Below are 576,716 nucleotides of genomic sequence, written 5' to 3' on the forward strand. Positions count from 1 at the left end.
TAATGTGGCTGGAGGTATATTAGACGGCCATTAGATATCAATTTTACTGCAGGCCAGTACAAATACATGTCAAATACACATGTTAAAAATAACAAAATATATAAAATTGTATTAAAAACATGGCAAACAAAATCCCCACTCTTGAAAAACCCCAAATGATAATAGTTGAAATTCGATAACACGTGGTCGTCACAGGTGTTGAATTCCTCCGAGGTCCCAAACATTAGGCATTCACCGGACATAAAAGACCTTTTATGCCGCTGTATTTACCTAAGACAGGGACCGTTATTTGTTTTGTGTAGTGGCGGATATGTGTGGGCTGGCATGAGGAAATTCAATTAAACGTGGTCGTCACAGGTGTTGAATTCCTCCGAGATCCATGCCTCATTCATTTTTAGAAATGTGAGGTAATCCACACTGTCGTGATCTAGGCGAGTGCGCTTATCGGTCACGATCCACCTTGCTGCGCTGAACGTCCTTTCGGACATGGCTTTAGACGAGGGGCAAGCCAAGAGTTCCATGGCAAATTGTGCCAGCTCTGGCCACAGGTCAAGCCTGCACACCCAGTAGTCCAAGGGTTCCTCGCTTCTCAGAGCGTCTACATCAGCCGTTAACCCGATGTAATCGGACACCTGTCGGTCTAAGCGTTGCCTGAGGCTGGATCCGGAGGGCGGCTGTCGATGGGTTGGCTGCAAGAATGATCTCATATCCAAAGTGACCAACACATCTTCAAACCAATGTAAATGCAATTTGTAGTGGCTCTCCCTCTTTTCCAAACTTGGTGAGGGTGCTCTGTATTGTGTGACTCACCCCGTCACAAAAATAATGATTATGAATGATAGAGAAAAAGACAGGCACTCACCATCTGGAACCAATTGAAAATATACAGGAATACTTTATTAGACTTGATATGAATATTTAAAAACAGATAAAATACCTAAAACTAGCACTGACTAAAATTGTTTATAATACATCAAGATGGTACTTCAAACCACCCTCTTCTTTCGCTGTGGGTGGAAATTCCTCTGCCAGCAGCCGCAACAGCAGAATGCAGCATCTCTCGCAGCAAGGACTGGAAATGCTGCATTCTGACAGCCCTCTGTGATGCTGGTAACATGTCCGTCATTTTGTGTTTGTACTGGGGGTCTAAGTACGTTGCCACCCAGTACTGGTCCTTGCCCTTTATGCTTTTTATATGGGGGTCCCTCTTCAAACACTGGAGAATGTCATCCTCGGTCTCCTCCCCCATGCACGGACAACACCAGGGATCCCAGAAAATTTTAAAGCCTGCTCTTCTTGCTTCTCCTCCTCCCCCCAGGCACCATCCTCCTCTGACTCCTCTTCAGACTCCTGCTGACTTGTATCAGATTGAGTAGCCCCCCCTGGGAATTCATTCAGCATTGCGACCTCCTCATCTTCCAGCTCCTGCTCCTCGACAGCTTGATCAATGACACAACACAATGCACGCTCCAGAAAGAAGGTGTAAGGTATGATGTCACTGATGGCACCCTGGCTGTGACTGACCAGTTTGGTGAAAAAAAGATAATGGTGATCTCATCAAATGGCCGCAGAAGTCTGCATATGTCGTGTATGAGCAGCCACTGGCGCGGTGAAAAAAAAACAAGCTCTCCAGAACCTTTCCTGCCGCAGAGTTCGTACAGGTAGTCGTTAACTGCACATTTTTGCTGGAGCAGCCTATCAAGCATATACAAGGTGGAGTTCCAGCGCATCGGGCAGTCACAAATCAGACGTCTGACGGGCAAATGGTGTCGCCGCTGAACGTCAGCAAGGCGAGCCATGGTCGTGTAAGATCTTCTAAAATGGCCAGAGATTTTCCTGGCCTGTCGCAAGATGTCCTGGACCACGGGGTATTTGGCAACGAATCGCTGCACAACTAAGTTCAGGACGTGTGCCATGCAAGGCACGTGTGTCATTTTGCGCTGTTTCAGCATGTTCAGCAGATTGGCACCGTTGTCGCACACCACTTTAACAACTGTCAAATTGAGGTGGGTTAGCCACTGATGGCCCTGTGACCGCAGAGCTGAAAGCTGCGCAGTACCGGTGTGGCTCTTGGCTTCTAGGCACAACAGCTGCAGCACGGCATGGCAACGTCTCACCTGGCACGTTGAATAGGTTCTGGGGATCTGGGGGGTTGCAGAGGAAGAGGCGGTAGCAGTGAAAAAGGAGGAGTTAGCCGAGGAGGAGACGGAGGATGGAGTAGGAGGAGGAGAAGAAGAGGCAGGCCTGCATGCAATCCGTGGGGGTAACACCAAATGCACATGGGTGCCACGAGTTGCATGCTTGACAGCCGTCAGAAGGTTCACCCAGTGGGCAGTAAAAGTTATGTACCTTCCCTGCCCGTGTTTTCTAGACCACGTGTCTGTGGTCAGATGTATCTTGGCACCGACATTGTGTGCCAGAGATACATTCACTTGCCGCTGAACATGGCCATATAGCTCTGGGATGCCCTTCTGGGAGAAATATTTCCTTCCGGGGACTTTCCATTGCGGTGTGCCAATGGCCAGAAATTTTCTAAAGACCTCCAAGTCCACCAGTTTACATGGCAGCAGTTGGCGGGCTAGCAGTTCCGACAAGCCAGTGGTCAGCCATTGGGCAAGAGGGTTATCTGGTGACATAAACTTTTTACGTTCGAACATTTGGGCCACGGAAGCCTGCCTTTTGCCAGATGAACGCGACGACGGTACGGTGGAAGGTGGAGTGGAGGACACATGGGAGGAGAGAGGAGAAGGAGAAAAGGCAGGATGTGGAGCGCCTGGAGTGTGGCTTTGTGGGTTCTGATGGCGTTGCTCCCACTGGGCTCGGTAATGGGAAGAGAGGTGCCTTCTTAAGGCGCTCGTCCCTAGGTGAGTGTTGGGCTTACAGCAACTTATGCGTTGACAGTACAGGCTGCAGATGGCAACACTATTGTCAGCAGCTGACACGTTAAAAAAAGCCCACACTGCGGAGCCATGTGCCGGAGTCCTGGGAGCGGCAGATGTGACTGGTGGATGGCTCGCTCCAGATACATTTTCAGTCTGATTTTTGCTTCCTGTGCACTGCAATTTCTGCCTGCTTCTCCTCCTTCTCCTCCCTATCTGCTGCTCCGTCTCTCCCTCTGAACTCCCCTCCTCTTCGAAATTAGAGATCTCGGAGTAGGCAGCAACAGCGGGGACCTCCCTCCTTGGGCTGATCTGGGTACAGCTGGGTGCTGGGTGGCGGCCGTTGCTACCTAGGTCTGGGAATGGATGGCAAAATAATTCCTATGACTCGAGTGGAGGGGCTATGGTGTTGGTGGTATTTGTGGAAGCAGGTATATAGAACCCCTTAATAAGTATTTGCTGGAAGCAGGTATATCAAACCCCTTAATCCGTTTTATTTAGGGGCAACTGGTATACCACACCAGTTGCAATTAGTTGTTTCAATCGCGTTTGTCCCTCTGTATAGCTGAGGCATCTCAGCAGAACCACACACAAATGCTGCACAATACAAATGCACTATATAGAAATTATATTATAGGTATATCACACCCCTGCCTCAATCAGTTTTTTTGGGGGGCAACTGGTATATCACACCAGTTGCAATTAGTTTTCCAATAGCGTTTGTCCCTCTGTATAGCTGCGGTATCTCAGCGGAACCGCACACAACTGCTGCACAATACAAATGCACTATAATATACTTTGTTAGAAAGTATATTATAAGTATATCACACTCCTCAGTATGTCACACATATTGATAGCACACCTATACCAGTCCTTAAAAGGACTTTTGTGGCCCTAATAGCTAGCGTTTGGTGTCTCTAACAGTCTGTCCCTGCGCCACACAGCAACCTCTCCCTACACTGGCAAAAGACTGAATGTAAAATGGCGGTCAGATCGGGTTTATTTATAAAGTTTCAATCGCGTATAAGGTTTCAATCGCACATGTGTCCATGTGCTGAAATGTCTCAATTGGGTGTCCTGTCCCACCTGATAGATGTGTCATGGGTCAAAGTTCGGTACAATGCAAAAGAATATGGCGCCGGCGGACATCGCCATATGTTCGCCTGTTCGGCAAACCGCGAACGAGCAAAGTTCGCCGCGAAATGACCGCCGGGCGAACCGCAAGGCCATCTCTAATTACAAATACTCCACAGCCAAATCTAAACAGCACCATACCTATTATGGTTCCTTTAAGAGACCTTGTTTCTCTGGTGACCATTAGATTTATGGACCTGTCAGCACAGATTTTGGGTAATACCAGGATAAAGCTTAAAAACTCATAAATGGAATTTTTAAGCTACTTCAAAAAGAACACAATGGAATTAGGATTTCAACTTCTTCTCAGTTCCTATTATGAGACAAATGCAATCGATGCAGTTATTATTCATAGTTATCATTAGAGCCATTTACCCAATTACAAAACATATTTTTTTCTAAATTTTGATTATTTCTTACATCTCATAATTAGATTTATTTTTAGGGTTTTCTTCTCCATGCTCCGCTTGCTGGGTAGATATTCTTGTGCAGCGTGCTAACAGTTTGCAAGTGAAAAATACAGTTCTGTCGAGTTCTGGAAATAATCCCGTTATAGCTGAAAAAGAACGACAGAAAATTTAGGCTCATAATTAAAGTCCAGCAAGAGGTAAATATACAGGGTGGGCCATTTATATGGATACACCTTAATAAAATGGGAATGGTTGGTGATATTAACTTCCTGTTTGTGGCACATTAGTATATGTGAGGGGGGAAACTTTTCAAGATAGGTGGTGACCATGGCGGCCATTTTGAAGTCGGCCATTTTGAATCCAACTTTTGTTTTTTCAATAGGAAGAGGGTCATGTGACACATCAAACTTATTGGGAATTTCAGAAGAAAAACAATGGTGTGCTTGGTTTTAACGTAACTTTATTCTTTCATGAGTTATTTACAAGTTTCTGATCACTTATAAAATGTGTTCAATGTGCTGCCCATTGTGTTGGATTGTCAATGCAACCCTCTTCTCCCACTCTTCACACACTGATCGCAACACCGCAGGAGAAATGCTAGCACAGGCTTCCAGTATCCGTAGTTTCAGGTGCTGCACAACTCGTATCTTCACAGCATAGACAATTGCCTTCAGATGACCCCAAAGATAAAAGTCTAAGGGGGTCAGATCGGGAGACCTTGGGGGCCATTCAACTGGCCCACCACGACCAATCCACTTTCCAGGAAACTGTTCATCTAGGAATGCTTGGACCTGACACCCATAATGTGGTGGTGCACCATCTTGCTGGAAAAAGTCAGGGAACGTGCCAGCTTCAGTGCATAAAGAGGAAAACACATCATCATGTAGCAATTTCGCATATCCAGTGGCCTTGAGGTTTCCATTGATGAAGAATGGCCCCACTATCTTTGTACCCCATATACCACACCATACCATAATTTTTTTTGTTCCAACAGACTTGGAGGGATCTATCAAATGTGGGTTAGTGTCAGACCAATAGCGGGGGTTTTGTTTGTTAACCATTCACATAAAAGTTTGCCTCATCACTGAACAAAATCTTCTGCGTAAACTAAGGGTCCTGTTCCAATTTTTGTTTTGCCTATTCTGCAAATTCAGTGCGCCGATCTGGGTCATCCTCGTTGAGATGCCGCAGTAGCTGGAGTTTGTAAGGGTGCCATTTGTGAGTAGCTAATATCCGCCGAAGGGATGTTCGACTAATGCCGCTCTCCAGTGACATGCGGCGAGTGCTACGCTGTGGGCTCTTGCTGAATGAAGCTAGAATAGCCACTGATGTTTCTTCATTAGAGACAGATTTCATGCATCCACATTTTGGCAAATCCAACACTGAACCAGTTTCACGAAACTTAGCAAGCAGTTTGCTAACTGTAGCATGGGAGATGGGTGGTCTCATAGGGTGTCTTGCATTGAATTATGCTGCAATGACCCGGTTACTGCGTTCACCAGACATCAACACAATTTATATCCGCTCCTCACGTGCTAACCTCGGCGACATGTCAATGACTGTAAACAAAGAGAAACTTGTAAATAACTCATGAAAGAATAAAGTTACGTTAAAACCAAGCACACCATTGTTTTTCTTGTGAATTCCCAATAAGTTTGATGTGTCACATGACCCTCTTCCTATTGAAAAAAACTAAAGTTGGATTCAAAATGGCCGACTTCAAAATGGCCACCATGGTCACCACCCATCTTGAAAAGTTTCCCCCCTCACATATACTAATGTGCCACAAACAGGAAGTTAATATCACTAACCATTCCCATTTTATTAAGGTGTATCCATATAAATGGCCCACCCTGTATAATAAATATCACATTTCTAACTGAATGACTCAGCTTAGAGGCGAATGCTTCTTGTCAGGACATAGATGATATGAGCAACTGCAGTCATTATTTGTAAGGAGAGAAGAAAAAAAATGTTAATATGCAGTTTTTTATATATTTATTCATGTCCTATCATCAGGATAGGTCATCGAAATCTGATCATTAGGGACTAACTCCCAGCAATCCCACCGATCAGCTGTTTGAAGAGGCTGCAGTGTTCCGGTGTGCGCTGTGGCCACTTCCTAGGCCAGGGATGTCACGTTCATCCATCACATGGTCTATGTGCATCTTAGTTCCATTCAAGTGAATCGGCCTGGGCTGCAATACCAAGCACGGCCACTATACAGTGTATGGCACTGTGTTTGGAAAGCTTTGAGAAAGCCACAGCACTGATTGGAGTGCCACATCCTCTTCAAACAGTTGACTGTTGTCGTGCAGGGAGTTGGGCCCCCACCGATCAGATATTGATGACCTATCCTGAGGATGAGTGATTAATATTATACTTCCAGAAAACCCCTTTAATATAACAATCAGTCATAACATTGAACCCACTAAGAGGTAATGTGATTAATGCTGATTATCTCATGACAATGGCACCTGTCAAGGGGTGGGATATTTAAGGCAGCAAGGTGATGTGTTGGAAGCAGGAAAAGGGGGAAAAAGTATGGATTGTTGACAAGGGCTAAATTGTGATGGCTACAAGAACAGGTCTGAGCATCTACAAGATAGCTCTTGTTTCTGGACAGTAAGTAAAAATAAGACACTTTATTCTCCTTTCTGTAAAAAATGTCCATTAATTTTTTTAGAAGTCATTGTCCCTATTAATGTTGAGCTAATCGAAACATCCGAAGTAGAATTCGACATTTCCAAACATTGGAACTCCACCCTCCACATGTTGAACCGACTTCATGAGCAGAGGAAACCTGTGACCGATTTCTTGATGATGCAGATGGACTCCCCGGTTTAACTTCAACATTAGACAGTGGCAGCTCATGCGTGACACCTGCTGTTTGGTCAAGCTCTTTGAGGAGGCCACTTTATTTGTCAGTCACCAGGAATACGGGATAAATAATGTCATTCTACTTCTTCACGTTGTGGAGGGGATGCAGATAAGTATGACTGGCAAGGGGACTGAAGACATAGTGCCTATATCTCACGGCCACCTGAGCTCTGTGGAGGATAAACTGGCACAGGAGGAGAATGAGGATGTAGAGGAGGACATAAATGCCCAGAAATTCTATACAGAACTAGGTGGTTTATCTGCCCAAGCGACAGGAGAGGTCTAGAAAGAGCAGGAGGAGCTAGAGGGAAACAACGAAGACAGGGCAGATGACCCCCACAGATCGTGGCAGTATGCAGTGGAGATGGAGGAAAGGAGTCTCTCCAAGTCCCTTGCCACATGCATTCTGAGTTGCTTGCATAGTGACAGCCGCATTATCACCATTTGGCAGAGCGATGACTACTGGCTCTTCGTAGTCAGTTGGTTGCTGCCTACATTCACCACTGCCCACCCTCACAAAGGTCTAAGTGGGGGGACCCTCTGAGCTCATGCTCCACTGCCATGACTGCTGGGGGTGGGGGAAGGGCAGCATCAGCTCTATCAACAGCAACATAAGTCTTGAGTCTCTAAAGAGCACTTTTCTACACCCACCTACTTAAGGAACAACCCAGCAGCTGTAGGACATGGAGAAGAACCTGAACCAGAGGGTGGTGGCATACTTGGACTGCACCCTGTCAACCTAGATCCAAGATCCCCTGGACTACTGGGCATCCAAACTTGAATTTAGGCCCCCAACGTTTGTCCTGGGCAAGCTTTCCTGCCCGGACAGTAGTGTGGCATCAGAGCGGGTGGTTTAATGTGGCGGGAAGGGAGGGGGGGCATAGTTAATCCAAAGAGAACTTGCCTTTCAACACAAAGTGTTGGGTGGCTGGGTGTTAATTGGCCTACTGAGGAAAAACAGTGGAGGAAAACATAATTAGTAGTTCAGGACCTTCCCCATAAGGGAACCCAGGCTGTCACCTTGCATGATTATACAGAGATGTGGGGACACTGTACTCTGTTCTTTTAGACAGAGTCAAAGAAGATAAACACTAGCTTAGTTAGTGCCTGAAGTTGATGAACATCAGTTTGCGGTGTGGAGACAATCCATTTGTGCATCACTAGCAAACACACAGAAAAAATTGGGAGAGTGCCAAAGGCTAGAGAGGAAGGGGCAATGATAGAACTGGCAAAAGAGGGTTTATAGAGATAAAGTAAAGTCTGACAATACTAGGTTGTGAAGGTTGATGTAAATTTCACTCAGTTTAACAAACAAGCTTAAAGGGAAGCTGTCACCGGGATTTTGTGTATAGAGCTGAGGACATGGGTTGCTAGATCGCCGCTAGCACATCCGCAATACCCAGTCCCTATAGCTCTCTGTGCTTTTATTGTGTAAAAAAAACGATTTGATACATATGCAAATTAACCTTAGATGAGTCCTGTCCCTGAGATGAGTCCAGCGTGAAGCAGCCCAGCACCGCCCCGCATCCTCAGAATCTCCTCTTTGCTCCCGACGTCAGAAATCTAGAGCGCCGTAATCTTGCGATGCGGGAGCTAGCGCATGCAGCGGCCATCTAGCAACCCATATCCTCAGCTTTATACACAAAATCCCAGTGAAAGGTTTCCTTTAAAGCATTAAGGCAGCTGAGACGGGTTTCACTGAAGCACCTGGTGGTCTGGTGAGACTGAGTAAAGCACAAATAATCCACAGCCACTTCCATGTAGTGATTCGGCACATTGTCAATTGAAATGAAAGCAATTACTGTATGTGAAAACATAGGATTCACCAATATTTGTTGGAAACAGATCCAACATGGCTTTTTCTGTAAATGTCTGCAAACTGAATAGACTAGTTTGAGCCCAGTCCATAGCATAGCTTGTTTATTATGACTATTTCACTTAAATATATTGCTGGCAAATACAAGAGAGATCCCAGTTGTAAGTTGTACAGGTCATGATAGAATAGGTAGACCTGCTACCAGTCTATGTTGATCTGTGGGCTACATTTACATTGGGTATCTACCCTTGGCTTGACAAATACAGCATAGAGCATGTTTACTCGTTATGAAACTTCTCATGCCCAGTTAGACCCGATCACCTGTCATGGAATAACACAGACCTAGGGTTATTATTGATGTAGATGAAAGGTGAGGAAGAACTTTGCCCATAGAAGAGTTCTATGGAGAAGAACATATTTGAAGAACAAAGTTGGATGTTCTTCTCATTCTACCAGAAATGGTCCTTCCAGTTATCACAAGCAACCACTTGTGGACTACCAGACTCCCAAAGAAATCATCTACAAGAAAGTTAGCTTATATTTAATGACCTCTATGCTTTTCTATATGCAGACGTCAAGTTTAAATGTAAGAATCATGCAAAGCAGCAATAAATTTATCTCAGCCCATGGTTAATTGAATTCTCTACCCTACCTAATCTCCACAGGCTCATCATTAGGTAAACACTGAAATAATAAGGACATTAGCTTTACCTTCAAACAGGAAGCCTCCTTAATGATGAGGCAATAATCTGTTCGCTGCCCAAGGGCCAGAAATGCTTTGTAAACCAATTTTTTTTATATCATGTAATACTTGGCTGGAGATTAATTTTCCATTTTTTTTATGTTCTTTTTATAAAATGAGTTACAAGCTTACAAAATGGTGTGAAAGTAGAGAATGTCATCACATTAACACCAAACAAATGAGATGTATCATTGTGACTGGTTGACAATAAAACTGGATATGCGTACACACACATGTATGTGTGAATATACCGTGATATAAATATACATTGAGGTAGGAGGACTACTAATCCCCCAAGAGTTGCTTTACTCTCACTTCTGCTTTTACCTATCTGGCCCTGAGGATCGCTTATTACTTTCCTCACTCGTCCAAGTCAGATCAGAGAATCAAACCCAAAATCAAGTACACAGGAAAATTAAAAAAATAAGATAATGTCATGGACGTGCCGAGACATACGGACGTCCCGGCGACAGTGAGTGGCAGATCTGTGAGACTGGCAACACGTGGTTTGATCTGACAGATTTTCCTTGTGGATCAATAGGCGTCTGTGTCATTTCTGGTAATGGCCACACCCCTTGCCTCCAAGTGTTGCTAATGTGGTCATTTAACCTTCCTTATTTATAGTTGCTTCTCCCACAATGCTGCACAGTTGATAGCTTCTGTGCCTGTGGATAGTTTGTGGTTGGATCTAGGCTGAGTTCCTGGTGCTTCCATTGCCCCTTTGAAGTTAAGTCCTTCCTTTCCCTATTGTATTTTGTTTGGGTTCTGTGTGTTGCATTTCCCTATTGTTTGTATTAGGCCTGTAGAAGACTCCTGTTCGTCCTTCCTTTTGTAGGAGCAGGTAGTCTCGTCCCTGCCATTAGTACCAGGGTCCTATAGGGCTTGATAGGATTCTAGCTATTCCTGCGTATGAACTCACCTACCTTTGGGGTCTGTTCATACTGGCAGTAAGTCAGGATTTTGGTTAGGGTTTTGACTAGGAGGTGTCCATCTTCCTTCCCTAGTTCTCAGGCCTGATTCACTGTTCCCTACTTCCCTCCTATGCTCGGTGTGGTGTTTCCCTCCCACCCTTAAGCGTGACAGATAAGCAGGTTCAAACAGAATACTGCGCTCTCTGACTGGCTGTCCTAACCTGTCCCCTGTTTGGTCTGATCAAACCTCCTGACTCGTAGATCAGTCATATCACTGGATTGGCAAGATGGCTAAGCACCATGACCATCAACCTAGCAGCCGGGATTTCTGATTATTTGCTGCTGACCATCCTGGAAGTGTCAACTCCATGCCAAGTGAGGCAATGGGCATAGGTGGTCTTTGCGGCAGCACAGTAGGTTTGTTACTCAAGTGATTAGCTTATTATAGCCCCATTCCATATGCCCTATAGGATAAATGAACATGTAGGAACCTTGGTGGCACTCCTGTTGGAGAACTGAAGCTGATCATTTATTACATGATCACCTATTCTTTTGCAAGGAAAATGATTAATCGCATGGCTCTGTCAGCATTACCAGCTGATTGTAGGCTTTAGAGAGGCCAGACCTGTATCGATTAGTCAGGGTTGCAATGGCCCATAGGGGAACCAATGAATCCCCTGAGGGCCCCTGAGTAAGTTGGGCCTCTAGTCCTCCACGGCTCCACCCCCTGCACAAGGACAGGAACATGGGACCTCTATTCTCTGGACTGGTGGGATCCAACCTTTAGGACCCCGTCAAATCAGTAAGTTATCCCCTATTCTGTGGATGGGGAATAACATTCAACTTTGGTTCAACCCGTTAAAGCTTACAATTTTATATTATCTTACACATTTTTAGAAGACATCAATCATTCAAATTGTCTAAATAACTCATTTTGTTTAAGAAATAGGCTAATGTTAACAGTTGTCTTCAGCCCATGTGAAAAAATGGCTTCAAATACTGGATGTGCAGCGTCCCGCTGCTACGACAGTGGTCCACTGCACAAGGAGTTAACAGGTCTTATATCCCGTAAATGGGTTGCATCAAAAAAGGGCATAGTCCTGCCACTTTAGAAATCACTAGTCAGACCCCACATGGAGGACTGAGTACAGTTCTGGGCTCCTGTGAACAAGACAGACATAGCAGAGCTGGAGAGGGTTCAGAGGAGAGCAACTAAAGTAATAACTGGAATGATAGGACTACAGTGCCCTGAAAGATTATCAAAATTAGGGTCATTCACCTTAGAAAAAAGGCGACTGAGGGGAGATCTAATAACTATGTGTAAATATATCAGGGGTCAGTACAGAGATCCTCTGCGTCTGGAGGAAAGAAGGTTTGTACACAAACATAGAAGAGGATTCTTTATAGTAAGAGCAGTGAGACTATGGAGCTCTCTCCCTGAGGAGGTGGTGATGGTGAGTTCACTAAAAGAGTTCAAGAGGGGCCTGGACGTATTTCTGGAGTGTAATAATATTGCAGGCTATAGCTACTAGAGATGGGTCGTTGATCCAGTGAGTTATTCTGATTGCCTGATTGTAGTCGGGAAGGAATTTTTTCCCCTAAAGTAAAGAAAATTGGCTTCTACCTCACAGTTTTTCTTTTTTTCTTTTTTGCCTTCACCTTGAACTGGATGGACAGATGTCTTTTTTCAGCCTTATAAACTATGTTATGTTACTATGTTGCTAGGTGGGACTGTAAGTCAGTACAGAGTAAGTCAGCATCCAGTGAGAATCAGCAAAGTAGAGGCAAGGATTTAGAGAGAAGGCTTTAAACCAGTTTCTGAGAGAGAAAAGAGCTAAACATACTGTATATTTGTGGAGCATATCTCCAATGTGCAGAGGTGGTGCGTGCAGAAGCTCTGTGGAGATAATTTGTGGTATGGAAACCTGTAGCATTGTTTAGTGTGAGTACAGGAACTTGAAAGGTTGAGTGTGCTAGTCAGGGGCGTAACTAGAAGTGACTGGGCCCCACAGCAAATATTTGTAAGGGCCCCCCAGCGCGCTTCGCACCTCCCTCCTCCTGTGTAAACCCCACTCCTTTGGCACAGTGTAGCGGTATACTGTATATTGTGGGGCACAGTGTAGGCTATATGTGTATAACATAAACATATTTCATATGAAAACTTACAGTTACTTGGCTTGGCCATTGGGGATCTCGGACACCACTTCAACACTTTGGCCGGGGGCTCGGTGGAGCTGATGTTGTGTTTTATCCTAATGAGAAAGATTTCATAATAAGGATTTGGAGAAGGGGCAGAGGGATAGCAGAGCAGGGAGAGGCTGGTGCTGTTACTAGGGGGTCATACCATGGGGGAGTAATAAAGCCCACCATAATGTCCCCCCCAGTAGAAATAATTCTCCTTATAATGTGACAGTGCAAAAATACCCCCTTGTAATGCCCCCAGTTGAGCTAATGTCCCCATAGTGCCCCCATAATGTCCCAGTATAAAATACCCCTATATAGTGCCCCCAGTAAATTCCCCCATAGTGCTCCTCTCCCCCCTTCCTGCTAGTGCCCCCCATAATGTACCAGTATAAAATGCCCCAAATATAGTGCCCCAGTAGATGCCCCTCAGTGTCCGGCCTCTGATAGGCTGCCGGCCTAGTGTCCACGATAATGCCCCCCAATAATGTGCCAGTATCAATTGCCTCTCTCCTCCTCCCCCCCTCATGTCCCAGTATCATAGTGCTATCTCCCCCCCCAATGTGCCTGTATCAAGTGCCTCTCTCCTTCCCACCCCCCATGTGCCAGTATCATAGTGCCAAACCCCCCCATATGCCAGTATCAAGTGCCTCTTTCTCCCCCCCCATGTCCCAGTATCATAGTGCCATCTCCCCCCCAAAAAAAGTGGCAGTATCAAGTGCCTCTCCCCCCCATGTGCCTGTATCATAGTGCCAAACCCACCCATGTGCCAGTATCAAGTGCCAACCCCCCCCCCCACGTGCCAGTATCAAGTGCCTCTCTCCTCCCCCCACCCATGTGCCAGTATCAAGTGCCTCTCTCTCCCCCCCATGTCCCAGTATTATAGTGCCATCTCCCCCCCAAAAAAGTGCCAGTATCAAGTGCCTCTCCCCCCCATGTGCCAGTATCATAGTGCCAAACCCCCCTCCCACGTGCCAGTATCAAGTGCCAAACCCCCCCTCCCACATTCCAGTATCAAGTGCCTCTCTCCCCCCCACCCACGTGCCAGTATCAAGTGCCTCTCTCCTCCCCCCCATGTGCCAGTATCAAGTGCCTCTCTCTTCCCCCCCATGTCCCAGTATCATAGTGCCATCTCCCCCCCCAAAAAAGTGCCAGTATCAAGTGCCTCTCTCCCCCCCATGTGCCAGTATCATAGTGCCAAACCCCCCCTCCCACGTGCCAGTATCAAGTGCCAAACCCTCCCCTCCCACGTGCCAGTATCAAGTGCCTCTCTCCCCCCACCCATGTGCCAGTATCAAGTGCCAAACCCCCCCTCCCACGTGCCAGTATCAAGTGCCTCTCTCCTCCCCCCCATGTCCCAGTATCATAGTGCCATCTCCCCCCCCCCCCCAAAAAAATGTGCCAGTATCAAGTGCCTCTCTCCCCCCCATGTGCCAGTATCAGGTGCCAACCCCTCTCCCCCCCATGTGCCAGTATCATGTGCCTCTCCCCCCCCATGTGCCAGTATCAGGTGCCAACCCCCCTCCCCCCATGTGCCAGTACCAAGTCCCTCCCGCTCCCCCCATGGCAGTAACAGTCAGGTATTAAAAAAATTAATAAACACTCATACTTACCTCCATGTCAGCCTCTTCCTGTGTCCAGCCCTGTATGTCCATATATGGAGTCAGTGCTTGTATTTCAGAAAAGTTTCTGCTGGGATTCGAACCCACGACCTTCTGTATCAGAGGCAAAGCACTTAACCACACAGCCATAAAAGCTGCCTTGCCAATGACTGAAAAAATATGAGACTTCTACTGTTATAGCTGGCTAAGTGTACATCTATACACATGACAGCTGCCCCAACACACCCAGCACTGCTATATCTCTATATGACAGCTGTCCCAGCACACTCAGCTTTGCTATATCTCTATATATGATAGCTGCCCCAGCACACCCAGCTCTGCTACATCTAATACACATGACAGCGGCACCAGCACACTCAGCTCTACTATATCTCTATATATGACAGCTGCCCAAGCACACCCAGCTCTGCTACATCTATATATCTCTAAGTATTTCTATGCAATAGATAGATATATAGAGATATAGTAGAGCTGAGTGTGCTGGTGCAGCTGTCATGTGTATTAGATGTAGCAGAGCTGGGTGTGCTGGGACAGCTGTCATATTAGTGAAGACAGCTTCAAGAGATATTTCATCCCTATTTCTGGATGATAAAGAGAGCACGGTGAGTGTGAGGAATATTGTTCCAGAAAAAGACTTTGGCCTATGAACTACCATGTGCAGGAGTAAGAACTGTAATATCCATGACATTTCAAAACTATGGAAGATCTGTCTGGCCATGAAAAGTCTAAACTGTTACATCTACTGTGAGTGCTGTATTGGAACTTTATCTGCCAGTAAAGAACTATTCTTCTGTTAATCCTGCCTACTCATGACCTCACACTTCAGGGAACCCTGCCTTCCACCTCAAAATTCATCACTACCAAGGGCATCCCAACAAACACCATGCAGAAGAACCTCAGAACCAGGATTTGCTGCAAATGGAAAAAAAGAAGCACCCTTCCCATCAATGTATGGCCTAGGGGAGTGTCAGGGTGAGTAACTACTACCTCCATTGTTGCTACACCTCTCCCATCTTCCTCCCTTCTCTGTATTTGCTGCAGATGTTAAAGCAAAGATGCTTTAGGGAAGACATTAGAAATTCAAAGACTTGAGAAATACACTGCTTTAATGTATTGTACTGGTTAATTAAGAAATAGTTTTTGTAAAAAGTTACATTTTTAGAGTCAGCATGTATTTCAGCTAAGATGTGACGAATCATTATTATGCAATGCCTTGCATTCACATGTGAAAAATTCATTTTTATGGATGCCTTACAAAATTCCAGTATCTATAATTAGCAATATACAGTACTGGTTATCAGCCTATAAATTAATAAGCATATACTGAACAAGAAATGTTTCAGATGTGGAGATATGAAGCAGTTGCAAACAGTATAAAGAAGGATTAATCCCTGAAGCAATCTGAAACGATACTGCAAAATCCTCTCTGCACAGATCATCCTTGGCATCCATTGGGCTTCTACTGTGAAATTCATGAAAGTTTAATTCATGGCTTCTTCCATGGGCTTAAAAATCAAGAATAAGTATAAAGGGAAAAAAAATCTGATGTTAAAAAGTTCCTACACAGGACGAAAGGAAGCGATAGCTGAAAAAAGCACCTATGGGGAAACTAATGTCAAGACACCTTGAACCAAAAATCAAGATTTCCAGTCTAAGAAACAGACAATCAGCACATTAATATTAATGTTTTTGAAATAGCTGATAAACCAGAAAGAGTCAAGATTTTCAAAATTTCAAAGGATTTCGAGAACTTTTGTAGTGCTCATTGACCTTATTGATGGGCATATTTTTAGTTGGTAGCTTCTGTAAAAATGTGATTTTCCTTTGGTATCCTACAATACTAATGAATTTGATATTGTATCACCTACACTTTCTGCAATTGCTGGCTGTGAATGTTGATACATGCCACAAACACTTTCAATATGGAGGAAGGCAGATTAGAAGACAACTCTTACTTTGGTGGTCCATAACCACACCACTCCAAGTTTTGCTCACCTGGTCTGTCACTCCTCTGTTCACATGTCAGCTGATGGTGAACCAATGCACAGAGAACCAAGGGGTCCCACTTTGCATGTAGCCATCATCAGTAGACTAGTTTGCCATTCCCCCGCTTAAAATATCAACCACACTGCCTTGTGTAGTTGTAGGTGGGCAGTGAGAAATGGCATTTGCTCAGTGGAAAGAAGAAACTAGCTTATTGGTGGCAATGATGGCAGCAGATGGAGTCAGTGCTCTTCCTCTCCCTATGACATAATAAGGGGGAAGAAATAAACTCTGTCTGTCTCTGTCACCAAAGGCATTTGCCAGTTGTTACTTTCTTCTTTATAAACACCATCTACACTGCCCACCAACTACATGAGTGAGAAGAGCCTCCTTTAACTCATATTGCCACAATGAGTTCATCTGCCTTTAGTACCACCACTAAGATGCTCTGAACAGGTTGACCATTGTGACCTCTATCAGTCGTTCTCAGAGAGAGCTTCTACCATTGTGATTGGTTGACACTTGACGCACAGGTTTATGCTTGCCCAAGAGTTTCACCTACCTACAGAAATCTGACCTAGTAGTAGACAGAAGGACAAGTTGGCTTGGGTAACTTTGTTGGCATATCGGGGGTTCATACATTTTCTTTACACAGGGACCCTCTGCAGTCTGTTTCTGCCCCTGGACATGGACTCTCTCTTTGCATTCTTTGGAATCATATCTCATGTCCTACCAACTCTGGCCCGGCCCAATGAATAATTACAGTAATAATGTACAGTATTAGTTGCAGTATGCTTGGATTGTTCCATTAAATATTGCATCCAAAAATAATGGCAACAACCTAGAAAGCATTGAAAATCCTACTACTACAAGATGACTATAGAAGAGAAGACTATCTAAAATTATAAAGAAAATAAATTGGTTGGTCCAGCTTGTATTCGTGGTAATCCAAAGGCTTTATTCAATATTCAGTATAAAATCCAGGTACAGGAATGCAAATTTGCATTCCTGTACCTGGATTTTATACTGAATATTGAATAAAGCCTTTGGATTACCACGAATACAAGCTGGACCAACCAATTTATTTTCTTCATACTTATATTTCTCCTATTTCGGGTGAAGGAGCCGGTCCGTGCTATACCAGTGGAATCCCTGGCAGGTGAGAGCTGCTCAAACCTCTGATTTTTACATATCTAAAATTATAGATTTGAAAAACATTGCTCTTCAGGGATGCTATGATGTTGGGCGGAGTTGATATTTTTTTTATTAATTTCATATTAAACTTACAAAATAGAGAGGTTTTCTCTACTATAAGACACAGAATACAGTATTTTTATGAGACTGTAGAGAAAAAGATATGGCTCGCGCATTTACATACATGCCATGTATTGAACAGTTGCTTCTCTGCATCATTTATAAACTATACTTGTGGTCAGGGCGACGGCCCTTGAACGTACAACACAGAGCTTACCGAAGGCTGGTTAATGCCGGGAGCCCGGAGCGAGGGTAGGCCTAAAAGGGGGCCTACCCCAATAGAACTGAAGAGAAAAAGGGGACGGGTGGGAGGGGTAACAGGCTGCACGTCCCGTCTGTAACTCCCGCCGAGGCTATAAGGGCAGAGGGGGCGTGGCCTCTGCCCCTCCCACAAATACAGGCTGCCCGGCAGCCTTAACCACATGAGGCGCTTAGTATACTTTTTGATCAAGATGCATAGGCCTATTTACCATGTCAAGGTGGTCTCTTTTGAGTGGGTCCCTACTCTAATTTAGCGCAGTGCCACATGGCAAATGCCACCCCCACAGGTGGTGAGACCCAGCAGCCCAACAACACCCCTGCTTTCAGGCTAAGCCCCCCAGGGCACTGGGCCACACCAGCCCACAGGCACAGCAGCAATTGCCACTATGCAGCAAAGCATGGTCCTATTAGTTAGATAAAGGTCCACCATTCCTTACCTACCATCTTAGCTGAAATTAAATTCCATTTCCAATATAGTATAAGCAACGGAAGTGATGGACCAGCCTAGATGGTGGAATTAGAAAACATTTTAAAAAGGGGGCTCTCCAAGCAGTCCGCTCATTTGAAGGGGACCCAAGGCATTATATGTGTCTTGAACATTTTGCCTTTTATTATTATGCAATTTTTTAAAAAATTTTTATAGACGATTCTTATCCCCTCAATAAAACAACAAAAATATCATGAATTTACCGCTGTTTTTGTTATGTGTTTGTTCTCCCCATGTTGTCTTAGCTCCATATTTTATCTTCCCTGTCAAAGCCTGGCTCTCTTTTTCATGTCCACCTTCCTGATGAAATCCTTAGAGGAAGCTAATATATTATGTTTGATTTATGTTGAGAACTAGACAGTTCTTGGTATTAGTTGAGCTGCACATACTGTATGAGTGTTCTGGAAGATTTTTATATCAGCTGTCAAGAATAGACCTTGACATTTTTATACATAAAATGCAGAACCTAATAATCCAAAGAACTGCTTCTTGATGGTTTTTTATTAAAAACAAAGTGATACAATGCTAGGCTAACAGGGTTGTCTTGTGCAAAGGACTGCAAGAGAAAATATATACTAAAGTGTCGTCTCTGATCGGTTTTATTTTTTATGAATCCTCATGAAATGGTATACATAATGAGGTACAGTATCGGCCTGTAAAGTGGGGGAACTAGGAACCACCTTAGCAGAGCTGCCTGATAAGCCAATGGAGCAATGGTGTTGCAACGGCACTACTTCACCAGCATATTAGTCCACCATTAGGAGGATATAAGTGGCACTGTGTTTGCGGCAGGAAAGTGTGGGTCACAATGCACCAATGCAATCTGGTTACTAGGCAGAACAGATAGAAACATAGAGTGCTGATGTCACCTGCTTGTAGAGGACACTAAGAGAGGCCTGTTGTAATCTCCAAATCTGTCAGTTAGTGTGTCGCAGCCATGAGGCTTGCACTTACTAGATTCCCCCCGCTGGGGGTAAGTGCTAGACAAGGCCTGCTGCAGGTGAGCAGGGCAAAGACTGTGCAAGAATATTCACCTGTGCTTGAATGTGATGTGGTAACGTTGAATGCAGTGAGTACATATCCTTGATGAAGAAGTTAGAGCTCAATTAAGCCAGGCCTGAATGGACATCCCCAAATGGGGTCTTGGAGATGAGCCTCTTTGTGAGTGTAACTGCTGATTTTTCTACCTTCCCATCAGAGACAGTAAATTTATTGGAGGAACTGCAAGTCACATGCCCTCACGTTGAGTGACTTGCACCCGTGAAGTGTATCTACCCTGTGTTGATGGATGTAACATTTAGAAAAAGTGCTGTGCCCTCCTGGGGAGCGTCCCTATAGTGTTTAATCTACACCATTAGAATTGCAAAAGTGCACTACCTGCAATTTACAAGTTTTGCAGGTGATATTGTGACTCATTACAATCGTGAACCTGTATGGAATCATAATACTTGCGTGCATGAGTTTTAATTATTATCTTTTAAGCAAAAATATCAGGGTTTGAAGTCTCTTCAGAAGTGTGAATGTTACATTTCCTATGGATTATAGTCAAAGAACATACAAGGATGATTGGTCTTAGCCTGCTGAAAGAAACATAGAAACATAGAATGTGTCGGCAGATAAGAACCATTTGGCCCATCTAGTCTGCCCAATATACTGAAAGAAGTATGCAAATGCCAAGATTTCCAGACAGGGACACCAAGTTGGACTTGAGGCTGTTGGAAGAAAGAACAGGCTAACCTTAGGTGCGTAGCCTAACACTATAGTCGCCAAAGTTACAGTCTCTAGGATACTCCCCATTATACACTGCTCAAAAAAATAAAGGGAACACAAAAATAACACATCCTAGATCTGAATTAATTAAATATTCTTCTGAAATACTTTGTTCTTTACATAGTTGAATGTGCTGACAACAAAATCACACAAAAATAAAAAAATGGAAATCAAATTTTTCAACCCATGGAGGTCTGGATTTGGAGTCACACTCAAAATTAAAGTGGAAAAACACACTACAGGCTGATCCAACTTTGATGTAATGTCCTTAAAACAAGTCAAAATGAGGCTCAGTAGTGTGTGTGGCCTCCACGTGCCTGTATGACCTCCCTACAACGCCTGTGCATGCTCCTGATGAGGTGGCGGACGGTCTCCTGAGGGATCTCCTCCCAGACCTGGACTAAAGCATCTGCCAACTCCTGGACAGTCTGTGGTGCAACGTTGGTGGATAGAGCGAGACATGATGTCCCAGATGTGCTCAATTGGATTCAGGTCTGGGGAACGGGCGGGCCAGTCCATAGCATCAATGCCTTCGTCTTGCAGGAACTGCTGACACACTCCAGCCACATGAGGTCTAGCATTGTCTTGCATTAGGAGGAACCCAGGGCCAACCGCACCAGCATATGGTCTCACAAGGGGTCTGAGGATCTCATCTCGATACCTAATGGCAGTCAGGCTACCTCTGGCGAGCACATGGAGGGCTGTGCGGCCCTCCAAAGAAATGCCACCCCACACCATTACTGACCCAATGCCAAATCGGTTATGCTGGAGGATGTTGCAGGCAGCAGAACGTTCTCCACAGCGTCTCCAGACTCTGTCACGTCTGTCACATGTGCTCAGTGTGAACCTGATTTCATCTGTGAAGAGCACAGGGCGCCAGTGGCGAATTTGCCAATTTGGTGTTCTCTGGCAAATGCCAAACGTCCTGCACGGTGTTGGGCTGTAAACACAACCCCCACCTGTGGACGTCGGGCCCTCATATCACCCTCATGGAGTCTGTTTCTGACCGTTTGAGCAGACACATGCACATTTGTGGCCTGCTGGAGGTCATTTTGCAGGGCTCTGGCAGTGCTCCTCCTGTTCCTCCTTGCACAAAGGCGGAGGTAGCGGTCCTGCTGCTGGGTTGTTGCCCTCCTACGGCCTCCTCCATGTCTCCTGATGTACTGGCCTGTCTCCTGGTAGCGCCTCCATGCTCTGGACACTACGCTGACAGACACAGCAAACTTTCTTGCCAAAGCTCGCATTGATGTGCCATCCTGGATAAGCTGCACTACCTGAGACGCATGTGTGGGTTGTAGACTCCGTCTCATGCTACCACTAGAGTGAAAGCACCGCCAGCATTCAAAAGTGACCAAAACATCAGCCAGGAAGCATAGGAACTGAGAAGTGGTCTGTGGTCTCCACCTGCAGAACCACTCCTTTATTGGGGGTGTCTTGCTAATTGCCTATAATTTCCACCTGTTGTCTATCCCATTTGCACAACAGCATGTGAAATTGATTGTCACTCAGTGTTGCTTCCTAAGTGGACAGTTTGATTTCACAGAAGTGTGATTGACTTGGAGTTACAGTGTGTTGTTTAAGTGTTCCCTTTATTTTTTTGAGCAGTGTATGTTTGGAATGCTGATAATGGGCTGGGCTAAAGTTGTAATCAGAAAAAATCCAGGTTGGGCAGGTAAATGTCAGGTCTAAAATCTCTACTAGAAGACAGGGTCTTAACAAAGTCTGCCTCTATGCTACCAGTCTATATCAGGTAGCTATCCTATAAGTCAATGTTCAACCTTTTTAAGAAGGGATTTTAGTTAGTTTGAGGTCGGTGGAGAGTACCCCCTGCTTGGGGAAGGAAGCAGGGCCATGTCCCTGCCGGACATGTCCTGCCTAAGCCAGCTAGAGCACCTTCAGCTCTACTGGACACAAAGCCAAAGCCTGAGGCCTCTGAAGTAAGGAAGTATAGATTCCCTGGTATTAATCTAGAGACAGACTACAGAGAGAAGTTGCAGCATAAAGAAAGAAGAAAAGTTATACAGTAAGCTTGTCAGCACAGCAGAGCCAGAGAGCAACAGATGTAGCAGAGTTGAGTTTGTTTGCCTGCCAGAGTTAATGCTAACGTCTGCTGGGAACCACGACAAAGCCCCAAACTGTTGGAGAAATGTTTATTCAAGTAAAGCTGTTATTGAACTTCATCACAAGGTCTGGACTCAATTTATTTCTTCAAATCCCTGAATTATTCACCCTATTTACTCTGCTTAGGATAACAACGCCTGGGTTCCAGCGTATCCAGGTAGGAGCACCGTGACACGTGCACCAACATTAAGAGACATTTAGGACACCCTACAACACTCTGGCATTCCTACACCTGGGTACCATCTACTACATCACTAAAAGGGGCCCTGTGCCCTTGTTGCTTCACAGAATCTGGCGTCACAAAAAACATTTGCTTTAAAAGACCCACGGCCGTTGTCGTGCGTCGCAAGAACAATGCACTGCTTTTCTGTTTTATTTTCTATGTTCTGCAATTGTGATGTCTGATGTAACAAGAATAAATAACAGACATATAAGGAGATGATGTGAGGTTTTATTGGTTGCTCTTTTTTTAGCTTGGATTTTTTTATATATATACGGTACATATTTATATATATTTAAGTAGTCTATGTAGCTAATTGTAATCACAAAGCTCAGTTAATAGAAATGTTTATGTTCTATCTCCACACTATATATGAAAATTCACATTTCCAGACAAGTAGGATTCTGTATTTGAAGATATGAAATCTGAAGATTCATTAAACGTAAGTATGAGAAAAATTTAAGAAAGTCCAGAAAAAGCTTTAAAATCTTATGATTTATCATCCGGCCTATTTCCCTCTCTGAAGTTGATTAATTCTATTAAGTGTACACAATGAGTTTAAATTGCAGCATTACGCAGGCGATAATGCTCCAAGGAGATAAAAAATTTCTTCTGTGCCAGGTCACACTGAGACTTTTTTTTTTTCACCCCCGAAATTGCACATTAAAAACTGGCTGCATTTTTTAATCAACAGTCTTTTGTTCAATAAGATAAGATCGGGTGAATGCATGAAATAGATAAAAAAAATGACAAGTTTGGCGATTTTAATTGCTATATTGAAAAGCAGGTAGCTATAGGTCACACCTGGGTCCAGGGGCCGGAAAGGGTCCAAAGGCTCCTCTGCCATGGAAGAAGGCACCCAGTGGTGAATTTCCCTGTGGGCCGATGCCCAGTGGACCACCTGAGCCCTCCTCATAGCCGGCCAGTCAAAGTTTTTGGGGATGTATTTTGTGATGGACTGTGGTATTTGACACTGTTGGTATAATGTGCAACAATATGGTATTGCTGGCCCTGCCTTTCATCCATTCGGACCCGACTACAAAACGGGGCCACTGTTAGTATTTTTTCCATGGCCACTTTAAGTTCCCAGTCCGCCCCTGAAGGCACCAGTTTTATAAATGCATGTGGGACCTTTTTCAGATTTAGCACTGGGGGCCCAAATGTACTATGACTATACCGTCAAATTAAATGAATTGCCATCCGCGTCATAAAACAAAAAGGGGCTAAACATCATTTTTGTCAGGAACACAGCGACTGATTTTCTTTGTAATTTGTGTTGAGCTAATTGAACCTGAATAAAATTTGCTTGCTGTGAAGCCGAATTTTCTAGTGCTTCGTGGTAACGAATCAATTTCCCCTGAAATGGGTTAAAAAAATGTAAAAAAAATCATACTTACCTCATCTGTTTGTGCGCGAAGAGCTGGACGCCGCTATCTTGATTGAAGATCCCGCGCGAAATACCGTGCGCGGTGACGTATGGCGCCACCACATTGGCCGATATGATGACGTCACCACTGTTCTCTTCAGGGGGAGCAGCGCTGCAGTTACCAGCTCTGTCCACTACTTAATGAAAGGAGCTATGTAGTTGCGGCACCAGAGTTGCGGCTGAACAATGGAGGGAGTCGAACCCCCGCCTATCAGAAATAGATGCGTTATCCTTAGGATAGGTCATCAATATTACAATCCTGGAATACCCCTTTAAGAGTTCATACACTCTGCAGTATTACAGTTCCATACAGACTTGTACAGAGCCATATTGCAGAACCTAAAGAAGTGCATGGGACCCTACTGTTCCTCTGTATTCCTCTAATCTCATTGTAGCATGCTCTATTGCACTCCGTATTATGGATGCACAATATATCTCCATTTCATCTCTTTGATATGGTGCTGCATGAAAACAACATATGGCGGCACTCTGCGTGCCTACAGCTCTGTAGCACGGTTGTGCAGGGTTACACATCTTCAAACAGGCTCTGGGCTTATGTCTCTGCCACGTGCACAGGGGCAGATTTGGCATTTTTTGGGGCCTCCAGTAAAGTTGAGCCTAGGGGCCTTTGTCACACCACAAGTTCCACTCCTGTTACACAATTAATATGGTGACCCCTTATCAGGGGCTGATGGGGAACTTAAAGTGGCCCTGGAAAAAAACTAAAAGTGGCCCCATGTTGTAGGTGGGACTAAATTGATAGAAAACGGGGTAACATAAGTAGGCTGGGCCAGCACAAGTAGGCAGGACCTGCAATACCACAGTGCAGCACAAAGTACCGCCCCAGAAGAATCAAATACCACAGTGCAGAACAAAGTACCGCCCCAGAAGAATCAAATACCACAGTGCAGAACAAAATACTGCCGCCATCTCCACAGTATTCAACTGTATCATCGTCCTGAGGATGGTAATAAAGTTAAGGAGGGCATCAGATCATTATAGACCTGGCCTGCAGCCATCTGGAGAGCTTGGGTGGCCACCTGGGCATCAAACTACCTTGTAATTTTTCTGTAGGGTCTATAGCCCATTATCTGCCCCCACATTCTATAAAGCCCCTCACACAATATGATGCTCCCTTATGTGCTCCCCTAACACACTATATTGGCCATTTATGTACCCCAGCACAATATGATGCCCCCTTTTGTGCCTCTACACAGTTTAATACCTCCTTATGTGGCCCTCACACAATATGATGCCCCCATATGTGCACCTACACAGTTTAGTGACTACTTATGTGGCCCTCACACAATGTGACACCCTTCTATGTGTCCTCAACACAATTTAATGCCCACTTATGTGCCTCCAACATAGAATAACACCTTTTATGTGCCCCAACACAGTTTAATGTATCTTTATGTGCTTCTAACATAGAATCATGCCCCAGTGTGTGCCCACAACACAATTTAGTGTCTCCAAAATGAATACTCACCTAGTCCACATTACTGCAAGGAATGGGGCTGTTGCCGAGGGAGGGGGGTAACCAGCTGCCACGTGGCATCAGGGGACCTCTGAATCTCTGGGGGCTTTTGCATTTGCAACATCTGGGTGGTCTCTAAATCCGCCTCTGCATGTCCATGAGACTTAAGTCTTCATTTTGGATATTGAATCATGAATTAGTATAAGCATTCAGGTGTACAGATCCATGGTACCCCTGGAAATCTATGAGGTCCTCTTGTACCTGCGTATAGAGGCACATCATGGCAGCACACGCTACAGTATGAAGCTGAAGGGTCTCCGTATATCGCCAAAAAAACAGTCCATCCAGATGGCAGTGCTATGTGCACGAGGCTTAAAGGGGGTCATACACATTGGATTGAATTTAAGGGGGTGTCTGAGAAAGAGGGGTCAGCCATGTTGGATTTATATGTGCTCAATCCTTTTGTTCTCATGGGAGACAGAAATCGCCATCAGAGAAGTATAACGATGGCTTATTACCCTCTCCCTATAGAGAACACATGGGGGAGGAGGGTTGGAAGGAATGGTTGGCTGATAGCTGTCTAATGTGTATTGCTGGGTTTAGGGTCTTATTGCAATTACTGATGAAAATTAGTAACAAGATATAAAGTCTTAGAATACGTGGATACATTGATGAAAGCTCATGAGTCAGACATTAAAGGATAACTGTCATGTTTTGATCAAAAAATCCATTTTAGCATATGTTATTGCTGCAGCAGCATTATGCATAAAGCAATCTTTAGTTCCTTCACATACCACTGTTTTCCTTGAGTTTTTCCCTCAGTTACGGCTGTTTAAACATTTACAATATATGGACCCTCTCAAGATGGCTCCTCTGCCAGTTCTCTGAGGCCAAAACTGCTTTCCCTCACTTCCCATACACACTTGCTGTAGCCAGCAGCTCCCTGCCAGCCAATCAGATTGGATTACTGAGAGACACGCCTCCTCACTCTGAAGCCTAATGCAGGCATGCAGTGTGAAGGACCGCCCCTCTGTCTTCTGTTTACATTAAGTTGGGAGACAGATGAGCCCTAGTAACGGTCTTTTAAGGAAGCAGTGGAAAGGGACAGGGGACATTAATGAAAGCTGTTATTATAAGGTAATTACAGATCTTTTGACAATCATTGACAGACTAACTCAGGTATACATGCCTAGCTCTAATAAACTAGCAAATAAAAAATTATAATTGACAATTACCCTTTAAATACATATCTATTCCATCGGGGAATAATCTGCTGCAAAGCAGAAACAATGGATAAGTAAAGTCAATGAGAAAGACATCACATCCGGGTGTTTTTCATCGTTAATTGGATCCTTTGTGAGAAATGAATGAAAAACAATTAAAGACGACTCATTAATACAAACTCCAACAGAGCTACTTAGGGATAAGCATAAATGATGCTCAGCTATGTGAGGCGTTGTATTATTGATGTTCCAGACCAACGGGGCCTCATTACCGGCAAACAACAATGCCACATGCCAAAGTCATGTCCCTAATATTACCTCATTTAAAGGATATTTCATGGAAGGCGGAAACACTTGAAAAGCTTGCTGGATGCAAAAAAGGGCTACACAGTTGGTCATATGCATTGAAGAAACACAATTTTCATCAACAATTAAAAATGTATGTGTGTAATTATTCATATCGCTGGGAACAATGCTGACTATAAATCAACAACATGAAATATGTATGATGAGAAAAGCAAGAAAGAAAGGCTTCCCTGCTTTGCTCTAATGGGGGCCACTCTTGTTTCAGGGACAAATACTGTATATGGATCTTACAAAGGCCAAATATCAGGATGGTGGAGCCGGATTCGTTGAGTTGGTGTCAAAGTTGGAAGTTTGGCACAGTCCTGCCAAAAATAGAGCCATGGGAATGTGATACGTGATACAGGGGGTTCCCTGCTTGGGTAGAGCTGCACTGTAAGCTCATGGCTATGTATTACATAATTGCAAATTCATTTGACTGGGTGCAATATAGGAGAAAACAGATAATTAAAGGGGTTGTTTAGCCTAGAAGCCGACCACCTCAATGCACCTCTGTTCTCCATAAAAAAAAAAGACCTCTCCACAGTCCTGCCATTCCTGCGCCAAGGTCTTATTTACAGCAGCATCAGAACGTAGCAGGGACCCAACATGGCCTGAAACAGGTCCACGGCATGGGAACAGCAGCACTTTGGACAGGAGTTTTTGCTGTCTTCAATCTGTACCATATTTATCTGTTGCAAAGCTCCAAAGCTCCAGCTTCCTTTCACCTATCCGAAAGCTTGTTTGCCTACAGTGACCTCTGGGTAGTCTTTACTACAGGTGGACTAAAAAGGTTTTCCATGATTCTAAAAATGATGGCCTATCCGTTGTTTTTTTACATCAAGATGATGGACAGCTTGGGAAACCCGACAGAACCTATTAGAAGTCAATGTGGTCCATTGGCACCAGTGGTGTCCATCATATGTTGGACCCAGTACTGTGTTTAGTTTCGATTATAAACAGAAAGCACAATACAGATGTGAACAGAGCCTAACTCTTCAAAATACAGAGGAGTAATAAGTGACGGAGGATCAGACTACATCCAGTTTGTTTGTAGTCTGTAACCATGGAAAACATACTTTGTATAGTAGTTGTATACAGGAAATGGTAAGATATTTTTAAGGTTGTCACGGACGAGGCGATATCTAATATGTATACAATTTTTTTATTTATGTAAGTTTTACACAATGATTTCATTTTTGAAACAAAAAAAATCATGTTTTAGTGTCTCCATAGCCTGAGAGCCATTGTTTTTTCAGTTTTTCGTCGATTATCTTGGGTAGGATTTCATTTTTTGCGAGATGAGGTGACGGTTTGTTTGGCACTATTTTGGGGTGAATATGACTTTTTGATCGCTTGCTATTACACTTTTTGTGATGTAAGATGACAAAAAATTGCTTTTTTTACACAGTTTTTATTTTTTACGGTGTTCACCTGAGGGGTTAGTTCAAGTGATATTTTTTAGAGCCGGTCGATACGGACTCGGCAATACCTAAAATGTATACTTTTTATTTATTTATGTAAGTTTTACACAATGATGATTTCATTTTAGAAACCAAAAAAATCATGTTTTAGTGTCTCCATAGTCTGAGAGCCATAGTTTTTTCAGTTTTTGGGCGATTATCTTGGGTAGGGTCTCATTTTTTGCGGTATAAGATGATGGTTTGATTGGCACTATTTTGAGGTGAATATGATTTTTTGATCGCTTGCTATTACACTTTATGTGATGTAAGATGACAAAAAATGGCTTTTTTTTCTTTTTTACGGTGTTCATCTGAGGGGTTAGTTCATGTGATATTTTTATAGAGCCGGTCGATACAGATGCGGAAATACCTAATATGTATACTTTTTTAAATTTACTTAAGTTTTACACAATAACAGCTGATGTTTTAGTGTCTCTATATTCTGAGCCATAGTTTTTTTTATTTTTTGGGAGATTGTCTTAGGTAGGGTCTCATTTTTTGCGGGATGAGGTGACGGTTAGATTGGTACTATTTTGGTGGGCATACGCCTTTTTGATCGCTTACTGTTGTACTTTTTGTGATGTAAGTTGACCAAAAAATGGTTTATTTAGCACAGTTTTTATTTTGTATTTTTTACGGTGTTCATCTGAGGGGTTAGGTCTTGTGATATGTTTATAGAGCCAGTCGATACGGACCCGGCGATACCTAATATGTCAACTTTTTTTTTTTCTATTTTTTACCTTTTTTTTTTACTTTATTTGGCGAAAATGACGTTTTTGTTTATTTTTACTTGAAACTTTAAATTTTTTTTGGGGGGGGGACTTTATTTTTTCAACTTTTTTTTTACTTTATTTTTGTCCCACTTTGGGACTTCAACTTTTGGGGTCTAATCCCTTTTACAATGCATTCCAATACTTCTATATTAGAATGCATTGGCTGTATGAGTAATACAGTGTGTATTACTCATACAGCTTCCGGCCTGTGAGATCCAGGGGGCTGGATCTCACAGGCTCTTCATCGGAAGGCAGCGCTGATGCCTCAGGAAGGCATCGCGCTGCCTTCCATGCCATCGGGTCCCCCCTACAGCCGCATGGGGACCCGATGGCACCGCCGCCCGTTGCCCGCCAGATAAGGTAAAACCGCAAACCGCAGGTCTGAATTGACCTGCGGTTTGCGGCGATCGCCAACACAAGGGGGTTACGGGACCCCCCTTCGCATTTAACCAAGGTGCCTGCTCAATGATTTGAGCAGGCACCGGGTTCCGATCACCGCCCGCCGAGCGGCGGTGATCGGAAATACACAGGGCGTACAGGTACGCCCTGTGTCCTTAAGTACCAGGACATAAGGACGTATCTGTACGCCCTGTGTCCGGAAGAGGTTAATGTTGATGATTATGGCTTACAGCTAATGAAAACTCAAAAGTCAGTATCTCAGAAAATTAGAATATGATATAAGACCAGTTAAAGATTTTTTTTTTAATATACAAATGTTGGCCTACTGAGAAGTATGTACATTATATGCAGATGATCAGCAGATGACATGGACCCCAAACCATCTGACTGTGGAAACTTCACCCTGGACCTCAAGCGACTTGGATTGTGCGTCTCTCCACTCTTCCTCCAGACTCTCACATGATTTTCAAATGAAGGGCAAAATGTTTTTCTCCTTAGCGCAGGTAAGAAGCTTCTGATGTTCTCTCTGGGTCAAGAGCGGCTTGACACAAGAAATGTTACAGTTGTAGCCCATGTCTTGGATACGTTTGTGTGTGGCGGCTCTTGAGGCACTGACTCCAACCACTGTCCGCTCCTTGTGAATCTTCCCCGAATTCTTGAATGGCTTTTTCTTGCCAATCCTTTCAAGGCTGCAGTTATCCCTGTTGCTTTTCCACCCTTTTCTACCACATTTTTCTTTCCACTCAACTTTCCATTAACATTCTTGCATACAGCACCCTGTGAACAGTCAGCTTCTTTAGCAATGACTTTTTGTGGCTTCCCTTCCTTGTGGAGGGTGTCAATGATTGTCTTCTGGACAACTATCAAGTCAACAGTCTTCCCCATGATTGTGTAGCTATTGAACCAGACTGAGGGACCATTTTAAGGCTTAGGAAACCTTTGCAGGTGCTTTGTGTTGATTAGCTGATTAGGGTAATTTTGTACAAAACGATTTGCCAAGTATCTCGCACTTATAGTGTAGCACTTGTTATTATTATGCAATTTTGTACTCTATATTGCAGTTTATTGTCGCATTGCATGTTTCTGTCTTTCAATGTTGTTCCCTGCCATAGCAATGTGCTTCTGCGGTTTGGTATGTGCTGACTGACCTACTTTTTTGGTTTTTCTTTGCAGTTTATACTGGAGGTGTGGCTGCCTCCTCAGTCATGCACTCCTGACCACCCTGTCTGCCCTATAGGCTGATTTTAATTAGTGTTAGTACATAGTCAGGCCTGCTCCCCTTCACTCACTGAAGCCATGGCACCAGGAGTGGGATAGTTTGTGGACTCTCACTGCAGTCCTTAGTAGCCATTTGGCGCCGGTGATGTCGTGGAGTGGGCCTGCTGTGTAACCTACACTCCCTGAAGTGTATGGTAGCCGTCATGGCACCTAACAGGTAAAATTTAGCGTAGGTATGTGGAACCTACACTCCCTGAAGTGTATGGTAGCCGTCATGGCACCTACCAAGTAGAATTTAGCGTAGGAACCCGTCTAACAGAGATCGCCTTGACGCTCGGCAGACGGGCTCAAATAATTTTGTACAAAACGATTTGCCAAGTATCTCGCAATTATAGTGTAGCACTTGTTATTATTATGCAATTTTGTACTCTATATTGCAGTTTATTGTCGCATTGCATGTTTCTGTCTTTCATAGCTGATTAGGGTGTGACACCATGAGCAACAATATTGAACTTTTTCACAATATTCTAATTTTGTGAGATCCTGACTTTTGGATTTTCATTAGCTGTAAGCCATAATCATCAACATTAAAATAAATAAACGCTTGAAATAGATCACTCTGTGTGTAATGAATCTATAGAATATAGGAGGTTCCCTTTTTTAACTGAATTACTGCAATAAATTAACTTTATTGTTTTCTTCACACAGTCTTTTTCCTTCGCCAATATATATTTTTTCTTCCTGAAATGTTTAAGCAGCAAGCAATGTGGCCAGGCAAGATGTCATAATTACTGCTGAGCTGCTGTGACAAGCCATGCCACTCTGGCTTTATGTCTAAACTGTCACAGGAAGTCACATAACCCAGGACAATCACGCTCAATTAAATGATTCTTCAATCCCTCCTGATTATTATTGAGGTGACACTTTTCAGACTCCACCACCGCAATTTTTCAGTGCTAGAAGAGATGTCAGGTGGAAATGAACTGCCGAAGAGCACATCTGAAGTGGCAGGAAATGTAGCAATATACAGAGGATAGTATATAGATACAAACAATACTACACAGTCGAGTCACATTATTATGACCACCTCCTACTTTTAACGTCGTCAGCGTGTAGGTCATGAAGGAAGTCACGTGTACTGAGTTGGCTTGGGGGTATATAAGGTGTGGGATAGACTGCCTGCACACATATCTCTCGTTGCTGTCATGGGTAAAAGGAACTTTTGGGCCAAGGGTAGCAGTATTTTTGAAACTGCGTAGTGTGAACTGTTGTGGTGCCGCTGATGAAAGTGTATGTGGAGTCGACAAATGGCACTAGAGATGAGCGAATCGAATCCCACAAAGTAGAATTCGATCCAAATTTCAGGATAAATTCGATTTGCCTTAAAGCCGAATTTCCTCGGGCTTCGTGTTAGCGAATTGATTTAACCTGAAATACTATTATTTCTGGGTGCCGCTCTGTTGCGCCGCTGTGGCCCCCGTTACATTCTCCCACGCTGTTTGCTAAGTAACAGCATCAGAACACCAGGGAGGAGACATCAGCTTTTCTCTGTGGGCGTTCCTTCTCGCTGTCCAATCGCAGAGTAGAACATCACAGCCAGGGAGAAAAAAAAAACTCACCTTCTCCCTGGGTGTGATGTTCTGCACTGCAATTGGACAGCGCTACAGCCAGGAAGAAGGAACGCCCAGGGAGAAAAGCTGATGTCTCCTCCCTGGTGTTCCGATGCTGTTACTTAGCATACCAGCAAAAATGAAGAGGGTCACGGCACTCCAGAAGCAAATTCAATGTGTTTTAATCCCCAAAATATTCAGCAGCAACGTTTCGACAACAGTCTTTATCAAGCTATGTAGCTTGATAAAGACTGTTGTCAAAACGTTGCTGTTGAATATTTGGTGGATTAAAACACATTGAATTTGCTTCTGGAGTGCCGTGACCCTCTTCATTTTTGCTGGTACATTGGGGGTCTCTGAGGCCGAGACCTGACGCCACGAGCACCGCCGCAAAGTCGCTTGAGTGTATTCAAGTAAGTGGTGCTGTCCTACCTTACATTTTTGTGTTACTTAGCATACAGCGCGGGAGAATGTAACAGGGGCCACAGCGGCGCATCGAAGAGGCGCCCAGAAATAATAGTAAGTGCAGGGACATCCCCCATGTATGCCCTACACGTCCTGCTACTTAGTTAATAAAGTATGGACTTATGAATGCGGCAAGACATGCCCAGGGTCCAATCAATATTAAAGACGGCCCTGGTATTACTGTCCAGCTTGGAAGGAAATTCAGATTGCAGATGGTCCAAAGCTCGTTAATTGGAGAAAACACGATTTGTTCGCTTTTCATGGATCATCTTTGGCACATCGAAAAGCATCCTAACGAGACTTCAATAGAAGACAGCAATTTCGTTTTTCATTATAATTTAAAAAAAATTATCATCTCACTAAAGATACAAAAAATACTAAAGATAAGGCTACATTCACACGACCGTAAGTGTTTTGCGGTCCACAAATTGCAGATCCGCAAGACACGGATACTGGCCGTGGCAGTGTACGTTACTCATTTTGCGGACCGCACATGGCCGGCGCTATATAGAGAATACCTAAGGAAGCTTGCACAAATGTCAACAACGAAGAAGTTGCTGGACATCTGTCCATAAATGATGACAACGTTGAGTGTGCATGTCAACTGATTCTGTTGGATAGACAAGTAACAGTGGATTATGCGGCAAATCATTTGTAAGTCAGCCATGGCTCTGTGGTTGAGATTACGTTGCATTCGTGGCTCACAGCTCAGCCTGAAACATTTTTTGATAAGGGAATACAAAAGCTTGTTGACAGAAGGACCGGGTATCTTGAAAAGCAGGTAGATTTGTTCGAAAAATTATGTATTTGTAGTCTCTGAAAGTTGGCATCATTTTTTACTCCTCCTCGTATTTACTTTATAGTAAGTTTTCTCATGCAGGACTTGTACATAGTAGACTGAGCCTGTCGATTATAGACCCCTTTATCGTGGGATTTGACAATGGTCACGAGATTAAGAGGATTGCATGTCTTTCCCTGGGTGTAGGCTAGTATTTTGTAAATGCACTCTTGTTTTTACCTTTGTCTGCATCTAAACATGCATGGTAATAGGATGAATTAGGTGAATTTATGTATTTTTTAACCTATTAGTATGTGTTGTATGCTTTTATTTTATTTATTCTGTCACCCCCCTAAAGTAATTTTTCATTTTTTGGCTACTTAAAATCCTTATACTGCGATTTATCAATATATAGTGCTCTTACTCTTTTTCGTTCAATATTTCATTCAATGCTTTTAATCGGGTTGACATATATTGACCCTACTGAAACTAAAAGGATACTTTCTTGGCCTTGATTGGGTGAATGGAGCCTTATGGATAAGTTTTATGTACGGCATACGATGGGGGCTTTTCCTAGTGTATATGCCATGTGTAATGACATTACGTGGCTCTAACTGTTGAGACATGTAGATCTGCATAGGAGCTGTGTACACAAAATGATAGGAACATTTTCATTTCGAGCCTTTCCAAAGATGCTTTACTTTAAAGTTTAAGTACATCAAATCAATCATATGGTTGGATACGAGGATATATCTTGTAACAACCTCTTATTTAAAATGTGAAATGCCACGTGGTCAGTGTGTGCCTCGTTACAGATTTTGCATTTGGACCCAGAAGATTCAAGTTATGTCTTAAAAGGGTTTTCCAAGACTTTTATACTGATGACCTGTCCTCTGGATCGATGGTGGCCCAACACTGTTTGAGAAGGCATCAGTCCCTGTCATTGCACCCACTACTTACAAACAAATGCGCTTTTTGACGAAGCAATTTTTTTGTAAAATTCAGCAAAGCAACCAAATCCAATTTTTCAATACTTCGCTCCTCTCTAACTGTAACCAACAGAAGAGTAAAACTAATTCTATGTTTTTTTTTTTTGTTACGGTAAAATTGGTGAAACAACCAAAAGTCGTCTTTTCAAAAATTAACATAGCATATATTACATTTTAGTACTTGGCATGAAAAATGTTTTTCATCAACTTGGATAGTTTTAGAAGATAACTTTCATAGCTCCGGGACTGAAATTGAAAAACTACTAACTAAACATTGAAGTAAATTGGAATCCAAGTGATTGGAAAAGCTTTGCAAAGTGTGATTTAGTGTGTTTACCTAGAACAAATGATTGGACGGACACCAGAGACAAAGCAGTGGGAAAGATGTGAACTTAAATTATACGAAAGGGAGTGGAGTAATTGGCTGCTGCAATTGATTAAATGTGATATTTCATTGTCTGGTCTTAAAGTGAAGTCAGAATTACAATGATGGAGGAGCGGCGGTTACGGTTTTCAATACTGTATCCATGAAATACTCAATTATAAGGGCCCCTTCTGAAACTGTCTGCAAAATGAGCAAACATCTCAGGATCAATCAAATTGAAATAGCGACGTTGGGAATTACAACGCTTTACTGTCTTGCTTTGCCGCTAGAATTATGTTACTGCCACCAGGTAAAGTGGCAATTTAAGTAATTATTATTTTTATTGATATCCGCATTTGATAAAAACGCCTCATGTTCAGTGATTGTGGGCTGCATTCTCTTAAAGTCACCCAGACATCGTTAGAAATGCATAGCTCCTTCACACTCTCTCTGTGGTTACTCCTGCTAAAGTCCTCCTTTCATAATGACGCTGTCACGGAACCATGAACCAGACGTACAACAAGAGATAAGTGAAAATAAGAAGGCTTTATTGAAAATAAAGCTGTAAAGCAAAAGTCCAAACGGATGGAGAAACCGAGCAGAGTCTTTGCGAAGCCAGAGGTCAGGAACCAGAAGGGTAGTCAGACGAAGCCAGGATCAGGAACCAGCAGGGTAGTCAGACGAAGCCAGGATCAGGAACCAGCAGGGTAGTCAGACGAAGCCAGGATCAGGAACCAGCAGGGTAGTCAGACGAAGCCAGGATCAGGAACCAGAAGCAGCAGCAGTCTTAGAAGCATGTGAACACAAGAGGACCAAGCAAGGAACTGAAGCCACAGACCTCCTATATATATGAGCTAGGCATCCAGCTCCTCCCAGGGGAAGGAGGAGCCGCAGGGTGGAAGGCTACAAGAAACCCAGAAACCAAGATGGCCGCCAGCACATGTCAAACGAAGGAGAGCAGCAAGCAGGTAAGACCATGACAGTACCTCCCCTCAAGGGCCCCTCCTCCGCGGAGCACAAAACGGTTTCTGAGGGAAGCGTGCGTGGAAGGCTCGGAGCAAGGCAGGAGCATGGACATCTGCGGAGGGAACCCAGGAACGCTCCTCTGGACCATAACCACGCCAATGGACCAAAAACTGCAACCGACCGCGGACCAGGCGTGAGTCCAGGATATTGCTCACCTCATATTCCTCACGATTGCCCACTTGGACCGGACGAGGCCGAGGAACCGAGGAAGTGAAACGATTACACACCAGTGGCTTCAACAGGGAGACATGAAACACGTTGGAGATCCGCATGCCAGGAGGAAGCGCAAGGGCATAGGCTACCGGGTTTACCCTGCGAAGCACTCGGAAGGGACCAACAAAGCGAGGCGCTAGCTTGGGAGTGGGCACTCGAAGGTTGAGGTTGCGGGTGGACAACCATACACGGTCTCCGACCTGGTAGGAAGGAGCAGGCGCTCGTCTGCGATCAGCCTGGAGTCTCTGGCGCTGCGCAGAGACCTCAAGGGACTTCTGGATCTGTACCCAAGAAGCACGTAGGACGGAAAGGTGATCCTCCACAGCCGGAATATCCTGGGGAGAGAATACCTCCGGTAACACGGCAGGTTGGAACCCATAATTGGCCATGAAGGGAGACGTCCCAGAGGAAGAGTTCACCGCCGTGTTCCTGGCAAACTCAGCCCAAGGCAGGAGGTCAACCCAATTGTCTTGGTGATCGGAGACATAGCAACGAAGGAATTGCTCCAAGGCCTGATTGGATCGTTCTGCGGCCCCATTGGACTGAGGGTGGTAGGCCGAGGAGAAGGAGAGATGAATCCCCAACTGGGAGCAAAAGGCGCGCCAGAACCTGGACACAAACTGACTCCCCCGATCCGACACAATCTCCTTAGGCAAACCGTGCAACCGGAAGACCTCCCTGGCAAAAATCGTGGCCAACTCTTGTGCAGAGAGTAACTTCTTGAGAGGAACACAGTGGCACATTTTGGAAAACCGATCCACAATCATGAGAATGACCGTATGGCCTCGGGATGCAGGGAGGTCCACAATGAAATCCATCCCCAGGTGTGACCATGGACGCTCCCCGGTGGCTATGGGTTGCAGAAGGCCCAACGGAAGGTGCCGAGGGGACTTACTCTGGGCACAAACGGAGCATGCCGCTACATATGCGGCGATGTCGGAACGTAGGGAAGGCCACCAGAACAGACGTGAAACAGCCCAGGACAGCTGATTCTTTCCAGGATGCCCCGCGGTCTTGGAGTTATGGTAGGTTCGCAACAACCGAGTGCGCAACTCCTCAGGCACAAAACATCTGCCGTTGGGTCTCCCAGAGGGAGAACCAGATTGAGCCGCCAAAATCTGCTCACCCAGGGGAGAGGTCAGGCTGGTGCGAATGGCGGCCAGGATCTGATTCGGAGGTATGACCGAAGTCGGAATCGACTCCTCCCTGGACAGCTCGCAGTACTGCCGTGATAAGGCATCCGCCCTGATGTTCTTGGAACCGGGTAGGTAGGAGACCACGTAATTAAAACGTGACAAGAACAGAGCCCATCTGGCCTGACGTGGTGTCAATCTCTTGGCCTCAGAAAGGTAGGTCAGATTCTTGTGGTCCGTCAGGATGAGAACCGGAACCACCGAACCCTCGAGCAAGTGCCTCCATTCTTTAAGGGCCTGCACGATGGCCAATAACTCCCTGTCACCAATCTGATAGTTGCACTCCGCGGAAGACAGTTTCCGGGAGTAAAACCCACAAGGAAGCAGAGGACCCTCTGGTGTTCTACGCTGAGACAGAAGGGCGCCTACTCCCGTCTCAGACGCGTCCACCTCGAGGACAAAGGGCAACCCAGGGTTGGGATGCGACAGAATCGGAGCCGACACAAAGGCGGACTTTAGGGCCTCAAAAGCTCGGATGGCCTCGAGCGGCCAGACCTGGGAATTACTGCCCTTCCTGGTCAGATCCGTGAGAGGCTTGGCCAGCATGGAAAAGTCCCTGATGAACTTCCGATAATAATTGGCGAAGCCCAAAAAGCGCTGCAGGGAACGAAGACCACTGGGCTGGGGCCACTGTAAGACAGCCGAAACCTTCTCAGGATCCATGGAGAACCCCTCAGCGGAAATGATGTAACCTAAGAAGGTTACCTGGGATCGGTGAAATTCGCATTTCTCAAGCTTACCGAACAGCTTGTTCTCTCGTAACCGTTGCAACACTCGTCTGACATCCAGAATGTGGGCCTCCATGGATTCAGAATATACCAAGATGTCATCCAAATAGACTACCACACACTGCTGCAACAGGTCACGGAAAACATCGTTGATGAATTCCTGAAAGACTGCGGGCGCATTGCACAACCCAAAGGGCATAACCAAGGATTCGTAATGACCGGTCCTGGTGTTAAACGCGGTCTTCCACTCATCGCCCGCCTTGATCCTTACCAGGTTATATGCTGCCCTCAGGTCGAGTTTGGTAAAGACCGTGGCCCCTTTAAGGCGATCGAACAGCTCGGAAATCAAGGGTATCGGGTAAGCGTTCTTGATCGTGATGCGATTGAGACCCCTGTAATCGATGCAAGGCCTCAACTCACCGCCCTTCTTTTTCACAAAGAAAAATCCAGCCCCTGCCGGGGACGAAGATTTGCGAATGTGTCCGCGTGAAAGCGCCTCCCTCACGTACTCCTCCATGGCCTCATTCTCCGCTACCGACAGTGGATAGACTTTGCCACGAGGAGGAACGGCACCAGATTGTAACTCTATGGCACAATCATATGGGCGGTGCGGAGGTAGGGCAACCGCGCGCACCTTATCGAATACATCCCGGTACTCCTCATATTCAGGAGGCAACAGAGAGTCCGAGGAAGTACACAGCAACTTGACAGACCCATGGATGCAACTAGCCCCACACTGCGGTGACCACGAGAGGATCTCGACCGATCTCCAATCGAAAGTCGGATTATGCTTCTGGAGCCAGGGGTACCCCAAGACCACCGAGTAGTGTGGAGACGAAATAACCTGGAGGCAGACCGACTCTCTGTGAACGGCACCAATGGCTATCCCCACTGGAAGGGTCTCATGAGTCACGTGTGGCGGCAGAAAAGGTCTGCCGTCTATCGCCTCAAGAGCCAGTGGGGAACCTCGAGCCTGCAGAGGAATGGAATTGGCGGCAGCGAACACACTATCAATGAACAAACCACCAGCACCAGAGTCCACCAACGCCTGGGTCGTCACCGAGCCCCCGACCCAGGAGAGGACAACAGTGATCAGTGGTTTGTCAACACGGGAAACCGGGGACGAGGAGACTCCACCCAAGATCTGCCCCCGACAGGATCTCAGGGTGCGAGCGTTTCCCGGACGGTTCGGACATGCCAACCGAAAATGCCCACCGAGACCACAGTACATGCATCGGCCCTCACGTCTCCGGAGTGCCCTCTCCCCCTCGGACAGGCGAGCAAACCCCAGCTGCATGGGTTCACCCCCAGACAAGTCATCCCCAGGAGGCGTGGGAGGAGAGGGAGGCACGGGTGGGACAGCAAACGTAGGCACCAATCTGTTAGAAGACCTCCGCAGGTTCTCCTTAAAGGAAGGTCTCTCCCTGAGTCTGGTGTCAATCAAAATCAGGAAAGAAATAAGAGACTCGAGCTCAACTGGTAGGTCCTTAGCTGCAACCTCATCCTTCAAGGCATCCGAGAGACCATGAGAGAAAGCAGCGACCAGAGCCTCATTATTCCAGCCCACCTCTGCTGCCAGGGTACGAAACTCAATGGCGTATTCAGCTACGGATCGTGAACCCTGTCTGATGGACATAAGGAGCTTCGCAGCAGAGGCAGCACGAGCCGGCACATCGAATACCTTCCGAAGAGAAGCAACAAAACCGGAAAACTCGGCAACCACCGGATTGTTGTTCTCCCATAAAGGGCTGGCCCAGGCCAAGGCCTTGTCCGAGAGCAGCGAGATCAAGAAGCCCACCTTTGATCTCTCAGTAGGAAAGGCATGTGGCAGCAACTCGAAATAAATGCCCACCTGGTTAAGGAAACCTCGGCACTGAGTTGGCTCTCCCCCAAAGCGCTGTGGAAGAGGGGCAGAACCGGTCATACCCCGAAACACCGCAGGCGCAACAACAGGTGTCGGGGTAGACTCTGGCGCAACAACCGGAGCGGCAGTAGGAGCGAGCCCAGGAGCGACAACCGACCCATCGGCAACGGGAGCGAAATGAGCCGTGCGTTCAAGCAGGGTTTGCAACGCCACAGCGAACCGACCCAACAGGTGATCCTGCTGATCAAGTCTGGCAACCAGCGTGAGTAGCGAGGATGGCCCTGTACCGTCAGAATTCATGGCTTGGTCCTAATGTCACGGAACCATGAACCAGACGTACAACAAGAGATAAGTGAAAATAAGAAGGCTTTATTGAAAATAAAGCTGTAAAGCAAAAGTCCAAACGGATGGTGAAACCGAGCAGAGTCTTTGCGAAGCCAGAGGTCAGGAACCAGAAGGGTAGTCAGACGAAGCCAGGATCAGGAACCAGCAGGGTAGTCAGACGAAGCCAGGATCAGGAACCAGCAGGGTAGTCAGACGAAGCCAGGATCAGGAACCAGCAGGGTAGTCAGACGAAGCCAGGATCAGGAACCAGAAGCAGCAGCAGTCTTAGAAGCATGTGAACACAAGAGGACCAAGCAAGGAACTGAAGCCACAGACCTCCTATATATATGAGCTAGGCATCCAGCTCCTCCCAGGGGAAGGAGGAGCCGCAGGGTGGAAGGCTACAAGAAACCCAGAAACCAAGATGGCCGCCAGCACATGTCAAACGAAGGAGAGCAGCAAGCAGGTAAGACCATGACAGACGCCCCCTCCTCATGTTGATTGACAGGGCCAGCGAGCGCTCTCGTCCTCTGGCTGGCCCTGTCTGTGTTCTAAATCTGGCGCCTGCGCCGTGCCGGTCTTCAGTCGGCGCAGGCGCACTAAGAGGAGGCCACTCGCTCGGCCGCTCCTTCCTCAATGCGCCTGCGCCGATGACGTCACATCTACACCCGGCGCAGGCGCACTGAGGAAGGAGCGGCCGAGCGAGCGTCCTCCTATCAGTGCGCCTGAGCCGACTCAAGACCGGTACGGCGAAGGCGCGAGATTTAAAACGCAGACAGGGCCAGCCAGAGGACGAGAGCGCTCGCTGGCCCTGTCAATCAACATGAGGAGGGGGCATCTTTTTCATAGGAGGATGCGGCTGCTACCAGCAAGTAGCCGCTGGTAGAGAGGTAATTTACATATTATAAAAGTCTGTTTTTTGAAGAAACTACTGAACGAAAAAGATTTAGAGCCCTATATATTGTTAAATCGCAGTATAAGGATTTTAAGTAGCCAAAAAATGAAAAATGACTTTAGGGGGGTGACAGAAGCCCTTTAACACAGTGACCAGGGGTGCACCAAACATTAGGCAAAGTGATGCCGTGGCCTCAGGCGGAACTCTGCTAGGGCTGCAGGTGGGAAGGGGGGGGGGCGGCGGCAATTTAGACTTCAGGCCCGCTCTGTTGTGTTATGTCACACAACTGTATTCAGGGCAGTTTAGCGATGGAGGATAAATTGTGAGGTTTATTGGACATAGCAGTTTTCTCACCTTTTTTTGTCGAAATTTGCATGACAAAACGCTATGCACAATAATCCCTACACATCAATGTATTCAGGGGTGCACCTAGCCTTTCTGATGCCTGAGGTGGAAACTGAAACGGCGCCCATCCTTCCCCAATGCCAATATCTTAACCTAACCCTTTACCTTCAGCCCATCGCCCTTCAGCTGCCCCCTCTTGCCCCTACCTGAGGCGATCGCCTCACCTGGCCTCATTGGTGGTGCCACCCTAGCTGTATTCTGCATTTCCGAAGACCTTTTGATCACATGTTCATGTCGTATGATCAAAGGTTCTTCTCGACCTGAAAGACTCAACAGAGGAGAAAAGCAGAATCCTGCGTAGAAATGTGTGTGTATCTCTCCTGTACTGAAACACACAGCGCAGCGCAAGACTTCTGGAGAAGTCAATTAAATTGGAGAGGGCGCGGCAGTCACAGAAAAAGCAGAACCTCCAGGTGTAATGTCAACGCCCCCGTTGCTCCTAGAGGCTCATTTGCATATATTAAACCTTAATTGAACATGGAACCAACACAGATGCGTTCAGCTGCAGGTCAGCCAATTTCATAGGTAGGCATCTGCTGACAGATGCCCTTTAAATGCCCAGCTGCCCAAAAGCCCTTTTGTCACAAAGTATTATAAAGGCTTTATTTGGAGAGGGAGTTCATTCATACAGTATTTTGCATTAGGACCTAAGAGCTGTGGACCCCCCCATTACTTGCATTATATAGGACACCGATTTGCTGCGTGCTTTCCATTTCTACCGGTATGCAGTGTGTTAATGACTGTGAAGCAATGATTTCTTTGATACATTATATCTGAGTTTCATCATCTGCATTTGCAAGGCCATACACCCAGGCACAAATACATTTACAAGGCTCTCATCATTGCATTTTAATGGAACTGAAATCCAGTTAAAGCGAAAGAATCCTCTTCAGTAGTAAACAGTGATGGGGCATCCAAGGCTACGTTAATGGAGGCACAATTCAAAATTAAGCCTCTAAGCCTTCACATCTGTTCTCCAATCTAATTTTAAATGTACAAAGAGAAGATAATTCATGTTAGCGCTGCATCAGGGCATGATAACTCACATACGTATTCTCAGTTATAGCTCAGACAGGATGCATACACTTTATATTATTGCTTTGCTGCAATTATTGTTATTTGACGGGTAAAAAATGAATGTAATGCTGAGGGATATATTTGTGTGGTTTTTTGTTTTGTTTTTGCTTTTCGCAAATATCGCAATTTCCTTTGTCAAGTATATTTACCAGATACAACAGTGTTTAAGGCAGGGACCAGAGCTCGATGATAATTAAAGGGATCTTTCAGGAATCAATATTCGGCACCTATCGGCATCATTATGCTTAGGTTTTTATGTTATAGCCCAAAAAGATGCATGGAGCAGTAGTGGGCATTCTTCATCCCTTCGCCATACAATTTTATCCACTAATGTACTCATCTGATGGTCTTTGAGTCCCTCGTTTTAGTGATTGGGGGGGGTCCCAGTTAGAGGTGACCAATTTCGATGCTGGCTCGTTTTGCCAAATCGCCCATGCAATTTGATTAACCCTTTCAGGACCAAACCATTTTTCACCTTTCTGCCCAGGCCATTTTTAGCCAATCTGACATGTGTCACTTTATGTAGTAATAACTTTAATTCTCCATTCACACGTCCGTGGGGTGCTGCGGACCCGCAAATTGCAGATCCGCAACACACCCGGCCGACACCCCTATAGAAACGCCTACTCTTGTCCGCAGCTGCGGACAAGAATAGGACATGTTCTATCTTTTGCGGAGCTGCGGACTGGAAGATCGGGGCCGCGCTCCGCAAATGCGGATGCGGACAGAACACTGTGTGCTGTCCACATCCTTTCCATCCCCATATAGAATGAATGGGTCCGCACCCGTTCTGCAAAATTGCGGAACGGATGCGGACCCATTTGCGGATGTGTGAATGGAGCCTAAAACGCTTTTACTTATCCAAGCCATTCTGAGATTGTTTTCTTGTCACATATTGTACTTCATGACAGTGGTAAAATTTAGTCAAAAAATGTCATTTTTATTTATAAAAAAATACCAAATTTACCCAAAAATTAGCAAATTTCCAAATTTCAATTTCTCTACTTTTATAATAGATAGTAAAAACTCCAAAAATAGTTACTACTTTACATTCCCATATGTCTACTTCATGTTTGGATAATTTAGTGAATGCCATTTTTTTTTGGGGGGGGGGACGTTAGAAGGCTTAGAAGTTTAGAAGCAAATCTTGAAATTTTTCTGAAAATTTCCAAAACCCACTTTTTCAGGACCAGTTCAGGTCTGAAGTCACTTTGTGAGGCTTACATAATATAAACCACCCAAAAATGACCCCATTTTAGAAACTACACCCCTCAAGGTATTCAAAACTGATTTTACAAACTTTGTTAACCCTTTAGATGTTCCACAGGAATTAATGGAAAATGGAGATGAAATTTCAGAATTTCACTTTTTTGGCAGATTTTCCATTTTAATCAATTTTTTCCACTAACAAAGCAAGGGTTAACAGCCAAACAAAACTCAATATTTATTGCTCTGATTCTGTAGTTTACAGAAACACCCCATATGTGGTCGTAAACTGCTGTATGGGCACAAGACAGGGCGCAGAAGGAAAGGAACGCCATATGGTTTTAGGAAGACAGATTTCACTGGGATAATTTTAGGCTGCCATTTGAGAAACTACATGATAAGGTGGCAGTTTTGTTGGTACTATTTTAAGGTACATATGATTTTTGGTTGCTCTATATTACACTTTATGTGAGGCAAGATAACAAAAAATAGCTGTTTTGACACAATTTATATTTTTTGTTATTTACAATGTTCATCTGACAGGTTAGATCATGTGGTATTTTTATAGAGCAGGATGTTACCGATGCGGTGATACCTAATATGTATGCTTTTATTATTTATATTTGACACAATAACAGCATTGTTGAATAAAAAAAATCATGTTTCAGTGTCTTCATATTCTGAGAGCCCTATTTTTTTTTCTTTTTTTGGGCGATTGTCTTAGGTAGGATCTAATTTTTTGCAGGATGAGATGACGGTTTGATTAGTACTATTTTGTGGTGTGTATGACTTTTTGATTGCTTGGTATTACACTTTTTGTGATGTAAGGTGACAAAAAAAAAAGGCATTTTTGACACCGTTTTTATTTTTTATTTTTTACGGTGTTCACCTAAGGGATTAGGTCATGTGATATTTTTATAGAGCAGGTCGTTACAGACGTGGCAATACCTAATATCTATAATTTTTTATTTATGTAAGTTTTACACAGTGATATCATTTTTGAAACAAAAGAAAAATCATGTTTTAGTGTCTCCATAGTCTGAGAGCCATCGTTTTTTTTAAATTTTTGGGCGATTGTCTTAGGTAGCATATAATTTTTGCAGGATGAGGTGATGGTTAGATTGGCACTATTTTGGGGTGCATATGACTTTTTGATCGCTTGTATTACACCTTTGGTGATGTAAGGTGACAAAAAAATTGCTTTTTTGACACTGTTTTTATAAAAAAAAATTACTGTGTTCATCCGAGGGGTTAGGTCATGTGATATTTTTATAGAGCAGGTTGTTACAAACGCGACGATACCCAATATGTATACTTTTTTATTTTTTTTACATTTAACACAATAAAAGCATTTTTGAAACCAAAAAATCATGTTTTAGTGTCTCCATAGTCTGAGAGCCATAGTTTCTTTATTTTTTGGGCGATTGTCTTCGGTAGGGGCTCATTTTTTTGTGGGATGAGGTGACGGTCAAATTGGTACTATTTTGGTGTGCATATGACTTTTTGATCACTTGGTGTTGCACTTTTAGTGATGTAAGGTGACAAAAAAATGGTTTCTTTAGCACAGTTTTTATTTTATTTTTTTGATGGTGTTCATCTGAGAGGTTAGGTCATGTGATATTTTTATAAAGGTCATCGATACGGATGTGGCGATACCTAATATGTCTACTTTTTTATTTTTTTTCCTTTTTTTTTATTTTTTCCCCCCTTTATTTTGGGAAAAGGGCCCTTTTTTTGCCTTCCCTACCATGGGCTCCCTGCCAGAGCAGCGCGGGGACCCGATGGACACCCTGAACACATCTGAAGTCCGCACGTGCCCCGGTCAGCGCTGACCGCGGACATGCAAGGGTTAATGCGCCGGCATCAGTGATTTCACCGATGCCGGCACATACAGCAGGGGTCCGGCTATCAGTGACTGCTGGACCCATGCCGCGGATCGGGCGGGTGCAGCTCCTGCACCCGCCCGATCTGCGCACTGTACATGTATGGCACTGGGCGTTAAGTCACGTCCGGTTGGTCTGTACATGTATGGCGCTGGGCGTGAAGGGGCTAAGGTTCCGAATAAATTCTATTCAAATCGAAAGTGTTTGGATTGCCTGGACATAAATGGCTGATTTGGAGAATCCACATTCTGATTAGTGGTGAAATTTTTAGTATTTAGGCGTTACTGACCTAACTGTAGTTGGGTGATGGGTGTCTTGGCTGTAATTCCTCACCTTGCAGCAGTGTCTTCAATGCTGGTGGTAGAAGTTTACTCTGCTGTCTGAAATGGATGGGCACAATTACAGCATAGATATCTGCCTAGAATGGTAACAATTCCTCATGCTGTGCCTAGCCAGAAAACCTGGTTAAAGAGAGGAGAGTGTGCTTATACAGTATGTGAGAAAGGGAAATGCACTTAAATGTGTCAACATTCAGAGGGATCCCACCCTCAGCGAGTTCAGGCACCACAGGGCACCACTCCTGGCTTGCTTCTGAAATTCAGGCTTTCAAACAACCCAGCCCATGGCTTTGATCGGGAGGGCCCAGGTCACCAACGAGTAGAGATTAACCAGCCTATGTATACCCCTCATCAGGAAAGAGTTAGATTCTGGCTGGTAGAGTGAGTGAGATGCCTTGGATGTAGCTTAGGGGAGGTACTGGTTCTCTTTAAAGGGGTTTTCCGAGATTTAGATATTGATGGTCTATCCCTAGAATAGGTCATCAGTATCTAATCAGTGGGGTTCCCACACCTGTATCCCTACTGATTGGCTGTTTGAGGATGTGGTGCTACACATAGCTTATCAAGGACAGCGCCATCCGTTGGATGCCCACTGTCCTTCCATTAAATGGGACTGAGCTGCTTCTAGGCTACGTGACTGATGTACATGACGTCACAAGCCTAGTAGGAAGCCATAGCACTCACTGAAGTGCCACCATATTTTCAAACTGCTGATTGGTGGGAGTTCCGGGGAATCAGACCCCCGCTGATCTGATATTGATGACCTATCCTGAGGAAGGTTCTAATATCTCCTTTAAGAAGACCAGTAGTCTAGGGAGACTTTGTGTCAATGGTCTATGTTAAAATAACATGCAAAGAGTGATCTCAGAGAGAAAGAGACACGAGGAAAAAGGGGCAGCTGCCCCGGGCCCAGTTGCTACTGGGGGGCCCAAGGCAGCTGCCTCTTGGGCCCAGCTGGCCACTGGTGACGTGGGGGGCGGTGACAGGCCACAGGAAGATGAGCGCATCTATGGGGGCACTTGTTACTGGCACATAATTGGGGGGCATCTATGGGGCACTTGTTACTGGCACATTATTGGGGGGCATCTATGGGGGCACATCTTACTGGCACATTATTGGGGGGCACTGTGGGGGCATCTATGGGGGCACTTCTTACTGGCACATTATTGGTGGAACTTTTTACTGGCACATTATTGGGTGGCACTATGGGAGCACTTCTTTCTGGCACATTATTGGGGGCACTATGGGGGCATCTACTGAGGCCACAAAGAAGGGGTATTTTATATGGGGGAAGGGGTAGAGGAACACTATGGGGCTTCTACTGACTCCACAAAGAAGGGGTATTTTATATAGGGGGCTCTGTATAGGGGAATTTTATACTGGGACACATTATGGTGGGTACTATGGGGAAGGGGAGAGATGAGTACTATGGGCTCATCTATGGGGCACTAAGAAGGGGTATTTTTTACTTGCAAATTATGGGGGACACAGGGCATCTACTGGGGCACTATATATGGGGCATTTTATACTGGTACATTATGGGGGGCACTAGGAAGAAGGGGGGAGATGAGCACAATGGGGCATTTACTGGGGCTCTATATAGGGGTATTTTATACTGGCACATTATGGGGGCACTATGGGGACATTAGCTCAACTGGGGGCATTACAAGGGGGTATTTTTTGCACTGGCACATTATAAGGAGAATTATTACTACTGGGGGGCATTATGAACATTAGGAACATGATTATTAGTATTGGCACTATGTGAACATTATTACTTCTGGGGCACAGTGGGGACATGTTGGGGGCACTGTAGGAGCACTATTACTACCATGTGTGCTCTAACAGAGAATTATTACTATTGGTGGGACTTTTGGGAGCACTATTACTGTGGGGGCACCTTGGCACAGTATCAGCTTACCACAATTATTTTTGGGGGACATTATATTTACACTATTAGTGTCAGGGGCACTATTTGCTGGGCGCAGTTATTTTAGGGCACTGTGTGCCAAAAATTATTGAGGGGCACTATCTGCATTGTACTACTATTATCAGGGGGTTTATCTGTTTCTGCAGTATAGTATTGGGGAACACAGCGGCACAGTATTGGGGGTGGTAGGATGATTTGTCCAGAAGATGGGAGGATGATGGAAAAGTAATAAACTAAGATTTTGTTTTTCAAACTGCAGAGATGAGAAATGGCTGAAAAATGTTGGTCTGGTCTGAAGGTCTGAAAGGAGAAGATGAAGAAAGAGAACATCTACATCAAAGAGACGTCACTGGATGTAAGAGGTATGTGGTGCTGTATTACCCTGTATAAAGGGGTAGGGGATTGCATGCTAGGGTGTGGGAAGGTGGGATCCAGGAGGCCCAAGTAAATTCTTGCCCAGGGTCCAATCAATATTTAAGACGGCCCTGCCAGGTGGACACCACTGGTCTAAGGGTCTCTACCGACTTTAACTCCTATTGGATTTGAATGCATCTTATTTACTTTTTTATGCAATTGATATTTATGGGAAACATTGTTCAGTCAATTAGAAAGAAAGGAGTTACATAGTTTTCCCTCCCACTTGTACATGAAAAATGCAGTTTAAGACAATTCCCATCCATTGTCTCTAATTCATATTTATCTTTCTATTGCATTCTTATTCAAGAATTAACGTCGGTCGACTACAAAAATGGAAGAGCCCATTAAAAATAAATGTATCGGTAAGCACGTTGACAAATTGAGCACCCAGCTTCATAAATACAATGTAAATAATTGTTCCAAGTACCTCTTTCAATAAATTTTGGTAATGAATTATATTAGAGATTTCCCCATTCTCCGTAATGAATAACATCTGAAAATTTATAATACACCGTCATTGTCGTTGGCAAATTGAATCGTCCTATATATTTTAATCATTTCGAAATGAGCTATTTCTCCCCATAGGGCGTTAATATTTACATAATTGTAATTTATTGCTTAAAGTACTCGCCCATGCAAAAGACAAACATCAAAGTACTTGACTTCATTAAATCACTGATTTATCCTGGTTTCTGCCTGGCTGTGAGAATGGTAAATGTGCAATACTGTTGGCAGGAATAAATTACAGGAGATTTATCAAACAAGTTGGTTTTGTGTCGGATCAGGATTAGAAATAGGCAGAACAGGCGGCTGTCATGGGAGCCATCTGAAAGCTCGCGGCATCAATGGAAATAATTTATTTAGCATTACAATAGCTCACGGGTAACACATCGCCAACCTCATTGGTACTCATATGAGATTTCCATAGAGCAGTCTAGTACACATTCATTACAGTATGTATTCTAGAAGAGACTGTGCAGCTGCAGTTGGACACCTAGAGATAGGGGGTCTAGACCAGACTGGTGGTAGGCAATATTTTAATGGATGTTCAAGAACCCCCTCTCCCCAGGACCTACAGTGGAAACAAATGGAGTTGGGAATTTAGTCAGGATTAATGGTGTCCTCAACACTGAGAAATACAGACAGATACTTCTCCATCATGCAATATCATCAGGGAGGCTTCTGATTGGTTCCAAATTTATTCTGCAGGACAATGACCCCAAACATGCAGCCAATGTCATTAAGAACTACCTTCACAGTAAAGAAGAACAAGGAGTCCTGAAAGTGATGATATGGCCTCCATGGAGCCCAGGGGCGTAACTACCGGGGAAGCAGGGGAAGCGGCTGCTTCGGGGCGCGGTCTGACAAGGAGCCCGGCAGCGTGTCAGTCAGATTATTTAAAGACTAGGACTTTTCATGGGTCCGGACTTTGTTAACTAAGTAGCAGGACATGTAGAGCGGCGCCCAGGGATCTCCCTGCACTAACTATTATATCTGGGCGCCGCTCCATTCGCCCGCTGTGGCCCCCGTTACCGTCTCCCGCGCTGTATGATAATTACTACTATCGGAGCAGGGAAAACCTCACCTTCTCCCTGGCTGTGACGCTCTCCGCTGCGATTGGACAGCACTACAGCCAGGGAGAAGGTGACGCCCATTGAGAAACAGGACAGTCTCCTCCTCCCTGCTCCGATAGTAGTAATTATCATACAGCACGGAAGACGGTAACGGGGGCCACAGCGGGCGAACCGAGCAGCGGCCATATATAATAGTGAGTGCAGGGAGATCCCTGGGCGCCACTCTACATGTCCTGCTACTTAGTTAACAAAGTCCGGACCCATGAAAGGTCCTCTTTAATACAGTTTTTTTCAGGCCAGGCCCCTTCACATACAGTGCGGCGCCGGCAACATTGGGGGCCCGGCCTGTCCATCATCATCCTTCCATCGTCCATCCATTTCTGTGCCCGCTGCCCGTGTGCCCCCCTTGGCTGCGCATCCCTGGCCCCTGTCTGCGCCTCCCTGGCTCCTGTCTGCACCCCTGGGGCCTGGCCCTTATCTGTGCCCCCCCTGGCCTTTGTCTGCACCCCTGGCCCCTGTCTGCGCTTTCCTGGCCCTTGTCTCTGCCCCCTTGGCCCCTGTGTGCACCACACTGGCCCTTTCTGTGCCCCCCTGGCCCCTGTCTGCGCCCCTGGGCCCTGGCCATTATATGTGCCCCCTCCCTGACCCTTGTCTGCGCCCCTGGTCCTTATCTGTGCCCCTCCTGGCCCTTGTCTGTGCCCCTGGCCCTCATCTGTGCCTCCCTTGGCCCCTCTTGGCCCCTGTCTGCGCCCCTGGGCCATGGCCCTTATCTGTGCCCCCCCTGGCCCCTGTGTGCGCTTCCCTGGCCCTTGTCTGTGCCCCATGGCCCCTGTGTGTGCCACCCTGGCCCTTTTTATGCCCCCCTGGCCCCTGTCTGCACCTCCCTGGCCCCTGTCTGCGTCCCTGGGTCCTGGCCCTTATCTGTGCCCTGTCCCTGGCCCTTGTCTGTGCTCCTGGCCCTTATCTGCGCCCCCCTGGCCCTGGCCTGTGCCCCCCGGCCTCTGTCTGTGCCTCCCTGGCCCCTGTCTGCGCCCCTGGGCCTGGCTCTTATCTGTGCCCCCTCTCTGACCCTTGTCTGCGCCCCTGGCCCTTATCTGTGCCCCCCCGGCCCTTGTCTGCCCCCCTGGCCCTTATCTGTGCCCCCCCTGGCCTTTGTCTGCGTCCCTGTGTGCTCCTCCCTGGCCCTTGTCTGTGCCCCCTTGGCCCATGTCTGCGCCCCTGTTCTGCCGTCTACTACTGCTTATTTTGTTACTCATATATGCAGAGGGTGTGCCATAATAAGCACTAGTACATGGCGGAACAGTGGGCAGAAAGGGGAGGCTGCCATGTACTGCAAGCTATAGACAGTATCAACCCCTACCCAATGTTTTATATAAAGATAAATAAAATAAAAAAAGTCTTTACTTTTAAAATATAAAAATACTAAAAACATGGCTTTGGCGACCAAATCCCCCCCCCCCCCCCCCCCCAGAGCGCACAGCTTCATAGATTACTAAAACGTATAGTTAATGCGCACATAACCTATGATGCTGTGTGCTCCTGTGCACACGATCAATGCCGCTCTGGGACATATGGCTCGCTCACGGACTGCATGTCTCGGAGGGCTTACGGATGTGTGCATGGGCCCTAACAATGATCAAAAAATTACACGCATCCCAAAAATGGTACAAATAAAAACTACAGTTCACTCACAAAAAAGCCCTTATAAAGAAATATAAAAAAGTTATGGCTGTCCGAAAATGGTGGTGCAAAGAAAAAACTTTTTTTCTCAAAGGTTTTATTTTACCCCTTCTATCCCAGAGGCTTTTTTTCCTTTTGCATTTTCGTTTTGTGCTCTCCGCCTTCCCAGAGCCTTAACTTTTTTTATTTTTCCGTTCACATAGTTGTATGAGGGCTTGTTTTTAACAGAACAAGTTGTACTTTCCAACGCAACCATTTAATATTGCATAAAATGTAGTGGGAAGTGGTAAAAAATTCCAAAGGTGGTAGAATTGGAAAAAAAACAACAACTTTGCCACAGTTTTACAGTTTTTAGTTTTTTTCACTTGTGATCTTGATTCTCCAGGTCAGTATAAATCTGGCGGATACCACATATGTATAGTTTTTCATGCGTTATGATACTGGAAAAAAAGAAAACTTGAATTTATTAATTTTTTGCCATTTTCGGACCCCTATAAGCTTTTTGTAGTTAGCTAGCATTGGAGTCTATAATGATTTTACTAGTTTCCTATCGAGCCCGGCTATAGACAGGTGCTCCGTAGGAAACACTGCAGCAGCCTCCTGTCATTCACTAGGACAGGGGTTGCCGTACACAAGCTCCGGCTCCTCTGATTGCCGGATCATTACCAGAAGCGTGTATTGAACAAAATAAATTAAAAAGTTCCCGATCTTGGAGGCAGAGGAGGAAATATAAAAATAAAAATTAAGTATTAAAGGGGTTGTGTAATCTTAGACATTGGTGGCATGTTGCTACAAAATGCCACCAATGTCAGTTAGGTGCGGGACACCAAAACTGAAAATAGCCAAGCGCACTGCTCAGGTCATGTCTAGGATTCGATTACTTTCTTAACCTCATTTTCTACCTCTTGGGCTAATAGTATATTACAAAAGATTTTTTTCTACCTTCTAGATTTCATTGCTTGGAGCAGTGCGTCGGCAGAACTTGAAGAGCAGAATAGCACGTCAGTGAAGACTGCAGTCCAGTGAGAGAGATCCCACCAAGGGTGAGTACGGCTGGCTTCAGTGCTGTGGACCCGAGTGTCTCCTTCTCAGCCTCTACATCTTAGTAAAATTAGAGGAGGAGAAGGATGGACTTCCGCGGCATCCGGCACTGGCCGCCAAGCTACACCGAGTGTGACCGAGTGGAGGAGGGCAGCAGCAGACTGGCGAGATATTCTCCTTAAAGGATTTGTCAGTTTTTTTTTTCTTTTCATGACCTATCCAGATCGGTGGGGGGAGGGGGCGACTCCCGACACCCCCATACAAGCGCTGCCTTCTCCTCATTGTTAACCTGCTTACCGACTGCAGTGAAGAGCAGTGCAATTGCAACTATGGCATCCCCATTCACTTCTATGGGACATTACCCTACTACTCACTGAAGAGAATGCAGTTGCGAGGGCAAGCAGGCAAACAATGAGGAGAAGGCAGTGCTTGTATGAGCGCTGCGTTCTCTTCAAACAGCTGATCGGCGGGGTGGGGGGGCCTGGTGTCGGACCCACGATAATCTGATATTGATGACCTATCTTGAGAATGGGTCATCAATAGAAAAAAAGGTGAAAACCCCTTTAAGGAAATGATCTGCTTTTGTGAAACTGATAAACGATCCGGATAGGACATCAACATTAGAGCTCATGCACACAATAGAATTTTTCCCCCATGTCCATTCTTTTTTTTTTAGGCCTGTATGTATAACCATTCACTACAATGGGCCTGGCAAAAAAATGGAAATGACACAAAGTGCATTACATGCCTGTATGTCCGGAGGCCGGTTCCACGGGCAAGGATAGGATAGGCACGCCCTAGGGCAGTTTTGCGTTTTTTTTTAAAAACCGATTTTAACCCCTTAGTGACCAAGCCTGTTTGGGCCTTAATGACCAAGCCAAATTTTGGAAATCTGACATGTGTCATTTTAGCTTAGAATAACTTTGTAACGGTTTTGCACATCAAAGTAATTCTGACATTGTTTTCTCGTCACATATTATACATTACTTAGGTGGTAAAATTCTACCGATAAAATATGCGTATCTTTATAAAAAAAGTGAAAATTTATGAAAATTTGTAAAAATTGGCACATTTTCCTATTTTCAACTGCAATATTTCATATACATACATAAATATTATTCAATATTTTTTTTATCAGAACTATATTTACACATCTTTACCTTATTTTGGCTGCACTCACAAAAATTTTTTACTTTTTATTTTTTTATTTAGGAGACTTTACATTTTAACATAAATTTTAACATTTTTGAAGTACATATTTTTTCCTGCAACAAGCCAAGTTTGCAGAGGCTTATAAGTGTCAGAATAATAGAACCGCCCCAAAAGTGAACCCATTTTAAAAACTAGGCCCCTTAACGTATTTATCTATGGGTGTAATGAGTTTTTTGACCCACTAATTTTTTTAAGAAATTAATGCTAAAACAAGGCCCCATTGCACACTTGTAATGGCGTTGAGCTGCCAAAACAATAGAAAACGCCCATAATGGACCCCATTTTTAAAACTAGACCCCCTAAGGTATTCATCTAGGGGTGTAGTGAGCATTTAGACCCCCTAGTTTTTTGTAGAAATTAATGCAAAGCAGCCGGAAAAAATATATTTTTCATTTTCTGCACAAAAGTGTCAATTTAAAGACAGATTTTTTTCAACAGAGCACATGAAAATTAAGATGTACACTCCAAAATGTATCACTCCGTTTCTCCTGTCTTCAGAAATACCCCCATTGTGGCCCTAATCTTATGTCTTGACAAACGGCAGGGCCCAAACATAAAGGAACAGCCAGTTGTTTTCAGAACACAAAATTTGCTTGAAAATGGTTTAGGCCCAATTGCACACTTGTAATGGCGTTGAGCTGCCAAAACAATAGAAAACCCCCACAATGGACCCCATTTTGAAAACTAGACCCCTAAGGTATTCATCTAGGGGTGTAGTGAGCATTTAGACCCCCTAGTTTTTTGTAGAAATTAATGCAAAGCAGGCGTAAAAAATATATTTTTCGTTTTCTACACAAAAGTGTCAATTTAAAGACAGATTTTTTTCAACAGAGCACATGAAAATGAAGATGTACACTCCAAAATATAAGGAAACAAATCAGAAAAGGTAAAATTAATTCCAATGTCTGGAAAAAATAATTGGCTCCACGACCCATCCCAAAGGGATCCCTCCCTCCCTGGAAAGCCCACAAACTAAACAGAAAATGAGAATAAATTGAATTCCTGAACCCCCCCCCGTTCTTTTTGGTATTAAATAAAATTTATAATTCGCAACCGTATGGTACGTTTCAAAGCAGGGGTAATTACAGAGGCCTGGTTGTGATGGGCAACTGGAGCAATAAATCCGGGTGTCCCTCCTCCTTCCATGTTTGCTACACACCCGGCATCTTTTCTGTGGGTAGGTTTTGCTGGTAGTGGCAGGGACGGGGTGAGGGAAATGGCGTTCTGAAAGCCTTCGAACATCCTCCGATTCGAAGGCTTGCCTAGGTGCGGGGGACTCAAACAGGAGACTCTCAATCACCTTCTCCTGGTACTCGAGGAAGTTGAGGTTTCCCTGGGACTTTTTAAATAAAATAAAACTATTGTAGGTAGCAATCTGAATGAGGTAGATTGCTACCTTTTTATACCAGGCCCTGTTTTTTCGCTTCACCAGGTAGGGGTGAAGCGCCTGGTCCGAGAGGTCTACACCTCTCATAAATTTATTGTAGTCTGTCACACAGACTGGTTTGTGCCTGTCCGCCGTAGCCCCCCTCTCCCTAACTGCCACTGTGGTGTCTGCATGCAAGATGGTCAGCATGTAGACATCCTTCCTGTCCTTCCACTTCACAGCAAGCAGCTGGTCACTTGCGAGGACGAAGGATGTTCCTTTCTCCAAACGTTTGGAGACCAGCGGTTGTGGGTATACAACTCTATTTTTGCGGACTGCCCCACAAGCCCCTGTGTTTGCAGCGTGGAGGGATTTATAAAGGGGTATACTGGTATAAAAATTATCTGTGTACACATGGTACCCATTGTGCAGGAATGGCGCCAATAAATCCCACACAATTTTTCCCGATGTCCCAATATTTTCGGGGCAGCCTGGGGGGTTAAGTTGGGAGTCTCTGCCCTTATAAATAGACAGACCACAGGTGTAGCCGGTTGTGCTCTCGCACACCTTATACAATTTTACCCCATATCTGGCACGCTTGGAGGGAATATATTGACGGAAGGAAAGGCGGCCTTTAAAACTAAAAAGGGACTCATCAATGGATAATTTTTTCTCAGGGGTATGTAATTTCAAGAATAAATCTGTAAGGAGGGAAATAAGGGGTCTCAATTTATTTAGGCGGTCGAAGGCTGGGTCAGTTCTGGGGGTGACTTGGGAATTGTCAGAAAAATGCATGAACCGCATTAGGACTTCATAGCGGTTACGGGACATAACTTCTGCAAACACAGGGGTTGAGTGGACAGTACTCGCAGCCCAATAGGATCGGACAGAGTTTTTTTTTTACAATGCCCATGTCCAGGGTAAGCCCCAAATTTTTTTTTATTTCAGGGACACTTGTGGGGGTCCACCGTCTTACATAAATAGACGTGGGCTTTTGTACAGCAAACTGTGTGGCGTACAAATTAGTTTTCTGCACAATTAACTCAAGGACGTTATCATCCACAAATAAATGAAAAAAATCATAAGGGGTAAAATTGCCGACATCCACATTAATTTGGGGAGTGGATAAAAATTGGGGTACTTGGGGGGAAAATGAAGTGGCAGGAAGTGGTTTATCATGGAGACCACATGATCAGGGACCATTATTATTGGTCCCTGATGGTTACTGTGCTGAAGGCAGATCTTCAGCACAGTAACCAGTGCGCATGTCTGCGCCATTTTTTTTTTATTAGATTGGGGGGGCGCCCTAATAACTTTATTGAAATATATCTGAGGGCCATATTGCCCCGATCGGGGTGCTGGGGGACCCGATCGGGGCATAAATTTAACTTCTCTCTCCTCTCCTGAGGAGAGAGACCTTACAGTCAGCGACGGCGGCTGGCTTTAATTCTGCACATGCGCCTGGCCGCCGCCGCCATCTTCCTTGAGGGTAAGGGGGGGTGGGGGGTGAGGATCTCCGCTGCCGGCATTTTCGGTGAGTCACGGTCACGGTCTCTGATCACTGCCCCGAGCCCTCAGCTACCTCCGGTAGCTGCGGGCACGGAGCTACAGCGATTGATTTTAGCGCTAACTTGGGCTGAAGTGCCGCCGGAAAAAAAACGTATGGGTGGTCACTAAGGGGTTAAAATGTCGGTTTTGGTACTGACTGGTACCTTGGTTCTGAAGCCGACTTTAGATACCAGTTTAAAATCAGTTTTAAGTTAAATGATCAAATACCGAAGTTATTGACCGAAGTCTCCCAAGACTTCGACAATAACGAAGTTTGAAACAAATTGACTTTGGATCTTGGCTTCAAAGATCAGTACACTCAACTCTAGTGAGGATGCTTGTTAATGATAATCTGAGCACATAAGGGGTCTTTCACACGAGCGGATCCTGTGTGTGGAATCCGCCACGTGAAAGAGTGTCAAGCCCCGTTACAGACAGCAGAGACACGGAGCATTAACATGATCGATAATGCTCTCTGCCTCTCTGTGACATTTCTACTACAAAATCACGGTGACAACTTTATCTCACTGTGATTTTGTAGTAAAAAGGTCACAGAGAGGCACAGAGCCTTATCAATCATGTTACATGACAGACAGTGTGTGTGTATATACGTATATATATATATATATATATATATATATATACAGTCAGGTCCATAAATATTGGGACATCGACACAATTCTAACATTTTTGGATGTATACACCACCACAATGGATTTAACTGCAGACTGTCAGCTTTAATTTGAGGGTATTTACATTCAAATCAGGTGAACGGTGCAGGAATTACAACAGTTGGCATATGTGCCTCCCACTTGTTACGGGACCAAAAGTAATGAGACAGAATAATAATCATAAATCAAATTTTTAGAATGGTGCCAAAACACTATCCAACAGCAACTTCTTCCAACAATCCAACAACAGTTTGGTGAAGAACAATGCATTTTCCAGCACGATGGAGCACCGTGCCATAAGGCAAAAGTGATAACTTAGGCCTCTTTCACACTTGCGTTGTTGGGATCCGGCATGCACTTCCGTTGCCGGAGGTGCCTGCCGGATCCGTAACAATGCAAGTGTACTGAAAGCATTTGAAGACGGAACCGTCTTCCAAATGCTTTCAGTGTTACTATGGCACCCAGGACGCTATTAAAGTCCTGGTTGCCATAGTAGGAGCGGGGAGCGGGGGAGCGGTATACTTACAGTCCGTGCGGCTCCCCGGGCGCTCCAGAATGACGTCAGAGCGCCCTATGCGCATGGATGACGTGATCCATGTGATCACGTGATCCATGCGCTTGGGGCGCCCTGACGTCACTCTGGAGCGCCCGGGGAGCCGCACGGACGGTAAGTATGCTGCTCCCCTGCTCCCCGCTACACTTACCATGGCTGTCAGGACTTTAGCGTCCCGGCAGCCATGGTAACTATTCAGAAAAAGCTAAACGTCGGGTCCGGCAATGCGCCGAAACGACGTTTAGCTTAAGGCCGGATCCGGATCAATGCCTTTCAATGGGCATTGATCCCGGATCCGGCCTTGCGGCAAGTCTTCAGGATTTTTGGCCGGAGCAAAAAGCGCAGCATGCTGCGGTATTTTCTCCGGCCAAAAAACGTTCCGTACCGGAACTGAAGACATCCTGATGCATCCTGAACGGATTACTCTCCATTCAGAATGCATTAGGATAATCCTGATCAGTATTCTTCCGGCATAGAGTCCCGACGACGGAACTCTATGCCGGAAGACAATAACGCAAGTGTGAAAGAGCCCTAAGTGGCTCGGGGACCAAAACATTGACATTTTGGGTCCATGGCCTGGAAACTCCCCAGATTAATCCCATTAAGAACTTGTGGTCAATCCTCAAGAGGTGGGTGGACAAACAAAAACCCACTAATTCTGACAAACTCCAAGAAGTGATTATGAAAGAATGGGTTGCTATCAGTCAGGAATTGGCCCAGAAGTTGATTGAGAGCATGCCCAGTCGAATTGCAGAGGTCCTGAAAAAGAAGGGCCAACACTGCAAATACTGACTCTTTGCATAAATGTCATGTAATTGTCGATAAAAGCCTTTGAAACGTATAAAGTGCGTGTAATTATATTTCACTACATCACAGAAACAACCGAAACAAAGATTTAAAAGCAGTTTAGCAGCAAACTTTGTAAAAACTAATATTTGTGTCATTCTCAAAACTTTTGGCCACGACTGTACCTAGAAGAACCGATGCTGTGGTGGTCACACCAAATATTGACTATATTTTGATTTCTCTTTTGTTCATTTACTTTGCATTTTGCTATTTGATAAAAATAAACTATTAACACTTCTATTTTTCAAAGCATTCTTACTTTGCACACATGCTTAAAAGGGTTTTCTGAGATCGATGGGGGTCTGACAGCTGGGACCGCCGCCAATCAGCTGTTTTGATCATCTTAGAAAGCAAGTTTCTTGCCAAACTCCATGCATCAATGACCCTGAAACCCGTATTATTATTACTCTATAGAAATGCATCCAGGTCCCTCTTAGACTCTTTTAGTAGGTTTACCAACACAACTTCTCTGGCTGAGAGTTCCATAGTCTCACTGCTGTTACAGTAAAGAATCATCTTCTATATTTGTATAGAAACCTTCTCTCCTCTTGGTGTAGAGGATGTTCCCTCATCACAGTCACAGTCCTGGGTATAACTATGAATATTCAGCCATTCTGTCACAAAGAGTTAACTATTTTTGTAACTGTGTGAATGGTACTTTCACTTTGTGCTGTCATCTAAAATAAGAATTAAGCTATAAAGGGTGTTAGGAGGGGGGTAGGAGGTCAGAGACCAGAGATAAGGAGCCATCAGTTGAGCTGCCTGATGGAACAGAGTGAAAATTCAGAGCATGCTACTAGAGAAACTCAAGGCTGCACAGAGACAGGGGTTCAACATTTAAAAAAAACCTGTCAAAAACATGACTTTTTTTTAGCTCAAAATGAGTACAATGAATTAATAATATTATATATAGCCTTTATACTGCCCATACACGTTCAATAGCTGTCGTCTGAACAATTGTTTTGCTCGGCCGAATGCAAATGTTTATAATATAGGAACAGCAGAGAAAGCCTCTGCCAGAAACATCTGGTGGCAGCTTATCTCCCAGATGAACAAAAGGATAGAGAGAAAATATGTATTTCACAATTTTTGGCGTGTTCGGCCGACAAAAGACTAATGTGTATGGCCAGCTTTAGAACTTTGCTAAAGACTCTTCGCATCCTGTTTTCTAGTCCAAAGAAACAGCGTTCCCTAATGAAATATGTTTTAACATCTCTGTCCCTACAATACTGTATATATAAAAAAAAAAAGAAAAATCAGTTACACTTTAATTCCTTTCCCATACCAGTCTTACCCGGTGTTTTACTATTTAGTATATTTAGTATATACTGGTGAATGCTTTTTTTTTTTAAAGCCCTTTCTGCCCCATATTTGAAAAATAGAAACCTGTCTGACAACTTCTTTAAGTGATCTTTCTATGGTATATGTCACTGACCGTTATTTCTATGGTGGGGTGTTGTAATTCTCTTGTTTCACTTTTTCTTGAATGTTCCTTTGGAGGTCTCCCTTGTTCATCTGAAGTTGATCAAAAATATTGTAATTAAAATTGCTATAAGGGTTGCCTGTTTTTGCTATACTGATGGTGAATAGGAAGGAGCCACCCAATTGAGGTGAATTGGGACAGCAGGAGATATAACTACTTGCTACTGCCAAGCAACAGTAAGGAGAACACAGCATCCATATGAGTGCTGCATTATTTTCGCACAGTGCATTGGCAGAGATGCCTTCCTGCCTTTTAAACATGCTTATGTAGCAAAGCTAGAAAAATAGCTAAGCCAGCCTCACATCTGCAGCTAGCTCTTTCAGGACAAAAGCCCTTTATCAGAGTAAGGCAGATGAGAACAGCGTTTCTAGTTTCAAGACCTTGAAGGGGTTGTCTCACTTCAGCAAATAGCATTTATTATGTAAAGGAGATTAATATAAGTCACTTACTAATGTATTGTGATTGTCCATACTGCTTCCTTTGCTGACTGGATTCATTTTTCCATCACTTTATACACTGCTCTTTTCCATGATTATGACCACACTGCAATCCAGAAGCAGTGGTCGTGCATGCACATTATAGGAAAAAGCACGAGCCTATGTGAGCACCAGAGAGGTCGGTATAACGTTACATTACCCTACTTCGTGAGATTTCCCTACCTCCTAACTTCCTGTCGCACCGGAAATGACGTGTGGAGGCGTTCCTTAGTTTTGACGATCTGCGCAAAAGGACAGTTTAGGGAAAATCTCACTGTGGAGTTCAGCAGCACACCGGGACACTGCGCATGCGCCGGAGAGGCGAAGTAGGGAAATATTACGGCCCATTGCGCAAGCGCGGTTAACTCCTGAAAATCCATCCGATCTCTGCGCCTGCACAGTGTGGGGGTAGGGAAAAATTACGTCCCAGTGCGCAAGCGCCGAGGGTAGTATAAATATCCATTTCGCAAGCGCTGCTAACCCTTTGCTGGAGCTATATGAGAATAGCTCCAGCAAAGGGTTAGGAGCGCTTGCGAAATGGATATTTATACTACCCTCGGCGCTTCACCTGGCCTACAATACTACACAGACATACTCGGCATACTAGGGGCTCTCTGTCAAAACAAAATTGTTTTTTTGTGAATCCAAGCTTTTTGAAAAATACCAACCAGTAGAACCACTTTGCTATAGATACAATAGATTCGATAAAAAAGCAAACAAGGGCATAGAACGGCTCTACTGTCTCCACCTGCCAAACTCTGCTCCATACAGATAGAAGCGACTTTCTTTTTTTATTTCTGTCGGCCTATTGCAAAGATTCTGTTGCCATGGTTACAATGAACCGAAGCTGTGAGGCAAATTGAATGATCCTGGATTTAAGTAAAAGAATAATAAATGAATACTGTATTTAGGTGGAACATGGGGTTTAATGTTAATGATTATGTATAGCATGTAGATAGCAGATATTCATTTCCAAGGAGTGATGGTCTAAATGCGCGCTTTCTAGGAAGACGTTGCAGGAATGCAAATGACTCCATAATTATTTTAATACATCTCCATCGGGGATGTCTTTGGTTTTTAACCAGGTTATTACTGAAACAGATATAAGCTTGCAACAGATCCGGAACAGTAGACATGTGTTATTGAAATGCATATGGGTTTGGAGAATGCGTGCCGGGTGTAGGTGTATGTGATAATTGCATTCTTTATCTTTTTATTTACAACATGTATAGAGAAGCAAGATTGATATGCTGGGTTTTGAAAACACAATTAGCTCCTGCTGGGTGGGTTGACATTTTAAAGGAAAAGAATATTTTATTTTTTCCAACCCGTTTGGAGAATTTCCAAATTTGATCATTTTGACTTCATGAAGAACCTCCCATCAGTTTTCACATCCAACCGGAATGAAATACAGTAATATCACCATATTTAGACACCATACCAAAGACTAGATCATTGATGAAGCTCGATAAGCTGAAAACCATATCTATATAGGACCAAAATACTGGACCAAACCTGGACATGTACATGAAGATCTCTCATTGACACCAAGGGTCATTAAAACATCTTCCATTTACCCAGCCTCAGATGTCCATGTGATGTTGTGATGTGAAGTCTCCATATTTTGCTCAAGCTCTTCTTGACTTCTCCAAGGGTCCTTTTTAAGCATTAATTTAGGTGATATGTTCCTTCCCCAGCACCATAATACTTTTTGAGGGGTTGTCCAATTTTGAAAAAAGGAAATTGTAAGTGAAAGAAACAGAAACAATGCCTTTCAAAATTCTGCTGATGACCTTGAGTTCCACTCCTAGCTCCTCAGCAAACATCTAACACTAGGATGGCTGAAGATGCTCATACAGAGCAGCTCTCCATTTTAGCTCATATAGGGTGGTCCAGAATGAGAGAACGCCCTTATACCCTAATAGGGATGGCCTTGCGGTTGGCCCGGCAGTGGTTTTCGAGGCGAACATGCAAACATATGGCGATGTCTGCCGGTGCCATATTCTTTTGCATTGCGATGAACTTTGACCCATTACACATCCTTCAGGTGGGACAGGACAGCCAATTGAGACGTTTTAGCACATAGACACACCCCCACCCTATAACAGAACCCGATCTGGCAGCCATTTTACATTCTATGCTTTGCCAATGTAGGGAGAGGTTGCTTTGTGGAGCAGGGACAGGCTGTTAGGGACACCAAATGCTAGCTAATAGGGCCACAAAAGTCCTTTTAAGGACTGGTATAGGTGTGCTATTGATAGGTGTGATATACTGAGGGGTGTGATATACTTATAATATCTTTTCTAACATAGAAAGTGTATTATAGTGCATTTTTATTGTGCAGCAGTTGAGTGCGGTTTGGAACAACTATTTGCAACGGGTGTGATATACCTGTTGCCCCCAAAAAAACTGATTGAGGGGTGTGATATACCTGCTTCCACAAAATACTGATTGACGGCTGCGATATACCTGTTGCCCCAAATAAACAGGGTGGTGTGATATAACTATTGTGGCAAAAAAATAATAATTGAGGGGTGTGATAAACCTGCTTCCACAAAATACTGATTGAGGGCTACGATATATCTGCTTCCACAAAATACTAATTAAGGGGTTCGATATACCTGTTTCCACCAAATATTGATTGAGGCCTGCGATATACCTGCTTCCACAAAATTCTGATTAAGGGGCTTGATATACCTGTTTCCACCAAATATTGATTGAGGCCTGCGATATACCTGCTTCCACAAAATTATGATTGAGGGCTGCGATATACAGATGTAGTAGAGTTAACACACATGCTTTATGAGACGTGGTATCCAAACTAAATGCGTTAAGCAAACACCTTCAATTGCTTTTCAATGGCTTTTGTTTCAAGATAACGCGATGAGTTAAGAAATTTGAGTTAACCCTGCTACATCCGTACCTGCTTCCACAAAATACTAATTAAGGGGTTTGATATACCTGCTTCCACCAAATATTGATTGAAGCCTACGATATACCTGCTTCCACAAAATTCTGATTAGGTGGTTTGATATACCTTTTTCCACCAAATATTCATTGAGGGCTGCGATTTACCTGCTTCCACAAAATATTGATTAAGGGGAATTATATACCTGCTTCCACCAAATATTGATTGAGGCCTGCAATATACCTGCTTCCACAAAATACTGATTAAGGGGTTTGATATACCTTTTTCCACCAAATATTCATTGAGGGCTGCGATATACCTGCTTCCACAAAATACTGATTAAGGGGATTGATATACATATTTCCACCAAATATTGATTGGGGCCTGCGATATACCTACTTCCACCAAATATTGATTGAGGCCTATGAGATACCTGATTCCGCAAAATACTGATTGAGGGTTGCAATATACCTGTTTCCACAAAATACTGATTAAGGGGTTCGATATACCTGTTTCCACCAAATATTGATTAAGGCCTGCAATATACCTGCTTCCACAAAATACTGATTAAGGGGATTGATATACCTGCTTCCACCAAATATTGATTGAGGCCTATGAGATACCTGATTCCACAAAATACTGATTGAGGGTTGCGATATACCTGCTTCCACAAAATACTGATTAAGGGGAATTATATACCTGCTTCCACCAAATATTGATTGAGGCCTGCAATATACCTGCTCCCAGGACGCCGGCACATGGCTCCACAGTGTGGGCTTTTTTTAACATGTCAGCTGCTGACAATAGTGTTGCCATCTGCAGCCTGTGCTGTCAATGCATAAGTCACGGTAAGCCCAACACTCACCTAGGGACGACCACCTTTAGAAGGCACCTGGCCTCCCATCACCGAGTCCAGTGGGAGCAACGCCGTCATGACCCACAAAGCCACACTCCCGGCGCTCCACGTCCTGCCTCTTCTCCTTCTCCTCTCTACTCCCATTTTTCCTCCACTCCACCTTCCACCGTGCTGTCGTCGCGTTCATCTGGCAGAAGGCAGGATTCCATGGCCCAAATGTTCAAGCGTAAAAAGTTGATGACGCCCGATAACCCTCTTGCCCAGCGGCTGAGCCCTTTAGAAAATTTGTGGCCATTGGCACACTGAAATGGAAGGTCCCCGGAAGGAAATATTTCTTCCAGAAGGGCATCCCAGAGCTATATGGCCACGTTTAGTGGCAAGTGAATATTGTGAGAGATAGGTTTTATTTCTCTATATATAATGTAAACATTCGGTAGTACACATTTTCTTCCACTAGATAGCAGCAAACCAGATATGTGAGCCTCATGTGCATTGCTTTGTCTTAAGGTCACTGAGGGAGGGGGATGGGGGAATTAGGTTGCAGTTTTTAAATCTACCTGTGAATTCAGAGTTGAAGTTGGTGAAACCACTCCTATCAAGTTAAGGAGCCAATAGTCTCTTCTTAAGGAACATTCCTTTTGTGATGTCATGTCTGCTATTTAAGTGAATGTAACTTGAATAAAGACTCTCTCACTCTTGTTCTGACTCAGGGGGATGAGAAGATGCTTTCATGAAACCAACTTGTGTGTCTGGTCTCATTATGAAAGCAGTATGGAACGTGCATACTTATACTTCTAATTGATTTGGCACCACACAAAAAAGATGAGAATTGCATGAATTGCGATAACAATATATCTCTGGCACACAGTGTCAGAGCCAAGATACATCTGACCACAGACATGTGGTCTAGCAAACACGGGCAGGAAAGGTACATAACTTTTACTGCCCACTGGGTGAACCTCCTGACAGCCGTCAAGCATGTAACCCATGGCTCCCGTGTGGATTTGGTGTTACCGCCACGGATTGCATGCAGGCCTGCCTCTTCTTCTCCTCCTCCTACTCCATCCTCCATCTCCTCGGCTGACTCCTCCTTTTTCACTGCTACCACCTCTTCCACTGTGCCCCACAAGCTCCCCAGAACCTACTCGACGTGCCAGGTGAGATGTTGCCATGCTGTGCTGCGGCTGTTGTGCCTGGAAGCCAAGAGCCACACCAGTCCTGCAATGCTAACAGTGGCTAACCCCGCTCAATTTGACAGTTGGTAAAGTAGTGTGCAACAACGGTGCCAATCTGCTGATCACGCTAAAACAGGGCAAAATGACACACGTGCCATGCATGGCACCCGTCCTGAACTTAGTCGTGCAGTGATTCATTGCCAAATACCCCGGGGTCCAGGACGTCTTGCGGCATGCCAGGAAAATCTCTGGCCATTTTAGAAGATCTGACACAGCTATGGCTTGCCTTGCTGACGTTCAGCGGGGACACCACCTGCCCGTCCTACGTCTGATTTGTGACAGCGCTGCAACTCCACCTTGTATATGCTTGATAGGTGCTCCAGCTGCAACGTGCCGTTAACGACTACCTGTACGAACTCTGCAGCAGGACAGGTTCTGGGGAGCTTGGTTTCTTTTCACCGCGCCAGGGGCTGCTCATGCACGATGCAAGCAGACTTCTTCATGATGAGATCACCAAACTTGTCAGTCGCAGCCAGAGCGCCATCAGTGACATCGTACCTTACTCCTTTCTGGAGCGTGCATTGCATCATGTCATTGATCAAGCTGTCAAGGAGCAGGAGCTGGAAGATGAGGAAGTCGCAATGCTGAATGAATTCCCAGGGGGTGCTACTCCATCTGAGACAAGTCAGCAGGAGTCTGAAGAGGAGTCAGAGGAGAATGGTGCCTGGGGGGAGCAGGAAGAGGAGCAAGAAGAGCAGGCTTTGAAGGGGACTTTAAACTTTTCGGGGATCCCTGGTGTTGTCCGTGGCTGGTGGGAGGAGACCGAGGACGACATTCTCCTGGGCGATGAGCAGGAGCCAGGCCGCCCCACCGCTTCCAATTTAGTGTAAAGGGGGCCTTCATGCTCCAGTGTTTGAAGACCCCCGGTACAAACACAAAATGGCGGACATGTTACCAGCATCACAGAGGGCTGGCAGAATGCAACATTTCCAGGCCTTGCTGCAAGAGATGCTGCATTCTGCTGTTGCGGCCGCTGGCAGAGGAATTTCCACCCACAGCAAAAGAAGATGTGTTGGTCACTTCGCATATGAGATGATTCTTGCAGCCAACCCATCGACAGACGCCCTCCATATCCAGCCTCAGGGAACGCCTAGACCGACAGGTGTCTGACTACATCGGGTTAACGGCCAATGTGGACGCTCTAAGAAGTAAGGAACCCCTGGACTACTGGGTGTGCAGGCTTGACCTGTGGCCAGAGCTGGCACAATTTGCCATGGAACTCTTGGCTTGCACCTCATCGAGTGTCCTGTCCGAAAGGACGTTCAGAGCAGCAGGGGGATCGAGACAGATAAGCGCACTCGCCTAGCTCACGAGAGTGTGGACTACCTCACATTTCTAAAAATTAACGAAGCATGGATCTCTGAGGAATTCAACACCTGTGACGACCACGTGTAATTGAATTTCCTCAAGCCAGCCCACCACACAGAACAAAGAATGGTCCTTGTCTTATGTATATACAGCGGCATAAAAGGCCTTTTCTGTCAGGTGAATGCCTAATTTTTGGGGCCTCACCTCCAGTGGCCTACAGTAAAATTTTTATCCAGTGACCGTCTAATGTACCTCCAGCCACATAATCACAAGTTCTTTTCTGTCAGGTGAATGCCTAATTTTTGGGGCCTGTACTCCCGTGGCCTAAAATAACTTTTTTCTAGGCTCCAGCAGGGCATATTTTTGAGAGTTTCCCTTTAAGACACATAAAAATGGCCGATAATTAAAATACATATTTTTGTTGTGGGAATTTTTGCCAATGATCCCCCTCTGGTATGTCACTGTCCCGGCCAATGTTCGTCCATCACTATACCTTAATAGAGCATAGGGATTTTTGACAGGAGATAACCTGCCCCCTCATGCTTATCTCTGGGCCAGCATTTAAAAAAAAAGGTCTTGTTCTAGATCCTGTCCTGCATTACACAGACAGCTCAGTGAGTAATGTTTAAAGGGGGTTTTCCATGATTAATGTTAAAAATGAAAATCATACATAATCTAGTAGATGACAACCTCTTTCTAACATGTACCTCACATGGATCCAGAGATCTTCCCATTCATTGCTCCAATTGTTTTGATAGATTTATTTCAAGCTGAAAGCTTAGAGGGCATGTCCTTTCTCAGAGGGTGTATCCTTTCTGCTGCAGCCAGTTGGCAGTTGAAGGATGGAACTGAGCATGGGTTTCCTCCTCAGTGAGCAAGACAGAGAAATTAGAAAAATAGCAAACAGCAGGTGGCGCTATACAGCTTTCATAAAAAATAATTCAGTAGCTATAATATATTTTTTATTACATGCAATTACAAATGTATTCACATCTAGGTGCTGAAAACTGTACAATATTATTCATGAGACAACACTTTTAATTTCATCTGTTGTGGTGCTACATGGAAAATGAACACTTACTGCCAGGTTTGACCACAGATAAAAACTAAATGATGAGGTTAACAGTGGAGGGACACTTTGCAATCTCCATATTATCAAGAAACCCTTTGAAATAGTAGCTTACATTGTCCATTATGACTGTCCAAAATGGAGAATCCCTTTAATGATGAAACCGCGGGTTTTTGCTAATTTTTAGCTAATTTATTACAACTAATGTTACGTGAAGCACAGCATTTGAATCGGAATTTGGTCCGAAGTTTAGGAAAACGAAACAAAACTGAATTTCATTGCGCTTTGTGGTAACGAATCAGGTTTTCCAAAAATGGCAGCTGCACGTGTTACAAAGCGAAACTAAGTGTAGAGTAGACAAGCCCGGGAATGCAAGATCATCCATGATGTTGTGCAGCCAGCCAATCCACAGATAGCCATATAAAACCCTCATCCCTCGCGGTCTCTGCTATTGTCCTGTGAGCTGAGTTTAGGGAGAGACGTGGCAAGAGCTCATGCACTAGGGACAGTGTTGCTGAAAACGCTTAAAAGAAGAATATTGGAGAGGGAGACTGCAGGGAGACTTAAACTGCATCAGTTTTATCTATTTATTCCTACATTTACTTATTCAGCCGTAAAGATATGTAATTCAATAGCAATAAGATGGAAGCCTTTATTATTCCGGTGCCAGAGTGCCAACCAAAACCATCCAGTTTGCACCCCTTAAGGGGACCAGGTCTTAATGATGACCATCCTTATCTTTTGCTGGCTTTACTTCTTCCAAATCATTCTTCAAAGTCTCCATGTCCTAGAAAAGTCAGCAAGATGCAGAGAGAGGAGGATCTGGATGTTTCTTATGATGTTTCTCATCAATATTAGATGATGTGGAAAAGGAGGAAAAGCAGATGGCAGAAGAAGGGCTCCCACCTGTAGGGCAGGAGAGCGCTGGGGTTGGAGAAGTGGGTGTGCCACATCTGATTAATATTCTGTGTTTACTGTCAGATAACCTGCAGGAGATTGCAGGCAAGAACAGCAAAAATATGCATATTGTGCCCCCACCTAACCAGCCAAACCCCATACCAGCAAGGTGCATTAAAGGTGCCGCGCGGCCATTAACAATGAAGAAGGACTATACAATGCGGCTCATTGGCCACTCGGTTCTTCACCGCAGCATGGCCCCAACCCGCCGGCACCATGGCAGCTCCATGTGGTCGCACCCTAAGGCAGAGTGGCCTGGGTATATCTGATTTATAGCGATTCGGAATGAACTGAATTTCTTGGCGAACTTCGGCGAAGTTGGCGAATAAAATATTTCAAAACTTTGCTCATTTCTAATTACAACCCTACAATGCTATTACTTATTTCTATGATATGCCAAAACACTTTGGTGGGGTCTGGCTTAGGAACCACCACTGATCCTGAAAACAAGGTCCCTTTGGCAGCACTCCTGGTCATCTACTGTGCAGGGAACTACAACACAGCTCCACTGAAGAGAATGGGGTTGTGTTGTAGTTGCCTTCACAGTGGGTGGCTGGGTAGGAGAAGGATCCGGGTACTGAAATGGCCGGTCTGCAGTCCAGATCTTTCACCTATAGAGAACATTTGGTGCATCATAAAGAGGAAGGTGCAACAAAGAAGGCCCAAGACGATTGAACAGTTAGAGGCCTGTATTAGACAAGAATGGGAGAGCATTCCTATTTCTAAACTTGAGAAACTGGTCTCCTCGGCCCCCAGACGTCTGTTGAGTGTTGTAAGAAGAAGGGGAGATGCCACACAGTGGTGAAAATGGCCTTATCCCAACTTTTTGGGGATTTGTTGACACCATGAAATTCTGATTCAACATATTTTGCCCTTAAAATGGTACATTTTCTCAGTTTAAACTTTTGTTCCGTGATTTATGTTCTATTCTGAATAAAATATTAGAAGTTGACACCTCCACATCATTGCATTCAGTTTTTATTCACGATTTGTATAGTGTCCCAACTTTTTTGGAATCCGGTTTGTAGAGTAATGAGAGGACCTGGCCTGGCACACATGAGCATTTCCATAAGATCAGCCATTGCCTGGTCTAGCGTCCAAGGTTCAGCTTTCGGTTGGCCAGGGACAACGGGCAATAAGGTGGAGAATACAAACATCCTGCTGTTTCCAAGCAAAGAGAAGTTTCTATATCGATGCCATTATTCTGATTCATCCTAGAATTTTATATCTGCATTTTGCATTATAAAGAATTTGACAGACCCAGAGGCCACATCCTAAGTAGAAAGAAAAAAGACGTGTCTGATATATTGGTGCCAGACATCTGAGATAGAATAAAAAATGTTGTTGAATGTAAACCTGAATAGCTTATCAGGGTAAACATGTCTATAAAGGGGCATAGTTTGCATTCGTTGGTGGGTAAATTTTGCATTAATTTGAAGAATTAACATCTACTGGAGGTCATTTGATTTCAAACAAACCTGATATACAGTGCCTTGCAAAAGTATTTGTAATACCCCAGAGTTGGGTTACTAAAAGTCTTTACCCCGCTACAATCTGCTAAGAGCATTAACACAGTCATTTGATGTGATTTCCCTCATGTCATTCACAACTGTGCAGATAAAACCATTTTAAATGTGATATTTTCCTTGTAATGTTCCAGGTCTACCAGCAGGTGGTGGCATCGTTGGTAGGAATAGTTTTAAAGGGACACTGACAGGCCCAATAAGCATATTTAGGTATATATATGACAGTACAGGTCTTATAAAGTGTATTAGAATCATCTAAGTATCCCCCCTGTCCACCTTATAAATACAGTAAACTGAAGTTTTATAACCTGCTTGAATCGTCTTCAATCTGCCCAAGGGGCGGCGTTTCATCTCCACTTGCGCCCAGCCAGCCGCCCCCAACTGCTGTTTTGAAGCGCCGCCCAGCTCATCAATATTCACTTCGCTGTTCACTGAACACTGGGCCTGCCACACCATTAGTAAGGAGGAACAGGACCCGTTCCTGGGATCAGTGGGGGGTCGCAGAATCGAACCCCACTAATCATATATGCATGCATCTGGAGCTGTGGCACTAATGGGGGTGCACCTAAAGCAGAGGCATTGGGGGGTCTTAGGGAAGAGTCCCCCCAATGCCACTTTGAACTCTGCAGAGAGCAGCACACATTCATAGATCTGTGTCTACTATAAACAAATCCCCTATTTCCCCCTTACAGTCTCCTACAGCTTACTACTGTCACCCACCTAAGAAATCAGCCCAGCACCGCAGAGCAGTCCTTCTCTCCAGCATTCACAGTTTTCTCACAGCAGGGAGGGCAGGAGGATGGCCAGACATGTTCTCTCCTTCTTCACTGCCAGCAGCCCAGGAAGTTTAGAAGATGCTGCGGGGCCTCCTCTACAATTTACACCAGTAGGAGGCTGCATCATTGTGCGACACTGTCACCTAGTGGCTACAATAATTATCTCTCCTGAGAAACAAGATAAATAATTACTTCTCCGTCTTATCTCCGGGTGCAGGAGACTGGGGGCCTACCGAGGAATTCCCTGCTTCCCCAGTGGGATAGTCCGAGCCTGCATCTGACATCCCTAGAAACCAGATTTTCTATTTTGTATGATGAACATAGGAAGCAGATGAGTCTTTTGTATCAGAGATTTTCTGGTTTCTTCAGGATTCCTTTGTTTTTTCTTCAATGTGCTTAGATGGTTCTTTCACTCTTCTGAAACGCTTTTCTGAATTTCTGTTGCAAAGAAAACTTCTGGTGCATAAAGTAAAATAAATGTGGCAGATAAGGTAAATGAATTATAAACTTACATAAATCCGGCCGCAGTCAATGGATTGGCAGGAAGAACTTTAATCCCTTGGGGGTGGGTCTACAATGAATAGGTCCATTATTCATGTTTTCTTCTGGCAGTATCAATTATGGCAGGTTCTCAACAGCGCTAGAATTCCGTTATAGTGTTCTGTTATAACAGAGTTATAACAGAAGGAATTTTAGGACAGAACCCTTTAAGAGTCATTCCATTTTGCTATGTCCTAATACATGTCTATGGGCACATATAACGGTTTTGTTTTTTTCAGTTATTTATGACGGAAAAATAAGTCCTGGGTTCCGCTTTGCATTCCGTCCTAAAATTCTGTTATATTCCTTTATAACTCTGTTATAACGGAACTCTATAACGGAATTCCTAGCGCAACATGTGGTACCCCACTGATAACAGTGACCCCTCCAAATATTAACCCATGTGTAACCCCACTAGTAATTAACCCCTCCAATACTGACCCTGTGGAACTCCACTGGTAACTAACCCCTCCAAAACAGACCCATTTGGTACCCCACTGGTAACAGTGACCCTTCCAATATTGACCCATGAGGAACCCCACTGGTAACAGTGACCCCTCCATTGTTGACCCTTGCAGAACCCCACTGGTAACAGTGACCCCTCCAATACTGACCCTTGTAGAACCCCACTGGTAACAGTGACCCCTCCATTACTGATTTTTGCAGAACCCCACTGGTAACAGTGACCCCTCCAATACTGACCCATGAGGAACCCCACTGGTAACAGTGACCCCTCCATTGTTGACCCTTGTAGAACCCCACTGGTAACAGTGATCCCTCCATTACTGAACATTGCAGAACCCCACTGGTAACGGTGACCCCTCCAATATTGACCCATGAGCGACCCCACTGGTAACAGTGACCCCTCCAATACTGACCCTTGTAGAACCCCATTGGTAACAGTGATCCCTCCAATACTGACCCATGAGGAACCCCACTGGTAACAGTGACCCCTCCATTGTTGACCCTTGTAGAACCCCACTGGTAACAGTGATCCCTCCATTACTGAACCTTGCAGAACCCCACTGGTAACGGTGACCCCTCCAATATTGACCCATGAGTGACCCCACTGGTAACAGTGACCCCACCAATACTGACCCTTGTAGAACCCCACTGGTAACAGTGACCACTCCAATACTGACCCATGTGGTATCCCACTGATAATAGTGACAACAGTGACCCATGTGATATGCCCCCCCCATTGATAACAGTGACCCAATTAACCCCTCCATGAATAACCATCCTCTTTTTTTATCATTAAGCCAGTTCCTTACACACTTATACACATTTCCCCCCAGTAGAAGCATTCTCATTTTATGTACCAAATGTTACCTGACTAGGGAAATATATTCTGGGAAACCTCAATTCTGAAGAATTATTATATGTTATCCCTGGTAGGGGGTTTGTCTCAGTCAGACAGAACAGTAGGTGACAATTTGACACAAATCTTATTTGCCGTTCCCAATTATTTTCTGTTATGTGAATAACACAAGAATGCAAGCCAAGCCTTTGAATCAATACAGGAATAATAATATGCAAAAGATAACATCTCCGATACCCGTTGTGAAATATCCTCTAACATATAAATATTTTAAATAGCTCCATTTTTGTAGCAGGGGCGAGTCAGTTCACTCAGCTTGATTTCATTCTAGATCATAATCCCACTGTTCTTGTAGGAAAAAGAAAAATGTATCATGGTGGCACTCAACCGAGAAACTGAATAATGAATGCTTAAAATACAGAAGTTTAACAAAAAAAAAATGTGCAAAGCAAAAAAAAAAGGAGCATTCCACGGAAAAAGTCACTTGTATGTGTATAAAAATGTGATGCTTTATGCTATGTGATAGACAAAGTATTAAAAGAGCAAATTGTGAGTCACAAAATGACACATGTAAAGGACCCGGCACCAGTCTAAGGGCGGGTTCGCACTTGCGTTAGGGCATTCCGTTATAGGTTCCGTTTATCACAGAATATAACGGAATTCATAGACGGAATGCAAAATGGAAGCCTTTAAGAGGCATTCCATTTTGATCCATCATAATAGAAGTCTATGGGCAAGCATAACGGATCCGTCTGGCTTTCTTTATGCAGGACGGAAAACAAAGTACTGTTGACCCTTACATTCAAGGCTGAGAGAGATTTCCGGTTCTACTTAAGTATGATCAGTGAGCGTCTTATGATTGAATAAATCATTTGGAACTATTCCAAATTTCAATTCGGCTGCTTCGCCAAATTTTACAAAAATATTCCCTTTGTGACCAATTACTTGGTCACAAAGCACATTCCTTTGTATTGTAAGTAGTGGTTGCAGTGACAGGGAGCGGCGATTGTTCCGCCCCCATCCCCGTTATTGTACCCCTCAGATGCCGCAATAATCGGATCTAAAATAAATAAATAAATACATAAATGCAATCATACTTACCTCATCCATTTGCTTGCGACGTGCCAGCTGCCGCCCTTTTGCTTCAAGATCAGGCGCAAAATCTTGCGTGGCCCGTGATGGCGTCGTCACGCCGGGCCGGCATGGTGACGTCATACGTCACCGCACACTGGATTTTGTGAGAGATCTTCAAGTACGAAGGCGGCGGCCGGCACGTCGCAAGCCAATGGATGAGGTAAGTATAATTTTTATTTTTTTTACACAATTTCAGGGAAAATCGATTCGCTACCATGAAGCACAAGGAAATTCGGCTTTGCGGTGATTAGAATTTTCCATGAAATTCGGATTGAAGTCCACTTTGTGGACTTTGATTCGCTGAACACTAATGGACACATCTGGAGGCAATTTCTTATCATTGTATGTTACTAATTTTGGGCTAAATATCATTTTTTTTTTTTTCAGTTGGTCTTTAATAAACATTTTCAACAGGTTTTCCTCTACAGCTTTCAGTTTCAGGGCATCTGCGGACAATTGCATTCTGCTTTACAGGGATATCTGTCAGAGAGCTGCTCTGATGGCTTGGACTGTAGCTCTTATCTGTACTTTCCCGACATCTCATAAACACTATCGCTAAACTGATCAGTTTGATAAGAATCCAGCAATAATGAGTGTTTATAAGCTGTCAGGAGTTCAGAGATAAGGAATACAGATTGCTATTCTGACGAGCAGGATGGAATAGTGGCCAGAACATAGCAGCCTGATGCCCCTGCCTGCCATGCCAAGTACTCAGCACCCTGCAATTGCGTTCACGGGGTGCCGATCAGAGGTCAGAAGGAGTTCCTCCGTCTGTCTTACCACTCAGACTCCGCAAAGAGGTCAAGGACGAAGACAAGGTTAGAATCCAGGAAGCACCCCATGTACTACGCAGACTATACAGGAGGTCTTAGCAAATATACTATAATGCATAATAGCAAGTGGACAAGAGTCGGAAAAGGATTATACCTGGATCACCAGGCGATTGAATTGAGGACCAGCTGACCATTAAATGTTATTTTCATAAAAAAGCATGAAAAACAAGTTACTTTTGTAGTTTAATTTCTGTTACAAAAATACTCCAGTTGCAAGATATTCTCTTTACTTCCTTATAATGCCCTCTGGTGTATAGCCTATATAGTAATGACCACAAACTGATGTGGTCGCACACGCTCAGTTACATCCTTCAACTGCCACCAGCCGTATCTTCTGTTAGAAGCTTTGACAGTTGCAGAGAGAGGGTTGCAGTAGAAAGTTCACACCCCTTGAGCTGTGATAGGGAGAGAGCTGCAGCAGAAAGGATTCATCCCTTTAGATGTGATTGGGAGAGCTACAGCAGAAAGGGCGTGCCCCTTTGGCTGTGATAGGGAGATAGTTGCAGCATAAAGGACACACCCCTGAGAAAAGACTTTCACGCAACGAAAACTTGCAGAACAGCTGGAAAAATGAATAGGGAGAGCCCTGAATCCATGTAAGGTACAGGAGTGGTTCTATCTTTGTTAGAAAGCAATATGATATCTGATGTTCATGGTTTACATCAATTATGGCATAACTTCTTTAAGTAGCAAGCCTTGATGACCTCATAGAACCCGTCCAGAAGACAGCAGCATGTTGCATGGCAGCACAGCAAAGAACAAAAGAGGTACCATATCTCGGCTAAGACAGCAGGTTGCAGTCAAGCAAGAGAGAAAGAACTATACAGGAACTTAAAAAAAAACTGTGGACGCTGTATGCAGTGAGCTCACAAGCTCCCTCTAATGGTGGTTGCAGGCAGCCAGAATTTCATTATGTGGCACTTTGGAGCTTTGTTTTTCTGATACAGAGCTCAACATTTTCTTTACTGCTACAAATATAGATTAGCAAATAACCAGCACAAAACTGTGGACTTCCATGCATTTAGAGGTAACTATGGTGGATACTTTCAAGGAGATCTACTAAATCTCGTGAAAACAAAAACTGCCTATAATCAGTAAAAAGTAAAATGTGAAAGGATATTAAAAATATCTTAATCCTGAAGTTATAGGTCTTCTAGGTGGAGAACGGTGGCTGTACCGCCATAAAAACCCTTCCTACCCTTTTTGCCTTAGCTGCTCAGTGTTATCATAGGCCTTTTAGCAACCACTTAGAACCCATCTTTCCATTTTGAAGCCCAGGTAAGAAAATAGGGAAAGAGATAAGATTGGATGCTATGAGGCCCAGTGTCCCTTTGACAATACTGCCACAGCACAGGAACAGTAAGTGTATTCATGGAGACAGACGGTCAAGGATGCTCTTCCGTCGGGGGTTTACATAGTAACCTAAATGATGGTCTCTCATGCATATACATTAGATTGTCTTCATACTGTGGAAGATGATGGGATCTGCTGACAAAGCTTAGGTATGAACAGCTTTGATAGGATGCTGAGTCATGTGTCACTTGGAGTCATGTCATCGCTGACGCCTGTTATTGGCTACAGAGGTGCTTGCCACCCCGCCCATGCGGAACTTTATAATGGAATGTCCAATGACAAGAGCCCGGAAGCCACGGGTCTGAACAGAGCTCCGGGGAACAAGTGAGTAGGGATTTCTTAACAGGTACTGCTGGATAGGGGGGAAAAAAACAAACAAACAAACCCTGGATATCCCCTTTAAGGGTGTGTGGTCACCCCTAATAAAATGTTTTATAGCTAAATTATGTATCTATAGCCTTGAAGGCATCTGTTTTACCCGTCTAGAAGACAAGTGGATGTACTGTAACTGATAAATTCGCAGAATAAGCAGAACCGTCCTGTCTCTTACAGTCTTTAAGCAGATGCTTTGACCGTGTTGGTCTTCACTTTATATGAAATTAATAATAGAGCTGACAAGAACCTGTTCCATGTATGAGTAATACACAAACAGTGATGCCAACGGGATTTACTTCTATGTCCCCAAATACAATTTATGTTTCCAATTTCCAATAAAGAAGACGGGTTGTAGTAGTCAGAAAGAAGAAAAGAAGCAGAGCCTTGCTCTTACACTAATCTAATTCAGCAATGTTTGTGCAGCAATCTCCAAGACAAGCACTTGTAACATCCCGTCTACAAAAACCCGGGATATAAACTGAAGAAATTGACTACATACCAACCAGAAAAAACGGGCTGTATCTGATTTGATAAATTCCTTCAGGTTACAAGATCATTTAGTAATAAGTAGATCAAAAAAGGACATTATACCCTACAGGGGAAATAAAGCATTATACCACGTCCATTTAGATCAGTGGGCTGTCTGTGTAATGCAAGTCCTCAAGAGCGAGAGGCTCTTTACAGCCCCACTTCACTCTGGCCAAGAGAATATGATCTGAACAGAGGACCCCCTATATTAACTCAGAAAATCCTCATAGGGTATATGAAAATGGGTTATTAAAACAAGACAACTCCTTTAAAGTTTAGTCCAGTTTGAATTCTGAGAGATGAATCATATATTGGTCAGAGAGAAGAGCACCTAGAAAGAGAATCTCTCGTTCCGGAGGGACCAAGCATGTCCATGTACTGTATCACACAAAGCCCAGAGATTTCAGTATGGACCGTCATCAGTGGATGATTCCTTGTAATGGCTAACTGAAAAGATGGCGACTAGGGTTGAGCGAACACCTGGAAGTTCGGGTTCGGTCGAACTTCGCTGCAAAGTTCGGGTTCGGGAACCGAACTTGACCCTGAATCCGAACCCCATTGAAGTCAAATGGGCACTCGAACTTTGGGGCACTAAAATGGCTCTAAAAAAGTCATAGAAAGGGCTAGAGGGCTGAAAAAGGAAACAAAATAGGGGTAAGAGAAGGGCAATTGCCATGCAAACAAATGTGGATAGAGAAGTTAATTAAAATAACATAGAATAAAAAAAAAAGAAAAAAGTAATGATCTTGAACTAGGAGGCAGAGGTCAAAGTGGAGTAGGAGGTTGAGGAGGCGGTGGATGTGGCGGGGGAGGAGGAGGGGAGGAGGAGGTAGCCAACACTATTTTTGTAGTTTTTTTTAATGTTTTATTTTTTATGAATTTTGGAAGACCCCAAAACATTGGGAAATAAAAAAAAGAAAACTAAGACTGCTTGCTCCACCATGTTGGTGAAATGCTCCCTCCTGCTAAGACGTTCCATATCAGCTGGTGGTGCTGGTTGTTGTGGCGTGCTGACAAAGCTTTTCCACATTTCGGCCATGCTAACCCTGCCTTCTGAGGTGCCCCAGCTGCGTGCTCCTCCTCTGCCTTCACCTTGTGCTACCACTGTGCCCCCGCTGTCAGGTGGGAATGCCACCAGCAGAGCGTCTACCAGCGTGCGCTTGTACTCGCGCATCTTACGATCACGCTCCAGTGACGGAATTAAGAACGGCACGTTGTCCTTGTAGTGGGGATCCAGCAGGGTGGCCACCCAGTAATCAGCACTAGTTAGAATGTGGGCAACTCCACGGTCGTTGCGCAGGCACTGCAGCATGTAGTCGCTCATGTGTGCCAGGCTGCCCAGAGGCAACGACAAGCTTTCCTCTGTGGGAGGTGTATTGTCTGTGTCCTCTGTATCCCCACAGCCACGATCCAGTGATGCCCATGAGCTGCTTTGGGTGCCACCCTGCTGTGAACACAGTTCCTCCTCCTCATCCTCCTCCTCATCCTCCAGAACTGTGCCGTGGCTGGACAATTGTGTACCTGGCGTATGTTGGTGCAGGAACCCACCCTCCGAGCCACTTGTGAATGACTGGCCTTATACCTGTGAAAAAGATCCCTCTTCCTCCTCCTGTTCCTCCTGTGCCACATCAAGGAGACATATAAGTGGGATAGTAACGCTGAGGACTGCGTCATTGGCACTGGCTATGTTGGTGGAGAACTCGAAACAGCACAACGCGGCACACACGCCAGCATGTGCAAGGTGGAGTTCCACCTTGTGGGCACATCACATATTAAGGCGGTGAGTGGGAAGGCCAAAGTTACGCTGCAGTGCAGACGGACGAGCAGCAGCAGGGTGAGAACGCCGAAAGCGCGCACAGACGGACCACAGCAGCTCTGACATATCGGGGTAATTTTTCAGGAACCTATGAACCACCAAATTCAGCACATGCATCAGGCAAGGGATGTGCGTCAAACCGGCTAGTCCCAGAGCTGCTACGAGATTTCGCCCATTATCACACACCACCAGGCCGAGCTTAAGCCTCAGTTGCACCAACCATTCATCGGTCTGTTGTTCCATGCCCGTCCACAGCTCTTGCGCAGTGGTTTTTTTTCTCCCCCAAACAGATTAGTTTTAAAACAGCCTGCTGTTGGTGGTGACGGTGTTACGCTGACCGGATGAGGAGGCGGTTAGAGGAGGAAGCGGAGTAGGAGGAGGAGGAAGCAACAGGAGGCAAAAACAAACGTCCTGCAATCCTTGGTGGCGGAAGGAGATACACCAAACTGCTATCCGCCTCAGGCCCAGCCACCACTGCATTTAACCAGTATGCAGTTAGGGAGATAGAACGTCCCTGACCGCGCTTACTGGTCCACGTATCGGTAGTTATGTGAACCTTGCCACAGATGGCGTTGCGCAGTGCACACCTAATTTTGTCTGCCACTTGGTTGCGCAGGGCGGGAATGGCTCACCTGAAAAAGTAGTGGCGGCTTGGAACCACGTACTGGGACAGCCATACTTTTTTTTAAAAGTCTCCGTCTCCACCAGACGGAGTGACAGCATTTCAAAGGCCAGGAATTTTGAAGCTGGCATTCAGGGTCAGGGATCGCGGGTGGGTAGGCGGGTACTTCCTCTTTCTCTCCAGTGTTTGGGAGATGGACAGCTGAACGCTTCAATGGGATACTGTGGAGATGCTTGGTGACGGTGACGGACGTGGTGACGTTGCTGCCACATCCTCTGTTTGCGGGGTGGCAGGTGCCACTGTCACTCCAGAGGAGGAGGAAGAGGCCGAGACTGCAGCAGAATCGGGACCAGGAGGAGCCTGAGATCTTTTGTGGTTTTTGAGGTGTTTACTCCACTACAGCTCGTGCTTTGCACTTAGATGCCTGGTCATGCAGGTGGTGCTCAGGTTTAGAACATACAGTCAGGTCCATAAATATTGGGACATCAACACAATTCTAGCATTTTTGGCTCTATACACCACCACAATGGATTTGAAATGAAACAAACAAGATGTGCTTTACCTGCAGACTGTCAGCTTTAATTTGAGGGCATTTACATCCAAATCAGGTGAACGGTGTAGGAATTACAATAGTTTGCATATGTGCCTCCAACTTGTTAGGGACCAAAACTAATGGGACTTAATAATAATCATAAATCAAACTTTCAGTTTTTAATAATTGGTTGCAAATCCTTTGAACTCAAATACAGCCTGAAGTTTGGAACGCATAGACATCACCAGACGCTGGGTTGCATCCCTGGTGATGCTCTGCCAGGCCTCTACTGCAACTGTCTTCAGTTCCTGCTTGTTCTTGGGGCATTTTCCCTTCAGTTTTGTCTTCAGCAAGTGAAATGCATGCTCAATCGGATTCAGGTCAGGTGATTGACTTGGCCATTGCAGAACATTCAACTTCTTTCCCTTAAAATACTCTTTGGTTGCTTTTGCAGTATGCTTTGGGTCATTGTCCATCTGCACTGTGAAGCGCCATCCAATGAGTTCTGAAGCATTTGGCTGAATATGAGCAGATAATATTGCCCAAAACACTTCAGAATTCATCCTGCTGCTTTTGTCAGCAGTCACATCATCAATAAATACAAGAGAAGCAGTTCCATTGGCAGCCATACATGCCCACGCCATGACACTACCACCACCATGCTTCACTGATGAGGTGGTATGCTTAGGATCATGAGCAGTTCCTTTCCGTCTCTCCATACTCTTCTCTTCCCATCACTATGGTACAAGTTGATCTTGGTCTCATCTGTCCATAGGATGTTGTTCCAGAACTGTAAAGGCTTTTTTAGATGTCGTTTGGCAAACTATAATCTGGCCTTCCTGTTTTTGAGGCTCGCCAATGGTTTACATCTTGTGCTGAACCCTCTGTATTCACTCCGGTGAAGTCTTTTCTTGATTGTTGACTTTGACACACATACACCTACCTCCTGGAGAGTGTTCTTGATCTGGCCAACTGTTGTGAATGGTGTTTTCTTCACCAGAGAAAGAATTCTTCGGTCATCCACCACAGTTGTTTTCCGTGGTCTTCCGGGTCTTTTAGTGTTGCTGAGCTCACCAGTGCGTTCCTTCTTTTTAAGAATGTTCCAAACAGTTGTTTTGGCCACGCCTAATGTTTTTGCTATCTCTCTGATGGGTTTGTTTTGTTTTTTCAGCCTAATGATGGCTTGCTTCACTGATAGTGACAGCTCTTTGGATCTCATCTTGAGAGCTGACAGCAACAGATTCCAAATGCAAATAGCAGACTGGAAATGACCTCTGGACCTTTTATCTGCTCATTGTAATTGGGATAATGAGGGAATAACACACACCTGGCCATGGAACAGCTGAGAAGCCAATTGTCCTATTACTTTTGGTCCCTTAACAAGTGGGAGGCACATATGCAAACTGTTGTAATTCCTACACCGTTCACCTGATTTGGATGTAAATACCCTCAAACTAAAGCTGACAGTCTGCAGTTAACGCACATTTTGTTTGTTTCATTTCAACTCCATTGTGGTGGTGTATAGAGCCAAAAATGTTAGAATTGTGTCGATGTCCCAATATTTATGGACCTGATTGTATATGCCTAACTTCAGGCTCTGATTGCACAGCGTGCAAACAACTCGTGTTTGGTCATCAGCACATTGTCTGAAGAACTCCCACGCCGGGCAACTTCTTGGAGATGGCTTTGGTGTGCTCAGTCCCTGGGTGTGGTGAGCAGTAGCAGGCGTACTGGCTAGGGGATGGCCACTCTGCTTTTGCACACTGCTCCCTCTTTTTCTGTGCGGCTGGTGCTGTGTGACCACCACCTCTTCCTCCGAACTGCACATGTCACTCGCATGACCTTGATTTCATGTGGGGTCTAGAACCTCATCATCCACCACATCATCTTCCACACAGTCTTCACCCCTGCCCTCCTTGTCGGTCTGCACACTGCAGAAAGCTGTCGCAGTTGGCACCTGTGTTTCTTCATCATCAGAGACGTGCTGCGGTGGTCCTTCCATGTCCACATCGTGAAACATAAGTGGTTGGGCATCAGTGCACTCAATCTCTTCCACTACTGGAGCAGGGCTATGTGGATGGCCCTGGGAAACCCTGCCAGCAGAGTCATCAAAAAGCATAAGAGACTGCTACATGACTTGGGGCTCAGATGGCTTGGCTAATTTGCAAGGGGGTGAGGTGAAAGACAGATGTCCATGGGCTGCAGGTGGCAAATCTGCACTATCAGCAGGGGACCGGGTGGGAGACAATGTAAAGGAACTGGAGGCACTGTCAGCCACCCAATCTACTACCGCCTGTACTTGTTCTGGCCTCACCATTCGTACACCGGTATTCGGGCCTACCAAATAACGCTGAACGTTCTGTCGCCTACGTGCACCCGAGGAAGGTGTTTTATTTGGGCGTGTAGCTGGCACAGATTGACCACGTCCTCTCCCTGCAACAGGAGCTCCACCAGCAGCACCACGACCTGGTCCACGTCCCTTATTGGATGCTCTCCTCATTCTTTGAGGTCACCTACTGAACTAACAGACGGATTAACTATATTATTTTCCCTGTCACGTATGCAGTGCAGGTGTACTTCACGCAATAAATGGGTATATGACGTGCACCTAACTAGCATACGGATTAACTATTATATTTGTGTGTCAGGGGTACAAAGTACAATGTTGCATTGCATCGACACAAAAAATCGCTGTAGGTCATCCACAGAATTAACAGCCAGATTTATGATTATCTTTCTGTGTCAGGGGTGCAAAGATGGTGTATTGCACCCACAAAAATATCGCACTAACACTGTCCCTCACTTCAGCTGCCTGCCTTCTGTCCCTTCACTACTGAGAGCTGATGGGCGGTGCTACACGTGATCCAGCTTATATAGAGGCTGGGTCACATGATGCACCGGTCAATCACAGCCATGCCATTAGTAGGCATGGCTGTGATGGCTTCTAAGGGCACACAGCTTTAAAGCTTGTTGATTGGCTGCCCTGCAGCCTTTCAACAAGCTATTAATAAATGCCCGAAAACCGAACTTGAACCCAAACTTTCGGGTTCGGGTCCGGGTACCAAAAATCATAAAGTTCGGTACGGACCCGAACTTTACAGTTTGAGTTCGCTCAACACTAATGATGACACAACTTCAAGTTTTCAAGGCTACTTGGGCCTCTTCCTCAGGCATTTATTAAGACAATAGCTGAAGATTAAAATATTTAGACACCAAAGTACATAGGACTATTTTTTTCCGTCATGTATAACGGAACCAAACAGAACTGTTATGTGTCTCCATAGACATGTATTAAGGCGGAGCAAAACGGAATGCCTCTTAAAGGCTTCTGTTTTTCATTCCATCCTAGTAATAACTCTGTGATAACGGAACCTATAATGGAACTCCGTAACGCCAATGCTAACCCGCCCTTATGCAAAGAGCATACCCCATATTTAGGGGACTCAGCACGACCATGGATCTCATCCTTAACTAATCTGAACACATAGTAAAGTCAACATTTTCTTGTGCTTTTCTTCAGCGTCATGATCACAGATTGTTTCATAAATGTGTCCATCTGTTCTCACTTAACAAGGACTTGAAGTGACAAATGATAATTTCAGCAGATCCATGAAGTGCTTTAGTGTTTATCCTCCCAAATATGTGTATTTTATGTTCAGCTTCGACTCCCCCGATTCAGACGCAACCTGTTCAGTAAAGCCATGTTATTCACACAACAGAACTTCTACGTTTCTTGGCTGACGCAGTCCTGCTACCTGCTACGTGGGTTACATGAGTCACATATCCACCAGTGATTGCATCGTGGCAGATGGCCAAAATATCACCTTCTACAATCAACAGGAGCAAGTGACAATGTGGTGTTATTGGCTATTCTTCTCATCCTCCTCTCAAAAACATGACCGGCGCACCAGAGGATATTTTCTGGGCGACTCAAATTTATCAGGAGCATTTAGGTTATTGTGGCATCTCTTTGAGAAGATCACCACAAAATGGCAGTGATTGCTCACAGAAAAATCTGGTCTAGTTTGGGATGGTCTTCTCAAAAAAGGTGATCTTCTAGAGGAAGATCCTACCTCTACATATGCAAAGCTGTCTGGCCATACATGTATCACCAAACCATGTTATTGAGATTTTTCTTCTGTGACACATTCCCCTATGGAACCATTGAACCAAACATAACCTGAAGCTCGTACGTCCCAATGGAAGATCAAAGAACCTCACCTACCACGTGTGCTATATAATACTATACTATGGCAGAGAAGCCATTGGGCTTCCAGTCCATGGATGTGGCAGGTACCGTGCATAATACTGCAGTACGTTATGTAGGGACTCTGCGGGCTGGTAAGTAGGGACCATTTACACAACTTGCTTTGCCCTTTGCACAAATAAGCCTCTTCTCACACACATTTCATCCATGGTGTCATCACATGTGAGGGACAGGGAATCAAATTGGACCCACCCTACTGCCCTTGACTACCGTGACCAGGGTGTGACCCTAAGGGGTAATGCCACATCACAGCTCAATCTCCCACTTCTCCCACACTTGGGATACCACTTGAGCAAAGCATGGAGCCTTATAATTAGTGATGAGCGAAGTGTTTGAAAATTTGATTTGGCTGCTTTGCCGAATTTTACTAAAATATTTGCGTCATATCGAATTACCTCATCACGAAGCACATTTCTTTGCAAGTAGTGAGTGCAGTGACATTTTCCGCTCCCCGTTATTGTACCCCTCAGATGCCGCGTTCATTGCTGATCGTGGCATCTGACATTAATATTAAAGTGTAAAATAAAAAAATAAATAAATAAAAAATCATACTTACCTCATCCATTGAAATCCGGCCGCCATCTTGATTAAAGATCCAGTGTGAAATCTCGCGTGGCCCTTGATGACTTCATCACGTTGGCCGGTGTGGTGACGTCATACGTCACCGTGCACGGGATTTCGATCGGGATCTTCAATCAAGATGACGTCGGCCGGCTCTTCGTGAGGTAAGTATGATTTTTTTACTTTTTTTATTTTGAATGCCTTTTCAGGGAAAATCGATTCACTACCTCGAAGCACGAGGAAATTTGGCTTTACGGCGAATTAAATTTTCCCTGAAATCCCAGGCCGAAGTCCACTTTGTTGGCTCCTCCCCTTCTCTGCCTACACCACGCCCACTTTTTTTTCTAGACCTACCATGACCGGGGAGGTGTATTTTTGGATAATTAATGACCTCCTCTATGTTTACTTGATAAATGGGAGCCATTAAAGAGGACCTGTCCCTTCTGACATGTCTGTTTAGTAACTACTTTCCTTCCCCATGTAATAACACTTCTTACGACTCTGTGTTCTGCCATTCCTTTATTATTCCTTCTAGAAGTTATGAATGATTTACCAGCAGTTTGCAGTGAAGGTCCAGATGAGAGTTACCAGTTGAGGCTATGTCCCTGCTACAGTGTTCATTTTAGGACATGGTCAGATATCATTGTCAAGTATCAGAATAATGCCAGTGTGACACCCCCCCACCCCCAACTGGTAACACCCATCTGGACCTTCACTGCAAACTACTAGTAATTCATTCATAACTTCTAACAGGAATAATACAGGGATGGAACAACATAGAGTCATAACAATAGATGCTCCAATATTGTTATTACATAGTAACATAGTACATAAGGCCGAAAAAAGACAGTTCGGCCTGTCTTCCTGCAAGTTGGGGGAGGACCTGTCCCTTCTGGGGGATGCAGGTAGTTACTAAAACAGACATGTCAGAAGAGGGACAGGTCCTCTTTAAATGCATAATCCGGACAAATGCTTCTTCTGTGCATAAATCTCATCCTTACAAGATGACAGCGGGTGGAGGGAGCGAGCAGAGGAAATGGAGAGCTGGATCCGCCAGTGCATCCTGCAAATAGTCGCTATTTGATTGATGGCGAGAGGCTCCATGATGCATTCAGTGTAATATGTACAGATGTGGCCTTGGGAGGCGTTCTGCCAATGCTCTACATGGAACCTGCTGGGCTCCTATAAATAGGCTTCTCCTTTAACCCGTTCAGCGGGGACAGGATGCAGCAATCGCACAGCAGGCAGGGGAGGCACAAAAAAAAAAAAAATCTGGGCTGCCGTCCCTGAAATAATAACCACCGGCGACGTAAGCAGATCGAGAAATCTCTGACTCAAATGGTTTCTTTTATCACAGATGTCATTCGTGGCGTCAACCCCAGAATGCCAGCTCTGCCGTCTAGACCGGCGATGACAGCTTTTAATGAGTAGGCTGCGAACTGATTGGTGGCACCGACATCTAATTCTGAGCGGTCACGTGCGCCGCGCGGCCCGATTTTTTTTTTTTTTCCAATGCAGCGTATTGGAGAATAGTAATTTTGTCAATTTAGCGTTGGAAATACATTGGCTGGCGGCTGTGGAGACGCGTCAAATGCCAGCTCTGACGCGATGAAAGAGCTGCTCCGTCTTAAAGGGGTTTTCTAGCAATTGGCCTATTTCGCCTCTGCATAGGGAGAATCGATTCTTCTTAGTGGCAAGAGTTCTCCACCTGCGAAGGGCTGACCCCACAGGTCACAAAGCGCTGCGCCCACCTGCCTATTGATTGACTGGGCCAGACATCAGCGGCCCTGAGTAGCGGCACAAGCACAGAGGCTCTGCTTCAGGAGCAGCAACTTGGCGCTTGTGCAGTGGCTGCTCCAGGAGCAGAAGCAGAGCCTCTTCTTTTGCGCCGCTGCTCGGCGCAGTGGAGCAGGCACGCGAGTGTCAGGCTCGGACGGGATGTCCAGCACTGTCCATCAAAAGCTAGGTGGGCGCTTCTTCGCCTGCGGGGATAGCCCCTCACAGGTGAAGAACTCTTACCAAGGCCTCTTGCACACGAACGGGCTGCAATGCACGAACACCAACCGCGGGGCAGCCGCAGCGGATCGCGGACCCATTCACTTTAATGGGTCCACGATCCTCCCGTCCCGCAAAAAGATAGGACACGTTCTATCTTTTTGCGGAACGGAAGTACGAGACGAAACCCCACGGAAGCACTCCGTAGTGGTTCCGTTCCGCACCGTTCCGCATCTCCAGATTTGTGATGCGGAATGCCCACGGAACGGCACCCGCGTATTGCGGATCCGCGAATGCGGTCTGCAATACAGCCGCGGAGCACACACGTTACGGTGAAAGAGGCCTAACAAATCAATTTGTTTTAACAGATCTGCATTTATTCACAGTTTAAAAAGGGCGCGTACACATTTTCAATCATTATTTTTTTTTCATGCACTTGAAACACAAATTGAAGGACCTTTGCATATCGTCCTGATTAAAATATCCAACTGTTCAATGTATACAGCTCCCATGCAGACCTGTGATTAGTCAGATGCTGATCTTCTTGCTCACCTGTAAAAGTGAATCTATTGTCCTAGGTAGTTGGGTCCTACCTTCTGTCATGTATCTCAGGGGTCATCAACCTTCGGTGAAGCTACTACTCCCAGCATGCACACTTGCTCTGCTCTTCTCAGAACTCCCAAAGAAGTGAATGGAGCATGCTGGGAGTTGTAGTTTCAAAACAGCTGGAGTGCCGGAGGTTGCTGATCCCTGATGTATCGAAATTCATCTACCGGCCATAAACATCTGATGGAGCCAGTTGTAAATGAAAGGCTCTGGGTGTGTGTTCACATTATCTACACAATCTCCTCTTATTATTTCATTTCTGTTTTGTTTTTTTCTTGTACAGTGGAATCTTCATCTTACAGTGCACCCTGCTGGTGGAATATTGAATTACCACTGCTTTATTATTGGATCCCACAGTTTGAGAATGGATCAATTATTAGAAATTTGGTAATACAGCAATACATATGCAAATTAACCTGAGATTAGTCCTGTCCCTGACTCATCTCAGGTTAATTTGCATATGTATCAAATCGTAGTTTTTTTTGCACAATAAAAGCACACAGAGCTATGGGGACTGGGTATTGCGGATGTGCTGGCGGCGATCTAGCAACCCATGTCCTCAGCCTTATATACAAAATCCCGGTGACAGGTTCCTTATAAAGAACCCTTTTTCATTTTACTATAAATGGAAATGCCGTGAAGTTAGTTTTTGCTATTGTTTAGATAGATATTAGATAGATAGATAGATAGATAGATAGGAGATAGATAGATAGATAGATAGATAGATAGATAGATAGGAGATAGATAGATAATAGATTAGAAGATCGAGTCTGGGGCGTATGATCTTGGGTATATGAAATGTAGATAGATCTACACTATCTCATATTCTTTTTTTTCTAATCAAATGATAAACTTGTAGAAGAAAGATCCCTGTTTCCTCAGTTCATGGTAATTCTGGGAAGTTGTGGAAATATGTAAGTGAAATTGTTCATATTTTAGTTTTTACCGCCATCTAGTGGTATGTTTTCAAAATACAATAAAATGTACTTGGACTGGGACAAGGTTGAAGGCTTGAGCCTTGAAGCATGGCGGTCCGCTGTGGTCAGCACTGTTATCTTACAGCAGTGGGGTCCTCGGCTTAAATATGATTCAGGGACAACATCCTCATGGAGCTTGTATGCTGTGTTTGTGTGGGTTTCCTCCCACAAGCATACTGATGTGATAGTTGGCTTTCTATGACATTGGCTGTAGAGTGTGTGTCTGAAACAAGGGAATTTTCATTGTGAGCCCATTTGGGGACAGGGACCCTTAAATGTACCTGTGATATCTATGCAGCGCTTCAGAATATGCTGGTGCTATGGAAGCAATTGAGATAAATGAGATTTTGCTAGATGTGAATAGTTACAGTTTTTTTTTTTCTCCTCCAGGCACCAGAGCTAGGGTGTGACTGCTACGTCCGACCCCCTGCCCTGGAAAAGATTGACCACAGATTGGCCATTTCATGCTAGTGGACAATAACAGCAATGGAAATCTGTGGCAGCTGTAATTGTATAATATTGTAAGAACGCTGTGGTTTGCACTGCTATAGACACTAGATGACACTGCTATAAGGAAACTGTGATGGCACCCTTATGAGGACACTGCAGATAGCACTCTTAGGAGGACACTGTGGACATCATTATGAGGACACTGTGGATGACTCTATTATGAGCATGACGCAAATGGCACTCGTATGAGGACAGTAGGACTGCTAGGAGGACATTGTGGAAGGATGGCAATGTTATGGGGACACTGGATGAAACTATTAGGAGGACACTGTTGATGGCACTTTTATGAGGACACTTTGAGTGGCTCTTTTAGGGGGACACTAGGGTTTGCACTCTTAGGAGGACACTATGGATGTCATTGTTACAAGGACACTGTGTATGACACTGTTATGAGGACACTGTGGATCGCACTGTTATGAGGACACTGTGGATGTCACTTTTAGGAGGATACTGTGGACATCATTATGAGGACACTGTGGATAACTCTGTTATGAGGATGCCGCAAATGTCACTCTTATGAGGACACTGCTGAAGGCACTGTTAGGAGGACATTGTGGAAGGATGGCTCTGTTATGGGGACACTGCGGATAAAACTATTAGGAGGACACTGTGGGTGGCACTGTTACGAGGACACTGTGGATGGCACTTTTATGAGGACTCTCTGGGTGGCTCTTTTAGGGGGACACTAGGGATTGCACTCTTAGGAGGACACTGGGGATGTCATTGTTACAAGGACACTGTGTATGACACTGTTATAAATACACTGTGGATAACTCTGTTATGAGGATGCCGCAAATGGCACTCTTATGAGGACACTGCTGAAGGCACTGTTAGGAGGACACTGTGGAAGGATGACACTGTTATGAGGACACTGCAGATTAAACTACACTGCTCAAAAAAATAAAGGGAACACAAAAATAACACATCCTAGATCTGAATTTATTAAATATTCTTCTGAAATACTTTGTTCTTTAAATAGTTGAATGTGCTGACAACAAAATCACACAAAAATTAAATAATGGAAATCAAATTTTTCAACCCATGGAGGTCTGGATTTGGAGTCACCCTCAAAATTAAAGTGGAAAAACACACTACAGGCTGATCCAACTTTGATGTAATGTCCTTAAAACAAGTCAAAATGAGGCTCAGTAGTGTGTGTGGCCTCCACGTGCCTGTATGACCTCCCTACAATGCTGTGCATGCTCCTGATGAGGTGGCGGACGGTCTCCTGAGGGATCTCTTCCCAGACCTGGACTAAAGCATCTGCCAACTCCTGGACAGTCTGTGGTGCAACGTGACGTTGGTGGATAGAGCGAGACATGATGTCCCAGATGTGCTCAATTGGATTCAGGTCTGGGGAACGGGCGGGCCAGTCCATAGCATCAATGCCTTCGTCTTGCAGGAACTGCTGACACACTCCAGCCACATGAGGTCTAGCATTGTCTTGCATTAGGAGGAACCCAGGGCCAACCGCACCAGCATATGGTCTCACAAGGGGTCTGAGGATCTCATCTCGGTACCTAATGGCAGTCAGGCTACCTCTGGCGAGCACATGGAGGGCTGTGCGGCCCTCCAAAGAAATGCCACCCCACACCATTACTGACCCAATGCCAAAGCGGTCATGCTGGAGGATGTTGCAGGCAGCAGAACGTTCTCCACGGCGTCTCCAGACTCTGTCACGTCTGTCACATGTGCTCAGTGTGAACCTGCTTTCATCTGTGAAGAGCACAGGGCGCCAGTGGCGAATTTGCCAATATTGGTGTTCTCTGGAAAATGCCAAACGTCCTGCACGGTGTTGGGCTGTAAGCACAACCCCCACCTGTGGACGTCGGGCCCTCATATCACCCTCATGGAGTCTGTTTCTGACCGTTTGAGCAGACACATGCACATTTGTAGCCTGCTGGAGGTCATTTTTCAGGGCTCTGGCAGTGCTCCTCCTGTTCCTCCTTGCACAAAGGCGGAGGTAGCGGTCCTGCTGCTGGGTTGTTGCCCTCCTACGGCCTCCTCCACGTCTCCTGATGTACTGGCCTGTCTCCTGGTAGCGCCTCCATGCTCTGGACACTACGCTGACAGACACAGCAAACCTTCTTGCCACAGCTCGCATTGATGTGCCATCCTGGATAAGCTGCACTACCTGAGCCACTTGTGTGGGTTGTAGACTCCGTCTCATGCTACCACTAGAGTGAAAGCACCGCCAGCATTCAAAAGTGACCAAAACATCAGCCAGGAAGCATAGGAACTGAGAAGTGGTCTGTGGTCACCACCTGCAGAACCACTCCTTTATTGGGGGTGTCTTGCTAATTGCCTATAATTTCCACCTGTTGTCTATCCCATTTGCACAACAGCATGTGAAATTGATTGTCACTCAGTGTTGCTTCCTAAGTGGACAGTTTGATTTCACAGAAGTGTGATTGACTTGGAGTTACATTGTGTTGTTTAAGTGTTCCCTTTATTTTTTTTGAGCAGTGTATTATGAGTACACTGTGGAAGGCACTTTATAGGACACAGTGGATGAAACTGTTATGAGGACACTGGGGATGGCACTCTTAGTAGGACACTGTGGATGTCATTGTTACAAGGACACTGTGGATGACACTGTTATGAGGACACTGTGGATTGCACTGTTAGGAGGACACTGTGGATTGCACTGTTAGGAGTACACTGTGGACATCATTGTTATGTGGACACTGTGGATGACTCTGTTATGAGGATGCCGCAAATTGCACTCTTATGAGGACACTGTGGATGTCACTGTTAGGAGGACAATGTGGATGAAACTGTTATGAGAAAACTGTGGATGGCACTTTTTGGAGGACACTGTGGGTGGCAGTCTTATGAGGACACTGTCGATGTCATTATGACGAGTACAGTGTGGATACCACTGTTATGAGAACACTGTGGATGACACTTTTAGAAGGATATTGTGGATGGCATTATTATGAGGACACCATGGATATGAAGACACTGCGGAGGACACTGCAAAGTCATCCTCTGAGGTGTAACTTAGGCTGGGTTCACACGGACAAGATTTCCGTGCGGGTGCAATGCGTGAGGGGAACGCATTGCACCCGCACTGAATCTGGACCCATTAATTTCTATGGGGCTGTGCACATGAGCAGTGATTTTCACGCATCACTTGTGCGTTGCGTGAAAATCGCAGCATGCTTTATTTTGTGCGTTTTTTATGCAACGCAGGCCCTATAGAAGTGAATGGGGCTGCGTGAAAATCGCAAGCATCCGCAAGCAAGTGCGAATGCGGTGCGATTTTCACGCACGGTTGCTAGGAGACGATCGGGATGGGGACCCGATCTTTATTATTTTCCCTTATAACATGGTTATAAGGGAAAATAATAGCATTCTGAATACAGAATGCATAGTACAATAGGGCTGGAGGGGTTAAAAAAAAAAATATAATAATAATAATTTAACTAACCTTAATCTACTTGCTCGCGCAGCCGGCATCTCTTCTATCTTCTTCTTTGAGGAATAGAACCTTTGATGATGTCACTGCGGTCATCACATGGTCCATCACATGATTCATCACCATGTTGATGGATCATGTGACGGACCATGTGATGACCGCAGTGACGTCACCACAGGTCTTTTTCCTGTGCACAGCAAAGATGAAGACAGAAGAGAAGCCGGCTGCGCGAGCAAGTAGATTAAGGTGAGTTAAATTATTTATTTTTATTTTTTTAACCCCTCCAGCCCTATTGTACTATGCATTCTGTATAAAGAATGCTATTATTTTCCCTTATACCATGTTATAAGGGAAAATAATAATGATCGGGTCTCCATCCCGATCGTCTCCTAGCAACCGTGCGTAAAAATCGCACCGCATCCGCACATTTCACACAGCCCCATTCACTTCTATGGGGCCTGCGTTCCGTGGAAAACGCACAAAATAGAGCATGCTGCGATTTTCACGCAACGCACAAGTGATGCGTGAAAATCACTGCTCGTGTGCACAGCCCCATAGAAATTAATGGGTCCGGATTCAGTGCGGGTGCAATGCTTTCACCTCACGCATTGCACCCGCGCGATAATCTCGCCCGTGTAAAAGGGGCCTAACTGAAGTGATTTCACAGTGCAAGAATAATAAATACAGTGATGTCACACCACATGATACCCATGATGATATCGCAGTACAGTTATCATCGTCACAAGATCATGGTCCTGTATATGACTATACAGGGGTAATGATGTCACAAAACAGGAAACATAAACTGTAGCATTTTCCCATATGACATAAAGGCTTTTGTGGCCATATGGTCCCAGACTCTGTGTATCATGGCACCCGCCAAACCCCCTATACTTACAGTACAGACCAAAAGTTTGGACACACCTTCTCATTCAAAGAGTTTTCTTTATTTTCATGACTATGAAGGCATCAAAACTATGAATTAACACATGTGGAATTATATACATAACAAACAAGTGTGAAACAACTGAAAATATGTCATATTCTGGGTTCTTCAAAGTAGCCACCTTTTGCTTTGATTACTGCTTTGCACACTCTTGGCATTCTCTTGATGAGCTTCAAGAGGTAGTCCCCTGAAATGGTCTTCCAACAGTCTTGAAGGAGTTCCCAGAGATGCTTAGCACTTGTTGGCCCTTTTGCCTTCACTCTGCAGTCCAGCTCACCCCAAACCATCTCGATTAGGTTCAGGTCCGGTGACTGTGGAGGCCAGGTCATCTGGCGCAGCACCCATCACTCTCCTTCATGGTCAAATAGGCCTTACTTTCAAAGTTTTCCCAATTTTTCGTCTGACTGACTGACCTTCATTTCTTAAAGTAATGATGGCCACTCGTTTTTTCTTTACTTAGCTGCTTTTTTCTTGCCATAATACTAATTTCTAACAGTCTATTCAGTAGAACTATCAGCTGTGTATCCACCTGACTTCTCCTCAACGCAACTGATGGTCCCAACCCCATTTATAAGGCAAGAAATCCCACTTATTAAACCTGACAGGGCACACCTGTGAAGTGAAAACCATTTCAGGGGACTACCTCTTGAAGCTCATCAAGAGAATGCCAAGAGTGTGCAAAGCAGTAATCAAAGCAAAAGGTGGCTACTTTGAAGAACCTAGAATATGACATATTTTCAGTTGTTTCACACTTGTTTGTTATGTATATAATTCCACATTATATATTAGGGATACATAAATAGGAAAACTGCTGATCATTTCAAGTATGAATCATTAACCTGATTTAAAACGCGTCAGCAGTTTTATCCTGTGTGTCTCTAATAGAATTCTAAATGTAGCTCTCATTGGTAAAATAAAAAACAAGTTTTTTTTTTTACATTTTTATGCATATATAGACCTACAAAATAGTGCACCAGTCAAACTGCATAGCTACAAAATATCAGTAAAGCGAAACATTGTATAATAATATATAATAAGAATAAGAATAAGAATAATCAGAACACCTGGAAGAATATGCTTTAATGGTGCATGTCTCGCAATCTGTATTTGAAGACATGCATCATTAAAGTTTAGCGTTCAGATTATTCTCCTTTTTTTCAAACTAGCGTCTGGATCTATATATTTTTGCAATTGCATGTAATTAAAAATTTTGTATAGCCATTGAGTTATTCAATAGACTATTTCTGTATAGCGCCACCTGTTGTTTGTTCTTTTCCTTGTTTCTCTGCCCACTTCACAGAAGTGGTCGCACATCCTCAGTTCCATCCTTCAACTGCCACCAGCCGTAGCGTTATAGAGAGAGAGAGAGCTATAGCAGAAAGGACACGCCTTCTGAGCTGTGATTGGGAAAGAGCAGCAGAAGAAAGGACACACACCCTGAGCTGCCAGCTTGAAATAAATCTAGCAAAGCAACGAATGAGGAGATCTCTGGCTCCATGTGAGGTACAGGTCTGGTTCCAGCTTTGTTAGACAGAGATTGTCATCTACTGTCTAATTTTCAATTTTTACATCCATTATGTGATCAACCCTTTACCAAGAGTCAAATTGTTATGACTAGATGACTGGGTCAGAGCATTTCCAAATTGGCAGGTTGTGTGGCACGTTTCTGTAGTGGCCCAGTGGGACACCACCACTCCTACTTTACATTCCAAACACAAAAGGGAGTTGACAATGCTATTTTACCCTCTGATAAGCGGAGAGGTATGGGTAGTCATAGAGAAATAGAGAAAATTCATTTAGCCAGACCATAGCTAGTTACCTGGTACAAGTCTAGAAAAGATAGATAGTGAAAAGTTGGAACAACTAATAGTATCAAAGCAAACAGAAGGAACTTTCGTACTGTGCCTAAAAATAGGACCCATGCACATTCCTCCAAGCACAAGCCGAGCGAGACTTGGGTTTTAAGTAAGGGGGTACAGTATGTAGTGGCCCAGAGGGACACCACTACTCCTACATTCCTATTGCTAGCCTGTTTGCCGCCATTTTATTGGTTTGCACCACCAACTGTACCACCACCAACACAGTGTCATTATGTTATATGCAAAAACTGTTATGTTCATGTAATGTGCCTGGTTGTCCAGCAGGTGGCAGGGTATCTGGTAGAGAGTACCTTTAGATAGAATGGAACTTACCATTCTATTCTTCCCTCTTTTGGGTAGAAGTGGGCAAGTCCCGCTTCCTACCAAGGGAGGGGTTGCAGGAAGCTGGAATACAGTTGAGAATTGGAGCGAGAGAGTGAAGCAGCATGGTGTGGTGAGGGAGTGTTTTCCCCTCACTGCTGCAGGAGCTTTGGGAAAGTAGCTCAGAGAGCAGCCCACTCATGAAATATAAAAGGACTTGGTACTTGGGACTTGGAGAGCGAAAACGGTGCCAAAAACACCCTACTCAGCAAAATGGGTCACAGGTTACCTCACTCTCATAAGAATCAGTAACTGAAGCTGATAGGAACCACTTGGATTAGTAGAACTACAGGTAACAGCACTCTGCTAGTCAATTGCACAAAGATATAAGCAAACACTGAAGGAATAAATACTTGGTGGTCATACTTACTGCAAATGCAGCTAGAAGCTCTTTGCGAATATAATTGATCAAAAATATTTCGGGCCCATCTACCGGTCGTCAAGGTAGCTTCTAATCAGATGGGTCCTACTCTAACATGCCTCTCCTGGGCTTACAGCCTACAATCTGGGCAAAGTAGTACCAAGCTGTATCCTACGCATGCCTCTCCCAGGCTGTGAGCCTGCAGTATGGGCTGGGTAGGATACAGCTGTACAAGCTATCTGATTTAAAAGCACATGGTAAATGGGCTGGTGGTGCACGGTTCAATCTCACCACCAGGGGGAGCCACTCCCCTAGCTTGTACAGCTGTATCAAGTATTTATTCCTTCAGTGTTATCTTATATCTTTGTGCAATTGACTAGCAGAGTGCTGTTACCTGTAGTTCTACTAATCCAAGTGTGTTTTAGCCAAGGTAGCGTGCACCTGCGTTCTCATATTCACTTATTGTGGAGGTGCTGGTTCGTGTAGTTTTTTCCCCGCTGATAGAAACCAGACTGAGAACAGAGATTAGCACAGCAGTAGAGAGATAAAGCAAAGTATTCAAGTTTACCTGCCAGTTTACCCTTAGCCTGCTGGAGCCAAGAGAAAGATCAAGTATTGTTTTGAAGACACAAGTTTATCGCAAGTTTATTCAAGTAAAACCATTAAACTTCACCAAATCTGGCTCTACTTACTTCACCTACTACAACTCTTTTGTTGCTATGGATCTAACCCCAGGGAGGAACAGTATCCAGGTAGGAGCACCGTGACACAAACTATTGGGGGTGCATCACCACTTAGTATTTCTAAACACTGGGACCTGACCCTGGGGGGCCGCTCGTTGTATTTCCGATATGCAGTGCTTTGCTAGTGCCAAAATTGGTCCAAGGTAGGACAACCGCTGAACCAGTGACAACTCGTAGTTACCTAAGCTTGAGCTTGGGGAGCAAAAGCTAGCCCATCCACTCCACAGAAGAGCTGCTGGAGCACAAATTTATGAAAAAGCTAAACTTGGCAATAATAGAATGGTGTCAAAATGCATGGTCCATGGAGGCCCTACCTCACAGCTTACAGGACTTGACGGATCCACTGATAACATTTTGGTGCCAGATACCAAAGGACATCTTCAAAAGTCTTGTGAAGTCCATGTCTTGGCATGTCAGAACTGTTTTGAGCAGGTGGTCAAATGCAGAAGATGCAGAATATTGTTTCACAAGTAAGACAAGTCCCTTAACTACTATTTTTGTTCCCCCCTCCCCATTGAAAATCAGTTAAAGGAAAAGCTTGTAAACCGAAATCATCCCAGGCTATCTTCAGTTCTCTTCTGACCCCCCCCCCCCCTTCCACATCATGACTTACCTTTTCTGTTAGCTTTGTTAAAAAAATCCAGTCTATTCCTGCCAATTTGGTGCCTCTTTCAGCAGGACATGATAGTATTGACTGTGCCTTTACAGTATGTATTATATCTGAATTATATTATATATTGTATATAATTGTATTATAACTAGTGCTGCATTCACAGTCCTACAGGCTTCAGAGCAAAACTCTTTCAGCATTGCTTACAGATTTAGTGTCTGTACAGTGCTTTGTTGTTATGATTTGCATTCTGGGAACTGTAGTTTTTACACCAGAACATGGGCAGACTAAAAGTGTCTGATACCTAATATTATTATCCATTTATAGTAGAAGATACACTACTCCATATAACACCTCAGCTGCTGCAGAACCTCTTTTTAAACAGTAAATGTGGAGATTTCAGTCCACCATTGATTGAAACATCCCCATCTTTTTGAAATCATTCATTGTATTTTATGTTGTTTTGTGGCTTGGACAAAGAATTGAATGACATCTACTGCAGCTGCTGAAGAACCACTTTTTTATAGGCTAGAAGGAGCACCTATAACTATAAAATGAAACATTGACCCGTCTCTGTGCTGAATCGCATCTTGTCACCTCTTTCCTTTAGGCCTCTTGCACATGACCGAATGCACTCCGAGACATACGGTCTGTGAGCGGGCCATATGTCCCAGAGCAGTATATATCGTGCGCATGGGAGCACACAGCATCATAGGTTACTATGCTGCTGTACACATCGGGCCGCCCCCGGGGCTATTGTCTTACACTCATAATATCATATTAGTGCAGGACAATAACCCCGCGGGCGGCCCGATACGCACAGCATCATAGTAACCTATGATGCTGTGCTCTCCCGTGCGCACAATGTATGCCGTTCCGAAGCATATGGCCCGCTCACTGACCGTATGTCTCGGAGGGCATACGGTCGTGTGCAAGAGGCCTTACTCTAGTTGAAACACTTAATATTGCTGAATCTATGCAGAGCCCTTCTTTACTTTTCTCTAGTACAGCTGCAAATTTGGTCTTATTTTAAAGTTTACAGTAAAGCCTGTCACACCGACCATCGGGGGAGATTTATCAAGACTGGTGCAAAGGAAAACCCTACCAACCCATCATATCCCACCTTTCATTTTGCAGAGCTGCATTGGAAAATGAAAGAATAAGGCTACTTTCACACTAGCGTTTTAGTTTTCCGGTATTGAATTCCATCATAGGATCTCAATACCGGAAAAAAAAACTCTTCAGCTTTGTTCATATTCATTGTCAATGGGGACAAAACTGAACAGAACGGAGAGCTCCAAAATGCATTCCGTTCCGTTTAGTTCCGTTCCCATACCGGAGAGGAAACCGCAACATGTTGTAGTTTGCTTTCCGTCCTGGGATGCAAAGCAAGACGGATCCGCCATGACCCCTAATGCAAGTCAATGGGGACGGATCTGTTTTCTCTGACACAATCTGCCCCATTGGAAACGGATCCGTCCTCCATTGGCTATGTTAAAGATAATACAACCGGATCCGTTTATAACAAATGCAGATGGTTGTATTATCAGTAATGGAAGCGTTTTTGCTAAACCCCGCCGGAACCAGTTAAAACGCTAGTGTGAAAGTAGTCTTAATCTGATTTGTTGGTAAAGGCAATTAAGCCACTTTTTGTCACCACCAGTTCTGTGAGAAGGTCTGACAGACGTCCTTCTCTACCTCTTGCATGATGTTCTTTGTTTTGGTTTCACTTTCTCATCTCATTTCCTTCTCCCAGGTGTCACCTATTTAGACTAATCCTCTTTCCTTTATATTCCCTCCCATACTGCCTCACTTTGCGGTTTATACTACTTCCTGGATTGAAGTGTTCACTGCTGGAGGCTTCTGCTGCTGCTTGTTCAGATAAGTTCTTTTATGTATTGTGTTTCCTTGCTGGCTTGATTCTAGGTGACCCTGAATCCCTCCGTATGAAGTGCAGGGAGCCGGTGGTCGTGTCCCCTCACTATTATAGGGTTTTCAGGTGTCACACAGTCTTAGGTATGTGGGCATACAATCGTCTACCTCTGAGACCCTTGTATGTGCTTAGCAGTCAGGGTGAGCTCTTAGGGTTTTATAGGGGTCACCTATATGCTCCTTAGTTTGGGATCAAGCCAGTCGGACGTTTATTCATAACTTCCAGCTATCTGCAACATCATCCGTGACACTTTTTCATTATACCAGTTTTGATAAATATCCTCATGGTGTGTATTTAGCAAGGAATATTTTAGTTGTTTTTTTCACATTTGATTCCTTGTAATATAGTTGGTCAGTTCTACCTTTTAGCTGGCCGTATTCCTGAGGTTTGAAGTAACTGTACATGTATGGCCCCAGAAAGGCGGGGAGTTAAAAATGTAAACTCAAAAACCTCAAGGGCTGAAAGGGCTAAAGGAGTTTTCCAGTTTGCATCAAACTTCATTAAAATAATCATTTATAATGGTATCTGTAATTTTGTAATGTATTTATTTTCCATTTATCGTTCTCGTCTTCCATTCTGGGCTATGGTCACATGATCATGTCCATGCAGCTCTTTCTTATTCCCTGTGATAGTATTTCCATGGGCAGGGTAGTGATAGGGGAGTGTCTATGTAACTAGCTGGGTGGGAGGAGCTATAAACTAGCTGGGTGTTAGGTGTGGTGATAGGTGATTGTCTATGTGACTAGCTGGGTGGGAGGAGCTATAAACTAGCTGGACATTGTTAGGGGTGGTGATAGGGTAGTGTCTATGTGACTAGCTGGGTGGGAGGAGCTATAAACTAGCTGGGTGTTAGGGGTGGTGATAGGTGAGTGTCTATGTGACTAGCTGGGTGGGAGGAGCTATAAACTAGCTGGACATTGTTAAGGGTGGTGATAGGGGAGTGTCCATGTGACTAGCTGGGTGGGAGGAGCTATAAACTAGCTGGACATTGTTAGTGGTGGTGATAGGGGAGTGTCTATGTAACTAGCTGGGTGGGAGGAGCTATAAACTTTCTGGGCATTGTTAGGGGCAGTGCTGGAGCTGTGGCAGAGGAAGGAGAAGTGCATCATGGGTTTGGTTGGATCCACCAACTGGAAGTGCTACGTACAAGATGGAAATAAACCAGCAGGATTGGTTTACACTGTGAAAATGGGTCATAAGAGTCTGAATTTAAATAAAAAAGCATGGGGAAGATATACATAAGGTAAGAAACTACATGAACCTATGTTAAAAATAATATCCCTCCCTCTATTATTCTTACTATAGGTTTATGAATATATTTCTCGCAGCCTGCAATAAAGGACCTTCTGTGGGTTGGTGGGGGTGTCCTGCACAGTCTGATACTATCCAATCAGTGCTGCCCGGAACAGCCTAACATAGAGTTATAGCTGCTTCAGAATAATTATTACATGAGGAATGCAAGTAGTCAGGAGAGACGACAGGTCCTCTTTAAGGAATTAACATACTGGGGAAGCTTTAAAGCCTCCAATTGACAAAACCTTGATTGGACCCATTGGACTCTACCTCTATTGAAGGTACATTGCAGAAAATCTTCTTATTACAGGAAGGAATACAAACCAACCCATATGAGGAATCCCAAAAATAGAAGAAAAGAAAAGAGCTCAAAGAAGAAAAGAGACACTTTTTGTAAAGATGTATTTTATTTAAAAATTAGAATGTGTTATAACATTCTATATACATCATACAACTAGAAAACAATACACAAGACTTTGGTAGGAAATATATTTAGGACAGATTTATCAAAAATTCCACAGCAAAACGACAAAAAATAGGGAGAACTAAAAATCAACATACTAGTTATGAGGCACATACATGTTTTATTTAATTAAAAATTAAAAATTAAATTGTAAAAAAAATTGCCTGTGCTCTGCATTATGGAAACAATAGATATTACACAAAAAAGTCTCATGATATACTATAAATCTTATAATAAGTTTTTCTATTTAATATATTAATGCACTTTCCATTGTCGACGATGTAGATGAGTTGAATAGATTTTAAAGTGAATCGTCCTATATATGCTTCAGTAATACAGATACATTTATTTTCTATGTAAATGTTATGTTTTAAGTAATACATTTTTATTTGACTAAACTTAAAGGGGTGTGCCCTGATTGATGTAAAAAATGAAAATCAGACATCATATAGTACATGACACATGGATCCAGAGATCTCCCCATTCATTGCTCCAATTGTTCTGCTAGATTTATTTCAAGCTGGCAGCTCAGGGGGAGGGGGGTCTTTTTTTTTTAGGGGGTGGGGGGCTGTTATTTCTGCTGCATCTCTCTCCCTATCACAGCTCAGGGTGTGTGTCCTTTCTGCTTTAGCTCTTTCCCTGTAACGGCCACTGTTTCTAACAGAAGATATGGCTGGGTTCAGTTGAATGTTTAAACTGAGTGTGTGCGACCACCTCGGTGAGGTGGACCAAAAAAAGGAAAAGAGCAAACAGCAGGTGGTGCTATACAGATAACCCATGTAATAACTCAGTGGCTATACTAAATTTTTAATGACATACAATTACAAAAGTATTCAGAACCAGGTGCTGCTTTGAAAAATGTAGAATATTTTTCAGAGCACAACCCCTTTAAAGTGTTCAAATTCAGATTTTAAGAACCTAAATCTACAGAGCTGCACAATCAGTAAAATATATTTTTAAACACAAATTATATAAGAAAACATGGCACTTCCATTTTTTGACATTTCCTTAATTAAGAGATCGAGTAGGGACTTTAACTGTCGAGATTTTTAAAAACTTAATATACATTTTATTAGTTGTAATAAATATAATCTATATTCAATATATATATTTTTTTCAAATAAAGAAGTGTTTAACGAATTCATGCAGCCATACAGTTATACATCCACTACAATTTACGCCATATATGTTTGGTGGAAAATAAAAAATGATATTTTCCCAAAGTCAGAAAGCTAATTTCACAGAGAAAAACTAAACAGCGATGTACAGTATTTTAGATGTAGAACATTGAACTGAAAAAAATCATTGGCTTTTTCAACTTTTTCCTAAGACGATGAATTATAAAGGTGTAATTAAAAAAAGGTCTGATGTAAAAAGATCAAATGTTTAGATCTGTTTTGCTGCTATCTACGTATATGAGTTGGTTCAACCCGCATCCCATCTCATGCCATTGTAAAATTTTTGGGTGAAAACCCAGATTTCAAGTGGCATTGAACTTTTATAGGTAGGAAAATATTAGCAGATTTTTTTAATTGTTTTACTAATGGGTCAGAAGATCATTGACTATTATTACTAGCAATACATTTGCTTTATTTAAATTTTTGTATATTACGTATATTACTTTTTAATATGGGTTAAGAGTAAAGTTAATAGCTAATATGCTTTTAGAAAAAAAATCTAAAAATTAAGAAAAAAAAAACTCAACTTCAATGTTATTGTGATGGTAATATTCGGAGGATCATGTTTGACATCCTTTTATAAATTTATCGGTGTACTCTTATTTTAGCCAGTGTCTTGAAATGCAAGATTTATTCAAAAACTTTAAGGCTGGATTGACTAAATGGGTTGCATGTAATTAAAGAAACATTAAAGGGGCTCTGAACACGGACATAACCCCTACTTCACCCAGGCAGCCCCACTGAGTTGATGCTCTTCTTTGCCCTGCGCTGAATCGCACAGAGCAAGGGCTTTTTCAGCAGATCTGGTGACGTATCGGGTCTCACCATGGGAATGCTAGGCAGAGGCTTCTGCCTAGCAGTGAGCCAAGTGAAATCACCGGCACTGATCGGTGGGCTTTGGCACTTCCCTAGCCTGTAAAACAGCCTAGGGAAGCGCTATAGACCGCCCATTAGTGCGGGTGACGTCACTGGGCACACTGCTAAGTCGAAGCCTCCTCCTAGCAGTGTAAAAATATAAACAAAACAGCCCTTGTACTGGCAAGAGAGAGCATTGGAGCATGAAATGTTCCGATGCTCCACTCAGAGGGGCTGCCTGGGTGAAGAAGGGGATATGTTCGGGTTCAGCTCTCAACCCGGACAACCCCTTTAAAGTGTTCTTCTAGAAACAGCAGCACCCTTGTCTATGGGTTGCATTTTCTATTGCAATTGAGTTCCATTCAAATGAATCGCGACAAAGTGCAAGACCATACACAGCCCATGGTCAAGAGTGGCGCTATTTCTGGAACATACGGCCATGTTTTTGAATCTCGCACAACCCCTTCAAAGAACATCAGGATCTTATGGATTTAGAAGCCAAAAACTATGTTTATCTTAGGTGGGTAAGTACATTCTTATGCAAGCCAGTTTATTATGGTTGATATTATAATATTTAGCTCCTGACTTTGACATTACTGCTGACAGATGGCAACAGCCAAGAAGATATTTACAGCCATAAATACATAAATAACATAAATAGCTATTAACATGTTTCTTATTACTTTTTCCTGTCCAAACTGCTGCAAAGGTTAATTCCTATGATTTATGCCTTAGGTACATGATTATGGTTAAACAAAAATTGGGCAAAAACTCAAAAACATAAAAGTTGCCTAAACTTTTTAGTTAAATGACAAAAAATTATTATACTTAATAGCAGAATTCATGATTAGCGTAAACCAATATGTTAGTTTCATACTTTCATATTTCTGAATTTTTCTTTTCCTATTTTTTTGACTTCAGGGATATATCCAATTTTCACTGCTAACTATGTTCTCATAGCACCCAAAATCCAAATTCTCTCAAGACACATACTGATCACTTCTCAGATTTCATGCTTGCTTTGTTTACCTCTACTTTTAAAGGGATTGTCTCTTTTTTTTTTAAACAAATTTAGGCTCCCTCCTTCCTGCTGGACCTATGGAAGCATACTTACCTGCTGGTTCTCAGTCCTTCGGGCCTCTGATGTGCTCCAGCCTCCACTTGTTATCTTCTGGCATGGACATGGATCATGTGTGCCACTGCAGCCAAAGTCCCTCAACCGACATGTCATGTGCTGCTTGGGGGACATGTCACCACTGTGGCCAGTCATTGGCAGCAGCAGCAGACATGACCCTGTCTGTGGTGCAAGTTTACAAATGGGGATCCGAACACAACAAAAAGCCGAAAGAGTTGGAACTCGGTGGTGGGGAGCAGGTAAGTATACTTCTCTCCAAAGGTCCACCAAGAAGGAGGAGGATCAAAAGTGTTAAAAAGCTGGACAGGTTAATTTTTCTCTTTTCATTCCTCTTAGGCAAGATGCACATAGCATTGAGGCAGTCTGTACGAATTTTAAGGCGACAGAGAAAGTCTAGTCCAGGTCCCTTACTCTAACAGGTGGTTACAGCCCTTTGTTAATCCACTTTCCATAGGTCCTACAACATTACTAGCCTACCATGTTGGACATTAACTTCATTTATGGAATGAAGATGGAGGCAAGCAAGCAGCACGCCTTCTTGTCCAAAGTGGTTGGGGTGCAGGGGTGTTCATCAAGAATGTAAGGGGACCCAAGGTTGTCTATGAGGACCCATCTCCTCTAGGTACATGCTTGTCTTTTATAACGCTACTGTATATTATGTGGAAGGGATATGCCTCCTGAGCATGCAAGTGAGGTGTTATCCAGCCATAAAAGCATTTAGAAATCTGCTTAGAATATTATAAAATAACAAAAAAGTCATACTCACCTTACCAATTTGCTGCAATGTTACATGTCTATGCCAAGAGGGAGCAGAATGTAAAGAGCGGTGGGCTACAGGGAAAGTGTCAGAACTAGAGAGTTGGCGATAGGTGGCATATAATTCATTTATTTTTCTATACCTATTGAAGCTGTTTTCTAAAGGATTTTATGTGGCCGGATAAACCACCTGAGGAACCTAAAAAATACAGCCAATGAAAATGAGTTTTATGGAGCTTATAATAATAAGTCGCTTTCAAGATTTTACATGGCTGCTTCTGCTGAGGCATATGTGCGACTGATTTCCTTTGTAGCCAGGCTGTAAAGTAGGGGAGCATATGAATTATGGAACTAGGCAAAGAGTAGAATTCACTAGATATGACAAATACAAGATGAAAATTGTAACCTATATTTAATTGTATGTAAATTACACATCCTATCTAGGCAGAACATACATTTTTGTTACAGTTCAGTAAGACTGATCAGTGATGATAATGAGCTCCAGATGGACAAAAGACCAAAATATTGACTTGCCACCAAGACACGGTGAAGAAAGCTATCATTTTGCTAAGAACCAGGGACATTAAAGGGATGGTAAACCTTCACTATGTCTTATTGTACCTCTTTATATGGTTCAGTATTTACCACATGAAGAATTGGGAGCAGCCATGATGGGTTAGTGTTGGGTATCCTGGAAAAATCTGCCCCATGACCACTACTTTTTCTTAAATCTCTCCAGTTCCGAGAACTTCCAAATATATTTACATACACATGTATAAATCACAACAGCGGCACTTTCTAAAAGCTTTCCTTATAGCAGCTGACTTAATGTTCAATGTTCCTTTAATAGAGAATTTGCTTCCATCATACAACATGGTCTTATGGCTTACCTATAGCAGATATTCTAAGAATGGTTGATCTGGAGCAGTGTTTCAAGTCAAGACCTTCCAAGGCATTTATCATACACTTTGCTGTACATCAAACATGTACTGTACCTTAAGGTGGGAACTAGAGATGAGCGAATTTATGAAAAGTTCGATTCGGCTGATTCGCAGAATTTTACAAAAAAATTTGCTTACTGACGAATAACTTCGTCAGGAAGCACATTGTTTTGTAAGTAGCAGGTGCAATGACAAGGAGCAGCGATAGCGCCGCACCCCGTCATTGTACCCCTCAGATGCCACGTTCATACATGATCGCGACATCTGAGTGTAAAAACAGTGTGAAATTAATATTTTAAAAAAATGTAAATCAAACTTACCGCCTCTATTTTCTCGCGACGGGACAGTCGCCGGCCTCTTGCTTGAAGATCTGGAGCGAAATGTTGTGCAGCGCGAGATTACGTCATCACGCCGCTGGTCATACGTCACAACAATGCACAGGATTTCGGCTGAGATCTTCAATCAAGATGGAGTCTGGCGGCCCGTCGCGAGCAAGTGGAGGAGGTAAGTTTGATTTTTTTTTATTTAATTTTTTTGTTAATTTCACACTGTTTTTACATGAAGCACGAGGAAATTCGGCTTCGAGGGGAATCGAATTTATCCTGGAATTCGGATCGAATTCCACTTCGTAGGATTCGATTAGCTCATCTCTAGTGGGAACCTAAGAACTAGAGTACAATTTTGTAATTTTTACTTCTTCTGGATCAACAAAAGTAAACGTTTTCATTAGGCTTGAGCGAATCAAGCTTCAGATCATAGATCCGAAGTTGATTTGTTCAAAAACTTTGGTGGAGCCAAACTTCATCTCGCCCGAAGTTGCACGAGACTTCAGTGAATTACTACGGTATTCCTATCTGCGTTTTTAAAAACTTTTTAAAATAGGAATCTGAAGTGGGCTTTGGTGCCAGAGCCAATACATTTTAATGCTATACAGAAATAGCATTAACATCGAAGTTTTTCAACGAATAGACTTCGGTTCTGTGATCCGAAGCTCGATTCGCTTAAGGCCATTTCATGATTGAAATTGGCAGACTAATATCTTGAGTGATTGTATTATCTAGAAAACCGAAACAAGAACATGATTTTCACGTATTGGCCAAACTTCTCTATTAAAGCGGTTGTCTGCTTTGGACAATTCCATCTTTGTTGGAAGGGTGCAGAAGAGCTGGTCACAAAAAGTGTCCTACTGCTGTAACCTCCATCAAGAATATAAAAGGTTTTCCAGAGGCAAGTGTTCAATTTCCCTGCAGCACCTCTGCAGGATAAATGAAGTATTACATGGTGTAGATTCAAACCAATTACTGTAGATGCAGCATACCCTAGAATATAGGGTGCCTAGATCCTCCACAGCATGGGACACTCTTTGTAACTCTCCTTTGCGGTTGGCTAATGGATGAGGTCCTGTATAGGGCGGGAACCCTTTATTAAGAGGGGAGATGTTATCTTAAAGATGTAAAGAAGATTCAGGATGGGAGAAGTGTTTCTAATAAGAAAAAACTCAACACAATAACAAGGGGGCAAGATCGAAAATAAGTTGGGGGGAAATCATAACCAATCAAATGTTAAATATTTTTTAACTTCAAATATAATTAATATATATATTTTTTATTTTATTTTAGGACAAAAAACATTTTAGGACAGATCCAAAAATACTACAGCACCTTTTTTTTTTATCATACTACATTTCAACAAACAACTTTTTTGTATTCATCTCTTCAAAATAGGCCTTCATGAAAATTTTAATTCATCAGTAGATTTAACATATCATAATATAGGGCAAATAAAGTAGAAATGAAGTGAACCTGGTGAAACACGGCAGATGTACAGCTGGGTCTCTATCAACCGTCTTTGTTATCCTTCTGTTTGTTCTAGCAATGTGGGGGAAAAAACACAAGGTTGTAACGGGTTGTCCTATTTGGCCATGTTTTCTCTTGCATGCATGTCATATTGTTAAGATTAAAGTTCGTGATGCAACTTGGAAGATATATTGTCCGGAGTCACATTCTCTCGCTAAATGACCAAGATGTAAGACATTATTTATTGATCTAACCAGATGATTCAGTTATTATATGTGAATACTTAAAAAATATAATTCTTGCACCTGCAAGAATAGTAAGCAAAGTACATTGCAAAATGAAAAGCACTGTATATATTCTATGATAAAAAAAATCTAATAAAGATTGACTTTCCATGTAACTTGAGGAGCATCCCATGTGAGGTGTCTGCTAACATGGATGGACGTTACAAGCTCGGATCTCCTTCTTGTCTTTACAGCTTGTGAACTGAGAACTTTTGAACCTTTTCTTCACTGTCATGAACCTCTCCTGGATGCCTCCGCCACAATATTTGGTGCACTCTGTCCATGCTGTCCATGGCTTCATTTTACAAACTGAAAATAAAAGGGTCTGCGTTAACATTAGAAAGTGCATTTCAGTCATTTAAAAGATTAAGGTTTCCAAGGTAGAAGCTGCACCCAGGCTCCAGTACCTGAGGGATATCAAAGACATGATAGGTCCTATTATGGTTTTTGCACTGAAGCCCAGGAGGTTTGGGTTATGCCCTGCTAATTGTAGAGCATTGATTTTTGGATGCAGTGTTGGACTAGTTGGACATCACTAATGATATGGAAAGCCCTAGCTCTTGCATCGTGGGGACCACTTGTTTCATTTGACATCAAGATACCATTGAAGCCATGCTACACAGGTATAACCTTTTGTTTCCAAACAAAATGCTCTATACTGGACATGTCGTAAATTTTTCAGATGGCAGTACCCCTTTAAATATTGATAGTATATACTTAGGATAACTGGTTTTGGTCCAACTCTTAGGGCCCCTGCCAATAAGGAGAATGAAGGGGCCACAGCAAGCATCCCTTTCAATGTTTGCACAGACACAGTGGCTAGGCTGTGAGGGTGGCAGCGCCTGGTATAGGAATTTAGTCCAAATCAAGTGAATGGACTGAGGTGCAATACCAGGTAGACCCAAAGCAGCATGTATAACGCTGTAACTGTGGTAACATTGCAGTGGAAGCAGTTATTATAAAGAAAATCAGAGAGAGATCCAAAACACATCAACAGTCGACAACATTAACATTTGGAACTAATGAGTAAAACCTGGATAACATTCTCCCATGAGGAGGTATGGGCGCCATTATTCACCCAGTCATATACATAGTGAACGGTATCCTGTGTGTCTTCATAATTAATTATTCTCTTTATGTGAAGTGGCTGCTAGCACTGATCCTGAATCTCTTAAAAGGGTTCTAAAGTTTTTTTAAACTGATGATCTATCCTTTGGATAGATCATCAGCATCTGATCGGCGGGGGTCCGACACGTGGGACCCCCACCGATCAGCTGTTTGAGAAGGCAGCGGCACTCCAGGAACGCCGCGGCCTTCTCACTGTTTACTGCAGGCCCAGTGACGTCACGACTAGTATCAACTGGCCTGGGCGCGGCTAAGCTCTCTTCACTTGAAAGGGGTTTCCCATCTCAGACAATGAAGGAATATCGCTAGGATAAACGCAGACGGCAAAGTGAAGCTGGGCACACTGCGCATGCGTAACTGTCCTCCATTCATTTATATAGGACCACCGAAAATAGTCGAGTGCTGGCTTGGCTATTTATGTCAGCCAAATAGAAGTGAATGGAAGCAGTGGCTGCACAAGCACGGTGCACTCCCATTCATTTCTGTGGGGACTCTGAAAATAGACGAGCGTGCCACTCGGCTATTTTTGGTGGGTGAATAGGAACGGTTGGTGGTGGCCAGCCACCACTTTGTCGGCTTAGTTTATGGCTGTGTTTAGGACTCACACCTATAAGACAATGAGGGCATATCCTAGTGATATTCCTCGATTGTCTGAGATGGGAATAGCCCTTTAAAAATTGATGTCCTTTCCTCAGGAGAAGTCATCAGTGGCAGATCGGAGGGGGTCCGACATTCCACACCCCACTAATAAGCAGTTTTTGACAGTTGCTGGAGGCTATTCAGTGGACAGAAGACTCTTATCATTGTGTAGTTTCTCATATTGGTGTACAGTAGCTCAGCTCGTATTTAATTGGAGCTGAGATGCAGTACATTTTCATGGCCGTTACACACCTGGTGCTTTCAGCTCTGTCTACTGTTTAGTTCACAACCACAGTGGCTGCCCGAAACAGTTGTTCAGTGGGGGTACCAAGTGTCATCAGACTGATCTGATACTGATGACCTATTCTGAGGATAGTCCATTAAAGGGGTTCTCCGGGAATTAAGAAAATAAAAATACTTAAATATTATTTTATTATAAATATATTCCCATATACCTTTCATTAGTTATAATGGCTCGTTTTGTCTAGGGAGCAATCATTAGGAAAAATAAAATAGCCACCATCCTATTATTACACAGAAAACCTGTCCTAATCACACAGGAGGACATACTACTTCAGAGGAGTGAGCCAAAGAGCTACCTTATATTCTTCTATAATCCTGAATAAAGTTTAATATGATCTTCAGCAAAATCTCTGTAGAAATGGAGTTCATGAGGAGACATGAGGTGCGGAGAGGACAGTTTGTCCTGTCTGTCATCTCTGTACTTCATGTCTCCTCATGAACTCCATTCCTACAGAGATTCAGCTGAAGTTCTTATCATCTGTATTCAGGATCATAATCCCTGACAAGTAGAAGAGGAGGATGAGACAGCACTTTACCTCAGTGTTCAGAAGTAACTTGAGGTCCTGTATTATTAGGACAGGTTTTGTGTGTATTAATAGGACGGTGGCCATTTTGTTTCTCCTAATGATTGCTCCCTAAACAAAATGAGCCATTATAAATAATGAAAGGTATATGGGAATATATTTACAATAAAGTAATATTTAAGTATTTTCGTTTTCTAAATTCCCGGTGAACCCCTTTAATATCTGAAAACTCCTTTAAGAACTTTGTGCCAGTATGCTTTGGTGTGTTAGTAGCTGTCTTATTACTATTTCATTAAACTGGTACTTGTGAGACTCATTTGAAGACTTTGATATTTATTGTCAGTTTTGACATGAACTGTGTCTTAAAAAGTTACAAATCATGACATGACACATGCCATATTTGCGTAAAATGGCAATTGCCAACTTTGAAAAGTGCTGTAAAAATGAGTGTGATTTACTAAGAAGAAATTCAGAAAATGGCATATATTTTGGTGCAAATCTGGAGTTGTACATTTCATTACTCTTTGCAGGTTCCAAATGTACCTTTTCATATATTTGGCACAAACCAGTCCTGCAACATACTGGCATTAGAAAATAGTCTACGAAGGAATGTTATAGGTTTTGTGATTTCACAGTTTTGGATACCAAATGAAGCTTAGGAGATATTGATTCTTGTTGTAGACTAATACCATTCTCACCTACCTGGAAACTGTTCACCATCTGTGTCCTCATTCGTCCTCTCACTTCTCCTCTTCTCTCGGGCATCTTTAAGGCGTCTCTTTTCAGCCCCGTTATTTTTTTTACACTTTTGAACTCTGCATTTCTTACGTTGTACAGTTTCCGGACAGAGACTACCTCCAAACTGTGGCTCCAACGTGATCATTCTTGTTCGAATTACATGTCCCTTTCCGCATGACTTGTTGCAATCTGTCCAGTGAGACCACTCTGTCAGTTCACAGTTGATGGCTGGAAAGACAAATAACATTTACATACTTGGTTGAGGATATCAGGTTCACCGTAATCACGTGATACGTCACGTGACTAGCCAGCGCTTCCTGCCGACACATCACGTGACAAGCTAGCGCTATCCACCTTCGTTTGGTGTGGCTTTTGTTTGGGCCCGTAACAGCAGGACGTACTACTTCCTTACTGGGAGGACGGTATTTCCATTTGAAGACCTCGGGACAGGTAAAAAGTGGTGTTGGTCTCGCACAGCTGTGGGACGCCTCGGCGTGCGGGTCATCATTACCACACCACATTTAACAAACTCTGTTTGGATTTAACTATTGCTGTGGGTCCCCCTGACTGGCAGGTTTTATCAGAATCTATTTGTTCTATATGCATCAGCCTGTTTGAAGTTATGTTGACTTTATCCATCGTCTGCAGGACGTTTTACTCCATTAAGAAATACGCTTTCAAGCACAAGCACTTTATATAGAGTTTATCTCCAACTAGGCCCCCCCCCCCAACTCGAGTCTAATTATCCGGATATTTATATTTCCATCTTTATTTTCAGTTTTATTTGCATTCTGATGTTTTTATTGTATTGCATTTAGATGTTTATTAAATGTTTTATTAACGATTTTCCTTCTATATGCCCGTATGTGCTCGGACTATATTACATTTATATTCTTTTTCTTTAGTTGACTAGGCGGGTCAATCTAGTTCTTGTAGCACCACTGCACGATTTAGGCTGAGTGAGCCTCAATATCTATATTCTTAACATTTACATACTACCTGAGGAATCATAGCTAAGAAGAACATGTAGCATGAAAGACCTTTTCAGAATAGTTGGTCTAAGTCTCTAGGTGGCTCCCATAGAGTACCTATCCAAAAGGAGAAATCCTAGAAGGCTATGCTCTAGTAAATTAGGACAAATTCCCTAAAACGTCATCCCAACCAACAGCAGAGGGATGGAACAGCAAATGAAAAGTTCATAGCATATCTTTGTGACCTCACGGATGTTAAATATCATTTTCATAGATTCAAAATTTTAGTAGTGCATATTTTATATTGATTGTGGTTTGATTTAGGCCCCAGGAAAAGGTTTTGTATCTCTGCACACAGAACCAGAATTGCAATCAGTGATTGACACAGAATTCTGCAAGTTTTCATCTCTTCCCTTTGTACGTACGGCATTCTGGTAGCATGCATTTCTCCACTTGTTTCAGCTCTTCGTTGCAGTCACCAAGTTCAGCCGGTGACTTTAACATCCTCTGTCGTGTTCTGGCTCCCTTGCCGCAGGTCACACTGCAGTCACTCCACTCGGACCATGGTGACAACATGCATGGGATAGTATCTGGGGGAGACAGTAAAGAACATAAAGTGTAGCCCTCACCTGCACACACAGGAAGAAGCCATTTCACTAGGTCAACTATTTTTAAGGGAACAGGCAAAATGCATAAACCCCTCAGGCCTTGTACATAACGTAGTGTATATGACGTAGCAGGTGACACCAGCAAAGGTTTCACCATCATTGAGGTTTTGGGGGAAGGTAACATTACTTTGTATTGAGTTTTCTCTAGTTGTTCTTCTTACATTTTTTATCTGGGTCCAGGAAGGGGAAAATTACCGCCATGTTAGTAGTTGTGAAGCTATAACTATGTCACCCTGCTTCATACACAAGAATAGCCTCTGCTCAAAAATTCTACAATTATGAAAATAGGTACTAGACTACAGAAAGTGCCTTAAAGGATTATCTTATAATGACAACACTTGTCTGTATGCCGTTTTAGGGCATATGGCTGTTACAAAGGTAGGGTAACCCACAATGGACCCCCTCTAAGAGCCAGAGATTGGAGCCACTATGTAATAATACTATTCCCCTGTGTGGTCACAACTTTCCCTTGCAAAATCAGCTGTGTGAGTGGGAACCAGGGCAATCAGCATGTGCCCCTAGAGATGCATTTTAAAATAGTTTGCCTCTGTTGAGACAACCTTTTTAATATATTCACCCCTGTTCCTTCCAGAGTAGTCTATTATTGTAGCTACTACTGAGGCACCATACCTCACCTCATTTCCAGTTATAGAAAATCTCCAGTCTAAAGTTAAATGGGTATTCCAGCAACAAGAAATGTGGGAGTCAATTCTCCTCCTGTTTGAATGTAACAAGAGTAGAGCATTTGAGCTGCTTCTCTATGCAAACTCTATTGGATTGTCATAGCTCTGCCATGCGTAGGAGACAAATGAGCAGTAGTTGGATGCACATCAACCAAACAGTTATCTCCTATCCATGGATCTATTCAAAAGGAGACACCAGATTAGCGGTTGGACCCCCATCAATCTAACAGACATAGGACCAGTGTTTGGACCCCTATCAATCTAACAAACACAGGACTAGTGGTTGGATTCCTACCAATCTAACAGTTACATCCTATCCATGGGTCTATTCAAAGGGAGACATGGGACCAGTGGTTAAGGACCCATCAAACTAACAGAAACGGGATCGGTGGTTGGACCCCCATCAATCTAACAGTTAAATCCTTTCCATGGGTCTATTCAAAGAGAGACATGGGACCAGTGGTTGGAGACCCACCAATCTAACAGACATAGGACCAGTGGATGGACCCCCATCAATGTAACAGACGCGGGATCGGTGGTTGGACCCCCATCAATATAACAGTTACCTCTTCTCCATGGGTCTATTCAAAGAGAGACATGGGACCAGTGGTTGGAGACCCATCAATCTAACAGACATAGGACCAGTGGTTGGATCCCCATCAATCTAACAGTTACCTCCTCTCCACGGGTCTATTCAAAGGGAGACATGGGACCAGTGGTTGGAGACCCATCAATCTAACAGTTACCTCCTATTCATGGGTCTATTCAGACATGGGACCAGTGGTTGACCCCTCCACCAATCTAACAGTTACCTCCCATGTAATGGATAGAAGTTGACTTCTTGTTAGCAGAATATCCCTTCAAATTTTAGCTTCATTTACTGCTTCCAATATTAGTCAAGATTAGCCTGTCCTGTGCTAATCAATTTGGACATGTAGACTGATGTCTTCAGATGATCACCACTATCATCTTCTTTGTGAGATCCTCATCTGAATAGTTCTCCAAAGATCAAGCTTCTTGGATCTCTAATGCAACTGAAAACGTCTATGGCCACCTCTATGATAATCTGGAACGGACAATGACTGTGTCATGTGTTGTGCCACTGTGTACACTTCAAATCAGCTTCTACCCTTTCATCTAGGTCAAATGTTGCTAGAGACCAGGTGGTGCCAAAGTCCTATAGGGACATTATTCCTTCATGCACGACTATGGAGAATACCTACCTAATATGGCATCCAGTGGAGCATGCCACATTTTCAGATTTTGGAGAAATGTACAGTAGAGCTCCATACTTTTGTATATAACATACATCTCAGGGCTTATGCAGAGACATACTATGGTCACGTGCATAAGACCATCCAGCAATGGTCAGATTTCATCTAATGCATCAGTCAATAGTAGGACAATGATCTTGGTGCTCAACTTCTAAGAAAAGAGCTGGGATTGTGGGATGTATGTTTTTTTTTTTATATATTCCTAATGAACTACCCTGCCAGTTTGTATCATACATCATTCTTTGCAAGCCGAGGATAATGGGCCGTTTTAGAAGCTTTTTATAAGCTAGTAATAATGATTCACTGCGGTTTGTAAAGGGCACTATGCAAAATTTTGTGATGAATGGCACTGAGATCACTAGACTGGTCAGAAAGAGGCTACAATAGAACAGTCAATGGTCTATGAATCATTAGAACCGATATTACGAAAGCTGAAGAAGGCCTATAGAGAGAAGATGCTTATCAGAGCATCTCCCGAATGGCTTCATATGAACATGAGTACATTTAAGGGAGGTTTTGACTCATTACAGCACAGTACAAGCCTGAAAATGTACTGGATGTTCCTTCTTATATTTTACTAAAAATATGTCTCACTGCTGCTTTGATTGCCTATGGGTAAATCCACATGAAGCAGATTTGTTGCTGAAATTTCTGCAAATATTCCGTTCATCTAGATCGGGCTTGTAGGAATGAGCCAAAGCAACTCCGTTGAGATAAATGGAACTGATTTTAGACGTGCTATCCTACAATCAAAGGGGTTATGCTGCCTGTTTATATTGATGATCTATCCTCAGGATAGGTCATCAATATCACATCGGTAGGAGTCCGACACCCGGCTCCCCGCCAATCACAATTTAGGGTCTGTGTCTTTTCTGCTGCAGTTCTCTCCCTATCACAGCTCAGGGGATGTGTCCCTTCTGCTGCTGTTCTCTCTCTATCTCAGCTCAGGGGGGTGTATGTTCTGCTGCAGCTCTCTCCCTGCGACTGTAAAAGTTTCTAACAGAACGTATGGCTGGTGGCAGTTGAAAGATGTAACTGAGCATGTGCGACCACCTCATTGATGTTACAGAGGTGGATGGAGAATTAAAAATAGGAAAAAACAGCAGGTGGCTCTATACAGATACATTTTATTGAATACCTAAGTGGCTGTACTAAGTTTCAAATTACATGCAATTGTAAAAAAATACAAAAAAAAAAAAAAGCATTCAGATCCAGGTGCTGGTTTGAAAACTGCAACAAAATTTCTGCAACAGAATTGCAGCATGTGAATATAGTCTTTCGGTCAGTGGAATTGAGCAAATCAAAATGGGTTCTCCTTTATGATACAGATTTTTTCCAATCAGGTTAATAGATTTATTTTTACTGTGTTTTTTCTCCTCCACTGGACTTCCATGATCCTTGGGGAAAAAAAATTCCCACCCCCTTTATTTGCCAACAAGGCAGTTCCTTGGTAGCGGGGTTCGTGCTTTAGTAACTAGGGGACAAAACAACTATGGCTGGTCCTGCTCTCTCCCAGAGCTCCACAGAAACTGCATGCTTAGGCTATATTCACACGACCGTATGAGTTTTGCAGTCCGCAAAACACGAATCCGCAAAAAATACGGATCACGTCCCTTTGGCATCCGTATTGCATCAGTTTTTTTGCGGATCCATTGTAACAATGCCTATCCTTGTCCGAAAAACGGACAAGAATAGGACATGCTCTATCTTTTTTGCAGGGCTATGGAACGGACATATAGATGCGGACAGCACGCGTTGTGCTGTCATTCTTTTTTGCGGACCCATTGAAATGAATGGGTCCGCATACTATCCGCAAAAAAACTGGACCGGTCACGGAAACAAAATACGTTTGTGTGCGATCTCGGCCATATCCACTTTGCCACATACCATGTCATAATGAAGTCTTCACAGTAAGTAGGGCAACCATGATAAATCTTGTGGTAATATGGTACAGTATGTTACTTACGGCACTCAGGCATCATACACTTTTCTACTTCAGAGGTCTCAGCCTTGCACATGGACCCATCTGCTGGCGTCATCTTAATCATCCTGTGGCGCTTCTTCATCCCCATACCACAGGTGGCGCTGCATTCTTCCCACTCACCCCATTCTGTTACGATACAGCTACTTGGCTCTATACAATGAATAATATAGGGCAAGTAATTGTCAGATTTTACTCTTATGATACGATACATTCGTATTTGATATAAATATTCCAATATAATAAATGTATCTACCGGGCATTCAAAACAATTTACCAAAATCTTTTGGATTATGCCTAGATCATTCTCATTGGCATTTGACAACCTTTGAGTATCTTTATAAATGCATTTGGTTTATTGCATAATTTATCTTGTACTGCTTGAACTGCGACACTGCTTGTGTAATAGTTCAGAGCTGCAATCATAATTCTGTGGCTTCAGAGCTGCATTCTCAGCTTTCATTCTGATTCACACTGGGTAGTGTGTAGGAAAATTATGTAGAAAAAAAAAAAACTATCCCATTTTATTATAGGTGCTCAGATAACTATGTTAACTGTTTCCACTGGCAGCTAGCAGAATTATGATTGCAGCTCTTGGTTATAACATACACTGTAACTTAGGAACGCTACAAGGTAAGTAATGAAATGTATTTCCAAAGTGACTCCACTTTATGTGTAGATGTAGTAACCCAGACCTGGGGGTACTGCAAATTGTATATTGTTACGTATGATGTGTTTTACTGTTTGCTTCTGGCCGTAGTTCCCAGCAAGGAACAAGGTTAACCCCCCTGTTCCTCCCCTCTTGGTAGGAGTGGACTGGCCCTGCTCCTTGCCAAGATGGGGAGTTCCTGTGTGGACACAGAGAGGAGAGGAAGCAACTTGCAAAGCTCCTGCTCCTGGTATTTAATCTTCAGAGTAAACTACTACAGTTTTCCTCAAATAAAGTCTTGAGAGTCCAGACAGCAAAGCGAACTGCTACGTCAGCATCTACAGACGTTGCTGTAAGGTGAGGGACTACAGTCAAACCACTCATCACCAAACCACCACTAGGTCAGCATCACCTAAGTGCGGAATTGCAGCCATCCAACCTGCCTCCAGATTGCTTGCTGGTGCCAGAGAAGAAAAGCACTCAAAGCCTGCTGCTACTGTATGTATTTAAAGTTCTATGTTGCACTTAGTAAAAGAGACTTTGTTACAATGAACGCTGGCTTCATTCTTCAGTATTATATTTCCACTGCACCGATCCCCAGGGTGCAATGGCCTAAGGGAGTACACCATGACCCAACACTTCATCAAGGCCATTATCACTCCTATCCTCTACACTGGCTCCTCAGGGGGTTGCTGCTTAGATTAAATCTGTACATAAAATGTATTATTATGCTCAAATTGAACATATACTTTCTGCAGTACCATGCAGTGATAACAACCAGCGACAATGAATAATGTTGGGCAGTGGTATAACGCTTCTATTAGTTTGTCATCTTAGATGCATCGATTAAATTTCCAGTCACTCTTTGGTCAACTTGAAGTATTATTAACCACCTCCGGACTGCCTAACGCAGATTCGCGTTCCGGAGGTGGCAGCCCTGCGCACAGTCACGCATCTACGCGTCATCTCGCGAGACGCGAGATTTCCTGTGAACGCGCGCACACAGGCGCGCGCGTTCACAGGATCGGAAGGTAAGCGAGTGGATCTCCAGCCTGCCAGCGGCGATCGTTCGCTGGCAGGCTGGAGATGTGATTTTTTTAACCCCTAACAGGTATATTAGACGCTGTTTTGATAACAGCGTCTAATATACCTGCTACCTGGTCCTCTGGTGGTCCCCTTTGTTTGGATCGACCACCAGAGGACACAGGCAGCTCAGTAATATGTTGCACCAAGCACCACTACACTACACTACACCCCCCCCTGTCACTTATTAACCCCTTATTCACCCTTGATCACCCCTGATCACCCCATATAGACTCCCTGATCACCCCCCTGTCATTGATTACCCCCCTATAAAGCTCCATTCAGATGTCCGCATGATTTTTACGGATCCACTGATGGATCGGATCCGCAAAACGCATACGGACGTCTGAATGGAGCCTTACAGGGGCGTGATCAATGACTGTGGTGATCACCCCATATAGACTCCCTGATCACCCCCCTGTCATTGATTACCCCCCTGTCATTGATCACCCCCCCTGTAAAGCTCCATTCAGATGTCCGCATGATTTTTACAGATCCACTGATAGATGGATCGGATCCGCAAAACGCATACGGACGTCTGAATGGAGCCTTACAGGGGCGTGATCAATGACTGTGGTGATCACCCCATATAGACTCCCTGATCACCCCCCTGTCATTGATTACCCCCCTGTCATTGATCACCCCCCTGTAAAGCTCCATTCAGATGTCCGCATAATTTTTACGGATCCACTGATAGATGGATTGGATCCGCAAAACGCATACGGACGTCTGAATGGAGCCTTACAGGGGCGTGATCAATGACTGTGGTGATCACCCCATATAGACTCCCTGATCACCCCCCTGTCATTGATTACCCCCCTGTCATTGATCACCCCCCTGTAAAGCTCCATTCAGATGTCCGCACGATTTTTACGGATCCACTGATAGATGGATCGGATCCGCAAAACGCATACGGACGTCTGAATGGAGCCTTACAGGGGCGTGATCAATGACTGTGGTGATCACCCCATATAGACTCCCTGATCACCCCCCTGTCATTGATTACCCCCCTGTCATTGATCACCCCCCTGTCATTGATCACCCCCCCCTGTCAGGCTGCATTCAGATGTCCGTATGATTTTTACGGATCCACGGATACATGGATCGGATCCGCAAAACACATATGGACATCTGAATGGAGCCTTATAGGGGGGTGATCAATGACAGGGGGGTGATCACCCCATATAGACTCCCTGATCACCCCCCTGTCATTGATCACCCCCCTGTCATTGATCACCCCTCTGTAAGGCTCCATTCAGACATTTTTTTGGCCCAAGTTAGCGGAAATTATTTTTTTTTTCTTACATTTTAAGTCTCATATTCCACTAACTTGTGTCAAAAAATTAAATCTCACATGAACTCACCATACCCCTCACGGAATCCAAATGCGTAAAAAATTTTAGACATTTATATTCCAGACTTCTTCTCACGCTTTAGGGCCCCTAGAATGTCAGGGCAGTATAAATACCCCACATGTGACCCCATTTCGGAAAGAAGACACCCCCAGGTATTCCGTGAGGGGCATATTGAGTCCATGAAAGATTGAAATTTTTGTCCCAAGTTAGCGGAAAGGGAGACTTTGTGAGAAAAAAATAAATAAAATCAATTTCCGCTAACTTGTGCCAAAAAAAAAAAATTTCTATGAACTCGCCATGCCCCTCATTTAATACCTTGGGGTGTCTTCTTTCCAAAATGGGGTCACATGTGGGGTATTTATACTGCCCTGGCATTCTAGGGGCCCTAAAGCGTCAGAAGAAGTCTGGGATCCAAATGTCTAAAAATGCCCTCATAAAAGGAATGTGGGCCCCTTTGCGCATCTAGGCTGCAAAAAAGTGTCACACATGTGGTATCGCCGTACTCAGGAGAAGTTGGGGAATGTGTTTTGGGGTGTCATTTTACATATACCCATGGTGGGTGAGAGAAATATCTTGGCAAAAGACAACTTTTCCCATTTTTTTATACAAAGTTGGCATTTGACCAAGATATTTATCTCACCCAGCATGGGTATATGTAAAATGACACCCTAAAAACACATTCCCCAACTTCTCCTGAGTACGGCGATACCACATGTGTGGCACTATTTTGCAGCCTAGGTGGGCAAAGGGGCCCACATTCCAAAGAGCACCTTTCGGATTTCACAGGTCATTTACCTACTTACCACACATTAGGGCCCCTGGAAAATGCCAGGGCAGTATAACTACCCCACAAGTGACCCCATTTTGGAAAGAAGACACCCCAAGGTATTCTGTGAGGGGCATGGCGAGTTCCTAGAATTTTTTATTTTTTGTCACAAGTTAGTAGAAAATGATGATTTTTTTATTTATTTTTTTCTTACAAAGTCTCATATTCCACTAACTTGTGACAAAAAATAAAAACTTCCATGAACTCACTATGCCCATCAGCGAAATACCTGGGGGTGTCTTCTTTCCAAAATGGGGTCACTTGTGGGGTAGTTATACTGCCCTGGCATTCTAGGGGCCCAAATGTGTGGTAAGGAGTTTGAAATCAAATTCTGTAAAAAATGACCGGTGAAATCCGAAAGGTGCTCTTTGGAATGTGGGCCCCTTTGCCCACCTAGGCTGCAAAAAAGTGTCACACATGTGGTATCTCCGTATTCAGGAGAAGTTGGGGAATGTGTTTTGGGGTGTCATTTTACATATACCCATGCTGGGTGAGAGAAATATCTTGGCAAAAGACAACTTTTCCCATTTTTTTATACAAAGTTGGCATTTGACCAAGATATTTATCTCACCCAGCATGGGTATATGTAAAATGACACCCCAAAACACATTCCCTAACTTCTCCTGAATACGGAGATACCACATGTGTGACACTTTTTTGCAGCCTAGGTGGGCAAAGGGGCCCACATTCCAAAGAGCACCTTTCGGATTTCACTGGCCATTTTTTACAGAATTTGATTTCAAACTCCTTACCACACATTTGGGCCCCTAGAATGCCAGGGCAGTATAACTACCCTACAAGTGACCCCATTTTGGAAAGAAGACACCCCAAGGTATTCCGTGAGGGGCATGGCGAGTTCCTAGAATTTTTTATTTTTTGTCACAAGTTAGTGGAAAATGATGATTTTTTTATTTATTTTTTTCTTACAAAGTCTCATATTCCACTAACTTGTGACAAAAAATAAAAACTTCCATGAACTCACTATGCCCATCAGCGAAATACCTGGGGGTGTCTTCTTTCCAAAATGGGGTCACTTGTGGGGTAGTTATACTGCCCTGGCATTCTAGGGGCCCAAATGTGTGGTAAGGAGTTTGAAATCAAATTCTGTAAAAAATGACCGGTGAAATCCGAAAGGTGCTCTTTGGAATGTGGGCCCCTTTGCCCACCTAGGCTGCAAAAAAGTGTCACACATGTGGTATCGCCGTATTCAGGAGAAGTTGGGGAATGTGTTTTGGGGTGTCATTTTACATATACCCATGCTGGGTGAGAGAAATATCTTGGCAAAAGACAACTTTTCCCATTTTTTTATACAAAGTTGGCATTTGACCAAGATATTTATCTCACCCAGCATGGGTATATGTAAAATGACACCCCAAAACACATTCCCCAACTTCTCCTGAATACGGAGATACCACATGTGTGACACTTTTTTGCAGCCTAGGTGGGCAAAGGGGCCCACATTCCAAAGAGCACCTTTCGGATTTCACTGGCCATTTTTTACAGAATTTGATTTCAAACTCCTTACCACACATTTGGGCCCCTAGAATGCCAGGGCAGTATAACTACCCCACAAGTGACCCCATTTTGGAAAGAAGACACCCCAAGGTATTCCGTGAGGGGCATGGCGAGTTCCTAGAATTTTTTATTTTTTGTCACAAGTTAGTGGAAAATGATGATTTTTTTATTTATTTTTTTCTTACAAAGTCTCATATTCCACTAACTTGTGACAAAAAATAAAAACTTCCATGAACTCACTATGCCCATCAGCGAATACCTTGGGGTGTCTTCTTTCCAAAATGGGGTCACTTGTGGGGTAGTTATACTGCCCTGGCATTCTAGGGGCCCAAATGTGTGGTAAGGAGTTTGAAATCAAATTCTGTAAAAAATGACCGGTGAAATCCGAAAGGTGCTCTTTGGAATGTGGGCCCCTTTGCCCACCTAGGCTGCAAAAAAGTGTCACACATGTGGTATCGCGGTATTCAGGAGAAGTTGGGGAATGTGTTTTGGGGTGTCATTTTACATATACCCATGCTGGGTGAGAGAAATATCTTGGCAAAAGACAACTTTTCCCATTTTTTTATACAAAGTTGGCATTTGACCAAGATATTTATCTCACCCAGCATGGGTATATGTAAAATGACACCCTAAAACACATTCCCCAACTTCTCCTGAATACGGAGATACCACATGTGTGACACTTTTTTGCAGCCTAGGTGGGCAAAGGGGCCCACATTCCAAAGAGCACCTTTCGGATTTCACTGGCCATTTTTTACAGAATTTGATTTCAAACTCCTTACCACACATTTGGGCCCCTAGAATGCCAGGGCAGTATAACTACCCCACAAGTGACCCCATTTTGGAAAGAAGACACCCCAAGGTATTCTGTGAGGGGCATGGCGAGTTCCTAGAATTTTTTATTTTTTGTCACAAGTTAGTGGAAAATGATGATTTTTTATTTTTATATTTTTTCCTTACAAAGTCTCATATTCCACTAACTTGTGACAAAAAATAAAAACTTCCATGAACTCACTATGCCCATCAGCGAATACCTTGGGGTGTCTTCTTTCCAAAATGGGGTCACTTCTGGGGTAGTTATACTGCCCTGGCATTCTAGGGGCCCAAATGTGTGGTAAGGAGTTTGAAATCAAATTCTGTAAAAAATGACCGGTGAAATCCGAAAGGTGCTCTTTGGAATGTGGGCCCCTTTGCCCACCTAGGCTGCAAAAAAGTGTCACACATGTGGTATCTCCGTATTCAGGAGAAGTTGGGGAATGTGTTTTGGGGTGTCATTTTACATATACCCATGCTGGGTGAGAGAAATATCTTGGCAAAAGACAACTTTTCCCATTTTTTTATACAAAGTTGGCATTTGACCAAGATATTTATCCTGAATACGGAGATACCACATGTGTGACACTTTTTTGCAGCATAGGTGGGCAAAGGGGCCCACATTCCAAAGAGCACCTTTCGGATTTCACTGGCCATTTTTTACAGAATTTGATTTCAAACTCCTTACCACACATTTGGGCCCCTAGAATTCCAGGGCAGTATAACTACCCCACAAGTGACCCCATTTTGGAAAGAAGACACCCAAAGGTATTCACTGATGGGCATAGTGAGTTCATAGAACTTTTTATTTTTTGTCACAAGTTAGTGGAATATGAGACTTTGTAATAAAAAAATAGAAAAAAAAAAATCATCATTTTCCGCTAACTTGTGACAAAAAATAAAAAGTTCTATGAACTCACTATGCCCATCAGCGAATACCTTAGGGTGTCTACTTTCCGAAATGGGGTCATTTGTGGGGTGTTTGTATTGTCTAGCCATTGTAGAACCTCAGGAAACATGACAGGTGCTCAGAAAGTCAGAGCTGCTTCAAAAAGCGGAAATTCACATTTTTGTACCATAGTTTGTAAACGCTATAACTTTTACCCAAACCATTTTTTTTTTACCCAAACATTTTTTTTTTATCAAAGACATGTATAACAATAAATTTAGAGCAAAATTTATATATGGATGTCGTTTTTTTTTGCAAAATTTTACAACTGAAAGTGAAAAATGTCATTTTTTTGCAAAAAAATCGTTAAATTTCGATTAATAACAAAAAAAGTAAAAATGTCAGCAGCAATGAAATACCACCAAATGAAAGCTCTATTAGTGAGAAGAAAAGGAGGTAAAATTCATTTGGGTGGTAAGTTGCATGACCGAGCAATAAACCGTGAAAGTAGTGTAGGTCAGAAGTGTAAAAAGTGGCCTGGTTTTTCAGGGTGTTTAAGCCATAGGGGCTGAGGTGGTTAAAAAAAAATTCTATTACCTTTGGATTTGCATATTGAAAATATGACTTACCGCACTCCTCATTGACTATACACTTCTCTGTTTCTTCTGTGGGGACTTTACATATCGATCCGTCCTCTGGAAACTGCTTTACATATCGTTCCCTGGACCTCATTCCCATTCCGCAGCTGGCACTACAAGGGGACCACATGATCCACTCTGACATCATACATGTGGACGCATCTGGAAGAAAGCAAAGCCATACTGAAGGCCATGGCAGAAAAAGAGCTCCCCTAGTAATGGGTAGACAGCTACTCTGAGGTGGTACATGGGCTGCAAACCAACTGTCTTTCAGCTGTAAATTGAAGCTCCTGGGCCCCAATGTAAAATCTGTAATAGGGTCCCAAACTATGAAGCATAATTTATAGCTCTGGTCTCCTCATATTAGGGATGATTTAGGCCACCTCAGGCTTAAGGGCCTAAGTACGACCCCAACCTATGCACGCTCTATAGCTATGTCCTTGACTTCACATGGACAATCACAAAGCTTTTTGTGAGCAATTCATATAACCTCAATTATTTCAATGTGGAGAGACAAATCTGAACTGGGACAAAAAGAGACCACCTTAATTATTACAAAAAATGCAGAGCCATGGTGCATGGAAGATGTCTGGCTATGAGGGTCTTCCATACTTTGCGCAGCTTTTGTTTTTTGAATCAGAGGTATTCAGATTTATGAACCAGTCTCTTAAAGGGTCTTTCCGGAAATAGAATGCAATTTATCTAATGCCCATAGCTTTCCTCCTGAAGCAGAAGATTCATAGTTACCTGCTTCAAGCCGCACCAGTCCTCTGCTCTGCCTCCACCATAACTATGTTCTGGTCCACAGAGTGTTTACATCCGGCGGTGCATGGACATGGTCGCAAGCTCCGCTGCAGCTAATAACTGGCTTCAGCTGTAATGTGGTCACTAGCAGAAACCAGTTATTGGCTGTAGTGGAGCATGTAACCATGTCCATGCACCACCGCATGTAAACACTCTAAGGACTGGAACATGGACACTGCAGAGGCAACGTGAAGGACCGGAGTGGAGAAGAGCAGTATGAATTTTCTGTTTCAGGGGGTAGGCTGCGGGCATTAGATAAAAAGTAATTATTAGCGGAAAACCCATTTAATCACAAATTGGTATATATGTAAAGGTGAGCCTTCATTGATGGGGCTGTCAATGAGTCCACCATCTGAATTTCTCCACTGACTTCAGTAGGAATGTGATGGGCATGCTAGGTCACAGATGTCTGCCGATTACATCTACCGAATGACATAGCTAAAGGTCCTAGTATTATCATAATCATAAACAAGGTATTGAAATGTTTGAAGAGACTCAAAAAAAAAAAAGACACTGTGCGGAAAGATTGTTCCAGTGGGCACTGGGAGGGGAGAAATGGCTCAAAGATTGGCACTATCTATTTTTGTGGTGCGACACATTTAACAACATGTGTGCCAGAAAATGTGGGGGGCACATTATACCCGAAACCTGAAATCTACGCTCCTTTTCTGCCATAGATTTAATTTTGTGCCAATATTATAAAGAGGGGATCTTGGGGGTGTAGTATTTCTCCTTGTGAAGGGCACCCAATAGGCATGAAGAGTCTTATAGGTAATGCCATGCCCCACTGAGAAAAGGGATGTAAATTAGCTCTCTTTACAAAAAAAGTTCTGCCTCCGGTGCTGCCTGTTGGAAAGTAGTTATCCTAGAAAGCAAAATTCGAATTGTGGGCAATCACGCCAAAACAGCTGCAGATGAGATACTGGCTTAGCTATAATTCTAAATTATGTCTCAATTGAGCATTGACTTATAGGATAGCTGCCTTCCAACAGGTGCGCTAGAAGCTCAGCCTTCTTTTCTTTTATGGAAAGAGAGCTAATTTGCCTAAAAGTATTAAGAGGCATGTGCCTAGGTGCATCTCTATATATTCCCTTCTCAATTATCCAATATGACCTCCAAATTACCATCATCGCTGCATCCTGGTCCCATACAAGGTTCAAAGTCCTGTGTGTCTGGACATGGTACGCTGAGATCCAGCTGCGCTTTCAGCATACGTTGTCTCATTCTTTTGCCTTTCTCACAGGTAGCAGAACTACAAGCGGACCAAGGAGACCAGTTGGAATAGATGCAAGTCTCTGGGGTGTCATCTAAAAGTGAAAAAGGAACAATCAAGAAAGAGTAAGACTTCAGTCAGAGAAAGCCAAACTAGGCATGCAACTCCAAATCTACATTCATTTGGTAGGTACAATTTTTTAGACTGTCCGATCATCTGAAGGTAAGGAATGGTATCATGCAAGATCTTCAGATGTGAGACACCTTTGCTACATCAGGATGCATGTAATCAAGCTTCAGAGGAAGCCAAAATGTTGCCTATTGACTATGCTGAGGCTGACCATGCAGCCTCCAACAAGAGACAAAGTAGCACAATCAGTGTCGGACTGGGGTACCTAGGGCCCACCAGTAAAATTTATTTTGGGGGCCCACCGTACAGGTACATTCTAATATAATAAATAATTTAACTTTTTTTCTTTTTATATGAACATAGGCTGGTTGCAGTGCTGTACATTGAATATATGTATGTAGTGCAGTAAGTCTACTGTGTTATGTGCCACTTGTGCAGGGGGTGGCGGACTAGGGGCCCACCTTGCTCAGGGGCCCACCGGGGGTTTCCCCTGTACCCCTGTGGGCCAGTCCGAGCCTGAGCACAATGCTGCCACTTTGTGAAGGCCACAGTGGTCATTCTCCGGGGATCAGACATTGGCGACATATCCTAGATATGCCACTAATGTCTACCTAATACAACCCGGTATGATTCTACCATTAGAATACAAGGCGCTCTTTAGTTTGCCCAAGAACTCTAGATTCTAGACTTTAGACTCTTGACATAGACCCCATTAAAATAAACTATGGAATTGCCATTTAAGCAACCCCTTAAAACAAAATTAAACCTGCACCTTAGGTTCTGCCACTTCTCTGATTTATCTGCTGAAAACTTTGCATTGCCAACTGAGCAGCAACTACAACACATTGAACATATGGAGGTAATTTAAGTCAACGGCAGACAGAGAAGAAAAATACTTTGAGAGGGCAGCACAATGCATTCTTATAAATCACAAAAAAATCCCCAAAACGTGAAAATCCATCAAGTGCCATTTGCCTGCCTTATGCGTGCCCTGCTGAGCTTGATAAATGAACCCTTTAATCATACATCGTGCAGATCTTTCGAGAACCACTTGAGGGCAGTGACTGGCAAATGCAGAACTCATTTTTCCTTCCCTCTTTGGTGAGTGATTGCGAGGAAAAAGTCGGCCGCGTGTTTTTAAGACAAACAAAGCTTTCTTTTTGCATATCCGCAATCAGTTCTTGTCATCGGCTCATTCCTGAACCGGGGCTCCTGGCAGACTTGTTTTATTTTAACCATTAGAAATACGGCGATGCTGATAGGGGCTGCATCTAGATTGGGGCATTTATCTTGCGTGCAACTTAGGAAGACAAATTCAATGTTCCTTTCAACAAGAAGAATATATTACCAATGGATGTGTATGCAAAATAACATTAAGAGGTTGTGTCGGGAAATGTAGCATGAAGAAGGGGGGATGATGTTTTTTATTTTATTTGCAATATGGAAATTGTAAACCAACCTGAAACTGATGCAGGAACTTACGTTCAAGGGAGCACAGTAAGGATGTGGCCAAATGCATCTATAGGGTGCCACGTACCCTACTTAGGGGGATGCACAGTCAACTGTGCTTTTCAGTCCCGCATGAAAACCTATACTGTGCGGTGACACAATATATGCAGCTAGTCGGTTCCCTCTACTTAAAGTGGTTGTGCCATAAAACAAATTCTACATTTTTCAAACATACACCTGAATCTGAATACTTTTGTAATTGCATGTAATTAAAAAATTTGTATAGTCACTGATTTATTCAATAAAATGTATCTGTATACAGGGGTGAACCTAGTCTTTCTGCTGCCTGATACAAAAACTGAAACGGCGTCCCTCCTTCCCCAATGCCAGTTTCTTAACCTAACCCCTTCCCTTCAGCCCATGGCACTTCGGCTGCCCCTCTCTTGCCCCTACCTGGTACTGCCTGTGGCGATCGCCTCACCTGGCCTCATTGGTAGTGTTGAGCGGGAGGTGCCATATTCGATTTCGCGATATTTCGCGAATATTCGCATGAATATTCGTCTTATATTCGTCGAAATCGAATATTCGTCATTTTTGTATTTATCGCGATTAATATGCGATTTGATCATTCGCATATTGTGATTTTTAAGCTTAGAATTAGAAGTTATAAATTATAACTTCTAATTGCCTTATAACTTAATAATAAGGCAACTTTCCTATTCTTTAATCTTGGAGATCTAGATTTAACACAAATATAGCGCTATATTCTATGTCTTTATATTAATAAAAGAATCAAGATAGCGAAGTATTCTTTATTCTACATCAACGAAGATAGCGAAGTATTCTACATCCGCAAAGATAGCGAAGTATTCTACATCCATGAAGATAGCGAAGTATTCTACATCAACGAAGATAGCGAAGTATTTTACATCCATGAAGATAGCGAAGTATTCTACATCAACGAAGATAGCGAAGTATTCTACGTCAATGAAGATAGCGAAGTATTCTACATCAACAAAGATAGCGAAGTATTCTACATCCATGAAGATAGCGAAGTATTCTACATCAACGAAGATAGCGAAGTATTCTACATCAACAAAGATAGCGAAGTATTCTACATCCATGAAGATAGCGAAGTATTCTACATCAACGAAGATAGCGAAGTATTCTACATCAACGAAGATAGCGAAGTATTCTACATCCACGAAGATAGCGAAGTATTCTACATCAACGAAGATAGCGAAGTATTCTACATCCATGAAGATAGCGAAGTATTCTACATCAACGAAGATAGCGAAGTATTCTACATCAACGAAGATAGCGAAGTATTCTACATCAACGAAGATAGCGAAGTATTCTACATCCACGAAGATAGCGAAGTATTCTACATCAATGAAGATAGCGAAGTATTCTACATCAATGAAGATAGCAAAGTATTCTACATCAATGAAGATAGCGAAGTATTCTACATCAACGAAGATAGCGAAGTATTCTGCATCAACGAAGATATCGAAGTATTCTACATCAATGAAGATAGCGAAGTATTCTACATCAATGAAGATAGCGAAGTATTCTACATCAACGAAGATAGCGAAGTATTCTACGTCAATGAAGATAGCGAAGTATTCTACATCCATGAAGATAGCGAAGTATTCTACATCAACGAAGATAGCGAAGTATTCTACATCCATGAAGATAGCGAAGTATTCTACATCAACGAAGATAGCGAAGTATTCTACATCCATGAAGATAGCGAAGTATTCTACATCAACGAAGATAGCGAAGTATTCTACATCAACGAAGATAGCGAAGTATTCTACATCAACGAAGATAGCGAAGTATTCTACATCAACGAAGATAGCGAAGTATTCTACATCAACGAAGATAGCGAAGTATTCTACATCAACGAAGATAGCGAAGTATTCTACATCAACGAAGATAGCGAAGTATTCTACATCCACGAAGATAGCGAAGTATTCTACATCCATGAAGATAGCGAAGTATTCTACATCCATGAAGATAGCGAAGTATTCTACATCAACGAAGATAGCGAAGTATTCTACGTCAATGAAGATAGCGAAGTATTCTACATCAATGAAGATAGCGAAGTATTCTACGTCAATGAAGATAGCGAAGTATTCTACATCAACGAAGATAGCGAAGTATTCTACATCCATGAAGATAGCAAAGTATTTTACATCCATGAAGATAGCGAAGTATTCTACATCCATGAAGATAGCGAAGTATTCTACATCCATGAAGATAGCGAAGTATTCTACATCCATGAAGATAGCGAAGTATTCTACATCTTCCTCAATTTAAGTTATTATCTCATTATGCGATAATGACAACTACGTCATTATCGAGTAAGGCGATTTATCTCCCTATGTTTAATGCTCCACAAAAGTAACTTAGCATAACACTGTATTAAAGTTACTATCGTATTACGCGATAATGACAACTACGTCATTATCGAGTAAGGCGATTTTGCTATAGGAGGTATTGGTAGACTTAACGAATATAACGAATATAGTACTATATCTAAGAATAGTGGATTATAAAAGTTGGATTCGCAATGCGGTTAATAATAATAGCAAATATTATCGCATTGCGATTACAAATTAGCACTGCTAGATTCCATATTCGTTAACTTCGTTAATTCTAGCAAGCTGACCCATTCCATTAGAGACCCAGCAGCAGCTACAAGTTAAAATCGCAACTTGAATTAATCGCATTGGGATTTCAACTTAGACCTGGTTTACTAAATTACTTTCAATTAGCGAGGATTACGAATATATTTATTAGTCAAAACGAAATATTCTCTATCTTCGCTAATTCAAGAAAGCCAACCATTGTAAACCAGGTACAAGTTAAAATCGTTATGCGTGTTATTCAAGTTATATTATTCGCATTGAGATTGCAACTTGGTTCTCAAATCCGACAGTACATTCTAGCATGGAGGCGTTCCCATGGTGATGGGGACGCTCCATGCGCACGGGAAGTAGATAGAGGCGGCAACGGGCACTGACTTGAGCGGGCAGGGAGCAGGGAATCATCTCTTAAAATTACCGCCTTTTGAAAAGCTTGGGTAACAATAAAAAAAAATATGAATATTCGAAATAATGAATATATAGCACTATATTCGAAATATTTGCGAATTAGCGAAGTGCCGATATTCAATAAAAAATTTCGCTATTCGAATATTCGCGCTCAACACTACTCATTGGTGGTGCACCCTGTCTGTATAGCGCCACCTGCTGCTTGTTTTTTCCTTATTTTTTATCCACCTCATGGAGATGGTCGCACGCGCTCATTTTAAATCTTCAACAGCCCCCAGCCATGTCTACTGTTAGAAGCTGTGACCGTAAGGCTCCATTCACACGTCCGCAAAATGGGTCCGCATCCGTTTCGCAATTTTGCGGAACGGGTGCGGACCCATTCATTCTCTATGGGGACGGAATGGATGCGGACAGCACACAGTGTGCTGTCCGCATCCGCATTTGCAGAGCGCGGTCCCGATCTTTGGGTCCGCAGCTCCGCAAAAAGATAGAGCATGTCCTATTCTTGTCCGCAGCTGCGGACAAGAATAGGCATTTCTATAGGGGTGCCGGGCGGGTGTGTTGCGGATCCGCAATTTGCCGAAGCAGCCTTGGACCAGCAGTGGTGGGGTATCGGTCAAGGTAAGTAATGTTTCTTTTTTATTTTTAACATTTTCTAGATTGGTCTGAAAAGTTCTACAACTTTTTAATATATTTTTGTCTTTCAGTTCCTCACTTTTTTATAGGGAATCTGTCACCCCTGGTGAGATCTATTAAGTACAATAATACATGTATAGAACACCTACCGCTGACGGCAGATCAGTAATTTGTATGTCGATGTTCACCTCCATTACTATGCTATGTGCCCACAAACCATAAGTGGACTGCCTTTCCTGGACTCCCCTCCATTATGTGCACATCCACAGGAGTCCTCTCAATACATCACATGGCTGGTTTGCAGATGCACAGTGGGGGGAATATGGACATACAAATTGCTGATGTGGAATCAGCGGCAGATGTTCTACACATGTATTACTGTGCTCATCAGGGCTCGCCGGAGTTGACAGATTCCCTATAAAGATATCAGCTTGCTGTCAGTGAATAAGAACACTGTTGTTTGTTTACATTCAGAGGCTACAAACTAGCAGCTAGTTCCAATCTCCTCTGAGAAGTGGATACAATTGTACAGTATCTGGTAACAGAATGGCCTCCAGATTGATACATTGTAGCAAAGTACCAGAGAGCTTTATGCTATAACTGCTATATGGCTAAATGATAAATTATGCCATGGTACATAGAGGACTTAAAGGGGTAGTATCACCTCACACATTGGTGGCAAAGCGCTTGCATATGCCACCAATATCAGATAGGTTTGGGTCCCACTTCTGGGACTTGCATCTATCTCCTACTGGGTTCCCCAACGTGAACAAGAGCACACCACGCCTGCGCAACATGCTCCCTAGTGTTGACCGAGCACCAAAGTGCTCGGGTGCTCTGGCCGAACACATCGGGGTGCTCGGGAGCACCCGATTATAGTGGAAGTCAATGTTAGAACCCGAGCATTAAACCAGGCACCCCCTGCTCTGAAGAGGGTAGGGTGCCTAGTTCATAGGAAAAGGTCAGAAATTGATGGAAACATCACCTAAATGGTTCGGGAACAGCATGGGGAGGATGTCTGGATGCATCTTGGACTCCCAGGTCGCTGCTGGGAACGATATTGTCCGAGTAGTACGCTACTTTTACAAAATGACAATAATATACACAAAACCGAAGATAAAATCTATTTTAGAGGAAAAATTGTTAGGAAACATTCTTTCCTGTCTATTTACTTGTATATAAAGTGCAAGTGCTGCCAAAAATTACAAGGAAGAGGTACTCCGATACAACCTGTATATCACATAAAGGAGGGCCTCATTCACATTGTGGTACAAATGTTCAGGTAGTGGGAGTCCTACACTCATAAAGCCTAGGCACTAAGGTCTCTTTCACACGAGCGTTTTTTTTTTCGTTTACGGGCCGTTTTTTGCGGAACCATCTATTGAAAATGTTATGCCCAGCCCAATTTTTTCTATGTAATTACTGTATACTGTATATGCCATACGGAAAAACGGAACGGAAAAATGGAACCGAAACGGAAACACAACGGAAACAAAAAACGAAACAACGGATCCGGAAAAAAAACGCCCTGCAAAATACTGAAAAAGCCATACAGTCGTGTGAAAGAGGCCTAAGGGAAAGGGCTGCCAAAAATTACAAGGCACACCAATGCACCATTTGTTACACATAAAGGAGGGCATTATACACAGCCTTGAAAAATTATGATTGATGGCGTGCTGGTGACCCTCAAAAACATTTGGAGCAAGGGCCTGCTGATCTGACCATCTAAAACATTATGGGCAAGGGCCTGCTGCCGTTTTGGTGACTCTAAATAACCTGGGGCCGATCGTAAGTCCCCGTGACGGCGACAATCCATTCGGATGTCTGCCCTATTAACTTTCAATGTTATTTTCAGCGCAAACCATGGTGACCACGGGTAACGGGGGAATCATGGTTCGATTCCGGAGAGGGAGCCTGAGAAACAGCTATGGCTACCACATCCAAGCAAGGCAGCATGTGCTGGTGAGCTGACCCTGTAAAAGATTTTAGGTGCGGACCTGCTGGTGAGCTGACCCGCTAAAAGGTTGTAGGTGAGGGCCTGCAGGTGAGCTGACCCTCTAAAGCATTATATGCGAGGGCCTTCAGGTTAGCTGGCCCTTTAAAAGATTGTAGGTAAAGGCCTGCTGGTGAGCTGACCCTGTAAAACATTATATGCAAGAGCCTGCTGGTGAGCAGACCCTCTAGAAAATTATATGCGAGGGCCTGCTGGTGAGCTGACCCTGTAAAACATTATATGCGAGGGCCTGCTGGTGAGCTGACCCTGTAAAACATTATATGCGAGGGCCTGCTGGTGAGCTGACCCTCTAAAAAATTATATGCGAGGGCCTGCTGGTGAGCTGACCCTCTAAAAAATTATATGCGAGGGCCTGCTGGTGAGCTGACCCTGTAAAACATATTAGATGAGGGCCTGCTGGTGAGCTGACCTTGTAAATGTAAAACATTATATGCGAAGGGCATATATGCGAGGGCATTATATGCGACGAATAGGCATGTGTTGATATGATGGAAGAGGAGAAGGAGGATAAGAAAAGGAAGATTCAACCATATACCCTTTTTTGTCATGGAAGGGGTGCATGGGAATACAGTGTATTCAGTACATTATAAAGAACACATTTAGAGTGCCTTTATGTTCATCAGCTTTCCTCTGGTGAAGTCGAGAAGTCATGGTCAATCCAGGACTTGTTCATTTTTATAAGAGTCAACCTGTCAGCATTTTCAGTTGACAGGCGGATACGCTTATCTGTTATAATGCCACCAGCAGCACTAAATACCCGCTCAGACAAAATGCTGGCGGCAGGGCAGGCCAGTACCTCCAAGGCGTAGAGTGCCAGTTTGTGCCACGTGTCCAGCTTGGACACCCAGTAGTTGTAAGGCACTGAGGGATCATTGAGGACGCTGACACGATATGCTATGTACTCCTTCACCATCTTCCAAAATTTTCCTTCTTGTGACACTAGGGTGAGGGTGCTGGCAGGGTGTCATGAAACTGTCCCAGGCTTTGGAGAGTGTTGCCCTGCCCCTGTTGGAACTGCTGTGTGTTCCCCTTGTCTCCCCTCCTCGGTTGGCCAAGGAACTATGGACTCTGCCGCCAGCGTTGTCAGATGGATATTTTTGGAGCAAATTTTCAACAAGGATCTTCTGGTATTGCACCGTTTTGCTCGTCCTCTCCACCAGAGGAATGAGAGATCAGAGAGTTCTCCTGGTAGCGGGGTCGAGAAAGGTGAACAACCAGTAATAGGTGTTGTCTAAAATGCGTATAACGCGCGGGTCGCGGGAAAGGTAGCCTAACATGAATTCAGCCATGTGTGCCAGAGTACCAACAGGCAAGACTTTGCTGTCATCATCAGGAGGATCACTCTCAATCTCCTCATCCTCTTCCTCCTCTTCTGCCCACCCACGCTGAACAGATGGAATTAAACTTTCATGGGTACTACCCTCTGTAGCAGAGGTAACTGTCTCCTGTTCCTCCTCCTCTTCATCGTCCAATTTGCGCTGAGAAGACGAAATGAAGGGTGGTCTGGCTATCACCCTGTGTAATGTCTTTCCCCATTTTCACCTCTTCCACATGTAAAGCGTTGTCCTTAATTGTGAGCAGCAAGCTTTTGAGTAGACACAGAAGTGGGATGGTTACGCTGATAATAGCGGCATCGCCGCTTACCATCTTTGTTGATTCCTCAAAGTTTCTTAAAACCTCACAGAGGTCAGACTTCAATGCCCATTCGTCGCTTGTGAATAGCGGAAACTGACTGGAAAGGCGACGACCATGTTGCAGCTGGTATTCCACTACTGCCCTCTGCTGTTCACAAAGCATGGCCAACATGTGGAACGTGGAGTTCCAGCACGTGCTCACGTCGCACAACAGCCAGTAAACTGGCAATTTCAAGCGCTGATGCAGCGTTGACAGACCGGCTGAAGCTGTCGATGACTTGCGGAAATGTGCACACACGCGACGCACCTTCACCAGTAGCTCAGGCAAATTGGGGTAGGTTTTGATAAACCGCTGAACCACAAGGTTGAACATGTGGGCTAGGCATGGGATGTGTGTGAGCTTGCCAAGCTCCAAAGCCACCACCAAGTTACGGCCATTATCAGACACAACCATGCCTGGTTGTAGGTTGAGTAGTGAGTGCCACAGCTCAGTTTGGTCTCTTATCCCCTGCAATAGCTCTGTGGCGGTGTGATCTTTGTCCCCTAAGCATATCAGCTCCAGAACGGCCTGTTGCCACTTCCCCACTGCAGTGCTACACTGCTTCCAGCTACTGACTGATGACTGACTGGTGCTGCACGCGGATAATTCGGAGGTGGAAGTGGAGGAGAAGGCAGAGGAGGAAAAGTGGGGTTTGGAGCCAATAACGTAGGTGCTGGCGGAAACTCTGATCTACATAGGGCCCGCAATCCTTGGCGTTGGTAGCACTTGTGCCATCCCAGGGTACAACTCGCTCCCGACCTCGACGACATTCAACCAGTGTGTCGTCAGGGAAATGTAGCGTCCCTGGCCGAATGCACTTGTCCATATGTCCGTGGTTAAGTGGACCTTCCCAGTAACTGCGTTGGTCAGGACACGTGTGATGGTACGGGACACATGTTGGTGTAAGGCTGGCACGGCACACCTTGAAAAATATTGGCGGCTGGGGACGGCGTAATGCGGGACGGCCGCCGACATCAGGCTACGGAAGGCCTCAGAGTCCACAAGCCTAAATGGCAACATTTCCAGGGCCAGTAATTTGGAATGCTATGGCCTGTGGGTGGGTGGCTGGGAATTTGCGTTCAAAGGCCTGGGGTAAGGACATTTGGACACTGCGCTGGGACACGGAAGTGGATGTGGTCGCTGATGGTGCTTGCAAAGGTCCAGGTGCAGGGCGGGAGGCATCCGAGCCTGCGCCTTCGACAGGGGATTGGCCAGCACGTAACATAGGGAAGAGGAGGCAGTGGTGTGACCCGCAGACACAGATTGTGGACCCAGGCGTTCGTCCCACTTATTATGGTGCTTGGATGCCATGTGGCGGATCATGCTGGTGGTGGTGAGGTTGCTAGTGTTCACACCCCTGCTCATTTTCATATTGCACAGGCTGCAAACTACTATTCTTTTATCGTCCACACTTTTCTCAAAAAAGCGCCATACTGCGGAACATCTACCCCTTGGCAAGGGAGATTTACGCAAGGGGTTGCTTCGTGGAACAGTTGCGGGACTGTTTGGTGTGGCCCACCTTCTCCCTTTTGGCACCCCACTGCCTCTTCCAGCCTGTTGCGGTGCTGCAGATCCCTCCCACTCTGTACTGCTGTCCTCGCTTGGCTTTCCACCTTCCCAGGTTGGGCCAGTGACTTCATCGTCCACGACCTCCTCTTCCACTTCCTCACTCTGATCATCGTCCTGATTTGTTGACCTAACCACAACCTCAGTGATTGACAACTGTGTCTCATCCTGTTCATCAACCTCTTGAGACAGTAATTGAGGTTGACTCATTGGCAACTGTGTCTCATCATCATCCACCTCATTAAACATTAACTGCCGTTCCCCACCGTCATGTTCTTGTGACTGTGGATGCTCAAGAGGTTAGGAATCAGGCCACAAGATCTCATGTCCCTCTTCAAGCGTGCTTGGCGAGAGGGCCAAATTAAGTAATGGCGATGAAAAGAGGTCCTCGGAATATCTGAGTGTGGGATCACTTGTTTGGCCAGACTGTACATGGTGGGAGAAAGGAGGATCAGGGTGAGGATTGTGTTGACCAGACTCCTGGCTACTGAGACTGGACTTGGTGGAAGACAGGGTGGTGCTTAACCGACTGAAAGCATTATCTGCTGCAATCCAACCGACCACCTGCTCGCACTGGACTGACTTTGCGATCGTTGTCCTGCGCCGCCCTGCAAACTGGGACATGAAGCTAGGTATCGTGGATGATTGTTTCTCTTGTGTTTTGACAGCAGGCACAGTTTCTCCACGCCCAGGGCCACGGCCCCTGCGGGCACCAGCAGCATTACAGCCACTTCCCCGTACCTTACTGCTCGCCTTCTTCATTTTAAATGTGATATATGCTTGAAAGTATGTCACACGTACAGTAGCGTTGGATTTAGAAGTGTATGCGCAAAAAAGGTATTTGTGATGAGGAAATGTTATACAGGACAGGTACCACAGGTAATGTCACTGTTCACAGTGTCTATGGAAAAACTGCACTGGATGTCACAGATATTTTAGGGATGGGCACACTTCAAACAGGAGATATGGCGCGGATAATTTAACTGTTCGCAGCGGACACCGTCTACGGAAAAAGTACACTGGATGTCACTGATATTTTAGGGTTGCACAAACTTTAAACAGGAGATGTGGCGCGAATAATTTAACTGTCCGCAGCAGCCTATTACACAGTATTTAGCGCAGGATGCGCTAAAAATATATATTGCTGCTGTCACACACAATAGTCCTTACAAGGACTTTTTGGTCTCTGAAACATTTTTGTACAAAAAAATATTCAATTACACTCCCTACACTCTCTGTCCCTTCCTATGCTCGATGACTCGTTTCGGCCAGCCAATCACTGTAATGCCGGTAACCAACATGGCTACTGGCATTACAGTGAGGGCAGTACTTACCTGGACATTTATTGGCTGCATAGCAGCCAAGAAACGTGCAGGGAGGAGACTCGAGCATGGCGGTCGAGCAAATGCGGTACTCGGCCGAGTACCGCCATGTGCCGAGCATCGAGATGCACGAGCCAAACAGGTGTTCGGCCGAGCATGCTTGATCAACACTAGTGCTCTCCGTTCACTTCAATGAGAGATCCAAAAATATCTATCAGCTATTTTTGAAAGTCCCCTAGAAATGAATGGAGCCACCGATCCATTCACTTCTATATGACTGCCGGAAATACACCAGCGCTCGGCTATTTTCAGAACTCCCACGGTAATGAATAGAGGGCGGTCACACATGCATGGTGCTCTCTCGTTCACTTTGAGGGCAGGTGCAGGTCCTACCTCTATCTGACATTGGTGGCATACCCTAGAAGTGAGATAGTCCCTTTAATATTGATTCACATATTATAATCCTGTAGCATTTTTCCCAGTTATTTTGCTGCAGTTTTGAAAAAAAATTTTTTTTTAAATAAAACAGCAGCAAATAAAAAGCTCAACATGCCAATAATGTGTGAAGAAACCCTTCTTTTTGCAGTTTTCCTTTAGAATATTAGCACAATGTCAGAAAACTTAAACATAATGTATGGCATGGTTGGTCTCATTTGTTAATTAGCTTGGGCTCTGTAACTCTAGATGTGACCATATGCAATTATAAATTTTCTATAAAGATGCCATGTTGGATGCTGGGAAACTTGCTCAAATCTCTATTCATGTCCATTAACTCCATGTCCTAGCACTTGCAATGTCCTACAGAATGGTGGACTCCTTAGGGCTGGCGATCGGAAGCAAAAGACTCTCATTTCCAATCACTATCCCATGTAAATATGCCGCTGATTACCTGGTCTACAGACCAATTTATGGGTTCATGTAAATGCAGGTAACGAGCTCCGGTTGACATGTGGTTATTGTTATTAGGGCTCGTTACTGGGCAGAACTTGGTGGAAATGGAGTGGTGATTCCATTTCCTTCTTATACATAAGTAGAGCTCCTGACCGAGAAGAAGACTTGCTCAGTCTAGAAGCCATGAGAAATGAATGTTATGCGGACAGTACTGATTGTATCCGTATAAATAAATACATAATTTTATGAATTATTCTTTACTTCAGCTTTCTCACTTTCCATGTCATACTTTTTGCAATTAAAGATAATTTTTCTGGTGCCTACATTAATCAAGAATCTCCATTGCAGAGGAATCTTAATTGGACCCCCGCGTGATATTTTTACCTTCTTCTTTGTCTTCCGCGACAAGATCGGCCACAATGTCATCTACGTTGTCAGGGACTATGTTGCATTGCTCTCCCTGCAAGACATAAGACATAATTAATGGACCGTTAAATGTGGGCTGCTGGTCCAATTAGTAATCAGTTTGTTGCTAATGAGAGCAGGAATTTTTAGTGTGATAAGGTTGAACGTTACTCGGTATACATTCATCAGACAACACCGCCATATGTCACGCGATGAAGCAATGCGTTAAGATCAGATGGCAGAGCAATGAATCATATTCGTATTCTTAGCCAAATATCGACCCAAAAATACTACATCAAACTCCAAGACCTTTACCATTTATATTGAACGGTTTGATGTTCCTGAGTCCTAAGCTCTAGGAGACTTTCTCAACTAACGCAGTCTTCATACGTTTTTACCCTATACATGATCTATATACTCTAAAGTAAGGGGTATTGCATTGTATCTCTATTCCAGTGAATTGGAGGAAATATGTGTACAATACTAGACCTAGCCTATAGACCAGAGGGGCACTGTTCAGGGAAAAATGGCTGGCCATTTTTTCTAATGCTGGACAATTGATTTAATGGGAAATTAAGAATCTGTCAGCAGTTTTGTAGATGCAAAACTGATGACAGGCAACGTAAGGAGAAGGGGACAGGAAGAAATACATACCCCTGTCACTGCTTTTAATAAAAGGAAAGATGGAAAAATTTACTTTGATTGCTGAGCGTTGCTCCCACAAGTGGACCAAAAGCGCACCAGGTGTGGGACGCAGGCTGCAGAGCTTCATGATCAGTTATGAGATGCTCCACAGCCCTGTTTCTCTTGTGTGGGAAATGTCTGTAAAGTCCAACCAAGAGAAGCTACTGAGATAATTCTATATGTCATGCTTTTGATAGATACAGTCATACTGTAGTTCTGCCTTGACTACTTGTGGCTGGTCTATGAGAAAGAAAGATCTATAAAAACTCAATTTATGGGGTTTTGTGTACAATTGTTTCTCCTACATCTCCTATACCACTAATCATGTGTGAACAGTCGACAAGGAATTCTGAACATGCAACTCGTTTTTTGGCGTTGACTCTTCCACTGTCATGAAGGTGTTTATTCTTCCATGAACCCCATATCTTTACTCATGTTAGGTGTTTGTTTCCTTGCACAATCTCCCATGAGTTGTTCATAATTGGCAAAAAAAAGTGTCTACTTTTTTCAAGATACAGAACCACTGTGATCCTTGGGCCACCTTTGGTATTGCAGCTAGCTCCATTCAAGTAGGGTCTCTTTCACCCGTCGGACGGGTGTTGTCTATGGTCTCCATGGACCGCTCATGTATCAATTGACTTTAATGTGTGTATTTCCAGATCAGAGGCTTTCCACACACAATGGGTTTGTGGTGACCCTATGTCCTATTTTTGTCTATGATTAAGGATCCCTCACGCACATTAAAGTCTATGAGTTTGTAAAAACCATGGCATCCTGTTTGGTCCACGGACCATTGTTAGGAGATGCCCCGGAAATTAATCTTCAGCCTAGCGGTGTATGTCGAATACGGATGACACATGTAGGCAAAAAAAGTATACACAGACCAAACACGGATCCTTCATGGACATCTTCACAGATAAACAAACTGACCATCTTGTCACAGATATCATCAAGGACATGGATGTGTGAAAGAGGCCTAAATCAGGCTGAGCTATAATACCAGCTGATGGACAAAAAATGGGCCTGTTTTCAGAAAAGGAAGACATTTTTAAAAGTTCTGGACAACGCCTTGAAAGTTCATTATAATTAAGGACAATATAGTGTAAAAACTTTAGGCACATCTATGGAGTCCAATAAGGCAGCACATGTCCTTGGACGTACCCATGGCCACCTGAATAACCATCCACTGGAGAATTGAACTGGAGAACCTTACTTTAAAAAATGTTTCTATAATGATTAACTTTTTTATTCAATGTATCACAAAATAGCTTTATTTATTTATTTTTTCAACCCTTTAAATATCCTTCTCCACACAAAGTGTTTATCGGCCATGCAGAATGTGTAACATTACTTACTTTTCTGGCAATTCGCTCAATAGCAACTCTAGCCACTGGAATGATGGGACCTCCTTCCGGGTCATAAAATGGGCTCTGTGGGTGCTCCAAACTGGTCAGCGGACGGATTTTATCTTGTGGTAACGTAGGTTTGTTAGGTGACTAGATATAATAAGAAACAATATATTACTGAATGGACTTATCATAGACATGATTGACCTGACCTAAGGCTCTGGTTTAGGACATAATGTTGCTGACATAATAGTAGGTTTGGCCTCATCAACAGAAAATGCTAAATACCCTACAAAGTACATACACCCTCCCCTGACTGCAGACATGGAGCATTTCAAAGGGAAACTTCTATCACGTATGTTAACAACCTATATCACATGTTTAGAGGCTACTACTGTTGGTGCCCCCCTTCCCATATGGCACTATTAATGATCATGTGGTGTATAAATAACACTGCATGATCATTATTTGCGTATGCCTATGTATAAATACCCATACTCAAATAACTGTGCCATTTATTGGCCATATATTTCCATAAAGTTGCCTAAATAACAGTGCCACCACCATCATACACTGCAAAACAAGTGGCAGTGCCGCACAGTAACCCCATACAGTGCTCATATTTTACCAGTGTACAGTGGCCAAATAGCAGTAACCTAATAGATACAGTAACCTAATAACAGTGCTGTACTCTGTCCACATAATTAATATTGAAGGGGTTTTCCAGGCCTTAAAGGAATTGTGTCACAAACCATATTCTACATTTTGTAATACTTTTGTATTTGCATGTAATTAAAAAATTCAGTATAGCCAGTGAGCTATTCAATAAACGTATCTGTATAGCGCCACCTGCTGTTGGTTATTTTCTTTATTTTTTTGTCCACCTCACTGAGCTGGTCGCACACGCTCAGTTTAAATCTTCAACTGCCACCAGCCATATGTTCTGTTAGAGGCTGTGGCAGTTACAAGGAGAGAGCTGCAGAAGAGTAAAGGAGTAAACCCCTTGAGCTGCCAGGCTGAAGATAATCTAGCAGAGCAATTGGCGCAGTGAATGTGGAGATCTCTGGTATTGTCAAGATCAAGGTATTGTCATGTACTATATGATGTCTGATTGTCATTTTTTACATCAATCATGGGATAACCCCTTTAAATATTGATGACCTATCCTACCCGCCATGGTCTTTTCATATTATACCACAGCGCCATACATTGTATAGTGGCTGTGCTTGGTATTGCAGCTCAATCCCATTCACTTGAATGGGACTGAGCAGCAGAAAGGCCATGTGAACGATGGGCTTAACGTCACAGGCCAAAGAATTAGACGCAGCACTCGCCCCAACGATTCATTCCTTTCAAACTGGGGTGCCAGGCATTGCATCTCCACCAATCTGACAGTGATCAACAGTTAAGTCCTGGAAAACCCCTTGAAGATTTGATAGACAAAAGCCTTGTGCGCAGAGCTTCTGCAGAGTCCCCTTCATCAGGCTGCTAAAGGCCGCCATTAAAAATTTCCTCCCATGTGTCCAGATCTGGGGGCTACGAGTAATATTTTAGCTTCGAAATAAGAAAAGATCAGGCTCTTGCAAGAGGAACCATTAGCATGCAAGTCATTCTGTACTCCAGATCTTGGATTGGCACCTTGGGAAGAAGGAAAGGGGTTAATTTAATTTCAGAGGTTATTTCACTTTACAGATTCCCCATTAAGTAACGCTCTCTCTCCGGGAATACGCCATGAAGCGTTCACGATGCCTGCGAAGAATTTGCAATGATAAAAGTGTCCATAAGGTGGCAGTAGAATCACACAGGATAAGCGTTGTCTAAAGGGGAGGGGGGGGGGGGGGCTGTGAAATATATGACTACAGGGCGTCCGGGGGGGAAAAAAAATAATCAGAAAATTGTAGATCAGTACGAGACATTAGCAGATCATATCCTGAGCACACGTACAAGTATAAGTCCTTAACGAGCTGCGGAAAGTTCTGGATCCTATATACAATGTTACAAAGCTGTGATTTACCCGGGGATTATGCCAGTAATTCACGGTGTGGGAAGTTGCACATTGCAGGATTAGCACCCCTGGAAAACATTTCATATTTCTCTGGTATTTCCAGTGGAAATTCACTGAATGCGGAGTTGCATTATAATCCCAAATCCTGAAAAAATGGTTCATTTCAGGCAAAGGTTTTCTGCAGGACGAGACGGACAGTGCGGCTGATCGTGGGCATTGATTTTAATTTGTAATCCCAGCTTTTACATAGAGCATAAAATCAATGGCATATTCTCAATTTATGTTCTTTTCTTTACGCAGTGTCCTCGGTTTTTGCAAGTAAAAGGAAACTTTTTTGATGTGGAGGAGAGTGCACTGAACATTTTTCAGTCCTGTATGGATCCTGGCAGGGTTTAAAGGGTTTGGTTAGGCCCATCTGGGGACATTGATAGCATATTGCTAACATCGATGTCAGATAGGGACCCTCAAAGTGATGGGCAGCAGACGCACACGCACAGTCATCCTTCGTTCACTGCCTTCTTCTGGAAGTCCAATAGCTTCAAATAGAGCGGGGGCTGTGCCCTCTATTCACCACTATGGGACTTCCCTGTTTGCGCGGCATGCCTTCCTTCACTTTGGAGGACTCGATGAGACCCGCATCTATCTGACATTGATAGCATGTATTAGCGATGCCGTCAATGACCCTTTTAACCGAAGGGCAGCAGATAACAGCAGAAGCTATGGGGCCAAGACACGCTGAAGACCAAAATAATCTAGATTAATTCAAAAATTGTCTACTGATTGACACCTTCTTCTATCTTTACAGGGTTTGGAGCGCTGGTTATCTGAAAACCAGCTTCAAGTCTCCTGCTTATACCGTTAGACGGGGGTAAAACAGGGGCGTAGCTAAAGGCTCATGGACCCTGGTGCAAGAGTTCAGTTTGGGCCCCCCTTCCCCCAGTGCTTTGTGGCCAGGGGCAGGGAAGCACATAGCCTTCATGCTGCCTGAGGCAGAAATTGAAACAGCAACCCCCCCCCCCTCCTGCCCCATGCCAAATTCTTGACCTAACCCCTTCCCTCCAGCCAGAGGAGTAACTTGACCAGCATGCACTTTCTATAATACCAGTGTCTTCTTATGTGGCACAAGGGCCCCCCCTTTGGCCCCCTCAGGCTCCTAGGTCTGGTAGCGACACTACCTCTGCACCCTTTATAGCTACACCCCTGGGTATTCCCACCCACAGGGTCCCACCTCTGATGTGCTTGTTTTTGAGACTCCTATAGGAACGAATGGAGAAAGCTATGCGCGTGGGCAACCATCTCTATAGAAAATTATCCCTTTATGTATATAGGACCTTAAAGGGGTTGTCCAAGTTATTTTTACTGATGACCTATCCTCAGGATAGGTCATCAATATCAGATCGTCAGGGGTCCGACACCTGCCACCCCCTGCCGTTTGAAGAGAAGGCGCACAAAGCGCTAGCGCTGCCTCCTCTTCATCAGTTACCTGCTGGCTATCGCATCCAATGCAGTGGGCAGGTGTAATTACACCAATGTCAGATGGTTGCAGACAACCTCTGTTCACTTCTATAGGAGTGCCGGAACTCCCATAGAAGTGATGGAGATCTTGCTGCGCATGCTCAGTCTTCTTCTCTCAGTGCTCCACCTGCTTCCTCTGCCATCCCCTCCCTATATTCCTGATTGACAGGGCCAGATTCCTGAATGGTCATCTCACCTCCCGGGATGCAGCTAAACACAAAGTACCTATGGTTCCAAACTAGTGCCTCCATCGGTATGCCTTCCTAAGAGGTATAATGAGGCCTCATTCAGGGTTCTTATGGAGCCATAATACTCCCATCTGCATAAGCCCTTATATCCTATGGTAAAATTCTCCTGTGCTCTAGAAAGTTTCGGAAGTTATCCATGTTCAGGTGAAAGAACTAGAAGAGCAGTCGTCTTGCCTTGGCCAACTAAGGAATGCTTCTGGCCATTCGCGGCTTATGATATACTAGTGGGAAATCACTGCTCTGAACCATTGAGAATAGACATTTTGCTCCACTTTGTCTCGCATGGCAGAAGATATTGCTGATTCCGAGCTCTAAGGTCTTTTGCAGAGAGACGGAATTTGAAATTATGTGCATTCTGAAACTCTCAGGTCACATTACTGAAAGAAAAAGAAAAGGAAAGACTATGTTCAAATCAATATGTCTGAGATTCAAAGCAATTGCAGAAGCTTGTATTCCCAGGCAGGAAAACTAAAGGTGTGTGCATGATGTGGTGTTTTGCCCATGAGGAGTCGTAGGTTAACTCTTCACATCTTCAAAAAGTTTACTTTGGATTTGTTTTGCCTGCAGTGGTGGGAGCAGTACAGGGCGGATGGAAAGGTTATTCTGTATGATTACAGCCAGGTTAAAGTGTCACGCGTTCCATTTACAGTAATTCCCTAATATATTTTTAATTAGGGGCGTAATCAAACCTGGGCCACGACTTCAACATATGTTCTATTTACTTGACATATCTTAAAGGGCATCTGTCAGCAGTTTTGTACCTATGACACTGGCTGACCTGTTCCATGTGCGCTTGGCAGCTGAAGGCATCTGTGTTCGTCCCATGTTCCTATGTGCCCGCATTTCTGAGAAAAATAATGTTTTAATATATGCAAATGAGCCTCTAGGAGCAACGGGGGCGTTACCATTACACCTAGAGGCTCTGCTCTCTCTGCAACTACTTCTCCCTCTGCACTTTGATTGACAGGGCCAGGCAGAGAAAACGACATCATGCCCGGCCCTGACCAGGAGCACACTAAGTAATCACGGGGGCCCATAGCAACATTTTAAATATTACGCCTTCCAAGCACAAGCAGTAAGTGAGTTAAAACATGAAAGCTTATGATGTTTTGGTATTTAATGATAAGTCTTTTCTTAATGAACAAGGATAATGCACAGTGATGTTACAATACAGGAAGAATACACACAGTGATGTCACAGGACTGGGAGAATGCACACTGTGATGTCATAGGGTTGGGGGATACACACAGTTACGTCACAACACAAGGAGAATGCACCCAGTGATGTCATAGGGCTGGGAGAATGCACACTGTGATGTCACAATGCTGGGATAATGTACACAGTGATGTCACATTTTAGAGATGACACACACAGGTGAGGGGTTAGTAACTTAATGAAGTTACAGGAAATCACAATACAGGGATAATGTAGGTACTGATGTTGATTATATATACAATACACACAGAAATGTCACATTAATGGTGAAGAGGTAATTACCTTAATAAAGTTAGATCACAGGGAACATGCACAGTGGTGTCACAGTAGTGAGAAATGTGCACAGTGATGTCACAAAGTACAAGGAAAATGTGAAATTACAGCTCAGGAATTACCTTGTGTAGTGATCAGTGACGGTCAGTTCGCAGTGTTCGCCAGCGAACACATGAGGGCTGCCATTTTTAGTAAGGTTAGACTCACCGGTCCGGCGATGCACAGGTAAGCCCTTACCTGTGCCTGTGCGCGAGCCGGTCTGAAATCAAATGCGGTCACCGGGAGCAGGCAGTTCCGAGAACAGCCCGATGAAGGCCCCCGGCGGCTGTTCTCGGAACTGCCTGCTCCCGGTGACCGCATTTGATTTCAGACCGGTTCGCGCACAGGCACAGGTAAGGGCTTACCTGTGCCTCGCCGGACGGGTGAGTCTAACCTTACTAAAGATGGCAGCCCGCATGTGTTCGCTGGCGAACACTGCGAACTGACCATCACTGGTAGTGATCTTAGAATAGTGGGATAATGCATGTAGTGGTTTCAAAGTAAAGGGAGGCCCCTGTGTGCACATTTGTAGAACGGATTTAAATGGATATGCTATCAACAAACTTTGTATAAATCCGAATATAAGAAACTTTGTGATATATCTTATCAGGAGAAATGCCTCTTTTCCCCCTCTAGCAGCTTATTCCTTGTTCTTCTTCCCTTCTCCATAGACTTCTATTGCCTGCATGTAATCTGATCTGCCGAAAGCTGGCATTTATGCCGAACAGCCACCGGATTCCGATCAGATCCCATTAGAGTCAGAGGTGATCTGGTAGTATCCAGCTATGCCGGATATGGTAACTCTAGTATTCTGTTCCTCTGCCGAAACAGACTACTGGATTACATTTAGCAGAGATGTAAACCTACCCTTCAGAGGGAGGGGAAGGGATAAAAGGCATCTTTCTCTGATAAGGTATATTACAAAGATTCTTATAGTCACTTATTGATTTCTACGTTATTTGTTGAAAGTATAGCGACCACTTAATCATGTGCGGAAGAGGGACCTTTTGGCGTCAGGGCTCAGGTGCACACCCTATAGTTTCCTCCTTGGTATGCTATTGACTTTATTCATAGCATGATCAATAAAAGCAAATGTATACAACATATAAATGTGCCTACCACATGTGTCCGCTGTGTATAACCCACTTCATGATACTAAATCACAATCAGCTTAACTCAGCGCTAATGACTCAGTATATTGACTTACATTTGCTACATAAAAGGGGACAGTGTATTGTCCTGATTGTTGAGTATTTCTATAAAACCAAGTTATGAAGATTGTTGAGAAAGATGCAAAATGCACTTAGAAAATATCTGATTTTAGTTTATGAGCAAGAAAGCCACTCATGTGCTACATCGCCGATAATGGACACTCAGAATATCATATCTAATAGTCAAAAAAGTGACTGTGAATGTGTCAGATTACTTTGTTCTACTAATTAAAATAATATACTGAAATGTGTGTTCCTTTTTTTATTTAATCATTTTTTAAATTCTATTTCCTTTACATGATTATGGGGACAGTCATGTTGCCTGAGTTGCTGTGTACCGCACTTCCAGAAAGTTGCAGTACAGCAGCCACCAGGATGTAAGAAACCTATTGACTTCCATATGAGACCTTTGTGGGCATGCTCTGTAATATGTGCATGTGCAGAGGTCATTGTGAAGGGAGGGGGAGGAGGTGAGCTGTGACCATCACCTATTCTGAATGGTTGATCCTGTTAGGCTGAGTTCGCACTTCAGTTATTTGATCAGTTATTTCCATCAGTTATTGTGAGCCAAAACCAATAATGAAGCCTACTCAGAGATAAGGTATAATGGAAATATCTGGACCTGTTCTGTGTATTTGACCCTCACCGGGAAGTGCAGGGTATTTAAATAAGCAATCTGTTGGTCACAAATTGCCTGTGTAACACCCCAGAGTGGTGTTACCACTCCTGCACCCTGCTACTGTTTTTATTGGGCTAACACAATGTCATCTATATATTCTGTTCCAGGTTCACCACAATGTGCATCTATAATATTGTTATGCAACTGTTGTATTACATGTAATTTACCTGATTCACCAGCAGGTGGCAGTGTATATATGGCAGAGCTAGAGTTAGATTGAATGGAACTCACCATTCCATTCCCCCCCCCACCCTTTTGGTCAGAAATAGGCCAGTCCTGCTTGCTACCAGAAGGTGGTGGGGAAGTTCTGGTTTGTACTGGTTGAGACTCCATGTTGGAGCTGCCAGGATTCTAACCTATTCCTTGGCTGAAGATAAATCCGACTGAAAAGTGAAGTGCAGCATAAAGAAGAAGCCAAGTTATCCAGTCAGCTTGTCACTACAGCTAGAGTGAGAGAAGGATATAGCAGTGTTGCCTGCCAGTTTAATGCTAAAGCCTGCTGGAACCAAGACAAAGCCTGTAAACTGTTTGAAGAAATGTTTATTCAAAGTAAAGCTACCATTGAACTTCATCTCAAGGTCTGGACTCAAGTTATTCTTTCCAATCCCTCAATTATTCCCCCTATTATTTGCTTCAGAGCCAAAGCCTAGGGTCCAGCAGTATCCAGGTAGGAGCACCGTGACACATAAAGAGACATTTAGGCCGCACTACACCACATTAAGGCGTTTATTGACAATAGACTGTTTTTAAAGCGGTTTTCTAGGAGTAAAGAGACTTTTCCTCAGTATAGGGTATCAATATCTGATCTCTGGGGGTCAAACCATTAATTAGTGATTTGAAAATGCTGCAGACTCTTCCTTGGCCAGTGACGTCACGTTCATCTGGCACAGGCTCGGACTGGCCCATAGGGGTACAGGTGAATCCCCCAGGAGGCCTCTGAGCAAGGTGGGCCTCTGGTCTCCCACCTCCTGCACAACTGGCACATAACAAAGTAGACATACTGTACTATATACATATATTCAATGTACAGCACCTTCACCAGCCTATGCTCATATAAAACACTTAATAGATTATTAAAAAAAACTCCCCAGTGTATTATTATAGACACAATCAGAGCTGAGATGACTTCTAGGTATAGAGGAAAGCCACCAGTGTCCTCTTCCCCCCGGGACCGACTTTCTCAAAGTTGCTGCAGGGACCCCCATATTCAATCATCTGGTAGCATCTTGCTTCTGTATGAGCAGGTAATATTTGAATGTATCCGTATGGTGGGCCACCAAAATAAATTTTACTGGCGGGCCCTTGGCACCCCAGTCTGACACTGATCTGGCACATGGCCTAGGTGCAGCTCAGTCCCATTTAGGCACATGCCGCCCTTATCTCTGAACTCCTGACAGCTCTTAAACACTCATTGAAGTCATATTCTTATCAGTTTGATAATAATTTAGTTATAATGAGTGTTTATAAGCTGTCAGGGGTTCAGAGATAAGGGCTAAATATGACAAATGATATTTCCAGCATCTGCCTCAAGACATCCCTCAACCATGGCTTAATCTCCGACCCTTATCTAGCTTCGCCTTTTGTGCAAAATCCCCCATTAACTTTTTTGTTTCAACCAGTGTCTATCAAAAGTGCTTAATACAAATTGGTTTCAATAAAAGGTTTGATTAAAAGAGGTTCCAAAGAATCTCTTGAATAATTTAACAGCTGTTGATTTGCATCCTTTGGATCAGGGGTGAACATACCGCCTGTGCAGCTGGTTCGGCTACACAGGGGCCTAGTGCGGGAGGGGGGCCCTTTCTGACAGGCGGCAGGGCAGCAGGCGTGGAGATGAGCGCTTCCATTGTAGAAGCACTCATCTCTATATTCATCTGTATCGCAGTCCTCAGGACAGCGATACAGATGAATAGTGCGGTGGGGCATGGTAGAGGCGTCTCCCTTGCCTGTTCGTCTGATAGGCTGCAAGCCTAGTTCCTGTAGCCTATCAGAGGCCGGTGCAGGCGGTGCAATAACGTCAGTGCACCGCCTGAGCAGTACAGCGCGGGACGCAGGCTGGAAGAGGCCTGCATCACATCACTGAAAACAGCATGGAGGTAAGTATGTGAGTTTATATTTTTCATCATTTTTAGTATAGCATGGCAAGAAGGGGGGTGGGTGGCCCTATATGCTGGCAGATTATGGGGGGGCACTATGGAGAAGGGGGGAACAATATGGGGGCATCTACTGGGGGCCTTATATACTGGGACATATAATGGGGGGCACTATGGAGAAGTGCGGGAGAAAGGAGCACTATAGGGCATCTACTGGGGGCCCTATATACTGGGATACATTATGGGCGGCACTATAGAGAAGTGGGGGTGCACTATGGAGGCATCTACTGGGGGCCCTATATACTGGCACTCATTATGGGGGGCACTATGGAGAAGTGGGAGGGGGAGGAGCACTATGGGGCATCTACTCTGGGCCCTATATACTGGCATGCATTATGGGGAGCACTATGGAGAAGTGTTGGAGAAGAGCACTATATGGGCATTATATAGGGACATTTAATACTGGACCCATTTTGGTGCCACTATGGAGAAGGGGGGAGAGGAGCCTTATGACGGCATCTATGTGGGGCAGTCTATAGGGGCATTTTATACTGTCACATTATGAAAGGCACTATGTGGATGTGCGCTATGGGGGCATCTTCCGGGGGCACTATATAGGAGTATTTTATACTGGCACAAATTATAGGGGCACAATGGGCACCTAAGCTCAACTGGGGGCACTAAAAGTGTTTTTTTGTAGTGGCACACAGTTTGGGTCATTGGAACACATGAGGGCACTCTGGGGACATTGGCTTTAGTGGGGGCACTAAGAGAATTTTTTTTTTACTGCCACACAACAGGATATTTTTTGTACTGGTGCACATTATAAGGGGGCGTTTTTCTACTGTCACACATTATAAAAAAATTATTACTACCAGGGGCACTATGGTGGGCTTTATTGCAACTGGGGGACTATGGGAGCATTATTACTTCTTGGACACAATTACTGTTGGGGGCACTGTAGGGGCACTATTACTACTAAGTGTACTCTGGCATAGATTTATTACTATTGTTGGGATTTTGGGGAGGATTATTACTGTGGGGGCACCCTGGCACAGTTTCAGTTTAGCACAGTTCTTTTTGGGGGACATTATGTTTACACTATAAGTGTCAGGAGGGACACTATTTCTTGGGTGCAGTTATTTTTTTATAACACTGTGAGCAAATAATTATTGGAGGGGGCACTATCTGTGTGTAGCTAGTATTAGATCAGAGGGTTTATCTGTTTCTGCAGCATAGTATTGGAGACCACAGCGTCTTAGTATTGGGGGTGCATGATGGGATGTTGAGATGGTGGGAGGATAATGGAAAAGTAGGAAACTAAGATGTCTGTCTGTCCAACTCTGCAGAGCATGGGGACGAGCGATGGCATAGTGATCGCTCCTCCATATGTTGCTGAGGAGATCGCTGCATGTAATAGCAGCAGTCTCCTCCGCAAGCGAGCAGACGATTGCTGAGAGGGAACGCTTCCCTTCCGACAATCGTCTGTGTGATCGGGGCGTCTAATACACCCTTAACAGAAAACACTGATAAAATGTTGCATCGCCTTAAACACTACATTTCTTGCATCTATGTCTTTAATGTTCTTCTGGAATTGTCTGTTTGCTGACCTTCACTAATGTATTCTTTTGCTTAATTTAATGTGGATGGAAATAAGCTACGTTGAGCTGGACCTTCTTAAATAATTCTCCTTTCATGTAACAGTGTAAGGCTTCCGTAATCACGAGATGAGTATTATGGGGATCTATCTAAACACTTTTCTACAACCTATTTACTAATGAATCAGGATTCTCTCTTAGCCTTCCATCTAAAAAAACACTTAAGTTTAACCAAATACATGGCTATAAATTCATCTATATCGGATGGAGATGACCTAGATCTGTTACTCTGGTTACACGTTGAGAGGTTGCTGTTGCTGTGATAATAACAAAGCGCGTGTAATAAAAAAGAAAAAAATGAAAATGAACCAGCCACACAGTCGGCGCCAATCACCTATTATAAAATGGAAGAGCGTAGGATGGTAAAAAGGGATCTATAGCTGTAAAAGAGTGGTAGGTTAGAGTATATATATATATATATACACAGACGGCCCGTAGAAAAAATGGAGGCCGTGCGTTTAATAGAGGTATAGTGGTGGAGGGGGTTAGGAAACCTCAATCATGGTAGAAATTATAGGTTTAAAAACAATGGATAAAACAAATTCAGTATAAAATGAATAGAATAGAGATAAAAGAAATAGAATTGAATTATACATAAAAGTAACTCACTTCACAGGGGGAGATAGTCTGAGGGATAAGCATTAAACACCCAAAGGCTAAACTCCCCCGGCCAGGATCGTTTGTAGAGTAGTAGGAACAAACCGCAGTCACCACGCGAGGGGCTTCTGGAAAATTCCTTTTATTGAATCAAGGCTCAACGCGTTTCGGGGGCTGTGTAGATACCCCTTCCTCAGGAGCAATATATAAGTAAAAACATATAGAGAATACAGAGATAGGTATGGGCTATTTATACCCATCCGTATTGTGTATCAATTGAAAGCACATGTGTCTGGGCGGGATGAGGAAGTGATGCCACTTCCGGTTTCGGTGGGGGTATGCGTTCCACTGTGGAACGCATGTGTATACAATGCACCCAGGCCATGTAACCGATGAATGCATCATCACTGGCCTAGGAAAAGCAGAGAGGAGGCCACAACGCTCACAGGAACGTCAGTGCCTTCTCAAACACCTGATCTGCAAGGGTCCCAGTTGTCAAACCCCCACCGTTCAGATACTGATGATCTATCCTGAGTATAGGTCATCAGTATTAAAAACCTGGAAAACCCATAACCCGAAAAAGGTATATCTTTTCTGACCTCTTAAGAGGCAGCCCATGTATTTCTTCTCTGACCTTCTCTTATGAGACATCCCATTTACTATTTTTGTAAAGTAACTGTGATGTTGAATCTGATGTCCATTCCTTGAAAGACCAAGCATGTACAGGACACACCAAGAGACATGTCATATTTGTGGACAAAAAATATAGAAGTTTGCTGAAGCTTACTCTATACTTTTATGACGAAATAAAAGACTCTTCCTTTGCATCTATCAATTCTACACTATTTAGAAATAAAAAACAGCTGACCAGGATATCCAGCACTGCATCCTAGATATTATCTTTCTGCACTGGCAGCCTTATGAATTTCAACAAGGACATGGTGGTCTCATAATGCAAGTGCTACCACACAACAGTTACTGTCTACCAAACAGTTTCATTAGGGTGCTCAAAAGATTCTTCAAAAAGTAATTGCAATGGAAAACTATGGTTCCCTTTAAAAACACTGAGAAGGTTCGGGTGTTGTTGGTCAGACTGGGTAATATGGTCAAGCTTAGAGTCATGAAGACCATCTGAGGGTTGTAGGGACTTTAAGAAGGAAATATCTAGTAGAAAATGTAGTTCATGGCAGAGATACAGCCCACACTACCAGGCAATTTAGAATGCAAAGAGAAGTGCCCCAGATTTTTTTTTCTGAATTAGCATTTTTTTAAATTAAACTGAATAAATATTAATTAAAGAATGTAAAAAAAAAAGGTCATCCTCAGCCTCACTCACTTTATTTGACTTTACTCCACAAAAAAGTGGAACAGATGCTTCATAAATATCCTGCTCATTATGAACACCATATTACCCACTGTATTCACACTAGATGACTGGAGAAAATACATTAATAAATCATTCCTGTCGCCACCACTAGGGGGAGCTCAACGCATAGTAATTTATGTACTACTGAGGAAATGGAAGCTGTAATAATCTGTTTGCACTGAGCTCCCTCTAGTGGTGGTTGCATTTTGCAGTGTTTTCACATTGGAAAAGGAGAGGGAGTTCATAGCTGGCATCTTGCCCCCCCAGGCCCCATAGCTGGACCGTGGTCATTGTGCCCAACCCTCCCTTGTGTACATACCATGGTTACTAAAGTGGCTTTTTGTTTCTAAAAGGATTGGACTGCAAATTAAGGACCTGTACAATCATTGATTAATTCAAGTTTCAGGAAGGGGGTTTAGCTATACACATTTATTTTTAATCAAGAAATATTTCTGAATAGAAGAAATGGAGAAGACGTAGAAAACTATAACTCTCTTTACTTAACACTTGAAAATACCTCATAAGTGACACCACTGTCAGTGCCAGCATCCCATGGGATTAGATCCTGGATGACTCTTTGGACCCAGCCGCATTCTTTGGTACAAAGATCCTCAGCAGAGAGTCCAACATTCCAGTCTGGGCTTGGACCCAACATAGCCAAGAAAGACATCAGATGTCGCGTTCTGTCCACCGAGAACTCAGCAGATGGAGCTGCTCTCCTGTCCAAAATAAAAACAAGCAGAAATGAAGTCCAAAGCTAAATGTACTCCTAAATAAAAAATCTTCACGTCTCAGTATGTTATTGTGTAAGACTATGTACATCACGTTCTGTTTGAGTGATCTTTACAGATAGTTCTATTCTTTAGCATAAATTTGAAGAAACACTTGGGATAGTGGATGTTTTTAGTCTATGTTTAGTGCAATAAAAACACAGAATATCTGCTCAGCAACTATTGCAATGTGTAAACATTTCAACTCAACCATCAGAAAATAAATTTATGGTTTACCAAGCCACTAGATCATAATGTTGAAACTGGTGGCCACTCCTTGAAAGACCAAGCTTTTACTGGACCCATCAGAAGATACCCTGTTTGTGGGCAAAAATATGGTAGTTCGCTGAAGCTTATACAATTCTTTCATGACAAAAGAAAAACTCCCCCTTTGCAGCTATTAATTCTACAGGATATCCAACACTGCTCCTAGACATCATCTTTCTGCACTGGTATCAATGTGAATCTCAAGGACATGGAGGTCTGATAACGCAAGTGCTACTGACAACAGTTACTGTCCACCAAATAGTTTATTTTACCCAGAGGTCGGGTAAACCTTTGTAACACTAGGATACTCACTGCCCAAGAAGCAGCATGCCTTTTTATGGCATTGAATTGACAAGCTACCAGAAACATTATTTTGATATTATGACACCTCCCTTTTCCAATTTGTGGAGGTCATTGGACACACTGAGAATATAGCCACATGGTTGGAGTCACCTTGAGATAATGTATACTTGGACATGGTACATGAGTTTCTCGAAAGTAGTAGAAATTCTCATGAACCGGCGAATAAATAGAACACTTATTTGGTGACCACTTTTGTACCTTTTCTGCTACCAATTCTGGTGCTCCCCTTCCAAGATGGCTAGATCACTTCTCAGACTACCTCAGGCATACTGTGTGTCGGTAGACCAAGACATTTCCTGCTTGTCTAGCTCTGCTCTTGGCTTGACCAGCACCGTACATGTTAGTATTGTTGGCCAACCCGAGAGCAGTAGCTAGTGCCTTGGACTACCATATGCACAGTGTGCTTCAGGTAGTCTGAAAAGTGGTGGGACCATCGTGGATGGCAGAAGACGAACCCGGGAACTGACAGATTTACAGCTATGAAGGTGAAAAGGAGGCCCCCAGGAAAGTGTTATGTTTTTTCCCCAGTTATAATTTTTTTCTTGAACCTTTGGGCCACTTTAAGTCTTTAATCAATGCATCATTATTTTTAACCATTATGCAGAGGCAGTATACATGGATTCAGGTGGTTTCCATATAATTCTGAGACCACCATCTGCCTGGTTCTACAGCAATGGAGGCCCTTAGCATGCTACAGCATCAGTTTCCTATCCTTGGCTGGCCAGAGCTGATCTGATAAAGTCTTCTTCTATTCTACTACTTTACTTACTTCAACTTCATATTCCTGTATGTTCTGAGATGCTCATCGGCAGACCATTGCTATAATGCAGGATTATTTATGTACATCCCTGTTATCTTGACCCAGTCTGGATATTCTCCTGTGACCTTTCTTTTTTAGGGCTCAGACACACGGCAGTATTATGGATCCATGTTGTATAGAAAACTATGGACCCATGTTGCTCCTCTGATTTCATACAGGGGCACACAGATTCAAATAGAGGTAGCCACGGGGGGGGGGGGGGGGGGGGCTTTGGACACCCCATGTGGTTCAATCCTTTTTGGTCTTTGGGTGCAAGTACCTGTGCAAACTGTTTAGTCTTCATAAAATGGTGGGGAATAGGTCCATGGGTCATGGAAAAGGTGTAAAGGGAGAAACAGACACCAGACCCTTATGTCTGGAATGGCAAAAATGAAGGTCCTTTTTAATTTTTGTTATGAGGCTCCACCACAGCATGTGATTAGCTAATACTGTATTTGCTTTAATCATCGAAGGTATATCGATTCCGAAATGAACATGACAGTCCAGTCATATTATTATGACTAGAGTTGAGCGAATCGAATCCAAAGGAGTTGAATTTGATCCGAGTTTAAGGATAAATTCAATTCAGCGCGAAGCCGAATTTCTTTGTGCTTCGTGGTAGCGAATCGATTTAACCTGAAATAGTGTAAAAAAATAAAAATAAAAAAAAAATCATACTCACCTCCTCCATTTGCTCGCAACGGGCCGGACGCCGCCATCTTGATTAAAGATCTAGGCTGAAATCCTGTGCGTGGTGACGTAAGACATCACCACGCCGGCTGGCGTAATGACATCATCTCGGGCCTTGTGAGATTTCACGACAAGCAAGATGGCGGTGGCAGGCCTGTCGCGAGCAAATGGAGGCGGTAAGTATGATAAAAAAAAAAAATTTACACTGTTTTTACTCTCAGATGCGTGGGGGGTACAATGATGGGGAGCGGCGCTATCACAGCTCCCTGTCATTGCAACTAATAAATGCGCTTCGTGATGAAGTCATTCGTCACCAAATGAATTATTATGTAAAATTTAGTGTAGCAGCCGAGTCGAATTTTTCAAAACTTTGCTTATCTCTAATTATGAACATTTCCTACATTCCACGTTGGCACTGTGTAGCTCATGAAGGAAGTCATGTGTAGTGAGTAAACTCGGTGGGTATATAAGGTGTGCTGTAGGCTGTCTGCAGACATATCCCTTGTTGCTGTCATGGGTAAAAGAGATGATTTATCAGAGTTGCAAAAAGGGATCATTATTGGATTTCGGGTGAAGTTGTGACCTGTTCTCGTGCTGCTGTGGTGAAAGTGTATTGTGACTTGACAAATGGCACCATTACAAATAAGTGACATTCAAACGTGTCATTGATGTAAGAGGTGAACGTTGGCTACGAAGGGACGTGAGGACGGACCGATACGCTACAGTGGAGCAGCTCACTGCCAAAATGAACCAGGGAGCTACCAGATGTGTCTAATACACCAGTTCAGCAAACCCTACTGCATATGTAGCTCTGAAGCAGATGGATGGTAACTGCACCTCCGCTAACGAAGTTGCATCAGCAGAAAAGCTTCAATTTTTGGGCAGTATTGGAATTGAACATCCACGTTTTCTGCTTCATGGAACGGATGGATGTTGACGTGTCAGGTGAGGAACATCAGAGAACAAAATCCCTGCAACCATTGCTGGAAGAACACAAGCTGGTGGTTGCAGAGTTATGGTCTGGGTAATGTCTTTCTGGCTTTCTCTGAGCCACTCATCCATGTGAAAGGCACTCTCAGTTTATTTGGGTATGAATCCATCCTTGCAGATCACGTAGACCCATACATGCTGATTGTCTTCACTAGGGCGAAAGGGATCTTCCACCAAGACAATGCGGCATGTCACATGGTTAGAAATGTCCAACATTGGTCGAAAGAGCATAACCAAGGATATACATCCTTAGATGCAGTCACTAGGTCTCGTCACTATATCCATGTACAAGTTAATTAAGATAATATGAATTTAGTTTGTTGTCTGTCATTTTGTTTACAGTGAAAGACAAAAAAAATAAAAATAAAAAACACTGAAAAATGTTGAGGCATGCGGCAAAACTTTAATTACACAGCCGGGAACAAATATTTATGAAGGCCAAGAAATAAATTAAAAAGATGCTCATCGGAGTGCAATGAATCTACAGCACGCTTATCTCCATAGACAAATCTAACGGAGGTTACAGTAGAACATTTTGTACTTGCAGACGGTGCGCAAAGGTAAGAGACGCTTTTTTCATCATTTGTCACCCTTCCAGTGGAAAGTGGATGTTATAAAAGTCTCATTAGTGCTAGAAAGGTGAAAGACTTGGTACAAGTCCAGAAGAGCTTTTAAAGCTGATTATGGTCCTGTCAATATGACTGTACATTCATATTTTACCTCCAGGCATAAAGGGTTAAAAGGAAAAGTGGCGCAAAAAATATTGTGCTGTTTCCTAATAACCTATGACAAACCATATGCTCGTGACTCATGATGACAAATCCGACATGTTTATGAGGGAAACACTAGGCCACCAGGCCTAGGTGGGTCTTTAGAAGACACAGTAGGCACCTTTTCTATCCCTGTAGAACCCCTTTAAAGGAGTTGTCTCACAAAACATTTTTTTACAGGTTTCAAACCAGCACCTGGATCTGAATACTTTTGTAATTGCATGTAATTAAAATTTTGGATAGCCAATGAGTTATTCAATAACCTTCTTTGTCCTGCTCACTTACATGGTCGCACATGCTCAGTTTCATCCTTCATCTGCCTCCTGAGCTGTGATAGGGAGAGCCGAGACACGCCTCCTGACCTGTGATAGGGAGAGCTGAGACACGCCTCCTGAGCTGTGATAGGGAGAGCTGACACGCCCCCTTAGCTGCAGCAGAAAAGACACTCCCCTTGAGCTGTCAGCTTGATATAAATCTAGCAGAGCAATGAATGTGAAGATCTCTGTATCCATGTGAGGTCCAGGGCTGGTTCTAGCTTTGTTATAAAGAGATTGTCATGTACTATATGATGGCTGATTTTCATTTTTTACATTAGTCATGGGAGAACCCCTTTAAGGGACAATGCAGCTACATCCAGAATTGTCCCTTTTTAATACATCCTGGGGCAGTTGTTAGGACTTCGGCCAAGAAAGAAACTCATGATTTTTTTTTAATTCTTACTTTTTTTATTTTTATGGCCACATCTTTGTTGAACATTCTCTTTTCCAGATAATGTTTCTGCATCCCCGTCTAGATCGAAGGTGAATTTCTGCAGCAATTACAGTGCACAGGAGACCCACCGTCTCATCACTTGCAGCAGTCGATCGATACGATTGTACTCTGCCTCTGTGATGAGACTGTCCGGGGACAATATAGTCAAGAGTCACTCTTAGCAAATAATTACTTTTACAAAACAGACAAAATTCTTCCGTGCTGGGGCAATTAATTCTGGCTCTAATTTCCTACTGACTTGTTAGCCACAGAGACCATAAACTTGCCCCGAGGTAACGTATTAGAAATGCATGCACTGGTCCGAGCGGCTTACATCTCCCACTTGGTTATAAACCATGTATTCCTAAATGGGTCTTCATTTTCAAAGGTTTGTTTCAATTCATTTGTATCCCTCTGGCTTTGCTGCACATTACAAGATGAAGTAATAGAATCAAAACCTCAAAGTTCCTGTTTTAAATAGCCATATGACGGATACTAGATGTGCATTTATGGGTCAATTGCATTTTGCTGTTTTTGTAGTCACTTTGTTTCGCATGATTTAGCAGCTTGAATTTAGGTATTATCTACACAGTGCTTTATTTAAAGGGCATCTGTCAGCAGTTTTGTACCGATGAAACCGGCTGACCTGTTATATGTGCGCTTGGCAGCTGAAGGCATCTGTGTAGGTCCCATGTTCACATGTGCCCGAATTGCTGAGAAAAAGGATGTTTTATTATATGTTTTATTATATGTAAATAAGCCTCTAGGTGTAACGGGGGCTTTGACAAGGCCAGGCAGTGAAATCATCATCGCAGCAGTTGCAGAGAGAGCAGAGCCTCTAGGTGTAATGACAACGTCCCCGTTGCTCCTAGAGGCTCATTTGCATATATTAAAACATAATTTTTCTCAGCAATGCGGGCACATATGAACATGGGACCAACACAGATGCCTTCAGCTGCCAAGCGCACATGTAACAGGTCAGCCGGTGTCACGGGTACAAAACTGCTGACAGAGGCTCTTTAACCACCTCAGGACCGCCGTACGCAGGATTGCGTCTTTGCGGCGGTCCTGTTGTTCTGGGTGGACGCGCCGGTGCGTCCTCTCGCGAGACGCGAGATTTCGTGCATTGCCGGCCCGCGCATGCGCATCGCGGGCCGGCAAAAGTTAAAGAAGTATTTCGTCACCAGCCTGCCAGCAACGATCATTGGCTGGCAGGCTGGCGATTTTCAAAAAATCGAATCAGAAGCCAGATAACAGATCATATTAGTAAATATGATCTGTTATATGGCTTGTCTGCTCCTGTGCTGGTCCTTTTCGTCGGTTGGATCCAGCAGAGGAGCAGACTTCACAGTGAGTAGCACCAACACCACACTTTAGCCCCAGATCACCCACCTGCACCCCAATTAACCCTTTGATCACCCCTTTGATCGCCCCTGTCAATCACTATTGAAAGGAAAAAAAGTGATCAGTGTAAACTGTCACTTTTTTTTTTTCACTGGTATTGGCTGTTAGGTTTTAGGGATAGTTTAGGCCCCTTGGTTAGGTAGTTAGCGTCAGTTAGCGCCCACCCCACCGCACCGCAGTCACTTTTATTCGCTGATTAGCGTATCGCTAATCAGCATTTGTACTTTTATAGTATCTGTAAGTGATCAAAACTGATCACGGTCAGATCTATAATAGTATTAGTGTCACTTTAGTTCGCCCTCCACCCAAAACGCAGTGTTTGCCCGATCAGGCCTGATCGGTCGCCCACACGTGCGTTCACCCACGCCCGCCCCACCGCAGTGACAAAAAAATTTTTGTTTTTTGATCACTGCACATTCACTTTACAAGCACTGCGGCGATAAAAAAATCAGTTTTGATATTTTTTTATCAACCGCAGCGGCCTCCGGTACTTCGCTAGCCTCCCCTTTGTAAGACAGGCTTGCTTTTTTTCTTGGGTAGTCTCAGGGAATACCCCTAAATTTAGTAGTCCAAATGTCAAACAGGGGGTATTCTTCTGAAGAGGCCTACAGGATTCTGACCCAGTCGGATGAGGAGTGGGAACCCTCATCTGATGAATCTAGCGGGTCAGAATATGAACCTGTGGAAAGCAGTGGCTCTCTGACCCAAAGTTCGGACGAGGAGGTGGAGGTCCCTGGCAGCACCAGGCGTACCCGGCCCCGTGTCGCTAGACCACAGGTTACGCAGGATCCGTTTCAAGAGCAGCAGAGTGGGGCTGTCGCTGCCGGATCACGTGGTGAGGCATACACCAGCAGCGCAGCCCTTCCTGGACCTAGTACCAGCACTGCCGTACAACATGGTGACGTGGCGAGCACCAGAAGGGCAGTTGAAGCTGGTACGGTGGCACGTGCACTAGTTACCCCGTCGCAGCCACCGCGCAGACAGGCCCGTAGAGCCCCTAGAATCCCTGAGGTGCTGGCAAACCCTGATTGGCAGTCACCAACTTCAGCCGCACCTGTAGTTCCCCCTTTCACCGCCCAGTCTGGAGTTCGGGTTGAGACGGCTCAAATCGGTTCGGCCCTGGGATTTTTTGAGCTGTTCTTGACTGCGGAGCTCTTGGACTTAGTCGTGGCAGAAACAAATCGGTATGCCACACAATTTATATCCGCCAACCCGGGAAGCTCTTATGCCCAGTCTTTCCGGTGGAAACCAGTCCAAGTTTCCGAAATTAAAATTTTTTTGGGCCTTCTCCTCAACATGGGTCTAACTAAAAAGCATGAATTGCGGTCATATTGGTCCACGAACCCAATTCATCACATGCCCATGTTCTCTGCTGCCATGTCCAGGACACGATTTGAGACCATCCTACGTTTTCTGCATTTTAGCGACAACACCACCTCCCGTCCCAGAGGCCACCCAGCTTTTGACCGGCTCCACAAAATTCGGCCCCTCATAGACCATTTCAACCAGAAATTTGCAGATTTGTATACCCCTGAGCAAAACATCTGCGTAGACGAGTCCCTAATACATTTTACCGGGCGCCTTGGCTTCAAACAATACATCCCAAGCAAGCGTGCCCGGTATGGGGTCAAATTGTATAAGCTCTGTGAAAGGGCCACAGGCTATACCCACAAATTTCGGATCTATGAGGGAAAAGATCAGACCCTGGAGCCGGTCGGTTGCCCTGACTACCTGGGGAGCAGTGGGAAGACAGTCTGGGACTTGGTGTCACCCTTATTCGGCAAGGGGTACCATCTTTATGTGGACAATTTCTACACAAGTGTGGCCCTCTTTAGGCATTTGTTTCTAGAACGGATTTGCGCCTGTGGCACCGCGCGAACTAGTCGCGTGGGCTTCCCCCAACGGCTTGTAACCACCCGTCTTGCAAGGGGGGAGAGGGCTGCCTTGTGTAACGAAGAACTGCTCGCGGTGAAATGGAGAGACAAGCGTGACGTTTACATGCTCTCCTCCATTCACGCAGACACGACAATCCAAATTGAAAGGGCAACCCGTGTCATTGAAAAGCCCCTCTCAGTCCACGACTATAATGCGCTCATGGGAGGGGTGGACTTCAATGACCAGATGTTGGCTCCCTATTTAGTTTCCCGCAGAACCAGACGCTGGTATAAGAAGGTGTCTGTATATTTAATTCAATTGGCGCTGTACAATAGTTTTGTTCTCTACAGTAAGGCTGGGAGAACACGATCTTTCCTCAAATTCCAGGAAGAGATCATCGAGAACCTCCTTTACCCAGGAGGTTCCGTGGCCCCATCCACCAGTGTAGTTAGCCGTCTACACGAGCGACATTTCCCCAGTGTCGTTGCTGGTACCTCAACCCAACCGCCACCCCGAAAAAAATGTTGTGTCTGTAGCAGGAGTGGAATAAGGCGTGACACCCGCTATTTCTGTCCTGACTGTCCTGACCACCCTGCCCTATGCTTTGGTGAGTGTTTCCGGAAGTACCACACACAGGTACACCTAGCATAGGGATTGCATCTCACAGGACAGGCACACAGGGCTATTAGGGCCCTTTTACTCACAGCTGCTGCAAACCTCTCCTTTCACCTGGGATAAAGTGCATAATGTACTTCGCCACATCTTTGGGCAATTTGCGCTTTGCACATTGTCCCATGGGGAAGGAGAGGTTTGTTCTATAAAGGTAAAAAAAACTAAACAAAAAAAAAATTACCGGTAAGTAAAAAAGTTAAACGTTCAGTTAAAAAAGTTAAAAAAAAGTTTCTATGTTCTGTTCAACAGTTAATAAATTTATTGCGTTGCGGCCTGGTTTTTTCTTTTTTGTTTTGTTTTTTTTACCTTTCAGGTGGACCAACCGATCGACTAGCTGCAGCACTGATGTGCATTCGGACAGAAGCATTGCGCTGCTGTCAGATTACACGCAAGTCGGTGTATGCGGCGCTGCAAGACGAGATTTCTCCTCTGCAGTAAAAGATATGTTTGCCGAGGCATATGAGCTGAGGAGGTGGCGGTGTTCATATACTTTGGCAAACACTTTGTATATATAAAAAAAAAAATCCCGGCAATGATTTATTCATCCACATCGATTGATGTGAATGGAGAAATCTGGTTTGCCAGGGCATACGAGCTGAAGTGGGTATGGATGTTGGGCGGAGCTCCTATGTCCTGGCAGACGCCTTTCCCCTCCTTTTTTTTTTTTTGGCAGAGATTTTTTCATCCACATTGATCGATGCGAATGAAGAAATCTGTGCCGTTCATTTTTTTCTTTCAGCCCAGAGGCTGAACGGAAAAAAAAAATCTCATTACCCGTATGCTCAATATAAGGAGAATAGCAGAAACTCCTAATGCTGGGCATACATGTAATGATTGTGGAGACCCTCAAATGCCAGGGCAGTACAAACACCCCACAAATAACACCATTTTGGAAAGAAGACACCCCCAGGTATTCCGTGAGGGGCATATTGAGTCCATGAAAGATTGAAATTTTTGTCCCAAGTTAGCGGAAAGGGAGACTTTGTGAGAACAAAATCAAAAAAATCAATTTCCGCTAACTTGTGCCAAAATTATTTTTTTTCTATGAACTCGCCATGCCCCTCATTGAATACCTTGGGGTGTCTTCTTTCCAAAATGGGGTCACATGTGGGGTATTTATACTGCCCTGGCATTTTAGGGGCCCCAAAGCGTGAGAAGAAGTCTGGTATCCAAATGTCTAAAAATGCCCTCCTAAAAGGAATTTGGGCCCCTTTGCCCACCTAGGCTGCAAAAAAGTGTCACACATGTGGTATCTCCGTATTCAGCAGAAGTTGGGGAATATGTTTTGGGGTGTCATTTTACATATACCCATGCTGGGTGAGATAAATATCTTGGTCAAATGCCAACTTTGTATAAAAAAAATGGGAAAAGTTGTCTTTTGCCAAGATATTTATCTCACCCAGCATGGGTATATGTAAAATGACACCCCAAAACACATTCCCCACCTTCTCCTGAGTACGGAGATACCAGATGTGTGACACTTTTTTGCAGCCTAGGTGGGCAAAGGGGCCCATATTCCAAAGAGCACCTTTCGGATTTCACAGGTCATTTACCTACTTACCAGACATTAGGGCCCCTGGAAAATGCCAGGGCAGTATAACTACCCCACAAGTGACCCCATTTTGGAAAGAAGACACCCCAAGGTATTCCGTGAGGGGCATGGCAAGTTCCTAGAATTTTTTATTTTTTGTCACAAGTTAGTGGAAAATGATGATTTTTTTTTTTTTTTTTTTTTCTTACAAAGTCTCATATTCCACTAACTTGTGACAAAAAATAAAAACTTCCATGAACTCACTATGCCCATCAGCGAATACCTTGGGGTCTCTTCTTTCCAAAATGGGGTCACTTGTGGGGTAGTTATACTGCCCTGGTATTCTAGGGGCCCAAATGTGTGGTAAGGAGTTTGAAATCAAATTCAGTAAAAATTGACCTGTGAAATCCGAAAGGTGCTCTTTGGAATATGGGCCCCTTTGCCCACCTAGGCTGCAAAAAAGTGTCACACATCTGGTATCCCCGTACTCAGGAGAAGTTGAGGAATGTGTTTTGGGGTGTCTTTTTACATATACCCATGCTGGGTGAGATAAATATCTTGGTCAAATGACAACTTTGTATAAAAAAATGGGAAAAGTTGTCTTTTGCCAAGATATTTCTCTCACCCAGCATGGGTATATATAAAATGACACCCCAAAACACATTCCCCACCTTCTCCTGAGTACGGAGATACCAGATGTGTGACACTTTTTTGCAGCCTAGGTGGGCAAAGGGGCCCATATTCCAAAGAGCACCTTTCGGATTTCACAGGTCATTTTTTACTGAATTTGATTTCAAACTCCTTACCACACATTTGGGCCCCTAGAATGCCAGGGCAGTATAACTACCCCACAAGTGACCCCATTTTGGAAAGAAGAGACCCCAAGGTATTCGCTGATGGGCATAGTGAGTTCATAGAACTTTTTATTTTTTGTCACAAGTTAGTGGAATATGAGACTTTGTAAGAAAAAAAAAAAAAAAAAAAAAATCATCATTTTCCGCTAACTTGTGACAAAAAATAAAAAGTTCTATGAACTCACTATGCCCATCAGCGAATACCTTAGGGTGTGTACTTTCAGAAATGGGGTCATTTGTGGGGTGTTTGTACTGTCTGGGCATTGTAGAACCTCAGGAAACATGACAGGTGCTCAGAAAGTCAGAGCTGCTTCAAAAAGCGGAAATTCACATTTTTGTACCATAGTTTGTAAACGCTATAACTTTTACCCAAACCATTTTTTTTCTACCCAAACATTTTTTTTTTATCAAAGACATGTAGAACTATAAATTTAGAGCAAAATTTCTATATGGATGTCGTTTTTTTTGCAAAATTTTACAACTGAAAGTGAAAAATGTCATTTTTTTGCAAAAAAATCGTTAAATTTCGATTAATAACAAAAAAAGTAAAAATGTCAGCAGCAATGAAATACCACCAAATGAAAGCTCTATTAGTGAGAAGAAAAGGAGGTAAAATTCATTTGGGTGGTAAGTTGCATGACCGAGCAATAAACGGTGAAAGTAGTGTAGGTCAGAAGTGTAAAAAGTGGCCTGGTCTTTCAGGGTGTTTAAGCTAGGGGGGCTGAGGTGGTTAAAGATTAAAATGTGTCAAACATGACGTGTCAAGCATTTTTTGAAATTACATTTACGTTTCAAGATGTTATCTCATCAAGACAACCCCTTTATCGATTGAAGTCTACCAAGGGGGAAGTGAGGCGGCCGCAAAGAAAATGTAGTGTCACATTCTGGACTTTAAAATGAATGGTGGACCATGTGCCACAAGCCCCAGAGGAGCAGAATGGAAGATGAGAGTAGTAGTGGCTCTGGCTGCAATAATTATTCAGAGTGGTAATCCTCCCACCGATATTCCTTAGGGCAGGGCAGTGACAGGGGGGCACACCCTTTCCTCCCTCAGGGCACATCCTGATGTTGGGACTCCTGCTTGGTGGTAGTTGGGGTGCCCTTGGTATTGTGGGTTTGGTGAGGGTGCAAGGCAGGAGATATAGATGCTATGGCTGGTGTATAATGCTGTAGTCAGTAACAGGCCTGGAAAATAGACGTCTATCCTTATTAAAGTGCAGCATAGTGGTAGGAGGAACGGGATCGGCGGCAGTGCAACCAAGTGCGTCAGGGTGACAGATGTGGAGTTATGTTTATTAATTATCTTTCTCTTACAGGCAACGCGTTTCAGGGCCGAATGGGCCCCTTCTTCATACCACTGTTCCTGAAGGTGCAGACTGAAGGGAGACGGCTGGCAGCACCGGCACTGATATTCTACGTGCAAAGTTGGGTGTTGCGTTCCCAGTGCAACACCATATGGTGAGCCTCTGTAACCCAGCAAGCTTACCCCTTGGCAAAGCACTCCTACCCATGAGCACTGCTCTGCCCTCTCTTCTCTTCTAAAGTGCAGAATGGGAGTCATAGTACATTCAATGGTATCAAAACACAGTTCCATACCATTTGATATGGCAAATTGTCCCAGACAGCTATGTATGGATATAAGCAAGGATGGGGGTTGTAGTACTTCTTCCCTCTATCTCTCCACAGTCTCTTTCTCCAGAATCTAAGGCTGGCAGTATTATTCTTGCAATGGTGGCTGTAATTCCCAGCTGATGGGTACAGTAGCCTTTGGTGGATGCAGAGGCAGCAGTCGCTACCGGACTCAGAAGCCTGAGGGGCCCAAAGACCCTTGTGCCGTATAAGAAGACACAAGTATTATAGAAAGTGCATGCTGGTCAAGTTACACCTCTGGCTGGACGGAAGGGGTTAGGTCAAAAATTTGGCGTGGGGGTGCTGTTTCAATTTTTGCCTCAGGCAGCACGTAGGCTATGTGCTCCCCTACCCCTGGCCACAAAGCACTGAGGGAAGGGGGCCCAAACTGAACTCTCACCAGGGCCCATGAGCCTTTAGGTACGCCCCTGGGTACAAGATTAAGATATCTTGGGCCAGACCATGTCCACGAATGAAAGGTGAATTAGCAATGTCCCTCTCACTGCAATAAACTCTCTTCAGCCTTCAAGAGGACCTTTGACCACTACTGACATGCCTAGTTTAATGTGTACCTGCACAGTCTGAAAATGGCAGCACTGATTGGATAGAGCCAGACTGTGCAGGTAACACCCCCCTAACTGGTTACCTCCCCTCTGTACCCTTACTGCAGACTGCTAGCAATTCATTCATGACTTCTAGTAGAAATAAAAAAGGAATGGCACAACATAGAGAGATAAGAATAGATGTTCCAGAATTGTTATTACATGGGGAATGCATGAAGCTAATAAAACAGACATGTCAGGAGGGGTGAATGGTCCTCTTTAAACAGTGAATACCTTACTGACTGAAAAAGCAAGTTCATAGGATAATAGAGTAAAGGACTACGACAAGAGTGATTTCCATGCGGAGAGGGGCAGCGGATGTACTGGTTAGAGGAAGTCTGGATACGTTTTCAGTAAAACGTAAGGGAGCAGTTGTAAGGATGACATAATTATCATTAGTTGCCGATCATCTACAAAAAAAATGTCATCTGCATATGTTCTACTCGCCGCAATGAAAACATGTCTGTGGCTTCATCAGAATTAATTAGAACATATTCATCTCTGTTCTAAGTGCTGCTCCATCTGTCAGACACTTGATCTCGCTGAAATACGGGGAGTTTATTACAGGAGTTTATGCCGAGAGTAAATGCACTAGAGGTTTTCCTGGAAGTGCCCAATTAAAATCATGAATTTTGGGCAAAACATTAACAGCACTAAATGGTTTGGGCCTCATTAAATTTTTTTACAAATTTTCTAATGCTGGCTCGTTATCATTATTCTCCGCTAACTAGCAGCACGATAATGAGTGCGAGTACTTCATGTTACTTTTATTTATTTATTTATTTATTTATTATTTTAAATGAACTTGTCCCAGATTTAAAGGGAACCTCCATCTAACTGACATTCATGCATGTGATGGGATGAGGAACTATGTAAAAACAGAGCGCTGGCCCTTTAACAACTGTACAGCTTTATGTTGCGCAATCGTAGCTTACAGATCCATGATAGGCACCAATCGAAGTCTACGAGCCCACACTGTACTTGTGAGTATCTTGCATCAGATGCGGAAGCATATGGAATTTATTTTTTATTTTTTTGACGTGTTGAAGTCCTGTCTCTTTCTTCTGGAGCTTACGGAAAACTTGTTAGTGGCAGAAAGAGTGGAGAGCAGTGGAGTAGTTTCAATAGAGGAAGTCCACCCAATGTAAAAACACTGCATTTTCATGCAGCCGCCACTAGGGGGAGCTCAGTACAAAGAAATGATTACAGCTTCCATTGCAGACAATGGTAACTATATGAACTTCCATGCAGTGAGCTCCTCCTAGTGGTGGCAGCAGGCAGACAGCTTTGTATTATGTGAAGTGAGGCAGGAGATTTTTCAGTGTTCAGGGGATGAGCACTATGTTTTTGAAGCACCAGTTCTTTTTTTTCAGACATAGGAGTCAGATAAAGTGGGTGAGGTAGAGGTGACTCTTTTTATTGCAATTTATTTTATTTTTTTTAAATGTCTTCGGCTTAACAAAAAAGATTGTAATTCTTTAGAAATCTGGGGCATTGCACTTTACATTCTACATTGACAGTGATTGTCGCATGCGTCCTGGGAAATTCATGGCGCAGGGGGGCCCATACTAAACTTTGCTATGGGTCCCACTCCCTATCAGACCTATGTAGGCCCCTGACGGTGAGGGATCGATGGTAAAATGGTATATTTGTGGTGATACATCTCCCCAATCTGTGTAACAACAAATATTGGGTAAAGCGTACAGTCTTTACTAGTGTAGAGCGAATCGAGGTTAATGAAATGGAATTTGATTCAAATCTCAGGAAAAGTTCGATTTGCCTCGAATCCGAATTTCCTGGCGCTTCGTGGTAACGAATAAATTTTTCCTGAAATGGCGGTAAAAAAAAAATACTCACCTCATCCAGTTTGAGCGTGAAGAGGTCATTGCACCTATCTTGATTCAAGAAAATGCGCCAATTCTCCCACGCACTGACGTGTGACGTCATCACATTGGGTGGGAGTTGTGATGTCGTCAGTGATAATGTCACCGTACTCGTCCAGCGTGATGATGTCATCAAGTCGGCGCGCCACCCAATTTACGTGTTTTCTTCAATCAAGATGGCCGCCATGGCTTCTCAGCGAATATTTTTTTAAAACCCCTTATTAACCACCTGATAGGCTGAATGTCAGTCCTAGATGCCGTGATCAGCATTGAACGCGGCATCTAAAGGGGTTAAATGATGGGGGTTGCCAATGGAATGCTATTTGTTACGAAGTAATTTGTAACTAATCAAATTTCTTGCCAAAATTTTCTTGATGAAATTCGGCGGAGCAGCCGAATCAAATTTTTTAAAACTTCGTTCATCTCTAGTCTTTATTATGTGAGGGTATTTATAAGCATTTGCAATCACTATGTGATTTCGGATTTTTCAAGTTTCAGACTGATACACCGTGCTTTGTTTAGTGCCGTTCCAAAGGAGGTGGAGCATGACACAGGGAATGTCTCTTTGGTTTTGCTGGATGGTATGTCACACACTGACTCCTCAAGCCTTGCATTAGACATAACACAGTGTCTCAGTTTTGCATGGAGCCGTACTTTAAAAAAGTGTTCCTCAACTCTAGTCCTAAAGGCCCACCTGCCAGTCATGATTAGAGAATATTCCATAGAATGAACACGTGTGGTAAGTCCCAATGCATTGACAATAACTACTAAATATCACCTGTTTAATAATAAAGAAAACCTGAAAACATGACCGGCAGGTGTTCCCTGAGGACTGCTTTAAAGGAATTTTCCAGGATTACTTTGTTTTATAACAGATCTGCTTATGTAATTACCTCATGTACATCCTGTTTATTATTATTTATTTTTTTATTTTATTTTTTTATAATTAAGACTTTCCTGACCCATTTTCACCATGTAAACTAACCCCTCTGCTTTGGTTTCATCCTATATGTAGCACTTCCTGTTGCTGGATCCAACCAAACCCATGATGCACTTCTTCTTTCTCTGTCACACCTCCAGGACCATCTATAACAATGACCAGCAATTTTATAGCTCCTCCCACCCAGCTAGTTACATAGACACTCCCCTATTACCGCCCCTAACAACGCCCAGCTAGTTTATAGCTCCTCCCACCCAGCTAGTTACATAGACATTCCTCTATCACTGCCCCTAACCACACCCAGCTAGTTTATAGCTCCTCCCACCCAGATAGTTACATAGACACTCCCTTATCACTGCCCCTAACCACACCCAGCTAGTGTATAGCTCCTCCCACCCAGTTAGTTACATAAACACTCCCCTATTACCGCCCCTAACAAAGTCCAGCTGGTTTATAGCTGCTCCCACCCAGCTAGTTACATAGACACTCCCCTATCACTGCCCCTAACAACACCCAGCTAGTTTATAGCTCCTCCCACCAGCCAGTTACATAGACACTCCTCTATCACTGCCCCTAACACCCAGCTAGTTTATAGCTCCTCCCACCTAGTTACATAGACACTCCTCTATCACTGCCCCTAACACCCAGCTAGTTTATTGCTCCTCCCACCCAGCTGGTTACATAGACACTCCCCTATCACTGCCCCGCCCATAGCCATAACTTCACAGGAAATTAGAAAGAGCTGCATGGACATAGTCATGTGACCACAGCCCAGAACGGGCAAAAAAGGTAAAAGTAATTTATTACAAAATAACAGCTTCCTTCACAAATGATTGTTTTAAAGGATGTTGATGAAAACTAGAAAACCCCTTTAAGCAACCTTGCAATAAATACTCAAATTGTTGCTGGAGTTTATAGAGGGAGACTGATTGTTCTTGACCAGAGTGAAAAACTGTTGCAAGGAGTATCTCTCGCTCAGGAGGACCTGTACTGTCCTGCAGTACACAGACAGCCCACTGGTTTGAATGGGGGTTGTGTAATACCTAGTTTTCCCTATGGTGGCGCTGCGGAGCATTTGAACACTTACTGTTAACTTTTCCTACTGATTACAGCTGATCTCTGGAGTCCCAGAAGGGGACATTGTGCAGTCCCCTTATGGTCAATAGGGATAATTCAAAGTGGAGAACCATTTTAAAGGGTTTGTCCAGTATTAGATAAACATGGCTAATTTTTTTCCGACCACAACATCACCCCTGTGTCTGGTATTGCATCAGCTCCATTGGAGTCAATCAAAAATCAGATTCTTGTCACCTACCCTGTGGATAGGTGATGTTTTGACTTATTCTTTGTGACAATGAAGCTACTCCTTTTCTGTGTGAGTAACTTTAATATAAACAGGTCATTTCAACATATGCCGGTTATGGATTTCCAGATCTAAAGTACTGAGTAAATAAAGACGTTAAATTGCTGAGAAGTTCCCGCAGACAATTTGTAGCATTCTACTTTTTTTTTCTACTGATCCAGGGGGGTAAAAATTTTTTAACTTTCGACAATATTAAAAGACAGCTTCAGCCCTGGATACATCTCTGCTGTCTGTTACCTGATAAGGACAATAGAGGAATCCTTGGAACGAGGTCTGTTGCCATGGAAATGGTGAAAAAAAATGCCTGCCTATCATTTTATGAAGCAGAATCTACGGTAACCTGAAAAAAAACCAGTAGACCCTCTTAATTGATTAAGGATTACATCTGTACCAGGGGCCTCATGAGAGGCTGACACACAGAGTGATATAGTAATCAAATCAATAAATAAATAAAAAATAAAGCAAAAATAAATAAAAAAAATTGTGATGAACAGGACAGCGCAGTCACATCGCGGGCACAGATGCCATTTTTCGCTGGCAGCCTGCGTTGGCTACTGGACAGGACGTTGTTTTGATGCCAGTGTAAATTCTGTTTTATTTTATCTGTGATAATTACCAATGTTATTACGCCTTTGATTGGATTTATACTGGAATGTAGTCAAATGACATTATTAGCGCCTGTCCCTAATTATTTTAAGGGGAACCTGTCCCTTTCAAATAAGACCTGTTATGATGACAGACATCCTTAAAGTCTATGGGCACTGATTTCTTTGTCATTCATTTGCTTTCTAAATGCAAAATCAAACATCTTCCTGAGCTGCTGAATCTGACATAAGTTCGTCCTGTTGCTGACCGCTCTCTCTGCTCTCCCCCTCCCTTCTCTCAGTGTTAGACATGTCAGCAGGGAGGGGGAGGAGAATGTATACAGCAGAAGGGGGAGAGGATCCAAGGAGGGCAGCTCACACAGGTTGGAAGGAAAGGGTACACGAGGCAGTTTGGAGAGTGAAGACAGCAGCATCCTGGACACACAGATGCAAACTAATTATCAGGGGGTACGAATGTATTCCAGACTGAAGCTTAATGTTACTCAAGCTTACAACTAACATATGTAAAAATCATTTTTTCTATGTCCAAAGTGTACTCCGGCATTGGATGTAGGATATTATATAAATGTCTGGGTAGGCTTCCTCTGATCCCCGTTTCACAGTACAAAACGTGGCTTGATGGAAGCAGCTAAGAGGGGAGGAATCATGCTTTCTCGGTTACACTCTATGGGAGTTACCAAAACAGTTATAGTCAAGAGAGACACATAGGTACATCTAGTAGAGCTGCACAAGGGCGCAGTGAGTAAACCCACTAACCTTAAAGGTTGATTAACCTTCTTCCTACTGTTTACTACACTGTGTGTAAGGGACTACACTCTATATTATTGACCTGCTGATAGATTGATTCCCACTAAAGAACCTACCAGGACGGCACGCTGGTTTCCCGCAGCAACTACTGCAGGGACCTTAAAAGAGTTGTCCAAGATGGACATGTCTGCTTTCTTTCAAAAACATCACCACTCCTGTCTGTGTTATTGCAGCTCTGCTCCATTCACTTCAGTGTAGCTGAGCTGCAGCACCAAGCAAAACCTATGGACTGGTGTAATGGTGTTTTTGGAATAAAGCAGTAATATCGTTCTAATCTTGGACAATCCCTTTAAGAGCTTATGGCATACTGTGTTTGGTGTGAAATGTAAGGGGCTTTCTGGTATACCATTATACAGGGATCTGAAAGCACCTGAATTATCACCTTTTGCCACCTGGTAGCCTGATACCATTGAAATAATGAGTTGGGATGGAACCTACAGATAGGAAAAGAAAGGGCAGGCGGTTATAACACCATAACCACACAACCGAGGCAAGCAGCAGTCTAATCCAGAAGTGAGGAGGCCTCCAAATATTTATGGGTGGCCGGAAGTGGGATGTTCTATGAAAACATGATGCTGGAGACTGGTTGGGTTCGAAATAACATTAATAGTACTGGTCTCCTCTTATGTGTCAGAGGAACTTGTGGCCCATCAAAACACCAGGACCCAGGGGCAAATGCTGCCTCTGCACCCTATATCTAAACACATTGAAAAACTGAAACCTGTGCATCAGCTTTTTTTCTTCTCGATGCTGGGTTTTGGATGGTGCTCTAACTGAGCTGCATGGATTGCAATTATTTGGTGAATGGTGGCACCAAGGACAACTTAACCCTTCACACTTCATGATACTTGACTTCATTTGATTACACACCTGCATTAATCTACTTGATTGCACGAATACAATGGATATATTTTCCTCCTACGTTGATCCTGCACAATTCTTTCTCCTTGTTTCTCTGGGTTCATGTGTCACTGCTTCTTAGCATTTTGAAATTTTAAAAACTCCCCTCCTTTCAAGTTCACATCTTCACATTTCAGATGTATTTAATTAAAATCTCAATAGTCTGTGAATCACAAAAAGTTGACGTCGGAGGAAAGTCTTTTCCGTTTCTACAATCTCCAAACACCACCCGCGGCATTGGCAGTACCTAGATCAGACTCTATCTTCAAACAACATCCGCTGCATCACATCTTTTTGTTTTTGCAAGTTCTTTCTCCTCAAAGGGTTTGATCTATAGAAATCGGGATCTGAAAATACCTTCTTCACTTCTATTCATTCTCCTTCCAGTTCTTAGATGAATAGTCGAGGCCTAATTAACAGCCAAACAACTATTTGGAATCTAAATTATCCTTTCACGATTAACGCTTTTATCAATTGGTTCTGCGGATAGAAAAACATTCATTGAAAAGCGAGGCAGTGCGGTTTCAAACTAGGTCACTTCTGCGTCTTGATGAATCGTAGGAGTGAAATGTTATTAACCTAAATTAACCACCTTCGCCCCTATTAATGATGTGTTTCCGTAAAAAAGAAAATGAGAAGAGAAAATGGCCTGGCTAAACAAACAGGCTTTGAATGATCATTTCTGTTGAAACTTTTTATTTTGCGGGCAAATAAAGCAAAAGATTACAGGCGAGGTTGACTTGGTTTCCCTTCGACACTTTCCATCTAGAGGTCAGAAATCAAAAGGAAAAAGTTCTTACAAAGAAGTCTGGAGCTCAGCTGAACTGTTTCAGGGGAACTTTGAAGAGGAGAATAAAAGTTTCCTTCGGAGACCACATCCTAAACAGAAAACCAGGAAGCTGGCCAAGAAAGACCACAGACATGGTAAGGATAGTGAAGCAAGAGACAGATTTCCTGAGGATATTTTTTTTATTTTTTGAATTAATTCCCAGAGACGCACACAATGTTGCATTTGAGTTGTGGTACCAAAAGGCAAGATGGTATAAAGGAAATTAAATGTCAAATACTAGTCGAAACTGTGTTGGGAGTCATTATTGGAGATGATGTAAAGGTGACAGGCAATGTAGTGTAGCAAAGTGTTTCCAAATGTCAGAGCAGTAAGTAATACAAGGAAAGGGATATGGCAAGAATAGAAGAATGTCGAACTGTATTATTTCAAGGTTTTGTGTTAGATTTATAGATAATAAATGTGAGTAATGCATCTACTGCTGTGACATATTACTTGAAGACAGTAGGAGCTCTGTGACCATTTAAAATCAGAGCCCCAGGCTAAGTGGATTTAGACAGGTCATGGAAGTGTAAGGTGACGTCTGATATTCTTAAAAGTATTTTCTCATGAAGATGACCTCTTGAAAGAACATCTATCAGCTGATTGTGGTGAGTCTGAATTTTATTTAACCCTAACCATTAGATGTCATTGTCCAAGGAAGATAACACCCATCAATATAGGAGAAATTTAGTGTTACACCGTGGTCATTCAAAGGAATGGCTGCCTATGTAATACATAGATAGCCTGGGCCACAAGAGTGAGAGCTGCTCTTTGTGTTCTTCTGCTCTTTGTGGCTATCAATGAACAGTGATCCATACAGAGTGGTCTTCAGCAGAAGATCCTCTTTGCAATGTCTACTTTAGAGTATTTATCAAGAGATAAGGGGCTTCAAGATATTACTTATAAGGAAACTCAGAAAATGTGGATGACCATTCAGATGAATTTACGTACATGTAATACATGGATACCTCAAGACCACCAGAGCAAGGGACCCCCATCTATGGCATCCACATTCCCTAAGAGGGCAAACAGACAGGGATTGTCCTGATAGGACAACACCTTTAAATTGTAGTTATCCTTTTTTTAAATTATTATTAATATCTCTCTATATCTATCTATCTATCTCATATCTATCTATCTATTACATGTGAAAAATAGTTAGGGCTTATTCCAGGTCCTGCCGAGACAGTAATTCATTGTCTAAACTACGATACAGATAGGGCAATGTGAATGCTAGCAGTGGATTTGTCAGGGCGAGCTGCCTCCGTGTTACTCAGTTTATCACTTTACCTCTGGGATGTAGCAGGTATAACACTTGTCAGGATTAAAATTAGGAAGAGCTTAGAGTTCAGGAGAAACATCTGTCTTTTCACACTTACACATTTAAGGGTTGCCAGGCCGGCCACTGCGCTTTGGCTTTGATGACTGTTAACACTTCATCGCCCTGTAAAAGAAGAGAATATCTGTCAGACTCTTTACTATTACTCTGTCACTGTACAGCAATTTTTTAAGCATACATTTACACTAAGCAACATAAGGAACACTCTTTCGCCAAACATCTATTACCCCTAACAAGCTCATACACCGGTGGCCAGGCATGCATGTGTTCTCACTTGGGACTTGAAAGTAAGTCACTGCCAAACTCCTCTGGTGGCAGGTTTTTCACAGTGAGAACAAAAGGATCAAGCACATTAAAACTTCTTTCATTCTACATCTGACCTCAGGGGAGAGTTAGGACATCCCCATATACCTTAGAAAGTTGGCCAATTCTGCCACAATCGGTAGGTTCGGCCAGCATATGTCTAATGTTTTTGACCACCTTTAGATATAAGAAGACAAACTCATAAATTCCTGGTTCCTCAGGTGGGTATTATAAGAGGACAGCTTGGAAGAATGTCTAGATATTAATATTGTCCAAAATCTGATGTCTGTGTTCAATAGAAAAAGAAAATTCAAGCAAAAGCTGGAAAAAATTCATTTGATATAGGGTTCTCCCTGCTTTTTTCATCAGCTTTGGCGGCTCAAGTAACTGTTCTTCTTTTCACAGGACTTAGGGGGGCACCAAGGTTGTGTCATGTGCCACCTCTTCCTCCACCTTACACAACTGAATCTCAGGTTTCTCAGCTATAGAACACATGGGAGGGCTACCTGATGCCTTCATACACATTAGAGTGTTCCAAGATCCTGGCTAAAGTCAGGTTTCTCCAGCTAAAAGTCCAGCCCACTTCTTTCCAGAGAAGTCAGAAAGACCTAAGGTAATTGTGTTCTGTGTCACTCCTGCTCTGTCTTACACAAAGGAACCCTAGATGTGGCCTCCAACACAGTTAGTTCACTCCAGGGTTGGACTAATGCACCCGAAGTTTCACCAGTAGACACAAGATCTAAAAAAATAAGTACAAATCAACATGCTGCAGATTTTAAAAAAATTTGATTTGCTCCAGAAAAAATCAGCAGCAGAATACAGTAGTAGATGTCATTTAAAGAAATTGAATCCATATCCTGCCGACATTTTATAGAAATTGACTCAATGCAAATTTTAAAAATCTAAAGCATATCAACTTCTGTTGCAGATTAGTCAAAGATTTATTGTGGATTTTCCCCGTTCAATGGGATTGTTAAAACTCGCAAATATATTTGCTATTGGACATTTTACTGTGGGCCAACATCAAATTCGCAACCCACTTTGGTGTATATCTGCTGCTGAGGATCTCCCTATGGATCCTGGTGAATTTCATGTTGAAATATTCTGCTGCTGATGGGACTGATATTGACCTAATCCAATAAGTCTAGTCACAGCAGACCCTATGGTGTCCAGGAGTGGAGTTGTGGGAATCATAATCTGAAGCTGGTAGTAGGGTAGCAACTCACTTTATGCTTGGGTGAACCCTCAAAATCATTTCCACCTGCAGATCAAAGGATCCTCAGCAAGACACTACATCTAAGAAATCTTTTGAGCTACCACTGACTACTTCCCTTCCAGCAAAAATATTCCATCTAAAAGTTATCTGCATTAATAAAAAAAAATGCTTCCCTGAGAACTTGAGACATTTACCCCATCATCGTATACTGTAAAACATTGGGTTATGAGTTATGCTGAATGTGTGGAAAGGTGAAGACCTTGCCTAGGGCGACAATTTAATAAGAAGTACATTGCTACCTCTCGCCCTGCTTTTGGCAGCCACCATTAACAGTAGTTCTGCTTTGCAGAAAAAAGTCGCGCACCTGCAGGGAGGTTTGAAGTCGGAGATCTGGAGAAATTCCAATCTGACCTCAGAGTGTAAGTGATAATATATTTGAAAAATGGTAAGATGCTGCCACTGCCAAAAAAGTTCATCATTTTACATCTCGGAGAACTGAGGCTGAAAAGTTAGTTACTAAAGTATCATGTTTACTTTTATTGCCTGCCTATAGATAGAAATGTCTTAAAGTATGAAATTTTGCTTCCTTTTATAGTAAAATTCCTTTAATCTGGTATCAGCAGGACCCTATAGGTGCCAAATTCTAAAATATTCTAGATTATTAAATCATAGAACGCAAATAAAATTTATGTGCCGTGAATCTAAAGAAAATTCACAAAAAAAGCCAAAAATAAAATGTTATGACTCGGTCTAGGACTGGTGCAGTTTAGTGCTAATGCCCCAGTGGCACAGTTTCTTGATCCGTTTCATGTATGTGGATGTCTGTGTCTCTAGCGTTTTGTTTACACAGTCTGTGACTTGAATGCTTGGTTAAAGGGAGTCTGTAAGCAGTTTTAACCATGCCAAACTGCTGACAGTGCTAGGTAGGGGCTGGGGAGAGCAGGGCAACCCTACCTTTTATTATCAAGGGCAGAGTGAATTATTCTGCCAGGTTCTGCTCCTGCAAGTGCCCAGGAACTGGAGCTTCACCATGAAGTGCTTTCTGCATTGATCTGCTTTACAACCCACCCTCTGAATAACTTAAGTAACATAAGTAGCATTCACCCAGAAGACCACTAGCAGCTGTCCCTCAGAGCAGAGGGGACGGGCTGCAAATCAGATCAATGCAGAGAGCACTTCATGGAGAAGCTCTGCCTTCTGAGAACTTGCAGGAGCAGAATCTGGCAGAACAAATGTCCATATTCCCTCCACTCCTCATGCAAAGCTCTGCAAAAAGTATGTTTGTACTGCTTTGCCTGGCCTCTACCTAGCGCTGTCAGCAGTTTTGCAGCATCTGTTGACAGATGCCCAATAATGGCGGTTTAGTGACCTAAGGGATCCCTAGAATCCAACAGTTGGTGGTTTTACTTGTCAGCGATTAACAGGAGAGGAACAGCATCAAGTTTAAGCAGAGACCAGAACCAGTTGAGAAGTTGGCCAAGCCAGATATATCACTTCTCTATGGCTAGGTACCAAGAAAGGACATGTTTTTCATTTCTTTGCAAGCTAAATAGATGTCAAGAACACATAATAAATTATTGTAAATTACTGAAATCCTAAGTAAACATTAAGAGAGATTTGTCAAAACTGTTTTAAAGGAAAACTGGCTTAGTTGCCCAAAACAACTACGGTAATCAGATTAGACCTTTCATTTTTCAGAGCTCTGTTGGAAAATAAAATATGGAATCTCATTGATTGCTTTGGATAACTCCCCCCCCCCATTCTTTCTTTAGCTTCTGATTTGCTATGTCATGGTATTTTTTTACATTTTGTCTGGAAACGCCCCGGGGAACCTGTGCAAGAGGTACACATTTGCAGCCAATAGATGAAAGCAGGGAATGCTTTCTTTTCACTAATGTTGTCCATTGCTTACACGAAAAAGCTGAATATTGTTTCTTTATACATTTCTTATGTAATTAATATAAGAATGGACAAACCCATTAAACAAGATTTTTTTTCTCCCTTCTAAATTAAGCATTTCCAGAATGCACATTGATAGCCTGTTCTTACAAAAGTTCATCGATATGTGATTGGTGAGAGGTCTGACTCCTGAGCCCCATCGATCTGCAGAATGTGCATGGGGCTAAGCTGCAGTATACAGTCATATGTATGAAGGCGCCGCTGTGTCTGGATAAACAGTGAGTCCAGCAGCCCCTTCCTTGTAATGATTGTGTGAGACCCAAGAGTCAGATCCCCACTGATCCCACTTTGATGGCCTATCCTAGAGGTGCTTATTTACCTTCAATAACTTCAACATTCATTCCGCCAACTGTTATTCCTCCCGACTCCCCCATACAACCGCACACTCGGTTCAGCTGCCTATGATCTCAAAGGGGATAGTGGAGTAAGCCCTGAGATCAAATGTTCATGTTGAAATTCAACATGATCAATTATTTTCCTTGATATTGGGAAAGAGTCAAAGTGCTCCCACATTCATAAGATGGTCGGTCTTGCCGAAAATGATGGGTTTGGCTGACTTTACTTTTATGTATAAGGGACACTAAAGAACCTTTCATGCCAGTCTATACTTTGTGCTATCAGTTTTGACTTTGTGTTCTTTTATATCTTTATTACATTTTTATCAACTACAGCAAGTAGAAGATATGAATGACTGTAAGGTGTTGGACAAGGACTATGTGGATACATCGCATTGCATTCTACAAGTGCTACTAATGTCCTTGTACCATTTCCTGTGACCTTATTTAAACAGGCAGTCCATCTGACAAGCTAATTGCTGTTTTATTTCTTACAAGACTACAGCAATTAAAGTCTAATACCGGGCTCTTTACAGCCAGGAAATGTTATGAGTGTTGCATTTGCATGCAAGTTTTGATCCTTTGTGACCTGACATTCAAAGCAGAACTGAGACAATTTTTTTTTAATGCAATGTTATAAAATTATTGCAGAGGTCCCGAGGAAAGTTTTATAGCATACATTGTAATTTCTTAAACCTTTACAAATCCTCTATTTCACAAATGAATACATTGCACTGATGCAACAAAAACTATAAAATGAACTGACTTTGAACGTAGTATTTTTATTGTATCTACCATTTTGTATACACAGCTCCTATGCAGACCTATATGTCTCTAGGGTGACAAACTACAAGAAAATCCAACATCTAGCCTGATCATGAATTACCTTTTTCAAACTTTCATCTATAGATTAGCAAGAAGAAAAGATGTCCCTACGACCTTTCCAGGATGTTTCACACAGTTCACACAGTTTAACCATTCATTAGCTTTTTAAATATCTTCCATTTTGTTTCCATAGCTCGTATGCGGACATATATGTCACTATGGTAATACACTACAAGCAAATCCAACATATAGCATGCTCATGAATTACTTTTTTTCCAACTTTCATCTCTGGGTTAGCAAGCAGAGAAGTTAACTCTACAACCCTTCCAGGATCGTTCACACAGTTTAGCCATTAATTAGCTTTTTAAATATATACCATTTGTTTTTCACAGCTCCTATACAGACATAGGCTACAAGCAAACTCAACACATAGCCTGCTCATTAATTACTTTTTTTCACCTTTCATCTATAGGTGAGCAAGAAGAGAATGTGTCCCTACAACTTTTTCACACAGTTAAGACATTCATGAGCTTTTTAAATATACGGTATACTGTTGTGCCCTGGAGCAGCGTGTACTTTGACGTTTGGACATTTGTGGATATTTGCCTATTTCCCCTATGCAAAGTTAAAACTTCATACTTTATTTCTCTTGAAAGGGTTAACTTGTACTGTTTATTACTTTTTAACTGCATTTTATATATATGTAGTAATATATATCCTGTTCATTATCACTGTATTTGTAAGGCTCTGTGGAAAGGGTTAATGAATACTGAGATGAGAGACTGTTAGGACTTTGAAGTAGAAGCTAGCAATTTTTCACAGCTGTCATAGAGTTTAAGGAAGACCATGTTTTGGAAGGAAGAAGCTATACTTGTTTACCGCCAAAACCAGACAGACTGACCTTGTGACTGGTTTAGCTCTGTTGTTATGTCTGGAAACTTGTTTTTGTCTGGAAAAACTGCTGTGTCATTGCCATTGAGTATCATTAAAGCTCTAATGTAAGTCTATGAGAGATGAAACATGAGCGCAGAGGGCCCCCACGGTCAGACCTGCGAGAGGATGGACGATGGCACAGAGAGTCAGCGGCCAACTGACTACATAGGATGTCTCTATAATAGTTCAGTTTGTCCTCCCTCTCAATGGGGCCCCCATTTTGGACTGGAAGCGAGGGTCCAAAAAGGTGGAGAGCCAGAAGTCATCCCTCTGCTGAATGCTGACAATTCAGCTGTCACTACGCAAGCAAGTTAGCATGCATAGGGCCATTTGTGCCTCGGTGGGACTCCCTGCCTCCATCTCCACTGCATACTGCCATGGTGTCTCTGGGTCCTCTGCCTTGTCTTCCCCGTCACTCTGTAACTACTCTGGATGCTCCTGCTCCTCCTTTCCTGTCACCTGTGAATAAAAACCACCCATTTCGCTACACATTGCTTGTGCTCCAATGTCCTCCTCCTCCTCCAGTTCAGCCCCCACAGGGCTTATGTGGCCGTGAGATCTAGGCGCCACGTCTCCAGTCCCCTGACCAGCCAGATTTATCAGCATCTGTTCCAGGACATGAAGCAGTGGAATGACGTTGTTCATCCTGTAGTCCTGGCGACTGACAAATAATGTGGCCTCCTCAAAGGGCCTGAGTAAACAACAGGTGTCACGAATGAGCTGCCCTTGGCTGACATCGAAGTTACACACCGGAGTACTCCTGTCCACTTGGATAATCAAGAAATCGTTTATGGCCTTTTTCTGTTCGTATAGTCGGTCAAACATATGGAGGGTGCAATTCCAACGGGTGGAAACGTCGCATATCAGCCTATGTTGGGGGATGCCGTTCTGCCGCTGCAGCTCTTGGAGGGTGTGCTTTGCGGTGTACGAGTGGCTGAAGTGCATGCAAAGTTTCCTGGCCATTTTTAGGATGTCTTGCAGATGGGTGGAAGACTTCAGGAACCACTTGACAACCAGATTGAACACGTGTGCCATGCAGGGCGCAGGGCTCAGGCCTCCTTGACGCAGTGCCGACACCATATTCTTCCTGTTGTCGGTCTCCATGATTCTGATTTTCAGTTGTCGCGGAGAAAGCCAGGATTCAATTTCTTGATGAAGGAAACGGAGCAGTTCCTCTCCTGTGTGACTTTGTTCGCCCAGGCAAATGAGGTTCAGAACAGCATGACACTGCCGTCCCCTGCAAATGTGGTATGCTGGAGGGGCACTGTAAATTGTCCCTGCAGTGGAGGCTAAGGACACGGTGGAGGATGAGGAGGCAAAGGAAGACATTGTCGCAGGACCAATGGCGTGAGAACGTGGAGGGGGAAACTGCGTCACCTGGCCAAGTTGCTGGTGTGGCTGTGCAGGAACTACATTCACCCAGTGGGCCGCAAAGGACATGTATTGTCCCTTTACCGTAGTTACAGCTCCACACGTCAGTGCTGCCGTGCACTTTGGCAGACACCGACAGGCTCAAGGACTGGCCCACCTTCTGTTCTGGTACTGCATTTTTGGCAAAGAAATGACAGCTTGGGACTCTCCACCTCAGCTCGGCACAAGCCATCAGTTCTCTGAAAGGTGCAGAGTCCACCACTTAGAAAGAGAGGGACTGCAGCACCAGCAATTCAAGCAAGCCAGGAGCACATTCAGCTTCTGCGCCGTTGGATGAGTGCATGCATACTGTTGTCTCTCGGCAAATGCTTAGGTGGTCGATTACTGACGGAATGACTGACGAGGGGTAGGAGGAGGAGCAGGAGCATCAGGACCAGCAGATGATGGGAAGGACAAAGAGCTCCCTTCGGCTGAGGTGGTGGAGCCTTGACTGCCTGAAATCGGGTGCGTGCCACTGGGTGATGCAGCGTTTGCTGTGGCAGGCTGGACCACCACATCAGAGCCACGGTTCTCCCAGGCCACTTTATGGTGACGCTGCATATGTTGAGGCAGGGCCGTGGTGCCAACATTGGCACCCTGGCCACACTTCACCTTCTGCCCGCAGATTCTACAAATGGCCAAGTTAACCTCCTCTGGCGGCTTAACAAAAACTGCCACACCGCTGAGTAGGTGATTTTATCCCCAACACTCCGCACAGACTGACTGCTACCGCCGCTACTTCCGTGAACCCCTGCACCACTCCTTTCCGGGCAGGTAGGCTCCTGCGAAGCGGGTGGTCTACCCCGGGCACGTTTGGTTCCGACCTCCCACTGCTGACACCCTGCTGACTCCCGGCCACGCTAGAGACTTGCTGGTTCCGCCGCTGCCTCACGGGCAAGCTGACACCCTCTTCTCCCGATGATGATGAAGCTCCTAATTCACCCGGCTCCCAAGTGCGATCAGCTACATCATCATCATGGAGTACTGTCTGCACGTCACTGATGTCCTCCTCAACTGTCTCTGGGTCAGGAGCCTGACCCCTCGCAACGCTAGCTCCGAAGCCACTCTCCTCATCACTACTTGCCCGCCTACCGGAGGAAGATGTGGATATATATACGCACTTCACTGTTTAATTTTTTTCTGGTGAAAGCGTATAGGGGCATATTTCAGTACAACAAGAAAAATTAATTCTCAGTTCACTTCTGCAGTTATATGTGATGAAAGCGTTTAGTGGCGTATTTTAGTACAGAAAAATAAATATATTCGTCGCTTTTAGGGGTGTTTCAATTTGTTTTTAATTTATTTTGTTCATCTACAAGTATGTCACACAGAAAAGTGTCAGGCCATGCACAGAGAAGTGGCAGAGGCCTAAATGTTTCTGGCGCAGGTAGAAGTCGCAGTAGAGTAAGGGGGCGTGGCAGCAGGAGTCACAGCGAGAGGCCTGAGCTGGAGATAAACCTTAAGTGTTTTTGTCAACTGTAACCATTTATAAAAATAATAAAAAATAATGCAAAGGCTCAATTTTTTTTTACATATGTTTAAGCAAAAGATCAACTTATTTCAGGATCAAGCACTGAATAAATAATATCTTAGCTTTAATATACTCCTAGAGGGATCACCATTCCCGTTTTAATGTCTCCTTGCTGATCTTTACTGCCTGGTCCTTCTCGGCACATAGCAAATGGCAAGGCATTTCCTGTGTTTCAAGAGGGACCAGGAAGTAGAGACCAGCAAGGACCCAGGACCATAATTACCAATATTGTAATTGGTAAATTTGAGGCATGCACGGCCCCACTTCCAGGAGAGCCCCCAAACCCACTGGACCACCCTCCTATGAGCAGTGCTTCCACAAGCTCCACTCATTTTGCCCTGGGACTGTCCACATTTATTGGGGCAACCTGCAAATTTGGGACTGTTGGCAACTATGCAGAAAGCGTCGGATTGGAAGAAGATAGGGATAAGTGAGGCTTCACAGTTTTTTTTATGCCATTCTGATCTCTTTTGAAATAGTTTTACAAGCCAGAGAACCCCTTTAAGATGTCTCTATTTCAAATTATCTGTACATGCAACACAATTCAGAGTTTATACCTCTTCTTCAGAAAGATATTGCTTTCTGGTGTCATCTTTTTTCACTATACAGCTATATCGCCCTATGAAGCTCTCGTGCTTGTCCTTTTTGTCCTTTTTTTTTCTCTTGAAGATGCTCTACTAAAGAAATGTTCACACTGTGGTGATTCCATCTTGAGACTTTAGAGACCTCTGTGATACTCTACTTTGTTAATACATATGTGGACATCAAGTACTTTCCCCCCCACAGGGCTCAGGAGCCCATTAGCACAACATAGCATTTCATCGAGAAGAAAATGGATTAGTAATATGTCTTCCTGGGGATGACCGAAGCGTTAAATGTAAAATTCTAAATAATTATGTTACATTTGATGCCTCTAAGTAGCTTATGCCTTGCTGCGTCCACTTAACAAACCTGTCATTTTTTAAAATTCAAATTGCACAGACATCATTTTCTATCTCTAGCTGCCTAGGATACAGTAGATGTAGCAGATTTTATTTATGTATTTATGTTATATACATCATTTATTTATATTTTTTTTGTTTTATTTATTTTATTTTAGCATATTAAAAAAAGAAAAAAACAAACATATCGTAACAAATAATTAATAAGCCGCGTTTATTAATTGGAACCAGCAAAACGTTTTAATTAATTGCGTTTTTGTTTACATTAAAGGCCTACCTATGTACTTATTTTGTCAGGAGAGAAAATAGTTACATTCTGCAACACATAAACTGTTATAACTTATCATTCTCTAACAGATGTCTCCTTACAATGAGATCATTAGTGACGTTGAACGGCACTCTGTGAAGATTCATGCCACACTTCTGTATTTCACGTACATGGAGTGGTCATGTTTAACAGTCGTATTTCGAAAGGACTTTAGTTTTACATGATGAAGATCTATAGAAAGAGCGGTTTAACCTACTACTTGATCCCCTAGGGCTGTGATAGCTAACCTCCGGCCCTCCAGCTGTGGGAAAACTACAACTCCTAAGCTGTACACTTGCTTGGCTGCTCTCAGAACTCCATAGAAATGAATGGAGCATGCAGGGAGTCGTAGTTTCACCACAGCTGGAGTCCCGGAGGCTAGCCATCACTGTCCTAGGGTAACATCAATGCTAATGGAAATTTATAGAATTCTTGACCTCTGGTCGAACTGCTCTTTTTTAAACCAATGGCATCTAAGGCTAGTTTCACATTTACGGGACAACATTCCGGCAGGCAGTTCCAGCACAGAATTCTCCAGATCTGGCATTGCTGGATGTTACCGGAATACCCACTGGCCCCTTTAACTATAATGGGGTCTGGCAGAGATCCAGCCGCTACCCTGAAAGAAGCCTATCTGGAGCTATATATGTACCATACTTTTTGGCAGGTATAGAAAAATTCTGCAAAGTAGGAATGCTTTCAAAATTCTAAGTGTTAATATATAAAATTTAACTGTATTCTGCAGCAGGATGATGACCGCAAAGAGCATATAGTACTGGGAAATACAGGCAGATACTTTTCCATCATGCAATACCATCAGGGAGGCATCTGATTGGCTTCCAATTTATTCTGCAGCAGGACAATGATCCTAAACATACAGCCAATGTCATTAAGAACTATCTAAGTGTAAAGAAAAACTAGGAGTCCTGGAAGTGATGATATGGCTACCACAGAGCCTAGATGTGAACATCATCTAGTCTGTCTGGGATTACATGAAGAGACAGAAGGATTTGAGCAAATCTACATCCACAGAAGATCTGTGGTTACTTCTCCAAGGTGACTGGAAGAACCTCCCTTTGAAGGCAAAATATTGATTTGATTTAGATTTCTTTTGCTCATTCACTTTGTATTTCGTTAATTAATAAAAATAAACTATTAACACATCTACTATTGAAAGCTTTCTTACTTTGCAGATTTTCCCCGCATCTGCGTAAAATTTTTGCACAGTACTGTATAGCCTAGGTCAGTGATGGCGAACCTTTTAGAGACCGAGTGCCCAAAGTGCAATCCAAAACCCACTTAACCAAAGTGCCAACACGGCAATTTAACCTGAATTCTACAGTCCAATATAGTATATTCAAATAAAGAAATGTATTCCAGCTCACCATAAAATTCCCTCTGCACTGAACAGACCAGACCAGTCCTTGTTGTATACACAGAAGAAAAAGTTCCAGCATCCAGGATAAAATGTTTCCAACTTCTTTATTAAACTTCGGTTACAATCCAATTAAACAGACATGATCTCCCTCCACCGCTCGGTTAACATGTTTCGAACCAGCCAGGTTCTTACTCATAACCTGAGGTGTGACTTAGCTTTTGGGGTAAAATAGCCCAAATACTCCAATAGAACATAAAAAGGGAGAGGATAGAAAGTGAAGACAGTGAGGATGGGAAGAGGTGGATGAATTAGAGGACAAAGGCTTAACCCATAGAAAGCCAAACCACCCAACCAACCATTTGTAAGATACATCATTTAACACCCACGTGTGTTGACTTAAAAAGTGAACTGCAGGAGCAAAAGGTTGCAGTAATCTACATCGATGCAAAGGAGAAAGCAATAAAAATGGTCAATGCTAAAATGAGCTAACAAACTCCATATAAATCATATACATCAATTGTAGAGAAACCGCACAGTGTGAACATACCCTCTGCATCCCCATGCAGAAAACCCTTAAAAGCTCAGCAAAATGCTAACAAATTATTAAAAAGGCTTAGCATTCTAAATCAGCAAAAACAGGAAGAAAAAGACAATCTGGGAAAAAGAAAAAGAAGAAAAAAAAAGCCTTTTTAAAAAAATGTTATATATATGTAACCAAAAGACAAACCAAACATAATAACATTATTGATTCTACTCTGAAATATTCCGTTCAATGCTGATACAAATACATGAGCTATTTTCTAAGATTGAGTCCCATAGGATACTGTGTTTTCAACTTAAAAATCCAATATGCCTCCCGCAGGAGGATTTTATGTTTGATATCTCATCCCCTTGGCGGGATGACCACTTTTTCAAAGGCATATGTACGGAGACTATCCGTTCTTCTACCATGTTCATTGATAATATGATTGGCTGCACTAGATACGCCAGTAGTTAGGGGGTTAGTGATGTAATTCAAGTGCTCCCGGAATCTAGCCTTGAACTTCCTACTTGTGCTAACAATATACATTTTATCGCAGGCAATGCACTCGATAATATAGATGACCCCCTCTTTGTTGCATATATATATATATATATCTTTGTATCAGAAAGCTCTCTGAATGGGAGGAATCCTCAAATACTCTGGTTCCGCATTTTGTAAACCCTTGATATTTTAACCACGTGTCCCGTGTAGACTTGTATGTGGCTACTGGTGCAGACAACCTGTTGTCTAAGGTAACAGATCTTCTGGATACAATTCTGCAGCTACCCCTGAGGATATCATGCCAAATACTGTCCTGATACAGAATCGGTAGACACCTGCAAACTGCCTGTTCTATTTGGGAAAATTGCTTACTGTAAGTGAGCACCAGAGTGTTCCAATTTCCTGTTTGCACCCGATTTTCTAGTTTGCGATCCAAAAAAGAGATCCCTTCAATTTTTGTTGCATGCAATATTATAAGCTCTGGATAACATCCAGTGGGCATACGATCTTTGTTTTAAACGACTCCATATAACCTGGCATTCCCTCTGGAATGAGTCCTCCGTGCTGCAATTTCTACGTGCCCTTATAAAATTCACCCACCGGTATGGCTTTTATTGTGTGTCTAGAATGATGACTGGTGGCTTTCAAAATAGTATTGCCAGAGATGTCTTTACGATAAGTCTCTGTACAAATACATTCATTCACAATCCCAGTCAGCTTCAAATCCAAAAAGCATATAGTGCATACGTCCATATGGTGGGTGAACCTCAGGGAATATGGATTGTTGTTCACATAGTTTACAAAGTCTGGTATGGCAGACACATTGCCGCTCCAAACGAGCAACAAATCATCGATGTATCTGCCATACCAGACAACGTGCCCAGAAAAATCATTGGCCACAGAAAAAATAAACTGTTCTTCCCAATACGCCATAGCAATGTTGGCGAGAGACGGTGAAAATCTCGCTCCCATGGATACGCCTTTAATTTGCAAATAAAATTTGGAATCAAAACAAAAATAATCATGTTTTAAAAGAAAAGACGTAACAAGGTATAATGTAGTCAATATGCTCCATCGAATAGCTGCTATATCTGGGCAAATAATATTCTAGTGCTTCCAGTGCTAATGAATGAGGAATAGAAGGGTACAAAGAAATCACATCCAACGTCAACCATTTATAATCTGAAGCCCAAACCATGTCATAAAACGCTCTGAGTACATCAGAAGTATCCTTCTAATACCCAGGTATTCTTCTAACAAATGGCTGCATCAATGTGTCCAACCACTCCCCCATTCTTTCCAACAGTGATCCAATACCGGACACTATTGGTCTGAGTGAGGGTGGATAGACTTTTCTATGTATCTTAGGGAGGGCATGGATGATTGGCGTTGTGGGTGTCTTCACTGCCAGGAAATCATATTCACTATCACTTATAAAACCTTGTGTTCTCCCCTTGTCCAGAATGATGAAAAATTCCTTCTGGTAATTGACCAAGGGGTTACTCCCTAGCTTCTTGTAAGTGGAGACATCCAACAACAATTCTTCCATCTGCTGAAAATAGGTCTCCCTATCCATTATAACTACGGACCCTCCCTTATCTGCCATTTTTATTACAAGGTCTGAGCAGTCTTCCAATTGTTTCAAAGCTTCCTTCTGGTCACGTGTGAGATTAGAGCCACCACCAGTTCCACTGTTATAAATGGTAGTGAGCTCCCTCTCCAATACTTCCTGGAACACATCCATGCTTTCTGAGCGTGACTTTAATGGGTAATATTGTACATTTTGTAATTTTGAGATCTTGTCCCGAGACTGTATGCTGAGAACAAGAATTATCCATCTGTAACTCAACCAAGTTAACTAAAGCCATTTGCTCCTGAACAGACAAACCACTGTATTCATTAATGACAGGTTCAATATCACTAAGTTCCACCTGTTTATTGACATCTATCCCCAAAAAATGCCTCCTGAGAGTTAGATTACGTATAAACTTGTCAATGTCCAAAATAGTTGAGAACAAATCAAAATTCTTCATAGGAACAAAATTCAACCCCAGAGATAAAACATTTAATTGTCCCTGTGTCAGAGAGGCTTGCGATAAATTCACCACATCATGTGAACACTGGTCTGACCCTTCCCTAATTATTTTGGTTGTTGCCTGGTTGTCATTGTATGTGTTTTTTTTTTAATGTTTCCTCCCACCCCTCCCCTGTCGTTTTTTGGTTGTTTGCCATACTTTGTTTTATTTTTTGGTTTCTTATAATACGAAGATCTCACAAGTGTCTTTTATCAATGAACATTGTAGAAGAACGGATGGTCTCCGTACATATGCCTTTGAAAAAGTAGTCATCCAGCCAAGGGGAGGAGATATCAAACAAAAAATCCTCCTGCGGGAGGCATATTGGATTTTTAAGTTGAAAACACAGTATCCTTTGGGACTCAGTCTTAGAAAAGAGCTCATGTATTTGTATCAGCATTGAACGGAATATTTCAGAGTAGAATCAATAATGTTATTATGTTTGTTTTGTCTTTTGGTTATATATATATATATATAAAACATTAAAAAAAATATATACCGTATATACTCTAGTATAAGCCGACCCGAGTATAAGCCGAGCCCCTAATTTTACCCCCAAAAAAAGGGAAAAATTATTGACTCGAGTATAAGACTAGGGTGGGAAATGCAGCTATAATGCAGAGTGTATGTGTATATAATGCACACACTCTACATTATATACACACATCTGCAAGAGGGTGACTCCCTGTATTTAATGCAGAGAGTGTGCATTATATACACACACACTCTGCATTAAATACAGGGAGCCATCCACAGATCTCCCCCCTAAACAGTGCCATCCACAGATCCCCCCTCCCCTAAACAGTGCAATGATGGCACTGTTTAGGGGAGGGGGGATCTGTGGATGGCACTGTAGGGGGATCTGTGGATGGCACTGCCATCCACAGATCCCCCTACAGTGCCATCCACAGATCCCCCTACAGTGCCATCCACAGATCCCCCTACAGTGCCATCCACAGATCCCCCTACAGTGCCATCCACAGATCCCCCTCCCCGGCGCTCACAGCAGTATATTTAAACTAATTAATAACCTTTAACTGTGGTTATCTTACTTTGTCTTTGCTCCGGTAATACAGGCAGTGCGGGGAGCGGCGCTCACTCACTGACGTCACGCGCCTTCTCCCACTAGGCAGCGCAGGCGCGTGACGTCAGTGAGTGAGCGTCGCCCCCCGCACTGCCTGTATTACCGGAGCTAAGACCTAGACTCGAGTATAAGACGAGGAGGCTTTTTGAGCACAAAAATATGTGCCAAAAAACTCGTCTTATACTCGAGTATATACGGTATCTTCTTTTTCTTTTTCCTAGTTCCCAGATTGTCTTTTTCTTCCTGTTTTTGCTGATTTAGAATGCTAAACCTGTTTAATAATTTGTCAGCATTCTGCTGAGCTTTTAAGGGTTTTCTGCATGGGGATGCAGAAGGTATGTTCACACTGTGCGGTTTCTCTACAATTGATGTATATGATTTATATGGAGTTTGTTAGCTCATTTTAGCATTGATCATTTATATTGCTTTCTCCGTTGCATCGATGTATGTTACTGCAAATACTGCAACACGTGGGTGTTAAATGATGTATCTTGCAAATGGTTGGTTGGGTGGTTCGGCTTTCTATGGGTTAAGCCTTTCTCCTCATCCACCTCTTCCCATCCCCCCTGTCTTCACTTTCTATCCCCTCCCTTTTTATGTGCTATTGGACAATATAGTATATATTCCATGTACTTTATCATTTAGCTATAATACCTGCCTACACCCAATGTGCCGCCTGTGCCGTTCATAGTGCGCCCTGCGCTGATGAATGGCAGGAGAAGTCTAAGGCATATTGGTATATAGACCATAGACTTTTTCCAGGGTGCAGGTGCCCACAGAGAGGGCTCTGAGTGCCGCCTCTGGCACCCGTGCCATAGGTTCGCCACCACTGGCCTAGGTTTTGTTACATTATTAATGGATATTGATAACTTTTTAACTAGGCAAGGAAGAAACTTCACTCCTGGCCCCAATTTAAAATATGGAGCTCCAACTTACCATGCGCCAATTATATGACTTGTGACTTCTTATATATGGCGCACATAAAAACACATGGAAATTTGTGCAGATCTTATGTCCATTCGCCTGCACTCGTGTGCAGGCAGCCATTCTGTAGTGGACGGAGCTGCTTACCGCAGTACTGCTCTCACTGAAGATAATGGGGTGAGGGCTACAGTTATCATCCCCTGCACAATGGACGGAGCTGTGTAGTTTTGGTGCCAACTTCTGGCGCTGGAGCTATAAGGTGACAGCTGATCGGTGGGGTTGTGAGGTGTCAGACCCCTGCTTGTCTGATATTCATGGCCTTTCCTAAGGATAGGCCATTGGTATGAAAATAATGGACAAGCCCTTGGGGGTTATCCGAGACTATAAAAAGCTCCCCTATATGTCGGGCCACAATGAATATACTTACCCTGCTCCCCACTCCCTGCGCCGTTCCTGGTCCCGGCACCGCTGCTGCACCTTCACCCTGTGCGCGGATGAAAACATCCGGTGTCGGAGGAGAGCAGCCAATGGGAGGCGGGAACGGGGATCAGCCTCCCTAGCATTGCGGGTGACGCTAGGGAGGCTCGTCCCCATCCCCGCCTGCCATTGGCTGCTCCCCCCGACACCGGATGTTTTCATCAGCGCACGGGAAGAAGTTAGAAACATAGAATGTGTCGGCAGATAAGAACCATTTGGCCCATCTAGTCTGCCCAATATACTGAATACTATGGATAGCCCCTGGCCCTATCTTATATGAAGGATGGCCTTTTGCCTATCCCATGCATGCTTAAACTCCTTCACTGAAGTTGCAGCGGTGGTGCCAGGAAGCGGGGAGCCAGGTAAGTATATTCAATGTGAGGGGCCCGGCATATGGGTGAGCTTTTTATAGTCTCAGATAACCCCTTTAAGGCTTAGCATAGCATAAAAAAGTATCTACTAAAATAATACAAAAAAAAAACTTTTTCTTTCCACAACTTTCAAAAAAAGGTGAAGAATAAATGTTTCCTAATGCTACTTTGTAAAAGTGATATAGGGCATATAGACATACCCACACACCTTGGCAGACATTCAAGAACCAATTAGCATAAAATACAGCTTACTATTCACAGCCACAAACACTCCAAGGCACTAATACACACAAGGGTGAATGTTATTATACTACATTTTTAGAATCCAGGAGCCAGACGGATATTTCAAAGGACAGTGACTGAAGGGGAGTGTTAATTTATGCAACAGAGAAGTCTTAAAATTTAATGACAGAGTGGACCAAACTAGTTATTAATGCCTGGATGGATGGTAAATGTAGGGATCGGACTTTTTGTCATACTTTACGCTCTGTCATTTAATACACCAAGAGCCAATCAACCATTCTATCGGTATATGCAACCATTACTACCAGTTAAAGATCACATTCACAATTCAATAACACACAAGACCCTTTCGGGGGGGGGGGGGATATTACATATTTCTCCTTCCTTATCCTTCCTCTTGGCTTGAGATAACTGGAGATGAGTGGAGCTAGAAGACCAACTTTTGTGTCACTCCATGCAAAAGATTTTATATTTCGTTTGTGATCTCCATCCTGGGATATCTTGAGCCGAGAAGAAAAGACACTTTTATATAAAATTAGCTCTTCTCCAGAAGGAAGAAATCAACCTCATGCAGGCATACTGAGAACACTGAACAAAATTGCATTGATGAGGACCTTAAAGTGGTATTTCCATGACTAGGATATCCCATAAATGTCAGATACAGATGTAGCATCACCTGTGGTTTCAATGTTATCACTGGTAGGTTTGTATAATGTCCACCCTTCTTTCCATTATAATTTTACTTGGCAGCAAGTGCAGAAGTGTTTTCTCATATATAACATAGCAGGTGCCCTTGGTACAGATGTAGAAGAGTTAACAGTCACACTTGGTGAGTTATTACATCTAGTTAATGCATGATGACTGTGACTGTTAACTTCAATGTATCTGCAGGTGCACGTACCATCTCTGTGACTGGCTCCTTTCTCCAGAACTACCCCCCGAAGTGAACAGACATCAAATTAAGCATATGCAACGTCCCCTCTATTGACTGAAACTGGACTTCCTAAAAAAGCTGAGCTAGTGCACTTAGCTATTTTTGAAAGCCCCAAAGCGGTGAATGAAGTGTGGCCTCGCATATGCAGCATTCTCTCCCTTCCCTTTGGGGACCATTTCTGGAGATAGAAGCGGGCTCCAGAGGTGGAATTAGCACCTATCTGATATTTATTGCATATCCTAGCAATGTACTGTTGTGGTAAATATTAATAGTTGTAATCCGCTGGCATCAAAGTTTGTGTAAGGAAAAAGGTGAATCCCTTCTCTCACCCCCAGTCAGAGAGAGACACATCTGTTACCATCTTGGTTGAAAATTCTGAGAGACTCCTCCCGCCCTGCTGAGTCTGCTCACCTTTTATTTACTAACAAAAGGTGTAAAAGGGGCTGGCCCAAGACAAGGATACAGGAAGTGATAACATGCAGGAAGTGATGTCAAAGGACAGGGCGGGGCAATCAATGTGGCCAGGCAGACAATGCACACGCCCCATCCCTGTATAAGGAAGGATGAGTCATGTCCATTGTCTGATCAGCCAGGTGGCCGCCCATCCCCCATCACTGTCAGCATGGACCTCATTCAACACTGCTCAAAGGTGATCAGTGTCTAATAAAGATCATTCTACTGGTTCCCATAGGCTTGAAATTATCTGCGAGGCATTGCTACGGCTATTGTCAGTATACGGTACTAGTATACCGACAAGGCAGATATGCATGTCTTAAAGGCAGATATGTCTCCAAGCCAATGAGAAGGTTTTCATACTAACGGTTTTGCCACTGGTCACGATTCAGCCAAAGTGCCCTCTGCTAGAGCGCTCCTTGGCTAAATCAGACAGAGGGAGACAGATGACAAACTATAAAAACACACACACATCCTAAAGTAAAATGTCCGCATAATAAAATTTCCACAACAGTACCATAAATGTCCCAGACGGGACAACCCCTCAAATACTACGGGTGCACTGCTAAGTATAAAAAAAACAATACTGCTAAATACTTTGGGTTGTAAATAAAATCCTCCTAGAAATATGGTGCCATCCATTGTCTGCAGCTCCAGTAAGGTAGACCTGTTTTTTTGAGTTTTCCCTCCCGTGAACATTGGATGCATTGAATTTTTAGCAAATGAGACTGGTCCAATGCACTAAAATTAAGCCAACGGGCCACACCAGTTCTGTTTGGCTTCTAGTACCAATGGAAACAAAAAATGAATACTAAATGTAAATTTTGTAGGATGGAGGGCATAAGAGTACCACTACTGACAAGGCAGACCGGGATATGGGCATTTGCTGACAATGGCTACCATGTTGATGCACAGAACGGGAAGTAAGGAGGGACCAAATATATGTGCAGGGAAGGGTTGGGTATTCATATACATACATGCTTTTAGGAGCTACTTTAACATTGTGGATTATTCTCAATGTGGTTGAAACTTGCATCCCTGGATCCGATGAAAGCTGTAATGGCACCAGACGGGGTTAAAAGCAGAGTGTGCTTGGCGTGCATGCTGACCTGCATTCCCTGGACTTTGTGTGGCTGTCATGGCCCATAAACAGGTAGGAACTAGTGTTAGGGACCACTCAATAGAGGCGACCTTGACGTGGTGAGTGGCTTATTACGCTTTGGCCAAAATGTACACCAATGCCTCATCCAGCATGGAGGCAGGGCAGAGTTCTGGATGCAGAGTGCTATCACATTTGTATTTTCCGTTTGTATATGTATTTCACCATAGTGATGTGCACCTACATGACTCAATCCCCCACATTTTTTCTTTAAAGTTATTTTATGTTAAGTAAAGAATCTTTTTTTTTTTAAGATCCAAGGATGGGGACATTGAATGAATATTGTTATTCTCCCTGAATAAAAATACAAATTTCTCAGCAGCTTATTATCAGCAAATTACTCCACTTATCAACAATCGAAGCATACCTTCCTATTCAACACCTCAAATATTTCAAAGTAATTTTCCCTTTACTGTTCTTCTTTTGTCAGTCATTTTTCCTATGCAAAGCAAACTATGAAAAACAAACTTAGGAATTCATATGTGAAAGACTTACGGTACTTTCACACTTGCGTTTTTAATTTTCCGGCATAGAGTTCCGTCCTAGGGGCTCAATACAGGAAAAGAACTGATCAGGCATATCCCCATGCATTCTGAATGGAGAGCAATCCGTTCAGGATGCATCAGGATGTCTTCAGTTCAGTCTTTTTGACTGATCAGGCAAAAGATAAAACAGCAGCATGCTACGGTTTTATCTCCGGCCCAAAAAACTGGACTTGCCTGAATGCCGGATCTGGCATTTTTTTCCATAGGAATGTATCAATGCCGGATCTGTCCTTACAGGGAAAGGTGAAAAAAATTAATGCCGGATCCGTTTTTCCGGATGACACCGGAAAGACGGATCCGGCATTTCAATGCATTTTTCTGACTGATCAGGCATTTTTAAGACTGATCAGGATCCTGATCAGTCTTACAAATGACATCAGTTGGCATACGTTTTGGCGGATCACTCTGCTGCAAGTGTGAAAGTAGCCTTAGAGGTATGGAAAAGAAAGAAAGAAAGAAAGAAAGAAAAATATTCAGCATTTTCCAAACCATCACTTGGAGCTGAATTAGAGATGAACAAATCAATTCACCGCATTTGCCAGAGCTCTTCACCTATGTGGGGCTGTACTCACAAGTGAAGAAGCACCCATCTGCCATATGATTGCCAGAAAACTAGCCTCATCCTGTGAATCTTCTTCCTGTCTCGCATTCCAAGTAGCGGCACAAGCCTAGAAGTACTGATTCTGCATTTGGTTCAGACTGAAACTCGAAAAATTAGAATATCATGCAAAAGTCCATTTATTTCAGTAATGCAAATCAAAAGGAATTGCATTAATGCAGCTTAAAATTACTGTTTTGTAAAAAGGTTCAATATTCTAGGCTCAAAGTGTCACACTCTAGTCAGCTAATTAATCCATACCCCCTGAGCAAAGGGGACCTCAAAATTGTGACTTTGGGGTTTCATAAGCTATAAGCCATAATCATCCAAATTTTAACAAATAAAGGCTTGAAATATCTCGCTTTGCATGTAATGAGTCTCTCATATATTAGTTTCACCTTTTAAGTTGCATTACTGAAATAAATGAACTTTGCACGATATTCTAATTTTTTGAGTTTCACCTGTACAGTCGTGGCCAAAAGTTTTGAGAATGACACAAATATTAGTTTTCACAAAGTTTGCTGCTAAACTGCTTTTAGATCTTTGTTTCAGTTGTTTCTGTGATGTAGTGAAATATAATTACACGCACTTCATACGTTTCAAAGGCTTTTATCGACAATTACATGACATTTATGCAAAGAGTCAGTATTTGCAGTGTTGGCCCTTCTTTTTCAGGACCTCTGCAATCCGACTGGGCATGCTCTCAATCAACTTCTGGGCCAATTCCTGACTGACAGCAACCCATTCTTTCATAATCACTTCTTGGAGTTTGTCAGAATTAGTGGGTTTTTGTTTGTCCACCCGCCTCTTGAGGATTGACCACAAGTTCTCAATGGATTAAGATCTGGGGAGTTTCCAGGCCATGGACCCAAAATGTCAACGTTTTGGTCCCCGAGCCACTTAGTTATCACTTTTGCCTTATGGCACGGTGCTCCATCATGCTGGAAAATGCATTGTTCTTCACCAAACTGTTGTTGGATTGTTGGAAGAAGTTGCTGTTGGAGGGTGTTTTGGTACCATAATTGCTTCCAATACATGGTCACGGTTTCCTTGAGTGCCCTGTTTACTATATAATATATTATATAATATATGCTGTTTCGGTACCATTCTTTATTCATGGCTGTGTTTTTGGGCAAAATTGTGGGTGAGCCCACTCCCTTGGATAAGAAGCAACCCCACACATGAATGGTCTCAGGATGCTTTACTGTTGGCATGACACAGGACGGATGGTAGCGCTCACCTTTTCTTTTCCGGACAAGCCTTTTTCCAGATGCCCCAAACAATCGGAAAGAGGCTTCATCGGGGGAATATGACTTTGCCCCAGTCATCAGCAGTCCATTCACCATACTTTCTGCAGAAGATCAATCTGTCCCTGATGTTTTTTTTGGAGACAAGTGTCTTCTTTGCTGGCCTTCTTGACATCAGGCCATCTTCCAAAAGTCTTCGCCTCACTGTGCGTGCAGTTGCGCTCACACCTGCCTGCTGCCATTCCTGAGCAAGCTCTGCACTGGTGGCACTCCGATCCCGCAGTTTAATCCTCTTTAGGAGACGATCCTGATGCTTACTGGACTTTCTTGGATGCCCTAAAGCCTTCTTAGCAAGAATTGAACCTCTTTCCTTGAAGTTCTTGATGATCCTATAAATTGTTGATTGATTAGTAGCCACAATATCCTTGCCTGTGAAGCCATTTTTATGCAACACAATGATGGCTGCATGCGTTTCTTTGCAGGTCACCATGGTTAACTATGGAAGAACAATGATTTTAAGCATCACCCTCCTTTTAACATGTCAAGTCTGCCATTTTAACCCAATCAGCCTGACATAATGATCTCCAGCCTTGTGCTCGTCAACATTCTCACCTGAGTTAACAAGACGATTACTGAAATGATCTCAGCAGGTCCTTTAATGACAGCAATGAAATGCAGTGGAAAGGTGTTTTTTTGGGATTAAGTTAATTTTCATGGCAAAGAAGGACTATGCAATTCATCTGATCACTCTTCATAACCTTCTGGAGTATATGCAAATTGCTATTATAAAAACTTAAGCAGCAACTTTTCCAATTTCCAATATTTATCTAATTCTCAAAACTTTTGGCCACGACTGTACATGTAGCCGCAGCTCCTGAACCAGCACTGCTACTCTAAGCAGTGGCGTAGGCAGAAGATTGACAGGGCTGGACTAGAAGGGGATGTAGAATATTTTTGGTGGGAAAACCCCTTTAACCTTCTTTTCTTTGTTTCTAAATAGTTTTGTAATTGGATGCAATTTAATGTTTAGTATAGCTACTGCGTTATTCAAAAAAATGCATCTGTCTAGCTCCACCCGCCATTTTTTTTCCTTATTTCTCTGTCCACATGCTCCGTTCAATCCTTCAACTGCCACCAGTAAAAGGAGACTTTATTTTATTGTAACCAAGCTGGCCTGCTCATTTGCTCCATCATCTGTCAGACTCCCCTACCATTCTCCCACCTTGCACCCTGTTACCCATTCACATAACTAGAGATGAGTGAGCCGAAGTTGACGAAGTGGAATTCGATCCGAATTTCAGGAAAAATTAGATTCTCACTGAATCTGAATTTCCTCATGCTTCGTGGTAACGAATCCCATTTTTTCCTAAAATGGCTGTTTGGACATGGAGCAAGGAACTCTGACAACGAGGGATCACCCACAATGCCATGCATGCAGCCAATCAGCAGCCAGCCCTGTGATGTCACAGCCGTATAAATAGCCTCAGCCAACTTGGATTCAGCAATTTTCCAGTGTACTTAGTGCAGGGAGAGACGTCAGCAGGCGCTAGGGACAGTGGTAGAAAAGACTTTAAAACTTTTAGTTTGCTGTATGGAAGTTCAGGGAAAGGATAGGGAGGAATCATTCCACAGTATTAAAGCAGAACAGGGTTCAGTAGGGGAGGCTACAGCCTGGGTAATAAGAACAATCCTATTACACCTTGCTGCACTGACTGCGGATCCAAATTGCCATTATACAGCTCTGTAATTCCAGCAACCCGTTCTCGTTATTGGGGTGCAAGTGCTGATTGACACAGCCATTAAAAGGGTTTATTACAAGGAAATATTTCTACGCCCTATTTACCCTTGTGCGGTGCAGTTATATGCTTTAGAGCATTTTTTGGCGTGTATTAGTGGCAAAAAAATATATATTATTTGCAGTTCAGCGGGACAGTTATATGTTCTATTTTACAAGTCCTTTTTGGCTTTTAATAGTGGGAAAAAAGGGCTTATTAGCTGTCGTGTGGTGAAGTGAGAAAATTACAGACTTTTTTGGGGTGTTTTAATTTCCTTTTCATTTATTTATTTGATCTAACAGTATGTCAGACAGAGAAGTTTCAGGCCCTGCATGGGGGAGTGGCAGAGGCCTAAATGTTTCTGGCGCAGGCACAGGTCGCAGCAAAGTAAGGGCGCGTGGCAGCAGGAGTCGCAGCGAGAGGCCTGAGCTCCCGGTGTCATCTAGCGGTCGTGTCTTGACCAGCAACCCAGCGGTTCTTGAATGGTTGATTCGGGCATCCACTTCATCCCAAGTGACATCAGACACCCCTAGCCAATAGTCAGTGGGTTCGTCAGACACAACCCTTAGTTTGCATGGCCCGGGAGCAGGCCCTGTGCCCTCACCTGTTCTCAACCTGCCTCTGTTCTTTTCTGTTCCCTCAGCCAGAAAAGTATTGTATGCTGTGGGCACAGTTCCACTATACAGCAAGGACCAGCTACTAGAGGACAGTCAGCAGCTACTGCCCAGCCAAGCTGTGGAGGAGACATCCGCCACTTACTTCGGTAGGCGGGCAAGTAGTGATGAGTAGAGTGGCTTGGGAGCTGGTGTTGCGAGCGGTCAGGCTCCTGAGCCAGAGACCGTTGAGGAGGACATCAGTAACGTGCAAACAGTACTCGATGATGATGATGTAGCTGATCGCACTTTGGAGCTGGGGGATTTAGGGGCTTCATCATCATTGGTAGAAGAGGGTGGCATCTTGCCCGTGAGGCAGCGAAGGATCCAGCAAGTCACTAGCGTGGCCGGGAGTCAGCAGGATGGTAGCAGTGGGAGGTCGGAAACCAAACGTGCCTGGGGTAGACCACCCACTTGGCAGGAGCCTACCTGCCCGGAAAGTAGTGGTGCAGGAGTTCACTGAAGCAGCAGCGGTAGCAGTCAGTCAGTGCGGAGTGTTGGGGGTAAAATCACCTACTCGGTGGTGTGGCAGTTTTTTGTTAAGTCACCGGAGGAGGTGAAAATGGCCATTTGTAGAATCTGTGTGCAAAAGTTGAAGCGTGGCCAGGGTGCTAATGTTGGCACCACGGCCCTGCATCAACATATGCAGCGTCACTATAAACTGGCCTTGAAGAACCGTGGCTCCGATGTGGTGGTCCAGCCTGCTGCAGCAACTGCTGCATCACCAAGTGGCAAGCACCCGATTTCAGGCAATCAAGGCTCCACCACCTCAGCAGAAGGGAGGGTCCTGATGCTCCTGCTCCTCCTCCTATTCCTCGTCAGTCATTCCGTCAGCAATTGATCACCAAAGCGATTGCCAAGAGACAACAGTATGCATGCACTCATCCAACGGAGCAGAAGCTGATTGTGCTCCTGGCCAAGTTGCTGGTGCTGCAGTCCCTCACTTTCCAAGTGGTGGACACTGCACCTTTCAGAGAACTGATGGCTTGTGCCGAGTCGAGGTGGAGAGTCCCAAGCCGTCGTTTCTTTGCCAAAAAGGCAGTACCAGCCCTGCACATGTATGTAGAACAGAAGGTGGGCCAGTCCTTGAGCCTGTCGGTGTCTGCCAAAGTGCACGGCAGCGCCGACGCGTGGAGCTGTAACTACGGTCAGGGACAACACATGTCCTTTACGGCCTACTGGGTGAATGTGGTTCTTGCACAGCCACTCCAGCAACTTGGCGAAGTGATGCCAGCCTCCACTGCAGGAACAATTCACAGGGGCCCTCCAGCATACCACATGTGCAAGGCACGGCGGTGTCACGCTGTTCTGCACCTCGTTTGCCTGGGCGAACGGAGTCACACAGGGGAGGAACTGCTCCGTGTCCTTGATCAAGAAATTGAATCCTGGCTTTCTCCACGACAACTCAAAATCAAAACCATGGTGACTGACAGCAGGAATAACATGGTGTGGGCGCTGCATCAAGGAGGGCTGAGCCATGCACCCTGCATGGCACACGTGTTCAATCTGGTTGTCAAGTGGTTCCTGAAGTCTTTCACCCATCTGCAAGACATTCTAAAAATAGCCAGGAAACTTTTGGGGGTTATTGTTCTGACGGATTAGAGGAAGGGCAAAATAATCAGTGATGTCAACACAAACTTACTGCTGACACCCTCTCCACTCTGTCCGGGGGGCTTTACTTGTATAAGTGTTTAATAGAACAGGTTCTGTAGACATCAATGTGGAATCAGCTGATGACAGTGTAAGGCTAGGTTCACATTTGAGTTATTTGGTCAGTTTTGGTCCCGTAACTGCCTAAATAAGTGAAGTGTGCAGTGATTCTAAGAGTGAAGCCTGTCATCTGCATGTCATACTGACTCACAGTATTGTTTCACTACCACATCAGACTCCCTATGCGTGTTACTGCAAGGCACAGTGTTCTACACCACTATAAAGGCTCTCCGCAGCCAGGAAATAGCAATTTTTTAACGCGATTCACCACAAATAAATTTGGATCGAACCAAATTTTTAATAAAATATTTGGAGAACCTCTATACATAACATCAAGGGCATGACACCAGCCACCTGATAGAAGATCCCAGCCACCCGAAAGAAGGGTTGTGCCTCTCCATTTACTGTATTTGCCACTTGGAACAGTGCTGGAGCAAGGATTAGCCAACATGAGGACTGCAACCACTTACATCACCTCCCCTGTGGTCTAGCGCACGGCATAGAGAGACAGAAAATGAAGGAGTAGGATAAGAAGAGACGAAAAAGAGGAAGCTTTATAAGAAGAGAGGACGAAGATGAAACAGTAGGATAAGAAGAGGGAAAAACCATGAAGAAGAACGCAAAGAATATAGGCACCTTAAGCCCCACTGCAAATCCACGCTTAAGTGCAGGTCTTCCCTAAGCTGTTTTTGCATCTCTTAAAATGGTAAATTAATGTGAATCCCCAGGGTCCATGCAGAATATAGCTTTGTGTTATAATTATACTTAAAGTACCTTATCCTTAACTACTGTTTGTAAAAGAGGAAACACTCAGAGGTATGTGTATGTGTGTGTGTGTGTCCTTCTCTCACTCAAGTAATTTTGGGAAGCTCCTGGGCATTGCTATTCTCACTTACTTACAGAATTTATGAATACACACACCTGAGATAAGGCAATGGATTCAAACATGGAGGGTGAAGTAGTAGGAAATGAGGAATGACATCACTCAACCAGAAGGCTCAATCCTCACCAAAGGAGACCTCAATAGAACAGAAATGAACAACCAAAATAATATATTACGGGAGGCACCCACTCAAACCACAGATGTAAAAACCCAAAGAAACAAATAAATACTCACTCCACCAGGGAGGGGGGTAAGCAAGATAAAGCTCAAGACACTTTCAAACCCCTCACTACCTCCCCAAGGTTGAATATACAGTACAGACCAAAAATTTTGACACACCTTCTCATTCAAAGAGTTTTCTTTATTTTCATGACTATGAAGGCATCAAAACTATGAATTAACACATGTGGAATTATATACATAAACAAGTATGAAACAACTGAAAATATGTCATATTCTAGGTTCTTCAAAGTAGCCACCTTTTTCTTTGATTACTGCTTTGCACACTCTTGCCATTCTCTTGATGAGCTTCAAGAGGTAGTCCCCTGAAATGGTTTTCACTTCACAGGTGTGCCCTGTAAGGTTTAATAAGTGGGATTTCTTGCCTTATAAATGGGGTTGGGACCATCAGTGGCGTTGAGGAGAAGTCAGGTGGATACACAGCTGATAGTCCTACTGAATAGACTGTTAGAATTTGTATTATGGCAAGAAAAAAGCAGCTAAGTAAAAAAAAAACGGGTGGCTATCATTACTTTAAGAAATGAAGGTCAGTCAGTCAGCCAAAAAATTGGGAAAACTTTGAAAGTAAGGGCTATTTGACCATGAAGGAGAGTGATGGGGTGCTGCGCCAGATGACCTGGCCTCCACAGTCACCGGACCTGAACCCAATCGAGATGGTTTGGGGTGAGCTGGACCACAGAGTGAAGGCAAAAGGGCCAACAAGTGCTAAGCATCTCTGGGAACTCGTTTAAGACTGTTGGAAGACCATTTCAGGGGACTACCTCTTGAAGCTCATCAAGAGAATGCCAAGAGTGTGCAAAGCAGTAATCAAAGCAAAAGGTGGCTACTTTGAAGAACCTAGAATATGACATATTTTCAGTTGTTTCACACTTGTTTGTTATGTATATAATTCCACATGTGTTAATTCATAGTTTTGATGCCTTCATAGTCATGAAAATAAAGAAAACTCTTTGAATGAGAAGGTGTGCCCAAACTTTTGGTCTGTACTGTATATATATATATATATATAATATAGAAAAAATGAGGATGCAGCACTCTGTCAATGGCGGGTGCAAGGTCAGGCCAGTGTGAATCAGCACCGAGATCCAATGTAGTATACAGACAAAAGGAAGGCCAGCAGCACACCAAGGTTTTCAACGAAATGTGAAGTTTATTCCTCCAGAGTCAGCAGCGACGTTTCGACAGCTTGTTGCTGTCTTTCTCAAGCTATGTGCATATGTGTTGCAAACATACAATTTAAAGGTGCATCAATTACACAATTCAATTTACATCAATTAATCCATGTACAAGAAAATTCATATAATACGTGATTCCTTATATTTAGCAAAATACATACATTATACCGCAGTGTTGCAAAATACAGTGCATACATTCAATATATAAAATGATTCATACTGTGTATAATATGGGGCAAAAACCCTAAATACCCTTCATTAGTGCAGGTGTGTCTGATCACCAGGTTAAAAATCACGATCAGCTGGTGCGCCATGTCGCGCCGGCCCCACGGTCCCGGCGGCGTCCCCGTTCCCTCTATGCGCATAGAGGGAACGGGGACGCCGCCGGGACCGTGGGGCCGGCGCGACATGGCGCACCAGCTGATCGTGATTTTTAACCTGGTGATCAGACACACCTGCACTAATGAAGGGTATTTAGGGTTTTTGCCCCATATTATACACAGTATGAATCATTTTATATATTGAATGTATGCACTGTATTTTGCAACACTGCGGTATAATGTATGTATTTTGCTAAATATAAGGAATCACGTATTATATGAATTTTCTTGTACATGGATTAATTGATGTAAATTGAATTGTGTAATTGATGCACCTTTAAATTGTATGTTTGCAACACATATGCACATAGCTTGAGAAAGACAGCATCAAGCTGTCGAAACGTCGCTGCTGACTCTGGAGGAATAAACTTCACATTTCGTTGAAAACCTTGGTGTGCTGCTGGCCTTCCTTTTGTCTGTATATATATATATATATATATATATATATATATAAAATATATGTAAAATCCTTGACTTGTTTATATGTTGATGACAATGCAATTCTGAAATTCACTATTTTTACATAGACTTTGGTAAAAGAGTAATAGACCCACCGGGGCTTATTATAGGAACATGATGCTCACACTGACTTACATCTTAAGAAGGAATTTTATCCCCCAGTGAGGCAATCATTTTATCACATTTAATTCTTGTGATGCCAAAATAAGCGGTGGAATGGCGGATGAATATGTGTAAGGGAAGGGAAAGAGTATAGTAGGTGCTGTTTAGCTAAAAATAACAACCTTTCTAAACATTTCTGAAGCACGTTCAACACACTTTATTACATTTTCATAAACAAGCGGCATATAATTATCTTTCATTCAGAGAAGTAATCCTTCTTTAGCTATTATTTAACCATGGATGACAGCTGCATATTCCAACACTTACAAAATTGGTTTCATCTTAAAGGGAACTTGTCAGCAGCTCTCATCATAAGGCTAGTTCCATGATGTTATACTACTTGTAGATACTAGGGTTGAGCGAACCCAAACCCAGACTTTCTCACTGAAGTTCTTGTTCGGTGTTCGGGTAATTTAATTATTTTCCATTATAACATAGTTATAATGGAAAATAATAGCATTCTTAAGACAGAATGCTAAATAAAATGGCCATTGAGGGGTTAAAAATAATGTAAAAAAAACTCACCACTTGATCGCGCAGCCAGTATCCTCTTCTTTCTTCAGGACCTGCAAAAGGACCTTCGACGACGTCACCGCGCTCACCGCGTGCGATGAGCGCGGTGAGATCATCGCAGGTCCTGCTAAATGAAGATAGAAGGACCTGCGGTGACGTCACCGCCCTCACCACGTGGTATAACCATGTTATAATAGAAAATAATAAAGTGAAGTTCGGGTCCCCATTGACTTTAATGGGGTCCAGGTTCGGGGTCAAGTTCGGGTCCCGAATCCGAACTTTGACCTGAAGTTCGGCCAAACCCGGCGAACCCGAACTTCCACGGGTTCGCTCATCCCTAGTAGGTACCTTTTACACAGGTTCCTGTGGAAACTGGCAGGTATACGAGGAGAGAGAAAGAGCAGTGATAACATTGCCGCATGCTGCTTTCCAATTGTCATTTGGGTGGTGAATCACAATTGGAATCTCAGTCTCACCCAACTTTTATCTTATGGCCAACTTAAAACATAACTTGAGTTTTCAAAAAAGTTTGCATAAAGGCTGTGCTTCTTTGTCCAATCATTACTGTGAAGGAACAGTCATGTGTGGTCTTCCCTAAAGTCTCTTTTTTATTATTCCCTGTTTTAGCTGCACAGCTAAATGCATTTCTCTCACAAGCGGTGGGTATCCCCTTCTGTCAGTACTGTATGCAGCGACCTCACTTCTCTTCTTAACCACTATATTTGTTTTCTTCTAGGGGTCTCAAAAAGCTGATATAAAGGGATAAATAACATGTATACAAAGTAAAGCCAGTTGTTTTATTAGGCTGACAATCTCAGCTAGCTCTGACATGCCCCCACTTCCTCTCAGCCATCTTCTGAGTCTCTGTTACCAGTGATGAACCTTGCCTGACATCAGGCAGTGGACTGCAAGTTAGGTGGAAGTAAGACCCCTAGTGGCCATGACTTTACAGCTTTTTTCAGGTGGATGACGGCAGATTTTTAAATGAAGCGATTCAGAAAATTGCCAGTTACACCATTCTACACATTATAATATGTCATCCGAGCATCATATAAGTCACATTGGTGCAACTCTGGAAACTAGTTCCCTGTCAATTGTTGGTTCAGGTGGAACATTCACTTGGAATGAACTTCTACCACCTTGGTGAGTGGATATGTGGAGTGGCGAACTTCAACCATCCTGGTCTCTACAGTAAGTCTTCTCAAGCAACGCTTTTTTTTCCCAGACTCTACAACAATGGTAACTCTATATATCCTATATTATGTGGATGTTTCACCAAGGTATAAGTCTAAAATATCTAGTAAAAAGTATTTTTTGGAACACTTCCCATAATTCATTTCAGAACAGATTAAGGCTGTCTCTACTATCACAGAATTTCCCAGATGACAAAATAAACAGGGCTGTATCTCTCTAAAGAGCCAAGAAAAGCCTAAAGCGAGTACAAAATAAACATTACGAGACACACAAGGGATAAAATAAACCTTGGACTATAGAAATGGTTTAATGCGTCAAAGTTCTAATTCATGTGAGAAGATGATCATGAACTATTAAAATTGCTGTGCTAAGCACACACTTCTGTGTTTTACATTATTTATGCAGTCAGGACTATTTGGAAGCTATATAGTTTTCTTATACAGTTTTTATATTGTAATACTAAAGATAAAAAGCTGAAAATGTCTGAGAAAACATTCTACTAAATAAAAAAAAACAGTCTAAATTTTTCTTGTTTCCTTTTATCTTTCATTACTAGGTTTAGTTATTTTTCATTAAGACAACCCACTTGGGGCCCCTTCTATGAGCCAAAGCTTAGAGCTTCTAAGTAGCCATTCTTTTGTGTGGCTGGCATGTCATGTTACATGGAAACTATATAGTTGGGAGGAACATTCCCTTTCATCTCTGTGGGTTCATGGAGCCACTCTTGCCCCATTATAATTTTCGGGGATATGACCAGTAAGTGGGAGTCCTATATTGATTTATAAACTACACATTATCTTAACAGGATTTTCAGAAGAATTTATACCATGAAATGTCATCCCTACATATCATATAAGTCATATTGGTGTGGCTCTGGCAGCTGGTTCACTGATCACATGGTGGTTCAGGTGGATCTTAGTCTCATTTTCCACCTTTCCACTAATGTATATAGGAGTTGTGGAAATCTATGGGTGATAGACAAGTAGAAGATACCTGTTGAATGAAGGTGAAAACACAACAAATTAGTTTTTGGAATTTGTTGGTGACCAAGCTGCTGAACATCTACCAAGCCAACTGATTGACATCTCCTAATATGCTTTTTCTAGGAAGACCTCATTTAAGATTAATAGTCTAGGACTAAGTACTATGCGTTTGATCTGAAACATGCAAACATGGTCCCACAACTTTCTTGTTCTGCCATTGAGATAATAGAATAAAATGTATGCTTTCAAGATTCAAGGTCAGTGTGACTATAAGGAATAAAAGCTTCCTACTCAGATCCTCCAGCATCTTGTGAAGGGTTACGGCTAGAGATGAGTGAATTTATTTAAATTCCTTTAAGTCCAATTCTAACAAATTGGTCAGCAGATTTGATTCAGATAAAAATAAATTTGACCCAAATCAAAAGTACTTAGATTGACCTGAAAAGTTGTATATGACATCCTGAGGTGTCCAAGACCTCAGCCAAGAAAGCATTAGTAATGTCAAAGTGACAGCCACATTCGTACATGGTTATGGACAAATGGATGGTAGCCAGTAGTAAAAAAAAATAATCTGATTAATAACACACTGCACCGTCAGATTTTATTTTTAAATTTAATCGTGGTCCACAAATTATCCCGTTTTGGTAGCTGATGCCTTCTTCTCTGTCTTCTGACCTGTAAAATGGTCACACCCATTTTGAAAGATTCATCCAAATCGAAGCTCAAAAAGTTTGAATTCAGCTGGAATCTGAATTTTGGGGAAATTCGAGACAAATCTGTTTATCGAGCTCATTTCTAGTTAAGGCTTGTCTACACATAACGGAATTGCTGTAGATTTTCTCTCCAGATTTGTGGATGAAAAATCCGCAGCGGATTAGTACCAGCAAAATGAAAGAGATTATTTAAAATCTCATCGACACTTTGAATACATTTTCAGTATGGAAAATGACCCGTGGAGAGGGATTTTTAATGCTTGCGGATTTCCCCATTGAGCCCATTGGGGACGTCAAAACCCGCAACAAAATGCAATTGTTACAGATTTTGCTGTGGATTTCCTACTGATCTGCATCAAAAATTGCAAGACTGAAAAATGAAAAAAAAAAAAAAAAGATTGACTTATCCAACTGTTTTCCACAAATGATATTTGCAAGAAAATCTGCATGATTTGGTGCAAATTTTCTACACCAAACTTTTCTGGGGTTTCATGCTAAAGTTTTCTTGGGCAATTCTGCTATTTGTAGATGTACCCTTACTGAGCTCTTATTGATTAGTATTAAAGGGGGTTGTCCTCCGAAAAATATTCGATAGTTTTCAAACCAGCACCTGGCTCTGAATACATTTATAATTGCATGTAATTAAAAATGTTGAATAGCCACTGAGTTATTTAATAAAATGTATCTGTATAGCGCCACCTGCTGCTTGTTATTCTTCTTATTTTCTTGTTCTGCTCATTGAGATGGTCGCACATGCTGCAGCAGAATGCACACACACCCTGAGCTGCAGCAGAATGCACACACACCCTGAGCTGCAGCAGAATGGACACACCCCCTGAGCTGCAGCAGAATGCACACACCCCCTGAGCTGCAGCAGAATGCACACACCCCCTGAGCTGCAGCAGAATGCACACACCCCCTGAGCTGCAGCAGAAAAGACATTCCCCTTGAGCTGTCAGCTTGTTATAATTCTAGCAGAGCAATTAATTGGAGAGATCTTTGGATCCATGTGAGGTCCAGGGCTGGTTCTAGCTTTATTAGAAAGAGATTGTCATGTACTATATGATGTCTGATTTTCATTTTTTACATTTATAATGGCATAACCCCTTTAACGTGGTGCCTTTTAAAGGTGCAGGTTATTGCTCCACAGTACGCTGCGGTCTCTGTCTCATTCACTGGGAAGCATCTATTAGGGGAACATCTCACATTCGGTTCCCAAGTTTCTTGTTTATTTTCAGTTCCAGTTTTCTGCTCGACATCCAGCTGCACGTGTCAGAGGAGACACATTTTTGAATAATGCACCACATTTATCGCATTACAAGTGCATTACAAGTAAAATGTTTATGAAATTGAAGAATTACAAGTATATTTATCGTTAGGACCACTCCACTTATGCATATGCATGGAGTAGTCCAAAATAACCATGAGAACTAGAACACTTTTGAATTAAAGGGGTTGCACAGGCTTAGGAAAACATGGTTTATTTCACCAGAAATGGCTCTGCACATGTCCATGTTATGCATCTAATATATTTCAGCTCAGATCTATTGAAGTGAGTGGGGTTGACATGTATTACCGCACACATCCTGTGCAAATATGTGGCAGACTAGATTGTGGAGAAAAAAGAAATGGATCGCACATAGAGCTGCACCAATTTAGAGTAGGGTTCCATTCATAAGAGGCCAACTTGAAGTGGTTTGTGGACCTATACTAAGTGCTTTGAGTACAATTTATAAATGACGCTGAGGAGCAGTATTTCAATGCACGGCATATGGACCTGTAATCTTTTTTTCCACAATATAGTATAGTTGGAAGAGAGCAGCCATGTTCAACATCTCCATTGACACTTACCACTCAGCTGCCTCTAAGCTTCTAGCACTCACTTCATCCTTTGGCCTCTCACAGTGGTCCTCCACTCCCACCTACAGAGATGGTCATACTCTGGATCTTATCTTCACCCGCATCTGCTCCCTATCTAACTTTCTAACTCGCCTCTCCGCCTATTCGATCACAACATACCCACATTCTCTTCACTGGTCTCTTCAGTTGCTCCCCTAGTCCACACACTAGCACACCCTTACAGGAACCTTAAAGGGGTTTTTCGAGACTTTAGAACTGATGACCTACGTATAGGGTTGCCACCTTTCCCAACAAAAAATACCGGCCACCTTTCCCAACAAAAAATACCGGCCAAGTTAAGCCACATTCCAAAGGGGGAGTGGTGAGGGCGTGGCTTAACACAGGGTGTTAAGTTGCTGTCATACTGTGGCTTCCAGTAATATTAATGTCCCAATTAGTACCCCCCAAAATTAATGCCCCCCATTAGTGCCCCCCAGTAAGAGTAATGGCCTCATTAGTGCCCCCCAGGAAGATTAATGCCCCCCATTTGTGCCCCCAGGAAGAATAATGTCCCCATTAGTGCCCCCCAGGAAGAATAATGCCCCCCATTTGTGTCCCAAGGAAGAATAATGCCCCCATTAGTGCTCCCCAGGAAGAATAATGCCACCCATTAGTGCCCCCCAGTTAGAATAATGGCCCCATTAGTGCCCCTAGTTAGAATAATGCACCTAATTAGTGCTCCCAGTTAGAATAATGCCCCCAATAGTGCCCCCAGTCTGTGCAAAAGAAAAATAAAAAAGCACTCACCTCCTCCATTTGCTCGCGCTGCGATGAATGCCCCCTTGCTGACTGGAAGCACAGGACAGGACTCCAGATCACATCTCACCATATGTGCACTTTACCCAAGCCCATCCGAGCTCACCCCCAACCTCACCATAGTGTTTATCCCTGCTCTAACTCATCTCTTCAAACTATCAATAACCACTTGTGTCTTCTCCTCCTGTTTTAAACATGCTATCATCACACCCATCCTCCAAAAGCCTTCCCTTGACCCATCTTCTTCCTCTAGCTATTGCCCCTATATCACTTCTCCCTTATGCCTCAAATCTACTTGAACATCATGTCCTCCTTGAACTGTCCTCCCACCTCTCTTTCTGCTCCCTCTTTGACCAGCTACAATCTGGCTTCTGACCCCACCACTCGACTGAGACTGCCTTACCAAAGTCACCAATGACCTGCTAACTGCCAAAGACAAACATTTCTCTGTCTTCCTCTTCCTTGACCTGTCCTCTGCCTTTGACACCGTCGACCACTCCCTTTTGTTAAAAACTCTCTAATCAATTGGCATTATGGACTTGGCCCTCTTCTGGATCACATCATACCTCACAGACCAGACATTTAGTCTCGCACACCACCTCCTCGCCTCTTCCCCTCTCTGTTGGTGTCCCTCAAGGCTCTGTCCTAGGATCCCTGCTCTTCTCAATCTATACCTTTGGCCCAGGACCACCTAGAGTCCCATGGATTTCAGTATCACTTTTATTTTGATGACATTTACCTCTATTGTCCAGATATCACACCACCTTACTATCCAGAATCCCACAATGCCTATCTTCTATATTCTCCTTCATCTCCTCTCACTTTCTAAAACATGGATTAAATAAAATGTATAATCTTTCCCCCATCTCACTCAATGCCCCCCCAACCGACCTATCTGTCAATGGCTGCACATTCTTCTTGGTCAACCAAGTCTGCTACCTTGGAGTAACCTTTGATTCTGCCCTTTCCTTCAAACCACACATAAGCTCTTTCCACCACATGCCACCTCCAACTCAAAAATAACTTATGAATCCACGCATTCCTCAACCACAAGACTGCAGAAATGCTTGTAGATGCCCTCTTCATCTCCCACCTAGACTACTGTAATATCCTCCACTTTGGCCTTCCATCTAGCACCCTTGCACCCCTCCAATCTATCCTCAACTCTGCTGCACAAATAATCCACCTCTCCCCCATTACTCCTCTGCCGTTCCCTTCACTGGCTCCCCATTTGCCAGCAAATTCAGTTTAAAATGCTAACAAATACATATAAAGCTATCCATAACCTGTCCCCTCCGTACATCTCTGAGCTACTTTTCCGATACATCCCGACACGTAATCTATGATCCGCATAGGACCTTCTTCTCTCCTCTTCTCTTCTCACCTCTTCCCCCAGTCACCTTCAAGATTTCTCCTGTGCATCCCCCATACTCTGGAACTCTCTACCACAACATATTATCAGACTCTCACCTACAGTGGAATCCTTCAAAAGGAACCAGAAAACCCCCCTCTTCAGACAAGCCTACAACCTACCGTGACCCTGTTGCCACTAAACCGCCATGACCAGCTTTACCCTTATCTACTGTGTCCTACTCCGGTCCTTTGTAGAGGCAGGGTCCTCTCTCCTTCTGTACCAGCTTGTAACTCATCTTGTTCCTGCTTATTGTAATGATCTGTATAATGTATGAATACCCCTGTTCATATGTACAGTGCCATGGAATGAATGGTACTTTAATAATAAACAATAATAATACATTGGATTAATGTATCTATACAATCACAGAATGTATTAAAAAATACCCTTGTAAAGGTTTTTATTGACAGTTTGTCCCTAGGTCAAGGCAGTTTGGGGATTTTAGCCACACATCAGTGCGGCCGTTAGAGGTTTTGTTTGTTGAGCTCATACACAGGTTAATAGGGGATGTAGAAAGCTATACTGTGAGCACGTTTTCTGGCACGGCAAATAGCAATCTTCTCGTGGGTGCAGACAGGCACGCTGCCATATTGAGCTGTTTGTTATTTCAGTGATTACATCTACCATTATGATGACAAAATTAATTTGCAGATGAAGCAATATGGTGCCCAATATTTCATATATTTCTAAACAAAAATGTTGGCTTAGGAACATCCAACAACTCATTTCTTGCTTCCGGAATGAATGGAAGTGGGTTGCATGCTGCAATCTCTTATAAAAGATGAAAACCTCATCCTGAATCATAAATGTTATATTTGGCCGTGCACACCGTACTATTACAGTCGCTGTCAGATAACAGCCTGCTTGAAGACCCCAAAACAAAAGCTAACCTTGATGAGGTGAGATGGAAAATGCAGTCAACTGGATGGACCTGTAATTTTGTGACTACACAGCAATCAATATTGGAACTGCAAACCATGATTGCCAGACCTAGAGATAAATAATGGATCTTCTCCCATTTGCTAAAGGCCAACTGATCCTTCTATTTAATACTCAGTGGATTTGCTAACTTGCCTCATGCGCTAACTAGGATCAGTTAAAAGCCCAGATGATCATCTAACAAACATTCGGCGACAATTATTACCCAGTGAAAACATTCTCTGGATTTAGACGATAAATGAGCAAACACCACAAACATCACATGCATAAAACATGTTTGCCATGTGCACATTTCAACGTGTAAACAGGGGATGAGCTGCTGACGATATGCAAACTGTATCGGGACAAACAATTGTGGTTAACATGGTTCATGCCATCCAATATGATCACTGCCCCTTCAACAGAGATCGACACTTAAGCAGAATGATTATTTGTCCTTGTAAATGGGCCATACAACTGGCCATACACATGTGACAATGATCGATCCACATTGCGGATAAACAGTCATCATGTTTGAGCCTCATGTTAAGGACATACATCAGGAACATATGCTGGGAGCTTTTCTGGGATATACGCCTTGGTAAGAGAGGTGACCAACAACCCAGTGATCACTATAGCTGAGCTTCAAAGATTCTATGTGGAGATGGAAGAAACTTCCAGAAGGTCAACCATCACTGCAACATTCCAACAATCTGGGCTGTATGGCAGAGTGGCCATAAAGAAGCATCTCTTTAGTAAAAGACACATGAAAGCCTGTTTAGAGTTTGCTTAAAAAAAAAAGCACCAAAAGGACTCTCAGACTGATAGAAACAAGATTCTCTGGTCTAATGAACCAAGATTGAACTTTTTAGCCTCAACTCTTGCCATGTCTGGAGGAAACCAGGCACTGCTCATCACCTGCACAATATCATCCCTACAGTCAAGCATGGTGGAGGAAGCGTCATGCTGTGGGGGTGTTTTCCAGTGGCTGGGACAAGGGGACTGGTCAGGGTTGAGGGAAAGATAAATAAAGCAAAATACAGAGATATTCTTAATGAAACCCTGATCCAGAGTGCTCTGGTCCTCAGAATAGGCCGAATGTTCGCCTTACAACAAGATAATGATCCCAAGCACACTACCAAGACAACACAAGAGTGGCTTAGGGACAACTCAGTAAATGTCCTTGAGTGGCCCAGAAAGAGCTAGAACATCTGTGGAGAGACCTACAAAATTGCTTTCTATCGTTGGTCCTTAGCCAACCTGACAGAACTTGAGAAAATCTGCAGAGAAGAATGGTAGAAAATCCACAAATCCAGGTGTGCAACCCTGGTGGCCTCATACCCAAGAAGACTGGAGGCTGTAATCACTGCCATATATGCTTCAACTAAGTCCTGAGTAAAGGTCTGAATACGTATGTTAACGCAAGATTTTCGTTTTTCCTTTTGAATAAATTAGCAAGGATCTCTAACATTCTGTTCTCAATTTATCATTATGGGGGACTAAGTGCATAAATGATGGCGAAAACCTGACATTTTTTTATTATTTTACCATGCACTATAACAAAGTATGAAAAAAATGAAAGGGTCTGAAGACTTTCTAAATGTGCTGTATATGATGGGATACAAGCAGCAGCTGCTTTAATAGGAAGAGACCATATGACTGGCTGCAAAGTCACCTCCTAATGGATTCAACATCTACTGGACCTTAAAGACCTATTAGGCTTTGTTCACACGTGCATTGGAACCTCTTTGGATATTCCATAATATTTGACCTGAAGTACAGTGCAGCAACGTTCTTCACATAAAAGTGACGGTCATTGAAATGGAACACAACAGAACCAATTATATTCATAAGTCTATATGGTCCAGTGGTCCCAACCAGTATCTTTTATTAGATGATAGAAACTACTACAGAAATGTAAGCAGACCCTCATTGTGCTAAAGATTGGGTCTACAGAAGGATACCTCCTGTGACAATATGCAGGGCCGTCTTTAACGCGGGGCAAAAGGGGCAGCTGCCCCGGGCCCAGTTGCTCCTGGGTGGCCCAAGGCAGCTGCCTCTTGAGCCCCGCTGGCCACTGCCCACAAGTCTGTACTAGTATGTGGGCGTTGTAATGTGTGTAACAAGAGCCGGAGAGGCAGCTCACTAGCGATTGTAATGATAAAATCGACAGCCATTTCCCGCACCCTCAGCACTGCATCCAGTCACACGCAGGGCTCTGCTTCTGAGGGGATTCTTCAGCCTCCACAAACTTTCCGTCAAGACTGGGAATTTACAACAAGGAAGTGTGCAAGAAGAGAAATGACGGCCCGGACAGCCAATCAGAGACAAGGAAGGGTTGTGAGAACCAATGGAGGAGCAGAAGGGGAGAGGTGGGAAAGTCCCAACTTGTGACAGAATGGAGAAGGATGCACATTGGACTGAAAAGTGTATATAGCTGTCCTGTGTGGACTGTATCATATGTATATAGCTGTCCTGTGTGTACTGAGGAGTGTGTGTAGCTGTCCTGCTATATTATATATATTACTTGTTTTATGTGAGTAAGGGTACTGGGTGTTTGGAGAAGGGGGGTGTGTGTTGTGTGTTGTGGTGGAGGGCGTGATTGCATGCTAGGGTGTGGGAAGGCAGGATCCAGGGGGCCCAAGTAAATTCTTGCCCAGGGTCCAATCAATATTAAAGACGGCCCTGACAATATGATGGGCAAGTCCAACCCTGCCATAGTAAAAAAGAAAAACAAATAGTATATTGGATGCAAGAATTAATAATAAAAAAAAATATATATATAAAAAAAAAATATATATATATACTGTAAAATAGAAGACTTTATGTTCTACTTTGCCTTACTTTTTAACTATTATGTATTCAGGGAAACGTTTTAGTATTGTCTTACTACTGTTGATTGGCAAACAACATAAAGTTTGCTCAGGGGGAAGGTTATTAATATGTTTATGCATTTTACAAACTAGGTACCATAAAAACACCACCGTCAGCTTTTTTATTTCATACCAATTTCTCAAAGAAACTGAAAGTCACCAAATACTGCTGAAACCTCACAAACATTGTGATCAGCATAAAATCAACCAGATTAGGGGGTATTATTCATCCCTGAATGTCAGTGTGTGCTATTTAAAAGCTCTGAATATAATTTCTTGCATCCAGTAGGGAACACTGAGGGTATACATTGATGGGAAAGGCCTCATGCACACGGCCGTTGTTTTGGTCCGCATCCGAGCCGCAGTTTTTGCGGCTCATATGCGGACCCATTCACTTCAATAGGGCAGCAAAAGATGCGGACAGCACTGTGCTGTCCGCATCCGTTGCTCCGTTCCGTGGCCCCGCAAAAAAAATATAACCTGTCCTATTCTTGTCCGTTTTGCAGACAAGAATAGGCAGTTATATCAATGGCTGTCTGTGCCGTTCCGCAAATTGCGGAACGAACACGGACGTGATCCGTGTTTTGCGGATCTGCAATTTGCGGACCGCAAAACACACAACGGTCATGTGCATGTAGACAAACACTGTGAACATAAGATTGTAAATGTGAAAAATTCAAAAGTCAAAAATTTTTGGTGAGACTGGCAACACGTGGTTTGATCTGACAGGTTTCCCCTGTGGATCAATAGACATCTGTGATGTTTCTAGTATGGCCACACCCCTTGCCTCAGGTGTTGCTAATCTAGTCATTTAACCTTCCTTATTTATAGTTGCTTCTCCCACTATGCTGTGCGGTTTATAGCTTCGGTTTCCGTTTTGGATTGCTGGTGTGTGGAACTCGGAGTAGTTCCTGGTGCTTCCATAGCTCCTATGAAGTTATGTTTTTCCTTTCCCTTCTTGTATTTTGTTTGGGTTCTGTGTGTTGCTTTTCCCTATTGTTTGTATTAGGCCTGAAGGAGACTCCTGTTCCTCCTTCCATTTGGAAGAACAGGTAGTCTCGTCCCTACCATTAGTACCAGGGTCCTATAGGGCTAGATGGGACTCTAGGTATTCCTGTGTATGAACCCACCTACCTCTGGGGTCTGTTCATACTGGTAGTCAGTAAGGATCTTGGCTAGGGTTTTACTAGGAGGTGTCCTTCTTCCTTCCCTAGTTCTCAGGCCTGATTCCCGGTTTCCTCCTTCCCTCCTATGCTCGGTGTGGTGTATCTCTCCCACACCGAAGCGTGACATTGGGTTCTACAGATGAATTGTTGGTGTTCTTTGTCTGGGACCATAGAAATTACAGGTAGATCGAGTAGATCAGCATTTTTTTTATTTATCGAGTTGTGGGCTTTAGAAATGAACCCATGACCTGCTATAATACAACGGTAGAAATATAGGAAACTGTCACAGTACTAATCAGCCATGGCTTAAATGGTAAAATCCCATAAAGATTGCTTAATATACTTACGTAGTACAATCATTTTATTAGTCTACCATGGCAATAATAAAATGTAATTGGAAATGCTTAGGCTAAAACATTAGTGACTTATGAAGAAACTTTGCATCATGCTAAATTTGTTTTTCTTTTGTGTCAGATCATTTGCATCAATTATAGTTTGCTACAGATTATTTTTGTTAAAAAAAAATCCCTCGGCCACCCATTATTAACTAAACTAATTACTCGCTAGACAACAAAGCTATCCATAGCACGCTCTTTCAGCTATGAGCCAATGTTGGATTCTTTAATTACTTAGTTGTGTGAGACTCGAGAACGCTGACGTGGTGAAATAAGCGATAATCTGTTATAGCTCATGAAATCAAACTTGACTCCAGGGTACTTTATGGATTATTAAACTTTTTCAACTTTTTAATTGGTTTCATTAGAGGCTGTGTAACAGAGATTTTGCAATGGATATAAATGCTAATGTCTCTGAGCTCTGCTTAGATGTTTTATTAATACATTGAAAACAATGGTTTTTGCATATCAAGGAAATCTGGTGCCAGCCCTATGATTTATTTTTTCGTGATGACAAATACTGCTTTAAATTTGTAAAAGTTGCCACATGAGCTAAAAAAATCTTCACATGCTGGACCTAAGTTAAAATACGAGTTCAAAGAAAAACGGGAAGCACAGGAACTTGATTAGACTGTAAGAAAACCCATGACAGAAGTGTGAGGGAACAAAGCCAGAACTGTGAAAAACAGGATCAGAGAACATGCTGTAGCAGAACCACAAAAAGACAAAGCTAGAACCAAGAGGGGAAGATGTCGAAAAGGAAGAAACAGAGGCAGAAAAAAGAGGGAACTAAGCCAAAAATGTGAGCCATGAGTGAAAAGTGAGTATCATGAGGAGGACAAAGCTGGACCGATGAGAGGGCTAGAAGCAGAACTGTGGAAAAACATGAGGGAATAGAGATATCAACTTGTGAGGGTACAGCCACATTTATGATGGCAAAGAGGTACAAATGTGTGGGGGGGGGGGGGGCAACCAAAACCACTAAAAAGAGCTACAACGAGTAGGAGAATTGATCCATATTGAAGAAGGGACCTAACCTTGGGGAAACATGGTTACATATTAGAACCATGATGAAACTGTCTGGACATCAACAAAATCAGAACTATGAGGGGAATAGAGGTGAAATTGTGAATCCATGGTTAAATTGAGTCACAAATGCGAAGGAACCGTGAGAACCATGCAACAGATAGAAATGTGAAGGAACACATAAAGGAAACAGAGTCCAAAATGTGAAGAAACAACCAGAAACATGAAAAGCATAGAGTCAGAAATGTGGAGGAGCAACGAGATCCATGAAAGTCAGAAATATCAAGGAACAACCAGAACCGTGAAGGAATAAAATCAAATTATGGGGTAACAGCCAGAACCATAAAAAATGCTAAGAAAAATCATGCGTAAATATACCAAAATCAGGGTATAGGCTAAACCATGAAGGCAGGATCCCAAAAATGTGAAGGGACAGTCGTATACAGGCAGATATAGAGCCAGAAGTATGTTAGAGCAACCAGAACCTTATATACACTTTGTATGCAGGGTACCAATGTATTCCATATTACTATACAGAGATTGTCATCAATTCCATCATTCCACTGTCTGCAATGGGACTATCCCACACAGGGAAAATTAATAGGAAACTGAAGAACCCAGAGTGAAGCCATTGATACCTAGGCAGAGCTGATGTTCATGCAGATGTTTTCCTTGACTAGTGTTAGCCCAGCGTTCCGTGCCTGCACTGCTGGCCCCACATGCGGGCACAGGCGCCCTCATTCTCTTCTGCTGTCTTGCACCATGCTGACAAGCGTGGACTGCAGGTAGCTTAACTGTTGTATTTGTGCTCCATGCCAAAGTTTACTTCCTGCTTTAGTCTTGTACTGCTGTTTGGGTGTGCACGGGCAAGTCTCTCCTCCCTTGGGTACACGCCCTCTATCTCCCCAGCCTAAGGCTGAGTTGCAGGAACTATTTAAGGGCGCTTCCTGCTCCAAGAAGGCCCCGAAGCAATCTTGGTCACTAGCTTGTCTAGTTCCTTGTGTGAAGGTGTTTTGTAGTTCTGCTTTTCTGTGTACTGGACCCTGCTTCTTGATTCAACTGACTTTGCTTGATTGCTGCCTGCCTCTGACCTTGGACTTCATTTATGGACTTTGCTTGATCTCTGATTGCCCTGACCCCGGTAGGGTTGCCACCCATACGGGAATGACCCGGACAGTCCGGGTTTGTAATCCTGTGCCCGGGTACAAGCCTTTCTCAGACCCGGACACAGGATTCATTTAAAACTGCAGACTTGCTAGCCGGCCCTCACCTGACAGCTGGCGGTGAGTGGCAGCGAGTGGTGATGATGACCGTGAGCGGCCAGCGTGTCAGCCAGCGGGCGAGGCGATGAGGACAGGTGTCAGCAGCGGACGATCAGCTGAGCCTGTCACTGCCGGAGCGGCAATCTGCTGAGCCTGTGAGTGATGCTAGCAGGGCGGCGCTGTCTTCAGACACTCCCTCCCTCTCCTAAGTGAGAGGAAGTGACATCAGAGAGAGAGAGAGAGGGAGCGTGGGAGAAATCATTTTCTGGCAGCCTGCGCGTGGAGCTGCTCCAGCAGTTTCTTCTTCTTTTCGTCTGGGAGTCAGTAGAAAAGGTATTTAAAACATTTGAAGTGTTTAATAAAAAATATTAATTGGAAGGGGGGAGGGGGGGGGCACGGCACTTGTTAGTATTGCACATAAAACATGCCCCCACAAAAAATGCCACAGGTAACTAGGGATGAGCGCGAATATTCGAATAGCGAAAGATTCGTACGAATATTACAACTTTGTAAATTTGCGAATATTTCGAATATATTAAAATATATTCGTTATAACGAATATTAGTTTTTTTTCCATCTGAACCCATTAGTCATATTAGTAATTTACTTTAATATCACTAAATTAGTGCTAGTAATTTAGGATCACAAATTTTGTGATAGTAACAATTACTACTATCACTGATGGGTTGGCTTGGTAGAATTGTCGAATATAGCGCTATATTCTCTATCTTTGTCTATTCGACAAGCCAACCCAATAGCATAAAGCCCTTATGCGACGCGATTCACTCGCATATTTAATTGCCGATTTATCGCATAACAAACTATCCTACATAAAGAGGGAGATTATAGATCAGTAACGATTCTCATTACTGATTTATAATTTTCCTCTTTATGTACAGCACTATATTAGCTAAATTGCAGTCTATATGTGTATATTACGAATATTCGCTATATTGCTATAACTTCGATTTTTAGAGTATTACGTATAATCTAAAAAACAAAGTTATTGCAATATAGCGAATATTCATAAAATACACATATAGACTGCAATTTAGCTAATATAGTGCTATAATCTTTTTTTTATAGTCAAATTTTTTTGTCTCTTCTCAACTTCATTTTTGGAAAAAATTGACACTATTGAAAAAAATAATACTATAGCACTATATTAGTTAAATTGCAGTCCATATGTGTATATTACGAATATTCGCTATATTGCTATAACTTCGTTTTTTCGAATATTCGTAATATTCTAAAAATCGAAGTTATAGCAATATAGCGAATATTCGTAATATACACATATAGACTGCAATTTAGCTAATATAGTGCTGTAGTATTTTTTTTTATAGTGTCAATTTTTTCCCAAAATGAAGTTCAGAAGAGACAAAAAAAATTGACTATAAAAAAAAGATTATAGCACTATATTAGCAAAATTATGTGTATTTTACGAATATTCGATATATTGCTATAACTTCGTATTTTAGAATATTCGTAATATTCTAAAAAACAAAGTTATAGCAATACAGCGAATATTCGTAAAATACACATATTAGCCAACCAATATTAAAGTTTCCTTATACAGTTTAAAGAAAATCGCAATACGCAAAAAATTAAATCGCATATTATTCGAGATAAATAGAATAATGACGAATATTCGATTTAGACGAATATAAGACGAATATTCAATCGAATATTCGCGAAATATCGCGAAATCGAATATGGCACCTCCCGCTCATCGCTACAGGTAACCAGTGACGTGTTTTGTGGGGGCATCTTTTATGTGCAATAATACATATCGTCCAATACAGACATCCAAATTTCATGTTAGTGCAAAATCCATTTTATTGATAGTTGTCGTCCAATCGACAAGTGCTTTTGGGACCGTGCAGGGTCCCCTTCATCAGGCCCAGAAATGCACTTGTCGTTTCAATGACAACTATCAATAAAATGGATTTGCACTATAGATGTACCGAACTACCGATACCGATACTAATATCGCTGCCGATACAGAGTATTTGGGCGAGTACTTGTACTCGCCCAAATGCTCCTATACCTTCCCCGATATTGGAACTTATGGTCGGAGGGAGATGTCCCTCTGACTGGCAGCTCCAAGGGAGCATACAGCCGACTTCCTTTCCAATCAGGAAGCTGGGAGGTGGGTTATCATCCGCCTCCTGGCTTCCTGATTGGCTAGGAAGCCTGCTTTACTTGTTGCTAGGCAGCCTAGCTTCCTACCCAATCAGCAAGCTGGGCAGCATATCATAACTCGCGTCCCGGCCTCCTGATTGGTCAGGAAGGTATGCTGCCTACAAAAAAGTGATTCCGGCTTCCTAGCCAATCACAAAGCGGATTGAAATCATGACTCGCCTCCCCTCTTCTTGATTGGTCAGGAAGCTAGGTTGCCTCTGAAGCCGTTGTTCTTTCACTTGAACTCCGGTCTTCACGGGAAAGCAGGAAGCCAGGCCTTCCTGATAGTTATGGTACTTACTTTACCAAAAAATTACCGCAAGTTGCTAAAGTGTTCAGGTTTGGCTTGAAGAAAAGGTGGCAACCCTAGACCCCCGGGCATCCTGAGTGCGTCATTCCCCTCAGTGCTTGGCACTGGTGTCCCTGACACCCTGGTCAGCTGCCACTGACTCGGGGACTGCTCGGAAGTGGCACCTGGTGACTACCCTAACGGCCCAAGCCAATACTCACCATCAGAGGCTCTAGTGAAGACCAGGTAGTCAATTGGTCATGCTCCTCCAGGGTATAGCCGGTCAGTGGGTCCACACCCGCTGGCATAACAAACAGACTCAAACCCTGGAATCTCAAGGCAACTGTGCTAACCACTGAGAAGATGTGCAGCCGCCAGAATATTTTTCTTACAATAATTCCTTCTTCATTAATGGTAAAAGAATGAACAGGAAAACCGTTATTTCTTCTGTAGTCAGTCACAATCTTAAACACTGGTCTTATTTAAATTGAACATCTCTTCGGGTCAGGAAAGATTGAATACATTACAAACAATCCTTTTCAAAAAGAACAAAGAACAAAGTTGTGCCGTCGCAGATTTCATGAAAATACTTAAATTACATCGAGCGCCTTTTGACTTCACTGCAAATTTTTTTTTTGCAAAAGCAGACAGTTCTAACAGATGGCGAGCAGGGCTGAAATATTCCACCACTGTGATGCTAATCGTACGCAGCATCATTTGTATTCATTAGTTTTAATGTGATAAGACCAGTCTGGAAAACTCTTTATTTTTTTCTTGCTTGAAATTATAGTAGCAAAGCTTTGAAAATCTGAACAGAATATTAAGATCAATCTTTGTCACGTTGTCCTCTCTACACGAGGCAGTGGAACATGAGCTTCTGGTCTCCTGCCCTAAGACAAACACTTTCATGAAATTGCAGCATCTCATTACTAGAAACAGACATATAATGAATGCAGTGACCCACTAGGACACCGCTAGGGGTTAAAATAGACTATTTTAACCTTAGTGACCTCCAATGTGCGTTTTTATTGGGGTCACTATGGGGCTTTAGGCTATGCCGCCATCTTTGTATGGCGACCAAGTCTAAGCGCCGTGCAGCTCTCCCGTGTATAAAGGAGCAGGAGCTCATATCTCTCATGACAGCTCTAACGGATCAGCAGAAGCTCCAATCCCACCATACAACCTCTTAGATGATGCGGTCAATAGCAATCACTGCATCTAAGTGGCTTCAGAGGCAGGGGTGCACCTAGCCTTTCTGCTGCCTGAGGCGAAAACTGAAACGGCGCCCCCCCCACGCCAATTTCTTACCCTAACCCCTTTGCCACAATGAAAGCGCTCATTGCCCATGGCCCTTCTGCGATCGCCTCACCTGGCCTCATTGGTGTTGCACCCCTGTTCAGAGGGATGGGACTCCTTTTGTCAGCCATTGGCATCGACGATGTCTATACTTGGCCGCCAGAGGCCTCATAAACGCCCCAGGCCTTACTTCAGTGGAACGGCTATTGGCACCACCAATGTCAGTACTTGGCAGCCAGGGGCCTAATAACCCCCCCCCCCCCCCATCCCCCTTCCCCTAGGCCTTCCTTCAGTGGAACGGCCTAAAGGGTTGCCTGTCACTTTCATACCGACAGCAGAATACACTGTACTAGATTGGTTCACAGTCTGTATGCGATTCAAATAACAGGACTGATTTTAACAAAAACAGTGCCACTCTTGTCCACAGGCTTTGTCTGGTATTACAGGTGAGCTATATTCAAGTGATGCAGTACCAGATATGACCCATGTGTGATGCTATTCCTGTAAGCATTTATTAAAAAAATACAATCCCCTTAATCCCATTAAGAATCTTAAATTCCCTGTCCCTTCTCCTGACATGTCTGTTTTACTATTTGCCTTCCCCATGTAATTAAGATTCTGGAGAATGTATGCTTATGGATCAATGTTGTGCCATTCCTCTATTATAACAACTAGAAGTGTATAAATGAATTGCCAGCAGTCTGCAATAAAGGTCCAGCTGGATGCTACCAGTTGGGGGGGGGGGGGGCGTCCCTGCGCAGCCTGGCACTATTCAATCAGTGATGGCAGTGTGCAGGGACACACCCGCAACTGGCAACACCCATCTGGACCTTTAGTGCAGACTGCTAGCAATGCATTTATACAATTCTATCAGGAATAACAGAGGAATGTCAAGACATATAGTTACATGCAAAGATGTTCCAGAATTGTTATTACATGGGGGAAACAAGTAGTTACTAAAAAAGACATGTCAGGAGCAGCGACGGGTCCTCTATACATATAGCATGGTTCTTCCCATGAGCGTAACAGGTTCAGCCCCTATAGGGACCGTTGTTACTCAAATATGGTGTGGAATATTAAATGCCCAGCTAATGTTAAGTACACCCTGTATGAATGTGTTTTAGTGGAAAATATTCCTTCGTAACAGTTTTTATGCTTTATGCTTGCTTTTATTGACTCTTTTTATATGTTTGAAAGGGGTTATCCAAGAATTTGATATTGATGGCTTCCCTATGCTGAGGATAGGTCTTCAATATCAAATTCCCAGAAATGCCCTTTAAGTGGAATAAATTCCAGTTAGGCTTCAGCCTTCACAGTCTTCCGATGTCACGCCCTGTAGAGTTTATGTGGCTCATTACGCTGTTTTTAGGTGACTCTCGGTAGACGACCTGAGTAATGGCAGCTTCCAAGAGCTATTCACTGCGGTAGAGCCAACGTTAGTCACAATATATCAGAGTCAGAAATGTTCCCTCCATGAGAAGCAAATTGGCCCCTGGTTCCCCTGGCGTTCTGCAGTTACGCTTCTTGCAGCTTTTATATACACTTCTGTCTGCGCCCTTATGATATAGTTAGGTTAGCGGAGGTTACGCTTGTATCGGTCAATTCCACAGTGGGTGGTAGTTCAGGATGAAATTACCCATCGTATGTGCACACTAGATTGTCCACATTCATTTTCTGTTTGTGGATAGACCATTAAACATACCACACATGGGGGTCTCGGAGTGGGATGCTGACTTGATTCGAGGGTCCTGCATTACATTTAGTGTCCCATCTCTCCTTGCAATGGGAGCACATGGACAGTCCCTCTAAATAATAGTCTATGGGAGATGTAGCAATAGCTGTAATCATAACCGTTAGAGAAGAGAGAAGTGTTCACAAATTCGATTTGGCTGCTTCGCCGAATTCTACAAAAATTAAAAAAAAGTGGTGGGTGCAATGACAGGGAGCTTAGATGCCGCGTTCATAGCTGATTGCAGCATCTGATATAAATAACTATCTAAAAAATAAAAAATAAAAAAAACATACCTCATCCATTTGCTCGCGACGAGCCGGCTACCGCCATCTTGCTTGAAGACCTGGCGCGAAATTTTGCACGGATGACATCACACCATTCGGCGATGTGCCGTCACCACGCACTTTTTTTTACACTAATTCAGGTAAAATCGATTCGCTACCGTGAAGCACAAGGAAATTTGGCTTTGCGGTGAATCAAATTTATCCTGAAATGCGGATCGAAGTCCACTTCATGGACTTCGATTCACTCAACACTAGTGACCATAGGATCAGGGGCGTAAATAGATCTCATGGGGGGGGTCCCATAACAAAACTTAGTATAGGCCCCCTGCACTTAGTTTCCCAGTATACGAGCACCAATCCCTGCCGCGCAATGCAGAATATGCACAGCGCCCCAGATTTCTGACAAATTTACATTTTATTTTAATCAAATAGAAGTCATTTTAATTAAATACAAATAGAGATAAAAAATAAAAAAAATTGCCTTTGGCCTCATCCACTTTATCCAATTTTTAGGTAGGAAAAAGTGGAACAGGTGCTTCAAATATATGGCGCTCATTCTGAACACTGTATTTCTCAATGTATGGGAAACCAGAAAACTTCCTGTTTCTCTTCTATTACAAACCTGGCTTCCTTCAGCCACCACTAGAGGGAGCTCAGTGATTAGAAATGATCACAACTACAATGGAAGCTGTAATATTCTATTTGCATTGCGCTCCCCCTAGTGTTGGCTATGTGAAAATGCACTCAGGGAAGAGAAAAGCAAGTTCAGTGTGGGCCCCCTGGCCCCATAGCAGTCATGTGCTCTTCCTCTATTGCAGGTATACCACTGCATAGGACATAGAGCAAAACTTGTAATCGGCTCATCTCTGACCAGCTTCAGCATTAGGTTCAGTAAAAGGTTATACTGATTCTAGTCTCATATGCATGCCTAATGCTCATAAAGATGTCACAATACTGTTATAATGCACATAGTAATGTTGTAGTAATAGAGTAATGCCCACAGTGATGTCACAGTTCTGAGATAATGCATGCAGTGATGTCACAGTAGTGACATAATGTGCACAGTGAAGTTACAGTATGGGGATAATGAATACAGTGAAGTTCCAGTATAGGAATAATGTTCACAATGATGTCACGGTATGGGGATAAGGGCTCGTTCACACGAACGTGCCGTATTTTGGGGTCCGCAAATTGCGGATCCGCAAAACACAGATGCCGCCCGTGTGCCTTCCGCAATGTGCGGAACAGAACGAACGGCCCTTTATAGAAATGCCTATTCTTGTCCGCAAAATAATTTTTGTGGGGCCACGAAGCGGAGCAACGGATGCGAACAGCACATGGAGTACTGTCCGCATCTTTTGCAGCACCATTGAAGTGAATGGTTCCGCACCCGAGCTGCAAAAAAATGTGGCTAGGATGCGAAACCAAACCACGGTCGTGTGAATGAGCCATAATGCTCACAGTCATGTCACAGTATAAGGATAATGCACATAGTGATGTCACAGCATGGGGATAATGCTTACAGTGATGTCATAGTACAGGAATAATGTTCACAATAATGTCACAGCATGGGGATAATGCTCACAGGGATGTCATAGTATGGGTATGGTGCTCGCAGTGATACCACAGTACGGGGATAAAGCTCACAGCAATGTCACAGTATGGGGATAATGCACATGATGTTGTAGCTGTATGGGAAAATGTTCACAGTGATGTCACAGTATGGAAGTAATGTATACAGTGAAGTCACAGCATGAGGTTAGTGCTCACAGAGATTTAACAGTACGGTATGAGGATAAACCTCACAGTGATAACACAGTATGGGGATAATGATCACAGTGATGTTACAGTATGGGGATAATGCTCACAGTGATGTCACAGGAAGGGGATAATGCTCACAGTGATGTCACAGGAAGAGGATAATGCTCACAGTGATGTTACAGTATGGGGATAATGCTCACAGTAATGTCACAGGAAGGGGATAATGCTCACAGTGATGTTACAGTATGGGGATAATGCTCACAGTGATGTTACAGAATGGGGATAATGCTCACAGTGATGTTACAGTATGGGGATAATACTCACAGTAATGTCACAGGAAGGGGATAATGCTCACAGTGATGTTACAGTATGGGGATAATGCTCACAGTGATGTCACAGGAAGGGGATAATGCTCACAGTGAAGTTACAGTATGTGGATAATGCTCACAGTGATGTCACAGGAAGGGGATAATGCTCACAGTGATGTCACAGTATGGGGATAATGCACATAGTGATGTCACAGTATAAGGATAATGCACATAGTGATGTCACAGCATGGGGATAATGCTCACAGTAATGTCACAGGAAGGGGATAATGCTCATAATGATGTCACAGGAAGGGGATAATGCTCACAGTGAAGTTACAGTATGTGGATAATGCTCACAGTGATGTCACAGGAAGGGGATAATGCTCACAGTGATGTCACAGTATGGGGATAATGCTCACAGTGATGTCACAGGAAGGGGATAATGCTCACAGTGATGTCACAGTATGGGGATAATGCTCACAGTGATGTCACAGTATGGGGATAATGCTCACAGTGATGTCACAGTATGTGGATAATGCTCACAGTGATGTCACAGTATGGGGATAATGCTCACAGTGATGTCACAGTATGGGGATAATGCTCACAGTGATGTCACAGTATGTGGATAATGCTCACAGTGATGTCACAGTATGTGGATAATGCTCACAGTGATGTCACAGGAAGAGGATAATGCTCACAGTGATGTCACAGTATGTGGATAATGCTCACAGTGATGTCACAGTGCAATAGTGACTAATCAGTGACATTACAGTGAAGGAAATAAACAGTGATGTGATATATAATGTATACTATGATATCATAGCACAGCAATAACACATACAAAGGTACTGTAACTGTATACAGTGTGACATCACAGCATGGGAGATAGACTATATAGATAGAGCCAGTGCTTGAAGTGGGCCGGAACGCGGCGGTACTCAGTACCGCCACTTCCAAAAATTGCCCTGGAGAGTACCAGCACCTCTCCGTGCGCCCAGTACGTGGGTTTCCGGTACCGGAGCGCAGCGGAGAGCTGGCAGTATCTCCTCCCTAATGTCGTTGGCTGGGCAGCTAGTGGAGGGGGGCGGGTCGTTGCAGAGTACGGCTCAGGCTGGCGCAGGCAGGGAGTTGACCTCACGTTAGGTGACGTCAACTCCTTCCCGCGCGCCTGTGACTGAGGAGCGATCAGTGCGGCGACCAGTGACTGGTCCTCCTTGGAGTCAGGAGTCGGACGGTGCAGCAAAGAACATCGACTTTGCTTTGGAATCCAACTTCTGAAGAGTACTGGTGAGTGACAGGCACCCCCCCTCCCCCCACACACATTAGTTCCTCTCTGTACCAGTACCCCCCCCCCCCCTGGCAGGGGGGTACTGGTACAGAGAGGAATTAATGTGTGTGATGAGGGGGGGGGGGGTCTGATGTGCAGGGGGGTACTGGTACAGAGAGGAACGAATGTGCGGTGGTGGTGGGGGGGGGGGTACTGGTACATAGAGGAACTAATATATATGTGTCTGATAGGTGGGTCTGATGTGTAGGGGGCCCCTGCACATCAGACCCCCCCATCACACACATATATATTAGTTCCTCTATGTACCAGGACCCCCCCCCCACCACCGCACATTCGTTCCTCTCTGTACCAGTACCCCCCTGCACATCAGACCCCCCCCCCCCTCATCACACACATTAGTTCCTCTCTTTACCAGTACCCCCCCCCCCCCACCACCACCACACATTAGTGCCTCTCTGTACCAGTACCCCCCTGCACATCAGACCCCCCCCTCATCACACACACACACACATTAATTCCTCTCTGTACCAGTACCCCCCTGGCAGGGGGGTACTGGTACAGAGAGGAATTAATGTGTGTGTGTGTGATGAGTGGGGGGGGGGGGTCTGATGTGCAGGGGGGTACTGGTACAGAGAGGCACTAATGTGTGGTGGTGGGGGGGGGGGTACTGGTAAAGAGAGGAACTAATGTGTGTGATGAGGGGGGGGGGGTCTGATGTGCAGGGGGGTACTGGTACAGAGAGGAACGAATGTGCGGTGGTGGGGGGGGGGTACTGGTACATAGAGGAACTAATATATATGTGTGTGATGGGGGGGTCTGATGTGCAGGGGGGGGGAGCACCGGCGCCTAATAGAGTACCGGCACCTCTTTTGGCCCACTTAAAGCACTGGATAGAGCTGATTGAAGAGTGGAACCAGGGACCTCAAGGGGATCTGCCAAGACACAATCAATGAGGACCGATTTTAGGGACTCTGGCTGCAAGTGATGGCAGGAACGAGGAGGATAGGGGGTTTATAAAGCTGCTCTTGTAGCTGGATGGTATTTATATGAGCAACATCTATTGGAGCAAATGTAACAAAGTATCTGTGACAATGTGTGCCCAACCATGAGAAAGTAAGCAACCAAATCTTACCACGTCATCCATGACAAAGCAAAAACTGGTCTAAAACCTCTTTATAGTGGTAGATAAATGTACTGTACTATAGGTAGAGCTGTAAATAGTGTAGTATCTTTATTAAATACTTGGGGCCAAAATATTACCCATGGGAAGAACCCTAACCCTAATTCAAAGAACATCTCATTGGTGACCATTCCTGCTTGTTCATAACTGCAACACAACCTTGGCATGTGAACCTGCCCTACAGTAATACTAATGGCAACCACCACAAGATGATAACAAAAGGAAAAATTACCATATTCAAAAGCATAGCTAGAGACGACCGAATTACAATACAAATCAAGTCAGAACATTAGGAAGATGTAGACTTGAAGAGGCCATCTCAAGATTCTACGCAATGCTAATGTGATTAGCTCTCATTCTGCAGGCTATTTCCAGTGGATATAATACCGACACACCAGCCATGACTGCCAGAACCTCTATGAACCCCTCTATTCATAATATGCAGGTAGTCATCATTTTCCACAGACATATACAGTATATGGGTCATTATCTACAAATTGCATATTTGGAATCAATTTAGAGAATTAATACGGCAATCAGAAAACACTTAAGCAAATTAACCTTTCCATTCAGAACACATGTTTAAGGAAGTAGAACAGATAAGAAAACCTACTCTGTACTGGGAGAGTCTACATTTCTTTTTGCTTTTTTTCCCCTAGAACATGTAGCACTGTTGATGTTTTACAACATGACATGTTCCTCCTACACTTCTAAAGCTTTAGCCAAGAAATTCTTCCATCCACCTGTGAGGTCTTCTCGCTATGTACACGGGTCTTGGAAAGCTTGGACAGCTGAGGTGAAAATAACATAGCCAGAGGCTCGGTCCAAAAATGTAGGAAGATTTATAGCTTTCAAATTAGAATGTAAAATAGCGAACAGTTTGTAATTTGTAATCTAAAAATCATTTATGCAACTTGAGAAGGGCAACACTCCCAGAATAAAATGAAGCCTAGACGGCTTCGTTTCTTGACTCTTGATATTTTGCAGAGAATGTTTTGCAAAATGTAGAATTTGTAGCCAAAGATACAAGGGTGTATTTTAGAAATTAGCAAATTTCCTAAAATGCGATTCAGTCTAATTCGACTAAATCGGCCAAGAAATTCGATTTGGTACTAGGGATGAGAAAATTGATTCTATAGAATTGAAATTCCACACATTTTAGAGAGAGAAAGAGCAAAATCTTTGGGTGGAATCGAAAAGATTTTTCTCTTTCTCTCTCTAAAATCTCAGGAAATTGTGATTCTAGTGAATCTTTTTTTTAACTTTTTTTTGTTTTAAATTCAGGTTGAATTTCGATTCCATAGAATCAATTTTCTCATCCCTAGTCTACTTCCATGTAGGAAGGTCACCTAGCTGCAGTGGCGTGCCTAGGGTGTTTGGCACCCAGGGCGGGTCCTTTCTCTGGCACCCCCCCAATACTTAAAAAAAATGGTACCCCCTCACAGTAGTATAGCCCTCCTTGTACAACCTTCACAGTAGTTTTGTACAGATGTGTGCCCCCTCACAGTAGTTATGCCCACATTGTGCCCTCTCACAGTAGTTATGCCCTCTCTGTGCCCCTTTCACAGTTGTTATGCCCTCTTTGTGCCCCCTTCACAGTAATAATCCCCATTGTGTCCCCTTCATAGTAATAATCCGCATTGTGCCCCCTTTATAGTAATAATGCCCCCCGCGCCTTCCGGACAAGCCTAACACGTGAAAGAAGCCTTACCAAACATGGGAAGAAGAATTGGTCCAATTGTCACAGAAATGTTGAGGAGTGGGAAACAAACAGTGGCAAAACCCAGACCATGACGGGGAATACCCGGGCACAATGGCAGGGAATGGTGATTGTGCCGCCACCCCCCCTATCATTGAACCCCTCAGATGCCACGTACATGACTGATCGCGGCATCTGTGGCTATAATTTTGGCCTCTCAGGGGTTAAGCAAGGTAAAAAAAAGTAAATTCCCACCTTATCCATTTGCTCGGATACAGGTCGTCACGGTCATCCTGATTGAAGACACTGTGGGAAATCTCACAGGTGATGTGATCATCACGTCATTACGCTGGCTGGGAGTGGTGATGTCATCACTGATAACGTCACTGCACCCAGCCAGCGCGCCGGTGTGGTGACATCATATGTCAACCTGTGCGAGATTTGACTCAGAATGGACTGCGGCTTAAAGAATCCCCATCCCCGGTACATGACTATAACACCCTTTAAGACAAATTACAGCATAACCATCTATATAGCTACCTGTCGTCTTCAGAAGACTGCCTACTTTACATGTCATAAGATAAGATTAGGCCCCATGTCTGATTAGCAGAACCTATTAGTAGCATTGATTTCATTTTACAGAGATACGCGATTGCGTTTATAGGAGCACCCCATAATGACGATATCTTCCTCACCATCTTTGTATTCCCTTTCAGTGTCTGTCTAATAAGACGAGACCTGTTTTAACACTATTTGGTATCTTTTTTTTTTTTACAGATCCATTAAAATAAAATTGAGGTATTTGTGAAGATAGCAGAGCCAGTCGAAATGACTTCTTAGCCTGATCTTCAAGGCTTTGATAGCATACCGGTACTTTGTGCCAGAATTCAATTTTTGAATGAGACAAGGAATGTTAATTAGAGTCTCAAAGAAAGGAAATCCACTTTTATCGCGCCCTAAAAACTCAACACCGTAGAAGCCGAACGGTTAAAGAACGCGTATGACCAACTTACGGCTCACAGATGGCACACCTTTGTTTTCTTGGGGCAAACCCTGGTTTTGGGAAGACCTCCTGCCTGATGGTGGTTCAGTGTGTTTTAAGGTGCCGGTGCATGCTATGATGAGGTCGGATTTGTGAAGCAAATAACAGTTCTTTACTGGAGGTAATGGTGACAAAAAATGCACAGACATACTTACAACAGCTATCATAGTTCAGACTATGCATGGACGGGCAGATCTTTAATGTCCCACAGTTGTTACAGTTCTAGAGGCTGCAAAAAAGGCCAATTGTTCTCTTTATGAGTTAACCTTCCAATATCTGTACTTTCTCTCTATTCCAGCCAAAAAGGGTGCAATGTATCTCTTTCTCTCTGTACATATCTCTCTCACACAATCTCTGTTATCTTCAAATTGCCCAACTACGAATACCCAACTGTGGGGTGTAGTTACTTAGCAGGTGGCCAGTCTGTCTCCCAAGTATTCCAGATTTCCTATTCTCCCCAGTAGAGTGCTATGAAGTCTAAAAGATATATGCCACTTATCTACACAGCTTTTTTTTAACATGCACCTCCCAAATATTCCTCATTTACTTCCTCAGAGGCTGGTGGTTAGGCTCTGTTTCCTCCTTCTGCTGGCTGCTCTCACAGTCCCAGTGCTGCTCTGCTGGCTTCCTTCTCTCTCACTGTCTCCCACTACCACTCACTGAGGCAGCAGCCCCCTCTAGAGGAGGTGGGTGGAACAACCAACCACCTAACTGCGTTTACTATGGCCGGCTAGTTAACTTCGTATTCACAGTTCTCAGGGAAAACATTTTTTACTCACAGAATAAGTCCACCATTTAACACATTAGCCCCTTATGCAGTGGGCTGCCAGCACGCTGCATATGTAAGGTGTTATAACGAAGCACAAGGGTGTAACTACCAATGTGGCAGCATTAATGGGTCTGTTCCTCAGGATAGGTCATCATTAGGAATAAGCGAACTTCAGTTTTTGAAGTTTGGGTTTGGGTTCACGCTGAATTACGTTATAGATTCCGTCACCACGGTACATAACGCAATTCAATGACGGAATGCATAACGGAATGCCTTTGCAGACATTCCTTTATGCATTACTTCATAATAGAAGTTTATGGCCAGCAAAACGAATCAGTCCGGTTTTCGTTATGCAGGAGAGTCCTCCAAAAGCTGGCCCTCTGTGGTGGCCATCAATAGCTATCATCTTCTGTCCTCCTCCTCCAGTTGTCTATGGAGCAGGGGGCTTAGGAGGTGAGGTCAGCAGTTAAATTCAGGAGGTCATGTGCAGTCGCTGGCTGGGTACATGAGTACCTGATTTTCACAGCATTAATTACTGTTGAGAGCTGATTATGTACCTGGTCAGCGCAGAGAGGAGGGCTTGGGTGGCCCCCTGGGACATCAGCCCACCAAGAAATTACTCTGTAGAGTCTATGGCCAATTTACCCCTGATCATAGGAATGTCATAAATTGATGGCTTTTTTAGGTTTGAATAAAACTTTCAGGTTCCACTTCGCTGAAGTTTAGAACGTAGTCCAAAAAGACTTTGAAGAAAGGATGAGCAGACAATGAAGACAATATGGTCCGACACATGAAGAGATGACTGAGACTTTGTGGAAAGACATTTCTCTGCCTACAAAGCCGTATCCCCAATGGTCTTCCTTTGTTGATCATTAAGCTGCCAGCTTCGATGTGAAAAACATTTTTCAAGTGTCTGTTCCTGATTGTTCACTTGCAGAGTGCCGGAGGGTTTTATAAAAACATTTCTGAGGAATGTGGCGAAATGCTCGCTGGCACCGAACACTTTCTGCAGCTTCCTAAGTGAATTAGCCAATTAATCTCCATTAAACAAATGTCAGAGGTGACATTCGTGAATTTTGTATGAGTGTAGTCAGCAAACCAGGGGCCCACAGATACTGTACAAATGGATGACACAACAATTGCACTTGGGAATTTACAACCTACCTACTGTAGCTATAAGGGTTTGCTCACACAGGCAGAATACTTGTCGGAATTTTGCCTGTGAAATATGCTGCAAAAGCTGAAGCTGAGCTTTGGTTTCTTATGAATTCTGCTGCAGGAGCTGATCATTATGTAGACCGCCGAGGTCTTAGCACTGGTTCTGGCAAGATGGAGAAAGGAGAAAAATGAAGAACGAGTCACTGTCTCCTCAGATTTGAGGAGTTTTCCATATCGGAATCAGCTTAAAAAAAACTCTTTGTGAATTAGCTCTACGGAGTCTGGACCTATGCTAGCCATTTGTCTTCTCAAGGATCGGTCTTAAACTTTGATCTGGTTAGATTGATTTAGTGATTAAGGGGAGTCTGTCACCAAAATATGATGTTGTACACCGCTTACATGGCAATCTAGCACACCTATCCATGATTCAAATGGTACCTTTGTAATTTTCCTCTGACTTTCACCAGCAGGAGAAACACAGTTTAATCGATATACAAATGAGGGCTAGCAAGCGCCCAGGGGCGGCGTTCGGTGTGTAGGTGCCCAGGATGCTCTGCCTTCTTTTTAAATTACTCCTCCCCAGCCTTTTGCTTGGCCCGCCCTGAAAGTCCCTTGTGTCATCCACAGGACCGTCCGATAACCCGCGCGCACTGTGATGAGTAACTACATGTACTGCGCATGCACCGGCCTCCATCCTCCTATTTGCTTCTGGTCCGCCCCCCAGTCACATACATGGAGCGATGGGCATTACAATGGGCATTACAGTGTGCATGCCCGGGCTGGCGGTGCACTGCGCACGCGCTGGATATCAGCTGGTCCTGTGGATGACGCAAGGGACTTGCAGGGCGGGCCAAGGAAAAGGCTAGGGAGGAGTAATGTAAAAAGAAGGCAGAGCAGCCGCCGAACGCCGCACCTGGGCACTTGTGATCCCTCATTTGCATATTGATTAAACTGCGTTTTTCCTGCTGGTGAAAGTCAGAAGAAAATTACAAAGGTACCATTTGAATCATGGATAGGTGTGCTAGAGAGGCATATAAGCGGTGTACAACGTCATCTTTTGGTGACAGACTCCCTTTAAATTTCCACTTAGATTTACCAATACATTCACTATTCACAAAAAGCATATAACACTATCAACTATCCCCTCTATAAGCCAGAGCATAAAGATGCTAACAAAAAGCAGCTCTTGCTCGGGAGGACTCTGGAGACAACGCATGGTCGACGATTAGTGGAAATGATTCCCGAAGCAAAATCATATGGTTGCTGGAAGTCTTCGGAAAGTTGCTGGAAAACTTCTCTGTGACAAGGAAAATGTCTGAAAAGATGTGGTTTAGCTAAGAAGGAGAGGTTTATTGTTTCCGGTCTCCTCTAATACACAGAGTTGGAGGAAGGGCTCCTGCTGCAGCCAGTTGCTTTACAGCCAGACATTTTTGCCAGTATTTTGAGAAGGCAGACCAAGTTTCGAAATAGATTGGCCAGGATTTCTTAACAAGTGGGCTAAGAGCAGGAAATGGTATAATAATATAAAGGTATAATAAAATAACTAACTAGTACCCCTAAAATTATCCCCCACTCTGGGCAACAGCTCTGGTTGTCCATTCTGGTTCCTGCCTATCCTAAGGTGATAACATGGCCTTCAGAAGATCTGGCAGGTGCCAGAGCAGCTAGCATTCTGTAATATTTGATGTACATAGAAAAGTATATAAGACTGGATTCCCATCTGCCTTAAAAACGTCCTCCAGGAATTTTTATTTTTAAACGGCCTCCAGCAACCTGTCCTAGAATGTGAGCAGGAGTGGTTGCCTCCACTTGCAGAGCTGCCTATGAGTTAAGGGGACGGGGCCTCACTACCCACTACTTTCTGACACTTTTCTTTGCTGAATGCTCCTGTCAGGCTGCTCAGCTTGTAGGCAGGATCGCTTCATTGACATATATTGTACAGCAGTGTAGTGTAATGGGGTCTTCCAGATTTTTTGCTTTTTTTTTTTTACATATGCTGTTTTGTATTATTAGGAGATTCTTTTGTAGACAAAAATTATGCAGTATAAAACCAGCCCCTCGTACTAAACTTCCTGGCACACATGCACGAGCATTAAAGGGAGAGAAGGAGGGGGAAAAGACATGGCTGCAGCTTGAGAAGAGAATGGTTGTCTTTTTCAAAGCCTGCAATTGCGATATCTGACAAAACAAGGGCAAATAACAAAGACAAATAAGGAGATGATGATATATATACAGTATATATATATATATATATATATATATATTTATTTATTTTATTCTGGGTTTAGTATCCCTTTAAATATGCTGCCATAATATTGTTCCTTTTTAGTCTCCTTCTTATAACCATAAGAAATTTGATTGTATGTATCTCAAAACTGAGAGTACACGGAATGTAACATGGTGCCTACTGTACATCTGCCTCTTTACAGTCTGATCAATACCCATCCTTTGGTTCTGCTATGTGTCCACATCCACACAAAAGAGCTTCTCTGAGTTCCTCTTAGCACACCCTTGCAGCCAGATGTTGCCTTTTATCTAACTAGAGCTATCCACGCAGTCAAAGGAGGAAGGCAATCATCAGGGTCTGTTTACCATCAAGCAAAGGCTAATTGAATTGTTTTCCTGCTATCTGATTTTCAAGTATATAAAACAAGCATTTATCTTGAAAGCATGGGGGAATACTCTGCCAAAAAATGACATTTGTTGCATCAGAGACTTCAGCTTGTTTAAGCTGGATGTTCTTATCTGATGCACGTAGCATTTTATGTAGTTAAAATCTATCAGAAAAAAAAGCATCACAAGAAGAACACATATTAAAGGTGTCAAATTTGAAACTGAGAACCTCAAAAGAACAGTGGGTAATTATGGAGTAGAGATGAGTGAATTGATTCGATAGAATTGATATTCGATTACATTTTTTTTTGTTTCAATTGAGAGGGACGGGGAGTGGGAGAGAAAGAGAGAGGGAGAGATAGAGATTTTATATTCGGGTAGAATCAATTTGTATCCAAATGGAATTTCTTGAAACTAATTTTAGGAAATTCGCTCATCTCTAGTATGGAGTAAACAAATAGAGCACGAAATGTAGCAAATATAAAAATAAATAAAGGCAACTTGCTGTATCAGGAGCCCTCCTTGGTAAAATTCTGCTCCATCAGCAACTTGAAAGGGAAAGGCCCCTTTCACACGGGCGAGTATTCCGCGCGGATGCGATGCGTGAGGTGAACGCATTGCACCCGCACTGAATACCGACCCATTCATTTCTATGGGGCTGTTCAGATGAGCGGTGATTTTCACGCGTCACTTGTGCGTTGCGTGAAAATCGCAGCATGCTTTATATTCTGCGTTTTTCACGCAACACAGGCCCCATAGAAGTGAATGGGGTTGCGTGAAAATCGCAAGCATCCGCAAGCAAGTGCGGATGCGGTGCGATTTTCACGCATGGTTGCTAGGTGACAGTCTATTCACTGTATTATTTTCCCTTATAACATGGTTATAAGGGAAAATAATAGCATTCTGAATACAGAATGCTTAGTAGGTGATCAATTGAGGGTTAAAAAAAAATAAAAAAATTAACTCACCTTCTCCTCTTGTTCGCGTCGTTCCTGATCTCTTCTTTACTTCTTAAAAGATGAAAATACCGGCTAGGACCTGTGGTGACGTCAGATCACATGCTCCAATCACATGGTCCACGGTGATGTACCATGTGATTGGAGCATGTGATCTGACGTCACCAAAGGTCCTTTAGCCCACAGCTCATCATTAGAAGTAAAGAAGAGACCGGGAACTACGCAAACAAGAGGAGAAGGTGAGTTAATTTTTTTATTTTTTTTTAACCCTCAATTGATCACCTACTAAGCATTCTGTATTCAGAATGCTATTATTTTCCCTTATAACCAGGTTATAAGGGAAAATAATAACATCTACACAACACCTAACCCAAGCCCGAACTTCTGTGAAGAAGTTCGGGTTTGGGTACCAAACATGCGCGATTTTTCTCACGCGAGTGCAAAACGCATTACAATGTTTTGAACTCGATCGGAAAAATCGCGGGTGTTCCCGCAACGCACCCGCACATTTTCCCGCAACGCCCATGTGAAAGGGGCCAAAAGGAGGACATTGAAGCCTGTGTTTGCATTCCGACAACCCCTTTTGAAATGGACAAGCCAGGTGCAGCATAGTCACAGTGGCTCTTTCTTCCTTGCACTTTAAAGGGGTTGTCTGGCCTAAAAAGAAAAAATTAGGAGAGGCAAGGGGACATACCCGCTGCAGTCAATCACATGTCCAAAAAAGGCGTGTCCCTGCAGAGGCTTAGAAGTTAGATGCCGTTCTTGCCCACGCGACCACTGAGACCAATGTTTGACTTCAGTGGTTACATGAATGGGGGGGGCATATGACTTCTGGTCGGGGAGCTATAGGGATAGGGTGAAAAGGGGCTGCAAAATGCTAGCGTTGCTGGCTTCCCATGAATGCCGTTCTGCTGGTGACAGTTCCCATTGGACTGGTGCAAGATTTTCACCCCTTTGATAACAGAACCATAAGAACAAAGAATTTCGGAAGAAAACTTGGGCAACAAGAAATAATCTTGTATGATAGAATTATTAAATGAGATCCACGTGTTCAAGCATTTACAAGCTTGACGAGAGAATACAAAAGCCATTTCTCTGGTCGATTAATACAACAGACATGAACTGTCCTCTTAAAATGTATGCAAATTGTTCAAATTAATTATGGAAGCTAAACTGTGCAAAATCTGATTCGGCCGTCTTTAACGAAAAATGTTCATTTTTTTATGACAGCGCTGAATAATAGTTAGCATTTAATTCAGTGGAATGATAGCAACTTCATGCATCAAGTCTTTAATATATTTATACTGCTTTGTTATAATTTAAAAAGTATAGAATAATACCACTGATAATTCACATTCCACGGAGCTTGGATTTTGCATATTCAGCCGTTTTACTGAGCAGCCTCATTATACAGTATATTTGGTCTTTGACTTTATTAAAGAGGAGCTGTCACCTCTCCTGACATGTCTGTTTTAGCAACCACTTGGATTACCCATGTAAAAGCAGATCTGGAGCCTCTATTCTTATGACTCTATGCGGTTGTAGTCCTCTATTATTCCTTCTAGAAGTTATGAATGAATTGCTAGCCGTTTGCAATGAAGGTCCAGCTGGGTGTTACCCAGTTCGGCATGTGTTCCTGCGCAGTCTGACAGCTATCCAATCAGTGTCAGACTGCTAGCAATTCAAATAGTTGAGGAACGGCATAGCATAGACTTATAAGAATAGAGGCTCCAGAATTGTTATTACATGGGGAATACAAGTAATTGCTAAAGCTGAAATGTCAGGAGAGGGGACGGGTCCTCTTTAATTATTTGAAGTCAATGGAAAGGCTGTGATGAGGCTGGTCCCAATCAGAAGGAAGTCTCAACACACATCTCAGCCAGGTTCAGACTGGCACACCAAAGTATGTGTCTCTTCAGGCTCCGGTATAATAATTAGTGATGACGAGCAAACTATGTAAAAATTTGATTTGGCTGCTTTGTTGAATTTTACAAAAATTTTTTCTTTGTGATGAATTACTTTGTCACGAAGCACATTTCTTTGTAAGTAGTGGGTGGAACGACAGGGTGTGGCGCTTGTGCTGCCCCTCCGTCACTGTACCCCTCAGATGCCGCGTTCATACATGATATAGAAATAACATAGTGTATAATTAAAAAAGCAAAAAAATATAAATACTTACCTGATACTTACCGCCATCTTGCTTGAAGGTCTGGCGTGAAATCTCAAGCGGCCCGAGATGACGCCATTCCTTTGGGCGGAGTGTGACGTCATCGCGCATGGGATTTCGCCCGAGATCTTCAAGCAAGATGGTGGTGGCCGGCCCGTCACGAGCAAATGGATTAGGTAAGTATTATATTTTTTTTTTTACACTATTTCAGGTTTAATCAATTCGCTACCGCGAAGCACATGGAGATCCGGCTTCGTGGCAAATCAAATTTATCCTGAAATTTGGATCGAAGTCCCTCGCTCATCACTAATCATAATGAGTGCAAAGGTCAAGCAAAAAACATCTCTTTGGAGTCAATCGTGTGTCACCAGGGTTTATTTCTTCGAGAATGAGTCACATATAGTACATTGGTTCTTATTGATCCTGTCCACTGTCTAGCAACAAAGTTTATCATTCAGTTAGAAGTACAGTAGAGGTATGCCGCTTAGTAACTACTTTACCAACCTCGTGGGGTCGTTTTTACTGACAATTCCTAAAAATATAATAAGTGACATCAATTTCGGTGACACATTTTATGTCATACTAACATTTCTCCAAAATGAAAATAGTAAATGCATCCAGAAAGGATGTAAAATAAGAAAGCATGCAAGCTTCGAAAATGGTCTAGCAGCTGGCCATGATATGGTTCTTAAATAATAAAAAAAAGTCATATAATAAAAAAAAAAATCTAAAAAAAAGTGGTAAATGTCAGGATTTGTTGTCTTCCCTTTACTTTTATCCACCTTTTTTTATATGAAAAACAGAAATGGATGACAGAGAAGAGGAAAAGGAAGAATTGTGCAACTGCCCTTTAAGATATTGTATGGGACAACCACGTGGCACAATGGCTTAGAGATTAGGTTGGGTTCCAGGGCACCATCTGCGTGTATGGTCTCTGTTTGCATAGGTTTCCTCCATACTGTATTCATAAAATATACAGCTAAAGGAGTTGTCTCACTTCAGCAAGTGGCACTTATCATGTAGAGAAAGTTAATACGAGACACTTCCTAATGTATTGTGATTGCCCATATTGCTTCCTTTGCTGGCTAGACTGATTTTTCCATCACAATGTAAACTGCTCGTTTCCATGGTTAGTAAAAAGTCCTGGCCTCTCTGGTGGCCAGGACCATGAGAGCTCACCGTCTGGTGCTTTTTTCTATAGTGTGCAAGCACGACCACCACTGAGGGATTGCAGGGTGGTCGTAACCATGGAAATTAGCTGTGTATAATGGGATGGAATAATGAATCAAGCCAGCAAATGAAATATCGCTTAAGCTGAAAATTCCATTTGGGTTCAATTCAGCCAAATTAGTGTACCAACAGGATTTGGGTCCAAATCGAAAGTGTTCCAATCGGCTATGAAAATTTGTGTGGACCCATACTGTTTTTTCACTCTTTTTCTCACAAAATGTGTCCGAATTAAATCACCAAAAATTCACATTTGGATCCACCTCCAATTTTTACAAAATTGGGGTTAAATCTGATTCATCTAGAATCGATTGACTCATCAGTAAAGGGTCTCCTTGTAATACAAAGGCTACTCCAATCTTCCAGAAGGGAAATAATTAAAAATAATTTGGTTAAATGGTTGATTTAGTAGCTAAGGGGGCAATTACTGTTTCACATCGGCCAAGGTAGGGGTGAACAGTATTTCTCCTTCAATAAATAATGTCATCTGATGAAAAGATCTAAAATTTTCAAGTGTGACAAATAGGCAAAGACAGAATTGATTGGGAAAGGGACAAAAACATTATCACAGCACTGGACGTTATAACAGAGCAGGTTACGGCCTGCTTTAATAGGGTTATTCCGAGTTTCCCCCAGAGCAGGAGCGTAACTACCATAGCGGCAGACCATGCGACTGCTATGGGGCCCAGGGCAAGAGGGGGCCCAGTCTTAGTTGGGATTATTTCCTCTTCTACTGGAGGTGAAAACTAAGTCAGGACTCTAACCTCTAAAGGAACAACCTTTAGCAAATGAGGCAGTGGAAAAAATGGCCCAAGGGTCATTGAAAAGGGTTTAGGCAGAAAGCCTTCTGTCCTGTGTGGGGGGCCTGGTCTGATCCTTGCTATGGGGCCCTTACTTCTCTTTGTAGGCCACTGCCCCAGAGGTCTCATCTTCAAAGCTCCATTCAAGATGGTGTGTTAGCTAATCAGTGCAGTTCTTCAGTTGTTCTGATTCTTGATACTTTGTAACAGTTTCTCAGAATTTCACCACCAGGTGTTCTATGACTCGGCCACTTAATAGTTCTTTTTACTTCTAAAGCGATCCTTACAAAATTGCACATAGACCAGCATGTACAGCAACGGATTGCAACAGATTGCAAGAGTAATTCCTTATAATGAAAACCATTTAAGGCTTTCTCCTCCTGAGAATTTCATTTAAGGCACCTCCAGGATATCCATTAGATTTTGTATCTACTGCTTGCCACACACAGTAACAATTTCTTTCATTAAAAGTAATGTTCACCTCTTCTGCATCATGGTGCACTGCAATTCCGTTTTACCACATGTATAAAAGGAGATTTACCTGTTTCTTTAATAGCTCACTTCATAACCCATCCAAAGTGTTGTGCTTCTAAAACTCATTATATCTTTATAGTGGTCTGAGCTCTGTTTTTCTGAAACCGAATCTTTGCACAGAAGGGAGTTAAATGGTAAAATTCTAGCTGCCACTAGGGGGAGCTGGGGAACTTTGTGCATACAGTTATACTTGAGTTCAATATAATTAGGAGCTTAAGCTCCCCCTAGTGGTGGTTGTCAGAATTTTATCATTTGACTCTATGTAGGGCATTTGGAGTTCAATAGAATCACTGAGTTAATTGCATACATACAGATAAAAGATTAATAAACACCTACTTAAATAAATAAAAAATATAAAATTAAATCAAATGTTGGCCATTCACATTAGAAAGAACAAAAAAAGAAAACAATGGCAGAGTTATATTGTCTCTTCATTTGATCCCCTCCCTACTGTCTCCGATTCAAAGTCAGAATATCCCAAGCCCATTGGTGTCCTTCATGAAGACAGTGATATGTACCCTCCTCACCTTATGAACTGTCTAGGACTTTATGTATGATTGGTAACCTTGGTTCACACCTTATATTCCATATGGTTAGAAAGAAGTTAATGAAGATGGTTTAGGGCATGACAGTCAGCTGTACAGGATCTACTATAATTTTCTTACATGTAACTGTCTCCTGATGCAGAGCTATAAAGTCCCTGCTCCCCTTGTCATAGAGCTATATAATAAAATTCTGTCTGTCTTCAGCCACCACTAGAGGGAGCTCACTGCATTGTGAGTTATACAACTCTCATTGAACTCTCTAATAAATCCATATGCTGTGAGACACCCCTTGTCGTAGCAAAAATAATTTAATTTAAAGAGGAGCTGTTACCTCTCCTGTCTGTTTTAGTAAGTACCTGCATGTCCCACTTAAGGACAATTCTGGTGTATACTATATGTTGTGCTATTCTTCTATTATTCCTGCTAGACATTTATGAATAATTTGGCAACGGTCTGCAATAAAAGTCCAACTGGATGTTACCAGTTGGAGTTGTGGCCCTGTACAGTCTGACACTGGCAGAACTGATTGGTAGTGTCAGACTGTGCAGGGACACACCCCAACTGGTAACACCAAGTTGGACCTTTATTGCAGAAAATTCTCATATGAATAATGTAAGAATAGAACAACATAGAGTCATAAGAATATATGCTCCAGAATTGCTGGAGCATGGGGAATGCAAGTAGTTCCTAAACCAGACATGTCAGAAGAGGGGACATGTGCTTCATTTTTTTGAATGGCTCAGAGATAGGTATTCAGGTACTACAGAACTCCTTCTTAGATTGCCTGTGATTCTGTCAGATGGAGCTGTGGACAAGACTACCCATAATGTGCCTTGAAAAAGTATTCATACCCCTTGAACTTTTCCACATTTTTTCACATTACACCTGTAACAGCCCAGAGTGGTGCTATCTCTTCTGCACCTTTCTACTGTCTCTAATGGGCTAACACAATGTCATCTGTGTATTTCTATCCAGGTCCTTTATATGGTGCAATGTTAATATTTTTATGCAACTGTTATGTTCATGTAATGTTCCTGGTTTACCAGCAGGTGGCAGCAAACACGGCAGAGCTATAGTTAGACTTATAACTTTCCATTCCATTCTAACTCCCTCTCTGGAGAGAAGTGGTCTAGTCCTACTTCCTGAAGCAAGGGTGGGGAGCAATTAGTTCCAGTCTACTCTTCTCTAGACAGGGGAAGGGTGTGCAGGGGCACATCTCTGATGGACGTGCTCATGCCAGCCAGAGCACCTTAAGCTCTGCTAGCCATGGAGGCAGAAGCCTAAAGCATCATGAACAAGGGGTAAAGTTACTTGGCCAGAGATTAGTCCGACTACAGCACCGTGACACATAAAGAGACATGTAGGCTGCACGCTATGAATCCTTTTTCCTGTACGATCTTTGCCTATATGGATTATTCATTGGGAGCCTAAATCACTCTCTCACCTATTACTACCATAGGACACAAGATGTCTTTTTGTAATTTCTGTTTAAATAGGACAGAGGCTTATTATAAAGCAGTCGCATAACAGTAGAATTGTTATTGAATTTTTATTACTGCAGATTTCTCTTCTGCTAATTGGCACCACTTGTAGTCTTCGCCCTGCTTGTAAAATCTTCTGTATCGAATATTCTCAGCATTTTTATGAAGGTGAGATTCCTGTATTCACGCGGAATTCTGCCTAACCCAGGAAACTGCAAAGATTCTTTTAGGAGATGAGCTGGAATTCTATACAGATCAGTGTTAAATAGATACTTACCTAATTAATTCAGAGCAATAATTCCACTAAAAAAATATGAAAGTAAAGAGAAGAAAATGTGTTCTGCTAATAGTCCCGATGAGTGTGCTGCTAAAAAAGGGATTATATGAGACTAGGCAGAAACAGCGCCTCTCTTGTCCCTGGGTTGTATCTGGTATTGCAGTTCAGTTCCATTGAAATGATTAGGGCTGAGCTGTAATACCAGACACCATCTGTGGACAGGGATGGGTCTGTTTTTGGAAAAAAAAGCAGCCATCTCTTTTCTAGTCCTGGGGAACACCTTTAATACAATAATAATAATAATAATAATAATCATAATCATCATCATTACTAAATATAGTGTATATAATAATAATAATAATAATAATAATATTAAAAGAGAAGGGTTCAGCATAGAAATGCTCATATTTTCTGTACTGCAATCCATATAGGTCAGAACACGCCAGGGTTTACTGTTTAAAGGGAAGTTATTTTCTGCATTGACTCATAAATCAAAAAATGCTGGGTTATTTTAGTTTCAGAAAGATTCCTCTGCCTGGCATATATACGGTCCCTGCAGTGCCTGGCGGATAACAATGTCTCCTGGGTACAGCTACATTTATGCACTTTGGTAGTTTATGTGGCAATTATCCCTCCTCTGAGCAATTGGGAATAAAGAAAAAAAATACATATATAATGTGTGCAGCAATATGGTGGTCGGGGCACCGCTGCATCTCAGTGAGATTACTGCCATCAACGTAATTCTGCTTCTTCCTGGCTACAAAATTACTTAAAATGGCCTAACAGCACTCCATTATAGGGGAGGCTCCACGCTGACGCTTTTTGCATTTTTCTTTTAAATTATTGTCAATTTAAACCCTCGATGCATGTTTCTTGCACAGAGTAAAACGCCAGTTATGCAATCATCCTAACTGATGGGATGTACATGAAGGTAAAACCTAAGTATTACTTAAATTATATCTGAATAGTCAATAAAAGCTGGCAAGAAGACCAGAAGTTTTCAAAAAGTTTTATATACTGCATCTAGGGTGATATAAAGGATATCACCAGGGTCGTCCAGCTGGGTTCAATCATTTTCTAGGGGTAAGAGGTTACCACTGTTGTTGAGTGAAGCAAAGGATTCAAAGTGGAATTCGATCCAAAGTTCAAGGAAAGGTTTCGAAACAAATCCGAATTTTCTTGCAGTTTATGGTAACGAATCAGGTTTTCCTAAAATGGCAACTGCACGTGTTACAAAACTAAACTAAGTGTAGAGGAGACAAGCCCGGGAACGCATGATCACCCATATTGGGGTGCAGCCAGCCAATCTGCAAATAGCCAACCCCCTGTGATGTCAGAGCCCTATAAAACCCTCATCACGCGCCATCTCTGCCATTGCCCTGTGAACTGAGCATAGGGAGAGATGTAGCAAGCACTTATGCGCTATGGATAGTGTTGCTGTATACCAATAATGGAAGAACATTGGAGAGGGAGAGTGCAGGGAGAGTATAGGGAGACTGCAGGGAGAGTGCAGGAGAATGCAGGGAGAGTGTAGGGAGAGTGCAGGGAGAGTGCAGGGAGAGTGCAGGAGAATGCAGAGAGAGTGCAGGGAGAGATCAGGAAGAGAGCAGGGAGACTTATTCTGGGTCAGTTTTATTTATTTATTCCTACATTTACTTATTCCTACATCAACCATAAACTAAGATATGTAATTCAATACCAATAAGATGGAAGCCTTTATTATTCCACTGCCAGGGTGACAACCAATACTAACCAGTCTGCACCCCTTAGGGGAGCCAGGTCTTAATGATCACCATCCTCACCTTTTGCTGGCTTTACTTCTTCCAAATCATCTTTCACAGTCTCCATATCCTAGAAAAGTAAGCAGGATTCAGAGAGAGGAGGAGCTGGATGTCCCTGATGAAAAAAGAGGAAAAGCAGATGGTAGAAGAAGGGCTCCCACCTGTAGGGCAGGAGAGAGCTGGGGTTGGAGAAGTAGGTGTGCCAGAACTGATTAATATTCTGTGATTACTGTCAAAGAACCTGCAGGATATTGCAGGCAAGAACAGCAATGATTTGCATATTGTCCCTCCACCTAACCAGCCAAACCGCGTACCAGCAACAGCCCCTGTTTAAAGTCCATTAAAGGTGCATTAAAGTTTGCTGAAGACAAGCAGACTAAGAACATGGATTACTGGAACCATTTCTTGTGGTCTGATAAACTTATTGGTTCAGATGATGTTAAGCGTGAGAAGTACAAAGACAATTGTGTATTGCCTATACTCAGGCATGGTGGTGGGAGTATCATGGTTGGGGGCTGCATGAGTGCATTCGGCTGTGGGGAGCTACAGTTCATTGAGATAACTTGAGCCAATATGTACTGTGACATACTGAAACAGAGCATGATCCCCTCCCTTCAGAAACTGGGTTGCAGGGCAGCATTCCAACATGATAATGACCCCAAACACACCTCTAAGATGACCACTGCCTTGCTAAACAAACAGAGGGCAAAGCATGTCTCCAGACCTAAACCTTATTGAGCATCTGTGGGGCATCCTCTAACTGAAGGTGGAGGAGCGCAAGGCCTGTAACATCCACCAGCTCCGTGATGTCATCATGGAGGAGTGAAAGAGGATTCCAGTGGCAACCTGTGAAGCTCTAGTGAACTTCATGCCCAAGAGAGTTGAGGCAATGCTGGAAAATAATGGTGGCCACTCAAAATATTGACACTTTGGCTAAAATTTGGCCATTTTCACTTAGGGGTGTACTCACTTTTGTTGCCAGCGGTTTTGACATTAATGGCTGTGTGTTGAGGTATTTTGAGGGCACACCAAATTTATACTCTTATACAAGCTGTACACTGACTACTTTACATTGTATCAAAGTGTTGTCCCATGAAAAGATATAATAAAATATTTACAAAAATGTGAGCGGTGTACTTTTGTGAGATACTGTATAACCCACCAAGAAAACAACAATGTTAATCCTGAGATGTTCCCATTATGTTCCCATTATGTTAAATGATATTGAGTCAAGATAGCAAAATTACATTTAATACTTGCCATACGAAACCCTTCTCCTGAAAATGCTGGTAACCCAAGAGGCTGTTAAGTGTCATGGTCGCCTGCGGAAGGTCTGGATAAAGTGCACAGAACATAAGCAGCCGTGGCTCCCAGCCGCTCTTACCCCATGTAGTCTTACACAATGAACACAGATTGTACATTACTTCTGCATCGCAACTATTTTAAGATCCCTCTAATATATTTTCAAAAGCGCTCCATATCCTCCGGAGCATGTCTGCTTCTGTTTCCAAAATGTAAAAAGATTTATCAAAGTGGAGCGAGAATAAGCAGACATCTGACTATTATAGTCTAACCTTAGGGCTTGGGCTTGTAGCGCACATCATTGGTCAGAAGTGTGGAAAATGGGTGACAGTTTACCTCTGAAACTATGCAAAACCAAAGATAAAACATCATAATATTGCAAAACTCAGCTGTGCTATATCTGAAGAGCTTGCTTCTTCTTCATCTATAGTTAAAGAATAGGTCATCAATATCAGATCACTCCCAGCACCCATGCCGATCAGCTGTGTGAAGGGGCGACAGTGCTTAGGTAAGTGCTGCTGCTTATTCCTCATCCAGCGACACCACATTGATGGGTCACAAATAGCCTATATGCAGGTCGGTCCCATTAAAGTGAATGGGATTGAGCTGCAGTACTAAGCACAGCCACAATGCAATGCAAGGCGCTGTGTTTGGTGTCATATAAAGAGGCCACAGCACTTGCCTGAGCAGCCCCAGCTTAAACAGCTTATTGTGGGGTTGCCAGGATTCAGACCCCCAACAATTAGATACCATTCTTGATGACCTATCTTGAGGATAGGTCATAATTATGTAAGTCCAAAAAACTCCCTTTAATGTGTCAGTTTGTAATGTTCTCAGAACTTTGTTAGAAAGCCCACTTATCTGACAACAACCCTCCTCCAATCAACTGATTATTGAGGAGCCCAGCTCCTTAAATAAGGTTCTATCACTAAGAAACGGGCCATGCAGTGCCAATGTAATATATGGTCAGGAAAGGTCCACCAGAGCACAGGCTGCTCCTTGTCTAAGCCCTTGTGGTTGCTTACCTTCTGTACATCTTCTCCATGTTTTTTTTTTCCAATCTAGACTCTCCTGACCCTTTTTCACCATGCAGACCAATCACTCTGATTCGTTTCCATCTGTATGTAGCACTTCCTGTTTCTGCATCCAACCAAACCCATGATGCCTTTCTCTGCACAGTGTCAGCACTGCCCCTAACCATGGCCATCTAGTTTATAGCTCCTCCCACCCAACCATTTACATAGACACTCCCCCATCACTGCCCCGCTCATGGGTATAACATCACAGCAAATAAGAAAGACCGTCATGGAGATGATCAAGTGACAACAGCCCAGAACGTTAGATAGGAGCAAGAAAGGTAAAAGAAAGACTACACAAAATGACAGCTACCTTCATAAACGTTTATCTTAAGGGGTGTTCATGTAAACTGGAAAACCCTTTAAACTTTTTGACTAAAAGCTTAGAGTGATGTGAAATAATAAACCAAGTAATAGTTACCTTGACAGTCCCCCACCGATCCCATGTCTCTGCTTCCCAGTTCCTCACTCAGTTTCTGTATCATGGCCTCCAGTAATGACGTGTGACCAGTGATTGGCTTCAACAGTCACATGTCTGTGTCGCAGTATGCCAGGATACAGAGACCGGTGACCCCCTCGAAGCTATGGATTTTTTGGATTATCGTAATTCACAATTATCTATCAATCTTACAATATATCCAAATGTAGACATCAACCAGTTGTGTTATGGGGGTACACCCTCAGGTACCTTTGCCCATAGCGGGGACAATCCAACGCTGACTCTAATGCCATACAATCACATAAATGGCAGCAAAAAAGACTTCTACCTTTTATTGTCTTACGTAATAGATGAGAGGTTATGTTCCTCTTGGTTAATAGCTGAAGGAAAGCGTGGAGGTCCCCGAGTGCAGAGGTTTTTACAGATAATGGGACTGCGTGAGATGAGAAGTGTAATGGTGACCTTCATCTCCGCTGAGATAAAATCATTGCTAAGAACTGAAATAGAGTTTGCAGGAATGAGGATGTAGCTGTGATTCCTTTACTGGCCCGTGAGATCGTTATTGCTTTGTTTATTCATTATCCTTGGATCGGGAGTAATTACAATACAATACACCACTCTGTGCAACGGCAAACTTACATTGTTCGTCAGAGAATACAATATTTTATTCAAGCCGCTGGCGCACGCAGGTCTTACTAGGCAGCTAGATTTCTCTGCTGCTCCTCAACTGTGGGCTTCCTTCTGGATCCACGAGGTGGCATCAGGTTTCCAAGGCAATCAACATCTGAGGATAATGTCAGGCCTCAGGATAGGCTTTCACTAACAGATCGGTGGAGGTCTGACATCTTACACCCCCACTGATCAGCTTTTTGGGTACAGCTCTGGCTTTAGAAATCCGCGCCGACATCCAAAAAGGGGTGACAGACCACCAGCAATAAACTAGTGATGGCCAGACCTGACAATAGTCCATCACTAAAGGCCTCATTCACGTCTCTGTTGCGGCACAGAGCAGTCTGCAGGATCCTCTACTTCACCGCTGGATCCCCATTGACTGCAATGAGATCCGTCAGTGATCCGGACGATTTTGGTTTCGGACAGTCAAAAAACGTTTCATGCAATGTTTTTTTGTCCGGCCGACTGCCGGCATTTGTGTAGATTAGGCCGCTGAATGTGAATGCAGCCTAATAAAAACTGGACAGCCTCTTTAATAATATCTCCTCTTTAAGGGGATTTTTTTAAGCACTCTATTACAATTTTTATAGCTGAGGTGCATCAAAAAACCTGCTCACTATGTCTATGTACCATCTAAAATTCACCTGAAGACCATATAATCCTTTAGAACTTTTAGTTAAAAGAAGAAAACATATCAGTGTTTGTGCACCGGGCAGCTCGCTTTATCACCGATACCGCCACAAATTCATTTTGTTTGAATTTAATAATTCACCATTTTTCAGTTCTCACCGTTAGGGACTTTGGCAGCTTGCACTTAAATTATAAGACCTGGGCAGGTGAGAAAATGGCACTCATCAAATTTGGAGAGTTTTGACATTTTCTAGAATAAACCTTTTAAAAAAAAAAAATACACAGTGAAGTCTCTGCTGAAAGGGCAATATCAATCAGAGTTTGAATTTAAAGCAGTCGCTGAATGCCTAATGCTGGGAGGAAGGAGCGAGAGCGTGACTGCAAACATTTATTTCATTATTTTTAGTTACAGGACGGTTCATAGTGACATGGAAGACACCATTAGGGTAAAATATACTTGAAAAGGAGCCTGAATTTTTTATTTATTTTTTTACATATAATGCTAACCCACCAGCCTTATTCTAGGAGGGTAATTTGTTTCATTCCAGCTCACTGGAATGCATACAGTACATACATATTCAAAGCTACAATATCTAGGTCATGTGATCCCCATTCTGATTATCAGTCCAGAGTTTGCTATCCTTTGCAGACAGGAGATCAGTCTCTCCGACTGGTACCTCAGTACCAAAGCCAACTTCGGATCCATGTTTTAAAATGGTTTTAAAGCTTAAAAATCAAATCCCGAAGTTATTCGCAGAAGTCCCACAATACTTTGGTGATAATTCGCTTCGCCTCGCCACAGCCCATACATTTGAATGCTGTACGGAGACTAATCTCTGTACAGCATTCAAACAAAGTTTTGACCGTAGTGACTTCGGATCAATGACTTCGCTCAACACTACTGATAACGAATCAATTTTTTCTAAAATGGTGGCAGAAAATAAAAAAAATATTCTACTCAACTCATCCACTTGCTCGCGGAGCGGACGTCCGCTCCCATCTTGATTGAAGAAAACCCACCAAAAAGACTTGCGGTGATCCACGTGATCACGCTGGGCATGCGCGGTGACGTCATCAGTGATGACGTCACTGCAACGCACCCAGTGTGATCATGTAGTGATGTCATCATGCTCGCCACAGGTCCTTTGGCAGGTTTCCTTCAATCAAGACAGGAGTGGATGGCTTCTCCACGGGCAAGTGGATGAGGTGAGTAGAATTTATTTTTTAACCCCTGATTAACCCTTGAATGGCTTAATGTGAGTCACAGATGCTGTGATCAGCGTTGAATGCAGCATCTGAGGGGTTAAATGATGGGGGGGGGCAGCGCGATCGCCATTCTTCATCATTGCAACTGCTCTTTACAATGGAAAGTGATTCGTGACAAAATGATTCACAACAAATCGAATTTCTTGTTGAAGTTCGGCGAAGCAGCCGAACCAAATTTTTCAAAACTTCGCTCATCTCTACTTATGACAAAGCTTAAAGGCCAGGCCACAAAGCAATAGAAATGTTGTGGAATAACCTGAAGCATTTCTGTTCATAAAGAAAGCCTTCCATCATATTACATACGCGTAGAAGAGTCAAAATTTCACATGTCAATGTGTACGTTCACCAGTTATTGCAAAATGTTTGATGGTTCTGAAGGTCTAACTACTTAAAAGGTTCTCCTGGACCGGGGCGTTGCTAGGGCTTTTTATTTGGGGCCACTGCCCTGAACCTCGGGACTCAGGAGACTGGTGGTAACTGGCTGCAGTGCTGCACACTGCGATATTACATCTATTAAGTAGTGATGAGCGGCAGGGGCAATATTCGAATTCGCGATATTTCGCGAATATTTAGGCGAATATTCGCCATATATTCGAGAATTCGCGAATTTATGATCTCGCATAAAATATTCACATAAAAATTCGCACGAACCGGTATTTTTTTAAAAGTCGAATATTCGCGATTACGAATATATTTAGCGATATTCTAAATATTCGCGAATTCTCGAAATGCCGATATTCGCGATTAAAATTCGCAATTCGAATATTCGTGATCAACACTACTATTAAGGCAGCTACTTGGCTTACATCAGCTGTGGCATGACGTCTGATCCCTGGGCTGGCTCAGCTCAGCTGACTCACTCACACAGCTGGGTGCCGGCGGCGCCAGCGCAATACCGCTGCGCTAAGTACGGCAGCGACGACTGCAGTGGATCTTCTAACCTGATTGGCTGCTGGCTCCTCCTCACTTCTTCTCTTACTAGTTATCCTGTGGGTGCACAGGAAGTCAGGCTGGCTCGGCCGATCCTCGCTCGTCTTATCAGTACTGGGCTGGCATGAAGTGAGGCTCAGCTCAGCAATAGCCTGAGACAGAGTGCAAGCTGTGCACCCTTGCCTTTTACAAAAATGTTTTTAGGGACCCACAAGAACAACAGCAGCAGTGGCAGTGCAGCAGGAATATAGCGGTGTGTTGTGCTGGCAAGACTCAGGGACACAGCAGAGCAGGCTCTGTGACAAAAGCTTCCAGTCATAAAGAGGCAGCGTCCCAAGGCCTGAGTGTGTCAGGAAACCAATAGGCAGAAAGAAGTTGCCTGGACTAGAGGGAGTGATGTTAATTAAATGGGACTGTATGTCGGAGGGGGCTCTAGACAGAGAGGAATGTTATTTACATGGGACTGTATATTGGAGGGGCTTGAGAGATGGTGTGATGTTATTTACATGGGACTGTATGGTGGAGGGAGGAATATAACTATATCCAGGGGACATTATAGGCATTCTTATTACTACTGGGGGCTCTATAGGAGGGACTTATAGATCTGCCTTATTTCTACTAAGAGCACTATGGGGGCCTTATTACGACTGAGGGGTCTGCAGATAGCTTTATTACCACTTGGGGGAAAATAGGGGACCTTATTTCTACTGGGGGCTCTGTGAGGGTATTATTAATGCTGGAGGGCTCTTCTACTAATGGGGGCACCCTTGGGGAGCGTTATCATGGTTGGGGGCACTGTAGTGGGCAGTATTACTAATGGGGACATTCTTGGGGAGCATTATCACTGTTGGGGGCACTGTAGGGGGCAGTATTACTAATGGGGGCACTCTTGGGGAGCATTATCACGGTTGGGGGCACTGTAGGGGGCAGTATTACTAGTGAGGGCACTCTAGAAGGGAATTACTATTGGTGGGACTATGAGGACCACTATTACTATGGGGGAGGTCTATCTGTATGGCAGTTATTTTTCTTCAGGATAGTATTTGTGGTATTGGGGGGCAGAAAAGTGATGAAGCTAAGATGTCTGTGTGTCACACTCTGCAGAGACGAGGTGTGGCTGAAAGAAGTTGTACAGACCAAATGGAGAAGATGATGACAGAGGAGATCTACATCGGAGGAGACGTCACCGGGAGGCACTGGATGTGACAGGTATGTGCTGCTGTATAGAAAGTACAGCAAAATGCGGCGTGGGGGGAGGGGGTACTTAGAGAATTGGGCCATATTCATTGGGGCTTGGGCCCTGGATCTTTTTTGACCCTAGCAACGCCCCTGCACCTGGAAGCTGCTGAAACCACAAGACTGTGTTCCAGAAAAGATTTCAAAAGCTGAATAATTTGATTGATAAATGCACATAAAGGTATGTCCGCACTGCCTCCCCCTTCTACATCTTCTAGTCTGGGGTTTGTTTTCTTCCTCCTCGGCATGGGCATAGTCACCTGTTCCTCTTCAACCAACCACTGGCTTTAGTGATGATGTATCTACAAAAGTTATGTCACCGCTGGAGCCAGCAGTTGGCCGAAGAGGATGAAATGATGCATGGAGGAAGAAAACAAACCCACTGACCAGAACTACGAGCAAGGAGACCAATTAGGTCTTGAGAAGTGCTGGACTAGAGTAAATCATTCCCACTTAGAGTTCGGGACAGTATTCTCTACAAACATTCCTGGAAGAGTTAGTACATCAGATATCTGGGGGTTGCTCATGGTGTACAGAGATCATTAAAAAGCAGATCATTTATCTTAGTGCTTTCATATTGCAATGAATGAAGATGAAGGTAATGAAGATAAATTGAATAACAGAGATTAAAGTCTCTAGAGAAGAAAGAGTTTATAAATAGAGAGGTATGGGAAAAATTAATTACTTCTTTGTACCGTCTTCAAAGCTTGAAACCAACTAAGTGATTAAGTAAACTGTTCCAAGCCATCAAATGCCTAAGGGTGCCTGTAGACATCGCGGTCAACCCTAGTAACTCTATATGCATGTATGTGCATTACCACTAATTGGCATTCCGTACCTGCACTTGAAACTTAAAATCATGGCAACTACAGTTTTAGCAGGGCAATTAGCAGCAATCCATATGTGGTTACTGTGGGATAGTTGCAGTGCATATAGGCGCCCTGAAAAGATGTCATCAATTAAAGAACATCTTCACCCTCTCAAATTCTACATGATCTACATGATTCAGTGCAGTTCTTGCAGTATCGGGATGAAAACACACATTAACTTTTTCATGTATTTTCAGGTGTAATTTTTCATGCAGCTTTTTGAGCCAATGCCAGAAGTGAACTCAACAGAAAGGAGAAGTCCTGTACAAGTTCTTAAAGGAGTTCTCTATTTTAGACAAGTCATTTTGTTATAAGGGTCAACTAAAAATATGTTGATCATAGATGCCTCAATGAGAATCTCGTTAACCAGTTAACCTGGCAGCAAGTGTTCGATTCTTCCTCTATAAAGGAAAAAATGCATCAGGAGGTGCTCATAGGAATCAATAGGATGTTTTAGTAAAGCACATACAGTACATGCCAGGTCTTCAATGTCCTCTTCAATATGGGAGTTTGTTCTATTAACTACCCACATGAATTACACAATAGTCCTTCTCAGGTATGGGATTCAAGAACTAAACAAGTAATTAGCTGGGTGTTATGCTCAGAAACTCTCCCAGCCAGGTCTCTGCACAGAGCTCCTCTATTACCAGCAGAGCAGACCACAGAAATAGCCTTCAGCCCTGTTTATCAGCAAAGGAGCATAGCTGCTGCAGTATAGCTGAGAATATTCCTTCTGCAGGGAGGACTATACTTTCAGCTTCCAGATGGAGAAGGAGACTAATTCTTTCCAGAGCACAACCCTAACAATACAGAGCAGCAACCACAAGGGAAACTGGCGAAAGAAAAAAAAAGTGTTCCAGTTTCCTGTCTCGTCTTTTTAAATTTTCAAATCAAATTGCTCATCTCTAGGGATAAGTGTATTAAATATGTGTTTTCCTTATACTTATTATTTCTCCCCTGATGAACCTTTGCTAGGGGAAACACGTTTGAAGGTTTTAGGGTCTTTTGAGGAAGAGCTAGAGCAGGTACGGGACCATGGCCCACCCACCATCAGGGTGTTCCTGTGGGTTGAGGCAATAGTGAGGGTCCCCATAGGAATAGTGTGGTCCCTCGCGTTGTCCTCCTCCTCTATTTTTGCCCTCCCCCTCAGGTACCATCTAGACTATCAGGTCTTATATATGTTTGTATGTACAGTACAGACCAAAAGTTTGGACATACCTTCTCATTCAAAGAGTTTTCTTTATTTTCATGACTATGAAGGCATCAAAACTATGAATTAACAAATATGGAATTATATACATAACAAACAAGTGTGAAACAACTGAAAATATGTCATATTCTAGGTTCTTCAAAGTAGCCACCTTTTGCTTTGATTACTGCTTTGCACACTCTTGGCATTCTCTTGATGAGCTTCAAGAGGTAGTCCCCTGAAATGGTCTTCCAACAGTCTTGAAGATGTTCCCAGAGATGCTTAGCACTTGTTGGCCCTTTTGCCTTCACTCTGCGGTCCAGCTCACCCCAAACCATCTCGATTGGGTTCAGGTGCGGTGACTGTGGAGGCCAGGTCATCTGGCGCAGCACCCCATCACTCTCCTTCATGGTCAAATAGCCCTTACTTTCAAAGTTTTCCCAATTTTTCGGCTGACTGACTGACCTTCATTTCTTAAAGTAATGATGGCCACTCGTTTTTCTTTACTTAGCTGCTTTTTTCTTGCCATAATACAAATTCTAACAGTCTATTCAGTAGGACTATCAGCTGTGTATCCACCTGACTTCTCCTCAACGCCACTGATGGTCCCAACCCCCATTTATAAGGCAAGAAATCCCACTTATTAAACCTGACAGGGCACACCTGTGAAGTGAAAACCATTTCAGGGGACTACCTCTTGAAGCTCATCAAGAGAATGCCAAGAGTGTGCAAAGCAGTAATCAAAGCAAAAGGTGGCTACTTTGAAGAACCTAGAATATGATATATTTTCAGTTGTTTCACACTTGTTTGTTATGTATATAATTCCACATGTGTTAATTCATAGTTTTGATGCCTTCAGTGTGAATCTACAATTTTCATAGTCATGAAAATAAAGAAAACTCTTTGAATGAGAAGGTGTGTCCAAACTTTTGGTCTGTACTGTATATATGTGTGGTTTTATGGAATAATGAAGGGGGGGGGGGGAGCCAGGGGCTGGCGGCAGGTGGGGATGATATATAAATATATATATATATATATATATATATATATATATATATATATGTGGTTATATGGAATAATGAAGGGGGGGAGGAGCCAGGGGTACAGGGGGAGGGATCCGCAGCACCGCAACAGGCTGGAAAAGGCAGTGGGGTAGCAAAAGGGAGAAGGCAGGCCACACCAAACAGGCCCGCAACTGTTCCCCGGAGCAGCCCCTTGCTCTCGCCCATAATGTTTTAGATGGTCAGATCAGCAGCAGGTCCTCGCCCCTAATGTTTTAGATGGTCAGATCAGCAGCAGGCCCTCGCCCCTAATGTTTTAGATGGTCAGATCAGCTGCAGGTCCTCAGCCCTAATGTTTTAGACTGTCTCCAGCATTACATCAATCATAATTTTTCAAGGGTGTGTATGATGCCCTCCTTTATGTGTAATAAAGGGTGTATTGGAGTGCCGGTTCCTTGAAATTTTTGGCAGCCCTTTCACTTAGTGCATAGGCTTTATGAGTGTAGGAATCCCACTACCTTAACAATTGTACCACAACGTGAATGAGGCCCTCCTTTATGTGATATACAGGTTGTATCAGAGTGCCTCTTCCTTGTAATTTTTGGCAACAATTGCACTTTATATACAAGTAAATATACAGGAAAGAATGTTTCCTAACAATTTTTCCTCTAAAATCAATTTTATCTTCGGTTTTAAAGCGTATTATTGTCAGTCTGTAAAATTGTCGTACTACTCAGAAAACATCGTTCCCAGAAGCGACCTGGGAGTCCAAGATGCATCTAGACATCCTCCCCATGCTGTTCCCGAACCATTTCAGTGGTGTTTCCATCAATTTTTGACCTTTTCCTGTGAACCAGACACCCTCCCCTCTTCAGAGCAGGGGGCGCCCGATTTAATGCTCGGGTTCTCCCATTGACTTCCATTGTGCTCTGGTGCTCGGTAGAGCACCCGAGCATCCCAAAGTGTTCTACTCAAGCACCAGAGCACCCGAGCACTTTGGTGCTCAATCAACACTAATTACTAGCAATTTCCATGCTATTTTGAAGTAGCATATGATACTTTAATTCATAAAGGAAAGGGGAGGATCAAGCTGTACCCCTGTTCTCTACAAACAAAACCTATTTATCTTTATCCTACAATAATGTGTTCCCTTATTGCATCTGCAGCCTTATTCTTTCTTATCTGCACAGTTACCAAACTGGCTTAGGATTGCAAGGCAAATGACTACAGAATCAGACTACACGGGGTTTATTTGTAGTCTGTTACCATAGAAACCCACTGTCCTACCTAGTAGCTGTAGTCTGTTTGAAAAGTTGCTTATTTATTTTTTCAAGAAAAATCATTCTCAGGTTAGAAATGGAAAATCTGGTCATGAAGCAGTTAAAGGGAACCTGTCACCTCCAAAAACGATCCCAAGCCGCCAGCAGTACCTGACAGTATCCAGCAGCGTGTTTCAGACGATAATTTTCTTCCTGAAGGCTGATGCGGCTAAAGGTCAGAAAACGTTCTTTTATCCCCTGCCGGAGCGCTTCTCTAGTAATGCTTGAAGTCAAGGGGGCAGCGGCCTCCTTGCTTCAAGTCACGGTAACCATGCCACCTTCCCTGCCCCTTCGCTGTGACTGACAGCGCTTATGCAGAGAGTTCGGCAAAGCTGTCAGTCACAGCGAAGGGGCAGGGAAGGTGGCATGGTTACCGTGACTTGAAGCAAGGAGGCCGCTGCCCCCTTGACTTCAAGCATGACCAGAGAAGCACGCCGGCAGGGGATAAAAGAAAGTTATTTCAGCTTTAGCCGCATTGGCCTTCAGGAAGAAAATTATCGTCAGAAACACACTGCTGGCTACTGTCAGGTACTACTGGCGGCTTGGGATGGTTTTTGGAGGTGACAGGTTCCCTTTAACCATTACTGAGCAGCGTGAAGTAGATTATTTCTTATTCATCTATTGTTCCAATGCAGTAATTTTTTTTGTTTATCTGGTTTTCACTCACAATGTTAATGACAAACCATAATCATGCAATCAGAGTTCCAGTAAATTGGTTCTCAAAGTTACATGCATAAAATACACTTGATTTGACATTTAAAGTGATTTTCATTCAGACTGGTTGAAAGCCAGCAGGTTCCTCTCATGGCTTTATAGGCTTCTGTGTAGATTGAAAATATTATTTTAATGTGTCATATAGTCAGTAGAGCATTGTTTTGTGTTTTCTTGACTCTGGCTGAATGATTGCGCCATGAAAGGAATAGCAGAATTAAAAGTCATTGTTAGATGTATTGTCTTTACTGCGCAGGTTGTCTCGATGGCGGACCGTGATACCCTGCAGTGGCACAAAGGCATGCCATCGTAGCTGGCAGGAATGATAGTCTTCTTGTCAGCTACATTGGAAGGTACGGATAGTGGAGTATGCCCAAGGAGAGCCTGGTCTTAATGGAGAGTTCACTACACTAGAGCACTGTATCATCACACTATGACTGCCACATTCTGGGAGGATGCATATGGAAAACACAAAAAAGGCAGCTTGGCTCTCTAGGAGAAGGTTTGGTTTCCGTGCAGTGCATACTATAGCTTCTATTGAACTGTGAAGTGGTTATGTCTGGGGCCTGTTCCACCTAGGAAGAGTAAGGAGTGCTGGTTTACAAGTGGAGGTAGACAGAAGGCTTGGAGTGGCTTGCCCCATGGGCTGGAGGTCCACCATAAACTAAAAAATCTATTGCAACTGAAGAACTATAACATTTATTTTGTTATTCTGAGTTTTTATAAGCAGTGGAATACTTGGGAAAGATGGCTCCATAGAAAAGTCTAAATGGCTCATAGAGATGAACGATTCTATTCGCAGATTCAGAGATTCGTTCCGAATCTCCTATTTTTTAAGACACAGAATTGAACCCTAATATTTTCTGGTTCGATTCAGACAAATCTTGCAAAAGGGTGCCCAGCGCATAAGCAATCAATAGAGTTCTATCACCACCAAGCGGGATGTAATTGCAGTCAGTTTCAGCCAAGCAATAACCGCAGTTTGCGACGGCAACGATAAAAGTAGATACAGTTACACCTAACCCTGTATCAGACCGAGGGGACAGGTGAGGGAGAATGAAACATTTTTTTAAAAGTTAACTAAACGAGATAGGAGCTTTTCATAAAAATTCAGTGTTTTAGAGGACAAGAGGGGGTTATATACCAATTTCCAGGGCAATCGGAGCAACTTTGGTTTGGAACAAATAGATTCGGACCTGTACCGAACTTTTTGAAAAATTCGGCGAATCTGAAATGAACCGAATCTTGGAATATTTGCTCCTCTCTAATGACTCATCTATTTTGCCACCAAAGACAGGGCCAGAAGAGCTCTCCATTCCATTTCCACCAATCTCGGGCCAATTTTGCACTCCCATGTTTGTTATCAATGCAGTTCTTTCAGAGAGGAGGAACCTGCACAGGTTCCTGTTACTCAATAGCAAAGGAGATTGGAGCATCCAGGGATGAGACTCTTTACTCCATGGGCCCCAGAATAACCACATAAGCTGTCTCTAACTTACATATAGTTACATAATTAATACGGTTGAAAAAAGACAAACGTCCATCAAGTTCAACCAAGGGATAGGTGGGGACGCGAATCCCAGAAGGAAGTGAGACTCAGATTTCTACACATTTCATAAGCATTAATGTTTTTACTTTTAAGAATTCATCTAAACCCTTTTTAAAAATGTCCACTGTTCCTGCTGTGACCACGTCCTGAGGAAGTCTATTCCACAGATTCACGGTTCTTACAGTAAAGAAGTTTTGACATGTATGAATAGCAACAATGGTGGTCAAGTTGAGCTGCACACTCTTGTAACTTATAGAGGAGCTGGGGAACACCCTTTAGTTCGGGTGTAGATATTTGGGGTGGAGAGGTAGCAATCTCCGATACATAGGAAGAAACCAATGTCAAAAAAGTTGGAGCCTATTCCATTAAGGCTTGAAGTTATAGCTCCCATTCTCAGACACAGAAGCCTGAATGGCATTGCAAAAATATCTCAGTCAGAAATTTGACCCAGTCTTGTTTATTTCATTGCATGATGCTACATTATATCATAAAATCAATAGCCACACTCTCCTGTTTGAGGATTGAACCGAGAATTGTGAATTTCTAGGTCATCTCTGGAGACCAAAAAAAAATCAATGCCTGGAATATGTTCTCTCATTTAATACAAAGTCTGCTACGTCTTCAAATTGCAATATGCACAAGCTTTCATTTATCCCATATGGCTGAATTTGCAAAGCAAGTGGTTTTGCCTGTGGAGATGAAAAATGCACCAAAAGTGTTCATAAATGTCTGACCAGCATTCCTATCACCTGTCCAAGTACCCGCCAGACATCATTTTTTAAGTTTTACACATTCGCTTTCCTAATCCGCAAAGAAATGGTGCGTCAGCAGAGCTAACATACGGTGTTATACGACTACCGGCTTCATATGACACAATTATAATTGAAAGTTTCTGGTTGCCATTTAATACTAAGGTCTAAATTTAACGAGCAGATATTTCTTCCTGTATTATCTGATGTTATGGACAGTAGGCTGCATGGATAGGATATTAGCAAAATACACTGTAGTACACAGGTCCTCCATACTGTAAATGTCACAATTAAAGTGAGTCTGTCAGCAGACTGCTGACAGCTTTAAGTAAGGGCTGGAGAGAATAGTGGAAACATAAGTTTCATGGAGCTTTTATTATCAGGAGTAGAGAGAATATGAACTTTTATTCTTGCAGGTTCTGCTCCTTAAGTGCAATGGAGGCAGGGCTTCACTATGAAGTGCTCTCTGCATTGAACGGCTCCAAAGCGTGATGCTACTACCACCATGCTTCACTGTAGGGATGGTATTGGGCATATGATAAGCAGTACCTGGTTTCCTCCAGACATGACACTTAGAATTGTGGCCAAAAAGATTGATCTTGGTTTCATCAGATGAGAGAACCTTGTTTCTAGCAGTCTGAGAGTCCTTTAGGTGCTTTTTTTTATTTTGCAAACTCCAGGTAGTTTTCATGTGTCTTTTATTGAGAAGAGACTTCTTTCTGGCAGCTCTCCCATAAAGCTGATTGCTGGAGGCTACAGCGATGGTTGACCTTCTGGAATTTTCTACCATCTGCACACAGATTCTTTGGCGCTCAGCCAGAGTGACTATTGGGTTCTTGGTCATCCCTCTCATCAAGGCCCTTCTCCCCTGATTAATTAGTTTGGTGGTGCGGCCAGCTCTAAGAAGACTCCTGTTTGTTCCAAAGTCTAATATTTAAGAATTATGGAGACCACTGTGCTCTTGGGAACTTTCAGTGGAAAATAAATGTTTTTGTACCCTTCTCTAGATCTATGCCTTCACACAATCCTGTCTCTGAGCTCTACAGGCAGTTTTTTTCCTAGTGTTGGGCGTGAATATTCGAATTGCGAATTTTAATCGCGAATATTGCCACTTCGAGATTTCGCAAATATTTTGAATATAGTGCTATATATTCGTATTCGCGAGTATTCTAGATTTTTTTTTTTACTTCAACGCATGATCCCTCACTTCTTCTTGCTTGTGGGCCAATGAGAAGGCTGCAATGTCTATGTCTGAGCTTTTGCAACATCCCTAGCAACCAATAGGAAAGTTGCCTACCCCTTACTATATAAGAACCAACCCAGCAGCCATTTTCTGCATTTTTGCTGTTATTGCTGTGCTCTGTGCTTTGGTGTGTCATTACATTAGATAGTTAGTTAGTTAGTTAGTTAGTTAGCTAGCTTATATATATTTAATAAAGATAGTTAGTGGGAGATAGTCACTGTAGGTTAGATTGTGATATAGTGTAGCTGATAGGTTCTGCTGTCCATACATACATGCTACAGACATAAAGCTGTGATGTCACAACAATACTTAGTGCACCAATCAGTAATATGTACAGTACTCAGACCTGCTGAAATGTGAAGTTGCACGTATTGCGCAAAAATATGCGCATCATGAATTGCCGATTTGCACAATCGCAAATATACTGGAGCACTCTATCTGCATATAAAGCTATTGTAATATTCTGCCATGCCGAACATTTTCTCCAGTCTCAGGAAACTTCTAGCAGTATGAAAAATGTTGCAAAAGTGACCCACACCTGTATTGCGTGCGCATTACTTAAATATTACATTGCTGATTTTCACAGGAATTCAGGAATTCTCAAATTTATTGTGAATATTCGCGAAATATTGCAAATTCGAATATTGCCCCTGCCGCTCATCACTATTCTTTCCTCCTCATGGCTTGGTTTTTGCCCTGATATGCATTGTCAGCCGTGAGACCTTATATAGACAGGGCTGTGTCTTTTCAAATCATGTCCAATCAATTGAATTTACCAGAGGTGGACTCCAATCAAATGAGAGGCCCCTTTCACACGAGCGAGTATTCCGCGCGGATGCGATGCGGAAGTTGAACGCATTGCACCCGCACTGAATACTGACCCATTCATTTCTATGGGACTGTTCACATGAGCGGTGATTTTCACGCATCACTTGTGCGTTGCGTGAAAATCGCAGCATGCTCCTCTTTGTGCGTTTTTCATGCAACGCAGGCCCCATAGAAGTGAATGGGGTTGCGTGAAAATCGCAAGCATCCGCAAGCAAGTGCGGATGCGGTGCGATTTTCACGCACGGTTGCTAGGAGACGATCGGGATGGAGACCCGATCATTATTATTTTCCCTTATAACATGGTTATAAGGGAAAATAATAGCATTCTGAATACAGAATGCAAAGTAAAACAGCGCTGGAGGGGTTAAAAAAATTAAAAATCAATTAACTCACCTTAATCCACTTGATCGCGATGTCGGCATCTCCTTCTGTCCCCTTTACTGAATAGGACCTGTGGTGAGCATTAATTATAGGTCAAGGACCTTTGATGACGTTACCCCGGTCATCACATGGTACGTCACATGATCTTTTACCATGGTGAATCACCATGGTAAAAGATCATGTGACGTACCATGTGATGACCGGAATGACGTCACCACAGGTCCTGTTGCTGCACAGAGATCAGATGAAGCCAGAAGGAGATGCCGGGTCGCGAACAAGTGGACTAAGGTGAGTTAAATTTTTTTAATTTTTTTTTTAACCCCTCCAGCGATGTTTTACTATGCATTCTGTATTCAGAATGCTATTATTTTCCCTTATAACCATGTTATAAGGGAAAATAATACTATTTACAGAACACCGATCCCAAGCCCGAACTTCTGTGAAGAAGTTCGGGTTTGGGGACCAAACACGCACGATTTTTCTCACGCGAGTGCAAAATGCAGTACAATGTTTTGCACTCGCGCGGAAAAATCGCGGGTGTTCCCGTAATGCACCCGCACATTTTCCCGCAACGCTCGTGTGAAAGAGGCCTAAGCCAAATTTCAAGCATCATAGCCAAGGGTCTGAATACTTATGTCACTGGTGCGTACAAGGAGACAACATCGAAATCTGTTGATCCTCAATAAACAACTGGGCACCGACATGCTTACCTTTTGAAGTATCTCTTCTTCCAAAAATGAGAAAAACCTCTTTAAATTGAAATTTCAGAATGCGATGATGAATAGTAAAGACAGGTGCTGCCGATGTGACAACAGATTCTGTACAGCTTTAAATTAAATAAATAAAACAAAATGTATAGAAAGCGGTTATACTCAGATGGTAGTCACTCAGACGAAGATCTGATGGTTGCTAGGCAACCTGAAGTGCTCTAACATAAGAGATATACAGCACAAAAGTAAAGAAAAAAAAAGCAGCAATGCAAAAACTGAAAAAAAAATAAAAAAAAATAAAGAGGATGCACGCCTCCGAATAGGCAGAATCCAAGTCCTCACTGAACCACAGATGAACACAGAGAAGGCAGCACCCCAAAAAGAATGGAAGTTTTGTTCACCCAATGTCAGCAACGTTTCAGCTGCTCAATGCAGCCATTTTCATATTAGGTTCTATAATTGAGGCACGTGGTTCTATTTGGCATCAACCTATAGCCCCATATTACAAAGCTGGATGCATTCTATACGTCACATTATAGCACTTGGTTAAGGAGGTATTATATCCTTGCACATAGTGCCATAATACAGCTTCTGCACCATTTTTTTCATTGAAATGGAAAATACGTGGAAGCACAATTAGAAGAAATGGACTTCTATGGGTGCAGTATTACAGCTCCGTGCAACAAGGAACATGCATGGAGCCATATTATGGCCCTTAAAATACCGTGCTTGCTAGCTTCTATTTTCTGGTGGTTCTACTGCCACCCATTCTCTATCGCCACAGTCTATTTCTATGGGTTTTGTCGCGCACAATAACTCTATCAATGGCTTGCATTGTGCCTGACCCCATCCATTATAGCAGCCTTTCAGGACAATTGCTCGAATTCTCCATAAGAGACCTGTCCGGCAGCTGTAACGTCGTAGAAGCGTGTTATTATTGTGCTTTAAGTTCTTTAAATTGGACATTTCTATCCAGGACAGAGCCTTGTGTGACAATGCCGAATGACTCAGATTGCAGGACTCACACAAGCTAAATGATAAAGAAAAGGAACATTTTAATGCCATCGTTGTCTCGTTCCGGGCATGTGCCTTTATAGGACGCTGCATATGACTTGTTTAATAACAGCGGGGGCCTCCTACATTCAGAAACAGATTTTGCTTTACTAAAAGCTCCAATTACCAGCGGAGAAATGCAGCTGGCTTCTCCTGCGTTCCTTGCAGATTTCGACTACACTTAGAACTCAAGTCTATTATGGAGAGCTATTCTACAGATAATAACTGCCTTCAGGTACAAAAACCATACTTATAGAAATGAGTAACACAGTAGAAAAAGCTTAGAGGGAAGTAACATGGTTGTGCCCATAAGTGATCCAGCTTTTAGTGTAAATTATAGGGAAGAAAGAAAGTAGGGTATAATTCTAGAACTTAAAGGGTTTGGGCCTAAGCCAGTGATGGCTAACCTCCGGCACTCCAGCTGTAGTGAAACTACAACTTCCAGTATGCTCCATTCATTTTTATGGAGTTCTTAGAACAGTCAAGCAAGTGTGCATCTTGAGAGTTGCAGTTTTATTACAGCTGGAGTGCCGGAGGTTAGCCATCACAGGTCTAAGTGCTGGCCCCGGTTAGCAGGGCTTACAGAAACTTCTAAAGGGGCTAGTGCTCTGCCGTTTTGGTAAATCTCATTGCAGTGAATGGGAGCTACGTAAACAGCGCTGCAGAACAAGCAACGCCTCTTCTATAACTCCCAACTCACATAAACGGCCAAGCTTGCCGTGCTACGCTATTAGCGTAGATCAGAAAATTCCATAAGCCCAGCCACCTGATGTCGGTGCTAAGTCCCATCTCTCCATGGAAATGTTGAAATAGGACAACCACTTTAGGGTTCATGCACACGAACATTTTTTGTCGGTCGAATGTGGATCCATTCGCTTCCCAATGGTGCCACAAAAGAAGTGGACAGCACTTTGTGTGCTGTACGCATCTGTATGTCCGTTCCATGGCATCCGCCAAAAATATAGAACATGTCCTATTCTTGTCAGCGTTATGGACAAGGATAGGTCTGTTCTATTATGGCCCTACGTTCCGTTCTGTAAAATGTCAATTGTGGCCTGTTGTTTGTGTGCCTACTGAAAAGCTTATCTTTAAACATAGTGAACAGCAGGTCAAGCAAAAATGGCTGCCTGGATAATTATGTACAGAAAATGATGACAAAGAGAAGTCCTATAAGATATACTCACCATTCAACAAAATAATGGCTACCTGTCCTACACAGACTTATGGGGGAGGCTCACTGGTGCGTACAAGGAGACAACATCGAAATCTGTTGATCCTCAATAAACAACTGGGCACCAACATGCTTACCTTTTGACGTATCTCTTCTTCCATTTTGACCGGGGAACCCAATTCTGCTACTTGTTTCACCCCATCACTAGCGTATCCTCCATATTCCCAGACAACATATTCCTTAGAGTGTGACCCACCAATAATTGCAGACCAGTGGTTGGCCCTTCCTGTAGAGAAGGAAACAAGAACATATGTCCTCCTAATTTCAATTGAAGAGAGAGAGAACACAATTTTAAGAAGTCATCTGAAATGTAAAGTCATATACCATCTGTAGGAAGGAAACACTAAATCAAGATAATTTTTTTTTTTACCTGAAATGCTTAATGGCAAAATGATTTACTGTAGGAATTCAAGGGATGAAATGAAAGAAATACATGAAGCCAAAATTATAGGGGTGCAGAAGTATCAGTAACATGTGCGCCCCACCGATCAGATACTGATGACCTATCAAGAGAATAGGTCATCAGTTAAAAAATCCTGGAAAACCCTTTTAAGGAGGGCCCAAAGGCTACATGAGTAGACACCAGCATTATAAATAGCACATGGTAAGTGGGGCCCTATTGGATTTTTTCGCATTGGGGCCAAGAAACTTTAAGTCATGAAATTGATCTGATATTAAAAAATGTTGACTCATACAAATGTTAACCCAAGCAAGTATAGACATGGCCACTGATTCTTGTAAAGTAGAGGCTATAACCCAAGCTGGTGTTAACCCCATGAGTGAGCACATTTTTAAAAAAAATCTTTTTACATCCATCTTGACAGTGTTGAAAAGTATCTAGAAAATAAGACTGTGGTTAAGGTGAAATTGTAAAATGTGACAACTTTATTAGACAAGCACCAAGAATTACCGATAATGATGTACGCCAGTCATGACGTGGCATAAAAAAGAGAAACGGGGGATATTCATCATGTTGCAGACTCCAAAAATGCTGCAAACTAATCAAAATGGCACATGCATAAAAATGTGTGCAACTCTAGGCGTTTTAAACTAAAATGCGCCAGAAATGGCACACAGTGGAGAAGATTTATCAGACTTTAGGTGTCATTTACTGTGATGTGTTTATGTGACCACCTTAGGGAGGAGGGGGAATGCAATGGGAAGTTGCGATCCACAGCAATGGCCAGGATCGGACACATTTTTTGCAGTTTGCACCAGTTTTGTAGACTGCATACATCTTAAGACACTATGAATTAATTTCCCCAAATGTTCTGAAGTCATCAATCTGCTAAAAACAACCCCTAAAGAACCTAATTTTTCATAAACAACAACTTCTAAGGCAGTTGGTATCCTCCACAGCCAAATGAAAACGACTTTTCTCTTACAGGAAGTCAAAAAATGTAGATTCTTTTTGCTTTCATTTCATCTGCAAAGATATTAATTTTCTTAACTTGGCACAACATAAGAGCCATGGTTACAGCTGCTACCTCTGCAGTGCTATGCTCATCTCTCAATAATAAACTGTTCCAGTACTACAAGTGATTTAACACACAAATGACATTCTATGATGTACGATACTTCATTACCTACATAAAATCAGGAATATTTCGAGCACCATTAAGATGCTTTAGACTAAATATAAAAAGATTACCCTTCCCTTCTTGTCATTGTGAGTTAGAACCTTGGACTACAGTAAGGTCTTTGGATATTTGGTGAAGTTTTGGACACTTTAGCTTCATTAGCCTATAAATTCCATTGGCAGTATAACAGTTTCACTTCAGGGAGTAATAGTGTAATGGAAGAACTTTAACTACAATGTTATGGCCCAACGCTGCTCCACTGCTCCCACTGGGTACGGCTGCCTCTTTGCTCACCCTCTGCAAGGCTGTGGGTCACTGGCAGTCCAGACCTGCCTGCATTCCTCTTGCCCTGCTGCTTGGCTGCTGGAGTAGCATTGATATCCTTATCACTCAGGCTGAGGAGTGCTATCTGATGGTAACCCTCTTGCTTCCCACATGGCACACACATGCACTCTCTCTGGCCTTTAAAGGGTTAGCTTGTGTATGGCTTATTGTTGCTCAGCATATGGCTGGCCACCCTGGTGTATTTAAGGCACCTTCCCCCATAGAAGGTTGCCTGAACAATAGGTTCTAGTACTAGTCTTCTGCAAAGATGTGCTGTTAGCTTGTTTGCTTTTTCCATGTACAGACTTCTGCCTGATTTGACCCTTTGCTGTCTGACCTGACCTCGCCTGATCTCCATACTGACCCTGAGCTGCCCACCTTGATCTCAGCCTGTTTACTGGATTGTACAAACCCTGCCTGCCCTGACCTCAGCCTGTCCCTGACTATGGTTTTGCCTGATCCCTTGGTGTTCTACACTTGAGTCTCCTGAACCCTGTGGGGCAGCTGTCACTTGAAGAGAGACCACTCCAAGAGGTAGTGGCTTGGTGGTTCCCCGGAAGTGAAGTCAAAATCTCTTTATAGGGGTTAAATAGTGAAGACCTAGGGAAGCTACTTAGATAGCAACCTTGGAAGTAGCCCCAAGTAAAATTTGTTGAAATGACACAGTGGTTCAACACCCACTTCATTGTAGATAGCAAGAAAGCAATGGAGTAAACTCTTGCTAAATATATAGCAATTTTCCTAGGTCATTGGGTGCAGGATCATGTCATTGGTGTGAGATAGTAGTAGCTTTCACAATGGAAAATACAGCAGCACTCCAACATAAGATGAGCTTGATGTCCATATGCCCAATAAGGACCCACTTCTATGAGCTATAATATAAATGAGATGCCATAGTCTGGTGGACTAAAAATTACCATTCACCTGAATGGTCAGCATTTAAAGGGGTTTTTATCTACCTGGTATTTCCGGCATGTTGGAAGTGAAGAGCTGCAGGGGATCTGAGCAGCATCAGAATTGCAGCGGCAGAGGATTGGTGAAGGTAAGCAATGGTTCGGGGCTCTGTCTCAAAAAAAGAGCTCTGACATTATTTAAGCATGTCAACTAATAAGAAGGAAGGGTACAGAGGACATAAAGATAAAGGAGAAATGCCTTTGAAAGATGTAGTAGAACTAATATTGCTACTGTACTTGTCAAGTTGTATGTGTATGGTATGTGCAATATCTGGGAAAGAAATTCACTAGTTGCCACAGAAATCCTTTCTTGACATTGGTCAACAAGGTTGCTTCTACAGTAGATGGACCAACACCAAACCACCCAATATAGCTCTGCACGATTCCTATGTGATTGAAGTGCCCCAAAGGGGAATGAGGGGTTAATTTCAGGCATACCTGAATTTAGGCTATCAAGATATTTGTAATGGACAGTGGTTGTGGACCCACTTTGCCAACTAACCGGTTTAGGTTTGAGCTATCCCTAAGGGCGATGCCCTGGTTTTCACCCTTTAACCCATATACAGGGATATGGTCTCTTACTGTAGGGGAGCCACTAGGCCACTACCTCTTGGAATAATCCTTGTGTAGTTGGCAGGTGACCTATGGGGGTCAGAGACACTTGTGAGAAGCACCAAGGGATCAGGCAATACTTGTAGATGGAACAGGCCGAGATCATGGCAAGCTGAGTTTGTGCATATACATGAAACAGGCTAATGTCAGAGTAGGCAGAAGAGCAACAGAATCGGTTAACAGGCAGAGATTTGGTACACAGGCAGGAAGTCAGAATAGCACAGCTTCACTGGTTAAACTAGCAAGCTAGGAACCTAAGCTCCTGCATCCTCCCCTAGAGAAAAGTGCCTAAAATACCTAAGGACAGCCAGCCATAGGCTAGTGAAGAATTACAACGTGCCCATGCTGGCCCTTTAAAATGCAGAGGATGAGCTCATGCACACCCTATAGAACAGACTTTAAGACCTCCACAGTAAAGCGCAGGCCACAGCCTGACAAATATACGTTAAGAATGCAGGTGGCCAGCTGAGAAGAAGGACAAGGGGACCACAGGCCAGTTGGGTGAGTAGTGTGGCATCCAAGACCGCAAGGAAGAGTGGAGCAACTGCAATTTGCAATATTACATACATATGGTGCAGTATAGATACAGTATATATATAGCAGTATAACATTTTGCAATATACAGTACTTACATTTACGATATATCCTGTTCCTCGAATTGGGATTAAAGGATGGTTTTATAATTACCATATACATTTCTGAAACAGCTGAGGGCATGGACATTTATCTGCGAGAGGAATATTATGTATAATAAGGCTTATGTTCCACAGGCAAGTATAATGAGAGGCACGCCGCACTCTGTCTATGTCTGTCCTCTCCAGCTTGCGGTGCATAATCGTTGCATAATATGCCAGTGCGTTACATATTGTACCAGTGGTAATGAAGACCGATAAACACTTTAGCAGTTGGACTTGGAAGCGTATTGTTCCTCAGTCTCAGACTAGAATCCCATTTAACAGAACATATGTTCTATGTGCACAATGGAAAAGACTGAAAGAACAAAGAGCACTCCAGGCACCCGACGGTTATCAGCCGGCACACTGCAAGGTAAGTACGTGGAAGGCAGCAAAAACAAGCAGAATAAAAGTTTTAATGACAAACAGCATTCGCTGAATACATCCTCCAAGTTATTATTCAAAGCCCCTCAGCAACCGCTGCTTGTTCTGTTCTTCTCTACTGTACCAACTACCAAGCTATAGGAGCTGGAATATAAAGCATGTACAGACTCAAAGACACAAAGGGTGTATAACGCTTGTCCTGATTCACCCTATTATTACTGAGGATTAAACAATAAAACGTTAATTAATAACGTTAGTCAATAAAATGTTTTAGAAGAAGTGTCCTGTCATTGAGTGTGTAACTTTTTGATGTATCAGCCTATGGAAAGGATGATAAAAACATGCTATTGATTCAGGTTGAAGGTGTATCAGACTGGGGTTCCTTGGTCCACTAAGAAATAATGCTGAGGGAACATCCTCCATCTATACAAAAATGTATATAATAAACATTATCATTGCCTAATCTTGTGTTGGTCTTCTTTCTGCTGCCAAGCCAACTCACATAACCCATCAAGGCATGGAGTTCATAAGACCTCTGTAGTTGTCCTGTGGTATCTGGCACCAAAATGTTGGCAGAAGACCCTTTAATCCTATAAATTGCAAGGTGGGGACTTCCATGGATCAGATCTGTTTTACCAACACATCCTACAGATGGTCTATAGATCGACTGTTGCCATGTATAACGGAAAGAAAGGTAGCCGTTATGTGCCCCCATATTAGGATGGAGGAAAACGGAATGCCTCTTAACCACTTCCCGACATATGATGTAATAGTACGTCATGGTGGCAGCTGACTTGCCGCATTTTGACGTACTATTACGTCATGGTGATCCGGCAGGGCCCCTGTATCCGCCAGCATCGCTGTAAAAAATCTGATGCCGGCGGATTAATCCCTTCTATGCCGCGGCCATAAAAGGTGCATGCGGCGGGTGAGGGAGCCCTTTGGGTCCCTGTGCTGCTGTGACAGGGACCCGATGGGTGACAAGGCAGCCCGATGCCATGCACAGGCTGCCCAATGCCTTGCACGGTATCGGGACCTGCCTTCTACAGGGATCAGAGGAGATCCGGCCTCAGGCTGCATCTCATAGGCAACCTGTTAGTGTATTACTCAGTTTAATACACTAACAGGCAATGCATTACAATACAGATGTATTGTAATGCATTGCAGAGGGGATCAGACCCTCAAAAGTTGAAGTCCCAGAGTGGGACAGAAATAAAGTAAAAAAAAAAATAAAAAAATATGTTTTAAATAAGAAAAAATAAAGTTTCAAATAAAAAAAAAAAAAACGTCCCTTTTCCCTGATTTTATAATAAAAAATAGAAAAAAAAAAACATATTAGGTATCACCGCATCCATAATGACCAGCTCAATAACTATATCACATGATCCACCCCGTCCGATAAACACTATAAAGAATAAAAAAAACTGTGTCAAAAAAAGCTATTTTTGTCACCTTACATCACAAAAAGTGCAACACCAAGTGCTAAAAAAGGCATATACCCCCCGAAATAGTACTAAGCAAATGGTCACCTCATCCCGCAAAAAATGAGACCCTATCTAATACAATCGGTCAAAGAATAAAAAAGCTATAGATCTCAGACTATGGAGACACTAAAACATCATTTTTTTTGTTTCAAAAATGCTATTATTGTGTAAAACTTAAATAAATAATAAAAAGTATACATATTAGATATTTCCGCATCCATAAAGACCTGATCTATGAAAATGTCACATGACCTAACCCCTCAGGTGAATGCTGTAAAAATAAATAAATAAAAACTGTGCCAAAACAACCAATTTTTTGCTCACCTTGCCCCATAAAGTGTAATAATGAATGATCAAAAAGTCATATGTATCCAAAAATGGTACTAATAAAAACATCAACTCTTCTTGCAACGTCTTGTGCAGGGGCGTGTTTTTTGCAGGAAGAGTTGACGTTTTTATTGGTACAATTTTTGGGTACATATGACTTTTTGATCATTCATTATTACACTTTATAGGGCAAGGTGACCTAAAAATTGGTTGTTTTGGCACAGTTTTTATTTATTTATTGCAAAAAATGGCGTGGGCAGGAGGGCGAAAACTGGCCCGGGGTAGAAGGGGTTAAAGGCTTCCGTTTTGCATTCCGTCCTAGATTTCCGTTATATAACTCTGTTATAACGGAACCTATAACGGAATTCAATAACGCTGATGTGAACCCAGCTTATGTCAATTATTTATTGAGGAAAATGATCCTATATCACATTCAAAATATGTGAATCTTTAGTATTAGCAGATTGTTTGAAGGTGAAATTAGAGTCAAATATTTTCAATTAATTGGATGACAATCAGGTGTAAGTGGGAGACCTGTTTTATTTAAAAAGAACAGAGATCTCTCAGTTTAATCTTCAAAGTACACATTTGTGAAAGTGTATAACGGCATGAACAAAGCAGATTTCTGAGGACCTCGGGAGAAGAGATGTTGATGCTCATCAGGATAGAAAAGGTTACAAAACCACCTCTAAAGAGTCTAGACTCCACCAATCCATGGTCAGAGAGATTGTATACAAATGGAAGAAATTTAAGATCATTATGACTCTCTCCAGGAAAGGTCGACCAACAAATATCATGCCAAGAGCAAGTCATATAATAGTCCACAAGGTCAGAAAGGAACACAAGGTAACCTCTAAGCAAATAAAGTCCTTTCTCACATTAGCTAATGTTAATCTTCATGAGTCCACCATCAGGAGGACACTGAACTGCAATAGTGTTTATGGCATGAATGCAAGGATAAAGCCGCTGTTCTCCAAAAAGAACACTGTGACCCGTCTACAGTTTGCTAAAGATCACCTGAACAAGAAGGATATTTGAACAATGTTTTGTGGATGGATGAGAAAAAAAATGAAATGTATGTTTTAAGTGAAAAGTGTTATGCTTGGAGGAAGAAAAACGCTACATTCCTGCCTATAAACCTCATCCCATCTGTCAAATATGGTAGTATCATGGTTTGGACCTGTTTTGCTGCATTTGGGCTAGGACGACTTACCATCATTGATGGAACAATGAATGTTGACTTATACTGTACCAGCAAATTCCAAAGGAATATGAGAGGACATCTGTCCTTCTCAAGAAAATATCTGAGCCAATCAGGGCAAGCCCCCACCACCCTTCCTTAATCGCAGGATCATGTGATTCTTCTTCTTTCCTGTCGTATTCCCGGCCAATTTTAACATTAAAATGCACAGGGTAATTTGTCTGAAATAAATCAGTTTCTTATGGCAGACAAATTTTTGGGAAATTCGGAACAAAAATGATTAATTTACAATTGGTTCTCTCATTTCTAGTCCTAATTTAAAAAGCTTCAAAGACTTACAAATCTGGCAACTATTGCTTTGGTCCCCTGGTTTCCCATGGTTTCCCACAGCTTGTATTGTAAACTAAGAATCTAACTGTTAAAGCAGCTAATCAAACAATTCCAGACAGTCAAATGCAGAGAAAATCTATTTCTCATAGTTTTGATTGCAATATGAAACAGAATACCATCAAAAGAAAGGAGGAGGTTAAAGAGTTGGCCATATTATCACAACTTTCCCAAAAACATGGATATTCTAACTGTAAGCCATTAACTCAAATGATGTTATAAAGGAATCAACCCCAATATCTTTATATGTGAAGTCTCATCTTCCTGTTTCAGTACAGTCTCTTCACTGACTGTGGGAGGAACAAGGCCGTTGATTGAAGGGCACATGACTAGTTTCATGCATCAACGGCCTCCATTGAAGAACTTTGCATGTAGTACAGTGCATGTGCAGGTTATTCATGTCGTCCACAGTTTCATTTAATGGAGGCCACAGATGGATGGTCCGGTCATGTGTCCCTCCATCATTCTCCATATCCTGGATGACAACAGGGTGGGATTTCACATATGAGGACATCGGGCAGATTCCCTTATAATGTCATATGAGTAAGTGGTTTAGAGTTTATACTATTTACAGCACTTTGGGGAAAATTGTGATAAGGTGACCAAGCCCTTTTAAAATTTTAGATGCTGGGATTTTGTGATTTTGTTGTACTTGTGTACTAAAATGTGTTATCTTTTTTAATAGGACCATACAGAAGCTAAAGGAAATGTGGATTACTATATCAACTTGTTTAACCTGGAGGAGGCTGTTTCTTTGATATGTCTTTAAATACTTTTAGTTTTTGGGCTTCTTTGCTGGTTATAGTAAATGCTATGTGCTGTTGCTTCCAAAGCATTGAATCGTGGTCCATTGGCTTCATTTTAGTGTGTCCTTGAATCTTTGGTTTCACAGTCTTATTGTTGTCTGTATTGTAGTTGAGTTTGTGTGGGTTCAGCTTTCTGATTGTAAATTAGGTTTTGATTTTTTTCCTGTCTTGGTGGACTTAGGCTACTCTCACATGTGATGTGTGGTACAACCTCCTGGCAGGCTGTTCCAGCATAAAATGCTGAGAATCTGCCAGACAAAATACACAGCGGTTTCCGTGAAGCAAATTCTCGACATACTGACCAGGTTGCGACCGTATCTCTGCCGGATCCCACTATAGTTAATCGGGCCGGTGGGCATTCTTGCGATAGTGTGGTTGTTTTGCTCTGAACAAGGTCTGGGGGTATCTGACTACCATGAGCCATTGATTAGGACTTATAGCGATTGCTATATGTAAAGTCAAGTTCTTGCAAACAACCAATGTTGTTACTACATAAATATAGATACAGTGCTCTCTCAAGTGACAATATTAATTGGTTCCAGGACAACCATTGTATGTTGAAACCATTGTAACTTGAGTAATTGGTTCCAAAACCTCAAAATGTCATCCAAGATAAGAGAAAATCAGGATTTAAGAAAAATAAGCAGATAACTAACATAAATAAAACAAGTCCTTACATATAACAGTCAGAAATAGCTGCTAACGAGTAACTCATACAGCTATTACACCAGGGAAGTGGCCTTGATTGGTTGGATCTGAGGCTGAGACATTGTATGTTGTGTCTAGTTTTAACTTATAATGGGTCAGGAAAGACCATTGTACGTTGAAAATATTGTATCCTGAGGCAATTGTATCCTGAGGGAGCACTGTAATTACATTTTTATATATGAGTGGTCAAGGTGACGAGGATAACGATGATTTCAGATTAAAATTAACATTCTTACAGCTCCTATACCTAGATGTCCAGTAGTTCTACTTAGTTGGACTTAGATCACCATAGGATCATATGTGGCTTAAGTCTAGATCAGTAGACCCACAAGAGGTTGGGGTGTTATGGTCATAACGTGTGTATATACTACTGCTCTATAAAAATGGCCTAGGACTGGATTCGTTTTTAGGATTAGAATTTGTAGTTTATTTCATTAAGAACACTCTGTGAAAGAAATATACCACTCAAAATAAATAAATAAAATAATATAATAATAAAATCATATTTTTATTTGTAAAGAAAAAATGTTGACTTTTCTGTGACACATTAAGGAGCAGTGATAGGGGAGTGTCTATGTTACTAGCTGGTGGGAGTAGCTATAAACTAGCTGGGAATTGTAGGGGCAGTGATAGGGGAGTGTCTATGTAACTGGGTAGGCGGAGCTATAATATAGCTGGGCGTTGTTAGGGGCAGTGATAGGGGAGTGTCTATGTAACTGGGTAGGCGGAGCTATAATATAGCTGGGCGTTGTTAGGGGCAGTGATAGGGGAGTGTCTATGTAACCGAGTGGGAAGAGCTATAAATTAGCTGGGCATTGTTAGGGGCAGTGATAGGGGAGTGTCTATGTAACTAGCTGGGTAGGCGGAGCTATAATATAGCTGGGCGTTGTTAGGGGCAGTGCATGCATCATGAATTTGGTTGGATACAGAAACATGAATTGCTGCATACAGTATGGAAACAAACCAGAGGGATTGGTTTATATGGTGAAAACCGGTCAGGAGAGAACAAATTGAATAAAAAGCATGGGGAAGATGTACACAAGGTAAGCAGCTGCACAAGTATGTTAAAAAGTCATCGTAAATATCGTAATATGGGTAAAAAATTGTAAAATGAATTATACTTACTTTTAAAACATCACGTTATATCTATGCCAGTATTATTTCTTTTTCACCCTCCTGCTGCAATGTGTAGGCTTGACATGATACTATGGCATTTAATTACTGGCCCTAACAGTGATATAACTAAGGTGATGGCAAGATGGTAACCGTTTGGGCGAACTTAAAGGGGTTGTCCCACCAAAAATATTCTACAGTTTTCAAACCAGCACCTGGATTTGAATAATCTTGTAATTGCATGTAATTAAAAATTTAGCATACTCACTGAGTTATTCAATAAAATGTATCTGTATAGCGCCACCTGCTGTTTGTTTTTTTATTATTTCTTTCACCTGCTCACTTAGATGGCCGCACATGCTCAGTTTCCTCCTTTCATAGCCTCCTGAGCTGTGATAGGGAGAGCTGAGACACACCTCCTGAGCTGTGATAGGGAGAGCTGAGACACGCCCCCTTAGCTGCAGCAGAAAAGACACTCCCCGTGAGTTGCCAGCTTGATATAAATCTAGCAAAACAATGAATGGGGAGATCTCTGGATCCATGTGAGGTGCAGGGCTGGTTCTAGCTTTATTTGAAAGAGATTGTCATGTCATATGATGACTGATTTTAATTTTTTACATTATTCATGGGAGAACCCCTGTAACACTTATTTAGACACAATTAATTTATTTCAAAATTTCCTTTCAATTACTTTGGAGGCTCAAAAATCTCTTTAACACAAATTGCACTGACCCACAAAAACAAGGAGCAATAAAATGAGAACAACACCATGACATCTCACAACACCATGAATGCAAGATTATTAAATTGTGCTTTTTTAGTGCAATATTGCCTTTGACAGTTTAACCCCTTAGTGACCAGCCTGTTTTGGGCCTTACTGACCAAGTGTTTTTCCTCCTATTTTCATCGTCGCATTCCAAGAGCTATAACTTTTTTACTTTTCCGTCTATATAGATTTATGAGGGCTTGTTTTTTGTGGGACAAGTTGTAGTTTTAAATGGCGCCATTTTGGGGTACACATAACTTTCTGATTAACTTTTATTAACTCCTTCTGGGAGGTAGATGTGAAAAACAGCAATACTGCCACTGCATTTTTACATTATAAATTTTATGGCATAAATTTTTCTGTATAAATAACATAATATCTTTATACTCTGGGTCACTACGATTACAGAGATACCAAATACATATAGTTTTTTTTTCTGTTTTACAACTTTTTTGCAATAACCCCCCTTTTTTTTCAAAATAAAAAAATGTTTTTGCATTGCGGCTTCCCAAGACCCATAACTTTTTTATTTTTCTTTCTATGGAGTTGTGTGAGGGTTTGATTTTTGCGGGACAACTTGTATTTTTTATTGGTTTCTTTTTGGAGTAAATGGCGCTTATTGATCGCTTGTTATTATGTTTTTTCGGTGGCAACTAAGAATAAATTAGCAATTCTGTCCTTTTTTTTATTTTATTTTTTAAGGCATTCACCGTAGGTGATAATTTACGTGATGTAGTCCGGGTCGTTATGGACGCGGAAATAACAAACATATGGGGGAGATTATTTATTTATTTTTTTTCATTAAAAAGCGTATTTTCAATAATTTATTTTATGGGATTTTTTTAAATTAAAGAGGACCTTTCACCGATTCTTACCCTATGAACTAACTATACAGACATGTGGAGCGGCGCCCGGGGATCTCACTGCACTTACTATTATCCCCGGGCGCCGCTCCGTTCTCCCGCTATGCCCTCCGGTATCTCCGCTCACTAAGTTATAGTAGGCGGAGATTCCAGTCACTAAGTTATGGTAGGCGGAGTCTGCCCTTGTTCTGCTCTAGCGCTGGCCAATCGCAGCGCTGAGCTCACAGCCTGGGAGGTTATTTTCTCCCAGGCTGTGAGCTCTGCAATGCGATTGGCCAGCACTACAGAAGAACAAGGGCAGACTCCGCCTTCCATAACTTAGTGAACGGAGATACCGGAGGACATAGCAGGAGAACGGAGCGGCGCCCGGGGATAATAGTAAGTGCAGTGAGATCCCCGGGCGCCGCTCTACATGTATGTATAGTTAGTTCATAGTGTAATAATCTGTGAAAGGTCCTCTTTAAATAAATGTGTTTTTTTTTTCGTTTTTTTTTACCACTTAATAGTCCCACAAGGGGACTATAACAGACAACAGAGAGGCGCAGCCTGCTGGAAATTACTCAAGGCTGGTCTGGGGCCTACACGAGACCCCAGCCAGCTTTTACACACATCAGCACCCCGCAATCGCATTTGCGGGGTGCCGATGGAAGACAGAGGGAGTCCACTTTCTCTGTCACCACATTTATGTAAAGTGTTAAACATTCCGGATCGGCACTCCTGCCGTTCCAGGCTGTTAGAGCAGGGCCGCGGCTCTCATGTAAGAGTTGGTCCCCCTCCCCGGGGGACCCGTGCAGCACTTAGACTGGGCCGCCATAAAAAAACAGCGGCCCAGCCTAAGGCTCCTTAGTGACTGCCGTAAAAAAGGTGTATGGGTGGTTACTAAGGGGTTAATGTACTTTTATTGTCAAAACCCTTATCGTACTGTTAAATAAATGTCTTCCACAAAACAAAACAAAAAAAAACAACACTGTCAGCGTGTTCCCAGCAGTAGATTTCTTTCTGTATAAGACACGTGTGTAATTGGCGATTTAAAAGAAAAGGCCAATAAAAAAAAGGTAGTGGAAAATGATTCTGTCATCCAATATTGAAAGCTACAGATAAGACATTTCATTAAAGAGCTTCCTTTGCCTTTCTAAGAATAGAAGGTCGAAACTGTTATAGGCAACAATGAATCATATTTTTCGAAGGTAGAAAACTGTGGAAGTAATTACATGGATGGATATTTCAATGAGCAGCGCCCTTGGCTGACAGACGACCCATTGGGACCATTTCTGTAGCTCAACAGAATACATCACACAACTAAACGCAACTAAAGGAGATCAAATGGATCTTTGGAAGAAGATATTGTTATGACTGCCCGTCTGATGCTCAGACTGTTTTTCTTTAAAAATCAAAAAGGATCAGAGGTATAACTTGAAGCTCCTAAGCAAAATCTTCAACTGTACCATGTGCCATTTATAAAAAAGGGTGCTTTTATGTGGTCAGATTGCCTTGGGACCACCACAGACAGCAGAGCATGGTCTATGCTTGCTTTCTATGCACCCCACTGACTTGGATGACAAGTTTGTTACTAAATTTTTGCCCACTATTGTACCACCTAAAGTAACAAGATGTAGGTATACTTACTTGGATAGTCTTTAGGATGCAACTTCTCCGACCAGTTTCCATAAAAAGTCAACCTATATTTAGCTGTCCCACATGCACAACAGTCTGGGATTGCCTTTTCATTTCCACTATCGTAGGTTGCATCTGGAAAAAAAAAAGAGGTTAGACCCCTACGGATCATAAAAAGATGGTATATCCTAGTGAAACGTCATCATGTTATAAGATAGGAACATTTCTTTAAATAATTTAAAATATAAAAATGTACAAGATGTATGCTAGTAATATTCTCACCTTGCTCGCACATTCTTTTTGTAAGGGAGCCTTCATCCTGGAAGTAAATTATTTTCTTCTGTACAATGCTTGCTCTACAAGTAAAAAAAAAAAATAATCCCTGAATGAGCGAAGGGGCAAATTAAACCATTGGGGGTACATTATTTATTACTGGCTAGATTTAAAGGTGTTTTCCAAGATTTTGCTATTGATGACCAATCCTCAGGTCATCAGTATCAGATTGGTGAAGGTTCGACACCCGGAACCCCTGCTGATCAGTTGTTTGAGGAGGCTAAGGTGCTCCAGTGAGTGCTGTGGTCCATTGAATAGTGGCTGTGTTTGGTATTGCAGCTTAGCCCCATTTATTTGAATGGGGTTGAGCTGCGCTTAGGCCATGTGACTAATGAACGCAAAGTCACTGACCTAGGAAGAGGCTGTGTCACACTGGTCTTTTCAAACAGCTGATCAGGGGTGCCAGGAGTCAGACCACCACTGGTCTCATATAGATAACCTATCCTGAGAATAGATCATCAATATCAAAATCTCGGACAACCCCATTCATATTACTGCATAATTCCACTTACATAGTCTGTCATATTAGTCCACTTGGCTCTAGTGACATACGTGTAGCTAAGGTAAAGATGGATTAAGATGGAAACTTTATGGAGTGCAAGATGGTTCACCAATATGACTTCATAAACTGCATACTATTGTGAATGGTCAACAGTGGTCAAACGAAAGGACTACGGCACATTGGGTTTGTCAGTTTCAGATGGTTTTCTATCAAGTCAGAGAAATGTCTTAGAATCACATTTATCGGGAATACATTTCCAGACAAAGAGAGTCATATGGATTTATATCGTCAACCCACTAATGTAAATTTCAGGTTTATTAGCACCCATTTTGATCAAGCTATAGAAGACCACTTTGAAACACACCTGCAAAATACGGCATCCTTGCTGCTAGATTAAACCCCTTTGTTTCTGGGATACAGACCCCCTCATACACAACACAACAGAGACCACCACACAGCTGTGCAATCATGTAAATCAATATGCTCACATCTCATGCTAACTTGGGACAAATGGGTGGAGTGGTAGTACCAAGGCAAAAGAAGAAATGAGAAATAGATACGGTTAGCACATGGTCACCAACATTTACAGGGATCTTCTTTGAAATCCGGTAGCAAGAACCTATGTGGAACCTTTGAGGTTTCTATAACACCCATGGATTTCAAGAAGTAGTGTCCGCAATTCAGAGTTGAAGGACCTAGGCTGTAGGGGACACAGAGTGCACAAGAACCCAGTATATGAGTTCCTTGCTTTAAAATAGCTCATCACAGAATGCCCTCGATCATTTTCTCTATTCAACCTACAATCTACCAGTAATCGTGAGCCAAGGAGATCATTACTCCAGTCCCTTACATGAAATCTAAAAAACAGTAGGAATTTAGTTCTATGATGAGAATAGACTGATCTTATGTTTATCTTCTGAACCTGTCATGATCCTTAGCTTAGGGGAATAGAGGAAGTCCCAGTTCCTGGACACACTACCTTTTTTTCCTGAGATAAAATTGTCAAATAGCTTGAGTTATTATTCTAGAGTTGTCTAAAGGCTCATGCACCAAGTTGTATGATGGTTCCATTGCATGCGGTACGTACAGATGTAGTAGAGTTAACACTCATGATTTATGAGACGTGTTATCCAAACTAAATGAGTTAAGCAAACACCTTCGCTTGCTTTCCAATGGCTTTTGTCTCAAGATAACGCTAAGTTAAGAAATTTGTGTTAGGAAATTTGAGTTAGGAGCTTGAGTGCTAACCCTGCTACAAAATGGACTCCATATACATGGAAGTATTCCACTAAATAATACTTTTAGGGATGCACATTGTATACACAGCGTCCAACAGAGTCTGTATGGCAGTGCACAGAACCTATGACTCCATAGAAAGAAACTGTTCAGGCACAACATCTTGTCATGTGCATGAGCCAAGCTCAGGGGCGTAGCTGTAGGGGGTGCAGAGGTAGCAGTCGCTACCGGGCCCAGGAGCCTGAGGGGGCCCAAATACCCTTGTGCCACATAAGACACTGGCATTATAGAAAGTGCATACTGGTCAATTTGCACCTCTGGCTGGAGGGAAGGGGTTAGGTTAAGAATTTGGCATGAGGGGGTGCCCTTTCAATGTTTGCCTCAGGCAGCAGGAAGGCTATGTGCTCCCTTGCCACTTGCCAACAAGCTCTGAGGGAACGGGGGCCCAAGCTGAACTCTTGCACCAGGGCCCATGAGCTTTTAGCTATACCCCTGGTCAAGCTCCTAGGGTTTACTGAGGTCTAGCAGTGATTACAGTGCTACAGTGATTAGCGTGAATTTGCTAGACCGTCTACTGTGAACATCTTGCCTGGAGGATATTGACTCTGATAGTTATGGAGGAAGTGTTGGTAAAGGTGTTCTCTGAGAACAGGGACCCCTTTTAATATGGCCAGGCAGGCTGCATGGATTTAAAAAAAAAAAACAATGCTCCAATTCCAGCACCCAGCTCGCTTCTCCCCCACTTTTGGTTCCTGAAAATGTTACATGCCATCCGCAGACGTTACCGCTACTGGCCAAAAACGGCCTCAGCGGCTGCAGCAGTTGTGTGCTGTTCCTGTAAATGTCACTGCTGATGCAACTGATTGGTCGGAAGTGGTGACGCACGTGTAGATGCCACATCACATTTTCGGTCCCGGAAGTCGGGAAGAGGTGAGCTCAGTGCTGGAACTGGAGCACTGGTGACAAGTGAGTCTTTTTTTTTTTATTCATACACCTTGCCTGGCAATAATCCCCGGTCTGAGAGAACCCTTTTAAGGGCATCTAACTGATATGAAAGAAGAATGTCGACAGAAAAAGTCATTTGGATAGCACATCCTCATAAACCTCCGCACACTGCATGGCACTTTAACTAGAATGACTTTCTATTTTCTCGCAAAAATACACTGTGCCAGGACATAAAAAATACTTTAATGTTTATAGGCCTTTATTTAACCTTTCAAATGTCTCTTAAATAATTTACTGCTCATTCTTTATGACAGAGAATTATTAATATGGCAATCAAATTCTAAATGGCACATTCACTTTATCCTGAAGCAGCACTGGAAGTCAAGATTATTTATTAATAGACATTTCATAAAATGGGAGAAAATAACACACTTTGGAGTTGTACGGCGGGCTCTTTCATGTCACCCTGAAACAACAATTAACTGGGCCAGAATTGATGTCTTAATTTCCATATGTATGGGCCTAATGGAGAAGCTATCATTCAGATATTCCCTAGCAGGTCAGAAGTACAGAAATGTTTGAGTTAGTGAGATAGACTTAGGTGACATCGAAATGAAAAGAAATAATAATTTTTCTAAAATATACATTAGATATTGCAAAATATGACCAAATAGGATTAAAGGAGGGTATTAGATTTAAGGTGCTATCCAGAATTTATATATTGGTTTCCTATCCTCAGGTCCGACATGTCACACCACCACCGATCAGCTGTTTCAGCCAGCCGCCAACACCGGAAATTATACAGTGGGCAGAGACGGAAGCAGAAGGCTCCATCCACTGTGTAATGGCCATACTAATGGACGGTACTGCAGCTCATTCAAATGAATGGGAACTGAGCTGCAGTACGCCGATTCCAGAAACTGAAACAGTGAATAGAGCCGTCCGTCCACTGTATAGTTTCCGACACTGGCAGCTGCCAGAAACAGGTGTTTAGTGGGGGTGCCAGTAGTTTCCCTCCTAAAGATTTAATATTGATGACCCATCCTGAGGATAGGTCGTCAATATCTAAGTCCTTGAAAACTCATTAAGGCCTCTTGCACACAAAGGTTTTTTTTTCCGTTTACGTTCCGTTTTTTGCGTTCCGTATACAGAACCATTCATTTCAATGGATCCGCAAAAAAAAAACGGAAGGTACTCCGTTTGCCTTCCGTTTCCATATTTTCGTTTTTCCGTTCAAAGATAGAACATGTCCTATTAGGAGCTCCGTGGCCGTATTGCGGGCCGCATTCCGCATCACGGATGCGAACCCATTCACTTTAATTGGTACGGAGTGCTTCCGTGGGGCTTTGTTCCGTACTTCCGTTCCGCAAAAAGATAAAACATGTCCTATCTTTTTGTGAAAAACGGCCAGATCGTGGACCCATTACAGTGAATGGGTCCGCGATCTGCTGCGGCTGCCCCACGGTGGGTGTTCGTGCATTGCGGCCCGCAATTTGCGGGCCGCAGCACGGCCACTGGGCGCACACGTTCGTGTGCAGGATGCCTTATTGTCCGCATATCGGACAAAGATAGTACTGTTCTATCAGGGGCCAGCTGTTCCATTCAGCAAAAAACGGAATGCACACGGACGTCATCCGTATTTTTTGAGGACCACAAAATACTGAAAAAGCCATACGGTCGTGTGCAAGAGGCCTAAGACAAGACTTTTTGTGGTAGTGGGGGGGGTTATTTTTATGTATTTTTTTATATTTTCTGTAGAGTCATATAGGGAAGATTAAATTGGGCTTCCAATTATTGTGTGGTTTTGCCACCCAGGACAAAAAGTGCTTTTTTCTTTATTCCCCCAACACCCTTTCTATGACCTTTGGTCCAATTCCCCATTCCTTGTATGCCAACAATGGCATTCACCTTGAGGGTAAAGTAGTAGTAAAGTGGAAGAAACTAATCAAGACTGGACACCTCGGTCCAAAGGTCTCATATCTGTTGAACAGTTTGCCGCTATAGTACAAACACTTTGGTCCTCAAGGCAGAACATACTACTTTCGGGATCGTTAATGATAACATTTTAAATGACACTCTTGTACTGGGCATCACACTACTTTAGTTTCGACATTTCCAGTCTGCAGTGAAAGAGCAGTCCACGATTTTATGGCTTTTGAAGCAAAGTTTTTTCAACGTACTACCTGAATATCCTTTTATGAAGCCGACCTCATAGACCCATGTATTTTGTGATTCTCAGTTTGAGGTGTGATTAATTTTGCAAAAATGTAAGCTGGAGTTGTGATTCACTGAGGACACAGCAACTAAATACTTGAGTAGTTGACACTCATGAATCTTTCAGGACCACATGAATAGAAAACACAAGAAGAAGGCTAAATGCTCTTTTCTAGAGTTTAATACTGATAACTTTGCCTCAGTATAGGTCATTGATATCTGATCGGTGGGGTTGCGACTGGACAAATGCTGTGGCCTCTTCATAGTATACCAAGCACACAGCCGTGCATTGTATAGTGGTTTTGCTTGGTATTGCAGCTCAGTCCCATGTACGGTACTTGAACAGGACTCTGAACAAAGGTCATGGGACCAATGGACGTGACATCACAAGCCAAGGAAGAGGCAATTAGGTAATCGGTAGTGTTGCAGGGAGTCCTCCTACCAATCAGATATTGTTTACCTATTCTTATGTCCCAGAAAACTCCTATAACTATAGGCAAATTTATTTGATAGTGAAATAGATTGCCCTACATTTACTAATATGATCACAACAAATTTTGGCGCATTTTGTGATACATTTTAAGTGCAATTACGTTAGTAAATGTGAGCCATCATTGTTACTGATATTGGAAAATGCATGCCAAAAATATCACAGAAAGCAAAGTCTAAATGTGCACCAGCTTTGGGTGGAGTATTATTTAGTATAAGATTGCACAAGGAAGAAGAAAACAAAATTGAATCCTAAAAAAAAAATATTTATGGCAATAAGGGGAACGAGGGTAATGAGTGGAAAGGTAGAGTAGTAGGATGACTATGACACCGATGAGTAGGGGAGTGCAATTTATGGATTTGCCCATCTAACAGTTATCATGCTAACTTATAGGTTAGCAAGGTGCATTCTGAACCTCTGTCTTTTGCACCAGCAGAGCAAAATAACCCAACACGCCTAGACCACCTACTGTTGGTAACCCATTAATCATAAATCTGACCTCAAGCAAAAGGACTGATGAGAAAAAAGAATGGACGTGGGTAAGTAGGACAAGGCAGGGGAAGAAAACTCCCCTTTATGTTTTATTTGTTCTTGAAGTTCTTAATAAAAGATGAATTCTTTCACAGTGTACCATCAAAAAGAGATAAGCAGCTCCAAGAGACTCATTGTACTTTGCTCATTGAAGTGTTTCAGTGTGTGCCTTCAAGACTTTTGGATAATGGCTAGGCACTCCAGCTATTGGATTAATTTCACCAATCATCAATGTGTTCTCATAAGCTTCTGCCAAACACCTCTGGCTGACCTCCCATAAGAACATCATCTGTTGGGCATAAGATAGTCGACGCGTTTACTTGTCTTTGCTCTTGTGTGTATGGCTACCAAAAAGGGGTTGTCTGGTAGTTTTATATTTATGGTCTATCCCTAGGATGGCCATCAATATCTCATCAGTCCCACATACTGCACCTCTGCTAATAAGCTGCTGAATAGCTTCTGTCCGGAAAGTAGATTTAAAATTACACATCTCTAGTCATTGTGTAGTGGATGGATCTTGTTACTGCAGCATTGCACCCATTGCAGGAATTAAAAAACATGACTGGGCAAAAAAAAATGTGACCCAGGGTTTCAATTAGTGTCTCTTTGACTAGTTAGGGTAGTTACGGGAAAAAAAATAGAAAAAACAAGGAGGTTATCCAAAGGCTTCACAGGACTGTGCTTTGTCCCTGAAGAAAAAGGATACACAAGGGGGCGCCAACAGGACCGTGAGGTGGAGGAAATAATAAGGATGGAGGTGATGTGGTAGAGAAGGCTGCTCTAGTGTAGGACAAGGCTATACACCAAAGGAAAGCGGTAATAAATCAGCAACACGATGGAAAGCAAGGGGAAGAGACCCACCCCGAGTGTCACACTAGTTACTGTAAAAACGTGGGAAAGTGAGTGCCAATCTCACGCATATCAAAGTAAGATGAAATAAATAAATAAATGGAGTAGGAAAATTGCACCATCCACAAACACGTGGTACTTGTATGTGGCACACGATAGTGGGTAGGTAAAATAAAATACTATACAATAAAAGAATGAATAAAAAATATAAAAGAAATTGAATAAGTTAAAAAAATAATATTGATAATAACAACATTATTATTGATATTCCACTCACTTCATTGGGGGTTTGCCACCAGGATAAACTCAAGACACCTGGGGCAAGTCACCCCCCCCCCCCCCCGGCCGGAATTCTGCTCCTGATGAAGAGGGTATTGTGACCCCTGAAACGCGTTGAGCTGCATATTTTAACTTTAAAGAGGATTGATTACGTACTTCTGGATCCGTCTGCTGATTTATAACTGGGCTGTACATCCAGGGCGTAGACATCGACCTCTAAAAAATCTACACGCGATCCCGGTCGGGGGAGGGGGTGACTTGCCCCAGGTGTCTTGAGTTTATCCTGGTGGCGACCCCCCAGTGATGTGAGTGGAATATCAATAATAATGTTGTTATTATCAATATTATTATTTTAACTTATTAAATTTCTTTTATATTTTGTATTCATTGTTTTATTGTATAGTATCTTATTTTACCTACCCACTATCGTGTCCCACATACAAGTCCCACGTGTTTGTGGATGGTGCAATTTTCCTACTCCAGATTTTTTTTTTCATTTTACTTTGATATGCGTGAGATTGGCGCTCACTTTCCCACGTTTTTACAGTAACTGGTGTGACACTCTGAGTGGGTCTCTTCCCCTTGCTTTCCATCGTGTTGCTGATTTATTACTGCTTTCACTAGTTAGGACAGGGAAGCTTAAAACTGGAGACACCATCCCTTAATTATGTAATGACTACCATTGAAATGACCATTTCTAGTGCCTATTAACTGTCCTAGAAGTACAGATAACAGAATTTCTTAAGGTGTCACTGTGCTTTCATACAACTTCATTTCATTTAATAGAGAATTGTGGAATAAGCCAATTTCTAAATCACTTCATTAAAAAAATATGGCTGTATCCACCTGAAAAAAGTTGTGTCACGTCCATTTAATTTGCAGTCCACTGTCTGTTGTCAGATAAGATCAATCCCTAATAACAGAAATTCAAAAGATGGCTCTTATGAAATTGGGGCCTGTCAGAGCTAGCTGAGATCCTGATAAAAGAACTGATTCTAAATTGCTTCTGAAGAGCAGAGAATCACCAGCTTTCTGAGTTACCTAGAATACAATAAACATAGTGGGAAGTAGGGGAAAGGATGTCACAGCAGCACAGTGCTGGCAGATTCAACAGAAGAGAGACAGCCATTGCTTCTGAGTGAAATGCATCTAGCGTTGCAGCTGAAACAGGGAATAATATGGCTGAAAAAGCCATTAGGAAACCCCAAAAAACACCAGTTCCTTTACAGTTATCATTTTGCAAAGAAGCACAGCCACTATGCAAACTTTTTTTTCTAAAACTCAATTAGATTTTGCTGGGTATGATTTTGCTGAATCGGATGATCGATTAAGGTTCAAATAATTTAAATCCGAATACAAGGTGTTCCAGTTGCCTGGAAAACTGGAAAATAGAATGACTGCAACTAATTTCATAAGGATGTCTTTTTTTTTTTTTTTGCGTAATCCTATCTAGATAGCTATATAACACATACATTATACAATGAAATGGATGAAGCAAAAATGGGAACCATTTCAAAGATTCACTGATGTGCAAAATAGTTCTATCCCTCTTGTACAGTGACCATAAACTCAGATATTGCCCTAAAGTAGCTCATGAATCAGCAAAAAACTTTGGAGACTTCATGCATGAAGGCAAAACTGGTAGGATAAAGCATGAATACACATTTAAATCCCTCCACACAATTTCACATGCCATGCAGAAAAATGAGAACCAAGGGGACGTGACATGAGAATTACTAGCTTGATATTTCTCTGGTGTGAGTGGTTCATGCCTTATAGAGATTTTCTATTGTTATCCGTCTCGAGAGGATCGCTGTTTCCAATTTAAGCTGCCCTTTCTATAGCTCTTCTCTCATATTTATTCTCTCTTTAAATTTCTCAACTGTGATCCTCATCCAGGTGGCATTAGGTATCTCCTTTTGGAAGATAAAAGAGAACATTCCATTTGATTTAAAGCCTTTCATCGGCAGAGAGCAAACTGTGGGTAGAGGTTATGTGTCATTTGTGTAACCAGTGATATGAAACGATTCTTCTTTGACTTCAGAAAACTATAGCAGCAAGAATTTAAGGGGAAAAAAAATCTCTATTTTAAAAGTAAATTAAATATGTTATTTTTTTTAATTTTGGAAAAATCTCCAATCTTTTAAGCTAAATATTGTTTTTTGAGGTCTTTAAATTTCTTAGTTATAGCAGAAAAAACTAAATCAAATTCCCTTATATAAATTTAACAGATTTCTCCACACTTTCCAATGATTGTAACTTCATTCCAAATATCCTTTTTATCCATATAGCGATTGCAGAGCTGCATTTCCAGTGGGCTTTCTGTCTTCTCATTTATCAATATAAATTTTCTAGCCACCATCAGTCTCTTAAGTACATTTATCTGACTTTTTTTAAACCTTCAGGTTCCTTTTTTACTCCCCAGTATGCAATGTATTGGATCCCATGAGGATTTCACTTTAAAAACCCTCTCTAATCTACCATGGATATTAGCCCAATAATTATGCAGCCTGAAGCACGGCCATACCATACGTATTGGATCTAAATACATTAATTTCTTTAAGGTGAAAAAGACTGTCGAGAGGTAAAGAAAAATAATTTGATTAAGCTTAAAAAAATTGTTCCTTAAAACCCTTTTTTATTAATATAATTTTTATTTAAAATTCAATATAACAAATACATAATCAATCAATAACATAATTAATTCTTACCCCTTTTTATTTTTATCCCCTTCTCCGTTCCTCCCTTATTCCCAAGCCACTCAACCCAAACCTACCCTCCCTTAGTAGCGATGCGTCTCAAGAGAAAAAATAAATAAAATGTCGGGTGGGAAGGGGGGGTTAATTTCCAGACAAATAGATCTACCACTTCCAAACCCCCCGTATCCTAGACCATTTTTCTTCGGAGCTTCTCTGGTCATATAAAACAATCTTATATCTCTTGACCTTGTTTACCAGATGTAACCACTCGTTTAATTAAGATTCTGGCTAAAAACATAATTTTTGCTAAAAGGATCTTTTGATACTTATGGCAGTTTACCATAGATAAGTCACCCAAAATCCAACACTCAGGTATAAGCGGGATTACTACTCTAAGTTTTCGAATAATAAAATTATGGATTGAACCCCAATAGAGTGTTAGATCTGGACACAACCAAAAGATATGGAGAAAGTCCACCCACTGTGAATCACACCGAGGGCAATTCGAGGATTCTCATAGACCACATTTATTAAGCCATATCGACGTGATACACACTAATATTAAACTGTATCAATATGTGATTAAAGTTGTGTGATACTAATTTTAAATTACTAAATATATTTCCCCATTCCTGTGTCTTAAATATGGGGCAGTCAATTTCCCAGGCCTTCTGGCCCGAAGAGACCACCTTATCAAAAAGTGCCTTAATTAATAATTTATAAAATTGGGAGATCTTGCCCTTATGGCCTGAGCTTCCCAATACAACATTCAAGGGTGAAGAAAAATCTAGCTATAGAAGAGAAACCTCTTTTACACTAGAGAGAGCAGAACGCAACTGAAAATATCTAAACCAACTTAAATTACCTAAATTACCCGTTTGGGCTAAACTAGCAAAAGGCAATACCTCTCCATTCTTTACCACTTGTAAAAGATATCAAATATTTATTTTTTGCCAAAACCTATCCCCAAGTAGTTTATCAACCTCCTGTAAATAACAATTATGCCAAAGAGGAGTACACAAAAAAGATCTAGAGAATAACTTACCAGTCACTCTATACTCTTTTTTTAACATTAATCAAACGTCCAGATTCCAGTAGTGTGAATATATTTTTAAATGGGGATCATTCAACCAAAGTCTTACAAAGAGCACTTGTCTCCCAGTGACAATATAGCCAGAGCTGCGCAGCTATAAAATAACCCTTGAAGTAGGGAAGATTCAACCCTCCCTGCTCCAACGGTTTAAAAAAATGGTCCAGTTTCAACCTCACTCACTTTCTTCCCCAAAGTAAATCGTTAATCATCCTCTCAATGAGTTTGAAAAACGTATCCTCGATCCACATTGAGGAATTCCTGAGGGTATAAAGAAGCTGGGGCAAAGTCACCATCTTAATCAAGGAGTCGGCTCTAGATAGAGGTAGTCGAAGCCATATAGTAATTTTTTATCTCAACTTCCTAATCAATGGAATCAAATTAAGCTAAATATAATCCTCAGTCCTAGGCGATATCATTTTACCAAGATATTCAACTGAATCAGCAACCTTTAGCATTGTCAAGGGCCCCTCACTCAGATACTCAAAATTATCCTATAAGATAAGGGTAGTTTTTGACCAATTAACATCTAGACCCCAGATTTCCCCAAAGGAATTAACTATGCGTATAACCCTTGACAGATTTATATTGGTATGGTTTATGTAAAATTATATATAATCTTCATACAAATAAATCAGATCATCTGGTCTCAATACTCCAAAACCCTCAATAGATGTATCTTGTCTAGTACTAAGTGCTAAAGGCTCAATGTAGATGTCAAATAATGGCGAAAGTGGGCAGCCTTGACGGGTACCCCAGGTCCACATAAAATTGGAGGTTAGGCTGCCATTAAGATTCAGTTTTGCACTAGGGGCAGGGCTGGGACAAGGTCCACCACCAACAGAGGCTGAGCTGCCCAAGTATGCCCCCACCCCCGCCATTTAGATATGTATGTTTGTTATTAATCAGACATTAGTTAGTAATTATCCTAATTAGATATCACCCTTGCCAGAAGTTTTCCTGAACGCCCAGATTCACAGAATTGTGTTTTCCTGCTGGGCCTTATCCAGGAGAAAATCAGAATATTCCTGACTTGCTTTCTGCAACGCCCTCCTATTCTCCTCTGTTTTTTCCCTGGAGAACTGGTTCATCCCATCTAATGCAGCAGCTTTTAAGGCTCTCTCTTTCCTCCCATACTCCTTTCTTAAATTAGAAATATTGCTAACAAATAACCCCCTGGCAAAAGCCTTAAATGCATCCCATACTGATTGGATTTTTGCTGTTTTAAAGTTAATCTCCCAAAAATGCACCATCTCCTGTTTCTTCCAATGATGGTTATCTATTACCGACAGCCAGTAGGGATTTAATCTAAAGGGAAGTACTACTCTTTCCCTATCATCAGAGGTACAAAGCTCAAGGGATACCGACACATTTTAATAAATCTCAAATAATTTTTGTTTATTAAAGCAAAGTCAATCCTGGACATACAGTTCCCAGATCCAGACACACATGAGTAGGCTCTTCTCCCTCGTCCCAGAGCACTGCAGACATCTACGAAGCCTGACTCCTGACAGAATCGAGCCAGAGGAGACCCCTGACTAAGTACAGAATTATAAATGTCTTCCACCATGGAAGTCCGGTCGGTCTTGGGGTTGATAACACAATTAAAGTCCCCATTTAGTAGGGTAAGACAGTCTGGATATTTCTCCAAAAAGGTTAATAAATGATTGAATACATCCAAAGAAAAAGGAGGAGGAATATAAATAAAAGCTAAAATACATTTACAGTCTTCCAAAAAGTCTCCCATATAAAAAAAAAATCCTTGTTTATCAATAGAGGATGCCTCGCAGACAAAATCTATCTTTTTATGTATAAACACCGTCACTCCTCTAGAGTGGCTGGTGAAGGTGGAATGAAATGCCTGCGAGACCCATCCTCAGTAAAATGTGTTTCTAGTAGACAGATGATCGCAGGTAGATGTCTCTGAACTAAGTCAAAGACTGCCTGTCTTTTTAACTTATCCCCAAGTCCCCGAACATTCCAGGTTAGAATTCTCACAGACATATCAGGTAATCACATCCAACCCCCCTTAAACCCCATTCCACCCACTCATCCATCCTAAGAGACGCATCGCATTCCACCGACAAACCCCATCCTCCCCTCCTCAACCCATGATCCGACAGTATCAAGAAGCAGACCTCTCTACTCAGACCATCCCTCCTCCTCCCCCCAGACCCGCCCCGCAAAGAACTAACAGAAAAAAAAACGAAAAACAGGAAAATGCGCCACTACTTAAACATTATTCCGGTCAAGCCAGTCAAGCCATTTTCTTCACCTTCTGATCCTCTTTTTTCCCCCCTTCCCTTCTCCTCCCCTTTTCTCCTCATCCCTTCTCTTCCTCTTCCCTCTTTTTTTTTTAACCTTTTTTTTCCTGTTTCTTCTCTTTTATTTTTATTTATTTTTAAAGCCTTACTCTCCCTTACACTTGGAGAATTAACATGGTATGACGGTACCTACCAGAACATACTGGATTCATAGGAGAGCTGGGATTGAAATGCATTTTACAGTGAAGCTCCTAACTATTCTGTAAGGAAACTGAATTTTTCATATTTTTTGCCTCCAGCTTAAATCTCTGCTGCACTCAGCACAGGGGACTTCTGCCTTCCTTTGTGGCTCAGCCACACACTGACTTACTTCCTGCTTTACTACAGTTGATATAACTTTACCTTTCTATAGTACAAAAGAGGCATCTAGTGGCAGCAGTTAATATTGCAGTCATACTTTACCATACATTCAATACATTATATTATATACATATAAAGTCAACAGATAACATAATGAGCACAGTTGTAAAAGCACACAGTCATATTGGTAAGGGTTGGTAAAGCCTTACCATCCCTTACACTAAGAGCATTTACATGGTATGAAGGAACCTACTAGAACATGCTGGATTCATATGGGAGCTGGGATATAAATGCATCTTACAGTGAAACTCTTAGGGTCCATTCACACGTCTGTAGTGTATTGCGGATCTGCAAATTGCGGATCCACAGTACACCTAGGCGGCAACCCCTATAGAACTGCCTATTCTTGTCCGCAATTGCAGACAAGAATAGGACATGTTCTATTTTTTTGTAGAGCCGTGGAACGGAAGTTCGGAGCGGAAGCCCGGAAGTTCGGGGCCGTGCTCCGGAAATGCAGATGCGGAGAGCACATAGTGTGCTCTCCGCATCCCGTTCTGCCCCATTGAGAATTAATGGGTCCGCACCCGTTCCCGTTATTGCAGAACGGATGCGGACCCATTTGCGGACATGTGAATGGAGCCTTAAGGAAACAGATTTTTTATATTTTTGCCTTCAGTTTACATCTTTGCTACACTCAGTACAGAAGTCTTCTGCCTTCCTTTGTGGCTCAGCCACACACTAACTTACTTCCTGCTTTATTACAGTTTATATAACCATACCGTTCTACGGTACCAAAGAGGCATCTAGTGGCAGCAGTTAATAGTTCAGTCATACTTTACCATACATTCAATACATAATGTTTACATGGTATGAAGGTACCCACTAGAACATGCTGGACTCATATGAGAGCAGGGATATAAATGCATCCTACAGTGAAGCTCTTAACTATTCTATAGGGAAACTGACATTTTTATCTCTTTGATTCCCTGCATCAAGGACTGGGAAGACATGGCCATATGTCCTCAGTTGCCAAATTTAGTAGCCTATGGATGTGAAGTTTAATAAGTAAAAAGCAAGATGCGGCTCTGACTTAATTGCTGCATGGTCTGATACATGCTTGTCATTTTTCATATGACTTTTCTATTTTATCTAAGCAAAATGCATGAGCCCTGGAGCACCGGCTGTTGTTTTGCCGCTTCCATTGAGGAATAACGCTCCGGGATTTGCCTGAAATTGTGGATGTGGAGAAGTTATTAAATCTTTCGAGTTGAAGTGAAAAGAAATCTCAGTTTCATAATTAGATTGGAAGTCTAAATCAAACTGTTTGACAAGAGCTTTCCATTTTCGAGGGAGTCTTATTCACCGAGCTCGGGTTAGCGTGATGAAACCTCTTCACATTCCCTGATTAAAAACAGGCACTCAGTACTCTAGTACCATCACTTTCCCAGCATATTATGCAGAGATATCCCAGTATATAGTTAGTGACAAGTTGTAGGCTGTGGCCGTTTTGCTCGAGACGAAAGTTTCTTTTGCCGTATTATACTTACGAGTAAGTGGCTCCCTTGGAGCCCGGGGATTTTTATGCATGATCATTACATATAGCGAGCCGTAATGAGGTTGTCTGGCTTAGTACGCTTAATTTAAAATACACTAGCAACAGCATTGACAGAAGGAGCTTGCAAGCCATGTGCCCCCCGGTGCTAGGATCGTTGGAAACTGGACTGGGGCAGAAAGTTGACTGATTTGCCCCAGGTGGAGGAATGTCTTGCTAGTAATAGACTTAAAGGGGTTGTGTCACAACACATATTCTGCATTTTTTAAGCCAGCATCTGGATTTAACTTTTGTAATTGCATGTAATAAAAAAATAAAGTACAGCCAGTGAGCTATTCAATAAAATGTATCTGCATAGCGCCACCTGCTGTTTGTTTTTTACTTCTTTTTTTTTGTCCATTGAGCTAGTTTAACGCGCTCAGTTTAAATTTTCCACTGTAACCAGCCATATGTTCTGTTAAAAGCTCTGGCAGTTACAGGGAGAAAGCTGCCAAAATAAAGATAATCTAGCAGAGCAATTGGAGCAGTGAATGTGGAGATCCCTGGATCCATGTGAGGTACAAGGCTGGTCCTATCTTTGTTTGAAAGATATTGTCATGATGTCTGATTTTTTACATCAATCATGGCACAACCCCTTTAAAGGGATATATCCATCTGGGATATTTATGACATATTGTCAGACAGGTGCGGGTCCCACCTCTAGGATCCACATCTATATCCAGAATGGGTCCCCAAGATGAACACAGAGCAAGCTGTGCATGCGTGGCCACCCTCTGCTCAGAAGTCCCATAGCAGTGAATGTTCAGGTGGCTGTGCTCTCAGTGTGCCCCCATATAGATCAGAATCCTAATAGTGGGCAACACTGTCCGGTCTCCTGACATGTCTGTTTTAGTAAATACAGTACTTTCATTATAACAATTCTGGAGCATCTATTCTTAGACCTCTGTGCTGAGCTGTTCCAATGTTATGCCTCCTAGAAAATGAAGAGTAAATTGACACATTCCCCTTGTCAAACGGATGTATCCCTAAACAGTGTGACACTGATTGGACAGTGTGAGACTTTGCAGGAGCACACCCTCAATGATAACACCCAGTTGTCATTTTATTCATACATTTCTAGGCGCTATAACAGAGGAGCAACACAATGTAGAGCTCTTACGTTATGGGGAACACAATTATTTACTAAAACAGACATGTCAGGAGAGCATGCCCTCTTTAAATGGAGTCTGTCTCCAGGAGATTCACTGATAAACCAGACACAGTGCTTTGTAGGGCTAGCTCACCTGAATTTAATGATACCTTTCACTTAGGGATCCATTGCTTCATTGTGGAGAAAAAGTACTTTAAACCCATATGCAAATGAGAAGTTAAGTGCACCAAGGGTGGGTACACACCACTCTGTGCACTCATGCTTCCTCTTCCAGCCTTTCCTTCTCTTTCTTGATTGACAGGGTCAGGTTCCTGCATTGTCATCCTGCCCGGCCTGCCAATCAAGAAGGAGAGAGAGGGGTTGGCAGAGGAAGTAGGAGGAATAAAGGTGCACAGAGTGGCGTGTACCCGCCCTTAGCGCACTTAACTTGTCATTTGCATATGGATTTATAGTACTTTTTTGCAGAATGAAGCAATGGATCACTAAGTGAAAGGTATCCTTAAATTCAGGTGAGCTAGACCTACAAGGCACTGTGTCTGGTTTATCAGTGAATCTCCTGGAAACAGACTGCATTTCATTCTTTATTATTATCTATACTCATCTATTATTGTCTTTTCTGACTATATCTGTATTAACTAAGTATTAACATTCCACATGCATGGCGATCTCTTGGTGCCACCACTGATTTTGCTGCGTTGCCATGATAATGTAAAAGTATAATTGTGAATGTCTGTCTCAAGTCACGGGCCCAGAGAAGCAGAGCAGGGAGATGTTCCTGGGAAGGAAAAGACTTCCGACTTATACTGTGATTCATCATTGTTTCCACTCTACAAGCTATCAACAAGTCAGACAAGTGGTTGATCCGGTGGGGAAAGTGCGAAGAAGATCATTACCTTCATTAACGAGCTCTGGTTGTCGCCACCGTTATTACTGTACTGATCTACCTTTTAGCTGCAGCAGCGTCTCATCTAAAAGTCAATGTAGAGACAGTGGAGCCTTTAACGTGAGTGGAATCTTTATTACTTGATGCAAAGCTTGCCTTTCACCTGGTCGCTCCATCTCGTCTAAACAAGGACATATTGGATGATATTTACCATACGACGTGGTGCAAAGGAAAACTGGCTATAGGCAACTAAGACAGTTTTCCAGAATAACAGATTGAACCCTACAGCAATGGCCGCGTGTTTCTTGCTGCTCATTTGTACAAAAAATATGGATTTCACTAGATAAGTGGGCTAGCCAAAAAAAAAAGAAAAGGATCGTGAGCAAAAAAAAATGAAAGAAATTATCAAGGTTGTTCCTGGGTTATAAACCAGAGTTTTTCTTTTTTTTGGATAACGCATTCAAACATCACGGACTGCTAACATTTTTATGGACAAATTGGAAAACCATAATAAGTGATAAGTTAAAAAATAAGTTTGTGTGCATGAGCCTTAAGTCATACATTTCCATAGCTCAATATACTGATAAGAACTCATTACCAAATTTTACTGCGAGCTGTAAAATGATGATCATTTCCACCAAAATAATCTAGTCATGTACCACCAGCCTAAAAAAAAAAATCACAAATACATCTATTTTTTTCACAGACACAGAAAAAAGTCATCTAATTTAACAGACTGCCCAGAAATTTCTGGACAGTTGGCAGCCCCGGGTTGTTCTTGTTCTACTTGTCGTTCTATGACAATGCCCTAATATAATACATTCTGGGATCCAGTAGTCTTGGTGTACAAACATTAAGAGTACACTCAAATATAGTGGAAAATTCCACTATTTTGCTGAATTTCGTTGCAGATTTGGATTAGGATACGGATTTCTGTGCCGGTTACATTCTCCACTGAAACAAATGGAGAAATTCAGCTTCAGAAAATCCACAACAAATCGTAATTTACGTTGCGGAATGTTAATTCCACAGCAGAACACAGCCCTATAGGATTACATGGGGGAAGTCTTTATGTTGCATATTTTGTGAGTGCACCATAATTGTTAGGGTCAAGGCTTTCTCTAGGTGTTATAGTCATCCACCTGTCTATCCCACCCACAAGTATAGAGTGTGCCATCCCACATCATCATGGACTCACTAAGCCCAGTGGGACCAGGCAGATGCTCAGATTTGTCTGGTGCTGATACCAGCACTGGCTATGGCTATTATACAGTGACCCTAATTATAGTAAATGGGGCAGGGGTGACAGGAGTAATTGATCATCCCCCTACGGCCTACGCCAACCCTCCAGGGTTCTGATGGTGAGGGGTATGGGTGGGGCCATTGGCCCCAGCACAATTCTTATTATTTATTATATATTTTTAATTATTAATTATTGAAGTCCACAGCAGCTCTGAGCTAGAGTATATGTCAGTCTGGCGCATGAACTGCAGGAGGAGGCATTTGAAGGGGTTCTCCATTTTGATATTGATGTCTACCCTTAGGATAAGTCATCAGATCACCTGTATGAAGTGGCCTTGGAGGTCCATGAGTGCATTGGCCTCCTCCTAGGTCATGTGACGTCACATTCATCGGTCACGTGGCCTAGGTGATGCTCAGTCCCATTCAAGTGAATGGGGCTGAGATGCAATACCAAGAACAGCTGTTAACCAATGGATGATGCTGTGCTTGGTAAGCTGTGAGGAGGCTGCAGCACTCACCATTGCTCTGATGAGTGCCACAGCTTCCTCAAACAGCTGACCGGTGGAGGTGCCAGGAGTCAGCCTCCACAATCCCATAATGATGACCCATTACAAAGCTAGCAGATCAATATGAAAATCCTGGAGAACCCATCTGATGCTCTCCCTTGCCCTGTGCTGCATCGCACAGGGAAAGGGCTTGTTTGTTTACTTTTGTACACTGCTAGGCGGAGGCTTCTGCCCAGCAGTGTATTCGGTGACTTCACCGGCACTGATGGGCCGGCTTTAGCGCTGCCCTAGCCATTTTGCAGGCTAGGGCAGCACTAAGGCCGGCCCATCAGTGCCTGTGACGTCACCGATCTCACTGCTGGGCGGAAGCCTCCACCTGGCAGTCCCTATGGAGAACCCGGGACGTCACCAGATCTCCGAAAAAAGCCTTTGCCATGCGGGATTCAGAGCATGGCAAAGGAGAGCATCAGAGTATGAAATGCTCCAGCGCTCATATCACAGGGCCTGCCTGGGTGAAAATTGGGATATGTCAGGGCTCAGCTCTGAACCCGACAACCCCGTTAAGTTATGACAAGGCCTGTGCCTCATCATAAATAAAATGCCTCCTTATCAAGACTGGCGTAGAAGGTCTTTGTTGAGTTGCTTGGAAATTAAATTATGCAAGTCCCTTGCTTCCACATAGAAGACAATCAAGCTGAGCTGTTTGAGGTGCCTACTGTCTACTAAGTCCAAGAGAAAGAAAAAGATGTCAGTGGAATAGATAAATCTTTACTCCACTGGCTGGATTTTATATGTAGCTGATTGATCAGTTGAATGTTGCAAACTGAGTGACATCACTGTCCCTGTGACACCACCAATCCAAGCAGGGCCTAAAACTTATTAGTTCTGAGGCAGTCCTTTCCAAAACTCACAAAATATCACTTTCTGTTTATGATACTCCTTACTTCTACATTGTCAAAGGAGTCATTGGGCACCATAGACACTCTAGCCGAGGGGCAACTGCCACTTATGCACCCCTTATAGCTACACCACTTCTTGTGGGAATTGTTTCACTTTTTTTGTACTAGTTCTGTTTAAATACTTTACGAACTGCTATCCCGTGCAATGAAGCTAGTTCTGCACAAGACTAATGAACTAGACTTCATGTCCTAACTGCGGCTACTCAGATGCCCCCAGAATGTACAGTAGGGTTGACTTGCACAACAACCAGATGTTTGCAAAAACCACATCAATGAAGTATGTATTAATACTGGGAGAAAACAAGACAATATACTCTATAAACTGATGCTGAGGGTCACAAAAGGAAGAGATGAGGAGTGGATGGTAGATGTACGGTATGAAACACCAGTATAGATAGTAAATGAATTGCAGTGACTCAGATACGACAATTCAACAGCACAGCAAAAAAATTATAAAATAAAATAAACATCACAACACACTAAATTCTATAGAGCTACAGGTCCTACAATATACAGAAAATACAATAGACTTAGTGAAACTACACATCCCAAAATACACAGAAAATGTACAAAACTAAAACAAGATCAGAATATAAGAGGATATGCACATGGCAAACAATCAGAACTCCACCCCAATCAAACAAACAAAGCTTTAGACCTCTTGCACACAAACGTATTTTTTTTTTCAGTTTCCATTACGTTTTTGCGGATTCCGTTTGCGGTCCGTATGCGGAACCATTCTCTTCCGGAATGGTACGGAAGGTACTCCCTATGCATTCTGTTTCCATATTTCCTTTCCGTTCAAAGATAGAACATGTCCTATTATTGCCCACAAATCACGTTTCATGGTCCCGCAAAGAAAAGGAATGCATACGGAATGAATCTGTATGTCTTCCGTATGCGTTCCGTTTTTGCTGAACCATCTATTAAAATTTTTATGCCCAGCCCAATTTTTTTATGTACTTACTGTTTAAACATTATTGTATGCTTCCGATCACAAAAGGAAACCAAACGGCAAAACGGAACGGGGGCGGAACAGAAACACTACTGAAAAAAAATGGACCGCAAAACTATACGGTCGTGTGCAGGAGGCCTTAGGCTAACCAAATTCAGATTCAGACGCAATTGCTCACTAGGTGAAGTTGAAGCAAAAGGTAAAATCTTGTTGCTCATAACATCCTAGCCCCTTGATGAGATTTCCATTTATATCTGTGAAACAGTGACTAGAAAAGTTGTAGAAAATCGTTATATTTCGCCTAGGTTTCTTCCATATACAATGTACTAGGCTACAGGAAGTGGATATCTCAACTAGGAAAGCTGGGTGAGATATCAGAAATCCAGGAAAGATGGGTTGCCTTAGCAAAACATTGTTTGCTGAGGACTTTGGTAAATGGTGTTGCCGGGCCTGGATTTTTATGGAATGAGGAGCAGGTTGGTAGTGGGGCTCATCATTCTCTTCCTGTCTAGAACAGGTTTCCTTTAGAGCTCTCAGCCAGGTGATGGAGCTCAGCTAATTTCTGGGCTATAAAGGTCTGCACTATGACCATATGTGTGTGCTGTTGAAGTCTGCTAAAACAACAAAAAAGGACACTGTAAGTTTACTTTGAGTTGTGTCGTGTGGCCGGTAGTAGGCCGCCCGCATAGAAAGGGTGATCTGGTGTTTAGTTAGTGCTCAGCCGAGCAGGAATTTATTTTGTGTTTTTGCCTGAACGTAAAGGTCTTATATATATTTTTTCTTGTGAAAGAAAATAAAGAAAACAGGCAAATCCCTGTGTGAACTGAGACGTTGTGTCGCTGTCTCTGACTGCTGTGCCTACCACTATTGAGCTGACCCCCACAATCACATACACAGAAAAATAATAAAATAAACATAGCTAACTATACACATGATTAATCCAGAATCCAGATTATTGTCATTTACAGATGACTTTCTAGATTTGCAACACACTATTTCATGGAATTCTTCTTTAAATCCTGCTATCTTTGTCTGTTGTAGCTTAAACTAGTTGTTTTTATTTTTTGTTTTTTTTTAATAGCCCATTTCTAAATGCCCAGGAGCACTTTCACATTATAGAGCTGAGGATTTAAAGGACGCTCAGGTGTGAGATTGCTGCGGCTGAAATACCTCTGATCATTATAAATAAAATGCATTTACTTCATGGGCACAAAAAACAATTTCTTTAATCCCCTAATTATGTAGGGAAAAGGACATCTCATGTGAGCAGGCATCAATAATTCCAAGTATTGTTAAGTCTTTAAATCAAATAACGGCAACATAATTCCAAAAGATAAAATCTATAAAATGCTATCTTTATGCACAAATTCTTAGGAAACGACAATAGTTTTGAAAAGAAGGAGCATTATAGGGATTTCAACCATATGCTCAGTTTCAAGTGTCTAAATGTGTGATAAATAGAGCTTGGCTTGTATTTTTTCTTTCCCAAGGGCTAAGAGATCAGTATATAATACAAAATATGTGCTGCAACATGTTTTACTTTCCATAATGCTTCCCACATAATGAAAACCTTGAACCGTATCTTCCTCATATTAACACTTGCCAGCAAAAAGGGGAAGGGAATTTTAAGGGAAGAGTTCAGAGAGATAGAGAGAGAGGAAGATGTGACTTTTGTTCTCTATTCTCAGGCCCAGAAAGTTTCAGAGACACAGATCTATGTGTGAATTACTGCAAGATCTACAGAAAGAAAGAGAAGGAAATAGACAAAGGAGAGAAGTAGAGAACTTAGAATCTGCTTGGCCAAGCACTGGAATCAGCGAGACAACCTGTTACTACAGCCATTCAAACTTTGCTGCAGTAGAGAAGGCTGTTAAGACACCCTTCACATTTAGACATGTCCTAACCTGTTCTGCCTTCAAAATTCTATATCTCACAGTGAACACTACAGCCACCATTACAAGAGCTCTATTGTCTGTCATAGATTTTATTGAGAGAGACCTTAGCAAGATCATGTACAAAGAGGGCCATAACTCCCATCCTTGCCTAAATCCATACTGGGAGAGAACTGCACAATGTACAGTTGGAACTGTGACTGCTATGGTTGGATGTACTGCAACTTTCATTTTGCGCTACAGTAAAGAGAGACATTCATTCTTCTATCTCTGGCTTGGGTTCCTGATATACCTATACCATATGCTGGCCATTGCATGGCCTGCCTTGCACCCATACAGACATTTAACATTACGGGCACCTCAACTACCATCAAGCAGGAGCCCCAGAATCAGAGTGTGCCCCATGGAAAGAAAGGGTGCGCCCTCCTTTGACTGCACATCCCTAAGAAACAACGATGTGAGGACAGCCACCATGATTGACTGTGACAGCCAGAGCCATAACCACTTTCATCCTCCACTACAGCTCCTCCTGAGCTCGCAACATAACAGGAGAGGGTGTGCCAACTCATCAACCTGATCTGAAGCTTAGGGCTAATATGCACAACTACACTGCGTGCAGGATTATTAGGCAAATGAGTATTTTGACCACATCATCCTCTTTATGCATGTTGTCTTACTCCAAGCTGTATAGGCTCGAAAGCCTACTACCAATTAAGCATATTAGGTGATGTGCATCTCTGTAATGAGAAGGGGTGTGGTCTAATGACATCAACACCCTAGATTAGGTGTGCATAATTATTAGGCAACTTCCTTTCCTTTGGCAAAATGGGTCAAAAGAAGGACTTGACAGGCTCAGAAAAGTCAAAAATAGTGAGATATCTTACAGAGGGATGCAGCACTCTTAAAATTGCAAAGCTTCTGAAGCGTGATCATCGAACAATCAAGCGTTTCATTCAAAATAGTCAACAGGGTCGCAAGAAGCGTGTGGAAAAACCAAGGCGCAAAATAACTGCCCATGAACTGAGAAAAGTCAAGCGTGCAGCTGCCAAGATGCCACTTGCCACCAGTTTGGCCATATTTCAGAGCTGCAACATCACTGGAGTGCCCAAAAGCACAAGGTGTGCAATACTCAGAGACATGGCCAAGATAAGAAAGGCTGAAAGACGACCACCACTAAACAAGACACACAAGCTGAAACGTCAAGACTAGGCCAAGAAATATCTCAAGACTGATTTTTCTAAGGTTTTTTTGGACTGATGAAATGAGAGTGAGTCTTGATGGGCCAGATGGATGGGCCCGTGGCTGGATTGGTAAAGAGCAGAGAGCTCCAGTCCGACTCAGACGCCAGCAAGGTGGAGGTGGAGTACTGGTTTGGGCTGGTATCATCAAAGATGAGCTTGTGGGGCCTTTTCGGGTTGAGGATGGAGTCAAGCTCAACTCCCAGTCCTACTGCCAGTTTCTGGAAGACACCTTCTTCAAGCAGTGGTACAGGAAGAAGTTTGCATCCTTCAAGAAAAACATGATTTTCATGCAGGACAATGCTCCATCACACGCGTCCAAGTACTCCACAGCGTGGCTGGCAAGAAAGGGTATAAAAGAAGAAAATCTAATGACATGGCCTCCTTGTTCACCTGATCTGAACCCCATTGAGAACCTGTGGTCCATCATCAAATGTGAGATTTACAAGGAGGGAAAACAGTACACCTCTCTGAACAGTGTCTGGGAGGCTGTGGTTGCTGCTGCACGCAATGTTGATGGTGAACAGATCAAAACACTGACAGAATCCATGGATGACAGGCTTTTGAGTGTCCTTGCAAAGAAAGGTGGCTATATTGGTCACTGATTTGTTTTTGTTTTGTTTTTGAATGTCAGAAATGTATATTTGTGAATGTTGAGATGTTATATTGGTTTCACTGGTAAAAATAAATAATTGAAATGGGTATATATTTGTTTTTTGTTAAGTTGTCTAATAATTCTGCACAGTAATAGTCACCTGCACACACAGATATCCCCCTAAAATAGCTAAAACTAAAAACAAACTAAAAACTACTTCCAAAAATATTCAGCTTTGATATTAATGAGTTTTTTGGGTTCATTGAGAACATGGTTGTTGTTCAATAATAAAATTAATCCTCAAAAGTACAACTTGCCTAATAATTCTGCACTCCCTGTATATTATAGCTCCATCCATATATACTTTTATGGGAGCCTACTGTACTTCTAGAATTTATATTGATGCATATTTAATTTATTTATTTTTGTATCAGATTCAGTATGAATCCAGCAGAAAAGAAAATCCCTTCAGTCCTATATAAACATAGCTTTTAGGGGTGAGTACCCCTGGGGTACTATTTCAGGGGCTTCAAAGTTTATGGAAACACGCTGTTTATAGCACACCGGCTAACACAATATATCTGGGCTTTCTAGTGCCGACAGTATTAATAGGTACATTGCATAGCTTCCACTGATTTGATTTTGACCCTTTAAGAGTCAATGGCCGAGATCAAAATTTTCTGCAATCCAAACATTTTTGTGAAAGGGGTTGTCCGCGTTCACAGCTGAACCCGGACATAACCCGATCTTCCTCCATTCAGCCCCTTTGAGTTAAGCATTGGAGCATTTCAGCTTTTTGTTAACATCCGGTGACGTACCGTGCTATGCTAGGTGGAGGCTTCTACCTAGCAGTGAGCCCGGTGACGTCACCGGCACTAATGGGTGGTCTTTAGTGTTGCCTTAGCCTGTAAAACAGGGTAGGGCAGTGCTAAAGACCACCTATTAGTGTCGGTGACGTCTCTGGGATCACTGCTAGGCAGAATCTAGACCAGGCCTCATGTGGTCACCATATACGGACGCCCTTATAGCCCTGCTCACACAAGTGACCACAGAGGCACATGCGGGGCATAGACATCAGCTAACTCAGGCATAAAGAGTTAATTTTTTAAAAAAAATTTAAAGTTAATAAATAAAATCTTTGTCAGCAAATTCAGTAAGAGCCTAAATATATCTACAAGGAATGTCAGAGTCACCCCAAACACACAAAAGCTACAAATCGCTGTAATTGGTACTCACAAGCTCTGCATTATTCCAGCTAATGATCAGCAAATGTGGAATACACAGCAGAAAATGAACCCTTTTGAAGAATTTTGGAATATTTTATCTAAATAAAACGGCAGCCAAACCTCTTTCCCGGATGACTCTTCTTTCTAAGATATTTACTGAATGTCTACAATTAGCATTAGGTTTCACCTAAGTATTTTATGTTGTTAACAAGTGCGTTATCAGTCTGATTATTATCAGCTGGATGTGAGTAATCATAAAGATACCATGATTCCTACAACCTCCTAGATGTAACCGTAACCGTAACCTCCTAGATGAAACCGTAATCCTTTCACCTGTTAACCCCTTACAAATAAAAACAAAAATGCAGAAATGGAATGCATTGACCACGTGGGCCAAGGTTCAATATCATTTGACTTCAACTTCATGAGGTCATCGCTCTTGAAAACATAATTCAAAACATCCACAATACTTAACACTGAATTAAGTATATATCGTATATATATTCTAACACTATAATCCCTGAGAAGACAAGAGAGCACAGATGAGTGAATCACCCAAAATTTGATTCAGGTTCGATTTGGCTATACCGGCTGACCAATTCGATTTGGGTCTGAATAGATTCGACCCAAATTGAAAGTGCTCCAATTGGCCTAAATAATTGTGACGCCCTGTTTTTCCCCTCTTGTTTCTCACTTAAAAAAAAAAAATTTCTCTCCCCAAAATTCTTCTGAATTGAATCACCAAAAATATGAAGTCAGATCCACCTCAAATGTTTACAGAATTTTGATTGAATCCTATAAGTTTAGAATCAAGTCACTTATCTCTACAAGGGAGTCCTTAAATGGGTTTCCAGGATTTCGATATTAATGGCCTATCCTCAAAATAGACCATTGATGCTCCAGGATCACAACCACAAAATGATTACCATCATTCCGCTCCTTTTCGGGTGCATTCACACGACTGTATTTCTGGGTCTGCATCCGTTCCGCAATTTTGCAGAACGGGTGCAGAGCCATTCGTTTCAATGGGGCTGCAAAAGATGCATCAGTATGTCTGGTCCGCGGCCCCACAAAAGATCATGTCCTATTCTTGTCCGAAATAGGCATTTCTATCCGCAAAACACTTACGGTTGTGTGAATGGACCCTTATACTTCTTTTCAACTTCCATCATTAATCCCTCTGACTTCTTCATCCAATCCCTATTTTATTCCCGCATCCCCCTAGGCTCTACCCTCAGTCTGGCCTCTCTATCGTGACCTACTGTACTTTACAATCAAATGAAGTAATGTATGCCTTACTTGATGTGCTTTTTTAGATAAGAATGTATCCATACAGAAGCATTCTATGCATACAGATGTGGGTACCAATATTTTGTACAGCCCTGTGAACACTTTAACCGCCTCCGGACCGCCGAACGCAGGGACGCGTCCTGGAGGCGGTTGATTCATTCCTCCTGGACGCATATACGCGTCCTCTCGCGAGACGCGAGATTTCGGTCAGAGCCGGCCCGCGCATGCGCATCGCGGGCCGGCAAAAGTTAGAGGAGTATTTCGTCAGCAACCTGCCAGCCAATGATCGTTGCTGGCAGGTTGCTGATTTTAAAAAAATCGAATCACAAGCCATCTAACACCTTATATTTGTAAATATAAGGTGTTAAATGGCTTCTCTGCTCCTCTGCTGGTCCTTTTGGTCGGTTGGTTCCAGCAGAGGAGCAGACATCAGAGTGAGTACCCACCAAACACTGCACTTAGCCCCAGATCACCCTCCATCACCCCCATCACCCGAATTAACCCCTTGATCGCCCCTGTCAATCACCTAGTGAAAGAGAAAAAAGTGATCAGTGTAAACTGTCACTTTTTTTTTTTTCACTGGTATTGATTTATAGTTTTAGGATAGTTTAGGTCCCTTGGTTAGGTAGTTAGCGTCAGTTAGCGCCCAGCCCACCGCACCGCAGTCACTGATTCGCTGATTAGCGTATCGCTAATCAGCTTTTGTACTTTTATAGTATCTGTAAGTGATCAAAACTGATCACAGTCAGATCTATAATTGTATTAGTGTCACCTTAGTTCGCCCTCCACCCAAAACGCAGTGTTTGCCCGATCAGGCCTGATCGGTCGCCCACACGTGTGTTCACCCACGCCCGCCCCACCGCAGTGACAAAAAATATATATTTTTTGATCACTGCACATTCATTTTACACGCACTGCGGCGATAAAAAAATCAGTTTTGATATTTTTTATCAACCGCAGCGGCCTCCGGTACTTCGCTAGCCTCCCCTTTGTAAGACAGGCTTGCTTTTTTTCTTGGGTAGTCTCAGGGAATACCCCTAAATTTAGTAGTCCAAATGTCAAACAGGGGGTATTCTTCTGAAGAGGCCTACAGGATTCTGACCCAGTCGGATGAGGAATGGGAACCCTCATCTGACGAATCTAGCGGGTCAGAATATGAACCTGTAGAAAGCAGTGGCAGTCTGACCCAAAGTTCGGACGAGAAGGTTGAGGTCCCTGATAGCACCAGGCGTACCAGGCCCCGTGTCGCTAGACCACAGGTTGTGCAGGATCCGTTTCAAGGGCAGCAGAGTGGGGCTGGGGCTGTCGGATCACGTGGTGAGGCATACACCAGCAGCGCAGCCCATCCTGGACCTAGTACCAGCACTGCCGTACAACCTGGTGAAGTGGCGAGCACCAGAAGGGCAGTTGAAGCTGGTACGGTAGCACGTGCAATAGTTACCCCGTCGCAGCCACCGCAAAGACAGGCCCGTAGAGCCCCTAGAGTCCCTGAGGTGCTGGCAAATCCTGATTGGCAGTCCCCAACTTCAGCCGCACCTGTAGTTCCCCCTTTCACCGCCCAGTCTGGAGTTCGGGTTGAGACAGCTCAGATCGGTTCGGCCCTGGGATTTTTTGAGCTGTTCTTGACTGCGGAGCTCTTGGACTTAGTCGTGGCAGAGACAAACCGGTATGCCAACCCGGGAAGCTTTTATGCCCAGCCTTTCCGGTGGAAACCAGTCCAAGTTTCCGAATTTAAAATTTTTCTGGGCCTTCTCCTGAACATAGGTCTTACCAAAAAGCATGAATTGCGGTCATATTGGTCCACGAACCCGATTCATCACATCCCCATGTTCTCTGCTGCTATGTCCAGGACACGTTTTGAGACCATCCTGCGTTTCCTGCACTTTAGCGACAACAGCACCTCTCGTCCCAGATGCCACCCAGCTTTTGACCGGCTCCACAAAATTCGGCCCCTCATAGACCACTTCAACCAGAAATTTGCAGATTTGTATACCCCTGAGCAAAACATCTGCGTAGACGAATCCCTAATACATTTTACCGGGCGCCTTGGCTTCAAACAATACATCCCAAGCAAGCGCGCCCGGTATGGGGTCAAATTGTATAAGCTCTGTGAAAGGGCTACAGGCTATACCCACAAATTTCGGATCTATGAGGGAAAAGATCAGACCCTGGAGCCGGTCGGTTGCCCTGACTACCTGGGGAGCAGTGGGAAGACAGTCTGGGACTTGGTGTCACCCTTATTTGGCAAGGGGTACCATCTTTATGTGGACAATTTTTACACAAGTGTGCCCCTCTTCAGGCATTTGTTCCTAGAACAGATTGGCTGCTGTGGCACCGTGCTACCTAGTCGCGTGGGCTTCCCCCAACGGCTCGTTACCACCCGTCTTGCAAGGGGGGAGAGGGCTGCCTTGTGTAACAAAGAACTGCTCGCAGTGAAATGGAGAGACAAGCGTGACATTTACATGCTCTCCTCCATTCACGCAGGCACGACAATACAAATTGAAAGGGCAACCCGTGTCATTGAAAAGCCCCTCTGTGTCCACGACTATAATGCGCTCATGGGAGGGGTGGACTTCAATGACCAGATGTTGGCTCCCTATTTAGTTTCCCGACGCACCAGACGCTGGTATAAGAAGGTGTCTGTATATTTGATTCAATTGGCTGCATATAATAGTTTTGTTCTCTACAGTAAGGCTGGGAGAACAGGATCCTTCCTCAAATTTCAGGAAGAGATCATCGAGAACCTCCTGTATCCAGGAGGTTCCGTGGCCCCATCCACCAGTGTAGTTAGCCGTCTACACGAGCGACATTTCCCTAATGTCGTTGCTGGTACCTTAACCCAACCGTCACCCCGAAAAAAATGTCGTGTCTGTAGCAGGAGTGGAATAAGGTGTGACACCCGCTATTTCTGTCCTGACTGCCCTGACCACTCTGCCCTATGCTTAGGGGAGTGTTTCCGGAAGTACCACACACAGGTACACTTAGCATAGGGATTGCATCTCACAGGACAGGTACACAGGGCTATTAGGGCCCTTTTACTCACAGCTGCTGCAAACCTCTCCTTTCACCTGGGATAAAGTGCATAATGTACTTCGCCACATCTTTGGGCGATTTGCGCTTTGCACATTGTCCCATGGGGAAGGAGAGGTTTGTCCTATAAAGGTAAAAAAAAAAAAAAAAAAATCACCGGTAAGCAAAAAAGTTAACTTTCAGTTCAAAAAGTTAAAAAAAGTTTCTATGTTCTGTTCAAAAGTTATTATAAAGTTAATAAATTTATTGCGTTGCGGCCTGGTTTTTTCTTTTTTGTTTTGTTTTTTTTACCTTCCAGGTGGACCAACCGATGAACCAGCTGCAGCACTGATGTGCATTCTGACAGAAGCATTGCGCTGCTGTCAGATTACACAAAAGTCGGTGTATGCGGCGCTGCAAGACGAGATTTCTCCTCTGCAGTAAGAGGCAAATATATTTTTTTATACAAAGTTGGCATTTGACCGAGATATTTATCTCACCCAGCATGGGTATATGTAAAATGACAACCTAAAACACATTGCCCAACTTCTCCTGAGTACAGAGATACCACATGTGTGACACTTTTTTGCAGCCTAGGTGGGCAAAGGGGCCCACATTCCAAAGAGCACCTTTCGGATTTCACCGGCCATTTTTTACAGATTTTGATTTCAAACTACTTACCACACATTCGGGCCCCTAGAATGCCAGGGCAGTATAACTACCCCACAAGTGACCCCATTTTGGAAAGAAGACACCCCAAGGTATTCAATGAGGGGCATAGCGAGTTCATAGAATTTTTAATTTTTTGTCACAAGTTAGTGGAATATGAGACTTTGTAAGAAAAAAAAAAAATATCATCATTTTCGGCCAACTTGTGACAAAAAATAAAAAGTTCTATGAACTCATTATGCCCATCAGCGAATACCTTAGGGTGTCTACTTTCCGAAATGGGGTAATTTGTGGGGTGTTTGTACTGTCTGGCCATTGTAGAACCTCAGGAAACATGACTGGTGCTCAGAAAGTCAGAGCTGCTTCAAAAAGCGGAAATTTACATTTTTGTACCATAGTTTGTAAACGCTATAACTTTTACCCAAACCATTTTTTTTTACCCAAACATTTTTTTTTTATCAAAGACATGTAGAACAATAAATTTTGAGAAAAATTTATATATGGATATCGTTTTTTTTGCAAAATTTTACAACTGAAAGTGAAAAATGTCATTTTTTTGCAAAAAAATCGTTAAATTTTGATTCATAACAAAAAAAGTAAAAATGTCAGCAGCAATGAAATACCACCAAATGAAAGCTCTATTAGTGAGAAGAAAAGGAGGTAAAATTAATTTGGGTGGTAAGTTGCATGACCGAGCAATAAACGGTCAAAGTAGTGTAGGTCAGAAGTGTAAAAAATGGCCTGGTCATTAAGGGTGTTTAAGCTAAGGGGGCTGAAGTGGTTAAACCCACCCAGGAGTGCCCACTTATAGGTGTAACTTACATAGCCCCACCTAAGTTGGATTGGGAGGACGTAGGATGCTGGATGTTCATGTCTGTAAGCTTTATCTTTTCATGTTATTTGGCTAGGATTATAATTTGATAAAGGCAAGGTTTTCAAGTCAACTGGCTCCTGGGGGACCCCCTGAACAATAGATGGATAAACCAGAAAATTATCTTAATTTTGAATAACCTCTTTCTTGCTCAGTTATTCATAATTCAGGTCTGGCTCTCTATTAAGAGTTAGTTCCCTTTTTCCACCCTCCTTTTTGATTTTTATGTTTTTCAGTTCAAGTTCCCACCGGACATTCTTGAGGTTTTGATGCAGTTGTATAATTATGTTTGGATATTTTGTTTAATGACCATATTTATATAGATTTGGATATTATTATTTTTATTGATATTTTTGTTTGGATAGAAATGTAATAAAATATAATTTAAAAAAGACAAAGTATGCAAGGGATTACACTAGCTACAATACATGTAGGGATGGAAGAGCAAGAAAAAAAAAAGTTTTTTTGAGTCTCTTGGAGGCCACCATTGTACCAACAGGTACATGTGCTGCTTGTCTTTTGATGAGGATGGAATACGCCACATACATTTTTGGATAACTGCTGACAATATAATTCTCCAATGTCATCTATAAGGAACGCCCACACGGTCAGGTTTCCTGATGCAGGTTTGGAAGCCAAAACAGGAGTGGATCATAAAGGACAGATACGACTTTTCTTATGGCTTTCAAAACTGCATCAGAGAACCTCAAAAGGTGGCCATATCCTAAAGAGACTGCAAAGCAGTTCTTCCCGTTGCCAAAATGTTGGCTCGTTTCATAGTTTAGAAATGCAACTTGAAGCTCGTGGACTTCAATGCAAAATCTGTAACAGGCCCCCATATACTTTGTGTCATTTATGATATCGGTGCCTGTTTTATGTGCAAAGGGGCATTTGGTCCTCCTCAAGTACCAAAGTACCAGAGCTATTGCTACCTCTGCACCACCTATAGCTACACCGCTAGTATCTTCCATTGATACAGCTGTGCCATCTTCTCGACAAGTCTACCAGGTGCCAACTGTAGTATCTGTGGAATAATATGCTTCTTAATGTTAATGAATAGTAGCTTAAATGTTTTTGTCGTGTTGTAGTCATGCACCTGTTTAGTCATGCACAACCATTTAATGAGTCTTAGCCCTACGCCATGAACTCATGGGCCTTCAACAGTTGGAGGAACATTTAGCAATTCCCATTGAAAAGCAATTTTATGATAATTATATTTTCTTAGAATGATTTTGAAAAGATGATAATGGTCCCCCCGTACCTGTGCTAATAATCCCTTTATCCATTACATGATTACATTCAGCCTAATTATGGGTTGCGACGAGTTCTTTCTTCTCATTTAGAACCATTACACCACAAGTATATTATTCGGCTCCATATCATAATCATCTGATCTGCTGTTAATCAGTGTAATTTGTCGATTGTTTCCAGATTCATTGTGGAGTGTTATACCATAACCATCAGCTTAAATATCTGCAAATTTGATTTACTAATTACCGTATGTGGCTTTCATAAGGCTTTGTGTAGAAATAAACATGGATTTCTTGCTGGTTAATTAGCTTGGCAAGAATTAAAAAAATGAAAGCATATTTTAAAAAGGAGGTCTAATCAAGACATATGCAAATTGGGGAGCGAAGGGGCCTACCCCCTTATTATTAACCGGAACAAAGAGCTACTAAACTTTAAATTGTTTGAAAGATCATAATTTATTTTCCCTTCTGCAGCACGCCAGACCTGCAGGGTATTGCGAAGTGAGGTCACGGTTATGGGCAATCGAGGGTTACTCACTGTTCATAGGAGAACCCTGGGCAGGCATGCGGCAGTGAAGGAGAGGCTGGCACAGGAGTCCTCTGGGGCACACTCTGTATGTAGAGACCATGCCTGATGGTGGATGAGGTGCCCTGGATGTTGCAGGTGTTTTGAGTGCCTGGGGCACGGTCCCTTTAAAAATCGTGACGCCAGTGCCTGTAACGGTGGCACACCGATTTATAGTTGTAGTAATGGAGGTACACAGATGGTATGGTGAACCAAACTTTTACTTTACTGGTAGAACAGTCCAACTTTATACAATAAGATGGTGATACAGTCCCTTACATCAAGTGTTCTTCACAAGCAGGCTTACATCAACAATGGCAGGCATATTCCTTGCAAGATACTCAGAGGGCAATAATAATACACACTCAGACCAGGTTGTACCTTCTCCTCAGAAATAGTGTACACTGTTCCTAGAACTCCTGTCTGGCTTTTATCCCAAGGCCCGGATGCCTAAATGCTGGTTTTTATCCTTCCTCCCGTATTTATCATTGCATTAAGTTAATGATTCCTCTGCCCTTCAGCTTACTTGTCTTAGCTGGATACACTGGCTCTGCTTGGCTTGAGGGCACTACAGGTTTCTCCCAGGAGGCACATCTCTTCTACTGGGGTTGATTCTTCTTGTGCTATTATAGGTTCAATGATACTTCAGGCAGGCTATAATCCTTCACTAGCCTCCTGGTGGCAACTAGAAGCCTGGACTATCTAGCTGCATGTCAGGAGGAGGCCCTCAGCATATCTCTGGCTGGTGCCCTCTCACTTCTGTCTCCACAGACTCCTGACTACAGACTGACTCCTCCCTGTCTGGGCCTGAACATTTATACTAGGGGCTCCCTATCTCCCTCTAGTGTCTAGGATGCCTAACTACACTCTCATAGGCCTGCTATACATGTCACAGGGGAACAATACACACAAAAGCACACAGAAAATACATTAAAATGCATGGTTAAATATAATATCACTGTCCCTTAGAAGTAGGAGTAACATGTGACCCAATTGACCCTTGTGTAGTGCCCACCCCTACCTAGTGGGACACTACACTTCCATGGGAATCAACTGGGGTCCCTAAAGGTGGCAATACAAATTAGCCTAAAGTTGATCAACATGGATAATTTCTATAAAAACAATAATTTGCTAGGTGAAAATCGCTTTAGCTGACCAACGACTTACCGTTAACGCTTGGAAAAAATCTGTTCATTTTTGTCCTATATCTTCTAGTTCAGTGTTTCTCAACTCCATTTCTCACAACCCCACAGCATGTCATGTCCCTTTAACTGGCAACAGGTTATTCTCTGCTCTGCTCCTTGTAGCACCCAACTTCCGGGGCATCAACTCTTTAACTCTTGTCTCCTCAGAGTGGCAGCAGTAAAGTTGGCAAGTAACACCTTGGCTATCTCTGCATGTCGTCCAGTACTACACAATATGCACAGACTTTTCTTGCAACACATGCAGGCATAAGAGCTAATGCCTGAAAAATGAGCTCCTCCACAGGCCAACTATGTTTTCAGAATGTAGGGGTGAGGCAGCTCCTCTGGGCCCCTATGCCCAAGACTCAAGTACTTTGCAGTGCCCAGGTGTATTTTGCCCTATCAAGATTCTGAGGCAGCACACCCTTATAGTTAGTGCTGCTCACTTCCACTTCTAGCATGCTACATGCAGAAATTGCAGAATCCCTCAGCTCAAGCTCTCCATCTCCAATGTCTCCCCACAATGCTTCGATGCTTTCTCATTTATCCCCTTAGGGAAACATTCTCCTAGCATTAGGAGACTGGTGGTGTCCTTCTGCTGACCTTATGACTCAGCCCAGCCAATGCAGCATATTAAAGGCAGTTGACTCTTCCACTACCACCAGTGTGCCACCAACAGAATACAGTGCAATAAATACGTTCACATACCGTGCGGCCTACTGCATCGAGCGCATTTCCCACTGTCCCCAGTCCGGCTCATCACTTTAGTGCTGTGTCTTTTACAGTACCCTCACTGGCATTCCTCAGCAGTTCCAAGCCCATATCAGCACATGATTCACCATTTCTTATCGCACGAATATGAAGTCCCATGGCACACTTAAGTATGGAGAGATAGTTATTCCAGGCTTCTTACAAGGAGGCTCCCATACATATTGAATGGTCAGACGGTTTGACCACAATCTAATGTATAGAGATGAGCACATCCAAATCAGAATTTTTGGTGATTTGATTCGGGTGAATTTTGTGGCGAGAAAGAAAAAAAATAATTATAAAGAAAATAGAAAAAAAGTGAGATACAACAGAGAAAAGATATCCTAGGGAATCCAATCAGACCTTAAGATTCAAAGCCAATTGGAACACTTTCGATGCAGATAAAATCGATTTGGATCCGAATAGAATTGATCGACTGATTCCGACGAATAGAACCCAAATCTAATTTTGAGCGTTTCGTACATCTCTACTAATGTGTTTATGACCAGTTTAACCACTCTAATGGTTAACCTTTCTTTCGCCCTCTTTCCACTCCGCTGATGAAAATCTCCCCCTTCCCCGCCTTACAAAGAGTCTCATGATACCATTTGCATCTAACTTTTTTTTATATCATGATCGCTCCCAAAATAATTAAGTATTGTTAATTTTATAATAATGTCAAATTGCATAATTCCACCCTCCCTACAAAAATACTAAAGGCTAATTTTATTAGTTCCAGTTCCAGTTCCATTTATGGAGACACTTCTTCTCACTGGCTGTCAGTAGACATGCAAATTGTCAACCACGTGGAAGAAATGATGGAGGTGGCAGCCAAACATAAACAACAAAGGACTTTTGATGTTGTCATTTGTCACTTTGATTTACGATTTTAAAAGAGGAGTAATCATGAATATTCTGATGATTTCTCTTCTCTGTTCTATGAATATCTGACAGCGTCAGCAAAGTCGCATTAGACATCTGTTTGTGAAGTAAACCAAGCTCATGGAGACAGCTGCTTCAGACAGGAAAATACCATCCAGCTGTCTGACTTGTACATTAACAGGGGTTTTAGGCAAGAGACAGAGGAATAGTGCCTTCATGAGGTTTTTTTTATCGCGTGCATGTAAAAACATGTACCATTAATTCTAGGAAGAAAACAAATGGGCGCAAAATGAATAGAGAAGCGATTACTGTTGAACATCTGGACACCAGACGCGGCTTCCATGTTCATTTTCATGTCAAATTGCTGTAAAATCTATTGTCTTTTGGGAAACATATACATTGTAAAGGTCTGTATCGTTCATTAGATTCTGTATCATCCATTTAAGAAAGGGACTGAAACATATTGGATATTTTCAAGAGATGTTACCGACTGAATTTAAAAAGAAGCTCCAGTTGGGCAACCATGTCTGATGTATGGAGCAGTATATTATGCCAAACAGTGTAATAATGTGCCACTTGTATGAAAGGTGTAGCTAGTAATTCCTTCACCTGGGACAAAGATTCAGTTTACAGCCCAAGTCCTGCATCATATTGTAGTGCCCCAAAGCAAGTGGGTATCTGCAAATTATCATATCTTTATGTTATGTAATGTAATGCTATGTCATGCTATGTATTGTATATGTATGCATGGCATAGCCCTTGTAGGAGGTTAGGTGTGGGCTGGCTCCACCCCTAGCTCTAGTCTACACTGGCATTTGGAAGGGAGAGGAAGCTGTGACGTGTGCCCTCTCTTTATGCTCAAAAAGCTACAGAGGCTCACCGATCTCTGCATGATCTACAGAAGGAGAGAATGAATAAGACAAAGGAGAGAATTAGATAGCCTATAGTCTGCATGGCCGAGTGTTGGAGTCAGTAACTTGCTACCGAAAGCTGTTAAGACTTTACTGCAGTGAGGGACACTGTTAAGACACCCTTTCCCACCTGAACACAATCTGGCCAGCTGGCCAGTTGTATCTCTAAAACCCTGTATCCCTCAGTGGACACTACAGCCATTATTACAAGATTATGATTGCTCGCCATCAATTCTGCACGAAGAGACTTTAGACAGATAGAGAGAGAAGTGAGCCATAATTCTATCCTTGCCTAGTCCAGTGTTTTCGGGCTGTTTGGATGTACTCCTATTTTGCACTTTAGTAAAGAGAGACATTTATTCTGTTACATCTTGCCTGGTTACCGACTGTCACGGTGGGGAGTGGGGGAAACCCCCCACAGTGCGGTGTCAAAGGGTAAAAGGGGATCAGCCTGGCCAAAAGGAGTAATAAGGGAGCAGGTCATCTCCTATAACATCCCTAATCCTCTCCCTGACTCCTCACCGTATGAGCAGACCCCGATGGTAGGACGACTCATACTCAGGATTCCTAGAGACCCTAAGTCGCCCTGGTAATCCCTCACCAAGGAGCCGGGAAGAGACGACCTGTTCATCCCAGTCATGAAGGAACAGGAGTCTCTATCTGAGGCCAGGCTGCAAGGAGAGGGGAACACATACAGCATATGGGGATGGCAGGTAAGCGAAACCAATAACACACTTACCTGCCACAGACACACTGACTGGAACCCATGCACTAGTGCTGGTGTCCACACCAACATTAAAGGACACAGCACACACCAATAACATGAGACAGAGGAATGTCTAGCAAACAAGCTGGACACCAAACACCACCAGACATGTAACACCAAACTAGACATACCAACTCCCTGAACATAACCCACTCCATACAAATAGGCAGTATGCCGCAGCATGCTGCGGTTTTATCTCTGTCCTGATCAGTCAAAAAGACTGAACTGAAGACATCCTGATGCATCCTGAACGGATTACTCTCTATTCAGAATGCATTAGGATAAAACTGATCAGTTCTTTTCCGGTATAGAGCCGCTAGGACGGAACTCAGTGCCGGAAAAGAAAAACGCTAGTGTGAAAGTACCTTTAATAACTCACTTGTTAGACAAGTATCAATTTGTGTAAGCTTCTTAGAAAAAATGCAGTGGACTCATGGTTAGAAGTGTTTTTTCACGCTCCTTTCCTCCTTCTGCCCTGTTCAATTCACAGCAATGGTTGCAGATGGTTATACTTAAAATGGGAAGACTTGGAGGGAGCTTCCATCAGAATCTCAAATGTCCTGAGACCCATTTTACCATGTTCAAACTATTGCACATCATTTAAGGGACTCATGGACAATCGAGTTTCTATTTTGCATTAGGTGAAATGACCTATATAGTCCTATCTATCTTAGTCCCAATGTCCTTTAAAATGTATTTGGGCATTGGAAGAAGAGTCACTGATACTGGAAACCTTATGGGAAGATACAAAAGTGCCAGGTCTCCTGGTCATGGAGGTTTCCTGGTTATGTCCAGATAAAGACACATGGCTGTTTTGTCTGTATCTGCATTATCTCCTGCTGCAAGCCATGGACCTTGCCTGTTGGACATGATAAGTTCACATTTTCAAACTCTGGTCTGGATGTGGACACTGTCACTGATTGCATGCAAAGATTTTGGAAGTAGTAAGAATTTAAACATAATGTCAGGAATGTAACAAGTAACCATTGGGCCCCATAACAAGACTTGTAATGGGGCCACCTTCTGCAATGACAATCATCAGCAGCAAGTTTAGAACATGAAAAGCTTAAAATTCTTTTCCTCTCCCTTATGGACAGGGATAATGCACACAGTGATGTCACAGTACATGAATAATGTGCACTCAGTGATGTCACAGTACATGAATAATGTGCACTGCTATGTCTTCATGCAAGTGAAAATTTATTAAAAAACAACATAAAAACATGCTACGCGTTTTGGTGGCGGTCCGCCACCTTCATCAGGCTCAAGCCCCCAAAACGTGTAGCATGTTTATATGTTTTTTAATAAATTTTCACTTACCTGAAGTTCTCCGGTGCAGTGTGCTGGTTTTTCTGCCTTTGGCAGAGCGTTTCTGCTTCCAGTCCTTTCCGGCCTTCTACAGTGTCCTGCTTTCAGTGCGGCAGCCTGGTGCCCCCCCGGCGTGGGGTAGAATTTCGCTTTCACCTAGCGTTGTGCCAAGCTTTGCGCAACACCCATGGGTGAGGTACCTCCTGCGGTGGACTCATCCCCATCCCTTTGAGGGTATCACACAGGGAGCACCCCCTCTCTCATTTTTGTTTCCAGTACAGGGAATAATGCAGACAGTGATGTCATAGTACAGGGATAAGGTGTTCAGTGATGTCATAGTAAAGGGACAATGCACACAGTGATGTCATAGTACTAGAATCATATACTCAGTGATGTCATAGTACAAGGATAATAAACACAGTGATGTCACAGTACAGGGATAATACACATAGTGATGTCACAGTACAGGGATAATAAACACAGTGATGTCACAGTACAGGGATAATACACATAGTGATGTCACAGTACAGGGATAATAAACACAGTGATGTCACAGTACAGGGATAATACACACAGTGATGTCACAGTACAGGGATAATACACATAGTGATGTCACAGTACAGGGATAATAAACACAGTGATGTCACAGTACAGGGATAATAAACACAGTGATGTCACAGTACAGGGATAATACACATAGTGATGTCACAGTACAATAATAATAATCACATTGATGTCACAGTAAAAGGATAATGCAAACAATAAAGTCACAGTACAAGCAAACTGTGCTCAGTAATGCTCAGAGTGATGTATAGTGCAAGGATAATGCCCACAGTAGTGTAGAGTGCCCTGATAATGTACTCCTTAAGGCATAATACAAGAAATGATGTCACACTACAGGTATAATGCAAAAAGCAACTCTGCAGAGAAGGTACTGTATAATGCACACCACAGAGGTAGTTATGGGGCTCCATAGTCATCACTCACAGCACCTTATATCTTAGCAGTTGTTGTACTGGCTACCTGTACTGTATATTTGACTGCTTCAGATCTTTTCATCATTCAGTGATTGAGCTGTATATTTTTACGTTTATGTACTCACTTGAGTATTATGCAGCCAGTACCAATAGAGGGCGCTGTCCAGAAAACTTGTATCCGTGTCCTTCGCCTTGGAGTGCTTTCCGTGACCGCTACATGGCAGTTACTCATGAACTGAGTTTCTTCATCATCTATTATCTGCAAATTAAAATTCACGGTTAATTACATACTGAGAGTAGACTTGATTATTAGGGACTAATGAACGGCCGAGCACCAGTTATAATGTATCTGCGCCAGTGGGAAGTTATCCGCTATTATTGTATACATGTTGATGGTTATATGATGCTCACCTTAGTAAAATCTAGGCTTGTAACCAATCATAAGAAAAACGCAGAGTTAGGGTGCATTCACACAACCGTAAGTGTTTTGCGGTCCGCAAATTGTGGATCCACAAAACACGGATACCGGCCGTGTGCGTTCCGCATTTTGCGGACCGCACATGGCCAACGCTATATAGAGAATGCCTATTCTTGTCCGATTGCGGACAAGAATAGGACATGCTCCATATTTTTTTTGCGGAAAAACGGATGTGGACAGCACACGGTGTGCTGTCCGCATCTTTTGCGGCCCCATTGAAATGAATAGTTCCGCACCTGTTCCGCAAAATTGTGGAACTGATGCGGATCCATTTATACGGTCGTGTGAATGCACCCTTTTACAGTCACTGTCTGATACTACTACGGCATATGGACATCATAAATGGGGGTCCTCCCCCAATGAGACAGATCGGACAGCCACTATTTTATGAGCGCCTCCTGTTCTGATGGGTTCAAGACATCCTTGTATTACCCTATTCATCTGAATGGCAGCCATGTAATGCCTATATCTCTTCTTAAGTGGACAAGGGCAATCCTTTACCCACTGAAACACTTGAGCAGCCTATCCTGTTCCTTAATTGCAGACGGGCATAACTCCATATATATATATATATATATATATATATTGATATATATATTGGCCTATATAGAATTCACCTCCGCCCCCTGGCGCCTCTGATAGCCTCTACTCTAGGTACCTATTTTGTGACTCCTTGTCTGTTTCCAAAACCAGGAAGTTCAAATTGTACCGTAATCCTCTTTTTGTATCTCTACATTTTAGCCATGTAATGCTACATTTCCTCTGAAGTAGCTGATTCTTTCCCTGGATAAATTGTCAGTCTCTGGGAATCTGCTGGTGATGGTACCGGGGATCATCTCAGCGGCTCCTTTATAATAGGGGGTTGGTCCTTCGAATAAGAAGTTGGCTTCCTGCAGTTACCACTAGCGGGAGCTCTGTGCACACAAACAGAGATGTGCAAACTGATTCTAAACAAATCAAATTCAACCCAAAATTTTCAAAATTCAATTCAAATTCTGCTCATAACAGAAACCAAATTTAAGGCGATTCGATTTCAGTGAGTTTCTCAATAAAGCATCTATTTTTCAGATCAGAAGACAGGAAAGATGAAGAAGGATCACTTGACTCCGGGTGGAGTGTTTGTATACACACTGGCAGGCATTTGGCACCAAAAAGCAAACATTTTTGATCACTTTTTTAAAAAAAATTGGAACATCCCACTGTGCATTTTTAAAGAGGCAACCAGCAAACGTTTACCCAAATTGGACCATTATCAATAGATCCATTCAGCCAAATCAAATTCCGAATCAAATCTCAAGAAATTTGCTCATCACTGCCCAAAAATTTAGATGGCTACTACTGCACACAATGGAAGCTGCAAACTTCTCTAGGCAGCAAGCTCCTTCTAGTCAAGTCTGCAGAAGAATTCTGTAATGGAAGGTACGCCGCTGTCAATGACAGAACAACTGTTACAGCACATTTCAAATTCAATTCAGATTTCAGGGCCTCCATCAACTATAGAAAAAACATTCCTTGATATGACATGAGCAATTTTTGTAGCTACTGGAGTTCCCCATGTTATGGTCTATTAACCAACCAAATCAACGGAGAAAATAATTATCAAACATTCGCTCATCTAAAATGATATCTTTGGAAGGAATCTGCTTCTACAATGTACAATCTGTATTTTTATGAAAGCTGTCAACGTTTTGACAGTTTGATTGTCCAATTCTGTGAATTTATCACTCGAATTTCCATTTTGGATGAATACGTAAAAAATCTTGAACATATGGATCATAAGAGGGTAGAGAACAAGGCTTCATTCCTCCATATCCCAGAGAATAATTTATGTACAATGCAAACAATAACACTGTAATTAGATATTTAGTTGTACGAGGCAGATGTCTTCAGAGAGAAATACATCAAAAGGAGCGATAATCGGAAATTATACAATCCTTTACTTAATGTAATAGTTAATCAAAGCTATTCCTCTCCGTCTACTTGGATGCCACTGATCCAAGCTTCAGAAGGAACTGGTTTCAATCAGTCTCTGAAAATCCAATCCCTATCCATTTGAAGATAGTAATGTGGTCTTAAATGGCACCGTGTAGTCAACAACCCTTGGGATCCTCGGCTGTCCTCTGAACATAAAGCACCCCACTTACCTAGCGACAGTCCCACTGCTGCTCCGTTCCCGGCTTCTGCAGCCAATCACAGGCCTCATTAGTCACTAGTGTTGAGCGAATTGAAGTGTTCGAAGAAGACTTCAATCTGAATTTCAGGGAAAATTCAATTCGGCGCAAAGCCAAATTTCCTCGTGCTTTGTGGTAGGTAACGAATCGATTTTCCTTGAAATGGGGTAAAAAAATAAATCCTACTTACCTCCTCTGTTTGAGCATGAAGAGCCCGCCGCCATCTTGATTGAAGATCCCATGTTAAATCTTGTGCGCGGTGAAGTAGGAAGTCACCACGCTGGCCGACATGATGACGTCATCACGTTCCTCATTAGATTTCTCGTTGGATCTTTAATCAAGATGGCAGCGGCAAGCTCTCTCAAATGAAGGAGGTAAGTATGATTTTATTTAAATTTTTTTTTTTATTATAGACTTTAATATCAATGTCAGATGCCACGATCAGTGATGAATGCTGCATCTGAGAGGTACAATGACAGGGAGCTGTACAATCGCCGTTCCCTGTCATTGCAACCACTACTTACGAAGAAATGTGCTTCATGGCAAAGTAATTATTTTGTAAAATTTGGCGAAGCAGCCGAATCGAATTTTCAAGAACTTCACTCAACACTAGTAGTCACAGGAGCTTAAATGCTACGTCACAGCAGTAATTTACCGATCAAACCGCGGTGATCGCCATTGCCCGTGATTGGCCACAACGGTAATGGAACCAAACCGTTTCCTGGCCGTTTCCCTGACCATAGGCAGCTGGGAAAATAGCTCATAGAGGAGACAATCAGATGATCGCCCCGGCTGACTTTGTCAGAGGAAGCTTCGGCCAGGTGTTTCCCCTGGGGAAATGTAATACTACTTGGCGGCCATTCAAGTGAATTGTCTACATTCTGGGTCATAGAAAGGAGTCCTGAGCTGGAAACCTCCCCCCTTCCCCTATAGGATGTCCATGTGCCATAATAGAACATATGAACTGAGGTTGTTTTAATAAGACAATCCCTTTAACTTGTACCAAGAACAGCCCAGAGACAAGGGGATGCTGTTTCTCAAACAAAGCAGCCACTTAAAGGGGTTGTCTAACAAAGACAATTGGTTTTAGTAATGAAACTGGCCCAGCGATCAGTTGATTACAATCATACAAATGTAGTATTAGGCTTATTGCACACGTACGTGTGCGCTCCGTGGCCGTATTGCGGACCGCATTTGCGGATCCACAATACACAGGCACCGTTCCTTGTGCATTCCGCATCACGGATGCAGACCCATTCACTTCAATGGGTCCGCAAATCCAGAGATGCGGAATGGTGCGGAACGGAAGCATGGAACGGAACCCTACAGAAGCACTACAGAGTGCTTCCGTGGGGTTTTGTCCCGTACTTCCGTTCTGCAAAAAGATAGAACATGTCCTATCTTTTTGCGAAATGGCCGGATCGCGGACTCATTCAAGTGAATGGGTCTGCAATCCGCTGCGGCTGCCCCTAGGTGGGTGATCGTGCATTGCGGCCTTAGGCCTCTTTCACGCGGGCGTCGTGTGTGAGGGCCGGACAAGATGCGAGTGCGTTGTGGGAAAATGCGCGATTTTTCCGCGCGAGTGCAAAGCGGTACCCAGACCCGAACCCGGACTTCTTCACAGAAGTTCGGGGATCGGTGTTCTGTAGATTTTATTATTTTCCCTTATAACATGGTTATAAGGGAATATAATAGCATTCTGAATACAGCATGCTTAGTAAAGTGTCCATTGAGGGGTTAAAAATAATAAACAAATTTAACTCACCCCATCCACTTGATCGCGTAGCGGATCTCCTCTTCTTTCTACTTTCTTCAGGACCTGGCTAAAGGACCTTTGATGACGTCACTGCGCTCATCACATGGTCCGTCACATGGTCCATCACCATCGTGATGGACCATGTGATGAGCACAGCGAGGTCACCACAGGTCCTTTTCATCAAAAAAGAAAGAAGACATGCCAAGCTGAGCGTTCAAGTGGATTAAGGTGAGTTTATTAAAAGTTTTTTATTTTTTAACCCCTCCAGCACTATTTTACTAAGCATTCTGTATTAAGAATACTATTATTTTCCCTTATAACCATGTTATAAGGGAAAATAATAAAGATAGGGTCCCCATCCCGATCGTCTCCTAGCAACCACGCGTGAAAATCGTACACATAGGATTGTCAGATAAATTAGATGACTTTTTATGTATATTTATTGTATAATTATGACCAAAAGGACACTTCATAACCATTAGGATTATTTACACTTATACTTAATGTTATTATTGATGTGACCGAAATCATGATGGATTTCAAAAGAAAAGCAACCATATCTGAAATTATTTTTCATGGACTGGTGAAAAGAGAGTATTGGGCACAACATATCCAAAAAACGCAACACTACAAAAAAAAACCGCATGAAAAACGCACAAGAACTACAAAATTGCAATCCTAGTAATTCCATTCCAGGTTTTGTGCCTTTCTGGAAAATGGTATAAAAGGGATCAAAATTTGTTTGGGAATCGACCACTGAGGAAGGGGAAAGAGATCCCCGAAACGCGTTTGGTGCTATTCAACAGATTCCCAACAGGATATCCTTATTGAAAATCTATGTGTGTACACTCCGACATAGAATTTGGAGCGCTCCAGAAGAATTAAAAGAAAGTCTGTATTAGCGACTACCTGGATCGGGTGAGCATAAGTCCACCTCTCGCGAGCATTAGCTAAGGTCACGTGATCAGATCTGAGATTACGACACATCGACCAAGGAAGAGCGGCAGCGTATGAACGAGGTGAGACGCTGAACATCTAAACCATAGACGGTGTAAGGACACTGTAAGTAAAATCGGACTTCTCTCTTCTATTTTTACTAAAGTATAACAATCTAGTGGCATCTGATGTAACGAAATATCGGATACGTGTTGCTTATACCAAAGGAACGAGTCTGCCATATAATCAAGAGACTGACATAGATATATGGAATATATAGATTGAGAATACCGCATTATTGTGTGGGCGACTTGCTCACAACTGTGCATTCAATTTTATTTAAGGATCCATTTCCCATCCTCTTTTTTTGGACATCGTCTGGACATTTTATTGAACTTTTTATTTTATTTTTTTATTTCTTATATTTTAATCATTTATACATTTGCTGCAACATTATTTATATTTCCTATCCACTTATAGAGGGATGTCCGCAGGGCATATAGAAAGGGGTTGCCTAATTAGTGAAATTTGACAGTTTTTTGCCAAAAACAGCATCACACCCGTCCATAGATTGTGAGCGCTATTGCAGCTCCCCCCCCCCCCCCCTTCACTTCAATGACGCTAAGCTGCAATACCAGTTACCACCGATGGACAGGTGTGGCACTGTTTTTAGAAGACAGCAATCAAGATGTTCTAACCCCATTAACTCATATTGTACAAAAAAATACCCCCCAAAAGGCTTAAAGGACAAATTCAGCTCTGCGGCATCTGAAATACTGCACTGCAGGAGCCCCGGGGTCTGATTTGGAAATTTTTTCCTAGCATTTTTCTGAATTAATTTCCAGCCATACATTTCAATCCTTTGGAGGTATTGAGATAAAATGGCCGAGGATTTGGTCCAGATGCCGGCGACTAGTAATCCCATCCAATTTATTATATTTAATTTTTTTTGCCTTGTTTGCTGGTCCATTACACCCGCAGAAGGTGGATTTATACTGTAAAAAGCCCGGCATCTTTCTCCAAATCATATGCTAATATATGAGCACTGGTACGGGTGTTAAGCGAACCGGCATTTTCATCATTCATGATGTATACTGATTGTATGAAAAATATCAAATGACATCGCAAATGAGCTCCTCATAAATATGTAGAGAGGCATTAGAATCAAATAGGCTATTACCGGCAGCCATTCCACATGGAAGCCTAATGTGCAGGAACTTGTCTTTAAAAAAAGGAACTTTTTTTTTTTTTTTTCCTTTTGTTAAATTGTCTATAATAGTGTGTATTACGTTCTGGCTTGTGTTCATATCCCAAGGAGGAGTCATTATGGCAAGCATTAAAACCACAGCGAACTGAGGGAGGGCAGCAAGGAAGAGGATTAGATTGCCTCGGGGTTTTATAAATCTTTAGTTATGGCTCTGGGAGGTGAAACTATAGAAGAGTGGATTGTGCCAAGGATCTCTTCCGAAATGTGACAATCTACGTCCCCTTTGATGATTTATAGAACCACTAATATTTTATTAAGTTACCATAGCTGAGACTATCAATCACACCTTTTAAGAGCGCTCTAGTCCATGCAGTGCCGAGGAAGGATTTTGCTTCGGTTCCTGCTTATTGTGTTTAGACGGCAATTTTGTCTTTTTGGGTTTCTTTCCTAGTTCAGTTTTTGCAGTTTTTGCAATGGTCATTAGTATAGTTTTGGACAGGTGTAGTAAACCTTTACAAGTTGGCAATTTTGTTTTGGGAAAATCCCCTTGAGTACTGTTATCATGTTAAAGGGGTATTCCCATCTCTGGTATTGATGGCTAGGATATGCTATCAATGTCAGTTGGTGCCGGTCCCACCTCTGGGACAAGTTCCTATCTTCTGAACAGACCCCCCCCCCCGCCCCCCCCTCAAAGCGAAGGAGAGTGCACCGAGCAAGCATGGCCACTAGAGATGAGCGAATCTATTCGGAGATTCATACTGAATCTCCGATTATTTTTTTTTAGGCACTGAATCGAACCCGAATCTCTTTAAGTTCGATTTGGACGAATCTTGCAAAATGGCACCCAGCGCATAAGCAATCAATAGTGTTCTGTCACCACCAGGCAGGAGGTAATTGCAGTCAGTTGCAACCAAGCAATAACCGGTGGCAATGATAAAAGTAGATACAGTTACATCTGATGCTGTATTAGACCGAGTGGACAGGCGAGGGAATTTTTATTTTTTTAATTAACAAAATGAGATAGGAGCTTTTATTTAAAAAATAAATAAAAATCTGTGGTTCAGGTGACTAGAGGGGGTTATATACCAATTTCCAGGGCAATTGGAGCAACTTTGGTTCGGAACGAATAGATTCGGACCCAAACCAAACTTTTTGAAAAATTCATCGAATCCAAAACAAACCGAATCTTGGAAGATTTGCTCATCTCTAATGGCCACCCTCCATTCACGGCTATGGGAGTTCCTAAAATAGCCCCGGCTATTTCCAGAAGTCTCATAGCGGTGAATGGCGAGGTGGCCGTGCATGAGAGGTGCGCTCTCAATTCACTGCTATGGGAATTCTACAAATAACTGAGCACACTCACAAGGATATTTTAGAAACTCCTATAGCAGTGAATGGAGAGCATAACATGCATGCCCTATGTGCTCTCCTTCACTTCAAGGGCCTTGTTCTGAAGATAGGAGTGAGTCCCTGATGTTGGATCAGCACCTATCTGACATCAATGGCCTATCCTAACACTATGTCATAAAATGTCTGAGATGGGTATAACCCTTTAATTTTAATAAATTGATTTTAATACTTCCTGGCTGGCTCGCCAAATATTATTGCTTTACAGGTACCAATAAATCTGAGCACAAAATGGTAACAAAAATTGACTCCCAGGGTCAGGAATTCCATAACAATGCCAGCATTAGGCCTCTTCTTAATGGCTCAAGCCAAAGAACTTCCATAAGGCTAAGTTCACACATGATCAATTTGTAGACATGTAGATTACCAGATGACCAACAGGATTCCACATGCTCATTTCTGTTGTATCTGAGTGAGGAGACCAATCGAGTGTGAATAAGATGCAGATTTTTACATGGAAGCTGTGTTGAAATCCATAGTAGGTACTCAATGTGTGAACTTAGTCTTACAGTGGCTGCCACAGAACTCCAAAAGAATGCCTGCAACAAGCCCCCCATAACGGTGAGAGTCATACTATAGTTTCTCCATAACTCCTACAACCACGGAGCCCCATAACAGTTATAGCCAGTGTCCCCACAACAGCCAAAGCCCCATCTCTCTGGATGTGTCACCTGTCTGTGAGGGCCTCCTTGTGGAATATCAAGGTCTTTGGCAATATCATCCCGATGTTTCCCCGTGTCCCCTTACCCTTCCACACCTGTTTATGATGTTTGGTGTGGGTTTATGTACAGGGTGTTTGTTGTATGTCATTTGGTGTTCCATGTCTGGTCTATTTTGTGTTTGTAGTCCAGCATAGTGTTTATCGCGAATATTGGCACTTTGAGAATTCGTGAATATCTAGAATATAGTGCTATATCTTCGTAATCGTGAATATTCTAGATTTTTTTCCATCAGTACCCATGATCCCTATTTTGTGTTTGTAGTCCAGCATAGTGTTGATCGCGAATATTCTAATCGCGACTTTAGATCCTCCATACCATCAGGGATCATCAGGGCGAATTAGGGTCCTAGGTTCCGGGTATGAGCCCTCCCACCATCAGGGTGGGCTTATACAGTCAGGAGGTCAGGGATTGTATTTAGGAATGCATAGGAGGTGACCTGCTCCGTTATCCTGGCTTCCAGGCCTAGTGACATTGTCTATATAGACATTGTGCGGTGGTGGTTTTTCCCCTACTCCCCACCATGACGCCTAGCCTCACAAAGTGCCACGCAATGAATGCAATTTGGTGGATGGGTCAAGATCGAGGCTTCAGCAATGACTGGTGTGTATATTTGGGCAGAAGACATCAATATGTGGTACCAAGGTAGTGAACAGGAATCGTAGTCAGTCAGATAAGGGCAGGCAGCGTTCAATCACAAAGAGTAGACAGGCAGAGGTATAGAGATGTAGACATGATAACATAAACTAGCTGGGTCAGCAAAAGATAAAAACAGCAAGAAGAACTTATTGCTCAGGCGCCAACTGAATTTCGTATGCATTGGTCCTTTAAGAGATAGAAAGAGTTGAGAGTTGGGTGCCAGAGAACAGGTGAGGTAATTTAGTACCTATCACCAGATAGGTAGAGTGAAGACTAGGAGCGGGGTCCATGGGAAGGAGCAAAGGGGAACCAGCATGCCAAAATAGAGGCAGAATGGTGACCAAGAACAGGTTGCCGGGGAAAATGAACAAACATCATGCATCTAAAAAACGATGCTAAATACCCCAATATTCACAATTTACAGTGAAGCGATGCAACATTAATTCACTGCTGGGACTTCTTAATTATCAGGATCAGTGGGCATCCCAGAGGTTGGACCCCACTGATCACAATATAATGGCATACCACAATAAAAAAAACACCAGGTTAAAGGTCCAGTTTTGTTTTCCTGACCCAGTGCTCCAATTCCCCTGCATCAACATAAACACAGAGGAAATCTGTCGGCCAGGTTTCAGTGGCTTATCTAAGAACAGAATAAATTAGTGACAGATACCCCGGTTGTATCCATGTATCACATACTGGATGTCTTTCTGTACTTTTATGAGCAACACCAAGAGCCAAGGCTGTCTTCTCTATTCTGTGAGAGTGCAGCTGTAACTCCCCCACCCACCTGAATGGTTGGCAGCTTTCTCCCTTTGCACAGTACTGGAAGGAAGTGGTCAATCAGTGGTGAGAAGGTGGGGGCTGCAGCTAATAAATATTGAGTACTACAGCCTTGACTCCGGCTGCAGCTGATCAAGGAAGATTTTTTAAAACCAGACCAACCAATACACCAATGGTATTAGGGTCTGTGTCACTACTTTATGCTGCCATCAGATCAAACCTTGCTATCTAATGTTTTATTATGGAATGAAATGTATACACAGTGTGTAGAAATCTCCTAAGCTCCCTCTAGTGGTGGCTACAGGCAGCCAAAATGTTGGCGAGTCAGAGAATACATCTGTGTTCAGAGTCTGACCAAGAAGATCCTTAAAATGAAGAGAATTCAGATGAGTCCATTATTTCTACTTCGCCTCTTCTATGTTTCTGGTCCAGCTCTCACACTGAATGAAATCAAATATTCCTACAATCCCTACAAATATGTACTGCTCTATCAGGGGGGATTAAATTCAATGTTCTACTCCTTATTGTAATACAGTAAATAGAAGAATGTTTCCATATTATATACCCACTTTTTGGGTAGCTAAGCTCATATATGAATATTAAAAATATTATTTAAAAAAATGGAGTGTAATTCAGCACAGTTGTAGCACTGGTGTCTACTGCATCTATATTGTAGAGCCAGTGAAAACATTATTCGGAAAGCCTTTCCTGTTGCGAGAGGTTAATGCATTCTGTTAGCTGACTTTTCCATCCGGGCTCAGTAAAGCCCTACAATCCACATCTCTCTGCTGTTTATTTAGGATTACTTTTATTATAATCAGCGCTTGCCAAATTGGCAACGGAGAGAACGAAAAGGCAAAATGTTGTCATACAAAACCAATAAGCAGAACTTTCCCACAATTCGGCCTAGCCAAACGATTCAGAGGAGCTCGTGATATTTCATAACTTCCCATATGTTGGTATGTTCGACTATAGGATAGCCCAGATGCCTAACTTAAAGATCCTGGGCTCCAGGACCAAATTGGTTCCAGGGCCCACCACCTACCATGTGCGTTCTATAATCTTGGTGTCTTCTTATATGACAGAGGAGGTCTTTGAGTCCTCTGGGGCTCTTGGGCCCGGCAAAGTTCCAAATTTGTAAGGAAAGTACATGAAACCTCAGACTGTCTTGGGTCAAAAATGGACGGGGCTTAGGAATGTATAAATGGGCCTTCCTTCAGTGGCAGGGCTCGCACACCGTGAATTTACGATACCTACTACAATGTTGGGAAGAATGAGCCAGGTAGGGAATGCTACCTCTGAAACCCCTGCCCTTGGGTTAGTCAGTTCCAGCATACATTGCAACTAAGTACAAAACCTAAAACCAAGCAGAACCAGAACTATCTTAGCAAAAGGTCCATGCAAAAACTACACATATCAGCCCTACATCAAATCTACAGCATGTCTTATAATTAGAAGAACAAGGAAAAATAATAATGTAGATACCCACCAAAATTGGTCCTCTGGTATGAATTTTTCCCCAAATATCCAGTTTAAGGTATTCTAAAATGAGCTCATGACCCTCATCTGCTGGAGAGCAGCTTAAAAAATATCACTTGCTGTGGAGGACCCGACATGTCCAGACATTACACAGACAGCCTATTATCATCAATGGGCAATATGCGCTATTTCAATTCTTCATTGGAGGTGCTGCAGGGAAACTGAGCACTTGCTGCCTGTTACCGCCACAGATTGCTGCTAATCCCTGGGGGGTTCAAGCAGTCATCCGCCCTGTGATCCTGTTAGAATCGAAGGAGGCTTCTTGGCCATTTGACAGACAATATCCTAATATGCCATAACCTGCTAGGTAGTGTCATACAAAAGTGTAAATTTGCTAATTATTTACCCCAGCTTCACTTAATGGCTCCCAGTGACCCAAGAACAGTAAGCAGGGCATACCCACAGCATGCAAGATGGATGTTTTGTGCATGCCCAGGTTTTTTGTGTGAGGGGGGTCTGCTGTTTGTATCTGTGCATGTGCTGGACATGTTCAGCCAACGTCATGGGTGTGGACACAGCAAGAAAAAGCCAGGAAAGTATTCATGAGACCACAGTCAACTTACATTCTATGGTTGAGGAGATTCATGACCATCCATTTGACATGGATCCAACTGTGATGTCCTGTCGACCGGCAGATCTTGGTGGTTGTTCCAAGTATGAAGTCGATAGTTCCTACCAAGTTGTCCATGGAAGAAAAACCAGTGAATTGGCAACAGGTTTATGGGTGCCGAAGGCTCTTCGATGCAGATGGAGAGTAAAGGTTAGCCTCTTAGGTCGGATCCCATAGAATTATAATTTTTTAGAATCTAATGCTGGTTGCGTATGGGGCTGTACAGCCACATAGTACACAATATTAGGTTTTAATGTTATGGCTGATTGGTGTATATTCACATTTAATACTGATTTATGAAAAAAATATATTGACTGATATGTTTTAATAAATCATTCACAAGATCCAGAACTATCAAAAAGAGCAATGCCAAGTGCAAATTGAGATCTTCTGGCATGTCTACATGACAGATCTGAAGAGCGTTTTGGCTGGAGGTCTATCTTAATTATGAATCAATTACTAATATTCACAAAAAGCCATGAGGCTCAACGGTGGTCCATGTATCAACCAGATGGAGATCTCTACTAGAAAGATGCTGCTGGTCTTAAGATCCACATGGACTAAATACTGCTGACAGATCCACATGGACTAAATACTGCTGACAGATCCAGAACTATCAAAAAGAGCAATGCCAAGTGCAAATCGAGATCTTCTGGCATGTCTACATGACAGATCTGAAGAGCGTTTTGGCTGGAGGTCTATCTTAATTATGAATCAATTACTAATATTAACAAAAAGCCATGAGGCTCAATGGTGGTCCATGTATCAACCAGATGGAGATCTCTTCTAGAAAGATGCTGCTGGTCTTAAGATCCACATGGACTAAATACTGCTGACAGATCCACATGGACTAAATACTGCTGACAGATCCAGAACTATCAAAAAGAGCAATGCCAAGTGCAAATCGAGATCTTCTGGCATGTCTACATGACAGATCTGAAGAGCGTTTTGGCTGGAGATCTATCTAAATTATGAATCAATTACTAATATTAACAAAAAGCCATGAGGCTCAATGGTGGTCCATGTATCAACCAGATGAAGATCTCTTCTAGAAAGATGCTGCTGGTCTTAAGATCCACATGGACTAAATACTGCTGACAGATCCGCAACAAGTGTAATATTAGTATGGATTCAATTTTCCTTTTCTGCTCTAATGAATAACTCTAAAGACAGACATTTCTTTTATAAACTGGTATTAACAGTGACGCAGGGTGAACACAGAGCATATGATTCAGAGGCGCAGAATATGAAGAGAAGAAGAAAATGGTAATTTGAGCTGTCAGACTCCATTTAAAAGCACAATCAATCTTATTAAAAATGATTGAAATGACTCGACAAAGTTTATGTTTCTACAAATTTCAGGTCTGAATCTAAACTGGACTAGTATAATGGTCGTTGTGAATGAGAATCTACTGTCACATCTTCATTATATTTGGGTTCGTAGAGGAGGGTCGCAAGTCGGGATCCCCATTCTGGTGCTCATTTGCCCCAATGAGACATGGAAAGGGGTTGCTCCATCACAGACAACCCTTTTTATCTATTTAAGTAGAAATCGTAGAGACCCCAACAATCAGCTGTTTTTCTATGGGAACTTGTCGCTAGCTGTTCATTTCCCCAACAGCGGCCACTACAGGGGAAATTAAGTATTACATGCAGACATACAAATGTTAACATGTAATATACACTCACCTAAAGAATTATTAGGAACACCATACTAATACGGCGTTGGACCCCCTTTTGCCTTCAGAACTGCCTTAATTCTACGTGGCATTGATTCAACAAGGTGCTGATAGCATTCTTTAGAAATGTTGGCCCATATTGATAGGATAGCATCTTGCAGTTGATGGAGATTTGAGGGATGCACATCCAGGACACGAAGCTCCCGTTCCACCACATCCCAAAGATGCTCTATTGGGTTGAGATCTGGTGACTGTGGGGCCATTTTAGTACAGTGAACTCATTGTCATGTTCAAGAAACCAATTTGAAATTATTCAAGCTTTGTGACATGGTGCATTATCCTGCTGGAAGTAGCCATCAGAGGATGGATACATGTTCTCAATCTGTTTACGCCAAATTCGGACTCTACCATTTGAATGTCTCAACAGAAATCGAGACTCATCAGACCAGGCAACATTTTTCCAGTCTTCAACAGTCCAATTTTGGTGAGCTCGTGCAAATTGTAGCCTCTTTTTCCTATTTGTAGTGGAGATGAGTGGTACCAGGTGGGGTCTTCTGCTGTTGTAGCCCATCCGCCTCAAGGTTGTGCGTGTTGTGGCTTCACAAATGCTTTGCTGCATACCTCGGTTGTAGCGAGTGGTTATTTCAGTCAACGTTGCTCTTCTATCAGCTTGAATCAGTCGGCCCATTCTCCTCTGACCTCTAGCATCCACAAGGCATTTTTGCCCACAGGACGGCCGCATACTGGATGTTTTTCCCTTTTCACACCATTCTTTGTAAACCCTAGAAATGGTTGTGCGTGAAAATCCCAGTAACTGAGCAGATTGTGAAATACTCAGACCGGCCCGTCTGGCACCAACAACCATGCCACGCTCAAAATTGCTTAAATCACCTTTCTTTCCCATTCTGACATTCAGTTTGGAGTTCAGGAGATTGTCTTGACCAGGACCACAACCCTAAATGCATTGAAGCAACTGCCATGTGATTGGTTGACTAGATATTTGCATTAATGAGAAATAGAACAGGTGTTCCTAATAATTCTTTAGGTGAGTGTATACCTGGATTGGCTGAATCCGCTAGAGCTGGGGACGCTGCTTATTATTGGTTATTATCGCTAGCTTATATTTAGGGGTCCCAAGGAGTGATCCTCCCCTCTATGAAGTCCATTTGACCATGTGACATGTAGAAATCCCAGTATTTCCTTTTCCAAATATGTTTAGAATAGGTTCTGCTAGTGCTTTAAGATTCATTGGATCGTAATTAATTGATTTTGTGAACAAGATTAACTAAGATCTCCTGCCATTCCTTTACAAATGCTATCTGGTCCACTGCCACTCTCTGGTTTCTGGTCCAGCAGTCACCACTACAGCCAATCACTGGCAGTAACAGGTCACTGATGCAGCCAGTAATTGCCTGCAGGGGGCACATTCCCCCTCCCCTCCCTGTCAGAACATAATCCTGAACCAGGAAGCAGAGAGTGGCGGGGGACCAGACAGCATCAGTACCGGAGCTGTGGTGGATCCGCAATTTAAGTATTGAACTATTAGCATTCTTAAGTATCAGGACACCCTTTTATTTTGGAAACAAAAGGGAAAATGAAATATCTGAATAGCCTAGCAAGTAATGGATGAGAGGGTCTATCTTTTAGGCTTTGTCTGGAACATAGCCACCATCATAAAGCCTTCATTTTGGATCAAGGCAAAATTGTATCAATGGGAAGGGGGTCATGATACATATCAAAGAAGACCAGAATTTTCTCAGAAATCGATTGCCGCAATCAGATCTGCAATGTCCTTTGTGGTTCAAAAGTTATCAACACAGAAAGTTGCAAAAACAACCGGAAATGTTCCCTGTGATGCACAGCTATTTCAATGTTTTGTCCCTGGTGCTGAATACAGAGCTTTGAAGTTTTTAACTTTCTGTGTTGATAACTTTGAACCACCAGATATATTGCAAATCTGATTGCGGCAATAGATTTCTGAGAAAACTCTGGTCTTCTTTCATATCCTACATGACCCCCCATTGGAAAAATTTGGTCTTGTCTCTTGATCCATCTTTCAAGATGGTGGCCATGTTCCAGACATAGCCTAAAAGATAGGCCCCCTCACCCATTGCTTGCTGGGTAAGGCTACATGCCACGACCGTATGTGTTTTGCGGTTCGCAAATTGCGTATCCGCAAAAAAAAAAATGGATGACGTCCGTATGTCATCAGTTTTTTTTTGCGGATCCATTGTAACAATGTCTATCCTTGTCCGCAAAACGGACAAGAATAGGACATGTTCTATTTTTTTTGCGGGGCTTTGGAACGGACATACACCGTGTGCTGTCCGCATTTTTTGTGGACCCATTTGAAATGAATGGGTCCGCATCCTATCCGCAAAAAAAACGGAACGGACACGGAAGAAAAATACATTCGTGGGCATTTAGCCTTATTCAGATATCTCATTTTTGTTTCTGAAATTACACTTTTGACTCACCCTCAATATATACATTATATATATATATATATATATATATATATATAATATATATATACTGTATATATATATTTTTTGGGTAGGTGGCGGGGGTGGAAAACCCTTAAATAATTAAAAGTAGAGCGCAGTGTTTGCTATACGCCTCTTACATATATATGGATCAATGGGCAGGGTAGGCATGCCTGGCAAGTATTTATAGTCCTAAGAGCACGATCATTTATGTAAACCATGAGACCACTAGTCTGTTCCCATTAATTGTATAATGATGTGAATGGAGCGTTATTTCTGGATACAGACTCGTGGGATTTAGGTGAAACTGGCGATGGCAGATTGTGAGAATATTAAGTCCCTCATAGGGGCCGTGCTAAGCACACATTATCTTGTACTTCTGAGACCTCTTCTCAGCAAGGAGGTTAAAGGTCACAGACTCTGGGAAAACAGGCAGCATCTGGATAGTGGACCCTCCCTGGAAATTTGGCTCAGAAGCAGCTGGGAAGTCATTTATCGAATGCCGGAACGTAACACGCTAATTATAAACTTAATGTTCTGTTCAAACCACTAAAAGGTTGTACATTACTTCTGCTTAAAGGAACATGCACACCAAATTTTTATTGGTATCACAGACTAATAATAAATAATAATAATAAAAAATAATAATAATAATAACAGCCTGTCGGTGACTTAAGGGAGATACTATATCTCCTTATAGAGGGCACCTAATCAGCGTTAAGAGTCTTATAGGCCAGACAATGCTCCTCTGGAATTCTGGGAAGAGGGTATGCAAATTAGCTCTTTGCTAAGAACTCATTTGCATACCTTCTTCCCAGCATGTATGTGGACATTCTATGTAAATGCTATTTTTTTTATTGAAAAAAAATTCTCGCAGTCATTTTTTTAACTCACTTCATGTATTCTACTTCCTGTCCTGGCACTTTTACTTCCTCTTTTGCTTAGACTTTTAGCATGGCAGACAGTCTCACTTAAGTCTTTCAGTCAGATCATCACCCCTGTAGTGACTGTAATTAGAGCATCATGCATTAATTAAATCAATGCAATGCTCTTCTGTGGGAATCTTTATCTAAGTCTATCAAGAGAGCAATAAGACTGTTATACTAATTCTACACCTACTATTATCATGAGGATTACTCTGCAGATAACACCTTCCCCCTCACAGCTGCCGTAAACTGACAATTGATTACCTAGGCCGTCTTGTCGTTTGTGTTGGCTGCTACAAAAGGACAATATTTTGCATTTCATTTTCAATGGCATAGTACTGCCAACATGTAAAAGAAAAGGCACCAAGGCATCAACAATTCTAAATAAAAAAGTTTTCTATGAATATTTGAAAACAAACCCCTATCTGATGGAAGTGGCCCTTTAAAAGGATCGTATATCTTAGGGCACATACATTGGGTAACTGCAGCATTGTATACATTGTACTGTTTATATAAATTAATGCAAAGGTAACAATATCTATAGTTCATTGCAGAAGAGCAAATAGTGTCATTGTAGTAACTATAATAAATAATTAAAGGGGTCTTCCGAGATTTTTTTACTGATTGATGGTGGTCAGACACCTGGGACCCCCGCTTATCAGTAGCACCACAGCCTTCTCTCTGCTTTTCCTAGGCCAAGTCACGACGCGTTAATGTGTCACGTGGCCTAGGAGCAGCTCAACCTTATTGAAGAGAATGGGGATGAGCACAAGACCGAGCAAAAAAGGAGCGCTGCTGCCTTCTCAAAACAGCTGATCGGTGGGGGTCCTGGGGGTCAGACCCCCACCGATCAGATACCAATGACCTATCCAGAGGGTAGGTCATCAGTAAAAAAAAAAATTGGAAAACTCTTTTAATAAACTTTGGCTGCTACTCCAAGTTCTAATTTGCTAATATTTGGACAATTTCATGTTTAGCAAAAAAATCCTTTTTATAGGGGTTGTCTTACGAAGACCACCCCTTCCCATGTGCCCTGTTATGATGTATGGGCAAAATCAAGCTTTTTGCCGAGGTGTCAGGAGATGGACTTGCACTGAACAATTTTTTCAATTTTTTTGCAAATAGGTAGGCCATGTGACCAATGAATGTGACGGCACTGGCCTAAGAAGAGTCCGCGACGCTCACTGGAGTTACACAGCCTCTTCAAGCAGCTAATTAGCGGAGGTGCCAGGATTCGAACCCTCACTGATCAGATATTGATAAGCTATCCCGATGACAGGCCATCACTATCTAACGCCTTGAAAACTATCAATTAAACACGATGAAGGCCAGTAAACAAATAATATAATATGACCTAAATATCTGTGTCTGAACATTTAGGGTGAATTTATTTAGGATGGATCAGACGTAACGTTCCGTCTGAAATGTCTGAGAGCTTTGGTTCCCTTCGAGGATGACAAATGCTATTTATATACATAAGGTGGCCAGTTAAATCTTGCTCATTCATGTTTGAACAGTTTCTTGCCTGTGGATGACCTGGGAAGAAAGATGAAATTTGGCTTGAGTCATTCTCTGCAAAAATCAGTCAAGCAAAATATTGTTTATACTTAAAGACTGATGCACACGTCTGTATGAAAGCAGATGTCGGCAGGATATTTTTTTTCAGAAAAGGCGTAAAACGGATTTAAAAAAATATAAAAGATGCATGATTCAACTCATCAATGTTGCTTGGATGTTGCTTGTTTCTGTTCCCTGATTCTGTCTCAACACATAGGACATGCCAGTAGATGTGGATTTGAAAGGAATCGGAAATATAAAGGAAGGATTTATGCTCGATCCACTTTTGGCTTTGGCTGAAAAACCTGCAGGCAAATCTGTTTCAAATCATCCTCCAAAAAGGGGTATTCCAGGATGTTAATACTGATGGCCTATCCTGCGGCCACATCCCCACCGATCAACTGAGTAGTGGACAGAACTTTATGCTGCAGTACTGCTCCCATTCTCTTGAATGGGAGCAGTACTGCAGTAAGTAGTAGAGATGGGCGAATTTTTCAAAAATTCGATTTGCCGGTTCGCCGATTTTTTTGAGAAAAATTAATTTCAATCCAACAGCTATTTCCTGGCTGCAGAGAGCCTTTATAGTGGTGTAGAACACTGTGCCCTGCAGCAGGGCCGTCTTTGCCGCAGGGCAAAAGGGGCAGCTGCCCCGGGCCCAGTTGCTCCTGGGGGCCCGACGCCCGACTCCGATTCACTATGCAGCAGCGCAGCAGACACTCTTCAGAACAAGTTACAACTGTGCTGCGCTGCTTAGTTAGCAAGCACGTCGGCGCCCCGCCGTCACGTGGTAAAAGGGGTGTGTGATGTGACTCACCGCAGCCGAGTAGAGTGGAGCCACGGCGGAGCAGCCAGCAGCAGGGAATAAGTCTCCGCCTCCGGTCCGGAGCTAAAGGGATTGGGTGGTGAGTCACGGCCTCACGTGACCAGACCAGGCACCAGTGACTCACTCACCTTACCTACAGGCCAGACCAGACCTGCCACTGCTGCGCCAGGAGGGGAGGACTCGGTAGGTAAAGGCTTTAAAGCAAAAATCACGCATATATATTGAATTAATTCTACATTAGAAATTTAGACCGCTCAGGCTGATCACCAAATTAATAATTAACCACCCCAGATCCATTCATAAATTAGTGGGGGATTATAGAGACGGACGGCCCCAGGAGACATAAGGGGTTGGGTTCTGTCTGCTGCTGAACTGGCCTGGGGGCCAATCTTTGCTCAGGGGGGCCCTCATGGTGTCATTTTCACTAAGGAATATAGTTTAACCCTTTATGTGCAAAAGAGAAAAAAAGAAGTCAGCTCCAATCAGATATCTGCACATGGACCAAGACTCTGGGTCTATGTGCAGAGCAGATATCTGATTGGAGCTGACTTAGTGACCTCTTTTTTTTTCTCTTTTTCACATAAACGGTTAAACTATATTCCTTAGTAAAAATGACCATTCCACACCACACCATGAGGGCCCCCCTGAGCAAAGATTAGTAAATGTGGCCAGTGGTGGCCCCCAGGCCACAGTTCAGCAGACAGACAGAGAGAATCCCTTATTTCTCTCGTCTGTCGTCTAATAATCGATCAGTAATTTAAATAACCCCATTAGTGGGGGATTATTATAGAGACGGGAGACATAAGGGGTTGGGTTCTCTCTGTCTGCTGAACTGTGGCCTGGGGCGACCACCGGCCACATTTACTAATCTTTGCTCAGGGGGGCCCTCATGGTGTGGACTGGTCATTTTCACTAAGGAATATAGTTTAACCATTTATGTGCAAAAGAGAAAAAAAGAAGTCAGCTCCAATCAGATATCAATCTGCACATAGACCAAGACTCTTGGTCTATGTGCAGATATCTGATTGGAGCTGACATAGTGACTTCTTTTTTTCTCTTTTGCACATAAACGGTTAAACTATATTCATGAGGGCCCCCCTGAGCAAAGGGTGACACCAGCCATAGCAACGCCACTGCCTCTATCTGTAAGTCGCTGGAGTGCACGGCAGGCTCGCTTTTCTGAAGGAAGTGGAACTGTGAAGTGTCTGAACTCTGAACGGCTGTAGAGTCAGTAGTGGCATGTGACACATGTGGCAATAATAACGTGTCTGCTGGCCTGCAGCCTGGTAAAGACCTGTGTCATGTCATGTGTGATGTGCATCCCAATTATGCCATACATACGTGTACAGATACTGGTCCTGTACTCCTGTGAGGCTGCAAGGCAGGGGTGTGGTGAGGACCACTCCTGAGACTGCATGTGCTTAGGCCTCATGCACACGGCCGTTGTTTGGGTCCGCATCCGTTGCTCCGTTACGTGGCCCCGCCAAAAAAATAGAACATGTCCTATTCTTGTCTGTTTTGCGGACAAGAATAGGCATGTCTACAATGGGACGCCCGTTCCGTTATGCAAATTGCAGAAGGCACACGGGCGGCTTCCGTTTTTTGCAGGTTTGCGGACCGCAAAAAACGGCACAGTCGTGTGCATGAGGCCTCACAGTCCCTAAATAAATAATACTGCAGTAGTAGTTCACTACTCTACGAGGTGTGTGGATTTTTTTTTTTGTGTGTGTGTTGTGGTGGAGGGCGTGATTGCATGCTAGGGTGTGGGAAGGCGGGATCCAGGGGGCCCAAGTAAATTTTTGCCCAGGGTCCAATCAATATTAAAGACGGCCCTGCCCTGCAGTAACACGCATAGCGAGTCTGCTTTGGCAGTGAAACAATACTGTGAGTCAGTATGACATGCAGATGACAGGCGTCGCTCTTAGAATCACTGCACACTTCACTTTTTTGGGCAGTCACGGGGCCAAAACTGACCAAATAACTCAAGTATGAACTCAGCCTTACAGGTTGATGTTAGCGCTAAGAAGAAGCGCACTCCTGTTACACAGTCATCAGCTGATTCCTAATGTTGATCAATCATGCTCGGCCAAACACCAGTTTGGCTCGAGCATCGTGATGCTCGGCACATCATGGTGTTTGGCCGAATACCGCGTGTGCTCTAGCGCGATGCTTGAGTCTCCTCCCCGCATGTTTGTTGGCTGCTAGGCAGCCAATAAACATGCATGTAAGTACTACCACTCACTGTAATGCCGTAGCCATGTTGGTTACTGGCATTACAGTGATTCGCTGGAATGCTTCATCGTGGTTCGGCTCAGTGTTAAGCCTCATGCAGACGTCCGAGGAACACGGTCCGTGAGATACCGGACTGGCATTGCAGGAGCGCACAGCGTTATAGCAACCAATGACGCTGTGCGCTCCTGCAATGCCAGTCCGGTATCTCACGGACCGTGTTCCACGGACGTCTGCATGAGGCTTTAGTCAGGAAGAGCTGTGCTGTAGAAGGGACTGACAGCGTAGGGAATTGATTCAATTGAATTTTATTTTTTTGTTAGGCAGGGTTGGTGTTAGAGATCCGAAAGTCCTTTTAAGGACTATTGGTGTGTCTGGCAGCAATATATATTTTTAGCGCAACCCGTGCTAAATTGCGTGCAATTGTAGAGACCCAAAAGCCCTTATAAGGACTATTGTTGTATCTGGAAGCAATATAAATTTTTAGCACAACCTGCGCTAAATAGATTGCAAATGTTTGGCTGCTGCAGACAGCGACATTTTCTGCGCTACATCAACTGTCTAACGTGTGCGCAGCCTAAAAATATCTGTGACATGCAGTGTACTTTTTCCGTAGACGTGTCCGCTGCGGACAGTTACATTACCTGCACTACATCTCCTGTATAACGTTTGCGCATCCAAAAAATATCTGTGACATCCAGTGTACTTTTTCCTTAGATGCTGCGGACAGCGACATTATTTGCGCTACATCTCCTGTTTCACGTCCACACATACTAAAAATATCTGTGACATCCACTGTACTTTTTCCGTAGATGCTGCGGACAGCGACATTACCTGCGCTACATCTCCTGTATAACTTTTCCGCATCCCAAATAGCTGTGACATTGACTGTAATTTTTTATTAGCCCCTGGTGACAGCGACATTACCTGCGCCACATCTCCTGTATAATGTTTGCACATCCTAAATATCAGTGACATTAAGTTTAATTTATTTGCGCATACACTTACAAAACCTGTGCTACTGTACGTGTGACATACTTGCAAGCATATATAACATTTAATATGCAGAAGGCGATAAGTAAGGGACGGGAAAGTGGCCGTGATGCTGATGGTGCACGCAGAGGCCGTGGCCCTGGACGCGGTGAAACTGTGCCTGCTCCAGAGCACAAGAAACACACTCATCCACGATACCTAGCTTCATGTCCCAGTTTGCAGGGCGGCGCAGGACACCACTCTCGCAGTCAGACCATTGGGACCAGGTGGTCGGTTGGATTGCAACCAGATAATGCTTCCAGTCGGGTAAGCACCACCCTGTCTTCCACAAAGTCCAGTCACCATGGAGAGTCTTGCCAAACAAGTGATCCCACACTCGGATCTTCCGATGAGCTCTTTTCATCGCCATTCCTTGATTTGGGCCTCTCGCCAAGCCCACTTGAAGAGGGACATGAGGAGATTGTGTGCACTGATGCTCAAACTCTTGAGCATCCACAGTTACAAGAAGATGACGGTGGGGAACGGCAATTAGTGATTCATGAGGTGGATGATGATGATGAGACACAGTTGCCAAAAAGTCAACGGCAATTAGTGTCTCAAGAGGTTGATGATGAGGATGAGACACAGTTGTAAATAACTGAGGTTGTTGTTAGGTCAACAAGTCAGGAGGATGACCAGAGTGAGGAAGTGGAAGAGGAGGTGGTAGACGATGAAATCACGGACCCAACCTAGGAAGCTGGCAAGCCGAGCGAGGACAGCAGTACAGAGGGGGAGGGATCTGCAGCACCGCAACAGGCTGGAAGAGGCAGTGGGGTGGCAAAAGGGAAAAGAAGTGCCACCCCAAACAGGCCCGCAACTGTTCCCCGGAGCACCCCCTTGCAGCAGTCTCCCTTGCCAAGGGGTTGGTGTTCCGCAGTCTGGCGCTTTTTTGAGGAAAGTGCGGACGATTAAAGAATTATCATTTGCAACCTGTGCCGTATCAAAATGAGCAGGTGCGTGAACACTAGCAACCTCACCACCACCAGCATGATCCAACACATGGGTCCACAATCAGTGTCTGCGGGTGACACCACTGCCTCCTCTTCCCCTGTGTTACATGCTGGCCAAACCCCTGTCCAAGACGCAGGCCCGGATGCCTCCCGCCCTGCATCTGGACTTTCGCAAGCACCATAAGCTAGCACATCGACTTCTGTGTCCCAGCGCAGCGTACAGATGTCCATACCCCAGACCTTAGAACGAAAGCTCAAATACCCAGCCACCCACCCACCGGCTGTAACACTAAATGCGCACCTTTCCAAATTGCTGGCCCTGTTAATGTTGCCATTTAGGTTTGTGGACACTGAGGCTTTCCACAGCCTGATGGTGACGACCGTCCCTCGATACTTAGTCCCCAGCCCCAACTATTTATCCTGGTGTGCCGTCCCCGCCTTACACCAGCATGTGTCCCGTAACATCACCTGTGCCCTGACCACTTAACGAATGACTCATGGACAAGTGTTTTTGGCCAGGGACGCTACATTTCACTGATGGCACATTGGGTGAATGTTGTGGAGGCCGGGAGCGAGTCGTACCCTGGGATGGCACAAGTGCTACCGACGCCAAGGATTGCGGGCCCTACTTCCATAGGATTTCCTTCACCGCCTACTTTGGTGGCTGCAACCCCCCCTTCTCCTCCTCCACCTCCTCCTCCACTTCCACCTCTGAATTATCATCTTGCAGCACCAGTCAGCCATCAGTCAGTAGCTGGAAGCAGTGTAGGACTGCAGCGGGGAAGTGGCAATAGGCAGTGCTGCAACTAATTTGCTTAGGTGACAAACAGCACACCGCCGCAGAGCTGTGGCAGAGTATAAGGGACCAGACTGAGCTGTGGCTCTTGACACTCAACCTACAACCAGGCATGGTGGTGTCTGATAATGGCTGTAACTTGGTGGCGGCTTTGGAGCTCGGCAAGCTCACACACATTCCATGCCTAACCCACGTGTTCAACTTAGTGGTTCAGCGGTTTCTCAAAACCTACCCCAATTTGCCTGAGCTTCTGGTGAAGGTGCACCGCATGTGTGCCCATTTCCGCAAGTCATCGACAGCTTCCGCCGGTCCGGCAACGCTACAGCAGTGTTTGCAATTGCCAGCTCACCGACTGTTGTGCGATGTGAGCCTGCGCTGGAACTCCACGTTCCACATGTTGGCCAGTCTTTGTGAGCAGCAGAGGGCAGTAGTGGAATACCAGCTGCAACATGGTAGTCGCCTTTCCAGTAAGCTTCCGCTCTTCACAAGCGACAAGTGGGCATGGATGTTTGACCTCTGTGAGTTTTTAAGAAACTTTGAGGAATCAACAAAGATGGTGAGCGGCGATGACGCTATTATCAGCATCACCATCCCACTTCTGTGTCTACTGAAATGCTCGCTGCTCACAATGAAGGCGGACGCTTTGCATGTGGAAGAGGTGGAAATGGGGGAAGACAGTACACAGGGTGATAGCCAGACCACCCTCAGTTAGTCTTCTCAGCGCAAATTGGATGATGATGAGGAGGAGGAGCAAGAGACGGTTGCCTCCACTACAGAGGGTAGTGCCCACAGCAGGTTATTCAATCTGTTCAGCGTGGATGGGCCAAAGAGGAGGAAGAGGATGAGGAGATTGATAGTCATCCTCCTGATGAGGACAGCAAAGTCTTGTCTGTTGGGACTCTGTCACACATGGCTGACTTTATGTTATGCTGCCTTTCCCGTGACCGTTGCGTTATACGCATTTTGGCCAACACCGATTACTGGTTGTTCACACTTCTCGACCCCCGCTACAAAGAGAACTTCTCATCACTCATTCCTCTGGTGGAGAGAACTAGAAAAATGGTGCAATACCAGAAGGTCCTTGTGGAAAAATTGCTCCAAAAATTTCCAGCTAACAACGCTGGCGGCAGAGTACGTAGTTCCTTGGGCAACCAAGGAGGGGATACGAGAGGAACACACAGCAGTTCCAACAGAGGCAAGGCAACACTCTCCAAGGCCTGGGACAGTTTCATGACACCCTGCCAGCAACCTCACCCTGATGCGCGGTCTAGTGTCACAAGGAGAGAAAATTTTTGGAAGATGGAGAAGGAGTGCGTAGCAGACCGTGTCAGCGTCCTCAATGATCCCTTTGTGCCTTACAACTATTGACCTTTTCATGTGTACCAGACACCTTCCCCTCTTCAGAGCAGGGGGTTCCTGGTTTAATGCTCGGGTTCTCCCATTGACTTCCATTGTGCTCGGGTGCTCGGTAGAGCACCCGAGCATCCCGAGGTGTTCTACTCGAGCACCCGAGCACTTTGGTGCTCGATCAACACTACTGATTCCACATAGATGTCTACAGAACCTGTTCTATTAAACGCTTATACAAGTAGAGCCCCCCGACAGAGTGGAGAGGGTGTCAGCAGTAAGTTTGTGTTGATGTCACTGATTAGGCTTTTTTCTGGAAAATTGATGGGTGATTGCAGACCTCCTTTTGCTGTATGGACCAAATTACGTCGTCGTGGGTCCAGCAGCAAACATAATGAAGATGCTAATGACAACACACTAGCAGACTTTGCCTTTACCATCTATTCACAATTAACTCAAGCAGCTTCAGTAAGTTGAAAATATTCATGTTATCAGTGACTGCTGGACCACTGCGCTGATTAGGTGGGCGCAGCTCCTGCACTCGCCCGATCAGCCCACCGTACATGTATGGCGCTGGTCTTTAAGGAGTTAAATCAAGCAGCCTTAGTAAGTTAAAAATATTCATGTGTTTTTATCTGCTCCGTCTGCATTCGATCTCCACAGCACACAAGACATGACAGGAGAGCCTCTGCTTTGGAGTCCAAGTCCAGTTTCTTAAGATCAGGAGTTCTATCAGAATTGTGAGTAACATTCTTGCTCCCTGTGCAAAGCCATAACAAAAGGACTCCATAGGCATACACATCAGAGGAAGCTGAAGCTGGTTGCCCTAATTTTAATTCAGAAGCAGTAAACAGCGGGAAGCATATAGAGGTGGCTAAACTCTGCTGCTCTGTATCTCTTGTGAAGTCAATGTCTCCAACTATGCCCCTCTCGCGATTTACAGCAAATACATTATTTTCATGTAGATATCCAAGAATTATGTTGGAGGCATGTAGGGTATTCAAGCCATGTGCGACCCCTCTCATCACTCTCACGCTGTTCTGCACCTGGTTTGCCTGGGCAAACGGAACCGCACTAAAGGCTACACTACACTAAAGGCTTTTCAACATATACCATCAGTTCATACAGAACAAAGTCTACAATCACCCATCAATTTTCCCCAAAAAAGCCTGTTTCACATAAAAAATTTCGGTAGTTTCGGTGCTGGAGCTACTCATGAACTGCTGATCATATATTAATGGCCTATCTTGAAGATAGCACAAAAAAAGGCCACATGGCCCAAGAAAACCCAAATAAGGTGCACCTACACAGCTCCCACCAAAAACAACAAATATGGTGTCACGAGGGTGTCAAGAGCCACGTCTGACTCCGTTATACCCGGGGTCAGGAAGTCGCAGCGGGTGGCTGCGCGCTCTATGTCTACAGATCGCGCTGTTACTTAATGGTAGCTTTCTGGGTTTGCCTTGCAATCCTTTTTGTCTCACTCAGGGATCCGTAGCTTCTTCTCCTCAGCTGTTTCTTGTCCAGCACTCCCAACCTCTTTATATTCCCCTCTCTCACTTCTCTGGTTGCCAGATATAGAGCTTCCTGCCTGGACTTCTATACTGACCCACTGGAGCTGAGTTGCTTTTGTCCCTGGTTGTCGTACCAGAGCGTTACCCTCCGGATCCCTGTTGGTTGTTTGTTGTCGCCCACCTGGGATTATATGTTTTGTCAGTATTGTCTGTCTTCTCCCTAGTGTTTCCCTTTAGTGTTAGTGGTGCGGACTAGTGTTCCCACCGCTCTATTCACTACGTAGGGCTCATCTTAGGGAAAGCCAGGATTTAGGAACGTGATCGGCATACGGGTGAGAAACCCGTCTAGGGACGTCAGGGCAGTCAGGTGCCAGCCTCAAGGTGAGTTAGGGGTCACCATCTTTCCCTCTTCCTTGGACAGGGCCTTCCTTTTCCCTCCCTTTGCGTCACATATGTGATCGGCACGCCGGTCATAATATATGGGCATAATGTATATAGTCCAGAGTAACAATAAAGAGTACAATAAGGCAAAGGTGCAGGCTACGATGAACAATAAATAAATAGTAAGTGATAATGTGCCATCAAAACACCTAATACATGAATAACTTCTAAAATGAACACTCAGGACTATCCAGGTCGGCTTTGGTAAGAGAAACTGAAGATAGGTCATCAGTAGAGATCCGTCCCGTTTGCATTATGCAGGAGAGGACTCCCCTGCATAATGGAAACGGGACGGATCCGTTTTGCAGCCCATAGACTTCTATTATAACGGAATGCCTCAAAAAGGTATTCCGTTATGCATTCTGTCATAGAATTGCCTTATAGTCCGTGGTAACGGGATCCATAATGCAATTCTGCTTTTACCACCAAACGAAGCGTGAACGAATTTCAAAAAATGAAATTCGCTCATCTCTAGTCATCAGTATGACAATCCTGTAATATCTATGGATGGCATCAGAGGGAGATTGTTAAATTTTCTTGACCGATTCTGCCCTTTTTCTAAATCGTTTATCCCACCATAAAACTCATTTGATGCTTGGCTTTTCACAGACTCAAAGTTGTCTATGGGACCTTTACTGTACATCCATATGCCTATGATTTCACAGAGAAGCATAGAGAGTTTTTTCTGTTATTTTTTGTATAAGAAGACATCAGTATTATAAATGCCACATGTTCGGTGATGGGTTGGGGGCTGTTACCGATCTTGCTTTGTAGTCCAAGATCTGCAAGTTACTCTTCTTCCCATTTACTATATGGTAGACTTTTTATTTGAACTGCAGTCATGTTTTTTTTTTTCTAGAAGGAACAAAGTTTTCGCAATTTGCTGGCTTCAGATCATCTTGTAACAAGTTCTGGTTCAAGATGTTAGCGGCTGAAATAAATTACAGTGTAAGTTCAAGCCTGTCGTTAAATCCCAGACACTGACAACTTTCAGCCAACGAAATATTGACCCCAGTGCCCTGAAATGTTCTCTGCGTGCCGGAGGCTGAGATCATTGCATGTTTGGTGGAATTTGATGCTGAATAGATGAGGCCATGTGATTTTTTTCCTTACTTACGCTCCACATGATGGCCTATAACCATGGTGAACATCACCAACCTTTTATCAAAGTGGCCCTGAAATAATTGATCTGATAATTATATTTTAATTGTAAGTCCTCCATTGTATCTAAAGTAAACGAAAATGAAGCTACTTTGCTAATAATTTTGATGAAAAATATCCTAATGGTTTGCGCCCACACTTCTTATCCAGACCCATAGCAAGGGCCTAAAGACTGGGCCTCGCCATACATTAGGCGCATCCTCTGACAGGATATCAAGACTGTCTTAAAAAAAAGTCAGTCTTGATAAATTTTCCCCTAAAGGTACCCCAAAATGCTGCCATTAAAATAAAAACTCAAGGCTTCATATGTTGGCAAATAATTTGGTTCTCAGGAGGCGGGATGAAAAAAACAGGAAAAATCATTGCAACCTAAGGGCCAAAGTAGGAAACGCTTTAGCGTAGTTTCACACTTGCGGCATAGTTTCATCAGAGAACAGCCTGCCTAGGGCTCTTTGGATCCAGCATTTCCAGATGTTACTATAATGACCACCAATCCCATTGACTATAATGGAGTCTGGTGGAGATCTGGCAGCTTCCCGCCAAATGTGCCAGGATTCGCAGTGGTTTTTGTCTAGCCGAATCCTGACATATTTGTCGTGTAGCAGCCGGATCTCATCCGGATCCCATTCTAGTCAATGGGGGCGACGGGCATTGCAGTAACCTTTGCCAGTGCCGGATCCAGAGAGCCTGCAGGAACAATGCCGCGAGTCAGTGCATTGAAACCCTAGAAATTCTTATCTCTTGGGAACCCGCAACCGATTTTCACAAGGCAGGTATCATTTTAATCAGCAGGATCAACCCTGCCAGGCAGTAAGCAAGGTTTAATAGGGCTTATCCTGCTGACAGCTCTTTAACCAAATTCTAGCCACGGGAAGGGCGGAATCAAGACCTCAGTATTTCATTATTTACATGCCAGTTTCCAAAACTTGCATATCTCTTGTCTAGAAACATAACATTTTCCATGCTGCACAGATTGTCTCTGGGAAAAGCCAGTTACTGGTGTGAGGTCACAGGAAACCACTGAAGGAATGTTAACTAATTCCTAGAAATATACAGAGGAACAGTGCACGCTCATGTCTCGGTATATAAACCAGCCGAAGGGGACAGAGGAGGAATTGCATAAGACCGTGAGAGCCGATAAGAAGGACGTGCGCTGCACAGATGGGGAGCCTGCAATGGACAGGATTCAATTATGGAGGAAAGGGCATCAAATTTAATTTCCATACTCATTTGCCAGATAAACATTAATTTTATTGCTCTGTAACAGTTCGGAACGTGGAAATAGTGCATCTAATGAGGACTTAAGATATATGGTAATGACGGAGTCATCCTCCAGCTGTTCAGGGTACATAAAAGCCCATGATATACAGTAGACTGCATCAAGTACTTATTAATTATCATACTTGACAAACATTTTAATGTAGTGCCACCATGCTGCACAGAGATGAGTTTGTCAAGACAGCCAGGTTCAGCTTGTCCTTTGGCAGAGCTGTTGCTTTGCACTGGTAAAATTATTGATATCTTAAAGGGTTTGTCCCAGCTAGATCATTCTTTTTTAAAGGTGCTTGCACACTCAATAGTAAAGTGGTCCTAACCTGACGATTTTGGTGAGGCTGGACTATTATCTGATCTACATGGGCAGTGCCAACTCTCCTTTTAACGGAAAGAAGGATTGGACATGCCTGATCTTTTTTTTCTTACAGAAGATGTTACTTCTATTGAGAAGGGAAGAGGATATTGGGGATTAGGAGGAATTGTTTGGCCGACAACTGTCTAAGGTGTATGAGCAGCTTAAGTGAAGATATGGTGGTAATCAAGTGATCGCTGCAGGTCTGGAAGCTGGAACCCTTGGTGATATGATCAGTGGCCTCTACAGGATACATAAGGTATAACATGACAAACATGTAATAAATGGTCATGCTGAGTCCTCCTGGAAGTGAAGTTACAAATATAGAGGAGTTGCCCTAATGGGGTAACCTCATCACAACATCCTGTAGATGTAGATATTCTAGCTTTGTTTTGAAGCTAAATAGTTAACAGGGTTGTTGATTTTTGATATTGATGGCCTATGCTCAGGATAATTCATCAATATCTGAACTGTAGGGGTCTGACTGCGGGCAGCTGTTTGAAGAGACTACAGCACTCCAGTGAGCACAGCAGTCTCTTCCTAGGCCAGTGATATCACATTCATCGAACACATGGGCCTGAGCTACAGCACTAAGTGCTGCCACTATACAATGCATGGTAAGCTGTGAGGAGGCCACAGCAATCACCGGAGCGGCTTCTTCAAATAGCAGCAATCTGATTGTCATGTAAGGCAAGGAATAGTGCAGCTCTTTACTACCATCCACACCACTATCCTTACCTACTTGGACAATCAATCCTAAATGACGGCCACCAACTGGTCTGCAGTCCCTAACTTAACTTAAGTCCAGGGACTTGAGCTACAACACCAAGTATTGCCACTATACAATGTATGGTAAGCTGTGAGGAGGCCACAGCAATCACCGGAGTGCGGCTTCTTCAAATAGCAGATTGGTGGGGTTGCCGAGAGTCAGACCCCCACGATCAGATTTTATTTCAAGACACGGAGGCTCTTATTGCATCATCTTTCTTTACTGAAAGCCACAGCAGCAAAGAAAAACTGAAAACAAATTTACATATTGCCATAGCAACCGTCCCTCCCACCTTAGTCCTGTATATAATGTCCACAAGCCCCTAACACTTCCTCTTTCTTTGCTGCTGCCACAGAGATAAGTACCTGTTTTGTCTAGCAGCATATTTCTGATTTATTGTATGGTATATGTATATATATTTTGTTGATCTTATTCGTTTGGGTGCCCACACTTTCTTATTGGGCACCCAGATTTGTTTGTCTACAGGCATTTCAGTATCTTTCCCCTATTTTAGGTGCCGTTATTCTGTCTCCCTTTCCCTCCCTGTGAAGGGGGGAGGGAAATATTTTGCTGTCCTGCCGCAATGGCTGGGATCTGAGGGGGCTTATTGATTGTTCTTTCTGGGACACACACTCTCTTTTCCTCTCTCCCCTTCACTTACCCGGTGGGGGGGGGGGGATCCGAGCTCTCTCTCTGCTTTGTCATCCTCTTGCAGCCACTTGCTAGCTTAGTCCCGTAGTCTCGCGGGATCTCGGCCGGCCATTTTGTAGTAGCCTATCTCTTGTTTTCTATCCATCTGCCTATTACCTTTTCCCTCTGGTTTTTCTTCTTGTTCCGATTTTAGCCACGCCCCCTCCCTGCTTCTCAGTGTGGTTTCTTCCTGCTCTCTCCCTGCTCCTTCTCACTGCTGGGTGACTACCCACTGTGAGTTTTTCTCTCCTTCCCTCAGGTTAGGTGTGTTATCCCCTGGGATTTACTGCCCCTCATTGTATTATAGGCCTGATAGTGAATCATTAACACTGCAATGATGTCTCATCCCTCTGGCCATACCCCTTCACAGAGCTTGGAAGTAGGCAGAGACTCCGTCTCCTCACCTAATCCTGCACCTGGTGGCTCCGCTTTTTCTGCGGATGCTTTCCAGCGTTCTGTCTCTGAGGCCATCATGGCCGCTATGGGCTCCGTTACCACGTCCCTTACCAAATCCATCTCGGATGCCCTCTATGCTCGCCCTACTGTCTTCAGTGACACGGCGCAGCCCGATTTACCTGTACCTCACGCCTCCAGAACAAACTTGATTGGTGAGTCCAATGCCACCCCTGAGAGCGCGACCTCGCGCAAGAGAGCCTCATCCCGCCAGGCAGAACGGGCGAGGAATTGGAAGTGCGCCAGAGCACAAACTGAGTTAGAGATCGACTCTGATGTCGACTCTGAGGAGGAGGTTAGATGTGAGGATATGGATTACCCTGATGGAGATCTGTCTGATTATGCCCCGGCCGATCCTATTTCGGCTCCCATCCCGACGCCTCCTGGCGTTTCATCTGCGGATGTTTTTCAAGGACCATCTGGTGTCTTAACCGACCCTATAGGGGATCCCCTTTTTGACCCTGACAGTCTCCACCACCCCAGATCCGCCGAATGGCTCCCGCTTGATCACGTAGCCCAATACCTGGAGGCACGTGTACGTTGCCCTCTGTCTAAGGAGGCGCGTAACAAGCTGAAGGCCGAGTGCCCTAGACCCATTATTGCAAACAAGGTCTGCGTGACCCCAACTGTGGACCCCAAAATGGTCCAGTTTTTAGCAAAATCTGGGTGGAACCCTAGAAGGGGTTTGGAATCGGCCCTTAAAGCGTGCCAGGACAAGCTCCTGGACGTCTTTGGTCCGTTGACAAAAATTTTTGAGATGGCGGAAATCGCCAGAGAGGCTAATACGCCCATAGATCCGGAAGAACTCCGGGGATGGGCCCAGCGAGCCATATGTATTGCGGGCAATGCCAATAGTTCCCTGTCGATAGAACGGCGTAAAGCTATTCTGTTCAAAATTGAACCAAAACTAGTCAATCTTGCCCTCACTGAGGCCGCAGGTGAAGCACAGGGTCTTTTGTTTGGAGAGCCCTTCATTAAGGACATGGGCAGATTCGTGGGTGCCTTTACTGCTCTGGACAAGGCACAGTCGTCCATGAGGAGAGTGTTCCAGAGCCGTTTTTCCTCAAGGGCCGGCAGTTACAGGGGTCGTTCGGCCGGCTGCTCTTCATTCCACGCCCGTGGTTCGGGTAGAGGCTCCTACGGTCAAAGACCTTTCTCTCAGCGACACTCCTTCCAGGACTCCAGGCAGTCGCAAAGTTTCTTCCCGTCCCGAGGTGCACCTAGCCGCAGGCCTTTCAGAGGAGGTTCCGGATTCCGTCGTCCCCTTGGTAAGTCTCCCTCATCTTCCTTTTTCTCCAGTTTGTGTAGGGGGCAGACTCCAACTTTTTTCTCATGCCTGGGAGTCGATCACATCAGACGGTTGGGTTCTATCCACAATACGGGGATTCCAGATAGAACTGGTCCAGGTCCCACATCATATCCCGTTTCCCCCTCCTATCCCATCCTCCGGGGCCACGTCTCAGGCCATAGACAAGGAACTAACAGAACTCTTTCACAAGAACGCCATCGAGCAGGTCCCATTCTCTTCAGTGGGCCTGCTCAGCAGTATCTTCCTCGTACGGAAGATAGGGGGACAGATGCGCCCCGTCATAAATCTCAAACCCTTGAACAGATTTGTGCGCTACAGGCACTTCAAGATGGAGGGTATTCACCTCCTCAGGGATCTGCTCCTCAAGAGAGATTGGATGGTGAAATTAGATCTGAAGGACGCCTATCTCACCGTACCGGTCGCTGTTCCCTCCAGGGACCTTCTCTGTTTCCGTTGGAAAGGGCAGATATGGCGTTTCTCTTGCCTCCCCTTCGGCCTGTCGTCGGCCCCTTGGTGCTTCACCAAGCTTATGCGTCCGGTAGTCGCTTGGCTCCGCAGTCGCGGAATCAGGTTGATCATCTACCTGGACGATATACTTCTAATGGATCAGGATCCTTCTGTTCTTCTTTCTCAGTTGCAAGTGACGATGGATCTTCTATCTCGATTGGGTTTCCTCATCAACCACGAGAAGTCTTTATTGACTCCCTCCAGAGTTATGGAATTCCTCGGTTTCTCAGTGGATTCCGTCTCGGAGACTCTCAGCCTTCCCCAGTCAAAACTCCGGTCCATCCGCAAAGAACTACGCAAGACGTTGGTTACCCCCCGTATTACACTTCGCCATCTGGCTCGGATCATAGGACTCCTCTCCTCTTCAATTTAGGCGGTGTTTCCGGCCCCCCTCCACTACCGGGCTCTTCAGCGCCTGAAACACGCACACCTTCAATCTGGTGCCTCATACGCGGACACGATCTCGCTGGATTCGGAAACTCGGGACGAGCTGCATTGGTGGATTTCGAATCTTCAGGCTTGGAATGGGAAGGCGATTTGCGGTCCGCGCCCGGACTTCACGATAGACTCAGACGCCAGTCTGCTCGGGTGGGGGGCCCATTGCGACGGAGTCTCCACCGGGGGACGTTGGTCTCAGAAGGAAGCCTCACTCCATATCAACGCCCTGGAGCTGTTAGCCGGATCTTTCGCCATCCGCAGTTTTGCCAAGGACATTGCCAGTGCCTGCATTCGCCTTCGTATGGACAATGTGTCTGCTGTCCGGTATGTCAACTTCATGGGAGGTACCCACTCCAGCATGTTGTCTCATTTGGCCAAGGAGTTCTGGTCTTTCTGTCTCAACCAGGAAATTTCGGTAGTGGCGGAGTATCTGCCTGGTCTGCAGAATGTCCAAGCGGACTGGAACTCTCGTTACCTCAGGGATGGCAGCGATTGGAAGTTAGATGGGCTGGTGTTCTCAGAAATCTCATCCATCTGGGGTCCATTCTATATCGACCTATTTGCCTCTCGGTTGAACGCTCAGCTACCGCGCTTCTTCAGTTGGCGACCGGATCCGGATGCAGTGGCAGTGGACGCATTCCTGCAGGATTGGCGCGGACCTCTCCTCTACGCTTTTCCACCGTTCGCGATGCTTCCCCGGGTCTTGACTCAGGTGCGGTATCAACAAGCGGAGTTGGTGCTGATTGTGCCGTTTTGGACTTCCCAGTCGTGGTTTCCTCACCTGCTGGACCTACTCATCCTACCACCGATTCTTCTTCCAGACTACCCAGATCTTCTCCTAGACTCCGGAGGCGCGCGACATCCACTACTTTAGAAGGATCTCTCCGCCTGCTGGCATGCAGAATATCGGGCGCCTCAGCCAAAGCGAGGATCTTTCGGATGCAGCTCATAGACTCTTGGAACAGTCGTGGGCTCTGGGCACCAGGAGGGCCTATAGAGCGGCCTGGGGATCATGGTCTGGTTGGTGCGTGGCACGAGGTGTGGATCCCCTTTCAGCCCCTGTATCACACGTCCTAGAGTTTTTGACATCATTATTTGAGGAAGGTAAGGCGTATCGTACGATAAATCTCTTCCGGTCTGCGATTTCTTCCTTCCACCAGGGATTCGAAGGACGTCCTGCGGGTCAACATCCCCTGGTATGCCGTCTCCTTAAGGGATCTCGTATGTCTCGGCCTCCTCGGCCTCGTTTTTCTTCTACCTGGGATGTTTCCTTGGTTTTAGATCTTTTCTCTACTTGGCCATCTAATTCTCAACTTTCCCTTCGCCAGCTCTCGGCCAAACTGGTTACCCTCTTTTGCCTTATCTCTTGCAAGAGAGTCTCAGATGTCAGGGCTTTAGATTTTGACGCCAGGTCTTTTTCGCCGGAGGGAGTCACTTTCAATATTTCCCGTCGGACCAAGACACATATCCGTTCAGTTTCTTATCCCAGTTTTCCGGCTTTTCCGAACCTTTGCCCGGTCGATTGTCTCCGGGAGTATGAGGCTAGGACCTCCTTGCATAGATCTGCGGGGATCCCTCAGTTGTTTCTCTCATATCGACGTCCGTTTGCCCCGGTTTCTACTCCTACGCTGGCGCGTTGGGTTAAATGGACTATGTCCCTAGCAGGTGTGGATACCTCGGTCTTCACGGCCCATTCTACTAGGAGTGCTGCTTCCACCTCTATGTTGGTGTCTGGGGCTCGTCTAGAGGACATCATGAAGATCGCCGACTGGTCTCGGGCTTCTACTTTTAAGGAATTCTATTTTCGCCCGTCTCTACATGCTTTTTCTTCGGTTATTTTACAGCTTTAAACTTGCAATAAGAGCCTCCGTGTCTTGAAATAAAATTATGGGATTTTACTAGTTTATGACGTAAAGTCATGATTTTATGAAAGACACGGAGGCGAGTATTGCCCTCCCTTTTAGGTATTTTCCCCCCCTTGGGTTATTGTTTATTATGATGTACAGTTTCTTTTGTGATATTCTGTATTATTGTGTTTTTTCTTGCTGATTTGTCGTGCTTGCACGTGTCGTCCAGATGGAGCATTCTCTTTCACATATTTTCTTTTCTTCGTAGGATGAATCCGCTGATGGATTATTCCCGCTCGTTTCTGTTATGTAGCTTCGGCCTGTTCCAGTTCTAAGGTTGCGGGATCAGAGGTCTACCTTTTTTCCAGAGGTTCCGGAAGAAGACTGCTGTTGTCTCTTCTGAGATGTTTCAAGTTCGTATGGTTCCGGTTTCATGCGGTTCAGTTTGGAGTATACAGTGTCCGGTCCGGTTGGAGTGGCATCCGCCAAGAAAGAGGAAGTGTTAGGGGCTTGTGGACATTATATACAGGACTAAGGTGGGAGGGACGGTTGCTATGGCAATATGTAAATTTGTTTTCAGTTTTTCTTTGCTGCTGTGGCTTTCAGTAAAGAAAGATGATGCAATACTCGCCTCCGTGTCTTTCAAAAAATCATGACTTTACGTTATAAACTAGTAAAATCCAATAATTGTCATGTAAGGCAAGGAATAGTGCAGCCCTTTACTACCACCCACACTACTATCCCTACTCACTTGGACAATCAGTTCTAAACGACGGCCACCAACTGGTCGGTGGTCCCTAACTTAAGTCCACAGCCCTAAGCAAAAAGAGGAACAAATACCGACTGAATCAGAAGGTAAAATGTCAAAGGTAAAACAAGATATAATCAAAGAGCCAAACAACATGCAGGGTCAATACCAGGAGGTAATGTTAGAGATATAATTGGCAGTCAGAGGCAAGGTCAAAGCTGACGTCAAGATCCAGGAGTTCTAAAATGTACAAATGCTAGTATGGCAATGAAGAACAGTCACAGGCAGCTGTTTAAATCTCCCACTGACAGGAAGCATGTGACACCAGCACTAAGCCGGTGTCCCTGCTCCCTGTTAGGTCGACCAGCCGGTCAGTGGGTAATTACCACAGCAATGGAACAACCTCTCTGTTGTGGTCGGGCTCGCCACAGGAACACAGACAAGTACATGACACTGATATTGATGACCTATCCTGAAGTTAGGTCATTAATCTAAGAATCCTGGAGAACCCCTTTAAGCTTGCCAGTGAAGGAGCTTTATTGAATTGGGAAAAACATGGCTACTGTCTTCCAGAAACAGCACACCTGTCTATGGGTTGTGTCTAGAATTGCATGCTATGGTCAAAGGGATTTTCCACTATCTAGATATTGATGATGGGTCATGAATATCAGATTGGTGGGGGGTTAAACACTTGGCACCCCCACTGATCAGCCATTTCACCATGCCGGAAATAACACAGTGGATGGTGCCAAAAGCAGAAATCTCCATGTGCAGTGGTTGTGTTGGCTTACTGCAGCACCCCCTCACCCCACTGATCTGATATTGATGCCATATCCTGATGATAGTGTGCCCTTAGAAGTTATGGCTAAACTATAACTCATATCATCTCATTGGACGACCTACAATATCACAGAAAATTTTATCTTACAATTCACAATTCTAGAATTTGCTCTTCGGCACAATACACAGGCCAACGTCCCCCTGGTTCGCCCTGCAGTCTTCTAAGTATTCCAATCCATCTGAAATAATGACTCTATTTTTTCCTGCCGAGGTCACTCCTTTGCCATTATACCTCCGGATTACTGTGACCTAATTGTATTGTTTTGAACTTTTGGTATTAAATTGCATTTTTCTGCACCTTTTGTGCTTTTCCGTTATTTAGCTAAACCATTAATCAATTTGTCTGTTGCCTCCCACTTGGAATACCACCGCTTGCTTTCTGCCAACAAAACGAAAACATTTTCTCATCCAGCTCATTTGTTCAGTCCATAAGGATCTTATTAAAGGGCTCATAGAAGAAAAGCGTTTCTATGCAGCGGTGAAATACAAAGCAATTTACAAAGTCGTGCTCACATTTCTGCTTGTGCGAGAGCTGAAATTGCAATGTCAGCCTTAGTGCCTATGGAGCCCTGGTAGGGTGGCAGTTAGGATCATGGTGTCAAATACTTTAGCAATTTTTTTAACCCTGTATGCATCCCTCTGATGGAAGCAACAGCTGCATTTCCAGCCCCCGTTTCATACATGCATGCCAGGAGGGAGAGCCACTTGAAGACGAGGCAATTATTCAGAGCACAGTGATTATCAATCATGGGTTCTATTAACAAGAACAGGACCCGTGCACCAGGGGCATAACGATCGCAGAGGGTGCGACCGTCGTGGGGAGGGGGCCCACTGCACTCACATGTAACGGGGCCCGGAACTGTCACTGTACTTCATGCTAGGCCCTGTTAGAGAGCTCAACACACCTACATCATATGCGCTCCAGCATCAGGCCCCCGCACTGCCCTACTAGAATTAGTCACAAATTAAATGGGTGGGCGGAGCCTGACTAACATTGTTTAGGCTCCGCCCACCTGCTTAATTTGTGACTAATTCTAGTAGGGCAGTGCGGGGGCCTGATGTTGGAGCGCATATGACGCAGGTGAGTTGAGCTCTCTAACAGGGCCTAGCATGAAGTACAGTGACAGTTCTGGGACCCGTTACATGGCAGTGAAGACTGAGGGCAGTGGGGGACACTACTGGGGGCAGTAGGGACATTACTAGGGGAAGTGGGGGGCACTACCTGCTGTGTTAGTGGGGGACATTACTAGGCTCAGTGGGGGACATTACTGGGGGCAGTGAGGTACATTACTGGGGGCAGTGAGGTACACTACTGGGGGCAGTCAGGAACATTACTGGGGGCAGTGGGGAACATTACTGGGGGCAGTGAGGTACATTACTGGGGGCAGTGAGGAACATTACTGGGGGCAGTGAGATACATTACTGGGGGCAGTGGGGAACATTACTGGGGGCAGTGAGGTACATTACTGGGGGCAGTGAGGTACATTACTGGGGGCAGTGAGGTACACTACCGGGGGCAGTGGGGAACATTACCGGGGGCAGTGGGGAACATTACTGGGGGCAGTGAGGTACATTACTGGGGGCAGTGAGGTACATTACTGGGGGCAGTGAGGTACACTACTGGGGGCAGTGAGGTACACTACCGGGGGCAGTGAGGTACATTACTGGGGGCAGTGAGGTACACTACTGGGGGCAGTCAGGAACATTACTGGGGGCAGTGAGATACATTACTGGGGGCAGTGGGGAACATTACTGGGGGCAGTGAGGTACATTACTGGGGGCAGTGAGGTACACTACTGGGGGCAGTGGGGAACATTACCGGGGGCAGTGGGGAACATTACTGGGGGCAGTGAGGTACATTACTGGGGGCAGTGAGGTACATTACTGGGGGCAGTGAGGTACACTACTGGGGGCAGTGAGGAACATTACTGGGGGCAGTGAGGTACATTACTGGGGGCAGTGGGGAACATTACTGGGGGCAGTGAGGTACATTACTAGGGGCAGTGAGGTACATTAGTGGGGGCAGTGAGGTACACTACCGGGGGCAGTGGGGAACATTACCGGGGGCAGTGGGGAACATTACTGGGGGCAGTGGGGAACATTACCGGGGGCAGTGGGGAACATTACTGGGGGCAGTGAGGTACATTACTGGGGGCAGTGAGGTACATTACTGGGGGCAGTGAGGTACACTACTGGGGGCAGTGAGGAACATTACTGGGGGCAGTGAGGTACATTACTGGGGGCAGTGGGGAACATTACTGGGGGCAGTGAGGTACATTACTGGGGGCAGTGAGGTACATTACTGGGGGCAGTGAGGTACACTACTGGGGGCAGTGAGGAACATTACTGGGGGCAGTGAGGTACATTACTGGGGGCAGTGGGGAACATTACTGGGGGCAGTGAAGTACATTACTGGGGGCAGTGGGGGACATTAACAGGGGCAGTGGGGAACATTACTGTGGGCAGTGGGAGACATTACTGGGGGCAGTGGGAGACATTACTGGGGGCAGGAGAAGGACACTATAGAGATATTACTGTGTGCGCTTAAGGTACATTAGTGGGGGGGGGGGATATTATTATTACCAGAGACCAGGGGTGTAACGATCACGGTCACAGAGGGTGCGACCAGGCATGACGTGGGGGGAGGGCGGATGGGCTAATCGAAAGTTTGCCCTGGGACGCACTGGGTAGAATCAATTCAAACTAGAGATGAGCTAATCGATTCATTAGAATGGATGCATCTCATCAAACAGTATTCTGCACCTGGGAAGGTGTATGCTCAAAGCTGAGGACGTTCTCCTCGCTACTTGGTTGACAAGGCTGGACATCTCGGCCGGCCGCTGCGCTGAGAAGTTGGGCACTCGCAGAGGCTCTGTATCCATCCCTATGTACCTCTACAATTCGGGCACAAACAGCTCCAGCAGTGGAAGCAGAACTTCTGCGCTTGTGCTGCCAATTGCGCTACATTGTCATTCAAGAGTCTCAACCGAGGGTCCTCAGCTTCGGGATACCCCATCACAGGTAGAGAATCCTGCTTAATGAGACAAATTAATTCTTAAACATCAATTAGCTCATCTCTAATTCAGACCTCAATCAGTCAACCGATTTGGCCAAATAGAACCCAACTAGAATTTTTGAGTGAATCGAGTGATTGAGTTTATTAAGATTAACTCTTCTGGTTTAAATAATAGAAAATATCAGGCATAAATAGCTCCATCCCCCCAATATCTTTACATATGGCTCTTTATAAATTCTCCCAACAATTTAAAGGGGTTGTCCGGGTTCAGAGCTGAACCCGGACATACCCATAATTTCACTCCCGCAGCCCCCCTGACTTGAGCATCGGAGCAGTTCATGCTCCGATGGTCTCCTTTGCCCTGCGCTAGATCGCGCAGGGCAAGGGATCTTTTGTTTACCCACACCAGCCTACACCAGCTATGATCCAGCATAGATTTGTGTTATCATTTATGCCAATTTCTAATCGCTAAGCCTTGTCCACTTTTCTGATAAGTGGCGAGAACGGCAGAATACAATCAAGAGTTGCAATTTTTTGTACAAATTTGGAAACCTTAGTACATCATTCTGCCATAAAGCTTTTGATAAACCCCCCCACTGTTTTTGCAAATTTTTGACCTTCAGACAGGGGCGTAACTACCATAGCGGCAGACAATGCAACTGCTATGGGGCCGCTTTAGTTGGGATTATCTTCTCTTCTACTGGAGGTGAAAACTTGGTCGGGACTCTACCGTCTAAAGGAACAACTTTTAGCAAACGAGGCAGTGGAAAAAATGGCCCAAGGGTCATTGAAAATGGGTCAGGCAGAAACCCTTATGTCCTGTGTGGGGGGCCTGGCTTGATCCTTGCTATGGGGCCCTTACTTCTCTTTGTACGCAGCTGCCTTCAGAAGAACACACCAAGGTTTATTTTATGTTGACCAAAGAATGAATTTTCCGTCTCTTCGATCTCCAAGCATTCCCCTTAAGAAATCAAAAAAGTTTATTGTCCTTGCCTTTCCAGTGCGTTCTGTAGCCAGAGGCTTTTTCTATTTAATGCTATAGCTTTTACTTTCCCCATTACAGTTCTGTCTGAAGATAACTTAATCCAGCCAAAGAATTCTTTCAATATCTTCCCATCTCTGAAACACCACATACAAGATGGCTTTGTGGTTTATTTGTGGTGAGACATAAGTTCCGGCTGGAAGAATGAAGAAGCCTTGATAATCTTGGAAAAGCATGTTCTTAACCACAGTGGAGCCTATGACGGCATACAATAACAGCGTCCCCGATAATTAAGAAATATATCTTTCTTGATTTTCTTCAGATGCGCTGGACAGATGCACATAAATGTTCTCATTTCAGGACTTGACAGTGAACTTGTCTATTCCAATACATTCCCCATGTAATAACAATTCTGGAGCATCTATTCTTATGACTTTATGTTGTTCCATTCCTCTATATTTCCTGCTAGAAATATTTAATACCCTAGAGTAGTATTACCATTTCTACACCCTGCTACTGTCTCTAATGGGCTAACCATAATGTCATCTGTGTATTTATTCCAGGTCCTCTTACACTGTGCATTCATCGTTCCGCTATGTAACTGTTATTTATTTTAATACATGTTATATGCCTGGTTCACCAGCAGGTGGCAGCGTATATGGCAGAGATCTTTAGATAAAATGGAACTCACCATTCCATTCTCTCCCTTTTGGCCAGAAGTGGTCTAATCCCGTTTCCTACCAAGGAAAGGGCAGCAGGAAGTTTTCAGTCAGTCTGAGTGCAGTCTAGAGTTGAAAGGAGAGGAGAATCACCCTGACTCCTTACAGATTAACAGACAGAGTATTTTGAGGGGGTCAACAGCCAAAGGCACCCCACTCCAAAGGTACCAGAGCAGCCCTAAAGTCCAGCGACCAGACTAAAGCCGGGTTTAGCACAGCAGAGAGAGAAAGCAGAATATTTAAGTTCGCCTGCCAGTTTATGCCAAAACCTGCTGGAGCCAAGAGAAAGATTACATATTGTAATGCAATGCAAGTTGATTCAAGTAAAGCTGTTGAACTTCATAAAAGTCTGGACTTGACTATTTCTCCACCTCCACCATTACTCTCCACTTTATTGATTCGGAGCCTAACCCTGGGGAGCGACGGTATCCAGGTAGGAGCACTGTGACATACACAGAGACTATTAAGGCCGCACCACACCACTTTGCATTCCTATAAGCTGGGACACGATTGGCCCAGGGGGACGGCACGTTGCAAATGTATGAATGAATTGCCAGGCAGCAACCTGCAATAAAGGTCCAAATGGGTGATATCAGTTGTGGGTATGTCCCTGCACTGTAACAGCACTGATTGGATAGTGTCAGACTGTGCACACACCCAAATGATAACACCCATCTGGACCCTTTTTAAAAACTGCTAGTAATTAATTTACAAACTTCCAGTAGGAATAATAGAGGAATGGAACAACATAGATTTATAGGAATAGATGCTTCAGAATTGTTATTACATGGGGAATTCAATGTAGTTGCTGAAACAGACATGTCAGGAAAAGGGTTCTCCACTCGCTTCTCTTTAGAAGGGTTCTTTCTTGACAATAAGCTAATAATAAAACATCCTCTTGCTGGAACCCTCTGTAATCTGGGGGAAAACCTGGCAGTTAAATCCCTTCCACTTTTTTTTTTTTTTTAAACGCCATTAAATTCCTCCATTTTTTACAAGCCCTTTTTGAGATGGCTTTTTTTTTTGCCTTACTTGATTTTTTCTAATAATTTGCTTTCCTATAGGCAAGTCTATGAGAACAAGACTCCAAAAAAATAAATAAACACCCAGAGCATGGTGCAATTTGGAAAAAAAAAAATGTGCCAAAAAAGCCAGAAAACTGTCTGTAACTGCTCTCCTCTCTGCCTAAAGGATGAGGATCATGGACAGAGGACCCTAGTCTATTAACCTATAATTCCCTATGCGGGTAAAGGAATATGGGTTTTCTTAAACAGGACAAGCCTTGTACAGTGCTTTAATTAAAGGCTATGTACACCTTCGAAGGTAATTTTCTTTATGATTGCATTTTACTCATTTTTGGCTAAAAGTCTTTTTTTTTTTCAATTCGCCTTTATTAAAAATATTGAGCCATTCTGCCATACAGTTTTTGTAGCTATTTGACTGGTACTTTCACTGTGTGCCCATAACCCTTATCTCTAAATTACTAAGAGATCATAAACACTTATTTAAGCCACATTCTTACCAGATGAGAAAAAAAACTGACGGAAAAGACAGAAAATCCAAAGGGTGCTACTAGAGCATCTCAGCCCTGTAAAGAAAAAAGGACTCCATATTTTTAATAAAGACAAATTTAAAACATTATCTTTAGCTCAAAATGAGTATAATGCAATAATAAACAAAAATTGTCCCCAAGGGTATTACTAAACATAGCCTTTAAAATTTGGCTTTCTATCCTGAGAGACAAAACTTAATAACATAACTATGGATTCAGTTGGAATCACACTCTATGAATAATGCTCTGAAAGGGCCTTGAATTATTTCAAGGGAAATATTCTGAATAATGAGGACAAACTCAGGACACCAATTTGCATCCGTTACCAGCTAAGATAGCTTTGCTCCAGTGCTGGTGCATTCTCCTTTGGGGAAAATGAGCTTCAGACGCTTTCCATATTCAACTAGGTTATCCAAGCTTATAAAGCTGAGCTTAAAGTATGTATCTATTTTTTTTAACACTAAATAGTTTTTAAGTCTAATATTATTCTGTGCTGTGTTTTTCTGATACAGAGCTCCATAGACATTTAAATTACAACATTTTATCTGCTTGCACCAACCACGAGAAGGCTAGGTGTAATAAGGCATCACTGAGTTAAATGTATAATAGTATACTGTTACTGTAGCTCCCATGCTCCCTCTAGTGGTGGCTGCAGGTAGTCAGAATGTCATTATGTAACTCTGTCTATACAAAGTTCTGCATTGGAAAAATTTAGCTTTGATCCCTATATACTAATAATAATAAAAAAAAAAAGAGTTCAAGAGTAAGAGGATACTGTTATAATGGTGGCCTGTGCCTGCCCCCACCCAGCACTCCTGGGTGGGCTCGGATGCCACTTAGCTCACCTTCACTCTTCTGTTCCGATGGCGGTGACCCGCTGCACTTCCTCTACTTCCCTACGGTGGACTCGGCATCCAGAGTCACTTGACTGTTCTCTCCAGCAGGTCACAGCATGCTTCTGGCCTGTTTGCCTGGACAGTGACCCACCGCCTCCTAACCTGACTTGTGCCGGATCTCCGTAATGACCCTTACAGCCTCAAAAGAAATCACGGACACCTCAATTTTTTTTTTCACGGATGCAGAAAAAAAGTCACTACTTTTACGGACTGTCCAGAAATTTCTGGACGGTTGGCAACCAAGGAAGAAAAACTGAAGAAAAACACATTGCATCCGGATGCCTTCCACTTTTCACACAAGCCCCATTCACTTCTAGGAGTCCAGGGCTGCATGTAAAACGCACAATATAGAACGTGCTACGACTTTTTTCCTGAACCCAGGCATGATCAGTGATAAACGACGCTCATGTGCACAGACCCACTGAAAAGAATGGGTCAGGATTCAATACGGATGCTATACGTTTACAACACGGGCGGAAAACTCGCTGGTGTAAAAGAGGCCCTAGTGACAAACAGGAAAAAATAAGACTGGACTGCAGACTTAGAATCTCTCATGCAATATTTTCTTTCTGCAGAATTGAAGCGGTGTGTAAAATGTAAAGTGCATCTTGAACATTAGTCAAGGTGCGTCTGATTGACTGGAAGTAGGACGTAAGACAATCGTGACAACTGAAATTTCTTACCTGAAAAGACCCGGCGTGATCCTCTTCTTTTTCCCCATCTTTACCTTCCTTCAGTGCAATGAGAGTAAATCCTCTAAAGTATGCAGGACTAGCAGCGGAGAGCGTTACTGAAATATAGAGAAGACAGAGAGAAGATATCAATACAATAGACCGTATGGCACCAATTGAAGGGGTGGTGCCAAATTGACAAGTCATCTCCTATCCACAGGGTAGGGGATAACTAATTGATCTCTGGGGGTCCAACCACTGGGAAAACCCACATATCCCCAGAATGGAGGTCCAGTCCCCTGATCTGATGGAGGGGTAGCTAGAGCATGCGCAGGGGTGTACCTAGCCTTTCTGCTGCCTGAAGCGAAAACTGAAACAGCAACCCCCTACCCCATGCCAATTTCTTAACCTAACCCCTTTGTCACAATGAAAGTGCTTATTGCCCATGGCCCTTCTGCTGCCCCCCCCCTCCCTTTTGCCCCTATCTGGTGCTGCCTGAGGCGATCTCCTAACCTGGCCTCATTGGTAGTGCACCCCTGAGCATGTGCCCTGCCTCTCCATTCATTCTTCATGGAACCACCAGAAATGTTAGAGAGCTGTCCTGTCCCATCCCACCTGGCAGTCCCATAGAAAATGAATGGACAGAAGGGAACTTGCCTGGCCTTCCATTCCACTGGATCGGGGGAATGGAATCTCCATTCTTGAGATCGGTGGTCAGACCCACACACGATCAGTTAGTTATCCCCTCTCCTTTGGATTGGTAAATTTTGTACAACCCCTTTATCACAAAAACATACAGGGGGTACATACAGAGAACCCCTAATTTATTATGTTCTTTTCATACTTTTTGCCTAATAAATTTATGCACCGTACAACAGGTGCGATAAATATCCACCAATGTGTTTTATTGTTTTAAGATAAGATAACCCCCTTTGATCAGTTTTAAAAACCGCTGCTCACGATATACAGGGAGTGCAGAATTATTAGGCAAGTTGTACTTTTGAGGATTAATTTTATTATTGAACAACAACCATGTTCTCAATGAACCCAAAAAACTCATTAATATCAAAGCTGAATATTTTTGGAAGTAGTTTTTAGTTTGTTTTTAGTTTTAGCTATTTTAGGGGGATATCTGTGTGTGCAGGTGACTATTACTGTGCATAATTATTAGGCAACTTAACAAAAAACAAATATATACCCATTTCAATTATTTATTTTTACCAGTGAAACCAATATAACATCTCAACATTCACAAATATACATTTCTGACATTCAAAAACAAAATAAAAACAAATCAGTGACCAATATAGCCACCATTCTTTGCAAGGAAACTCAAAAGCCTGCCATCCATGGATTCTGTCAGTGTTTTGATCTGTTCACCATCAACATTGCGTGCAGCAGCAACCACAGCCTCCCAGACACTGTTCAGAGAGGTGTACTGTTTTCCCTCCTTGTAAATCTCACATTTGATGATGGACCACAGGTTCTCAATGGGGTTCAGATCAGGTGAACAAGGAGGCCATGTCATTAGATTTTCTTCTTTTATACCCTTTCTTGCCAGCCACGCTGTGGAGTACTTGGACACGTGTGATGGAGCATTGTCCTGCATGAAAATCATGTTTTTCTTGAAGGATGCAGACTTCTTCCTGTACCACTGCTTGAAGAAGGTGTCTTCCAGAAACTGGCAGTAGGACTGGGAGTTGAGCTTGACTCCATCCTCAACCCGAAAAGGCCCCACAAGCTCATCTTTGATGATACCAGCCCAAACCAGTACTCCACCTCCACCTTGCTGGCGTCTGAGTCGGACTGGAGCTCTCTGCCCTTTACCAATCCAGCCACGGGCCCATCCATCTGGCCCATCAAGACTCACTCTCATTTCATCAGTCCATAAAACCTTAGAAAAATCAGTCTTGAGATATTTCTTGGCCCCGTCTTGACGTTTCAGCTTGTGTGTCTTGTTCAGTGGTGGTCGTCTTTCAGCCTTTCTTACCTTGGCCATGTCTCTGAGTATTGCACACCTTGTGCTTTTGGGCACTCCAGTGATGTTGCAGCTCTGAAATATGGCCAAACTGGTGGCAAGTGGCATCTTGGCAGCTGCACGCTTGACTTTTCTCAGTTCATGGGCAGTTATTTTGCGCCTTGGTTTTTCCACACGCTTCTTGCGACCCTGTTGACTATTTTGAATGAAACGCTTGATTGTTCGATGATCACGCTTCAGAAGCTTTGCAATTTTAAGAGTGCTGCATCCCTCTGCAATATATCTCACTATTTTTGACTTTTCTGAGCCTGTCAAGTCCTTCTTTTGACCCATTTTGCCAAAGGAAAGGAAGTTGCCTAATAATTATGCACACCTGATATAGGGTGTTGATGTCATTAGACCACACCCCTTCTCATTACAGAGATGCACATCACCTAATATGCTTAATTGGTAGTAGGCTTTCGAGCCTATACAGCTTGGAGTAAGACAACATGCATAAAGAGGATGATGTGGTCAAAATACTCATTTGCCTAATAATTCTGCACTCCCTGTATAGTAGTATTACTTTATGACTTTCAGCTTCTGGGCCCCAGTACAGATCTGTAACAAGGCCTCCACTGACCATGTGCATAGTTCCCAACAGTCCCGAGTTTGCTCGGATTGTCCTAAATTTTCAGCACGTTCAGCTCAGGTAGGTGTTATGTAAACCCTGCCCAGAAGTGAGCGGGTTTTCCTTCAGCTACTTTATCCTTCTCCCATTCTTTGTAGATTATAAGCCCTCGCGGGCAGGGTCCTCTCTGACTCTGTACCAGTTTGTAACTAGTCTTGTTCATGCTTAGTGCAATTGTCTCTATTATATATGTGCACCCCTTTTCATGGAATGAATGGCGCCTTAACAATAATAATAATAATAATTATAATAATAATACCCAGGGCTTAAGTGCCCCAAATTTGCAAACAATAATGTTAGGAAGTATGCATGTGTCATTTATAATACTGATGTCTTCTAATGTGGCAGTGGGGATTTTGGAACCCCTAAGACTTCAAGACCCGGTTGCTCCTGCTACCTCTGAAACTGCTATAGCTACACCCCTTCTTTGCTGGCCATGTAATACATGAACATGCCAGGACCATTGGAGAAAGAGAAGTTCTTTGCTAATGGATTTGTGATCTGTCTCATAGAGGGGCGTTGCCCTATGAGCTTCATATCTACTAGTAAGCCAAGAGATAACCTCTTTAAGTTCACAATTGGGCCTCTGTTACAGAAAAGTCTATATCCCCCTCCCAAATAGTTGAGTAGCAGTTATGAGAAGGGTGACAAGAAGGATACAGACTGAGAAATGTCCTTCATTTTATTGATCTTCTAAAGGGTTATAGTTAAAGGGTTATCCCAAGATATAAACTTATCCTCTATCCACAAGACATGGGCTAAGTTGGTGAGGGTCCGATCACTGGAACCCTAACTGATCACGAGAACAGGGCACCCAAGTGAATGGACATACTTGACCACTGTTCCATGGCCCCCATACTTAGGAACAGGTTTTCCCATCATATACTCATTTGTTGGGTGATAGGTTGTATGTTTACGTGTGGCAATGATCAGGCAAACAACAATCTGTGTAAAAGGCCTGTGCAAAAGGCCCATACTCTTCTGTGAGATTCTGGCATGAGATTTTTCTCCAACAAGGTGGAGGTGATGGCTAATGGAGATTTGTGCATCTGCTCAAGTTTTACTGAAGGCAACGGTATGAGGTTTTTGTCCAGATCACAGTTCAGAGGACAATGGTCTATAAGGGATAAAGTTGTCCAGGAACCTCCACCACCCAAGGCCTTCTTCCATTTAGTTCCCTGCAGCCATTCCCAGAATTCTGTTTAAGAAGTAGGAGTTAATACAGAATTTGGCAAGGTAATATAAAAACACGAAGCATGTGTTCCCCATGAGCAGACCGGTAGTACTGCCCTCAAAAATATAACACTGTCAATTATCCAGTAGAAGTCCAACTAAAGTCAAGGGTGTTATTTGGACTCCAATGAAAATGTAAGGCACCCCACCTACCATGTGCCATTTATAATTCTGGCATATTCTTATTTGGCCTCCATCAAGTTAGATCTAGCCCTAGATGTGGTGAATGATGGCTGGCTTTAGATTATGCGTATGCTTAAGTGCCTAATGATATTGGCCTTTGTCCAGTAAGGTTGGGATTATGCTTGATGAAGATGTGGCTTCCTACAAGACTGTTGATGGATGCTCAAGTCCCACTGAAGCATGTAAGTGCAGCCATTGGACAGAGCTGTGGAATTGGTTGGGACTATAAAGAGGAGGACATGCCAAGTATAACTTTGTATAAAGCACAGTTCATTCAGCCTTTTCCAAATAGGTAGAGTAGGAGTCTACAGAATAGTCATCCTGTCATCAACAGTTTTTTATTAGTTTGCCTAAGGACTCAGTTTACCCCTGTGCGTAATAAAATCACTAGAGCATATGATCCAAAATGAGCTCCGCAACTCTGCTTAATGGGCAAGGGTTATTCTGCACTAACATAATTTACGGTTCATCATGCAACTTCCTTCGGAACCGTTACCACCACTTAAATAAACATTAATTCCCGTTAAACAGTAACGGGTGATATGGCATCTTGGCTCCCAGTGTGGGTTATTTTATGTTATGTGTACACAATGTATTATCAGATGCATTTAGATACTGAGCTTCCAGATGGCTGGAAAAAAAAACATCTACTGAACAAATGTCTTCTGTCCAAAAACATGGAACGCAGCCCATGAGCAGATGAGCGTAACTAAAAATGCCAACCTCAAAAATGACTGTGATTCCATGTGATTAAGGTGTTGACATACATTGGTCAGTAGGTTGTTGATGATGACTTCTAATGAAATTGTGGTTAGGTAATGATGACCTGAATGTTATATGTATTTGATGGCTATGACATCATCGCAACCATTTTTATTTTTTTTGCTCCAGTGTCCAGTGAATCTAAGATGAACCAACATTACATACAGTGATGCTTGAAGGTTTATGACTAGAGATAAGCAAATTTTTTTAAAATTTGATTCGCCAAAATTTTCAAGAAAAATTTGGTTTGATCCAAATATCAAAAAACAGCTATTTCCTGGCTTCAGAGAGCCTTTATAGGGGTGTAGAACACTGTGTCTTGCAGTAACACACATAGGGAGTCTGCTTTAGTAGTGAAATAATACTGTGAATCCGTATGATATGCAGATGACAGGCGTCGCTCTAAGAATCACTGCACACTTCACTTATTTGGGCAGTCACGGGGCCAAAACTAACCAAATAACTCAAGTATGAACTCAGCCTTACAGGTCGATGTTAGCGCCAAGGAGAAGCGTACTCCTTTTACACTGTCGCCAGCTGATTCCACATAGATGTCTACAGAACCTGTTCTATTAAACGCTTATACAAGTAGAGCCCCCCTGACAGAGTGGAGAGGGTGTCAGCAGTATGTTTGTGTTGACGTCACTGATTAATTTGCCCTTCCTCTGATCTGTCAGAAAAATAACCCACAAAAAACGAATCCTGTCTGGGGAGCATATGCCTTCACTCGGTCAGCACTTGCTCAATAATCCATCAGTATTGCTAATGCAAAAAAAACAGGAGTGGATCTAAAACAGAGATGACAAGTGAATTGAATATTTGCATGTCTTCTGTGTTTTGTACCCACTCCTGCTTTTGGCTACCAAATCATAAGCCAATTCTGATGGGTCCATATAGGCCTTACAGCTGCTACACAGACAGGATCTGTTGTGTCTCTCATTTTTCCTTCCTTCTGACAGATCAGAAGAAAGGTCAAATAAATGATGATGTCAGCCAGGATAAAAGGCAAAATAGTGGCCCAGTCATGAAGTGGGGAGGGTGGGAACAGCATGAGAAGGCCACAGAGTGGCACAACGATGAAAGATTGTGGAGGTGGCAGCAGCATGAGGAGGCCACAGAGTAGCACAATGACGAGAGATTGTGGAGATGGCAGCAGCATGAGGAGGCCAGAGTAGCATGGCGACAAGAGATTGTGGAGGTGGCAGCAGCATGAGGAGGCCACAGAGTGGCACCACGACAAAGTGTGGAGGCGTCAGCAGTGTGAGGAGGCCACTGAGTGGCACAATGACTGAATATGGATTTGGCAGCTGTATGAGGAGGCCATCAAGAGGAACAATGACCAAGTCTGGAGTTGTCAGCAGTATGAAGAGGCCACCGAGTGGCACAATGACATAGTCTGGAGTTGGCTGCAGCATGAGCAGACCATAGAGTAGCCCAATGACAGAGTGTGGAGGTGGTGGCAGCATCAGCATCAGGAGGAGGCCACAGAGTGGCACAATGACCGAGTCTGGAGGTGGCGATAGCGGCAGCATCAGGAGGATACCGCGGAGTGGCAAGGTGAAAGAGTGTGGAGATGGCAGTTACAGCAGCAGCATCAGGATACCACAGAGTGGCAAGGTGACCTAGTGTTGAGATGGCAGTAGCAGCAGCAGCATCAGGATATCACAGAGTGGAAAGGTGACATAGTGTGGAGATGGCAGTAGCAGCATCAGGATACCACATAGTGGCAAGGTGACATAATGTGGAGATAGCAGCAGAAGCATCAGGATACCACATATGGTGACGCTGCATATGTTGACACAAGGCTGTGGTGTCAACATTGGAACCCTGACCACGCTTCACCTTCTGCCCACATATTCTACATATGGCCATGTTAACCTCCTCCGACGGCTTAATAAAAAACTGCCACACTGCCACACTCTCCCAACAATCCGCACTGACTGACTGCTACCGCCGCTGCTTCTTTGAACCCCTGCACCACTACTTCCCAGGCAGGTAGGCTGCAGTGAAGCAGGTGGTCTACCCCGGGCATGTTTGGGTCCCGACATCCCACTGCTGCCACCCTGCTGACTCCCAGCCATGCTTTCAACACATATAACCGCCGACGTGAACTGAGACTATATTCTTCTTTTTGCACTGAAATAGGCCACTAAAAACTTTCGCCACAAATAACTGCAACAGTGAAGTGCGAATATATTTTCTTTCTGTGCTGAAATAGGCCACTAAATGCTTTCAACACATAAAAACGCTGACGTGAACTCAGAATATATTTTTCTTTTTGTACTGAAATAGACAACTAAATGCTTTCAACACATATAACCGCCGACATGAACTGAGAATACATTTTTCTTTTTGTACTGAAATAGGCCACTAAATGCTTTCAACACATATAACTGTCGATGTGAACTGAGAATATATTTTTCTTTCTGTACTGAAATAGGCCACTAAACGCTTTCGCCACAATTACCTGCAACAGTGAAAGGCGTATATATTTTTCTTTCTGCACTGAAATAGGTCACTAAACGCTTTCATTATTTATTTACAATTGGTCATATAAGACCATTAGTTGTCTCTAGATTAACACGTGCTGGAATTTTATATTTAATATATAACATTTATTTTGCATCCCTAAAATCATTCCTACCTAGAACACACTTAAAGTTTAAAATTTTCAGCTGCGTTTGCATTGTCCCTTTAAATGGCCAGTTAGAGCAATGTGGCTGCCTGGATATCTGCTCAGCAATAGAGGTTGCTTAATAGACTCCTCTATTTCCACACGGCTAAGCACTGTGCTGCGCAGTGCCTGCCGTAACTTTGCAGTCTCCTATCTTAGAATCAGTGTTTGCAGGTCCTAGCTAGTCTACTTGCTAATATACATTGCTGGGCCATCACTGAGCAAACCGCTAGCTGGTTAAAACACTAAGTTCACAATCTGCCACCCGACATGTTTCGCCAGGGATCTGGCGTCTTCAGGGGTTTGTTATATGTTATATATTAAATATAAAATTCCAGCACGTGTTAATCTAGAGACAACTAATGGTCTTATATGACCAATTGTAAATAAATAATTAATTGTGTCTCAACACGTGTGTAGGGGTCAGTGTGTAAAGAGTGTTACTAAACGCTTTCAACACATATAACTGCCGACGTGAACTGAGAATATATTTTACTTTTTGTACTAAAATAGGCCACTAAACGCTTTCAACACATATAACTGCCGACATGAACTGAGAATATATTTTTCTTTTTGTACTAAAATAGGCCACTGAATGCTTTCAACACATATAACCGCCGAAGTTAACTGAGAATATATTTTTCTTTTTGTACTGAAATAGGCCACTAAACGCTTTCGCCACAAATAACTGCAACAGTGAAGTGCATATATATTTTTCTTTCTGTACTAAAATAGGCCACTAAATGCTTTCGACACACATAACTGCAACAGTGAAGTGTATATATATTTTTCTTTCTGTACCAAAATAGGCCACTAAAGGCTTTTCAACATAGCACTTGCACCCCAATAACAAGACAAAAAATTGTTGGAATGATAGAGCTGTATAATGGCTGGATCCCCAAAAAATCTTTCCCTGCACTTGTAAATCGCTTTTCTAGCAGTGTCCCTTCTGACGTCTCTCCCTGCACTAAGATGCTGTGAAATGATTCCCTCCCTCCCTGGTGAAGTAAGTGTTCTACTCATATTTTTATTCTTATTTTTATGAATCCATTTAACTATTTTATTTGATACACCTTGCCTCTTCTTGTGCCTCCCTAGTCTCCACTGATAAATTACCCTGCACTGCCTTTGTAATCATTTGTCGTCTCATTGGCGCCCTCACGGCCCTCTCGGTTTCAAGATGGAAAGGGGGGTCACAATCTTTTTTCTTTCTATTTTGGTGTTTTATTTAAAGAACAAGGACCTATCAGGCTCTGATCTTCACAACACACGTTTGTTGAAATGTATCATGGCATGAACAAAGTACACTTCTGAGGACCTCGGAAGAAGAGCTGTTGATGCTCATCAGGCTGCAAAAGGCTACAATGTCCCTAGCATCTTCTGACGTCTCTCCCTGCACTAAGATGCTGTGAAATTATTCCTATCCTTTCCCTGCTCTTAGAAATTGGTTTTTATGTCTTTTTTTTCTACAATCGTTTTTCCAATTACTGTCGCTAGTGCCTTCACACGTCTGTCCCTGCACTCTGAACGCTGGAAAATAGCAGAATCTAAAATTGCTGCCGTATTTATAGGGCTGTGACATTACAGGGCTGGCTGGCTGCTGATTGGCTGTCCTCAGTCCTCACACGTGTAGCCGCCATTTTAGGAAAATTACGATTCATTAAGACGAAGTGCGAGGAAATTCGCATTCGTTGAAAATCGATTTTTTTCATAAATTCAAACTGATTTCCACTTTGTCAGCTTCGATTCGTTCATCTCTACTGATGACCTATCCAGAGGATAAAAATTTTTGAAAACACCTTTAAATATTGATAACCTATTGTCACCAATATCATATTGGTGGATGTGTGACTCCCCACTGATCAGCTGATTGAAGAAGCCGTGGTGCAACAGAACTAGCACAACTCTGTACACTGTGTAGTAGCCGGGAAGTAAATGGGATAAATTGCTACCCAGGGATACATTTTCTGTAACACCGTCCCTGTTAGGAAGGACCTGCAAAATTGGTTATGCCAAAATCGTTTCCAATTGGCAATACAAGAATGTTTACACCCTAGGGACATTGAAACCTTACCATACAAGTGTGGGTCACATCACTCTGATCTGTAGGTAATTTTCTTTAAAGGTTGTCCCATGGAAAATGTTCAACATTTTTCAAACCAGCACCTAGATCGTAATACTTTTGTAATTGTATGTAATTAAAAATGTTGTATTGCCAGTGAGTTATTCTATAAAATATATCTGTATAGCGCCACCTGCTGTTTCTTCTTTTCCTACTTCTTTGTCCACCTCTGTAACAATGGTGAGGTGGTCGCTCATGCTCAGTGCCATACTTCAACTGCCACCAGCCAGATCTAGTGTTAGAAGCTGTGACAGAGTTGGAGCACAAAGGACACACACCCTTGAGCTGCAATAGAGAGCTGCTGCAGCAAGGACACACCCCCTTGAGCTGCAATAGAGAGCTGCTGCAGCAAGGACACACCCCCTTGAGCTGCAATAGAGAGCTGCTGCAGCAAGGACACACACCCTTGAGCTGCAATAGAGAGCTGCTGCAGCAAGGACACACACCCTTGAGCTGTGAAAAGGAGAGAGTTGCAACAGCAAGGACTCTCCCCCTGAGCTGAGATAGTTAAAGAGCTGCAGCAGAAAGGACATGCCCCCAGAGCTTCCAGCTTAAAATAAACCTAGCAGTGCTATTGGACGCAAAATACAGATGGCGCCCGTGTGCGTTCTGCAATTTGCGGAACGGCACGGACAGCCATTGATATAACAAAACGGACAAGAATAGGACAGGTTGTATTTTTGTGCGGGGCCATGGAATGGAGCAACAGATGCGGACAGCACACGGAGTGCTGTCCGCATCTTTTGTGGCCCCATTGGAGTGAATGGGTCCGCATCCGAGCCGCAAAAACTGCGGCTCGGATGCGGGCCAGAACAATGGCCGTGTGCATGAGGCCTTAGACTGCTGGTGCAAATCAGCAACAATCTTAGGGGGGGGGGGTGTCATCATTTTTAATTTTTTCTATATACAAGGACATCTGCTCTATATGTCAGTCCCTGTTCTATTCTTTATATAACAATTATCACATTTTTCTTCTAAAATACGCATTATTTGCAGAAAATAAGATGCAAAATATCCCCATAAAAATGAGAATCAAATAAAAACTAAAATAATCTGAATAACATTGTTACAAAACATGCAACAATAACTCGAGCTCCCGGCATTCTAATGAATCTTAATTTATCTCGCCGCCCGCTACATAAAGACGCCAGGTGCATCCAGGCAATATATAATTTACAGAGCTCTCTCCATCCTGACAGCACTCAGAGGGATAAGAACACGGAGTTCACCAAAAAAAAGTATCACAAGGAGGATCACACAGACCACAAACCTCCAATTATCAAGCACTCTCTGGCTGAACAATAACTTATTGCAGAGCACAAAGCAATCTGTTTTTTAGATTGTTTTTCTTGCTGGGGGTCTCAGGGTTAAATGTGGCCGTTTCATTCTAGCACTGCACATCAAATATTCCAGCTATGAGTAAATTCATTTATTTCGCAACGGCTCCATCAAGTATTCCGCGGATGGCATTGATCCTGCGGATAGCTAAACTGTTTTATTCTTCTAAGTTGTCACAATGGTTTTGTTGATCTCATTTGTACGTCTTCCATCGAATATGACAAGAACGCTATTGTCCAAGGAATCGTATTGCTGTAAAGAAGCTGTTGCTGCAGGGAACGGTATTTTGCGCTCAAAATGCAACATAAAACCTTCAATGTGCACAAAAGTAACTTTGTATCAAGCTATATTAATTTTATTCAAAAAAATCTGCTTAAAAATCTTTTAAATCAGAGGTGCACAACTTTTTCTGGTGCGATACATGCCCTTGTTTGCCACTAGACTGGACTGCTCCTTTGAAAAAGCAAATTGGTACCAAGTGCAAGGCCTGGGAAGGCGCCAGCGGGGCAGGAAATTGAACACATACTCATGTAGATGAGATCTGATCACTGGGCACCTCAGCAAAAAGATACCATATGATTAGCTATTATCAACGACTGTTCTGTCCAAAGCGTAGCTGGTAATACCAGAAATAGGCGCATCTGTTAGGTCATTTCTAGAGCTTTTGCTGGGTCAAGCTGTAAGAGAGGAGCATCTGCTATGGGTGTTGGTTGATTCCTACCAGTAGCCCCTTATTAGTAGCTATTGCTGATTGATCCTTTCTCCTGAATCATCACTTATTACATGATCTGCATTGAAATCAATAGGTCTTTCCATGTACAGTGCTCCCTCAAGTTACAATATTAATTGGTTCCAGGACGATCATTGTATGTTGAAACCATTGTAAGTTGGGTAATTGGTTCCAAAGCCCCAAAATGTCCTCCAAGATAAGATTTAAGACAAATAAGCAGATAACAAAGACTGATAAAATAAGACCTTATATATAACAGTCAGGAATAGCTGGTATTTTACCTGAGAAGTGGCCTTGATTGGTTGGATCTCAGTCTGAGACATTGTAGATTGAGTCTAGTTTCGACTTATCATGGGTCAGAAAAGACCATTGTATGGTGAACATATTGTATCCTGAGGGATCGCTGTATTGGCCAAAGGCGTTGGGTTCTCCAAAGCAAGAGATTTACTTTTTGTAGGAACCATTGCTCTGGTTCGTAGACACCATCGGGAAACCCATTCCATGCATCCCCTTTAATGTATATTTTGTCCGTATTTGAAAGACTCTACTCATGTGAAGATAGCAAAGGGGCTTTTCCATACATTCGCATTTTACAAAATGGCCGTTTCTTTAAGATATGGTCTATAAGCGGCTAATTATACATTCATTCTGCTCATTTGCTGTAATACTGCAATTCATCCTTAAGAGTTCGAAACAGCGATGTATCTGAGACTGTAAGGATCTTTTCCGGTTATGATGTGATCTGAAGAAATATAATGTATTCAGAAAGCTGAACACAGCATGGGTAAGATACACTGAACTTCTTATCTACCGCTGCATGCGCAATAAAACAAAGAAGACTCATCAAAGCCGAGTCTAATGAAAATTGCAATCACTGGTTGGAAATTGAAATGCCTATCTTTATACATGTATCATCGAAATATTGTGCGAGCAAACATCTTAGAATACACAAACTATGAGCGATGAGGCTTCGGACTAAAACCATGGGTCTTCTACAGTAATTCTCAGGCATCACAATTCATCTGCTAGAAAGTCTTTGGTATTGTGGTATACATGTCGTCCTAAACTTCTGGTGAAACCTCTCCAAAAGATCACCTCTTCGAGAAGACTCCCCCAATATTCAGATCTCATTTTCAGAATAAGGGGAGAACCTCATTCAGGACGACCCTCATCTATTCTCCAGAGCGAAGATCAGCTACAAAATTTGCCTTGCTCTGGAGGACCCAACATGTCCATGATTTACAAGCACAACCTGTTGATCTCAATGGTAACTGTGCAATGCGTCAAGTGTCAGACTTTGGCCCATGAAACCCACCTCCAATGGGGAAGTGGTTTATAGCCACAACCATGGTAAGAAAGGACATGTACATTCTTTGAGCAGTTACAGCTGTAAACTGTGGACTCACATTGAAAGCAATGGGAGGCGGACTCTGGGCAACCACCCTCACAACTTTTCTGCTTAGAAACGGTGCCACATTTGCTACTGTCAAAAGTCTCCATGTGAACATACTACAATATTAGCAGATTTTTTTCAACTGAAAAATGCACTGCTCACAGCAGAGAACCTCTTTAAAGGAAACGTGTCATCAATCGTGTTTTTATGTTTAACATATTGTTAAAAAATTATTGATGGTTTTATTTTTAATTTTCCGTGCCATTATCTATAGTTTAAGTAAAACCATAAAATCCTGCAGTTTTTGCACCAGTCACTAAGCCTAATAAAAGGCGACACTTCTTGGTCTGTACAGATCACCTTACTGCAGTTATCTGCTTATCTGTCATTCTAATCCTGCCTGTAATGATATCACCTCTGTGTATAGATAAGACAGGATCCACCATTCACAATAGGTGATTGGCAAAGCTTATTTATTCTTTCCTTGTACAATGACCTCTGCACAGGTCACAGAGCATGCTCAGAAAACTCTACCATAGAAGTCACTGAGGTTCCCTTCTGACCACTGTGTCTATGGACCTCAGGATGAACAGTGCTATGCAGTATCACGTTAATAGAGGAGTGCCTCAAGTTTTCAGATAATAAAAAAAATAACTGCCATTTTGACATTCTAGTCATGAACCAGGAGGCACAGGATGAACAGTGATCTAGATTTCCTCTATTTCAGTGAGCACTGCAGTGCATGGATTGGCAGGAGGGCACAAAAAGAAGAATTTAAATGGTAAATGGAAAAAAAACACTTATCCTCAATGCTGCATCTGCGAACTATGGCAATGCTCTTGATGTAGTTCTTTAATGGTGAGTGAATGGTATAAGAATTGCTCGCTGTGTTCAGAATTTCTGGCAGACGGGTTATGGAACGAGATGAAATATTGGGAAATAGTTAATAGTTTAAGATGAAGTGAATCTGTCCACTGGCTGTGTGCTTTATGCTTCCCAGAGAGCGGACATTGCCTATGAGGATGGTTCAATAATGCATCAGAGGGAAGGAGCCCTGCGCCGGCCGTCAGGACCAGAAGATGGACAGAACAGAGATACAGTCTACTGTATGATGTCCTCACACAGGGTAATGCTGACTGTGTTATAACTCAAAACGCCAAGCAGTGATGGTCAGTTCGCCGTGTTCGCCAGCGAACACATGCGGGCTGCCATCTTTAGTAAGGTAGACTCACCCGTCCGGCGATGCACAGGTAAGCCCTTACCTGTGCCGGGATCCGGTCTGAAATCAAATGCAGTCACCAGGAGCAGGCAGTTCCGAGAACAGCTCGATGAAGGCCCCCGGCGGCTTTTCTCGGAACTGCCTGCTCCTGGTAACCGCATTTGATTTCAGACCGGCTCCCGGCACAGGCACATGTAAGGGCTTACCTGTGCATCGCCGGACGGGTGAGTCTAACCTTACTAAAGATGGCAGCCCGCATGTGTTCGCTGGCGAACACTGCGAACTGACCATCACTGATGCCAAGATCACAGGTTTCCCTTTGCCTTTCCAACATAAAATTTAAAGCGGCTCTGTCAGCAGGATCAACACTGGTAGGGCTCAGCTTGCTGATTAAAACAGTACCTTTCTTTTGTCTGTATGCTAAACAGCTGCAGAGAAATCTACCGTTGGTTTTTATTCGTATGCAAATGAGTAATTGGAGCGCCAGGAGGCTGGGCTGTATCCTTTGAGCACTATATATATATATATATATATATATATATATATATATATATATATTGTGCTTGTGAATAAAGCAGTAATATGTAGATTAGCTTTATGAGCAGGTCCCAGTGTGGTGATGCTATAGTACATAGTGTATATGATAGGTAGATGGAAGGACACAGCTCTACCCTCAGCATGTCTCATCCTGTCAATCAAGGGGAGGGGGAAGTGTGCAGAGCTCAAGGGATGTTACAAAGTAGTGCTCAAAGGATTCATCCCAGCCTCCTGGTGCTCGAACGAATACAAATGCAGATATCTCTGCAGCTGTTTAGCATACAGACAAAAGAAAGGTATAGTTTTAATCGGCATGATGAGCCCTACCAGGCAGTATGTCTGGTTTCATAGGGTTGATCCTGGTGGCAGAGCCGCTTTAACTAATCATTATTATTATTCCACCATATTTTAATTAAAGGGGCTTCCACATCCAAATAACTCCTTTCCATATGTCACATTAGACTGGAGAAGAGAGCTGTTAACAAGGGGTTATGCTACGATTGATGTCAAAATGAAAACCATACATCATATAGTACATGACATTACCTTTCTAACAAATCTAGAACCAGCCCTGTACCTCACATGGGTCCAGAGATCTCCCCATTCATTGCTCCGATTGCTCTGCTAGATTATCCCCAGCCTGGCAGCTCAGAGGTGTCTGCTTTTGCTGCAGCTCTCTCCCTGTCACTGCCACAGCATCTAACAGAACATATGGCTGGTGACAGTTGAAAATTTAAACTGAGCGTGTGCGACCAGCTTAGTGAGATGGACAAAAAAATAAGGAAATGAACAAACAGCAGGTGGCGCTATACAGATACATTTTATTGAATAACTCGCTGGCTATACAAAATGTTCAATTATGTGAAATTACAAAAATATTCAGCTCTAGATGCTGGTTTGAAAAATGTAGAATATGTTTTGTGACACAACCCCTTTAATATAAAAAAATAGAGAGATTTCAGGACAGATACTTTCCACCTTTGACCTCCTTCCCATCGATTATAGAATAGAAGAATGACCTTCAGCCAGGTCTCCAGGCAGAGGAGCCTTGCAAGTTGTATCTTTGCTCATGGGTGATGATTTTTCAGAATCATTTACAGAATACTCAGTGCTACACATTGATTTAAAGACCTTGATACAGAACATATGCAGGCTGCAGATATACACAATATGTGTATTTATATATATATATATATATATATATATATATATTTGTGTTAGGTGCTTACGGTAGTACAGTGAAGATCCCTGGAATGCAGGGAAAGAAATGCAGTCGGTTGTGGTGTGCCGAAACCGAGGATGAGGTAGGCCTAAGAAAGAAGAGGGCCCACCCAAGTAAAAGACATAAAAGAAATGAGTTGTAAATGAGTGGAGTGGTGGGAGGGACAAAGCTCAGACCTCAGACGGTGCAGGAGCCAGGTAAGGGGGGTGCCCTAAATAGGCTGGAGGCGGACCTCAGCCCCTCCCACAAATCCAGGCAAATGCCTTAATACATATACAGTATATATATATATATACACATACATATTTATATTTATACAGTTATTATAATATATATAAATATATATATATATATATATATATATATATATTGTGACACAGTGAGGGGTTGTGTCTGGCAAGGCAGGTATTTTCCTCCCAGCATGTGCGGCTGGGCTTGTTTCCAGCCAGGTGAGGTCAAATATCGGACCGGAGTTTAAGTGCGGTCCGGGTTTTGGCGGCACCTGGCTGTCCTTAAATAGGCAGCTGGGCTCAGCAGAGATGTCTCTGTTTTCGGGATCTGAGGCTTTGTGCCGTGCTGGAGGGCTGAGAGTCACATGCTGGGGAAACAGGCCCCCTAAAGCCTGCTGTGGACTACTGGAGGCAGTACTGCCAGCAAGTTGACTTATGTTATATGAACTGTCCATTGTGTGTGGATTAACACCAAGACTGTCAAAGTCGTGCTGTTTTGTGAAATTGCCTCAAGTGTCAATAAACACTGACGTTTTGAGTTAAGAACTTGTATTTTGCCTCTGTACTGCGCCTGCTTACCCTATCTACCAGAGTGAAACCCCACAATATATATAGTTATTTATAATGCAATACTCTGTTAAGGCGTTTTGTGCGGATCCATCATGGACGGATCCGTTCAAATAATACAACCGTCTGCATCCGTTCAGAACGGATCCGTTTGTATTATATTTAACATAGCCAAGACGGATCCATCATGAACTCCAGTGAAAGTCAATAGAGGACGGATCTGTTTTCTATTGTGCCAGATTGTGTCAGTGAAAACGGATCCGTCCCCATTGACTTACATTCAGAATGCATTAGCATGCAAACTGATCCGTTTTGGACCGCGTGTGAGAGCCCTGAACGGATCTCACAAACGGAAAGCCAAAACGCGAGTGTGAAAGTAGCCTAACAGTATTATTGTTCCCCTCCCCAAAAAGAGTTAATAACATTTAATCAGTAACTTATGTGTATTGTACCCCAAAATGGCAACATTAAAAACTACAACTTGTCCCTCAAAACAAAAACAAGCCCTCATACGACTACATTGATGGAAAAATAAAAAAGTTATAGCACTTGGAATAAGACAGTGAAAAAAAATTGTTTGTTTATTAAACAGGTTATTAGATGATTAATGGAATATAGTACATGGCAATCTCTTCCTAACAAAGCTAGAACCAGCCCTGTACCTCACATGGATCCAGAGATCTCCACATTCATTGCTCTGCTAGAATTATATCAAACCGGCCATTACGGGGCGTGTCGTTTCAGCTGCAGCTCTCTTCCTATCACGGCTCAGGAGGTAGTTGAAGGATGGAAGTGAGCATGTGCGTCCACCTCAGCGAGGTGGTCAGAGAAGTAAGAAACTCAGGTGGCGCTATACAGATACATGTTATGGAATTACTCAGTGGCTCTAATACATTTTACATGCATTAAAGTGCTGGTTTAAAAACTGCTGAATATTTTTCTATGGGAGAACCATTTTAAAGGCTGGGCACTAATGGGTTAAGCCCATGCAAACATTGAGGCCACAGGGTCATGGGACCAAGTTGCTTTCTGGTCCTGCATTGACCGGTAGCACTGGGAGCAGAGCATCTTCAAGACTGTGTAGAGGTGAATGGGATTTTTGTATTAAAGCAAGCAGGTTAGGATCCCAGGGGTCGTCGGCTCTTTTTAGGGGTTAATATGGAGCACAAACAGTAAGCTCCCCTAGTGTTGGATGAAGGTAGCCAGACTGTAATCATTTCATTCTAGGTCTGTGTAGGGAAATGCCCCTTTTACATTAAGGCTCCATTCACACGTCCGCAAAACGGCTCCGCATCCGTTCCGCAATTTTGTGTAACGGGTGCGGACCCATTCATTCTCTATGGGGGCGGAATGGATGCAGACAGCACACAGGCCCCGATCTTTGGGTCCGCAGCTCCGCAAAAAGATGGAGCATGTCCTATTCTTGTCCGCAGCTTGCAGACAAGAATAGGCATTTCTATGGGGGTGCCGGGCTGGTGTGTTGCGGACCCGCAATTTGCGGGTCCGCAACACACCACGGATGTGTGAATGCAGCCTTAGGCCTCTTTCACACTACCGTTTTTTGTTTTTTCGTTTTGCGGGCCGTTTTTTGCGTTCCGTATACAGTCCGTATACGGAACCATTCATTTCAATGGGTCCGCAAAAAAAACTGAATGTACTCCGTATGCATTCCGTTTCCGTCTTTCCGTATCTCCGTTCCGTGCAAAGATAGAACATGTCCTATATTTGGCCGCAAATCACGTTCCGTGGCTCCATTAAAGTCAATGGGTCCGCAAAAAAAAAATGGAATGCATATGGAAATGCATCCGTATGTCTTCCGTATCCGTTCCGTTTAACCATCTATTGAAAATGTTATCCCCAGCCGAATTTGTTCTATGTAATTGCTGTATACTGTATATGCCATACGGAAAAACGGAACAGAAAAACTGAACCGAAACGGAAACACAACGGAAACAAGAAACGGAACAACGGATCCGTGAAAAACTGACTGCAAAACACTGAAATAGCCATGCGGTAGTGTGAAAGAGGCCTAAAGAAGTCGTTTTAACTATGACAAGCCCTTTATATATGCCCTTTAATAACAAATGGGCGTTACTGACATCTGGTTCCTCCCTCTACTAGACAATGTGGCCGGCCGCTAACAAACAGCAGACCACTCCTGAGTGTGAACTACATGGTCAGACATTCATTCATGTGGCTATCCTGTAGTACTATACTTGTCCTATAGTGGCCGCCATGTCTTGTCCGGTTTGAAAACCCTTGTCTGTCACCAGAACAACATGATCTTAAAAGGGGCGATCTCAGTGAGACAGCGACTTTAATATTTTTTTATTAGAAATTAAAAATTACTCATATCCAATCTACACAGAAAAGCCACGGCTGAATTGATTGACAAGCTCCATAGAGACACACCCCATCGTTCTTCAGGTCCACATCTATCTTAAGTAACTTTAATTGTAGGTTACGTTTGTCCTCTATTTGTCACATGCAGCGCATTTATCAATTCTATTACCTGCGCAGTGATTTTTATCAAAATAAATCACCGTCATTGAGTTTTCTCGTCTTCACTGTCTGAAAAACGTCTAGCTCTGGATAGTGATCTGAATACATGTCCTTCCACGGACAGAAACAAGATGACAATCTAGATACATTTTTGACTATTGCACTGCAGACCTTGGATGAGGACATTAGAACTAAACTCGAACAGTTCAAGTCTTTTTCTTTTCTTTTTGTGTTGTATTTATTTATTTTTTTGCACTGTATGGATTATTTTGAATACTTTGTTGCTGCTGTGTTTAGCTCAGAGCTGCCCCTAGTGGTGGACTGATCACAGTGGCAAGGAAAACTGAGGGCACTGCATGGGTGTGTAGGGGACCCTATTATCAGTGAATGCTGTAAATTTTCTTTTGAAGGATTGACTCTAGCGAGTAATGCCTGATTTATACAGTTGCCATATATTGTAGCGCACAGTGTAAATGGATTTTTAAGAGAGTTCTGAAACTCCCAGCAGAAAGTGAGAAGTTTTTTTTTTTTTTTTTTTTTAGAGAAGAAAGAACTTTGTTGACTTCTCATGGGCAGCATCCATTCCAAATCCTATGATAAGGGTTACATATTTATTGAATTGTAATTATAAGCTCAAAGTAAAGCTCTATATTGTGAACAGTCTACAACTGTGATGGCGAACCTATGTCGTGCCAGAAGCAGTACTCAGAGCCCTCTCTGTGGGCACCCGCACCCCGGCCGGCAACTACTATTCTATAATTCTATTTCTATTCTGTGTGGGACAACTGTGCCGGCGCTGCAGACAGTGCTAATAATAACCCCCCGCAGGAGTTCCGGGCAATCCGGTCTGGAGGGACTAATGTAATTAATCTGTCTGGTCTGGAGGGGCCCCCCCGCCGCTCTGCCTGCGCTGCACCGCCTGTCTCTTTAAGAGATTCGAGACTGGAGCGGCATGCACGGCACAGGCAGGCACGTCTCGCGTCTGGCTGACGTTGCCACAGGCTCCGCCCCCCAGAGCAGAGAACTTGAAGAAGGGGAGCAAGCGCCATTGGCAGCCAGCTACAGCCCACAGTCTGACTCTGTCTCTGCCAGCGCCAGGGAAGGCCCACAGCCCGCCGCCTACAGAAGACTGAAGACAGGCAGCCAGCCAAGTTCCACTTGCACGACCACAAGTACAGTCTACATCTACAGACCAGTTCTGTCTGGTAGGTTGGTTGGTTTGGTTAAACTTATTGTTAATTAAACTGGATCGGATCCATCCATTCCCAGTTTCCCAAATCCCACTCACTTAGTCCCAGTGTACTACTAGCCCGTCCTGGTTCTGTTTGGAGTCAGTTGGACTGGAGAAATGTGCATTTGGGGGTGGGGGGGGGCCCTTATTGTTTTTCGCCCCAGGGCCCCATTTCACCTTGAACCGGCCCTGATTATAGGCCATTACACCACTCTGGAATTCCTAACCTGGGATGTGCGTTATAACACCTTGGGAGGGCCCTGTGATAGTACTCTGCGCACGCTGAAATTGGCACTAACAAAACATAGACTATCATCCACACCTGACCCAGTCACTGCATTAAAGTGGCATCAGCGTACCCGTTTCCTGGTCACTGCACATGCATTTTATATATACACTCAGCCGGAAAAAAATGTCAGATTGCTGCCAAACTCGTCATGCAGTTATGTCTCAGAAAGATACACTGACGAGCCAAAGGGTAACAATGTTTTGAACTTTTGACTTTCAGGCTCAGTGGTGTGGCCCCTCTTAAAGTCTATCAGCCGGGCAAAATGTCTTCGAGACATGTCTAGCACGATCTCCCACCAATAGGTACACTACCCAAAGGTAGCCTCTGAAAGCCTTTTTATAGGGCAGCGGAGGAAGCACTTTCACGCTCTCTTGTGGCCAGACCCAGTGTCTAATCAGACCACACCTGTAATCATTTACATACACCGACGAGCAAAAGGGTAACAATGTTTTGAACTTTTGACTTTCAGGCTCCATATCTCATCATCCACTACAGCTTGGAATGTGAGACTTCCATAATTTTATAGACAACCACCTTGGCTATCTTATACATAAATTGGACTTGCATCTATGTAGCATATAATTAGTTATGTAGGTTCTTCTCATGTTACTGCATTTTTACTGTTTTGCTCCTGGTGGTGGAACAATCTTTTTCTTCTTGTATACTACAAATTACAACCTGTTCTCACATTCCCTAATAGCTCAGTGTGTGATTAGGTTGATTCCCAAGCAAAAGGTCACTGGCTCGAATCCAGGAGCACCCGTGAAGAAGATTTCCCAAGAAAAGAGAAACAGCATCACCCAGCTCATCGATAGCGGTATCTCACCCAAGAAAATAGCTAAATTGCATCATGTGAGAGCCATGACAGTTGAAAGAATATGAAATGTCCGCCCATCTATTCCAAAGCAAGAGGTGGACGTCCAGGCAAAACATTGGAGTCAACAAGTCGGCTCATCACAAGGTCTACCAGTCCTGGTGCGAAAAATACGGCAGTGGAGGTGGCTCATATGCTTTGTAATAGTGAGATCACAGACGTCCATGTGACACACATTACAAAAGTCCGGAATCGTCATAAGAAGCATTGGCTTGAGTTTGCAAAAAAGTACGAACAGTAGAAGATGGAAAATGGGTGATTTGGAGCAATGAGATTGGGCTCTGATGGGTGCAAATGGGTCTGGAGGAAACAAGGGAAAAGGCAGCTAAAGGATCGAGAAATTGAGGGAACCGTCAAGTTTGGTGGAGGAAGCCTGATCATATGGGGTTGTTTCCAGGGACGTAGCTAAAGACTCATGGGCCCTGGTGCAAGAGTTCAGCTTGGGCCCCCTACTTTGTGGCAAGGGACAGGGAAACACATAGCCTTCGTGCCACCTAAGGCAAAAATTGAAACAGCATCCGCCTCAATCCAAATTCTTGACCTAACCCCTGTGTAACTTGACCAGCATGTACTTTCTATAATAGTGGGGCCGAGTTTCTATAATACCAGTGTCCTCTTATATAGCACAAGGTACTTTGGGCCCCTCAGGCTCCTGGGCCCGGTAACGACTGCTACCTCTGCACCCCCTATAGCTACGCCCATGGTTGTTTCACAGTCAAAGATATTGGATACTTGACCAGGATTGATGGTGATTTCAATGCTGAGCTATACGTGAGTATCTTAGTACTTTCACACTTGCGTTGCTGGATTCCGACAGGCAGTTCCGTCACCAGAAATGCCTGCCGGATCCGGAAATCTGTATGCAAACGGAAACCGGATGCGTATCCGTCTCACAAATGCATTGCAATACCGGATCCGTCTCTCCGGTGTCATCTAGAAAAAAGGATCCGATATTTATTTATTTTTAATTTTTAATGCACAGGCTGGATGACTGGATCCGTCAACGTGGCAATTTTAATGCACTAATACATTCCAATGGAAAGAAATGTCAGATCCGGCATTCCAGCAAGTGTTCAGGATTTTGGGCCGGAGAGAAAAATGCAGCATGCTGCGGTTTTTTCTCTCCGTCCAAATACCGTAAAAGGACTGAACTGAAGACATCCTGGTGCATCCTGAACGGATTGCTCTCCATTCAGAATGCATGGGGATAAAACTGATCAGTTTGTTCCCGGTATTGAGCCCCTATGACGGAACTCAATGCCGGAAAACTTTGACGCAAGTGTGAAATTATCCTTACAAGACGAGTTGAAGAAAAAGCTGTATTCGTACCCAAGTGAGTCGACCGGGATGCACCAACATTGGGAATGTGTAGAAGAGACCTGGGAACAGATTTCGATCGAGACATGTTTGAATCTGATCGAGAGCATGCCCAGAAGGATTTCAGCAGTGTTGAAAGCCAAAGATGGATTTACAAAACAACTTAAAATGTTGAATTTTAGGAGCAAAACTGTAACAATGCAGTTACATGACAATAATCTGCATAACTAATCATATGCTAAGTAGTTGCAAGTCCAATTTATGTATGAGATAGCCAAGATGATTGTCTATGAAATTATGGTAGTCTCCCGTTCGAAGCTGTAGTGGATGATGAGATATGGAGCCTGAAAGTCAAAAGTTCAAAACATTGTTACCCTTTTGCTCGTCGGTGTATGTAAATGATTACAGGTGTGGTCTGATTAGACATTGGGTCTGGGCACAAGAGGGCGTAGAAGGCTTTCAGAGGCTACTTTTGGGTAGTGTACCTATTGGTGGGAGATCGTGCTAGACATGTCTCGAAGACCTTTTGCTCAGTTGACAGACTTTGAGAGGGGCCACATCACTGGACTGAGAGAAGCAGGATGGTAATTTTGAGTAAGTGCCCACCATCTAGTCTGCTTGGACCTAGCTGTTAGGAAGTATTAGAAGCAGAGGCTCTGGACAGCCCAAATAGTTTAATCTGCTGACAAGCAAAAGCAGCTCCCATAGTTTTGTTGTCCATCATCCAGACACAGGTGGCCCCTTCATTACAAACCCCTGTTTCTGGCCAGACCATTTCCATTTTTTTTTTGCCATGGGTATCTCTAATAAATCTTTCTCTCTCTCTTTACATAGATGGATAGACAGACAGAAAGATTTTTTTCAATGTACAACAAGCATGTCAAACTCAAAGGCTAACATGGGCCACAAAAAACAAAATTTAAGTTTATGTGGGCCGCATCAAAAAAAAAAAAAATCGTACATTTTCATAGAACAACATTGTTGTTTCATGACTGCTGACCCCCAACATCCCGTTGCCCAATAACACAGGTGAGACCTATATATATATATACAAATATTAAACTTCACTATAAGACGCACCTAGGTTTTTGAGGAGGAAAATAAGAAAAACATATTTTTAACCAAAAGTTGTGCTTTTGGTGGGCTTTGAATTAATGGTGGTCTGTGCATGACACTATTATGGGGGATCTGTGGATGACGCACTGTCATGTGGGGGATCTGTGGATGGCACTGTTATGGGGGATCTGTGGATGGCACTGTTATGGGGGATCTGTGGATGGCACTGTTATGGGGGATCTGTGGATGGCACTGTTATGGGGATCTGTGGATGGTACTGCTATGGGGTGGGATATCTGTGGATGGCATTGTTATGGGGTGGGGGGATCTGTGGATGGCATTGTTATGGGGTGGGGGATCTGTGGATGGTGCTGTTATGGGGGATCTGTGGATGGCATTGTTATGAGGTGGGGGATCTGTGGATGGAACTGTTATGGGGTGGGATATCTGTGGATGGTACTGCTATGGGGTGGGATATCTGTGGATGGCATTGTTATGAGGTGGGGGGATCTGTGGATGGAACTGTTATGGGGGGGATCTGTGGATGACACTGCTATATGTCATCCACAGATCCCCCTAATAACAGTGTCCCCCAATACACCGGCCCTCTGCTCACCGAAGTATTTATAAACGTGAATCCTTATCCTGTTATTAAGTTGAACTAACGCTGCCCTCTCCCATGTTCCCCTGTATCCCCACAGCACTTACGAACACGCTTCCATAGCAGGCAGAGCGGACGGCAGCAGTAACGTCACTCACTGACGTCGCGCATCTGCTCCGCCTGCTTCATTCATAAAGTGGGCGGATCAGGCGCTCGACGTCAGTGAGTGACGTTACTGCTGCCGTCCGCTCTGCCTGCTATGGAAGCTTAAGTAAGTGCTGTGGGGATACAGGGGAACATGGGAACATGGGAGAGCGCAGCGTTAGTTCAACTTAATAACAGGATAAGGATTCACGTTTATAAATACTTTGGTGAGCGGCGGGGCCCGGTGTAAGAGTACAGTGACTGCACCGGGCCCCGCCCCTAGTTACGGACTCCAGCCCCTCCTCTCTCCCGGCTCATACATAGCAGTCTGCGATGCTGCATCTTTGCCGGGCCGCAAAGATATTCATTGCGGGCCGCATGCCCGCGGGCTGCATGTTTGACACCCATGATGTACAATATACACAATTTTCTGTAAATGTCTCCGGACATTTCTCTGTAGATATAATCATGGGGAGGGATATTCTATTACAGTCACCGACCCCCAGTGCCCAAAGTGCCTGATAAAAGAGAACAAAAGATTGCATTAATCTGTAAAATAAATGGCAAAAAGAATTATATTATGTTCAGTCTCTCTATAATACATGTAACGTCTGGACATCTTCCAAAAGCATTTCTATGCTGTTATTTTATCACAAGTGACATTTTTGAAGCACGGGTACAAAGAAATACATTAGTAGAGTGTTCCCTTCACTTGCTATTCATTTTCTCTCATTTATGATAGTTCAGTTGTCTATATTCGTGATGAGCGGGAGGTGCCATATTCGATTTCGCAATATTTCGCGAATATTCGATTGAATATTCGTCTTATATTCGTCGAAATCGAATATTCGTCATTATTCTATTTATCTTGAATAATATGCGATTTAATTTTTTGCGTATTGCGATTTTCTTTAAACTGTAAAAGGCAACTTTCATATTGGTTGGCTAATATGTGTATTTTACGAATATTCGCTGTAATTGCTATAACTTAGATTTTTAGAATATTACGAATATTCGAAAAAACAAAGTTATAGCAATATAGCGAATATTCGTAATATACACATATAGACTGCAATTTAGCTAATATAGTGCTGTAGTATTTTTTTTTAATAGTGTCAATTTTTTCCAAAAATTAAGTTCAGAAGAGAAAAAAAAATACTACAGCACTATATTAGCTAAATTGCAGTCTATATGTGTATATTACGAATATTCGCTATATTGCAATAACTTCGTTTTTTCGAATATTCGTAATACTCTAAAAATCGAAGTTATAGCAATATAGCGAATATTCGTAATATACACATATAGACTGCAATTTAGCTAATATAGTGCTGTACATAAAGAGGAAAGTTATAAATCAGTAATGAGAATCGTTACTGATTTATAATTTCCCTCTTTCTGTAGGATAGTTTATGTTATGCGACAAATAGGCAATTACATATGCGAGTCAAACAGGTCGCATAAGGCCTCATGCACAAGACCGTATTTTGTTTCCGTGTCTGATTGGTTTTTTTTGCGGATAGGATGCGGACCCATTCATTTCAATGGGTCCGCAAAAAACACGGACAGCTCACCGTGTGCTGTCCGCATCAGTATGTCCGTTCCGTTGCTCCGCAAAAATAATAGTGCATGTCCTATTTTTTTCTAGTTTGCGGACAAGGATAGGCCTTACACCCTGTACAGAATTATTAGGCAAATGAGTATTTTGACCACATCATCCTCTTTATGCATGTTGTCTTACTCCAAGCTGTATAGGCTCGAAAGCCTACTACCAATTAAGCATATTAGGTGATGTGCATCTCTGTAATGAGAAGGGGTGTGGTCTAATGACATCAACACCTTATATCAGGTGTGCATAATTATTAGGCAACTTCCTTTCCTTTGGCAAAATGGGTCAAAAGAAGGACTTGACAGGCTCAGAAAAGTCAAAAATAGTGAGATATCTTGCAGAGGGATGCAGCACTCTTAAAATTGCAAAGCTTCTGAAGCGTGATCATCGAACAATCAAGCGTTTCATTCAAAATAGTCAACAGGGTCGCAAGAAGCGTGTGGAAAAACCAAGGCGCAAAATAACTGCCCATGAACTGAGAAAAGTCAAGCGTGCAGCTGCCAAGATGCCACTTGCCACCAGTTTGGCCATATTTCAGAGCTGCAACATCACTGGAGTGCCCAAAAGCACAAGGTGTGCAATACTCAGAGACATGGCCAAGGTAAGAAAGGCTGAAAGACGACCACCACTGAACAAGACACACAAGCTGAAACGTCAAGACTGGGCCAAGAAATATCTCAAGACTAATTTTTCTAAGGTTTTATGGACTGATGAAATGAGAGTGAGTCTTGATGGGCCAGATGGATGGGCCCGTGGCTGGATTGGTAAAGGGCAGAGAGCTCCAGTCCGACTCAGACGCCAGCAAGGTGGAGGTGGAGTACTGGTTTGGTCTGGTATCATCAAAGATGAGCTTGTGGGGCCTTTTCGGGTTGAGGATGGAGTCAAGCTCAACTGCCAGTCCTACTGCCAGTTTCTGGAAGACACCTTCTTCAAGCAGTGGTACAGGAAGAAGTCTGCATCCTTCAAGAAAAACATGATTTTCATGCAGGACAATGCTCCATCACACGCGTCCAAGTACTCCACAGCGTGGCTGGCAAGAAAGGGTATAAAAGAAGAAAATCTAATGACATGGCCTCCTTGTTCACCTGATCTGAACCCCATTGAGAACCTGTGGTCCATCATCAAATGTGAGATTTACAAGGAGGGAAAACAGTACACCTCTCTGAACAGTGTCTGGGAGGCTGTGGTTGCTGCTGCACGCAATGTTGATGGTCAACAGATCAAAACACTGACAGAATCCATGGATGGCAGGCTTTTGAGTGTCCGTGCAAAGAAAGGTGGCTATATTGGTCACTGATTTGTTTTTGTTTTGTTTTTGAATGTCAGAAATGTATATTTGTGAATGTTGAGATGTTATATTGGTTTCACTGGTAAAAATAAATAATTTAAATGGGTATATATTTGTTTTTTGTTAAGTTGCCTAATAATTATGCACAGTAATAGTCACCTGCACACACAGATATCCCCCTAAAATAGCTAAAACTAAAAACAAACTAAAAACTACTTCCAAAAATATTCAGCTTTGATATTAATGAGTTTTTTGGGTTCATTGAGAACATGGTTGTTGTTCAATAATAAAATGAATCCTCAAAAATACAACTTGCCTAATAATTCTGCACTCCCTGTATTACAATGGATTCGAAAAAAAAATGGATCCGCAAAAAAAAGAATGCCATACGGAACGTCATCCGTTTTTTTTTTGCGGACTGCAAAACACATATGTTCGTGTGCATGTAGCCTAAGGGCTGTATGCTATTGGGTTGGCTTGGTCGAATAGACAAAGATAGAGAATATAGCGCTATATTCGACAATTCTACCAAGCCAACCCATCAGTGATTGTAGTAATTTTTACTGTCACAAAATTTGTGATCCTAAATTACTAGCACTAATTTAGTGATATTAAAGTAAATTACTAATATGACTAATGGGTTCAGATGGAAAAAAAATAATATTCGTTAGAACGAATATATTTTAATATATTCAAAATATTAGCGAATTTACAAAGTTGTAATATTCGTACGAATATTTTGCTATTCGAATATTCGCGCTAATCCCTAGTCTATCTCTTTAAATGACTGCAGCTTCCACCACAAACTTTCTTTTTATAGATTAAAGGAGTATTCCGGTTATAAATAGTTGTCCCCTATCCAAAGGATAGGGGATAACTATCAGATCGGCAGTGGTCCTACCTCTGGGACCGATCTCGAGAACGGTGGCCCCGTACCCTGTGGAGCTCCCCTGAAGTGGATGGAGTTGCTATCTCTCGGCTATCTCTGGCGCTCCATCCACTTGTGCGTTGCGTGAAAATCGCAGCATGCTCTATATTCTGCGTTTTTCACGCAACGCAGGCCCCTTAGAAGTGAATGGGGTTGCGTGAAAATCGCAAGCATCCGCAAGCAAGTGCGGATGCGGTGCGATTTTCACGCACGGTTGCTAGGAGACGATCGGGATGGGGACCCGATCATTATTATTTTCCCTTATAACATGGTTATAAGGAAAATAATAGCATTCTGAATACAGAATGCATAGTACAATAGCGCTGGAGGGGTTAAAAAATAAATAAATAATAATTTAACTCATCTTAGTCCACTTGATCGCGATGCCCGGCATCTCCTTCTGTCTCCTTTACTGAACAGGACCTGTGGTGAGCATTCATTACAGGTCAAGGACCTGTGGTGACGTCACTCCGGTCATCACATGATCCATCACATGATCTTTTACCATGGTGATGGATCATGTGATGACCGGAGTGACGTCACCACAGGTCCTTGACCTGTAATGAATGCTCACCACAGGTCCTGTTCAGTAAAGGAGACAGAAGGAGATGCCGGGCATCGCGATCAAGTGGACTAAGGTGAGTTAAATTATTATTTATTTATTTTTTAACCCCTCCAGCGCTATTTTACTATGCATTCTGTATACAGAATGCTATTATTTTCCCTTCTAACTATGTTATAAGCAGAAATAATACAATCTACAGAACAGATTGTGGGGCCCAGTCAGTTGTGGGGCCCAGTTAGTTCTAGCTACGCCCCTATCATTGTGATTAGAATAATTGCAGAATTACTAGGTGTCCAAGTCAGAGAATGACTGCAGCAATGCTGCCTTCGACTATAAAGGAATGCTGGGAATTGTAGTCTTGCAACAGCTGCAGAGGCACAAGCTGGAGACCACTGGGATTTGAAATAACGGGCGGTGTAATACGTGGACTGTTCTCCCACACCTGCTGCACTACCACAAGAATTCTTTTAGCAGCTGTGTACAAGGCTCGCTGACCCTCACCTGCCAAAGAGGCCGTGTAAATACTGACAAGCAAATGACGGTGTTTCTACAGTTTCCTGACATTTTTCCGCATGAAAGGCTTCTGCGGTCCGCACTATTGTAGCCTGCTAAACCACTGAAGGCCATACAGAACAAGAAAAGAAACAAGGACAGAAAGTCGAGGGCCTTATTACTACTGGGGGCATTATTATAATTGGTGAAACTTCAGGGTCATTATTATTACTAGGGACACTATTACAACTGGGGGCACTATAGGGGGCATTATTATTTCTAGGGCACTATAGGGGCATTATTAAAATTGGTGACAGTTTAGGGACGTTATTACTATACTTTATCTCACTGTGATTTTGTAGTAAAAAGATCACAGAGAAGCACGGAGCATTATCAATCCTGTTAATGCTCCGTGTCTCTGCTGTCTGGAGCGGGGCTTGGCTCTCTTTCATGCAGCGGATTACCCGCATGGCATCCGCTCGTGTGAAAGAGCCCTAAAGGGCATTTTTATTACTGGGGCACTATAGAGGGCTTTATTACTATTGGGTGCACTATAGGGGTATTTTTATTACTGGGCACTATAGAAGGCTTTAATACTACTGGGGGAACTATAGGGGGTATTTATATTACTGGGGCACTATAGGGTTTTTTATTACTACTGGGCATTATTATTGCTTGGGCACTATAGGGGACTTTATTACTACTAGAGGCACCATAGGGAACATTGTTATTACCGGGGCACTATAGGAGGCTTTATTACTACTGTTGGCACTATAAGGGGCATTTTTATTACTGGGGTACTATAGGGGGCATTATTATAATTGATTATATTTTAGGGGCATTATTATTACTGGGACACTATAGGGGGTATTATTACAATTGATTACACTTCAGGGACATTATTATTACTGGGGCACTATAGTGAGCTGTATTACAACTGGGGGCACTGTGGGGGGCATTATTATTACTGGTGTACCATAGGGGGCATTATTATAACTGGTGACATTTTATGGGCTTTTATTTTACTGGAGGCACTATAGCAGATTGTATTACTACTGGAGGCATTAATGGGGGCAGAGCTTAATGGGCCAATAGGACAGTGATTAGCGGTGCAATGAGGCACATCCTACTGCTGCAATTTTTTTTACGGCTTCAAAAATGTCAAATCCACCCTGTGAATAGCTATTCACTTGAATGAATGAAAAGAATACTACCACAATACCAAAAGCCACTCATTCCATCCCTCGAAAGTGCTTCCTGTCAGTGTCTTCTGGTCAGAGAAGCAGAGCTGAAAGCCTTTCCCGGTCATGTCTGACAGACATAGATATACATCGTCGTGTTACATGCGGACAAACTGTCAGTCTATGGAAATAAACAAGACTGATTTGCATTCTTTGCAGTATGCTTTGTATGTACAGTGGATATAAAAAGTCTACACACCCCTGTTAAAATGTCAGGTTTCTGTGATGTAAAAAAATGAGACAAATATAAATAATTTCAGAACTTTTAATGTGACCTATAAACTGTACAACTCAATTGAAAAATAAATGAAATCTTTTAGGTGGAGGAAAGAAAACAAAAAAGCTATAATAATGTGGTTGCATAAGTATGCACACCCTCTTATAACTGGGGATGTAGCTTAGCTGTGTTCAGAATTAAGCAATCACATTCAAATTCATGTTAAATAGGAGTCAGCATACACCGGCCATCATTTAAAGTGCCTCTGATTAACCCCAAATACAGTTCAGCTGCTCTAGTTGGTCTTTCCTGAACTTTTCTTAGTCGCATCCCACAGCAGAAGCCATGGTCCACAGAGAGCTTCCAAAGCATCAGAGGGATCTCATTGTTAGAAGGTATCAGTCAGGAGAAGGGTACAAAAGAATTTCCAAGGCATTAGATATACCATGGAACACAGTGAAGACAGTCATCACCAAGTGGAGAAAATATGGCACAACAGTGACATCACCAAGAATTGGATGTCCCTCCAAAATTGATGAAAAGACGAGAAGAAAACTGGGCTGGGAGGCTACCAAGAGGCCTACAGCAACATTAAAGGAGCTGCAGTAATATCTGGCAAGTACTATCTGTGTGGTACATGTGACAACAATCTCCCGTACTCTTCATATGTCTGGGTTATGGGGTAGAGTGGCAAGACGAAAGCCTTTTCTTACGAAGAAAAACATCCAAGCCAAGCTACATTTTGCAAAAACACATCTGAAGTCTCCCAAAAGCATGTGGGAAAAGGTGTTATGGTCTAATGAAACCAAGGTTGAACTTTTTGGCCATAATTCCAAAAGATATGTTTGGCCCAAAAACAACACTGCACATCACCAAAAGAACACCATGCCCACAGTAAAGCATGGTGGTGGCAGCATCATGCCAAGGGGCTGTTTTTCTTCAGCTGGAACTGGGGCCTTAGTTAAGCTAGAGGGAATTATGAACAGTTCCAAATACCAGTCAATATTGGCCCAAAACCTTCAGGTTTCTGCTAGAAAGCTGAACATGAAGAGGAACTTCATCTTTCAGCATGACAACGACCCAAAGCATACATCCAAATCAACGAAGGAATGGCTTTACCAGAAGAAGATTAAAGTTTTGGAATGGCCCAGCCAGAGCCCAGACCTGAATCCGATTAAAAATCTGTGGGGTGATCTGAGGAGGGCTGTGCCCAGGAGATGCCCTCACAATCTGACAGATTTGGAGTGCTTTTGCAAAAAAGAGTCGGCAAATCTTGCCAAGTCAAAATGTGCCATGCTGATAGACTCATACCCAAAAAGACTGAGTGCTGTAATAAAATCAAAAGGTGCTTCAACAAAGTATTAGTTTAAGGGTGTGCAGACTTATGCAACCATATTATTATTATTATTTTATATTTTTTCTTCCTTCCACCTAAAAGATTTCATTTTGTTTTTCAATTGAGTGGTACAGTTTATAGGTCACATTAAAAATGGAAAAAGTTTTCAAATGATTTATCCTTGTCTCATATTTTTACATCACAGAAACCTGGCATTTTAACAGGGGTGTGTAGACTTTTTATATCCACTGTATACCTAAAAACTGTCTGTAGGTGTCACTGATTGGTTAATTATACCCAGACTCAGCAGAGGGATTTATCTTTCCCCCTCTGAGGGAGTTTTCTGCCATTCAGGGCAGATGATAGTTCAACTCAGCTCCTGCTGCTGAAAGAACAGTCCCCGAGGAAAAACATTTCTAGACTGTCTAGAAACACAAGGTCGTTTGTGTAAGCAAGTTGTTTGCTCATTATGGTTATAAAGGTTGCTGATTGTGGAAGGATGAACAGTTAATGGCACCTTTCATACTTATGTTTTGGATAAGCCAACTGTTTGTAGGATTTGCACCCCACCGTGGGAACTGTAATACTTATTTTTGAGAGTTTTGCACTCCTGTGATTATCTTGGAAAGGTTGGATATTGTTGGATGTACTACAACTCCCATTCTCACCAGTAAAGAAAGACTTGTTTATTGAGTGTTCTTGCATGGAAAGACCATTTACTGTTATCTCACATACATATTCTTATTATTATAGCCAAATTTACCACCCTAACTCCTCCCACAGTTTTTACACTACATAGACAGTAATATACCAAATATATCAAAACCCTAAGAGCTTCAAGGAAGAATAATTGATACAGAACTGGCAAAATAATAGAAAGCTGAGCCCTAATAACAAGTGACACACAAATGGGTAGCAGTAGTAAAAAGCCAGCGGGTTGGCGAAATGCGCGTTGAGGTAGCAGCGGTGCCGGGGCCTTGGTCTTTGTATCCACCAAGGGTAATTGACTATTACTATTTGCTTTTTACTACTGCTACCCATTTGTGTGTCACTTGTTATTAGGGCTCAGCTTTGGTAACTGGCTTTCTATTATTTTGCCAGTTCTGTATCAATTATTCTTCCTTGAAGCTCTCAAGGTTTTGATACTCACAAGTGGCTAGCAGTTAGACACCATTGTGTCCTTCAGTCCTCACAGGATTGATTTTAGCCTTTGGTGTGTATAATTATACTGTGATTTATATCTGGTGGGTACTTGTTTTCTGGGAGCCTCTAGCCCGTCTTTGTAGACAGGGGTTTTGGGTGGGTTTGACATCTTCCCCCATTGTTTGTCTTCACCTTAATATGGATTTAAATATATCTAATAAACTTTTGTACTATATTTTATAGATCATGTCTCATGAGTATTTGTATGGGGCTATTGGTTGATACGAGTATTGGTGTTCTTGTATTACAGACTAGACCCCCTGAGATATTATTTTATATGGTCTGAGGTATTGTTTGGTTCTCATGATTTCTCATGATTTCTGCCACTACTCCCTCATTTTCAAGCCCACCTACACAAATCTTATATCAAAATGTTCAGCTATCCCTGTTGCCACTAAAAATGTCCACGGCTAAGCCATAGTCCTGATAGTTTTCACAATATAAACATTTGTTTGCAACTCATTGACATTCATTGAAACTCTAGCCACCTCAAATTTGAAGGGCAATTTCTAAACTGCGACTGTGCCTTAATTTTTAATATTTCAGAGACATACTATGCATCAAAATGTAGGTCTGGGTCTTATGATTCTCACAATATAAAACTCTTCGCTGTAGGATTTATAATTATTTTTAAACTACAACCGTTTGAAGATGGCAACTGCCAGTGAAGTGAGCAAGTTGGAGCAGTTTGTTTTTAACCGCTCTTCTCTGCCCTTGCTGTAGAGTGAGTTGCCATAGGAACCCAGGTGTGTGAGCAGCCAGCAGAGTGACAAAAGCTAGAGTGTGAGCTGAAAAATCAGGACATGATTTCTAAACTGCCACCACTCCCTCATTTTCAAGCCAACCTACATAAATCGGCTGCTAATATTTTTATAAATGTATGTTTTAATGTAACTGTGAAGCACTTTGGGCTACAACATTGCAATTAAATAATTAAATGTGCTATATAAATAAATAAAAGTTGAAATGCGTTTCTCACTCTATCAAGCTTGCCATGTGCACTTTTTAAATTTGATGAAAGTTACTCTGCCCAGTCCAACCATTCCACAGTTACTCCAGCCACTCCAACCACACAACAGTTACTCAAGCCACTCCACCCAGTTACTCCGCCCACTCCAGTTGTAGACTACTGGTCGAGGCAAGAACAGTTTGCACAATTTCCCCAGAAATTGTAGCTTTTCTAGTTTTCTACAATCGGCTTGTTTACTGCCACAGTGCCTACAACTCCTGCCTTGCACTAAGGGTACCCCGAGTATCAGACAGGAGCCCCAACATTAGAGTGTGCCGCAAGAAAGGGTGAACCCTCTTATCGCTGTCCTGGCCCTAGGGAGCATCGGTGTGAGGAATGCCACTTTGAATTAGAATTGCAGCCATAGCCACTACAACTCCCATCTTCTGGTCCCCTTCTCTGGGGGTCTGAGTATCGAGACCCCCACAGATCTCTAGAGCAAAGAGGAAGAATCGCTCACATATCATGCTCTCTAGGAGATGGGCTCAATAGAAGTCTATGGGCCCATCTTGATTCTATCCTCTGCAGCGAGGAGAGAGAGCTCATATGCAAGCACTTCTCTTGTCTTATTTTAGTTATTGGTGGGGGTCTCAGCACTCAAACCCCCGCCAATCAAAAGTTTTATAAAAACTCATTGACCCTTTAAGTATAAAGGCTATGGACACCTTTGCGTCTATTTTTTTATAATTGTGTTTTACTGATTTGGGGCTAAAATCATTTTTTCAGTTAGTTTTTATTAAAAATGTTCTGCTGTTTTTGAGATACAGGGGTTAAAAATCACTAGACTAGTCTGTCGGCAAGCTGTCACAGTCTGCTTTCTTTGAATCCCATCATCTGATGGCTTATGTGTAGCTCTTATCTCTGATCTTTTGGCCTCAAACTGATAAGAATATGGCTTAAATAAGTGTTTATGGGGTCAGGAGATCAGAATTAAGAGCTACACATGAGCAGTTAGATGATGGGATTCAAAGAAAACACAGCATGACAGCTTGAAAATAGACTGTATCTCTTGTATCTCAGAAACTGCTGAAAATGTTTTAATAAAGACCAATTAAAATTATTGAATTATTTTAAGCCCAAAATGAGTAAAATGTAATCATAACAAAAACTTCCCCCAAAGTTGTCTATAGTTTTTAAAGCTTCTTAATCTGATGGGTATGACACAGCACTCTGTTCATGCTCTTTACCCAGATGTAATGTCACTCTGTGATGTCATGTTGCCAAAAACTGAACCATACTAGTGCTAAGGGTACTCTCACACTAGCGTTTTTCTTTTCCGGTATTGAGTTTGGTCCTAGGGGCTACATACCGGGAAAAAAACTGATCCGTTTTATCCTATTGCATTCTGAATGGAGAGCAATCCGTTAAGGATGCATCAGGATGTCTTCAGTTCAGTCCCTCTTACGTTTTTTGGCCGGAGAAAATACCGCAGCATGCTGTATTTTTCTCTCCGGCCAAAAATCCTAAACACTTGGCGGAATGCCGGATTCGGCATTAATTTCCATTGAAGTGTATTAGTGCCGCATTGACGGATCCGTTCTTCTGGTCCGCGCATGCGCAGACCTTTTAATCTGTGGGGAAAAAAAATACCGGATACGTTTTTCCGGATGACACCGGAGAGACGGATCCGGTATTTCAATGCATTTGTCAGACGGATCCGCATCTGACAAATGCATCCGTTTGCGTCCAGGTTGCCGCATCCGGCGACGGAACTGCCTGCCGGAATCCTCTGACGCAAGTGTGAAAGTAGCCTAAGTTGCTTTGCAGAATCCATACCTTCTAATGCAAATATCATATTTGCATTAGAAAAATAGATATTTTGCATTTATGCTTCACCCTTCTTGCTACTATTACAAGGAAATTCTTACCCTCTTACCCTAGGAGGAGCAACTAATACAAGTAGTCCACCAGCAGAGCAGGCTGCGGCCACGAGCACATATCCTTTAGCATTAAGGAGACAGGTCTTATACTACAGTTTAATACCTGGTAGTACAGTGACTTCAGGACTCAGGAATGGGTTATGACTTTCCTTATGAACTTCTCGCTTCATTTACTATTGCGGTTTGCTGCGCTGAATTAATTAATTGATAAGGGAAGGCTAATTAATTCATGCATCAACTGCTAACCGCAATAGAAAATCAATGAGGAGGCTCAAACACAATACCTAGTGTGCCAGGTGGATGAGGTCTTGAGGGGGGGTTGCACTTCAACTTTAATATACAGAAGATTAGCTTTTACTGACCCATTTGATTCAACATTGCCTGCAATATTCGTAGCAATGTATGCAGTACAATGTGCGGCATTAACCATGTAGTGTCTGCAGGATACACATGACAACCAGGGGGCATCTAATTTTCGCCAAGGAATGAAATCCACAGTGAAAATCTGCTACATTTCCACCACAAATTGGTCATGCGGCATAATGGAAAATCCAAAGTAAATCTAGAATTGGGTGTAGATTTCTTTCTAAAACCCATTCACTTACAGTGTACCGTATTCTGCTGCGGGATTGTGCTGTGCATTCTGCAACAAACACATGGGTGGGGGGTCATTTTTTTTTACCAGAAATACCCCTATATTAGGTGTATTTCTGGAGAAGATTGCGGCACAAAAGGTCCTTTGCGCCGCAATCTCCGACTTTTCCCCGCTCGCCCCAGATATAAAAAAAGTGGGCGGAGTGGGCAGGGAAGGGGGCGGGCCATCAGGTTTAGGCGTAGAAAATGGTCTAAATGTAGGACAGCTCGGAACTTATGTAGAGACTGGCAGCAACCTCCATCCCGGCCACCTCATATCTGAAGTGCAGCGGTGGTCCTAACCCCTTGACATGATAGGTCCTGGATGCATTTCTGAAGTATAACGATATTACAGGTTACAGCTACTAGATTTCTGGAGAATGGTCATTGACCCAAAAGATTATTCTCTTCTCTCAGTTATCAGCTACTTTCGTTTTGTTGAAGTTTGTACTATGTATCTAAACAGCCTGATCATGGTTGAGTAGTTGGTTGGTGCCCTCTTCCATGGTACCCAGTACTACCGTGTCAGCCTCCCATCCCCACCCCAAGCTACACATATTTTATCTCACAAATCACTAGACCATTTTGGAGAATTCGTACATTTTAGAAAATGCAACAGTTGTAACCTGTGGGAAAACCTGGGATCAAGTGTTTAATTTCCCTGTGAAGGAGCTGTTTTTTTTAAACTGGAGACCCTTTTTAAGGGCACCTCTAAGCAGGACCAACTCAGTCTGGTAGGATAAATCCTGCGGATCAAAATAACACCTGTCTTGTGAAAATCGGTTGTGCCTTTCCCGAGAAAAAATTCCTTTCTCAAATGTGTCCCAAGAGGTGTGGCCAGCATTGTAAAGCAGAGGGTCGAGGCCCCGCCCCTCACTGCACTGAAGCCTGCATTTGCAGAAAGAATAAAAGTCTTTCTTCTCCAAAACGCCACAATCGATTTTCACAAGACCAGTATAATTTTAATCAGCACGATCAACCCTACAAGGTAGCGTGTCTGGTTTAATAGGGTTGATTTTGCTGACAAGTGCCCTTTAAAGCCTACCTAGTATTCCATGGGAATTTTCTTCTTTCTTCTTCCACTTTAAGAACTCGATATAACTTCCCATCGTACATGAAATGCAATATATTTGAGGCAGACTCTAGGGGCGCTAATGCTGAAAGATGATTTCGCCTCAAGCAGTCTTTGCACTTACGATATATATCTAGTGCTTCGTGATTTTCAGTATAAAAAATATATTGAAGAAATTCATCACCGTTATGTCTGTCTCTGGAGTCTCTACAGCGCTGCGTCTTCCCAGCTCCTACCCCATAAACTCATCTGGGAAGAAACTTATAATTTTGCTCATTGCCACCACTTATACCCAAATTGAAACTAATCACCTACAATCACGATGAATGACAGAGTAGCGCAATGCCAGCTCTGATGGCAGTGCCATTATTTTTTCGCTTGCTGCTATGGAGCATCCACAAGAGTCACATCTTTTTCCGCTCAAAAAAACGGCCAATTGCCAGATATAAATAGGAAATCCCAGTGCGACCAGCAGAAGGACCTGCAGCTAATACTGAGTGCACTCCTTAACATTAACAGGTTATTAACAGCTGGAGAAAAGCCCCCGGCTGCCGCTTTATCTGATATCCACAGAAAGAAAAATCCATCAACCTTCTCCTGCGGATTTAACAGATCGTAATCAGCCATTTAAAGGAGTAATAAACCTAAAGTTTGCAGCTTATAGAAAGAGCTTCTGATATCACATCTATGTGGAGCTGGGGTAGGCAGAGTAGGCGGCTGCCTAGGGAGCCATCGAGGGTGATGCAATTGCTGTTAAACACAGTCACAGCTTGGATTTCCATTACCTGGGGCAAAGATTGAGTTTTCTGCCCAAGCACTGGGTTATAGGCACCCGGAGCATATGCTACCCCCTATCTATCCCCCAGGTTATAATGTCCACAGCCAATCAAACCCTATGAAGTATGTCACCTTCTTGCATACAGTGCATGCATGAATATTCCAAGCATAGACATAGCAGAGCCAAACTTGTTAGTAACTGGGGGAATCAGGTTTGGTAGCTGTAGTCGAAACACTCATCGGCTATCATGGTAAACTTTAGAGACGCATGATGGGGAGGCGGATCATGGGCTCTTGACAACAGGAGAACCTGAGCTATGTCTGAGATTTTCAGAACTGGAGATAGGTGAGATGATTGAAAAGAGATGATTCTGGCTTCAGGGAAGAGATTACACTGTGGATGTGAGGGGGTAGGTTCAAGTGCCCTCACCCCAGCATCATATATGCCATGTTGGATAGGAAGACCTCCTTGACACCTACTGTAGCTACAAGGTTGTCCAGTTTCAGAAATCCCATTGATTGACCAGGTAGCATGGTGGCTCAGTGGCTGCACTATTGTCTTGTAATGCTGGGGTCATGGGTTTGAAGCCAACTTTTCATGAAGTTTGTATATTCTCCTTTTGTCAGCAAGGAGTTTGAATGTTCTCCCTTTGTTTGCATGCAGTATGTATGTTCTCCCTTTGCATGGAGCTTGCATGTTATCCCTTTGTCTGCATAAAGTTTGGATGTTCTCCCTTTTTCTACACTGAGTTTGTATATTCCTCCTTTGCATGGCGTGTACATGCTCTCCCTTTGTCTGCATGGAATTTTTATGTCCTCCCTTTCTCTGCATGGAACTTGTATGTTCTCCCTTTGTCTGCATGGATTTTGTATGTTCTCCCTTAGTCTGCATGGAGTATGTATGTTCTTCCTTTGTCTTCATGGAGTTTGTATGTTCTCTTTTTGTGTGCATGGACTTTGAATGTTCTCCCTTTGTCTGCATGGATTTTGTATGTTCTCCCTTAGTCTGCATGGAGTATGTATGTTCTTCCTTTGTCTGCATGGACTTTGTATGTTCTCCCTTTGTCTGCATGGAGTATGTATGTTCTTCCTTTGTCTGCATGGACTTTGTAAGTTCTCCCTTTGTCTGCATGGAGTATGTATGTTCTTCCTTTGTCTGCATGGACTTTGTATGTTCTCCCTTTGTCTGCATGGAGTTTGCATGTCCTTCCTTTGTCTGTATGGAGTTTGCATGTTCTCCCTTAGTCTACATGGATTTTCTCTGGGTACGCCACATAAAAAAATAAATGACATAGCATTTTTATTTGTCCAGTTGCTTTAAAGTCTACAGTATAGTGAATTACAAAATTCACTATAAACAAAGTAATTTTTGCATATCATTTTTGGTGTTGCATTTGTGCATTTTCAGCGCTGTTGGCAAAAGGCAGCCTGCTCTGGGTATGGCAGTTTTTCAGGAGTTTTTCTCTTAGTCATCTCTATGGTAGTTGCACAATGCCTGATTTAGCAAGAAAAAAAATCATTGAAAAAAACACTGCCAAAAAATGTATAATGTTAATAAAATGCCAGTCTATGATAGCCCCTGTGCTGCTGGAGAATGCACTTAATTTATGATAAGTCGCAAGCCTCATCATAAATTAGGCGCATCCTCCGGCAGTCCATGCACCTAAACAGAATTCTATGGCAGTTTGGAGCTGCAGTAGATCTCTGTCTTTTTTTTTACGCTAAAAAACGGATATATATGAAGACAAATGTATCGGCCCCACTCGCCCTGCCCCCTCCCGCCCTCGTCCTTTCTGGAAAGTGGCGAAGACGGCATAGGAACACCACAGTATTGTCGCAATGGCATTTAAAAATTTGCAAACAAGGGGCTTGCAACTTTTTTTTCCGCCAGAAAAATCTCCCCCTATGTGTGAAGGGAACCGTATGAATTAATTTAGAATTTACGTTATGAGCCCCAGTGGGGGCAGGGACTGATATGAGTGATGACAGAATATTTAGCTGCTACAGCAATATAAAAAAGTCAACCAAAAAAGGTTGATAACTGAGAAAAAGTTAATAAACAGCAAAAAAAAGTTTTTTTTGCCCCTTTAAATACAAGTTGTAATAATCCAAATCTGTCTTGAGTTAAACTCTTCTCGGAGAGGGGTGACGTGCCAGAGCTCATCAGGTAAGGGTGTAGCTGCATGGCACGTTGGGTGTGTGATCACGTGTGGTCAGATTTGGCATACTCTGCCCGGTCTGACTCGCCAATCAAAATATCAACGTGTTGGGAAAGCGCTTGGCTGTTGACAGCAGTGAAGGATCAGCTGCGGAAACGTGCGGTAGTTAATGATCGAGGGCAGTACCCACCACAGATGACACGCCATGGTTAGACTATCCAGGGGCAACGCACTTGGCAGCCTCATGGCTCAGGATATTGCCGTCCCAGGAGCCCTTCTTAAAGGAGCAGCATCACCCTCTGACAAGGATGGAAAAGGAGGTCTCAGAAGTGAAGATGAAGTGGTGGTCATGGGGATGAATTCATTTCTAGATGCATTTCACGCGGTTCTCAGAATGGTTCCAAAAAGAAAATAAAAAAACACGTATCGCACATGGATCTGTTATTTTTTTCTCTTTTTAAAAAATAATGTTTTCCCTCTTTTTGGACTGGTCCTGAGAATGGAATGGCTGAGAACAGAGAACAATAGAGCGAAGGCAAAAAAAAGTAGGGATGTTTCTAAGTTCTGCGAGCTATTTCGAAATTCATACAGGACAACTATATTTCTCATTGAAGCTGTCCGTACAAAGTTCCAGCATAGCAGAGCTAAGTGAGCTGAAGGCTTCCAGAGATTCAGCCCTGTGTCTAAATACCGTGACCAAAGCAGTGACTTTTTGGTACCTAGTGCAGAAGCAACATACCCTCTGAAGTCAGAGTATAGCAGAGTAGAGTTTGTCATTTGGCCAAATGCTCACAATATCACAATGCATTTGGGGGTGTACATATAAACCAAAGGCAAGAGCATTAGCTATTAATAATATACAGTATAATAAATGGTGCAACGACAAAGTATCCGATAACAAATTCAGCTCTGCTACCTTTAAATGCATATAGAAGGACGGTAAAGCCTATAGAGCAGGGTACTCAATGGCTGTGCAGATCATGTATTATGATGATCAAAGACCCTACTAAAAGAATGGAGCCCCCCACCCCCCCTGCACCTTGTCACTTACCCTGTAAGTAATCCCTGGCTTGTAGTAGTCCGGGTCTCCTCTACTCTCAGGGAAAATTCATTGTATCCTTCTTTTCTGGTGCTTCCTTGTGCTCTTAAAATCCTGCTACAATATCCTTCTGATTTGGTTGCTTTCTCTACAGTGTCATCCATAAATCCATAGACCACCACCAAACAAGTCACCGCCACATAATGCAAAGATTGCATAAACAGTCCCATTTCAGGAACCCCCCCCCTCCCCAAAATAAAAAAAAAAGAGATAAAATATCTGCGAGGATAAGAGAGGGAGCTGCAAGTGGGAATAAGAAGGAGTCAGGGCTGTGGTCTCCAGCAGATCCAGGACTGAAGTGCTGCTCTCCTTCCCTGGATGTGATTAGCAGCACTGTAATGTTTACTTAGCCCAGCAGAATTCACAGGGTTTGGTGAAATAGCAGAGCGCAGGGGGACGCTGCTGTCTCCTAGACATCCAGCAAAGATCTGCTCTGGATGGACTGAGCTAACAGACTGGGAATTAATCAAGCACATTCCTTCCACAGCCTATAGTGACTGTATGTATTTAGGTAATCGTTCCCTTTTTTTTTTTTTCGCCTTTTAGGTTCGCAAGGGGTCCATTTTTTTTTTTTGGGAAGCGAAGATCTCACCTAGCAACCTGTTTGTGGAAGTGAACGATGTAGGGTTCCGAAAGTCAACCTATGATACTGCCATTTGTTAGGCGGATGAGCGCAGCCTCCAGGGTTCAATGAAGGAAGGGGGGAAGGACCTTTAAATAGGAAAAAGTTTTGTTCAAACGCCAGTCCATAGCAACGCTGTGGGAATGCACGATAAAGCATGCAGATGTAGCAGAGCTGGAAGCGTTCCTTGTGTATTGGGATAAGATGAGGGTGTAGCACTGTGAAAAAGCCACGGATCATTCAAAGGTGAACCGGCTGCGTTGACAAAGTCAGCCCCAAATGGAAGAAGGAAAAAATGGAGATTTTGATCCTAATATTTTTAGGTTAGGGTGCGCAATCCGAACAGAATTAGGCCACGAAACAACCAGATCTGACCCCGATTTAATTGCCAGAGGCAACCTCGGGTAATAGAGGACTTTCTTCTACGGCAAAAATAATGCAACACCAATAGTTCTTCTGCAGAAAAGTGGAAAAGGAATGTGTCATCACAACCGATTATTTGAATTAAAATTTTTAAGTTAAGAATTTTTTGGGGGGTGATATATATATATATTTTTTTTCATTTTCCATGTCACTAATATATTCTGAAGTTTTCACACTGACCACTCAGCCTAATGCCCTAATGCTTCCTGTCCTGTAGAGCTCATATCTCAGTCAGCAGTCATCTCATCATTATCACATGCAGGATTACAATGAATGAGAAATCCTACACAAGGGTAACACGGGATCCACCATGGGTGGGACCTTGCAGGTCAGATGTGTCATACTCCTCTTCTATTAATCTTCCTGTTGTATCACATCAGATCCCTGAAATGGGCTTCTACAGTTGGGTGTATCGCACCCATATTTAAAGGGGCCCTGTCACCTCTCCTGACATGTGTGTTTTAGTAACTACTTGCATTCTCCATGAAATAACAATTCTGGGTCATCTATCCCTATGGGTCTATGCTGTGCCGTTCCTCTATTATTCCTGCTAGAAGTTATGCATGAATTGCTAGCAGTTTGCAATGAAGGTCTAGATTGGTGATACCAGCTCGGGGGGTGTCCCTGACCAGTCGGACTGGCAACATTGATTTGACCTATGTATGACACAGTCTCTCCCTTTTAATGCAAGCAAATTCAGAACAAGACTCAGCATCGCCCTCTTGTGGCAATATGTCAACAGACCTTTGAGCTGTGCTTTATTTTTGGGGATGAATGATCCCTACTCCCATGTTTCAGACCTCACCATACACTTAGAAGTGAGCAGGGACGGCTCCAGAGTCACATAGATCAGAGGAATCCTAGCTCTCGGAGCGCTTCCTCTTCATCGCATGTTTTTAATTTCTGCCCCAAGGTCGTACAGAAGGCTCATAATAAACTGCGTGCGGTGTAATTGGAACATCCTCCTGTTTTACAGCAAAAGGAACTGACAAGCATGGAACAGCACCGAATCCATTTTCTTTACATTTATTCTGCGGATAAATAGCGGCATTCATCTCGTTCACAGGACAGAGTCTGATTGCTTCTCTCTCCATACATTTTGAATAGGTAATTGAATTAGAGAAATGATTTAGGAAGCCCCAGGCGAATCTGCTTCTCTGTTATGACCAATTTAAATCCCATTTTAGCCTCAGCCCCTCTATATATCCGAACCGTATGTAGTATCGGTGGTGAATACTTCACGTGAACTATATTTTATTCAATTGTTACTCTATCTATCTATCTATTATCTATCTATCTATCTATCTATCTATCTATCTATCTATCTATCTATCTATCTATCTATCTATCTATCTCATATCTATCTATCTATCTCATATCTATCTATTATCTATCTATCTATCTATCTATCTATCTATCTATCTATCTATCTATCTATCTATCTATCTATCTATCTATCTATCACTTCTATCTATCTATCTATCTATCTATCTATCTCATATCTATCTATTATCTATCTATCTATCTATCTATCTATCTATCTATCTATCTATCTATCTATCTATCTATCACTTCTATCTATCTATCTATCTATCTATCTATCTATCTATCTATCTATCTATCTATCTATCTATCTATCTATCACTTCTATCTATCTATCTATCTATCTATCACTTCTATCTATCTATCTATCACTTCTATCTATCTATCTATCTATCTATCTATCTATCTATCTATCTATCTATCTATCTCTCTATCCTCATATCTATCTATCTATCTATCTATCTATCTATCTATATCATATCTATCTATCTCTCCACCTCGTTGACAGGTGAGCTGTGATTCTCTCTCTTTGATCCATTTTTACTGAGCAAATGATCATTAGCTATGCTACGGTATGAAGAGCAGCTCTGGAGCACAAACTGCAGCCCTATGAAATGACACACTGTGCAGAAGAGGACCCTTTTCCGAGCACAGATATACAGTTTTTATATATCTATCTGTCTGTCTGTCTGTCTATCTAAAGCCTATATTACACAACCCGATTCTGCCAGCAATTGTCAGGAGGGAGGCATTCCTTACCGGCAATCGCCTGATCGCTAGCAGAGGAGATCGCTGCTATTACATGCAGCGATCTTCTCCTCAGTATAGGGAGGATCGGTCGTTATACCATCGCTTGTCCCTATGCCGTCCAGTTATTTGCCGGCGGCAGATCATGATTGGACACAACTTTAATTTTTAAATCTGTGAAAAGATTTGGATTGCCAGATAAATACGTGTTTGCTTGTTCAGGTAATAGGCGGCAGTATTACATTTCAGCATTCTTACGAACACTCGTTAGCGATGATTGGCCCCACAATCGCCTGTTGTAATACAGGCTTAGGCCTCTTGCCCACGACCGTATGCCCTCCGAGATATATGGTCCGTGAGTGGGCCATATCTCCCGGAGCGGCATTGATCGTGCGCACGGGAGCGCACAGCATAATAGATTACAGTGATGCTGAGCTAGTCGGGCCGCCCGCGGGGCTATTGTCCCGCACTCATACGATCTTATGAGTGCAGGCCCCGACGTGCACGGTATCATTGTAATCTATGATGCTGTGCGCTCCCGTGCGCATGATCAATGCCCCTCCGGGACATATGGCCCGCTCACGGACCGTATATCTCGGAGGGCATACGGTCGCGGACAACAGGCCTTAAAGAGAACCTATCCCAGATGTCTTTGAATATTTTATGTAATTGATTTGATCATGACTTGCTTTCCCCCAAGGCTTGGCTGTGGTGAAGTGCCATGGCGGCTCTCCTATACTGTCAGCTTAGGCCCGGTTCACACAGTACAGTTATTTTAGCCGAGTACGCAGTATGGCATCCAGAGCATAAGGGCTCATGCACACGACCGTGTGCTGGCCGAGGCCCATGCTGCGGACAGCAAATTGCTGTCCGCAATGCACAGGCACCGACCGTGGGGCAGCCACATGCGGATAGCAGACCCATTCACTTAAATTTTGCAGTGCTTCCGTGGGCTTCCAATCTGTGCCTCCGTTCCGCATCTCCCGGATTGCGGACCTATTCAAGTGAATGGGTACGTGATGCGGGATGCACACGGCCAGTGCCCGTGTATTGCGGACCCTCAGGGTATGTGAGGTCTATACGGACAGCTGCAGCCTGAGCACTAATGCCATCACCTTCAGGCTGTAATTACATTGGGACAATACCAGCCAACAACCCAACAATGGGGGAAGGGAAGCATTGGTCAACCAGGTAACGGAGGTCCTGTCCTACTACGAGGACACCTGTCAGTATTTTGGTTAAATTAAAATTCAATATATTTCTAACATATGTTTTACAATACAATAAAAGGGTTGCAAAAGAAAATTTCACATTCGAGTAAGTGGGTGTTGATCATTTGGTAAAAATATGTATAGGGTTACATAGAAACATAGAATGTGTCGGCAGATCAGAACCATTTGGCCCATCCAGTCTGCCTAATATACTGAATACTATGGATAGCCCCTGGCCCTATCTTATATGAAGGATGGCCTTATGCCTATCCTATGCATGCTTAAACTCCTTCACTGTATTTGCAGCTACCACTTCTGCAGGAAGGCTATTCCATGCATCCACTACTCTCTCAGTAAAGTAATACTTCCTGATATCACTTTTAAACCTTTGCCCCTCTAATTTAAAACGATGACCTCTTGTAGCAGTTTTTCTTCTTTTAAATATTCTCTCCTCTTTTACCTTGTTGATTCCCTTTATGTATTTAGAAGTTTTTCTCTGTCTCGTCTTTCTTCCAAGCTATACATGTTAAGGTCCTTAAATCTTTCCTGGTAGTTTTATCCTGCAATCCAGTGTACTAGTTTAGTAGCTCTTCTCTGAACTCTCTCCAAAGTATCAATATCCTTCTGGAGATATGGTCTCCAGTACTGAGCATAATACTCCAAATGAGGTCTCACTTGTGCTCTGTAGAGCGGCATGAGCACCTCCCTCTTTCTACTGGTAATGCCTCTCCCTATACACCCAAGCATTCTGCTAGCCTCTCCTGCTGCTCTATGACATTGTCTGCCTACCTTTAAGTCTTCTGAAATAATGACCCCTAAATCCCTTTCCTCAGATACTGAGGTTAGGACTGTGTCACTGATTTTATATTCTGCTCTTGGGTTTTTACGCCCCAGGTGCATTATCTTGCACTTATCAACATTAAATTTTAGTTGCCAGATTTTTGACCATTCCTCTAGTTTTCCTAAATCCTTTTCCATTTGGTGTATCCCTCCAGGAACATCAACCCTGTTACAAATCTTTGTGTCATCAGCAAAAAGACCATCGAGGCCTTCTGCAATTTCGCTGATAAAGATATTAAACAATATGGTCCCAGAACAGATCCCTGAGGTACCCCACTGGTAACAAGACCTTGGTCTGAATATACTCCATTGACTACAACCCTCTGTTGCCTGACCCTCAGCCACTGCCTAATCCATTCAACAATATGGGAGTCCAAGCCCAAAGACTGCAATTTATTGATAAGCCTTCTATGCGGGACAGTATCAAAGCCTTACTAAAGTCTAGATAAGCGATGTCTACTGCACCTCCGCCATCTATTATTTTAGTCACCCAATCAAAAAAATCAATAAGATTAGTTTGACATGATCTTCCTGAAGTAAACCCATGCTGTTTTTCATCTTTCAATCCATGGGATTTTAGATGTTCCACAATCCTCTCCTTAAGTATGGTTTCCATTAAATTTCCCCACTATTGATGTCAGGCTTACTGGCCAATAGTTGCCGATTCCTTCCTACTACCTTTCTTGTGAATGGGCACAACATTTGCTAATTTCATTTGTAACAGAACGCCTAGCACCCGACCGGGTACCTCCGTCGATAGAAGCTCCTAGTGCTTCCAGAGGACTCCAAGCACTCCACTTGACACCGTCAGCACTGCAGACCCCACGAACCGCCGAAGCTTGGTGGAGGTCTCGCCGTCTCCTACCCACCCTGGACCTATGACAAGGATCCAGGCTCCAGTGGGTGAACCTCTCCTAAATCCAGAGACAGGAACCAGGAGCAAGCTCTTACAAGAGCTTATACTCAGGGGAGTATTGTGATATAGCAATCCCCAAGAGTGTAGTTATTCATCCCCCAAACATGAGCCAAGACTTCATGAAGGTATAAAACAGGAAAACTTTATTGAGGGCTACCCGCCCGTATTTATGCAGTCCCCATCTGGTGTACACGCCCCTAGGGGACAGACGGAAGACTGTGACACAGGACAGAACGTAGCACTAGGATACACAGACACAACACATCCCCACAATGCATCATGGTTTCTCCTCTCTGGCCCTGGAGACACCCGAGGAGCAATTCAATTATCCTCAGGACAAAGGGAAATCGCTAATACACATGTGAAGACAACAGGACAGAAATCACCACCCAAACACCTAATGTCACACCCCACAGCAAACACAGACATTTAACATAGCCCCAGATAGCACAAGTTGAGTGCATATCATTAGTGAATCGGCACTCAGAATACACGAATACAATAACATGGGCTATCTAGGTACCCTCACATAACAAAATACCATTCCAAAGACAGATATAAGCTGTGTCTGTCTTCTCCTTTAAGATAGTATGGCCATAATCCTGAGGCAAGAGGCTGGTAGCCAGGCCTCTCCAAAACCCAGTGGCGAGGTTTGTTTCGCCACACCATTCTTCTGGGACGACTCCTGTTACCAGTGATTGGTTAAATAAATCGTTAATGTTTTGCTAGTCACCACTTAGCTATTTTAATAGCCTTGGGTGTATCCCATCAGGCCCCTGTGACTTATTTGTATTCATTTAGACAGCTGACTTAGACCTCTTCCTCTGTAAAGACCCTGCAACAAAAGATACATTAGTCTTCCTTCCTAACTGAGGTCCTTTTCCTTCAATTTCCTTTGTAAAAACTGAACAGCAATGTGGCCCGAGTACTGCAGATACTATATTATTTATTTATTTATTTATTTATTTTATATATATATATATATAAATATATAATTAGATATATATAGAGAGAATTATAATACTAGATATATATATATACACAGGTACATACAGTATGGCAGTGGTATTTTTCTTCATCTTATTGCACTGTTAATGACAGTATGACAGTGTTAATGTGTTCATTTTATGAACCAGTACAGTATTGCAGTATTCTGTGTCAATTATGACACTGTTACAGTATATAGGTACAGTATGATAGTGGTTATGTGATAATGTGTTTATTTTAGGACACTGTTATGTAGGTATTATATGGTAGTGTTACGTGTTTATTTTATGCCACTGTTATGTAGGAATGGTATTGAAGTGTTTGATCGCTGCAAGACACTACATAGGCAACTAGAGAATAGAAGTGTTACGCGTTCACTGGACGGCACTGTTATGTAGGTACAGTATGGCGGTATGTACCTACATGCATACAGGTTGATCATTACCAGAACGCCAGAAATAAAATGAACTATGATTGGCATTTACAGAGGCAGAGCAATATGGAAGAGGGAACATGAAGATGAAATGGCTGTTAGTCACACGTAAGAATTATATTGTCATATAACATCAATAGTTTAAAACTTCATTTTTTTTTTTCTTTGACAAAAATTCTATTTTCACCTCCCTATAGCTGACCTGTATTCCGTTACAATGAGTATTTGCCAGGGAATGTTTCGCTGGTTATTACAGACATTTGGTTACAATTCATCCTTGTTTCATTGTAGGAAGAGTTTCTGACTCCTTATTCCCTTGTGATGCTTTAAACTTGAACGCCCGAGCCCCTCGGAGTGCCGCGGTTAACATCTGACTACGAGGAAGATTAATTTAAAAGTTAATTGATTCTCCGCTTTCTCTTAACTCTTTCCTGCCTCCTTGCATCGAGCTCCATCATCTACGATGGCTGTGTGCTTTAAGTTGCTCATCTCCTCTCCCATACATTCGCTTTCTCTCCGGCCCAGAGATGTGAAATCACAAATTCGTTCTGCAGTCATTTTAGGGAAGGCGCTGTCATAATGAATGGTCACCCTTTGGGTTTTCTATTTGTTCTGCCAATTAGAATGTGTTTGCCTAAAGCAGTCAGTACGATTTATCGGTGTGAGGAACAGACACGGTGATAAATGTCGCCATCCAGAACAAATGTAACAGTTTCCCGGGATCCTGAGAAATGTAGCAGAAACAATCACATTTTCATTGTGTTCTGTTACATTGTTGCTGGATGTTAGGCCTCATGCACACGACCGTTGTTGGGTTCCGTGTCCGTTGTTCCGTTTTCCGTGATTTCTTGCGGACCCAATTGGCTTCAATGGGTCCGTTGAAAACTCGAAAAATGCAACCGTTTGTCATCCGCGTCCGTGATCCGTGTTTCCAGTCGTGAAAAAATAAGACCTGTCCTATTTTTTTCACAGACAACGGTTTGCGGACCCATCAAGTCAATGGTCCGTGAAAAAGCACGGAGGCACACAAGATTGTCATCTGCGTCCGTGATCCGTGTCCCGTTTATTTCCTATCATTTTCAAGCAAACTTGACTTAGATTTTTTTTTCACTTTTCAATGTCTGGTGATCCTCCACCAAAATCAAGGAAGACACACGGAAAAAAAAACGGAACGAATCACGGAACAAAGGAACCCGTTTGCGGACCGTGAAAAAATACTGTCGTGTGCATGAGGCCTTAGTAAGATGGGCCTAAAGGGGTTGTCCAGAATAGATAATGATGACCTATCCTGATGATAGGTCATCATTAACACATTGGCGGGGGTCCCGGCACCCCTGCTGATCAATCATTTTGGGGAGTCGATATGCTCCCCAGAGCTCTGTGAGCGCTGTTGGCTCCTGGTAGCTTTCCAAGCTCAGGGTTGCACCTATCCTTTCTGCTGCCTGAGGCGAAAACTGAAACGGCGCGTTCTGGTTTCGAAGCCAACCAAGGCAACTTCTGCAAAAAAAGATGGTATAATCCAAAAAAATACAGATAAATTTAAAACTTCCTGTGAAATTGATACTAGTGTGCACTGCATATGAAAGAAATCTGATTGTGACCCTCCATGAAAGAATTCCATACAAGGTGTGATATTACTGTGTGCATTATTTCAGTACTGTGGCTTTATTTTTCACATTCATTCTAGCTGTGATGTCACTTTGTTGTATTTCCACTGTGTTATTCCTGACCTTGTGATAATCACTATGGCATTATTAAGTACTGAGCCTTATCTTCATCTGTAACACCCCAGATTTGTGATACTACTACCGCCTCTACCCGCCTACTTCTTCTAAGAGCCTTATACTAGTTCATCAGATATAATTTACATTATGTCCTTCACAAATGTGCATACAAAGCTATGTTAAATGCAATTGTTCATATAATTTGCCTGGTTACCAGTAGGTGACAGCAACCCATTGGCAGGAACAAGCTACAGTTTAGTGTATCTGAGCTGGAATGGTTAATTCCAGCTTAGCTTCCCCTCTGTGGAGAAGTGGACTGGTCCCACATCCTGCAGTCTGGGTGGAGAAGGACGTTTAGTCAGTGTACCAGCCAATCCTGTTGGGGAAGGCTGTGTGATAGTGTTCAGCAGAACCCCTTCTTAGGGAAGACAGCAAGGACCTAGTCTCGGCTGAGACTTGTCCATATACCCAGCTAGAGCACCTTCAGCTCTGCTGGATGAGGAAAGCAGAAAACTACAGACAACCTCCAGAGTAGCAGGAAGAAAGCATCCCCTGAGAATCCATCTGTGAGATAAGTCCAGGGACCTAGGAGAAGCTCAATCCTTCTCAGCTAGTCTGTCCCCATACAGCAGAAGTTACAGGTAGGTGCAGAAGCTAATCCTGCCACAGTTACAGAGCTACCAAGCAGACGTTTATCCTGCAAGCTTCACATTTAAAGCAGAAGTATTCATTCCTGCTTGAACTTCATCTAAAGGTCTGGACATCATTTCTTCTGCAAAATTCCTCTATTACTCCTACTTTCACTACACTTAAATTTATTGCAAGTGAGCCAGGAGCCAGGAGTCCCGCCGTACCCAGGTAGGAAACATTGTGACACAACTATACCACAAAACTATAGAGACATTATAGGCCATTACACCACTCTGGCATTCCTAATCTGGGACGTGCGTTATAACACCTTGGAAGGGCCCTGGGATAGTACCCTGCGCATGCTGCAATTGGCGTCATGACAAATACAGGATATATTATCCACCTGACCCGGCCATTGCACTAAAAGTGACGTCATCGAACCCGTTCCTGGTCACTGCACATCTTTTGGCATCATGTGTGGATTATGACTGAAATATGACATAACTATGTGCCTTATACCATTACTGTGACATCACTATGCATTATTGATGAACTGTGCATTCTCTTTGTCCTTTGGCGTCACTGTATGCATCATGTCTGAAATATGGCATTACTATGTATGTGCTTTATCCTACTACTGTGACATCACTGGTTGCATGGACCCTGTAATGTAAAATGGCTGAGGGAGCTACTACTGTACTGTTCACGATATCTCTGTTGTGTGACATCACTATCTGCAGTTTTCTATATACTGTGAGTTGGCTATGTGCATGATTTCTGTGATGTATCTTCATTGAGTAAATTATCCCATTACTGTAATATTATTAGGTGTATCATCTCTATTCTGTGACATCATAGTGTGCTTTATTCCTGTACTGTGACATCACTGTGTTTATTATCCCTGTACTGTGACATCACTGTGTTTATTATCTCTGTACTGTGACATCACTGTGTTTATTATCACTGTACTGCGAGATCACAGTGTTTATTATCACTATACTGTGACATCATTGTGTTTATTATCCCTGTACTGTGACATCACTGTGTTTATTATCCCTGTACTGTGACATCACTGTGTTTATTATCTATGCACTATGACATGACTGTGTTTATTATCCCTGTACTGTGACATCACAGTGTTTATTATGCCTATACTGTGACATCACTGAGCTTATTATCCATGCACTGTGACATCACTGTGCTTATTATCTCTGTACTGTGACATCACTGTGCTTATTGTGCCTGTGCTGTGACATCACTGTGTTTATTATCACTGTACTGTGACATCACTGTGCTTATTATCCATGCACTGTGACATCACCGTGTTTATTATATCTGTATTGTGACATCACTGTGTTTATTATCCCTGTACTGTGACATCACTGTGTTTATTATCTCTGTACTGTGACATCACTGTGTGTATTATCTCTGTACTGTGACATCACTGTGTTTATTATCTCTGTACTGTGACATCACTGTGTTTATTATCACTGTACTGTGACATCACTGTGCTTATTATCCATGCACTGTGACATCACTGTGTTTATTATCCCTGTTCTGTGACATCACTGTGTTTATTATCTCTGTACTGTGACATCACTGTGTGTATTATCTCTGTACTGTGACATCACTGTGTTTATTATCTCTGTACTGTGACATCACTGTGTTTATTATCACTGTACTGTGACATCACTGTGCTTATTATCCATGCACTGTGACATCACTGTGTTTATTATCCCTGTTCTGTGACATCACTGTGTTTATTATCCCTGTACTGTGACATCACTGTGGGCATTATCCCTGTTCTGTGACATCACTGTGTTTATTACCCCTGTACCATTGGCACACAAGCAGTTGAGCTGGACATTAGATATACAAACCAGCTGATGATTTCAGTGGTACTGGACTACCATCTGATCTGTCTGTAGGCCTCCTTAAAAGAGTTTGCTATTGGCCAATCTGTCACTTGACCATCAGCTATCTAAATATGTATGGTCAACTTTAGGATTCTATTTGACATCCACTGTCTACAATCTTCTAACAAGTTGAGGAGATATGACAGATGTCAACATCGGTTGAGGTTCTGTAAATTGGGGCAACTAAAAATACATTGTACTAAGAAACTATGATGCCTAGTAAATGGTAAATGTTCAGGTGCTTTGTGTCCACTGGAAAAGAAATTTAAATGTCCTATGAGGGACAGTGTTCAGCATCATGAAAATTTGGTTACAGAAAGTCCCATCAACCAGACATTCAAGAAGACAACAAGGGTATGGTGACACGGTCAGATTTCCTGATGCAGCTTTGGAAGCTAAAATTCAAGGAGTGAATTCAAAAAAGAGGAGAAGTACTTTCTTTCATTTCATGATCCACTCTTGATTTTGGCTTTCAAAACTGCATGAAAAAATCTGAGCGTATGGCCATACCCTAAAGAGTTTTTGGAAAATTAGGCTAATTTACTCTCCCATTATCCAAACCATGTGATTTCTAAAGAACTAGGGAAAAAGGAGTTGACTAAAATCAGAGATAACCGCATGACATTCTATACATATTTTCTACTCCGTTCATGGTACCAGATGTTAACATTAACCCTTAGCATCAAAGACAGAGATGTGAAAGGCTGTTCTTCGGTATCTGTGTTGTGCAGTCACATAACAGTTGGGCCTAGCATGTTTGCTACAACCATCTGTTCCCAGACAAGGAGGTCTTCTCCGAGGTCAGTATTAGTGGTCATGTAAACAGATTGAACACATGACATATGGCTTGCATCTCCGTAATTGAAATGTGCGACTTCTGGGATGTTCTACTTTGAAGTCTGAAATGTTAATGCTTATACAATATATGTAGAAATAAGGTTTGTTTCATAATTCACATGTTCCATACTCAAAACATCTGGGGTCATTTATTAAGGCACATGATGCGCCTAAGTTATGTAGAGGCACCCCCGGCCTCTTCTTCGGCGCATCCACCGCCGGCCTAAATCTAAGCCAGCTCCCTTGCTGGCTTGCATTTAAATAATTTTCTATGCCTAAAAAAGGCATAGAAAATGATAAATGAGATGGGTCTGCCGGCCCGCCCACTTCCCTGCTACGCCACGTCCCTTTTTTAGACCTGTCGTGAGCAGGGAAAAGTCAGAAATTCGGCCGCGAATCCCGTTTGCAACTGAATCTGCGACAGATATGTAATACCCCATAGTGGTATTACTATTCCTGACCCCTGCTACTGTTTCTAATGGGATAACCATAATGTTATCTGTGTATTTATTCCAGGTCCTCCTACACCAAGCATTCATAATGTTGCTATGTAAATGTTTGGTATATGTAATGTGCCAGCAGCTGGCAGCAGATATTTGGCAGAACAATCTTTAGATAGAATGGAACTTACCATTCCATTCTCCCCCCTTTTAAGCAGAAGTGGGCTAGTCTAATTTCCTACCAAAGGAGGAGCAGCAGGAAGTGTCTATTCAGTCTAAGCCAGGGCAGCATCAGAGTAAGACGTACCATGATGTAGCAGCTAGGGGAAGCGCCCCTTCTGCAGCAGGAGTCTGTCCAGAGGGAAGCAGCTCATAGAGCACCATGACTCCTTGCAGATTAACCTACAGAGTGTTACGAAGTGGTCAACAGCCGAAGGCACCCACTCGACAGATAGAGAACAGACTAAAAGTCCAGCTGCCAATATAGAGCTGAGTTTAGCACAGCAGAGAGAGAAAGCAGAGTATTCAAGTGTGCCTGCCAGTTTATGCTAAAGCCTGCTGGAACCAAGAGGAAGCCTGAATATTGTCTGGATGCAAGTTGATGCTTGATGCTGGATGAAGTAAAGCTGTTGATCTCAACTTATTCTCCATATCCTACCTCAACTCTCCTCTTTATTGCTTCGGAGCCTAGCCCTGAGGATCGGCTGTATTCAGATAGGAGTACTGTGACACCAAAAGAACACAAGTATTGGATATTCATCAGGAGTAATACCTCACAAAAAACAAAAAATAATTCCCTCCCTTTCTAAAATATACCTTTTATTAGATACCTTAAAATATATCTTCCAAAAAAACAAAAAAAAAACCAACTAAATAGTACAAAAAAGATACAGTATTTAAGTGGTTATTGAAACTGCCATATAATACATCGAATATAGAGTCAAAAAATCTCAGGCAGATTATTCAAGAGGTGGGACAATAAATGTCCTTCCTACTCATGGTTTGTTGACACAGGATAAGGTGGAAGGTGGGATTAATGTGTCCTTCTTGTGTAGGGTTCACGACACCAAATACGTCCCAATACTCCTTCACAATCCAGATGTATGAGAATAACATTAATATCCCTAATCTTTCCATGGAACTTTCCCTGACTACAGGCAGAGCAACCGCCCCGAAAGGGGCGACCCCACCTCTTGGTGGCTAAACCCTTTATAGCCCCTGCCCTTGCCCATAAAGTGGTCGTTATTCCCAAAACCAAAAAGATATTTGATGAAATAATAAATAAAGAAAGGTCTCAACGCTGTGTTTCCCCAGTATAGACACTGGTTCTTGATGTTGGTTTTTGATGTATAGGAGACCTGCTGGTAATAGTGCTATGCTTCAGTTCTCCAGATTGATGTCTCCTCCAGGTCCCTATGGTTAGGGAATCAGTCACAGATATGGGCTACCAGATTAATGGCGTCCCCATCTATATTTGATGTATTATATGGTGGTTTCAGTAACTATTTGAATATCTATTTTCGTACTATTTATAGTTTTTTTTTCTTTTTTTTTGGAAGATATTGGAGTACTGTGACACACACCATTCCTATAGACCTAGGACATGATCGGCAATGTGGAGCGGCACGTTGCAGATATACGCCCAAAAATTGGGGTATATCTAATAATAAATTACCCTCATAGTGCAACGCCCTCGCCCTAGGGGTGTTATGTGAGTGTAATAGTGATGATGTGCCGAGTGAGGGTAGTAGTACTTATAGTTCTGTTGTCCCCTTGGCCGGCCTGCAATGGAGGGGAAGACAGCACTAAATCCTCCGGGGCACACTCTATTGCAGGGAACACCAGCCAGATGGTGGTTGAGGTGCCCTTGATGGTAATGGGTATTTATTGTGTTGTTCGTGACGTCAGCACGGTTAGGTGCAAATGTTGAGAATAGTAGAAAGGATGAGGAGTCAGTTACAGTAGAAACATTTGAACATTTACTTAAATCAAATGTCTCAAGACCGTTGGTACAGTTCATCAGTACAGTGCGCTTGTATGGCATAAAGGAGGATTTAGAAATTAGTTTAGCTGTAATCAGTGCTTTAAGTGGGCCAAAAGAGGTGCCGGTACTCTATTAGGCGCCGGTGCTCCCCCCCCCTGCACATCAGACCCCCCCATCACACACATATATATTAGTTCCTCTATGTACCAGTACAGTACCCCCCCCACCACCGCACATTCGTTCCTCTCTGTACCAGTACCCCCCCTGCACATCAGACCCCCCCCCCACTCATCACACACACACACATTAATTCCTCTCTGTACCAGTACCCCCCTGCCAGGGGGGTACTGGTACAGAGAGGAATTAATGTGTGTGTGTGTGTGATGAGGGGGGGGTCTGATGTGCAGGGGGGTACTGGTTCAGAGAGGAACGAATGTGCGGTGGTGGGGTGGGGGGGTACGGTACATAAGGAACTAATATATATGTGTGTGATGGGGGGTCTGATGTGCAGGGGCCCCCTACACATCAGACCCACCCATCAGACACATATATATTAGTTCCTCTATGTACCAGTACCCCCCCCCCCCCACCACCGCACATTCGTACCTCTCTGTACCAGTACCCCCCCTGCACATCAGACCCCCCCCCCCCCCCCTCATCACACACATTACTTCCTCTCTGTACAGTACCCCCCCTGCCAGGGGGGGGGGGGTACTGGTACAGAGAGGAACTAATGTGTGTGGGGGAGGGGGGGTGCCTGTCACTCACCAGTATCTTCAGAAGTTGGATTCCAAAGCAAAGTCGATGTTCTTTGCTGCACCGTCCGACTCCTGACTCCAAGGAGGACAGTCACAGGCGCGCGGGAAGGAGTTGACGTCACCTAACGTGGAGGTCAACTCCCTGCCTGCGCCAGCCTGATCCGTACTCTGCAACGACCCCGCCCCTCCACTAGCTGCCCAGCCAACGACATTAGGGAGGAGATACTGCCAGCTCTCCGCTGCGCTCCGGCAGGGCCGGCCTTAGGTGTCCAGGCGCCCTGTGCGAGCTAACCTTGTGGCGCCCCCCACCCCCCCCCAAAAAAAAAACAAAAAAACACTGCTTGTTGCTGGCATCATGGCATAGGCTGGCTGACTATCCAACCAAGTAGTTACCAGCCCGCACACACCCAAAGGCCGGTGTAATGTTATACTTCCCTACTTCGTGAGATTTCCCTACCTTCGACACTTCGGTCGCACCGGACATGACGTGAGGAGGGTGCAGCGCCGCGCAGGCGCACAATGACAGGTTAGGGAAGTTTCACAGCAGAGTGCGCATGCGCCAGGAGTCTCGCCGGCGGTTAGGGTAGGGAAAAACTATGGGCCAGTGCGCAGGCGCAGTGATCGGATGGATGTCTCAGCTGGGACACCGGCCGACACTGCGCATGCACCGGGAGCCTCACCAGCGGTTAGGGAAGGGAAAAATTATGTACGGGTCAGTGCTTTTTCCCTACCCTAACCGCTGGTGAGGCTCCCAGCGCATGTGCAGTGTCGGCCGGTGTCCTGCTGAGAACATCCATCCGATCACCGCACCTGTGCACTGGCCCATAATTTTTCCCTACCCTAACCGCCGGCGAGGCTCCCAGCGCATGCGCACTCTGCTGTGAAATTTCCCTAACCCGTCATTGTGCGCAGTGCGCCCCCCCAATATAATAAACATTGGTGGCGCAGTGCGCCCCTCCCAACACTCCAGTATAATAAACATTGGTGGCGCAGTGCGCCCCCCCATCACCCCAGTATAATAAACATTGGTGGCGCAGTGCGCCCCCCCTCAATATAATAAACATTGGTGGCGCAGTGGGCCCCCCCTCAATATAATAAACATTGGTGGCGCAGTGCGCCCCCCCTCAATATAATAATCATGGTGGCGCAGTGGGCCCCCCCTCAATATAATAATCATTGGTGGCGCAGTGGGCCCCCCTCAATATAATAAACATTGGTGGCGCAGTGCGCCCCCCCTCAATATAATAATCATTGGTGGCGCAGTGGGCCCCCCTCAATATAATAATCATTGGTGGCGCAGTGGGCAGTGCCAATGAGGGTTAAAAAATAAAAATAATAATTAACTCACCTCCTCCAATTGATCGTCTTCTGTTCTTTCTTCATGACCTGTCAAAGGACCTGTGGTGACATCACTGTTAGCATCACATGATCCATCACCATGGTAATGGGTCATGTGATGAGCTCAGTGACGTCACCACAGGTCTTGAAGAAAACAGGAGAACGGCAGCTACGCGATCATCTGGAGGAGGTGAGTTAAAAAATTTTTATTATTTTTAACCCTCACTGGCACTTCCCACTGAGCACCAAAGTTTCTTATACTGGGGTGTTGGGGGGGAAAGCGCACTGCCTACCAACGTTTCTTATACTGGGGTGTTGGGGGGGGGGGGCGCACTGTGCCACAAACGTTTCTTATACTGAGGGGGGTGGGGGCGCACTGCCTACCAACGTTTCTTATACTGGGGTGTTGGGGGGGGGGGGGCGCACTGTGCCACAAACGTTTCTTATACAAATACAGGAGGCGGGTGCTGGAATCAAATAGCCGGCACCCGACCTCTGTGACAGGGAGCTGCGATCAGCTACAATTAACCCCTCCAGTACCGCACCTGAAGGGTTAACTCAACTGCAGCTGATCGCAGCTCCCTGTCACAGAGGTTGGCTGTCGGCTATTTGATTCCAGCACCCGTCTCCTGTTTTGTATTCAGGTCAGTTATCTTCATTGGTGGCGCAGTGGCCACAGCCCCTCCCCTCCTCCTCCGTCTCTCTTCTTATTGGCAGCGGCGGGGGGCAGCAGGCAGGTCAGACAGGGGAGGAGGAACGAATCAGGTCAGACAGGGGAGGGCTAGATGGAGGGGGCGCCCCGAGGGAGAACACAAGTTCAGCCTCGCCTGCCGCATATTACATTGCGAGCTGTCGGCCGCCCAGCGCCCCTGTTACTATGGCGCCCTGTGCGGCCGCACAGCCCGCACACCCCAAAGGCCGGCCCTGCGCTCCGGTACCGGAAACCCATGTACTGGGCGCACGGAGAGGTGCTGGTACTCTCCAGGGCAATTTTTGGAAGTGGCGGTACTGAGTACCGCCGCGTTCCGGCCCACTTCAAGCACTGGCTGTAATCCTTACAACAGGTCTGGCAATTGTCAGTTGTTTTCCTAAAGCTGTTACTTTACAGGCAAGACAAAAGTTCTCTTCTTAGATAGTTCTACTTTAAGTCCAATCTTTAGCACTCAGGCACTGAATACTAGTGATGAGCGGCAGGGGCGATATTCGAATTCGCGATATTTCGCGAATATTTGGGCGGATATTCATCATAATTTTCCGGCCAATTATTTTCTTGATTGCGAAAATCGGCAATGTAATATGCGCGTATTGGGTCACTTTTTCTAAATTTTTCAAGCTGCTAGAAGACTGGAGAAAATGGTTGGCACGGCAGAACATTACAAAGGCTTTATATGCAGATAGAGTGCTCCAATAGATTTGCGATTGCGCAAATCGGCAATTAATGATGCGCATATTTTTGCGCAATACGTGTCCCTTCACATTTTAGCAGGTCTGACTACATATTACTGATTGGTGCATTAAAGGGGTTATCCCATCATAATGATCACTGTTAAATCAGTTAATGATTTGACAGTGATCATTTCTGTAAATATACTTGATTAAAAAATTCCCACCGTTTAGGATAAAATTCATTCCCACTTACCTCATTGTTGTGACTCGGTCTCCCCTGGTTATGGCCACCGCTCTTCTCCAGTCGCGCTTGCTCAGAAGACGACTCCTTTTCTCCCGGCAGGGCTGCTCGCTGTCCTGAACGCGCACGCTGCCGCACATGCGCGACGGTGACTTCTTCCCGGCCAGAATAGTACAGAGCTGCGAACGCGCACGCCGGCTCTGTACTATACTGGCCAGAAATAAGTCACATGGCGCATGCGCGGCAGCGTGCGCGTTCAGTCCAGCGAGCGGCCCGGCCAGGAGAAGACTTCAATCAAGATGAAGCCCGCCCCCAGCCAGAATCCAGGAAGTGAACGGCGCGGTGGCAGCAGGTAAGTATGAAAAGGCGAAGTGGGATAACCCCTTTAAGTATTGTGAACTTGTGACATCACAGCACTATGTATGTAGCATGTATGTATGGACAGCAGACAGCTACACTATATCACGATCTAACCTACACTGACTATCTCCCACTAACTATCTGTATTATATATATATATAAGCTAACTAACTAACTAACTATCTAATGTAATTACACAGCAAAGCACAGAGCACAGCAATAATACTGCTGTCTCTCTCAGAACTGCAAAAAAACTGCAGTAAATTGCTGCTGGGGAGGATCTTATTTTCTCTCACCACATCTTTCTCTACAAGCTGTACCTCAAAGAAAAGAGCAGCCAATGTATTTAAAAGCCAAGTTGGTGCAGTTTACTTAATCTGGCCCCCTGGTTGGCACACTATGGAGAGAATGGCCTTTGGTGAAAGCAGTTGGGCATTGTGCATGCACCATAATCTTAACAGGTGTTGGAGAGGAGGTCCTGGTTCTCCTTAAGGCAGGAGTAGACTGGGAACTTAAAATGGCCCTGGGAAAAAGCATAAAAGGGGCCCCAAGTTGTAGGTGAGCCCAAGTTGACAGAAGACAGGGCAAAACAAGTAGATGGTGCTAACACAAGTAGGCGGGGTCAGCAATACCATAGTGCATCACAAAATTCCTCCTTTTTCATCATCAGCACCAGCTACCACGTCCAGAGGATGGTGATACAATTGAATTCAGAAGGACACCTGCAGGATCAGGCCAGATGCATAAATACCTTAATCAACACAGGGAGGTCACGTCATTATGTACCTGATACCATGTCCAGTGGCCATGAGGAGGCTTCAGGCAGTCTCCTGGGCATCGGCCCACCAGGACATTTCCCTGCAGTCTACGGCCAGTCTGCCCCTGCCTTAAGGGGACCAGTTGTGTATGGAGACTTATTGACAATGCTCAATGAGAAAATGATATGAAAATGAGGTATCTTCCAGGGAAAGAGAACCATCTTGTTAACATCACTTTTTGGAAGTGGTTCTCTATAAGTCAAAGTCTGACTTTTTAAGAAGTCTTGCAAAATAATAAGATAAAATAGCCAAGCCAAGTATCCTTCCGCAGACAGCGCTTTCAGTCTCCTTGATCTTCATCAGTACGGAGTAGGATTCTGGTTGGCTGAGGGAGATGCATTTTCAATTAAATTTTTTTATAACTATTCTTTCTAACCCTCCATAAGTGGACCACCATCATCATTTTGGCTGACTTTCCTCTAATGTTTATGAGCATCTTTAGTTCTCCGTCATACCAGCCTGTTGTCCGACTCTGATTATCTGTAATTTTTCTGCACTCACTAAGTCCTGTGCACACACGATAATATTGTCAGGTCCTCTGCGTCCATCAAACTAAACAACAAACATCCAATAAGTCCTTAAGTAAAGAGATCTAAATCCATTTAACCCTTACATTTCTCTATCACTTAGCAATTCAACGGCACAAAAAGTACTGGAAAATCAAAGAACGTATCCAGTCCATCTGAGGAAGGACACATTACGGACAAAAATATTAGAGCACCTACACATTTCGTCTACGGGAGCTTTTATCGAGTCCCATTCTAAATCCATATGCATTAATAAGGACTTCATTTATAAGGTTCATTTATTAAGACCAGCGTTTTAGACGCCAATCTTAATAACCCCTATAGCTAGAGGTGGATCTGCCGAAGTTATGTAGAGGCTCAGGCCTCTATATAACTTTGACGGATCTACTGCCGCTTCTAAATGTAAGACAACTTCCTTGCTGTCTTACATTTAGACCATTTTCTACTCCTAAAACAGACGTAGAAAATTGTAAATGAGAGGGACCTGTTAGCCCATTCCCTTCCCCGCCCACGCGACACCCACTTTTTTAGACCTGATGTGAGTGGGGAAAAGTCACAGATTGTGATGCAAAGGACCTTTGTGTAGCAATTTGTGCCAGAAATAAGCTTAATTTAGGGTGTCTGTGGGAATTTTTGCCTATTCATTCAGAAGAGCATTCGGGACACTGACGTTCAACAGGAGGGCCTCGTTCACAATCTCCGTTCTAGTTCATCCCAAAGGTGTTTGATATAGTCGAGGTTAGGGATCTGTGTGGGTCAGTCAAGTTCTTCTTCACCAAACTCACCCAACCATGCCTTTAAAGAGCTTGGTTCGTGTGCTGGGGCACAGTTATGCTGTAACAGAAAAGGGTCTTCGCCAAACTGTTCCCACAAAGTTGGAATCATACAATTGCCCAAAATGTCTTGATATGCTGAAGTATTAAGATTTCCCTTCACTGGAACTAAGGGGCTTAGGCCAACCTCTGAAGTACAACCCCCCTCCACCAAACTTTACATCTGTCCAATACAGTCAGGCACGTAATGTTTTCCTGGCATTCACCAAACCCAGACTCGGCTATCAGACCACCAGAAAAAAAAAAGTGGGATTCCTCACTTCACAGAAGATATTTCCACTGCTCCAGAGTCCAATGTGGCCTGCTTTCCACCACTTCATCCAACACCTGACATTATGATTGATGATATAAGACTTGAAAACAGCTGCTCTCCCATGGAAACCCATGCCATGAAGCTGCTGGTGCACAGTTTTTGTGCTGAGCTCTGCAGTTATGGAGTCAGCAAAGCCTTGGTAACTTTTATGGACTATGCTCCTCAGCACTCGGCAACCCTTCTCTGTAACTTTACATGGTCTCCACTTCATGGCTGTGGTTCCTAAATGCTTCCACTTTACAATAATACCACTCACAGGTGATGTTGGAGTTTTTTTGGAGGAAAGACATTTCAGGAACTGGCTTGTGGCAGCGGTGGCATAGTATTACAGGACCACGCTGGTATTCAATAAGCGCTTTGGAAGGAGCCATTCTTTCACAAATTTCTGTAAAGGTGAACTGCATGGCTAGGGCCTGGATTTTATACACCTGTGGTACTGGTAGACTGCATGCCAAGAATGTAAAGTCATGGACATAGGCTGTAGGAATAATATGCAAAATGTACATTCAATGGAATTCACTTAGGAATAACAGAGCAAGAAAAGCTAAGAAGTAGCACTCAATGTCAAGCAGCAGCTGCAAAAGCAAACATGATTTTACGATGTGTAAAAAAAAAAGAGAAATTAATTTTTTTTTTTATAAAAATGTAACAACGCCCCATTGTAAGTTATCTTCTTGAATTTAGCGTTCAGTTTTGGGCTGCAAGCTGTAAAAAACTAGAACGGATAAAAACTTTGGCAACTAGATTAAAAACTCATTTGGCAGGTTTAGGCTACTTTCACACTTGCGGTAGCCTTCTCCGGCAGGCTGTCCTGGCGGGTGGAACAGCCTGCCGGATCCATGATACCGCAAGTCCACTGTGCCACCGGAAGTCCGCTCCGGCCCCATTCACTATAATGGGGGCAGGCCAGAGGTGCGGCTGCAGCACGGCGAACATGCCGAGAGGCGGCCTGACAAAAACAGCAGCGCGCTGTAGTTTTATTACAGCCGCAGGAGAAGGCTGCCGCTAGTGTGAAAGTAGCCCTCCTTTGAAATCTTATGTAAAACCAGAGAAAATCAGTATGGCAGACTGTACGTCCATGTGCGCTGTGCTAAAGCATAAACTCGGATTTTCTAGATCTGTTTTTCTTTTTGCAACCGTCCATTTCTATGACCAAGATCATTAAATATATGTTTTTTATGAATTTATTTGCATTTTTGCCAGTATAAACCATCCCAGATCTGTCCAACTAAGTTTGTGAAGTTGTTCCTGGCGTTCCTGTGACAGTGAAGCCATGCTGTGTAGCTACAGTGGGAGAACACAGATTTGCATAGCGATGAGAGCCTGCTGCCTCCCTGATGGACTGAGAACTGTTGAAAGTCAATGTTCTACTTGGATTGTAATATTATATTAAGTCATAATAAGGCAAAGGCTCAAGAGAGAAAAAATTCTGTGGAAGACATGGGGGCAGATTTATAAAACTGTCTAAGATATATATATATATTTATATAAAGGTTGCTGTTGCCCATAGTAACCAATTGCAGCGCAGCTTTCATTTTTCAAAAGCAGGATGTGATTGGTTGCTATGGGCAACAGAGAGAGTTCTTTTAGATAGCTTTATAAATCAATGTAATAATGCATCTGTAGATGAATGGATGGATGGATAGATAGATAGATAGATAGATAGATAGATAGATAGATAGATAGATAATGGATAGATAGATATAGATAGATAGATTAATAGATAGATAGATAGATAGATAGATAGATAGATAGATAGATAGATAGATAGATAGATAGATAGATAGATAGATAGATAGATAGATATGAGATAGATAGTAGTGTTGGGCGAGCATGCTCGGCACATCGCGATGTTCGGCCGAATACCGCATGTGCTCGAGCACGATGCTCGAGTCTCTTCTCTGCACGTTTGTTCCGTATATGGAACCATTCATTTCAATGGTTCCGCAAAAAAAAAAAAAATGAATGTACTCCGTATGCGTTCCGTTTCCGTATTTCCCTTCCGCAAATCACGTTCCGTGGCTCCATTCAAGTCAATGGGTCCGCAAAAAAAACAGAACACATATGGAAATGCATCCGTATATCTTCCGTATCCGTTGCGTTTTTGCGGAACCATCTATTGAAAATGTTATGCCCAGCCCAATTTTTTCTATGTATTTACTCTATACTGTATATACTGTATATGCCATACAGAAAAATGGAACGGAAAAAAACAGAAACACAACGTAAACAAAAAACGGTACAACGGATCCGTGAAAAACAGACCGCAAAACACTGAAAAAGCCATACGGGCGTGTGAAAGAGGCCTAATGCCGTAGCCATGTTGGCTGCTGGCATTACAGTGATTGGCTGGCCGGAACGCGTCATCGGAGGCTTTATAGCACCCGATGACACGTGTTCGGCTCAGTCTTAGTCAGAGAGAGCTGGAGAGCAGAAGGGAGAGATAGTGTAGGGAGTAAAATAGGAAAATTTTTGTTTTTATACTTGTTATAGAACCAAAAGTCCTTTTAAGGACTATTGTGTGTGGCAGCAATGTATATTTTTAGCGCAACCTGCACTAAATTGCTAAAACTTGCTACAGACCCAAAAGTCCTTTTAAGGACTATAGTTATATCTGGCAGCAATATATATTTTTAGCACAACCTGCGCTAAATAGCTTGCAATTGTTTGGCCGCTGCAGACAGCGACATTATCTGCGCTACATCTCCTGTATAACGTTTGCGTATCGGAAATATCAGTGACATTCGGTCTAATTTTTATTGTGCCATACTCGACAACTTCAAACCTTATAATTATGAATAAATAAAGACAAACTACAAAAAAGGATAAAAATGGCCGCGGTCTTTATTAAAATGGGGGTGGGGTAACCATAAATATTAACAATTCCATTAATCATTAATCCATTAAAATTCCAACATATATTAACTAAAGTCCATTAATGAAATACTCATCAAGAGTCCACCCAGTAAGGCTGAGCGACTAACCCCCACCACCCCCTTTTTTGAAAAGACCGCGACTAAAACCCAGGGAGGGCGGGCAGCACATGCTCTCCACTCTTCTTTCTTCTTTCCAAAGGGTGAGTGGCCACTATAAATACTCAAAATTTTCGCCGAAACTTGCCCCTGTGCCAATCCACAACTCAGTTAAAAATAGCCTGAGGAGAAATAAAAATAAGGGAAAAAAGGAGGGGGGGGATTAAGGAGCCACAATACTGTGTCTCAGTGACACCATGAGGGGCAAATGCCCAAATTATTGGCCCTGCCCGTGTCATTACCTGCGCTATATCTCCAGTATAACGTTAGCGCATCCAAAATATCAGTGACATTCAGTATAATTTTTTTCGCCGCTGCGGACAGATACATTACCTGCGCTACATCTCCTGTATGATGTTTGCCCATCCTAAATATCAGTGACATTCAGTTTAATTTATTTGCGCATACACTTCCAAAACCTGCGCTAGTGTACATGTGAACACTAGCAAGCTCACCACCACCAGCATGGCATCAAAGCACCCTTATAGGTGGGCCGAACGCCTGGGTCCACAACCAGTGTCTGCGGGTCACACCAATGCCTCCTCTTCCCCTGTGTTACGTGCTGGCCAATCCCCTGTCCAAGAAGCAGGCCCGGATGCCTCCTGCCCTGCACCTAGACCTTCGCAAGCACCAACAGCTAGCACATCCACTTCTGTGTCCCAGCGCAGCATACAAATGTCCATACCCCAGGCCTTTGAACGAAAGTGCAAATTCCCAGTCACCCACCCACAAACCATAGCACTAAATGCGCACCATTCCAAATTGCTGGCCCTGAAAATGTTGCCCTTTAGGCTTGTGGACACTGAGACTTTCTGCAGCCTGATGGCGACGGCCGTCCCGCGGTGCTCTGTCCCCAGCCGCCAATATTTTTCACAGTGTGCAGTCCCAGCTTTACACCAGCATGTGTCCCGTAACATCACCCATGCTTTGACCAACGCAGTTATTGGGAAGGTCCACTTAACGACTGACACATGGACAAGTGCTTTTGGCCAGGTACGCTATATTTTCCTAATGGCACACTGGGTGAACGCTGTGGAGGCCGGGAGTAAGAACGTACCCTGAATGGCACAGGTGCTACCGACGCCAAGGATTGCGGGCCGTACCATCAGGGTTTCCGCCACCACATACGTTAGTGGCTGCAATTCCCCCTTCTCCTCCTCCGCCTCCTCCTCCACTTCTACCTCTGAATTATCATCTTGCAGCACCAGTCAGCCATCAGTCGGTAGCTGGAAGCAGTGTAGCACTGCAGTGGGGAAGCGGCAACAGGCTGTGCTTAAACTGATCTGCTTAGGTGACAAACAGCACACCGCCGCAGAGCTGTGGCAGGGGATAAGGGACCAGACTGAGCTGTGGCTCTCGCCAGTCAACCTAGAACCAGGCATGGTGGTGTCTGATAATGGCCGTAACTTGGTGGCGGCTTTGGAGCTCGACAAGCTCACATACATACCATGCCTAGCCCACGTGTTCAACCTAGTGGTTCAGAGGTTTCTCCAAACCTACCCCAATTTGCCTAAGCTACTGGTGAAGGTGCGCCGCGCGTGTGCCCATTTCTGCAAGTCATCGACAGCTTCCGCCGGTCTGGCAATGGTGCAGCAGCGCTTGCAATTGCCAGCTCACCGATTGCTGTGCGACGTGAACTCCACATTACACATGTTGGCCAGGCTTTGTGATCAGCAGAGGACAGTAGTGGAATACCAGCTGCAACATGGTCGTCGCCTTTCCAGTCAGTTTCCGCTCTTCACAAGCAACGAGTGGGCATTGATGTCTGACCTCTGTAAGGTTTTACGCAACTTTGAGGAATCAACACAGATAGTGAGCGGCGATAACACTATTATCAGCGTAACCATCCCACTTCTGTGTCTACTCAAACACTCGCTGCTCACAATGACGCTTTGCATGTGGAAGAGGTGGAAATGGGGGAAGACAGTAAACAGGGTGATAGCCAGACCACCCTCAGTTCGTCTTCTCAGCGCAAATTGGATGATGAGGAGGAGGAGCAGGAGACGGTTGCCTCCGCTACAGAGGGTAGTAGCCATGGAAGTTTTATTCCATCTGTTCAGCGTGGATGGGTGGAAGAGGAGAAAGAGGATGAGGAGATTGAGAGTAATCCTCCTGATGAGGACAGCGAAGTCTTGTCTGTTGGGACTCTGGCACTCATGGCTGACTTTATGTTAGGCTGCCTTTCCCGTCACCCTCGCGTTGTACGCATTTGGCCAACACCGATTATTGATTGTTCACTCTTCTCATCCCCCGCTACAAAGAGAACTTCTCATCTCTCATTCCTGTAGTGCAGAGGACGAGCAAAATGGTGCAATACCAGAAGGTCCTTGTGGAAAAATTGCTCCAAAGATTTCCAGCTGACAACGCTGGCTGCAGACTACATAGTTCCTTGGCCAATGGAGGAGGGGAGACGAGGGGGAACACACAGCAGTTTCAACAGAGGCAGGGAAACACTCTCCAAGGCCTGGGACAGTTTTATGACACCCCGCCAGCACCCTAAACCTGATGCGTGGCCTAGTATCACAAGGAGGGAAAATATTTGGAAGATGGTGAAGGAGTACGTAGCAGACCGTGTCAGCGTCCTCAGTGATCCCTGTGTGCCTTCCAACTATTGGGTGTTCAAGCTGGACACGTGGTATGAACTGGCTCTGTACGCCTTGGAGGTGCTAGCCTGCCCTGCCACCAGCGTTTTGTCAGAGCGTGTATTTAGTGCTGCTGGGGGCATAATAACTGATAAGCGCATCCGCCTGTCAACTGAAAATGCTGACCGGTTGACTCTTATAAAAATTAACAAGGCCTGGATTGCCCCTGACTTCTCTACTCCACCATAGGAAAGCGGCTGAACATAAAGACACTCTAAATGTGGCTTTTATGGTGTATTGAATACACTGTATTCCCATGCACCCCTTCCACCACTAAAAAGGGTATATGGTTCAATCTCCCTTTTCTCGTCCTCCTCCTCGTCCATCATATCAACATGCTTATTAGCCCTCGCTCCTAATGTTTTAGAGGGTCAGCTCAGCAGTGGGCCCTCACCCATAATGTTTTAGAGGGTCACAAGCAGGCCCTCACCCATAATGTTTTTGAAGGTCACCAGCAGGCCCTCAACCATAATGTTTTAGAGGGTCAGCTCAGCAGCAGGCCCTCAACTAGGGGCGTTGCTAGGTTAAAACATTTGGGGCCTGGGCCCCTGATGTTTTGTCCCAGGCCCCAAATGTGCTGCCTGCCAAATAGATACAACTGTATTGCCATCCTCATGACGGCAATACAATTGAATCTAATGCCCTGCAAAAGCTGAATGACCTGTGATGACAACACAGTCCATGTGATCATTTCTTAATGCAGTAGCTGAAAAGGACCTGCAATGATGTCCCCATCACGTGACCAGTGCAGGAGAGAACGGCACAGCAGTGAAGAGAAATCCTGGGAAGAAGCTGTGGTGAGGTCTGCTACATGAGGAGAGGTAAGTGAAGGGAGAGGCAGAGCAATGCTGAGAGTTGTAATTATTTAACTGGGACTGTATGTTAGGGCTGAAGGGAGGAAAGACATTGTGAACTAAGTATGCTGCCATGGAGAGCGGCGTCCAGGGATCTCACTGCACTTACTATTACCCCTGGGCGCCGCTCCGTTCTCCCGTTATGCCCTCCGGTACCTTTGCTCTGTAAGTTATAGTAGGCGGTGTCTGCCCTTGTTCTGTGGGCATCTCCTTCTCCTAGGCTGTGGCCCTGGCCAATCGCAGTGCACAGCTCACAGCCTGGAAGGTTTTTCTTCTCCCAGGCTGTGAGCTCTGCGATGCGATTGGCCAGCGCCACAGCCTAGGAGAAGGAGACGCCCACAGAACAAGGGCAGACACCGCCTAATATAACTTAGTGAGTGAAGATACCGCAGGGCATAACGGGAGAACGGAGCGGTGCCCAGGGATAATAGTAAGTGCAGTGAGATCCCTGGGCGCCGCTCTCCATGGCAGCATACTTAGTTCACAATGTTTTTCAAGGTGAAAGGTCCTCTTTAAATGGGACAGTGGGGTGGAGTGATGTTATTTACATGGGACTGAGAGTTGAGGGGGTGATGTTATTTACATGGGAATGCATGTTGGAGGTGGCTGGTGCACAGTGATGTTATTTACATGGGACTATATGTTGAAGGCAGCTGTGGGAGGGAGTGATATTATTTACATGGGACTGAACGTTGAGGGGTAATGTTATTTACATGGGACTGCATGTTGGAGGTGGCTTGGGAGGGGGTGATTTTATTTACATGGGACTGTATGTTAAAGGTGTCTGGCTGAGTGATGTTATTTACATGGGACAGAATATTAAGGGGGTGATGGGACTGTATGTTGACGGTGGCTGGGGAGGGGATAATGTGTTCTTTACACGGGACTGTATGTTGAAGGCAGCTGGGGAAGAGGTGATGTTATTTACGTGGGACTGTATATTGGAGGGGGCAGGAGAGATGGTGTGATATTATTTACATGGGACTGTATTTTGGAGGGGGCTGTAGTAGAGAGGGATGTTATTTACATGGGACTGTATATTGGAGGGGGCTGGAGAGATGGTGTGATGGTATTTACATGGGACCCTATGGAGGAGGGAGGGAAATAATGTTATTTACCTAGGACTGTATGGTGGAGGGGCTGAGAAATTATAATTTCTGAGGACACTGAACTGAGGAATATAAATACTGGAAGCACTTCAGGGCGAGCATTATAACAGTAGGGGACAATATAAATACTGGGGGCACTGTAGGGGCATTATAACAGTAGGGGGCGATATAAATACTGGGGGCACTGGGGGGCATTTTAAATCCAGGTGACATTAGGCGTTCTTATTACTACTGGGGGCTCTATAGGAGGGACTTATAGATCCGCATTATTTCTACTAAGAGCACTATGGGGGCCTTATTACTACTGGAGGCTCTGTAAGGGCATTATTAATACTGGAGTGTTCTTCTACTAATTGGCACACTCTTAAGGTGCACTATCACTGTTGGGGGCACTGTAGGGGGCAGTATTACTAATGAGGGTATTCTAAAAGGGAATTACTATTGGTGGGACTATGAGGAGCACTATTACTATGGGGAAGATTATCTGTATGGCACAAATTTTTCTTCAGGATAGTATTAGGGGTACAGAAAAGTGAGGAAGCTAAGATGTCAGTGTGTTACACTCTGAAGAGACGGGGCGGCTGAGAGAAGTTGTCCGGACTGAATGGAGAAGATAATGACAGAAGAGAAGATCTACATCAGAGGAGACGTCACCTGGGAGGCACTGCATGTGAGAGGTATGTGCTGCTGTATAGCAGGTACAGTAAAATGTCTTCAGTGCTAGTGTTTGCGGGGGGGGGCGGTTGGTCGACTTAGAGAATTGGGCCATATGCATTGGGGTTTGGGCGCCAGATCTCTTGAGACCCTAGCAACGCCCCTGTCCACAAAATGTTTTAGATGGTCAGCTCAGCTGCAGGCCCTCGCCCACAATTTGTTTTAGATGGTCAGCTCAGCAGCTGGCCCTCCCCCACAAAAGTTTTTAGATGGTCAGCTCGGCAGCAGGCCCTTGGCCACAAATTTTTTTAGATGGTAAGCTCGGCAGCAGGTTCTTGCCCACAAAATTTTTTAGATGGTCAGCTCGGCAACAGGCCCTCGCCCACAAAAGTTTTTAGATGGTCAGCTCGGCAGCAGGCCCTTGCCGACAAAATTTTTTCGATGGTAAGCTCGGCAGCAGGCCCTCGCCCACAAAATTTATTAGATGGTCAGCTCGACAGCAGGCCCTTGCCCACAAAATGTTTTAGATTGTCAGCTTGGCAGCAGGCCCTCGCCCACAAAATTTATTAGATGGTCAGCTCAGCATCAGGCCCTCACCCCTAATGTTTTAGACGGTCACCAGCAGGCCATCAATCATAATTTTTCAATGGTGTATATGATGCCCTCCTTTATGTGTAATAAAGGGTGTATTGGAGTGACGGTTCCTTGTAATTTTTGCAGCCCTTTCACTTAGTGCATAGGCTTTATGAGTGTAGGACTCCCACTACCTGAACAATTGTACCACAACGTGAATGAGGCCCTCCTTTATGTGATATGCAGGTTGTATCGGATTGCCTCTTCCTTGTAATTTTTGCCAGCACTTGCACTTTATATACAAATAAATATACAGGAAAGAATGTTTCCTAACAATTTTTCCTCTAAAATAGATTTTATCTTCGGTTTGGTGCGTATTATTGTCAGTTTGTAAAAGTGACGTAGTACTCGGACAACATCGTTCCCAGCAGCGACCTGGGAGTCCAAGATGCATCCAGACATCCTCCCCATGCTGTTCCCGAACCATTTTGGTGGTGTTTCCATCAATTTCTGACCTTTTCATGTGAACCAGACACCCTCCCCTCTTCAGAGCAGGGGGTGCCTGGTTTAATGCTCGGGTTCTCCCATTGACTTCCATTGTGCTCGGGTGCTCAGTACCCGAGTATCCCAAGGTGTTCTACTCGAGCACCCGAGCACTTTGGTGCTTGACCAACACTAATGGATAGAAGATAGATAGATAGATAGACAGATAGATATACCGGCCGCTGCCATCTTGCTTAAAGATCTCGGACGAAATCCATCATACTGTACGTCACTACGCTGGTTGGTGTGATGACGTCATCTCAGGCCGGGCGAGATTTTGTGCCAGACCTTCAAGCAAGATAGCGGCGACTGGCCCATTGCAAGCAAATGGATCAGGTAAGTTTTATTATATATATTTTTTTATTGTACACGTAATAATATCAGATGCTGCAATCATGTATGAACGTGGCAACTAAGGGGTACAATGACAGGAAGCGGCGCAATTGCCACTACCTGTCATTGCACCCACCACTTACAAAGAAATGCGCTCCATCACCAGGGCTGCATCTTGCCTTTCTGTTGCCTGAGGCGAAAACTAAAATGGTGCCCCCCCCCCCCAATGCCAATTCCTTTACCTAACCCCTTCCCTTCAGCCAATGGCCCTTCGGCTGTCCCCCTCTTGCCCCTACCTGGTGCTGCCTGAGGCGATCGCCTCACCTGGCCTCATTGGTGGTGCACCACTGTTCGTGACTAAGTAATTTGTCACAAAGCAGATTTTTTTCTAAAATTAGGCTAAGCAGCCGAATCGAACTTTTAAATACTTGGCTCATCACTAATGATTATCGCTATGTGACTGGTTAGGTGTAAGCTCCGCTATGGCATAGGCTTGGTCTAGGAGGTTGAAGCTGAGATCAGAGCCTCATATGCTTATTTTCCTCCTCTTGGGTACGAGTCAACAGATTGAGAAGACAAAATACTGTAAACAAATAATTCCCTTAGAGAGTAATGTTTGCTGCCCTCCTGCCAGTGCGTTCCCTCCAACAGTCTGATAAGCCAGCGATGAAAAGGTCAGTAGCTCGGAGAGAACAGACATTTCTAGGCTTACGGCGCAGGGAAGAAGGTGAGATTCACCGAGTAGTGAAGCATTGCTTTAGAAAGCCCATTTCATTCTATCCGGCTTACAGAGCTGCGCCCATCGCTCGTCTGTCCCTCGAAAGAGGCAGGGTTAATATTCCTTAGAGTAAGAAGGAAGGAAGCAATTGCTGATCCGTGGACCAGAACAAGAAGTGATTAGAAAGAGAGGGTTTAATTAAATGGCTTATTGAAGAACGAAATAAGAAAGGGGCCTTTAAAAGGGTATTATATGGCTTCATTTACATCAACATGATCTACAGCATGTAAAATCACCTCGATATGCATAAAAATAAATTGTATATCTGTGCTCGGAAAAGGGTCCTCTTCTGCACAGTATGTCATTTCTTAGGGCTGCTGTTTGTGCTCTAGAGCTGCTCTTCATACTGCAGTATAGATAACGAGTTCAATAATGATAGATCAAAGAGAAAGAATCACAGCTCACCTGTCAACGAGGTGGAGAGATAGATAGATACAGTACAGACCAAACGTTTGGACACACCTTCTCATTCAAAGAGTTTTCTTTATTTTCATGACTATGAAGGCATCAAAACTATGAATTAACACATGTGGAATTATATACATAACAAACAAGTGTGAAACAACTGAAAATAGCCACCTTTTGCTTTGATTACTGCTTTGCACACTCTTGGCATTCTCTTGATGAGCTTCAAGAGGTAGTCACCTGAAATGGTCTTCCAACAGTCTTGAAGGAGTTCCCAGAGATGCTTAGTACTTGTTGGCCCTTTTGCCTTCACTCTGCGGTCCAGCTCACCCTAAACCATCTCGATTGGGTTAAGGTCCGGTGACTGTGGAGGCCAGGTCATCTGGCGCATCACCCCATCACTCTTCTTCATGGTCAAATAGCCCTTACTTTCAAAGTTTTCCCAATTTCTCGGCTGACTGACTGACCTTCATTTCTTAAAGTAATGATGGCCACTCGTTTTTCTTTACTTAGCTGCTTTTTTCTTGCCATAATACAAATTCTAACAGTCTATTCAGTAGGACTATCATCTGTGTATCCACCTGACTTCTCCTCAACGCAACTGATGGTCCCAACCCCATTTATAAGGCAAGAAATCCCACTTATCAAACCTGACAGGGCACACCTGTGAAGTTAAAACCATTTCAGGGGACTACCTCTTGAAGCTCATCAAGAGAATGCCAAGAGTGTGCAAAGCAGTAATCAAAGCAAAAGGTGGCTACTTTGAAGAACCTAGAATATGACATATTTTCAGTTGTTTCACACTTGTTTGTTATGTATATAATTCCACATGTGGTAATTCATAGTTTTGATGCCTTCAGTGTGAATCTACAATTTTCATAGTCATGAAAATAAAGAAAACTCTTTGAATGAGAAGGTGTGTCCAAACTTTTGGTCTGTACTGTATATAATATATATATGATAGATAGATATGAGATAGATAGATAGATAGATAATAGATATGAGATAGAAAGATAGATAGATAGACAGATAGATAGATAGAGTGATGAGCAAAGTTTTCAAAAATTCAACTCAGCTGCTTTGCCGAACTTTGACAAGAAATTGTGATTCCTTATAAAGGACTTCGTCACGAATCGCATTCCATTGTAAGTAGCTGGTGCAATCATGAAAAACGACGATCGCCCTGTCATTGAACCCCTCAGATGTCGCGTTCAATGCTGATCGCGGCATCTGAGAGTCACATTGAGGCCTTCAGGGGTTCAAAAAAATATAAATCTCACACGGTGACCTGATGACGTCACCACGTCATCACTGGCCAGCGCACTGACGCGGTGACGTCACACATCAGTGCGCGTGAGATGAATCAAGATCGCCGTGACAGCCTCTCCATGATCAAATGGATGAGTTGAGTATGTTTTTTTTTGTATTCGTGGCAAATCAAATTTTTCCTGAAATTCAGATTGAATTGCAGTTTTAGATAGTTATATAGATAGACAGATATTTGATAGATAGATAGGAGATAGATAGACAGATAGATAGTATGGGGACTCGCTCTGGTAGACAGGATTAGCGGACGCAGTATAGAGGCAACAACAAGTTCTTTGGATCAAACAGTTCAGTGTTTTATTCACACTTTAGGCAAGTGACAAAACAAGCAGTCATATTAAAAAAAAAAGTCACCTTGCGGTGTTGGTGGTAATTCACACCATGCGGCAATTCTGCCTCAAAGAGCCCTTGCTGATAGCAGCACCGACCTGTTTTCACGCCAAACAGGTAGCAAGTTTTCATCCAGACACAAGGCTCCCAGATTTCAACACAGAGACATGGCTTCTAAGCCCAGCTGCCTATTTAAGGACAGCCAGGTGCTGCCAAAACCCGGACCGGTATTTAAAATCCGGTCTGTTATTTGAACTCACCTGGCTGTAAATCAGCCCAGCAGTACATGCTGGGAGGAAAATACCTGTTTTCCCAGCCCAAACCTCTCACTGTGTCACAATAGATAGATAGTTAGATAGATATGAGATAGATACATAGATAGACAGAAAGATAGATAGATAGATAGATAGATATGGATGGACGGACAGATAATGTACTATGACACTAGTGAATTATATGATATAATATTATATAATATATAAATATATTAACCTAATAACACACCAGTCCTATCTACCACTAGGTAGCAGTATTATTAGTATTTCCTTAATCCTCGAGGCTTCTCCCATTTGACACTTATTGAAAATATATTTCCAGTCACTAAAGGGCAAAAAAAGTGAAATTCGTGGAAGAAATTGCAAGTTATTTTGGAGGATGAACAGATGTTTCGCGTAAAATTCCAGATTCCATCGCCTGCGGATCACACTGTAACTGTTCTCTGTTATCCTAATCCTAGTTAAGCCTTAGTATGTTAGATAAGATAAAGATAGCAGTAACAGCATATTATAAAGTGAAGCCTAAAGGGGGTGTCTAGGACATGGCATAAATGTGTAATCTGTGGGAATCTTACCACTGGGATGCCAATGGTTACAATAAAGTGTGTTAAAGTGCTACAGAGGTGTCCTTATACTTTGACTTTTTCCGTAAACTCCATTACTCTCGTCCTGGCGTCATCTCTGCAATCAGTGACTCTGAAGGGGATCTGTAAATCTCTCCTGACTTACAGTAACTGCTTTAGTAAATACTTGATTCTCCATACTATAACAATTCTGAAGCATCTTTTCTCAGAGCTCTGCATTATGCCGTCCCTCTGTAGTTCCTCCTGAAAATATATGACTACACTGACATGCCTTCCCCTTGTCAATATGGTGCTTTCCACACAACCTGGCACTGTGAAGATTGAGTGGATGGTGTCAGACACATCCCATTGAAAAGGGAAATGGTAAATCCAGTTGTAATGTTGTTTACGCATATTAAGAAGGACAATGCACAGTTCTAAGAAAAACAGCTCCAATATTGCTATCTCATGGGCAGTATTTTTAAAGTTAAAGCGTACCCGAGTTTTAAAAAAAGTTTGTGTAATGGCTGTACAATCATAACTGAGAAGAAACAGGTGTTTTTGGGGGCTTCACTAATGTATTTTTCAGCCATATTATTCTCTTTTTCAGCTGCACAGCTAGCTGCTTTTCTCTCAGAAGCAGGGGATGTCTCCCTTCTGTGAAATTTGGCAGCACTGTACAGCTGTGACATCCTTTCCCTTACTTCCTATGTTTGTTTTCGGCTCCGGAGCTCACAGAACAGATAATGTGGGATACATCACACTTACAGACACACAGCAGGCTCTTATAGTTTTCAGAAGCTGTGTAGAAGCAGTTCTGTTATCAGGCTCAGGATCTCAGCTAGCTCTGACATGCCTCCACTTCCTCTCAGCCGTATTCTGAGCCTCTGTTACTAGAGATAGATCTTGCAAAGAGTGGACTGCAAAATAGGTGGAAGTGAGATCCCCAGTGGCCATAATTGTGCAGCTTTTTTCAGGCGGATGCAGGCAGATTTTTTAAATGAAGTAATTTAGACATTTACTATTTACACCATTCTCTATTAAATAAAGTTGTGTGAAAATACAGTGACTCTTTAAAGGTGTCTTCCCTTCTTAGACATTGGGAGCATATCACTAGGATAATGTCTGATAGGTGCGGGTTCCATCTCTGGGAATAAATGGAGGGATGCCGCACATGCCCGGTGCGCTCTCTGGGACTTTGCGGGCTCCATTCTAAAGATAGGTACCTATCAGATATTGGGAGCATATCCTAGCGATAGTCCTCCAATGTCTGAGATGGGAGTAACCCTTTAAGCCACACCTTTGACCCCAACCAATCCCTCCCCCCACTCAGATTTTGCTCTAGATCTTCAAGCAAGATGGCGGCGACCAGCCCGTCGCGAGCAAATAGAGGCAGTAAGTTTGATTTAAAAAAAAATATTATGTTAATTTCACACTGTTTCATACATTTAGATGCCGCGATCGTGTATGAACGTGGCATGTGAGGGGTACACTGATGGGGGGGCAGCGAAAGGGGGTGCAGAATCCCACTCAGTAATAGTGCCCTCCTTTGTGTAACATACAGTCGTGGCCAAAAGTTTTGAGAATGACACAAATATTAGTTTTCACAAAGTTTGCTGCTAAACTGCTTTTAGATCTTTGTTTCGGTTGTTTCTGTGATGTAGTGAAATATAATTACACGCACTTCATACGTTTCAAAGGCTTTTATCGACAATTACATGACATTTATGCAAAGAGTCAGTATTTGCAGTGTTGGCCCTTCTTTTTCAGGACCTCTGCAATCCGACTGGGCATGCTCTCAATTAACTTCTGGGCCAATTCCTGACTGATAGCAACCCATTCTTTCATAATCACTTCTTGGAGTTTGTCAGAATTAGTGGGTTTTTGTTTGTCCACCCGCCTCTTGAGGATTGACCACAAGTTCTCAATGGGATTAACATCTGGGGAGTTTCCAGGCCATGGACCCAAAATGTCAACGTTTTGGTCCCTGAGCCACTTAGTTATCACTTTTTACTTATGGCACGGTGCTCCATCGTGCTAGAAAATGCATTGTTCTTCACCAAACTGTTGTTGGATTGTTGGAAGAAGTTGCTGTTGGAGGGTGTTTTGGTACCATTCTTTATTCATGGCTGTGTTTTCGGGCAAAATTGTCAGTGAGCCCACTCCCTTGGATGAGAAGCAATCCCACACATGAATGGTCTCAGGATGCTTTACTGTTGGCATGACACAGGACTGATGGTAGCGCTCACCTTTTCTTCTCCGGACAAGCCTTTTTCCAGGTGCCCCAAACAATCGGAAAGATTGACTTTGCCCCAGTCCTCAGCAGTCCATTCACCATACTTTCTGCAGAAGATCAATCTGTCCCTGATGTTTTTTTTGAGAGAAGTGGCTTCTTTGCTGCCCTTCTTGACACCAGGCCATCTTCCAAAAGTCTTCGCCTCACTGTGCGTGCAGATGCGCTCACACCTGCCTGCTGCCATTCCTGAGCAAGCTTTGCACTGGTGGCACTCCGATCCCGCAGCTGAATCCTCTTTAGGAGATGATCCTGGTGCTTGCTGGACTTTCTTGGATGCCCTGAAGCCTTCTTAACAAGAATTGAACCTCTTTCCTTGAAGTTTTGGATGATCCTATAAATTGTTGATTGAGGTGCAATCTTAGTAGCCACAATATCCTTGCCTGTGAAGCCATTTTTATGCAACGCAATGATGGCTGCACGCATTTCTTTGCAGGTCACCAAAGATTATATAACATATTGAATTACACTCTAGATGATATTAAATCTGTTTCATATGCAACAGATTACCACCACCACTTTCATCTCATATGAAATGCATGAGTTTACCAGGTATCTGTTCAGCAATCACGCATGTTCCTCTCACGAAGATCATTTCAGAACTCTTATCCTTTACTATAAGCGCCTCGAGTGCGGTCCCTGATTACAAGTCCGGACCTGGACCCAGCAGTAGCGTGGATATTACCGTCAAATCATCAGAGTAACAGTGAAATCAATACGCGGAGCCGCTACCACTCAAACCACGAGATGAGAACTGTGCATATTTTAATCAATAGCCATATACCGCGCAGTGCAATCGCCGATTTGATTAAAGCAATTTAAGTTTATGCAGTTGGGAATATCCTAAGTGCTATTATTTTCCACTCGCCATCGCTTTTTCTGTAGGTCATTGTGTAATGTAATAGAGTGGAAACAATGTATACTGTGTATGAAGGGACCCGATCCTGCTGGAATCGCCCCACTGCATGTTAATGCGTCCTCTGCTGTTAAATAACTTTATGAATACAATTGGGCTGATTTTATGAAGTCTGAAACACTCATTCAGTATAGTTCGTATTATAGTTTTAATCTGTAAAGCCTCTCTTATAATCAGCAGCTTGATTGTTTTTTTATCATAATTAGAGATGAGCGAATCGAATCCCACAAAGTGGAATTCGATCCGAATTTCAGGATAAAGTCGATATGCCACGAAGCCTAAAATATGGGTGACCAAAGACTTAAAGGGATTTTCCGGGATGACTTTATTTATAAGAGATCTGCTTATAATAATAATATTTATTTATATAGCACCACCATATTCCGCAGCGCTTTACAAATTTATTGGGTTTGTGTACAAAACAAAAGTAACTGGCTAATATACAACTGAAACACTAGGAGTCAGGGCCCTGCTCGCAAGAGCATACAATCCATGAGGAATTGGTGGTGACACATAAGGTACTGTAGTTGATTGTGATAAGTAGTATTCAAGTCATTATTGAACTGAAAGTAGTGGTGTAGGCCGATCTGCCTCGGGTTTGGGACTGTTATAGGATTGAGTTCAGGCCAGAGGAGTTGGTGGGGGAGAGAGGAATAGTACATTTTAAGTAGCTTGATAAGCCTGCCTGAAAAGATGTGTTTTTTAGGCACGTTTGAAGGTGGAGAAGTTGTGAATTGACTTGATATTCCGGGGCAGAGTATTCCAGAGAGTAGGGGCAGCTCGAGAAAAGTTTGAAGACGGGAGTGAGAGGTACGAATTATGGAGGAATGTTAATCTTAGGTCACTAACAGAAAGGAGAGCACGAGTAGGGTGGTAGACAGAAATGAGGGAGGAGATGTATGGAGTAGTAGTTTTGATCGAACACCAAAGTGCTCGGGTGCTCGGGCCGAACACCTTGGGATGCACGGGTGCTCTACCGAGCACCCGAGCACAATGGAAGTCAATGGGAGAACCCGAGCATTAAATCAGGCACACCTTGCTCTGAACGGAGGATGGTGTCTGGCTCATAGGAAAAGGTCATAAATTGATGGAATCACCACTGAAATGGTTTGGGAACAGCTTGGGGAGGATGTCTGGATACATTTTGGACTCCCAGGTCGCTGCTGGGAACGATGTTGTCCGAGTAGTACGCCACTTTTACAGACTGACAATAATATGCACCAAACCAAAGATAAAATCGATATCACATAAAGGAGGGCCTCATTCACATTGTGGTACAATTGTTCAGGTAGTGGGACTCTTACAATTATAAAGCCTATGCACTTAGTGAAAGGGCTGCCAAAAATTACAAGGAACCGGCACTCCAATACACCCTTTATTACACATGAAGGAGGGCATCATACAGCCTTGAAAAATTATGATTGATGGCCTGCTGGTGAGCTGACCCTGTAAAACATTATATGCGAGGGCCTGTAGGTGAGCTGACCCTGTAAAAGATTGTAAATGAGGGTCTGCTGGTGAGCTGACCCTCTAAAAAATGATATGCGAGGGCCTGCAGGTGAGCTGACCGTCTAAAAAATTATATGTGAGGGCCTGCAGGTGAGCTGACCCTGTAAAAGATTGTAGGTGAGGGCCTACAGGTGAGCTGACCCTGTAGAATATTGTTGGTGAGGGCCTGCTAGTGAGCTGACCCTCTAAAAAATTATATGCGAGGGCCTGCAGGTAAGCTGACCCTCTAAAAAATTATATGCGAGTTCCTGTAGGTGAGCTGACCCTGTAATAGATTGTAGGTGAGAGCCTGCTGGTGAGCTGACCCTTTAAAACATTATATGTGAGGGCCTGCAGGTGAGATGACCCTGTAAAACATTATATGCGAGGGCCTGCAGGTGAGCTGACCCTGTGAAACATTATATGCGAGGGCCTGCAGGTTAAGTGGACCTTCCCAGTAACTGCGTTGGTCAGTGCACATGTTATGTTACAGGACACATATTGGTGTAAGGCGGGCACGACACACCTTGAAAAATAGTGGCGGCTGGGGATTGCAACATTAGGCTGCGTAAGACCTCAATGTCCACAAGCCTAAATGGCAAAATTTTCAAGGCCAGTAATTTGGAAAGCTGCACATTTAGTGCTATAGCCTGTGGGTGGGTGTGGTAAGGACATTTGGATGCTGTGCTGGGACACGGAAGTGGATGTGGTCACTGATGGCGCTTTCGAAGATCTAGGTGCAGGGCGGGAGGCATCCGGGCCTGCGCCTTCGACAGGGGATTGGCCAGCACGTAACACAGGGGAAGAGAAGGCAGTGGTGTGACCAGCGGATACACATTGTGGACCCAGGCATTCGTCCCACTTATTACGGTGCTTGGATGCCATGTGGTGGATCATGCTGGTGGTTGTGAGGTTGCTAGTGCCCTGGCTCATTTTGGTACAGCACAGGTTACAAACTACTATTCTTTTGTCGTCCACACTTTCCTCAAAAAAGCGCCATACTGCGGAACACCTACCCCTTGGCAATGGAGATTTCCACAAGGGGGTGCTCCATGGAACAGTTGTAGGCCTTTTTGGTGTGTCCAGCCTTCTCCCTTTTGCTACCCCACTTCCTCTTCCAGCCTGTTGCAGTGCTGCAAATCCCTCCCCCTCTGTACTGCTGTCCTCACTCGGCTTTCCACCTTCCCAGGTTGGGTCAGTGACCACTCGGCTTTCCACCTTCCCAGGTTGGGTCAGTGACTTCATCGTCCACCACCTCCTCTTCCACTTCCTCACTCTGCTCATCCTCCTGACTTGTTGACCTAACCACAACCTCAGTGATTGATAACTGTGTCTCATCCTCTTCCTCAACCTCTTGAGACAGTAATTGGTGTTGAGTTATTGGCAACTGTGTCTCATCATCATCCACCTCATTAAACAGTAATTGCCGTTCCCCTCTGTCATCTTCTTGTGACTGTGGATGCTCAAGAGTTTGGGAATCAGGGCACGAGATATGTCCCTCTTCAAGAGTGCTTGGCGAGAGGGCCAAATCAATGAATGGCGAGAAAAAGAGGTTCTCGGAATATCCGAGTGTGGGATCACTTGTTTGGCCAGACTCTTCATGGTGGGAGGAAGGAGTATCAAGATTGGATTTGGTGAAAGACAGGGGGGTGCTTAACCGACTGGAAGCATTATCTGCTGCAATCCAACCGACCAACCTGGTCGCACTGGTCTGACTTCAACAGTGGTGTCCTATGCCGCCCTGCAAACTGGGACCTGAAGCTAGGTATCATGGATGATTGTTTTTCTTCTGCTCTGGCAGCAGGCACAGTATAAACGTGCCCAGGGCCATGGCCTCTGCGTGCACCATCAGCATCACGGCCACTTCCCCGTCCCTTACTGCTTGCCTTCTTCATATTAAATGTTATATATGCTTGAAAGTATGTCACACGTACAGTAGCAAAGGATTTGGAAGTGTATGCGCAAACATTTTTTAAAAGGTATTTGGGATGTGGAAACGTCACACAGGAGATATCCCACAGGTAATGTCAATGCTGTCACCAGCGGCTAATAAAAAATTACAGGGAATATCACAGGTTTTTGGAATGAGGAAACGTTGTACAGGAGAGGTAGCACCAGTAATGTCACTGTCCGCAGCGTCTACGCAAAAAAGTACACTGTATGTCGCAGATACATTTTTGAAGTGCACACGTTACACTGCAGATGTGGCACTGGTAATGTCATTATCCGCAGCAGACACCGTCTACTGAAAAAGTACACTGGATGTCACAGATATTTTTGGGATGCGCACACTTTACACTGGAGATGTGGCGCAGCTAATGTCACTGTCCGCAGCGGACACCGTCTACCGAAAAAGTACACCGGATGTCACAGATATTTTTGGATGCATACACTTTGCACAGGAAATGTGATGCAGCTGATTTTGCTGTCTGCAGTGGCCTAACTATTGCACGGCATTTTTGCACAGGATGTGCTAAAAATAGATATTGCTAGATAAAGCAAAAAAAGAACAAAAAACACTTACCTCCACCCTGTCAGCGATGCGATGAAGGCCTCTTCCGGCCTGTGTCCCTCGCTGTACGGCTCAGGCGGCGCGATTACGTCATTGCGCCTCCTGCACCGGCCTCTGATAGGCTGCTGGCCTTATGCCAGCAGCCTATCAGAGGAACAGGGAAGGGGACGCCTCTCCCTTGCCCTGCTGCAGTGTTCATCTGCATCGGTGATACAGATGAATGTAGGGAGATGAGCAGGGGTCAAGTCCTAGGAAAAAAAGTGTGGGAACTCACCCAAGATCCACTGCCACCCAGACCCCCCCCCCCCCCCGCCAAAAAAATAAAATATATATATATATATATATATATATATATATACAGTATATATATATATTTTGCAGAAAATTCAGTGCAACATAAAACGTAAACAAAAACTGGAATTTGCGCTATATGTCTGTTCAGACATAATTTGTCTCTTTCATATTATAAGCTCCCCTTATATATAATTTACTTACAGTTCTGAAGACTCAGGGGTGCTGGGTGGCTTAGCCTAAGGGGTGCTGGCTGGCTTGGCCTCAGGGGTGCTGGCTGGCTCGGCCTCAGGGGTGCTGGCTGGCTTGGCCTCAGAGGTGCTGGCTGGCTTGGCCTCACGGATGCTGACAGGCTTGGCCTCAGGGGTGCTGTGTGGCTTGGCCGGGCAGAAGGAGTGTGGGAGACTGTGAGGCCTTTTTTCTCCAAGCTGCTCCGGAAAAAAAAAAAATTTCATTATACCTCAGGTCAGACCACTAATCAGACCCCCAATGTTAATCAGACCTCAGCTAACAGCCCCAATAAGATCCCGAATGTTGATAAGACCCCAATAAGACCTCAGATAACACCTCAGCTCAGACCCCAATATGAATGACCCCCAATCAGACCTCAGATAAGAACCCCATGCCTCATAGCAGCCCCCAGTAGCCCACCAATGATTACCAAGGGGGGGAAGGCGCACTGCCCACCAATGATTTTTAATACTGGGAAGGGGCGGTGGGAGGCTGCAAGTCTACCCACCAATGATGCAGCGTCCGAGCATCCCCATCACCATGGAAACGCCTCAGATTTAAAATATTTTAACTTCAAGCGCGTTACCTACAGAGGACCAGGAAGCGGTGAGTACAAATCCTTCACCGCTACCTGGTCCTTTTGCCCTGAAAGGGAAAGGCGTTCCTGCTATGAAAAAATTGCAGGAACGCCGTTCCCATGCATTCCCGCAGGACCCGAGCCCTGGAGATGCACAATGCAAGTGCTCATCTCCCGCCGCACCGGATCGGGATTCAGCCGGTTCTCCGATCCGGATGTAATTTTAACAACCGGATCTGTAGAACCGGAGCGATTCGGCTGAATCCCATACCTGGTATAGAGGGTGGATATATAGATGAGCCTGGCTGCAGCATTTAGGACAGACTGAAGGGGGGAGAGTTTAGTGAGAGGGAGACCGATTAGTAATGCGTTGCAGTAGTCAAGATGAGAATGAATCAAGGCAACAAGAGTTTTTGCTTTTTCCACCGTAAGAAAAGGGCGGATTCTGGTGATATTCTTGAGGTGCAGATGACAAGAGGTGCAAGTATGGGGAACAAAGGAAAGATCTGAGTCAAATGTCTGACATGCTGTACAGGATAGTGTACAGGATATGATAGTGCTGCAGACCGAAATTAAAATATCACGTTTAGGTGGGTTAGTAGATGGGGGAAAGATAAGAAGTTCAGTTTTTGAGAGGTTCAGTTTTAGCTACAGAGAGGACATGATGTTAGAGACAGCTGCCAGACAATTACTGGTGTTTTGGAGTAAAGCAGGGGTGATGTCAGGGGATGAAGTGTATAGTTGGGTGTCATCAGCATAGAGACTGTACTGAAAGCCAAATCTACTGAAAGTCTGCTCAATGGGGGCTGTGTAGAGGGAGAAGAGTAGAGGACCTAGTACTGAGCCCTACTGTTGGGCGCGAATATTCGAATAGCGAATATTAATCGTGAATATTTAGAACATAGTGATATATTAATTTAGTAATTTCGAATATTCAGGATTTTTTTTTTTCATCAGTAACCTCCCTTCTTGCTTGTAGGCCAATGAGAAGGCTGCAATGTCTTTGTCTGAGCTTAGCAACATCCCTAGCAACCAATAGGAAAGTTGCCTACCCCTTACTATATAAGAACCTCCCCAGCAGCCATTTTCTGCAGTTTTTTGCAGTTCTGAGAGAGACAGCAGTGTAATTGCTGTGCTCTCTGCTTTCCTGTCATTACATTAGTTAGTTAGTTAGTTAGCTTATATATATAATACAGATAGTTAGTGGGAGATAGTCAGTGTAGGTTAGATAGTGATATAGTGTAGCTGTCCATACATACATGCTACATACATACAGACATAGTGCTGTGATGTCAAAAGTTCACAACAATACTTAGTGCACCAATCACTAATAAGTAGTCAGACCTGTTAAAATGTGAAGTTGCAGGAATTGCGCCAAAATTTTTGCATCATTAGTGCCGATTTCACAATAGCGAATATACTGGAGCACTCTATCTACATATAAAGCTATTGTAATATTCTGCCATGCCAACCATTTTTTCCAGTCTCAGGAAACTTCTAGCATCTTGTAAAATGTAGCTATAGTGACCCACGCCTGTATTTTGCGCGCATTACGCGAATATTACATTGCTGATATTTGCGAAATATAGCGAATTCAAATATTGCCCCTGCCGCTCATCACTACTGAGCCCTGAGGAATGCCAACATCAAGAAGAAGAGGAGAAAAAGGCGAGCCAGCGAATGATACACTAAAGGAGAGGCCAGAGAGATAGGAAGAGAACCAAGTGAGAGCAGTGTCCTTAAGACCAATTGAGTGGAGCATGGTGAGGAGGAGTTTATGGTCTACGGTATCAAACGCTGCAGAGAGATCCAGAAGAATCAGTAGAGAATAATCACCATTTATTTTTGCTGTCAGGAGATCGTTAGACACTTTAGTAAGGGCAGTTTCTGTAGAGTGAAGAGGGCGAAAGGCAGATTGTAAGGGGTCAAGAGAGTTTGCAGAGAGATAGCCTATTAAGCAAGAGTAGACAAGACATTCACAGAGTTTAGAGATGAAGGGGAGGTTAGAAACAGTTCAGTAGTTAGGTGCACAGGTCGGGTCAAGAGATGTTTTTTAGCAGTGGGGTTATAACAGAGTGTTTGAAAGAGGAGGGAAAGACACCAAAAGAGAGAGAGAGGTTAAAAAGTTTAGTTAGGCGAGTAATGACAGCCGGGGAGAGGGACTGGAGGAGGTGTGATGGAATAGGATCACTACTAGAGGTCGTGAGTCGAGAAGAAGAGAAAAGCCTGGAGACTTCTTCATCTGTTATAGGGTCAAAAGAGGAGAGAGTGCATGTGGAAGAATGGGAGGAAGGAGGATTGAAATTATTTGGGGACTGGGAGATTATGGTATTTCCTGACGGATACTGTCAATCTTGTGTCTGAAGTAAAGTGGCTTATGCAGTTGTTTACCTCATGTACATCTTCACCATACTTTATTTTTTAAATTTGGGCTCTCCTGACCAGGGTTGGACTTGTGTTTATTGGGCCCACCAGAGAAAATTATTCTTGGTGCCCAAACCCCATATCATCAATAGTCTAATATGTTTTGATTCAAATAAATAGACTCTAGTGGCAATTTATTGTCTCCAAAGGCAACTCTAAATTATTTTCTTCCTAGACCTTTGGGGCCCACTAAGGTATTAGAGCCTGGTCCCACCAAAAAAATCCTTTGCTATTCTGATGGGCCAGCCCGACACTGCTCCTGACCCGTTTCACCATGTAAACTAATTAGTCTGGTTTATTTCCATCATGTATGTAGCACTTCCTGTTGCTGTATCCAACCAAACCCATGATGCACTTCTCCTTACTCTGCCACATAGATACTCCTCTATCATTGCCTCTAACAACGCCCAGCTAGTTTATAGCTTCTTCCACCCATCTAGTTACATAGACACTCCCCTATCACTGCCCCTCCCATGGACATAACAGGAAATAAGAGCTGCATGGAAATGGTCATGTGACCAAAGCCCAGTACAGAAGATAGGAGCAATAAAGGTAAAAGAAACACATACAAAAATTACAGCTTCCTTCATAAATAATTATTTTAAGGGCTCATTCAGATGGCCGTAGTGTTTTGCCCATGTGCGTTCCAAATTTTGCAGACTGCACATGGCCGGCACTATAATAGAAAATGCCAATTCTTTTCCGCAATTGCGGACAAGAATAGAACATGCTACATCTTCTATCACATGCTTAGAAGGACCTTGACCCATGTGTCTATCACATGCTTAGAAGAGATGAAGTAAACGATGAAGGCTCCTAATTAATGACAGCAAGCAGAGATCTTGAAAAATATGAAATACTGGTATAACAATTGTATTAAAAACATATTTAGCTTTGACTGAACTTTATTTGCAGAATCTGAAATAGTTCTACAGGACGTATAGTGGTTAGATAAGCATTGACGTTCTTATTCACATTTTTAAACTGACTATCTGAGATGAGGCCACCTCACCCCCTAAAGTAATGCTAACCTTGTCCCTGCAGAGATACATGAAGTCACAAAGGTCAAAAAGGGATGATTTTGGGCCAAGGGTGACAGTATTTCTGAACCTGCACATTTGTGACCTGTTCTTGTGCTGTTGTTTTGAAAGTGTATTGTGAGTGGACAAATGGCGACATGGAAACTGCGGAGAACCACATGCCATTGATGTGAGAGGAGAACGTTGGCTGTGAAGGTGCGCGAAGACGGACTGACACGCTACAGTGCAGCAGCTCGCCACTAAAATGAAAAAGGAGGCTACCAGACGTGTGTCTAATACAACAGTTCAACAAACCCTACTACGTATGGGGCTCTGAAGCTGATGGATGTCACTGCACCTCTGCATCAGCAGAAAAGGCTTCAACTTTGTTGGCAGTATCAGAATTGGACCTCCATTGATTGGCAAATGGTTGCCATCTCTGATGAGTCATGCTTTCTGCTTCATCAAATGGATAGATGTTGGAGTATCAGATGAGGAACATCAAACACCTTGCAACCATTACTGGAACAACACAAGCTGGTGGTGGCAGCATTATCGTCTGGGGAATGATTTCTTGGCATTCTCTGGGCTCACTCATCCATGTGTAAGGCACTCTCAACAGATTTGGGTTTGAATCCATCCTTGCAGATCACGTGCAACTATACATGCAGATTGTCTTTCCTGGGATGAATGGGATCTTCCAGCAAGACAATGTGTCATGTCACATGGCTAGAAATGTCCAATGTTGGTTGGAAGAACATAACCAAGACTTCCGGGTACTACACTGGCCCTCTAATTCCCCAAAAGTGAACCTAATTGAGCATCTGTAGGACCACCTCTTTGGTTGTCTACACTCTATGTATCCTCCCCCGCACCCTCCAGCAGCTGTGGGATGGACCTCAGTCAGCGTGACTCCAGATACCTGTGACCACCTACCAGGACCTTACTGAGTCACTCCCAGCCCGTCCAGCTGCTGTCCATACTGTACATGGCGATTACTCTGGATATTGGCTGGTGGCCATAATATAGTGACTTGACTGTGTATTATACCGTATATATTATATCTTATAGTTTCCCCTATATAAGGCTGTTTTGCTTTCAATGTAAGAATTTTCTGTTATCTTTTTGTGTTCTTGTAGTCTTTCCAGCATTCCAATTTTATCTATTTTTTAGCCCAGAGATCAGACTTATGAGACTTCAATAGTTTGTTTCATCGTATGCATTTGGGGGAGCATGACACGCCAATGACAGATGGTTATTTAGAGCCACATAAAAAATCAGTTAATGTCAAGAGGTCAGTAAAATTTGTTTCCAACACGCTGTTTACTACTGTCATTGTCAATGATAACAAAATCAATGGTGCAATTAATTTGCCATCCAGTTCTCTCAGGAAGTGGCTTGTTTTTTTGCACCTTCATCTTCCTGAAGGATCCACTAACATGCACTAAATAACTCACAGTAAAGCCTTGCATGTATATTTCTATCTCTATGCTATATTTGTACATTTACATTTCACGTAGTTTATTGTGTTGAAAGTTGCTTTTTTGTTGCGCTGTCAGCATCCTAACAAACGACAGAAGGAAAATCATTATCGTTATCAGTGGTTCTCAGAAGAACTCGGCTCCTTCTTCTTGTCAGCTGAATTACCTCTATGTTAGTTAAAATGTCTCCCATTTAAACACAACACATTCATTGTTATCACAGCTGTGCCCTTATGTGACTTGTTTGCTGCAGATTTTACCTTTTTATGTTTTTAGTATAACATAATTTCCTACATAAAGCCATTCATTGAAAGAAGAGGCATTGCTCGGTGGGGACTAATGGGACATGTTCCCCAGAGCTTGTGGGGTGGGGGATAGGGAAAATTCATGGAGTGCTGATTATAATTGCAGCCCTAATACTAGTGAATAGTAAACTTTGCAATACCCAAGGAAAATATTAGGAAAACTTCATGGAACAAGACCAGACGACTGTAATACGATGAAGAATCAGAGTTTAAAGGCATTGTCATAAAGTTATTTTATATAAGGTAGTGCCCACAACATGTTTCAGGACTTGACTTCCCAAAAATAGGTTACTTTATTATAGATGGTGTTTCAAAACGTGAATTCAAAAGATTTTAGGATGAATAAGCTTACGCAGGCTAAGTGAATAAATATATTTACTAAGTTTGATTAAATAGAAGATAACATAGACCAATCACATATAGAATAATAAAAAGTAAATAAGCATCACTAGCCTAGATATGCAATATGGGGCAGGGCCCAGGTCGGCCATACTATTACACATGGCTGTCTACCACTTTATAACACATGACCGACACCCCAGGGTGTACAAGAGATAGGGCAAATAAATACATCCTACCTAGGTTCCAAATGGAGTCCCACCTAATTGTCAGTGCAGACCACAGTTATTCCCATCAGCCCCTCTTCCAGTGTGCATCATGCATGTCTCTGAGATCACTCAGGAATGTGGTCTTATCAGCTCAGTGGAGGATGGATACTAACTACCTCTAACCCACTACATTACAAGGAAAACTTTATTTTACATAATATTAAAGGTAATATAAAAGAGACAGAATTAAAGGGGAGAGAACCAATCAGTACTTAAAAATACAGATAAAATACAGATGGCAACTCACCAGATGAAGGAACCACTTGTGAGATTTGTGGTCACTCTTTTGTTATTGACTCCTGTGGTAGTGGCTTCACTTCCCAATTTACTAATCTTGTGCCTGGAACAAAACACTAAAAATATAGGTCAATCAGGAATACTTAACTTCAAGCCAGAAATCACAGATCTAACCAGTGTCAGTAAAGTCAGGATGTCAACCAGACGCAATGAATTAGTAGCATCACAGTAGAAACAAAAAATTACCCCATAAAACGTAACCTTTAATAGTTGTAATAATAATGAAAAATGAACCCCAGTTAAACACCCTACAATGTCCCTACTCTTGCCCTGCCTGAGAGCGGAACTGCTGTCCTGACAAGGGTGATCCCACTGTCTCCTTAGCTTTTAGGCATCTTAGTCATCTTCAACACTCATGCTAAGTACTTACGGTGGTCATACGTACGAGACAAATGTTATCAGCAGCATCTGATAACTAATGTTTATAGGGGTGTCATGGCTCTCCCTCAACAACAAATGTCAAGGCAAAAAAGGTCTGAGCATGTTGAATTTCAGCATGCCTGATCCTTTTCTCATGGGAGATGGGGAGGAGTCTGGCATTTCCTTGTCCTCTCTCTCTATTGAGAACACATGCACACTCCACCACTGCATGGTCATGGTCACATGCTCCACTGCAGCCGGTGGCTGGCTTCAGTGAAGTGGCTAGAAGCAGCATATCACTGCTGAAGTCATTGGCTGCAGTCCATGCAGCACTAGAAGAAAACAAGCCGGGGACAGGAACTTGGACAGAAGCGGCAGACAGCAGGTAACTATATAAATCTTTTATTTACAGAGGCAAGCTGGGGGCACTTGCTGAAAAATCAATATTCCCAGAGAACCCCTTTAAGAGGTTACATGATTATTCTCCTGATTGAGTATTTCTGCCAGCACATTATACATAAAGAATGAATTCCTCCCATTGCTTTCTGTAATCTGTACAGCTGTATTAAACCATACAGGTTGCTGGATTTATTTAATATATACATATATATCTAAACCACATAAATTCAGGATGAAAGATACATAGATATGTAGCCTTGTAGTCTTTATAGAAGGTTAGATGTGCATCCATAGTAATAGAATTTGTGCTACGTATCCTGAACAATGAGGTTTTTATCTTTCTATGACATCTCATAAATAGAAAATATACCGTACATTGCTGCGGTGGTGTTTAATTAACAAAATATATATCATAGTACTGCAGAATACAAAGAAATGCAAGAAAATGATTGAGATTGCTTGTAAGAGATCCCATTGTAATCTGCTTGTAAGAGATTCCGCTTTTAATGTGTGGCCTTTGGCCCTGACACGGTACCCCGCTTGAGATTGGAGGCATAATGGAGGTGGACACATCACAGTTCGAAAGAACAGACTTTACTGCAGTGGGGGCAAAAGTGTAAATGTTATGAACAGATGCACTTTGCTTGGTGGTTACAGACTCAATTGGACACACAGCTTGGCAGTTATAGTCTCTGATGGGCACATAGATGAGCAGTTACAGTCTTTGATGGACACACAGCTTGGCAGTTACAGTCTCTGATAAACACAGTTTGGGGGTTATAGTCTCTGATGGACACTCAGCTTGCGAGTTACAGTCTCTGATAAACACACAGTTTGGCGGTTATAGTCTCTGATGGACACTCAGCTTAGCAGTTAAAGCTTGGCAGTTACAGTCTCTGATAAACACAGTTTGGGGGTTACAGTCTATGATGGAAAAACAGCTTGGAAGTTACAGTTTCTGATGGACACAGCTTGGTGGTCACAGTCTGATGGACACACAGCTTGGTGGTTACAGTTTCTGATGGACACACAGCTTGGTGGTCACAGTCTCTGATGGACACACAGCTTGGTGGTTGCAGTCTCTGATGGACACACAGCTTGGTGGTTACAGTCTCTGATGGACACACAGCTTGGTGGTCACAGTCTCTGATGGACACACAGCTTGGTGGTTGCAGTCTCTGATGGACACACAGCTTGGTTGTTACAGTCTCTGATGGACACACAGCCTGGTGGTTGTAGTCTCTGATAGACACACAGCTTGGTGGTTATAATCTGTGATCTACACACAGCTTGGTGGCTACAGTCTGTGATGGGCACACAGCTTGGTGGTTGTAGTCTCTGATGGACATAGTTTGGCAGTACAGTCTCTAATGGGCACACAGCTTAACTGTTACAATCTCTGATGAGTACACAGCCTGGCAGTCACCGTTTCTGTTAAACTTGCAGAGCATCTAATGGTTTTTAGATAACTAAATACCACAGGGGTCTTCAAACTTTCTCAGTCTCTGGTCACATTTACACATCTCCAGTTGGCAAATCTGGTACTCGGTTCAAGCAGAGGAACAGGCTGCTGGAATTACTTTATTGAGCATAGCCGGACAACGTCAGGCACAGCCAGATCCCCATTTACTATAATGTGATCTAGAGCATTTTTTTTATGGCAGAAATCCAACAGATCCCATTATAGTGAATAGAAATCCAGCGGTGCCAGGTGGTGTCTGGCTATTCCGGATATGGTAGTTTCGGCAGTCAGGTCTTCCACAGATATGAACTCTTCTTGGCTTCTTTGTGTAGTATTTTTTTATTAAGACCTTTGCCCTCTACAACCATTATTTCCTGTGCAAATTACTACCAAATTACTAACAAAGAAACCTACAGGTGGTTATTATCACAAGAATGGCGCTGGAGATCTGCTCTGTCTAGGTTTTTTAGAGTTCCATTAAACTACCTTCTGTTTAAGCATTTTCTTGCAGCACATCTGCTTGTTGACTGGTCAGAATTTACTGCATATGTCGCTCATTGAAACTCATGTCTTGACTTTCTACCCATGTTAATTAAAATTCATTGGTTTCTTTCTAGACCTTCGGAGTTGGCCGGTATTCCTAGATCTCATGGTTAATAGGAATGCATATTAAAGAGTTTGCAATCACCTCGTTATAATTAAATTTGCTCTTCCTCCGGCTATTGTACAGTTTTCTAATTCCTAATCTTTCACACTAATTATGGCCTGTCATAAATGGTTTGGGACATGTGAATGTCTGGGGGTTTATGACTGCAGCTCCTTGGTCAATGGTCTGTGATGTGTTTATGGAAAACTGACCTCTAATTCGATCATAGCCGTCCTGGTCATAGAGAATCTTTATCGTCTTCAGAGCCTGTCAATGCCATTCTTCAATGCCTGTCACCCATGTGAATCACGCCGTATATTTTCTTTGCAAAGCTTGCTTCACCCTGTGCGAAGGCTGTAAAATAATCTCATTTGTCTCTTGGTTGGCCGTGCTAGGATGTTAAAGAGTAACTTGTGCTCAAATCTGTTTAATGGGGTTGTCTTATCTGAGACAATGGGGGCATATTGCTAGGATATGCCCTCATTGTCTTATAGGTGCTGGTCCCACCGCTGTGACCCATATCTAAATAGAGAACGGAGCCCTAAAAGTGGTGGAGGGCGCACTGCGCATGCGACGGCGCCCTCCATTCATTTTCTAAGGGGCTGCCGAAAACAGGCAAGCGCTGGCTCAGCTATTTCCGTTGGGCCCATAGAAGTGAATGGGAGCGTTGGTCGGTCAGGCGCAGTGCGCTCCCAATTCATTTCTACGGGGAGAGTGACATAAGAGCAGTATAGCACCCCACACTATACAGCACCCCACACTATACAGCACCCCACACTATACAGCACCCCACAGTATGCAGCTCCCCACAGTATACAGCACCCTATAGTATACAGTAGAGCAGTATAGCACCCCACAGTATACAGAAGAGCAGAATAGCACCCCACAATATACAGCACCCCACAGTATACAGTAGAGCAGTATAGCACCCCACACTGTACAGCACCCCACAGTATGCAGCACCCCACAGTATACAGCACCCCACACTATACAGCACCCCACAATATACAGTAGAGCAGTATAGCACCCCACAATATACAGCTCCCCACAATATACAGCACCTTACACTATACAGCACCCCACAGTATACAGTAGAGCAGTATAGAACTCCAAAATATACAGCACCCCACTATACAGTAGCTTACAGTATAATAGCATAACAGCCCCGTCACCTTTTCCTGATGTAATCTTTACAATAAAAGCTCCACAATTATGGCAAACTTCTCTTGCAGGCTGCAGCAACACTCCTGGTAGAAAGAAAGGACCTTTAATTACCTCATAGCCATGTGACCAGTTATATCGCTGTGTTACTGGTCACATGGTGATGATGTCATGTAAGGTCCTTTCTCCTAAGTGAATCACAGCTCTCACTCTCGCCAAATTCTTAATCTAACCCCTTCGCTCCAGCCAGAGGTGTAACTTGACCAGCATGCACTTTCCATAATACCGGTGTCTTCTTATGCGGCACAAGGGTCTTTGGTCTTTGGAGCCCGTCAGGTTCCTGGGCCTATATCTGCCCTACCTCTGCACCCCCTATAGCTATGTCCTTGTTCCATAGGAACACAGTGAATCTTGCATAGACTACAATTGTATGTCATTGCAATGTATAGGAGATGCGATTAGATGATTGCATGTTCAAGTTCCCTAGGTGGACTTAAAAAAGTGAAGAGAAAAAAACATAGAAAAAGGTTTTAAGGATATTAAATAATAATATTTTCAATTTATCAAAGATAAAAATAAAAATAATTAAATTAAGATCATAGGCATTGGCATGTCCCTAAATGTCTGAACTATTAAATATAAATGCATTTACCCTGTACGGTAAATGCCATAACAAAGCAAAAAATCTAATTGCAGATTCACAGTTTTTTTCATCACTTCACCTCCCCAAAAAATTAATAAAAAATTGATCAAAAGACATATACACTCTAAAACGGTATCCATAAAAACTACAGATCACCCTGCAAAAAAGGAGTCCTCAAAAAGCTCTGTAGACATAAATATGAAAAAGTAATAGGGGACAGTTTTTATTTTTTAGTTATTAATACACAAGAAAAACTATATAAATGTGGCAGCATCATCATCGTACTAACCCATAGAATGAAGGTAACAGGTCATGTTTACCACACAGAAAATGCCATAAAATCAAAACCCATAAATCCATGTCGAAATTTAGTTTTTTCCTTCCAATTCCACCCCATTTGTAATTTTTTTTCCCCAGTTCCCACTACATCATATGCAGTATAAGATGGTTCCATTATATTATATTGTCCAGCAAAAAAAAACAAAAAACGTGTGAATGGGAAAATAAAAAATGTATTGCTTTGGGAAGAAAGGGAGTAAAAAAAAAAAAACTACAAAAAAGAAAATTGCTCTGTCCAAGCAACATGTGGCCAATGTATTACTGATTTGTACAACACAGATCTGTAAGAGGATGCAAGAATTAGTTCAAAATGCTAAAAAAAATTAACATACATGTTATAATACATTTACATTATTATGTGTTATTATTACATTGTTCTTCGCAATATCATTCCTACATTATTACAGTATATAATAAAAATAGAGAAAAAAAAGAAAGCATAAAATAGTTGCTGAGAGTGCAATCATTCTGTTGAGAACAGCTTGCAGTTGTATACTAGTCAATTAAAATATGGTTGTTTTCCTATGAATTTTGATGAGCTTGTTTCTTTGTTTTCCCACAGAATTTTTTATTTTTTTTCTTTATGAATCATTTTCATCTCCCTTCAGATAATTGCAACATAATACAGTACTGGAATAAGAGCATCCTATGTCATTACACTTGAAGTAAGTTGCTTTATCTTTCTGGTCTTACAAGATTGCATCCTTTTAATGGAGTAATTGAAATGTCCTTCATAAATCTACACAATTACAGGGCGTAATAGGAGGCATCAAAGAAATAGAAAAGCCATGTCCCTTGGTATACATATTAGGGCTCGTATGAAGCCCGTGCCTGTGCTGTGGACCGTAAGCACGGGCACCTCCTGTGGGGCAGGCGCATGGGAATCGCAGACCCATTCACTTGAATGGGTCCGCAATCCCTCCGTTCCCTCAAAAAGATAGAGCATGTTCTATCTTTTTGTGGTGCGGAGGCACAGAACGGAACCCCAGAAAGCACTCCGTAGTGCTTCTGTAGTGTTCCGTTCCGTGCTTCCGTTCCGCAACTCCGGATTTGCAGACCCATTGAAATGAATGATGCGGAATGACAACGGAATGTTGCCCGTTTATTGCGGATCCGCAAATGCGGTCCGCAATACAAGAACGGGACACCAACGGTCGTGTGAATGAGCCCTTAGGCCTATACGGAACTATTTATTTCAAAGGTTCCGCAAAAAAAACGGAATGTACTCCGTATGCATTCCGTTTCCGTATTTCCATTTTTTGTTCCGTTGAAAGATAGAAAATGTCCTATCATTGCCCGCAAATCACATTCCGTAGCTCCATTCAAGTCAATGGGTCCGCAAAAAAACGGAACACACACGGAATGTATTCCGTATGTCTTCCATATCCGTTCCGTTTTTGCTGAACCATCTATTGAAAATTTTCTGCCCAGCCCAATTTTTTCTATATAATTACTGTATACTGTATATGCCATATGGAGAAACGGAACAGAAAAACGGAACGGAAACACAATGGAAGCAAAAAACAAAACAACTGATCCATGAAAAACGGACTGTAAAACACTGAAAAATCCATACGGTCGTGTGAAAGAGGCCTAAGGGTCCATTCACACGTCCGTATGTGTTTTGCGGATCCGCAAAACACAGACAACGGCAATGTGCGTTCCGCATTTTGTGGAAAGCACATTGCCGGCACTCTCATAGAAAATGCCTTTTCTTGTTTGCAATTGCGGACAAGAATAATACATATAATACATTTTTTTTTGCGGAATAGAAGTGCGGATCCGGAAGTGTGGATACGCAAATGCGGAATGCACATTGTGGCCCCATTGAAAATGAATGGGCCCGCACCTGTTCCGCAAAATTGCGGAACGGATGCGGACCCATTTTGCGGACATGTGAATGGACCCTTATAAGGATTGTCCATAGGTTTGCCGGATACACAGAGTGATATAAGATTATCAATATCTTCTGAAAGAGACAAGCCAAATGAACTTGGGTAAACCCGTGGCTTTTATGGATTGTATAATATCAGGTGGAGTAAAGGTTAAAACTAAAAGACGGACCATGAGACCTTACATCTATTGGTAAAAAAAAAAGTTTTTTTTTATTTTCGATTGCATTGTTTTCATTTTGATAACAAATCACTTTTTGACTTGGTCTTTTTTTAAAACACTTGAGTCGTTTTTGTGTTGAGGGGTTTAAAAAAAAAATCAGTCTGTTTGCTGACTGTTTGCTGAGACTCATTTAAGCCATATTCTTATCAGTTTGTTAAGAGTTTAGCTCTAATGAATGTTTATGAGGTCAGTAGATCAAAAATAAGGCTTTACATGAGTCTTCAGATGATGCTTCTCAGAGGAGACAGTCTACAAACAGATTGATATTTTTAACCCCTATATCACAAAAACGGCTGAAAATCAAACAAACAAAAAAAAAAAAAATATTTAGACCAAAAGGAGCAAAATACAATTATAAAAAAAAGGCCCGAAGGTGTCCTTGTTTTTTTAAAGATGAGATGCACAGTATGTTGGCTGATGTCAAGGGAGGAAGGATCAGGCAGTTAGATTACAACATGCCCAGTCTTTTGTCGTCATGGAGATAAGCTGCCACCAGAGGAGTCTGATATTGGCTCCTTCCACTCTCCCTGTTCAGAACACATTCGCACTTGGGTGAGCCAAGCATGGATGTGCATACGAAGTTTGGGATTTATAATACATGAGATCAGTCATGCATTTTTCACTTTAGCAACATGCAAGACTAAACTAGCTGACTAGGGAGACAATTTTTGTTTTTTACCTGATTCCCTGGTCATTGAGCACAATGGCAGATGATAGACCTACCATGTCATAGAAATGTAGTTTCGGCCAACCACATCAAAATTTTCCCAACCTGGTCAATTACATTTTTTGCATGCCATCTGCTGTGGCCATTGCGAACATCAGCTTGCGTTAAATGGCCAACATTAGTCCCATGTATATTGCCAGCTTTAGATTGCTCTGTCTGTCTGGAAAGTAGATTACTACAGTGGGAACCTCCCCTAGACCTTTGTTTTCAATAAAGACCTGAGAGAGGGACCAGTGGAGTACTAATGTGTTAAATATTTATAAAACAAAGACAAATTCTACTTTGACACAAATTATGGCCATGAACTTTGGAATCCTGGCTAAGCATTAACAATCGGAGTTGGTTCACCCACCTGTTATACAAAACATGTGCACGGCCATTTTTTATTGCATCAGGATGAAACCTGTTGCTATCATTGGACCCACAGGAAGTATTGTCAGTAAGGTCTAATTGATATTGGTACATAACCACGTAATAAACAAGAGGCCAAGAACCAAGAGGGATTGGTTCCAAAGTCATCTCCAAAGGTTGGTTTGCCCTTCAGACTTTTGAGGCCCTGTCAGAGGATCGCCTGGTGCTCTAGTGGGTCAGATCAACCCTGTTAGCAGGCTATGCCTGCTTCCTCTTGACATTTTTCTTGATCTGTTGGCATGTCCCACATAATGACGCAGGGGCAGACTAGCCATAGACCCTACAGGGAAATTTCCCGGTGGGCCGATGCCCATGGGGCCACCTGAGCCCTCCTTATGACCACCAGCCGGGTACATAACAATCTGATGCTCTCGGCATTAATTATGACTAGGAGCCTCTGGTCGGCGGCTGCAGGTTCCCTTCTGAATTCAACTGTAGTAAAGTGATATAGTTAAATACTGTGGCGGGTGTGTCAGTATTTAGTGCTGCATTGTGGTATTTGGTTCGGTTGGGGCAGTATTTTGTGCTGCACTGTGATAATTTGTTTGGTTGGGGCGGCATTTAGTGCTGCACTGTGGTACTTGGCTCCACTTAGGCCGTATTGCTGGCTCCACCTTCTTTCAGTTTGAACTCGCCTACAATATGGAGCCACTTTTAGTTTTCTTTTTTCCAGAACCACTTTAACATGCCAGTCCACCCTTGTAGTGACATCACCACTGCAACTATTGATTGGCTGCCATCATCACGACACATCATCGCACAGTGATGACAACAGTAAGCGGAGGAGGAGCAGTGATGAATTGGATGGGTAGGGGACTTATATATGTTTTTGTGCCCCTATAAAGCCAAGACCTAACAAGTCACTGGACCAAGTGCTTTAGATGTGACTTGCGGGCTGTTCCTCCTAAACCTGGTTCTTTATCTATGTCTCATTCTATCGCATCTGTAGCCTGCACAATATCTATCCGAGGGGCTATCTAACATTATCTACTGAGCGCCTGTACAATCTCCCGGCTCCATCAAGGAGTATGTCAATAATCAGAGCAGAGCTGGAGTCTATCAAGGGATTTCCCTCTGGTTAAACGTTAATGCAGAAACTTGGATTAATGGAACAGTGAAAGCTACGGGGAGGCCAAACTATATAAAAGTTTAGCTATAGCCGCAGTGTAGATGTAATTACCTCTCTCGCAGTCCTGTCAAAGAGCTATTTATTCTGCTTCATCCACGCTGACTTTGATAGGTAGAAAAATAGGATCTCAGCAGTGAGTTAAGTAAGGTGGATTCAAAATAGACTTGTCAGCAGAAGAACGCACATTGCGAACATTAGGAGGTACATTTCCGCTAATGTAAAAGAAGAAGAGGAGCAATAAAACTCTGGAGTATAGAAGTAGCTATAGGGGGTGCAGAGGCAGCAGTCGTCTTCATGCCCTGAGGTCTCCGAGGTCTCTCTGCCACATAAAATGATGCCAGTATAATAAACGGCACAGGGTAGGTGGCGAGGAAGGGGGGGAGGGGGTACGGATTTTTCATTGTGTCTAAGAGCTTCAAGTTACATCTCTGCTCACAAGATTGCAAAAACTACGTATATAGATAAGAAATGGTTAAAGGGATATTCCAGTTAGAACAAGTTATCCCCTATCCAGTGGATGGGTGGGGGTCACTAGAACAGGGGCCCCCTCCCCACACTTAAATGGACTGCTGGTCGAGCATGCAGACTACTGCTCAATTTAAAGTCTATGAGGGTCATTTATTAAGACCGGCGTTTTAGACCTCTGCGCTGGAAGTTATGTACAGTCGCCGGCCTCTACTTAAAGGGGTTATCCAACACTATAAAAATGTCCCCCATATCTCGGGCCCCTCACAGGGAATATACTTACCCCGCTCCCCACTCCATGAGTCGCTCCTGGTCCCCGCACCGCCGCTGCTGCTTCCCCCGTGCGTGGATGAAAACATCCGATGTCGGGGTTGCAGCCAATGGCAAGGGGTGATGATGGGGGGGGGAGCCTCCCTCCCTTTGCTGGCGTAGATTTAGAACATTTTCTATGCCTGCCAGCCTGCCCCCTTCCCCACCACGCCCACTTTTTTTGACCTGGCGTGCACTCGACCAGTTCTGCACTAAAATTAGGGGCACTGGTCCCCCGTTCTTGTGATGGGTCAGGGTCCCACTAGCCAGAGCACCCAACGATCTATAAGTTATGCCCAATTTGTTTCATAATTTAGAAAAAAGGGAATTCAACAGGAATCTGGGGTGTTACTATTTTCTTTTTGCATTGCCTGGGAGTGATTGATGCCCACGAACTGGGAAACCGGGTGGGGAAGGGGAACCCATACTAAATTTTGCTATGTGCAAGAGCAAGCTAAAAGCCTAAGATATTTATCAAACTGATGCATTATGTTTCTCATAGGTTGTTTGAATGCGTGGCTATGACTGTCACTATTAGGCCTCATGCACATGACCGTATGTGCGTTGCTGTCTGCAAATCATGGATACTGACCATGTGCATGCCACCATTTTCATTTTTTCACTTTATAGAAATATCTTATCCTTGTCTGCAAAGCAGAGAAGAATAGGAGATGCTCTATTTCTTTGGCGGGTGTCACGGGGTTCCGAAGGTGCACTCGGTCCCCCATTGCCCGCAGAACTGTTGCTTAGCTTTTGGAGTGAGGTTCTGTGTTTGACCTCATTCCCAGGGCGGTTTTACTAGCTGGGTGGCTCCCTGCTCCTAGTCTGCCTTGAGCGCCGAGCTGATCACTCGGTGCTCGACTGGTTGGTCTGTCGGTCATGTGATGCTGGCCACGTCACATGACCCTCACTCCCCACTATAAATACAGGCAGCCTGCTGGCTACAGGTTGCCTGTTAATTTCTAGGCTCCTGGCTATTTGTTGGACTACTGAATATTTACCTGATCCTGTTCCCTGACGATCCTCTGCCTGCTCCTCCTGTACTGCGCATACATCCTGGTTTTGTGACCTCGGCTCCCACCTGACTACTCTCTTAGGACTCCTCTTGTACTTCGCTACTCTCCTGGTATTTGACCCCGGCTTCTCCTGACCATTCTTTGCTTAATCTGTTGTACTGCGTAGCTCTCTTGGTTCTGACCCGGTCCGTTCATGTTTCGTATTTTGTCTTGTCTGTCTTCCCTGCACATATCCTAAGTTAGGGATTGCCGTCCAGTTGTCCCCTGTCATCAGGACTCGTGAGGCAAGTAGGCAGGGCCAGGGGTGAGGGTGGAGCGCAGTGGTCACTACCCTTCCCCCTGTGTGTGTGTGGACGTGACCGTTACAGATTAACAGGCCCAATAACCACTGTATCATGAATCCTCTTACTACCCTGACTGACCATGTCTCTAACTTGACACAGAGGGTGCAGGAGCTAGGAGAGAAACTCCGTTCTTGTGAGTTAGGGCAAGGTTCTTCCACTCCTCTGTCCTCCAGTCCATATTTTGAACCCCAGATCAAGCTCCCAGAACCCTTTTCTGGAGACCGGAAGAGGTTTCTCTCCTTTAAGGAGAATTGCAAACTCTACTTCCGTTTGCGCCCCGTGTCCTCCGGTCCCGAGAGCCAACGCGTGGGGATTATCATTTCTCTACTACAGGGTGATCCCCAGGACTGGGCATTTTCATTACCTCCTGGGGCCAGTTGTCTAACTTCTGTGGAGGGGTTTTTTCAGGCCCTGGGTACCCTCTATGACGAACCAGACAGGGCCCTGGTAGCCGAGACAGCTTTTAGGGCACTGGTTCAGGGCCATCTCCCTGCGGAGGAGTATTGCACCCAATTCAGACGGTGGTGTGTCCCCTCAGGATGGAATGAACCAGCCCTGAAGAGTCAGTTTAGGTCTGGTCTATCTGATAATTTAAAAGATCTATTGGTCAATTACCAAATTCCTGAGACCTTAGAGGAGATGATGACCATAGTTGTCCGACTTGACAGACGAGTTAGAGAGAGACGACAAGAACGACAGTTCAGTTCTCAGATGGTGGTCCAGCCAGAGGCCTTTTCCAGGGACAACACTGAGGTCTCCACCGAGGAACCCATGCAGGTTGGCATGACCCGGGATAATCTTCGTCGCAGACGCGAAGAGTGCTTCTACTGTGGAGATCCTGGCCATTGGATCAACAAGTGTCCTAAGAGAGACCTCTCTGACAAGTCTTCTAAAGCAAGACAACCTAAAGACCAGGTACACCCTGATTTTTCGAAAGGTAAGCTTTTGGTACCCATAACAATTTCTCTGGGGGTTAATAAGTGGCCGGGTAAGGCCTTTATTGACTCCGGTTCAGCGGCCAGCTTTATTGACTTTGAGTTTGCTTGTAAATTGGGTATTCCAATGTTTGCTTTACCTACACCTATCCATGTCATGGCTATTGATGCTACTCCCCTGATTGGTGGTACAGTGAGGTCATGTACCTCTGAAATTTCTCTGTCCGTGGGTGTGTGCCACTCTGAGAGATGTTCTCTTCTAGTCCTGGAGAACCTACCGGTTGAGGTGGTACTAGGGTTGCCTTGGCTCCGTTTACATAACCCCACAATTGATTGATCCAAAGGAGAGTTGGTGAAATGGGGACCTAAGTGTGACTCATGCTTGTCCGTGGTCCAGGCTGGGGTTTCAGTAAGGTCTAATACATTACCCTCTGTTATTAAGGAATATTCTGATGTGTTCTCGTCCCTTACTCCAGAGGTTCTACCCCCCCATAGACCTTATGATTGCTCCATAGAGCTAATTGAGGGTGCCGAATTTCCTAAAGGTCGAATTTATAATCTTTCAGGGCCCGAACGCAAGGCTATGGAGGATTATATTAAGGAGAGCCTTGCTAAAGGGCATATTAGACCTTCAGTCTCTCCTATGGGAGCAGGGTTTTTCTTTGTTAAAAAGAAGGATGGTGGTCTTAGGCCTTGTATTGATTACCGGAGATTAAATAAAATCACTGTCCAAAATAGATACTCTCTCCCATTGATTCCGGATTTATTTAACCAGGTTTTGGGGGCAACCTGGTTTTCCAAGATTGACCTGAAAGGGGCATACAATCTAATCCGAATCAAGGAGGGAGACGAATGGAAGACAGCGTTCAATACTACGATAGGACACTTTGAATATCAGGTGATGCCTTTTGGACTCAGCAATGCCCCAGCTGTGTTCCAAAACTTAATGAACGATATTCTTAGGGAGTTCTTAGGTAAATTTATTATTGTCTATCTTGACGACATTTTGATATTCTCTCCTGATTTCGAATCTCATGTGTCCCATGTCAAACAAGTATTAGAGGTGTTGAGGGAGAACCAGCTATCCGCTAAGCAAGAGAAATGTGTCTTTGGTGTACAGGAGATACTGTTTCTAGGGCATGTTTTGACTCCTCACGCCTTTAAGATGGATCCTGGTAAGGTTTTAGCAATTAAGGAATGGGTAAGGCCTTCATCCTTAAAGGCTTTACAACGGTTTTTGGGTTTCGCTAATTACTACCGTAAATTTATCATGAATTTTTCTGTAATTGCTAAGCCATTGACCGACCTTACTAAGAAAGGGACGGATTTGGAGAATTGGTCTACCAAGGCCATTTCTTCATTTGAAACATTAAAAAAGGCATTTAGTAGCGCTCCCATTCTGATCCAGCCTGATCAGGAGAGACCCTTTATTGTGGAGGTGGATGCGTCCGAGGATGGCGCAGGAGCAGTCCTTTCACAAGGTCCTGCTAGCCTCACTAACCTGAGACCGTGTGCCTTCTTCTCTAGGAAATTCTCTCCCACGGAGAGAAACTACGACATAGGGAATAGGGAGCTGTTGGCCATTAAATGGGCATTTGAGGAGTGGAGACATTTTTTGGAGGGGGCAAGGCATCGAGTAACTGTTGTCACTGACCATAAAAACCTAATGTTTCTCGAGTCCGCTAAGAGGTTGAATCCCCGACAAGCCCGATGGGCTCTGTTTTTTACCCGTTTTGATTTCTCCATTACGTTCAGGCCGGGAAGTAAAAATGTGAAAGCAGACGCATTATCTCGGAGCTTCCATGCTTTTCAACCCACTGAGACGCCGCCTGAATCCATCCTACCAGCAAACATCTTCTTAGCGGCTCTAACCCAGGACATCTCGGCTCGCATTAAGGCTGAACAACATCTGGCACCGGCATCCACCCCAACAGATAAGTTGTTTGTTCCCGTACAATTTCGTCTCCAGCTGTTGGGTGAGTGTCACGATTCTGCCTTTTGTGGACATCCGGGTATTGAGGGCACTAAGGATCTGGTTTCTAGATCTTATTGGTGGCCCACTCTGACCAGGGATGTCAAGTCCTACGTGTCAGCCTGTGAGGTTTGTGCCAGGTCTAAGACACCTAGGACTCGCCCTGCTGGTAACCTACGACCCCTACCCATTCCCAGTAGACCCTGGTCCCATATCTCGATGGACTTTATAACTGACCTACCGCTGGCGGAGGGTAAGACTGTGGTTTGGGTAGTGGTCGATAGGTTTAGCAAGATGGTTCATTTCATTCCCCTGTCTAAACTTCCGAATGCTAAAACCCTGGCGTCTATTTTTGTGAGAGAGGTTGTTCGTTTACATGGCATCCCGGAAAATATTGTTTCGGACAGGGGTGTGCAGTTTGTGTCCAAATTCTGGAGGGCCTTCTGTCAAAGATGCAAAATTTCGTTGTCTTTTTCTTCCGCCTACCATCCTGAGAGTAATGGGCAGACTGAACGCCTTAATCAGTCTGTGGAACAATTCCTGAGGTTGTATGTTGTTGATGACCAGCAATTATGGGTCAAATTCCTTCTGTTGGCTGAATTTGCTCTGAATAACCGTGTCAATTCTTCTGCTGGGGTCTCCCCTTTCTTTTGTAACCATGGTTTTCATCCCCGTTTTCATTCTGGGTCGTCCGTCTCCTCCTCTAACCCTGAAGCTGATAAACTCTCCTCCGAACTGTGCACAGTTTGGGCCCGGGTTCAATCGAACCTAGAAAAGGCTCAAAGTTCTCAAAAACTCAAGGCCGATAGGAGACGTTCAAGGGGGGTGAACTTTCAGGTTGGGGATAAAGTATGGTTGTCCTCCAAGAATCTATCTCTCAAGGTAGCTTCTAGAAAATTTGCTCCTCGTTTTATTGGTCCATATAAGATCACGGAGGTGATTAACCCGGTATCATTTAGGTTGGAGCTGCCCGAGTCATTCCACATTCATAATGTGTTCCATAAATCTCTATTTAAAAAATATTTTGAACCGGTAGTACCATCGAAAGCCTCGCCTCCGCCGGTTCTTGTTAATGATGCTGTCGAGTATGTCGTGTCTAAAATAGTGGATGTCAGGAAGGTGCGTAACTCCTTGCAGTATCTGATTCACTGGAAGGGGTATGGACCTGAAGAGAGATCTTGGGTACCTGCCAGGGAGGTTCATGCTCCTAGACTGGTTCGTAAATTTCATTTAGAACACCCTGAAAAGCCATCGCCTGAAGTCTTGGGTCCGGTGGCCCCTCGTAAAAGGGGGGGTACTGTCACGGGGTTCCGAAGGTGCACTCGGTCCCCCATTGCCCGCAGAACTGTTGCTTAGCTTTTGGAGTGAGGTTCTGTGTTTGACCTCAATCCCAGGGCGGCTTTACTAGCTGGGTGGCTCCCTGCTCCTAGTCTGCCTTGAGCGCCGAGCTGATCACTCGGTGCTCGACTGGTTGGTCTGTCGGTCATGTGATGCTGGCCACGTCACATGACCCTCACTCCCCACTATAAATGCAGGCAGCCTGCTGGCTACAGGTTGCCTGTTAATTTCTAGGCTCCTGGCTATTTGTTGGACTACTGAATATTTACCTGATCCTGTTCCCTGACGATCCTCTGCCTGCTCCTCCTGTACTGCGCATACATCCTGGTATTGTGACCTCGGCTCCCACCTGACTACTCTCTTAGGACTCCTCTTGTACTTCGCTACTCTCCTGGTATTTGACCCCGGCTTCTCCTGACCATTCTTTGCTTAATCTGTTGTACTGCGTAGCTCTCTTGGTTCTGACCCGGTCCGTTCATGTTCCGTATTTTGTCTTGTCTGTCTTCCCTGCACATATCCTAAGTTAGGGATTGCCGTCCAGTTGTCCCCTGTCATCAGGACTCGTGAGGCAAGTAGGCAGGGCCAGGGGTGAGGGTGGAGCGCAGTGGTCACTACCCTTCCCCCTGTGTGTGTGTGGACGTGACCGTTACAGCGGGACTGCGGCACAGACACATGGATGCGGACAATGCAAAAAATGCAGATCGGATGCAGATCAAAAATACAGTCATGTGCACGGGGTCTTATGAGGGGCATTGACTGTCACTGTAATGAGGAATCAGTGATGTCACTGTGAGCAGCGCTCTTGGAGGTCTATGGATATGTGTGGCTCCTGTGCTGGACATGTGTTCATAAGGACATATGAGCAGAGCCTTACAACTCATCATGAACTGTCCATTATATATGGTGATGATTAGAGATTTAACCTCCTAGACCAGGCATGCTCAATCTGCGGCCCTCCAGCTGTTGTAAAACTACAACTCACAAAATGCCCTGCTGTAGGCTGATACCTGTAGGCTGTTCGGGCATGCTGGGAGTTGTAGTTTTGCAACAGCTGGAGGGCCGCAGGTTGGGCATGTCTGCCCTAGACCAAACCTATGCCATAGCGGAGCTTACACCTAACCAGTCACATAGTGATAATCATTAGTGATAAGCCAAGTATTTAAAAGTTCCATTCGGCTGCTTCGCTGAATTTGACAAAAAAATCCGCTTTGTGACAAATTACTTCACTTTGTGCGCATTTCTTTGTAAGTAGTGGGTGCAATGACAGAGAGCTTTGATTGTGCAGCCCCCAGTCATTGTACCCCTCAGATGCTGTATTCATACATTATCGCAGCATCTGATATAAATAACAGAGTGTATAAATAAAAAATATATATATATATCATACTTAACTAATCCATTTGCTCACGACGGGCCTTTGAATTGATTCGCTATCACGAAGCACAAGTAAATTTTAATTTATCCTGAAATTCGGATCATGGACTTCGATTCGCTCAACACTAGTGATGATGACCATAGTGGTATGATCATATCAAGGAGGAGCCCCAAGATCTGACAAGCAAAGGAACGTGCCCATGTATTTATTCCCTCTTCTTCCAAGCCCCGTCTTAGACTAGCTGGTATCCATTTTCTGCAGATTCTTATACAATACAGACCAAAAGTTTGGACACACCTTCTCATTCAAAGAGTTTTCTTTATTTTCATGACTATGAAGGCATCAAAACTATGAATTAACACATGTGGAATTATATACATAACAAACAAGTGTTAAACAACTGAAAATATGTCATATTCTAGGTTCTTCAAAGTAGCCACCTTTTGCTTTGATTACTGCTTTGCACACTCTTGGCATTCTCTTGATGAGCTTCAAGAGGTAGTCCCCTGAAATGGTCTTCCAACAGTCTTGAAGGAGTTCCCAGAGATGCTTAGCACTTGTTGGCCCTTTTGCCTTCACTCTGGGGTCCAGCTCACCCCAAACCATCTCGATTGGGTTCAGGTCCAGTGACTGTGGAGGCCAGGTCATCTGGTGCAGCACCCCATCACTCTCCTTCATGGTCAAATAGCCCTTACTTTCAAAGTTTTCCCAATTTTTAGGCTGACTGACTGACCTTAATTTCTTAAAGTAATGATGGCCATTTGTTTTTCTTTACTTAGCTGCTTTTTTCTTGTCATAATACTAATTCTAACAGTCTATTCAGTAGGACTATCAGCTGTGTATCCACCTGACTTCTCCTCAACGCCACTGATGGTCCCAACCCCATTTATAAGGCAAGAAATCCCACTTATTAAACCTGACAGGGCACACCTGTGAAGTGAAAACCATTTCACGGGACTACCTCTTGAAGCTCATCAAGAGAATGCCAAGAGTGTGCAAAGCAGTAATCAAAGCAAAAGGTGGCTACTTTGAAGAACCTAGAATATGACATATTTTCAGTTGTTTCACACTTGTTTGTTATGTATATAATTCCACATGTGTTAATTCATAGTTTTGATGCCTTCAGTGTGAATCTTCAATTTGCATAGTCATGAAAATAAAGAAAACTCTTTGAATGAGAAGGTGTGTCCAAACTTTTGGTCTGTACTGTATATTCGATGTCGCTACCAGTAAATAATCAGGTTGCTGTCACAACTACTTATGATTCTGCATCTACAATGAGAGCAATGTCCTTGATGGCCTCAGGTCTTATCAAACATTTGCAGATCCCATTTATAAAGCCACCAGTGGCCCTGTGTAAATAACCACAGATGGAAGCCATAATCTCTCCAGCTAAGACATTCAGAAAAAAAAGTAATAATTAAGACTTTAATATGCACTAATGAAAGACGCATTCAGTCAGTTTGCGATTCTTAATTGCTTTCTAATTTGGTTGATGATTTATTCTCAATTACCGAGCAACTTTAGTAAATTCAGTTCATAACGCAGACATTTACAAGACAGCAGCGGGACCCGCACTACAAAGTGCCGAAATGAATCATCCTTTCCCCAGGTACAAAGGAGAAAATTAATTTCTTTCAATTCTGAAAAACAGGGGAAGCTCCTGGTCTACCTGGGCCCTTGGGTGATAGAGTCACATTGGGCCCCTTATGCCTGAAACTCTTTCACCCAACCACAGTTTTATTTCCACTTTCTGCTTCAAGCGACACCCCCAAAAATGTATTTAAAGCCAGGAACTGTATAAAATAACAAAAGAAGCTTTACTCACCTATCCAATCCCCTTCTGTGCCAGTGCCACCGCTTGTTTCCAGGGCTACATTGATGACATCCTCAACTGATCATGGAACATTGGCCCTGGAATGACAGTGTATTGGATAGGCTAGTGATGCTTCTTTTGGTATCTCATAACAATTGTAACATCCCATGTTATGAGATACCAAAAGAAGCATCGAGTTATGTTACTAAACTTTTTCCCTGCTACTATTTGTTGGTAACATGTGCCTTGTCATCTTATGTGATTTTATTTAATATTCCTCACAAATGTGCATTTTCTAAGCCTGTTACATGTATTTGCTGTAATTTTCATGTACACCAGCAGGTGGCAGCAATGTGTCAGCAGGGCCTTAGTTCAGTTTAGCATATCAAGACTGGAATAGTACATTCCAGTTTAGCTCCCCCTCTCTGAGCAGAAGTGTGCTGGCCCATGTCCTGCCTCATGGGGAGAGAAGGAAGTTAGTGTGAGTGTGCCAGCCACCCCGGCTAGGGGAAGGCTGTGCTGGTAGGAGCTCCCAGTTCTAGGGATCCCAACCCAGGATCGAGTGTCGGTTGAGACCAAAGATCTTCATTCCCAGCCTGAGCCTTCAGCCTCAGCTGGTAGGAAGCAAGCAGCCACCTCCAGATCTCCAGGAAGAACCATTCCCTGTGAGCATAACTGTGAGTACCGTCCAGAGACCAGGAGAAGCCAAATTCCTCCTCAGCTAGTCAGTCCCATACACATCAGAAGATAGACAGAGCAGAAGACAGATTCCTGCCATATTCTCCAGGCACATGATAGGAGCAGAAGAGATATTGATCCCTGCCATACATTGCCAATACCTGCTGGGACCCAAGGCTATTGCTGTATCTCATATGGATTAATGCTGCCTCCAGTAAAGACAAGTTGAATTATATTCCAAGTCTGGATCTCACTCATTACTACCAAGTTCCTCAACTACTCCTACTAGCAACACACTAATTTATTGCAAGTGAGCCAGGATCCAGGAGTCCAGCCGTACCAAGGTAGGAGACACCGTTGACACTATACCCACTATTATACAGAGACATTATACCACTCTGGCATTCCTCACCTGGTACGTGAGTTGCAACACCTTAAAGGGCCCTGAGACTGTACCCTGCGCACGCTGCAATTGGCGTCACGAACAAAAACTCTTAACTATCATTTACACCTGACCCAGTCAGTGCATATTATTGCGCCAGTGTGCATAACCCCAATCCGGCTTACTGCACAATCCCTGCCTTTGCCTACATTCTTTAGGTCTGAGAAAATCCCTTTAAAGAGAATCTGTTGCCAGCCACAATGCCTTGTAGGGCTAGCTGAGCTGAATGTAATGATACCTTTCACTTAATAATCTGTTGAAAAGTTATTTTCATCTGTATGCCAATGAGCAGCTAAGTGCCCCAAGGGTGGGCCCAAGCCACTCTATGCACCCTTGCTCCTCCAGCTTCCTTTTCTTCTTCATTGAGAAGGTCGGACTCTTGTATTTCCTTGTAAAGATTGGGAGCTTCGAAGGCAGACTCGTCTATTGAGAGCATATCATTACAGAGCAATGAAATATATATTTGATATATGTAACTTACAAATATATGGGTAACTTACAAATGTATGGTTGAGATGTTACATTGATAGTAAATGGAATCTTTCACCAGTTTTATGGGGGCAGCATACACTAGCGACCGATACCCAATTCAAACACTTTTTTTATCCAGTTGTTCTCATCTCAAACTTCTGTTTTAGAAGTTCATGTTCAGGTTCATTTCCAGTTACCACAGAATTGCGTTATGGATCACTTGGCCACAGACCATAAGGTATGGTCCGTGGTCACTGAATCCATAACACAATTCTGCAGACCCGAACACGAACTTCTAAAACAGAAGTTCGCTCATCCCTAGTGCCAACATGTTCTTGTTAGAAGCAAGTGAATTTCTTGAAATTTGATTTGGGTTCGATACACTCGAATCGGTCGTCAGATTCAATTTAGGTCCTTAGAAATTCAACCCTAATCTAAAGAGCCCCAATTGCCTTGAAAAGTCATGTATGACATTCTGAGGTCCCCTAAGACTGGATGCAATCCTTTTCAAACTATTTAACACTAAGACAGCATTAGTAATGTCAAAGTGACAGTGACCTACAGTTTATGGCTATGGGCAAACCAAAGGGTGGCCGTTTGTAACAACTTTATTATTATTATCATTATTAATGAGCGAATTTAAGCATCCGAAGTGGAATTTGACCAGAAGTTTAGGAAAAATTAGATTTGCCGCAAAGCCGAATTTCTTCGAGCTTCATGGTAACTAATCAATTTTTTCTAAAATGGTGATTGAAAATAAAAAATTATTCTCACCTCATCCACTTGATCATGGAGAAGCCGTCCACTCTATCTTGATTGAAGAAAACCCGCCAAAGGATGTGCGCCGAGCATGAAGAGATCACGACGTGATCACGCTGGTCAAGCGCTGTGACATCATCAGTGATATCTGATTGATGGATGTTTAACTCCTGACAATCCTGCCGATCAGCTCTTTGAGGAGGCTAGCATCTCTAGAGTTTGTGCAGAGGCCTCTTCCTACACCAGTGACATCACGTTCATCGGTCACATGGCCTAGGAGCTGCTCAGCCCCATTCAAGTGAATGGTCCTGAGCTGCAGTACCAACCACAGCTGCTATACAATGTATGGTTGGTTTATGCTTTGCTTGGTAAGCTGTAAGGAGGCAGCAGCGCTCACCGATCAGATATACTGTAGATGACCTATCATGAGGCTAGGCCAGGGGTCTGCAACCTTTAAGACATAAAGAGCCACTTGGACCCGTTTCCGAAGGAAAAAAAAAACTGGGAGCCGCAAAACCATTGCGACATTTAAAACAAATATAACACTGCATATATTGTTTCTTACCTTAATGCTATATACAGGATCGTGCAGTCAGCTGTCAATCTGAAGAAAAAAAGGACTTTTTCACTTAACAATGTAAAATATATTTTTGCAAATTAATAGCTAATTAAAATATTTAATTTACCTTTACCAGACCACCCCCAATCATGTGCCAGTAATACCAGACCCCCCCAATCATGTGCCAGTAATAACAGATCCCCCTCCAATCATGTGCCAGTAATACCAAACCCCCCTCCAATCATGTGCCAGTAATACCAAACCCCCCTCCAATCATGTGCCAGTAATACCAGACCCCCCTCCAATCATGTGCCAGTAATACCAGACCCCCCTCCAATCATGTGCCAGTAATACCAGACCCCCCTCCAATCATGTGCCAGTAATACCAGACCCCCCTCCAATCATGTGCCAGTAATACCAGACCTCCCCAATCATGTGCCAGTAGTAATACCAGACCCCCCCCCCCCAATCATGTGCCAGTAATTCCAGGGGCCCCCCCAAATTCCCCAATCATGTGCCAGTATAATACCATTATGTGCCAGACTGCCAGTTAAAAAAAAAAAAAATTAACACTTATACTTACCTCTTTGGAGCGATGCGATGCAGGCCTCTTCCGGCCTGTGTCCCGACTCCAGCGCTGTACGGCTCAGGTGGCTACGCCAGCCTCTGATAGGCTGCCGCCCTAGTAGTGCGGCCTATCAGAGGAACAGGAAAGGGACACACCTCCCTGCCCTGCTCATCCGCACAGCCTTCTGTTTGTATCGCTGTCCTGAGGACGGCGATGCAAACAGATCACTATGGAGATGAGCGCTTCGCTTCCACAATGGAAGCGCTCATCTCAGTGCCTGCCCAGCCGCCGCCGCACAGTGCCTGCCCCGCCGCCGCCGCACACACACTGCTCATGCCCATGCCGGAGCCGCGGCAAAGGTTCAAAAGAGCCGCATGCGGCTCCAGAGCCGCGGGTTTCTGACCACTGGGCTAGGCCATCAATAATAAAGGGGTTGTCCGCATTCAGAGCTGAACCTGGACATACCCATATTTTTACCCAGGCAGCCCCACTATTTTCATGCTCCGATGCATTTCATGGAGATCCGGTGACGTATCGGGCTCTCCATAGGGACTGCCAGGCGGAGGCTTCCGCCCAGCAGGGAGCCTGGTGACGTCACCGGCACTGATGGGCAGGCTTTAGCGCTGCCCTAGCCTGTAAAACGGGTAGGGCAGCGCAAAAGCTGGCCCGTCAGAGCCGGTGAGATCACCGAATACACTGTTTAGCGGAAGCCTCCACCTAGCAGTATGCGGAGGTAAACAAACAAGCCTTTGCCCTGTGCAATCCAGCACAGGGCAAGGGAGAGCATCGGAGCATAAAATGCTCCAATGCTCATATTAGTGGGGCTGCCTGGGAGAAAATATGGGTATGTTCAGGATCAGCTCTGACCCTGGACAACCCCTTTCAAATCTAAGACAACCCTTTTATTCTTTTTGGTGGTAGATTCTTTGTTTTGTCACCCATAAAATGGTGGCCGCCATTTTGAGCGATATATCCAAAACTAATCTTTAAAGTTTCAGATTCGCTAGAATCTAAATTTTGGATCAAACTTGTTGCAAATTTGATTAGTTCAGAATTCATTCACTTATCTCTAGTTCTTGCTTTTGGCATTCTGATCCCTATATGATTTTTATAAAACATAGCCTCCATCCGCCTGAAAAAAAGAACATTCGAATAGAAGACATGATGAAAGTAAGGAGTTTATAGAGGACAAATGTCTTAATTTTAATTCAATCAATTTACCAAGATCAGTCTCAAGATATTGACTTTTCCTCCATAGCCCATTTTCTCCAGTCTGTATAAAAAGGCTCAGTGACACTATACTTCTTGATTTCTAGGGCAGCCATTTGTCAATATCTGATTTAAAAATCTCTTTAGTGTCGCGGCTTCCTAACTCCCCTATAGCGTATGTACCAGATGTAAAGTTTCGTCGATGTGAAACTAGATGAGGATAAATGATGATTAGCTGTCCTAATCCTCTGTTTCTAAATCGCCAAATACCCTTGAAATCAATATTTCTAAGTCAAGGTCAGCTGTCGTTTGCATGTATTCTGCAGTGAGCACCGTGACAATAATATCGTCAGTCTGGCGGGATTCTTTCATCGTGATCAGGCAAATCCTGGCTAAGCTTCTGCTTTATCTCCTGCACAATTAAAAGTTAATGGGAGATACTAAGACTATAATTAAAAAACCATTTGGAGGGTAAAAACCTTTTACGAAAGGCTTTAAAAACTGGTCTCCTGAATGAGAAAATTGCTGCAATGTAACATTGAACATTTAATTAACCTTTCTGCACAATGTACAGTGTTGATCACCTTGCTGGAGAAAATTGGCTTAATAAATGTATAACGTCACCAAACATCTTGTCCTGGACTTCGTAGAATCTTCATGGTAGGGTCATCAGCATTCTTCACCTCAATTTTGGACTGTTTTTGGAGCAACTAATTTGGTAGAAGGGGGACTGAACCTAAGTAATTAAATAACAAATTTTCCTTAAAACTTAGGTCTAGGATCCCCATGATGCGGCTTCAGAGTAGTCTGAGGTTAGATTTAGTATCATCGGTAGACTGGGTTGGGGTCAGCAGGTAGGTGCAAAGTCAAAACATGTATCCAGAATCAGAGCAGAACTCAGAAGCAGTTAGGACTGGAAAATAGTGATTCCAGGAATCAGAACTGAGGCCAAGGGCAAATCTAAAGTACAGTGTTCTTCATCTTATAAGACGCACTATTCCCCCTTTCCCCCAAAGTGGGGTGAAAATGTCAGTGCGCCTTATGGGGCGAATACTAATGAGCGCTTCTATTAGTACAGGAGGACAGGGAAGCAGTGAGTGCAGTACTCCCACGCTCCGTACTCACCGCTTCCTGGTCTTTGGACGCTTGCTGTGCTATGACTGCGCATGGCGTGAGGACGTTGACAGTTCCATAAGGTCAAGATGAAAAATCAAAACATTTTGTATGTTCCTAAACTTCAAAAATGTAGTGGCCCCTATTCTTTAATCAGGCCCTTGGGTCACCAATAAGCAAGTTTATAAAAAAAAAGGTTTTCCTATGACAGTAAGTGAATGACAACATATCACTGAGACCCCCACCATTCACCAGGCCTCCACCAATCCCAGAAAGAATGGTCTGGTTGCCCTGCTGTAGACCAACTTGGCCAAATTTGGTGGATGGGGCTGAGCTGCAGTACTTGCATAACACTAAGTCAATGGTAGGGAAAATCTGAAATGAGCACTGTGTCTATATGTTCTAGTGGGGCATAAGTACATTATAGAAGGTCCCCCACTCTGATAGTCAGAGAAGACAGACCACAACGTGGCTCTGTTTTTCTCCTGTGGCCTACTTGGGATAACAAAGAGGTGCAAGTTCTTGATTCTGATTTCATGAAATGTGAGGCGGCAGAAAACTTTCCTCATATAATTGCTAGGGAATCCAGAAGCTGAGCCCATGATTAAGAGCTGATGTTCACAGGGAGAGACAAGTTAAATGCTATGGACAACTTTGGGGCCATTTTTTATAATTGCATTTGACAAATTTTGGGCTAAAAATAATTTTTTCAATCTTTATTAAAAATAGACTAGTGATCCATATTTTGGTGCTATCTAAGATATAAAAGGTGGAGGCTCACAGGTGATGCGGCACCACTGATGAAGGGAAGGAGAGTTCCCGAAACGCGTATGGGCCGGATCGCATACCTGTAATTAAAGCACCTCCACGTCCACAAGCATGGCCATGCTGTAATTGAATTGAAGGACTTCAATAACTAGGAACATATCGGAGACTCACTGTGTCCTCCCTGCTGTGTCTGGGCGAAATCCCGCTTGGAAATCTCGTGAGACATCGGGTAAGTCAGCTGCAGCTGAACGAAGCTAGACGCCGGCAGTATCCCGCGTCGCCCGACTCACGCTGGAAACAACCCGTCCACCACGAGGGAGGTAAGAAGCACTGTATCTATTAGTTGCTATACCCATAGTGACTACGGGACTTTGCAACATTATACAGCTAACTGGTGCATATAAATCAGCACCTAAGGTCTTATACAGGAGTTCACTTAAAGCAGTCGGCCAGAGACTGGAAGAGGATACTCTCTCCTCATATTGGAGCCATAATATCAGCACATACTACAGGTGCACTATCCATGCAATAGACTTGTGACCATAGATCTCCTGGATAGGAGAATGCAAGATATCTTACCATATTAATGGACTTTTATATGACACCTTGGTCCACATACTATCAATTGGACTTCACCATACTGTGTAATTATTCATCTGCGGTATCTATTGAAGTGTAATCAATCCAAGCCTATTGCTTTTCAGACATTTTATTGTATTTTAATTTATGGTGTGACTATTTTATTTTGCATCACGTGTTTATCTATTGGATTTAATTAAATTTTATGTATTGGATGATACAAATGCAGTGTGCTCGCCCATTATTCTAGTCTATCCACATTACCTTTTGAGGGTGGGTGTCCCTCACATTTGGGCTAGCAGCACCTGTTCCACATTTCCGCCTTGAGTGAGCCACCATCCCATTGCTTGTATACTTTATTAAAAATGTTCAGCCATTTCTGAGAACAGGGGTTAAAAATCAGTATATTTGCAAGATGTCACTTGCTGTTTTCTTAGAATCCTGTCATCTGACGGCTCATGTGTAGCTCTTATCTATAATTTTCTGACCTTATAAACACTTATTATAGCTCAGTTCTTATCCAGCTGATAGTAATGTGGCTTAAAAAAGTGTTTATGAGGTCAGAAGATCAGAGATAAGAGCTACCAATGAGTCGTCAGATGATTTTTAACCCCTGTAACTCAGAAACAGCTGAAATTTTTAAATAAAGACCAAATGAAAACATTGATTTTTAGCGCAAAATGAGTAAAATGAAATTATTTAAAAAATGCCCTCAAAGGTGTACATAGCCTTTAAAGGATTGACCGAATAAGCATAGAACAAGGAAACTTCGGGAAAAGCCATAAAATAATAAAATCAGCATTACTCACCTATTTGATCCTGCTCAGCCGCTTTGCTTCTCCTTGTTTTACTTTCTATACATGGCAATCACTGGTTACAGCAGTGCATCCGGCACAATGTAAGGCTCAACAGTGTGCCTGATTCATCATTTTGATAGTAAGAATAGCGCTGTATTCAGGACAGAAATGCAGATGCAGCCTCTGACGCCTATGTGCGAAGAGCCTTACAAAACCAAAAGGCAGCCCCATCTGTCCTTGTGATATTCGATACCACGTGACGTACGTACAAGATTATAATTGCAGTTTTTAATGGGTAAAACTTTCAAACTTTGAAGCTGTCATGCAGTGTATGTGCATTCTTAGATTCACACAATTATCCGCACAGTTTGCCTTGTTACGTGGACTGCCAACAGAATTCCCATGGACAAGACACAGCTGGCCGGGCACCACGTCTCCAAAAAAAAAAGAGATGCCTGTCTAATCATCCTGCTGCGTGTACTAATTAAAGGTGAGATTCAGACTGTTGTCAGTGCAAGTAATATGCATTCTCATTTATGCAATGTAATCTTTTTTTTTTATTTGCTTGAGGCAACATTGTATTGTTTTGTTTTGCAATCATGTCATTTTAATTGTTGAGGTTTCCACTTTTAGGCCAAGACGATTAGCTGTTGGATTGCTGGATTGTGGCGGTGCACAAGCTGCACCTGGAACCACGAACCAATGGTCGACAACCTCACCTGTCATGGTAATTAATGACATCATCTACATACTGTAAATAATATTACACAATAAAGTATTAATTTATGTACTGAAATAGTCATATCTAATAAAATTGCAGTGTGGTCCCAGTGTGTAGGAAATGCTGAGTGGTGAAGTGTCCTTACTAGTTCTGTGTGTCACGGTGCTCCTACCTGGATACCGTTGCTCCCCAGGGTTAGGCTCTGCAGCATTCAAAGGAGCTGTAGCTGCAGGAATAAGCCGAGTCCAGACTTGACAAAGTTCAACAGTTTTACTTGAATAAACTTGCATCCAGAAAATATTTGATCTTTCTCTTACTCCAGCAGGTTTTGGGGTGCACTGGCAGGTCAGCTCAGACACTTTTCTCTGCCTTTCTCTGCTGTGCTAATCTCTGGCTTCTGGTATCTGGACTTTTTAGCAGTTCAGGTACCTTTTGATTGGGGTGCCTTTGGCCGTTGACCCCCTCGTAATACCCAGTCTATAAACTGCAAGGAGTCGGGGTGCTCTATGAGCTGCTTCCCCTGGAAGACTCCTGCTACAGTAGGGGGGAGCTCCCCTCACTGAGCCATGTCTCCTCTCCTTCCAACTCTCAACTCCACGACAGGTTCCTGCAACCCCTCCCTTGGTAGGACAGGACTAGCCCACTTCTGACCAAAAGGGGGGGGGGGGGAATGAAATGATAAGTTCCATTCTATCTAAAGACACACTGCAACCTGCTGGACAATCAGGCACAGTGCATGAAATACAATACATAAATTACATTGCAATATTATTAAGGCACAGTATCAGAGGACCTGGAATTAAATACACAGATGACATCCTCTGCTAGTCATTAGAGACAGTAGCTAGGTGTAAGAATGGTAGTGCCCCCTCTGGGGTACTACAGAATGATGGCATCGAGAAATAGCAATGACATCATTATTTACCAGCACCAATTAGAAGGGTACTCCTTTCTCCATTATAGGGGGCATTAGAAGTATGAGATAAATAAAGGACCTGGCTGTGGGCCCTTTACCACCCACTAGAGCCAGGATCCACTAGATCTGAGTTACTAAAACACATCAGAGAAGCCTTTATCACTTCCTTTGTTTAGGTTCTGCACTTAAAAAGAAGCTGTCACCTCTCCTGACATGTCTGTTTTAGAAACTGCTTGCATTCCCCATGTAATGACAATTCTGGAGCCTCTATTCTTATGACTCTATGTTGTACCATTCCTTTATTATTCCTGCTAGAAATTATGAATGAATGAATTGCAGCGTACAATGAAGGTCCAGATGAGTGTTACCAGTTGGGGAGGTGTCCTTGCACAATCTAACAGTATCCAATCACAACTTCCACTGTCAGACTGTGCAGGGACACACACCCAACTGATAACACCCATCTAGTATTTCATTCATTTCTTCTAGCAGGAATAAAAAAAGGAATGGCACATCATAGAGTCATAGGAATAGATGCTCCAGAATTGTTATTGCATGGGGAATTTTGAGCTAGGCACAACCCTTTTCCCCAACCACAAGCCCTTTCATCTCAGACCACATCCATTTATGTACCATGACACCTTTTCCTTACCACTGTATGTGGCTGCCAGGGTTGTGTCTAATGATAGTCCTAGTGCCACACACAGCTAAGAGCTAACCTGTCTGTAGGCAGGTAACACCCATCTGGACCTTCACTGCAAACTGCTAGTAATTCATTCATAACTTCTAGCAGAAATATTAAAGGAATGGCAGAACACAGAGTCATAAGAAGAGATGCTCCAGAATGGTTATTACACGGGGAATGCAAGTAGTTGCTAAAATAGACATGTCAGGAGAGGGGACAGGTGCTCTATAAAGAGTTTTTTGGGCCCTAGCCTGCACCGCAAGACGACCTCCTCTGAAGATCCTGCTGTCACCGTCACTTCCTTTGCCAGTTTTCCAGTCTGTTCGATGGATGGGGATGTCAATCCAGGATGCTGGGTCCCGGAAAACCCCTTTAATCTTTGCCTCAGATGGAGGAAGGCATATCTGCAAGCATTTCTAGTTTTGGAACCTGAGTGAGCAAAATGTTCAGAATTAAAAGAAAAAGAAAAAAAAAACATTCAAAAGCCCTTTTTGTCCTTTTCCGCCATTTGGGTATCAGCCAACATTCGGCACGTCATCTTTTTTAGCTGTTCTTTGCGATTTGAATGCAATAAGCGAAACTGAAAAGTAGAGCATGTACTGAGGATAGGCAAAGTATTATTTCAATAAATTTAAATGCTACTTTCATTGCTAATATGAGAAATGTCCTTTTACATTATTCAGATCCACTTACATAGACCGTGCTTAATAACATAGTCCGGGCAGCAGTGTGACACAGTTAGCAAGCAAAGAACATTGGCTGGAGCCTACGGGGGAAAAAAAGGGTTTCGGCGAAAATGTGAATTATATACAAGCTGATTTTACCCATCGACCTCCTTTAATATCCGACTGAAGCTGCGGAGCCCGTTTTTAGTAATTGCCTTATATTGTACAGTGCCATTGCTGCAAGCTAGGCTGTTCTGCTTTTTCTCGGTAGAGAAGCATCTCTGCGGGAAGCGAGATGGTCTACACGGACATGAAAATTCATAACGGCTCCCGTTTTCTGTTCTATGCTTCTAAATGACAGTACGAAAGAAGAGAGAGACAAATGATCTGGAGAGCGGATATGACATTGGATTTCGACCTTTGATGATTATTTTAAAGGTCAGATAACACAAACCTGGAGTCCTGTTATCACAAGTTACCGAAATGCTATATTTACCTTCAGATGGGGCTGATTTATGAGGTCAGCCGTGCAGCATACAAAGAGAAAGATCTTCTCAACCGTTTTAAAACTGGGTCCTACACAGGGGTGCACCTTGCCTTTCTGCTTCCTGAGGCGAAAACTGAAACAGCGCCCCCCCCCCCCCAATGCCAATTACTTAACTTAGGGCTCTTTCACACCTGCGTTATTGTCTTCCGGCATAGAGTTCCGTCGTCGGGGCTCTATGCCGGAAGAATCCTGATCAGGATTATCCTAATGCATTCTGAATGGAGTGAAATCCGTTCAGGATGCATCAGGATGTCTTCAGTTCCGGAAGACAACGTTATTTGGCCGGAGAAAATACCGCAGCATGCTGCGCTTTTTGCTCCGGCCAAAAATCCGGAACACTTGCCGCAATGCCGGATCCGGAATTAATGCCCATTGAAAGGCATTGATCCGGATCCGGCCTTAAGCTAAACGTTGTTTCGGCGCATTGCCGGAGCCGACATTTAGCTTTTTCTGAATGGTTACCATGGCTGCCGGGACGCTAAAGTCCTGGCAGCCATGGTAAAGTGTAGCGGGGAGCGGGGGAGCAGTATACTTACCGTCCGTGCGGCTCCTGGGGCGCTCCAGAGTGACGTCAGGGCGCCCCAAGCGCATGGATCATGTGATCGCATTGGACACGTCATCCATGCGCATGGGGCGCTCTGACGTCACTCTGGAGCGCCCCGGGAGCCGCACGGACTGTAAGTATACCGCTCCCCCGCTCCCCGCTCCTACTATGGCAACCAGGACTTTAATAGCGTCCTGGCTGCCATAGTAACACTGAAAGCATTTTGAAGACGGTTCCGTCTTCAAATGCTTTCAGTACACTTGCGTTTTTCCGGATCCGGAGTGTAATTCCGGCAAGTGGAGTACAACGCAAGTGTGAAAGAGCCCTTAACCCCTTTGCCACAATGAAAGCGCTCATTGCCCATGGCCCTTTCGCTCGCCCCCTCTTGCCCCTACCTGGTGCTGCCTGAGTCCAACATCATGGGACTGGTTAGTGCCGTCTAAGGATGAGCAAATGTTTGTTTTACAAGTCGGGTTGGGGTTCAGGTTTTATAACAACTCCGTTATGGATTCCGTTACCACGGGCCATGACGGAATTCTATAACGGAGTGCATAACGGAATGCCTTTAAGAGACATTCCGTTATGCATTACGTCATAATAGAAGTCTATGGACCACATAATGGATTCCGTCTGGTTGAGAGGAATCCTGCATAACGGAATTCAGACGGATTTGTTATGCGTCCCATAGACTTCTATTATGACGGAGCGCATAACAGAATGCCTCTTAAATAGAGTTAAGCCAACCGAAACTGTAAAGTGCGGGTTCGTACCGAACTTTAGGGTTTTCGGCACCCGGACGCGAACCCGAACATTTACGTAAAAGTTCGGGTTCGGCGATTTTTATGGCGCTTTTTGAAAGGCTGCAAAGCAGCCAATCAACAAGCGTCATACTACTTGCCCCAAAAGGCAATCACAGCCATGCCTACTATTGGCATGGCTGTGATTGGCCAACTGCAGCATGTGACCCAGGCTCTATTTAAGCTGGAGTCACGTAGCGCCGCCCGTCACTCTGCTCGGATTAGTTTAGGGAGAGGCTGAAGCTGCTGTGACGGAGAGATCAGGAAGAAATCTTATCAAGAACTGGTTTATGTACTCAGCGATCTACAGAAAAAGTGTTTTTTGGGTGCAGTGCACAATTGTTTTGAGCCTGCCCTGAGCCAACTACTGCTGAAAACAAACTTTTTTTTCTTCAGTTAGTCAATATCAATACATGATCGGCAGCAATTTTATGCAACGATAGTGCACCAGCATAGGCTATCTGCAAGTCCAGAAATACAGCTTTGGCATACTGGGGTGAAAAAAACCTTTAATATACTGCACATCTGGGATTAGACAAGCATAAGTGACTGTCACATTTAGGACAGAAATACGGCTTTGGCATACTGGGGTGAAAAAAGCCTCTGATATACTGCACATCTGGGATTAGACGTGCATAAGTGACTGTCACATTTAGAACAGAAATACAGCTTTTTGGTTAGGGTGAAAAAACCCTCTAATAGACTGCACATCTGGGATTAGACCTGCATAAGTGACTGTCACATTTAGGCCATAAATACGGCTTTTTGGTTACTGGGGTGAAAAAACCCTCTGATATACTGCACATCTGGGATTAGATGTGCATAAGTGAGTGTCACATTTAGGCCACAAATACCGCTGTCATATAGAGTTAAAAAAAAAAAATTGAGTGCTATACCCTACATCAGGGTTTATATTTGCGGTTAATTATTTTTAACATACTTAACCACTTTTTACTTTGCTTTGTGAACGCTAACTATGAGGCAAACATCTAATATGGGAAGCAGTCATGGTCATGGTGGTGGTGGAGCCTCTGGTGCAGGGAGAGGACGTGGCCGTTCTGCCACAGCTACACGTCCTACTGAACCTACTACCTCAGGTCCCAGTAGCCGCCAGAATCTACAGCGATATTTGGTCGGGCCTAATGCCGTTCTAAGGATGGTAAGGCCTGAGCACGTACAGGCGCTAGTCAATTAGGTGGCCGACAGTGGATCCAGCACGTTCCCTGGCAAGGAGTTCCCTGGCATGGCACTTCTTCACACAATGTGTTGACGACAAGACCCGAGTGGTTTGCACGCTGTGCCATCAGAGCCTGAAGCGAGGCATTAACCTTCTGAACCTTGGCGCAACCTGCATGACCAGGCATCTACATGCGAGACACGGGCTGTAGTGGAGTAAGCACCTTCAAAACCAAGAAAGGGCTCAGGCCCCTCCTGCTCCCTCTTCTGCTGCTGCCTCGGCCTCTTCCTCCGCCTCTGGAGGAACGTTGGCACCTGCCGCCCAGCAAACAGAGGATGTGCCACCAACAACACCACCTCCGTCACCAAGCATCTCCACCATGTCACACGGAAGCGTTCAGCTCTCCATCTCACAAACCTTTGAGAGAAAGCGTAAATTCCCACCTAGCCACCCTCGATCCCTGGCCCTGAATGCCAGCATTTCTAAACTGCTGGCCTTTGAAATGCTGTCATTCAGGCTGATGGAGACGGACAGCTTCAAATAGCTCATGTCGCTTGCTGTCCCACAGTACGTCGTTCCCAGCTGCCACTACTTCTCCAGGAGAGCCGTCCCCTCCCTGCACAACCAAGTATCGGATAAAATCAAGTGTGCACTGCGCAACGCCATCTGTGGCAAGGTCCACCTAACCACAGATACGTGGACCAGTAAGCACGGCCAGGGACGCTATATCTCCCTAACTGCACACTGGGTAAATCTAGTGGCGGGTGGGCCCCAGGCGGAGAGCTGTTTGGCGCACGTCCTTCCGCCGCCAAGGATCGCAGGGCATCATTCTTTGCCTCCTGTTGCCTCCTCTTCCTACTCGGCTTCCTCCTCCTCTTCTACCACCTCCTCATCCGGTCAGCGACAGACCTTCACCACCAACTTCAGCACAGCCAGGGGTAAACGTCAGCAGGCCATTCTGAAACTGATGTGTTTGGGGGACAGGCCCCACACCGCGCAGGAGTTGTGGCAGGGTATAGAACAACAGACCGACTAGTGGTTGCTGACAGTGGGCCTCAAGCCCGGCCTGGTGGTGTGCGATAATGGGCAAAATCTCGTTGCAGCTCTGGGACTAGCCGGTTTGATGCACATCCCTTGGCTGGCGCATGTGCTGAATTTGGTGGTGCAGAAATTCATTCACAACTACCCCGACATGTCTGAGCTGCTGCATAAAGTGCGGGCCGTCTGTGCAGGCTTCCGGCGTTCTCATCCTGCTGCCGCTGGGCTGTCTGCTCTACAGCGTAACCTCGGCCTTCCCGCTCACCGCCTCATATGCGACATGCCCACCAGGTGGAACTCCACCTTGCACATGCTGGAGAGACTGTGCGAGCAGCAGCAGGCCATAGTGGAGTTTTAGCTGCATTACGCACGGGTGAGTCGCACTGCAGAACAGCACCACTTCACCACCAATGACTGGGCCTCCATGCGAGACCTGTGTGCCCTGTTGCGCTGTTTCGAGTACTCCACCAACATGGCCAGTGGCGATGACGCCGTTATCAGTGTTACTTCTATGTCTCCTTGAGAAAACACTTAGGGCGATGATGGAAGAGGATGTGGCCCAGGACGAGGAGGAGGAGGAGGAGGAAGAGGGATCATCTCTAACACTTTCAGGCCAGTCTTTTAGAAGTGGCTCAGAGGGAGGTTTTCTGCAACAGCAGAGGTCATGTACAAATTTGGCCAGCCAGGGCCCACTACTGGAGGACGAGGAGGAGGATGATGATGAGGAGGAGGATGGGGATGAAGCATGTTCACAGCGGGGTGGCACCCAACTCAAGTCGTGTGCGATGATTCTTTGTTTTCTTTCTTTTTATTTGTCCCAATATTTTGGGGGCTACCTACCCCAATAAAAATTTTAAAAAAACATTGTTGGCTACCTCCTCCTCCACCATTGCTGCCTCCACCTACAACACCACATTCACCGCCTCCTCAACCTCCGACTCCATATCCACCTCCTTCTCTGAGTTGCAGGTTAATAATTTGTAATTTTTAGTCATTTTATTTCATTTTAAGTTATTTCCCTATCCACATTTGTATGCAGAGCAGTTGCCATGCTCTTAAAGGGTTTCTACCACCAGAAATACTGTTATGTAGCTGACTGACATTAGCGATGCGCTAATGTCAGCACTACATAACAGTATGTTTCTAACATTAGTCCCTGCAGCCGTTTTTGTTAAAAAAGCACTTTTATTATATGCTAATGAGCGCCTAGGTGCTATGTGGGCGTAAAATCAGCACAAACCCCTATACAAACGTATAGCTATGCCTGGGTGACAGGGGGGTAAATCTCTCAAAATCCTCTGTTCTTTTGCTGGGTGACATAAACCCCCTTTTGCTGTGAATGAACCCCTGCTCTGCATTGCTGACAGGGGCCTAAATCTCTTAAAATCCTCTGTTCTATTACTGGGTAACATGAAGCCCCTTTTGCCGTGAATGAACCCCTGCTCTGCATTGCTGACAGGGGCCTAAATCTCTCAAAATCCTCTGTTCTATTGCTGGGTGACATGATCCCCTTTTTGCCGTGAATGAACCCCTGCTGTGCCTAGGTGATAGGGGCCTAAATCTCTCAAAATCGTCTGTTCTATTGCTGGGTGACATGAACCCCCTTTTGCCATGAATGAACCCCTGCTCTGCATTGCTGACAGGGGCTTAAATCTCTCAAAATCCTCTGTTGTATTGCTGGGTGACATGATCCCCCTTTTGCCGTGAATGAACCCCTGCTGTGCCTGGGTGACAGGGGCCTAAATCTCTCAAAATCGTCTGTTCTATTGCTGGGTGACAGGAACCCCCTTTTGCCGTGAATGAACCCCTGCTCTGCATTGCTGACAGGGGCCTAAATCTCTGAAAATCTTCTGTTCTATTGCTGGGTGACATGAACCCCCTTTTGCTGTGAATGAACCCCTGCTGTGCCTGGGTGACAGGGGCCTAAATCTCTCAAAATCCTCTGTTCTATTGCTGGGTGACATGATCTCCTTTCTGCCGTGAATGAACCCCTGCTCTGCATTGCTGACAGGGAACTAAATTTAGTGAAAACATCTGTTACTGATCGGAAGATGCGCGACTACAAGCGCACGCTGATGATAGCATTCCCACCTGACAGCGGGGGCACAGTGGAAGCACAAGGCGAAGGCAGAGGAGGAGGAAGAGGTTGCCAACTCAGCTGGGGCACCATCAGCACCTGAGAAGGCAGGGTTAGCATGGCCAAAATGTGGAAAAGCTTTGTCAGCCTTGGAGGTGCTGACCTGCCCTGCAGCCAGTGTATAGTGTGAACGTGTGTTTAGTACGACAGAGAGCATTATCACAGGCCGCAGCCAATGTGGAGAAGCTTACGTTTATTAAAATGAACCAGGCATGGATTCCACAGGACTTGTCCGTACCTTGTGCAGAATAGAGATTTATACCAACCTCAACCATCCATTCTTGTACTCAAGTGCACTTATTCTTTGTTTTATTTTGCTATATGTCCCAATATTTTGGGGGATACCCCAATTTAAAAATAAAAAATAACACAAATCAGTGTTGGCTACCTATTCCTCCTTCACCGCCGCTTCCACCTACACCGCCACGTCAACCTACACCGCCACATCCACCCATCCACCGCCTCCTCAACCTCCTACTCCTAGATCCAGATTGTTATTTTTAATTTTTCTGTATTTTATGTTATTTTAAGTCATTTCCCTATCCACATTTGTTTGCAGAACAGTTGTCATGCTCTTAAGAACATTTTGATGCCTTTTGCAGCCCTCTAGCCCTTTCCAGGACTATTTTAGAGCCATTTTAGTGCCCAAAAGTTTGGGTCCCCATTGACTTTAATGGGGTTCGGGGTCAAGTTCGGGTCCCGAACCCGAACTTTTTTTTCCAGTTCGGCCGAACCTGCCGAACCCGAACATTCAGGTGTCCGCTCAACTCTAATCATCACTACTGATAAGGAACACCATCTTTATGTGTACTGATAATGAACATCACTGATAAAATGTGGTCTGATTGCTATCTAAATCACAACTAACTAATCTAATAATTCCCATATAGTTTTACCTTTCATGTTAGAGATGAGCGAGTTGATTCCACCAATTGTGAATTCATCCCAAATCGCTCCCAAAAATTCTGATTCTTTCTTACTCAAATTTTTTGAAAGGCAAATGAGAAGGAGCGATACTAGACAACAGACTTGCAAGTCAGTTCTCCTTCTAAAGGAAAAAGAAAACTGAGTGTCTCAAGAGAAAATTGCCCTGGTAAGCTGAAAGGCCTTTGGCAGTGCTCTTTCTCATTAGGGAGACCACCTAGTATGCATAAGGCGTACTGTAGTCCAGCCAATGCTGCTCTGCATTTCTTGGAAAAATATATGCAAATTAGCAAATCTTACTTCTATTGGCATCAGATAGGCTTAATGTTCTGGAAGAAAAGCTAATTCGAACATCTTTCCCAGAAACCCAAAAGGTATGCAAAGTAGCTTTCTTTTATGAAAAAGCAGTGATTAAACACCTTAAGGCTACCACCAGAGAAAAACCTTTTTATGAAAAAGCACTGATTAACCAGTTTAAGACTACCACCAGGGGAAAATCTTATTATGAATAAGTACTTATAAGCAATTGAACAGTTTGAGGGTACCACTAGAGTTGAGCAAAGCGAGCTTCGGATACTTAATCCGAAGTTGCTTCGTTAAAAATTTCGGAATAATACTGTACGGAGATTAGTCTCCGTAAAGTATTAGAAAGTATGGGCTCCGATGAGCCGAAGTTAGTTATTTACGAAGTCGCACGTGACTTCGTTGAATAACGTCTCATAACTTCGCTGAACTCGGCTTCAGTTCCGACTAGTACCTCAGAACCGAAGCAGAGTTCGGTTTTAAGTTCTAAAGTGGTTTTCCAATTTAAAAATCAACTATCGAAGTTATTCAATGAATAAGCATCCGAAGCTCGCTCCACTCAACTCTACTAGCTACCACGATGGAAAATTATAGTTTTTTTTAAAAAAAATCTGTAGATCTGATTTGTACATGAATCGTATTTTAAGAAATTTGCTGATCTCTAATTTATGAGTAAACATCCCCAGTGCAGGGAAAAATCGTAAGTATACTTAACCTGTAGATTCTCCTTTAGCAGCAATTTCCTGCACCGTGATGGGGAGGAATTTTAAACTATTCCTTTCTGCAAATGTGTTTAAATTTGTCGGTAATTGTGTGATGCTTTTCACTTAAGTTCTGTTCACCCAAAATTCACTATTCACTCAATGCAAAGGGTAAATTCTATGGCAACATTTGCGACACATGTAACACATCTGGTTTTTACAATTTAATCTCCACTAGATCTTGATTTACCCTAAGGCTTTGAAAAAGTGTTGAAAATTATTAATATACTGAATATTGCCAAGTTTGCGTTGTAATGGTTGGCATGCAGTGTAGGCATCCATAGGTATGGAATCAGAATTTAGGCTTGTTTAACCAACTGATCATGGATAAGCAGCACTGGTTGTCATAAAATCGACAGGAAAGAAGGAAGAAACATATTGCACATTAGTTACAGACTAGTTTCCATAGGAACAGCTATATGGAAATGCCCCTGACAATTCTCTGTCAAGTTGAAACTTCTCGCTTTCCTTTTTAATAACTTTGCTTATGTTCTCTTTCTTGCAGTGGCTTGAAGTTGCTATAGCCACTGAACGGCTCTCTCAATTTCGAGCAGGGGAGCTGTTCAAACCCTGAGAGAGCAGCGCTTCTTGGAAAAGACCGTTTGGATGCTGCGGTCACAACTGACCATGGCCAAAACAAGAATACACCTGGATCACACCTACTCATGCTATGCTTTTGATCTAATTCCTGCTTCTCAGCATAATTAACATCGCTTCTCAGCGTCATAAATAGTATACAAACCCCTATGTTGCATGCTATACATAAGGCATTAGTATACATTTTGATTAAAAAGCATAAGCCCGCTCACAACAACAAGGTTGCCTCCTCAAGTGGGAACCTACTCTTAATTTGGTGCAGCACTGCGTGGAAACTACCGGCGCCACAGCACCGCACCAGCAGGCAGTGGGACCCAGAAGCCAAACAGCACCCCTGCTGCTTAGCAATGCCACCCTTGCACTGGGCCCCACCAACCCACCAGCACAGCACAACAGCAACAATGGCCGCCATGCAGCACCGCACCATGTGAACAGTTGTCAAAGCTCACCTTCTTATATGCTCTCAGGAACTCCAACTGAAAGCTGGTTGGAATTAGTGAACCCTTATGCAGTCTCCCGCTAGTAAAGTTTGACCATAGCATCTGAAGGATTAAAGGACCATGATCGGCATTAACGCTGATCACAGACAATGCCTATGTAACACAGATTCTGAGCATGTTAAAAGAGTAGACCTGGTTTTGAAGGTTTTAATGGATTTAAATACCATCTGAAACATTTATGCCAATAGGTGCAGGTCCTATGTGAATGGCAAAGAGAATGGTGAAAAAGTAGTACATGTTCCGTTACCCCTCCAGTCACTGCTATAGGACTTCTGAAAATCGCTGAGCCAGCTATTGAGCCAGGTATGAGACTTTTGTAGGTCACATAGTGGTGAATGGAGGGGTTGCCGAACATGTGTGGGATCCTCTTCATTCATTGCAATGGGACACCTAAAAATAGCCATGAAAACTCGCTCAGCTATTTTTGAAAGTCTGATAGCAGTGAAAGAAGACTAAGCTGGCCTTTCCTCTATTCACTACTGTGGGACTTCGAAGCGTAACTCTGCTTTCTTCAAAATTCCTATTTCTGATCTCCCTTCATTTCAGGTCCCTGTTCTTGAGACAGGAGCGAGTCTCCACTTGCCAAAACTATTATCAACACTGAATTTATTTTGAAAACACAACTTATACCTTCTCCTAACAATTCAAGGGATTTAAAGGGGCGGAATGAGATTTAGAAAACAGGAACTTCTATTATTCCAAAAAAAATATAGCACCACCCTGGCTGTGTCTGGTACTGCCATTCAGGTGAATCAGGGCTGAGGATAGGAATAGCGCTGTCTCGGAAAAAAGAGTATTTTTTCTAATATCAGACAACTGGCATCACAGTAAAATTATAAAATATAAGTGCATGATGAAAAACTGTCCTTAAATGTTAAGAAAATACAAACATTGATGTGTTAAAGATCAATGAAATCCATAGCATCTTTCACATACGTAAAACGTATTCCGGAATAAAAGGAAATTCCCGATCAAGACAGCAGAGGTAACAATTGTTTGAATCCTAAAATACAAAATAGTTACATAGAAGAGGGGAAAATATCATGTTCAATTGTCTAAAATACGAGACAGACATTTAAAAATCTGTTCAATACAATTGACAAAACCTTTAGAAGTGAAATTGCGGCTATTCCCAATGTAGGCAATTAGCATAACATAGAGAGGTCTGTAGAATGAGTGATGTCTATCCAGACTCATTACAAGCAGCCAAAACAAATGTCTTCTTCCTGAAGGAACCAATTTGTTATTTTGCTCAATTTAAGAGATGAACTTGTTCTTATTCTCTGAGATACGCTGGCCAGAAACAAAAGCCGCAAACATAAAAATGTGACAGATTTTGAATGTGAACTTTAGTTCCTTGTCATCTTCATTTTTGGTTAAACTGTGTGTTCACTAGAGATGAGCGAAGTATTAAAAAATTCAATTTGACTGCTTTGCCAAATTTTACCAAAACATTTGCTTCGTGATGAATTACTTCGTCAAGAAATGCATTTATTTGTAAGTACTGGGTGCAATGACAGGGAGCAGCGATTGCGCTGTCCGCCTTCATTGTACCCCTCAGATGCTGCGTTTATACATCATTGCGGCATCTGATAGTAATAACAAAGTGTTAAATTAAGTAAAGAAACAAAAAAAATATTGTACTTACCTCATCCATTTACTCGTGACTGGCCGGCTGCCGCCATGCTAAAGATCTGGTGCAAAATCTCGGTTGGCCAGCACGGTGACATCATACGTCACCGCGCACAAGATTTTGCGCCAGATCTTCAAGCAAGATGGCGGCGGCTGGCCTGTCATGAGCATGTAGATGAGGTAAGTATAATTTTTTCATTTTTTACACTATTTCAGGTAAAATTGATTCGCTACCACGAAGCACGAGGAAATTCGGCTTTGCGACAAATCGAATTTATCCTGAAATCGCTCAACACTAGTTTTTACCTTTATGAGACGCTTCCATCAGAAAACAATATTTTTGGGGGTTAATTCATTTCACACGCCCCGCTGGATGAAGATCCAACCAATTTATTAAAAAGTGCACACCTCTTAATAAAAGAGTCCATGAACCAGAATTGAAATGTACTCCATCCAGGAGCTGGAGTAAATTTCAGATGTAACGTATGCCAGTTTTTCTGGTGCATATGTTGTTCTACAGTAGAAAAGTTGCATATTTCAATGCCAGTGCTGGTTTGCCACAAAATTTGCAACTTTTTAACTTTCTCCAACACCCTCCCCACTTTTACACAAAAGTCATGGGGCGTGGGAGGGACCTCCATGGGCCACCTCCTCCCAATCCCCTTTTTTGTGTAGAGGGTGTCGGAGAAATCTAAGCAATCAAAAATGTAGTTGCAAATCGGCAATTATGACAAAATTTGTGACTTTTCTATGTAGAGCCATAATAAATATCCACCATTATTCATAGATCGTTGTTAAAGGTCTGTGTGGGAAAGCAGATCTCAGTTTATTGGACTTCTGCACAGGGAAGGATTTATCTGCAAGGTAATTTCATTATAATAATAGGCGGACGTCTGTAAAGACAGAAAAACGCTCTGTTGTTCTTTTAATAGGCCTAAATAAACATGCATACAGAGGAGCAGTGCCGACTAGCCACACTACTGAGGTAGCATGGGCCAGCCATGGTAATTTTTTGTTGATGGAGGAATCCCTTTAAATACCAGATATGGTGCCCTAAATAAGTCACTACTCCTCACTCCTCCCTGGTCTGGCAGAGAATGTTAAGAGAGCCTATTTGCCATGCTAAAGGTTCAAACAGAGAAGAAGCTAAAGAAGTTAATATACAGTCAGGTCCATAAATATTGGGACATTGACCCAATTGTAACATTTTTGGCTCTATACACCACCACAATGGATTTGAAATGAATCAAACAAGATGTGCTTTACCTGCAGACTGTCAGCTTTAATTTGAGGGTATTTACATCCAAATCAGGTGAACGGTGTAGGAATTACAACAGTTTGCATATCTGCCTCCCGCTTGTTAAGGGACCAAAAGTAATGGGACAGAATAATAATCATAAATCAAACTTTCACTTTTTAATACTCGGTTGCAAATCCTTTGCAGTCAATTACAGCCTGAAGCCTGCAAATGAATGGGTCAACACCGGATGGGTCAAGGAACGGATCCTGACCCGTTCATACGGACGTGTGACTGGACCATTAGGGTCACGCCAGCCTACTATCCAGAACACCGTCATGTTGACTTAGTGCATGTAGGCCTAGGAGACCGCATACTGTATGCACGCCTCTGCTTGTGTCTATATTACGGATTACGCTTTCTCTCATGAGATATGCATGCTTGAGATAGCTGAGATAGCTGCAGGCTGCTTTACCATGTCTACGAGATTCATTGTGACAAGGTTAACCACTGAAACCTCAAGAACAAAACTGTTTTCATATTTTAAGATCCCGTTCCACTTAATTGACACAAACGTCCACCAAAATAGTGTTTTATAATCCTCTGGAGGAAGCTTGGCATTTTTATGACTAGGGGTAAATGAATCTTCTCTGAGGTGTCAAGGAGACCCAAACCTCAGAGACTACAGTAAATGTAAAGAGGAACAAGTGCACAAACCGAGACATTCTGTAATATCGAGAGGTCGTGCGTTCAGCAAAACTTCTTATCTTCAGGAATCAGGATCCATCGATCACCATCCATCATCATATTATGAAGCAGATCAGGGTCCGGCTCCTCAGAAACAAATGATATTATTGTCAATTGGGTTGGAAAGCAGAACAGGTACTTGTGTTACATATGTTTCTTATGCCTTGCTCTATTTTGGCCAGAATGTTTTTAATGGAATCTGTGATGGTGGGTAGAGATGGGCGAAGTTTTGAAACATTCGAATTGCCAGCTTCACCGAAATTCAACAAGAAATTTAATTAGTTCTGAATTAATTAGTCACAAATCGCTATGAGTCAGGCCGATCTGCCTGAAAGCGGCATTTTCAAATCCGGCATAAAAACAGATTTCAGATGGAATTGGAGCAAACGGATGTCAATACAATGACCTCCGTCCTCCATTGAAGCGTAGGCCGCTAAATAAGGCGGAAACGTTCTTTTCCGTTTTAAAGAACAGGCAGACAGGTCCGTCGGACGGAAGGCTCAAAATCAGTGAAACGCTGGTGTGATCCCTAAGGCATATTCTTCCCACTTGGAGGCCCTATCTCAGTGCGAAGGCTTGGAAGTTACAGCTGCATAACGCAGTATGGTGGCCGTGAGATGTAGGTGCCACGTCGTCTGTCCCGTCGCCAGTCAGATTTATCAGCATCCCTTCCAGGATGTGAAGGAGTGGAATGACATCATTCATCCTGTGGTTCTGCTGACTGACAAATAAAGTGGCCTCCTCAAATAGCCTGAGCAAGCAGCACGTGCCGCGCATGAGCTGCCACTGGCTAATGTGGAAGTTACACTGGGAAGTAAACCTGTCCATTTGCAGCATTAAGAAATCGTTGATCGCCGCCTTCTGCTCGTATAAGGCTACTTTCACACTTGCGGCAGGACAGATCCGACAGGCTGTTCACCCTGTCGGATCCGTCCTTCCGCTATTTCGCCGTGCCGCCGGACCGCCGCTCCGTCCCCATTGACTATAATGCTGATGGGGCGGAGCTGCGGCGCAGCACGGCAGTTCGCGGTGAGAGACCGCCGGACTAAAAAGTCGGACATGCAGTACTTTTAGTCCATCTCGAATGGATTTTCTGCAACTGTTGCGTCGCAGTCGCAGCATGTTGCATGTTGCAGTGCGACACCATAGACTGCCATTATAAAAATTGTCGCGCGACATTAGTGCAACAAAATATTGCGCGACAAATGTCGTCGTGTAGACGTAGCCTTATTCTGCTTCTATGATGGAAAAGAACAAAATCAAGGAAATATCAACAGAAATTAGAATGAGGCGTTATAGAAAGATGGTTTTTGCAATTGCCATATGCTTTAAAAAAAATCTGTTTTAGTAAATGCTTCTATTTCCCATAAAATTAAATTTTTTGAGAATCTATTTCGGAAATATATGAATTAATTGACAGTTGTGCATTACCATTCACATTATCAATGGGACATGTTTCACACTGGGATCCACCTTCTTTTTAAAAGGGATATCCAATAACTGATGTAAAAATAAAAAAGTTTAAATCAGACACCAGCTAGTACATGGCAATCTCCTTCTAACAAAGCTAGAACCAGTCATACCTCACATAGATCCAGAGATCTTCTCACTCATTGTTCCAATTGCTCTGCTGGATTTCAGTGTAGCAGCTCAGGGGACGCATTTTTTTCTCAGGGGGCATCTCTCTTCCCATCAAGGAGTGTTTCTTTTCTCAGCGGTGTGTCCTTTCTGATGCAGCTATCTCTCTAGCACACCAACGTTGTCATGTCCTTTCCCAGAGGGGGTGTCCTTTCTGCTGCATCTCTCTCCTTGTCATTGTCACAGCTTCTAACAGTAGATATGGCTGGTGGCAGTTGAAGGATGGAACCGAGCATGTGCGACCACCCCATAGATGGACATGCATTTTATTATATGGATTAAACACCAGGGGGCACCATTATAATGAAGTAAAGAGAAAATCTCACAGTTACAGCATTTTTGTAACAGACAGTATATATCAAAAGTAATGGTGGCACAACCTCTTTAATAAAGCAATGGAAGTATCTGGGGAAATATATGTATCAGTCACGAGTGCAAGTATTAATAAACATCTTCTCCATCACCCTTCCAGTAATGTCAAGGTTTCCTCATTCTTGTCTGTAGTAGGGTGAACAGAATAGTTCAGGGACACGTTTTCTAAAGAATAGAAATCAATGGAAGACAGCTCGAATGAGCTAGAAATATGGTCAAATAAAGGGAATATTCTAAAAATGGCAGATTGCACAGGATTAACAATACACCAGAGTCAACAATTAAAGCAGCTAACTAGCAGAGATAATTCTCTTAGGTAAAATTGTGACACATTTCAGATTGCAGCAGTTAACATTGTGTTTTTGTCAAAGTATATTTCATGACTGATTGTCTTTTTATGTGCCTTTTGGGACATTTTGGTTTTTATTTTGAAAAATTATTGATTGGGTTTTAATGAAGCTGAAACAAAAGTATTAAAGTCTGAGCAAAGTCAGAAAAGCAACAATTGTCTCATTTTGGAGAATGGTAAATTCATGCTTGGGAATGAGGTAATTAAGATCGATCAATATTCCCCATCTGATGAACTGGTTTGTTTAGAATGTATATTTGTTACTTTATTTTGCTTTTTTTTTTATCAAGACATTTATTTGTGACCTATTGTCACGATGGGGAGTAGGGAAAAACCCCCACCGTACAATGATGAATGGTGGGATATGACACTAGGGATAAGGGAAGCAGGAAACCAACTAAGCATCCCTAAATCCTATCCCTGACCTCCTGACTATATGAGCCGCCCTTGATGGCAGGGGGGCTCACACTCCGTAACCTGGGACCTTCTGACCCTAATGATCCCTGAAATAGGGGACAGGAATAAGAGACAACCGATTCATCCACAACAGAGATGAACCGGAGTCTCCCACAGGCTTAGCAAAAAAGGAAGGGAAAGCCAGTGAGCAAAAAACAGATTGGCAGGTAAGCACCCAGCGCAAACACACATTGGAACAACAGCACTTACCTGCCACAACAACTGAACTGGAACCCATGCAAACGGACTGCAATCCGAACACCATCCCGGACTCAGTACGTACTGACACACATAGGAACCAGCACTCTAGCAACAGCTCACTGACTTGACTTTTGGTTCCCCCTCTGGGGAACCCTGAGACCCACTTCCGGAGGTACAACACACAGGGAAACGCCTTGCATTCATGCTGGACAAACACCAAAAGACCAGACATGAAACAACAACAAGACGTACACCACACCCTGAACATAATCCCACACCAAACATCAACACAGATAAAGTAGGGAACATAGAGGACACAAAAGGGATGACAAACTATGTTCAACAAGGTGGCCTTCAAGCTGGACAGATGGAAAGGACCAGGATGGCAGCATAACTCCAGCTCCACCAGAAGCTGAAGTCAACAAAAACCTCAGGCTCCAAACACCAGTACTATAAGAGCCAAGAGGCCACACCCAGCTCCACCTTGCTCACACCTTAACCCCATACACACCAGAAATGGGAAGGGAACCAGACATAGAGGGAAAGTGTCCAAACATGCTACAAACTACACGTTGCCACCAGCAACAAGCATGCACGGCTAAAGTGTCACGGTCCACTACAACCAGATCATAACACAGCCGTGACACCTATCACCTAGTGTGCTCAATTAAAGAGGTTGTCTAATGAAGACAACCCCTGTTCATATGCCCTATAGGACTTGAACCATCTATGCAATAGGCTATGTATTGAGAGGCCACGGGCACTCCTATGAGCACCACGGCCTTCTCTCAGCTTACCAAGCACAGCGCCGTACATTGTATAAAGGCTGTGCTTGGTATTGCAGATCAGCCCCATTGTAGCACAGCCGCTATACAATAGACGGCACTGTATTTGGTGAACACAGAGAAGGCCGAGGCGCTCACAGGAACACCGGTGCCTTCTCAAACAGCTGATCGGCGGAGGTCCCGGGTGTTGTACCCCCACCAATCAGATACTAATGACTAGTATTTAGCGAGCATGCTCGGCCGAATACCAGTTCGGATCTAACATCGCTATGCTCGGCACATGGCTGTACTCGGCCGAGTACCGCATGTGCTCAAGCGCAATGCTCGGGTCTCCTACCCGCACGTTTTGCTGCAGCTAAGCAGCCAATAAACGGGCAGGTAAGTACTGCCCTCACTGTAATGCCAGTAGCCATGTTGGCTACTGGCATTACAGTGATTGGCTGGCCGAAACGCGTCATCGTGTGCTATATAGCACTCGATGACGTGTTTTCGGGTCATTCTAAGTCAGGGAGAGCTGAGCATAGGAAGGGACAGAGAGTGTTGGGAGTGTAATTGAATTTCATTTTTCTGCAAAAACGTTTCATAGACTCAAAAGTCCTTGTAAGGACTATTGTGTGTGACAGCAGCAATATATGTTTGTAGCGCAACCTGTGCTAAATTGCTCAGTGTTAGGGAGAGCTGTGCATAGGAAGGAACAGACAGTGTAGGGAGTGTAATAGGAAGATTTTTATATAAAAAACTTTTTAGAGACCCAAAAGTCCTTTTAAGGACTATTGTATGTGACAGAAGCAATATATATTTTAAGCGCATCATGCGCAAAATACTGTGTAATAGGACACTGAAAACAGTTAAATTATTTACACCACATCTCATGTGTACATTGTGCGCATCCCTAAAATATCAGTGACATCCAGTTCCCTTTTTTCCGTAGACGGTGTCCACTGCGGACAGTTAAATTATCCGCGCCACATCTCCTGTTTAAAGTGTGCGCATCCCTAAAATATCAGTGACATCCAGTGCACTTTTCCGTAGACGGTGTCCCCTGCGGACAGTTAAATTATCCGGGCCACATCTCCTGTTTAAAGAGTGCGCATCCCTAAAATATCAGTGACATCCAGTGCACTTTTTCCGTAGACGATGTCCCCTGCGGACATTTAAATTTTCCGCCCCACATCTCCTTTTTAAATTGTGCGCATCCCCAAAATATCAGTGACATCCAGTACACTTTTTCCGTAGGCGGTGTCCGCTGCGGACAGTTAAATTATCAGCGCCACATCTCCTGTTTAAAGTGTACACATCCCTAAAATATCAGTGATATCCAGTACACTTTTTCCGTAGACACTGCAAACTGTGACATTACCTGTGGTACCTGTCCTGTATAATGTTTCCTCATCACAAATACCTTTGTAAATTGTTTTGCACATACACTTCCAAATCCTATGCTACTGTACGTTTGACATGCTTTCAAGCATATATCACATTTAAAATAAAGAAGGCGAGTAGTAAGGGATGGGGAAGTGGTCGTGATGCTGATGGTGCACGCAGAGGCTGTGTCCCTGGGCGCGGGTAAACAGTGCCTGCTGCCAGAGCACAAGAAAAAAAAATCATCCAAGATACCTAGCTTCATGTCTCAGTTTGCAGGGTGGCGCAGGACACCACTGTTGAAATCAGACCAGTGCGACCAGGTGGTCGGTTGGATTGCAGCAGATAATGCTTCCAGTCGGTTAAGTCTTCCACCAAGTCCAGTCTAAGTAGCCAGGAGTCTGGTCAACACAATCCTCACCCTGATCCTTCTTCCTCTCACCATTAACAGTCTGGCCAAACAAGTGATCCCACACTTGGATATTCCGAGGACCTCTTTTCATCGCCATTACTTGATTTGGGCCTCTCGCCAAGCATGCTTGAAGATGGACATGAGATCTTATGCCCTGATTCCCAACCTCTTGAACATCCACAGTCACAAGAACATGATGGTGGGGAACGGCAATTAGTGTTTAATGAGGTGGATGATGATGAGACACAGTTGCCAATGAGTCAACCACAATTACTGTCTCAAGAGGTTGATGAAGAGGATGAGACACAGTTGTCAATCACTGAGGTTATGGTTAGGTCAACAAATCAGGAGGATGATCAGAGTGAGGAAGTGGAAGAGGAGTTGGTGGACGATGAGGTCACTGACCCAACCTGGGAAGGTGAAAAGCCGAGCGAGGACAGCAGTACAGAGGAGGAGGGATCTGCAGCACCGCAACAGGCTGGAAGAGGAAGTGGGTTGGCAAAAGGGAGAAGGCGGGCCACACCACACAGGCCGCACAGGCTGCAGTAGCGCTTGAAATTGGCAGCTCAACTCGACGTTCCAGGCTTTGTGAGCAGCAGAGGGCAGTAGTGGAATACCAGCTGTAATATGGTTGTCACTTCCGCTATTAACAAGCGGGGAATGGGCATGGATGTCTGACCTCTGTGAGGTTTTAAGAAACTTTGAGGAATCAACACAGATGGTGAGCGTCAATAACGCTATTATCAACGTAACCACCCCACTTCTGTGTCTACTCAAACGCTCGCTGCTCACAATTAAGGACGACGCTTTGCATGTGGAAGAGGTGGAAATAGGGGAAGACATTACACAGGGTGATAGCCAGACCACCCTCAGTTCGTCTTCTCAGCGCGAATTGGACGATGAAGAGGAGAAGCAGGAGACGGTTACCTCCGCTACAGAGGATAGTACCCATGGAAGTTTAATTCCATCTGTTCAGCGTGGGTGGGCAGAAGAAGAGTCCGTAGTTCCTTTACCAACCAAGGAGGGGAGACAAGGGAACACACAGCAGTTCCAACAGAGTCAGGGCAACACTCTTCAAGGCCTGGGACAGTTTCATGACACCCTGCCAGCACCCTCACCCTGATGCGTGGCCTAGTGTCACAAGGAGGGAAACATTTTGGAAGATGGTGAAGGAGTACATAGCAGACGGTTTCAGCGTCCTCAATGGTCCCTCAGTGCCTTACAACTACTGAGTGTCCAAGCTGGACACGTGGCACAAACTGGCGCTCTATGCCTTGGAGGTGCTGGCCTGCCCTGCCGCCAGCGTTTTATCTGAGCGGGTATTTAGTGCTGCTGGTGGCATAATAACAGATAAGCGTATCCGCCTGTCAACTGAAAATGCTGACCGGTTGACTCTTATAAAAATGAACAAGGCCTGGATTGACCATGACTTCTCTACTCCACCAGAGGAAAGCGGCTGAACATAAAGGCACTTCAATTGTGTTGTTTATAATGTACTGAATACACTGCATTCCCATGCACCCCTTCCACCTCAAACAAGGGTATATGGTTGAATCTTCCTTTTCTCATCCTCCTTCTCCTCTTCCATCATATCAACATGCTTATTCATCACATATAATGCCCTTCGCATATAATGTTTTACAGGGTCAGCTCACATGCAGGCCCTCGCATATAATTTTTTAGAGGATCAGCTCAGTTTCAGGCCCTCGCATATAATTTCTTAGAGGGTCAGCTCAGCTGCAGGCCCTCGTATATAATTTTTTAGAGGGTCAGCTTACCAGCAGGCCCTCACCTACAATCTTTTACAGGGTCAGCTCATCTTCAGGCCCTCGCATATAATTTTACAGGGTCAGCTCACCAACAATCTTTTGCTGGCTCAGCTCACCTGCAGGCCCGCACATAAAATCTTTTAGAGGGTCAGCTCACAGCAGACCCGCACCTCAAATCTTTTACAGGGTCAGCTCACCAGCAGGCCCGCACCTCAAATCTTTTACAGAGTCAGCTCACCTGAAGGCCCTCAAACTTAATTTTTTAGAGGGTCAGCTCACCTGCATGCCCTCACATATAATGTTTTACAGGGTCAGCTCACCTGAAGGCCCTCGCATGTAATGTTTTAGAGGGTCAGCTCACCAGCAGGCCTGCACCTAAAATCTTTTACAGGGTCAGCTCACCAGCAGGCCTGAACCTAAAATCTTTTACAGGGTCAGCTCACCAGCAGGCCCTTGCATATAATTTTTCACAGGGTCAGCTCACCTGCAGGCCCTCACCTAATTATACCTAATAGGTAATTTGCGCGCATGCTGCCTTGCTTGGATGTGGTAGCCGAAGCTGTTTCTCAGGCTCCCTCTCCGGAATCGAACCATGATTCCCCCGTTACCCATGGTCTACATGGTTTGGGCTGAAAATAACATTGAAAGTTGATAGGGCAGACATCCGAATGGATCGTCGCCGCCACGGGGACGTCCGATCGTCCCTAGGTTATCTAGAGTCACCAAAGCGGCAGCAGGCCCTCACCCATAATGTTTTAGATGGTCAGATCAGCAGGCCATAAATCATAATTTTTCAAGGCTGTGTAACAAAGGGTGTATTGGAGTGCCGGTTCCTTGTAATTTTTGGCAGCCCTTTCACTTAGTGCATAGGCTTTATGAGTGTAGGAGTCCAACTACATGAACAATTGTACCACAATGTGAATGAGGCTCTCCTTTATGTGATATACAGGTTGTATCGGAGTGTCTCTTCTTTGTAATTTTTGGCAGCACTTGCAATTTATATACAAGTAAATATATACAGGAAAGAATGTTTCCTATGAGTTTTTCCTCTAAAATAGATTTTTTTCTTTGTTTTTTTGCGTATTATTGTCAGTCTGTAAAAGTAGCGTACTATTTGGACAACATCGTTCCCAGCAGCGACCTGCAAGTACAAGATGCATCCGACATCCTCCCCATGCTTTTCCAGAACCATTTCGGTGGTGTTTCCATCAATTTCTGACAGTTTCTTATGAACCAGGCACCCTCCCCTCTTTAGAGCAGGGGGTACCTGGTTTAATGCTTGGGTTCTCCCGTTGACTTCCATTATACTCGGGCACCTGAACATCCCGATGGGTTCCACCCGAGCACTACGGTGCTCGAACAACACTACTGATGACCTATCCTGAGGATAGGTCATCAGTACTAAAATCCCGGGAAACTTCTGCAAAAAAAAAAAGGGACGTGCACCACATGGGACCATACATAACATTTGAACATTCTGTCCTGTTGGATTAGAATAGTGGTCTAAATACATGTTGTGCAACCATAAGCATAAGTCTGAGATTTAAATTGTCATTATAGAAGATCTTTTTAGAGTATCAGCATGATGCTTTAATAGAGTTAGGCCTCATGCACACGACCGTTGTGTGCATCCGTGGCCGTTGTGCCGTTTTCCTTTTTTTTCGCGGACCCATTGACTTTCAATGGGTCCGTGGAAAAATCGGAAAATGCACCGTTTTTCAGCCGAGACCGTGATCCGTGTATCCTGTCCGTCAAAAAAATAGGACCTGTCCTATTTTTTTGACGGACAACGGTTCACGGACCCATTCAAGTCAATGGGTCCGTGAAAGAACACGGATGCACACAAGATTGGCATCCATGTCCGTGATCCGTGGCCGTAGGTTACTTTCATGCAGACGGATCCGTGAAAACTCAGATCCGACAGTATATTCTAACACAGAGGCGTTCCCATGGTGATGGGGACGCTTCAGGTTAGAATATACTAAAAGAACTGTGTACATGACTGCCCCCTGCTGCCTGGCAGGTGCTGCCAGGCAGCAGGGGGCAGCCCCCCCCCTGTAGTTAACACATTGGTGGCCAGTGCGGCCGGCCCCCCCTCCCTCCCCTGTAGTTAACTCATTGGTGGCCAGTGGGCCCCCCTCCCCTGTAGTTAACTCTTTGTTGTCCAGTGCGGCCGGCCCCCCCTCCCTCCCCTGTAGTTAACTCGTTGGTGGCCAGTGGGCCCTCCCCCCTCCCTCCCCCTCCTAATTAAAATCTCCCCCCCTATCATTGGTGGCAGCGGAGAGTACCAATCGGAGTCCCAGTTTAATCGCTGGGGCTCCGATCGGTAACCATGACAACCAGGACGCTACTGCAGTCCCGGTTGCCATTGTTACTTAGCAATTTGTAGAAGCATTATACTTACCTGCGAGGCTGCGATGTCTCCGTGTCCGGCCGGGAGCTCCTCCTACTGGTAAGTGACAGATCATTAAGCAATGCGCCGCACAGACCTGTCACTTACCAGTAGGAGGAGCTCCCGGCCGGAAGCAGACATCGCAGCTCGCAGGTAAGTATAACGCTTCTACAAATTGCTAAGTAACCATGGCAACCGGGACTGCAGTAGCATCCTGGTTGCCATGGTTACCGATCGGAGCCCCAGCAATTAAACTGGGACTCCGATCGGTACGCTCCGCTGCCACCAATGATAGGGAGGGAGATTTTAATTAGGAGGGGGAGGGAGGGCCCACTGGCCACCAACGAGTTAACTACAGGGGAGGGAGGGGGGCCCGGCCGCACTGAACAACAAAGAGTTAACTACAGGGGAGGGGGGGCCCACTGGCCACCAACGAGTTAACTACAGGGGAGGGGGGCCGGCCGCACTGGACAACAAAGAGTTAACTACAGGGGAGGGAGGGGGCCAACTGGCCACCAATGAGTTAACTACAGGGGAGGGAGGTGGGCCAACTGGCCACCAATGAGTTAACTACAGGGGAGGGAGGGGGGCCGGCCGCACTGGACAACAAAGAGTTAACTACAGGGGGGAGGGGGGTCGGCCGCACTGGCCACCAATGAGTTAAAAACAGGGGGGTCTGCCCCCTGCTGCCTGGCAGCACCAGCCAGGCAGCAGGGGGCAGTCATGTACACAGTTCTTTTAGTATATTCTAACCTGAAGTGTCCCCATCACCATGGGAACGCCTCTGTGTTAGAATATACTGTCGGATTTGAGTTTCACGATCTAACTCATTTCCGACAGTATATTCTAACATAGAGGCGTTCCCATGGTGATGGGGACGCTTCAAGTTAAAATATACCATCGGATTGGAGAAAACTCTGATCCGATGGTATAAAAGGGACTCCTGACTTTACATTGAAAGTCAATGGGGGACGGATCCGTTTGCAATTGCACCATATTGTGTCAACGTCAAACGGATCCGTCCCCATTGACTTGCATTGTAATTCATGACGGATCCGTTTGGCTCCGCACGGCCAGGCGGACACCAAAACGACATTTTTTTCATGTCCGTGGATCCTCCAAAAATCAAGGAAGACCCACGGACGAAAAAACGGTCACGGATCACGGACCTACGGACCCCGTTTTTGCGGACCGTAAAAAAAAAACGTTTGTGTGCATGAGGCCTTATACTAGTGGGTGTAATTTCCTCCAATATATAGCCCCAAAAAGCCAAAGCTTGAAGAGAAAGCACTTTCTATCAAACATGGAGGCTAAGATAAAAGTGGACTTCCATGGTACTTCACATGATCCCATTCAGCCAGTTAACAGCTCTAAAGAGCATGTCACATACAGCACGTAGGAATTTGGGTCACAGTCAGATCCTTTTCTTTTCAGTCAGCTGTTTGGGCCTTTTGGGGGCTGTTTAGGGGTAATTGTACACCCAAGTATTAGGGCATCATAAATCTGTCTATGTTTTAATGACTACCCAAATGAGAGATTGTATGTCTTGCTTCTATTGGTTCGAGCTGTTATCTAATCTCATACAAGCTTATGGGGTAGGACATTATCACATGGACAGGACCGATTTTCATTCTCTGGACATAGGGTCTCCAACTGCTAGCAGAGATCTTGCGCCCAATGCTAAATATAAAAGAGGCTCCCCCTCCTAACATGTGCCACTGGTGTCCTCCTATGTGGCCGTAGGGTGTTTGGGCATCCTCAGGGTCCCAAGTCCAACTGGTACTCATGCATCCCCTACAGAATCACTACTGGTACAATGAACATGCTTTCTTTGCTAAAAGTATAATACTCCTTTAAGATGCCTAAAGAGGTTATCCCATGAATAATGTCAAAATTAAAATCATACATAATCTAGTACATGACAACCTCTTTCTAAGAAAACTAGGACCAGCCCGATACCTCACAAGGAGCCATATATCTCCCCATTCTTTGCTTCAATTGTTTGGCTAGATTTTCTTCAAGTTGTCAACTTAGGGTATGTCTCCTTTCTCACGGGGCGAATCCTTTCTGCTGCAGCTGGAAGCAGTTGAAGGATGGAACTGAGCATGTGCTTCTGTCTCAGTGAGCAGGACAGTGAAAATAGAAAAAGAGCAAACAGCAGGTGGCGCTATACAGATTGATTTCATTGAATAACTCAGTAGCTATAATACATTTTTAAATGCATGCAATTTCAAAAGTATTCAGATCCAGGTGCTGGTTTGAAAACTGCAGAATATTTTTTGTGGGACAACCCCTTTTATATGAGGTGGCTGCATCTAACATATTGTTAAGGTGCACTATGCAACAGTTGCCATATGAGCAAGTCATGGAAATTACTGTTGGTTTCAGCTGTAGATAGTCAATGTAAATGAGACACTGTTGTGGTTGCAAGACGACACTATATCAAATGCCACATACTGCAACCTCTAGTATACACTATGTAACACCTGCATGGGGTAGAATACATTTGCAACGTGCAAATTCTGATACACATGCAAGTAGGATGTGATAAATACTAGTAACAAGCTGTGCTGATGATACTGTGTCAGGCTAGGCTAGTAAGTTAAGTACTCACTGAGAAAACAGCTCTTGGCCTTGCTTCAGTCTTAGTTGAGGTAGTCCTAATCTTGATCTTCTACACAAATGATACGACAGAATCCTTATCTGTCTTAGGAATAACGGTGAGGCTGCCAGAAGCTATTAAGTCCTTCACCAAATTACAAAGGCGCCTAGAGCTTATAACAATGGCTTTGTCCTTCCTTGGTCTTGAACCACTAAATACAAGAAATTCACTTGTTCCTTCTGAAGAATAAAGGTAGACTTCCCTCTGCCGGTCTTCCTGGCATAGATCCTGAGGTGTATGATGACTTCTCTGGCCGTGAAGCTCCAGAGAGCTGGGAGGAAAGAGGACTTCTCCTTCCCCATGTAGCTCCTCACTTCATCTCCTTAGAGAGAACCCACAATCTCCCCTAACTAGGCCTGAACTGCACTATTTATACCGTGGTGCTACCCCCATCTAGTGGTGGATGTATGTAATGCACTTGACAGCCTGGTAAATAGGAATATCACAGGATGACACAATACAGCATGATATACAGATGATAACAAAAAGCTTTTGCAGTTTCCACATAAGCTAGTGGGACGCTGCAAAGTCATGGTGCTCTATGAGCTGCTTCCTGTGGGAGACGTCTGCTGCAGGAGGGGAGGCCATTCCCCTCCCTGCCCCATGTCTTGACTTGTCTGCTTCCAACTCTAGACTCCACTAGACTGACTATACAACCTTCCCCTTGGTAGGAAGCAGGACTAGCCCACTTCTGCCCAAAGAGGGGAGAATGCAACGGTTCCATTCTTTCTAGAGATCTCTCTCCCTCTCTTTCTCTCCCAGAGACACTGCCACCTGCTGATGAACCAAGCACATTACATGAACATAACAGTTTCATAGCAATGTTATTAAGGCACAATGCCAAAGGACCTGGAATAAATACACAGTTGATATTATTGGTTAACCATTAGAGACAGTAGCAGGTTGTAGGAATGGTGGTGCCCGCTCTGGGGTACTACACATTCAGCAACCTACTGTAAGTCTACAGGATGGATTTTTTACGTGGATTGTAATTACTATGAAAAGTAAACCCACGCATATGAAAAATGCAAGAAGATGTTTTTAAATACAAGCAAACTGCTTCTTAGTGGCAATGCTATCATACAGACTGTAATGTGTCTGGATGCATTTCTGGCATTCATATTCGCAAATTCATCCATTCAATCAAAGACAGGGAAAGAACAGAGAAAAAAATGAATTATGAAATCTGAAAGCGTTGGTTTTTGCCAGCTCCCCTGCAGCCATAAAAGGGATTTAAAGATTCAATTTGAGCAGCGAAAAAAACGTCAACGCAAGAAGTATAACTAAGCAATGCGACTGCACAGCGGCTTATACAATTTTAAAAACCTGATTAAAAATGTAAAAGAAGGCTGCGAAAGGTTGTCCGGGATGGTGCTTGTTTGATGTAATATTAAAATTAAGATGGTCTTATGAATTTGTCTTCATTAATTGAATAAGACAATAAAATAATATTATCCAACCGCCGGCTCAGAAAGGACCGCGTACGCCAATGACAAACGTTTTATGGTGCGGTTGATGGCATAATTGTGGTGAGACATCCTAAGCAGACGTCTGAAGGACAACGGCCGTACATTCTATTACATCGAGGCACGTCGCTGAGCTCAGCTTGACATATATTGTTATACACTCCATAAAGTCTATGAAAATAAAAGCATCATGGATAGAGATGAGCAAATTAAGGAAAAAAGTTCGATTCGGCCGATTCGCCGAATTTTACAAAAAAAATTGATTCGTGACGAATAACTTTGTCACGAAGCGCATTTTTCGTAAGTAGCAGGTGCAATGACAGGGAGCAGCGATAGCGTCGCCCCCCCGTCATTGTACCCCTCAGATGCCGCGTTCATACATGATCGCGGCATCTAAGTGGAAAAACAGTGTGAAATTAACATTAAAAACAAAATTAAATCAAACTTACCGCCTCCATTTACTCGCGATGGGCCAGCCTAGGGACTTCTGAAAGAGCCTGACTACAGAGGGGATTGTTTGTAGTCAGGGTCCTCTAGATACCATAGAATTCTGTATACCAGCAGCAAATTCACACAGGAGTGAAACAGGACTAAGGACGCAAAGTGATTTATTTTATATTATAAGCCCGTAACCCTGTATATTAATGAAAGATGCCACTCCCTTTAATTCTTACATTTTTAAAGTTGGTGAATGCATGGACACATGAGACAAATATAGACATGGTATACCAGTGGATCACTAAGACCTCTTTGTCCACATGCCCTATTAGGACTTTTGGATGTCACAGAGGAGGCCTTCTTCTATGAATCAGAGTACTTTGGATGCTGCAGATCCTGAAAGTCCATATGTAACAGCCGATCACCTGGGCTTTATGATACTGGACCCATGTGGATTATAGCTGCATTTTAAAATAAAGCTGTATAAAATAACTTTCCCATGGAAAGACTGCTGATATGGAACATTACAGTATTTGAAGCTGTTTTAATTGTGCTGTCCAACACATGAACCACTTATTCATCCATCATAGATAAATCATTCTCAATCCCCCAACAAGCAATATTCTACAGAATTCCAATTTGATGACCTTTCGCTTCGAAAGCTCTGCAAATAATTTCAATATGTTGGCAGCTTATTGCAACATTATATAATATGAAATCTTTGTAGAACTTATCTCCAAGGAAACTTTAACTGCATTTTCCATCTTCATTAGGCCAGCAGTCGTCACAATGTAGTTGACTGGCAGTCAAGGTGGTTTGGAATCGAAATATGATTTTTTTTCATGTTGATGTGGAGCATCTGGGATGTTCTGTGGGGCCGCAAAAAAAAATTTAACATGTCCTATTCTTGTCTGTTTTGCGGACAAGAATAGGCATTTCTATGATGGGTGGCCAGTTACGTTCAGCAAATAGAAGACCGCAAAACATGAGGTTGTGTGCATGAGCCCTAACAGTGCTTATATTGCGTTCTTGCACACACACACAATTATTAGTGTTGAACAAATCAAAGTCCACAAAGCGGACTTCGAACCGAATTTCATGGAAAATTCAATTTGCCGTGAAGCCAAATGCCCTCGTGCTTTGTGGTAACAAATCAATTTTCCCTGAAATGATGTAAAAAAAAAAAATCATACTTACCTCATCCATTTGCTTGCGTTGGGCCTGTTGCCACCATCTTGCTTAAAGATCTCGCACCGCCTAATAAAAATTACACTGAATTAATGTCACTGATATTTAGACTGCGCACACGTTACACAGGAGATGTAGCGCACGAAATGTCTCTGTCACCAGCAGATAATAAAAAATTACCCTGAATTAATGTCACTGATATTTCGGATGCGCTAACATTATACAGGAGATGTAGTGCAGGTAATGTAACCGTCCGCAGCGGACACCGTCTACAGAAAAAGTACACTGGATGTCACAGATATTTTTAGGCTGCGCACACGTTAGACAGGAGATGTAGCGCAGATAATGTCGCTTTCTGCAGCGGCCAAACAATTGCAAGCTATTTAGTGCAGGTTGCGCTAAAAATATATATTGCTGCCAGATACAACTATAGTCCTTAAAAGGACTTTTAGGTCTCTAACAAGTTTTAGCAATTTAGTGAAGGTTGCCCTAAAAATATACAATGCTGCCACACACAATAGTCCTTAAAAGGACTTTTGGGTCTATAACAAGTATAGAAACTAAAATATTGCTACTTCACTCCCTACACTATCTCTCCCTTCTGCTCTCCAGCTCTCCCTGACTAATATTGAGCTGAACACGTGTCATCGGGTGCTATATAGCACCCATTGCCAGCAGCCAACATGGCTACGGCATTACAGTGAATGGCAGTACCTAACTGCATGTTTATTGGCTGCGTAGCAGCCAACAAATGTGCTGGGAGGAGATTCGAGCATCGCACTCGAGCACTCGCGGTATTCGGCCGAACACCGCGATGTGCCGAGCATCGGGATGCTTGAGCCGACCTAGTGTTGCTTGCATGCTCGCCCAACACTAATCACGGACCCATTCAAGTTGAATGGGTCTGTATCCATCTGCAGAATTTTCTGCACGGATGCTGTTCGTGCATTAGGGACCACAAATTGCTGACCCGATGGTTGGGCATCTAGTGAAGAGACCTTTGTTGTATCGACCTCTCAGATCATAAGAGATCAGATCCATTCATACTGATGTCGTCTTTCTTTTCTCAGCTGATAACCCAAGGCATGTTTGGCTTTAGAAAGAATGAAAGATTTTGCTTTTGAGTTTCCTCGAGAGTGAATACTTATGGATCAGTCATAAGAACATTTCATATTTTAAGATGCAAACAATAGATCAGCCTTTTTGAGTGAGCAAATAGAAAGATAGATCAGGAAAAGAAAATATGATATTTTCCTAGTAGAAACCACGCGTGTGCAGCAAGCTCTGCAACATAATATGGCTACACAGAGGGGTACTTTTCAGTAACTGAGCCCACGCGCCAAATCTGTCAGAAGGCCCCCAAATTATCTATATAATTTATAGTAATGTGCTGTTATACTTTTAGATTGGGTCATCTCAGGTCTCAGGTCCCACTTGCAGCTGCAATCTTTACACCTCGTCATTTTAAGAAAACTCATAAAGTAAGGTCACAGGAATAATTTTTACATTAAAGGGGTTTTCCAAGATTTATTATACTGATCAGTGGGGGTCTGACCCCCGGGACTCCCGCCGATCAGCTGTTTGAGAAGGCACCGGCGCTTCCGTGGCCTTCTCTCAGCTTTCCCTAGGCCAGTGACGACGCATTCATCGGTCACAGCTCAGCTCGTCACTGCCCTAGCGAAAAATGAAAAAAAAAGGCTGCGGCGCTCACAGGAGCTCCGGTGCCTTCTCGTACAGCTGACTGGTGGGGTCCGAGGTGTCGGGCCCCTTCTGATCAGATACTGATGACCTATTCAGAGGATCATCAGTACAAAGATAATGTAAATAATGATGTAAGAGATAATGCACACAGTGATGTCACAGTACAAACATAATTCACCTAGTGATCTAATAATGCACGTATAATGCACACAGCGCAGTGATGTCACAGTAAAAGTATAATGTACATAATGATGTAAGGGATAATGCACACAGTGATGTCACAGTACAAGGATAATGTACATAATGATGTAAGGGATAATGCACACAGTGATGTCACAGTACAAGGATAATGTACATACTGATGTATGGTATAATGCACATGGTGATGTCATAGTACAAGGATTATGTAAATAATAATGTAAGGGATAATGCACATGGTGATGTCATAGTACAAAGATAATGCACATGGTGATCTCATAATGCAAGTATAATGCACACAGTGCAGTGATGTCACAGTACAAGTGCAGCGTACCAGGTCACAGGGGCAGCACATGAGTTACGGTGGGCCGATGGGGGTAGCAGTTCATTTACTCACGATTAGCAGAGCCTCCCTGGGCCGGCATTGCAGTGGAGGGAAGGACAGCACTAAATCCTCCGGGGCACTCTCTATTGCAGGGAACACCAGCCAGATGGAAGTTGAGGTGCCCTTGATGGTATACAGTAGGTGTTTAAGGTGCTTTAGTGGCTGGGACCCTGTGTTCGTATCGCCAGCACCGTAAGGTGCAAATGTCGAGGGTAGTAGAAAGGATGAGGAGTCAGTTGCAGTAGAAAAGAGTTGAACATTTACTGAATCAATCGTTTATCAATACAGCAAAAGCAATAATCCAGATGTTGGTTTAACTGGAATTCTTTTTAACAGGTCGGCAATTGTCAGTTGAGGAGTTTTCTCAAGACTTTATCTTTAACGGGCAGAATGACAATTCTTGCTTAAATAGTGTTGCACTAAGTCCAATCTATAGCACTCAGGTACTGAATATAATGATTTCCTACTTATGTTGAGCAATTCAATAGGGGTGTTCTCCCTCGTGGCAGGCAAACTCTCTGCTACATTTTTTCTTGCAGGATGCTCTCCTGAAATATTCAGGTCCACTATGTCCCAGAAGACATTTAGTGGAAAAGGATAATTCTGCGCACTAATCATCCAGTTGTGTCCAGGTACCTTTAAGTTTCTCCTGGTCACTGGTGCTTGTGAAGTCCCTTGGCTAGACTCAGCTCTAATCTTCACTAGACTTGCTTTATATTCAGACGTAGACTCACATGTCTGTGCTGGGCTGCTGTGACTACTTGGTCTGTCCTCTCCAGGGCCCAGAGGAAAGAAAGGCAGCTACATCTTGTACTGAGCCTGCTCTCCTCTTCCATACACTTCCTTCTCCTCTCTGCTTCCACTTTTAGGCTACTTTCACACTAGCGTTCGGAGCGGATCCGTCTGATGTTTCATCAGACGGATCCGCTCCGATAATGCAGACGTTCGCATCCGTTCAGAACGGATGCGTCTGCATTAAAACTTAGAAAATTTTCTAAGTGTGAAAGTTGTCTGAGCGGATCCGTTCAGACTTTACATTGAAAGTCAATGGGGAACGGATCCGCTTGAAGATTGAGCCATATTGTGTCATCTTCAAGCGGATCCGTCCCCATTGACTTACATTGTAAGTGTGGACGGATCCGCACGGCCAGGCGGACACCTGAACGCTGCAAGCAGCGTTCAGGTGTCCGCTCACTGAGCGGAGCGGAGGCTGAGCGCTGGCAGGCGGATGCATTCTCAGTGGATCCGCCTCCACTGAGAATGCATTGGGGCCAGACGGATGCGTTCGGGACCGCTCGTGAGCCCCTTCAAACGGAGTGCACGAGCGGACACCCGAACGCTAGTGTGAAAGTAGCCTTACTTCAACTATCTTTACTTCAACTTTACTTTACTTCAACTTTACTAACTACTTCCTCCCTAAACTAGCAGACCCCTGGCTATATATATTATGTGGTGCCAGCACCACCTAGGGGCAAATAGATGTAATGACAATGCCAGCCTCATATTAGGAAATACAATACATTAAATACATTAAATATGACAGTTATCAGCAAAAGTTTAAAGTGGCCACATATAGCACATAGTGGGACACTGCACAAGGATAATGTACATACTGATGTAAGGGATAATGCACATAGTGATGTTACAGTACAAGGATAATGTACATACTGATGTAAGGTATAAAGCACATGGTGATGTCACAGTACAATGATAATGTACATAATGATGTAAGTAATAATGCACACAGTGATGTCACAGCACAAAGATAATGTACATGGTGATCTCATAAGCCAAGTATAATGCACACAGTGATGCCACAATGCCGAATAATGCAGACAAGTAGTATAATTATAATGCACACAAAGACAGCAGAAGTGCTACAATACAGGGATAATTAATAATGATAATACAAACCAGTCATAATACCAGCACAATTAGCATGCTACAAGTATAATGCACACAGTAATATCAGCATTCTCACAATCACCTCTAGCGATGTCACGGTATAGGGTATAGGGATAATGCACACAGTCATGTCACAATGGAAGTCCCGTATAATGCCAACAGTGACGTCAAAGACAGGAATGGTGTTACAGTACACTGCGCACGGGATTTTGAGCAAGATCTTCAATCAAGATTGACGGCTGGCCCGTAAGTATGGTAAGTATGATTTATTTATTTATTTTTTTACACCATTTCAGTGAAAATCGATGAAGCACGAGGAAATTCATCTCAACACTAATTCTAATAATTACAGGTGGCATTCGCGGAGGTGATTATTATATGTTGAATTCCTAACTAATAAGCTCTTACCCAAGAACCGTGCCCTTTTCCTGCTGGATACAGGTGCCAGGCTGAGCAGTCATGCTGGGCTGAACTGAAGATTAAAAAAATAAGGGAAGGGAACATTTGATGGTTTGTAGACATGGGCAGATTGTTTCAGCACCGAGGAAGAACACTGTCACACCTTTCCTGTTTGTCTTAAGTACAACCAGAGCCGCACACATTGCAGTTTTTATTTCTGTATCATACAATGGAACATTCTGGAATGTACTAGTTTACTTTTTGTTTCAATCCCCTGTTTGCTAATAGTGAATTGTGCCTGTATAGCAAGGTATTTTAGTGGTTTGTTCCTCTTTAATTCCTTGTAGACTAGTAAGTGGTGCCTGATACCTGGAGGCGTTCCTGGAGTCTGAAGTAACTGTACATGCGTACTGCACGCTGAAGACCCTTAGGAGAGGTCAAGAGTAGTGATGAGCGGCAGGGGTCATATTCGAATTCGCGATACTTCGCGAATATTTCGTAGAATATTCGTCGAATATTCGCAAATTCGAATATTCGTTATATTCTACGATTCTTTTTACTCAAAAAATCGGCAAGGTAATGATCGTGTAATATGTGAATATTCGTAATGCGAATTTTTATTGCGAATTTTTCAACTTTTAGACAAAAGAAGATTATAGCACTATATTAGCTAAATTGCTCTATATTCGTTTTTTTCGAATATTCGCTATATTGCTATAACTTTGTTTTTTCGAATATTCGTAATATTCTAAAACAAGAATATATAGCAATATAGCGAATATTCGAAAAAAACGAATATAGAGCAATTTAGCTAATATAGTGCTATAATCTTCTTTGTCTAATAGTTGTAATTTTTTTCTCATCTGATGTTCAGATTGGAAAAAAATTACAACTATATAAAAAAAAAGATTATTGCACTATATTAGCTAAATTGCTCTATATTCGTTTTTTTTAATATTCGCTGTATTGCTATAACTTAGTTTTTTCGAATATTCGTAATATTTTAAAACAAGAATATATAGCAATATAGCGAATATTCGAGAAAAAAAAAGAATATACAGCAAAATTCGCAAACAACACTACTCCTAAAGTCAAGTATATTGCAGCCTTCTTATTGGCCCACAAGCTAGAAGCAGTGAGGGATCATGTGTACTGATAAAAAAATATATATATATCGAATATAAAAAAAAAAAAAAAAAAAATGAAAAAAAAAAAATTTAATATTCGAGATTATGAATATATATCACTATATTTGAAATATTCACGAATTTTCGAAGTACCTATATTCACGATAAAAATTCGAAATTCGAATATTCGTGATCAACACTAGTCAAGAGGCTAAAAAACATCCAACATATGTAACAATGAGATCATCTCCACTGAGGACATCAGCAGGGTAAGATGTGTCTTGTTACCATCTCTCTTTGTATCATATGGGCATCAGCCAGGTGCCATGTTGGCACCTGGGGATGGGGAGCTCGCTCATTTGTTCACAGCTTTGGTGACTAATACTAATAAAAGGGAACAGAATTAAAGGGACAGAACCGATCAGTACTTAAAAAATACCCTTACAATACATTGAGTGAAATACCAATTACACTGAATATATTCTTATAAAACTATACATCAGTCTTGTCAGCTCCTCCTGCTCTATAACAAGTCTGTGTATAGGACAACATGATGGACTCCCTTAGGGCTCGTTCACGCGACCGTGTGAAGCCAGTGCCCGTGCTGTGGACCGCAAATTGCACTCCGCAATGCACGGGCACCTTCCATGGGGCAGGCGCATGGGGATCGCAGACCCACTCACTTGAATGGGTCTGCGATCCCTCCGTTCCGGAAAAATATAGAGCATGTTCTATCTTTTTGCGGTGCGGAGGCACAGAACAAAACCCCAGAAAGCACTCCGTAGTGTGCTTCCGTAGTGTTCCGTTCTGCACTAATCCGCATCTCCGGATTTGCGGACCCATTGATATGAATGGGTCCGCATCTGTGATGCGGAATGACAACGGAACGGTGCCCGTGTATTGCGGATCCGCAAATGCGGTCCGCAAAATGGGAATGGGACACCAACGGTCGTGTGAACGACCGGGATTTCCAGGATTAGAACTAAAGGATCTTTTTTTTTTTTAGAAGCAGCACTACACTTTTGTCTAGTCTTGCATCTCAGCCCCATACTTGGTCTGCAATACCAGACACAGCCTACATGGATAAGGGTTCATGCCTACGAACGTACGGGCCGCAAAACGGCCGTGTGCACTCCATGCTGCGGACCCATTGACTTGAATGGGTCTGCGATCTGCAAGATACGGCCAAAGATAGGACATGTCCTATCTTTTGCAGAGCTTAGGCCCACGGAAACTCTACGAAGCACTTCTGTGGGCTTTCAGGTCCGTGCCTCCTCACTGCAAAAGATAGGACATGTCCTATCTTTTGCGGAGCTTAGGCCCACGGAAACTCTACGAAGCACTTCTGTGGGCTTTCAGGTCCGTGCCTCCTCACTGCAAAAGATAGGACATGTCCTATCTTTTGCCATATCTTGCCGATCGCGGACCCATTCAAGTCAATGGGTCTGAATCCACAGCACGGAGTGCACGGGGCAGTCTGCAGCATGGGCACGGATGGCTTAGGTTCAGCCCTAAGTTTGGTACCTTTTGGGATTTTAAAAAAAAAAAAAAAAAAAAGCAGAATTGTTTGTTTTTTTAAACCCCAGAGACCTCTATATAACAGTCTGTAGTATCACTTGTAGCGATCAAAGCGATCAACTTAGTCTGAATAGAAGGTCGATGTAATGAAGGCGTCGAGAGAGACACCAGGTTAAAGAAGCAGAATTGAGGTTAGAGAATTGATTGAATGGAGTAATGACGCCGTCTACCTGCAATCACACTCGGGCGACCTGCAGCAATTTATCATTAAACAATTTAACAGCAATCCCCAAAACGCATTCAAATGGAGGTTGACTTTTTATTTCACACTACTTAATCTTGGTCATGTTAGATGCCGCCCATGAAATGCAATGTGCATTGATCTACTCTGAGACTGTAGAACAACTGCAGATTCTTAATGATTCTCCTTAATAACCCATAAAACCACTGGGCTGAAGTGCAAGAAATTAAAGTAAAAATTAAGGCCATCCATCACCTTCCACAAGCCATGAGCTAAAGGAGAGAATATGATATGCCAATGACAATGGCATTTAGATTGCGGCGCACATATGCTACATGCGCGGTATAATTAATTTCAGAGACGGTGCTCGGTTCTTGAAAACGTACGTCAGGTTTCAGAGTATACGGCTTTCATAAATTACGCCAGTCTTCTATCACATGTGCCCAATATTGCTGGGAACCTAAGGAAATCAGCAGTGGCGTCGCTACACAATTGCCCCCCCCCCAGGTCATTCCTTGCCCCCCCCCGGGTGCTGCTGCGCCGGCCGCCCGCACTACTGACCTCAGTGTCAGTGATTAAAGTTAAAGTGTACACACACAGATACATAGTTTACATACAGACAGTCGTCTACTCTAGAATGAGAATCACAGATGGGGACGGCGTTCGGACCCAGCGGACTCGCGGACGCAGAGCGTGCAGGGCGGGCGCAGGCTGGCGGAGTGTGGCAGCCGCAGAGACGAGTTGACGACTTGACGTCACGGTCGTCAACAAGTAAAGCTGCGCTGCTGCGTGACTTCCCGGTTCCCGCCCGCGCGAACAGACTGTGCAAACTGCTGCGCTGCCAAGTGCCACTAGTGAGTGAGTAGTGTCAGTGTGAGTGACTAACTGAGTGCCTTCAATGTTCTCTCTGCTCCTGGACCTGTCCTGCGTGCTGCGTCACTCTGCTAGGCTAGCTACTAGTGACTTCTTCTTCTTAGACTGTGTTGTGAGCCAGCGGCTGTCTGAGCCTCAGGCCCTCAGCCTGGCCTTGACCTCACCTGGCTGTCTTCTACAGGTGCCCACTGTCTAGGGCTAGATGGCCTAGCCCCAGCTTGGACTGTCAGGAGAGGACTGGAGACAGGAGTGGACTCAGACTCAGTCGACTGTGGCTGCTGTGGCATTGCAACCTCTCAACTCTGCCTGGCCCTATAGAAAAGAAAACAAAGTAAGAATATAAAGTTTAAAAAAAAGTATGTACCCTTATACCCCCACTACCTCGCCTTATGGCCTGCCCTGAGCCCTCCCTCCTGCTTGGTTTGCGCCCAGCCCCTCCTCAACCTGTCCCTGATACGGTTACCCCTATAACTTAGGGTATCATGGTACATTATACAGGGGTAATATAACTAAGGACCCCTGTATAATGTCCCCTGAGTCCTGCTCAGTTATATTACCCTTGTATAATGTACCCTGATACCCCTTAGTTGTAATATTACCCATAATGTCCCCTGATACCCCTCAGTTATATAACTGAGGGTAATCAGGGTACATTATACAGGGGGTAATATAACCAAGGGGTATCAGGGTACATTATACAGGGGGTAATATAACTTATATTACCACTGTATAATGCCTGATAGGCCTCCTGAGTAACTTATATTACCCTTGTATAATTATGTACCCGGATACCCCTTAGTTATATGATCCCGGCGGGTTCATATAACTAAGGGGTATCACGGTACATTATTATACTGGGGTAATATAACTCAGGAGGCCTATCAGGCATTATACGGTGGTAATATAGCTTACATTACCCCTGTATAATGTCCCTGATAGCCCTCCTCAGTTATATTACCCCTGTATAATGTCCCTGATAGCCCTCCTCAGTTATATTACCCTTGTATAATGTACCCTGATACCCCTCAGTTATATTACCCCTGTATAATGTCCCTGATAGCCCTCCTCAGTTATATTACCCTTGTATAATGTACCCTGATACCCCTCAGTTATATTACCCTTGTATAATGTACCCTGATACCCCTCAGTTATATTACCCTTGTATAATGTACCCTGATACCACTCAGTTATATTACCCTTGTATAATGTACCCTGATACCACTCAGTTATATTACCCTTGTGTAATGTACCCTGATATCCCTTAGTTATATAATATAACTAAGGGGTATCAGGGTGCATTATACAGGGGTAACATAACTAAGGAGTTCTATCCTATCAGGGACGTAATACAGGGGTAATGTAAGCTATATTACCCCTTTATAATGTCTGATAGCCCTCCTCAGTTATATTACACCCAATGTACCCTGATACCCCTTAATTATATTACCCCGGCGCCAGGGGCGTAGCTGCAGGGGAAGCGGCTGCTTTAGTATTTTTCAGTAGTATGATTAGCTGGTGAAAATTATTAGTGCCCCCCATTTTTGACTGTGTATCTTCTGTGCCCCCCCTATATATTGATCCTAGAGTCGCCACTGGAAATCAGAGTCACAGTGGAAATGACTATCCCACGGGCAGCTTGGTTGTAACGCTCCCCGGTCCAACACTTTCTTGCCTGGTCTGACAATGCATGCATAGAGCATGAGACTGAGACTTAAAGGGTTTATGCCAAGATTGAGGGGAAACAATGAAAATCAGACAGTCTCTTTCTAACAAAACTAGAACCAGCCCTGTACCTCACATGGATCCAGAAATCTCCACATTCATTGCTCTGCTAGATTCTTTTCAGCTTGGCAGCACAGGAGGATTTCCTTTATACTGCATCTCTCTCAATATCACAGCTCGGGGGCATGCGATTTCTGTTGCAGCTCTCTTCCTGTCGCAGCTCAGAGGATGTGTCTTTCTGCTGCAGCTATCCCACTATCACAGCTCAAGGGGCATATCCTTTATGCTCCAGTTGTCCCACTATTACAGCTCAAGGTGTGTCCTTTTTCATGCAGCTCTCTTCCTATTGCAGCTCAGGGTGTATCCTTTCTGCTGCAGCTATCTTATGACATCTCAGTAGGTGTGTCCTTTATACTGCAGTTCTCTCCTTACCACATCTTGAGAGTGTGTCCTTTCTGCTGCAACTCTCTCCCTATCACAGCTCAGGAGACATGTCCTTTCTGCTGCGATTCTCTCCATAGCACAAGTGGGACATGTGTCCTTTCTGCTGCAGCTCTCTCCTGATCATAGCTCAGGGGAGTGTCTTTTGTGCTGCAGCTTTCTCCCTATCACAGCTTAGGGTGTGTGTCCTTTCCACTGCAGCTCTCTCCCTATCACGGCACAGAGGGTCTGTCACAGATTCTAACAGTAGATACAGCTAGTGAAAAATGAAGGATAGAACTGAGCATGTGCGACTACCTCAGTAGTAGGACGTGCACATTACTGTACAGATTAAACAACAGGGGGCGCCATTATAATGAAATAAAGAGAATATCTCACAACTGGGACACTTGGTAACAGAAAGTAAATGACAAAAGTAAGTAGATTTCATTCTGAATTGTACTATAATAATACTGGTTGCACCATCCATTTAAAGGTGCTGTACTTAAAACAGGAAAACATTGCCCCCACTGCTACTAAAGGCTTGCAGAACATTTTTTTTCTGTCTAAAATAGCGGATCTCAGATGGAGATGGCTAAAACGGATTACAAAATGTGCAAATAGATGCTTTAAATACAGGATCCGTTTTTTCCTTTATTTTTCTGTTCTTCTGATGGGTCAGAACAATGGAAAAATAAACGGTGGTGTGAACCCGGCCTTAAAGGACTGTGAAGAGGATGTTGCAACAAGCTAAACTGGTTTTAAAAAGTTTAAATTGTCATTAGCCTTTTAATAAACTTTGCATAAATCCAGGTGAATATAAGAAATATTGTAATATATGTTATCAGAGAAAAATTGAACTTTCTCCCCCATTCCTCTCCTAAACTATCAGGCTCTGATACATTAGTCTTGAGGGATGAAATGATCAGCTTACTTTAGTATCAGATTACATGCTGCCTATGAAGTCTATGGAGAAGGGAACGGGAAGAAAGAGGAAGAAGGTGCAAAGAGACACGTTTCCCATTGAACTCTATAGAGAGGGAACAGGGAGAAGGGAGGAGGAGGTGCAGAGAAAAACGCACACATGCTATCCTGTCTGTAGAGATGGGAAGGGAGAGGAAAAATGAGCTTCAAGAGAAAGGAAAAAGGCATTTTTCTCTAATAAGGTATATTGCTGTTTTAAAATGATGTGAATGAAACAAATTGAGAATAAATAGGCTTAACAGGCTTAGTGATAAAAAAAAAATGGGGGTTGGGTTGTGAGGTAGGGGTTGAGTATGTTATCTAACTATAATTACACAGAGTATAGAAGGTAATATAAAAGGAGACTGAAGAGGACAGAACCAATCAATACTTGATTGGTACAACACAATTGCAAAGTTTCTTATAGTCACCGGCACTTGATTTATGCAAAGTTTCTTATAGTCACCGGCACTTGATTTATGCAAAGTTTCTTATAGTCACCGGCACTTGATTTATGCAAAGTTTCTTATAGTCACCGGCATATGATTTATGCAAAGTTTCTTATAGTCACCGGCACTTGATTTATGCAAAGTTTCTTATAGTCACCGGCACTTGATTTATGCAAAGTTTCTTATAGTCACCGACACTTGATTTATGCAAAGTTTGTTGAAGGTTATAGGGACCATTTAACAAAAATAAATGAATTCCAAAATGAGTATATTTCATAGTGAGTACTTATGTAGCATCCAGAAAGCAGGATTAGATACAGTCACTTAGGGGAATTAGAGGAATTTAGAGTCACTCATTCTCCTTATTGTTCCAAACTATGATCTTTTGTTACAATGTATTAAAAATGCATCTGCTTAATATTACTGGGACACAACTCCGCAATTTGCACAGCAGTCACACCGGATTTCATCCTCACCAGCGCAAGTAGTAAGATAATGTTCTCTCGAAGTCAAGCAAGACCGAACCCGGCCGAGCGTAAAATCAGTTATTTCCAACTCGCTCCATTTTGATTAAAGGAACAACTTGTATTTGTACGTTCAGGTTACTGTCCTGTCACACTGAGCAGAAATATACCTGTTTAATGAAAATTAGCAAATCATTTCAATAGCCGGCGCGGCGGGAGCGCTTCTCCCCGTCCCCTGAAACACTGAATGATAAAATGTAGGACGTGGTGTACAAGCCGTCGCTCCAACTATGAATAAATAATGTGCGCGGCTTAATGGAGTCGAATGTCACAGCACGTCAAGAACTTCTCACTTCACCACTTTATATATAATTAGCAACAGAAAAGGAGAAGCTTGCAATTTTGCTGTAATAATAGGCACCGGGTGCACACACATAGAGTACAGTAGATACATGGAGGCAAACTACATTATAGTTTATATCAATAAATATTTCTGATATGATGCCGTTAGTGGTAGGGGTCTGTTAGAGGGATTGTCTCACTTCAGAAAATGGCATTTATGTAGAGAAAGTTAATACAAGACTTTTACTAATGTATTGTGATTGTCCATATTGCTTCCTTTGCTGGCTTCATGCATTTTTCCAGGGTTTACGACCACCCTGCAATTCAACAGCGGTGGTTTTGCTTGCACACTATAGGAAAAGGTGCCAGTCTATCTGGTAGCCGGGACCGCAAGGGGTGCAAATAGGCCAGCTCTTTTTCCTATAGTGTGCAAGCACGACCACCGCTGTTGAATTGCAGGGTGGTCGTAACCAGGGATGAGGGAACTTGTGTTTTACAAGTTTGAGTTCGGAGCTTGGGTTTTATTACAATTCCGATATGGATTCCGTTACCACAGGCCATAACGGGATTCTATGACGGAATGCATAACTGAATACCTTTAAGAGGCATTCCCTTTCGCTTTCCGTCATAATAGAAGTCAATGGGCCGCATAATGGAATCCGTCTGGTTTCCGTTATGCAGGATGTCCCATTGCTAAGAACTCCAGCAATCAGCTGTAATCCATGATGGAAACCATCAGCATGTGTTCAGTTCTCTGTCGGCACTCCCATAGGTTGGACGACTTTGGCTGCAAAGAGCACAATATTGCAAAGCTTCTATACATTCCAGACAAATTAAAATGAATAGGGTCCAGTTGCGAGGCACAAGTTGCTGCAGCACCAAGTTGTCGAGTTGTCGTAAATCCAAACCTGCTGAATTTCTGAAGACTCACATGTCACGAATCAAATAACGTGTGGGTCAAAACATAATCCCATTCACTTTGATTATATATAGATATATACAGTAGAGTACTATCACAAGGCTATGATCTTGTAACGTAATGTGAATTCAAAAGATTTGAGAATGAATAATTCCGCAGTCTAAGTGAATAAATGTATTTACTAAGGGATCAAATATACAATAACACAAACAAATCACATTCTGAATAATAAAAAGTAAATAGACATAGTACTAGCCTAAATATGCAACATGCAAGGTGGCACTCCGGAGTCTTAAAGTCTTCAATAGAGTGCCCTGAGTGAATGTACAGATGTAGTAGAGTTAACACTCATGCTTTATGAGATGTGTTATCTAAACTAAATGCGTTAAGCAAACACCTTCAATTGCTTTTGTTTCAAGATAACACAGTGAGTTAAGAAATTTGAGTTAAGAGTTTTGAGCGTTAACCCTGCTACATCTGTATGTCACAGAGTTTAAACATTTTACCACCTCCTCCAGTGTGTAGCATGCATGTCTCTGAGATCACTCAGGGATGTGGGGCTTATCAGCACAATGGGAGATGGGTACTAGATTACAAGGCACATCATTACACAGAATGGTAATGATGAAAGGGACCACAATTAAAGGGACAGAACCAATCAGTACTTAAACAATACCCTTGCAATACAATTCTTTGGCCAGGCAATGTGTGTGTTATAGCCAAAGTCAGGGTGTAGCCCCAGTGGTACATGGTTTGCTTTGGAATCAATGTTATTCATTTAGTGCATGGACTTGCTGGGTCCTCCAGGGCAAGAGCTGCACTTTATAGTCCCTCTCAGCAATGGAGATTAAGGTCTAGAACTGGGGGCCTGTCTATTCCGTATCCTCATGTCCAGTAGAACTCACAATCTAGAATTACATTTTCAGCATCAAAACTGAAAACTACAGACAAGATTGTGTTCTTTAAAGGGGTTGTTCACTCCAAGAATCCTTCAGGCAGACCCCTTATAGTGGCCAGTCCTGCAAAGGCAATTATACATACCTGCTGTCCTCCACTGGGTTACAGCTCCTTTGCTCCCCCAACTTCCGCTGCAGCTTTCCTGTCTCTTCGCTTCAACATCTGAAGCAATGACATAAACCCCATGGCTCATGGCACTGTATCACGTGATGCATGGGGCGACATCACTGCTGCAGCCAGTCATTGGCTGCAGTGGCCACGTGATCTGCATCAAACCAGAGGGCTGCACTGGCGGTGTAGAAGTGAAGGAGCAGGAGCCAGCAGCTGGCATAAGTATGATTATCTTTACAGGTCCAGCCACAATGGGGGAGTCTCTGTTCATCTCAGTTGAATCGCTGACGTGGTCGCTCATGCTCAGTTCCATCCTTCAACTACCACCAGCCCTATCTACTGTTAGAAGCTGTGACAGTTACAGGGACAGAACTACAGCAGAAAAGACATGCTCCCTGAGCTGTGATAGGGAGAGCGCTGCAGCAGAAAGGACACACTCCCTGAGAAAGGACACATCTCTTGCGCTGCCAGCTTGAAATAAATCTATCAGAGCAATTAAAGCAATGAATGGGGAGATCTCTGGATCCATGTGAGGTCCAGGACTGGTTATAGCTTTGTTACAAAGAGACTGTCTTGTACCATGTGATGTCAGATTTTCATTTTTTACCTTTAAAATTATTGGACGCTCATATAATGCAATTACATGTCTCTAGAGACAGTGATGTTCTTTGTGGCCTCTCTCTAGATAATAGATGTAGGCCCTGAATATGGATCCACAATTGATTAGCCCAGAACTCCTTATTAGGACAGTTGAAATGGGTTGCGTAATACAGACAACCCCATTATGATTAGGGCAAGTGAAATCTGAACTAGCGCCAACTAAAACCTTCCATAGGCCTTGGTTTGACATAATTGTGGCTTTACGGAACATGGAAGCCACTACATATACCGGCATATGCACTGATATATAGCTCAATATTGTAGTCAGTGTTAAGGGAGCGTTTGTCCAACTGAGTTACTGAGAAGACCTACACGTGCAGGCTCCTGAGAGCTAGGCCTGTGTTCAGAGAACCTCAGTCTCTGAGACTTCAGCTGCTTAGGAAGCAACCCTGCTACCAAAGTAGCCTTGAGAGAAGGAGTTTGGAATGTCTAGAACCCACAAGGCCATGCATTGGAGTCAGACAGCAAGGTATTACACTCGTTTTTGGCAGAAAGACTTTGCTGCTGTGAGAGGGAATATTGGTAAAGTGTCCTAGGACACTCGGAGATGGATTGGCCACCCGTATTTAGTATCTGCATCCCTCATTCAGAGTATGTCACTACCAGAGCTTTGAGACGTTCTCACAGCTCAGTTTCTCCACCCCTGTGATGATGTCACTACTAGAGCTTGGAGGAGTTCTCTCTGCTCTGTTTCTCCGCCCCTGTGATGAGGTCTTTACTTTCTGTTTCCGTCCTCCCAGCTGTCCCTCCTGTGTTTGATTTCTCTGCCTTTAAATCCCCCCTCCTCCTTTGTAGGGTGCGGATTATATTCTTCATTTGAGTTGTATCTCTCGCTTGAGTATCTTCACTTGTGTGATATCTTTTCACTGGACCTGTGTTCTGCTGAAGCAAGTACTCTGGATATTGCCAGCTGTCTTTGGATCTGTTTTCACTGCTGCTGCAGCTCCTTCAGTTAAGTGTGCAGACATTGTGTGTTTCTGTTTGTTTGCTGACTGGATCCGAGGCGACCCCGGTTCCGTCCATATACTGAGCAGGGCACCGGTGGCCGTGCCCCTTCCACTATTGTAGGGGTTACAGTGGTCATCAGCCTTAGGTACGCGGGCATGTCTCGATCCACCATTTGGATCTGGACATGTGCTTAGCAGCATATGGAGAGCTTTTAGGGTCTGACAGGGGTCACCCTTTATCCTCCCTAGTTTGGGTCCGGTCAGTAGCTAAATTCACTGTGTATGCTCTTGTTGCTCACATACAGCCGTGACAGGGTATTGCAGAAGCATTTGACTAGAATCTCTTTGCATGCCTGTGGTTCTGCTGAGACACTGCAAAGTAACATTAAAGGCTATGTACACCCTCAGAGGCAATTTTTTTATGATTGCATGTTACTCATTTTTGGCTTAAAATAATTTTTTCAATTGCCACTTATTAAAAATATTGAGCTGTTCTGTCACAAATGGTTTTTCTAGCTGTGTGACTGGTACTTTCACTTTCACTTTGTGTCTGGTCATCTAATAAACCTTATCTCTAATTGACTAAGAGGTCATAAATACTTATTAAGTTACATTCTTATCAGTAAGATAAGAATTGAGCTATAATGAATGTTTATAATGTCAGGGAGCAGAGATAAGAAGTCCGTCAGCTCCTGGTCTGATGGAAAACACAGAAAATCCAAAGGGTGCTACTAGAGCATGTCAACTCTGTACAGAGGACACTATATTTTTTTTTAATAAAGACCTATTAAATTATTATTTTTTTTAGCTAAAAATGAGTACTATGGAAAGGAAAGAGAGGGAGCACTATTACCACCATTATTGATGTAGTCCATACACTGCTATTTAGAAAGAATTGCACTGTGATATGCTTTGGAATTGTTATTACCGCTGGATGTACTACTACTCCCATTTGCTCTTCAGTAAGGAGAGACTTATTTATTGAAACCAATAAACCTGGTTATTGGCTCCACCATTCACTGGACACTTAATCTGCTTTGCCCCCAGACAAACACCTAACATAAAGGGCACCCCATCTAACACTGGGCAAGAGCCCCAATTCCAGAGAGTGGCCAGAGGGAGGAAAGGGTGTGCCATCCAGTCACTGCCCCAGGGGGAGAAGGAGGGAGAGATTGTGACTGTGAACTGTGAGTACTACTACCACCATCATAGCCTCTGCCACACCCATTATCTTCACAGCACTCTTCGATGGGCCACTGCATTTGTGCTCTGCATGGCATATTTGCAAATTGGGTGACTTTCTCCCCCTACTTAAGCTAAATGCCTTCTTCCTGCTGCTGCAGCAGCAGCTGCTTCATCTGGCCTTGTCAGTGCTCACCCCCAGCAGCACATGGGTCACAGCCACACTATTCAACATGGAAACCACTGGGCATCAGTGCCGCTCGTGACTATACAAATACCAATCATGACTTAGATGGGAGCAGCAGGGACTTCTTCTTTAAGGTGAATGAGTTGTCCCCATTAGGGCATATGCTAACAAAGTGTAACTCTTGCTCTAGCAGGTCCAGTAAATCTATATATTACATAGCCGACCATTTATTTTAATGCAACTATCGCCATTGACTAGTCTACAAGATCCACAACAATCAACTTCTCACCATGGTCATCCATACCATGTGCAGCAAATGATTGGCATGGCCTTGTTCTCCCTTGGAGGGTTCACACGTATAATAGTAGGTGAACTTTTAACAAACTGCTACTCATAACTCTCGTTTTCCAGTGCATCAAACTTACCTTTTAACAAGGAAACAAATTCAGAAACATGACAAGAACGTAAAAACGTACCCACTCTACAAAGTTCTGCAAAAAAGGCTAATGTCACAACAATATTCTCCAGTCTTAGAACATTCCTCTCAGCAAAGAAAGCAGAATTATAGTGCTTTTAGCAAAATTGATTTTTCTTTCCCTTTTTTTTTTTTCTGACTGATGTGTGTGCCGCTAGAATGGAGTGTCAGCACACGTTCCTCCATCACATCGTTCCTGATGGCATCACAAATACAATAATTTCCTGAATTCACAATCTGAACGAGGCACCAGCCTGTAGAGTACAAAGTTCAGGCGGCACGCAGAGCTTTTGTACCTAGCACTACCTGTTCTGAATATCCAACAATACATGAGAGAAAATCTCAGAGAGGAACTTCACCTCCTAGTGTGTCTACAGGCACCAAACTGGTTTGGCTGCCATAGGGATATAAAACTATAATTTTTTAACCATGCAAATTCCATACCTTAAAGGGGTTTTCCAAGTGTTTAATATTGATAGGCCAGGATAGGTCATCAATATCAGACCGACTTCCGGGACTTACGTCGATCCGCTGTTTGAGGAGGCTGCAGAGCTCCTATGAGCACTAAGTCCCTTTGCATCTTACCAAGAACAGCGCTGTCCATTGGATAGTGGCTGTGTTAGGTATTTGAAATGCAAATAGGAATATGTCTCTGATCGTTCGGAATCCATTGGGTCTGATAAAATTATTCTTACCTCTGAATGAATTGAAGACTGTGTGTCAATATTTATACTTGAATAGTTAAACTGAGTCCTTGTTATTTGACAATTAAGAGTTTTTTTTGAGACCTTGTATATTTCTGTCGGATGAAATGAAACAATGAAACTGGTCTGGAAATGTTTGTAGAAGGCTTTGTTCATTCTGCCTAATAGACTGAACAAAGAAAACAGGTCTGAAATGTAGTGATGGACGAACATCTGCCGGGACGGTTTGCGAACGCGATCAAATGTTCGCAAACCGCAAGTTTGCGGCGGGTCCCATTCATTTTAATGGCAGGCGAACCTGAAAAACCTTCAGCTCATATTTGCAGCCAAGAAATTATTACTAGAAGTGCACAAATAGTCCCACAACATGGACAGTGACATACAGTCAGGTCCATAAATATTGGGACATCAACACAATTCTAACATTTTTGGCTCTATACACCACCAAAATGGATTTGAAATTAAACAAACAAGATGTGCTTTACCTGCAGACTGTCAGCTTTAATTTGAGGGTATTTACATCCAAATCAGGTGAACGGTACAGGAATTACAACAGTTTGCATATGTGCCTCCCACTTGTTAAGGAACCAAAAGTAATGGGACAATTGGCTTCTCAGCTGTTCCATGGCCAGGTGTGTGTTATTCCCTCATTATCCCAATTATAATGAGCAGATAAAAGGTCCAGAGGTCATTCCAAGTCTGCTATTTGCATTTGGAATCTGTTGCTGTCAACTCTCAAGATGAGATCCAAATTGCTGTCACTATCAGTGAAGCAAGCCATTATTAGGCTGAAAAAACTAAACAAACCCATCAGAGAGATAGCAAAAACATTAGGCGTGGCCGAAACAACTGTTTGGAACATTCTTAAAAGGAAGGAACGCACCGGTGAGCTCAGCAACAACAAAAGACCCGGAAGACCAAGGTAAACAACTGTGGTGGATGACCGAAGAATTCTTTCCCTGGTGAAGAAAACACCCTTCACAACAGTTGGCCAGATCAAGAACACTGTCCAGGATGTAGGTGTATGTGTGTCAAAGTCGACAATCAAGAGAAGACTTCATCAGAATGAATACAGAGGGTTCTGCACAAGATGTAAACCATTGGTGAGCCTCAAAAACAGGAAGGCCAGATTAGAGTTTGCCAAACGACATCTAAAAAAGCCTTCACAGTTCAGGAACAACATCCTATGGACAGATGAGACCAAGATCAACTTGTACCAGAGTGATGGGAAGAGAAGAATATGGAGAAGGAAAGGAACTGCTCATGATCCTAAGCATACCACCTCATCAGTGAAGCATGGTGGTGGTAGTGTCATGGCGTGGGCATGTATGGCTGCCAATGGAATTGGTTCTCTTGTATTTATTGATGATGTGACTGCTGACAAAAGCAGCAGGATGAATTCTGAAGTGTTTCGGGCAATATTATCTGCTCATATTAAGCCAAATGCTTCAGAACTCATTGGACGGCGCTTCACAGTGCAGATGGACAATGACCCAAAGCATACTGCAAAAGCAACCAAAGAGTTTTTTAAGGGAAAGAAGTGGAATGTTATGCAATGGCCAAGTCAATCACCTGACCTGAATCTGATTGAGCATGCATTTCACTTGCTGAAGACAAAACTGAAGGGAAAATGCCCCAAGAAAAAGCAGGAACTGAAGACAGTTGCAGTAGAGGCCTGGCAGAGCATCACCAGGGATGGAACCAGCGTCTGGTGATGTCTATGCGTTCCAGACTTCAGGCTGTAATTGACTGCAAAGGATTTGCAACCAAATATTAAGAAGTGAAAGTTTGATTTATGATTATTATTTTGTCCCATTACTTTTGGTTCCTTAACAAGTGGGAGGCACATATGCAAACTGCTGTAATTCCTGCACCGTTCACCTGATTTGGATGTGAATACCCTCAAATTAAAGCTGACAGTCTGTCGTTTCATTTCAAATCTATTGTGGTGGTGTATAGAGCCAAAAATGTTAGAATTGTGTCGATGTCCCAATATTTATGGACCTGACTGTACCAGATGTATCATTCAAATTTGCAATCTCCATTTATTATTTTTTTCAATGCGAAATATCGGCAATATAATTTTCACGTACGCGCATGCGCAAATGCACTATACAGTACCCAAATGCACTATAAAGAAAGTATATTGGTATATAACACCCCGCTTCAATCAGTTTTTTTGGGGGGCGACTGGTATATCACACCAGTAGAAATTATTTGTTCCAATAACGCTTGTCCCTTTATATACCCGCAGTATCGCAGCAGAACCGCACACAACTGCCGCACAATACAAATGCACTATAATATACTTTCTAACATAGAAAGTATATTATAACATTGTACAAGGAAGGCAATCCATTAGAATATACATAAAGATAAAACGTAACCTTTAATCATTTTACTATGAGGGTCCATTCACACGTCCGTAAGTGTTTTGCACATGTTCTATTTTTTTGCGGAAACGGAAGAACAGATGCGGAAGTGCGGATCTGCAAATGCGGATGCAGACAGCACATTCTGGCCCCATTGAACATGAATGGGTCTGCACCCGTTCCGCAAAATTGCGGAATGGATGCGGACCCATTTTGCGGACGTGTGAATGGAAAACATATTAAAATGAAAATAAATTTAATTATTAAAGTTAAAAGGGTTCTGCACTTTGAATAGATCCTTAGCATCTGATCGGCGGGGGTCCGACACCCAGGCGTCACTGCGCCAGCAGTAAACAGCAAGAAGGCAGCGGTGCTGCTGAAGCGCCGCTGCCTTCTCAAACAGCTGATCGGCGGGGCACCCGGGTGTCGGTCCCCCGCCGATCAGATGCTGATGATCTATCCAGAGTATAGATCATCAGTTAAAACAAAGTGCAGAACCCCTTTAAGCAAAAAGCATAGATGTGGTAGGCAATAACAAGTGCTCGGCGGCACTAAATCAGGTGCTCGGCGGCACCAAATCAGAAACCATATGTCCTACCACAATCCGGGGGGTTCCAGCGCACATCCATGAATACCGGAGGAAAGCAAAAACTATCTATCCCTGGTCTAGATGATGATGTGGTATTGAAGGACAAGGTGGTCAAAGAACTGTCCCTGATATTGCCCTACAGGGGTGTGCTATTCTGGCCCTGATAGCCTAACCACAGACCACCCGCCCTGATAAGAGCGACCCCGTCCGGGACCTTACCTTATATAAAAATGGACCTAGTAAGCCCCTAGCCCCTAGGCCCCTGACTTCCAGGTGATCACTATATAGATCTATGTGTTTTTGACTCATTATAAAAGAATAAGTATATTGCACCCCTCTGTTTATCACACCTATAGATAGCACATCTATAACAGTCCTTAAAAAGACTTGTATGGCCCTATTAGCTAGCGTTTGGTGTAACAGCCTGTCCCTGCTCCACACAGCAACCTCTCCCTACACTGGCAAAACACTGAATTTAAAATGGCGGCCAGATCGGGTTTATTTAAAAGGCAGGGGGTATGTCCATGTGCTGAAACGTCTCAATTGGCTGTCCTGTACCACCTGATAGATGTGTCACGGGTCAAAGTTCTTCATAATGTAAAAGAATATGGTGGGCGCGAATTTCTCCTATGTTCTCATGTTCGGCGAATCGCGAACACGCAAAGTTTGCCGCAAAACGACCACCGGGCGAACAGAAAGGCCATCTCTACTGAAATGCGTACCAGGTATTGTCTTCTTTATTAGAAGACCTCTAAATGAAGAAGGACTTGGTTGTAAGTGTGTGCACAAGAGAGTTAGCATTGTCTGCAGAGTTTGTCTTGGGATTCTAATTTATTTCAGATCTGAGAATTGGCCACTCCAAGGTGCGAAATAATAACAGAAAACAAGATATGCACAGTGCCCATCATAGATTGCATAATCTTGCTACATTCCATTAGGGGGTGAAGCTCTTTGGTTAAAGTCTAAAAGCTGGACCTTTTCAGTTAAAAATTCAGAGTTCATCTATGAGATAGACATATTTGCATAGACAAGTGTTGTTTCCCAATCGAGTCTCTAACTTTCACCGAGACGGGCTCCCCGGCTGATGTGTGTTGCTGTCAGATGATGCTAACTCAATTGGTGATGTAAGTACTAGAGATGAGCGAATTCGATCCGAATTTTAGGATATACTCGATTGTAGCGGAGGGGTAGCACGATCCACAAGGTCTCCGCTGGTAGACAGGAAAAGCAGGCAATGATCCAAATAGGCCGGTACAGCATACAATCCTTCCCTCCCAAGAACTGTAACGGAACGCCTAGCACCCCGACCGGGTACCTCCGTCGATAGTTGCTCCAAGTGCTTCCAGAGGACTCCAAGCACTCCACTTGACCCCGTCAGCACTGCAGACCCCACGAACCGCCGAAGCTTGGTGGAGGTCTCGCCGTCTCCTACCCACCCTGGACCTATGACAAGGCTCCAGTGGGTGAACCTCTCCCAAATCCAGAGACAGGAACCAGGAACAGCTCTTACAAGAGCTAGGAGTTATAGCCAGGGGAGTATACAGCGTATAGCAATCCCCCACACATGAGACGAGGCTCTATGTTGAATGTAAAACAGGAACTCTCTTTATTTTAACACACAAGCATTTTATACACATCTTCCAACAAAGTTACCACCCCAGGGTTTTGTAAAAACAGCCAATAACCACATACAATACACTCAGACCCTCCCACACAAAATCCTCCCCTCTGTCCGTGATAGAATTACCTCACACTGGGTTGATGACTCAAACATACAATGTCCCACCCTTTACAATACACATAGACATTTAACACATTCCCAGACAGCTCAAGTCTGAGTGCATATCATTAGGTGGATGCCGCTCAGAATACACAAATACAATACAATTAGCTATCTGGGTCCCCTCACATAACATACAATACAATTGCATGAATGCTGGCGGTTTTCATGCAGCCAGCATAGGAACGTTACAGCCCACCTGAACCATATTACACAAAACATATATACGCTTGGTTCTTTAAAGTGGCATACACATATGCAATAACATTGTACATACAGGAATGACAATATACAGTGGCTGGGTTTGCCACAATGCTCCCCCAGAACCAAGCCGGCATACCCAGTTTGATCCTAACGGATCGGCTTGGGGATGTCCGGAGGAGTACTCAGAGTGGTTAGGTGGTGCTGTGGTGCGAGCCTGTTGCCGTGTCTCAACCGGATAAGCTTCATGGCTGATGGACTGGGGAACAAAAGCTGAAGTCAGCTCCCCCAGGTCGTTGCCCAAAATAACGTCTGCGGGTAAGTCCTGCATCAGGCCCACCTCCACATTCCCATTCCCCGCTCCCCAATTCAGGTGGACTTTGGCCGTGGGGATCTTGTAGATCGCTCCCCCTGCTACACGCACTGCCACGCCCTCCCCCGTGAGGTTGCCTTTGGGTACTAGGTGGTTGCGGACCAGCGTTATAGTAGCCCCAGAGTCTCGTAACCCCTGTACCTTTCTCCCCTCCACCTGTACCTCTTGTCGGTGCCCTTGGCGGTTGTCAGAGGCGGCTTGGATAGGGTTCACCTCATGTAGTGTGCCCAGGGGTTCCTCGGTGGAAGCTAGGACCTCGGGTACTCTGTAGGGTTCCGCTTGGGCACAATGAACCGCTGCCCGGTTGTTGGGTACCGGGGGGTTCCAGCTGGGCCGTGGTCGGTTGCGGGGACAGTCCCGCTGCATATGTCCCTGTTGGTTACAGGTGTGGCATCGTATCGGGGGGCGAGCTTGATACCTGGGGGTGTAGGTGTTATTGCTTACCCCCGGGCGTGCTGGAACGGCTGTGTTTACGGTTGGTACTGGTGTGGTAGATCCATAGATTGGTTTCGATTGAGTGCGCTGTTCCCTCCTGGTATCCTGGAACTCATCTGCTAGCTTGGCTGCGTCTTGTAGGGTGCGTGGCTTCCGATCCCGCACCCAATTCTGCAGGTGCGCGGGTATCCCGTCAAAGAACTGCTCCATTACCATGAGTTGGAACAGGTCTTCCAGGGTGTTAACTTGGGTGGCCTCCAACCACCCCTTTGCCGCTCGTTGTAGGCGGTGTGCCCATTCTGTGTGAGTGTCTCTTGTGAGCTTTTTAATGTCTCTGAACTTTAGTCGGTAGGCCTCGGAGGTAATCGCATACCTAGCTAAAATGGCCTGTTTTACTTTGGCATAGTTTGTACTGTCCTCGTCAGGTACTGCACGATATGCCTCTGCGGCGCGACCAGATAGTCTCCCTGCTAGTAGGGGTACCCGATCCTCCACACTTATATTGTGCAACTGGCATAACCGTTCAAAATCCTGCAGGTAGTCATCTACCTCACCTTCCGCTTCCGAATAGCTCTTAAAAGCTTGGTAGGGAATTTTAGCTTTCCCTGGCAGGATGTTAACAGGCGTCGTAGCTCTTTCTCCAGTCTGCTGGTTCATCTGCGACCTCCGAAGCATGATGTATTCCTGCACATCTCCAAAAACTCGGTCAGCCATCTGGTCATATAGCGCTGGTGGAAGTAGAGCCATCCTGCTCCTGTATTCCTTCTCAAATTCTGTTGGCTCCTCCTCCCTTGGAGGTGCTGCAGCAGCCGCGGCTCTGTCTCCTTCCATTAGCTCTGTGATTAATATAACCTTTGTCTTGTTGCTGGCTACTGTTCCCCTTGCCTCCAGTAACTCTTTCAAAGTACTTCGTTTCAAAAGTGCATAATTCGTGCCCATTCACCGGCCGTTCGTGAGTTTCCACGTGTTCCCGGGTTCCGTTTTCAACCGAATGAGTAAACTCACGAATTGCTGCTTCCTTTCTTCTATTCGCTAGAATTCTGCCGAAAGTTGCTTTGCTGGGTAGTTGAAATCCCGTTGCTTGCCACCAATTGTAGCGGAGGGGTAGCACGATCCACAAGGTCTCCGCTGGTAGACAGGAAAAGCAGGCAATGATCCAAATAGGCCGGTACAGCATACAATCCTTCCCTCCCAAGAACTGTAACGGAACGCCTAGCACCCCGACCGGGTACCTCCGTCGATAGTTGCTCCAAGTGCTTCCAGAGGACTCCAAGCACTCCACTTGACCCCGTCAGCACTGCAGACCCCACGAACCGCCGAAGCTTGGTGGAGGTCTCGCCGTCTCCTACCCACCCTGGACCTATGACAAGGCTCCAGTGGGTGAACCTCTCCCAAATCCAGAGACAGGAACCAGGAACAGCTCTTACAAGAGCTAGGAGTTATAGCCAGGGGAGTATACAGCGTATAGCAATCCCCCACACATGAGACGAGGCTCTATGTTGAATGTAAAACAGGAACTCTCTTTATTTTAACACACAAGCATTTTATACACATCTTCCAACAAAGTTACCACCCCAGGGTTTTGTAAAAACAGCCAATAACCACATACAATACACTCAGACCCTCCCACACAAAATCCTCCCCTCTGTCCGTGATAGAATTACCTCACACTGGGTTGATGACTCAAACATACAATGTCCCACCCTTTACAATACACATAGACATTTAACACATTCCCAGACAGCTCAAGTCTGAGTGCATATCATTAGGTGGATGCCGCTCAGAATACACAAATACAATACAATTAGCTATCTGGGTCCCCTCACATAACATACAATACAATTGCATGAATGCTGGCGGTTTTCATGCAGCCAGCATAGGAACGTTACAGCCCACCTGAACCATATTACACAAAACATATATACGCTTGGTTCTTTAAAGTGGCATACACATATGCAATAACATTGTACATACAGGAATGACAATATACAGTGGCTGGGTTTGCCACATCGATTCTCCTCAAAGCTGAATTTCCTCGTGCTTCATGTTAGCGAATCGATTTAATCTGAAATAGTGAAAAAAACAAAAAAATTCATACTTATCTCCTCCCATTTGTTCGCGACGGGCTGCCAGCCGCCATCTTGATTGAACATCTCGGCCGGCGTGATGATGTAATCTCGTGCCACACGAGATTTCGCGCCAGATCTTCAAGCAAGATGGCAATCGCGAGCAAATGGAGGTGGTAAGTTTGCTAAAAAAAAATTTTAAATGTTCATTTTACACAGTTTTTACACTCAGATGCTGCGATCATGTATGAATGCGGCATCTGAGGGGTACAATGACGGGGGGGGGGGGGGGGGCGGCGCTATCGCAGCTCCTTGTCATTGCACCCACTACTTACAAAAAAATGCCTTTTGTGACGAAGTAATTTATCACAAAGTGAATTTTTTTTTTCTAATTCATCGGATCAGCCGATTCGAACTTTTTAAAAAATTCGCTCATCTCTAGTAAGTACCTTATTTCTGGATGTAGTCAGGACTCTAGATGAAGTGTGGTTGTAAGTATGCAATTAGTAGTTTTCTTTTGTCTTTTGTCTAACCTTTATTGTTTGTAAGTTTTCTATTTGGTGTTGGTGTATTTACCTAATTTTGCTAAAAAAGGACATACCGTACTTTTGCTTAATTATCCTTATTCCTTAATATATTTACTTAATTATTTTACTATTCTTAAAGTAGTAAGTGTAGTCTCTCTTTAAAGAGTATCTGAACCTGAAATGATGTATTTGTTAGCAAGTTGCCTAATTGCAGCTCAGCCCCATTCACTTGAATGGTGAACATGACCATCACAAGCCTAGGAAGACGCCAGTGAGTGCTCATCAGATCAAATATGGATGACCTATCCTGAGGATAGGCCATCAATCTTGGAAAATCCCTTTAAGGCCACATTCACATCTGCATCGTGAACTCTGGCGGTCTGTTCCGCCAGTGTTCACAATGGAACAGAGAGCCAGAGTTCACAACACAGATGTGAACCCGGCCTAAGTGGTAAGTCTGAATCCAAATCCAGCGAGTTTATTTTTTTTTATTTCCTTCCAGCCATCGGGACCTGTAAAAAAATCCATACTCACCTGCTCCGTACTGCTCTGTTCCTGTTTCCTGAAATCTCCATTGGACTTCTGGTCCCAATCCGTCAACTTCTGTACAGATAGGATCACATACAAAAATGCAGCCAATAACTGGCCTCAGTGGTGACGCATCAATGCTGGGTCACATGCCACTTGGGGGCATGTCACTGCTGAGGCCACGTGAGGCACAAGATCCCGTCTGTGTGGAAGCTAACAGACAGGCATTGGAATTCCAGTACAAAGAGCCACGGACCTGGAACGGAGAGACAGGGAGCAGGTGATGGCTTTCTTCACCGATACCTCTGACTAGGGGGTAAATGAGAATAAAAATGGACAACCCCTTTGAGGTAGCTATTCACCTAAAGGTATGCCCTCAGGCCTACTCATAATGAGCCAAGCAGCAAAATACTACTTCCTAAAACCCAAATCCCTGTTTCAACAAAACCCACCGATGATCCAAGCAGAAAAGGCTACAAACCTTCACAGAAATGCCTACTTTTTGCTGATCCTAATAATAGATCTACGCATAAATGTTTAGTCACAATCGAAACCATTCCTGGGGTTACGAAAGGATAAATCAATATTAATAAACAATTCTTGAAGTCTACTTATAATAAAAAGCTACTTTGCCACCTTGCCGTAAGCTCCAAGCCTCCGAAATAATGACTTTCACGGTTTTCTTGCCTTTTATCAGCCAACCTACTCAAATAGCTGTTGAAATATATTTGCCCTTTTTTAAACAAATGGATTAAATCTGAGCTGGAAAGTTTTAATTTTCCTCACCACAGAGCAGATCTTTTGATGAAATGTTTATTCTGCCTTTATATTATTACCGGGCTGCCTTCCTTCCCTGCTTGCTCATTTGCCTTCCTTTTATTAATGAAGCAATTGTTTTCCCTTTTTTCCGTACCTGAAAGAAGCACAAGTTGACTTTTTTTCCCCGATGGTGAATATGTGAGTACTTGTACATCCTTGTACTTTTATATTGGATTTGTTAAAAAAAAAAAAAAAGATACTTTGTTTGGAATAGGATCGGTTACATGGGGGTTTATAAAAAAAATTATTTTTATATGAAATCAGAGAAATATACACTTTCGTTGATCCATTTCATTTGTAGATTCATCTGATGATAAGCTAATCATAGGGTCTTGGCGCTCTCTCGATCAGCCTTAGGCCTCATGCACATGACCGTTTTCCGTGATTTTCTGCGGACCCATTGACTTTCAATGGGTCCGTTGAAAACTCGGTAAATGCACCGTTGTTCATCCGCGGCCGTGATCCGTGTTTCCTGTCGGTCAAAAAAATAAGACCTGTCCTATTTTTTTGACGGACAACGGTTCACGGACCCATTCAAGTCAATGGGTCCGTGAAAAAACACGGATGCACACAAGATTGGCATCCGCGTCCGTGATCCGTGGCCGTAGGCTACTTTCACACAGACGGATCCACAGATCCGTCTGCATAAAAGCTTTTTCAAAACTCAGATCCGACAGTATATTCTAACACAGAGACGTTCCCATAGTGATAGGGACGCTTCAAGTTAGAATATACTACAAACTGTGTACATGACTGCCCCCTGCAGACTGGCAGCACCCGATCTCTTACAGGGGGCTGTGATCCGCACAATTAATCCCTCAGGTGCCGGACCTGAGGGATTAATTGTGCGTATCATAGCCCCCTGTAAGAGATCAGGTGCTGCCAGGCAGGAGGGGGCACCCCCCCTCCCTCCCCAGTTTTAAATTCATTGGTGGCCAGTGCGGCCCCCCCTCCCTCCCCTGTATTACTGTACATTTATTGGTGGCCAGTGTGCCCCCCCTCCCTCCCCTGTATTTAACTCATTGGTGGCCAGTGCGGCCCCCCCTCCCTCCCCTGTATTACTGTACATTCATTGGTGGCCAGTGTGCCCCCCCTTCCTCCCCCTCCTAATTAAAATCCCCCCCCCAATCATTGGTGGCAGTGGAGAGTTCCGATCAGAGTCCCAGTTTAATTGCTGGGGCTCCGATCGGTAACCATGGCAACCATGACGCTACTGCAGTCCTGGTTGCCATGGTTACTTAGCAATTTTTAGAAGCATTATACTTACCTGCGATGTCTGTAACCGGCCGGGTGCTCCTCCTACTGGTAAGTGAAAGGTCTGTGCTATGAGCAATGCGCCGCACAGACCTTTCACTTACCAGTAGGAGGAGCGCCGGGCCGGTCACAGACAGCGAAGGTAAGTATAATGCTTCTAAAATTGCTAACTAACCATGGCAACCAGGACTGCAGTAGCGTCCTGGTTGCCATGGTTACCGATCGGAGTCCCAGCGATTAAACTGGGACTCCGATCGGAACTCTCCGCTGCCACCAATGATGGGGGAGATTTTAATTAGGAGGGGGAGGGAGGGGGGGCCCACTGGCCACCAATGAATGTACAGTATAACAGGGGAGGGAGGGGGGGCCCACTGGCCACCAATGAATGTACAGTATAACAGGGGAGGGAGGGGGGGCCCACTGGCCACCAATGAATGTACAGTAATACAGGGGAGGGAGGGGGGCCGCACTGGCCACCAATGAGTTAAATACAGGGGAGGGAGGGGGGCACACTGGCCACCAATGAATGTACAGTAATACAGGGGAGGGAGGGGGGGCCGCACTGACCACCAATGAATTTAAAACTGGGGAGGGAGGAGGGTGTGCCCCCTCCTGCCTGGCAGCACCTGATCTCTTACAGGGGGCTATGATACGCACAATTAACCCCTCAGGTACGGCACCTGAGGGGTTAATTGTGCGGATCACAGCCCCCTGTAAGAGATCGGGTGCTGCCAGGCAGCAGGGGGCAGTCATGTACACAGTTCGTAGTATATTCTAACTTGAAGCGTCCCCATCACTATGGGAACGCCTCTGTGTTAGAATATACTGTCGGATATGAGTTTTCACGATCTAACTCAAATCCGATGGCATATTCTAACATAGAGGCGTTCCCATGGTGATGGGGACGCTTCAAGTTAAAATATACCATCGGATTCGAGAAATCTCAGATCCGATGGTATAATAGGGACTCCTGACTTTACATTGAAAGTCAATGGGGACGGATCCGTTTGCAATTGCACCATATTGTGTCAACGTCAAACGGATCATTGTAAGTCAGGACGGATTCGTTTGGCTCCGCACGGCTAGGCGGACACCAAAACGACTTTTTTTTCATGTCCGTGGATCCTCCAAAAATCAAGGAAGACCCACGGACGAAAAAACGGTCACGGATCACGGAACAGCGGAAATCCGTTTTGCGGACCGCAAAAAAAAACGTCCGTGTGCATGAGGCCTTAACCTGTGAAGGAACTGTCCTGGAATCAAGTGTTTAATTTCCCCGCATCACTGGTGAAATGAAGCATTACACATTCCTTATTGAAGTCAATGAGCTGTTTGTGTAATGCATGGATGAAACGGGTCTTCCAGAGTGGGAGGGGTACTTTATAGATGGCAAGTAGATAAGGAACTCCTTTCTTATTACGGAATTCCCAATAGGGTAATCAGACAGCTCCTTCTAGTGCACTTTAGTACTAATATACTGCAAATGAGCAAATTATTGGAAAATTCGATTTGGCTGCTTCGCCGAATTTTACAAAGAAATTTGCTTTGTGACAAATTACTCATCATACCCCTCAGATGCCGCGTTCATACATGATCGTGGCATCTGATATAAATAACAGAGTAAAATAAAAAATAAAAAAATAATACTTCATCCATTTGCTCGCAATGGGCCTGCCCCCCGCCATCTTGCTTGAAGATCTGGCACGAAATCTCGTGCAGCCCGAGATGACGTCACCATGCCGGCTGGCGTCACCGCGTACGGGATTTCGTGCGACATCTTTAAGCAAGATGGCGGCAGCCGGCCCGTCGTGAGCAAATGGATCAGGTAAGTATGATTTTTTTTTTGCTTTTTGCACTATTTCAGGTTAAATCGATTTGTTACCACGAAGCACAAGGAAATTCGACTTTGCAGCAAATCGAATTTATCCTGAAATTTGGATCGAAGTTCATGGACTTTGATTCGCTCAACACTAACTGCCAGTTACAGTATTTAGGAATTGCATGTCTGCATTAGACTAATTATTGAATTTAGACCTCTTACGATATGATTATTTTTTTTTTATCTTATCTGATAGGGCTCCAAACGACCAAATGTGGTAGCTCGGTGGCCATTCCTGTCAAAATTTTGTTGTTTCTGACTACAATATTACACAATATTATACACCTATCTACATAGAGCTACACGGATCACTTCTGTCTCTACATGCAGACCACTGAGCTGGTGGAAGGCCACTTGGTCCATGTAATCAATGGACCTTTCAAGGCCTCCATTGCTGTTAAAAGTGATTGTGGTAGACAATGGGTCCTTGGGTATACGCTCTTGAGTATAGGTCTTTCTTATAGAAGACCATGCAAAATATATTAGGAAATATTGGTTGGGCATCCGTGGTAACTGTCAAGATTAAAAGGCATAAAGTTCCTAATTGAAATGGTTGATGTCAGCGTGATACATTTATAGACAGTGGAACTTGGTCAGAGAACCCTTTAATTCTTACCTTACATTAACTGTGAGCACACTGATGCTTCTGTAGGATCTCAAGCTGACCATACATGGAAGATTAGTATCAATAGGACAATGCCAATCAGTCACTTTATCTTATATCTACAACCAGCTTTATAAATAACCTTAAGATCATAGGAAGTTTGAATCCTTGCTGAACAGAGATGAGCGAATTTCTTAATATTCGTTTCAGATCCTATTCATCCGAATTGATCTTGTGATTGATTTGGGTACAAATCAATTCTACCCAAACTGAATGCCTGGAAAAGTCTATTTTTCTTTGTTTCTGCTGCAAGCCCAGGAGATGGGAGTAGAGGAGTGGTAGTAGCAAGAATGGTGGCTGTGGCGCTTACTCACTCTGTTGCTTCCCTGGGCCGTGCAGTGATGGGATGGCCGCACCTGTCCTTCCTTTTGAGGCACTCTCTGGTTTCAGGGGTCCTCCTGCCTGTTGGTTGAGGTGCCCTTGATGTTGATGGTTTTGAGTCCCTGGATGTAGCTTCGGCTGTTGGTGCAGTGTATCGGTGCAGGGAATAACAAGGCCAGGTTAACAGCAGAACAGTTATTTACTGCAGAATTAAGTTGAAGCACATCTGTTAAAGTTCTCTGCATGCAATGGACTAGCCGGTGTTACACACATGCACTTTTCACAGATATACAGGTTTTAAGAGTGAACAGGTAGTAATAGGGCAAAGTGTTTAGTAGAATCCTCCTTACGCTGCACTTCTCCAGCTGACTTGTACATAAGCATCCAAGCATGAGGTGTATTACTTCTCTTTTAAGTAATGCAACCACAGGGCGGACCCTAAACATCAGACTGTACTCTGTGCATTTTTTTTTAACAAGTTGACATACTTACTACTTGCCATATATAATTCTGCAGGTGATCAATCTGCTTCTGGTGTGTCCAGGTACTGGAAGAAAACTCCTGATCATGTGGCAATGGAGACTCAGTGGTCCTTTTACAACAGTAATTCTCCAAAGACTTTAGCTCTATACTCTATACTCTTTTCATGTGGCCTGCGTTCCCAACTAAAGTTCTTTTATGGCCTAGCCCTGGCTGGCACCTAATCCACCTATCCCCTTTTGCAGCTTCTCTCTCTGCTGGTTAGGCTTAAAACTGAATAACCTGTTTCTGGAATTTCTATATATAGAGGGTGACGCCAGTTCCATATACAAATATGGCCTATTAATACTTTTTGCATACATATACACATACAAAAATGCATTTACCATACAAAAATATATTTTAATCCCTTTTTTGCAGTGTACCGCTGCTCTAGAGTGAGAAGCTGAATCTCTGCTAAATTTCACCCAAATCGAATCTCAAGAAATTTAACATTTTCTAAAAATTCTAGTTGAATTTTGATTCTAAAGAATCGATTCGCTCATCTCGAAGGCAGAGTTTATCACTCGCTAATTATTTCTGTGCGGCATACCGCATACCTTGTCTTGCTGTTTTCCAGGCATCAAAAAAAGAGTCTCATGTCGTGGAGGACCCTACATAATGTTGTATTGCATGGATATACCATTGATCTCAATGGGAGCTGTGTCATTCTTCATTTGCTCTGTGGTGGCACTGCAGGGAAAATTCAGCAATTGCTTCTATGTTCCCCCCACAGATTACAGTAGGAGAACGCTCTGTGATAATCTTAGAGGACCCTTTTAACAAAGAAAAGGGATTGTCCAAAATGGAAAACCCCTTTAATTTTCTTTTTTTAAGAGTTTTTTTTTTTTATATCGGCTACCTTTTTTTTTTTTTTGCAAAACCCATGAGTTTTGTAGAGAATTGAATGCACTGCAGACAATTTTTTTTTTTGCATCTTGCTTACATCAAGCAGTTTTATAGCGTTGTGTGCTCCTGAAAATGGTCGCTCGGCTCTAACCCACCGCTGTCTGCCTTGATTATGCGGAAGTCTGTCAGTAATAATTACGTGGAAAATACATTTCGTTTTTATTCCTACCCCTCGTTTTAAGCTGCCTATGATATTCTGCATTGTAATTCCCAACTCCTGAAATAGGATATTATGAAAGAAAATGGCAAGCAGCGTTGCTGGAACTTTAATAAATAATTCTCAATGGTTATATTAGATTTAATGGTTCTGTTTCACAGCAGATGTTCGATGCTACCTCTATAAAGCTTCCTACTGTAATGTGTGCTCCCGATGGTCGCCGTCAAAATAGTAGAAATATCCTGAAAATCTTACTTAGCATATGAAATGACTTTGTACCTTTATGCAAAATATGTTCATAGCCCATGGGCTAAAGAGACATTACATGCTATATAAAGAAAATGTCGCGTACCAGTGAATTAAGTGACCCAGAAAAAGGTCAGCGCCGGTCTTATCTTCTTTTTTCTCGTTGCTAGACATGGTCTGAAGTCTGCCGAGAAGATTAGAAATCGCGCTAATAATATCAGTTGTAATATCACTGGAATCACTGACATTGTGCAGATCGTAGCTCTAAAATACTGTTCAATTAACATAAGACATCTCCATGATGGGCAACACAAGCAAAGATGACTTATACATGATTCTCCATCAAGGTTCAGGCCATGAATTGATGAACCTTTTAATCTTTATTACATAGAAACACATATATATTGTAGCAATCAACCTAGCACTGTTTGACACGGCGATAATAAGGCTATATTTTAGCATTTGACTCCTCCCCATGATTCTTCTGAACCAAACTTGGACCACCATTGTAACCACCATAGACCCTACGGGGAAATGTCCCAGTGGTACGATTCCTAAGAGGGCCATGCAAGCCCTCCTCATGGCCACCAGCCAGGTTCATAATGATCTGATTCTCTCTTATGTGCCTGGTCAGCAGCCGCAGGCACCCTCCTGAATTTAACCGTATCAATGTCCTCAGGACAGCGATACACTTGAATCCTCTGGCGAAGGTGGCATAATTTTCTGCTGCACTGTGATATTTGGTTCAGTTGGGTCAGTATATTGCCCTGCACTAATGTGTTGCTGACCCTGCCTACTACTACCTTGCCTCACCTCCTACAACATGGGGCCACTTTTACCTTTTTTTTTCCAGGGCCACTTTTATTTCCCATTCCAGCCCCTGGCTTACCTCTTTGGGCATCTCCAGTGTCCTGGCCACTGGTCTGCTGCTGTATTGAGCGGTTCTGGCCATGGGTTGCATGCATGCACCAGCTCCCAGTCAGTAGGCATAATTTCATCAGCTAATGTCCAAGTTCATCTGGCTTCTTAAGGATACTTCTGGTCGTGATAAAATCAAAGGGGTTTGGAATATTAGGGATGGAAGATCGGATTTCCCTTACGTGGATGATGTCTTATTTTTTATAGGGAAACAACTCCCCCAAGACTCATCCGAATGGCTAACTCTTTCGGCGGGGTTTCTGGCCTAGATATAAATTGGTCAAAAACCATTCTTATGCCATTAGACTTTGAACCCCCCAATGAGGCTTTGTTGACTAAGTTGAATGTTTCTGATACTTTTCAATATTTGGGTATGACTATATCCCCCAAGATTGAAGATTTTTACTGCTTAACTTGATTCCATTGATAACGAAATTAAGGTAAAAAATTGGGATATGGCTGTGACTTCCTTTATCTAGAGCTGACCAAGAATCCCTGGTTAAGATGGTGATTCTACCCCAACTCCTTTATATTCTTAGGAATTCACCCATATGGATAGACATATATTTAAACTTATAGAGAGAATTGTTCATGACTTATTGTGGGGAAGGAAGCGAGTAAGGCTCAAATTGGAATATTTGTATAAACCACTGGAGCAGGGGGGTTTGAACCTCCCCTACTTCAAGGGCTATTTAATTGCCAGCCAGTTATGGTTGTGTCGTGAATGGCAGAAAAGTGCATTCCTATCGACTTTGGTGAGGAGTTCCTCGTATAATAATATATTTACTCTTCTAGAATCTGGACAATTGATCAATCTGGAGCAGGACTATAAAGAGGCCACAAAATTATTATCTAAGACTTGGGGCACTATCAGATTATGGTTGGGGGTAAAAAAGTTGCTTCAATTCACTCCTCTTTGGCACGATTTTCATTTACAGGTTTTAGGTGGTATAGCGGAGGATTCGTTTTGGCAAAAGAATAGGATTTTATATGTTACACAGGTGGTGAAGAATAGAGAGATATTGCTGTTTTTGGATTTAGCACAGAGGGTTGATAATTTATTGTGGTTTAGATATTTTCAGCTACGATCGGCACTTTCTAGTTTGAAGGATAAATCACTGTTAGAGACAGACACTTCTTCTATTTTAAATGAGTTGACAGGGAATTTAGAACAGAGATTGAAGATTACAAATATTTATAAATAGTTTCTTACGGCATTATTTATTAAGACACAATCACCAGTACAAATGACCTGAGAGGTGGATTGTCCAAGTATTCAATTAGAGGGATGGGGGAATATATTTTCGAATTTAGGTTTACTATCTCATAAATTTAATCACATTTTGGTACAATTTAATATTTTTTATATTTTTTATAGACTATATGTCACGCGCCTATGGCTCAGTAAATGTGGGCTAAGAGATAGTTCTAGGTACCCACGGTGTGAGTATCCAGGTGTGGATCACCTACACATGTTTTGGTCTTGTCCAGAACTAAAGGAATATTGGAATGGCATTAATAACTTTCTTATTCACAAGCTGTTTACAGTATCCTTTTGAGGTAGAATCTTTTATATTAAGAGATCTCTCTAAGTTAGGCTACTTTCACACTAGCGTTCGGGGCTCCGCTTGTGAGTTCCGTTTGAAGGGGCTCACAAGCGGCCCCGAACGGATCCGTCCAGCCCTAATGCATTCTGAATGGATGCGGATCCGCTCAGAATGCATCAGTCTGGCTCCGTTTGTCCTCCGCTCCGCTCAGCAGACGGACACCTGAACGCAGCTTGCAGCGTTCAGGTGTCCGCCTGGCCGTGCGGAGGCAAACGGATCCGTCCAGACTTACAATGTAAGTCAATGGGGACGGATCCGTTTGAAGTTGACACAGTATGGCTCAATTTTCAAACGGATCCGTCTCCCATTGACTTTCAATGTAAAGTCAAAACGGATTTTTTTTTTTTTGTTCATGGTAATGCAAACGGATCCGTTCTGAACGGATCTAAGCGTTTGCATTATAGGTGCGGATCCGTCTGGGCACATACCAGACGGATCCGACCTAAACGCAGGTGTGAAAGTAGCCTTAAGTAGCCATAAATACCAAAATATTTTTCTAAATCGATTATTCTTGGCTTAACTTTTAGTTACTCGAATCTGGTTCACACGATATACTCCTGACGTAAATACCTGGATAAATTTGGTCAATAAGGTAAAAAACTATGAGAATATCCTATATAAGGAAAGCAATGCCCAAGAAAAGTGGATCAAGATATGGGAGGCCTGGAGGTTCTAAACCCTTTAATTTCTGTATCTTTCCCTTTTGCTTTTTGCTTTTGTTTCTTTGAGTGATATAAGATGTGAGAAGCATCACAGGGGTGGGCAGTGGGGGGGGGGGGGGGGGGGGGGGGGTTGAGAGGTGGTGGTTTAGGGGGAAATAAAAATATAATAATATTAAATCCTGATATTGTATTTAAACTTGAATTGTACTTGTTTTATCTCAATAAATATATATATATATATATATATATATATACATATATATATAAAAATAAAAAAGGATACTTCCCCTTTAAGTCCTGCCCACCACATCTCTAATTTCTCTAATGTTTGGATATGGTCTGGGGCCTGGGCCTCTTCCAACTTGGTGCATAGTGACCAAGTGATGTCTTATCTTCAGTTGTTCCAGACAACCATCAAAAGGAATCCAAATGGGCTTCCTCTGCAGCCTCATCCAGAGTTGGGTTAAAATACCATTTCATTTCATATCCTGACATCTGTTTTAAATTGGGAAGGTTTAGCAAGTCTTATCAAAGAAGAGTCTTCCATCTTTCCTTGGCCAGTCAGGTGGACATTAGATTCTGTGAAAGACTCCATGAGTCCTACCATGTGCACTGTCTTCCTAGGCTTGCATGTACCTTCCAAAGGTTGCAACAAGGACCTATACCAGTCTCTCAAGTTGAACCCATCCCAAATTAAAAGTCTCTAGCAGGCATCAATCATTTTGTGAGAGGCTGTCCTGTGCAGTCAGGAGACTCCACTGACTAAGGTGAGCAGGAGAGGCAACCTATGCTAATGTTTCCTCCTCTCACAGTTTTCATTGGTATTGAAGGAATTAATTTCACAGTCAAAGCCTTCTTGGACTCCAGTTCCTTCCTTGGAAAAAAACACTTTTTATCTTGTTTGTGAATGGAGATGTTCTAGGACCATCCTCTTTGTTACCTTTCACTTATCTCTACAAGTTGGTGCCCTCCATCAGGAATACATTTCCTTCTACCTCATATTATACAGAGGTCCATCAGTGGTTATTGGGCCTACTATGGCTACAAAAATGAATATCTGTTATCAACTTGAACTCTACATAAATTATCTCTCGGGCAAATTATTTTCTTTTTTTTGCCTACTGTTATTTACTGCTCACCTTCTTATCAAGATCATTTGTTGTTGTCTGGTCCACCATCAATAGTTTATGCTAACTTTGGAGATGCTTTCAGTAAATGATGGCAAAGACCCTTCCTTCACACAGGTCCTATGATTGTGCTATAGTCCTGCTTCTTGTTGCCAGTATCTCATCCTGAGATAAAGGTTATGACCCTGGATATCAAAAAATATTTCCTCTCCCAAAGGTGGATTTTTTTTGCATAGATGATGTGATCTAACCACAATCTAAACACAATCACAGCAAAAAATATCTATCCTTTGCTCCCGAGTTCTTCAACCATTTGCAGGAGGCAAGGTTACGCATTATGTTGGACCTCACAGATTCCTATCATATCATTTGTATCGGTGATGGATATTAGTGGAAGATGGCATTGATATTCAAGGTGGGCATTGGTTATGCCATTTGGACAGTGCAATGCCCTCACCATCTTTCAAGTATACACTCTGACAATATTTTGCACCAACCATGGATGCGTTGGAAGCAGCAAGTCTCCTGTAAGAGTAAACCCTAGTTTAGTGGTGGCGAAACTATAGCGCGGGTGCCAGAGGTGGCACTCAGAGCCCTCTCTGTCAGGGCGCACTATGAACAGCACAGGCAGCGCATTGAATGTAGGCAGGCTATTATAGCTAAGTGATAAAGTACATAGAAGATATACTTTATTAGTATTTAGGTTAAATTGCCTTGTTGGCACTCTGCGATAAATAGGTGGGTTTTGGGTGGCAGTTTGGGCACTCGGTCTGTAAAAGGTTCGCCATCAATGCCCTAGTTCTTATCATGAATGTACGTAGAAAATGGCTCTCACACTCCACTACAAAATAGACCGCACCCCACTGACTACATGAAAATAAGCAAATATGGCCCATGCATTTTATTCTCAATTTATTCTGTGCTGATCGGTAACCTCTAGTTTCTTCCATCAAAAACATAAGTCTTCTTGCTGCTTTGCTTCCATGATTACAGTTCTATTATATTTCTTCTGTATCCTTTTCAATATAGTTTATTCCCTTTTTATGCAGGATTGAAGAAATGTTATAAAAAAAATTAAATACAGTAAATTCATGTATTTTTTTCTTAAAATTGGATAGGGTCAAGGAAGATGTCAGATTAATTACGCTCTTTGTTACGTTGGCTGCATACAGCTCATGGTGGTTTAATTTTTAGCAGAATTACTGAGGTGTGTTGCTAAAATTTTGATTTGAGATGCAATTATGCGTTACTGACAAAAGTATTAAAAGAGGCATAACGGATCTACAGGCAGCTAAGTTAACATAGGTCATAATGTTTTACAATGTTAATAAGACCTTAAAGCGATTGGCCACTTTTAGGGTGGTTTTACACCCCCCCCCCCCCCCTCCTCCAAAGTACACCTGCAAAGAGAAGCATACTTACCTGCTCCCCACCGCTGGGTCTTGACTCATTTGCTCCTAGGCCATGGCTGCCTTGTTTGGGTCCCCTGCTGTCAACATCCACTTTGATGCCACTGCAGCCAATCGCTGGCTGCAGTGGTGATGACCTGCTCCCCCTTAAGTCATGTGACCAATTGACATGATGCAAGAGGAGCATGTCAGCCAATCGCTGGCTGCAGTGGTCTCCAAGATCTTGACTTTTGGGTTTTCATAAGGGCTCTTTCACACTTGCGTTGTTCTTTTCCGGCATAGAGTTCCGGAATGGAGAGAAATCCGTTCAGGATGCATCAGGATGTCTTCAGTTCAGGACCGAAACGTTTTTTGGCTGGAGAAAATACCGCAGCATGCTGCGCTTTTTGCTCCGGCCAAAAATCCTGAACACTTGCCGCAAGGCCGGATCCGGAATTAATGCCCATTGAAAGGCATTAATCCGGATCCGGCCTTAAGCTAAACGTCGTTTCGGCGCATTACCGGATCCGACGTTTAGCTTTTTCTGAATGGTTACCATGGCTGCCAGGACGCTAAAGTCCTGTTTGCCATGGTAAAGTGTAGTGGGGAGCGGGGGAGCAGTATACTTACCGTCCGTGCGGCTCCCGGGGCGGTTCAGAGTGACGTCAGGGCGCCCCACGCGCATGGATGACGTGATCGCATGGATCACGTCATCCATGCGCATGGGGCGCTCTGACGTCATTCTGGAGCGCCCCGGGAGCCGCACGGACTGTAAGTATACTGCTCCCCCGCTCCCCACTACTACTATGGCAGCCAGGACTTTAATAGTGTCCTGGCTGCCATAGTAACACTGAACGCATTTTGAAGACTGATCCGTCTTCAAATGCTTTCAGTTCACTTGCGGTGTTACGGATCCGGCGGGCACTTCCGGCAAATGGAGTACACGCCGGATCCGGACAACGCAAGTGTGAAAGAGCCCTTAGCTGTAAGCCGTAATCATCAACATTAAAATAAATAAACGCTTGAAATAGATCACTCTGTGTGTAATGAGTCTATAGAATATAGGAGGTTCACTTTTTGATCTGAATTACTGAAATAAATTAACTTTTCAATAATATTCTAATTAATTGAGATGTCTCCTGTTCATTCAATCCTAGGCCTAAAGCCTCATTCACACGTCAGTGTTTCACGGACGTGTGCTGTACGCGTTCTCCATTTATTTTAATGTGTGTATTCAGACATCAGTGGTTTAGCACGGTCTGTGTTTTTAGCACGGATGCATGCTCTATTTTTTCCGTATCCGGATCCGTGTTCACTTCCATTATAGTCTATGGGTCCGTGAAAACCACGGATGCAAGACGGATGCCATCCACGGTGCATCCGTGTTTCACGGATCATTAAGAAGAGATGCTTTGAAAATTATTTTTCAGCTGTTCAGGGTCAGTGAAACACGGATGCAACACGGACAGCAAAAAACCGACACACGGACCCAACACGGATCCTTCACGCACAGCTTCACAGATGCATCACTGACCACCTGCTCACGGATTTGAGCACTGACACGGACGTGTGAATGAGGCTTAAGGAAATCATGCAGTAGTTCTCAAGCGTTAATGTACACATGGGCGGCTCGGCTCTGACATATATGCTTAAAATCCCAAGAACTATTTTACATACTACATGCAAATGGCGTGTTCTGACCTTCAGCAGAGAAACAGAATAATTATTCTTGGAAAATGTCTGTGAAATATGGTATGTATCTGGGAGCGTGCAGAACGTGCGGCCGCGCATTATGTAACAGCTCCCACATCCGTTATTAGCTGCTGTTGGTAAGCACATGCCCCAGTTCTGTCATCTTTTCAAGTTTTGTAACAACCCCACATGTTAATGGTATTCTCATTTAAACCCAGCCTTTGCACGCTCTGCGGAGATATGCATTAATTACAAAAGCACAGCCCGGCGAGCGCCCCGTCTCCCGCATATAGCGTTTACAGTAATAAGCAATGATTTTCCTAAAACACAACAGACGCATGCGAGACACGAGCTACTAAGCCCCTGTTAGAGGGAGGAATCTGCTGGGGAAGCTGGAGGGCAAATTATTGCACCAGAAAACAGAATTACATATGAGGAATCATGGAAGAGCGGCCATAGCTTGTACTTAAGGGACAGACATAAACTGCATAGCAAATTTAGGAATTAAAGCGACAACTGAAACACAAAAATAAAAAATAATCCTTTTTACTTGTCAGTTGACACATTCTGCTCATCTGAAGTTAAGGGGACACCTCCACCCAGAAAGGATGTTTTTTTTTTTATGGAATTTATTTTAGAATTTTTGGATGTTTTTCTTTTTCCTATCGGCAGTATTATGACATTGAAAACTAAATACAAAATATTGTCCTTATGTAGCACAGAGAGATAAAACTCCTGCACAGATAAGAAACCCATTGCCAGTTTATTGCTGCTGTGAGGGGTAGATGTTATCGGAATGGCAATCCTCATGAAAATAGTAGGTGTAGAATTGGGATGCAAATGTGACAGCTCTATTGTCCTCTTGATAGCCTGGGTCAGGGGTCAGCAACCTCCGGCACTCCAGGTGTTGTGAAACTAAATCTCCCATCATGCACACGTACTTGGCTTTTCTCTGAACTCCCACAGAAGAGAACAGAGCATGCTGGGAGTTGTAGTTTCGCAACAGCTGGAGTGCCGAAGGTTGCTGATCCCTGGTCTAGGTAAAGGAGCCCACAGAAGATCCTTGCATTGATTACTGTAATAGGTGAGGCTCTAGTGGAGTCACTACAAGGGGGGGGGGACTAAAAGGGGCCCCATTTTGTAGTCGGGTCCAAATTGATGGAAGGCAGGGCCCAAAAACTGCGAGCACCAGCTGCCACTTTCTGCCCTCCTTCTCCGGTTGCCTGAGGTCGGCAATACAATTCAATTCAGGAGTCATGAGGGAAGTGTCAGATCATTACTTACCATGGCTGGTGGCCGTGAGGAAGGAACCGGCTCCCCAGGGAGTTTCCCTGTAGGGTCTATGAACACTCTAAGCCCTGTAAGCTGATCACAGGTACACATACATAATAGTGCCATATAGATACTACACAATAATACAGTATACCACTAATACTTGATGGTCTTAGTTCGCTAATGACTTTTTCGTCTGCAGGTCTTGTGCTATTGGTCAGTAATATGACAACCCCTAAAATGACCCTTTCTGGCAGTAAGTGTTCCATTCCTTTGCAGATGGAGAATAAGGATTCCTCACTTAAATGAAAGAAGTGTTCCTGGACTATGGCATTGATAACCCATCCTTAGGATAGGTCATCCATTTAAGATCAGTGGGGGTTCACCTCCTGACACCCCTGCCAATCACCAGCTCTCATGAGCTCCATGTCTCATTCTTTCTTTACCCAGCACAGTGCCACACATTTGGTAGTGGCTGGCACTGGTATTACAGCTCAGTCCCATTCACCTGAACTGCAGTACCAAGTACAGCCACTACAAAATGCACAGCGCCGTGGCTTATAACCAATAAAGGGGCCACGGCGCTCCCTGGAGCTTGAGTCAGCAGATTGGTGGAGATGCTGGAAGTCAGACCCACACCGATTTGATGTTGGTGCCCTATCCAAAGTCCTGGAAGCCCCATGGGTTGTCCAAGTACTGCATGGTCAAGCTAGGAGATAGATGTTATGGGTAGTGTCTGCCTCCCTTTAGTTGATAGAGGTCCTTCCCAAGTTTGAAAAAGAAAAAAAACATGGAGTCAACAAGGTAAGGCTACTTTCACATCTGCGTTTTTGCTGTCCGATTTTAAGAACCAGGATGGGATCTCAAAACCACAGCAAAACGCATCCCGGGATAATACAATCGGCTGCATCCGTTCGGGACGAATTTGTTTGTATTATATCGAAAATGAACATACCAAAGCACTAAAACCATTGTAAGTCAATGGGTCGTATCTGAAAAAAAAAAAAAGGATCTGACACCATTGACTTACATGGTTTTTTCATGTTCAGTTTCCCATGCTGTACACAAGAGCGCTGGTTGCAGCGGCATGGGAACGCAACACACCGGAACGGAATGTATTCTTTGTTCCCATTAAAAATGAATGGGGACAAAACTAAGCGTTTTCCTCCAGGTTTTGAGATCCTCTGCCGGATCTTAAAAACGGAAAGGAAAACGCAGTTGTAAAAGTAGCCTACGAGCGCTATTTACCATTTTGCACATTGTATCAAGTCAATACATAAAGCCTGATTGCTTTAGAAGGCAGAGCTCGAAAAATAATTAGTAAAAGTAATTAAATGGATCCCCTTATGTGATATATGATGTGTACGTTAAGTCTTAAGTCTACGAAGATAATAGATTTTTTTATTTTCTGTATTTATAGTTTAATTATCTTTCGCAGTGGTGCACTGTCTATAAATTATTAATATTTGAAAAACGAAGCGATAAACCAATGTAAAGACTAATGTTTGGCGGCGATCGCCTTCACTAACCATAGGTGCGCGAACGTAATCGTAGAAGAAGTAATCGGCACAAATAGAGTATGTCATTACTAAAGGCCTTTCTTCAAGACAACACCCTTTAAGGCCTCTTTCGGGCGTGTGCGCCCCGTTGCCGTATTGCGGACCGCATTTGCGGATCCGCAATATATACAGGGGGCCGTTCCATGGGCATTCCACATCACGGATGCGGACCCATTCACTTTAATGGGTCCGCAAATCCGGAGATGCGGAATGGTGCAGAATGGAACCACGGAGCGGATCCCTACGGAAGCACTACAGAGTGCTTCCATGGGGTTTAGTCCCGTACTTCCGTTCTGCAAAAAGTTACAACATGTCATATCTTTTTGCGGAACGGCCGGATCGCCGGCCGCAGCAAGACCACGGGGCACACACGCCCGTGGGAAAGAGGCCTAAGAAGCCCTATAGAGCATATGTAAGAGAGGAGACCCTCTATTAAAGGAGTTGGCCCATCTCATACATTGGTGGATATGCCCCCAATATGCCTCCCACCACCATCTCTAAAACGGAGCTCACGGAGAGAAGGACCTCTCCATTCATCTCTATGGGAGTGCTAAATGAGTAGCCTAGGAGCGAGCTCCGATATCTTCGGAAGTCCCATCGAAATGAATGGAGGGCGGTCATGCATGAGCGGTCCACTCCCCTTCTCTTTGCAGGCTCCGTTTTTTCCGTCTTCCATTTTTTTCCCTAACGATATGTCCCCAATTAGAGATGAGTGAATTATTGGAAAATTTGATTCGGCTGCGAACTACTAAGTCACAAAGCAAATTTCTTTATAAATAGTGGGTGCAATGACAGGGAGAGACGATTGCACCGCCCCTCGTCATTGTACTCCTCAGATGTCACATTCATAGCTGATCGCGGCATCTGATACAGATAATACAGTGTAAAAAAATAAAAAAAAAAATAAAATCATACTTACCTTATCCATTTGCTTGTCACGGGCCAGCCGCCGCCATCTTGCTTGAAGATCTGGAGCGAAATCGTGCGCAACCCGAAATGACGTCATCAAGCCGGGTGGCGTGGTGACATCATATGTCACCACACACAGGATTTCGGCTGAGATCTTCAAGCAAGATGGCAGCGGCCGTCTCGTCGAGAGCAAATGGATCAGGTAAGTATGATTTTTTGGGGATATTTTTACACTATTTCAGGTCCAGTTGATTCGCTACCATGAAGCATGAGGAAATCCGTCTTCGCATCGAATTTAATTTATCCTGAAATTCAGATTGAAGTCCACTAGCAGTAGCAAGGTGGTTGGAGATACATACTTGCCTACTATGTGCCCACGGAGCGTTGCCACTAAGTCTCTGTACAAAGCTGGTGCCATTAAATGGTGTTGGTGTTATCCCATGACTAATGTAAAAATCAGACATCATATAGTACATGACAATCTCCTTCTAACAAAGCTGGAACCAGCCCTGTACCTCACATGGGTCCAGAGATCTCCACATTCATTGCTCTGCTAGATTTATATCAAGCTGGCAACCCAGGGGGCGTGTCCTTTCTGCAGCTCTCTCCCTATCACAGCTCGGGGGGGGGGGGTGTCTTTTCTGCTGCAGCTCTCTCCCTATCACAGCTCAGGAGGCGTGTCTCAGCTCTCCCTATCACAGCTCAGGAGGCGTGTCTCAGCTCTCCCTATCACAGCTCAGGAAGCAGTTGAAAGATGAAACTGAGCATGTGCGGCCATCTCAGTGAGCAGGACAAAGTAGATGGCGCTATACAGATACATTTTATTGAATAACTCAGAGGCTATACTAACTTTTTAATTACATGCAATTACTATTCAGATCCAGGTGCTGGTTTGAAAACTGTAGAATATTTTTTGTGGGAAAACCCCTTGGGCTGTTTCCCAAAAAATATTCTATAAAGATATAAAATAAGCGGTTACACGACCTCCTGTTATGGTATAAATATGCCCAGCGCTCTGACTAAAGTTCAGCACCAAGTAGCAAAAATAGTAAAAATCTAAATAATTAGAGTCGGTGCTCAAGGCTAAAATAATTACATTAGAAGAATCTGATTATGATATTTTAATAAAATTATTATACTTTATTAAAATATAATAATCAGATTCTTCATATCTAATTATTTTAGCCTTGAGCACCGACTCTAATTATTTAATAAATATTCCATATTCTATCTGAATACTTTTGTAATGACATGTAATGAGTTAGGCTACTTTCACACTTGCGGCAGAGGATTCCGTCGCCGGAACAGCCTGCCGGATCCGTCAAAACGTATGCAAACTTATGGCATTTGTCAGACGGATCAGGATCCTGATCCGTATGACAAATGCATTGAAATGCCGGATCCGTCTATCCGGTGTCATCCGGAAAAACGGATCCGGCATTTTTTTTTTTTCAAATTATTTTTCTTTTTAAATGCTGGATCCATTTAGCCACAGCCATATCTTCTACTAGAAGCTGTGACAATTACAGGGAGAGAGGACAGGTCCCTGAGCTGTGATAGGGAGATAGCTGCAGCAGAAAGGACACTCCTCCTTAGCTGTGATAGGGAAAAAGCTGCGGCAGACAGACACACTTCCCAAGAATGGAGGGGCTTAGTTATGAAGAAAGATTAAAAGAATTGAATTTATTTAGTCTTGAGAAGAGACGTCTAAGGGGGACATGATTAACCTGCATAAGTATATAAATGGGCCATACAAAAAATAAGGTGAAAAACTGTTCCATGTAAAATGCACTCAAAAGACGAGGGGGCACTGCCTCCGACTGGAGAGGAAAAAGTTCAGTTTCCAGAAGCGTCAAAGCTTCTTTACTGTAAGGCTGGGTTCAGACCTGAGCGTCTTTGATATGCGCGTTTAACGCGCGTTTTTGACGAGCGTTTTTTGCAATAGTAAACGCGCGTTTGACGCGCGTTTGTGTGATTGACTGCAATGTCCTATGGCCACAAACGCGCGTCAAAACGCCCCAAAGAAGCTCAAGTACTTGTTTGAGCGTAGGGCGTTTTACAGCGCGTTTTTCAGCGCTGTAAAACGCTCAAGTGAGAACTAGGGCCATAGGGAAGCATTGGTTTTCATGTGTTGAGCGTTTTACAGCGCGTTTGAACGCGCTGTAAAACGCTCAAGTGTGAACCCAGCCTAAGAACTGTGAATCTGTGGAATAGACTTCCTCAGGACGTGGTCACAGCAGGAACAGTGGACAGTTTTAAGAAGGGTTTAGACTAATTCTTAAAAGTAAAAAACTTTAATGCTTATGAAAACGTGAAGAAATCGGAGTCTTACTTCCTTTTGGGATTCGCGTCCCCACCTACCCCTTGGTTGAACTTGATGGACTTCTGTCTTTTTTCAACCGTATTAACTATGCAATTATGTAAGGAAGAGAGCTGCAACAGAAAAGATACCCCCCTGAGCTGTGATAGGGAGAAGCTGCAGCAAAATGGACATACCCCCTGTGCTGTGATACAGAGACACAACCCATGAGCTATTATATGGAGAGAGCTGCAGCAGAAAGGACGTGCCCCTGAGCTGTTACACGGAGAGAGCCGCAGTACACCCCCGTGAGAAAGAACATGTCTTCTGAGCTGTCAGCTTGAACTAAATAAAGCAGCGCATTTTGGAGGAATGAATGGGGAGATCATTGGCTCCAAGTGAGGTACAGGGCTGGTTCTAGCTTTGTTAGGCTACTTTCACACTTGCGTTCGGGATTCCGCTTGTGAGCTCCGTTTGAAGGCTCTCACAAGCGGCCCCGAACGGATCCGTACTGCCCCAATGCATTCTGAGTGGATGCGGATCCGCTCAGAATGCATCAGTTTGGCACCGTTTGGCCTCCGTTCCGCTCAGCAGGCGGGCACCCGAACGCAGCTTGCAGCGTTTTTGTGTCCGTCTGGCCGTGCGGAGCCAAACGGATCCGTCCAGACTTACAATGCAAGTCAATGGGGACGGATCCGTTTGACGTTGACACAATATGGTGCAATTTCAAACGGATCCGTCCCCCATTGACTTTCAATGTAAAGTCAGGAGTCCACTATTAATATACCATCATATCGGAGTTTTCTCCAATCCGATGGTATATTTTAACTTGAAGCGTCCCCATCACCATGGGAACGCCTCTGTTATAATATACCATCGGATTTGAGTTAGATCGTGAAACTCAGATCCGACAGTATATTCTAACACAGAGGCGTTCCCATAGTGATGGGGACGCTTCAAGTTAGAATATACTGAGAACTGTGTACATGACTGCCCCCTGCTGCCTGGCAGGTGCTGCCAGGCAGCAGGGGGCAGACCCCTCCCTCTCCCCCCCCTGTATTTAACTCATTGGTGGCCAGTGCGGCCCCCCTCCCTCCCTCCCCAGTATTAAATGTGACCAGTGCGGCCCCCCTCCATCTATATTCATTGGTGGCCAGTGCGGCCCCCCCTCCCTCCCTCCAGGTATTAAATGTGACCAGTGCGGCCCCCCTCCCTCTATATTCATTGGTGGCCAGTGCGGCCCCCCTCCCTCCCTCCCCAGCATTAAATGTGACCAGTGCGGCCCCCCTCCCTCTATATTCATTGGTGGCCAGTGCGGATTCCCAGTATTAAATGTGACCAGTGCGGCCTCCCCTCTTCCCCCCCTAATTAAAATCACCCCCCCCCCCATCATTGGTGGCAGCGGAGAGTTCTGATCGGAGTCCCAGTTTAATCGCTGGGCTCCGATCGGTAACCATGGCAACCAGGACGCTACTGCAGTCCTGGTTGCCATGGTTAATTAGCAATTTTTAGAAGCAGTATACTTACCTGCAAGCTGCGATGTCTGTGACCGGCCGGGCGCTCCTCCTATTGGTAAGTGAAAGGTCTGTGCAGCGCATTGCCTATAGCAAAAACCTTTCACTTACCAGTAGGAGCAGCTCCTGGACGGTCACAGACATCGCAGGTAAGTATAATGCTTCTATTTATTGCTAAGTAACCATGGCAGCCAAGACTGCAATAGCGTCTTGGCTGCCATGGTAACCGATCGGAGCCCCAGCGATTAAACTGGGACTCCGATCGGAACTCTCCGCTGCCACCAATGATGGGGGGGGGGTGATTTTAATTAGGGGGGGGGGGGGAGAGGGGAGGCCGCACTGGTCACATTTAATACTGGGAATCTGCACTGGCCACCAATGAATATAGAGGGAGGGGGGCCGCACTGGTCACATTTAATACTGGGGAGGGAGGGTGGGGGGCCGCACTGGCCACCAATGAATATAGAGGGAGGGGGGCTGCACTGGTCACATTTAATACAGGGGAGGGAGGGGGTCTGCCCCCTCCTGCCTGGCAGCACCTAATCTCTTACAGGGGGCTATGATTCGCACAATAATTGTGTGGATCACAGCCCCCAATAAGAGATCGGGTGCTGCCAGGCAGCAGGGGGCAGTCATGTACGCAGTTCTTTTAGTATATTCTAACTTGAAGCGTCCCCATCACTATGGGAACGCCTCTGTGTTAGAATATACTGTCGGATCTGAGTTTTCACGAAGTGAAAAATCAAATCTGTAAAAAAATGTTATGCAGATGGATCCGTTCTGAACGGATACCAGCGTTTGCATTATAGGAGCGGATCCGTCTGTGCAGACACCAGACGGATCCGCTCCAAACGCCAGTGTGAAAGTAGCCTAAGAAAGAGATTGTCATGGGCAGCGACCGGGCCACAGGGGCAACACGTGAACTACGGTGGGCCGATGGGGGTAGTAGTAGTAGTCGTTTTACTCACAGTTAGCAGCGCTCCCTGGGCTGGCGTGCAGTGACGGGAGGGACAGCACCAGCTCCTTCGGGGCACACTCTGTTGTCCAGGGATTCCCGCCAGATGGTGGTTGAGGTGCCCTTGGTGGAAAAGGGTTTTTAGATGCCTTGGACACAGGGGGCAAAGGAAGGTTGTAGAAAGGATGAGGAGTCAAATGTTGAAAGCAATGGAACCTTTACTTAATCAATTGTCTCAGAGTCATCAGTACAGTTCATTTATATGGCAACGATGATAATCAAAATATTATCTCAGCTGCGGGGGCATAGCTAAAGGCTCATGGGCCACGGTGCAAGAGTCCAGCTTGGGCCCCCCTTCCCTCAGTGCTTTGTGGCCAGGGGCAGGGAAGCACATAGCCTTCATGCTGCCTGAGGCAAAAATTGAAACGGCACCTCACTCCCCACCATGCCAAATTCCTGACCTAACCCCTTCCCTCCAGCCGGCAACTTGACCAGCATGCATTTTCTATAATACTGGTGTCTTCTTGTGCAGCACAAGGGTCTTTGGGCCCCCCAGGCTCCTGGGCCCGATAGCGACTGCTACCTCTGCACCCCCTATAGCTACGCCCCTGACTGCACCTCATGTATAGACCTGTATATTACACTGCACCTCATGTATAGTCCTGTATATTACACTGCACCCCATGTATAGTCTGTATATTACACTGCACCCCATGTATAGTCCAGTATATTATACTGCCCCCATGTATAGTCCTGTATATTACAATGCACCCCATGTATAGTCCTGTATATTATAATGCACCCAATGTATAGTCCTGTATATTATACTGCACCCCATGTATAGTCCTGTATATTACACTGCACCCCATGTATAGTCCTGTATATTACAATGCACCCTATGCATAGTCCTGTATATTACACCACTGCACCCCATGTATAGTCCTGTATATTATACTGCCCCCATGTATAGTCCTGTATATTACAATGCACCCCATGTATAGTCCTGTATATTATAATGCACCCCATGTATAGTCCTGTATATTATACTGCACCCCATGTATAGTCCTGTATATTACACTGCACCCCATGTATAGTCCTGTATATTACACTGCACCCCATGTATAGTCCTGTATATTATACTGCACCCCATGTATAGTCCTGTATATTATACTGCACCCCATGTATAGTCCTGTATATTATACTGCACCCCATGTATAGTCCTGTATATTATACTGCACCCCATGTATAGTCCTGTATATTACACTGCACCCCATGTATAGTCCTGTATATTACACTGCACCTCATGTATAGTCCTGTATATTATACTGCACCCCATGTATAGTCCTGTATATTGTACTGCACCCATGTATAGTCCTGTATATTATACTGCACCCCATGTATAGTCCTGTATATTACACTGCACCTCATGTATAGTCTGTATATTACACTGCACCCCATGTATAGTCCTGTATATTACACTGCACCCCATGTATAGTCCTGTATATTATACTGCCCCCATGTATAGTCCTGTATATTATACTGCACCCCATGTATAGTCCTGTATATTACACTGCACCCCATGTATAGTCCTGTATATTGTACTGCACCCATGTATAGTCCTGTATATTACACTGCACCTCATGTATAGTCTGTATATTATACTGTACCCCATGTATAGTCCTGTATATTACACAGCACCCCATGTATAGTCCTGTATATTACACTACCCCCATGTATAGTCCTGTATATTACACTGCACCTCATGTATAGTCCTGTATATTACACAGCACCCCATGTATAGTCCTGCATATTACACTGCACCCCATGTATAGTCCTGTATATTATACTGCACCCCATGTATAGTCCTGTATATTATACTGCCCCCCATGTACAGTCCTGTATATTACACTGCCCCCCCCATGTATAGTCCTGTATATTACACTGCACCCCATGTATAGTCTGTATATTACACTACACCCCATGTATAGTCCTGTATATTACAATGCACCCCATGTATAGTCCTGTATATTACACTGCACCTCATGTATAGTCCTGTATATTATACTGCACCCCATGTATAGTCCTGCATATTACACTGCACCCCATGTATAGTCCTGTATATTATACTGCACCCCATGTATAGTCCTGTATATTATACTGCCCCCCATGTACAGTCCTGTATATTACACTGCCCCCCCATGTATAGTCCTGTATATTACACTGCACCCCATGTATAGTCTGTATATTACACTACACCCCATGTATAGTCCTGTATATTACAATGCACCCCATGTATAGTCCTGTATATTATACTGTACCCCATGTATAGTCCTGTATATTACACTGCACCCCATGTACAGTCCTGTATATTACACTGCACCCCATGTATAGTCTGTATATTACACTGCACCCCATGTATAGTCTGTATATTACACTACACCCCATGTATAGTCCTGTATATTATACTGCCCCCCACGTACAGTCCTGTATATTACACTGCCCCCCATGTATAGTCCTGTATATTACACTGCACCCCATGTATAGTCTGTATATTACACTACACCCCATGTATAGTCCTGTATATTATACTGCCCCCCATGTACAGTACTGTATATTACACTGCCCCCCATGTATAGTCCTGTATATTACACTGCACCCCATGTATAGTCTGTATATTACACTACACCCCATGTATAGTCTGTATATTACACTGCACCCCATGTATAGTCTGTATATTACACTACACCCCATGTATAGTCCTGTATATTATACTGCCCCCCACGTACAGTCCTGTATATTACACTGCCCCCCATGTATAGTCCTGTATATTACACTGCACCCCATGTATAGTCTGTATATTACACTACACCCCATGTATAGTCCTGTATATTATACTGCCCCCCATGTACAGTACTGTATATTACACTGCCCCCCATGTTTAGTCCTGTATATTACACTGCACCCCATGTATTATCCTGTATATTACACTACACCCCATGTATAGTCTGTATATTACACTGCACCCCATGTATAGTCCTGTATATTACACTGCACCCCATGTATAGTCCTGTATATTACACTGCACCCAATGTATTATCCTGTATATTACACTGCACCTCATGTATAGTCCTGTATATTACACTGCACCCCATGTATAGTCTGTATATTATACTGCACCCCATGTATAGTCCTGTATATTATACTGCACCCCATGCATAGTCCTGTATATTACAATGCACCCCATGTATTATACTGTATATTACACTGCACCCCATGTATAGTCCTGTATATTACACCACTGCACCCCATGTATAGTCTGTATATTATACTGTACCCCATGTATAGTCCTGTATATTATACTGCACCCCATGCATAGTCCTGTATATTACAATGCACCCCATGTATTATCCTGTATATTACACTGCACCCCATGTATAGTCCTGTATATTACACTACACCCCATGTATAGTCTGTATATTATACTGCACCCCATGTATAGTCCTGTATATTATACTGCACCCCATGTATAGACCTGTATATTATGCTGTACCCCATGTATAGTCCTGTATATTACACTGCACCCCATGTATAGTCCAGTATATTACACTACACCCCATGTATAGTCCAGTATATTATACTGCCCACCATGTATAGTCCTGTATATTGCACTACCCCCCATGTATAGTCCTGTATATTATACTGCACCCGATGTATTATCCTGTATATTACACTACCCCCCATGTATAGTCTGTATATTACACTGCACCCCATGTATAGTCCTGTATATAATACTGCACCCCATGTATTATCCTGTATATTACACCGCAACCCCTGTTATAGTCCTGTATATTATACTGCACCCCGTTTATAGTCCTGTATATTACACTGCACCCCATGTATAGTCCTGTATATTACACTGCACCCCATGTATAGTCCTGTATAGTATACTGCACCCCATGTATAGTCCTGTATATTACACTGCACCCCATGTATAGTCCTGTATATTATACTGCACCCCATGTACAGTCCTGTATATTACACTGTACCCCATGTATAGTCCTGTATATTACACTGTACCCCATGTATAGTCTGTATATTATACTGTACCCCATGTAAAGTCCTGTATATTATACTGTACCCCATGTATAGTCTGTATATTATACTGTACCCCATGTAAAGTCCTGTATATTATACTGTACCCCATGTATAGTCTGTATATTATACTGTACCTCATGTAAAGTCCTGTATATTATACTGTACCCCATGTATAGTCTGTATATTACTGTACCCCATGTAAAGTCCTGTATATTATACTGTACCCCATGTATAGTCCTGTATATTACACTGCACCCCATGTATAGTCCTGTATATTACACTGCACCCCATGTATAGTCCTGTATATTACACTGCACCCCATGTATTATCCTGTATATTACACTGAACCCCATGTATAGTCCTGTATATTACACTACACCCCATGTATAGTCCTGTAAATTACACTGCACCCCATGTATTATCCTGTATATTACACTGCACCCCATTTACAGTCCTGTATATTACACTGCACCCCATGCATAGTCCTGTATATTACACTGCACCCCATGTATAGTCCTGTATATTAAACTGCACCCCATGTATAGTCCTGTATATTACACTGCACCCAATGTTTAGCCCTATATGTTGTACTGTACCCCATGTATAGTCCTGTATATTATACTGCACCCCATGTATAGTCCTGTATATTACACTGCACCTCATGTATAGTACTGCATATTACACTGCACCCCATGTATAGTCCTGTATATTACACTGCACCTCATGTATAGTCCTGTATATTACACTGCACCTCATGTATAGTCCTGTATATTACACTGCACCTCATGTATAGTCCTGTATATTACACTGCACCCCATGTATAGTCCTGTATATTACACTGCACCCCATGTATAGTCCTGTATATTATACTGCACCCCATGTATAGTCCTGTATATTACACTGCACCCCATGTATAG

General features: G+C 43.5%; 1 protein-coding gene and 1 long non-coding RNA gene across 2 annotated transcripts; both read right to left on the reverse strand.

Moving 5' to 3' along the window:
- Positions 1 to 107,156: 107,156 nt before the first annotated feature.
- Positions 107,157 to 414,004, reverse strand: SPON1 (spondin 1). The gene is given in 17 exon segments (XM_040409267.1): positions 107,157 to 109,016; positions 112,001 to 112,264; positions 113,433 to 113,597; positions 117,599 to 117,766; positions 125,373 to 125,543; positions 127,310 to 127,492; positions 140,523 to 140,598; positions 142,583 to 142,723; positions 155,987 to 156,188; positions 178,142 to 178,206; positions 270,755 to 270,903; positions 284,486 to 284,608; positions 284,756 to 284,829; positions 325,021 to 325,154; positions 371,158 to 371,261; positions 413,474 to 413,518; positions 413,521 to 414,004. Coding segments are annotated over 17 exon segments (2,403 nt in total). The 5' UTR covers positions 413,696 to 414,004; the 3' UTR covers positions 107,157 to 108,852.
- On the reverse strand, positions 201,423 to 223,504 carry LOC120980266. The gene is made up of 3 exons (XR_005774496.1): positions 223,376 to 223,504; positions 215,333 to 215,338; positions 201,423 to 201,438 (listed from the first exon to the last, which is right to left on the reverse strand). It is a non-coding gene; the product is annotated as an uncharacterized LOC120980266 (long non-coding RNA).
- Positions 414,005 to 576,716: the final 162,712 nt, after the last annotated feature.

Source organism: Bufo bufo, chromosome 10, assembly GCF_905171765.1.
Source record: "Bufo bufo chromosome 10, aBufBuf1.1, whole genome shotgun sequence".
NCBI classification, from domain to species: Eukaryota; Metazoa; Chordata; class Amphibia; order Anura; family Bufonidae; genus Bufo; species Bufo bufo.